The sequence below is a fragment of the Dermochelys coriacea genome, chromosome 27 (assembly GCF_009764565.3).
Source record: "Dermochelys coriacea isolate rDerCor1 chromosome 27, rDerCor1.pri.v4, whole genome shotgun sequence".
NCBI lineage: Eukaryota > Metazoa > Chordata > Testudines > Dermochelyidae > Dermochelys > Dermochelys coriacea.
Window position 1 is genome coordinate 12,508,963 of NC_050094.1, and position 519,664 is coordinate 13,028,626.

The following is a 519,664-nucleotide window of genomic DNA, read 5'->3' on the forward strand; positions in this document are numbered from 1 at the left end:
TGCCAGGATACTGGTAATAACAGGCAATCTGCCGTTTGTATCAAACGGAGAAATCCAGCCCAGAGCAGGCAGACATGTAGGGCTGGAGATTCTCTCCCAGGACAGGGTGAAATTGCACTCAGGGAAACGTCGGCTGAAGAGCAGGTCAAAACGTCCTGCTGGTTCCATCTGTCGAGAGTCTCCCATCGCATGGGATGTTTCCGGTTGGCCTGGATCTGTGCGGCCCTGACAGAGGCAACCGACAAGGCAAAGCAGGGCGCTTCCTCTCTGGGTCCAGTCTCCTTTTCTCAACTCTGTGGACGGAGCCCAGCTCCTGGGAAATGGAGACAGGTGCAAGAAGCTCCAGCCGTCCGCGGAGACTCGAGATGATCAATTCCAGGACCCCAAATAGAACCTGCCTGACCCCTCCTGGCTTCCTCTCCCCAGCTGCATGAGGTACCTTCCCCCCCCAACCCTCCAATCCTCCCCGGTCAGCATTCGGGCCCCTCAAGAAGAGTCTCGGCCAACCCACATGATGTCAAACTCCCCTTCCTCTGGGTCGCCCAGCACAGTCACCACCTCTGCCCTGGAGATGGCGAGTGACTTGTTCTCGTCCTGGGCATCCCGCATGGCTCAGCTGGTTCCCCTCAAGCCCAGCAGACAGCCCCATTGCTATTCCAGTTCTGGGGCCTCCCAGCTCTGCCAACTCTCTTCATTCCTGAGCTACAGCCCCCTCCCCCCCCGCCCGGATACAATCTGGGGCTCCCCCGTCCAGATTTGCCGATGCCTCTCAGCCTGTAGTGCCCCCTTATTCCGGACCATCTCTTGAGACCGCTCCCAGCCCTCTGGTTGTTCTTCCGCGATGCAGACTCAGGACTAAACGCAGCCCAACCAATGGATTTCACTTGTGAGTCCGATTCCATCACTGCTCTGTGCAATGGCTTGTGTGCGACACTGTACTCTACTGGCATGTGACCTATGTGCTTGTGCTCCTGTCCGGGTTGGTCTGATGGGGCCAGATCTTTCAGGGGATGAGGGGGCTGGAATCCTGACGGCCCCGCCCGTGGCTGGCTGGGGTCAGTGTGCATGGCTCGTGGCTCACACAGAAGTGCTGGGAGGTCAACGGGCACGGGAAAGAGCTCCGTGGAAAGCCATTTGCGTCTCACAATCGGTTCTTCTCTAGACAAACCCCTGCAAACCCCAGGAACGATGCTCCGTATTGTTGAGCACCAACCCCTGGCACCTCGTTTGTTAACCAGCTACTCACATGTGTTCAGACGTCCCTCGTGTCTAGAGTGTTCCTGTGAGAGGAGCTGCCTGTGCTCAGCACTTGTGGAAAGCAGCCCGGATGTGAATGCTAAGCTCTCCCCTCCCCCTTTGCTAGCATGAACAGACCCTCCCAACCCGCCAGCGAGGGCAGGATCCTCACCCCCATTTTACAGCTGGGAAAACTGAGGCACAGAGCAATTAAGTGACTTGCTCAGGAAGCCTCACAGTTCATGCATTGTCTCTCCTCTCCCAGTCCCCAACCTGTCAGAGGCAACTCAGTTGCTTGGGAGCATGAAAAGCATTAGGGTAATCAGGAGAGGAGCTAAAACCAAAGCTCTTTCTGATGGGATGGGTGCAGCTGCAGCATTTTACACATGCACACCGTGTATCTGAACTGTTTGGTTTTGTATCCCTTGACGCACATCTCGAGCAAAGCTGCCCTCACACCCCTATTGATGCAGGTCACTTGACGGTTTGATTCTGGCCCCCCAGTGGGTTTGCTGCTCGCTCCAGTTGTGGGGACTTCTGCAAAGCGGATCGCGGTTGAGTTTATACCAGACATACCCAACAAAGCAGGACACAAAACCGCTCCACCTTGTGGAGAGGTGAGTTTGTGCTTGGGTCAAAGAGGCTTCTGGAATCTACTGCTTGAGGAAGCATCAGCATTTGGAAACTAGCAAGTTTTTGAGACAGAAATAGCTCCCTGGCACAGAGGCTGAAACCAAGCTCATGGTAGGATTGTAACTGACCCATATGCCACCCTGTGCTAGCAGAAATCAAAGACCGTTGGGTTTTCCTGATAGGAAGTAGGAATTGTGGACAGCAGTACAACTGACTTAGATCCAATAACCAGTTTGGGACCTCAGTCCCAGCCTGGACCATGTGGGAGGTTCAAAAAAGTTTTGGCTAATGTTTTGGGTGTTCATTCAGGTGTGCGTGTGGGGGGGGGGGAAGGTGTTTCATGAGTGGTCTCTTAAATGTTTGTGCCCTTTTGGCTCTCCTGGTTGCCTCTGGGGGCTTGTGATTTTTTTTTCAAGGGTCCCCAAGTGACAATGATCCCCTAGATTTATGGAGTGGGAGGACTTGGTCTCGAGTTTCCTCCTCTGCGCCTACTGCTAGAATGGAAGTTGTGGTGATGGTGAGCTGATTCTATCACTGAAGAGGAAGGTGAGGCCTCCCTGTGAGTTGTGGGCTCCAAGTGGCTGGGTGCTTTGCTTGTCCATGAGTCCAGGGTTGCGTTTATCTGAATGTAAAGGCGTTAGATCTTTGGGGAAATGCTTATTGCCAGTTGTGGTGCAGTTCTTAGACAATGAGCATATGGCTGATAAAGCTTGATCCCTCCCTGAGTCACTCTGCCTGAGAAACCCTTTCCTGGGTGCAGTTGATGCCGATAGGTTGTACCCGCTGCAAACAGTACGTGGTGCCATCATGTTACCACCAGCCTGAGGTGGAGGCACAGCTGTAACCAGAATTACAAAATCACTGCCTCTCACTCCCTTCGCTCTTCTGTTCTTTGCCTCGCTGCTCCCTCGGCCTCCCTCTCCCAGCCTTGGCTTTGCTCCTTTGACCCGGAGCCCCCTATAGTGCCGTCTTCCTGCTCTTACCCACCGGGCCCCACACCCTCGCTGACTCGAAGGGTTGTCTGTGAGAACCACTCTGGCATTGGTGTCTTACCTACCTTGGGGCCCCCTGTGTGGCTGGGAGTTGGGTTGGGCCTTTACGCTGTAAGCTCTTAGAAGCCCAGAATACGTCATGGTCTGCAACTAGATAGGAGGAGACGGAGCTTCAGCATTGCCATTGTTTCTAGGGCAAAGAAAGAAGAGATGGGTAGACTAGGAGTGAGGTACGGAGGCTCTCACCTCTTGATTATGGCTTTGAATGCAGCCCAGATCAACAGTAACCCAAAGTGGCTATGGTCCCATGCCTGTTTGGCGACCTGGTTGTGTGGGCTTGTGGGTAAGGTGCTGGCCTAGCCTGTAGGAAACTGGGTTTCTGGGACAGAATTCCTGTCTCTGGCACAAACTCCATTTCTTTGAGCCTCAGTTTCTCCATCTGTCAATTGGGTAGAATCTTCCCTTTGCCTATTTAGATCGGAAGCTTGCTGGGGCAGGGATGGCCTCTGCCTCTGTGCAGCATCCAGCACAATGAGACCTGATCTTAACTGGGGACCTCTAGGTGCTACTGTAATACATGTAATAGCAAGGCAGGTGAGTTTCAGCTGCAGGGTTTTAACAGGCCTTGGAGACCGAATTCTCATGGCAATGTTTGCTCTGAATTTGAGCAGAGGCCCTGAGTGTGCATATGAGCAGGAAGCCTGCACGGCAACTGCCCAGGTCATCCCATAATTCCACAGCGTTGGCAACTTTCACAGGTGCTAAATTCACTTCTAAACTAGCAAAACTACCTCGCCCAGCCTCCGTTGGAAGGATACAAATCTCCTCACTTCTATTAAAAAGAGGTCTTTAAAAAGGCTGCTTATCGCCATTTCCATTGGGGGCTACTTGCTTTAATTCCTTGCCGAGCGGTGGAATTAAAGGAACGACAGAAATATTATGTAAAACGGAGATGACTTGATTTAATCATCACGGCTGGAGTTTGAGTCGTATTCTTAAAATCCCACCAGCGTTTAGGAGACAAAAGGCAGCTCGTGCACATTCTCCGCTGTTACTCAGCCATCCAGGAATCTTCCCCTACGATTCCACTCCCCTCAGCTCTGCCCCTGTGGAGGGGCGTAAGGTGGAATCAAAGCACTGGTCCTTTAAATGCATTGCTTCTCTTCTTTCTTTCTTTCTTTCTTTCTTTCTTTCTTTCTTTTTCGTTTCTTTCCCCTTCTCTCTCTCTCTCTCTCAGCAAGTTTTTTTATGTGATTACAAGCACTGCATGGTAATTAGTGCTAAACTCATTTGCACAACTACAGTTAATTGGCTACAACAATTAATTAATGTGTTGGAAATTTGGCACTTGGAAAAAAAGTTTGTCATAAAAAGAGAGAGAGAGAGAGAGAGAGAGAAATTGCAAAGTAGAATTTACCTTAAGCCACCCCCCTCAAGAAATCCTGGGTTTGTTTCCAAATCACAAAGACTTCTCCAAACTTTTTTTCTGGTAATAAATTCTGCATTTCTCAACTTTTATTCTTTCTTTTTGTCTTTTCATTTCCCGTCCCCCCCCCCTTTTTTTTTACATTCTTTTCTTTTTCTTTACAACTTAAGCAAACTCATTTCCCTGATAAAATATAGCATGACTAATGACTGAAGCATGTAAAAATCATTGGGAAAATGTCCTTGGAAGACGAATGCATTTTCAGCAGAATAATTAACTTAATTAACAAATTCACATGCATATTCATCAGGCTATTAATGTCTTCTCAGCTCAGCTTGACGAACATTGCGGTAATAACCATCTCATTTGCATACTGCATTCTACTGCTATCCAAAAAAAAAAAAAGGAACACACACACACACACACACACACACACACACACGCAGGGATACACTCAGCAACATACAGCTCCATGTCTTGTGTTGGCACATGCTTAGAGTCTTGGTGGTAGATTTCAAAAAGGCTTATAAATTCATGGGCTTCTAACATACATAAGCCATCATCTGTGTCTTGTGCATGTGTGTGTGTGTGTCCTCTCAGTGTGAGTGTGTCTCTCTCTCCTTCTTCCCCTCCCTCCCTCCCATATCTCTCCCAAGGGAAAACTTGGCACCGGTTCCAACTTTTCTTCACTTTCCCCTGCTCCCAACTGCTGCCAGGCTGCATCAACACAAAATTGCCATTTCCCCCAGCTCTCTGCGGAGCAATCTTTAAAAGCAGTAAGGTGTGACGCCAACGACAGCCAGCTTTGGCAGAACAGCCTGCGGAAAAAGCGCAGAATGGAGGAAGATGAAGAGAAATAGAGTGAAGGGCACTGTTTCTATCGGTGTGTGGAGCGCTGAGGAGGAGAGAGAGAGAGAGAGAGAGAGAGAGAGAGAGAGAGAGAGAGACAGAGGGAGGGGAGGAAAAAAAAACCCCCCACAGCAGCTGTCGTCCTAATTCCACTAACTCTCTGCTTGTGGTCATATTAGAAAAACAGATTAGGCACCTCTGTGGCAGTCATTTATTCCTGACATACGTTAATATTCTATATCTTAATTCACCCGTCTTGAGGCGGGCAGGCTTTTGGGGTTTAGCCTTTGCATGCTGAGGAGCGGGGGGCTCCTGATAAAGGGGGTGACTCGCGCCCTCCTGCCAAACCCCCTACCCCCAGTCTCCAAGGAGTGAGAGAAAACCCAGCCCTGTGTGTGTGTGTGTGTGTGGCTTGGATTCTGCAGCCTACTGCACGCAGATGTCTGGAAGGCCTCTGCCCTGTGGCATATAAGGGGTCAGACTAGATGATCACAATGGTTCCTTCTGGCTTTGGCATCTATGCCTGTATCCTGCCCCCCATCGCCCCCAGTTTAACCCCCGGTGAGGCGTGTTGGTTCAGAAAGGCAAAGGGTTAAATGAAAAGGGGAGGCAGCTGGCGGGGGGGCGGGGGAGGTTTCGTTCTGAGGAACTTTGAACCTCCTCTCCCTTAGGCCAGTTAATTGGCCAGGTTTGGACAGCGTCTGGCATGGCGCACGGGGGCAAAACTCGTCGGCAGCCAAATTAGAACCTGCTGTCTCGAGTTATTCCTCTCGACTGGCTGCGCGGAGAGGGCAGCCTTGCCTGGATACCTAGGTGATGGGCACTTCGTGGCCATGGGGAGGAGCTCTGTGTTGTACCCTTTTGGGGAAGGGAGGGGGAGGCTCTGAAAATTTTAACCCAGTCTTTGTGCCCAGCCCCCCCATGGCTGGCCTAAATCAGGCTCAGAAAGGGGGCAACCGTTGTCAACCCGGCTCTTCGCAGTAATTCCACTGACTCGACAAGGGACCGGATTGGAACCCAGGTGTCCAGGTATTCCCAGCCGCTCCGTAAGAGACAGCACCGTCAGCGGCTCCTGCTCGTCCTGCCCTGACCCTTTGCTCTGCTCCGACTGCTGCCCTCTTCCAGCTTGGCAGGGCTGACGGGACAGCTGGGGCAGCGGGAGGGGGAGTTTCCTACCCATCCTCTGCCCCCCCCATTATTAATCTCATCCCACTGCCCTGACTTGGGATGGCCAGATCCTGCCACGTTGACATGCCACAGAAGCCCCTGGGTGTGGGGTGGGGGGTTTGGCTGAGCCCTGGGCCGAAGCTATTGGTGGCTGGGGAGACAGCTTCCCACTGAGGTCAAAGAGCCCCACTTTTGTCCCTTCAAAAATCCATGTCTCTTGCTTGGAAGCTGCCTCTGTTCCCCTCCCCCACTAGTCCCCCCCTTTCCCACCCCGCTGGGCATCTCCCCATGGACTCTTCTACTCAGTCTGGTTTGTACAGGCCCTGCGGTTCCTCTTCACTCCCCAGTCCCTGCCAAAGCATCTGAGGATGGTTCCTCCTCCTGGCTCTGAACCAAGAGTCACTCCAGATCGCGCCAGATGTTCACCAATCTCCTTTACAGCCTATCTCCTCTCCTTCCCCTCCAGTGAGCGCCCCCTCCCCCCCGGCAGCATTCACCAATCTGGCTGGAAGAGATGGGGGAAGGGCAAGAGAGATGGAAGCTGTCTTTAAAGAGCCAGCAGGAGGCGCCAGTCTCCCTCCTTCCCTGTACCCCAAGTGGTTTGGTATTCCCCACCCCGCACGACTGGTAGAGCTGGACACAGGGTATCCAGTTCCATTCCAGGGTGCTAGCTTGCTTGCCAAGCAGCCGCCCCCCTGCTTCTTTAGCTGAGTCTCAGCACCAGGGCTGGGCCAGATCCTCGGCTGGTGTAAATTAGTCTTGCACCATGGCTGACACCAGCCAGTCTTCCCATGGCCGAAGCCATAGATGCAGGCTCTGAGCCCCTGGGAACCTCCCACGAGCCGCTTCCAAAGGGCCCTTGAGTTCCATTCCTTAGACGTCACCTGGGAGAGAAAAGAGGAAGGGCTGGTGTGCGCACTGCTGCCTCCCATTGGGTGAGATGCACATGAATGAACTGTGTCATAGACCCCACACTGCCCAGTGTTTGTGTGTAGTAGAGATTCTCCTTTAGTTTGGGCAGTTGGATGCAGAGGTTCCAAGTTCTACCCCCACTGTTGCGTTTCCTTTACTAAGAAGCCCTGTCATTAGAGCTGCTATTAGTGGGCACCCAAAATGCTAAGTGTGCACCCCATTGTATTTAAGGGAAGTGTTTGTTTCCCCAGCCAGCCTGGCCTTCTGCTTGGAGCTTCCTGCAGCCAAGGAGTTTACGTGTGTTCGGCCTGCAGGGCGTTGGAGCCGGCCTTTTCCTCCAGCCTCGCTTTGTGGGGGGTTCATGCCCCACTCCCCAAATGTCACGGTGAGTTTGGGATTTGAACTGGTCTGAGCAAAACTGGTCCTGGAAACTGACAAGCCCACAGTGGGATTCGGGGTGGAACCGTGAGTTAGGTTGGCTTGGCTCCAAAGCTTCCTGGACCTCCAAAGAATCCTGGGCTGTCCACATTTGTACCATTGTGGCTGCCTCCCTAGGTGGTGCTGCTGCACACAGTTCTTGGCAAGCAAGCAAGTTTTAACTCTTGGGAGGAAGACATGCTGGGGGTATTGTAAGTTTTGGACTGTGCAAGGTTTTGTGCAGAGGCGACTTTGGGAGCCATACAAGCAGCAGGAGTTTGCACTGTGCCTCAAGCTCTGACTGGGACAAATTCAACTGCTTCTCGGGAATGGGCACCGATGATCGGCTGAGATCCCTGGGAGCAGGGATTGCCTGTGTGGTGTGTCATCATTGCAGGACTGGTGGGGGTGTGAAAACAGAGCAAACCCCAACTCCGTGACACTAATTTCTCCTCTGTGGGAAAGCTAACTTGAAGGCCCTGGACACCTGCTACTCCTGGCCAAAGGGGTGAGGATGGTGGCAGTAGTGGGATACTGGAGTCAGAAGAAGGGGCAACAGCTACCTATAATGTGCCCATCACAATAGTTCATCTGATCTGAGAAGGAGAATTTCCATCTGGAAAGAGCCATCTTCTCCCATTGCTATCATTCCTTGTGGGCCAATTATCTGCCTCCCTGAGATGGCCAACGGGGCCAGTGTGCAGCCACTATTATCATGAGAAACTCTGCTCCATCTAGTATTTCATCCCCAGCCATCTCCGGCACCAGTTGCTTCAGATGAAGGTGCAAGAAACTCCCCCCTAGTGGTCAATTATCGAATAACCTACCCATAGGGAAAATTTTCCCGCAACTCTTGTCGGTTACCAATTGAGCTGATACAAGAATTTATATCTTCTAAAAAAAAATGCTTTTCATGCTCTCTAATGCAACTGTGGATGATCTCATTCTCCATATAAGCATCCAGAGTCATCCTAAGCTTAAAGATCTCATGTGGCAATGAGTTCCACAGGCTAATTATCAAAGGTGTGGCAAATGTTTCATGTATTAGTGAGCATGTTTCACACATTTCCTTTTAAAATTTCCTTTTCTCAAACTTTTCCATGAAGAAGTTTGATGTTTTCTGGATTTTCTCTTTGTTTGTTTGTTTGTTTGTTTGTTTGTTTGTTTTTTACTTTGTTCCAGCCCTCCACTTTCTTCCCCAACTTTGCCACTGGCAGAGTGGGATGAAATGAAAATATGGAGAAAGCAGGATTTTCATTGGGTGGTTTTGAAAACTAAAGAGGTTTGTTTTTTTACCTCTCAATGGCGGTCGTTATTTTGTAGATCTCTAGCAAGTCTCCTGTCTAAACTGCTCCACTCATTCCAGCCCCTCTTCATGCAAAAATCTCTCCAGGCCTCTAGCCATTTTCATCGCCTATTGCCAACCCCCATCTATTTCCGCTAGATCTTTTCTGAGACAGGTTAGCCAGTGAGGAGAACTGGGAGTCAGGAGTCTGGGGTTTGTAAGCCAGGTTGACGGTGGCACTTTGCCTCCATTTCCCTATGTGTAAAATTGAGGTTGAATCAAACCTCCCTGTCATGATGTGGGTTTATGGGGCTGCACCCTGGTTGCAAAGCGCATGGTGACTCAGCTGTAAGGGGATAGAGAAAAGCAAATTCTTTTCATTATGTAGAACCCTGTTGGGAAAAAAACATGAGAAAGGTCAGCCCAGCCCCGCTGCTGGTTCAAGCCCATCGTCCCTTTCACCCTGGATTTAGATCAGTGAACCCAGCGCCCACCTTGATCCTGGGCAAGTGGTCCAAAAGTGCCTCCCAGCAGGGGGGCATCACGCTGCCAGCCCTCTGCGGAGACCTGTTGCTTAGCAACACCCACTCCGTTTTTCTGAATCAATCCCTGGCACTGGGGCCTTTGGGCCTGGGGGTCGATTACTGTTATTTTGGGGGCTTTTTTGTTTTGTTTTTGAAGAAACCTTCATGCAACTCTGGGGAACAAAGATGGAAACCGAACGCCCCCCCCGACTGAGAACGGAAAGGCCCCGTGAGCGCACTGAGCAGCACTGGGGGTCAGCGGGCTGGGAAGCCTGGCCTGGCACCACCTGTGCAGAGTCAGAAGGAACGGGGAGTTTGGGACCTTCCTCGCAGGAGTCTCTGTGTCCAGTTCTGGCTTGGGTCAAAGGCCAAGTTCACCACTGTCCCGTCCAAGGCGGGGGTCCAGCTTTGTGCAGGAGAAGCACTGAGCTGGAGCAGCGGAGAAAGGCGGGTGCAGCAGTTAGAGAACTAGCCTGCAACTTGGGAGACGTGCGTTTAATTCCTTGCTCGGCTGGACTTTCGGCATGACCACTGGCACCTTGCTTCGCCTCCCTGGGCCTCAGGTCCCCCACTGTGCAATAGGGGTCAAAGCCCTGCCCTGCCCCGCAGGGAGGAGAAATACTGGAAGGGATTGTGACAGCTCAGATCCTGTGGTGGTAGCCAGGTGAGCCCACAGCCAGAAGCGGTGGCTGCAAGAGCAGGGCAGGGGAAGCCTGGAAGGGCAGCAGGCCAGCTGCAGAGGTGCTTTGGCAGAGAGGGAGGAGGACTGGACGAGTAGTGGAGGTTACAAGTTAGGATTGAGGGGTATTTTGTGGAGGTGTGGCTGGAGGCACAGCCCAGGGTGGGGATGGTGGGGCGGGGGAGCCCTGGGGTAGGACTGAGGGCTATCAGCAGGGCTTAAATTCTGATGGAGCTGGCTGGGGTCGGGGCTGAAGCCCTGAGCCCTGGAGCCTCCTGCAGCACTGAGGCCCCGAGCCCCGGGAAATATGTTACGAGAACTTAAGCCCTGGGTAGCAGTGGAGTGGTATGTGTAGGCGGGACCCCAAGACTGGCACAGCAGGTGGGCTCTGTTCTGTGCTTGCTTCCCCAGCCCCTCTCCCTCCTGGCCATTAAAACCCCAATCAGGCGCCTGTGGACTGCACTCAGGGGCCCTGCATCTGGGGCAGGCCTTGGCTCAGGGGTCTTTGAATTGTATTTCAACCCACCCAGGAGGCTCCCGATTGGGGAATTTGCTGTCGAAAGGATCGGCCTGGGGTGGGGGGCACTATGGGAGAGCCCATGACACCGGCTTTATGGGCTTGGCAGCAGGAAGGTGTGACTCTTGCATGTCGGAGGCTGCTCATGTTCCCACCCCGCTGGAGGGAAGGGGCTGCCCCCCACACCCATCCCCCTCTTGGCGTGGGATCCCTCAGCAGAAGGAGCTGGCCCAGGCCTCTTCAGATTCAACCAAGAGCAGCTGCTGCTCTGAGCCAGTGACAGTCTAGAGCAAACTCCTTGTTTGTGAGATTGTGGCACTTCCCTGGCCCCTCCACCACTGCTTCCAAACCTGCCATGTCCTCTGTCTGATCCCAGGTGGCTGGGGCGCAGGGAGCATCTGCAGCCTTCCACAAGGAAACCACAGCACTGAACTTAACAGCATCTCAGGCAGAGCTGTTGCCTCTGACCAACCACTCCTGGCAGCTCATCGTCAAGGGGAGCGGTTCAGCAGGCCTCCTAGTTAGAGGAGGGGGCGGAACTCCAGCCTCCTGGGTTCTAGTCTCAGATCTACCTCTTCTGCCTTACTGATAACCTTGGGCATGTCATTTAACTTCCGTGCCTCAGTTTACTCATCTGGAATGAAGCGAGCTATTTGATAACAGTGCTGGGAGGTTTGGTGAATGAATGAATCTAAAAGGCTCTAGGCTCCTGCCAGGTAAGATGCTTTAGGAAGGCAAAGCAGGTGTTAATAACCTGGGAGCATGGAAGATTTGGAATCTTTTGGGGGAACAAATAGCTTCTTGCACATTTGCCGGGAGGAGACCTAGGGATCAGGGCCAGCTGAACTGGTTGGACTGTAGGAGAGAGGGTGTCATGCCGGGGTATCATGGCAGGACGCTGCTGAGCAGATAAACAAAAATGCTTGTCAGTATCAGTTGGGCTCATGCAAGTATATATGATGTCGTTCCGCCCCCTGAGCCCCATCCACTTGTTATGGTGGAAGATGCACCAGGCTCCCCTTCTGTCAGGGGCCTTGTGCCCTGGCTGGCCTGGGCAGAACTAAGATCCTGCCCTATCGCCCCAGCCCTGTAATAAACAGAGGGATAAATGGATCCGTCTTGTACAAACCAGCAGAGGAGAGAGGAGGGTATTTGGCAACTCTGTTGCCTAGTGAGTCACCCACTGCAGGCTGCTGGCCAGAGCTGAGGAGGGCTGAGATTAGCAGAGGCCGGCACACCACGCTGGGAGCAGAAGGCGTGTGCGCGCGTTGGTCGTGAAGCAAGGTGTGTGCGCGCCCATAGAATTAGTGATCAGTAACCTAGCCGCGTCTGTGTGTGTGTGTGCGCGCGTGCGAGAGAGAGAGACGCCTTCCCGAGCCCTCGCCTGTGAGTAACTAGACGGCTTTGCTCCCCGTCCTTCGGTCTGTCAGAACCATCCCACACGTCGTATTTTATGCGCAAAGACGCTCTTTGGAGAATTGATCACGCTCTGACCCCACCTGTTCCCCAGCTCAGTGGAAGCCCATTAATGAAGTTGGGCTGAACAGGATCCCAGCCAAATCCTCATGTCCTCATCAAAGGAGACATCTGTCCCCTCCAAGAAGGAAGATATCACCCAAGGGGGAAAAGGGAGGGGAGTGGGGGCTGGGCTAAGGGGGGGGGAAAGCGAGTGAGAGACCTTCCCTTTGATAATAAAAGGGCTCAAACTGCCCCTTGCAAATGCATCATGCTCTGCTCTCGGTCCCCAGCAGAACCCCTGCATTCCACTGCACAGTGCCAAAGGGGACCCGAACCCCTCAGAACTGAGCTCCCAATGCTCCCCCCGCCCCTCCTCTTCGATCCTCCCCGAGTACAAAGCTACCTTGCGATCATGTGCCAAAGCGACTGACTTTCTTTTATTCATGTGTTGTTTTATTGCTGGCAAAAGCTGTTGGAGGATGGCTCCTGCCAAACGCTTCCCCAGCATCTTGGCCTAACATACAAACGGCATGCTAATGCGGAAATTTAAAGAGGCTCTTTGGGTTAAATCGGAATTTTAAATGAGAGCGAATGCACAGAAGGGACCCAGTCAAAAGCTAACAATATCGCACCCCCCCACCACCACCACAAACGCACCCTCCCCTCTTTGGCAATTTGATGGGCATAGATGGATGTGGAAGAATATGATGCTGGGCTTCTTGTTTTCTTTTGGATGGTGTGTGTGTGTGGGGGGGGCAGGCGGAAGTTGCCTGGCATGGGTGAATGCTCCATACCAAGGAAGGGAACTGATGCTAGAGAGTGCCTCCCCACACATACGTGGGAGGCTCTTGAAGTTGGGGAATGTCAATGAGGTCAGAGTTAAGGGGAATCGGAGGGTCGACCCTAGATCATGCTGTTCTCTGGCCAACTTTCCCTGACTGGAGAGCTCGGTCTCAGAAGTGGACAGTTATGGAATAACCACTCAATAAAAAAAGTTTCTTCCTGACCTGTTAGGTTAGAGCTTGGTTTGTGCCTTGGAGCATGAGGGTTGAGATGATAATTTCATAGGTTCCAAAGAAATAGGAGAGAGAAAACACTTCTACCCTTTTCAATAAGATTTTGCAGGTGAGTTTTTAAGTGCTTTTAAGTGCTTAAGAGCAAGTCTCATAGAAGTAATATGTAGCAGGGTTACAGATGCTTCTTTAGTGGTAGGCTTATACTCGGTGGTTGAGTGCCAATCAAACAGTCCCTGGTTCAAATCTGGCTATCCCTTGAATAACTGCCTTATTTGGGGGGGGAGATGCTCTAGTCTGGGTATGCAGCAGGACATGCTTGATGACTGTAATGGGCCTGGCCTGGCCTTCCCATCCTGGGATTTTGGTGCTAGAGAGCCATTGTCTACCAGAGGGTGGCGGGGCAATGGAAACGCTAGAAGCTGTTTATAGAAGTTTCAGTCCTGCATCCACTGAAATTGGTGGCCAAACTCCCCCTGCTTTAACAGCGCCGGCTCAGGCCTGCAATGGAGGGGGGCACAGCTGAGGGGGGGCAGTTGGCACACGCGCGTGAGTGGTGGGCTTGCAGCTGGAGTCGACACTGGAATAAAAGACTCACGACACGACCGCAGCTGGCCCAGGTCAGCTGACTCAGGCGTGGCTTGTGAGGCTACAGATGGTGGTGTAGACGTGGAGACTCGGGCTGGTCCCTCCCTCCTCACAGGGTCCCAGAACCAGGCTGCAGCCTGAATCAGCTGACCCGGACTGACCCTGAATCAGCTGACCCAGACCAGCTGCTGCTTGTTAATTGCTGTGTAGATGTACCCAATAGAGCCCAATCCTGTTTCTGCTGGAACCATTGGCCACCAACCCATTGACCTCCATGGGAACAGATCACACCCAGAACCTGAGGGCGGTGCTGATCCTGCAACACTGAAGCCCGTAGCTTGATTCACGGGAGCCAGGGAATTCCTCTGCGCACAGTGCTGGCAGGTTCTGGGCAAGGTGAGCCTGGGATTTGCAATTGCACTCAGGCATTTTACAAACAATCCCTCTGCTTTATGAGCGCCATTTCTCCAGCCCATGGCACTGAAACAACCAAGATGCTGCTTTCATCATCGTGGGGCAAGAGGTAGCCTGGGGGGTGATCTCAAAGGAGCAGGCTTGTGAGTGCAGGAAAGGCCTGGAGACTCGGAAGATTTTGGTTCTAGACCCGCCTGCGTTCCCTGTTTAGACTTGTAAGCACTTCAGGGCAATGGGCGCGTATGTGTTTATGCAGCACCAACGGGCGGCCTGGTGTCGGGTGGGACATCTAAGTGTAAGTAAGTAATATACCCCAAGCTCAGAATATTACCTGTGTGATTAAAGACATCGCCTGGCACACGAGGTCAGGGGAGAATTTGGCGGGAGCTTTTCGACTTGCGTTTTTGCATCAAAACGAAAACTTCACAGAAACGTATCGATTTAAATTAAAGTTTCGTTGGGAAGGTTCTGAGGGCCCAGATGGAATTTGTGGTCAGAACTAGGGAGAGCAAGAACTAGCAAACGGCCAATGGTAGCCTTGCTAATAGCCCATTGACGGACACTTTCCAGGGTTGTTGGAGTTCTGGGTTCAAATCCTTCCGCTCTATGATTTGGACTGAGAACCTGACCCTGTGACTGTTATGTCCCAGGAATAACCGCTGGGCTCTTGGCCACCTGGGCTTGGGCTTCTCTCTTTCTTATTAGTTTTTCATGAAACATATTGAGTGGTCTCGGGGATGAGAAAAAATTGTTGAAACCTTGACATTTTTCACAAAACAGGCTTTGTATTTTCTGGCTAGTTCAGAGCCTGCACACCCCGCACCAGGGAGCTCTCCGTTGCCCTTGGGAATACAATCCCCTTGCCACGGATGTTAACTAATCCCCTTAGCTCCCCAGGGGGAGGACATATCCCATCCCCACTCACAGATGGGGAAACTGAGGCCGAGGAGTTAAGTACCTTGCTCACAGCTTCAGAGAGTGGGTGTCAGGGGCTGGAACTCCACAGCTACTGGCTCTCAGTCCTACACTCTGGCCTCTGGATCAAGTCACGCCAAGCAAAATGAGGCATCTGTAAGATCTCTGGAGAGTGACTGTTGGCTCAGACCCCCTCCTACCAGCCCAGCCTGGGGAGGTGACTCCCAGCTGGGATCAGCTCAGGATGGCTCCTGCTGAGAAAGCCAGTGGTTCTAGACCAGTGGGACATTGTCACTGTCAATGGCAGTAGGATGCGGGACGATCCACGGATGGGCATTGTGGGGAAGAGCTGGTGGGGTGGGGGTGGGGAGCAGAGGCTGCCGTGCTTGGCCATCAATAGGCAGACACTCTGGGGAGGAGGGATCTCCGGGAAGAAGATCACTGCATCCGAAATGTCCTGGAAGTGGGCTGGACTCCGTGGCCTGCCCTGGCCGGCCGATCTTTCTTCTGCTGCTGTTTGGGATATGGAGTCCTGATGGAACAGCGCTGGCCCCTTGCTTCAGTGCTGGTGCAGGGAGAGCCCATTCGGGTCTGAAGGAGCAGGCAGCACATAACTCCAATAAGCAGGGTCTGAGCCCAGGCAGCAGGGAAGCTGGTTCCAGAAGATCGGTGGCTCACCCTGCCACACATGGCACCGTGGAGAGAGGAGCCCTAGCCATTTCCAAGCCAGTGCCACCACCTTGTGTGACACTGGAAGAAAATGTGGGTATCGGTGGGGGTGAAGCTGAGGGTGGCAAAGTGAAAGCAGAGGTGTTGATGGGTGGTGGCATGATGGTGGGGGTGTTAGATTCAGTGCGAGGGTGGAGGTGCTCGTGGTGAGGTTGGCATCAGTGTGATGGTGATGGTGGAAGTTCTGGGATGACGGTGATGGTGGAGATGTTGAGATGATGGTGGAGGTGATGGTATCAATGTGACGGTGATGAATGGAGGGGGTGGTGTTGGTACGATGCTGTGTTGGTGGAGGTACCGTTGTTGTTCTGGGGCAGGGCGGTGGTGGTGCTGGATGCTGGGCGGGGTTGCTCAGCTGTGACAGGTGACTCCTGCCCTGATCCTGCCCAGTCTGCAACCTGCACAGCACGTAAACGCCCCGTGGCGCAATGGCCGTGGGAGCCATCCCTTCTGACGGCTGGGCTGTAACATTCGGGGTGAATTCTGCGGGAGGGGTGGGAGTGCTGCCACAGCAGGTCCACCAAGTCCCCTATCAGCACCCAGCCTGGCACCCTGTCAACGGGAAGGCCTCTGACACCGCACGGGCCCAGATTCCTGGGTGGCAGCCGAACTCCGGCCCTGTCTGCCATCTTGGAGCTTTATGAAAAGATGGGCGGGGGGAACCAGGCAGGAGAGAGGCTGTACCTGGGCCCCCTGGTTCTGATGCCACGTGAATGTGACCTTGCCAAGGTGCAGTTGCTTTGGGACAAACCCAGCCTGTCAGATCCCTCCTGCTCCGGCATGGCCCAGCTCCCGCAAGCACCGGGCCCCGAATCTCTGAACCGGCTGGAGGACTTGGCACCGTTTCCCTCTCCTCAGTGCCCCTGCGGTGAGCCGGCATGCATGGCAGGCTGCAGCTTCATTACGGTGATTGATTCCTTTAGCTGCTAGCACGCAGTGGGGGCCCGGCTCCAGAGGAAAACAGGGAGTGGGTTGCATCTGGGAAAGTGGCACGGCCCTGCTCTGGCGCTTGGCTCCAGAGCGTGGCATGGTGTTGGGGTGCCCTCTTAGCCTGGAGGTCTGGAGGGAGATCGGGGGTCCAGTTTCAGATGGAGCCCAGTGAGCTGCACCCCAAAGAAGTGAGGGAGAAGGTGTTTTATTTGCTCTGTGAAGCAGAAGTTGTGAGTGGAGAGCAGGAGGCATCGACGTTGAAGAAAGGCCCCTGGGGTGGGATGTCAGCAATGCTCGGCTCATGAGCCTCTCCTAGTCTTGGCCAGTCCCCGGTGAGGGTTCCTAATGCAGCAGACCAGGATGGCTCTGAGGCTTTCCTGGTTATGGGCACAAAGTGAGAGCCCAGCTCTTTGCACAGGCCTGTAACAGCTGGGGATGGCCTGGGACCAGACAGCCCAGTGGGCCCATTCTGCACAGCATCTGCCAAGGGGAGGCAGTGGAGAGCTTATGTCATTCTCCAGATGGGTTTTTATCAGTGCCCGTGGCACCTGAATACCATGGTGAGAGGTGCAACAGATAGATTAGATTGATGATGTGTATGGGGATGGATGGATGGATGGATGGATGGATAGAGGAGTGTATGGCGATGGGTGGATGGATGGAGAGAGGAGCGTATATGGCGATGGATAGTTAGACAGATGAGGTGGATGGAGGGCTGGATAGCTAGATGTGTGTGAGAATGGACAAATAGATAAAGGAGTGTGTATGCAGGTGAATGGATGGATGGACAGGATTGTGTATGGGGATGGATAGACGGATGAGTGTATATGAGGATGGATGGATGATGTGCATGGGGGTGGATGAATGGATGGACAGGAGGAGTGTGTATGGCTATGGGTGGATAAAGAGAGAGACAGATGAGGTGTATGGAGGTGAATGGAGGGCTGGAAAGCTTAAATGTGTATGAGAATGGACAGATAGATAAAGGAGTGTGTATGCGGATAGATGGATGGATGGATGATGTGTATGGGAATGGATAGAGAGAGAGAGAGAGACATATGAGGTGAATGGAGGGCTGTATAGCTAGATGTGTATGAGAATGGACAGATAGAATGTGTATGTGGATAGATGGTTGGATGATGTGTATGGGGATGGATAAAGGAGTATGTATGGGGATGGATGGATGATGTGTATGGGGGTGGATGGATAGAGGAATGTGTATGGCGATGGATGGATGATGTGCATGGGGGTGGATGGGTGGATGGAGAGAGGAGTGTGTATGGCGATGGATGGATGATGTGTATGGGGATGAAATCAATGGGCCGAAGTGACTTGGCCAATATCCCACAGAGCATCTGTGGCAGAGCCAGGAATTGAAGCACAAGCCTGTGGTTAGTGCCTGAACCGTTGGACCAGATCTGCTCCAAAGCACTGGTCTACTCCATGGGCCTAGTACATGGGTGTGACATTCCTCTGTACAAGTGAAATCTCCCAATGCAGAGGAGCCAGCACAAACCCCAAGGCATCACCTGCATCCCATCTGAGCCCCAGCTAGGTAAACCAGCAGCACTCCAGTGGCTTCAGCAAAGCTCGGTCAAGTCACGTGTCGCCCAGACCAGTGCAGCCGGCGTCTTTCACCAAGGCCGGGCATGAGTCGGTCCCAGCCCAGCTCTCCCCTCCAGCCCACCTGTGATGGCAGCAACCCTGGCGTACTGGCAGGGGAAGGCAGGTCAATTTCCTCCTGACACAGACGTTTGAAAATGCTTCAACATTATGTTGCAGCCTGGCTCTGCAGCTGTAGCAGGCGGCTGATGCTCCAGTCCCCGCACGGCTCAGGAAGCTGTGAACTCTCCAGCGCAAGGGTTAGCTCCTTGCCAAGTGGAGTAATTAAAGCTTCTCGCTGAGTCTATAAAGACATGTGTGAACAGCCAGGGTTCTGCAGGCTTTCAGGTGCTGGTTACAGCTATGCAGGGAGCTGTCTGGCTGGGCAGTGGCTTTTGGAATCAGTCGGTGACTGCTGACTAATGGTTAGAGCAGGGAGGACAAGGCGTCAGGACTCCCGGGATCTACTTCTCGCTGGGAGAGGGGACGGGGTCCAGAGGCTAACACAGCTGAGGACTAGCTGTCAGGAGTCCTGGCTCTGGGATGAGAATGTGGTCTAGCAGTTAAAGTGGGAGGACGAGGAATCAGGACTCCTGGGTTCTCTTTCTGGCTCAGGGAGTGGAGTCCTATGGTTGAGGGGGACATGGGCAAATGAGTCAGGGAAGGAGCGGAGGTGCAGAGCGGGAAAGGCTGTGCACAGGTGTGACTGCTCCCCTCTGCTGAAGGCAGAGCTTCTGAAAGGGGTGTGATTGTGTAACCCACACACCACCTGGGTGTGGTGTTCTGTCCCAGCTAGTGGCCCCAAAACCACTTAGAAAGAGAGAGAAAATGAGTCTGCTTTACAGCCTTAGTTAAGAGCTGTTTGGCTTTTAGCTCATGCAGGAGAGGCTCATGCACTAAAGCTCCGGGGTCCCAGGTTCGATCCTGCCCGCCGATGACCGGGGTCTATCGGTGTTAAAATTGCATCGCTTTTGGGGAGGTGGGGGGGCAGCCCGCACACCTGCAGGCCCTACAGCTCACAGCGGATCCCTTCAGCCCAAGCTGGAGTGGCTTGTACAGCGTCGGTTCTTCCTCCAAAGCCCCTGAGCACCATTATCTGGCTGCCGCAACTTCCAGCCATGAGCTGGCTGACACTTAAGTAGTAGCCGAGAAAGAAATGAGGGAATTTTGGCCACATGCTACTTAACTCTCATTTCATGTACAAAGAGCCCATCTCCCGTGTGTGATCCAAGAGGCTGAGCAGAGATTAAGCCAAACCAGGCCCTGCAACTGGGGAATCCAACCAGACTGTACCAGAGATGTAGGCTACAAGGAAGCAGAGCCTGGAAAAATGGAAGACCAGAAGGACCGGAAGCCTGGCAGACAGCTACGGAGAGTCGGCAGTCCCCTCACCTCAACTGGTTCATGAGTTCGGTCATTAACCAAAAGGTTGGGGGGCTGAGCCCCTCCAAAGGGGTTGGGGTGCTGCAGACGAAAGATGGGCTAGCAGTTAGCCTAGTTCCAAGGAGCCTGGAGTCTGATTCAATGCCCTGCTACAGGCTTCTTGTGTGACCTGGGTCAAAATCTGGGCCTGCTCTGTACAATGATGTTAATATCCTGACACTGTCCTGCCTCCCGGGGTGCTGTGAGGGGGGATGTAAGTACCTTACTGGTCCTATAACTAAATGGCCTGATTCTGATCGAAGGGGGAGGCCCATATGTACCTCCTGCAGGTTGGATCTGGGCTGCCAGCTGGATTTCTGTGGCCTGCACAATTGGTTGTGAAAAATCTCTACTCCTTGCAAGTTTCTACCCTTGGGCTTGTGAAGGAAACCTTCCAAGGACAAACCCCCTGCAGTGTTGCCTTCCTGAGTCTGCAGACAGCCTGGAACAATGATTCAAGCAGATGTGACCCCCTTGACCCTCTATTTATCTCACTGGCCTTGCAGTTGAAATACTGCTTGAAGTTTGACATTGACTGTGGCATTGTGTGATGGGATATGCAGGCATCACCCTGACCAGAAAGGGATTAATGAAAGCCTGGGCCCCAATCAGCCCCACCCTGTTACACCTGGGCCAGGTGTCAAGCCTGGAGGGAAGAGCTAAAGAGGAAGAGCTCAGCTCAGCAGTAGGTGATTGGGTGAGGGAGTGGATCTTTTTAGCTGGCTCTGGAAGGAAGGCCTGGCAAGCCAAATTAGAGACTCGTCAATGTTTGACCCTCCAGGGAGCAGGTAGGCCTGGGGTGGGACCTTTTATTCCCTTTAAGTGGTTTGGTTCCTCTTTTAGGAGCTTCCCCAGAAGAGTCAGCCTGGGAAGAGACTGAGAAAGGCCAAGCTGGGCACGGTGGCAGGAAGCGGCCCAGGGATACAGCAGAGGGCCTGAACAAAGGGGCAAGTCTGCTTCGTCCAGGGTCCCTGCTCTGGAAGGAACCCAGAGCAGAGGGCTGGCTTAGGTCCCCCCACCGGCTCATGCAGGCCGGTGGCCGAAGACCCTGGTGGAGGGCCCACAAAGCCTGAAGTTGGGCCGAAGCTCTGGCACGATGGTGGACTCGATTTCTCCCTGGCTGGAGGCTGGGTCACAGGAGCGCCTGTCGGCGGAGGAGAAGAGGCCGCTGTGCCATGCCCACGCAGTAGAACGGCGCCCATCTGCCGTGAGTAAACGCTTCCATCCATTGCTGCTCATTTTAGTAGCCGGCGCGGATGGGCGTGTGGGAGAGACACCCAGGGGTGGGAATTGCTGCAAGGAACGAAATGCAGAGAGGGGAACGGAGGCGACCCAGACGAGCGAGGAGGACGGGGAAGGAAAAGAACGGAAGGGCAGCGGCCAAATCAGCGCCGGGTGGTTTCCCATCGAGTAACAATAACAAGCTGGGGGGGTGACAGGGTCTGCCTGGGTCCAGCAGCCTCGGTAACTAATCGCCCTTCGCGTCCAGGCCAAGGACAGCCCAGAGGAGGGAAGCCGAGTGGGGGTGGGACCCGGGACAAGAGGCCAGGCCTAGATCAGGAAGGATTTTACAAACTATCAGCAGCTGGCCAGGAACCAGTGCCAAGGAGCCAACAGGCCTCCCTGGGCAATATCCGCAACCAGATGCCAGTCCCCTGAGTCTTTGTGTTTCTGCAAAGCCACCTAGTGGCAAGTGGGCCCCACTGCGGGCAAGTGCCCCCCCCCCCCCCCCCGCTCCCCTTCCGGGCTGGCTGAACAAAAGAGGCTGTTTGGAGGTGGAAGGTGGCAGTGGGATGCTGCCGGTCTGATCTCTGCCTCCTGAATCAGGAGTGGGGAGATCCGAAACACGGGGAGCCGGGAGGGTCTTTGCTTTTCATCTGGGAGGGTCACGTGAGCTGCGAAGTCACATCACAGAAATGTCCTTGATGCCACCAACTCCAGCAGTGATGGGCAAATTCCACACACACACACACACACACACACACACACACACACACACAACCTGAGTTGGGGTGAAGTGTGCGGGGAGGGGTTGTACCTGCTTAGCAGGGGGCTCTTAATCGCCAACCAGCTGAGACGTTCTTAGGAGCGGGGGCTCGGGGGCTCTGTGTGCCTGGGGGAGGTAGCCGGGGCTAGCGTCGCTGAGTTCTTTATGTGTAAGTTCATCTGTCAACTTGGCCGCCATGAAAGCCAGAGATTAATAACAGCAGAGAGATTCGAGCGGCAGACAGGTGCTGAGCTTCTGCCAATCAACCCCGCCGGGCAGCAGCTCTGCTCGTCCAGCCCTGGGCTCCCTCCTTTCTGCTCTGCTGATGCCCCTTCAGCATCACCCACAGCCAGGACTGCCAAGGGGGTGAGGAAAAGGGGGCAATTGTATCAGGTTCCGAGTGTAGGGGGCCCCCTAAATATCTGTAACATCTGTGTAAGCGGGGTGAAATGGGCGGGGATGAGACCCCAGGGAATGTGATGTTCCAGGACCCCACATTTCTCTCACCAGGCCCTCAGCCCCCCCTGCTGCTGCAGCCCTGGGCCTATACCCAGCTCTGCCAAAGCCCCACGTTCAGGGCCCTAGCTCCCACTGAAATCCGAGGGGCTGGAAGGATCCGCTACAGAGTGGGGCATTCAGCCGCTCCTGTAAGGGGGGGTCACTAGACGTACCATGGCTCGTTCCTTGTAAGCTGCCCAAACGTGTGCTCTAGATATTTTGTTTTGATCCGACATATGGTTTCATCTGCTCTCCAGTCAGTTACTTTTCAAACTGCTCTTGCATTAACTTTTGCCTCCGGGCTTCCAGGAGGTCAGCTCTGAAGGCAGCATACGGCCACTGATTTTTGCAACAAACAGTTTTACAAGGATGTGGGGGCGGGGGAGGGGGAAGCGAAGGATCTCAGGGGCTTGTTCTGCCTGCCTCTGCCCCCTCGGCAGGCTTGTGGGGGGGGGTCTCTTGCACCAAGAACAATAGCTCAAGCGCCAGGCTGCATTACCCAGCTGCAGCTCTGGATCCATGCAGCCCCTTTCGATCTATGCAGGATCTGACGGGTCCTTGCCTCTTGTCACCTCTCCGGTCCCATCTGCCAGTCAAACCAGAGGGAGGAAATGATGCTGCTTGAATGTGATCGTCCTTGCTGCAGTGAGGCCAGATCTCAGCTGGTGTAAATTGTTGTAGGCCTCTGTTGTGGGGGAGACACCTCGATTTACACCCGCTGAGGATTTGGATCTCTCTGTGTCTCTTTGAGTTCTGCCCTGCAGCCCTGCCTCTGCCCCAGCCCTTCCTCTACCCTGCTCCCCAAAATTTCCCTCCAAACCCTTCTTTAATAGAAACACACTTGCAGAGAGGTGTTAACCAGAGCGGCGGTGTTCATTCACTGGAAAAGCTGCAATGCGCACACAAGCTATTTTTCCAAATTTTGGCCACACTTTCCAGTGTTTTAATACACACACCCACACACACCAGCAGGAAAAACTGATCGATTTGGGACTTTTTCCTAGTTTAATTTTCAAAATTGGGATTCATTGAAATTTTGGCTGAAATTTCAAATTGGGGAGAAAAATGTCACCACTTTATTTCCCACCCCCAGTGTCTGAGAAATTGCAGAAGGAATTTCAGAGACAAACATTTGAATTAACAAGGCACCAATTCAACCACCCCATGCAGATGCTTTGTATTCTGTTGCATCTCAGTCCCTAATATTGGGACGTCTCTGGTCACCCCAAGGAAGCGTGAAACGCTCTCATTCGGACTCCACCTTTGCACTGCTGTAAATGACACCGTAAGATGGAGGATAATGGTGAGTGAAGGCCCAACCACAGGGTCGCGCAGCATTGAGCCAAAGGAGCAGGGCAGCAGAGGGCCAAACCCTGCATGCCTTTTATAGCAGAGGTGGGAGGAAGCAAGGTCAGGTGAAGGTCACCCATTTTTGTGTCACACACACACAAAAGCCCTGGCAACTATTGCCAAATACCAGCAGTAAAGTAGTTAATTTAACGCCAAAAGCGAGCGAGCGAGATTGAGAGAGAGAGAGAGAGCAAGTTGGGCCCCGATCCAAAGAGTTAATGTTCCACAGTATGATCGATTAGTTGTCAGATGTGATTTCGAACCAATACAAGATGAATAGCATAATTTTCCTTCTCTCATTTTAGACAGAATTAAGAAGCCATTAGCTAACACAAATTTTTGGCAACTTTAATAAAAAGCCCCACTCTACATTGCTAGCAAACGCTCCCCAAGGTATTTTCCGAAGATGCAAATAACCTTTTTATTTCCCACCGCCTCCTGACTCCCCCCCACTTTTTTTTGTAAATAAATTGCCCCGTAGCTGGCACGTACACACACACCCACACACACACACACTATTCTACAGAACAATCCCAATCCTAGATGCAAGGTTATTTAGCTGTGATAGTGGCTGCGCTAAGAGAGGCTGGTGGTGGGGTCGGGGGGGGGGGTCGTTTGTTTGTTTAAACTGGCACAGAAATAAAGACCTGGCCCCGCAAATGAACCCGAAGGAGAGTGCGGATTCTGAGCCGCTCCATCAGCAGAGCTCCCTGAGATGAGAATTCAGACTTCAAGCGGCACCGCCAGCTTTGCCCCTCCCGGGCCCATCTGACAATTCACCCAGCCTGCAAGTGCCTCGCTGGGGTCTGTGCCTGAGCCACCGAATGGGGAGGCGTCAGCAATAGTTTTGCAAGGGCTATTGCTTCCTGGGGCTGGAGTCCAGGGAGGAGAGCGGAGGGGACGAGGGGCTGCTGTGCTAGATTTATCTCCCGGAGGCCTCGGTCCTAAGGAGGGATTTGAAGCCACAAGTGGGATGAGTTTGGTGGTCTCAACTCAGCCATGTCACCGCACAACGTGCTATAGTCAGCAGCTACCATGCAGCTCTAGGACTAAAACTGGAATATAAAGGGGCTGCAGGACAGGACGCAGCAAAACAGTGTGTGTCTGGGGGGTGTCAGGGTGTGTGGGGGGGTGTGTCTGGGGGGGTATCTGGAGGGGAGTGTTGGCGTGTGTGTCCGTGTCTGGGGGGAATGGCGGGGGGGTGTCTGGAGGGGAGTGTTGGGGTGTGTGTCTGTGTCTGGGGGGGGGTGTCTGGGAGTGTGTGGGTTTGTGTCTGGCGGTGTGCATCCAGGATTGGGATAACAGGGGAAACAGAAGGTCTGGACTAGGGTGCACTGGCAGGATTGAGCAAAGGAGGGTGGTGGGTCAGGACTGAGGGGCGGGTGCAGGACTGGAATTGCAGGGGGAAGGGCTGAGGGTTGGGATGGAGCTGGGCGTAGGGAGCCTGAGGCAGGAATAGCTGGGGGAGGGAGGGGGCTGCAGCTCAGAGCAAAGGTTCGTGGTAGAGACCTGCGGGGAAAGCGCCGCACAATGTTCAAGGCCGATCTCCCAGGTGCCTACGGCCCGTGGCTGTGCCACTCTGGGCATCGCCCCTCACAGCTGGTCAGAGCGGCAGGATGCTCTGGATTAAATCACTGGCTTCCCCTCCCCTGGGGCACCAGGAGCAATTGAGGCCCACCCAGGCCGGCGTTAGGCTACCCAGCCAGCTGTCTGCACCTGGAGCCGAATGATCTGTCGTCACTGCAAAGCACCCCACTGTGGGAGCAAAAAGAAAAGGAGTACTTGTGGCACCTTAGAGACTAACAAATTTATTAGTGCATCCGATGAAGTGAGCTGTAGCTCACGAAAGCTTATGCTCTAATAAATTTGTTAGTCTCTAAGGTGCCCCAAGTACTCCTTTTCTTTTTGCGAATACAGACTAACACGGCTTCTACTCTGAAAACTGTGGAAGCAGACTCATTTGTGACACATTGTACCAGGCTAGTGCAACCAGTACTATTGTCTGTCTTCCCCACCCCCAGGTGTGTTCTGGGAGCAGAATGGGGTCAGTGCCACCTCTTCCCCCTGGGAGCTGTCCCAGGCAATGGCGCAGGGTTGCCTTCCAAGGTGACATGTCCAGCGCCATTAATACCTTCCTGGAACACTGCCCGGTTGAGCAATTAGGATTCTATTCTTGATTCTGACACTGATTGGCTGGTGACCTTAGGCATGTTCCGTCTCTTTGTGCCTCAGTTTCCTCCTCCCCCCTCCCCATCGGTCATGTCTATTTCAATGGGAAGCTTTTCAGAGCAGTGACTGTCTCTTCCTGTGGGTCTGCACAGCGCAGTGGGCGCCCTGTGATCTCAGCTGTGCTTTTCAGACAACAATCAGTAGGTGGGAAAGGACTAGATTTGTGTGTTGATTTCACTGTACACACACGAACCAACGAAAAAAATTTCCCTTAATGATGATCATCATTTACCACGAGCAAAGCAAGAGAAACGCTGCTTCTGAATTAGGCGTTTGAAAAATGGACGGGGAAAGCGTAGTGAAAACAGGTCTGAATTGTTGATTTCAGGATATGGACTTTGTGTGTTTTGACATGTGATGTTGACAAGTTGTGCTTGAGAGGTTTGTCAAGCTTTAGCTTTGTGAATCTCCCCGTCTACTCTCATTATATAATTGTCTGGCCCCGCCCCCATGATTTCACACAACTGTGAACATTTAAATAGGTAAAAATGCTTAAAACCCATCATTTTGTGCAACTATGAACATTTAACTGGGTAAAATCCTAAGCAATGCTGAAAATAACCATTGATGTTCTCTTCCCAAGTTATAAAACTGGAATTCTGCCAAACTGAAACATAGAGCATAAGGTGTGGGGATCCCCTGCACAGGCTCCAGGAGAGTCCCCATTTGACAGATAGGGAAACTGAGGCATAGATGAGAGAGCAAGGCTTGTCCAAGTTCATGCAGCTGAGCCAGTCCAGGGCTGAAGCCATTCTCCCCTTGAGCCACCCTTTATGCCTGGGGGGTCCCCATTGCCCTCTGGGTGGCTTCCCAGCACCACTCAGCAATCGATTCCCTGGCAAGCCGCCTCAGGAATACTGGAATGTCAGGTGCCTTATTTGCATATGTAACTATGCAAATAGGAGCTCCTGGCATTGGAGAGAGAGGAATATCATTGGATTTCATGGGACTCTGAGCTCATGCCCATAACAACAAGCCCCACCCTTTGGATCACACTGACCTCTGAGCAGGACCCTATGGAGTTCAGAGGGGACCAGAGCCTGCCAGCGTCCCTGCAGGTGGCTGCTCAGCACAGGGGGAAGGGGGCAGCAATACCCCTTTGCACACAACCCACTGAGCCCTGAAGTAACGCCCAGGACTTGCACTGCCTCTGCGCCGTGCCCTGGGGTTTGCGTCTCCTCCAGTCCAGCTGGTGGGCGCAGCCGTCGGCGAAGGGGTGAAAGAGGGTGGAGCCCAGCACGGCCCCGAGATGCTGCTGTTGTAGTCAGTTGAATGGAGTCGATGGGCCTGCCCCCTCCACGGTTGCCTGAGCTCACTGCTTGGGCCTGAAAGTTCAGGCCATGGTCCCAAAGTTCAGCCCTTCGGCTCTTTCCGTCTCCATGGCGCTTGTTCCCCAGCGCATTGTTTTACCTTGCTTGGTACGATGTTCCCGGCACTTCCCTGAGAGCTGGAGTGGGACCCACTGAATGCAGCTGGTCCCAGGATATTAGAGACGAGGCGGGTGAGGGAACATCTGGTATTGGACCAACTTGTCAGCAGCACATGTTGTACTCCAGACTCTGCTGATGTATGTGCACCTTCCTGATCCTGGGCCCAGTTCTATGCCAGCCTTGTCCCAGTGTAGATTAGAGCAGCCTCGGGACTTCCCTAAACTCTGCTGGCAGGGATGATACCCCTGCTGAGGAAAGCCAGGGTGCAGGCGCACTCTGACCATGCCTGCTTTCTCCCAGCTGTCCCCCCCCCCCCCAGCCACCAGGGACTGGTAAATGAGCAGCTGTAGAGACAGCTAAACCAGCTGGGGGCGGGGGGAGGGAGCATTGTCAGCTGGCTGGATTCGCTGTCTTTCTGACCCCTTCGCCCCACTGGTGTGCAGTGAGTGACCCCAAGTCCCTTTGGGAGAACTCCAGGGCACAGAGATCCAAAGCTAACTGACTCTCGGCCCCGGAGAGGTTGACACATATCGTGCCTCCTGCATGTCTCCCCCACCCCTCCCTTAGCCACCCAAATCTCTGGAATTTAGGCACCAAATGGGTTGAATTAGGATTATTATCACAGCTGTTCCAAATGTAATTAGTTTTGCTCTGAGTTTGTTTGCTTTGCCGGGATTATGCAGCATTCCAGCCTATGCTACCGGCTTTAACTTTAGAAAGGCTTAATTACTCTAATAAAGAGGATGGTGGGTTAATTTGATGATTCCAAAGGTGTGTTTTTCAATTACATTTAATGGTAAGATTTATAGTCAAGTGAAATTCAATTAGGCGTGTGCAAAAGGGCTGGCCCGCGGGAATCACCGGCACCCAGGCAACAGGCTGGCGGGGTGAGGTAGAGACTTCATGGGCCCAGGTATGGGTGCCTGGCTCCGTTTCACTGCATGGCAAGGGACCCCTGAGCAGTCCCGTGATCTCTCCGAGTCAAGGAATCCCGGAGAGAAAAGCCCATTATGATTATTACAGTCCCACCCAGAAGCCTTCACCAAGATCAGGGGCCCGTTGCGCTCGATGGAGCACGAACACAGAGTGAGAGACAAGCCATCACCCACTTGTTACATTTTCAAACCAGCACCTTCGGGCTTTGTCCCAGGCTGACCTCTCCATAACCCCCCCCACACACACACACACACATACAAAACCCTCGTTGTCCTTCATATCCTGGTGCCTGCAAAGAACTTGACAGCATCCCATCCTGCTGACTCATGATGTGGCCTTCTCGCTTCCATGCGGTCTGTCCGCACCCAGCTGGTGGCTCGTGCTTTGTACTTAGATTGGACTTTCCTTGGGGCAGGGATCATCTCCGTTCTGCCTGTACAGCGCCTGGCACAGTGGGTCCATGACTCGGGTCCCTAGGTGCTACTGCAGTACAGAGAATAATCTGATAGGCTGGGAGCAGAGTGGGGTGGAGGATTCACACTCTGTTTCGTGGAGGATTTTGAAGTCCAGGGAAGTAGGGAATCCCACTGGGGTCTCCCAGAGCCCTGGGCTAGCACTGGATCAGCCTTGCTCCCGGACAACTGTCCAGGCAGGGATTGGAAAACAACCCTCCCTTCCCCCCCCCCCAGCTTCCTTCAATGTTCCCTCCTCGCTGCACTCACAGAATCTCAGGTTCCCCCCCGCCCCCGGCTTCCTCATCCGAGGCTACTCGCCTTCCCTGCACACGTGCTCCTGGACTAACGCCAGTGCCGGGGGCTGCTATTGCGACGGAGAGAACTTGCTAGCCCCTGCTGTCTGACGGTCCCGGTGCTACTCGCTCTTCGGGGTTGGGCTGTGGCCACGGTCTCTGGCAGGTAGGAAGATGCAGCGGCTGGATGGCCCAGAGATGTTCTTTGACCTGCTCTGGACTGACCCTGGCTGGAGAAATCAAACTCCTCTGACCTCTGCCCTCTGGAGCCAGTTCAAAACCCAGTCCTGCTGGTTACAGAGCTCCATCGGAGATCAACCCCCCCCCCACTCCCCACAAATCACCTCTCCTCCTCCTCCAGCCCTCAGGGCCCAGGGAAGTCAGAGGGAGGCAAGGCCTTTGCTGGAGGTTCTCAGCACCTGCCACTGTGGGTCTGTCATCTCCCCAGGCCTCCACCGGGCAGAAATTGCTGGAGAGAGAGAAGGTGCTTGTCTCCTTTCAATTGGATTGCGAAGCCCAGGAAAGTGCTCGAAGACACCTTGATGCCAGGATAACGGCCCCCCACACTAGGCATTGCACCAGTTTAACTGGAGCGGTAAAAGAATCACTCCCCTTGTCGTCAGAGGTACGCCAGTAAGACACTGCAGTTGACTTACTCTACCCCGCAGACCTCAAGACGCTTGAGCCAAACAAGTCATTGGGCTCAAGACAACAGGGGGAAAAGTAATGGCTGTTATATACAGGAGGTCAGGCCTGCTGGTCTAAAGGGCCCACCTACCTTTAAACTCACCATAGCTATGACAATGAAGAGCAGTCGCAAAGCCGTTTGCACTGGTTTAACTGCATTGCACTAAATACCCACCTTCTTGATCTGGCATGCTACTTTCCATGCAGGTGAGACATGAAGGCTTGGGTGAGGGGCCATGACCTGCGATTTGCAGTAGGTCAGACAAAGTGATCGTGATGGTCCATGCTGGCTTTGAAGTCTAGGAGCCATTTACTGCCTTTAGTTCTTGCCCAAGAGCCATCCTTTCTCCCTGCAGCCTGGCCCTGACCCTTCCCAGGTTCAGCCCCACTGCAGTGGGTCTAATGGGGGACAGGCACTGGCCTTTTATCACTGCTGCTTTGCCTGCTAAAATTTTCAACATTGACCAAAGAGCAGGAAAGCTGCAGCACACAGGAGGCCGTTCCGCGTTGAAATCCGTGAAATCACTCTCCAGTGTCCCAGGAAATCAGTCCCATGGGCGATGAAATCGATACCAGTGTGCTCCATGAAAACACTGAAATCTGTCCCTCTGGTATCCCACCAAAATCAGCTCTGAAATCACCTGCCTGTGTCCTGTGAAATGAAGTCAGAAATCAACTAAATCAGCCCACCAGTGTCCTGTATGCATGGACAACCGTCCTTTTGTCCCATGAAATCAGGTCTGAAATCAGGAAAATCGCTCACCAGGCTTCCATGAAATGAGTTCACCTGTGGCCTAGGAAATCCGCTCTGAAATCAAGGAATCATCCACCCCGTGTCCCACTGAATCCATGCAGAGCCGAGCCCCCGGCATGTGGTGGTGACGAATGGTTACATCTCCCTTGGCAGCTCAGCTCTGCCTTAACACCGGGTGTCGGCGTTGAGTCCCTCTCCGCTAACCCCAGCACCTACAGCCTTGGTGCAGACCCCACCCCCTACTCGCTCACACTTGACTGCGGTCCCCGCCCAATAGCTCCCACCACCCTCCCACTACCTCAAGGGTTGGCACTGAAATGGGGAGCTTCTCTTCCATCCTTTGGGTTCACTCCCCCGCTGGGCACCACAGACCATCCCGCCAATCCTCACCCCTGACAGATTCCTGGGAAGAATGACCCCTTCCAGCTTTGGAACGGGCCACCCTCTTGTCAGGTGTCGGCTCTTCTCCTGTGGCCAGATGCTAGGGCCACCCCTCAGCCAGCTCCGCAGACCCCCTCTTCAAAGCCCGCCCCACTCTCTTTTCTTCCCCCTCTCACACGGCAAGGGCCCTGTGCCCGAGCTCCGCTCATTAGCAAGACGGGGAGGGGTGTACGTTCGTTAGTAGTCCTGGCCTATTTGATCTTGTCTGGACGTGAGTTACATCCTTGTCCTGTAGAGATCTGGGAGGGTCACGTTTCCCCTCCCCGATTTCTTTATTCCCTGTCTCATTGCAAAGATTGCCTGGAAAAAAGAGCAGACATTGGGGGGCTGTGGGAGGTTTGACAATGGGCGAAGGGGGGGGTCTTGGAAAAATCTCTGCCCGCTGTAAGATTGTGGAGCAGGAATCTGGTCTGGATCCTACTGTTCTCGGTCTCTCTTGCATTCACAAAGGTACCTCCTGTGCCCTCTGGGTTGGCAATATTGCTGCCGTATTAGCCGGGTTAGAGCAGAAGGAACAGATGTTAGCACGGCCGCGATGCGGAGTCGCCCAGGTTTCGCCCCCTCCTGGCCTTGCGGGCGCCAGAGCAAAGCAGACGAGGGCTGCGTCTGGCCTGCTGGGGGACCCGAGGCTGGGGACGGGGGAGGACCAAGGCCTAAAGCCGCAAGGTGCAGAGAGCTGGTCAAAGCAGCAGCAAGCTGCTGGGCCTCCCCTTGCCTTGGGGCAGACGGTGTGCCCACCCCCCCAAACATACACAGATCCCCTGCCCCGCTCCTTTGCCTGAGGTCTCCATCATGTCGAAATCTACGACCTGGCCAGGATCTGACCTTCGAGCCCAGCCTATTGAGCTTAGTACAATGGGGCAGCTCCCAGCATCACCCCCTTCCTCTGTCTCCACTCCCCTGTGCGGGGACTAGAGTCTATGGCCGACGTTTGAAAGGGGGGGCTAGGATTGGGGGGGTGGGGGTGGCTTTTTTTTGGAGGGCGCCCAGCGATAAGGCACCATAAAGAGGCCTGATTTTCAGGAATTGCAGAGCCCCTCCCCCACAAATCAGGCCCCCCGTCGAGTTATCTCAAGTTAGGCACCCAAAATCTCTAGTTCCTTTTGAAAATCTAGACCCAAGCCCCTGAGTTGCTATGGTGACAGGTGCCCGCTCCACGCTCTAGCTAGAGTGACAGGTTGGGAGGCAGGGTTAGAATCCTGCCCGGGGGAGGAGATGCAGCAACCAGCTCTAAAGGGGGCAGATGCCTGTTCTCCATCACGGACTACCACAGGGGATGGGTCCTTTGATGTCTTCAGCCGAATCATATGTCAATGACCAGCTCCCAAGCAATTGGCTGGTTCACACCCCTGCAAGGTGGTTGACTAATGGTTGTTACCCCCGTTTTGTTGATGGGGAAACTGAGGCAGGGATTATTTTGTGAGCAGTAAGGGTTGCAGCAGGCAGGCAGAGTTGTCGGGGAGAGATCTGTACTGAGCATGCACAAGTATCAGCATTACAGGCTAAGGGGCTGGTGTGTGTCCAGACACCTGGCCCTGGCATCCCGGAATGAGTGATGTCACACCAGACTACAGCCTGGTCTACACTAGGAAATGGATCCAACACTAGGCAAGATCCACACCCCTGAGCAACATGGTTAAGCCGACTGAAGTCCCCCATGTAGACAGCCCCTCGGGGTGGTGGATTACCTATGGAGAGACGTGTGGGCCCATTATGGCACTTGCTGAGGCTAGCTAACTCATGGCACTTGTGATCCAACTCAGAGGATTAGAATGTAAGTGTTGCTGGCTCCTTGTTCTGCGCTTGCACCTCCTCAGACACTGCATGTGGAGGCCAGGTCGCCCTGGACAAATCCCATTGCAAAAAAGAACAACCGTGTCCGACAGGGATCCCTGCAAAATTGAAATCATAAGGAGGCTGTCCAGCAAATGCCCCCTCGGCGGCACATGGCGGTTTGTTAATAACACACAAAGGCTGCTAACGCTGGGCTGATTGAGTGCCATCATTATACCCTGCTTCCTGCGTGAGGACGGGAATTCCAGACTGTTCTTCCAGCTGTTGACACTGGCATTATACTCCCAGAGCTGCAGGGCCCAAGACACTGCTGGGAGCAATGCATTACGGGGCCAAGGCAAAGCTGCAGCCGCAGTCGAGTGCCGGGGAAAGAGCCAGTGAAGTGTGCGGGTGTGTGTGAGTGGGTTGAGCATTAATAACAGTTGAATGAACCATTTGGAATTGGATTGTTTCATGTTCCTTATTACATCGATGCATTTGCCATAACAAGCCAGGAGGGAGGGTGCCTCTTTATTTTAGCAAGTGGTGTTTTTTGTTGTTTGGTTTAGAATGAGCACAACCGTGCAGGGATTGTAGGTCAAAAAACATAGCAACGGCACCAAAGGGTCTGATTTTTGTCCCAGGTGCTGAGTTCCTCCCGACTTGCCTCTGAAAAGGTCTGAACTCCACTGATGCCACCAATTTGCACCAGCTGAGGATCTGGCCATAGGTCCAATTTCTGTCACCCGCTGAGTACAACGGGTCTCAGAGTGGAACCAGAGCGTATAAAGGAGACTGGGATGTTTAAGAGCCTGAAAGGAGACTCGGACTTTCTCTCCATATAGATGATCAGTTTCTCCCAGTCTCAACCAGGACGGTGAGGATAAAGAACCAGATACACTTGACTAGCTTTTGCCTCGCCTAGACCGGAGATTTGCTTTGATTACAGCTGTCAGGGATCATCTTGGAAAACTGGAGAGGGCTGCAGAGAAGAGCTCCCAGACGGATTGGTGAGCTTCAGAAGGGCCCTTGGCAAGCGATGGGAGAAGATCAGTCAATGTAGCTTATTGGAGAAAGGTTCCCAGGTGACTCTTGCATGGTCTATGAGCACCAATGTGAGGAGCAGAGAACAGAGCGTAAAGTGATCTTTAACCTAGCAGACAAAGAGTGAATGAGATCAAATAGGCCAAATTTGAAGTCAGACAAATTCAACCTGGAAATAAGAGGCATGTTTAATAGTGAGGGAATTTCGCCTTGGAACAGCTGCCCCTGGGGTAGGGCAAGTTCACATCTGGAGTCTTCAAATCAAGTCTGGATGTGTTTGTAAAAGATGGATTAGCCCGCAGGGCTGGGGGGCAACTCTCTGGCCTGTGTTTAGCAGGAGGTCAGACTAGATGATCAGAATGAGACATAAGCCCTGGGAATCTGCAAGCCCTGTATGGAGCAGCCCCACCCCGAACCTCTGCTGAGGCACCTTAATCCTGATTTACAGCCAGGCCCCTGCTCTCTATGGAGGGCTTCAAGCAGGGCCCGCGACTGGAGTGATTTGAAGACAGGGATGAGCCACTTGTGCTCCACCTGGGCATCAAACCCAAGTCCTCCACTCTCCTTAAACAGTGCAAGCCTTTAGGTGAGGTCTAGTGCTGGCTTGATGGGAGGGCTCTGCTTATTCCCAGCATGGGTACCGCATGGGCACCAGCAAAAGAAGCTCCCCACACTGCCCCCCCCCAAGTCCGAGGCACCATCTAGGGGCTTGAGGCCAAAGGCACAGTTCACTGTCATGGCCCATGTGGTCCTCGGTCTCTACTGAGGCTGCCCAACCAGGGGGCCAGTGAGTGCCAGGCATGAGGGTGGGTTTGGCTCTGTCCACTGGGAACTGGACTGAGACTTCCCCAACACGTTTCACAGATGGGCCGCCAGAGTCCCTTGGGCTGAACCCAGAACACTCCCCTTACACCTATAATGGCTGCACAGGACTTGCTATCCTAAAGCGGTATCTAGGTTTTCGATGCTGCCCACGAGGAGAGGGAGGGGCCAAGAGAAAAATAAGCCCTAACTCTTATGTAGCGCTTTTCATCCATAGATCTCAAAACACGTCATGAAGGATGTCAGTATCTTTAGCCCCCATTTTACAGATGGGGAAACTGAGGCCCAGAGCTGAGACGTGACTTGCCCAAGGTCCCCCAGCAGGCCCGTGGCAGCACCAGGAATAAAATGCACACCAGTGTTCTAACCACTAGGCAATACCGCTTCCCTTTCACCTTCTTCCTCCCTCCTCTCTTGTGTCCCTTCTCTGCCCTGGCATCAGTTCTCAGCTAGCCTCTCCCAGCCCCTAGGGAACAAAGACCTAGCTCAAGCCCTTCCACCCTGGGATTAGATCCACGGGGGGTAGCCGAGCTCCCGGGGGGCTCAATGAGACCAGGGCCACCTGCGGATCAGCATGTTACATTTTAAGCTGTTCAGGGGGTTGTTGCCTCTGGCTACATCTCTTCACGGGGCCCTGATCCTGCCTGGGCCCACCTGATAAAAGCAAGGAGCAACCCTCCTGTGCTCTCCACTAGGAAACGGGATGCGGTATGTTGAAAACTGTATTACAATTGTAGAGGTATAACTTTTAAAATCCTCAGGGATTTCCTGGTCCTATCTGCAGGCTAGAGGGCATAGTAGAGAAGCAGTCAGTCAGCTGTCAGCCAGCCAACCTAGAATAAGATGGGCTGAATTGTGCCTCTGTTTTAGGGAGCAGCCTGCTTTGTCTCTCTCTGACTTGGCATTTTTGGGCATTATTGCTCTGAATTCTTAGAAATTGAGCGGCGCTAATGCGATAGCCTTCCAGCAGGAGTCTTTCTGTTTGTATCTCTTGGGGTGTGTGCCAGGACTGAGCAGAGCTTGCACCTTTGGAGTGTCATAGGAATTAAAAAGACAGCCTCATGGAATCAAAACCAAACACTTTCCAGGGGGAGATACTGGACTCTTTCTGCCCCTCTGCCTGGCCCCAATCAGGAATCCACAGTAGAGATTAAATCCCCCTCATCCTTTTAGATGGGTCCCCTGAGGTCCCCAGAACCCACACACTCTCTTTGAAGGAAAGACATCCCCTCCTTTAGGGGAGGTATCTCTCCACAACCTAATTCCCTGCCCCTTTAAGAAACCAGGCCCTGATCCAGCAGACATGCCTGTGAGCAGTACCATTGACACCCCTTGTGTGAACGTATTTGCTGTCATCTCTGCCAAATATAGAATACCCTGGCATGGAAGAGAGAAGGCCCTGTCCCCACTTCAGGACCGCAAGGCTGGGTTAGGCAAGGAGTCATGCACAGCCTGATCTCTGGAGTGTCAGTTTCGCCTTCTCACTTTCCAAATGTCACCAGTCTCTGCTGGGCCCGATCCAGACACCTGCATCCCACGAGATGCTCAGAGCCTTGATCTTGCTCATCAGAGCCATTGGAGGATATACCGCAGAGGTGGGCAGTGTGGGTCCATCTGAGAAGCAGCCAGTTCCAGTCCCTCTAAACTAGGATGACCTGATGTCCTGATTTTATAGGGACAGTACCGATATTTGGGGTTTTTTCTGATATAGGCGCCTATTCCCCCCCCCCCGCCCTGCATCCCCTGTCCCAATTTTTCACACTTGCTGTCTGGTCACCCTACTCTAAACCTTTTGCATTCCACTCCTCTATCAAGGCTCCCCCACCATCCACCTGTGTCAAGCCCACCTCTCTCTCTTTTTTTTTTTTTAAAGGCGCTAGACATTTGTGTGTATGTGTTAGGTCCCTGCCAGAGAGGGGAAGCTAAGAGGCTGGGGGGAAAGTTAAGATCCCTTTAATTTCCCCCCTACTGAGGACATCCAGATTTTACCAACCTGGTCCCCTCCTGCCCCCCAAAAGATGCAAGCCCACTACTACTACTACTACTACTAAAGGCCCCTCCCTCCTGCCGCAGTCAGCACAAGGCATGCAGGATGCATCAAGCAGTGCTCCTGTCTTGTCACTGTCAATGTTCAATCAAAGCAGATGGGTTACAGCTGTGAGCACCAGCATGAAGAACAGGCTGCTTAAAGTCACTTGGGAGGGAGAATAAGTGAGAGAGAGAGAGAGAGAGAGAGAGAGAGAGAGAAGGGGGGGAAGAGCTACTTTGATCCAATACAGGCCTCCCCCAAGCCTGGCCATCCCCAAGCTGCCAAGAGAAATGGGCATGTTATGGGAGGGATACTGGCCAAGCCAAGGCTGGTGACATGGGGCTGTAAATCAGCTTTTAAGTAGCAACAAAATGGACATTTCCCATATGCAATTTGCAACAACAACCACACACAGGAATTGGTCAAATCATCGGACTGGAAGGGACCTCGAGAGGTCATCTAGCCCAGTCCCCCGCATTCAAGGCAGGACTAAGAATTATCTAGACCATCCCTGACAGGTGTTTGTCTAACCTGCTCTTAAAAATCCCCAATGATGGAGATTCCACAACCTCCCAAAGTAATTTGTTCCAGTGCTTCACTGCCCTGACAGGAAGTTTTTCCTAATGTCCAACCTAAACCTCCCTTGCTGCAATTTAAGCCCATTGCTTCTTGTCCTAGCCTCAGAGGTTAAGAAGAACAATTCTTCTCCCTCCTCCTTGTAACAACCTTGTACGTACTGGATAACTGTTACCATGTCCCCTCTCGGTCTTCTCTTCTCCAGACTAAACAAACCCAATTTTTTCAATCTTCCCTCATCGCTCATGTTTTCTAGACCTTTCATCATTTTTGTTGCTCTTCTGTGGACTCTCTCCAATTTGTCCAGACCTCGCTCTCTCACACACATGCATACAAAAACCCAGGGCTGACAATGCTGCTGGGGATCACAGCACTTTGCCCTTCTCCTCAGCCCTGGGCTGGGGCTAAAACCCAGAGCTGGGCTCAGCAGAGAGTAGATGGGAGAGGAGGTGCCCCAATATGCCAGCATAATTTGGTTTATCTTTGGTTGTGGTCAACACATGTGAACCACCTGCCCCAAGACCTCATCCAGTTGTATTAAGGCCCCTTTATGCTGTTTGCTTGTGGAAACCTCCCCCTAAGCAGGGGCGTAGGGGACATGAGTGGTGTTCCTAGCACTGCAGCTGTTCTCTGCTTCCCACAGACCATGGCGATGGAGCATGAGATGCAGAGCAGAAGTCAGAGCAGCCCTGAGGCCTTTGGGCTTTCCACTCAGCCCTGCAGGTCTTTTTACACTTGCACTAAACCCGGGTTCTGACTCAGGTTTGAGCCCAAGTCCCCCTTGTGTCCACACTCAAATCCATCTGACTTGGGTCAGTGAGCATTAAGGACCCGGGTCCTAGGGCTCTGCTGGGGTGGGTGTGGCTCAGAGTCCGAGCCCCGGTGTGACTCGTGTCCAAGCCATGTCATTTTGCAGTGTGGATGCAGGTCAAGCCACACACCCGAGTCAGGTGCAGCATGGACGCAGCTGTGAGACCCAGGCTGAGCCTTGGTAAACCAAGGAGGCTGAAGTGCTTGCTTGGAACCACCAAATCAAGGAGCCTGGGTCCCACAGACCTGGGTTTACAATGCAGTGTAGACAGGGCTTGCAAAGAGGGTTTCAAGGCAGCTGAGCTCCTCCTTCCCCCAGCCCAGGAATGGGGTGGCTTGGATCCGGGTCCCTGGTTTGGATGGGTGGCTGAAGTGCCAGCCACCCATGGTTGTATGATGCAGCTAGGACAGCTACAGAATGTGCAAAGGTTTGGGCTGTAGCCTCTAAGTGAGGGGGGAGCTGATTTCCTCTCCCAATTATCCACCCTCTCCCAGGGGCCAAACCCAGCTCCCCTGCCCAGGGGGTTCCATTTGCTCCTGTGACTTTAAAACCCCCAGCCAGGCCCGGCAGCAGGACCCAGGCCACATGGCAGCAGAAACCCACTTACCAGCCTTTGCACTGCTGCCTGGGGACAGCTGATCAGGTGGGTAACACCTGCTCCTGGCGCATCCCTGGCCAGGGAGGCAGGAAGCTGCAGCCCAGATACAGCCAAGTGCCAAGAACTGAAGCCTGCACTAGTTATTCGGCACCTTCCTTTGTCACCCAGATTGCAGAGCACCCAGATCTCAGTGTGGATGTGGGTGGGTGGATGGGTGAGCGAGGGGGGCTCTTTAACTAGCTCAGTTTCCTTGTCACCCTGCCCCTAGCTGCAAACTGGGTGGATAGAAATTGTGAACGACCTGGCTATGGCCCAGATCCTCAAGTGCGTGGCCACCTGCTTAGCTTTGTGCCCTGCGAGCGCCATGGGGATAAATTCTGAAATCGAGACAACATTTGGTGGGGCCAGGATTTCCCCCGCTGGGACCGCACAGCGCGGAGAGTTAAACATCTGCAGGATCGGGGCCAGCCTTTCCATTAGCTTACCCTGAAATACTCGCAGGGCCTGTGGCTTGTGGATCCCATAAAAGATCATCATTTTTTGGCTCTTATTTATTTGGCTGAGTGGAGGTGGGGGGGGAGCATTTATGATTCGCCAGCACTTTGTCTGAAATCTGTCTGGTTGAGACTAAATTTACCATCCAAATCCTTTCACGAGCTGGGCCCGATCATTTGCCAGGCGGCAGGAACGAGATTTGTGCGATTCAAAAATGACTAGAGGCCATTTAAAAAAAAGAAAAGAAAAGAAAAGAAATCCCTTCCCAGCCCCGGCCCTAAAGCCGTGGGATCTGAGGGTAAATATCTCGCCAGGCTGGAGAGATCTGAGCGGTGTTGCCTGAGTCTGACCTGATCAGTGGATCGAAGTCCCCTCGAACGAGGAAAATCAGGAATTTCCCACGGCGGGTGTGGGAAAAAAACAACCACCCCCCTTCACCCGAATCTTACCCGGGCCCAAAAATGTCATCCCGAGCCGACCCCTCAACTTCTTGTCAGTTGCAGAAGAGCCAAACTGCCCTGAAATTCACCCCCTGGTCAATTACAGGCTGCCCGAGCTGCCTCGGAATTTACACGTAATAAGGGGCACTTTGGACAAGCAACAGGATAGATCTAGATCTAAAATGTCCCCTGCAACCCTGGTCTGCCCCTGTCCTCCCATCCCTGGGTCCCTCGTCTCAGGTAGGTCTGAAACCTCCTGGCGTTAAATAATAACATTAAAAGGGAACCCACTAGACGAGCGAGTGTCTCGTTGCTTTGTTTCTTTCTGGTTCAGTGGGTTTTTCCAGTCAATCCCAGAGCACTGAGCGCCAACGCGGACGGTGATCTCCTCTGTTTTCCTTCGATATCCCCTTCCCAAACCCATCCTCTCCACGCCTTGGGAGAGGGGAATCTGTCCCTTTGCCCCTGAGCTCCCAGCCAGTTCTGATCCAAAACGTTTGCCTGCCTTCCCCCTCTCCCCCCACCACTCCATTGATCCTTTTTAGATACAAGAGTCTGTAGTTTTCTTGTGTGTTTAAGCCTTTATCCAAATTAAACTGGTAATAACAGGGCCACCGACTAATTGATTCTGGCTGCTACTGAAAGCCTCGTCCTCTAACCTTTCGTGGCAACCTTGCCAAAACCCTTGCCAGCTTGGGAAAGAGACTTGCATCCTTAACGAGATCGCTCGACTTCCCATCTAGCACAATTGTGAGGGGGTGTCCCTCCGCCCCCAGCTCCCACGATTCAGATCAAGCCATTTCAACAGCTCTCGGCCAGTTTACAAAAGGGGAAGTCCTTCTGGAAGGGGGCCGTCCCCCCCACCATACACAAACACACCCCAATCTTTGGGCTGGCCTACATCTCTCCCGGAGATATTGACAAGGGCTGAAGGCTTAGGCAAGAATTGTCGTGCCTTGAACCAGAGCGGGATCTGACTTATATAGTGAACAGATGTCTTGGAATTTTAGATGCGAGCTAGACTCCTCCTTGGAGCCCCCATGCCCCCCCCCCCAAGCTGGCACTGGGCACTGAATGGCGCTCGACTCCCCCTGGAGAAAGCTTCATTTTCTTGGCGAAAAGCAGCTTGCTTTTTTGGCTGGGAAAATACAAGCCCGGCCAGTCTCACATCAAAATGTGGATTTAGAGAGAAGCAGAGTCGGGGGACACGGAGGGTGGGGGGTGGGGAGACTGATGGATGGGGGGGTGGATTATATGGAAGTGTGTGTAAAATAAACGCACCCACACATGGGAGGGTGGCATCCCTTCTGTGTACCTCTCGTGTGCGCTGGGCGTGTTGTCTCTCGGTGTGCAATTAGAGAGAGAAACGAAGAGCCCTTTGTAAAGAGGAAATGGGTTTGTGTTGTGGTTGTGTAATAAATTGTGAAATTATGGCTGTGAAAAAAGCTAATGCGGTTTTGGGATGCATCAGGAGAGGCATTTCCAGTAGGGATAAGGAGGTTTTAGTACCGTTATACAAGGCACTGGTGAGACCTCACCTAGAATACTGTGTGCAGTTCTGGTCTCCCATGTTTAAAAAGGATGAATTCAAACTGGAGCAGGTACAGAGAAGGGCTACTAGGATGATCTGAGGAATGGAAAACTTGTCTTATGAAAGGAGACTTAAGGAGGTTGGCTTGTTTAGCCTAACTAAAAGAAGGTTGAGGGGAGATATGATTGCTCTCTATAAATATATCAGAGGGATAAATACAGGAGAGGGAGAGGAATTATTTCAGCTCAGCACCAATGTGGACACAAGAATAAATGGGTATAAACTGGCCACCAGGAAGTTTAGACTTGAAATCAGATGAAGGTTTTTAACCATCAGAGGAGTGAAGTTTTGGAATAGCCTCCCAAGGGAAGCAGTGGGGGCAAAAGATCTATCTGGCTTTAAGATTCTACTCGATAAGTTTATGGAGGAGATGGTATGATGGGATAATGGGATTTTGGTAAGTAATTGATCTTTAAATATTCAGGGTAAATAGGCCAAATTCCCTGAGATGGGATATTAGATGGATGGGATCTGAGTTACCCAGGAAAGAATTTTCTGTAGTATCTGGCTAGTGAATCTTGCCCATATGCTCAGGGTTTAGCTGATCACCATATTTGGGGTCGGGAAGGAATTTTCCTCCAGGGCAGATTGGAGAGGCCCTGGAGGTTTTTCGCCTTCCTCTGTAGCATGGGGCATGGTTGACTTGAGGGAGGCTTCTCTGCTCCTTGAAGTCTTTGAACCATGATTTAAGGACTTCAATAGCTCAGACATGGGTGAGGTTTTTCATAGGAGTGGGTGGGTGAGATTCTGTGGCCTGCGCTGTGCAGGAGGTCGGACTAGATGATCAGAATGGTCCCTTCTGACCTTAGTATCTATGAATCTATGAATCTATGAATTGTGTATATTTCCCTCCGCCAGCTGGTGTAGACGGTGTAACTCCGCTAACTCAGTGGAGCGACGCTGTGGAGTTGGCCCAGTAGTGTAGATACATCGTCCCTCCCCCCCCCCTCGTGTGAGTACTGTGGGTGCGGTGTATACACCTATGTGTATACGTGTGGGTGGTTTCTTTGTATATTTTCTCTGTGTGCACATCTGTAGGTGAGCCATGTGTATCTAGACACAAGCCAACGTGCACCGATAAAGAGGGGCTGATCGAGGTGTAGTGTGTGATCAGTTGTATTAGGCATGGACGTAGATGTAAACACGCCGATATAGCTACACACACCCGGTGCGGATTGTATCGCCGTGTCATAAATTATATAGATGGGCTGAAATCCGCGTGTGTGTTTGTGCTACACAAATAAAGAATGCGAGGTGTGCATATAGCAGTCTGGGGTTATTTTGTCCTACGTCAGTGCAGGGGCTGGACTTGGTGACCTGTCAGGTGCCTTCTAGCCCTGCATTTCTATGATTGTCTGTAATCCATCCTATATGTATGTCTCTGATTGTCCGATTTCTAGACCCGCAGAGTGTATATCTACCCCGAGCGAAAAAAAATGCAGGGTCTGTGATTTCTAAATGTGTGAATACAGAGCATATTATAATCCAGAGATAACGTATGCGAGGGTGTATTATATAATTGATGTCACTCATATATATAGCTATATGTTATGAACACATACATACTGTCTCTAAATAAGTAGAAATAAAGTTACACCCCCTCAGTGTATTTATGTATCTATACTTCTATTTATCTAGATATCATATGGACATACACTTGACCAGATTGAAATTTTACTTCACACACACATAATACACACATCACCCCCATTTATCATTTACATATATGAATTCCTTCTTCATCTATATATATATCTTTGTGGATGTATATATTGTATATAGGCAGAATAAAGTGACCTACATAGAGAAAATGAAGTATAATCCTATCTATCTATCTATCTATCTATCTATCTATCTATCCCCATACACATCCCGATATCTATCTATCTATCTATCTATCTATCTATGTATCTATCCCCATACACACCCCGATATCTATCTATCTATCTATCTATCTATCTATCTATCTATCTATCTATCTATCCCTATACACACCCCAATATCTATCTATCTATCTATCTATCTATCTATCCCCATACACATCCCGATATCTATCTATCTATCTATCTATCTATCTATCCCCATACACACCCCGATATCTATCTATCTATCTATCTATCTATCTATCTATCCCTATACACACCCCAATATCTATCTATCTATCTATCTATCTATCTATCTATCTATCTATCTATCTATCCCCATACACACCCCATATCTATCTATCTATCTATCTATCTACCTATCTATCTATCCCTATACACACCCCAATATCTATCTATCTATCTATCTATCTATCTATCTATCTATCTATCTATGTTAGTAATATACATGCGTGTCTTTCTCCATGAATATGAAATGTGTGACTGGGTTATATATTATATATGTATTTTTTCGGTACCTGTTTTATCTGTCTATTCCCTTGCAAATGTCATTCATTTTCTTAGCATTTTGGACCCTGGGCATTTAAAAAAGTAGCTCGTTCGCTCTTTGATCCGGCCCTCCGACCTCGCCTGCCTCTAGGGTGAGCAACTCACCTTCGAGGGGAACCAGCCGGATTTAACCTGGGCTTCCCTGCCATCAGTGCACTGAATGTGTGGGTCCCGTTGCCTTCCAGAGCGAAGCTCAGTAGAGGCCGAGCGCGGGGGTGCACAGCCCTGAAAGACGTGGCCGGGTTATGAGAAGAGGGAGAGGGGCAGCAAGTTTCAATTGGGTCCAGTGGGGAGGGTTTTTCTCTCTCTCTCCCGAACTAGCAGCGTGTGAGTTGCCAACTGCTCAGCATTCCGGAGTATCAAGCATTTGTTACTCGGTTCATGCCAACAGTCATTGGCAGGTTTTGATATTCACAGTAATTCTAGGCACAGATGTCCTTGTTTTAACTCTTTTGATATGAATCCTGTCAGACTGGAGTGGTGAGGAGGGGGCTGGGGAATGGAAAGACAGACTGTATAAGGGGCAGGAAAAAGAGAAATCTGAACTGCCATCCTTCCGCCTCAAATTCAGGGGAGGTTTAAATCCATCAGGGTCTTTTAATTATTATTATTATTTTAATTATTATTATTTATTTTAAAATACCTGGGAATTAATCTAACACAATCCCCTTGTGAATTTTTTTTAATTGAAATTTTCAGATTCTTGCGAGAAACAACCTGAAAAGCCTTCTTCATTCTCTACCTTTTTGTAGCTGCCTCCCATAATCGGAAGAAATCTGAGCCTGCGATTTAAAAATTATCACAACTGCCAGTGCTTTGAGCCTGAGAATTGTGGAATTGCCTGATTTTTAGTGTGATTTGAAGAAAAGACCTTCTTACCCCCCTCAGCTATCTGTCTATATTTATCACACACAGAATTCTGGTAAATATCACATCTCCCACACCCTATGCAAGACTTACTGCAACAGTAAAAAAAAATCCCCTGCTATCTCATTCTAGGGGGGTTTTAAAGCAAAGCTACCAGGTTCTGTATCATCGGTTTTTTTTTTTATGGTAGCTGCAATTTTGGCAGAAATCTGTCTTTAATTTAGCTGTCCATATAAACATCCACACTGTATAATAATGAACAGATGCCATGAAATTTAAACTGAAGCAATGACTCCTCCCATCATCCCCCCTCTTTGGCTGGCACTGCCCAGTGGGCACACGGTGGCAGTAGGTTGGCATACAGGAGTGTTTACATTCGCTTCTTTTTTTGTCATGGAAAGGAAAAAAGAAAAGGGGAAAAAAACATGGGGCGATTTGCTGTTCTCTTTGGCTACCGCCGCTTTTAAAAGAGAGTTGGGGGGGGGATCAAACTTTTAAAATGAAATAGACCAAAGGAGCCCAGCTGAGTGATTCGGTATCGCTGGCGATCTGCTAGTATTGTTATAAAATATTAGTGTTTTTAAAAGAATTTAAATTGTGTTTCTTGAATATTGGGGGAGGAATATCCAGAATTCAGCTGCGTGGATGGTAGGGTTGAAAAAGGAAATCTCCGTTTTTAACGATTTGGGTTGATTCCAGACTTGATTTAAATGTGTCTAAATCTTTTCCCCAGTTCGAAATCCTTAATGCCGTTCAGAGCCACCCAAACTATCTATCTATCTATCTATCTATCTATCTATCTATCTATCTATCTATCTATCTATCTATCTATCTATCTATCTATCTATCTATCTATCTATCTATTTTAGGGTCCAATGTGAAGCCCTTTGCCCTTGTATCTAAACTTTGATGGGTTTTAGCCTAATCTACTCTATCCCGTCGAGTTATTTTGATGCCACCATTATCATGAAATCTTTGCCCTTTCTTCAATAAGACCAAGGTGACATCAACAATCCCTGTCTTTCCGTCGGCCAGCTAATATGGTTTGTATTTTCGTATGTTTTTTCCATATTTTCTCAGCCGTTTCCATATGGAACTAGTCTGGATTGTTGCAAAGAGTAGCTGCTCTTAAGAAGGGGGGGGGGGAACCCAGAGAGTTTTATTGTATCACGCCGAACTCTGGTGAAAAAGGAGAAAATGTTGAATTTGTAAGTCTGGGAATTTGGCAGAAGAACAAGGAAAATGAGGGATGGGAGGGAAGAGACTTAAAAAAATAGAAACCTTCAAACATTTGCAAATGAATCCTAGTCCCCACCGCACCTCCCCACCCCACCTTTATAAATACCCCTCTTCCTGTGGTCCCTCTTACACGGTACATTCCTCAGGTCTCAAGGCTTTGCTTTTGCTCAGCTGTAGCCGGGAGTTTAGCGCAATGGACGTATGCTGGGGTGTGCCTCGCATACCAGGGGCCTTTCCCTTTAAAACTGCTTTATAATGAACAGATGTCCTAGAATCAGGATAGCTGGCTAACCTCTTCCCCGCAGTGCCCCTTGGCTGGCAGTTGGCACGAAATAGCGCCTGGCATTAGACTCCCAAAAGAGAACCTCTGTTTTACCACTGCGGAACCAGAGACCATGGCTCAGAGAAGCAGCCGGCGTGCGAACTATAAATGTTACAGCTAAGCTATCTTTCCAGACAGTAGGAATCTGAAAAGGTTAGCCCTTTTTAAAAAAAAAATCCAGCCCAAAGGGGAAGATCCCGAGCTAGATAGTTTTTGAGCCCTGGTTAGGAACGGGGACATTTTTAATGTTTGAAAATGCGATTTTGAAAATCCAGACTGCCCTTTCCCCAGCAAGGTTGGAAAGTGAGCAAAACTTTTTTTTTTTTCTTCTGGTTTTGCTTCGCCTCCAAAAGCTGTTGCTTGGGAGAATTTTTGCTACCTGTAATTCTGGCTACTGTATAAACCCAATCTAGAAATTGTTTCTATTTATAGTTGCTCTGGGGGGAAGGTTCTTTCACCCCCGCCTCTGTAGGTACTGAAAATATAGACCAGAGGGGGAAGTTTGAATAATCGCTCTGGAAATAATGCTACACTCTAAAACCTGAAATTCAAATCTAGCTACAAATTCGGTTATTCGGGAGAGGCGATGGTAGTGGGACACACACACCGGACTGTGACTCTGATCTGCTTCCCAGAACTAAAAAGAAGGAGTTGATGTAGTTTCGCATTAGGCTGGAATGACTGTTTCCGCTGTGACCACTCTGAGCAAGCCGCTTCACGGTGCATTTATGAGTGGGGGAAAGGAATGAATTTTAGGGGGGAAAGTGCCAATTCAAACCCCGAATTTTCCTTTGGAAAACGGCAAGATTGGAAGCCAAGAGGGGGGAAAGTTTTGAACTGGAACAATGATATCCTGCTGAATTTCTTAGCTGGGGTGCGTTTTGCTTAAACCGCTAATGGGTCTGTGGGTCATTTTTAGATTCCGCGCGGAAAGCGGATCTGGAAAGAGGTGTTAAGAAATGAACTGCGCAAAACAGGCACACTTTAGTTTGTAAAGCGGCGCGGGGAAGGGGGTGTGTGAGGTGCCTTTCAGGTGAAATTATAACCCCCAGATTTCATCCGATCCCCTCTTCCAAAGTCCCTCAAATTAGCCCCTCTTTTAGAGAACTTCCAAACTTCCGCGCTTTTCTGTCCGATCTCAGCCATTTCCAACCAAACCAAACCAGCGCAGCCTGCGCCCGCGCGGCCGCGAATCGAATTTTCAGCGCTGGTCGCGGAGGGTCGCCCTGGGTCTGTTCCTGGCGCGGATATTTTTATGGATTCAAAAGTCAGAGGGGCGGCGAATGGATTCCGTTTCCTGCTGTCCTTTGGGCGGGTGGGCACCGGAGCTTCTGGCCGGGGCTGGGAGCTGAACCGAAGAGTTCGACATTTGAGCTCTTTATTGAGGCGGGGGGAGGTTTCCCTGGCTTTCCCTCCTGGGGGACTAGAAAGTAGTTTCTCTTTCAGAGCTTGTTTCCAGCCAAGGTGGACATTTGAAACGCTGATTGTTGAAACGCTTTATTGTTGGGTCCCTGGAGGAAGGAGCTTTCTGGGTGTAAAAGAACCGCAGCTGGGCCCCTCACCTGCCCCGCTTCGGAGATGAGGGTGGGAGCGGCGTTCAGATCATCCTACAAACAGCAAATTAATGCGAACTTTAAAAGTGACATTTTCTGGGCTACTCAGATTGTACCCAGACCTAATTGCTTAAGTGTGTCTTCAGCTGTACGCCTTCCTTTTGCTCTTGCTCTGTTCCCTTTCATTCGGCCACTGCGCCTTTCCCTCTGCAATTCAGAAATCGCCAGTGGTTTTCCCCCGCAAAAAATCCTTTTTCCTTTTCATCCTGACGCTGGCAGGCCGCAAAACATGACACCCCTGTGTATGTGTCCTCCATATGATCAATCAAGATGCGATCGATATAGCTGGACCAGAAACGTGTCTATACACACAGTAGATTGATCATACATGCGATAGACATGGAACGATAGCTGCGCAGTATACACAGCCGTCCACTGGTGTGACCACGCACACGTGTGTGTGATGCAGTTACACTCCTAGCAACGGGCGACCCAAGCACAACGACTCGTAAGAATTGGCCGTGCGCGGGATTCACAGAAAGCGGGTCGCTTTGAAAATCCCGGCGAACTTTGTTGCTGGGAAATTCAAAACGTCAAAGCCCAGCCTAAGTCACCTCCTTTTGCGGGCCGTGCGGGGGCTGCCAGCTTGCGTGTGTCCACACACAGCTCTGCGGAGAAATCCTCGTGGCGGGGTGGCTCCAGGCTCATCCTTTGCTTCCTCGCCTCAAATTCAAAGATTTGAAAATAGGGGGTGAAAATGGTGTGTGTGTGTGGGTTTGTGTGTGGGGGGGGGGAGAGAGAGAGAGAGATGCGGGTGAACTGCACCAGGGGTCCTGGAATTCCCACTGAGGTGCATTATAGATTGACTGCCACTGGCTGGCTAGTTCCAGAATCGTGTCTCCTTCTTCTTTCCCACCCCCTATGGGCAGCTGCCCCGTCCACTTGGGCCCCTGCCCCAGGGACTGAGACCCTAAGGACGTAGTACTAAGCAAAGGAGAGCCTCTCCTATAGGAATCCTGAGCCTTGCTTACGGAGGTCCATTTAGTGATCGCAGGGAGTTATAGGAAGAAAAAAACCCGCAATGAGCCCCTCAATTAGCTTTCGAATAAAGGTGCGATTCCCCCCCCCCCTTCCGTTTTTAATGGCTGGTAAGTTCAAGATCATCTTTCTACCTGCCTTGATGACTTATTAATTTGTTGAGGGGGAACAAAACAAACAAAAAACTCTGGTCTGAATTTTCGCCAAACGCCGCGGCGCATCACATGGGAGGTTGCCAGGGCCCCTCTTGGCTTGAGCCTCTTCCCCAGACCTCCTCCAAAGGGAGCGATCAGCCGCGGGAGATATTTATCTCCCCGTGTTTTTAAGGGGTGCCTTTGCCTGCCCCTCCATGGATTGCCAAGGCTCCAACTCTCTAGGCTGGCCACTGTGACATTTTTGTGCGGCGGCTGCCCATCAAACCCTCCCTGATGCCTGGTTGTTTCGTGTGGACAGTAACCCCTCTGCCCTCCCTAGACACGACTCCGGGTTTATAAGCCAAGGCGAGTGGGGGGACGGGGACGAAATGACCAGGGTGGATCCAGGGTTACAAGGATTGGTGATCAGGTGTCCGCGCTTCCCAAGTCCCCTTTGAATGGGAGGCTTCGGGTTGCCTGCGAGCTGGTTGCTCAGCACCTGGGAGGTCTGGACAGCTCCCAGGATCCGCCTGGTCACACTCTGGCCGGCTCTCAGACAATGCCTTTTAATAGCAAACCTGGCGGGGGGGAGGGGGGGCGGGGAACCAAACGCTTGTTCGTTCTTTGCCAGCCCCTGAGGGTAACTCCGGGTGCCATCATGAATGGCTCAGACTCCCCCATCGATCAGAACCAGCTAGATTGCATTAATGTATTTATTTGGGGATGATATTGTTGTCACCATCTCTACGGTGCCTTCCTGGTATATAGAGGTTTGATATCAGTGCCGCTGGTGGGTATTTTCAAATGTTAATTATTATGTATTTTAAAAAAAAATCTGCAAGCCGGAATATTAAAATATAAGCCCTATGCACCTTATCCAAAAAAACCGTGTTTTCTCCCGTTTGCAAACCATGCATGCATTGCACCAGTATTTAGATATATTTTTTGTTCTGAATTTATCGCGCAACTGGCGTGCAGAATAAAGGAAAGGAAAAATACTGTTTAGAAAGGTTACAAGGAGATGCCAGCTGTACAAGACAAGGAAACTGCATTAAGCTTTATAACATCGAATGTGACTCTTCCAAAAGTCGCTATATATTTTTAAGCATGTTGCCAATCGACAGCTGCCTTGAAGACAAGTTAAGCTTCTGGGAGTGGAGTAGTTCTGAGATCTCCTTTGCCCCTCACTCCAAAAGAGTACTCAGAGAGTGCTCTGGCTGAAAGAATGGGGTCTCGTGTATATATATTTAGCATGAGTATTTCAAGTAAACTAGTAAACATGACAGAGTCAACATTTAATATTTATTAATTGTCGTCTTAGGACGCTTGTTAATTACACTTTTGAATCAAATCACAACTGACTGCTGCTCTTAACGTCAAATGAGTATACTGGTGCATTTCACATAAGATATCAGTTCTGGTGGAAATTTCCACTGTGAGTAATACTTAAAACATCCAATTGAATACGAGTTTAGATTCTGGAAAAAGTATTTTACTTTCTTTTTTTATACTGATGCATGCAGTTTATTTATTTACTTTTTTAACTTCTCTAGCTTGTAAGCAGCCCCCCCTCCCGCACTAGTGTCTGGTAAGTTTCTCGAAATCTCTGGTTTGTTTGCTTACACCATCACATTCTTGGTTTCACTTTTTAAAAAATAGTGCCAGAGAGATTTAAGGGAAAATACAAAATACGATGCCATTTCTAACCCTTTAAAATCTGCCTTATGATGCTGTCTAAAATGTCGAATAACTTTGGGACGTATGTAAAACCAAGAGACGTTGTGTAAATGATTATAGCAAAACAGGACTGATTTTTAAAAAATTACATCACTGTAAGAAACTGGTTTTCTTTTGCATATCATTTGACATAAATATTTATTAATTTTAATTAAACTGAACAGAAACACAAAAAAGCACTTCTGGTGTCTGATAGACATTTTCACCTTGGCTACAAGTTTGTTTTTTTGTAAAACTTTTTTTAAACATTTATCAGAAATTCTCTTCCTCCCTTTTATTTAAAAATGCTGGTGTGTTTAAAGGTGATGTAGGCAGGGTTAAAATATTTTAACAGTGTCTCCTGGTTTAAAGAATGCGTTACAATTGGAATAAATAATAATGAAACAAATTAGATCAATGCACCAAGAAATATACCAGGATATATCAGTCGGGCTCTTGGTATCATGGTTTTACACGGATGTATTCGTTACACAAATTTTTCCCTCCCACCCCTAAAAATGCATTACATAAAGAACTAACGTAAAGAGTACTCATTGTAGGAAAAATAGCCAACTAAAATATATAGCATAGTAAGTGCTCTCTTACACCACCTTTATAATTTGCATATTTGCATTTTTTTTGCTCCCACCCACGCATAACAAAAGATTTTTGCCCTTTCATAGAAATCTTTTTTGTTTTTCCCTCTTTTTTTTTTTTAAAGTTTTTAAAACAGGTAAAAAACATCATGACGCACAATTTGGAAAGCATGTCACTTGTGGTACAAGGGTGTTCAAAAAAGCTGAAGTCACTGATTGTTAACAATGAAGGGAAGGCAAACATTCAGTTCCCTTCAAATCAAAAAGTGCACCTTCTTTAACCTCAACACGTTGCTTGGTCCATAGTCTAATATTCCATATGAATTCTTTTGTGTTTTACTTTTCTAGTTCAGAATCTACTTGCATAGATATATATAGATATATATATTTATCTTCTGTTTGCCTCTTTATTGCTTCTAAAAGTTCTTACTGCATCGAAATGCTGATTTGAAGAGGCAAACGTTGTGTTTCTTAATTACACTTCCATGGGATCTTTTATTTAATCCTCGGAAAGAATACAGAATTCCCCTTTTCTGAGATAACCCCTTCTAAAAGCATCCTGATAAATAAAATTAAAAAAAAAAACCCAACGAGCTGGCATTGTTTAAAATTTACTTTGATGTGTTGCCAAACAATATACTTTACTTTTGGGGGGAGGAAAAATTGCTTTATTTCTCCATTCCCCCCCCTTTTTTTATTGTCCACATTTTGATTTTTTTAAAATAGTGGTATGGGCTTTCTAATTTTCCAATTTTTTCTTCCTAAAACTCTCTTTCCATGTGGCCATAATAGACACTTGTTCCAACCGACTGCAAACCTGAAGGTTAGCTTTTTTAATAATAATATTTGTACATTTTATATATATATATATATTGCACCAAAGTAAATTTTCTTGTCAGTGTATACTCTGTTCTGGTCTGCTATCCTTGGGGGACAAGTAAAGGGGGATACTAGTTCACATACAGCCGTGAGTTGAGCAAAGTCTAGCTTTGTGTGTGTGTGTTACAGGGAGACACCTAACAATTGTACGTTCACAGTTTTGGGGCGGAGGAGACATTTAAAACCTAGAGCAGAATGGAAGTGGGTTTTTTGGAGGGGCGGGGTTGCTATGTGCAGTCGGGGGGGGGGAATTTCAGTGGTCACAAGGGGGTTAATTATGGAAAAATGCATTGAGCTCTTCGTACATCGGGCCTCTGTCATGGTGCAGATGCATGTCATAAGGCAGGATGTTCTCGGAGTGCACCCCCCCGCGCATCCCAGAGGAGCCAAACACCAAGTTATGGCCGGCCGGCCGGGAGCTTGGCAGGGCGGAGTAATGCATAGAATAGTGGTAGTTTTTCTCGTGGTCCGGGGAAGAGTCTTGCTTGAGGGAAAAGTTGCCATTAATGCACAGTGGGGGACTCAGGGGGGCGTCGTACTCAGAGCTGTTGTAGTCTGGAGAGGCGTTCCCATAGAGGGTCTCGTAGGTGGCGCAGTACGCGTGTGTCCGCAGGGCGTGGGAGCTGGCCATGGTGCTGGACTGGCACTGGGTGCCGGAGAGCCGGGAGCACTGGTAGGTGTAAGGGTGCAGGGCAAAGGAAGAATTGGGGCCGTGGTACCTGGCGGCCTCCTGGCCTTGCTCCGTGAGGAAGTTCCGGGAGTTCAGCTGGAGGCAGCCGGCCACCAGGTTGGTGGTGGGCTGGGACAAGCCCTTGCACAGAGTCTGCACGTAGCTGACCAGGTCGGGCCGCTTGCCCGAGCGGAGGATCTCGGAGAGCGCCCAGATGTAGTTCTTGGCCAGCCGCAGCGTCTCGATTTTGGAGAGTTTCTGGGTCTTGGAGTAGCAGGGCACCACCTTGCGCAGGTTGTCCAGCGCCGCGTTCAGGTCGTGCATGCGGTTCCGCTCCCGCGCGTTGGCCTTCTGGCGCCGCAGCTTGGAGCGCTCCAGCCGGGCCTTGGTCATCTTCCTCTTCTTCGGGCCGCGCTTCTTGGGCCGGTCGCCTTCGGCCTCCTCCACCCCTTCCTCCTCCTCCTCTTCCTCCTCCTCCTCGTCCCCGCCTAGGTCCCCTTCCTCTTTGTTTTCGGCCAAGGAGCCTTCCCGCTGCTCCTCCTGCAGCGGGCAGGTTTTACCTTTCCGCTCCTCCTTGTCGCTCCGGTCATCGCCCTCGCACTCCTCCGCCCAGCTGGGGAATTTCTGCACGTCGGGGAGCAGGCTGGGCTCGCTGAACAGCCTCGTCAACATGATGGCTGGAGAGGGGGAAACGGGGGAGGAGGGAGAGGAAACATTTTAGCCAGGCGCCTTCCCAACCCCCCTGGCTCATTGTCTCGGCTGCGTCCCCGCCCCGGCGGCGATTCCATCCCCTGACCCCTGTCTCGGCTGCCTGAAGCGGGGAGCTCAGCAGCATCTCAGCCGCTGACCCGTGTGGGGGTGTGATTGGCCAGCGATTCGATTTTTTTTTTGCGGGGGGGAGGACGGGGACGCGATTTGCATTGGTGCTTCCCCAGGCGCCGAACCGGAGGGGAGCGGGGTGCAGTTGGCCATGGAGACGAAGCAGCGGGGAGCGGGGAGGGATGCTCGTTTGATGGCCATTCTGCCCTTGACTTTCCGCCCTGCCGTCAGCTGGTGAGAAACCCTCCCCACGCGGGACACACACGGAGAGACGGAAACCCAGCGTGTGCTGTGAGGGTGGAGAAATTGCCATCGGAAGCACTGAGATACCGCTCCAGATCCCTCGCCAAAACGATCCAATCGTTTCGAAGTGTGATTACAATTAACTGGCTTCCCCATCGCCTTGCGACGGATCCCGGGAAAGGGCGTCTCGTTTGGTTGATTGATTTGGGTTCACAATTCATTCTGAACTCCCGATTATTTTTTTTTTTAAATTAAATTACTTTTTATTTTTATGTCCCGCCGTCTTTATTCCGTCCCGTTTGGCTCAGGGCTGGGATTTTAAATGCTAGGAAACAGATTTCACCCCATTGGTGTCTCTCTCCCCCGCCCCACCTTCCCGGCTGATACTTCCTCCCCCTGGGTGTCAATTTCTGCTCCATTCATTGCGGCCCAAGGCACTGCGAACAGCCTTCAACTTCTCCTTCAGTGTGGGTCAGAACAGACCCATTTCCCCCCATCCTCCGCCCGTCTTGAAACAGACCATCAGATCATTCCTATTATTATGAATAACTTTGACCTCCCTCCCTTCTCCCCAGACCGGCCCGATCAGACCCACGGCACCCCCGGACCCCGGCCCAGCTGTCCAACTTCGCATTCGATCACTGTCCCCTGCCCACGCCCCGTGTTTGCGGGTTTGATCAAGTCCCCTGTATGGGGCGAGACATAATTCACACCCCAGCTGCGGCTCCAGATCAACCCCTCAGAGGCTGCTGCTAAAACCAAATCAATACAGTTAACGATTTTTTTAAAATATATATAGATATTAAAAAATCCAAATGCAGAATAAAAATGCCCCTTCGAGCCCAGCCCTGCTTCCAGACACGAGAGTGTCTTGCTAAAACTACGGAGTTTGCAGGGGGAGTATATTTCCCGCTAGCTGTAACCAGCAAATTCCCTCTGCTTTGCAAGGTTTATCTCGCCGCCAGAATCTTTTGCTCCAGCCAGGCGATTGAAGGGAGCGATCTCATGTCAATTTTTGTGTGTGTGTGTGTGCGTGCGATTTTTTATTTTATTTTTTTAACCAGCAAAAAATTAAAGCCGGAGCCTTCTGATTTTGAAGACACCTTTCCTCCGTCAAAAAATAAAAAAATCTCCAGCTTCATCTTTGTTCCTACCCGATGTGTGCAGATATATAGAGCTATCTGGTTCCCTGGTGGGACAACAGATGGAAGATAGTTTATTGGATCTATTTTCATTTTTGTAGAGCGATGCCCTCTGAAATCGGGGGGATTTCAATGAGACTCCCCTCCCGCCTCAACCAAAAAATAGATCGGATCTTAAAAAATAAATAAATAAATAAACGCAGTTCTGGGAGAGAAAAAAAAAACCCACAAACCCCTGGAAGTTGCTTTTTATCCATTCAAGTTTCCAGCCCCGCACCCCCCTGCACTTCTTACATAACTTACCTTCAAAGCTAACGGGAGGAATTCTTATTTCCTTGTCCCCAGCATCTTCTGGGACTCGGGCAATGCTCCTTAAGGTGCTACAGCTTTCTTCAGTGCGCTATCCAAAAGGAGGCGAGAGTGGCATCTCGACCAAGCAAAGGGGGTACCAGCTCTGATGCTCATGCCATATGGTTGGCACGTCATCGGCCGGAGCGATCACATGAGAGCCAATGATTGACATGCGCCTGCATTCAGGGAGATTTTTCTCTCTGGGGAAGGAGGAATCGCCATCTGTCACTCTGTAGCCCAAAAGAAAAAAAAAATTTTTTTTCCAAATCTACAGATCTGCCCACACGCTGCAAAATGGGACCACGGGCAAGAAAGCAGCGCTGGGGCTGAACAATGGGGTGTAGGGAGCGAGCCGGAGCAACGCCCCCCTGGAATGTGGGGGGCAGGCTCCTGTCGAAGGCTAGGGGGGATGTTGGGGGGTTAGGGGGCTGCACAGAGGGACCAAGATCTAGCCCGGGCGGTTTTCAGGCTGCAAAAAAATGACAAACCCCAGCTCCCTCCCCAGACCTGCCACCAGCGAACCAGGGGAAGGAGCGCAGGCGGTAGCGGGGGGGGGCGCACGGGGGAGGCTCCCAAATTTATGTCACCCCCACCCCCCAAGGAGGGCCCCAGAGCCAGGTGCCAGGGAAGGTTTCTAGCAGAGGACACTCCTTTCTGCTGTATCCAATCCTCACAGAAGGTGGAATTGTGTCTGGTGAGGGGCTGTGTTGATTAGCTTCCCCCCCCACCCGACATACACACTAAGCAGGTTAGAGGGTAGATAAATGTCTGGGCATTTGCCAATATTGTGCACAAAGACTGCCCCCTATTCTCTCTCTGTCACACACACACCCTCTGTCATACACCCCACTTCCTATATTTCACACCTCTCTCTCTCACACACACACCCCTTCCCCTGTTACACACACACACATACCCCCCTCTCACACACACCCCTTCCTCTGTCTTTCTCTGTCACCCTCCCCGCCCGACACACACATGGCTGAATTAACAATCCAGGAGCGTGGTTCTATCTTTTTGGCTCTACCTGTAAAGAGAGGGATAAAATCAGGCCGCACCCAGATTTGACCCAGACTAGGAACAAGCCCCCGACTTTCTGAGGCATAATCACAGAGCCGGGCTTGCCAGCTAGGATGCTCGCTGCTGTTGTGTTTGCAAACTTGCAGTGGGTAATAACAGGGTAATGGCGAGCACCCATACAGCATAATGGGGCGTCATTACCGCATGTCTCAACACACCCACCTCCTCAGCTGAGAAACAGCCATTCATCAAAGGTCCCCAGGTGTCCGCTCCCTTTTCTCCCTCTCTTTAAACCAGATTGACCTATTCATCAGCAGCTCTGGGTTATTGATAGAGACTGAACTCTCCTGAGTGAGGCAGAGATGACGATTCAGACGCCACCTTGGAGCCGAGGTAAGGTTAGCCAGGCCTGTCGCAGGTCCCTGTGTTGGCCTTTCCCTGAACAAAGCCTGTGTGGGAAAGCAGGTGAGGCTGAACAAAGCTGATTGTGTGGCTTCACCTCCCCTGCTACTTCAACAAATGTCTGTTGGGATACGGTTCAAATCTCCCCTTCTGGGCTTCTGTCTTCCACGCGAGATCCCAGGAACTGACCACAGGATGCAATGTCTCCCACGCCCAGCTGGCCAAATGAGGCACCCAGGTGATCAGACGGGCATTTTGTACCTCACGCTGAGCAAGTAGTAATAACCTAGGCATGTCCAGCCCCAGCTTTGGCCCAGATCTGAGCGTGAGCCAGGCTCCACGTAGGCCCCAGGTAGGCCAAAGGTTTATTACCAACCAACTTCTGTATTCCAGAAAAGGCAGATCTTCAGGTGAAACGCGTCCCAAGAGGTGCCACACCTTCGGGAACTGACGTGAGAGCCGTTCGGCAGCAGAAGGGATTATGAAACAGGAGCTGGGACCATTTTCTGCCTGGATCCCAGGTGCGTGTGAGTCACAAAGCCAGGGCCAGAGATGCAGGGGCTAGTGTGAATGGACACGTGTGTGCTCATGTACATGCCTACACACATGGAGGTGTACACACATGTCCATGCATGGAGAAGCATGCGTGCTCACACGTGGTCACTCATACACACTCACACATTTTCTCATGCACACACACCCGCATAAGCGAGGCCTGCTCTGTGAACATTGAAAGAGCTGAGAGCCTATTGGCACCTTGAAGATAACCCCCTGCCTCGAGGGGGCTCAGTGGGGCTGGAAGGGACAACGGGAGGTCAGCAAGGGGCCAAGTGAGCCGTCCCTGGTGGGCATTTGTCCAGCTTCTTCTTAAAACCCCCCCACTGACGGGGATTCCACAGCTTCACTACCCGTATCTCTGCACCAGGTTGTGCAGACCCAGCACTGCCATGCATTTTGCTGGGGGACAGCAACCCCCAGATCTCTCCTTCTCCCACTCCCCATTTCTCGCCACGGCCCCGGTCGGGGCTTGCCCGCGCCACCTGGCCCCCGGCCTCGGCCCACGCCTCTGTCCGTCTTCTGCTCGCCCTTGGCCATGGATTTATTTATTTATTTTGCCTTCGAGACTCCGTGGTTGCCGAGTGACTGGGAAATGCTCACTCCCCTTCTGCTCTGCTGCTCCCGCGTTGCGGAGATTGAAATTGATTTTCCTCGTCTTAGCATATTAAGATCCAAAGTGTGTCTTTCGACCCGTCTCCCGAGAGCACGAACTGGCATCCACCGCAGAGGGGAGGGAGGTGGCAGCTTGCGAGGGCACCAGACGCAGCAGCATCCGAAGTGTTCGCTCAAGCAGGCTGCCTCTCCGGCGCAGCTCTTGTGCAGGGAGCCGATGCCCCCCATCACGTGAGTGCCCGCAGCACACACGGAGAATGGAGCCAGCGGAGGCTTGTTTACAGAGTCACCTCGCCCATCTAAGAGCCAGGAGGAAAGTTGGGGCCCAATGCCCTTTGCCTCGCACCTTGTATTGTCATTTAAACTAGGAGGGGGTGTGCGGACGCGCCCACCTTGGCCATCTCTCCATCCCCAACTCCATGAGGGCTCAGAAGAGGTCACGAGCCAAGGTCAGGCCTGTGGGACAGCATGAGTCTCCAGTCCAAATATACTGGTGCCAGCTGGCCAGAGGATGGGCAAAGTCATGCGACTTGTATCTTTTCCTCACCAATTCTATACTAGCCCATCAAACCCCTTTACTGACATGAGTGAATTTAGCTTTGAAAGCCGCCTGGTGTTCCCATCCTCGTTTTTCAGAAGGGGAAACTGAGGCACAGATGGGGGAAACACCTTGCTGAAGGTCACGTAGTGTGTCAGTGGTGGAGCCTAGAGTGGAACCCAGGAGTCCTGCGTCTCCAACCTAACCTCATTATATCCCTCCTTCCTACTACAGATGGGAGTTACAGGGGCCTGGGTTTGAGCTCCACCGCTGACTCGCTGTGTGACTTTGCGTGAGTCACCCCCTTGTGCCTCAGTTTCCCTCCCCCATTCTTTGTAGATCTAGTCTGTTTGGACTGTAAGCTCTTTGGGGCAGGGACTGTCGCTCGGTATGACTCTGGACTGTGCCCGGCACAATGGGGCTTCAGTTTTGGCTGGGACCTGTAGATGCCATTGCACTATAAATAATAACAAACGATAAATATTCTGTGGCGCTAAAATGTACCCTCCAGACTAGGCAACGGAGAAGGGGAAGTCCACTGGGGTCTTTGCTTTTGCTGTTAGGTTACGCAGCCAGAGGCTATGGTGATGGGCAGCTGTATAAAACCCTGAGAGAGCGACTGAAAGATACAAAAGGCCCGATTCTCAGCTATGCCCAGGTCCTGTAATGCCCATTGTAGGGGCCTTAAAGTGGATATAGATTATAAAGGTAAGAGACCAAGGAAGTCACAGTTCTGGGGCAGACTGGCTGGGGGAGGAAGTGACTTAAAAAGCTCCACCCAAGAAGCAGCTTAGGGACTAAGGAGATGGCATTAAAAACCCCTCAAACTTGGGGGAAGCCACCAGAAGCTCAAACTGGAAGTCCTGTCAAGTCCACTGACCTGAAAAGGAGCAACTGGGCTTTGCGAGTGGCCTGGGCTCATCAGCATGCACGGCTGCTCCGAGAGAGAAGAAAGTGGAGACATGAAAAAGAAAGAGCGGATGAAAGGAAAGCTGCGAGATGGAAACCAAAACGCATCTTAATTGTGCCGTGGACTTTCTCTAATGGACGGCTCCCTTCCCCCCCCCTTCCTCGCTGGCCCTCTCCCCAAGCCACCCTGGGAGTAGCAGCTGGCAGTTGGCCTGAGATGCAGATGTGGCCAGTGCAGGATGGCATCAATCCCCCCCCCTTCTTCCCCCCGGACACATGGGGCTGATTTTCAGAGGGTTAATTCCTCCATGCCTCCCCCTGCTGCTCCCACTCAAATGTTCAGCAGAATCCAGCTGCTACGTAGACACCTAAACAAGGGGCTGCTTGTCCCCAGGGCTCAAATCCAAGGGTGCTCTTTGGACAAACCCACACCATGTCAGTGTGCTCTCCCAGATTGTGTCTGACAGTCGTCTCGAGGTGTCGGTATTTGCGGGTACCAATGAAGGGAAGGTGGATTCTTCTGCCCTGGCACTGTGGTCCAGGTCTGCATGCCTTCAGAGAATTGTACCCCCACCCCACATTGTGCCCTCAATTATAGGCAGGTGCCCAAAGTAAGGCCAGGTTTTAGACAGCAGGCCTCTCATTAGCCAGATGCCCAAGATGCATAACCCCCGCAGCACATCTCATCTGGGGATGATTCACTTTTCCCTTGTATTACGGTAGCACCCAAAGGCCCCAGTCATGCGCCGGGTGCTGCACCCAGAACAAAGAGCTGGTGCCTAGCAGGAAGAATTTACAATCTAAGGCACCAGGTATGTACAACGGGACCTGTGCTGTGTGGAACAGGGGGCCGCACTTTGCCCCCAGCCTTTTAGGAGCCAGGTAATTGCTGGTCCTCTAGCTCCCAGAGCTGGTCTCTTCCTGTACAGCTGCAGATCCCGCCTCAGGCCTTCAGGTGACCCGAGCCAGGGCGTTGCTTTGCGTGCGGTGACCAGACCGAATGGAGGCAGACCAGGCCCTTCCATCCGGACAGCTCAGCTGCTGTCTGCGGCGCCAGGTGAGCCCCAGGCATGGCTCAGCTGATGTGCGAGCCGCAAGGGCAGGCTGCTCCCAAACCCCACATGTGCCCACTGCCTGATACCTGGTGGGTTAGTCAGCTGTCCCAGGGCTTTCACCCCTCCCCTCCTCACAGCCCCTTTAAGTGAGGCTGGTCCTTGCTCCCCAGATGACCAGGCAGGTGCACCCAGCTTGGGCCTGACGAGGGCTGGGGCAACAGCTCAGGTAGGGGATCAGAGGAGAAATGCCTGGCAGTAGGAGTATGGCGGGAGTGGCCAAGGGGAAGGCCCTGAAGAGAGCTGGGGGGCAGAGGGGAGAGTTAGCTCCTGTGGTGATTACCTTGGAGGGGGGCCAGAAAGAGAAGGGCTGGGGAAGCTGCTTGGAAGGAAGGTAAGCTGGTGGGCAGAGGTGGGGGAACTGGGCACTATGAAGGGCAGTGAATTGATTCCCCTGGGGTGGGAGGAGATCCTCTGGGTTTCCTTTTTCATTGTTGGAAGAACCCTGAGGCCCCGTGCCCAGGAAAGTTCCCCGAAGAACCTGGTGCATAGAAGAAGGGGATGACTGAGGACTTTAAGATGAGCTGTAACTTGCTTTAAGGCAGTGGGGTGGGAGGTGGGAGCCCAGGATGAGGATAGCAGGGGGATGTCAGGTCAGAACGAGGGGCCCTGGCAGAGCTGGTTCAGGGAGCACAGGGTGGGGCTAGTGGGAGGTGGGGTGGGGGCTGTGGATCAGGATGAGGGGCCCTGGCAGATCTGGGGAGGGGGCCGAGGGCTGGGATAGCGGGGGTGGAGTGGGGGCTGTGGATCGGGAAGAGGGGCGCTGGCAGATCTGGGGAGGGAGCCCAGGGCTGGGCGAGCCAGGGACTGCGGGGCTCCCGTTTGGTGCCCTTGCGGCCATTCCCCGCTCTGGATGGGGGCATTTGTTGTTGGCCTCGGACCTGAACAGCCCATCTCGCTGGCTCAGGCCAGTTCAGCTCTTGGTAGCGGGTCACAAACCAGCCCAGCGAAGCCATGTGGGGAATTGGGCTCCCACCAGGTGTCTGCGGGACACGAGTTTGCTGGGTCTCCACTCGGCTCCCACAACACAACAGTGGCCTCGGCCACTGGCACCGATTGGCCCCTTTGCTGGCAGCCTCAGCGGAGACCATGAGCTGCCTCTGTCCTCCTTGCACCTTGCCACCCTGTCCAGGTGAGATCTGATGCCCATGGGGCACGGGGGGGGTTCACCTCATCACTGCCCATGCTGCATGCACTTCCCATGGGGTAGAACAGGGGTGACCCTCAGGCCTTGAGGCCCAGACGTGGACCTCCACAGGGACAACATGAGCCACTGGGCCACCCCCACCGCCGAGTGGAGCCGACTCCACGGCTCTTTCTTGCTTCTTCCTAGCTGAGCCCTTACCCTGCAAGTTGCAGTTGGGGGAAAGCGGGGGGAGCCCAGGCAGTGCCAGATGGCCACACGGCAATATTTCTGGCTACAGATAGATCGATGTGATAATGTGTGTAATGGAACCACTGTCAGGGAAAATGGCAGAGGAGGGGGAGAGAGAGAGGAACCTCCCCCCATCCATCCAGCGCCCCCCCCCGGGTGAATAAATGAGGCCAGGGCCCAGGATCCCTGCAGGGTCCAATTCTTAATGCCGCTTCCCCCAATTCCCCTCGACACAGATGTTCCTAATGGGCTCAAATCCTATTAATATCCCGACGGCTGCGCGCCATCATCCTGCAGGGCCTTAAAAATAGATGGGAGCAGCCAGAGCGGGTGCTGAGTTTAAGGGGAGCTGGCCATCGGCCAAGCTGGGGGAGGGAGGGGCTTCTTCTCTGGAGGCAGCGTGGGACTCCTGCCTCCCACTAGACTGGGGCTCTAGTCCCACCACTGCCACTGACCTCCAGAGGGTTACAGCCCTATGCTGTGCTTCAGTTTCCCCACCTGAAACAGGTGGCTAATGCTGCGGATCCGCCTGTGTTTTGAGATCTGTGAAGACGAAGGGCTATAGACTAACTGCCACCATTCTTCATCCGTAGATCTGACAGGGCTTCCCTAAGGAGGGGAGTATCGTTATCCCCATTATACAGATGGGGAAACTGAGGCACAGACAGGGGAAAGGACTTGCCTTAGGCCAGCCAGCCAGTGGGCAGAGCCAGACTACAACCCAGGCCTGCTGAAATCCAGTTCAGAGCTCTATCCACTAGGCCACAAGGCTCTGCGGTGCAACAGCCATTGGGTCTGACTAGCTAGTCCATGCCCCAAAGAGCCCACCAAGTGTCTGTACAGAGGGTGTCTGGCCCATAAAGGGGGCTTCTAGGCAGGCACTATGGTAATAATTCTTGTTATTTGCAGGCCAAGCTTCTGGTTCCCAGGGCAGACCCAGGCTGGGAGCCTGTGGGCTAAGCCCCTGGGAGTGGAGAAACAGCCTTGCAGAAACATGCAGTGACCTACCTGGCTAATCTACAAAGTGGGGTGAGCTTTTGTGTTGGGGCAAAATATCTGGGGGGGCTGTAGGTGTTCAGTGCTGGCCCCACAATGGGTTGGGTTGGTTTGCCGAAAACTGAACATTTGGGGTTTAAAAAGAGGGGGGGGGATTCCATGTCCAACCCCCCCCCCCATGTTTTTCCATAGGAAACTGTTGACTAACATGAGGGTTTTGTTTGTTTGTGGTTGAAATTTTCCTTGAGGAGGGGAAAAAACCCTTTCTCCCCCTCCCTCCAGCTGTACGAATTGATGATTATTATTGTGTGTTAGAGTGGTGCCCAGAGGCCCCCAGCTAAGATTGGGGCCCCATTGTGTTTGGTGCTGTACAAACCCATGGGGCGGGGGGGGTGGGGAGATGGTTCTTCAGGGTGGGGACTTAGAATCTAAATCAGCAAGACTGAAAAAGGACTGCTCCTCACCCCCCCCCCCTTTTCCAGGGTGGGGGAAACTGAGGCAGGCACCCACACAGGAATCCATCAGGCGACTGATTCTGAGCTAGTATCAGCGGGAGGTGGGGGCTTTCAGAAAGGACTTGAACAATGAGAGGGCAGCAGAGGGGAGTGTTAGCAGTGGAAGGGGCGACGTGGATGTGGGTGAGGAAGCTGATGAGGCACTGCAGGGGGTGGATAATGGGGTACGTAGACGTTGCCAAGGGGGTAAGTGCTGGGCTCTGTAGTGTGGGACTGGAGAAAGAGGTTCAGGTTTCAGCTAGGGCCGAGTTTGTGGCTAGGAGAGCTCCCTGCAGCTAACACCACCCCTTCTCCTGCACTCCCCAACTTTGTTGTTGCAAGAGGCAGTATGGCCTTGTGTATAGATCACTGGACTGGCACTTGGGAGAGCTGGGTTCTATTCCTGGTTCTGCCTCTGGCCTGCTGGGTGGCCTCAAACAAGTTGCGTCCCTGCTGCATGCCTCAGTTTCCCCCTCTCTAAAATGAGGGTGATGGTACCACTCTCCTGTATAAAATGCTTCGAGCTCTCCTGATGCACAGGGTGATAGGGAATATTCCCTAGCTCTTTCCACAGATCTCAGAATGCTTCTTTAATCATTACCCTCCTGTTACAGTAGAGGAAACTGAGGCACGGCAAAGGGGAGGTGCCCTTACAGTGCCTCGCACAATGGGAGCCCTCTCCAGGTGAGGCCTGCAGGGGCAGAGATGGTAATGAGCCCATTTGTTCTGCCGACTCGGGTTGCAATGTTGGCGAGCGGCGCACTCGGTTCCACCCTTCCTGTGGTGCTAATTCCAGGTGTCTGTATCAATTGTGTTGCTGTCTCTGATCTCTTTCTCCCTGCAGCCAGCGCCGCTTGGAAGCTCTTGGCTCTGCTTCCCAGCGGTGCTAACCCTGTGCCCCTGCTGGGGCCGCGCTCCCGGGCCTTGCCGCATTCCCGCGCCGGCATTTCCAGGCTGGCCTGTCCTGTTTGTCTTCCTGCTTCCCGGAGGAAATTCTCCTTGTTTTCAGGCGCGGCTTGATGCAATAAAGCCCAGAGATCAGCTCCAGGACTTGATCCTGACCCAGCAACCAACTGGGCACTCACCTAGGCCAAGGGGGGAGGGCAGGTGAGCCAGAGTTTAGCTGATTCCCCCCCACACACACACATCTGCTCCCCATGCTCTGTCTCTCTGTCTCTGTCACTCGCTTGCACATTCTTAGCCAGTGAGATGGCTCCTCCGGGGAGACTGGCAGGGCTGGTAGCCAGTCTGCCTTCCCGGCTAGAGACCAGCAACTCCTTCTGTTGCTGCTCAATCTCTCGGCTGGGGGGGTGACAACTGTGTCTGGGGGGAGGAGGGGGCTGAAGGGGATATATGGCCCCTGTCTGTGAGGCGCAAGGGAGGGGCCCATGCTGCCAAAAAAGGCTGGTGAGGGGGGTGAAAGGGAAGGAAACTTGAGAGCAGGTTCAGTGCTCTTGGAAGGGAGAGATCAACTCAGGGCAATTAGAGCTGGGCACGGTCAGGGTCCCAACGGGCATGGATCGGGTGATGCCCCTCAGTTGTGACCCACAGTCCCCTGCTACCCCAACCCTGGGCTCCCCACTCCCAAAGCTGTGGCAGTGCCCCTCAACCCGGACCTTTGGCGCCTAGTCCCGTGTGCCCTCCCCATCCACTGCTCTGGGTGGCAGGACAGCAATCCCTAACCGCCCTGGCCTAGCAGGCTTTTACGTAAATCCATGAAAGCCGTTAGGGATCTGTTTTGTGCCTCCTGCACTTTTAAATTGGTGAGCTCTCCCTCCCTACCTGTGGGAGGGGCCCTGCTGGGAGTCAGTTGAAAGAGCCAGTCACTCCCCCTATGTTCGCTCTCAGGGAGACTTTATATTCGTTCTTTCTTTGCTTTCCTTAACTACAAAGCAAAATCCCATGCAACCTGAATGCACAGGACCTGCTTGCTGTGTGTGGGAGAACTAGTGGAGACTGCCTGCCCTTCTGTATTACCATAGCACCCCCAATTAGGACCCCACGGCGCTAGGTGCTGTACAAAACGCAGGATGAGAGACAGTCCCTGCCCCAAAGAGCTCAGTCTTGGCTACTGCCATGAGATCCCAGAAGCCACTTCTTATAGGGGCCATGGTACCGCGCCACCTAGTGGACCCTGCTGGGATCTAACAGGAAGTATATGAGTAGAACCATGGCAAACAGCTGCTCCATCAATGAAATTCTACAAGCCTCGATTCTTCAGTCAAGCGAAGTCCCCAAACCCCCCAGGCTCCCACCAACTGCCTCCTCCACTCCCATTTCATTCCCTAGAGCTCCCTCAATGGTCTGAGAATGTGCATGAAATTCACTCCTCCGGCTGAGCACCGGGACAGCTCATGGCATGAAAGCGCTTTGGAGAGGGCTGATCGTAGAGAAACTGAGGCACAGAGCGGGGACGCAATATAGTAGGTCAGTGTCAAAGCCAAGGGTAGAACTCAGGAGTCCTGACTGCCCAATTAATGCCCTAGCTGCTGGATCACACTGTCCCTCCTCTCTTTTCCCCCCTAAGCAATAGACACCACACAAAGGCTCTGTGTGTGACTGGTCCCTGGGCACTGGTAGCCCCACAGGAAGCAGACAACACACAGAAGGGTCCCACCACAGACTTAAAACAGGATCCAAGGCCTCAGTAGGTTTCCTGTTGCATCTGATCTCATCTCGGCTACAGCACCGTCGTCCTCCTGAGAATCCTGCTTTCTCTGTGCCTGGTTTCCAGGCCAGTTTAACTGAAGCAGGGAGATCAGCTTCCTTCCCCAAGATCACATATTGTGGCATTTCAACTCTCCTGGACGGTGGCTCTTTCCTACAATCCCCTGGACCAGAGGAACCTAGTAATTGATGTAGTGAATCAGACCAATAGCTCATCTAGCCCCGTAACCTGTGGCACACAACGGCCAGTAATGGCAAGGTGCAAGAACCCCAGCAGTGATTGGGTGACCTGCCCCTAAGGGACGTTTCCTCCTGACCCCTGTCAGTTAGAGGTTGGTCTATGCCCTGAAGCATCTGGGTTTGTAATGCTTCCAAGGCATTTGGCTATTTTTAACTCTTATTTATTACAGCTCCACATAGTCCTGTTCTCCATATAAATGTCTGATTTTCCCCTCCCCACTAAGCTCTTGGACTCAACGTGTGGCAGTGAGTTCCGCTGGCTGATTGCACAGGGCATGAAAAAGCATCTCATCTGTTTTAAATGGGCCACTTTGCCATGCCATCCACTGTCCCTGGCTGTTGTACTGTGAGACCAGACCTACATTTTGCCAGCTCCTGGACCTTTCATTATCATGCCCCTGCTGATCACGAGCAGTTTGTTTCCCTTGTATTTAACACTCACAGCCAATCTCAAACCCCAGTGATTCAGGCTAGGGCCGTACTTCATTTGGAAGAATTTTTCTAGTGATACCTGTGCAGCCCCTCCCTCTACATTCTGTGGCCTGGGATCTATTTAGTGAAAAGAGGCATTTAAAAAAATTAATGAGTTCTGCTAAATGCTTTCCTCCTTGTTAAATGAAAGCAAGTCTAGCAACCACACCCAAAGTTTGTGCCTTCCTTTGCTTGCATGACATGGTTAATAGCATTAGCCTCAATTGCAAACTGTCTGGAGCAATGGATGGCTTGAGAGTTTGTACAGCACCATGCACAATAGGGTGCTGGTCCCTCATCAAGACTGTGGTTAATTATTAGTATTTATTATATGTATTACTGCAGCACCTAGGAGCAGCCCCCCGCCCCCATGCCCACCGCCTTACAAACACAGAACAATGAGATGGTCCCACCCCACAAAAAAGCATACAACCAAAGTCAAGTTCGGGTTTGGTCTAAAGTGCTCCTGTATTATAAATCTAGTACTCTCCCATGACACTGACGGTATAGTTTGAACGGAACCTATTGCAGAGATCTTTTTAGAGCACTTAGATACACCCCATCAGGTACCACCTGAGCATCCTCAGGAGGTGGGCAAGTATTGTTATCCCTATTTTACAGAGGGGGAAATCAGGGCCCAGAGTGAAGAAGTGACTCATCTGAGGTCACACACAGAGCCTTTTGTGGAGCTGGGAATCGAAGCCAGATCTCACGGCCTCATGCCTACGTCACCTTAGGCGGTGCTGTGACCAGAAGCAACCTCACCTGGTGCTGTGTTAGATAAGCTGTGAGATGTGTATCTCCAGCCACGAGGCGCGTTATTCCCAGCCCGCACCGTTCTGACAGCGGTTACGTTTGTAACTGGACAATTCCCAAGTCGTTATCTGCATAATTAATACTGGCTGTGTCTTTAAAAATTGTTTCCAAGTACCAGGATGAGTTGTGTAATTGTTAAGTCTGGGATAGAGCAGAGTCTTGGTCTGGCAATCTTGGGCAGGGGCTGGCTCCCTGGGCTTGAGGAGGGGGCCCCCTGGGTTGAGAGGAAGAAGGTGTTCACTGTTTGGGGTGGGGAGAGCAGAGGACAGTGAGAGAGAACATGAATGAAAGAACCTAGAAGAACATGAATGGATGGCAAGAAAAAAATCCCGATCCTCTTAAAGTGAAATACCAGCCACTGTTGTAATAGGAACAATATTGTCACCCCTTCTGCTGATGCTGGTATCCCATTCCTGACACCATCCTTGCCCCTATGCCCAGGAGTAACAGCTGTCCTGGACCTTACAGGTTGGCTTCCCAGTGTGGTGGAACCAGGGTTTTGTCAGTCCAGGATTGGTGAGTGTACGAACAGAGATGGTATCCAGCAGGCAATCCCTACTCCCAAGGATCTCAGCTCAACAGGAGCAACTCTGCCCCCAGAATTGGCCCTCACCATAGGCACAGTGCAAACTCCCCTGCTGCTCGGAGGGCTCCCAAAGCTGCCCCTGCACACAATCTTGCTCAACCCAGAACAAACAGCGGCATGTCTTCCCAAGTGTCTAAACTTGCTTGCACGCTAAGGAAAGGAACGGTGTGCAACAGCACCACCTGGTGGTGTCAGCTGTAATAATGTCCATGGTTGCCCAAGGGAATCTGAGGAGGGGAAAAAGAAAAGGAGTACTTGTGGCACCTTAGAGACTAACAGATTTATTAGAGCATAAGCTTTCGTGAGCTACAGCTAATGCATCCGATGAAGTGAGCTGTAGCTCACGAAAGCTTATGCTCTAATAAATTTGTTAGTCTCTAAGGTGCCACAAGTCCTCCTTTTCTTTTTGCGAATACAGACTAACACGGCTGCTACTCTGAAACCTGTCATTATGAGGAGGGGAGGGAGGAAGTGCAGTGGGGGAGGGAGAGAAAAGATCTCTTGGAGAGAAGGAGTGGAAATGGCAGCAGAAAGGGATCCCAGTGCAAATTAGCTCCAGCCTATGCTCAGAGCCCATGTGGTGAGCAGGACAGGCTGGGAGCTAAGGAGAACCACAGGGCTGCGGCTGTCTGTGTCCAGCTGCTTTTATAAAATATCCCCCTTTCTATTCATCGCAACCCTGCCCTGTCTCCCATTCTCAGCCCCTGCATCTGTACCACGTAGCTGGGCTGTGACCCCACAATCACAGGGTTGTGACGTCACATGCACAGAGCTATGTTGTCACGGCCACAGGGCTGTGCCATCCCAAGCAGCAGGTGGTGAGGTTTCCTTGAGGAAGGGGCGGGGTTAGGGTGACCAGATGTCCTGATTTTATAGGGACAGTCCCGATTTTTGGGTCTTTTTCTTCTTTGTGCTCCTATTACCCCCCACCCCCTCTCCCGATTTCTCACACTTGCTGTCTGGTTGCCCTAGGTGGGGTGAGGAGGGCCACAGGAGGCAGGGCTGGGAAGGAAGGCAGCATGTCAATCAGGCCAGGGACTGTGCTGATCTGGGGCCATTGGGAAGGTGGGCAGGAGCGGGGCCAGGGGGACACACTTAAACTGACCCTGGCCTATAGCGCCAGGAGAGCCAGTTCCCCTCCTCGAGGCGCCCCCGATGCTCACAGCCCCCTCTTGTGGCTGCCAGGGAGCTGGGCACTGGAAGGTTGCCAGGGTAGACACATCCCCTGCTTCGCCCCCACATTGCTTCCCCTTGGAGATGTTTTCAAGGGCATTTCCCAGCCAGCCCCAGGGCTTCCCCCCACCCCCCCAGCCGCAAAGCCAGTGTGCTCTTCCCGGAGTCGGCCGCCAGCCGGACGGGATGGAAATGATCCAGGTTGAAGCCCAAATGCGCCGTTGGCTCCCGCACACCCACAGTATGTCATGGATTAACGAGAGCGCTTCTGGCACCAGGCACAGCTGGTCTGCGGGGAGCCGGAAGGAGTGCGAAGGCCCACTCCCCTCCCCGCTCCATCCCGCAGATGGTGCCAACTTAGTCCCATGTCCGAGAATGGCGTGTGAGCAATCATGGGCCCAGCGCTGCCAGGGTGGCAGAACCACGGGGCGGGAGCTGGGACCCGCTCTCCAAGCCTGCGTGCGGGACCCCAGCCAGCGCCTCGTCCCTGGGAAAGCGCCCCCCACCTGCCTTTCCCCTGCCCACGTGCCGCTTCATAGCGGCAGCCACAAATTCTATCCCTCGCCTCTCAGTCGCTGCCGGGGTCGCTCCGAACCCACAGGGCGGCGCATGGAATATTACAGAACTGGCCGGCTGCCATGGCATTTGGAGCAGACAGGAAACGCTCCTGCTATCTTTGAAGCCTATGGAAATGTACTGCATCACAGCATGCCTTAATTCAGACTTTGGGCTGGGGGGCAGAATGCCAACCCCCCCTTCGTCCCCCAGGGGATCCCAATTTGGAGGCCTGGGAGAAGGGGGGAGCCAGAATGTGGCATGCATGCTGCAGATAGTTGTTTGTGGATCCAGACCGGGACCAGCGCTCCCAAATTTCAGGGGCAGCGGGATGAGGGGGTCTGGCCCCAATTTTGCCAGTATTTATACCCCGCCTCAGGCATGCTGCGCAGAAGGGCCCCCACCATCACGCCCCTCCCAACCCTGTGTGACAAATGCATGGGGAAGATGTTGCTTTATCCCCTACATGGTCTCATGCACTAAATTTCCTGGCCATCCATCCCCCAGCAGCCTGTGTTTCCCCCAGAGCCTGAGTCCACTACTCCATATACACCCCGCCCACCAGCAGCAGAGCTGGAAGGAGTTTGGGGTGCTGGGACCCCAGGCACCCCTGGGCCATTGCCCTATAGGACTGTGCGTGTACTGTGCAATCCCAGCAGCTGAAAGGCTGGTGCCCAACAGCAAGACGCCCAGGCCACCAGCTTCTGATCTGGCTTTTCAAAACCCCACCGTTTGAGGGGGGCGTGGCGAGAACCGTCACCATGGCAACAGTGCTGGCGAGGACAGTTGCCATGGCAAGGGTGTGTGGCATGGCCAGTTACCATGGTGATGGTGCATGGTGAGGGGAGTTGCCGTGGAGATGGCCCATGGTTAGAACAGTCACCACGGTGAGGTTGCCTGGCAAGAGCCTGGGGATGTGGCTCAGGCCATGGCAAAGACAAGGGGACATTTGCAAAGGGGAGGTAGGAGCTTGGCTTTGGGAATCCACCCAATAGGGCAATTGGGGGGGTGGCATCCAGAGCGGGGGCTAGGAGTGCTGGTGAAGGGGAGGGAATGGAAACCAGTGAGAAACCAGCACCCCATGACTTCTCAAGTTATTTAGTCCCTTCCGGTGCTACCATTCTCCAAGTCTTATCTCACGCTCCCCTCCCCACGAAGGCACCCGGCATCCCGGTCATCACTGCCGCTGGCAAGATAGGCAGGTTAAAAACCGGCAGCGCTGGCAACGCCAAGACGGGCGAGTCTGGCTCGAAATTAACCCCTCCCCTGGCTTCACAGGCTTTCATCGGGAAAGGCCGCAGAACGGTGCGGGGATGTTGGGGGTTCAGCCCCTCCCCCCCCCCCGATCCCAGCAGTGCAAGGAAAAAGGTTGCTACACCTTTAAGGTGGCCCTGCTCTTAATGCAAGGCCTTGGTTAGGAAGCAGCTTGTACCATCCCATTACACACAGCTTAGCTACAAAAGGGAAACATAATGCATAACAATAAGCTTTGATTCCAGCAAACTTGGACGGGTGCCATCGGAAGAAATAGATGAATAAAAGGGATGTTTGGGGGGGAGCGGTGAGGGAAGGGGGGGGCTCTGTTACACAGGCGGCTTTGATCTTGTGCACGCTGCATGAGTGTGCAGCAAGTTGTGTTTGCACCCCAAGCCTGGTGTAAACCCCCAGCACCTCCCCTAGTGATTGTGCGCTCACACACCCACCCGCCTGGCTTCCTAGCTGGGATTGTAATGCTGCTAAAGTTCATCGGCATGAGGCTTTCCAGTCCAGTTCACACTAACATCTGACAAGCCCAACTTCTCATTTTCAGAGTAATCACTCCACTGCACTAATTGCACATGCAAATATGCAAATTCGTATTAATTAATTACTATACTAATTAGTTCTGTGGTATTTGCGAGTAATAAATCATTCGATGGGAGCGAGGAAGCTGGAGACCTGGCCCATTTACACTTCGCATAAAATTTTAATAGGCGCTCCGGCTGATCCGGGACAGCCGCGCTCTTTGGTAGCATCTTAAAGGGACAGCAACGCCGTTCGGGGTTTTTTTGTTTGTTTATTTGTTTGGCGCTGGGTTTCAAGGTGGAGGGATAGGTGAAAAGTCCAGGGGTGCTGGGATGGAACAATCCCGCCTTCCTCTCAGCTAACTCCAGACCTGTTTCATGTCCCCTCCTCCCCAGACAATGGAGTGTGGGCCCAACTTTGTCTAGAGAGAAACTTACTGGGGCAGGTCTTATACCGAGCCAGGCAGGGGGGTGGGAAGAGAGGGGGATGGAGGTTAAGAGAGCAGAGGTGTCTGGGCTGGGAAGAAAGAGTCAAGGAGATTTGTCGATATGGCACGAGAGAGCCGGTGGAAAGGAAGGAAAAGGCAAAGGGACAGAGATGGAGGGACAGAGGTGGGAGGGTAGGTGACCTATCCTTGTAAAAGGTGGAGCTTTGAGGACCTCCATGGCTGTGAGAAGCCCAGGTCTCAAGGCTGGTGGGAGCTGGCAGCTCTCCCTTGGCTGTGGGGGGGCTGCTCCAGTTCCCTGGCCCTTCCCCTGTGCAATCCCAACCCAGCGCAGCTTGGCTGGCCGAGTTCAGTGGTGTGGCAGGGAGGGAGAGGCCGCAGTGGCACTGGCATTCCTCCATTTCCCATCATGTGCTGGCAAAACTCCGGGCGTCACTGGTGTGGGCAGAGACACAGTAACCAAGGGGGCAACATGCCAGAGAGTCTGGCGCTCTTGGCTCCTGAACCCCACTGCTTGCGCTAACAGCTGATTTTTAAGCAGGCCTCTCACAAGTTCATCCCAGGGTCTAAATGAGATTTTCAGGTGTTAATTAATGGAGCCTTTCAGACCCCTCGGGGGGGGGCATGGTATCATCACTCCCCATTCTGTAGATGGGGAAACTGAGACACAGAGCTGCAGTCACACAGGGAGTCTGTGGTAGAGCAGGGAAGGACCCAGGAACCCTGTTTCCTCTGACCACTAGATACCACTCATTCACAGAGCCAAGAATAGGACCCAGGAGCCTTGACACCCAGGTCCTTGCTCTAACCCATAGATCATACTTTCACAGGGGGTAGAAAGAGAGAAAGAATGTGGCCCAGGGGAGGGAGTCCTGGACTGAGCCATGGGATACCTGGTTTCCATTCCTTGCTATGTGACCTTGGGCAAATCTCAGGGGCCCTGGCTCCCCTCTCTATTTAGATTGCAAGATCTCCCAGGCGGGGCTGTCTCTGAGTGTTTATACAGCACCAAGCACAGTGGGGCTCAAGGAGCTATTAATAAAAGATCAGGGCAACCAGTTGAACTGTGGCCATGGGCAAACCCTTCCCTCCCAAGCAGATGACTCCCCTGAGCCAATCCTCTCAGAGGCTGCTGGGAGTGGGAGGCGCGTGGGGTCTATATAAGTCAGACCCAGGGGGCAGTTGAACTGAGGGGGCAGGTAGGCAGGTGATTGTGGTGGAAAAAGACAGGCTGAGTTTGGAGATAGTTTGGCACTGCTGGGGGCTGCTTCCCTTTGGACTGGCCTGAGAGGTAAGTGAGCTTATGGTGAAATGGGGCTAATGATGTTGGGTGTAGATGATGAACTAAATACAAATACACCCTAAACTCTCTCTGTCTTCCTGCCCCCTCTCCTTCTTTCCAGCATGATCAGCTCTTTCTGGCTGACTTGGTGATTGCTGTGCTTACCTACAAAGGCCACCAGCTCTACCCCCTCCTGCAGCTAAGCAGACTTTATTTTGCTGGGCTCTGGGCACTTCCCTTTCTCCCTGTTGAGTGTTTCTTGATTCATCAGCTTTGCTCTCCTAGGGGATGATTTCAGAGGCCTAAAACTGGCCTTTGCCTCTGTTCAGTCTAAGACTGATTCCAGGATTGTATCTGACTGTGACCATCACTGTGGTCTCTGAGCTGCCTCATGGTTGCTGATCAATTCTTCCCTCCTAGAGGGGAAGTATCCATATCCCTGCTGTGTGGATGGAGGAACTGAGGCACACAGCGAACATGTGAGTTGGTCAGTAGCACAGCTGGGGATTGAACCCAGGTCTTTGCAGTCTGCTAGGCCACCCAGCAACCTCCCTCTCCTGTTGACACCCAGGGTGGGCTGCTAGTCTCTGTATGACAGGTTTCAGAGTAGCAGCTGTGTTAGTTTGTATTTGCAAAAAGAAAAGGACTTGTGGCACCTTAGAGACTAACAAATTTATTAGAGCATAAGCTTTCGTGAGCTACAGCTCACTTCATCGGATGCATTTGGTGGAAAAAAAAAACAGTCTCTGTATATGACCCCAACATCCTGTTGTTTTTTGTACCTCGGTGATGGGTCACACTCAGCTGGGACTACAACTTGCTCCTGACCTGAGGGTTTCAGTCTCTTCTTTGTTGTCTCAAGTTCTCTGTCCTGCGGATGGCTGTTTCTATTTCACTTGGATGTCTGGCTCTATTTCATAAGTCACATGTTGTCCATTACTAGCATTTATATTGCTGTAGTTGCTAAAGACCCCCACTTTTCTAGGCTGGGTGCTGTGCAAAAACCTGGCAAGAGATGGTCCTTCAAGATCTTGCAATCAAAGGAAAGATTATTTGCTGCTTCTCAGGTGTGATGCTGGCCCTGAGAGCTGTACACAGATCTCCAGCACAGGGAAGGGACCTCAAGAAGTCCTCAAATCCAACCCCTAGTCTCCTGGCTCCCAGCCCAGTGCTTTAATAGCAAGACCATTTCCCCTTCCCATTGTGCAACTCCCTGTGCTGTTCTGTAGCAGTTTCTTTCTTTGGTGCAATTATAAACTGTTTGTTCCCTTGGGGAATCCTCACAGTTTAGCTTGAGCCCAGGTATTTTCCTGCTTTGGCTGGAAGGTCTGGCAAAGAGTTTGGATTCATGGCAGCGTTCTCCAGAGTGGGACTTGCCCTGTATGCGTGAGCTACCCCTTCACTGTCAGCCCCCTTGTTTGGGGGTATGTGTGTGTGTGATGCCCTCATCCCTTTATTTTCTATAAACAACTAGGGAAGAGTTTAGCTTTGGGCCTGGCAGCCCTGGGCTTTTGGCCTCTGCCAAGGGCCTCTTACTAGCTTGTCCCACTGCTTGGCCTTGCAATGGCTTGTCCATGTTGCAGGTCTCTGGGTCAGCTTTGAAGCATTGTTTTAGTGTTGCTCCACCTTGACAAGGTGGAGCAGATTGAAAAATGGGGGGAGGCAGCAGAGGGGTTGTAAATGTCTTCCCCAGACTTGCAATTTCATCAGAGTTTTGAAGTCCAGAATACTGCAGCTGGCTCTAGTTGGTCAAAAATAGGGAGCCTCCCCTTCCTTTTTAATCAAATGTTCTGAAACCCCTTCAGGTGTCTATGCTGCCATGGCAAAGATCAGCATAAGGAAAGTTCTGATCTGATGTTCTGGAGTGGTTTGGTTTGTCTCGTTATAAAGTTAGCCAGCCTCCGGAGTTCCAGGTCTGGGGATCTCGCTCTCTGGTCCAGAGATGATCAACATCTTTAGATTCTCCTGCTACCACCTCTTCCTCCTTGTGCTGGGAGGTGCTCAGATACTACAGTTGTGGGCATCCCTCTATGAACCTGCAGGCAGATTGTCCCTCCTTGTGCCAGCCTTGCCCATTGTCCTTCCCTGCCCCACACTGCAGCCTCTAGCAGCAGACACTGCAGAGTTTCCCCTACAGTCACCTTCGGGGATTTTGCAAGCCTTTAATTGTCATAAGCGTGGATTAATTAAGCAGCGATAAACACAAACCCATGCATATTGATGAAATAAGGGTGAGTTCAGGTTGGTGCAAACACTGTAATTAAATATAAACCTCAATCTGCCCATTGTTAACTTACAAATTACATTACTATTATGACATGTGGTGTTGTACCCAGCAGCTGGGAAGGGGTTCACCAGGAAAAGAATTTAACCCTTCTAGACAGATTGAACCAGGGCCTGGGACTTCCTAAACCCCAGGCACAAAAGTCCCTTTTGAGACTATGGGTGAGGCAACCAGTAGCCTTAAATGTGAACCCCCTTCACCCCCAGTTCTGCATCTCCATCCAGAATCTCCAACCAAATCCTTTTTGGAGGTTCAGGGCTGGGGAGGGGGAAGAACTTGGTTATTTCCACTCCCTGTTCTGTCAAGATGGGTCCAAACTGTGTGTCTCATTAAAGCCAAGAGCCCCTTGTTTAAATGGGTAGATCGAATGCACCAGTAAGCAGACCATGTCTCTCTTCTGCTGGGCTGTTCAAAGCCCTGCCTTCCAATAAGGAGGGGGGTTGGGTTTTTGGTCTTAATCTGCAGCCCTCTCCCAAACACCATCAGTAACAGCAGCTCTGTACAACCCGGTCCTGAAATCTTTGAAAATTGAGTCAAAGCCCCTCCTCGAATTGTGAGATTGACTTAAATCATGATTTAAAATAAAAATCTTTAAAAATAGAGGTTGGGTTCTTTTTTTCTTTTGCCTTTTTCAAAGCCTCTGGGGGCTCTTGGGTCATGCTTTGAAGCTTTTTCTGCAACTATGAGTAAAGATTTTATTTCTTTAAATGAAAGCTGAGATTCTCTCATGATCACGAGACTCCAGGAGCCTGCAGCTTTAAAATAAACACCATGTGTTGGCAGTACTGCCTATCCTCCCTCCAACCCCAACTCTCTGGGAAAGTTTGGACATCATGCAGGTCTCCAGTGTTGCATCTAATCCAGCCCCTCCCCCTGAACTCTGAGCTTTCTGCAGCTCAGGCTTAAAAGGAAACAACAATGAAGCCTTGGTCTTGATTTTTGCAAAGCTGGGGTCTAGTCTCTTGGTTACAATCCTCCTCTATGGCCCACTGATTTCAATGGGTTTTGGATCAGGCCACATTAGAGCAACCTTCACCTGGGTATGGCAATAACATAGGTGCTTCTGGGAAGGCTGGGTAATGCCAGGGAGGCTGGAGTTAATGTCTTTACTGGTGATACTGAATATCTCCAAGAAGGGTTTGGTTCTGATCCAGGATGTTGGATGGCAATGGGAACCAGCTCCTAGTTACAGCTGCAGCTGAACTCCAAGTGTTTGCTCTTAAATTACTTGCTTCCTTGCTGCTCGTCCGAACACCTCTCCCTGTGCAATGAGTTGGCAGGTCTTAGCTTAGTCGCTCACTCGGGGAGTGTCCACCGCACAAAGCCACCCAGCGCCTGGTCTTCTCTGACTCTGCAGAGCAGCCAAAAACTTGAACTCCACCCAAGAAGGGGTGAGCCGGCAGGGCTGTTGGTGATGGGCACCTGCCTTGCTGGTTCTGCACCCAGTCTGGGGGTAGATAGAGGAGGTTGATTTCCAGGCACCTCCTTGCCTCCCATGCAACAAAGCAATTATCTGTATTCCAATAGCAACTAGAGGCTGCATCCAAGATCAGGGGCTTGCGCTGGGCGCTGCACAGCCAGTCCCTGCCCCAAGGAGCTGGGAAGGGAATCCAGTATCATAGCTACAAGGCAGGTGGCTAGCAATGAAGGCTGTGCCCATCTGCCCTATGGGGATGCTGTAGGCAGGTGGGGCCGAGCTTGGCTGGCCTGGTTAATGCTGCAATACCTCTGCTTCCCTCTGAGAGCCCAAGGAGAGGAGATCTGTATGGCTGTTTCCAAGGCACACTAGCTGCTAAGTGTGTCCCCTCCCATCCAGCTGGGAAGGGGCTGTGGCAATCAATTACTTCCAGAGTGCTTGGAAGAAATTCAAGATTCTGCATGCACATGGTTGTGGGGGGGAGGGCGTATGTGTGTGTGTCTCTCTCTCTCTCTCTCTCTCTCTCTCTCTCTCTCATATATATATATATATATATATATATATATATATATATATATATATATATATATATATATATATATATATATACACACACAGTTGATCACATGTACATATACACACAAACTCCACCTCACAAACATGCTCAGTCTGTCTCTGTATGAACACCCTGATAACAAAATACCTAAATTGCACAATTATGCTTACGCATGCACTAAACACCATCATACACGCACAAACTCTCAGCCTCCCAGAGTTGTGTATATTCACATACAGGCACTCTCCCGCCCACAGGGCCATGCTCAGCCTGTGCCCTATTGCCAAGCAGGGATAAGATGCTCTCTTGCATGGAGAGGCAAAGCCTATGGGATTCTTTGGGTTGATCCTCACTCCTGCTAAATGGACCCAGCTTCTATGCTGCACTTCATAGGAGATGCAGCCCAGGCTGGGGGATGCATGGAGGTGTGGTGGGGGAGAAGAGAGAATAAGTTTCTGGGGTTCTAGAATCCCAGGCTGCTCCAAGGGCTGCTGTGGTCCCAGAGTACTCTGGCTGCTCTAACTCCTACAGTCACCCCATGTCTCCCCAGACCAAGTGAGCCCAGGTACAAAGTGCTCCTTCCCCTAGCCATGCCCCATGGGAGGAGGGGCTTGGGGAGCAGGCCTAGGAGTTCAGTCTGGCTGTCTTGGCCTTGACACCTCTGCAGCAGGGAACCCTGCACTCAGCTGAGCTGTTCCACCCCTCGGCCGCATCAAGGGACTGAAGTGGGGGCAGAATTCCCCCCCCCGAATCAACAGGGCTGAACGCCGCACATCAGGCAGCAGCTCAAATACCAGAGAGGAGCACACACAGAGCCATGTGACATTAGCTAGGCCAGGTGTGTACCATGCATGGAGGCTGTGCGTTGCTCTAGAACAGGGATACTCTGACTTCAGGGGTTCAGGAGCCAATTAGCAATCTACGTAAAGCAGAAGAGCCCCAGGAGTGTGAATTCATGGTTTCATTTACTATAGTGCTTTATAGTCCTATTTAACCAGTGGGACTGGAAATATTTTGTTTTTAAATATAGATTGGTTTTGCTGTGAGAATAATCAAGTATTTTATCCACTACATTTGGTTAATAACTTAGTGAAAACCTGCTGCCTGGGTAATAATTAAATAACACACATTGCAGCATGCTGCAAGAGAGATGTTAGAGCCCCCTCCGGCTGGCGAGCCTCAGTCTGAGTATCCCTGCTCTATAGCAGAAGCCCCACTAATAATTTGCACATCTGTTTCACTTTTCATCCATAATCTCCAAGTGTTTTACAAGGGAGTCTTGATGTCACCACCCCATTTTACAGAAGGGGGCGCTGAGGCTGTGGGCCAGCAAAGCAGCAGTGATGGAGTTGGGAAGAGAACCCAGCCCCGTGCTCACCCCACACACACTAGACATGCTGTGTATCTGTTAATGGTTAATACACTATATAGACACTTGTATACACATCCAGACTTGTGTACAGAACTGCTGTAATATTTGGTCACAAATGACATACAGCTCTCTGCACACAACTCCTTTCCCTGGCAAACACACCTGTGCATGCCACGATTCACCTGTTCTCCCTGAAAGAAAAGGAGTACTTGTGGCACCTTAGAGACTAACAAATTTATTAGAGCATAAGCTTTCGTGAGCTACAGCTCACTGAAGAGCTGTAGCTCACGAAAGCTTATGCTCTAATAAATTTGTTAGTCTCTAAGGTGCCACAAGTACTCCTTTTTCTTTTTGCGAATACAGACTAACACGGCTGCTACTCTGAAACCTGTTCTCCCTGCTCTCCATGGATGCTGCTAACCCCAAAATAATCCCATTCATTCACTCATTTGGGCCAGATTCCCTGCTGGTAGAAATGGGTCTGGACTCAATGGCCAGTTTGTACCAGACCTGTGGGGTTTAAATTAGGGAGTTTCCTTTGTGGGGGGAGGAGAGTTTTGATTTTTATTTTCCAAGCCTGCCAATAATTATGCAGCTACCCCCTACCCCATATTGGCATGGTGGCAATCTCTCCTAACAAAGGCATAATGTCTTAACAGGGCCCTATCCCTTTGGGAGCCCAACTAAACAGGCTGGGTTCCCCCCACCCCATTCCTTCCCATGTGCAGAAAAACACTCTACAAATAATTTCATTCTGAAAAGTAAGTGCTTTGCTTTGCCCATATGTTCCATCCCTTTTAAGAGATTTGCATTTGAAAGTCTCCTTAGCTGAGATTCCTCTGTGTGGAGCCAACTTAAAAGTGCAATTTCTTCATGAAAGGACAAGATTCTTTTCAATCAAACTCATTCTCTGATCATTTCTTTTTCTTTCTCATCCCTCCCTTCCCCTACTCTTCTGCCTTTGTCCTTCCCTTTTTCCAAGGCATCAAACCTTTCATATGAGATTTTTTCCATCTAATCTAAACTATGCTCTACAGACCAGGACTCCCCCCAGCATGCAGTTCTGCAGGTTTATTTGGTTAACAGTTTTACAATTTTTGGAGCTCATGTGAATTACAGGAGCGGAGAGGGCTGAACTACATGTGTGTATTGTTGATATACATCAGGGACGTGATCTGAAGTCAGTGGGTGTCTTCTGTTGACTCCAACGAGCTTTGGAGCAGGGCTTAGCAGAGCTGTGTAGGAATCAAGGAGTCAGGTCCCAGCCATCATCAATCCAGTGTAGCTCTGTTGATTTCAATGGAGCACCACAGACTCTCACCAGCTGAGGATCTGGTCCAAAGATTTTTTTTTTTTAATGAGCTGCAATGGTCAGGTGTATGCTTCCCCCCCCACCCCACTCCCAGCCCCCACCCTATATCTTATTTCATGCAGGCTTCAAATAAACCCAGAGAACGCACCCCAAACTCTTCTCATTTTGCCCAGAACTAGAGACAGGCCCCAAAGCTGATCTCTGGATCCAAACTTACTTGGGCTTTGGGATTGTTTGGATCTAGATCTGGGCTTCATGGCTGTATCTATCCTACCCCCCCCCCAACCTCATCATAGGTTCAACAGGGCTCACCCTCTGCCCCCCAAACTTCAGATTCCCAACTGGATCCCAACACTCCAGGACCAGAACGTGCCCCCAGCTCCCAAGGAAGCTGGTTCTACCTGGATGCAGTTCAAATCCCCACTCGTATCTCAGCCCTGCTTCATGCGAAGACTCATGGCAGCCCTGAACTTTGAGTCTGTAGTGGATCATTAAAAGCCTGGATTCTTTCCACCTGCATTTGGATTTTTATTAGGGCTCCCTTACCTGGGCCCTGACTTCAGCGTTGGGCTCCCATGAGGATCGCAAATAGGAGGGCAAGATCTGGGCCATAAGTCAGAAGACCTCAAAACACCAGGAGGTGTCACACAGGCCTAAAGCTGAGACACCTTCCCAGCAGAGTTTGGGCCTGAGCAATGGAGTCCGTAGCTGGGTTTTCCCAGCAAGCAGGTGGGTGGTAGGATTTCGGGCTTCTGTCTGGCCTAGTATGGAATTAGGCCTGTTTTCAAGGAAGCCTCTGATTTTGGGGGATCCCCTGCTGGGACACCATGGGCTTGGCTTTCACCCTCACTCCCATAAGTTGACTTCAACCACAATGTATCTATCAACAATGTTATATAGCCTCCATCACCAGAGGATGAGCACCTCACAATCTGTTTATGATCCTGATGCCCTTCTAAGGTAGGGCAGTGCTGTTAGCTACACAGTGTCTGTTGTCCCATTTGTAGAATGGGGATAAGTGACTTGCCCCAGGGCAGGCAAGGAGTCTGTGGCAGAGCAGATAATTGATCCCAGGTCTCCCCAAGGCCCAGGCTAATGCCCACCCTTTTGCTGTCCTTCCTTATAGCTACATGTGCTTGGTTTGGCCAACTGCTTTTGTTTGTTCCTTGGTCCCGGCTGATCTCAGAAGGTGATCCAAAAATGGAGGCTGCCAGGATCAATGGCCAACCCTGAAAAAACTCGTCTTAAGAACTGTGGTGAATGGAAACCTATGTTAAAATTACAAGCTATTGCTTTCTTTTGTAATGGGTTTCCTGGCCCTGCTTGCAGGTTAGGAGTCTCTGCAGGGCAGCCTGTGATCTGAGTCAGTTCTGCAGCCAGCCTAGAATGAGGTGGGGGTGAATTGTGTCTCTGCTTTAGGGAGCAGCCTGTTTTGTCTCGCTCTGCTCTGGAATTCCTGTATGTGATTGTTCTGAATTGTAAAGAATCAAGTTGTGTTAGGGTGCAGCTTTCCAGAAAGTCTTTAGTTTTTTTATGTAACTTCTCTGTGTGGTGCCACAAACATAACAGGAACCAGCTGTAAAACTGCCTCCTGCCCAGGGCCTTTGGAGCTGAGCTCCTGGACCAGGCCTACTGCCTCTCGGGGTGGCTTTGAACCAACAACTGTCTCCATCTCCCAGCTACTTGATAGACTGACTTGAACAAATCAACCAACCCCACAACAACAAATTAAAATCCAGCAGGAAAATAGTAGAGAGGAGGAATAAAGCCTGTATGCTTGTTTACACACACCCCTTCTTATGGATCTAGAAACCTCTCCTCTCCCCCCCCAAAAAAATCAAATTCACTCATTAGGAAGATCTACAATAATAAATACACAAGGAAGAGTGAGGGAGAGGGAGAGGGAGAGATGGAAAAACTAACTAGATTAATCTGTTCATCTCTGCCATCCCAGAGTGCCCCTCTTCTGAGCTGAGGGGTAGTGAATTTGGCAGCTGTTAGCTATTTATTAACCAGTCATGGTTAAATTGGTTTATAAATTAACAGATGTTTTAACTTTATTCTTTCTTCTGGGAATGCAGGCAGCAAACTGATCTGTGATTGCAGCTCAGGCCAGGTGCTGCTGGAGGAGAGGGAAAGGGGTGAGGCACTTTCCTGCTTCTTTGCTGGCCACCAGCCCTTTCTCCCTGGTGAAGTCAGAAGATTCCTCTGGCAGAAATCTAGCTGTCATCAATATATAACAAGCCCTTAGCTGTAGGATCTGAGCCCCTCCCAACTTTTGGTGCATTTCACCTCCCCAGACCCTTGTGGCAGTGCCACTGTCCCCACCTTGAGTGATGTACAGAGAAACTGACCAGCATACCTGTAGTGATGCCTAGCTCCTTTCATCAGTAGATCTCAAAGCGCTTTACAAAGGAGAGCAGGATCATTATCCCCATTTTACAGATGGGGAAACTGAGGCACAGAGCAGGACATGACCTGCCCAAGGTCATGCAGCAGGCCAGTGGCAGAGCTGGGAATAGAGCCCAGGTTTACTGAGGTACAGGCTGGTTTCCCCTAGGCTAACCTGCCAATAGGGGGATGATTACAGAAATCCCCTGTGGGAACACTCCATTCTGGAAGTTGAGTAATTACTCCCAATTTCCCCCTGTAGATGAGCCCACTGAGATTTGTCCAAGGTCATCTGTCTTTCCTTTTCTTTTTGACTTAGAGCAAAGATGTGGATCTCCCCACTTGATATTCTGAACCTTTTCCCCTCTTCCTTCTGCCACTCATACATTCACTAAGAACCCAGGGAAGCTATGACAGTCTGAGCAGGGATTTGAAGCCAGATCAGCAAGGTTAGCACCCCGGCCACTGCATCAGCCTTTCTCAGCTGGGCCTGGATCCCCATTGGCCTGCCCCACATTGTCACAGACACCAGTGAGAGCAGAGCAGTGGCATTTCATGGCTGCATTGCACTGGAGTGGACCTTTTATTTTTCAGTATAAGCTGAGGTCTGAATGTAAACAAATCTGGTTACACCGGTATAACCCCAGTGAGGATGCTGATTCAGTAGAAGAGGGGCTTTCCTTAATTTAAAGCTTATGTTCTGGGGAAAGAGTTTGAGCTAGGCCAAACAGAGCCACATTGCTACTGGTGTAGCAGCCTGGCATTCAGTGCTTGTACGACTGCTGCTTTATTGTGCATGGCCCATTGGAATTGGGCACAGAACAGGCCGAGTTTCCAGTGCTCCTCTGACTGGATAGCTCAGCCCTGAACCACAATGTGTCCACATCTCAGTATTTCTGTAGCTGTATAACACTATTGGTATAACTGGAAATGCATGCCCATGGAGCAGAACCTGGATTCCCATTTGGGATACTATCACAACTCCAGAAAGAGGTTCTGATGGGATCAGACCTTCATGAGAAGGTCTCTCTCCTTGCACAGGGCTCTGGGATTCCTCCTTGCATGGAAATGACAGATGGGGAAAAGGCTGTTTGGGTCCTAGCTAAACTCCTCTCCTTTAGCCAAGACAGGCTTGTTTCCTACAGAAGGTAGATTCATAAATATGAAAGCCAGAGGGAACCTCCAAGATCACCCAGCCAGAGCTATTGTAGAACATAGGCCAGAGAATTCTTCACGGAGTCCACTCTGAAAGGTTGCGAGTGGCACAGGATGAAACGGTTTGAGAAACAGCCAGTTTTTTAACAAAAAAAAAATTCACCAAAAAGGTCTGTCTGGGTTGCTGGTAGGTTTTCTTAAATTTTCTACTTTTTTTTTCAACTAAATGGCAAATGTTCCTTTCTCTATTCCCCATCCCCACCTTTTCCATGGCAAAATGGAAAAGGAAGAAAGGGGGGAAATAAGGAACCCCAAACCAGAAAAATGACACCAACACTCTTGAAAAGCTGAACATCTTTGTTTAAAAAACCAGGGAAAAACTGAAAAAAGTCTTTTAAAACAAATAAATATAATTCCAAATGTTTCAGAACTACCTCTCCCATTAGTCGCATACTTCAACCAGTGTGCAGTGTGTGTGTGTGTGTGTCTGTCTGTAGCACCTCGCAGCCACAGTCATGGCCCAGGACATCATGGTGCAAGGCACTATACAAACAACCAAAAGATGGTCCTCCAACTGGATGGAGCCCCCACCAGCCAACCTGGGAGATTGTTTGAGTCTCTTCAAGACTCACTGAACCAAAACCTCAGCGCAAACATCCCCTGAATTTGTAGGTTCTTCAAAGTCCAAATCCAGGTACGATCCCCTGACCTCACCTGTGGCTGGGCGGTGTGGATCTGTCTCACCAGGCTGACGGGTCTAACTGGGCTGCATCCTGAACCCATGATGCATGGACTTCAAGGTGGCTTTGCTGGAGTGAGGGCTCCATGCTGGATGCTGAGGCACTGGTGTGTGTGATGTGTGGAAATATGGCCCTGTTACGCTCAGCGCGGCTTTTCCCACATCATTTTCCCCATCACAGACGATTGTTTGTAACAAATCCAGATTCTCTCAGAGCTCCTGCTGCCTGCCTTCCCCTGCAGCCTGATCTTGTGCATCCCACAATGCTTTGCATCGCAGTCATTTCCATGGCAACTATTTGTGAAGTCAGGGATGAGCTATGACATCAGGGTGAGATTGCCTGGGGAAAGAATTCAGAGGTAGAAGAACCTGCAACTGAAGTCCTTGGTGGTTAATGAAGAACAATGGGCCGGTTCGCTTGGCTACAGGATTTTTCTTCACTTCTTGTCCCACACCGAGTTGTGCCACGTGGCTGTTAAGCAGCTGTTGCGCGCCGCCCCAGAGATGGCTGCGTTTCAATAGTAGAGGAAGTGAAAACCGTGTGAAAGCACCTAATTATTTTTGGTCATGAACCTTCAGGCCGTTCCATAACCCAGAAATGTCATTTTCAGCAAACTAGGCATGTGTAACCTCACACAGGCAAAATGCTAAATGTGTGTTGATGCAAAATGATCTCCAAAAAAAAAAATTAATTGAATGTTCAAATTTTTGCTCAAAAATGGGTCTTCATTCCAAGGGGGGAATATAGAAGGTTGTCCACAAAATTGAGCCATTTAGGAAAATTCAAAGCAAAAAAAAATACATATAAATATTATTGTGGGTTTTGCATTCTATGGAGGACTTCCCCCTCAACCCTAAGAGCTGGGAAAGTGAGCTGGAGATCATTCACAATTAAGGTACCATGGACCTGGAATTTCCCATTGTTTTATTTTGCTTTAACGATGCCCATCTCCATATGAAGCCCAAGTCTGTATTTCAAGCAGCTTCCAAAGGGTGCAGCCATTAGGATAAAAGTTAGGTTCAGTCCAAAATAAGGAACTGGGCTATTTGTTCAAATTTGAATTGTGGTTTAAAAATTGGACACCCCCCAGGGTTTAGCGGTGTTGGGATTTGATTTGAGCTTCTAAGGTAAGCCCAAACCCCTGGGTAGATCATCCGCTTCCGGGATAGAACCTGGCTCTTAATGCACGATCCTCTACAGCTGTTAACTGGGACGGCAGCAGGCTTCTCAATCGCTAGCTGGCCTAGCCACCGCTGTGTGGGACAGTGTGTCACACCAAGCCACTGTAGCTTGCACTAATTATAGGCAGCACATGTAGTTAAGATTCCCCAACACTTTCCATTATAAGAACCTGTTTTCAGTTGCTTGTTACCATTTAGGCTGAAATTTACCATGCTGGAGGTCTGCCTCCGGCTTAATTTTCTGGGGAGAAGTTTAAGGATCATTACCCCCACTTTGCAGATGGAGAAACTGAAGCACAGAGCAAGGAAGGGACGAGTAGCAGTGAACCCAGGAATCCTGACTCCTGCTGTAACTACTGACCATGCTGCCTCCCAGTAGCGAGCATAAAACTGGGGAATCCTGCTTCCCTGCCCCCCCTGTTCTAACAAAGCCCCAGTCCTCTCTCAGTAAGGTGAAGAGAACCCAGGAGTCCTGACTTCCCCCCTCACTCTCATTAGGAGGTCCGGGGTCTACTCTTGGCTCTTGACTCCCAGCAGCAGCTGCCCTGTTTCCTGGGGGGAGCCGACTGGATTTATTATTCCCGGGGCTTGGTTCTCACCAAGGCTCAGCTGTTCAGGCCCTGTTCGGTCATGGCAGTGCTGCCTTCCCATCACAGTCCAGCCCCTCGGCAGGCTGTGAGTGGGGCTGTCCCAGGGATACCCACAGGGGCGCTTGGGCCCTGTCCAGATCGCAGCCGCCCCGCCCCGCCGGCGTTGGGATGCTGTGACCCTCTTTGACCGCAGCCATGCTCATTCCACCTGCCCCATTCTTGCCCTCATCAGGCTCCCTTCCCCCTCCTGGGGGGGCTGTTTGCTCTGAGCCCTGCTGCAAGGGGACAGTGATGGGGGTCACAGCTGAAGTTGAAGTCCCACCGGGATCTTGGCTCCCATACAAGCTCTTTGTGCTGCTTCCACCTCTGCAGCGGGGCTCCCGGGCTGTCCCCAAGCCTCACATGTGGCGTGCGAGAGTGGATTCCTGACCCCAGGCTGACCACAGGCCTGGCTCCAGCTGGGGAGGGCTCCGGGAGGCCCCAGTGAGGTCTCCGCCATGGGGAGGAGCACCAGAGCGCAGGATTTTCAAAGCACGGGGGCTTTGGGCCTTAAGTGATCTCCAGACCCAGGTCTGGAGCCTTGGCGCTCCCTGTGGCTGCAGGTTCAAATCCCAGCTGGGGTCACTCCGCCCATGGCCCTGCTGCAGTTCACTGGGTGCGGGTGCCCATGTGGGCTCTGAGTACCGGGGAATGTGCAAAACTGTATACCTGTAGCATCTGCCAGCTGAAGATCTCAAAGCAACATCTGTGGCTTAGTCCTCAACAATAGTTGTCCCTCCCTGCTCCCCTTGAGAGGGAGCACAGGGTGGGGTTATCCCCATTGTGTAGACAGGTAAACAGGAGCAAAAGACGAGGTTGCATGCCAACTTGGTGGCAGAGCTGGGAAAAGAACCCAGAATCCTGACTGCTGGTCTCCCCTGCTCAAAAACCCCTAGACCCCCACTTCCCTCCCAGTATCAGGAAGAGAACCCAGGAGTCCTGCTTTCTAGCCCCTGCCTACTCTGCTCTCACCACTAGACCCTGTGACCTTCCCAAGTCAAGCCCCTCCCGATGAGTTTTTCCAAGCCAGCTCAGCGCCCATAAGCCCGACTTGCTGCTCTCCTGACACTGAGCCAAAGCACCTGAAGGTTTGGTCGCCCTCGTGGGCAGCCTGGTGCCCAGCTCTTTGTGTGTAGAGATGGGGTGTTTGCCAGGAACCCCTCTGCCCCCTGGGGTGAGTGCTGAAATCTGCCGTGTTTGTCACAGGTGTTCAAAGCGAATCAGCTGGCAGAGTCTGCATCCCCAGGCGGCAGGTAGAGGGCCCCCTTGGTCTGTTAATTCACTGGCAAACCTTCAGTAAATGCTATCCGCCAGGGAGGGGAGAGGGTGCTTCCCCCACACTGTTACGCCCTACTTTCTACTCTGACGCTGGCTCCAACAGCACCCCTGGCAAAGGGGGGGGCACGTCTCATCCCCCGGAGCAAGCTTCACAGGCTCACTGGGCACAGGCTGGCATTCTCCCCTGGATCATAGGCAGGGCGCTGCCCATGTCAGGCTCTAGGAAAGCAGCAGAGAGAGAAGAGAAAGACACAGGCCACTGTTAGCGGACAAGCTGGGAAAGGACCTTGATTGCCCAGGGAGGCTTGGCAGAGCCGGCCAGTGACAATTTGCCAAATTTGCTCTGATCCAGCCTGTCTCCAAGCCGGATCCCCTGCGCCAAGGTCATTGAGCTAATGCCCAGTTCTTAATGTGTGAGGCACCAGCCGTGCCAGCCTGCTGCAGGGTTCTGCCTGCCAAGCGCCCGGCCTGCCTGCAAATGGTGGCTGAGGGCTGACACCTGCTGGCTGTCAGTGGCTCTGCAGCACTTGGACCCTTCGCTTGGGCAACACATGGGTATGAAAATAAACAGCAGCGCCGAGCAATCAGTCCCATACCCGCCTGCTGCTTAGGGAGGCGGTGGGGCTTGATTAATTTTCCTGTTGCAGCAGAATCTAGAGGTCTCAAGCAAGATCAAGGCCCTGTTGGGCTGGGCACATAGTCCCTGCCCTGGCAAGCTTACAGGCCAGATAGGTTCTACAGAAAAAAGGTATGAGGGGAAACTGAGGCACAGAGTGGCACAATGACTGGCCCAGGCTCCTCCAGCAGGTCAGCAGCAGAGCTGGGAACACAACCCATGTTCTTAAATCCAAGCCTACAGCCTGAGCTAATACATTGCCTTAGCCCTGCACAGGAGAAGGAGGTTAATGGACAGGACTCCTGGGCTGTGTTCCCAGTTCTAAGACCTTGTCAAAGTTATTTTCCCCCCTTTGTGCCTCAGTTTCCCTACCTGAGTGAACGGGGATAGGATGACAACAGGGTGCTAGCTCCTGGGGAAGGGCGGGTCGTAACACTGCCTTTGTGACTAAGGGAAGTGGGGGAGATTCTCTGCCCTGGGATTTATTGGGGGTCAGACTCGATGATCTGGTGCTCCCTTCTGGCCCTAAACTCTGTGAGGCCCTTATAAATCTCCTGCAGCTGCAAGAATACCCCGGCTGGGTCAGCAGCAGGGCTTGTCCCTGGGGCCTGTGGCTCTAGGCACCTGAGGCCACTCTGGCTTGAGCTAACAGCAGCCCGTTTCGCTGGGAGGAAGATCTCTCCACAATCTGGCCATTAGAGGGGGCGAGAGAGCTACACGAGGCCCATGTGGGGAGCCCGGACAGGAATGAGTTAAACTCACCCCACCTCACCCCCCCCCCCACGCACTGCACCCACGCGCCACTTCTTCAATGCGCTTCCCCGCCCACCCCTGTTCTAATGCGGCCCTGCCTCCTCCACAGCGCTGGGAATATTCCCCTTTCCAGGGCTGCCGGGCCCGTCACGTACTCTCGGATCCACTCTCCAGAGGAACTGAAGGTTTGCTAAGAGGGAGCCCAGTTACCGAGCCGGGGGCAGCGTGGCTCAAGCTGCGGAGACGCATGTGTCTAGCGATCCCTGGTGTTGGTTGGCGTCTGAGTGTCCATCCCTCTGGCAGTGGGGTGGCCCTGGTGCTTCAGAGGAAGGTGGAATTCACCCCGAGAACAGTGTGATGTTGCAAAGCGGGTAGGGAGAAAAATCCCCTTCCTGACCCCTGCAAGCAGTGAGCTGCTCGGTCCCGAAGCATGAGACTTTCCTCATTAACTCCCTTCCCCGTGCAGTGAACAGCAGCCAGCTGAGGCCACGCAGCTAGGATCCAAGCAGCCACAAGCGTAGGGAGAGTCTGGTAAGGGGTCTTGGTCTCTGGGATTCTGTGGCAGAGGGGAAACTTCAGGTTGCCTGTCATGTCAGTGGTTGTGCCAGGAATGAAACCCAGGAGTCCTGCCCTTCCAGCACTCTCCCCTGGCTCTAACCACTAGACCCTCACTGCCTGTTCTAATGCTGGTTGTGCAGCTGTGGGCTGGGATCCCTGTGTCTGAGGCTGGGGGCTAAGTGAGGTGCAGTGGGTAGGGTGGTTTGGGTCACCAGCCGTGTGAGATTTTCCTCCCCAGCCTCTTGTTTGCTGAAGCCTCTGATACCAACTTCCTCATCCATGAGCACTCTCATTCCAGCCAAACCTCCCAGCTGCCCAGCTTAAAGGGAGAGAGCAGCCCAGAGGCAGGGAGCTGAGGTGGGGCAGAGGCTGGTAAATCAAACTGCCACCTCCCTTCCCAAGGTCGCGGAACAATTCCCTGCCAGAGCCGGAGAGCTGTCTGGAACCGGACGCACAGGGACCACGGGAGAGACGCTGAGCCTGGAAGGAGCTGCTGAAGTCCCTTTGGCGTGTGCAGCAGCTTAGATGGAGTGCAGTCTGGGCAGCAGGCACCACTGGCCCAGCCTTGTGCAGGGGTGGGGAGGGTTCCCGTTGATTCTTAGATCAGGCTTCTGGCCTGATTCTCAGTTGTCCCATTCCTGCCGGTGTCAGCTAGAGGACGGCTCTAACATGCACTCCGTTCCCCATGCCCCCAGGATGCAGAGTCAAGCTCTAAAGCCATGCAACACCCTTAACACACACCCTAATGCTGGTGGGGAGCGGGGTGCATGAGCAAAGAACCTTTTGCCAGCGCTACACCAGCCAGGTGGGATTTCTGGGGGGTGGGGAGCATTTATACCCACTTTGAAGCCCCTTTATGCTGCTGGAGCTGCTTAAAAGGCCCTTAACATAAGAATCAGACCCCCAAGGTTCAGGTGCCTATAACACCTGGCATTTTGATGAATCCTCCATACCAGAGCTGGGGTTTAATAAGTGAAGTTTAGCTCTTGTCCCTGGAAGCTGGTGTCGCCCCAATTCGTACAGCCAGGAGGGCCTGGGCTGGTTAAGAATTCATTAAGGCCAGAAGGGTCCAATGTGATCATCTAACCTGATCTCCTGCATAGCACAGGCCAGATGGCCTCCCCCAACGGTTCCTTCTTCTCACCCATACCTTGAGGTTGAGCTATGCAGTGTATCCCTTAAAAAGACACCCAGTCTTAAAGACTTCAAGCGACAGAGAATCCACCACAACTCTAGGTAAGTTGTTCCAATGGTTAATTCCCCTCACTGGCAAAAATGTGAACCTTATTACTAGTCTGAATTTATCTAGTTTCATCTGCCAATCATTGGTTCTCCTTCTGCTGTTGCCTGCTAGATTACGGAGCCCTCTGCTTTCAGAGCTTTCTTCCCCATGTAGGTACGTGTACGTCATGATCAAGCCACCTCTTAACCTTTGCTTGGATAAACTAGCTGAGCTTCTCTGGTGTCTCACTTTCAAACAGATTTTCCAGCTCAAATAGTTCTTGTGGCTCATTTCAAAACCTTGTCCAAGCTGTCAACATCCTTCTTGAAATGTGGTCACCAGAACTGGAGAGCGTATCCGCTAGTGATCTGGTTAATGGTCCGTACCCGCTTCCCACCAGCGCATCCGAGTCTGGAACTCCTGGGAGCATCTCGACTTCCTGAGGCTCAGACCCAAACCCGGAATGGTTCTGGGCTCCCCCCATCCCCAGCTGTAATGTCAATGCTGCATCATGGCATCTCAAGGTGACACAATGGCCAGGGGAAGTCTGGGTGTCTTTCACCATCCTCCTTGCTGGTGGCACAAGAGACCAGTACTGTCCCGCCGAGACCGGGGCTCTCCAGGTGGTCAAAAAAAAAAAAAAGAGGGAAATGATTTTGAGATAAATTTCAGAATTGTTTCCTTTTCGCAGGGGTCAAAATGGAGCCGTTTTCTGGGTTGGGGGTTTCCCCACTTCTCGGAGATACTTTTCATTGCATTTTTGTATCAACGTCATTTTTGAAAGTAGTTCTTTACCAAAAAGCCGGTTTTCAGCAAGAAAACGCCTTTTCCGGCAAATGAAAACACTGGATTAAAAGCAGTGGGTGAGAATGGGAAATGCTGAGAATGCCTACGGCTTTTCACAGGAAGCGTTGGTTTGGGGAAAGAGCGGAGGTGGGGGGGAGGCCATTTCTAGACCCCAAAGAAGTTCAGTTTTTTCAGCTGGTTCTAACCAGGGTGGTGTCAGCATGGGGGGGGGGGTCGCCTTGCCTTAGAGACTTTAAGGTCAGAAGGGATCTCGTCTGACTTCCTGCACATTGCAGGCCACAGAATTCCTGTACCAGCCCCTAATCTCGACCTGAGACACAGACGTCCTCAAATCGTGAGTTAAAGCCTTCAAGTTACAGAGATGCCACCATTTACACGAATTTGAACCTGCAAGGGACTCATGCTGCCTGTTCTGTGGGCGTCCCTAGTTCAGCAGGTGTCTCAGGAGCGGGCAGAAGCCACCTAAAAGTGGCGGGGGGCCGCCGGCACATGAACCATAGCCCCAACCCACGCACCACCCGGCCCCCGCAGGCCCTGCCCCCGCACCGTCTCTTCTCTGCCCCTCCCTGCCATCACTCACCCTTACAACTGGTAAAAAGTGGTGGGGCCATGGCCTCTGGTCCCCCACTTCCAATACCCCTGCACTGGGTCCTTCAGCATCTCCCCTGCCTTCGGACAGGATGCAGTCAGATATCCAAGGTGTTTGGCCCAGCAAGGCTGCCTCTTGCAGGGTGACTGGCCCTTTAAGGGGAGATGGGCCTCAGCCCCACCTGTGATATGCCTCCTCTCCTCCCCAGGTGGGGGAAATGAAGGTCATGTGACCCAATTCAGCTGGGGTAAGTGATAAGGGAGGTCTTGGGGAGACAGGTGTGGGGGAAGGATGGTGCTAGGCTTGGTGTGTGTCCTGGATGGCTGGTAGACTGTGCCCCAGTCCAGTGGCTGGGGTGGGAGAAGGTCTCGCCCTGGAGGTTTTGTGCTCAGCTCTGCTTCCTGACCGCCTGCCTGGGAACCGAAAAAGGCAATTGAAAGTCGGGTGCAGCCTACATCCTGGAAGGGGGGCCATGTGATCCCTTCTCTATGGGGGATGGGTTGGAACCTTGAGCCACTGGACCCTGGAAAAACTTGGTAATGAGACCCCAGAAGGGGACTTGTGTTTTAAAGGAATTGGGAGGAAGCTGAGGGTGGGGAATCTATGGGGGCCATGAGGGGGCACTCTGGAGGTGGCACCCCCTCCTTACACTGTTGCTGTGCACCTCCCTTTGGCAACAGTCTCTGCAGAAGGGCCAAGGAGCATATGGGCTGTGGAGATAGGCCCAGGGAGTGGAATTTGGGGCCCCACTGTATCAGTCTGCTCCCATTTTAGCCCTGTTACAGAGGTTTTGGGGGGCCCTGGTTCAGTTGTCCCCCATAACCCTCTCGCTTGCCAGCCCTGGATAGAACTGATCTCATCCCCAGAGGGGATCCCTCTGGGGCAGGAAAAATTCTGCCCTCCAGCTACCCATGAATCTCAGGAAAGGGTATGTGTAACCCATGGGAATGCTGTGTGGGCTCTTTGTCCCCCCCATATCACCAGTGGAGATTTTCCCCAGGTTGCTGGAGGGGTGGGGGCTGGATCTGTGCATCTAGAGGTCCCTGGTGGTTGCAGGGGGGTCACTGTCTTTTCACCACATGCCCTGACCCAGAGACCTGTTGGGGGGGAGGGATAGCTCAGTGGTTTGAGCATTGGCCTGCTAAACCCAGGCTTGTGAGTTCAATCCTTGAGGGGGCCATTTAGGGATCTGGGGCAAAAATTGGGGATTGGCCCTGCTTTGAGCGGGGGTTGGACTAGATGACCTCCTGAGATCCCTTCCAACCCTGATAGTCTATGATTCTATGACCTTCCTTGCACTGTCAAGGTCAGGGGAGGGAACAAACCCACTGAACCTACAGTGTGGGGGTCCCCCAGCCCACTCACCCTGGGGCAGAGCTGAGCATGGGCAGGTGTGTAATTAACACGACACTAGGCCTAGATCATTAGTGCGCTGGCCATTGACACCAATGCAGAGTGGGCAAGAAGCACCTCCCCTGCTGACCGGGGGGGGGCGCTGGGGTCCAAGAGTTGCCCAGAAAAGCCCGGAGCAAGGGACCGGGGACAATGGAAGATGCCCCAGGACTCCAACTCCCCTGTCTCCTCTTCCGCTTTGCCCTCCCTGTGGCAACAGGCCTCTTCTCTTCCATTCCCCAGATCTCCCCTTCTCCATGAGCCCCACCCCCAACGATCTTGCCTTTCAAGCCCCTCCCCCAAACACCTTCCTTTGCAAGCCCCCCACCTCAGCTTCCGAGCCCCCCCTCCTCTTTTTTCCTTCTTTGCGCACCCCACCCCACCCCAAGCTGAAGGCTTCTCTCCACTGAAAGCAGCCCCATAATGTTCCATCAAAGCAAATCAAAGTAATACAATGTAATTTAATTCCTAGAGGAGGGTGAGCCTGTAAGTGGCAATTACCCAAAATGTTCTGCTATTTTTACTCGCTCTTTGCAAGAGAAATTGCTGCTGAGACAATGAGCAGCCCTTTGCAGCAGCTTGAAAGCAGATCCGGGTCTTGCCCTCCTGCTGTTCGACGCTTGCTGGGCTGGGGGCACTTCTGCGGGGTGAAACTGGTCGAGTGGGAGCAGGATCGGCCCCAGTGCATGTGGGTGATGAGTGTTTGGTGGAGGGGGATGGGGGGTGTTAGCGGTGTGTGTGTATGTGCATTGGTGTGACAAGGCTTTTGTGCACTTGTATGTGTGCGCCTGTGTTGGGATGGGGGTGTGTGTGCATGGGTGTTAGGATTGGGGCGGGAGTGGGTGTCCATGAATGCGTGTGCATGGGTGTTCGGAGTGTTTGTGATGTGTGTGTTAGGGTTGGGGGGTGAGAGGGTGTCCAGGAATGCGTGTGCATGGGTGTTCAGGGAGTTTGCGGGAGGCCATCCTGAGATTTTCCCAGTTCTCTCCCCAGGTTTCTTGCCTAGGATCAGCCATCAGAGATGGGTCCTTATCGCCGCACCAGGGACGCCTACCCCCCGACCTGCCGGCTAAGGGCCTGCAGGGTGGCTACTGCAGTGCTTGGGTTCAACGGGTACTGTCTCAGCGATTAGTCCCTTGTGAGGAGGGGAGCCATGCAGAGTAGACATTCAGCTGGCATCTAAACCCTCTGGTTTCTGGCTTCTGGACGGACCCTGCTAGTCACCGCACCCTCCTGCCTTCCCTCAGACCCAGACTCCAGCAGGAATAGTGCTGAGCAAGTTTCCAGCTCTGTGGGTGCCCCTCAATCCAGACCCCCTGTTATCCCAGCCCTGTGCTCTCCCCCCACAGCTCTGTGGATGCCCCTCAATCCTAAGAACATAAGAACGGTCAGACTAAAGGTCCATCCAGCCCAGTGTCCTGTCTGCCGACAGTGGCCAGTGCCAGGTACCCCAGAGGGAATGAATTGAACAGGGAATCATCCAGTGATCCACCCCCTGTCACCCATTCCCAGCTTGTGGCAAACAGAGGCTAGGGACACCATCCCTGCCCATCCTGGCTAATAGTCATTGATGGACCTGTCCTCCACGAACTTATCTAATTCTTTTTTTGAACCCTGTTATAGTCTTGGCCTTCACAGCATCCTCTGGCAAGGAGTTCCACAGGTTGACTGTGCGTTGTATGAAGAAATACTTCCTTTTCTTTGTTTCACACCTGGTGCCTATTAATTTCATTTGGAGACCCCTAGTTCTTGTGTTATGAGAAGGAGTGAATAACACTTCCTTATTCACTTTCTCCACACTGGTCATGATTTTACAGACCTCAGTCATATCCCCCTTTAGTCGCCTCTTTTCCAAGCTGAACAGTTGCAGTCTTCTTAACCTCTCCTCACAGGGAAGCCGTTCCAGACCTCCCATCATTTTTGTTGTCCCTACCAAAATCTTTTCCAATTCCAATAGATCTTTTTTGAGACGGGCGACCACACCTGCACGCAGTATTCAAGGTGTGGGTGTCCCATGGATTTATCCAGAGGCAACAGGATATTCTCTGTTTTAGTATCTGGCCCTTTCTTAATGATTCCCATTGTTCTGTTCGCTTCTTTGACTGTCGCTGCACAGTGAGGGGATGATTTCAGAGAACGATCCACAGTGACTCCAAGATCTTTCTTGAGTGGTAATGGCTAATTTAGACCCCATCATTGTATATGTATAGTTGGGATTATGTTTTCCATTGTGCATCCTGACCCCTTGATGTCCCGGCCCTGCCCCCAGACATACACAGCTCTGCCGATGCCCCTCACTCCCGACCCACAGCTCCCTGCTATCCCAGCCCTGCCCCCGACACACACAGCTCTGCTGATGCCCCTCACTCCCGACCCACAGCTCCCTGCTATCCCAGCCCTGCCCCCCGACACATACAGCTCTGCCGATGCCCCTCACTCCTGACCCGTAGCTCCCTGCTATCCCAGCCCTGGCCCCCGACACACATAGCTCTGCCGATACCCCTCACTCCTGACCCATAGCTCCCTGCTGTCCCAGCCCTGGCCATGCCCTCTGAGTCTTGTGGTTAGTCGCACTGTGGTGAGCTGTGCAGTTGAGGCTCAATGACCTGCCGTGCGCCAGGTTCACTCCCCGCATGGCACGAGCTGGCGTGTGCGCTCTGCCCTCTGGGGAGGAGCCCAGCTGGGGGGATGTGCCAGCGGGGGGGAAGGAGGGGGCTATTTCCAACCCATGGCTCTCTTGAGTGTCCAGGAAATGCCTGCCACGGAGAATTCACCAAGAGGAAAACCTCCGGTGGTTAGAAAAAAGTTCCAGTGTTCTTTAAGAACAATACAGAAGAACCTGTTGCCATAACAACCTTGCGGTCTCTTCCACTCGCGTGTGCCAGCCCCTGCGAGATCCCACCCTGCTGCCCGCCGGGAAATGCCCCCAGGCCCCTTTCGCCGGCTGTCAGCCCGGTAACCCTCTGGCTCTCTGACCCTGGCTGCAGCGTAGCTAGCCGGCTTGCCGAGGCTCTCGTGGGCCCGAAAGGAGCAGGGGGGGCCCAGGCCCTTCCTGCGGGGGCCCCAGCGGAGCGGCAGGCCGTGCCGCCCGCCGGGAGGGCGGCGAAGGACGAGCTGGCAAACCCCACCTTGAAGTGACCTGCGTAGGGTGGTGGCGGGAAGCCCTCAGCTGGGCTCTGCCAATATCCTGGGTGGTCTTTGGATGATTCCTTTCAAGCCAGGGGGGTTTCAACCTTCTTTGAATCATGCCCCCCCCCTTAGCTTTTTTCTTTCACTTGGAGCCCCCCCCTTACAATGCACCAGAAGCACTGCAGATGTGTGCGTGCCAGGGGGGCCGGTGGTCACAAAGCCGGTTCTGCGGATCCAGCCAGAGAACGGGCTCAGCCTCCCCTGGGCTAGACACACCCCAGGCCAGTCTCTGTGCTTCTTCCTCGGCTGGGAATGAGGAAGGAAGCCGTGTGAATAAGGGGCTAGATTGGGACTGACCCTGGAGACTCCGGCAGACCTCTGCTTGCTCTCCAGGGCATCTCTTTGGGGGGCCCTCCAGCCAGCCCCCCCTTACTCACCAGGACCCTGTCAGGCACCATCCTTTGCTCTCCAGAGCGTAGCCTCAGGGACCCCCAGCTATCCCCACTCTCTGCAATGGGGTTGCCCACATTTCCCAGCTTGGAGCCATCCTGTTGGCAATGGCCCGGGAACAGACTCCAGCTGCCTCTCACTTCTGCCTCCTGAGGGGCTGGTGACATCCTCCCACTCTCCCTGTAGCAGTGGGGTGCCTCCCCCCGGCTGCAATGGTGGGAGCGCTAGTGTAGACAGCAGCTGGCCTTCCCTAGGCCTGCTTGAAGCCAGAGAGAGAATCACGGCCTCCAGGTGTCCCAGGTGAGCCGCTCCGTCCCCACCCTGTGAGCTTGTGTTTCCAGACCCATGCCCAGCTCGCTGTCAGCAGCTGCCTCCATCCCTCCAGAGCCTGCCCCAGCGCCAGCAGCCACCACACGGGTCTCCGGAGGGCCCCGGGTGACTCACAGCTCTTTGTGTCACGAGCCTCGAAGCTGCTGCTCCCACCTGCGCCAGGCACAGAGCCCCAGCTGGCACGGAGCTGTGCAGAGCAGAGTCCGCTGGGGAGCACGAGGTGGGGGCGGGCTGTGGGGGAGGCCGCAAAGTGGCGGGGTGGGGAAGGGAAGAGGTTCTGCGCTAGTTTTTTGCGGTGCAGGGCAGACTTGGTGCTGGGGCCAGCTTGCCGCCTCCCCAGGAGACTTTGAGAGCCAGGCCCAGCAGAGGTGGCAGCATGATCGGTTTCCCCTACAGTGCCCGGGCGCTGGGCCCTGCGGAGCATTCTCGCACCATTCAGCCCTGGGCAGCTCTGTGGGAGGTAGCTTGGCCCAGTGGTGAGAGCACAGGTGTGCCTGGAGGAGGGAGGATACCTGGCCTCTAGCCCATGCTCTACTGCGTGACCTTGTGTCTGTGCAGCACCCAGTGGGCTCCGACCCCAGTTCAGCTGCTAGGTCCCGCTGCAGTGCCGACACTAACAAGAGGGGTGACTTTGATCTCGAGGGTGGAGATGCCCCATGGCTAGGAACTGGCCTGAGACCCACCCATGCTTGTTATACACAGGCCCCTGAACAGCCGGGCTAGATATTAACTCTGGAGCCGACTGTTCCAGGCTGGCTTTGAACTGGCGATCTAGGGACTCGGTTCACCATTGCCGGACACCTCGGGCCCTCATTTGCACCAATGCAAAAAGCTACCCAGGCTGGCAGCTCTTTTGTCCTGGGGCCATTGATACTGAATTGGGCCCTGGGCTGTTTCCCTGACCCATCCCATCCGCAGGGAGCTCCTGAAATTTGGCAGTGGGTAGAACTGAGAACAGCAGTGTCTGATTTGACCACTCTCCACACAGCCGTACACAATTATGTATTTTCTTTTAGTCACTGTCTTTTGTTTAATGCTTTGTGCTGAGTTCCACTGATCTAGGTACCTCTAGCATGAGATGCCACTTAACACTCCATTGTAAGCGACTCCCTTTAAGCAATGAGGCTTGTGCCTTTAATTTGTCTTCCTTAAGATGGGTGAAGAGGCCCCGAACCGAGTGATCTGCTTCCACCTTAAGAATGACAAATCTGGTTCTCTCCGGCTCACCTTCTGGGGGCTCTCTGAGCACCTGCAAGGAGCCTTTTAGACCTTAATTGAAGGGGCAGTGGTGTTAAATATTTAACAAAGGCAATCTTTCTCCCAATTGTTCATTAGCCCGGGATGATAGATTTATGTTAACCAAATGAAGAAAGACCCCAAAATTATTTGGGAGGAAAACTTTTCCAGGCTGTCTTTCTCCACCGTAAAGATGCTAAACCCAGCAAAGCTGAGTTTTGCTTTTCATTTGCATGTCCTTTAACTGAGCCCCGGGACTGAGTTTCAGGCTCTTGGCGGTATTTTCCAAAGCACCCCCCCCCATGTTGATCTAACTCTGCTCCCCATTGCAATCAGTAGGAATTTTAGCCTTTGAGATTACTGCAGGCCACTAGACAGGCTCAGGTGCTGGGATTTTGAGGTGATCCAGTCGCTTTAAGTGGCCAAGTTCCAGGAAAATATTTACCCAGGCAGGGCATCTAGTAACCACAAACCCTGTTCACCCGGATCCTCTACAGAAAACAAACCGAAAGGTCTGGTGCAGGGTGTGGGGGCATAGTTACAACAGGGCCACAAACTCTAGTTGAGGCAAAAAGCTCCTCTGGTGACATGCTCACAGATCCCTTGTCCATGCTAGAAGGATGCCACATGTTAATTAGCTGCTAATGTGTGGCAAAAACACACCTTATGTCCCAGCAAAAACCAGGCCAAAGCTGAAAACATATGGAACAGATGGGGCTCCGAGTTGAATGAGCTGAGACAGGATTGTGTAGTGGTCTGGGCAGTGGGCACTGGCCAAAGACTTCCTGGGTGACTTCGGTCAAGTCACTTACGTCTTCTGTGCCTCAGTTTCCCACCTGCCCTATCTCAGAGTAGTGTCATGAGGATAAATGCAATAAAGGCTAAGAAGTGCTTTGAGATCACTTGCTGAAAAGCATGACATGAGAGTGAGGTATTAAAACAAGCGTCAGGAGTTCACATTCCAAACCTTGGCTTTTAGAAGAGATGCGTAGCTGCTGAATCTTGTTCTCAAGAGCTGGCTGGAAAATGGATTTTATTTCCCATCAGAATAAAAAAAATTGAGACTCTTTTCACTGAATTTTTCAGCTTTTGATTGAAAAACCAAAAAATGATTTTTTTTTTTCATATTCCAACAACCCAAAATGGACCATTTTTGCCAAGCGAGAAATTGAAAATTACATTTTTTGCCAATGAAAAATGTAAAGGAAAACAAGAATTTTCATAAGATTTTCAGGGAGGGTTTTTTCCAAAAAAGTCATTTTTGTATTGAAAAGTAAAACGCTGGAGCTCAATTCCCCTGGGCTCGGCTGTTGTCCGAGCATCCTACAGGCAGTGCCATTCTTGTTGGATGCATTATCAGGCAAACTGGTTCTCTCATTGTTTCTTATTTCATTACTGTAGCCCACAGTGGCAGGCTAGGACCATGGGGCACTAGGTGCTGTATAAACGCTGAACAAGAAAGACAGTCGTTGCCCCCAGGAGCTTAGAATCTAAGTCCAAGGCAAGAGACACCTGATGGAGGCAAACAGACCCATGGGGGAGTACAAGGAAACAGTGAGACAGCCTTGGTCAGTGTGGCAGGCAGCATTTCAGCTCAGCAGCAGCCTAGCCAGTGTAAAATTTGGGGGAAGTTTGAAGGAGGAGGATGTAGCTTTGTGGATCTCTACAAGCAGCGCCTCTCAAGCGGGAGGCGTTGTACCCCAGCGTGCGACCAGCTCTGGGGTTTGCCTTCTCTCCCCAAGGGCCCTCGAGCTGCAGGCTAAACGAGCAGGACAGTGGGAAGCTGGCAAGCCCCTGGTTAGAAGAAAGATTGAAGGTGAGCAGCTTGCTTGGGCAATACCTGGCAGAGTCAACGTATTCCAGAATGACCTGGGCACGTCCCCTTCGGTGTTGCTGATCCTAGCAGTCAGGTCCGCAGCCCAGACGCCCCTGTGTGTGGAAGTGGCTGGCTGCACACAAGCTCCCCGCTTCCCCTCTGCAACTGGCAGCTCCTGAAATCACAGGTTAGCCTCCAAGGCCCTTCCCTTCCCTCCTGCATCCCCTGGGGCCAGAGCCGTCCCATTCTCGGTTGTACCATGCGACAGCAGGAACATCCTGTTCTTTGCAGCTAATGCACAGTCCTAGGTTCATCGGGTCAGATCCTCAGCTGGTGGCAATCCACAAACTCAATGGAGTCGTGCTGATTTACACCGACTGGGGGCCCCTAGGTTTTAAGACCAGCATTCTGGAGAGATCAAAGACACCACTGGCAAAGCAACGTTCAGAGCTAAGGAAGACTGAGCCAGTGGCTTTAGATACAGATTGGAAGCACTTTGGGGCAAAGATAGTCTTTTTGTTCTGTGTTTGTACAGCCCCTGGTACATCGGGCTCCTGGTCAATGACTGGTGAGGTGCTAATACAATACAAATAATAATGTACATTGTGTGTCTAGAGATTTGTAGGGTTTTTTTTAATGCCAGAAGGGACCACTGTGACCATCTAGTCTGACCTCCTGCGTAACACCAGCCAGAGATTCCCACTAAGCAATTCCTGCATCGAGGAGAATTATTCTCCCCTGCCATATAAGTGACACTAACGAGCCCACAGTGGAATGAGAGCAAATCTTTTAGAAAAGACATCCAGCTTCAATGTTAAAGGCTTCAGATGAAAGGATCTTAAATAACTCCAAGTCCCCCGGGTGGGTTTGATGTGAAGCTATGGAAAGTTTTAATCAAAGTTTTAATGGGGAAGTTGGAGCTGCATCTGTTCCACATGCAGCTAAAATTCACTGGTATCATCTGTTCCACATGGTACCAGTAAATTCTAGCTATCAGCATTCTAGGGCCGGTGGAAAAATGTCAAGTGAAATATTTTTCCCATCAGAAAATGGGGGTTTTGTCCAAAAATCTAGGTTTTTTTTTTCTGAGGGGCAAGATCAATTTCGGGAGAATTTTCTGTGGGAAAATCAACACAAAATGGTTCGTTTTGGGATGGGGTCTCCATTAATCTTTGCATCTGCCCACTGTAGTGTCTCATGGGAGTTGTAGTCGCAGGTCCCTCATGCATCCATTCCCCCTGTAGGTCGTGCTCCCTAGCTAGACTGCATCTCCCAGGATGCACCGTGGTCTTGCCTCTGAGTGGCCTCCGTGCATCATGGGGAAACCGAAACATGTCGACATTTCTGAGTCAAGGTTTTTTAGAACGTTTTGTTCCAAAGTAAGTTCCAGTCTTTTGACCTTTTGTTCTGAAAACCAGTCCTTCTAGATATTTAGCTGATCTGCATACTCATTTATGGATTTTTTTTTCCTCCCAATATCCTTGTGAGGCAGGTGTTATCCCTACTTTGCAGATAGGGCATTGAGGCTCAGGGAGATATAAGTGACTTTGCTAAGGTCACACAAAGCGTCAGTGACAGAGCCAGGTCTCCTCTGCCCCTGCCCAGTATTGTATCCATTATATCTACTAACCTTGCCCTTTAAAATGCAGCAGCTTCCAAATTAGCCGGCCCTTGCTGGGGGAGATTGTTTGAATGAGGTGTGTGTTACTCCACAAACACAAAACTGACACACACACACCTGCAGGCAGAAGAAAAAATGCATGCTTTCATGTGTACACATTCTGAGTGCGCACACCCACACCCACACCTGCACACAACATAACGCACCGTGCCCACACATTCAGCTGATGCACATGGGTGTGCGCACACACACACACACTGATGCATACACAAAACCAATGTGCACACATAGGGGGGAGGGATAGCTCAGTGGTTTGAGCATTGGCCTGCTAAACCCAGGGTTGTGAGTTCAATCCTTGAGGGGGCCATTTAGGGAATCTGGGGCAAAAATTGGGGATTGGTCCTGCTTTGAGCAGGGGATTGGACTAGATGACCTCCTGAGGTCCCTTCCAACTCTGATATTCTATGACATGCAAAGAGCATACGCCATACATATGCACAACCAAAGCAGACTTAGGTACACATGCACGTCCAGTGTAGCTCCCCATAGCAAATTACAAGAGCAGCATGGGGCAAGCTCGGGGGGCAGTGGCGAATGAGTTTGAGAGCTTGACATTCTTTTCCCATCTCAAATCAGGCTGAAATGTTGAAACCTCGAAAGAATTCACAAACTGAAAAAACGATTTGATTTTTTCCCCTTGTTTCAGGTCAATCGAAAACTTTCCCTCCGATCACATTGAAGCGCTTGGTTTAGATTTCAGCCTTTCTTCTTTAAACTTCTTTTCAGTAACATCAGCTTAGAGTTGGGACTGAAAAGTTGTTCTGTGCCGGAAAAATGGAATTTTTCCTTTAGAAAATGTCAGCGTTCTGAAACACTGAACGTTTGGTTGGTTTGTTTTTCCTCGACATTATTTTCAAGCTGGGAAATTTGTTGCACCTGACCCTATCTCGCTAACTAGCATTTTTTTGATGCCAAAACAATTCACTGAACAAGTCCCAACCAACTCTAATCACTGCCCCTGTTGTCCAGCTGGGGAAAGTGAGGCATGGGGCAGCTAAATACCTTGCCTAAACTCAGGGGCAGAACCAGAATAAAACCCAGGTCTTCTGACTCCCAGCCTGGTGCTTTATCTCCTGGACAACATCCAGAGCCTGGTTGCCCCACTGGGCAACGCTGTCCATCAGAATCCATTTGCTTCTGGGGGGCATCTCTGCAGCTGGGCGGTGAAAGGGTTAAGACTGGATGTGGGTGGCTTTGTTTGAACCGCCCCCCTGCCAGTTGGCTCCCCGTGAGGGCTCATTAAGCTAGCCCTCTGCCCCCCTGCCCAGGAAGATTAATAATTCAGGCTGACTCCTGAGAGCCAGTAGTCGCTCAGCTCTCCCCTCCCTCCCTCCCTCCTCCTCTTCTCTCTCTCTGCCTCTCCCCTCCCATCTCCAGCACTCACTGTGCAGCGGGGATGGAGCAGGGCTCAGGAGCTGTCTAACTCTGCTGAGGGACGGGGCGCAGGCTCACTTGCTGGGGAACAGAGGGAGAGACCCTGCTGGGCTAAGCCAGCGTCTGCCTGGGCTGGAAGAGGCGGGGGACCACGCAGCACAGTTCTCCCTGCGTTCAGTTCAGGGGGCAGAGAGAGACGTGGACTTGGAGACTCCCCTGGGAAGTGGCAGAGAGCGACGGTGCAATGGACCCCAAGGACCGCAAGAAGATCCAGTTCTCCGTCCCGGCGCCCCCCAGCCAGCTGGACCCCAGGGCAGTGGACATGGTAAGGGTAGCGTGTCGGCGGGTTCGTTTGGGTTTGGGGGCCGCCGGGGCAGGGGGAGTTTACACAGCGGAGCAATGCTGGGTCCTAGGGCTGGCGCCTGTTTGCTAGGGTCACGTACGCACCCGCCCCCCGACCGAACAGGCACATGCTCATAGACATTCGCTCACAGGTCCAGTCACACACACACCCAGATGCACGTGAGGATGCACAATTCACACAGGTGGTCAGCCAGCCACTCGGGTGCACTCACACCTGCACACATTTGCCTAGCCATTTGCACACTCCCAGCCCTCCTGCACACCCACCCACAAAACCAGTGCAAACAAACTCGCACCCTAGGCCACTTGTGTGCACCCCAGGTTCGTACGCACAGCCGTGCATGCACTAAACTGCACAGTGGTGTGTGCACACTGCATCCCTCACACACCCAGTCATCCAGGACACCGGCACACCGAACAACCTTCCATCTAAAAAAAATAAAAAAATCAAACCCCACTCAGCTATGCATCCTGCACACCCAAGCTCAGCGCACACTCACATACACACGCATCCTTCACCTCACCTGCCAACGAGCAGGATCCACTGCTGGTGTGAATCAGTGCAGCTATACTGACATCAATGGGGCTGATTTACACCAGTTGAGCATCAGACCCTATCTACAGAATGACCCCCGAACCTGATCTCTGGTTAGCCAAGGGCTGAGCACATCCCCTTGAAAGCACCATGCCCCCATCCATGCCTTCCCAGCTCAGCTCTAACTCCATTTATGGAGAACGCGCCAAGCCGGGACTGTCCTAGAGCCGGTCAGCGGTCTAAGGTATCTGGGCATTAAATGGATGGAATTTCATAAAAGGCGCCTTAATCCCTTAGCAGCCAGGAGGGCAGAACCTGAGCTCTTTGCATAACCATGCCCCTGGAGTGAGAACAGCCATTTGGGGGCTTGTCAGTCACCGCGCAGGGTTAAATCTGGCTGCAAAAACCTACCCCAGCTGCACAGGTGAGAGCAAGCTGTGTTTGTCAAGCCCAGGTGCCTCCAGACAGGCAGCACTGAGGATTGGATTTGCTGAATCTGGATGCAACTTGGATCCAGGTCCCTTGCACCAAGATCAGAAGGGTAGGGAGGGTCTCAGATCAAAGTTTCCCCCCTGTCTTGGGGGGCCTCCTTATTGACTGACGGAGCTAGGTGGCTTTAGAGTTCCAAGCCAGGTCAGGAGAGATTACAGGCAGTGCATGCCAGGCAGGGTGCTGGAACAACTTGTAGAGTAGGGGGTGCTGAGAGCCACTGAACCAAACGGTAAAGCCTGGATATAATGGAAAATGCTTCAAGCCAGGGGGTGCGGCAGCCCCCCCCCGCCCCATTCCCCGCACCCCTTGTTCCAGCACCTATGATGCCAAGTGCAATTTCACAAGTGAACCCGGTTCTGCTAGCACTGGTCAGCCTCGTGAATTGCAAGTCTAGCCAATATACTCCCCCCTCAAGCCACATAACACACCAGCTGGCGCAGGTACGGTTACTCAAGAGGAGCGTAACCTCAGCATTATCGGTCAAAAATGAAACCTGGTTTCCATTCTAGGCATGGGAGTAGTTTGACTCCTATATTTGGGGGGGGGAAGCTCCAGTCAGGCCAATGGGGCAGCACGTGAATGGGGGAAATTCTGCACCTGCCAAGGCTTGCAGTTTGGGGTGGGGGGCAATGCGCCCCCTCCTCCAGACTATGCCCAGAGTTCTAGGGGACATTACATTCCCAGTGGCCCATCAAATTACCATCTCATGGCCGTCGGATGCCCTATGTGACCTGAATTTAGGGGCCTCCATCTGGCAGACCTGTGTCCATGTGACAAATCGCACCATTAGTACCAGCTGGCCCCCTTGTTAGCAGCATCAATAGGGAGGCCAAAGGGCTACGGAGACTGATTTCCCTTCCCTTCAAGTGGTGGCACCAGCCAGGCCAAGGATGAGTCTACCATGGTGCTGCCAGCAGCTTGCCCTGATGCTGCCCCACCTGTGCCCCCAGAATGGCCCAAACTGCCCCCTGTAAGATGGACTCAGCTTTGATCTTACTTCCTCCAGGTGCTCAGCCCCACCAGCCTGGCCTCTGTGAGAGCCAGTCTCTCTCCCTTCATCCCGCTGGGCTGCCCGTCCAATCCTCTCCTACCAACTCCTCTCAAGGGTGTCCCTGGGCTTAGACGCATCCCTGCTTAATAAACTGGGGATGCAGAGACTTTGGTACATCTCCAGGTCCGAGCCCCTTATATCTCCTGTCTCACACTCGCGTACACACGTTTGATCGTGTACATACACACTGATACACCCCACACACACAGCGCTCCTCTCACACACGATCACTTACACCCTGATACATACCAAAGCACACACCACTCAGCCACTCCCCCACAAAGCCAATGCACACGCACACACAAGGTCACTTACACACAGATACACAAAACTAACACCCAAATTTATACACCAGACACTCATTTAAAATCAATGCACACTTGTGCAAAGGAACACACTAGATCACTGTCAGACTCTCTCTCACAAAACCCCGCCCCCCCCACAAGGGTGTTAGGATTGTCAGCCAGCCTAGCCAGCCCCTGGCATTCCACAACTACAAGTCAAAGTCCCCCAAAATATCACAAGATAGGCTAAAAAATCATGAGGTTTGTTTTTTTTAAACTAAATAAACTGGGGGTTCTTTTTATTCGCCTGCTGGTTTCTGAGACTTCACCTGCATCATGTTTCCCTGCTTTCCCCAGCAGCTACAGGGGCTGCAAACATCCTTATTTTTAAAAAATGAAATCTGAGATGTTCGTGATTCCAAGGGCCGGGGCTGTCCAATGTCGAGAGAGAAAATCGTGAGAGCTGGCAGCCCTGTGATCTTCAAAGGGCTCCCAGAGGACATGCAATGACCAGGGGCAGTGTGGCAGGGCTGGAAACCTGCTCCTACCCCTTGGGGAATCCCCATTGGCTGTAGCTGTTGCATGGCTTATAATCTGTAGAGGGTATATATGTGCAAGTCCAATGCTGCCCAATAGAGGGCGGTGATGATACATTGTAAGGGTTTGGCAGCCGCTTTTTGGTACCGCCAGGTGGTGGACTAGAAGTTGTCTGGCTTAGGGTGATGGGTTAAAGGGCCAGTGGGGGGCTGGAGAGGGCATGTGATGGTGATGGGTTACCTGAGGGGTGCAGGATTTTATTATTACTTATTATTTGTAGTACCGTAGCACCCAAGAAGCCTAGTCCTGGTCCAGGACCCTGTTGCGTTAGGTGCTGTGCAAACACACAATAGACAGATCATCTCTGTCCCCAAGGAACTGGCAAGCGAAGCATAACACAAGAGACGGGTTCAGACAGGGGAGCGCCAGGAAAGACGAGACAGTATTGGTCAGCGCGGTTGGCTGCAATATCCAGACCCCAGCGACCTAACCGTTGCCATGTTCATGGGTGTCAGCACCAAGGATGTCAGAGGGAGCTTGGGTGGCCCCAGGTGCCATGTCCTGGGGACCACAGCAATGGCTCTGATGGGTGAGGGGGGTAGTGGAGGAAGGGGAAACCTGTTCCCTGTGGGCCAGAACGAAGCGAGGTGGGGGGGAAGGGAGCAAGGCATCATTTCCTCTCCTCACCCCCACCCCCCCCATGGGGCAACAGAGTGACGCTCAAACTGTTCTCCCCCGGTTAGATCCGCCGCCGGAGGCCAACGCCCGCCATGCTCTTCCAGATGTCGGAGCACTCATCCCCAGGTGAGTCCGCTCTGGAAGGGGATCGTGGCCTCAATCCCAACTGAGGGGAACACGGCAGAGGGAGGTTTCCACAAAGGCAGGGGCTCAGCCACCATCAGGGCCCTCATTGGCCTTTCTGGAGGGGAGGAGAGGGCCGGGGGGGGAACCAGACCATTGCCAGGTCATAGCTGGTGGTGGCTAGGTCTGGGGGTGGGTCTCATGGCCATTGCCAACTGGTTGAGGTGCACCGGGGCAGCAGGGCAGGTGAGAAGAGGGTTTGGGATTAAAGCCTGAGGATGCCCCACCTCAACGCCCCCTCCTGGTCCCAAGGGATCCCCCTCCCCTCCCAGCCTGGAGGGCAAATCCCATATTAAGAGGCCTCAAGGGATGCCCGAGGTAGCTCTCGGTGCCCAGCAGAGAGAGTCTGGCTCTGGGCTGCTATGGCCTGGCGCCGCAGCCTTTGGGAAGCGCCACGGTGGTGCTGGCAGATGACTCTCCCCATTTGGGCACCTCCCTGCCTGGCGATCTTCCTGCAGCCTTGCCTGAGGCTAGCATGGGGCAATTCCCACCTGGCAGGGGAGCTCCCTGCCCAGAGGAAGTGGGGCAAAGAGGGGGGCAGCTGTGGCCTGGCCTTTGGGCCCTGAACCAAAGTGGCATTTGCCTTCAGTTCTTAGCAGCTCTGGCCCTAAGCGCCCAGGGACCTGGGTCCCTCTCTGACCAGGAGTGGGTGCCCCCTGCTGCTGTCCCGCTGCCCTGTCTTGTGCCCTGATTGTCTTTTTCTTCTTCCCTCCTCTCTCCCGCCCTCTTCCTCCTGCAGAAGAGGATTACATCCCGTACCAGGTCAGTGATGGGGCCCTGCATGGAGGGAGCAGGGGGGATGGGCTAGCCGAATGGAGATGCAGTAAAACGATCAGCCCAGGCTCTGACCTGTATCGGCAGCCCCAGTCAGTTGGGAGGGTGGAGGTGGTGGCAACACGGACACTACAAAGACTCCTTCCTCCTGCGTGGTGGAACTGACTCATAACAGGCACAAACGTGGCTTCAGGGGCATACCTGTCTCCGGAGAGACTCATCCCAGTTCACCCTCTGGTGGAAAATTGCTACCCTGGCACTGCCCTCTTCCCCAAAGCAGCTGGCTAGCTTGGGCATGGGGGTCGGGGCATAGGACACGTAGAGGCCACAGATCAGAATAGCAGGAGGATGGCAGGTCAGGCCTGTGGGGCATTGGCAGAGCTGTGGACTGGAATAGTGGGGGGACCATAGGTCAGGATGGAGGGGCATTGGCAGGGGAAGCTTGCACTGGTTGCATATAGCTGCTGTTGTCGGTCGTTACCTTTCAGGAGCGCTGCAAGTCACCGCAGTTATTCAGCATTGATTAAGGGAGAAAATGTCAGGGCACCCCCGGCTCATGGCCTTGGGCCTTTTCCTTGCCCTTGTGAGGCCAGCATGAGAGTGATAGATTGCACGGTGCAAAGTTACCTTGGAAGTTCCCAAACAACTCGAGCTGCCACAAAGCCTGGCTCAATCCCCACGCTCCAGGAGCTCGCAGCGAGAGATTATCTCTGCCCACATTTTCCATGACTTCTCCTTGATCTCGAGTGAAATTAAATTCCTTAACTCATGGCAAAGTGCTAAGCTGTAATGGAGGATGAAGTGAACATGAGCCAGGAATCTGAAGCTTAGGAACTGGTTAAGGGTTTGGCCGCTCTTCAAGTCCCCTCCTGCCCCCCATGATGCAGAGAACTCACAGTTCGTTACTGTAACAGATTAGCGACTTATCTTGTAATTGCCGCGGACTTTCACCACCTTGCAGTGTACTAACAAAACCAGCCCCTTGCTGGCGGCCATGGACAGTGCCATATGGAACCTTTCACCTCCGTGTGGCCAGTTCAAATCCTGCCCCAGCTCAGTGACAGTGAATGAAACTTGTAACCATCTAATGTGTGTTTGACAGCTTGTGACATGAATGCTCTGGGCCTCAGCCCAGCTCCACCTATCAAGGGGCACAAAGTGGCCTGTCTGAGGACGGGCATCCCACAACCTGCTCTCAGACACAGTCCACTCACATGAGTTAAGGAGTACTTGTGGCACCTTAAAGACTAACAAATTTATTTGAGCATAAGCTTTAGTGAGCTGTAGCTCACGACAGCTTATGCTCAAATAAATTTGTTAGTCTCTAAGGTGCCACAAGTCCTCCTTTTCTTTTTGCAAATACAGACTAACATGGCTACTACTCTGAAACCTGTCACATGAGTTAGAATCCAAACTCCCGTGGCCTCCCCCCAAGCTACCACCATCCCCACTCCTTGGAGTTTGGGGAATTGATAGTGAAGCAAAGTTCATTTCAAACCCCTTTTCCTCAGGGCTGGCCGCTCCTAGGGCTTCTCCTCCAGGAATTCTCAGCCCACCCTCTAGATCCTCTCTCTCCAGAAAGTCACTTCCACTTCTCTCCCACCCAGGTGGAGTAAGGAGCCAGTTGCTTCCGGGAGCAGAACTCTGCTCCGGACTGACGCACATTGGCAGTGCAGTGGGTGGTGGAGCTTGTGGTACCTCTGACCGCACTGTCCCTTTTCTCTGCAGAGAGGCACTGAGCTCCTCAAAGATGTTTAGGTGCCAAACTCCCAGTGCTTTAAGGGATAGTTAAATACTTTTGCAGTGTTGTCGCTGTATCAGTCCCAGGATATGAGAGACAAGGTGGGGGAGGGAATATCTTTTATTGGACCAGTTTCTGTTGGTAAGAGAGGAGCTTTCAAGCCACCCCGAGCTCTCCTTCATGCCCGGGGTTGTACTCACAGAGTATCACAGCTAGATACAAGCTGGAACAGGCTGTTAAGCACAAGGAGTTAATACATGTTGCAAGAAGCCATTCAACATGAAGTGGGCAGCTAACACCTCTGCAGTCTTTAAAGAACTGGACCTCAGTGTCTAGGCTGGTGGAGCCAGTGCTTTTCACCAGCCTCGAATCTGGGCCCAGGGCTTTGTTTTTAACGTGAGGCCCAGGGCCAAGGGGTAAGGGAGCCATTTGCAAAGGGACGTGGAAATCCTCACTCCACATTGTTCAAAAGTTTGTTTGCTCTGCTCAGTGCCCAAGGTTTGCTTTGGATTCCCTGCACTTTGCCCCTGCTCCCCACCCCCCTCACCCCACCCGGGGCCTCTGTGCTTAACCACCAGCATCCAAGGTCTCCCAGGCAGATTTTGTCCCCCCCCAAGAGAGGGGCACCAGGCAGCACAGGTGGGTTCTCCCCATGATGAGTGGGGGAAGGCGGCTGAGCTGGGGCCTCTTTGGCTGGGTCACCTGGGGGGACTGCTCGACTTGCTGTCCCAGCCCTGAGGTTGGCCCTTGATTCATAGACCCACGTTAACTGGAGAGTCTCTTGGTTGCTCTGCTCTGGTGCTGTTGACCATCCATTCTCCTCCCTTCCAGAGAACGCTGGGCGAGGGCCACCTGCTTAAAACAAAGAGGACCAACCCGTGTGTCTACACGCCTCCCTCTCTTAAAGGTACATGTACTTTCATGTCATCCCTGGCAAAAAGAAAGCTTGGGAGCAGTAGTGAAATTCACCCCGTGCCGAGGGAGAGTGCAAAGTCTATGCATCACGTGTGTCCCACTTCACCCACAAGGTTGCTGTATCACTCAAGTCCTGCTTCATCCCCTAGGGATGCGTGGCCTCTTTATTGTCCTCTACACAGCTGCATGTTTCATCCTCATTCACGCACCTCCTTGCTGATGGACACCTTATTGGTCTTCCGTCAGCTTGGTGCAGCGCATCTTGGTCAGTTTCACTTCCTGCTTCTAGCCAGTTTCACATTTCCCTGCAGTGAGGTTAGGTTTCCAAAAGCTACAAGGGAAAAGTTAAAATCCTTAAAGGCCACAAAATCCTTTGGATCATAACTTTGGGGCTTCAACTGCTGCTGCAGAGTCGGGCTAGCAGGGGAATCCGGCACACTGTTTGGGTTTTTTTTTTCCCCTCCCCTATACCCCATTAAAAATAGCCAGTCAGTTTTATTTTAAATGCTTCAGAACTGAGGGATGGTAATTGTGCAGCACTTTAAAAATGCCAGAAGTTCTACAGAGATCAAATAAGCCCAGCAGCAGCCCGAAGAGGGAGCAAAATAATTCCATCCCTGTTCTACAGTTAGGGAAATTGAGGCATAGAGAGGGGCAGTGACTTGCACTAGAGCCACACAGCAAGTCTGTGGCTCAGCTTGGTTTAGAATAGTAAGATCCTGGTGACCAGACTCTTGTTCACTCCACTAGTCCTGGCTCCCTCTTTACGGAGGTGTTGTGTTTAAAAAAAAAAAAAAAAAAGACAGAGATTTAAACCCAGAATATGTTCCCTTTACAATTCTGACAATTATATGGTCTGATCTTGCGGGTTAAAGAGCTGTGCTTTTCTCTCTGGGTTTGCCTATGGCCAAGCTGTCCTCATCAGCGAAAGAATGACCTTTATTGCCTTTTTTGAGCAATGGGCCAGCATATATTTTGTGCATTGCTGATGTCCCACTTAAGCCTTATTTTGAGATCTTTAAATGGGACTTAGATGGTACGTGAGATTTGGGAAGGACCCTCTCTGCCGAGGTGAATGTCTCTCGCTCCCACCCAAGTTCTTTCCCATTATTGTATTACAGGAGCTTGTAGAGGCCAATCAGATTGAGCCCCGTCTCACTGTACGAACATAGAGCAAATTACTTCTTCTGACAGATTTCAGTAGAGTTAACGGGCATGGCCCTGTTTTTTTTCAGCAAGTGTCCTTATTTGAGCTGTCAGATTTTGCCAGGGGGGAAGAGTGTAATGTACCAACCCCACACCAAACTCAAATCTCTCATTAGCATCTTTTGATCTTAACGAGCATCAATGGCAAAATCAGAGGGCCCGGTTCTCCTCTCTCTCCCCCTCCCAGTGTAAATCAGGAGAACGTGCCTGGAGCGGGTGGAGTTACACCAGTGTCAAAGCGACATGAATCAGGCCCAGCGTGTTCACTGACAATGATCTATTTAAAGCCCTAATTTGACGCCGTGTGTGCATTCGACAATCTGTCTGCGCTGCAGACGCTGCCAGGTATTTGAGTTCACTGCCACGCAGGGACCTCATTGCAGGGTGCGTGGCGAAGGGTCCGCCATAGCAGGGAGTGAGATGCAGAGAGAGGATCATCACTCCGCCTAGCTCGCCCCTTCTGACTGCCGTCCCTGTGATCTCAGTGCACAGGGCAGACCTCCTGGAGTTCAGGCTCACCCCACACTGCAGGGTGGGCAAATGCAGCCACTCCCATGTTACAGATGGGGAAACTGAGGCCCAGAGCAGGGATACAAATGGTGAATAGTGGGGATGAGGAGTGGATTTAGGCAACATGTTTCTTGCTCTGCTTCTTTTCCCGCTCCCTCTCACACTTACACAATCACACTGTTTTGCTCCTGCACGTATATACGCACACACGCTGTCTCGCTCTCGCACACACATACACACACATGTACTGCATCAAATTCACACATACGTGCACACACGCTCTGTACTGTACATAGCAATTTCCCATCAGCCGCTTGCTCCCACTTAATCCCGCATGCACCTATTGTTCTCACCTGTCTCTATCACCTCGGGTTCTGTGAAATCTGCCAGGACTCAGGCTCTGCTGTTCCTCCCCCGTGTTCCCTCCCAGCCCCCTGCTTTGTTCCCTCGCTGCCTCTGAAGGCACGTTGCCTCCCACATGGCAGCGAGAGAGGGAAGGACCCAGATGGTGCTGGGGGGGCTGTGTTACCTGCTACCTCAGCTGGAGCTGAGGCCCATGGGGCTATAGAGGGGGCTGTGATTAGGGGGAAGCAAGGGGGAAATCATGCCCTGGGTCAATATTGCTCACAAAACGGACATCCCAGAGGGAGCACTGGGTAGAGAAGGGCCCAGCCTGGATGATCCTGGGCCAGCAAAGGCCACTCCACTTAGAAAAACCCCAAAGTGCCTTGGGCTCAGACCCTCAGGTGGTGTGAACCAGTGCGGCTCCAGCACAGGGGTGCCCATTTACACCAGTGAAGGATCTAGCCCAGTATCTTGCTTTGTTTCGGCTCTACATGGTGAAATCCACTGAGGCTGGGACCAAGTCTCACACACCCAAGATTTCTCTGGGACTTAAATGCCCCATGCTGTATGTGCCATGGGGCACGTCTACACTGCAGTCTGAGTCCCGGTCAGCTGACTCACAGGGGTCAGGCTGCAGGGCTGAAAATAGCAATGTGGACATGCAGAATTTGGGCTGAAGCCCAGACTCTGGGACCCTCCCCGTATGGCAGTTTTATAGCCCTGCAGCCCAAGCCTGTGTCAGCTGACCTGGGCCAGCCATGGCCATGCCATGGGTCTTTTACTGCTATGCAGATGGACCCAAAGAGTCATAGCGTTCATCAGAGTTTAAGGCGAGAAGGGACAATTGGCTCGTGTAGTCTGACCCCTTGTAAATTTCACCCAGTTACCCCTGTGCTGAGCCCAGGGACTTGTACCCCTCCCCCCTGGAAGATTTACACCCTTGTGCCTTTAAAATGACCCACCCAAGGGCCAATTCTTCAGCTTCTTATGGCCCCTTTGATCTGTAAGCCCCGTGCCCCATGAATCGTCCCCTTTCCACGGCCAGTGCTGGGAGCAGGACAGGTGGCCAGGGGCAGGAGGAGGGTTAGCCAGGGTGTTCCCATGCTCTGCTCCCCTGGGCAGCTCCGATGCCCATTGTACATGGAGGCTCAAGGCCCCTTTAACTCTGTCCAGGACCAGAGCAGGCCCCAGGGCCAGAGAGGCACATCACTCTCTCCCTTCGGTCCCCGGGCCACGCTCTGTGCCAGCGCTGGGGTGAATCAGGGCCCAGGAGTCAGTGGAATGAAGTACAGCAGGTGCTGTGATGGTCTGTCCCCGACTGGCCTTGGGGCATCCCAGCCTGCATCGGGGAATCCCGAGCATTTGCCATGCTGATCGCTGGCCCTCCGGCCACCGATCCGCCCACCCTGGCTTAGCTCCTGCCTCTCTGCTCCGATGCCGGCACTGGCTGGTTCCAAGGCCGGCCGGAGGGGGAGGCCCGGCAAGCTCCTTTGTGCTGCCATCAAGGCTGGAGGAGGGTGCTCTCCCCCCACCCCCCCTTTGCCATCACGCTTATCTCTCCCACTGAGCTTATCACTAAGTTCTCTGGCTCCTCTCCCAACCTCCCCCACTCCCCTTCAGCTGCATTGGCTGCAGCTCAGGCAGCTGGGCTGGCCTGCCGAGTTAGCTGCCTCGGAGCCAGTGGAGGCCGAAGTGTGGCCCGTGGGGCTCTCTGGCACAGCCTCCCACTCCTCTAATCCGGGGCGGGGGGCAGCTGGGCCCAGCCCCCTATCCCCCCTGCGATCAGTCCTGCTTTACTGTTGGAACAAGCTAACCGGCGTGTTAAAGGGACAATGGCTTCAGGTCGCACCCTGCCCAGGTCCAGCTGGGATTTGGCCTCCTGATTCCCACTGCCTCAGTTCCTAAGATCAAGTTTCCAAACAAATCAGCCCAAAATTGAGCAGTAGAGTGAGGGGGTTGAGACGCCTACACTGACCAGCCAAGGATAGAACCCAGGCCCCTGCTCTAATCACTGAACCACATTCCCTCTCAGAAATAGAAGCCAGTTGGGGCCCCCAACCCTGTGATCCAACCACTAGACTGTATTCCCTCTCCCTGCCAGGAACAGAACTCAGCAGTCCTGACTGTCAGGAGGCCCCTGCTTTAACCAATGTACCCCACTTCCTCCTGCAGTTGCAAACCAAGAAACCTGACTCTCCTGCTTCCTGCTGTAATCAACAGCCAGGAAGAGACCCCAGGAGTCCTGCCTCCCTGTCCCCCACTTTATCCCCAAATCCATATTTCCCCTCAGCTCAAAGCTGCAATAGCACTTGCATTTCAGACCGCTGTTTCTGAGTGCCCGTAACTAACTCTTTCCAGTCCTTTGTACCCAGCCCTTAGCTCACACAAAGCAAATGTTTCCTTGTTCTTCAGCCTTGGCAGGGATGTAGTCCTTAGCAAGGAATGTGACCAGCCTTGTTTGGGGAAACAAAACCGATCCGAGAGACAGAGACAATGGTCCACTGTTGACAGTGGCTTATTACATGGTGGTGTTTATAGCCACCTCCACTTCCTGCCAGTGACCCAGCACACCCACTCTACTGCATCTAGCCCTAATCCATTTATTTTTCATCCCTGAAATATACATTTAAATTGCCTTTTTTACAAAAGGCCCCAAATCTGAGCTGAGCCCTGGGTTGTGTGGCAAGTTCTGTTCCCCCCCCCCCCCCGCCCCCAACGGCTTCCCCAAAAAATTGGATCAGATTTCCCCAACTGCTGGGTTCTCAGCAGCCCCAACCGGGACCAGATTTTCAGCTTAGCTCAGCTTGCATTGAAGCACCTAAGTAAGGACGCAGCCTCCCACTGTGACCCCATGGCCAGATTGTCGAGTCAGTGGTGATCTCCGGCCCGAGAGAGCAGGTGCTGACTCAGAGGGGGTGGAAATTCCAGGCTGTTTGGACCGTCTCAAGGTCACTGCTAAAGCAGCAGGGTTTCTTGAGAGGGTGTGTTGAGGAGCAGGCCGCAAAGGGTTTGTCTACACTGCAGCTGGGAGTGAATCGCCCAGCGCACGTAAGCAGACTCGTGCTAGCAGTGTGGCTGTTCCGGCTTGGGTTCTCAAGCCAAGGGGATGGGGTGGGTGCAAAAGCCCGGGCACCTGCCTGAGTCAGAAGAGCTGCACAGTTAAGGTCACTGTTCTAGCGCGAGGCTGTCTGCCTGAGCCAGGAGTCTGGTTCCCCGCTACAGTGTGAACATTACCCAGCGCAGTACAGCGCTCTATAGCCTAGGGTCACCCAGCTGCAAACTCCCCGGGCTGGGAAGCTAGTGGATGGTGCTGCCAGCGGCACTAGATCCCATGGGAAGCCAGATTTCCTGAAGGCTGCCACGCTGCTTGGAACCCTTCTGCGCCGCCTCCGTATCGCACCAAGGGCAAGCGGGTAGGATGGTCCCCACTTCATCCCATGGTGGTGAAGGGGAGGAGGTGGAGGAAGACCTGGACCCGGTCAGCATGTCCAGTGATCAAAGGGCTGAGGCAGCGCCGGATTCATTTGCACGAGGGAGGGCTTTGTCCCATGTGCCTTGTCTGTGTCACTGGCCCGGAAGTTAATTCGTCTTGCAAACCAGGGTGTGAGAGGCAGCGTGATCTGCTGACAGGACAATCATCCTGGTGGGAGCTGGGGCCCTATTAAGTTCCTTGGGGCTTCCCCACTTCACTTCCTGGCCAGGTTTTCCACTCTGGCTTCTTTGATGCTTCATGAGATACTGTGGAGCTCTTCAAGGGGGGCGTTTGGGGTATGTCTACACTGGGGGTCTCATCGCCCAGGCTCCAGACAGAAACCAAATGTCTCCACTGCAGTTGGACAGGCTCGCAGCCCGAGCCCTGCAAGCCCAGATCAGCTGACCCAGGCTGAGACTGGATGCTGCTGCGGGTTTTTTAAACACAGTAAACGCACTGTAGGCATCCGACCTCTGAGCTTTCATACGATCCCCAGGCAGGCTGGGGGAAGGTCGCAGGAAGCTGGGGCTGCAGCGTTGCAGGCTGCATTGTTATTCTGAAGCTGCGTGTCTCCGATCCGCCAGTCGGTCTGTTAGCATGCTAGACGCGTCTGTCCGGAGCATATGCACACACACACGGGGCATGGGGCGGGGGGCTGATTGTACGCAGGCACTGACATTTTGTTGTTGTAGGGCTGCCCTGTGTTCTGCACTGAGCCTGCGTACCCAGAGCTTTGCCATGGCTGGGTTGGCAGGCACACATGCAGATTGTTTTAGCAGAGGGCTGATTTGTGCAGGGCTGGCGGGTCTCTACCATGCAACCAGGCCCCTCTGCTCCCAGGAGGAGACTGCCGACTCCCCTGGGTCTGCTGGTCAGAGGAGAAACAGGGGCGTCCAGAAAGCAGCTCTGCAAACACACCCAGAGCACAGGGAGATCAGGCACTGACGTTTCTCTGAAGATGCTGTCAGCACCTGCTGAGCCTACCACTCGGGGAACTGCCCTGCAATGACAAACCAGTGCACGTGGTCCTGTGCTTCCTAGCCACCCACAATAGCCAAGCAGTGTTCACATGGTGCAGCCCTTACAAGCAACCCTATAACAAACAAGCCAGGGTGCACGGGTGATGGAGGGGGAAAAACTGGTCAGGAAACAAACTTTACGTTCACAGGTGGCGTTACTGTACCAGAATACACTGGTAAGGTCCTTTATAGATACCGGACTTGATAACATTGTCTCAGCAATTGAAATCAGGATTAACTCCTCTGAAATCAGTGTGTAAACTTGGGCATAAAACTGATGTGAGTAAAAGAAGAATCTGGTCTGTGTGGAGTACCAAGAGAAAGGTGAAGTAGTTGGAAGACAGGACTGGGAGCCAGGACTCCTGGGTTCTGTTCCAGCTCTAGCCACTGACTGGGTTTGAGCTCAGGTAAGTGATGGCTTCGCTCTGTGCCTCAGTTTCCCCATCTGTGCAGCAGGGATAGCACTGACCAGCTGTGAGGGAGGTTGTGAATGTGATCTGGTGTTTGTGAAGTGCTTTGAGATCCTACATATAATACACACAGAGAGATCGCTAGTGGGATGTGGCTCCCGTCTCTCGGATCCCTCTGCACTCTGGTGCCGGAGACAACAGAGGCTGGGTCGCCTGCACTGAACCTGCACTGGCTGGATCCAGCTCCCATTGGCACGACTTGGCTCTTCTTCTCTCCTTGTGCATTCTAGCCATGCAGCGCATAGTGCAGTCGCACCTAGAGGCCAGCAGCGGCCTGGAGGACGAGGAAGCTGCCGAGCAGGAGGACAGCTCCGAAGGGGAGGCCGAGGACGACAAGTCATGTGTCCCAGACGACATCGACTCCGAGATCCCCGGCCCGTGTGAACTAGAGAGCAGCGTCGTTCCTGGTAAGAGAACTGCAGCATAAATAGCCACTTGGGGGCAGGTGGGGGGCAGGAGCAGCTGGTGCCCAGAGCAAGTGCTGTAGGGCTGCAGGGGCGTGTGCAGGCAGCCAGGCGTCCCTTGAGTCGGCCCCACCAGGTTCCCCTAAGGAGCAGCTAGGTGTCCTGCAGCCTCCCAGGCTGGGAGAAGCTTGATGCCCCCATTGGCAGCAGTCGGTACGGCACCTTGCCACACATCAGTGTAACACGGCAGTGCCATTGTCTGGGAAGAAAGAAAAGGAGTACTTGTGGCACCTTAGCAACTAACAAATTTATTTAGTCTCTAAGGTGCCACAAGTACTCCTTTTCTTTTTTGCGAATATAGACTAACACAGCTGCTACTCAGAAACCTGTCTGGGAAGAGGTAATTGAGAGCCAGAGAGAGAAGCTCAGGTCGTTAGATCTTCCCAAAGGAGGGGAGCCCAGAGCCGAGCGAAGCAGCATGATCATGTCCTACAAGGACAGGCCTGGGAGCCAGGGAGACGGGCATCTAGTCCTGGATCCCGTAAGGTTGGCGCTGTGTTTCAAACAGCCCCGGGTGAATGGTCCTTTGCAAATAATGCAGCCAACAGACGTAGCCAATGGCTGGTGGCTGCTGCTGCGCTCCCTTCACTGCTAGGCTTGAACTCAGGAGAGATGCTTCCCGGCTGACCTTGGGGAGCCGCTCGGTGCCTCAGTTTCTCCATGAGGGGAGAGTGATAGACGCCAGCACAAATCACAACTCTCTAGCTAGAAGGGTTGTCCCAGTCAGTATCACCATGATGGCTATCACTGCTTTCCTCTCTGTGCTGAGTCCATCCCTGAGGCGCCTAGTGAAGCCTGAGGAGCCGTCCCTGAATCAGAGAGCGGGATGAATCACCAGGGGCAATTACCTGCAGGTTTAGACTCATCGGGAACTCCGGGATGACTCCTCCCACTCCTGGCTGCCATTGTTTGCTGGCCCCTCCAGGAGAGTTTATATCTGTTCTCCAGCTCAAAGGGTGGTGGGCATTTCCCAGGGCATCTTGCTGGCCTTGCTCTGCTGAGATCCCTGTTTGAAAGAAAGAAGTTTCCAAGCACGGTGCCCTGGTGCACTGGATCCCTGTGCAGGGCTCAGCTGTTTAGGTTCCCCAGGTTCTCAGATACCCCGGGGACAAGCACCACACAGACTCCAGCTGCAGCGGCAAGATGGGTGGGAACCCTGCGCAGTGCCCCCCAGTGCAGTCAGTGACACCAGTGCAAAGTGGCTCAGTGATGCTACCCAATCAGAACTGGGGGAAGAAGCTCAGAATAGGCTGGTCAAAGGCCCTGGGGTGGAACTCAGGAGCGCAGAGGGCAGATGGGGCTTTCTTGGCCATTTGTGGGAAGCAGGGGGTGGGCTGGGGGTTCTAACCTCTCTGAGCCCTGGAAGGAAGCGACCCAGGGGAAGGGGATTTTTCCCTGGATCCAAGTCTGGAGGTCAAGGAATTTGGAAGCAGGTGGGAGGCCTGCCAGCATAGCAGGATTCTATTTAAAGGCCTCGCTATTCCCCCCCTGTCCCCCGCACCTTCCTCGGATCCCACTCGCTGGGGACCCGCTGCGCATACTAAAATATCCCTTCATTTAGCACCTTTGCTGCTAGGGAGAAACCTGTAAATGTTCCCCACTGCCACCACGCGTACGCTCCCTCCCTGGTACAATGAGCCGTCAGTCACCTAGGAAACCATCACTGTTGCTTGGCATGAAGGAGCAGTGAGCCTGGTGCCTTGGCATTCAATCAGAGACACACACCCACCACAACCCACCCACCTGCTTTCCCTGCACCATCCGGGGATGGCGAGATTCCCCCCCCCCCCCAAGTTAAATTTGGTGGGGGGTGGGAATCATTGAGCTTCCTCATCCAGAATGGACCCAGGTCATGGTGGGGACATTTATCTTGGTACTTTGGCATCTCAGCTCCCTTCCGCTCTGGGCAGCGAGAGCTGGGAAAGGCTGGTTGGGGTTAGAGTCATGTTCTTTGTTTCTTTTATAGTCCTGGGCTCCCACCCCAGGCCATGGATCCATTGATGCTGCTCAGTTCTGACGCACATCCCCCTCTGCTATCCCAGCCTTGGGCTCCCCCCTCCACAGCTCTGCAAGTGTCCCCTCAGTCCTGCCCTGCAGCCCCCTTCCCTTCCAGTCCTGGGTTCCCCATACGCACAGAGCGCTGGCAACACAAGGGTAGTGAAATCTATTTAGGAATCTGTCATGTGCCCCTCCCCTGAGCATCTGAGTGTCCATTTCAGATTTGTGTCCCAGTAGCAGTTAAAAGCCCCGGTCAGGATCGGGGCCCCAGGCGGCAAGGCCCTGCACAAACACTTGGAAAGACTTGGCACCTGTCCCAACTCCCAGCAAACTTACAGTCTAAGAAGACAAGTCAGGTATGAAGTCGGGCTGGGGGAGGAGAAGAGTGGAGAGAAGGATATAATCAGACAGATACAATCTTATAGACATTGATACCTTTGCAATTAGCAACAGCCAGAGCACCAGCTGTCCCAATTTGCCCCTCCAGCCGTCGCCAATTGGCTGGTTTCTGATAGGCCGCATGGTAGCGGAGGCATCTGAAGGAAGGGAGGGTAGCAGCTGCAGAGGGTCCTCCCTGCATTCTGTGATTTTGATCTATTACAGAGGTACCTAGAGGCCTCAGAGTGATCAGGGGCCCACGATGCAGGGAATTATACGTACGTATAGCGAGAAGCAGCCTCTGCCCCCCCCATTACTTACTGTCTAAATAGAAGAGGTAAAGGATGGGAGGGGAAACTGAGACACAGAATTGCCCTGAGGCCCCTGCCAGAACTCGGACCAGAGCACAGGTCTCCTGAGTCCCAACCCCCCAGGCCTAGCTACTAGACCGCCATGAGGGAATGAGGAATCTGGCCCAATGGGGCTGTATCCTGACCTGGTGGCATCGGTCTAGGGCTGAGAGAGGCAGCCAATTTCCAGGCCCCATTCAGTCCTTGGCTGCTCTGCTGCAGCTGAAGACAAAGGGGGATTAGCAGAGCCAGCTGCGGCAGGAGATTTTTCCCCGGCGGGGACACCTTTCTTATTTGCAACAGGACCAAGACTTGCCAACCTCGCCCCACCAAAGCGCCATCACAGGGTAGCAAGAGCAATCGGGCGTTGGGGTAGCAGACAGTGGCTGAACTGGGCTGAAATTGCCAGGGCTGGCAGGGCTGGGAAGGGACAGGATTTGTGCTCTGCAGACGGCACGCCAGCTGCCCTGACCTTCGCTGGTTGCTCCCCAGATGGCTTATCTTGCTACTGTATTCATTCCAGGAGCCCAGGCGATGAAGGAGCTGCCTCTGGCACCTGAGGTAGCAGCAGCCCGTCCCAAGCCATCTCTGCCAAAGCAGCACTCTGGTAAGGGAATGGCTCCCTCTTGTGAAAGGACAGGGAAGAGGGATTGTAAAAAGTACCATGGAAAGAAAGAAAACAGTTCCAGCCAAAACTGGGGAAACAGCTGACGCTGCTTTTCACAGGCTCTCACCCCTTCCCGAGTGTGCACGCACACTCCCCACCCTGCTGCTAAGCTCCAGAGGCGCTGGGAAGCTGGTGATTGCAGCAGAGAGAAATTTTATCGGGAAGGAGGCACATGTCATCGCAGCGAGCGGCGTCTCTCACCTCGGGGAGATGGGCCTGGGGTTTCACACCTGCACTGGTGTCCAGGCTTCTTGCAAATACAACATCCAGAGGTTCTGGAGGGGGGTGGCAAGGCTGGTGGTGGGGGGGCAGGTGGAGCATAGAAAGTTTGACACTGCAGAACGCAGGCTGTCGAGCAAGTCTTGGAGTCAGAGAGAATCGTGGTGTCTGTCTCCATCCAGCCACCATAATAAAGGAAACTCCTTTGCATTCACTGCCCCAGAGTCCTCTCTCTCCCCTGCCACAACAGGTCATTGGTTTGGTTGGCGTTGTTCTGTTTTGAAAGGGAGGTTGCCAAGAAAAAATTGGGGACCAGAATCTGCTGTCAGTTCCTCTGGGGTAAAACCAGAGAGACACTAATGGAGTTGCTCTGGATTTACACTAGGGTAATTCACAACAGCCTCTGGCCCCTGCGTATGGTAACAAAATCAGATTCTGATCTCATTTCCATCCATGTAAATCTGGAGTAACTCCACTGAAGTCAATGTAATTACTCCAGATTTATGCTGGTTTAACTGAGATCAGCATCTGGCCCGATGTTTCCTTCTCTGGGTCACTACAAACCCCTTCGAGGATTAAAATGGAAAGCATCAAAAACGAAACCTCCAACCTTCAGTTTAGTTTTTGTGGCTGGTGCCATTTTGACTTTTGTTGCCATTTCTGGAGTGTGCTGGCTCAGGCTAATGAGGGCTAACAGCCCAGTCACATGGATAGGGAGCGGCCCGCCCGGACTCCAGGTGTCACAGTTACACACACACACTTACACACACACACACGGAAACTAAGCTGATCAGTTTCACTTTCCGCTACTACTTCAGTTTCACTTGGCAGCAGCAAGGGACAAAAACCCAGCTGTGCTATTGGGTCTGACTGCACTGCAGAGTTGTTAATCTAGCCCTGGTGTGAGCAGTAGACTAGCACAGTTAATGGGTCCTCACTGGTGGTGCTGCACTCCTGTGTGTGTTGCTAGGACTTCTCGGGGAGGAAGATCCCTTGGGTCTCTGTGTGCAGTAAGCTGGGCTGCTGTAGGATTCTTTGCCAGACAGCCGTGGAAAGAATGTGTCTGTCCTTCTGGGCACCTGGGGGGAATTGTGGGAAAACACTGGAGGACAATCGGCACTCAAGTGGTTTGGCCGGAGTTAACCCCTGGGTTAAACTAGAGCCCAGGGGCTAACTCAGCCCCATCCTGGTCAGCTAGTCTGGGCTTAAAGCATCTCCAAACCCAGGTCAGAGGGGGTTGGTGGGGAGAGGTTTGAGCTAAAACTTGGGTAAGAGCCTGGGTTAACTGCAGTGAAGATAGACCCACCTGGGCGACAGGATTTTGTGTGGACAGGAGAGGGCTTGGGGATAACACCAGAGTTAACTGTGCAGTGACGACACCCTGGGTTTGCAAAACCTCCTTCAGCAGGAGTTTGCTTTGTGATTCTCAAACTGAAGGCAGTTCCCTTCTGGGTCCCATGTTCCCTTCCCTTTCCCCCTCAGCCCCCAAAGCTGTGTGTGTGAAGGGGCTAGTGTACCCATTGTTTTGGAGGTTAGCCCCTCTCAGCTTTCTGGCTCTCACAAACTAGCTAGTTCCCCTTGGATTTGAGTTCTTCTCACTGCAGGGAAGCGTGTTAACCCTATAAAGGGTGAGGGTGGTGTTTTCATTGACAGGAAAACAATAAAAGTCTGATCTCTCTCCATTCAAAGTGCTGCAACACCTCTAGTTTTAGGGAAAGCTGAACAGTGAGGGCATAACCAACCTAGGGGGTGGTCTCACGCTGTGTGACACCAACGGCAATGCCACAACCCACTTTCCCTGGGTGGGGGATCACTCAGAGGGCACCAGTGTCCTATAGCTCTCAGACATGATTGTCCTAGCACTGGGTTCCTCTCAGCCTAGGGGACCTGATTCTCCAGGTGCTAATGCTGGGGCTAATCCAGTGCAGCTCCGTTGACTATAAAGGAGTCGCTTCAGATTGATACCCATGTAAATCAAAGAATCACTCAGATATCTATCTGTGCTCTCCCCCAACCCCCGCACCCTGAGTCGGGGCTCTCACTAGGCATTTGATCACCCCTAACACTGTGCTGCTCAGGATCTAGCCACTTAAGTGGTTGAGCCGTCCTTGAGTTGTGCCTGGACCCGGTAAGCATGTCCCACCATTCAGCTTAGCTATGAGAGGGGAGCCCTTCCATACCCCTGCAGGGCCATCGCTCAGAGCACATGGAGTTGTGACATGCATGTGGCCCCCTTGCCGGCTTATTTATCCCCTTTGTTAATATTTCCGACGGAGAATTCTGTGCAACGCGTCTTGTTCTTTTTCTCATTTGTTGCTGCCACCTCCCGAAAAGCCCCGGGAAATGAGGCCAAGGCATTTGAACCCCGTATCTCTCCAGCTGTTGTCAAATCACACAAAAGGAAAGGTAATCCGCCGGTGCGATCGACAACGGAGGATCAGTGGGGATTTGTTGTGGTGGGTGGGAGACCCAGCAATATCTCCAAGGTTAAGGGTCAGTCAGCATCTCCATTATGTTTTCAGAGGAGGCACCTACCTGGCCTGGCACTAACCTGGGGCCCAGACTTTATCAGCCCTGGTTTCGGTCTCCCTTTGCATTTTTCTTGTTTGGATTTTGCAGCATCAAGGCTAAAATTAGCACCATTTTCAAGCCCCCAACCCGAAGGCCAGGTGTCTACTACAAAGTCTTGTCAGAATAGCTAATGTTGTTCAGGGAGGTGGTCTTGCTATGCCCACAGAGAAACGCCATCTGCTGGCACAAGCTGCTTCTACACTGGGGGGGGGGGGGTTTGCCAGGATGGCATTTGTAGTGTATACAAGGCCTAAGGCAGGCAGGGCCTGACTTTCAGAGGTTATTGATCACCTGCAGCTCCTGTCGATTTGTCCATCTGACCTCTTCTTCCTCAGTAAGCTGGCCCCCAGGTGTCTCGGAAATCGAGATACCCCAAATCAGCAGCTTTTTGTGGCTGCAAATTAATCAGGTTCTCCAAGGTCTTTCATTAATAGCTCAGTGGTTTGAGCATTAGCCTACTAAGCCCATGGTTGTGAGTTCAGTCCTTGAGGGGGACCATTTAGGGATCTGGGGCAAAAATTGGGGATTGGTCCTGCTTTGAGCAAGAGGTTGGACTAGATGACCTCCTGAGGTCCTTTCTAACCTTCATAATCTATGATTCATTGATGATAAAGGAAAGGCTAATACTTCATTTGGTGGGAGGGATAGCTCAGTGGTTTGAGCATTGGCCTGCTAAACCCAGGGTTGTGAGTTCAATCCTTGAGGGGGCCATTTAGGGATCTGGGGCAAAAATTGGGGATTGGCCCTGCTTTGAGCAGGGGGTTGGACTAGATGATCTCCTGAGGTCCCTTCCAACCCTGATAGTCTATGATTCTATGATTAGCCTTCCCTGACTGAGTGTGTAGATTGGTGGGCTGACTGGGAGGAACTTTGGAGCCTTTGGTAGAGGAGACAAGGGGAAGGTTCTTTCCAGAGGATCCCAATGTTAATTTTGGGGGAAGAAGGGCTTGGATCTGGATCAATAATCAGGATTTCACTGATTCATGGTGACATTTTAAAGCACTTGTCTGATTGTTGCATGAAGTCTGGAACCCTCAGTGCTGGGGGATGGAAACTCCTAGAATTTGATTAACATGCTGGTGTTTACTCCTGGAAGGTGGCCAGAAAGTGTCCTTCGCTGGTGGGATAGCGGAACTTGGGAATGAGCTGAACGCACTTGCTGAATGGGAGAAACCTGAAGCCACTGAAGGAGACGGGACCAAGACCCAGGATCCGGATCCAGGGCAGGACAGTCTTTCCCCGAGCGGTAACATCATGAGCCTGAGGAGCAAGAACAGGGGTGGGGTGTATGTTGTGTAGCAGGAACAACCACAGAATTAATCAGTGCTGGATGCAGAGTCCATAAATAGAGCAGTTAATGCAGGGCACATTGACACTTCAGGGAGACCCGCTCCTTGGGCAGCTCTCAGAGAGCTTCACAAACATTCATAAAAGAAGCTTCATGTAACCCACAATGTGGGGTAAGCAAAGGAAAATACAAGAGCCACATCCCCAGGGCTGAAATGCAGCCACCTCTGGGGTGGAATGTGGCTACTGTTTTAACAGCACACGGCAACTAACAGCTGGGAACACAAAGTGAAGGGGGAACCTGCATCCCGTTGAAACCGCATGGAGAAGCTTGGCTCAGCGGAAAGGTTTCCCCTGAGCTAGAGTTTGGCCATGACATTATGGTTAACACCCAGACACTCACCAAAAAGAGCCGTGTGGCTTTTTAACAGCTACAAGCTGGGATCCCTGCCCCAGAGGTTCACTTGATGGGATCCATGGAATGGATTTTCCCCCCTCTAATCATGCATTTGGATTGTAAATGGTAACTGTTTTGCAAATGACAGTGAGTGTTGGGGGAAGCAAGGTCCTTCCATTAGAGAAAGGGATCTCAGCCTGGGGCAGTTTGGAGAGCTGCAGTCAGGATTATTGTCACCCCAGTAGTCTCTACGTGTTAGGAACTGGGGCACAGGCTGTCTGGCCCAATGGGAAGGACTGAGATCAGTGGTTGGGGAGTCAAGTCAGAGTTAGTAGGCAGCCGACGAGCCAGGGTCAGGGCCGGGTCTGCTAGCCAGTGGTCAGGAATGCAGCGTATGGGCCGTAGCCAGAGACGAGGCAAGGGCAGGAGTGAAGTGGGAAGGGTTGGAGGCAGATTGCGGGAGATAGGCAAGAGCGGAATCTGATGCAGCCGCAATGGGGAGCATGCACGGTTACTCAGACACCCCCTCGGGTCACTTCCTGGCTGAGGCAGTGGGTGCAAGCCAATCAGGCGGCTGTACACCTTGGCCGTTCCGACAGGACTTCCTGCGGGGCCTGACCTTCCAGGACTGGTGAGGTGCTGCTTTGTCCATCTCCCTTGGTGGTGACAAGGGAGTATCAGAGACCCGGGGCCCCAGCAGTCCCAGACGCTAAGGACCTGCACCTCAAAGCCATAAACGAAGCACTCCTGTCAATGCAGGATCCGTGCCCTTGGCAACGTGCAAACAAATAACCGCTGATCCCTGCCCTGGAGAGCTCACAATCTACAGCTTCTGCATTTTTTTTTTCCTTTTCCCCTCCCCAGAACATATCAAGGAGCGGAGACATGTTGGCTTTGCAGAGAGACCTCCGCGCTCTGTTAATGTAGAGAACTGCTCCACCACCTCCCCGCTGGGAGGCACCAGTTAGCCTGGGTGGCGGAAGGAAGATGGAGGAAGCCGTCCCAGAGGTGGAATGCACTCATCTTCCCACTCCACATTATGGATTCTCTTTTGTTAACAGCCTCATTTACTTTATTTCCCCCTTTCCTTTCTCATCTTTCTGATTTTCCCATCACCTGCCAATGGTTGGCTTGTTTCTGTTAAGTGAATTTAGTGCTGGCAAAAGGTGGCAGCTGGACAGATGTTTGAAAGTCTCTGAATGTCCATCTAGATGATAGAGATGGGCAAGTCCTCTTGCTGTGGGGCATCTAATCCATCCCAGGCCCGGAGGCTACTGGAAGATTTCCCCAATTCTCCATTTACTAGTACTCTGTCCTATCCGTCTAACTGTGCCAAACAATGGGGCTTCCACCCCTTCCCTTAGGAGACAATCGCACATCCCAGTGCAGTACAGGTGGCAGCAAAGCAAGCTTCCCCCGTGTCTTCAACCCTAAAGAAAGGCTCTTCCTTTGGACAGTTCAGTCTTTTTTGGTCCATTCAGTCCTTGCCCTTTTTGCTTGAACCTGCTAAAAGTGTGGTGGGGGGCAATTACTGTCAGTGATGGTGATGCAGGGGAGGTGGAGACCCTGCCCACCAGGAACAGACCTGAGACTCACAAGTCTAGGAGTTGTTCTAGCAAGAGCTGCCCTAGGGTGTGAAATCCTGGCTTGTGTGGAAGGGTTTGTGGGTGCATGCACGTGCAAAGCTGGGCAAGAATTCCTTCCTTCCAGCAGGGAGACGATCTGATCTTTATCTCCACTGGTTTGTATATTTCATTAAAGCAAACCAGCCCTTTGCTTCTCTGAAAGACCACAGAGCAAGAGAGGAACACAGGAGCAAACTCCAGCTCCATGTGGCAGGGGGAAGCCCAGTGGTATTAGGGGAGTGCTGAGCAGAGGAGAAAGCTTGAAGATGATTCCACCCACTAGTGCATCTCCATGACTTTCAGCAGAGCGGAGTCTGGGTGTAGGGGCACCGAACACAGGGGAGATAGGTCAGGTGGGATTACTTTAAAATTAAAATGTGAAATGGCACTGGAGGGTTGAACAGAGGTGGAGCCAAATCATAGCGTTGGTTCACCAGCCCTGGAGACTGAAGTCCTCTAGTTTATATCCTAGGGCAGACAGGGTCAAACTTCCCCCACCAACATGCCTCAAGCTCAATCTGTAGCAAAGACCCTGGCTCGGATCCTCAAAGTTTTGGAGGTACCTAGCTCCCCTAGAGCCCCTATCTCTAGTGAGGGCAAAGGCCTCCCACTCAATCCTTGGCTTCTCTGCTGATGCTGCCTAACAAAAGAGGCCAGTTTGTGCAAGTGAGGGTGATTTTTGTCATGTGGCCACTTATCTCCTGGGACCTGAGCCAAGAATCCACTAACTTGTTTCACAGGAGCCACCACACAGCTTACAATGGCTAGTGGCTTGAGCTGGATTTGAACCAGCCCCTTGGGTGGGAATGTTAACATGGAACATGCAAGAAGTTCCTGTTTGCCAAATCCAAAATGCTGTTTTCCATGGTTATATCATCCCTAATGGGGACTGCGAGCAAGAGGCAGCTTCTTAGTCTAGTTTAGGTCTCTCTCTCTCTCTCTCCCCCCTTCTCTCTCTCTCTCTCTCTGTACCCTTTGATCCTGTATTGAGCAATGCCCCTTCCATGCACCTCATTGCGGTAATAAAGCTTTGTAAATAAATCTTTGCAGTGTGTTTTATTGGGAGAGGGTAAAGGAGGAGATGCTCAGATACAATAGGCCTGGCTAGTCCTCCTTCTGTCACCAAGGGCCCAAGACCTCCCAGCAGGGTACAGTAAGTGTGTGGGACTGATGGAGGTTAATGCCTCCCTGCTGGTAAGCAGAAGAGTTGACCGCAACTCGCAATCCCTTGTGCTCCATAGGGTGCTAGGGCCTTGGAGAGCCACAGAGATGGTGACAGAGGGAGTGTGGGCTGGAGTCACTGCAGCACCAGATAGTGAAAGAGTAGGTTCTTGTCTGAGACTCGGAACAGTGGCTGTTAGGCTCTCTGTGCAAGGATGGGAAAGGCAGGGGAAATAGGGCTAGGTACAGGATGGGCAGCACCTGTGCAAGCTTCATCATACTGACCTGCCAGGCTCCCCTCTCAGAGTCAGAGGGCAGTCAGGATCCAGTCAGTCTTTGGCTTCTCTGCTGAAGCTTTCAATAAGGAGGTGAAGTGGTGGTGGATTTTTGTGATATGGAGCCACACCTGCTAGGATCAGACAGTAACAACTTCCCACCCAAGTTGGGCTGGAGTAGAAGCAGTGATCTAGGTCTGAGGGTCTCTGTAATCCACCACCAGCCCCCTGAATTCTGCAGTGCTAATAGTAATAGTTGGCCATTAAGTCCCATGACCCATATGCTGTACTCAAAAGATGCCACTGAAATCAAGAACAGTTAGCAAAAAGAAAAGGAGTACTTGTGGCACCTTGATGCATCCGATGAAGTGAGCTGTAGCTCACGAAAGCTTATGCTCTAATAAATTTGTTAGTCTCTAAGGTGCCACAAGTACTCCTTTTCTTTTTGCGAATACAGACTAACACGGCTGCTACTCTGAAACAAGAACAGTTAGGTGCCTGAATAGTTTTGAGGATCTGGGCCCTAGTCTGTTTTCTTGCCTCTGAAGGTTATTAGCTCAGCTAATCCCACCTCACTACACCTTATTGTGCTCCTCCCAGTGTGTGTTTTAAGTACACACACGGGTTTGGCTGCCCAATGCAGCGTCATCAAGGGGTACCTTTGTTTTTGTACAGGAACTGGTTTTTGCTTTGGCTGTCATCGGAACGGCTCACAGCAAGGGCATTGTTGCTCAAGAGCAGCGTCTTGAGTGAAGCCAGCAATACCCTCATTCCACCAATTGACTTTTCACAAGGAAATAAATAAAGCTGCCAAGATGCAAGGTCCTGGCACCCGTCCCACTATGGACAAGGGCCAGTTTCATGTTATTAACAAAGTCAATCTGCATTCTCCAGTCAACACAGGCCTGTTTCTTTTCCTGATCCCTTCCTGGGGGAAGGTGGCAGACTTGTATGGGCTTGTTCTGAGCTGATACAATGAGGAATGCAGTGGACTACCCAGGTAGGAAATTCTGGCTCAGAGGGGGCTGGCTACCATATTGTACTGCCACTTAGGGAACATGGATTTGGGGCAGAGAGGTGAAGTGATTTCTCCAAGGTCATGCTGAATACAGATTTCCTGATTCCCAGTCTTGTTCCTCTAGCCAGAAAACCACACAGACTCCACTGACCTCTGTGGGTTTCCCCCACAGGCTGTCCAGGGTTTGCTGCCTCACTAACAATACCTACCAGCAAATGAGCTGAAAGTCAGGTGATATGCAATCCATCTCTTTCCAAGCGCCTGTGCTCACCCCACAGCCTGAAGGGCCCGATTCTCCTCTCAGTGATGCTTGCTTTGCAGCAAAGCAACTCCACTAACTTCAGTAGCTACTCATGATTTGCCCCAGCGTAAGTAAGATGGGCCTGATGAGTTTGAGGCGAACTGCTGAGGCTCCAAAGGGAGAATGGAGGCTGATGAAAGCTTTGGACCATTTCTAGACAGACAGTTGTCCATTCTCCCAGCCCTTGCCCGTCCTGCTTCTTGGACCTCAAGACAAGCTCCTGGTCCCGTGCTCAGATCACTGCTCGTCCCAGTCAGCTGAGAACATTGAAAATCCAGCTGACAGCCCTGACAGGAGAAGGGGGGCCATTCGCAGCACGGAGAGCAGGCACCAGCTCACCCTCATGTTATCCTATTGGGGGGATGGGAGGTGTCTGAGGGCTCCTATCTCCATGAGTCAAGCAGCAACCGGGATGCTGGCACCTCCGCAGATTCCTCAGCCTGGAGAGATCCGGCCCTATGCCACCGTCTGCCTGCACCGCGCCTATCCCCACAGGGAGCACCTTACATGAGACCCTTCCTAGCGAAGGGGCAGTGTCCTGCCCCCACAAACAGGGGCTCCCCCTCCCCATGAAGGGGTGTCCTCCCCCCACAATCAGGGGCTCCCCCTCCCCATGAAGGGGTGTCCTCCCCCCACAAACAGGGGCTCCCCCTCCCCATGAAGGGGTGTCCTGCCCCCACAATCAGGGGCTCCCCCTCCCCATGAAGGGGTGTCCTCCCCCCACAATCAGGGGCTCCCCCTCCCCATGAAGGGGTGTCCTGCCCCCACAATCAGGGGCTCCCCCTCTCCATGAAGGGGTGTCCTGCCCCCACAATCAGGGGCTCCCCCTCCCCATGAAGGGGTGTCCTGCCCCCACAAACAGGGGCTCCCCCTCCCCATGAAGGGGTGTCCTGCCCCCACAATCAGGGGCTCCCCCTCCCCATGAAGGGGTGTCCTGCCCCCACAATCAGGGGCTCCCCCTCCCCATGAAGGGGTGTCCTCCCCCCACAAACAGGGGCTCCCCCTCCCCATGAAGGGGTGTCCTGCCCCCACAATCAGGGGCTCCCCCTCCCCATGAAGGGGTGTCCTGCCCCCACAAACAGGGGCTCCCCCTCCCCATGAAGGGGTGTCCTGCCCCCACAATCAGGGGCTCCCCCTCCCCATGAAGGGGTGTCCTGCCCCCACAAACAGGGGCTCCCCCTCCCCATGAAGGGGTGTCCTGCCCCCACAATCAGGGGCTCCCCCTCTCCATGAAGGGGTGTCCTGCCCCCACAATCAGGGGCTCCCCCTCCCCATGAAGGGGTGTCCTGCCCCCACAAACAGGGGCTCCCCCTCCCCATGAAGGGGTGTCCTGCCCCCACAATCAGGGGCTCCCCCTCTCCATGAAGGCGTGTCCTCCCCCACAAACAGGGGCTCCCCCTCCCCATGAAGGGGTGTCCTGCCCCCACAATCAGGGGCTCCCCCTCTCCATGAAGGGGTGTCCTGCCCCCACAAACAGGGGCTCCCCCGCTTTGGCTGTACAATGCCCAGCAGCCCGGCTTCAGTCCCCCTCACCCCGCGATGGTTTCTCCCCACAAGCGGGGGGGGGTCCCGATCTCTTCCGGGGTCAAGGGTCACGCCGACGCCATGTGAAAGCGCCCTACGGCGAGCGCGGGGCCCGGAAGCGGCCTGGCCCGAGCCGGGATTCGCTTCCGGCCTGAAGCTGTCACCGGCGCCGGGACAGAGCCGCGGGAGGCGGTTGGGGCCATGAGCAGGTACCGGCGGGGCCGTCTCGTCCCCGGGGTCCGCCCGCCCTGAGACCCCCCCCCCCGCGCGTCCCCCCCGCGCCCGTCCGGCCCCCCCCCGTCCGATCCCCCCCCCCCGCGCCCGTCCGGCCCCCCCCCCCGTCCGATCCCCCCCCCCGCGCCCGTCCGGCCCCCCCCCCGCGCATCCCCCCCCCGCGTCTGTCCGACTCCCCCCCCCGCGCCCTCCCCCCCGCGTCCGTCCGTCTCATCCCCGCGTCCCCCGTCCCCCCCCGCGCGTCCGACCCCCGCGTCCGTCTGTCTGTCCCAGGGCTCCTCTCTCAGTGTCCCTCCCAGGGCCCCTTATTCCCCCCCCGCCGCCCCAGCTTGGTGTCTCTGTCTGCCCTCGTACCCCCGTGTCTGTGCCTTTATCCCCCCACCCCCCTTTGGTGTCTGTCTGTCCGTCCCCCTCCTCATGCTCTGCTGGGGGGTCAGGGCTCAGCTTTTCCCCCGAGCCTGAGTCTGTCCCTCCTGGGTTGTGCCCCCGGCTCTGATCCGGGGGGCGGGGTTGCAGGCTGTGATCTGTGCCAGGCCCGGGGAGCTGGGGGAGGCTCAGTCTGAGCCTAAAGGAGCCTCCCCACTTCAGGGGGATCCCTGGGGGTCAGCACTTTCTGTTCAGCGCCGTTGTCCGAGGGGCCCAGCTGATGCCTTTGTATGGCCCCGTGGCGAGGCTTTGGGGGTCATTGGTGTGTGGTCCTCATTGTGCACGATGTGCCTGTTAACCCCGTGAAAAGGCAGCTGGTTTGGAGGGGAGAAATAAGTGAACACTGATCCCCACAAATCCTCTGGCAGCAACACATGAACCAGTGTTCGCGACTGGGGGGCCAGGACTCCTGACTGCTACTGAGTGGCTGTGTGACTAAGCAAGTCCCATCCTCTCTCTGTCCTTCAGTTTGTGTGTGTGTGTGTGTAAAAGTAATAATGCTACTAGCAAAAAGAAAAGCAGTACTTGTGGCACCTTAGAGACTAACAAATTTATTAGAGCATAAGCTTTCGTGAGCTACAGCTCACTTCATCGGATGCATTTTGTAGCTCACGAAAGCTTATGCTCTAATAAATTTGCTAGTCTCTAAGGTGCCACAAGTACTGCTTTTCTTTTTGCGAATACAGACTAACACGGCTGCTACTCTGAAAGATGCTACTAGCTTCCATTTGTAAATTGCTTTGAGGTCTACGGGGGAAGAAGTTCTCACTTCTCCCACTCATCCGCAGGACAGCTCCAGCCATATAAGAGAGATTCCTCTCATTGGCCACTGCCAATACACCAGCTTCATGTTCTCTCTGTCCTGATGGTCCCGAAAAGTCTTTGAGAAACACTCGTCCCTTGGTACCAGCTATCAGAGTGTGATGGCTTATCTGTGGGCTCAGATTCTGGATTTTTCTCCCATTGCTAACCTGAGTGTTTGCAAGTGTTTATTTCAAAACTTTATCATTCTACTGATTCTTGGGAGTGTTAAAAATTCCCGAGGTTCTAATAATTTTAGATTAAAAAAACTCAACACTTAAAATGTACTTTTCACATTTTTTCTTTTTTTCTTTTAGTTTTTAGAACTGTTTCTCACAGCTCCTCAAATAAACACTTAAGCAGACTGATTATGAAAATATTCACTCTTTCCAGTCAGTCTTGAGTCACTTCCATTTCTAATTTTTTTCCATTCTACAAAGTTTGGCTTCAGCCATTCAGGAGAATGTGTTAGGTTGCTTTTGGAATTTTTTAAAATTTATGGAATTTAAAATCTGAGCCAGATTTGACCCTTTTACATTTTTGCACTAGCAGGAAATTTAAAAAAAAACCCTCAATACTTATGACTCTTATTATTGATATTGTGGTAGAGTTTGAGGCCGTGGTCAGGATTGGAGTCACGTTGTGCTGAGTGTTGTATAATTTAAATTGTTAAGCTGTTAAAACAGGAGCTGTTTCTTATTCTGTTTGCCTAGCATAATAGGGCTCCAGTCCATCTAGATACTTACATAGCCCTCATCCCATGGTATCCAAGTGCATCACAATTAATGCATTTTATCTTTGCAACACCACTGGGAGGGAGGGAAATATTATTCCCACAGGAAAGGTTCATTGATTTGCCCAAGATTACACACAAAGTCCAGAGCTAAACAGGGATTTGAACACAGATCTCCAGCGTCCAAATCCGGTCTCTTATCCCTTAGATCATCCTTCTGTATTGGTTGAGGCCTCTAGATGCTACAGGATTACAAAGAAGAAATAATATTAATATAGTTAAGAGTAAGTAAAGTCCCTGCCCCAAAGTGCTTACAGTCTGGCTAAACAAAGCAGATAAAGGGCCTGGGGAAAGGGTTGCAACATGCTAGAGCAGGGGTGGGCAAACTTTTTGGCCTGAGGGCCACATCGGGGTATGGAAATTGTATGTCGGGCCATGAATGCTCACAAAATTGGGGTTGGGGTGCGGGAGCAGGTGAGACCTCTGGCTAGGAGTGCGGGCTCTGGGATGGGGCCAGAAATTAGAAGTTCAAGGTGCGGGAGGGGGCTCCGGGTTGGGGTGCAGTGGGGGGTGAGGGCTCTGGAGTGGGGCTGGGGATCAGCGATAAGGGGTACAGGAGGGGGCTCCAGGCTGGGACAGAGAGGTTTGGAGGGCAGGAGGGGGATCAGGGCTGGGGCATGGGGGAGGGGTATGAGGGCTGGGGGGGTTGGGGTGCAAGAGGGTGCTCCAGGCTGGGACTAATGGGTTCGGAGGGGGATCAGGGATGGGGCAGGCTGTTAGGGTATTGGGGGGGGGGTGAGGGCTCGGGCTGGGGATGAGGGGTTTGAGGTACAAGAGGGGGCTCTGGGCTGGGATTGAGGGGTTTGGAAGGCGGGAGGGGGATCAGGGCTGTGGCAGAGAATTGGGGCGTGGGGGAGGCTCAGGGGTGCAGGCTCCAGGCAGCACTTACCACAAGCAGCTCCTGGAAGCATGTCCCCCCTCTGACTGTGAGGCACAGCCAGGGAGCTCTGTGCGCTGCCCTGTCCACAGGTGCCACCCCTGCAGCTCCAATTGGCCTGGAACCGCAGCCAATGGGAGCTGCGGAGGTGGCGTCTGCAGACAGGGCAGCGTGCAGAGCCGCCTGGCTGCGCCTGTGCGTACTGCATAGGAGACAGAGGGGGGTCATGCCAGCTGCTTCCTGGGAGCCCTGCGAAGCAGGGCAAGCCCCAGACCCCGCTCCCCAGCGGGAGCGCGGGATCAGTGCAATCCCCAGACCCTGCTCCCTAGCTGGAGCTTAGAGCTGGGTGTGGCCCACGGGCCATAGTTTGCCCACCCCTGTGCTAAAGGTAAATAGATCCAGTGAGTAAAGTCACCCTTGATCATATTTCGCATTAATCATTGATTAATAGATAAAACTGAGAGCAAATAAGGGACACCAGTTGTCTAGAAGAGTAGCAGTGTTATGGTTTAGCATTCGCACTGTAAATCTTGATTGACAATGGAATTTGATGTTTGGGCGGAGGGAGAAACTGACGATTACCAATGATTTTCTGATTTAAATCAAATCCTTCCAAAGCTGCTTTATGCACTAATTCGCCAAGGGCGCCATTACATTTAAGTGGCTTAAAACGATCTGATCTGTTTTTTTGGCAATAGTGATAATAAACAGGAGAGTCGACCTAGCAGGGAGGAGAAGAGAAAGCTCTGTAGACAGTAAACGTTTATTAGAAGCGTTCAGAGACAGATTTGCTACAGCTTTTAGCATATTTACTAATGCCACCTTGTGCTTCCATCCAAAGGCCTCAAGGTGCTATTATAAATATTAACTAGTTAAGCCTCTCTCCCCTTGCTGGGAAGTGGTATCATCTCCTGCCTACAGATAAGGAAACTAATGCATACAGAGATAAAGTGATTGGCTTAAAGTCATGCCAAATCATTGCTAGAACTGGGACCAGAACTCAGTTCCTGACTTGCAGACCCCCCTCTATCTGTTTAACAACACTTACCAGAAGGAATAAGCCAAGAATATCCCTAGAGCTTACTGTGACTTGCAGTGTCGAGAAAGCTATGTGGTAGTCACTCATCGATAACATGTAACATGAAAGGCAGGTGCTTATGTAGTAGTTGAATCTTCTGTTTTTAAAGGCTTGTGTTGAAAAATATATTGAGACCCTGAACTATGCAGGCAAATAAGAGTGATCCAAACACTGCCTTTGCTGGGCAGCTTGTCAGAATTAAGTCTGTTTTTTCTTGGTGCTACTTTTTTTTTTTTTTTTTTTTTGAAGTCTAAATACTATTGTTTCTGTTTTCTGGGGGTAGGAGGGTATGTCACAGGGGTCTGACTGTATTTACACCAGAGAATGACTCATGTTAGGAAATGTTTATCCTGTTAATCAGTGCAATTTTGTCCTTAATGAGGACAAACATTCGTGTTTAAAATACATTAGCTGGTTGTGATTAACCCTAACTTGTCCTGTCTCCATTAGCTACTAAGTCATGTGTAAACTAACAAGATTTTAAACATCATGTTGGAAAACATGTTGTCATCATCTCAGAGCCTTTATGATTCTCCACTTTCCTGTTCTTGCATTGTAGCTGCCCTCACTTTGCAAGCTAAGGACAAGGCTAGAGGGCCGGACTTTCAGGGGTCTGCCCATCCAACCTGACAGGTAGTGTCCCTGCTTTCCCCCCATGCCCAACCTCTGCTGATATACTTCGCCCCTTCTACTTCAGCCCTGGGATCCCTGAACAGCAGAAGTGTTGGATATGTCTGCTTTTGCCATGGCTGCTAATGATTTTTCACCTGGTGCTGCTAGGAGTATTGTCCAAACTTGGGTGCTGTAAAACTTTATGGTATGAGGAAAATGCTGCTGTCTGTGTTGGAGCGCTGCATTGATCTGAAAGTGCATACAAGGCAGCGTGCTTCTTGTTGGGTTGCTTGAAAGCAAAGATTCAAAGGTGTGCATTGGCCCTGGCAGCAGCTTCATGAGCAAACAAAGTGACCTAACTTTGCAATGACTGTTGCAACTCTCCCCACCCTACCGTAACGCTGATTACGGTCTACACTGAACAGTACAAAGTTCTTCTAAAGTTCCTTATGTGTTTATAAATCTGAATCTTTCTAAGCATTTGTGTCATATGGATCACCACCGGATCTGAGCACCTAGCCAAAGGTGATCACAGCATCATAAAGGATGCAAGTAAGAGGAGATTTTGCAACTTTAAATAAATAAATCTCCATTAAAAGTATAGTGCAATCTGATCAGTCTCTTTACACTGTGTGTTTTATTATTGATGCACTGCTACTAAGGGCATGGCTACCCTGGAAACTTCAAAGCACTGTCACGGGAACGCTCCCGCGACAGCACTCTGAAGTGCGAGTGTGGTCGCGCACAGCGCTCCTGGGAATCCACCTCTATGAGGGGATCCCAGCGCTCGGAGCCTGTTTACACTAGCACTTTAAAGCGCTCTCAGTTGCTGCGCTCAGGGGGGTGATTTTTCACACCCCTGAGCCAGCAAGTTAGAGCGCTATGAAATGTTAGAGTAGCCAAGCCCTGAGTGCATGAAACTTCGTAGACAAATACATCCACAGTTCCCTGTTCTGAGCAGCATACAAACTGAACCCAAGCCCTTGAGTGAATAAATGGTCTCTTGGTAAAATGAATGGCAGATTAAATGTAGATGAAATAAAAAGAAATGCTACTTCGCATGGAATGTAATCAGCCTGTGGGCAGTCACAGTTCCAGGAAGCTAGTGGCAAACTGGATTTTATCCATGACTGCATAGTAACCTCTGAAGTGCTATGGTGGGGCCCGAGGGGTCATGACCGTTCTCCACCCATGAGCCCCTTAATGCTAGAAATAGTTTGTGGATATGAGGTGAATTTTATTTCCTTTAAAAGCATCTGATGTTGGTCACTGCCGGAGGCCAGAAACTTAATGGAGTAATGGCCTAATAGCAAATCTTATGTTTCCTAAACCTACTTCCAGACAAACTCGATCTGTTGCATGTTTAATTCTAATCTTTACATGAGGCCCTGAAAGTCTCCTCATTAAGGTCGGTCTCTAAACTCAAGCTGGCAGCTGCTGATGATTTGTTAATAAAAACAGTGATTAATTACATCAGACCTTGAGATTTCATCGCACAGTTGTGAGACCTTGAGTTGCCAGTCTGCACGTTGGAGTTTCGCAGCTGATCTGCAGTGGCATGGAAATCAGCCTTCCGGAATATTTAGGCAGGGTGTTTTTTCTGCTGACTTGCAGGTGCAGGGATGGGAGGGAAGTGGTCGGTGTCAGACAGTAAACTCCAGGGGAGCTTGGGAGGAGGAAAGGGAAGAAGCGTAAACCCCAGGACTCAAAGTTGCTATGATCAGAGAGCACGATGGAGTTGGTGTGAACCAGAGACTCGAACAATTAAGTTGCCACTGAAGTGTTCTGAAAATTGTTTTGATAGTGTGAAGGGCTAATGAGGTGGCTGCACTGGGGGGGGGGGTGTTCGCTTGAATGGTGGAGACTGCAAATTGGATGCAGACAGGGTACTGTCGTTTTGAATAAAGAAGGAACCTAGATATGGCTGCATAGTGTGATCCTGATTTTTCTATAGGTTTCAAGGGATGTTGGAAAAATGGGGTAAGCTTCAGAAGGCTTTGGGGGGGCTCTTTTGATCCCCTAGTTGCCCAACATGGTTGAGAGGTGCCATCCGTCTTTATAGTGGCTCTCTGCAGTTAGCACGGCCCTTTTAAAGTCAACCACTCTGCACAGATAGTTGCCGTCGGGCACACACAACAGTAACATAGTCAGAATGCAGTAAATAGGGGTGGTACTCCTGAGGCAGGATGGGGGTGCCCTAAGAGCTGGCAGGGATAGTGAGTCACACAGCATGCTCTGTACAATTTGTTCTGCCCTAGTAAAGGAGAGTGAGTAAACTACCTTAGGGCATGCTCAGCCCTTCAGGATCAGTAGGCTGTATGGATCAGAGAACACAAGGCTCTTGTGGGCAGTGAGACTAAATGCCAGAAAATAGTTCTTTGGGGGGCTTACCCCATCATTCTGCTAGATCAGTGATACTCGCGAGCCGCAAGTGGCTCTTTAATGTGTCTCCTTTTTGCAGCACATATTAAAACCCTGTGTGATTGAATTATTAACTAATCAGGATGCTTTTACTATGCTATTAACCAATTGTAGTTGATAAAATAATACCTGATCAGTCATTTTGCTGTGAGAAAATATGCAATATATATATATATATAAACAGTAAGTAATGAATTCACACTGCTGTGGCTCTTTTGGGTAATGTTGATCACTAATTTGGCTCCTGACACCCTGAGGTCTGAGTATCTGTGTGCTACATGGTCCTGAATCAGAACACTGGATTGAAACCCCCGCTCAGATGTCCGTGTTTGAATCCAAATTGAACTCTGCAGTTTGGGTTCAGTTCCCTAACATACCCCTGGCCAGCTGCTGACCCAGGACTATTAGGAAGACTGCTGACACCTTGTCAGTTTTGAGCCGTAGCCTGAGCTGTAGCCGGAGGAAGTTAGGATATGAAGGAAGGAGAAGAGGCCAGCCTGTCCTGTTGACTCACCGCATGTGAGTAACCGCAAGTGCATTGTTTTAAAACAGCCCTCTGACCAAGAGTGAATTCTCGAGTGGTATTTTCCACCAAATGCATCCGATGAAGTGAGCTGTAGCTCACGAAAGCTTATGCTCTAATAAATTTGTTAGTCTCTAAGGTGCCACAAGTGCTCCTTTTCTTTTTGCGAATACAGACTAACACGGCTGCTACTCTGAAACTTCTCGAGTTAAGAATCCCTTGTCTGGTCTTCCTGCTGCCCTAGGTGGTGAGTGGTGGCTAGTGAAAGAAGCTCCAGAGATGAAAGGAACAGGAGTACTTGTGGCACCTTAGAGACTAACAAATTTAGTTGAGCATAAGCTTTTGTGGGCTACATCCCACTTCATTGGATGTAGCCCACGAAAGCTTATGCTTAAATAAATTTGTTAATCTCTAAGTTGCCACAAGTTCTCCTTTTCTTTTTGTGAATACAGACTAACACGGTTGCTACTCTGAATCCAGAGATAAAGTGGCTTAAAGTTCACTGTTCTGCTTGTGGGGGAAGACGCGCACGGCATTGGGTTTTGATTAACCTCTTCTTGTAACACCAAATACTCGATTGCTGTTAAGTCACATCACTGTAATGCCCAGCGTCTCCTGGGAGCATCTAGTTCAGTGATGGAAAGCCTCACGAGGTAGGGGAAGGAGAGTCGCCAGTGGAAACTGAGCCATGTGATAAGGCGTGTGTCATCGCTATAACTCTGACTGCAATTTGTCTGATCTCTGGGATTGTGACTGCTGATGGAGGGGGTGGAGTTGGAGAAACCAGGGGCCTGTCTACACCCAGGTCTGAGCAAAAATCTGAACTGGGAAGGGGGAAATGAAGCCCATCAAACAAATCCACCTTTGATTAGTGTCAGGCCTGCTCCATGAGAAGGCTTCACCCTGTTCTGGGGGGAATGAGAGCAGGTAATAAGGTAATTAATTGAGCGTTGTACAGTCAAATACACAGTCTGGTTCTGTTGGGACATAACTGGGTTGGAGTTGTGCAGCAGCAGCCTGCCCTCCCATGAAGTGGGGAGGCAGGGTCCTTGCCTCACTGAGTAGCCATCCCTGCTCGTGGGGATTAAGGAGTCTCCTCTGACTCCCAAAGAATTTACATGTCCCTGGCTCAGCGCCGATGGCTGCAATACCAAGCTTTGGGTGCTGAAAGGAAGCTGTAAGAGCTCTTCCTTGTTCCTTCTCGGGGGGTGGGGGGTAGCAGCAGTTTGTGGGCATCTGCCCTTCAGGGAAAGGGCACTCGTGTGGGGTACAGAAAACCACCCAGGATTAAACACAGTACAGACTCACCCCTCCAACCTGCACTGCTGGTATGTGGCCGTCTTGCCTGTTTGTCTCTCCCAGGCAGGGCTTTCATGAGATGAACCAGGATCAAGGGGTCTGAGGGGCTGATAATAGGGCACTGGCCCTTCAGCAGCATTGTGGCATGAAGTAGGATCACTGCTTCCCCTTCACAGCCCTTCCTCCTCCTGCTTGCAGAGCGAAATTCTGAGGTCAGGATGCCATCTGTGGGGGACGATTTAGGCATAGACCGGATGGCACCTGCCTAGGGCACTGCTACATAGGAAAGATTCTGCTATGGAAAGAAGCTGTCTTTGCAGTGGGCAATCAGCTATGCTGTGGGAGAGCACCTTTTGAGCAAGGATTGGAGGTGCCCCATGGAAAAGATGTGCTTGGATTCCTAAGGGAAGCAGAGGTGATGGGGAGAGGGCACCAAAATAACATTGTGTGGGGCATCAATATACTTATGCCCAGCACTGATCCTGCTCACACTTCTAACAGGTTTCAGAGTAGCAGCCGTGTTAGTCTGTATTCGCAAAAAGAAAAGGAGTACTTGTGGCATCTTAGAGACTAACAAATTTATTAGAGCATAAGCTTTCGTGAGCTACAGCTCACTTCATCGGATGCATTTGGTGGAAAAAACAGAGGAGAGATTTATATACACACACACACAGAGAACATGAAACAATGGGTTTATCATACACACTGTAAGGAGAGTGATCACTTAAGATAAGCCATCACCAACAGCAGGGGGGGGAAGGAGGAAAACCTTCTAACAGGGATGCTCTTTGCAAAGGCTATGGGGAGGTAGGGAGAAGGATTTCTTCTGTCTAGCACTTCTACAAACATCTCAGCAACTGTTTCCCCCCTGGCGTTGGAGCACCTTTCTTCCGCTCGTTCACAAGCCCACCTCTTCAAGTAACAATCCAGCAGTTAATAGCAGAGTTTGTAGAGGATTTTGAGAGGCTGTTTCTATAGATAAGCCCCCCCCACCCCCAAGCTTGTGTTAAAAGTAAAACTTTGCATTATCAGAATGGAGTCAAGAACCAGATTACAACCTTACTATTTACTTTTCTGCTCCCTCCATCCTTGTCTTTGTTCCCTCACTTTACAATGTTAACTCTTTGGGACAGGGCCTAGTACTTTGTGGGAGCTACCAGAAACAAATACATAATATGACCCAGGCAGTAACCTTCAGAAACATTGGTACATATGCTAATTTGTCCTGAAAGACTTTAAAGAGAAGCTGCAAAAGTTTGCTTTCAAAATCACGCCCCAAATTTTATAAAAAGAAAAGGAGTACTTGTGGCACCTTAGAAACTAACAAATTTATTTGAGCATAAGCTTTCTTGAGCTACGAAAGCTTATGTCAAATAAATTTGTTAGTCTCTAAGGTGCCACAAGTACTCCTTTTCTTTTTGCGAATACAGACTAACATGGCTGCTACTCTGAAACCAAACTTTATAAGATTCCAGCACCAGGGGAAAGTGTATTCATTAGATAATCTGTACCTGCCTTCTGGGGTGTTGAACATTAATTAACATTTGTAAAGTGGTGTGTAAGTGCTAATTATTGCTATGATCAAAAATGTAATTGCTGTGTGTTAACAAAATTACCTCTCTGCGATCCTGAGAGAGAGAGAGAGAGAGAGAGAGAGAGATCTGAGCTGTAGATGTTATGTCACTCTGGCAAAGAAACAGAGAAATCTGCAATGTGGATTTCTCCCCTTTATTAGGGAGTGTACAGTGGTGGTTACATTTGAAAACATGTCTATTCTCTAGGGAATCCAGGACTTTTTTAACTTCTAGTAAATCCTCTGTAGTTCATCCCTTTGAAAGGATTCAAGTCTAATAGTCTCTTGAGGCAGTTGGTCTTCTGATACAGTATTTGGTGTAAAATCTGCAACTATCAAAGGAGGTGACTTGAGAATTAGTTGTTAAAGCCATTTTATGAGCTGAGAACACACATCAGTAATAGGAAGTCTAGGGAGTGAGAGGCAAAGAGAAACTCTTACTAGACTGAGTCTTCTTACTGCAAGACATGTAATTAACATGCAAACCTGTGCTAATGGGAAATTTATTACTTAAATCAGCAGAACAAGGCAGTCCAAGTGGATGTTGACATGGTAGGCCCTATGTGCAGTGCATAGGATGTGACATAACCACACTTGAATGCAAATCCTTGCAGTGTTTTGACACAGGGTGTCTCTTTTGGGTAATAACATCTGTGTGTGTTAGCACGTCAGGCCTCATAGGACAGATCTGTGTGAAAGGCAGTGTGTTATTTGCATTTGGTGTTCTCTTCACGTTTATCTAATACTTAAAAAGTCTGTTGACAAGTTCAGATTCTTGGGCCCACTCGCTGCTGACTAAAGAGCAGGGCTGGCGAGATCCCAGAATAGTGTGGACAGATGCTATGCAAGCCACTTTGCCAGTGTCTCTCAACCCTGACCTGCAGCGCCATCTGCTTTTTCCAGGCTTGGACCTCTCAAACAGATAAACAGCCACTGCCAATCTCACTGAATCCTGAGGTGTCTTTGTGATGCGGATATTGGTCTGCTACTGGCTAGGGTGAGGCATGTCCCCTTTCACTTACAACAGACTAACACAGCTGCTACTCTGGAAAATGTAACTACTATATTTGAGTTCTTGGCATCTCTAGATGATACTTGGCACTTAATAGTACCATACAAACCCCAAGTAATTCTTGCAACACAGCTATGTGAGGTAGGTATTGTGCCCCTTGTACAGATTAAACTCTAGCTCAGCTTCCCTAAGTGACTCACCCAGGGCCACACAGTCAGTGGCAAAGCTGGGTTTTTATTATCTGTATGCAGTAGCACCGAGGAGCCCTAGTCGTGGACCGGAACCCTGTTCTGCTAAGCACTGTTCAAACACAGAAGAAAGAGACGGTCTTTGTCCCAAGGAGCTTACAATTTAAGTATGAGATGAGAAACAACAGGTGGATGCAGACAGAAGCGGGAGCACAAGGAGACAATAAGACAATACTGATTGGAAGGACAGGCGGTGATCTCAGCTCCTCAGTGACCCAACGGTTGTCAAATTTTTTTATAGGCATCGCAGCAAAGGAGCGTTTATGGAGGGATTTGCAGGAGGATAGGGAAGTAGCTTTGTGGATGCTAAAAGTGAGGGGCAGCATTGGGGAAAGCAAGAAGGCACTTGTTTGAAAATCTAACAAGTGGGCTATAGAGGCTGCTGTTGGCCAATAGGAGGTAGGCGTCAATATCTCGATCAGTGAATGAAAGATGATGGGATAGGTCATTAAAGGCCTTGAAAATTAAGACAAGTACTTTGTTTGATGCAGGGGCCTCCTGTCTCCCAAATTCCTGCTCAAATCATTAGAAACACTTCCTCATCAGAGAGGACAAAGTTGGTTAGTGAATTATCCCAGTGTATGGCCCGTGCTTGAAACACAGACTCTTGAGGAGTAAGAAAAAAACCGCAACTCTCCTTCTTAAAGATGTTGTTAATGTTACAGCTGCTTTTTGAATCAGAAGAGTGTCCATAGGACATTCTAGCTTCCTGGTGCCTTTTCTGAATCTTATCGTCACCCACGGAATTTCTCAAGACAGCGAATGCTGTTTCTGTTCTCCTTGCTGCTCTTTCTCAAACCCTGTCATGTTTGGAATTCGAGCATCACCCCTTGAGCAGCACCATAAAACCAAGTGTCTCTCTCTCCCGCATTGAGCAGACATCCTGCTACAAAAAGAGACTTCAGAGAATATATAAATATGTAATAGAGCACTAGGGTGCTCAATAATTAATCTTTCACACAGAAGAGAGCTTGTGTAACAAACAAACACCCCCTGGCATGCTACTGTTCCCTCTCCAAACTCTGTCCCTGTCTAATGGAAGAGGCCTGTGTTGGGAGAAATGCATCACATCAGATCTTATAATAAGATTCTAAGACCACTTGCTTATCAGAATTCTACAGTACCTTAACCTGTGCTTGTCCCTGTGCTTTGGAATTCATATCTTTTAGAATTGCTTGGAAATGAAAAGTCCTCTTTCCCTCAGATCTGTTTCTAATTGGGTTTAATGCAAAATTCAACTTGCTCTTTGCATATCGAAGGGCAAGTGGACTATTGCTAGTTTTCTCTCATATGTTCTTAATCAGCATGTTGGTCTCGCAGCAGATCAAGTCTTCCAAAAAAAAAAAAATCCACTAAGTAAAGAGGTATATTTTGGTTTTATCCAGGAAGGCGGTGTGCTATTTTAGACAGAGCATGGTGTGGGCACCAAGAATTTCTGAACTCTTAGTCCTGTTTGCGTGTTTTCTTGGGTAAGTTACTTCCCACCCCATATCCCCAGCTGTAAAAAAAAAAAAAAAAAAAAAAAAAGGGGGGGGGGGACCACTGTTTATGTATCTGGCTGGGGGATGGCGGCTGTGAAGAATTGATAGATGATTGTAAAATACTTGGAAGTTGCAGAGGACTGTAAGTGCAAAGTGTTGTTCAAGCTGAGAACACAATGACACTCGACCGTAGAGAATGGGGCACTGTGTACGTGTCAATATATTATTTAGCACTCACAGATGTCTTAACTTTTTTCAGTTGGAGACCCCCCCCCCCCCCGCTCGTAGCAGTGTTTATACTAAGTGACATCTCTCTTCTAAAGTGCTGCTATTGTCAGAAAGTGACTGTAAAAATGACTTGTAGGGCTCCGTGTTTATTCCTTCTCTGGTCCTTTCTATCCTACAATGATCCACACAGCTGGGGAACGTGGTGGAGCACATCAGTGTTAGAACACGGTGGCTTCTTGCATATATGGACAGGAAAAAACACATTCGAACCATGTTAAGGAACATCTTTTATCATAGGTACCTGTCACAGTTACTGGGAAAACTGCACCTCTGAACTGTCCTGGCCTCATCAAGTGCACCCGCTCTCAGGCCTTGAGCCATCACCTGGCTCAGGGTGGTATCACATGATTCTCCCATTCTGACCAGGCTCTGGATTTCAGGCCCATGGTACTAACTGTGATGGCCTCAAAATATCACACTTAGGGCATGTCTACCCTAAAAGCTCCCCACTGCCAGGAGCCCAGCTTCTCCCCCCCCCCCCCCAGCTCCCCACCTCCTCACTGCCAGGAGCCTGGCTGCCCATCCTGCAGCCGGGCTCCCAGTGAGAAGCGGGGAGCTGGGTGGGCGTAGCCCGGCTGGGAGCGGGGAGCCAGGCTCCGATTGGGAGCCATGAAATTGACAAGAATGACAGCCAACAGCTGATATAAGTAACTCACAGTGTCTACAGGGACATGGCGTTGCCATAACTACACCGACAGAAGCCTTGCGTATCTCGTGGAAGTGGAGTTATTCTATCGGTGCAGCAGGGTACTAACTTATCAGCGGGAGCAAGGCTGTAGCATGGACACTGACATAATGACCTAAGGCTTGGGCCCTGCAGTCTTTTCCCTCTGTGAGCAATGACTGTGGTTAATGCAGGGACCAGAAAGCCTTCTCCTGGCAAAAAGTAATTTAGAACAAAAGCATTGAGAGAAAACATCTTGTCTAAGTCTACCCCGAGGCTGGCTATTCCCTGGATACTGGAGGGCCCAGCTGCTTCAGACTCCCTCTGTGTACTCTCTCTCGCAGCCTGTCTCCATACATAGCTGTTGACAAGTGACTCTCCCTAAAAAGGACTTTAAAACTCTTTTCTCTTGCTCTCCAGGCTCCTAGCTTGGGCAAAACCAGACATGTAGCTTCCTTGGAGACAGGCTCTTTGAAGCTAACAGCTTCAAACAGCTTTGTCTTGTGCCTGCACACTGGGACGTTCTTATCTAGATCTATTGCATTGCTTTCTGTTTGCTCTTCCCACAGCTCCCTATCAAGCTGGATCATTACAGTCACACAGGAAATTTAAAAACCCACTGTAGTACTACAAAAAGAAAAGGAGTACTTGTGGCACCTTAGAGACTAACAAATTTATTAGAGCATAAGCTTTCATGAGCTACAGCTCACTTCATCACAAAAGCTTATGCTCTAATAAATTTGTTAGTCTCTACGGTGCCACAAGTACTCCTTTTCTTTTTGCGAATACAGACTAACACGGCCGCTACTCTGAAACCTGTAGTACTACAGTAACTATCTCGCTGACCAGTCATATCGAGCATTCATGAATGACAACACCTCACTGTTTTTTAGATAGCAGTATCATGGTACCTGCCAGGGTTAAACACAGTACTTTACATGATTGCAGCATGGCATTTTCCTGTTTGACTACAGTCAAGGAAAAACTTGTTCAAGTGCAACAGGTCACAAGTGCATTTAAACCAGGTGTTGTAGCGCCGCCTAATGCCTTCCTGATCAATCTTGCTCAGTTTACTGGTCTATTCTAAATGCCCAGCACTGCCAACTTTCTCTGGGTGTGAAAATACAGCTGTTCTCTCTGCCTCCTTTAGTCTACGTGCAGCAATAAAGATGCTGCATCAGAGCTTGGCTGTCAGGGCTGTCGATACAGTGGGCAGAATAAAATCCACCTCACTCTGCAGTTCTAACGGGGTTTTGAAAAAAGGGTCCGTGTAGTCAGCAGCTCTGATTCAGGTGCACAGGGAGCGGCTCAGCTATGTGACTTAAACACGGGCCGTGCTTCTGTCAATGGGATGGGCAGCTAATGGCACAAAGTAACAATATCCAAGAGTCGTGTGGAACGTTTAGACCTTGGGGATCATCCATCCCCACTAGACTGACTTGTTCCACCTCAGCTGGGTGGCTTGGTATTATTCCTGGGATCCTATTTTAAAGGACCCTTTGCCCATATCTCTGCCTCTGCAAAAACATCTCATGTGCCCCTTTCCCCAAGGCCATGCCATCCCAATAACATCAGTAGCAAAGGCTAAGATTCTGCGGTCAAAGAAGCAAGCAGGCCAGCTTTCTGTGCTGACAAAGTGTGCTCTGAAGCAGGAGAGCATGGACAGATTTAGTTTGGAGTGAAATTGCGCTTAGTGACCACCAGGACTCTTTCAACCAGACCCTTTTGTGGCACATCCTCACTCCCCTGAAACGAGTGTGAATGTGGGGTGTGGCAGAAAGCTGTGGGAGACGAGAGGTTCCTGTTCATGTTGACAAGCTCGGAAGACAAGTGGGAAATGGGGCAGGAAAAATAACCAAACGCTTCCTGCTGCTGACGCAAGAGCTCTTGTAAACCAAAGAGAAAACATTGGCCTCTCCTACCAGGAGTTGCTTATAGCAGGGGGAGTTAATTCTGTTGAATTGGGGGTGGGGATGATTTTCAAAGATGAAGGAGGCAGCTGGCTCCCATTTGTGCCCTTCCTCATCTCCGTGGAATGAATATATTGGAGGGGTCAGTCTCCTAGCTTGGGATCCTTTGGGGCTGCAAGGCAGTCAATAAGAATTGGCTCAGTTAGTAAAGCAAACCAAGCATCCCTTTAAGTGTCTAAAGGTCCCTTCCATCTTCCCTGCAGGTGATATGGTGATGAGCTCACAGATGCTACCCCGATCGCTGGCGGATGTAGTTGTTTCGGCCGAGAATGAGCAAGCCCAGAGACTTGCAGCATGACCTGGAGCGGAGCCTCCCAGCCATTGCGTCCATGAGCACCTCCCTCTCACAGAGCCAGGCCTTCTCCCCGCGCTATTACTTCTCCCCGGAGAAGAGGAAAGCCATCTCGGATGTCAGGAGGACTTTCTGCCTCTTTGTCACCTTCGACCTGCTGTTTGTATCTCTGCTGTGGATAATTGAGCTGAATGTGAGTCCTGGGCCCTTTCTAGTTGGGGAGCAGTGCATGAATCTCTCCTGTTGATTTTGGGATGTCGTCCACCCATTTTAACAGCCCCATTCTGAAATCCTAGGGCCAGGTCCTCAGCCGATTTCCAGGGCACTGCACCACTTCACACCAGTTGAGGATCTGGCCCATAAAGCTGTTACAAACAGAGATCCTCATCCTTTCCCTGGGCTTGGCATTGGGCACATGGTGACTGTGACAGGATCCCCGTGGTGCAGGCTGGGACTGTGGGACTTCTGTGCCCCCTGTCTCTCAGCACCTTGCTAGTGACCAGCAGTAAACCCCTCCAGGTGCTGTGATCACTCAGCATAACCGCATGTGGAGACCCAACACCCAGCTAGATTGAAAGAATGCTCCCAGAGCCACTCACGAATCGCACAGGGAAAGGCACGAGCCAAACACCCCCGCCACCCTTCACCCCAGATTGGTTCACCACTTCATCAATGGAAAGTGGATATACACCAGCCTTCGCAAAACCTGAGCAGATTTGCCACACACTTCATACAAACTCACTGGTAAAGATAAACAGTACAACAAATGTATTGACTACAAAAAATAGACTTTTTTAAGTGATATTAAGTGATAGGCAAAAAGTCAGAGTCAGTTACCAAAAGAAAATAAAACATAAGCACCCAGTCTAAACTCTTAACCCTGTTAGATTGGGCAACATCTAGATTAAGCAGTTTTTTCTCACCCCACTGGATATTGCAGTTCATAGTACACAAATTTCACCCTTGAAATCTGGGCCAGTCTTCTCAGTGTCCTTGTTGCTTGCATGATGGGGGGGGGGCGGCAGAAGAAAGGCAAAGCAAGGGCCTGCTCTGTTCTGTTTTATACCCTCAATCCCATGTGCTTGGGGAACACACAAGTCCAGGCATGTCTGGGGGGCATTGCTGAGTCTCCAGGCATGGTTGAGCAATTCCCCTGGTGTGGCCTCATGCAGGTGAGTCATTGAATTGCAGCTCCCTTGCTGGACAATGGCTGTTGATGGGTTGTTTGACACCCTGCTGGGGTGTTGGTTACTTTCCTTGCTGTTGCCTCTGGGGAGCTAATATCTGGCTGATTTCCCCAACTTACAGCGTGTTTTAGTGACAACCGTACAACACAATTCTCATAAGTTCATAGACATCAATGAGTCATTTTTCTATCCATATATGTATTTCAGCAGATCATAACCTTTCCCCTGATACCTCACACGGCCTGCTTTATATGCAAGATCACAATTGTATATAAATGAGGAACATGGAGGTTACAGGGCGCTCCCCCAAGGTACAGAATGTCACAGTGACCTTGCTTGTGATATTAATAAGTGGTCAGAAAAGCAGCATATCAACAGCATGGTGCTACCATCCCAGCTGGAAATGAGCCTGTTTTGAGATCCAGCGGATAGCTGCATTGCTCAGTCTGAGCGTCGGGTCTGTTCTGACCAGCCTCCTCCACTGTGTCCCCCTTAGTAAAGGGGAACTGATGAACTTTTTGCTAGCCACTGCCTGTGTCTTGTGGTGTGATGTTCCCTGCCTGCTGCCGAGTGATGGTGATGTAACATTTTGCAGGGAGAGACTTCTTGCTTACACATTTGCAACTGGGCTTTGAAGCTGCAAGTGCTGCTGTTAATCCTGTTATGGTAGGAGCAAAAAGGAGATGATCAGAGATGCATCTCCAATTCTATGTGCAGCCCTCACCGGTCTGGCCGTATTTATTATGACTGGATCCCTGAGGACATATCAGCTATTATCTTCATGTCCTGTTTACCTCGTTCAGAGTCTGCACTTAACAGTTTATCTCAGTCTGCAGTTCAGTTCACACCACCCCCCAGAAATGATGTGAGTAGTACTGAGGGTCTGTCTAGGAACCACAGGAGCAAGGAAGTTAACAGCCAGTGTTCCACTAGGGCCAGTGGGTTACTATAGAAACCCCTTGTGGGACCTGTCCTCTTGTGAATTCCCTTGACCCTGTGGGATTGCCCTCCTTCAGGGCAGGTAGGAGAGGATGGAGGGGTCTCTTGAATTTTGATTTGCAACGTGACTCATGAAAATAAAGCTAGTGTCCAAGCTACCAAATTATTTTTCAGGATCCAGTTTTGCTCCCAGCTATGTTAGCTTGTGAGTTGCCCTTAACTGAGACTAAATGGTAACCTATGGGCCTTGAGCCCAGGAGCTGTACGTTTGAATCTGTTAAGATGGCTCACTTGCACTGCTGTGAAAATTACCAGGTTTGTGCAGTGACTCATGCATCTAAAACACTCAAATGGTTCTCGCTCGCTTGTTGCAATATTGGCAACTCATTCAGTTCTCATTAAGTGCACCAGTCACCTGCACACTTGAATTGTCTAAGCACATCCGTTTCTGAGTGAAAGGAACTCCTCAAATAGTCATTTTTGTTTGTTCAGGGCAGCGATGTTTGTTTAAACTTTCATTTTTTTCCAAAAAAAGAAAAGGAGAACTTGTGGCACTTTAGAGACTAACAAATTTATTTGAGCATAAGCTGTAGTCCTTTTCTTTTTGCAAATATAGACTAACACGGCTGCTACTCTGAAACCTGCTATTTTTTCCCCCAAGAAATTTAGCCCAAAGCCCTCATCCCTTCCCACATTGGTGAGATGGGGGTTGGACTAGATGATCTCCTGAGGTCCCTTCCAACCCTGATATTCTATGATATTCTATGATTCTAAGATCTCTTGTCAAATTCAATCTTGATATGAATTTTTAAGCTGTAGCTCTGTGAAACCTGCTGGATTGCCAGCCCAGGAGACAGAACTCCTCTCACCACAGAACAGATACAGCAGCAATGCAGAACCACTGCTCTCCTCCCATGTGCCCCAGCCCTGATCTATAGGGAGCGCTTTTTGATGGCTGCCTAGTCAGTCCTTGGCCTCTCCAGCAGCGGCTTTTATGATGCTAATGTCTGTCTGCTATGGGCAAAGACCCACCAACTGGTTTCTCATAGACCATGAAACAGCTGTCAGATTGTAACGACTTCCAGTCCAGCTGGGCTGTATTCCACCCAATAGCCTGAAGGTGAAAGGCTGGTTCCAATTACCTGAATCGTCCAGTCCCTCATAAGCCACAGTTCCAAAAATAGGATTCCAAAAATAGGATTCATGGTACAAAAATCCCCCTGGCAGGCCCTTAACTATGCTCTGAAGCAGAGTTATTTTGACACAATAGATGCTAGCTCCTTAATAGCATTCCTGTACAGAATGAATGGGTTTTCTTTTTTCCCCCTCTGCCTCAAGCCACAGCACTTTTACCTGGGAGTTGACTGATCAGTGCTAACGTCTTCCTTCATTAGCCCTGGTCTACGCTATGGGTTAGGTCAAATTTAGCCATGTTAGGTTGATTTTAAAATGAATGCGTCTACACAACCAACCCCGTTCCGTCGACCTAAAGGGCTCTTAAAATCGACTTCTGTACTCCTTCCCGGTGAGGGGAGTAGCGCTAAAATCCACCTTGCTGTGTCAAATTTGGGGTAGTGCAAATGCAATTCAACGGTATTGGCCTCTGGGAGCTATCCCAGAGTGTTCCGGTGTGACCACTCTGAACAGCACTTTGAACTCTGATGCACCGGGAACTTTTGAATTTCATTTCCTGTTTGGTCAGCGTGGCGAGCTCAGCAGCACAGGTGACCATGCAGTCCCCCCCCGAATTGCAAACGAGCTCCAGCATGGACCAAAAGGGAGACATTGGATCTGATTGCTCTATAGGGAGAAGAATCTGTGCAGGCCGAACTCTGATCAAAAAGAAGAAATGCTAATATATATGCCAAAATCGCACAGGGCGTGGTGAAGAGAGGCTACAACAGGGACACACAGCAGTGCTGCGTGAAAGTTAAGGAGATCAGGCAAGCCTACCAAAAGACCAAGGAGGAAAACGGTCGCTGAGGATCAGAGCCCCATACATGCTGCTTCTATGATCAGCTGCATGGCATTCTAGGGGACCTACCGCTACCCCGCCACTGTCCATGGACTCCTGCAAGGGGGAAGACTCGCGCAACAGGGAGGAGGATTTTGTGGATGAGGAGGAGGAGGAGAATGCGCAGCAGGCAAGTGGTGAATCCGTTCTCCCCGGCAGCCAGGACCTTTTCATCACTATGGAGCCAACACCCTCCCGAGGCGGGATCCCCAACCCTGAAGCCAGAGAAGGCAGCTCTGGTGAGTGCACATTTGTAACTACAGTACAGGGTTTAAAAGCAATAGTGTTTTAATGTTTGATTTGCCCTGAAGAATTGGGATGCATTCACGGACAGTACAGCTACTGGAAAAGTCTGTTAACATGTCCTGGGGATGGAGCCAGAATCATAGAATATCAGGTTTGGAAGGGACCTCAGGAGGTCATCTAGTCCAACCCCCTGCTCAAAGCAGGACCAATCCCCAATTTTTGCCCCAGATCCCTAAATGGCCCCCTCAAGGATTGAACTCACAAGCCTGGGTTTAGCAGGCCAATGCTCAAACCACTAAGCTGTCCCTCCCTCCAATCTTCATGAAGCTCTCCTGGAGGTACTCTGAAAGCCTTTGCAGAAGGTTTCTGGGGAGGGCTGCCTTATTTCGTCCTCCATGGTAGGACACTTTACCACGCCAAGTCAGTAGCAAGTAGTCTAGAATCATTGCAGCACAAAGCATGTCAGTGAATGGTCCTGGGTTTTGGTCTCATTCAAGCAACATTCGGTCTATATCTTTCTGTGTTAGCCTCAGGAGAGTGATATCATTCATGGTCACCTGGCTGAAATGGGGGAATTTTCGTAAGGGAACAGTCAAAGGACCCTGTTCATGCTGGGTTGTTTGCGCTTGGCTAAAAGGGATCGTCCCGGAGAATACCCACGCTGCGGGGGGAGGGGTGAAGGGATCATCCCAGAGAATAGCCACATGGTGGGGTGTGGGGAGGTGTGTGCTTCACATCCACCCAAAAATTGCAGCCCTTCCTTTTAAATGTGAAACCGAACCAGCATTGCTTGCTATGGGAAAGGATGGCACTGCAGTTTGAAACCATTCCCACATGTTATGAAGGTGTAAGAAGCCAAACCCGCGTAACAAAAGGCTTACCATGGCTGCCTGGAAACCGAATTCTGTTGCCCAGTCATTTGTGATGTGTCACCATACCAGCAGGCGCTCAATATAAAAGGCAAAATGCGACCTTCTACCTAAAGCACGTGTGCTGTTTGCTGTGAATCACTTGATTCACTGGAAAAGAGTCTCCCTTTTGTTCTCAGAAATGTATCATCTTAAATTTTACTCTCCCTTTGTATCTCCCCCCAGGTGCAAATGTTTCTATGCTCCCCATATCCTCTCTGTCCCTGAGGTTATCACAGATTAGAAGGCAAAAAAAAATGCACGTGTGATGACATGTTTTCAGAGCTCATGCAGTCCTCCCGCACTGATAGGACAGCTTAATGCATGGAGGCATTCAGTGGCAGAGGCCAGGAAAGCATTAAGTGAGCGTGAAGAGCAGAGGCAGGAGGCGATGCTGAGGCTAATGTGAGAGCAAACGGACATGATGAAGCATCTGTTGGAGCTTCAGGAAAGCCAACAAGAGCACAGACCCCCGCTGCATCCATTGTATAACCTCCTGCCCTCCTCCCCAAGTTCCATATCCTCCTCACCCAGACGCCCAAGAACACGGTGGGGAGGCTCCGGGCATCCAGCCACTCCACTCCAGAGGATGGCCCAAGCAACAGCCGGCTGTTATTTAAACAGTTTTGATTTGTATTGTGGCTACAATAAGCAATGTGGCCTTGTCCTTACCTCCTCCCACACCCCACCCCACCTGGGCTACCTTGTCAGTTATCTCTTTTTTTTTTTTTTTAATTAATAAAGAAAGAATGCATGGTTTCAAAACAATAGTTACTTTATTTCCTTTGCCAACTGTGATCGAAGGGGGGAGGGTGATTGGCTTACAGGGAATTAAAATCAACAAAGGGGGCAGGTTTGCAGCAAGGAGAAACACACACAACTGTCGCACAGTAGCTTGGCCAGTCATGAAACTGGTTTTCAAAGCCTCTCTGATGCGCAGCACACCTAGCTGTGCTCTTCTAATCGCCCTGGTGTCTGACTGCTCAAAATCAGCCACCAAGCGATTTGCCTCAACCTTCCACCCTGCCATAAATATCTCCCCCTTACTCTCTCAGATATTATGGAGCACACAGAAAGCAGCAATAACAATGGGAATGTTGGTTGCACTGATGTCTAACCTAGTCAGCAAACAGTGCCAGCGAGCTTTTAAACATCCAAAGGCACATTCTACCACCATTCTGCACTTGCTTAGCCTATAGTTGAACTGCTCCTTACTACTGTCCAGGCTGCCTGTGTACGGCTTCATGAACCATAGGAGCAAGGGGTAGGCTGGATCCCCAAGGATAACTACTGGCATTTCAACATCCCCAAAGGTAATTTTCTAGTCTGGGAAGTAAGTCCCTTCTTGCAACTGTTCAAAGACCCCAGAGTTCCTAAAGATGCGAGCGTCATGCACCTTTCCTGGCCATCCCACGTTGATGTTGGTGAAACGTCCCTTGTGACCCACCAGTGCTTGCAGTACCATTGAGAAGTACCCCTTGCAGTTTACGTACTGGTTGGCAAGGTGGTCCGGTGCCAAGATGGGGATATGCATTCCATCTATCGCCCCACCCCAGTTAGGGTACCCCATTGCAGCAAAGCCATCCAGTGACCTGCACATTTCCCAGAGTCACTACCCTTGATAGCAGAACGTCAGTGATTGCATTGGCTGCTTGGATCACAGCAGTCCCCACAGTAGACTTGCCCACTCCGAACTGATTCCCGACTGACCGGTAGCAGTCAGGCGTTGCAAGCTTCCACAGGGCTATTGCCACTCGCTTCTCAACTGTCAGGGCAGCTCTCATTTCGGTATTCCTGAGCTTCAGGGCAGGGGAAAGCAACTCACAAAGTTCAAGGAAAGTGGCCTTATGCATGTGAAAGTTTCGCAGTCACTATGAATCATCCCGTACCCGCAACACTGTGCAGTCCCACCAGTCTGTGCTTGTTTGCCGGGCCCAGAATTGGTGTTCCACTGTATCAACCAGCCCCACTGTCGCCATGATGTCCCAATTGCCACAGCCCGTGCTTTCAGGAACATCTGTGTCCGTGTCCTCATCACAATCGTCCTCGTGCTGACGTCTCTTAGCCCGGTTCTGCACATTCTCCAGGATAATGCGCGAGGTGTTTACAATGCTCACAACAGCAGCAGTGAGCTGAGCAGGCTCCATGCTCGTCATGGTATGGCGTCTGCACGGGTAACCCAGGAAAAAAGACGTGAAACGATTGTCAGCCGTTGCTTTCATGAAGGGAGGGGCGACTGATGACATGTACCCAAAACCACCCGCGACAATGTTTTTGCCCCATCAGGCATTGGGAGCTTAACCCAGAATTCCAATGGGCAGCGGGAACTGTGGGATAGCTATCCACAGTGCACCACTCTGTAAGTTGATGCTAGCCATGGTATTGAGGACAAACTCCGCCGACTTAATGCGCTTAGTGGGGAGATACACAATTGACTGTATAAAATAGATTTCTAAAAATCGACTTCTATAAAATCGACCTAATTTCGTAGTGTAGACATAACCTTCGTGTACTTCTCTATTAGCGTTGGAATGCCTGTTAATAGGTATCATCTGAGAACAGATCTGAAGTAGTCTTGAAGAGATCTTGTATGGAATAACTTGTAAAAGAAAAGGAATATTTATGTAGACAACACCCTGTGGAAGCAACATCAATCACACAACCTTCCGAGTTCTTTCTTAGTCAATGGTCCTTTAAGAAAATCAGTTGTTTTTTTTTTAATCCCATTCAGAGCACACTTCCAATAACTGGATCCGAAAAGAAAATGTTTGTTTGAAATCCTACAGGTCAAAGTGGCTGCTTATCCCGTGAGTGTGGGATTGCAAGGGGTCCTTGGTTAGCATCAGGAATCAAGTGGGGAAAAAAGACACACAAGCAGTTTTCTTAAGGAAGCTGGTTTTCGGTGTCTGAGATTTTTTTTTTTTTTTTTTTAAATCAGTGGGTGTTTTTCCAATACCATCTAGTACCCAAGCACTTTCTTAAAGCATCTACATGCTGCTCCTGCTCTGTGTTACTTGGGTGTGAAACAGACAGTGAAATGGAAGTGAAGTGAAGCGTTGCATACATTCATGGCTAAACATTTGCTGATGAGTCAACTTATGCATTCAGCAGACAACCCTGATACCTAACTTGAGCCAACTAATGTTTAAACAGAACTGTCTGATTTTTATCCTCTTTAGTTTATCTCTGCACTCAACATCTCTCTCTGTTTCTGTTCTCTCTAACCCTCAGACCAACAATGGCATTCGGAAGAACTTGGAAATCGAAATCATTGAGTACCGGTTTAAAACCTCATTCTTTGATATATTTGTAAGTATGCTAAACAGCCAAAGGGAAAGACATTTCTCTCTAAGATAGAGGCAAGGTGGCTTAATGGATAGGACACTGGACGGGAATTCAGAAGCCCTGATTTCTGTGCCTAGCTCTGCCAATGACCTGATGAGGGCCCTTGGGCCATTCCTCTCCCACCTCTTGTCTTGACTATTTAGCTATTCCGTGCCTTGAAGATCTTACTGTGTCTCACTCTGTGCGGCACCCTGCATGATCAGTGCGGCGTGAGTGTAACGGAAATAGTAATTACTCTCTCCTTATCTGTGCCTTTTTTGTTTTTTAAAGGTCTTGGCTTTTTTCCGGTTTTTTGTGTTACTTCTGGGCTATGCACTCTTAAAACTGCGCCACTGGTGGGTCATCGCGGTAAGGAATCCATTTCCTGTTGTTGATGTTTTGGACTTTTTCTCTCTCTAAACTGAAGCTGGCATGTAGATGTGTGTAACCATCTTCCCTTTTCCAGTTCACTACACTGGTGTCCAGTGCCTTCCTCATCGTGAAGGTCATCCTCTCGGAGGTCAGTTGCTCTCAAGGGCTCTAATGGGAGATCGTGTTTTGTCTCATGGTGCGACTTCCCATCTTGTGTAAACTCCCTGTGGTTTTCTTTTTCTCCCCCAGCTGCTAGCCAAGGGGGCTTTTGGGTACTTGCTTCCCATCGTCTCTTTCGTTATCGCCTGGCTAGAAACTTGGTTCCTGGATTTTAAAGTCTTATCTCAGGAGGCAGAAGAGGAACGATGTAAGTCACTTTCCCTTTTCACGGCTGGAACAAACAAACTGGCCAGGGCTTTGGCAGCAGCTTGTCACCAGGTGGTGTGTGGGAACCAGGATTAGAAGTGATCTCCAGGCAGGTTGTGGAGATCAATTGCCTCGTCTGACTTGATTATGGTCAAGGGAGACAATACCAGCTACTAAAAGGACCCTTACTGTAAAGAAGACAGGTAGAACGAGAAACAGTGGCTGGAAGTTTAAAGTCGGGCCAATTCAAATTAGAAATAAGACCTCACTGTTTAACAGTGTGGGTGATTAGCTGCTGGCGCAGTCTCCCAAGAGAAGAGTTGGGACCGTGTGCCCTTCTGGAAGAGATGCTTTAGCCAAACCCTTGTTGTTGGGATCAACACAGGGGAGACTAGCTGAAATTCTCCAACCTGGGCTATATTGGATGATCTAATGGGCCCTTCTGGCCTCAAACGCTAGGAGTTTTTCCAAGGTGCTGAGCACCTACAGGTCCCATGGACGTGAGTGGGAGTGGAGGGTGCCGACCCTGACTGAAAATCAGGCCCATGTGCTTATCCCAAGGTCCCACTCTGACCTGTAGCTCTCCAGTTCTCGTGCTGTGGTGGCAAAAGGAGCTTCTCCTCTCACTCTCAAAGAGTGTGTGTGTGTGGGGGGGGGAATGGCGTCTAAACCAGGAAGAATTTGTCGAGTGAAAAAGAAAAGGAGTACTTGTGGCACCTTAGAGACTAACAAATTTATTTGAGCATAAGCTTTCGTGAGCTACAGCTCACTTCATCGGATGCATTCGGTGGAAAATCGAATGCATCCGATGAAGTGAGCTGTAGCTCACGAAAGCTTATGCTCAAATAAATTTGTTAGTCTCTAAGGTGCCACAAGTACTCCTTTTCTTTTTTGCGTATACAGACTAACACGGCTGCTACTCTGAAATTTGTCGAGTGAGACTTGATCACAAACGTATCGATGGGCTGGGGAAAAAACAGAGGATGTTTGGGTCTTGTGAGGCGGTTTTAAGATGAAAAATGAGCAAGTGTTTAATGCCTCTATTGGATTAAGAGCGTGTTCTGGATTGCTTCGAGGGAAAGCTCTTATTTAATTAGGCGCTTAATCACCTTTGGATTTGACAGGGAAAAGAGTTCACTGATCTCCATGCAGATAAAGTGCTGTGTCTGAAATGAAAAGTGAGGGAGCAGGGACTGTGAAAGCTCCTTCTAGGCTGGGCTGCGTGTCCCAGAGACAGCCCGGCTCCCAGTACAGAGCTGTGTTCCAAGCATTCGATAACTGGGTAGCTTAACCTGCAGGAGGAGGGACATGGATGAATGTTAGGAGTAAACTCTGGCTTCTGTATATGTTTACAATTTGTGTCTCTTGGTTCCCTAGGGTACTTGGCCGCGCAAGCTGCAACCTCCTGGGGCCCTCTGCTCTATTCCGGAGCCCTTTCTGACGGGCAGTTCTATTCCCCTCCGGAGTCCTTTGCAGGTGACGAATGTTTTTGCCTCTTCTTGGCATGCAATGACCTTTGTATGTGGGTTGAGTTGCTTTCTCAGCTTGTTCCGCTTGCAGGATCCCCTGGGTTTCCTTTTCCCTGTTATTGCCTCTCAAAGTTCCTTGCTGAGCTTTCCCTAATTAGACCGACCTTTAGAGCAGTGTTACAGCACAGTGCCACGAACTCCCCTTTGCTTCCAGCGTCGGGGGAAGGTTATGCTTTTGTGCCCAGCTGTGGGGTCAGAAGGAGATTGTCAGGAGATGGAAAAGCATCCACCTACTTCGCATTTGATGCCTGACTTTCCTGTGCTATCAAAATCCATTCTCAGCTGTGTTTAAACCAAAGCTCCAGGCCTCAGGACACGGGGTTTGAAATGCACAGTCTGAGGTTGCTCTGGGAAGAGCAAAGGCCTTACCCTGGACACCCAAAGAGCTAGTGTGAACTGCACAGCTTGCTGCAGAAAAGGGTGTTAAGCTGGTGGCTTTGGTACATTTTCAGAGGGGACGGCACTGGGGCTGGGGGATTGGAGCATTTCCCATTGTAACCATTGTCTCTGTTCCTATAAGAGAACACACCGACTATCCTGCATGAATCTGTGCATCTGGAGAGTGAAGTGGAAAGGGAGGGAGGGCTGACCCGATGAGGGTCCTCCCCTTCATAAAATCATACCATAGCTTCCTCACAACTCTGCAGGATCTCTAGCGTCCTCACAACTCTGAACCTTTCTTTAGGATCGGATAATGAGTCTGATGAAGATGATGTGGGGAGGAAAGCGTTAACAGCCCAGGTAAATGGAGGAGCAGTGATCTTGCCTTTTAGAGACCCACTTTTGCCCCTGTTGGTTCTGAGCATCTCTCAATGTCTGGTTCTGATGGCTGCCCAATGCATGTTGACATGAGGGTCTGTAATTAGCTAATTACTCCAGCACGCACCCATCAGGTTGCTGAATAAATCGAGGGGTTAAAGATCCTGTCCCCTTTCTTCTTCTCCTCTCAGAACTGAAGGTCACGAAATATCTTATTTGCTGCCAAGAAACATGGGCAAATCATTCCCTTAGCTAAGCGATGATGCTCATGTGCTCTGGGAAAAACAGCTCTGACTCAGTATCCAGTCACCCCTCGTCACTGGGAATCATTCATCTCATGTGCAGCATCAGTTACTTTCCCCTTCACCCCGCTCCTGTAGTAGGCTTTTAAAGCTGCCTGACAGCAGCTCGTCTCCTTCCTGTTCCCTCCAGTTTCCTTTGTTCATACTGGTTAGCTGTGCTGAAGGAGAAAGGGGGTGTTGACTCCACTATCCTGTCAAATTCCAGCGTGGGTAACAGCCTTCTCCCTCCCTAACGTCCCATCAGAGTTGCTCTTGGACACTGGATTCTTCACGTCCTTTCCAAAACAGCGTTGTAGCTAAGCAGTTGCTGTTTCACCCCAGAGGTGGCTGCAGCTCAGTGGGAGGAGAAGTGATCTCATTGTGGCTTGTACCATTTCATCCGGCAAAAATGGTGGGGGACTCTCTCAGGAGGAAAGGTATCACAACTGTGGAGAGACACAACTAGTGTGTCAGTGAAACACTTAGGGCTAGAATTCTGGCCTGCCAGGTGCAACACGCTTGCCTCTGCCACCGGAGTGAAAGGAGGATATCTGTAGCAGGCACAGTAGTGGAAAGTCCCTTCCTCTGTTGCCCAGCCACAAGGAGGCAAAATCACTCATTTGCACGCTCAGGATCATTAGTAAAGGGAGCAGTAAATAGATTGCATTTTCTCCTAGGAGAAGGAATATGTCCAGCAAGGCAAAGAAGCAATGGAGGTTGTGGATCAAATCCTAGCCCAGGAGGAAAACTGGAAATTCGAAAAAAACAATGTAAGTATTTCCCCTCTTTGCCTGCAGAAAGCATGGAAGGGTTAGCACAGACTGCAGAATGGCGGGGCTTTCAGAACCTGGTTACGCCATGAAAAATTAACAAGCGTTACAATGACATGATTGAATTAGGAATCTTATTCCAGTTTAGTTAAATGTAAATCGCCTCTTATTTAATTAGACGTTCAATTACCTTCCTGTTTGACAGGAGAGGGAACCCATCAGTCTTTCCCCTCACCACCTTAGCCACAGGCGGGCGGAGGAGTGTGATTAGCCTTTAATTGCAGTTATGGTGTGGAACTGCAGTTGACTGAATGGGAAAAGATCAAAGGCATTTGTTGGTAAAATAAGGGAGTGAGTGGTGCCATCTTGAAAACCACCATGCCCAGCATTAAGGGAGCTGTCACATGCAATAGACTCCTCCCCTTTGCTACGCATCCAGCTACTGATTCCTCCCATTTCTGTGTCTCGTCATGCTGATACCACAGCGTGTTGCATTCTGTCTGCAGCCATCTATACATGTGGATTTTTGGAAGTGTGTTTAAAATTCAGCTGGTGACAGTCTTCACTTCCAGTCCTAAACTTGCTGCAGAGTCTTGAGCTGTACTTTTAAAAGGTCCCGCCATGGAGGGGGTTGCATTTCAGGGCTGACTCTAGCGATGGCAGTGGGACTGCCCGTTGTGCAGCCTGGCTTGTGACACAAGTCTAAAATGTGCTTGGAGATCCTGGGGTGAAAGGTGCTACAGGCGTGTAAAGGATTGTGCATGTGAAGCGTGACTTGACTCTCTCTTGCACAGGAGTTTGGCGATGTTGTTTACACCATTGAAATTCCTTTCCACGGCAAGACCTTTATTTTAAAGGTAAGGACCTATGGCCTCTGCCTCCTTGCTTGGTAAATTGCAGCTTTGTTGTAGGGGCATAATCCACATGCAGTAACTCTGCTTAATGCCCAGCACAGCTAGTCATTCATGCTCTTCTGTGGCTCCAGCAATACAGGTCAAACTGCAACGCATGTGGCATTGTAAAGCCCATTCTACTTGTTGGTGGGACTTTCAGTAATACAACTCTGTTGCATTCTTACACTGAGCTCTGTTCTACAGCCTGGATAACACCCAGGCTTGCCACCTAAAACTAGATTGATCTAACCCCCCACAAATACACTGGGTCCAATGGCAGAAAGCTGGACCAGGTGACGAAAGAATCCTGTTCCAACCACAGCTTCCAGGACTACAATAAGATAGTAACTGCCCGTCCACCAAGATCAGAGTTGATCCCACTTCAGATGCAATCTGGCATTAACAGATGTTGTGAGGAAGTGACTCACTGTAGTGGTTTGGCTATAAACAATCTCTTAGTGAAGACCTATTGCCGTGGTGACTTTTCTTTGTGTCAGTAAGTATGTTGCCACACTTGCAAGAACTGCCCATGGAAAAACTCTAATGAACGGAGATCTGGGTGACCCCATGTTACTGCATTATCCCTCTGCCTCTAAAGACCCACACAAGACAGCAGATGAATGTGAGTGTTTCATTTTTGCTGATGCTCTTAGTAGCCTTCCATGAACCTCCTGAAACAGCTGCCCGCTTCAGTATAAGCAGTAGACGCCAGAGTAGCCCAGGGGTGGAATAGCCGGCATTGTTCTGTTCAGGATGGAGGTACAAATTCCTGTCTGCAATGTCTGGCTGCAGCCAGTTCTTCTGCTGTCACTTCTCATGAGCACTTGTTTCACTCCGTTGGTTGTCCCTAGTGATCTTTATCTTGTGCTGTTGAATACACATCCCAGGGAAGGCAGCTGGGGCAAACTGAACTGTCTAGTCCATTTCTCAGGCCTTCATGCAGTGTTCTGCTGAAACAGTCTACCAGGAGGTGATTCTCCAACCTGAGAGGATGATCCTGTGGAATAAAACAGTGGCAGCTTGCCAGGTAAGTGCTTTGTGACGATGGCATTTTAATAACCCTTTGGAGTTGGAACTTCGCAGCACAGAACCTACTGCATGCCGTGCCTGGCCCTGCAGGAGCTGGAGGCTTGGCTGCATTTGAAATACCGATGCATTGCTCATCCAGGCAGTCTGAACATTCTGAAGTAGCTAGGTGCACCAAAAGCCTGTCTGTCCGAAAGCCCTGGGGAACAGGCCGAGGCACAGAGCCAAGGTCATTCTCGCTGCCCTGGCTTGGAGGAGCTTACTCACCCTAGGCAGTTGCTGTGTCCAGGATGCGAAGGAAATGCCTGCTTGCTATACAGAAGGGCAGAGCAGACCATTCTCAACACCAGAAGGTGAATGTGGTCATGCTAATGCTGGACTCTCCAACACCTGTATTTGTCACATCTGCCACTAAAGGCTCTTCACTTGTTTTGGATCCATGGGCAATTTTGACGGAGGCTCCTTATTTCTACTGTTGGCATGCACAGATCCATAGGCAGCTGAGAGGAAACATCTCTTATTCTGTCTGTCTTTCATTCAGATCCTACAGCGGGTTGAAGATAACACCATTGTCTCGTACGATGTTGCAGCAGGGGCTGCAGGTGGTGTAGTGTCACCCAGGTGAGTTTACTCCGCTCCGGAGCCTAGTCCAACAAGCACCTAGAACACGTCAAGGAGATTTTTTGTGAGGGAGCTCCAGGCCAGCCATCGTCTTACTCATGAAACATACCATGGGTTCAAGAGGGCATTTCTACCTGCCCTATGGATGGGTAACATAGTGTAGTATGTAGTGTAATGACTTGCCCAAGGTCATTGGGTGATATGCCAAAATCGATAGCCAAACCAGGATGAGAACCAGGAGTCTTGGCTCCAAGCCTCTGTGCGAGTCACTGAATACCTGGTCTGTCCCGTTAATAACCATAAATGTACATAGTGTCTCCATGTTAAGGTATTTTTGCCACACCTTTTCCATACGACTTAGATTGAATGTTGGACCTTCCGTGTCTGTGCAGTCCTAAAGCTCCCATGCAGACCCCAGAGCAGTTGCTTTCCCCTTTATTTACGTAGGGACTTCGTAAATGTGCGTCGCATTGAAAGAAGACGAGACCGCTATATTTCCTCAGGGATGTCAACCACTCACAGTTTGAAGCCTCCACTGTCCAAATACGTCAGGTACGAATTTTGATTTTGGCATGGGGAAATGTCTGATTTTTCTTATAGCACACGCTGCTGTATAATATTATATGTTCAGTGCAAACAGACACTTGAGTTTAAAAAAAGGTGGGAGGGCATTTCTTGTCGCTGTTTAAAGGAAACTGCCACTTTACAAAAACTCTGGCAGCCCATCTGTCTGCAGAACTGTATTCTACTTCCTGTGTTCCTCTTCCTTTGTTTAAAGAACAATTGGTAGGGAATCAGCATGTTGCTTAGGAGGTCAGCAGCAGTTTGGGTTGAGGCAGTGGGGGCAGGGTAGGGGGGACAACAGATCTAAAACCCTGACCAACTCCACATCCCATCACTGTGGAATTAGCTCTCACACTGGGACAGTTGCAACTTCAAAGGGGGAATAAGCAGCTGAACTCATCGTGTGTCGTTTGTTGTGTGTGCCCTTTTGTTCTCTCATGCCTGGCCTTAGTTTTAATAAAGGCCTAGGGCACAGAGAGACGGAGCGGGAGGTGTAAACAGAGTGCCTTTCAATACGGAGCCTCTCTTAAAGCACTCACCAAGGTCTCTGGCATTTCTCTACTCCAAACTACAGTGACCGGCTGCCTTGTGATGCATTAATCAGGGTCTGAATCTCTTCCAACAAGGCCTCTTTGTTACAGTCAGTCTCTGTGCCTCAGGTGGCTAGTGACCAGCTCAGCTGCTTCTCTTGCTGACTTTGTTTTTCGGGGTAATCTGATTAAAGTAATTGACATTTAACTCACAGGCTCAGTAACTGCCTCAGTCTATTTAGGTGCTGGGGCTTTTCAGGCCTTGAGAATCTTTTTAAGGCCATATCCAGCAGAAATATACCGAGTGTCGCAAAGCAGGGATGTGGTAACATGTGTCTCCTTTTCAACATACTGGCTGGATGGGGCCTTTCGCCTCTTAGTCACAAATCCGGCATGTATCAGTAGGGATCCGTCAGTATCTGCCCCTGCTAAGCAGACCAAGAGGGGTGACGAGGAAGCTGCCCATGCAGTACCTGCCCTGACCATAAAGGGTTTCATTCTCCACAGCTCTCTTTTCACCAGCACCTGCGTTCAAAATGGGTTTGCCTTTCAATATCCAGCAAAGGTAGAGCTGATGAGACGGGCCCCACCAGCAGTCTCTGGAGCAGTGGTTCTCAACCTGCAGCTGTGGCCCATGTGACATCCTCACTACCATACAGTGGAGACCTGCATATGTGGCCCACAATGATAAATAGGTTGAGAACCACTGCCCCGGAGTCTGAAGGTGCCCCCAGCAGGTATAGAGAGGAGTCTTCTCGGCCCATCCATGTCTGTCTCTCTGCTGGTGCCAGTGGAGGTAGCCGGGCATGTTGTGATGTGGAAATGCCTACTAGGCCCCCCCCAAGTCCCTTCACACAGGCCACTGGACCTCGCTTAACTCTTCCCGTGGGAAATAAAAGCTGAAGGTGTGGGATGAGCGGGAATCTCCACGTGGCAGCTGAAGATGCAGCGTTTTCTCTGGCAGCAGAGCTAGCGAGCTCCTGCCCGGTTTGTTTCCCGGTTAGGTTTGCCCAAGGACTGCTCCAGCTCTGACCTCCTGCCTCTCGGTGCACCCAAGTGCAGTAACGGATCATTTGAATGTACCGCTGGCTTTGTGCTGCATGGGCGCATTCAGGATCCGGGCTGCATGCGTGTGTATCTGCCCAGCAGCATACATGTATGTGACATGGAGTCTGCAGAGCCTCACGCTGTGCTGTTCCTTTTCCCAGGGGCGAGAACGGACCAGGAGGCTTCATTGTACTGAAATGTGCCAACAATCCCAAAGTGTGCACCTTCCTCTGGATCCTCAACACGGACCTCAAGGTAAAGTGGGTTCCGTGCCGGCATGTGCCTTGCACCCAGCACAGCCTGGGCTCCCCAGAGCACAAGCTGGAGAATCTGGCTCGCAGCTCTGCCAGTATTCGCAAGCAGTGAGATCTTGTCTTGCCGTCCCAAAGTTTGCTCACCCTTGTGTCTGTCGCCGCCAATAACTTGTAATAGAAACAGCCTCCCCTCGCATGGAGCAAGGCGCCTTAAACACGTCGAGTGACTCCGAGCTGGAGTTATTGGCTGCACTGCTGTGTTTGGTCCTTGCTGTCTGCTCGGGCAAGGGCAACATACAAAAGAGCTGCCAGCCAGGGTCAGGTGCCAGGGGCTGGTGGGAGGTGAGAAGAGACCCGGGTTGCTGAGCACTCACATTGTTGACGGGGTAACCCCCTGCTACAGCAGGGAAGCACAAAGTCCTCATTCATCGGACGCTTGGCCTGAACCATCTCCCCCCGCCCCCTCCAGGAGAAGTCGGTCGGCTATTCTGTTGCTCGTCACATGACTGAAAAGCACTTGCAAAATCAACCATCCTGCTGGGGAATCAAATTGGGGGATAGAGCCGAGAGCAGCAGAAACCAGCTGCGCCTCTCACTCGGGCTGTTGGGCCCAGAGCTTTGTGTCTGGGTTTCCTTTATGGGAACTGGCTCTGAAGAACTCAGCTGTTTGTGATGGGGAGTGAAAACCTGCCCAGTTCTGTGAGACAGGCTCTCAGCCCCTGCTATCTGCTGCCCATGAGGAATAAACTTCTGTAGCAGCCAAGCTATTCATAATTGTCCATTATCCAGCTCTCGCCTAACCCCGAGGCATCTGGGGCTAGCCACTGTCTGAGACTGGCTACCGAGCTAGGTGGACCTACTGGTCCAGCCCTCCTGGCATATCCTGTGTCCCTGAAGAAATGCCCGTAAAGAACGGCCTTTAGTGTTGTTCTTTTTGACCAACGTCTAATGCAACAGGGTCCTGGTCAATGACAGGCTACCGGGGTGGTACAGCAGTGCAAATACTTCATAGTACCCTGCAGAATGACCACCCACCAAACACCCTCTCAGCCCCTTCCGTGCAGTCCCCACGGGGACAGGCTGGCAAAATCGGCCTTGCAGCATGCCCTCAAAGTTACAAGACCTGGGCCTGGGTGGGGATCCACGCGGGATCCTGTGGTGAATTATTACTACTATTGATGATCTGTTTTGCAGTAGCGTCTAGGAGCCGCAATCATGGACTAGCACCCCACTGCGCAAGGCATTGCGCAAATACAGGAGACAGACTGTCCCTGCCTCCCCTTCCGCCCACACCCCCCTGCCATTGGGTGAGGACTGGCTTGAACGCCACTGCCGCTGGCTACTGCAGCAGTATGGCACAGGGCAGCAGAGAACCCAAACCATGCAGGGTTTTTTATAGACATCAAAACACTTGAAGTTACACCCAAAAGCAGCTTGAAGCAGTTGGGAGCTGTCAGTGCTCTTTGCTGTGATTCTCGCCAATCCGCCAGAGAGGGACCGTCCTGTTACCGCACTGATGCGGTCGTTTAAAAAAAGCTCTGAGATGCTCTGGTTAATACTCAGTGAAACCCATCTCAAGCGGCCACAGAGACCTGTGCTGGAAACGGGGTGGTGGCTTCGAGCGGGACAAAACGAACAGTACCTCCAAGAGACGATCCGGAGTGCAGCTTTCCCCAGGATTCAGATGCGGGATAGGAACTATGTACAATCTTAGCCAGCAAAATAAACCCTGTGTTCCCGGTTTGTTGTTTTTCTCTAGGGTCGGCTTCCCCGTTACCTGATCCATCAAAGCCTGGCAGCTACCATGTTCGAGTTTGCATTCCACCTGCGGCAACGGGTCAGCGAGGTGTCAGGCAGGCCTTGAGCAGCAGCACTTGACCCTCCATGGGACATCCCTTTGCCCTCTCTCCTTTACACAGAGTGGGGAACAACTTCCAAGAAGCCAGAGCGAGCCTGCCACGGAGCCTGAGCTTGGAATGCAGACCTCTTCCCTCCCCGCAGGAAGGGCTGCGTCAGACCATGTACCAGGGAGGTGGCTATCACTGCAACAATACTAACTGGAGCAACCTTTGCAGGAATGCAGAAAGGAGGGGTGGATGCCTTGAGAGTCCTGAGGGACGCCTTGGTCCCTCCCCACTCCCACAGATCCCTTTCTCTTCACCCCTCCAATCAAGGATCAAACTAATGGAGCAGCTCTGGAAATCAATGGAGACTTTTGTGATTTAAATGTGTGCCAAACCCCTTTATTGATCACTTTGTTTTCCCTCACCATACCCAGCAGAGGTGCAGTTTCTGGCTGGATAAGCCCACCACTGCCCCCATTTGTCTCCTGTCCTTTTTTAAAAAATTTCTGATAATGGTGTGTGACTTTCATCGGTCTGGAGCTCCTGTATTTACCTAAATGCCTTGTGGACGAGAGGGAAGGGCAGGGCCAGGCATCCCTGTTCATTTTGCTGCTGGAGAATGGTTAAAGTGGGAAATGAAGGAACTCTCACCACCAGGTGTGTGTGACAGCCTTTGCTTCTGATCTGCTGACAGGCATTGCTTTACATGGCATGGCTGGTAGCTCGCACCCTGTGGGCACGTGGCTACCCCTTGTCATTCCTCAGCTGCCAGGGAGTACACTGATAAGGGTATCGCCAGGCAGTGGCGGATTGGTTTAGGCATGTGTGGACCACAAAAGGCTGTGAAATATACCCAGGGCAGTCTCTGGAGGTCTAGAATAGCTCTGCAGCTCCAGTTGTGGGCATATCTGGGTCTCTGATGTGACTGGGCCCAGGGAAGGGCACCCATAAGCAACCCGCCCTGGTAAAACACTATTCAAATAACCGCTTCCCCATTTCTTAGTTGGCTCCAGCTCGTGAAGATCTTTCCCTGTGGAGAAGTCATGTCCACCACGAGCTCCGGCGAAGGTTCTCCGAGCAGTGGAGCCTAGCCAAGCTTGTTCCATTGCCATAGTTCACTGACGTACCAACCATGGCGCCTGTGGGCGGGGTGCTGGGAAGGGAACGGTTTTAAACTCGGAGAAGGATTGCCTGATTCTAGGAAACCTTTCAGTCTGGGAACGAGCGACCTTGGCAAGTCCCTTTTGGCTGCGTAGGGCAGTCAAAGGAAGGCGATGGCTACTGGCCTCTGAGGCTGTGACCCCGTTTTCATAACGAAGTGCAGTAGTCCGCTGCTCTGGGGATAGACTAATACTTAGGAGAGGGGAGAGCAGATGACGGGGGATGATGCAGCCTTGTGGGGGTGGGGGGGAGAGAAGAAATACTAACCTCTGCTTGTTCACTAGTTTCAGCGGGCCTGTAAAACCAATCTCCATCCTGTTCGTTCAGCTTCTTTAAATCTGAAAACACCATTAACTCGCTCCCCTAACCCCGATTCCCCCGCGCCGCGCACGCAAGGACATGAGGTTTTTGAATGATCGCCTCGGGGTGAAGCGTCTTTTGGGGACCTTGTGCACCCCCCGGGGACTGTGCAGCGAGTTCCAGGGGGCTTGTGGTTCTTCCGCGGCGGGCTGGGGCTCCCCTTGAGCCTGGTTAGAAAGCCTGTTGCTCTAATAACCTGTTGCCATCTGCCTGGAACCCTTGTACCTTCATCAAATAAAAACCTACAACAGAGAAGAGCCTCTGACCTGTGTTGCCTAACATTACACTGCGCCCCACTGTCTTGTCATTTAGGCCTCTGCAAAGCCACCTAACTTGTAAGTTGTTGTAGCCCAGTGGGCATACTTGCATAAGCAAGTGCTTACGTGCTTTCCTGGAGCAGGGCCGTACAGCCTGGGGGTGCCTGGAAGATGTTTATTGGCCAGCTAGAAAGCAGCCCTGGTGCACTGGGAGAACGACAGAAACAAGTCGCAAGTGCTTAGATCTGCAGTAACATGAAGCACGATCGTGAGAGGCAATGGGGTTGCCCTTGCGCCTCGGGTTCGTAGGGTTGGTTCCCTGCTTCAGGCAGTATGGTGCAGTGGCTAGCGCAGAGAGAATCCAGAGTTCTGTGCCCAGCTCTGCTGTATGATCCTGGGCAAATCAGTGTCTTTCCCTGGGCCTGATTTCCCCAGTTCTAACCCTTTCCCCATCCTTTGGGTAAAGTGCTTGTGATCTTGCTGTGACAGAGCTGAAGCTAAGGGCACAGTGCAGTGATACCTGGGGCTGGTTCTGAGTCTGAACACCGGGGAGGCAAGAGGGCTCCCATGCACCTTGGCTTGCATTTTGGCAGCTTCTGTTGTTGGAGGTGCTGAAGATGATGGATCAAATTCGCCCCCTCTTTTTCCAAGAGAGTCAGTCTTGGTGGGATCACTGAAGGCTCTGGAACTGCCCCTCTGCGTTTGGCCCATTGGCTCCTGCTCTTTTAAATGAAGCAAAGAACTAAGAAGCCCTGAGCCTGTGAAACGAACCCGACAGCAACTCGGTGAAGAAGCCAGTTCAACCGCACTTGGCAACGAATCTCTCTTGGGCCTCTGTGAACCCCTGCCCTTGATGTGCACTTGCTGTGGCTGGACTGATGCTCTGGGACCTTTTTGCCTGCCTCCCACGCCTGGCTGGTGTTGACAAAGGCGAGAGGCAGCTTGCAAATAGTTGTCCTCTAAAGGGTTGAAGCCCTGGTATGGGGGGAGCAGCAGCGTCAGACCTTTCCCAGGGCCAGCCCCTTTAATCATATAGTAAAATGCAGAGCCTGTGTAAGCGGGGGAAATGGTCCCGCTATTGTGGGGAATTTTCCTGGCTTATACACATCCTGGGGCTACCGAAAGGATCTTGCTCCCACTCCCTTTACCCAGAGCCCTGCCTGACCTTGGGGGCTCCCCTTCGATTCTCCTGTGTGCCAGAGTCCTCATAACCCCAACAAGGCTGAGCCCAGGATTCCTGAGGGGCTCGACCCCCAACTGTGTCATGGTCACAGAACAGGGGCCAGGGTGTCCCCACTCCGGGGTGCTTTCTCTGCACTGGGCACTTCCCTGACCCACTGATCATTACATACAGTTCAAAGCAAATACAATTTATTAAACAGCAACCAAATTTTTTAAAAAAGGAAATAATGGGAAAGGTTCAAGGAAACCCGTCACCCCGCTCTGTGGCCCGGGGACGTCACAACCAGCGTCTCGGGAAGGTCAGTGTGTCCCTCCAACAGCCCAGGCCCTGGCTGTGTTGCAGGGAGGCTGTGGGCGGACGCTCGCTCTGGTGGTGGCCACACGCTCTCGGGCTCTAGGTGGCAGGACCCTTCTTCCCAGCATTGCCCCCATCCCGTTGGGGTTACGATCCCCTCCAAGTCTGGCCTGCCCAGGTGTCTTGGCTGGGGCGTCTCCCTGCACTGGGCCGGCTGCCCAGGGTCCCCCGCTCGCTTTCCCCAGCTGCTCCCTGCACCTGGCTCCGGACGGCTCCAGCACCCTGGGCTGCTTCTCTGGCTGGCGCAGCCCTGCTCCCCCACTCAGCTCGGGCCCCTGCTCTCTCCTTAGCTCAGCCCCGTCCCACAGGACGGGACCCCTGACCTCCTGACTCCCTCATTAGCCCGCCCTGTGATTCAGGCTGACCTGGAGCACTGACCTCTCCCCATTGCTCCTGGCGATTGTCAGTCTCAGGGTCCTGATTTCCCATCGACCCTTCCCCTTTCAGTACTAGGAGCTAGCAACCAAAACACCCCCGCTGAGTTGTAGTAAGGACACAGCAGCCCACTTATCCCTGTACTGTCTCTGCCGGCTCATGCCTCCGGTGGGATTCTGATCACCTGGCCCAGGCCCCCTCCAGCTGGGAGCGGGGCCCAGTTGCATCTAGGCAGAGGAAAGTTGCGCTGTGCTTTGCTCGGGTTGGTAGAGGGCATGCAAGGAATTCATCCACACACTGGCAGGCACCCAGCTTCCACTGGCCTCAGCATCCCTTTTTGCCCCAGTGCATGTCTCCAGCGGGGGGGGGTGAGGGGAATGAAGGCTGCTAACAGAGCCGTTAGCGTGACATGCCAGCACGGTGCTCCTTCACTCCTTGCTGTGCTTGGCCGTAAATGTGAGGGAGGCTCTAGCGCTGGTGATGGGGGGTTAATGTGACCGTCCCGGTGCGCGGAGAATTCCGTGTGTCACCGTGCACACTCATTCGTGCCCACAGGCTTCCACCCCACACGGGAAGGGGGATTTCTCCAGGAGCAGGTCAGTTTCCGTGGCCCAGACAGTCTTTGCTCTCTGCTGAGCCTGACTGTACCGCCCGGCCAGTAGGCGCTGAGTGACCTGTCTGCTAAAGCAACCCCTTTTCCACTGCATCTGAGCAGCTCCCCCCAAGAGGTACTAGGAGAGGGGACATCCCTGGCTTGCACCCGAATCCCCCAGCCTTCCTGGACCTGTTCGTCATGTACCTGGGCCGGACCTGGTGTGTATTTACAGCCATTACAGACCACGGGTTTGCTTTCTGCTAGGAAGCAAACAAACCGGCTTTCATTGCCCAGTAACCCCAAGCGATGCAGAGAAGAGCCTCCTTTTTAGCAAGGCTGCGTCCCCCTTGCTTAAGGCTGTGAGCCCTGGTGAAGGGGGGATCTCACATGATCAGGGCTTTTGACTTGCATTTTTCTTAGTTAGAACACACTGAACTTCTCACTCGCTCTCCTTCAGAGCCGTTTCTTCACAGGAGAAGAGTTCGTGGCCCCTTGATGAGATCTCTGCTGCTCCTCTGGGTTTGATTAATACGCACATTAGGAGAATGGATGTTTGGCACCAAATCTGCTGCTGCTCCTGTGAACAAGAAGAGCCAGAGAACAATCCACTCCTCAGGTATTTATTAATATCGGAAGGGTAGTAAGATTGGAGTCCCGTTGGGCTAGGCGCTGCATGGAGTGAGAGGTAGTCTCTTCTCTGAAGAACTGGATGCAAAAGAGAGAATTATTCGCCTCGTTTTAAAGTTGGGGAAACTGAGGCACGGAGCAAGGCCGCGACACGCGGTATGTGTGGCTGAGCTCTGAGTCCCGGTTCAGTGCTTTAAACCACGTCCGTCCTTCCCTTCTGTTTGACATCATAGTGAATTCATTGTTTGTGTCCGGTGCTACGGTAGCAGCCCTGAGAAGCGTAAGGCGTTCTCTCCCGCATGCCTGTCCTAAGCTGCTTGGCACAGCATCCCCGCACGCTGGTCAGCAGCCGCCATGTTCCACAGCGGGGCCAGCTCCATTTCTGTGCCAGGATCCTGGCCCCGAGCGTGTGTCAGAGGAACTCGGAGCCCTGGGAGAAGCAAGACATGGCAGCCATGCAGGCGTCCATACAAGGATGGAGAAAGATGTGCTCACGGCTGCAGGGCAGACGCCTCTGAACCCCGCTCTCCAATCACCTTTGCTCCTCTTTCCTCTACAGTGACAGGGGGCTGCTTTGGTGGGGGGCTGATGGGGACAGAGCGGGGCTATCCAGCCAGGCTCCACTCGAATCAGGATTTGCAGAGGGAGCGTTTCCACTGCTGCTACCACTGAGCTGGATCTCCCTCCCCTGTCAATGTCCCCAGAGCCCCCAGGCGCATTCCCCACAAAGATCTAAAGGGCATTTCAGGCCCCCCCCCTTTTTAAAAAAAAAAAAAAAAAACACCCGGCACCTGGGTCAGGAAGCCTCGGTTTGAACCTGTCTTGCTGCCCATTTTGGTACCCTCCTCCCCCCACTCACCCCTTGCCAGCAACTGTGAGATTCCTGCTGGCTCGACTGCCTCTTCCAGGTGGGGGTATGAGCTCCCTGCCCCCTTCCTGGTTACCCCCCAGGACCCTGCATTCTCCAACAGGCCACATGAATGTGTGTGAGGTTTGGGGGGGGGGGTCCTCTTCCCCTTGAGCCACTGGCTCTGGGCTGCCACTGAAGCAGGGTATTGGATGAGCCATTGTTACAAACTTAGCAGCTCCTTAGCACCCACCCGGCTTTCCTCACTCCCAGTCGTGCAGCGAGGGGCTTGGAAGGGAGGGGTCCATGAGGAAAGCTGCCCCAATGCCAAATAAAGTGGCCCCCTTTGCATGCCAGCGTCTGGCCGAGCCAGCTGGTGCTGCCTAGGGCCTGGGCGCCAGGCTGGGTGCATGCCATGCGTTGTCTCGCCCGGGCCGCTCTCCTCTCGTTGCAGTGAGATGCTCCGGTACTTCGATCAGCTGGGGAAGCGCAAACGGGCCCAGGCCACCAACCTGTGGAACGAGCCGGTGGACGACACCCATATGGAGCGCGATGACGACCGCGAGCTCTACAACCTGCTGCAGAAACGGGCCAGGCTGCGCCGCGGCTCAGAGGTCGGTGCCCCCAGCCCCCACTGGCCCCTAGGACTCCCTTGAGGGTCCCACTGTGCATGCCTAACCTCAGGGAACTTTCTTCTTCCCTGGGGCTGGAGATGTGTAGGGCTCTGAATGGGGCCCCAGGAGGCCTGGGTGCTATGCCTGGCTCTGCCAAAGGTCACAGCACCGGTCGGTGGCAAGTCCTTGCCCCGTCTGCCTCAGTTTCTCCTCCCAGCCTGTCTGCTTAACCTGGGAGCTCTTCAGGGCTGGGACTGGCAATGTTTGGGCAGCGCCCAACACAACAGGGCCCTGCTCTCACTTAGCACCTCTGGGTGCTATTGGAACATAACTCTCTTACAGGAAGGGGATGAGTAAATGGCCGTGTCAGACCAATGGGAGCGCCCAGCTGGGCTGGATGGGATCTCACCCCAGCTGGCACATCTACCAGGCACTGAAGTGCTCTAGGCTGCTCTCATGCTGGGCTCTCAGAGCCTTCACAACAGAGCTGCACTGTATCAGTGGGGAAACTGAGGCACAGTGAGTCTGGCACTTGGCCACGATCACATAGTAATTAGAATCCAGGCCAGCTGCCTCCCAGCCTCCGCTCTTCTAAACCACTGGCACCCACTCCCTTCCCAGAGCCAGGAATAGAACCCAGGAGTCCTGGCTCCTGGTCCGCCCCCTGCTCCCCAAAGCAGCACTGTCCTGTGAAACTCCCAGTCAGTCTCCAAGGCCGGGCTGGGACCGTGGCTGTGGACCGATCAATGTTGCTGGTGCACGGCCGCCATGAGTGGATAGAGAAGGGAAGAAGGGGAGAGTGGGTGCCTTGTGGTTTCCAGGGCCTGACCCCCAGTCCCTCTCCTGTAGGGCTACCGACGCCTGAGCTTCGAAATCAGCGCCCACCGTCAAATCCGCCGCGAGGTGAAGGACCGATGGAGGCAGATCCTAGAGGTCCTGGGTACGGCATCCCCTTCCCTGCTGGTGGAGAGGGGCAGGGGGCACGCTTTGCCCACTGCGCCTGACCCTGCCTTGCAGCCTTAGCCAGGGCTGGGCTGGGACCTCTCGAGGCAGTGCAGCTGAGGGGTTTGTTCAGTGGGACACAGGGTCCAGCACGTGCCGTCGGACCCAGAGAGCAGGACTGACCCTGCCTCCTCTGAGCCTCACCCCCATGCGGGGAGTGTTAATGAGCCTGGCGATGGCAATGACGCTAGCCCCTCAGAACAGGCTTCTGCCCCGGGGCTGGAGGAATAACTCCTCTGGCGCCTGGTAGCAGTAGTAGGTTCTTATCCCCTCGAAGAGAGAAGCCCCGCACAGCTCTAGCGAGGGCGAGCATGGGCTCACAGGCCTCTCTCCTCCCACCCCTGGGCAGGGTTCAGCGGCGAGGCCGACAGCTTGCTCGACATCACCTCCACAGCCTCCTACAGCTCCCTGCGCCAACCCCTGCAGGCCCGCCAGCTCCTTGCCGCCCTGGCCGAGCAGACCAGCCTCTTCGACCGCCACTGCAGCCTCCCCGAGCGCTACCTCTTCGTCCTGGTGTGTGGGGCGGGGGGGCAGCTGGCAGGGGTCCCCTTCTCCCCTGTGTCTGCAATCCCTCCATGAGGGATGATGGGTAATTGCTGCTCCCCCAAAAGGGGGAGGTGGGTCCCTCCCTCTGATCATAGCCCCTTGCTTGCCCCTGACCTTGTGCCCCTCCCCATCCCAGCCTGGCTGTGTCTCTCCCTCCCCAGGACCGGCTGCTCGTCCTGGACGCGGGCGATGACTTCCTCTCCGCTGCCCGGCACTACTACCCCCTGGAGGCCGAGGAGGGGCCCCCCAGCGAGGAGGAGCCCCCCAGCCAGGAGGCCATGCTGGTGACGCTGAGCCTGGTGCCCCAAGGAGGGGAGGAAGAGGAGGAGGAGGCTACAGTGATGGATGAAGGGTCCCTGTTGGTCAAGTTGATAGAGTGAGGCCTGCCCTCGGGACAGCCGGGCTGCTGACTCTTGGCTGAGAGCTGCCTGTTTGTTTATTTCAGCCTGTGTGTGTGTGTGTGTGTGTGTGTGTGCACGCGCGTGCACATACAGTGCCTAGCATGGGAGGGAGGGGGCCTGAAACTGTGTGTTGGGGGGGGGGTATGTACAGTGCCTGGCACGGGAGGGAAGGGCCTGATCTCTGACGAGTGCCTCTGGCCCTTACCCCGACGATAAGGAACGACTCGCTAGAGCCTGTCTGCCGGGGATGAAGACGGTGCCATTCCCCTGCCCCCGCCGCCCAGCACGTGGCCACAGAGGGGCAGCTGGGGCTGGCATTGCTGCTGTAGGGTTGGATCATGTGTCACCCCCAAGCTGGGGGATTTAGGAGGCGTCTCTTTGTGCTAGTTCAAAGCCCCCCCCCACACCCTTTGGCTTTGGCAGGGGGCCCGTGAAGCAGTTAACAAGTCTCTGGTTATGTTGTTTACCCGACCCCTGGCTGTCCGTCTTCCTCCCTTTGCTGCCCGTGCGCCCAAGCGAGGCTCCAGCAGAGAGACAGGTGCTCCCTGGAGCTTTGCGTGGGGAGCCAGTGGGGGGGGGGACATGAAGAGCACCTGGGGGTGGGGAAGAGGAATTGGGCCAGATTGCCTTCGAGGCTCGTCTAGTTCAGCGGCAGGGAAGGGAGTGGGCGCTGGCGGCCAGCTGGCCAGTCCAAAGGGCAAGCACACAGCGTTCCCGGCCTGGGGAAAGGTCAGCTATGCTCTATGCGCCAGGCTGGGATTAGTGGCCGCCTGACAGGGCCGGGTTCCAGCCTCTGGGGCGCAAAGGGACCGGGGCAGCTTTGCTGCCTGTCGGGGCATCTGTGGCATCAAGAGGAGACGAGCGAGGCGGAGGCTGGGGTCAGGACAGGCCATCTTCCCCTCGGCAAAGGGGTCTCCCCGATCTTAGGTGTAATGGTGTGACTTCTGCCCCGACCCTGGTGCTTCTGCCCCCCTTCCCCGGTGCAGAGTCTGTGACTCCGTGTGACCGGGCCAAGCCACCCTAGCTGTGCCTGGTGCTACCCCCCGCTGTGTAGCCTGGGAGGGAAATGGGTATTACATGCAGAAGGGACTCTTACAACCCCTTGATTGGGCACAGGGATTACAGCTCCAGCTTCCGGAGTCATGGGCTGAGAGTTTGGCTTTAAAAAAAGAAAAAAAGAAAACATATTGCTAGTCCTCAAGGATGCAAAGAAAAGTTTGAAAATGTGACCCTGGGGTGGGGAGGAATATCACCGCTGTCTGCCTGAGTCTGCAGAGAGCCTAAAACAACAGGGCCAAGAGGGGTGAAATTGGCCCATTCATCTTAACACTGACAGCTGCCGTCACCCCCTGAAAGTGGGACTATGGGGCACAAGGTGGGTTAAGTCTGGTGCCCCATATTGCCTTGGTTTAGCTATGGTGGTGGTTGAGATGTTAGTACTCACAGCTGTGGCCCCTGGGCTGTGGGGGTGGGGTGGATGGGGCCAGGACTAGTGCTTTGGGGTAGCCCTTAGCCAGCAGGAATGGCAGCCATGTGGCTATCTGAGCCCCTAGAGCATGAGCCATTGGTGTGTTAGCTGACACCCTTGGGCTGGGAAAGGGATTTCTCTGCGCAAAGCCATCAGGGTCCTGCTTTCCCGGCACTGACAAGCTGCTTAATCCCATCAGGCGTGGAGGGGGGGTGCATAGCTGAGATCCCCCACCCCATGCCATCAAACGTGAGAGGTAACAGGACTTTGTGAGGGCCCAGCAGGAATGGGCCAACCAGTGTTACCAGGCCTTCAGGCAAGGCATGGTGCTCTTCTATTCTGGGAGTGGGAAAATCAGCCGGTGGGCCAAGCCCGCGGTGCACTGCAACTGGGTTCTGCTGCCCCAGTCAGAGCAGATTCTGTAAGCAAACCAGCAACACCTGCTCTGCCCTGCCCCCACTTTCCCCTACTGCCCCCCAGCATGGACAGCCCCTGCACCCCCCTGCGCTGGGTTAGCTGTTTGAGCCCAAAGTGCCACGGTTCAGCTGTGATCTGCGAGGAGAGGATTGAAACCCACCCCCCCCACACACACTAATCACAGTGGCCTCTATGTTGGTCGGGGGTCAGGAATGCGACTGGGCAAGGGGCAGAGCGCACCGTGGCTAATCTGTGACCCCAGGCATTGCCTCGCTGTTTCGGGCCGCACTGGGGCCAGATGCTCCCCGGGTCAGGTGCGGTTGTTAACTGAGGGCCGGGCATTCCTAGCTAATCCCAGCGGTTCTGCTGGCCCCTCCCCAGGGCAGCCGAGTGTCAGGCTGCTGGGAAGGAGGCCAACTCCATTCACCAACCTCGCTGGAGTGCGGGGCCCAACGGGGCCATTAGCAGGCCTGTCACTAAAACACCGCCACGGGGGACAGAGCAGACTGGTTGACAAGAAGAAAAGGAGGACTTGTGGCACCTTAGACTAACAAATTTATTTGAGCATAAGCTTTCGTGAGCTACAGCTCACTTCATCGGATGCATTCAGAGGGACACTTGTGGATGTCCTCAGAAGTTCATATGTACTGAGTGAAAAACGCAGTGTCAGTCAGAACCCTTGTTTTTAACTTTGTTTTTATGCAATTAAAAAATAAAGCCCTATGTATGTGCTCACTCTGTATGAGAAATATTCAAGTCACGGAGTCAGAAATGTAAAAGACTACAGCATACCGTGAAAGTGTTATGTAATCTCAAATCTGGTCATAAACTAAAGTTGATTTCTTCCTGGCGAATGGTGTCTGAATTCTGCCACAAAGACAGCCTGGGTCAGGTTTGAAGTCAATTAGGTCTGTCCTGGGTCGTGCTCGTCCTCTGGTGTGATCACGTTCTTCTCAAACAAGCAAAGGAATTCTCACATCTTGCAGATGATGAACAAGACCACTGTAGACACTTCAGGACTACATGTGAACGCCTCCTTTAATTCCTTGGCAGCACCTAGAACTTCTTCATATCCTTTGCAATTTCTCTTCCTTAGTAGTGCTTTAAGTCAGTGGCGTAGCTAGGCGTGGAAATTTGGGTGGGCATTTTGGGTGGAGGGGCAATGACTGTGCCAGCTCAGCTTCTCCCCTGATGCCACGCCCTCTTCCTAGCCCTGGTGCCCCCTGACATGGCTCCACCTGCCAAGCTAGGCACGCACATGGGGCAGCTCAGAACTTGGCAAGGCAGAGCTGCCGGAGTATAGCTTTCTGGAGGGTTGGCGCAGAGCTCCGTCCTGGATTTCAGATGCTTCGGGCCACTGTGGCAGCACCACACCCCTGCTCAGATCTGGGTGGCCTGGATGCTAAGTGGGCGGACCATGGCCCACCTGTGACTACGGCCCTGCTTTAAGTACAGCCATTTCCATTTTCACCTGCTCAATCCCTAATCCAAGCACGTCAATCAAAGCACACAGAGATTCAAGACTCAAGAAGTCTGGAGCGCAGGTGGAGTACATTGCTGACAAGTTTTTGTGTGACTTGGTGTTCTCAGAAAAAAAAACTCCTTTGCAATTCACCACTATGTTCATCAGTCAGTTCATGGTGCATCTGGCGCCACGGAGGCTCACCGACACTTTGACATCCTGGTAAGTGCTTAGCAACTATGAAATCTTAGCCCTTTTGGTAGCACATCTTAATGTTCATCTTTCAAAACAGGGTCATGGATGAAATTGCTGAGGAAAAACCCGTCACTTATTCATAGGCAAGTGTGATCAATTCACTCCTTTCGCAAGGTGCATTTGTTCCTTTTGAAGGGCATTGTTCACAGGAGCAAACACTCAAAACCATTCTTTTAAGCTCAGCTAAGAACAAGAATGTGGATGATTCTGAAACATCCAACAGCCTTCTTGCGTCAACGGACAAGTCGCCATATCCATCCACAAAGTTTGACAGAAGACCCTGAATCTCTTCCAAATTATTGGGGATTATTTCCAAGCCATCTTGTTTCTGTGAGTCTTTGCAGGTGCTGGCTTTGTACGGCATACTCCCGTCATGCCTGCGGAAAAATTCAGCTAGAGACTTACAATTTGAGAACATAGCTGGCCCTGCTGAGTTCTTCTCACAGAGGAGTGAGCACCCAATGTAATCGGTGATTCAAGCAGTGCATGTCAGGTATTTGCTTGTTTAGTTTCCCATGTAAAAGTATTTGTACACCGCCTGACATAAGGTTGGCGCCATCAAAGCAAAATCAAATGTTTTTAGGGTCAAGACCCAGTTCATGGAGGTCTTCCAACATTTGTTATGTAATAGCTTAAGCAGTGAGGCCATGCAATTGGGCTACTCCCACAAGGACTTTGCCACCAACAGCGTAGCATAAACCAGTGGATAAATTTTCTACAGTCACAGCATCCCTTGTTGTGTCATATTTTAGGACATCACCGTTTTTCTGAATATCTTCAACAGTATCTTTCAAAACCATCTTCATAATATCAATGTTATCATTCTGAATTTCAGCAGTGTGTGAAATTGTTTGCGTTGTTCGGAATGGTTTGTCGCACACCCTTGACTTCTGGATCGTGTCCCGCAATAAACTTAAGTAGCTTGATGACAATTCCTGATGAATTGTTCGGAGTAAGATCTATCACTGCAACCTGCATAACTTTTGCCAAGGCTTTTAAATACAACCTGTTTCTTTCCATTTGTGAGGGTGACACCAAAGCAGCCATTGTGGCACCTGAAAAAGGAAGCTGTGATCAAATAAATATAAAACTCAAATTCATAACTGCGGAATGTTCTCAAGCAAACGAACACACGGAAATAATAAAATCAGAACATTTTTTGTATGCTGGATCTTGCAATCAAGTTGTGGAGCTTTCCTCAAGCGCAAGCATTGAAAGTTTGTAGATGCTGATGAAGAGCCAGTTTTCAAAAGGCTGGTTTGTTTTTTTTGTCCTCTTAGCCTGGTCACTCATAGATAAAATTTTGTCCTTTAGTAGTTTCCCACAATTAGGGTTTTATTTTCACTTTCAAGTTGTTTCAGTGTTTTCCTATTAATTAAAGTTAATTAATTAACCAGTGTCTGTTCCTAGGGTGTACAATGCTATTTGGAGCTAGTCCTGGTCCACTGGGGAGGCATCCCTCCTGGTCCCTGATTGCTTCTTCTCCCTGTATTAGTGGAGTTTAGCAGCACAAATTATGAGCACTTTTATATACACAAATACATAAATTCATAATTCAGGGTTTGTAACCAGATCTTATAATGACTCTCAGGTTTAGAACAGGACAAGCTTTCATAAGCAATCTTGCTTGACATCTATTTACTACACAATAACATTGTATACAAAATACAACCAGTTGATTCAACTGCATATTCTTTGAGGTTCTTTGTTCTCCCCGTGGGGTGTCACAGGAATGTCGACATAGCAAAAAATTACCTGTAGCTTCTCTTTTCCTTGCTGCAATTCCATCAGCTGCTGCAGTCAAGGGGGCTAAGCAGCTTTCAGGCTTGATGAAACCTTTGCCTCGCAAAGGTTCATTTTTCCAATTGCAATATCCAGATGTGATTAAAAAAAACCGTACCAGCTCCCATTCCACCAGCATTGTCGGGGCATGCATCCAATAGAGCAGGCAAACAAAAGACCTTTCCAGCGTATTCCAACCTGGGCTGGGTTCAGGGGCCACTTCTCCCTAAAGCAACGCTGTGCTCTCCAATATGGGGTTGAGGAAAATCCAGTTCTGGTTGAGCTGGTTTGTGAGTTCCAAGATCCGATGGCATCGACGAACCTGTGTTCGGTATTCTTGTCTGACGTGGCTGGGGAGCTTGGTCGAGTCTTTTTATGAGAAGGACGCATGACAAATGGATTCATTTTGAGAGCTAGCTGTAGCCCTGTTCTACGAGGGGCCTGGGTCTGTCGGGCCACATGGCGTTGCCCTGGTGTAGGGTGTAGGAGCATTAGGAGGGCAGATAAGCTGCTGGATCTACGCAATGTGCCGGTGGCCAAGCTTCGGTCTTGTGGGGAATTTGGGAGGAAGGCAACCTGGCTTCCCGTGGGCCCGGCCATCACCAGAGCTCTGGCAATGGGTGGGAGATTTCAATTTCTGGCTCTGCTGAGTGGCCGGTCCTACTGCCCTGCAGGCAGGGGAGAGATGGATCTTCTCGTCCCTGGGGCGAATTCAGAGCTGGGGGTACTGCCAGCCCTCATGGGGGGTTTGTAGAGTTGGGCTTTCTTCCCCTCAAGGACAAAGGTCTTTCAGCCAGGCTCTGAGCCTGCATCCCTGGCCTACCCCACAACTCCCAGCACAAGAGGCTTGATCTCCACTTTAGAGGGGAGTGACTAGGGTGAAGGAAAGCAAAGCCATGTAGAAACAGGGCTCCCCAGCCCACAGTCTCTGGGCGAGGGGGGTACACCCAGCCCTGGCGCCCGGCACTCCAGGAGCCCCCCAGGACTCTGCAGTAGCATTGCAGTGGCAGGACAGGCAGCTAGGGTTTGGTCTGGGCTCCAGGGGAGTGTTCCCGTTCTGGTCATCCCCGGCACGCCCCAGGAGCAGCATTCTCCTCGCTCTGCGGCCAGAAGGAACAGTCCCTGCTCCCCTCCGCGCCAGCAGGCAGGGGCTGGTCGCAGCACAGAGCCCGGAGTCCCCCCCGCCTTGGAGGCTTTGACAGCGGCCTGCTTCCCAGGGTCGCACCTCTTCTGAAAGGCAGTCAGGACCAGCCCTCGGCTGCTGGCACTGTGACGGCTCTGTGGGCCTAAGCCTGCGATCGCTCACTGGAGCAAACTTGGAGTAAGAAACGAGCGTGGGGTGATTTCCAAGGGGGCAGTGCCCCTTCCGCCACTCAAATACGGGCCTTGTTAATCTCAGCCTGGAGCATTGGCCCTGGGAGTATTCCTCCTACGGATCCGATGGCTCACACACACACACACACACACGTGCACAGAGAGAGAGGGCATGACTGAGCAGCACGCGCGTGCACACACAGTGCCAGCAACACCTCCCAAAATAGCACTGGGAAGGCTATTTAACCCCTGGCCCACGCCAGGCAGCTGAGTACCTAGGGCTCAGACACACACACACAGCCGGGCTCACGCCCCCCAGGCCAGGCGTCCCACAGGGCAAGGATGTTGGGCAAGCGCATGGTGCTGCACAGCGCGGGGGTGCTGTCGGCGGCCGAGCTGGGCTGCCTGGTGAAGGAGGAGGACGTGGTGCGGCACGAATCCTTCACAGCCGAATGGAGGGACCTGTCACTCTCCACCAGGCCCAAGGAGGGGTGAGTGTGGGGCGCAAGCACCCCTGGCAGCGGGACAGGGCATTGGGCTCCTTGTGGCCCCATCCTTGGGCGAGTGGAGCCCTGGGAGTTTCCGTGGAGGGGCAGCCGGGGGGCCCTGGAGCAAACAGGACCCCTGCCCTGGCCCCTCCTCCGTGCCCAGCCAGCCTGGGGCAGAGGGGTCGCAGCCCCTGGGCATAGCGGTGCCCCTTACCTCTGCAGCCCCAGCCCAAGCCCATCCCCCTGCGCCTGCCCCTTGCACCGTCCAGGACAGAGACAGACCCAGCTCTGGGGCAGCGCCCCCAGCCCCCAGCCCTGGGTACAGCGTCTGACTGGGCGCATGGGGTGGAGCAAGGTCCCCTCTGCCCCCCCCCCCCAGCCCCGGGTACAGCTTCTGACTGGACGCAGGGGATGGGGGCTGGGGTGGAGCAAGGCCCCCTCTGTCCCCCCCAGCCCGGGGTACAGCTTCTGACTGGGCACAGGGGGTGGGGGCTAGGGTGGAGCGTGGCCCCCTCTGTCCCCCCCCCAGCCCGGGGTACAGCTTCTGACTGGGCACAGGGTGGGGGATGGGGTGGAGCGTGGCCCCCTCTGTGCCCCCCAAGCCCCCTGCCCCCGGGCCTGCAGGGCAGCTCCCCTAGCGCAGGCGTCTATGGAGCTCAGGGCAGAAGGGACCCCAGATTCTCTCGCTGCCCCGTGGCCCCAGGAGTCGCAGCCCCCCAGCCTCAGGGGGCGGGTTGGGTCCTTGGGCTTGTCTGGGCTCCCTGCTCCCAGGAGGTGATGGGGGGGCTGCCGGGGGCTGCTCCCCGGGTCCCTAACGTTCCGCCTCCCCCCGCCCCCAGCTGCTCCCTGCGGGAGGTGGATGATCGGCGCAAGGAGACGTACTGGCAGCAGCAGGAGACGCGCTTCGTGGTGCAGCGATCGCCCGGGCTCATCATGCGGCTGGGCCGGCTGGGCGAGCCCCTGGCCTGCTACCTCCTGCCCTACCAGCGGGCACTGACCCTGCCCCTCTTCGTGCCGGCCGACCTGAGCGCCAAGGCCGAGCGGGGAGCCACCCCGCCCCAGCTGCGCCATATGATGGACTTCGAGACGGCCCTGGCCGGGGGCGCCCCGCCCAACGGGCAGTGCCGGGACAAGAAGGCCGTGTCGGAGATCACCAAGGAGCTGCCCCCCGTCGTCCAGCCCAGCCGGCCTGACTTTGGCAAGGGGGAATTCCCCCGCTCCCTGTCCCGCTCCCTGTCCCAGGAGGCGCAGAGGGGCTGAGGGGCCGGGGCACGGACCTGCCCATAGGGCTCTGCGTTCCCAGCTCACAGCTCCCCCTGCATGAGAAATACCCATGGTGAGCTGGGCAACGCGGGGTTACGGTAGAGGGCCCCATCCCAGGGCCAAAGCCATCCCGGGTGTAAACTCAGCGAGATTACGCCATGGCTGCATGTGGTTTTTTGAGTTAGGCTGTGAGCGCTGTGGGGCAGGGCCCGTCAGTTCGTACAGCACCATGCATGCTGATGGTGCTGCAATCAGAACGCTGTCTCTTTAAAAACAACCTTCTCGCCTGGGCTGTCAATCAGCTGTCACAGCAGCTGATGAGCTTCGGATCTAACAGCAGGGGGGGGGGTGTGAGTGTGGGCTAGTGGTTAGAGCAGACAGGAGCTGGGAGCCAGGACTCCTGGGTTCTATTCCCAGCTCTGGGAGAGGAGTGGGGGCTAGTGGTTAGAGCAGACAGGACCTGGGAGCCAGGACTCCTGGGTTCTATTCCCAGCTCTGGGAGAGGAGTGGGGGCTAGTGGTTAGAGCAGAAAGGACCTGGGAGCCAGGACTCCTGGGTTCTATTCCCAGCTCTGGGAGAGGAGTGGGGGCTAGTGGTTAGAGCAGACAGGAGCTGGGGGCCAGAACTCCTGGGTTCTATTCCCAGCTCCGGGAGAGGAGTGGGGGCTAGTGGTTAGAGCAGACAGAACCTAGGAGTCCTGGCTCCCAGCTCCTATTCCCAGCTCTCAGAGGGGAATGTGGGCTAGTGGTTAATGCAACTGACTGTGAGTCAAGAAGCTGGATCATGTCCCTAGCCCGAGGAGGAAAAGTGATTAAGTGGAGATGCGGCAGACCCGAGAGGCTGCAGTTGCTGGCATGGGGAAGCGCAAGGCGATGCTCAGCTGGCCGGCGCGCAGGGTGAGGATTGGTGCGTGAGGGCGGCGAGCGGCTCCCTGCAGATGTCAGGACAGGGGTGACCTCGGGAGCTCATTCGCAGCCTGAATCCCCTGGGCTGATATTCCGGGGTGAGGAATTCCCTGTCAGCGTCCCCATGTTTTTCGGTCCGCAGCTGTTACTGTGGCGCTCGGTGTATGAGTCTGTCTGGGTAATAAACGGAGGAAAGGTGGCACGACTCTCTCCTTCCATTCGCCGTGGTAGCCGTCCTGGCATGGGGGAGCCCGGGGGACGGGCCAGAGCTGGGGCCCCAGGCCGGCACGGTTCACTGCTGACTCTCTACACACAGCTGCAGCCAGCAGACAAAGGCGGGGCGGGGGGGTTTTGCAATCGGGGCACCAGCGCTTCCCTTGGCATCTGCTCCTGCCCCCTCCCACTGCTGGGGCTTGGCACAAGCGAGCCCCACTCCCCCCCCCCCCCGCCCCCAGGTCAGCCTCCCAGCTGAGAAAGAAGCCGTGACGCTGACCCTGGCTATTTTCCGAGTGGGGTCTGTTCATTCTCACCACATGGCCCCCTCCTCGCTCAGAGGAGGTCATGTACACCATGCAGGCACCCGCCTGAGTCGGGAGGCCCAGCCCACAGCCCCCTGCCCGGCTCCCAGGAAGCCCCTGGCACCCCAGACTTGGCGAACAAGACAGAGAGCAAACCCAAAGACTGACCACTTGCCCGCGAAGACGGTGAACGGGTAAGACTGTATCACCACTGGTGACGCCTGCTGCCATAACGCCACCACCCCACCCGTCAGCCCCTTTGCTGCCAGCTGCATGGCTACAGCACATGCCAGGCACCTGGCTAACACCCCCCCCACACACACCCCCCAGCAGACCGGTGAAGCCTCAGGACCTTTGGTTCCCCAGGGCCCAGGCCTTTGCCAGCTGAGCTCAGAGAGATGCTGCAGTGAGTTGCCAAGGGCGGGGGGAGAGGGGCTTAGCTCTGCTTGGCAGGCTGCACCCTGGGGTGGCACCGGCATACAGCTGGGTGCACTCTGCAGGTGCCAATGATGACACCAACACAAGGGGGGCCCACCTGTAGCTAAACAGGGGACTGGGCAGCAGGACTCCTGGGCCCTAATTCCACCCTGCCCCTACAGCACTGGCTCTGGCTTGCCCCTCGAGAGCTGGCCTCCATCCATACAGCGCTAATATTAGTCCCCCTTTGGCCCCCTGTGCCCCTGACAGGCAGCTTGCCTCTCCCCCCCACCCCGGCTGGGGTGCAGGGCAGGGGGTCCAGGCCATGCTCCCTCCCCAGAGAGCCTGCCAATTTTGGGGATCAGGGCAGCCTGGCAGGCAGCTTCCGCTTGAAGACGGGCCCCCTGGTGCCCAGGAGATAGACGGATGCCACCGCTAGGAGTAGTTTGCTGCCTTTTGAGGGGGGGAAGCATCACTGTCCCCCTCCCCTGGGTGACACACGACCAGCTCCCAGGGAAAGCCATGCCAGGTGCCCCCTCTCCCCCCTCTTGCAGAGGTTAAAGAGCCTCTGGCCAAACCTCCAGTCCTCCCGCACCGCCCCCCGCCCCCCCACAAACCTGGCTGTGCCAAGGACAGAAGCTGTTTATGGCCTTGTTAAAGTTCTGCTCCCAGGCCAGGAGCAGGTGGCAGCTGACAGGGCCAGGGGGGCGAGGGACACAGACCCTTGCTTTGCCCTGAGGCTGCTGGGCACTGGGGCCAGCTCACACCTGGCATGAGCTTGGGCGGCTCCCAGGGTTAGCACTTGGGTAACGCTCAGCACGTGGGTCGCCCAGGGCTGGCACAGCAGGAGGTGGGTCGGGATGAGGGGCAAGGGCAGGGCTGCGAGGAGAGGGAGCCCATGGCTCGAATACGAGGCGGTGTGTGGGTCGGGCCAGAGGGGCCCCGGCAGAGCTCAGTGTGGGACGCCTACCCGGTCCCTGCTGCCCCAGCCTCCCACCCTGGCAGCAGGCACGTGGCTGAGCGGCTCTGCCCATTGGGCACGTGGCGGGGCCCATGCAGTTCTCGCCCCCAGCGCTCGCAGGGGACGAAGCCGGGGGGGGGGACACGCTGCCTTTAAAAGTAACAGCGCCCAGTCTTTGGCAAGGTCACCGGCAGGCCGTGGTCACTTGCCAAGCGCCTCTGTTTAGAGCCATTGCCTTGACAGCCCGCCCCCCCCCAGCCTGGTCCCAGCTCTGAAAGCAGATCCCTGCCCGGGCTATATTTAAGCACAGAAGGCCGTTCTGGAAGGGCCAGCCCTGCTTCCCTCATGGGACCTCAGGCAGGAGACTCTGGGAGGCCGTGCCCGTGCCCGCGTCTGCCCGCAAGGGGCTGATCCAGGCCAGAACCCAGCGGGAGCAGGTCCTGTCTCGGCTGGGCCCGGGTAACGGCCTGGCAGGATTTGCTCCCAGCTGTAGCCAGCCCATTAACCCCTGCTGTGGGCCAGCCTCTGGAGGGAGACAAGGAGTCACTTCTGGTAGCGCGGGTTACGCTGGGGCCGGGGGGGGAGGTCAGCCTACACCTGCTGCTGCACGTGTGGGCGAGGGGAACAGCACATGGACCCCCCCTCCCCCCGATCCTTGTCTCCTGTCAGCCCGATACCCCTTGGCCCTGCCCAAACCACTGCTGCCTTCAGGCTCTGGCAGCACATCGCAGGAGGCCTCACACCACCATGGCTTCTGGGCATGGAAGGAGCGAGCAGGACCTGTGAAAAGACAGTGGGGAAACTGAAAAGGAGTACTTGTGGCACCTTAGAGACTAACAAATTTATTAGAGCATAAGCTTTCGTGAGCTACAGCTCACTTCATCGGATGCATTTGGCCCAAATGCATCCGATGAAGTGAGCTGTAGCTCACGAAAGCTTATGCTCTAATAAATTTGTTAGTCTCTAAGGTGCCACAAGTACTCCTTTTCTTTTTGCGAATACAGACTAACACGGCTGCTACTCTGAAACCTGGGGAAACTGAGGCACTGGGCTGAGGTCAAATATCAGAGCTGGGAGCTGAACCCAGGAGTCCTGGCTCCCAGTCCTATATGGCTACAAATCATGGTCCTGAAACCATCCGTGCCCCTTTAATAAATGCAGCTGTACCCTCTGGCCCCCCCCCGGAGCCCCAGCTATGGGCTTTTGCCAGGCTCCTGGCTCCCTTTAACTGCTTTCTGGCCTGTGGTTCCCTCCAGCCTGGCCTGACTGCAGCATTCCCCAGAGGACCCACTGAGCTTCCAGCTGCTGGGATGGTTCCTGCCCCTGCTCCTTTCCCCACCCTGTCCCTTTTCAAGGAGAGGGGTTAACAGGGGGCCTAGCCCCTCTGCCATTAGCCCAATGGCCGCTTCTCTCGGTGCAAATCTTCATCAGCCTTCAGCTGGATTCACTGGGCTGCGACTGGGGGAGCAGGGTACGGCGCCGGGCCCCTCCAGGTTGTGCCTTGCTCTGCCCAGGAAGTAGGCCTGGCCATGCCAGGCAGAGGGAAATTCCAGCTGTGACTGGCACCGTGGCTGGACTAGTTCAGAGCCCATCCAGCTGTTGGGGGTCAGACTCGGTGCAGGCCGCCCTCCCCTCTCCCAGTGATTGCTCATGCATTTCAAAGGAATAGGACCAAGGCGAGATGTTGGGGTTGAGACTAGAGTTTTATTGCAGTACAAGGAAAAGTCACGCGGATAGAAACTTACCTCTCCGCCCCCTTCCCCCCCACAGCAGCTGGTACCACCCTCACCCCCGGAGCCGCACCGCAGCAGCCAACAGCTCCCATCCCTGGCTGATTTCCCCACAGTTCCCCCATTGCCAGCTCCCACCCCGGCTGATTTCCCCACAGTTCCCCCATCGCGGACCTGCAGCCCCCAGGGTGCTTCTCCCCATCATGCTGGTGTTTCAGGGCTCCCACGCCAGTGGCAGGACGTGGGTTGCTTTGCCCAGTGAAGGGGCTGGGATTCCCCTTCATCTCAGCCGCAGTGGCCCCTTTGCTCCATCCCTTCCTGCATTGTCCTTCCGCAGCCAGGGGCGCCGTCCCCCATCCCCCTGGGCACAACCTCGCCTGGCCCTTCCTGCCCCCTCTGCTCACTTGCTGCCGCAAGGTCTGCCCACTCCTGGTGCCCCCACGCAGGGAGGGGCATGAAATCAGGCTGGTCTCAGCTCCCTCCTCCTCCAGGAGCAGAGATGCAAGAACACCCCCCCCCCCCCGCACACACTCCCCTCCCCTCTGAGCACTCAAAGCACTTTCTACTCCGTCACAGTGAATCTGCCCCAGGCCACAGAGTGAGTCAGTGGAAGAGCTGGGCAGAGAACCCAGGAGTCCTGATCCCCCTGCTCTAAAAACCATTAGATCCCACTTCCCTCCTGGAGCTGGGGATGGAACCCAGGAGTCCTGATCCCAAACTCCCCCGGCTAACTCACTGGAACACAACCCAGAGGTCCTGCCCCTGCGTATGTCTACACTGCTCACCATGGGACCCCCCGGCTCGTGGACTCGTTTCCAAGCCTGCACTTGAGGGTCCACACAGCAATGGCAGGCCAGGCTCCACAAGCGAGTCTGGGTGGGCAAAACGGAGCCTTGGGCCTTGAGCCCACATCAGTGCTGGGGCTAGGTGTGCTGTGTAGACGTACGCCTTGTGTCCCAGACCCAGGAGCCCCCCACATTCCCAGCTCGAACCAGGAGCCCACTGGAGAGTTTAACAGACGGGAATGGAGCCTGTTTCCAGCCTGTCTGCTCCTACCAGGCACAAACCCTTGGCAACTAAGGAAAGCTTGGTAAGGGGCACTTGGGGTGGTGCCCTGGGCCCATGGCAGGGCACAGCTCCACCCTGGCACCCGCCATGGGTGCCACACAGACACAGCGCTAACACAGACAGCACAAGGTGGTGGCGCCTGGGCAACCCTAGCTCTGGGCGTTGGCTCAAGCGGGCGCCGAAGAGCCCCGGCTGGGGAAATCGGCCCCTCAGCCCCTCTGCGCCTCCTGGGACAGGGAGCGGGACAGGGAGCGGGGGAATTCCCCCTTGCCAAAGTCAGGCCGGCTGGGCTGGACGACGGGGGGCAGCTCCTTGGTGATCTCCGACACGGCCTTCTTGTCCCGGCACTGCCCGTTGGGCGGGGCGCCCCCGGCCAGGGCCGTCTCGAAGTCCATCATGTGGCGCAGCTGGGGCGGGGTGGCTCCCCGCTCGGCCTTGGCGCTCAGGTCGGCCGGCACGAAGAGGGGCAGGGGCAGCGCCCGCTGGTAGGGCAGGGGGTAGCAGGCCAGGGGCTCGCCCAGCCGGCCCAGCTGCATGATGAGCCCGGGCGATCGCTGCACCACGAAGCGCGTCTCCTGCTGCTGCCAGTACGTCTCCTTGCGCCGATCATCCACCTCCCGCAGGGAGCAGCTGGGGGCAGGGAGGGGGGACGGAATGTTAGGGACCCGGGGAGCAGCCCCCGGCAGCCCCCCCATCACCTACTGGGAGCAGGGAGCCCAGACAAGCCCAAGGACCCAACCCGCCCCCTGAGGCTGGGCTGCGACTCCTGGGGCCACGGGGCAGCGAGAGAATCTGGGGTCCCTTCTGCCCTGAGCTCCATAGACGCCTGCGCTAGGGGAGCTGCCCTGCAGGCCCGGGGGCAGGGGGCTTGGGAGGCACAGAGGGGGCCACTCTCCATCCCATCCCCCACCCTGTGCCCAGTCAGAAGCTGTACCCCGGGCTGGGGGGGGACAGAGGGGGCCTTGCTCCACCCCAGCCCCCATCCCCTGCGCCCAGTCAAAAGCTGTACCCCGGGCTGGGGGGGGACAGAGGGGGTCTTGCTCCACCCCATGCGCCCAGTCAGACGCTGTACCCAGGGCTGGGGGCTGGGGGCGCTGCCCCAGAGCTGGGTCTGCCTCTGTCCTGGACGGTGCAAGGGGCAGGCGCAGGGGGATGGGCTTGGGCTGGGGCTGCAGAGGTAAGGGGCACCGCTATGCCCAGGGGCTGCGACCCCTCTGCCCCAGGCTGGCTGGGCACAGAGGAGGGGCCAGGGCAGGGGTCCTGTTTGCTCCAGGGCCCCCCGGCTGCCCCTCCACGGAAACTCCCAGGGCTCCACTCAGCCCAAGGATGGGGCCACAAGGAGCCCAATGCCCTGTCCCGCTGCCAGGGGTGCCCACGCCCCACACTCACCCCTCCTCGGGCCTGGTGGAGAGTGACAGGTCCCTCCATTCGGCTGTGAAGGATTCGTGCCGCACCACGTCCTCCTCCTTCACCAGGCAGCCCAGCTCGGCCGCCGACAGCACCCCCGCGCTGTGCAGCACCATGCGCTTGCCGAACATCCTCGCCCTGTGGGACACCTGGCCTGGGGGGCGTGAGCCCGGCTGTGTGTGTGTGTGAGAGCCCGGCTGTGTGTGTCTGAGCCCTGGGCGCTTGGCCGCCCGGGTCAGGGTTTATAAAGCCTCCCTGCTGCTATTTCCGAGCTGCGGCGTCAGGGGCTATATCTGCCCCACGCGGTCACGCTCCAGCGCTCCAGACACCAGACACCACCCGAGTTTGTTGTTTACTGGAAACCAGCCCTGCCTGGCGCTTGCCCTGCAGTGCCAACATTTATACCTCTGCCCCTCGAGGAGCGTTTGGGAAGCTGCAGGGGTCTCAGCTACGGGGCGTGTGTGGTGGTTGGGGGGCGGTAATCCTGGGCCACTGTCCACACCAGGTGGCCCAACCCTTTTGGAGTACGAATTAACCCTTTGCAAACCCCCAGCCCAAGGCGGGAGGACAGGTCTGGTCACAGGGAGGTGACGTGATCTACTCTGGGTCACAGAGGGTATCAGTAGAAGAGCTGGGAATAGCCAGGAGTTCTGAACCCCTCGCCTATCCTGCTCTAACCACTAGATCCCACTCCCCTCTCGGAGCTGCAAATGGAACCCAGGCGTCCTGGCTACCAGCTCCTGTACTCTAGACCACAATCCCCTTTTAGGGCTGGGAATAGAACCCAGGAGTCCTGGCTCCCAACCCACCCTGCCCCCGCTGTAACTGACTAGATCCCGCGCCTTTCCCTCCCACAACTTCAAAGGCCCAGGGCTAGTGGGGAAAAGGGGTGGTGGCTCTTTTAAAGGTCTCCCCCCCCGCCTCAGAGCTGGGAGGGTGGGGGCAATACCACCGGAGCCAGCCGGCTGGCTGGTTGAGCGGGCCCAGGTGAGCCAGCGGCCCCTGTATGGCAGAACCCAGGTGTCCCGAGAGAGCATGTGGAAGCTGGAACTAGAACTGGGGGCGGTTCTCGGGTTGGGTTTCTCATTGACCGGCTGGGCTTGGCGCTGCCCCAGGCCATGGAGCACAGGGCTTGCTGGTCACCAAGTTTGGGGGTTGAGCTTATCCTGAAACCTGACCCCGGAGGCCCACTGTGTTAGTGCCCCCCCCCCGGTTGGTGAGCTCCCAGCCCCCTTGTTCAGCGGGCCCACCGGGGGCAGTGACAACTGAGCGAGCCCATGAGCTCAGCACACTCCCCCAGCCCAGAGACGCAATGTGAAAACCTCGCCCGTCCGGGAGAATATGTGCTGAGCAGCCCGGTCTGGCTGTCCCGCCGGGGACAAGGGGATGGGACTAATTATAGACGCCCTGGGTCCAAGGATTCCTGGGGGCGGGGGGTGCATCAGCATGTGAAAGACTCACACTTTCCGGGTGGAGATTTGGGGCTTAGAGCAGGGAGGCAGGGAGCCAGGACTCCTGGTTCCTATTCCCAGCTCTGGGAGGGGAATGGTGTCTAGTGGTTAGAGCCCGGGGGGGCTTGGGGATGTCTGGGAGCCAGGACTCCTGGGTTCTATCCCAGCTCTGGGAGGGAAGTGGTTAGAGCAGGCGGGCCCCTGGATCCTTCATGGCCAGTAAGTGGCCTCCAGGTGTTGGTCTCAGTGGGGAGCCCAATGACTGACTGGGCCAATGCCCCCCATTCTGGGGGGAGCAGCCCATGCTGTGCGGGTCAGCAAAGGACCCCAGGCTGTGGAGCCGATGCCCTTCCACCGGCTCTGAGATCGCACGGCGGGGGCTGGAGAATCAGCTATCAGCCTGGCCCCGACTGCCCGCCCATGCAGCCAGCACCGACAGTGACCATTCCCACCCCCCTCAAAAAGCCCGCCAGCAACTCACTGATCAAAACACGTTTGCCCCACCAGAGAGCTGGGATCAGTCCCATTTAATGGCCTTTCGCTGACATAATTTATGAGCTGAGGTGGCTTTTCCAAAACAGCCTGAAAGCATCTGGGGCCGCTAACCTGTTCCAGGCCTGGCGTTATCAGCTGCACCAGAGCTATTTCACAGCCACAATTGACAGGGCCCTGAGGCCGGCTCCCCCCTTGCCCGCTGACTCCATTACCGCCCTGGTTTGCATTGTGCCAAGGAGCCCCTTCCCATCACATGGGTGGGGGGCTCTGAGCGGATCCAGCTGCCCTGAATGGGCTGGGAGGGGAGTTGGTTTGTTCCTGCCTGGGAGCCTGAAATAAGCGAAGAGGCTGAAATTGGTGAGGAGAGGTGGCAAAGGGAAGCCCCCTGCCCCTTCCCCATTGGCTGTGGTGGATCTCCCCCGGCCAAACCAGTGCTGGGAATGGTTCTAACGCCTGGTGTCCTCAGGACAGCCCCATCTCGCCCGTCACAGGAAGGGAGCCAGGGTGGAGCGCTAGGGATGGGTTGAGCTGGCTGGCCAGCTGGCGGCTGAGAGCTGGGGTCCTGCTGGTGCAGAGCGCTGCCACATCACAGAACCACCCTGCAGTTCAAGTGCAATTAACAACCTGTGTTCCCGAGGGGCCTACGTGGAAAGGAATCAACAGAGCTGTGAGTTGGGGGGGAACCCATGGCTGCAATAGCAGGGGGCTGTGGGTGGGGACTGAGGGGCACCAGCAGAGCTCTGGGGGGCAAGGCCCCATGGCTAGACTAGCAGTGGGCTGCAAGTCACGATTAAGGGGCACCGGCAGAGCTGTGGCGGGGAGCACAGGGCTGAAATAGCAATGGGACTGCGGGTCGGGATTGAGGGGCACTGGCAGAGGTCTGGGGGGAAGCTGGCACTTCCCTTACTCTCATCTTCACAAGCATTACGCTCACTTGTGCAAACCCAGACTCCGTCAGGAGGCTGAGCCGGATGGTGTGGAACGGCAGCTATGCTGGAGTGGCAGGACGCAGCTCGCCCCCCCCTCCCCCCCGGCGCTGACACTAACCTGGTTAGCTGGGATGAACGGCCACAATAAAGTTGCCTTTCAATACGCTTGGCAAATGATCATCCGGTGCAAGATAAACTAATCTCCCACCCTACCCCCGCCGTGTCTCTGGAGCCTCCATTAACTTCCCTAAAGGTCCATCCAATCATTGCACAAACAGCTTCCTCCCCGCCTGGCTGGGGCGGGGGGCCAGCGTGTTTCGGGGGGGGGGGGTGTGAGGAGGCAGCTAGAGAAACGGCCTCAATTTCCATCCACCCTGCGGGGAGCACCAGGTCCCAACTGCCTGGCGCACGTTGGGCCCTAATCAGATTGGGCCAATTAGCACATTGCGACGCCCTGAGCCACCCAGGGCAGGGGCTATAAAGGCCGCTCCCTTGGCCCCAGCTGGGTGTGAGCTGGCCACCGATCCCCCAGCCATGAGCAGCATCGCAGCCATCGGGGAGAGCTACCAGAAGTTCAACCCCAGAGCCTACCTACAAAACAACTACATGCCCCCCCGGGCTGACTTCAGCTCTGAGGACTGTGTGGTGCCCTGGAAGCTGCGGTGCCTGGCTGAAGCCTTTGCCACAGGTGAGAGTTGGGGTGGTGGGGTGAGACAGCAGCTGTAAATGAGCCTTTAAAGGACTTTGCAGGCATCAGTGGATGAAGCCTCCGAGCTGCCTTGGGAAGAGAATATCACTGCCTCCCTGTTACTGATGGGGAAACTGAGGCACAGACTGATGCCATCACTCTCGCTGGGTTGCCCGGGGAACTGGTGGCAGATCTGGGAGCAGAACCCAGGAGTCCTGGTGCTAGGGCGACCAGATAGCAAATGTGAAAAATCGGGACGGGGGTAGGAGGTGTAAGGCACCTATATAAGAAAAAGCCCTGAATATTGGGACTGTCCCTATAAAATCAGGACATCTGGTCACCCTACCTGGTGCCCAACCTCACACTCTGACCACTACACTCCGTTCCCCTGGCAGCTTGGGGGGAGAGAACCCAGGAGCTACGACTCCCACCCTCACCTCTGCTAGACCAAAATTCTCCTTCCATTTCTGCTCTCACAGCCTCCTCCACTGCAAAGCAGGTAACCAAAAAACTCGCCCATCCCACACCCCTCAGCACACGTCCCTCTGTACCAGTCTCCCTCGCCTCCCAGGTGACATCCACGGTCGCACCCTGATCGACGTTGGCTCCGGCCCCACCATCTACCAGCTCCTGAGCGCCTCTGACCACTTCGAGGAGATCATTGCCACCGACTACCTGGAGGTGAACCGGGCGGTGCTGCGCCAGTGGGTGCAGGGAGAGCCTGACGGCTTCGACTGGAGCCCCTACATCAAACACGTCTGCCGGATTGAGGGCAAAGGGTAGGCGGCTGGGGGGGGCGGGGGAGGAAGGGGGCAGCCTGCGGTCGGTGGCCCCAGAGCTGGGGGAAGAGCTGCTGGTGTGGGGTTTGGCTGGAGGCAGCCCCAGGCAGTTTGTGCGGGAGCAAGGGGCGTTCGAGCAGGACTGGACGCAGCCGCTCTGGCTGATGCTCCGTGGTCTGGGCAGTTTGTGTGACCTGAGGGTGTTGCTTGAATTCCCAAAAGGTCACTGTTTGCTGGGTGGAAATGGACGGGGGGTGAAGGGGGAGGAGGATTTAGCAACTGGGAGACCAAGCGGGGGGTTTGCTGAGCCCCAGAGTTAAAGGAGCCAGGGTGGCCTTGGAGTTGTTGGCCAGCACACGCATATGCATGCAGCGTGTCCCAGGGAGCGCACCGCCACCCCAGCAGTGTCCCACATGTTCACACACACACACTGACACCCCACACCCCCCCTTTGCTCTTTGAGCCTCACCCCCCACCCCAGATCGCTTAGGTCACCAAGTCACTGCCCCTCCAGCCTTACAAAGTTGACGCCCAGCAAGCCCCAGTGTCCTGAGCCCGCTAACCCACCACCTGGCCTCACCCCCAGGGGCTTTGCCCTGCCAGCCAGAGAGGCCAGGCGGCGAGGGCGCCAGTCAAGGCTCTGCCAGGCTCTGGCTTTCAAGACTCGCTCATCAGCCCTGCTCTGAAAAGGCAAGCTGAGCCGGCCTCCCTGGCTGGAGGGCAAGTCTCCTGCAGTAGGGCTGGGGGTAGGAGCTGCTTGGGGAAAGCAAATTGCTGGCTCCAAAAAAACCAACCGGAGAGTGTCGGTGATGGTGCGGGGGGGACCACGCGTGTGTCCGGTAACGTCACTGCAAAGCCCCTGCATTGATTGCAACCAGGGTGCTCCTCAGGGTACAGATTGCTAACCAGCCCCAGGGCCAGGGGCTCTGCCCGCTCTGCTTGGGAGCAGCGAGCGCCAGGGGGGAAATGATCTTCTGAGTGCAGAGAAGTGTTCTGCCCTTAGCTCTGGAGTCTCTCCCGGCTCTAGCTCGCCCAGAGCTCTGTCTAGCCTCGCATATACGGCTCCTCAGGGAAGCAGCTGGGCACCTGGCCAAGGAGTCAGCTAAACAGCCCCTCCCTAGGAGTCTCAGCAGCGGATCCGGACCATAGATGCTTATCACCACAGCACCCTGAGCGGGCATAAAAGTCTCACCCCACCCCATCCGGCACATTCCCCTTTGGCACCTCTGATCCCATCATCCCCTTTGGAGCACTGTAAACCCCCCTCCCTCCTGGGTGCAGCTGGGTACACTGCCCACTGCTGCCCATTGCTGGACTCCCACCCCCCCCCTTTCTCAGGGCCAGGCCTCATTCTTTTCTGCCTTGCACAGGGAGCAGTGGAAGGAGAAAGAGCAGAAGCTTAGAGGGAAACTGAGGCAGATCCTCCCCATCGATGTCCACCAGCCCGAGCCGCTGGGCTCCCAGGTGTGCCAACCGGCCGACGCCCTGGTCTCCACCTTCTGCCTGGAGGCGGTAAGCCCCGACCGGCTGAGCTTCGAGAGAGCCCTGAGTAACGTCACCACCCTTCTGAAGCCCGGGGGCCACTTTCTCCTCATTGGCGCCCTGGAGGAGTCTTTCTACCTGGCCGGTGAGGCCAAGCTCTCAGTGATCCCGGTGAGCGAGGCCGACGTCAAGGAGGCTTTGAGCAAAAGCGGCTACCACATCCACGACTTCCGCTCCTACCTCATGCCGCCCGGCCTGAAAATTGGCGTGGATGACGTGAGTGGGGTCTTCTTTGTCCATGCACAGAAGAAGCCTGTGGCCTGAGGCCCATGGCTAGGCAGGCCTGGGCAATCCTCTTGTTCTTTGCTAAGATGCACATCCTACAGCAAAGTGAGGTTTGGTAGCTAGTAATGCAATAGATGCATCCATTCTAGGCAGATAACCTGACATGCTGCGTGATTCTCCTTAAGGCCCCCTCCACCCCCAGCTCCAAAGCTCATCTCCTTCGCACGTGGTAGCCAATTTAGCAGTGAAGGGGTTAAACGAAACTGGAGGCACGTGGGTTAGCTGGTTCTCTGAGGGGCTCTTCACTCATAAATTCTAGGCTTCTATTAATGGCAGGTCCTGTTCCCCTGTGTCTGTGTAGGGCCAAGCATGGCTTGAGCAGTTACTGGAGTATCAGGCAGGGTTGGCTTTCTCTAGCACCAAGGTTCTCCTTGTGCCGTACAGAGTGAAATCCTACTCGGGGCACGCATTTCTAGAGGCCCCCCGCCCCGATCAGCTTGCGTGCTTATACAGCACTTTGGGGGGGGGTTCAAAGTGCTTATATCATTCAGTTAATCTGCAAACCAGCCTGTGGAGCAGATCTGCCCTACCACCCTTGTTTTACAAACAGGGAAACTGAGTCACAGAAACTAAGTAGGGGCTAGTTAGAGAGCAAGAGCTGGGATTAGAACTCAGCCACTTCCTGATCCTACACTCAATGTACTGGTTTCTCTCTCTCCACATCATTTTACATGACATGCAGCCACCTCTGGGGCAGAACTCAGCAGCTGCTAAAGGGCAGACAGTAACATTCCACAAGAGTTTAGAACAGGTAACGAAAAACTGCCTCCCACTCCATCTGAAAGTGAAAGGGGAGTAGGAGGTAGGCAGAATATAATTACCCAATCTGGAATTTCATTGTATAGGGAGAATACAAAACTACGTAGAATTTCAGCAGGATTCCAACTTTAGAATTAGCACAATTTAGTTTTGGTACCAAACCCATCTGCTGAAGACTTTAGTGGGAACCTCAGATAATTTAGGCCCAACGGTTAGATGTTTACTGTATGTTTAAAGAACATTTCAGAGAACCTACTAATGATGAGATGTTTTCATAATTTCCATGGCACTTTATCGAGATATTTATTTTGTGGCTATAGCCATATTCCATGCTGGTCTCTGGGAGCTATACGCTGTGCCTTTGTTTTACTGCATGAGAATCCATTGAAAATAAAAGCTATAAAGTAAAGGCAAATGGGACTGTCTAGATTCACTCTGAGCAGGGGAAGCGTAAATGTTAAACAAACAGCCTACAAAGCAGATGCATGTCTATATTTAAGTAATCCCAAAGTGGTTAATAGTTCAGCTGACAACTTTAATAAATACAGGATGTTTAATTTGGAACCAACCCTTTAAAGAAATGTTTTGGAAAAAACAAAACATAGGTCTTTCCCCAAGGTGGGGGGCATAGTAACCCCACAGTGACCCTCTCTAGTTAACTCTCTCTGCAAAAAAATTGCCTGGAAGCCAAGGGTGGGATTTTATGGTGCTTAATTGAGGACAGAGCACTGCCCTTAGCTGGACTCTCCAATTTCCTCTTGGGGCTGCAGCAGCACACGCAGGACCTGCACGTCGCATTGGTCAGGCGTGAGGTAGTGTAAAGACACAGCGTCTTTCAGAGGCCCGACATTGTGCCCACACAATGTCACTGAAAATGGATGGGGCAGCTCCACCGCACCATTTGAAGTCAGTCTCACAGGCTGTCTCTTTACTGTTTCCTGCCAGCTCGTGCTCCTTCTTCACCATGTGCAAACACCTGCCTTGGATCGTGCCGTAAAAACAGCAGTGTTGGTAATGACGTCACCGCTTCTTTAGCCAGTGGGTCACAACAGCGCCGGGCTGGCCTCATTCACTAGGGGGTTAGTTCTTGCAGTTGGGAGTGGTGAAGGAATTCAAGGCTTCAAAAGAGCATCCAGTCTTTAAATCCAATCCCCGCCCCAGTGGCAGGCCTCAGAGGGATTTAGGCTCACGCGAGGCCAGTGAGTGTAACATTACTATCCAGAGTATTGACATCGCACCTGTCAGCATGGGGGGTAACCGCAGGGGACAGGACAGCAAGCCCTGTTCATGGGATTAACTGATCAAGAGGGAGGTTAGGTGGAACTTCTGCCTCCCAGCAGCAAGTGAAGCTGCAGAAGGGAAAGGGACACAGGTCTGGCTGCATCATTGCTGTCTCCAGTGACAGCCCCCACCCCTGCATTCCCCTTTCCTGTCCCTAGAGAGGGATTTGGAACAAAGTGCACAAGCTGCGTTAAATAAAGCAACTAGTTTTATTTAGAGCTGTTGCATCCTTAAGCACAGAAGTTTCCCCAGGGCCTGACTGCTGGGTGCTCCCTTACATCTTGTCAGTCTCAGCCCAAGAAAGCACAGATCAGAGTCCACCTGCCTTGGAGTTTGATTTGATCGTACGGTTTTCTGCCTTGTCTAAAGAACGTCATAACCATGTCATCCAATCCAAACCCTGGAAAGGCCGGCAGTATGGCCCGAGCTTTATCCCAAGAGTGCAAGCCGAATATGACTGCAGCTCCGGGTCTCCTGGCTGGCCCCTGGCCACGCGGTTGAGAGGATGGGGGCCAGGAGAGTGGCTGGGATCCTGCTCTAATCAGGGTTCCTGGTAGGAAGCCCAACCCTGCTCCCAACTGCAGTGAAAGGGAGTCTGTCCATTACTAACCACAGGAGATCCGAGAGCTGGCACCACCAATCCCACTCCAGTTCCCATCTCACCCTCACTCTTTCCAGTCAATTCTCCCTCCACCCTAACCCAGTAACTCCTGGACCTGATCCCTCGATGGAGGTAGCTGCTTCCTAGCCATGACCCTCCCAAACCTGCCCCCCAGCTGGCCACATGACAGCACTCCACTTAATTCAGGATTTGAGGCAGAGAGGGGGATTAAAGAGTGGTTATTATTAATATTTTTGGCAACTCCAAAGGGTTTTTCTTTTAGGTGGAGATTTGGGAGCAAAAAACCAACAGATGAATGGGATGGAGATTATTAGATTAATTACAATTTTATTCTCAGAGAAACCAGGACAACAATACAGACAAAGGTTCATTTGCAATAATCGCCGACTTGACCCAAGTCTAATACAATGAACTGATCACACTCCAAAGAGCTGATTTAAGAAGTGAAATAGCAATAGAATACAAGTTAGTCACAGTCACATCCCCACACGACAGGTGTGTGGGCTGTACAGTGATAGAAAATCTGCCCCCATTCCCTTATTACCATGATATATACAGATTATCTCAACCCATCACCTGTATAACCAGAGAAGGAAATATCCTTGGAAACTGAGGAGGAAAAAGAAACCCACAAATCTATGCTCTCCCTCTTCCCCCGCAGTAAAGCAGCTGCTCCCACCAACCGCACTTTCAGGTCACCTTCAGGAAATTCTGTTACCAAGCCCAGCTGAAGTGGCTGGCAGGGGCGATGCCAGTAGAATGTCCGGTCACTTTCCATGTGAAAAACAGATGCCAGGCTCTGGTGATAGCTACAAGGGTGAATGGCCAGCGAATGAGCACACAATGTGCTGCGTTGGCGGGGAGCTATCCGGGGAGGATGTGCTGTTTGTTTTCTACTTCTAAAATTACCCACTGGGACGTTTCAGTAAGAAGTTGGCACAGAGCGCTCAGAGGCCACAAACTGCTTTTGCAGCCGGGGTCAATCATTTCACACAAAAGAAACTTCACCTGCTTTCACTGTACGATCATCTGTTGTACACCACTGCACACACAGCCAGTCTGTTCTTGGCAAGAATTTCCATGAGAAGCCTCCATTATAACCCTGCTAACTACAGCTTCACACCAAATGCCTCCTCCTTGCTCGGGTACAGCACTCTGGTGGAAAGCCGGGGGAGGGAGGGGGCTCATGGACCAAGGCCTCCCAGTGCAATAGGAGTTTTTAAACTGGCCCGAAAACTATCTGCTCCAGCACATGCGCACACACAGTGAATAAGGAAAACTAAGGTTTAAAACCAGAGACAGGGCATTTTTTTCCAGAGATGCTTCCCCCGAGACTTGGAGCACAGTGACTACAGGAGACCAGGCTGGAATAAGGCAAAGCCCTGGGATGGCTGCTGGATGGAAAGGTGAGGTCAGAGCCTAGGGCCTGCAGAGCAAGTGGGAAGAAGGGACGCTGGCTCTTCAGGAAGTGGGGGAAGCAAGGGAAGTCCTGCTAGGCCAGTCTCAGGGGACAGAGCAGGGGCTGGAGTGTCAGGAGGCCCCGTGCCAGGAGGGAATGCTGGAATCAGCCCCACCCCCACCTGGGAAAGCCCAGCCATGTCCCAGCACTGTCAGAAGAGGATGATACCGAGGCCTATCACGACTCCTTCCAGTAACAGGCCGACGCTCACCAGCGACCTAGGAAGCAGCAGATATGCCAGTTGGTGCCTACCTTGGCAAGCGAGTCCAGCTGGCCTGTTGCAGCCCCAGCATAAGGAAGGCAGGAGACTCTACCAAGGTGAAGGAGCCATTCTCTGGACCAGGGGTTCTCAACCTCTCTTTCTGAGCACCCCACCCCCCAACATGCTTTAAAAATTCCATGGCCCACCTGGGCCACAACTGCATATCCAGTAGATTAAAAGCTAGGGCCAGCATTAGGGGGTAGCCAGCTGGGCATGGCCCAGGGCCTGATGCCACAGGGGGCCCCTCAAAACTAAGTTGCTCAGGCTTCAACTTCAACCCTGCTCTCTGGTTTATTTTGGCAGACCCCTGGGTGAGAGCCACAGTTCTGGACGACTGCATGGCCAGAGGGTGAGACTGCGACTGAAGACGAGCGAGAGGAGGGCCTGGCCTTGTGGAACCACATGGGCCACTGCCAGGAAGATACCCCGAGTCCTCGGGGACAGAATCCCTCCAGGGAAGAGACCAGGTAAATCCACTGGCTGCAAGAGAGGTCTCAGGAAGACATGTCACTGCCCAGCAAGACTCAGCCAGAGAACGACCCCACTACAATGCACTGAATGTGGGAAAAGCTTCAGCCAGTTCCAGCCACCCAGCACCAGCTGCCATCCCATCAGCTCCACTCGCCCCCTCTCACTGATGATCAGTGCACATCACGCCCAGAGGCAATGCAGGGGGACATGTGAGCCCCCCCGGTGTCTGCCCTCCATTTAGCACTCAGGTTTTCAAACCGTGGGGCCCACAGTTTGGAAACCATTGCCTCCTGCCAGAAGCCGGAGGATTGAAAGCTGGTGGGAAGCTGCTCAGCCTGCTTGGGTCCCTGGCTCTCTGGGCTGTGGAAGCCAGAGCGCTGGCTGGCTGCCTGATTCCTCTGCTCCCCAAGCCTGGCCGCCTTTTTACGGCTGGGTGCTCCCCAGGCAAGGTGGGCGGCACAGCTCCAAGATGTGCCCCGATATGTTCTTGCTTCCCTCCGAAGGAGCCCGGGGCTGACCTGTGATCCCCACCAGCCGCCATGAGAGGCTTCCCGAGGCGCTCGCTTGCCGCTGCCCTGGCTCTCCTGCTGCTCTTCAGCCCAGAGGACACGTGTGAGGCAGGCGTCCCCCGCCCCTCCAAATCTTTAAATTGGACTCTGGCCCCCATCAAGAGTTGTGCATGGTCTCTAATCACGCCACTTCCAACATGAAATTCCAGGGCTGACTTGAAAGCTGGCCTGCCTAGCGTTTTCAACGCCGATCTGACAGAGAGCCTGGCCCTGGCTGCTCAGATCCACCTGTGTGGGAATGGCCCTTCCTGGGCAACAGGTACTGCACCTCTCCACAAACGGCTCTCACCCGGCAGGAAGAGGATTCTACTTGTTTACCTTGAGATTTCCCAGCCCCAGAAGCTAGCTGGACTGGGCATTCTCCACTAGCCAGACAACGAAGTGCTGTGGAGTCATACAATGTCTCCGTTCGCTCATTCTGGATATGGCTCTACAAAGTTACGGGCTCCTGCACCAGAGGTATGGCTAGTCTAGGATCTCTGTAAAGCAAGATGAATGGAGGATACCAGGTTAGAGTGTTTGGAATTCGGAGCGGGGGCTAATAAGCGATAAGGACCAGGATTGTGCTGGCCTCTACTTTTAATTTTCCTAAAGCTTTCAAGGTGGCTTGTCTGGACTGATCTTTCCACAGATGTCTGGGGAACATGCAGAAGTCACTCTTTGCATTAAGCAGCTCAGTGCAGCTGGGCAGCGGTGGAGTTTACAAGCCCTGGAATTGGAGGAGAGCCAGGGTATTGGGTGGTTTCTCTGGGAAGAGAACAGGCAGGTTAAACAAGGGGGAGGCAGAAGAGAAGAGAGAGAGAGAGAGACATATGTAAGGCTGGGACAAACATAAGGGCTGTAGAAGATTTTCTCATCACCAGGACAAGAATGTTACAGGCAACTTAAGTTCAACAGTTTGGTTTTTGAACAATAAGACAAAGCAGTGACAGAGATACAGACTGAGACACCTGGCCCTAGGCAGGGGCAAACATAATGGTATGTAGTCAATTACATCTGGACACAAGCGCGCGCGCACACACGCACACACACACGGTTAGCCACCATTAACAGTTCTCTGGGGTTATCACCATGCTGCCATAGTCTCTAATTTCCACTAAACACAAGCTATTGTGCTAACTGTGGTCAACATAAATACAAGTCCTCTGGGTAGTCACTTGCCAGGTCTTCCCAGCTTGGCTCATGTTCTCCAGGCCATCGTCCTTGCAGACTTCTGTACGGCCCAGTCCACCAAGCACGGATGTCTGACCTCCTGTCTACTGACTGCAAAGGGCTTTGGATCAGAGCCTTAGGCAGTCCTAGCTAAGTCAGTGGAACCACTCAGGTCTTTACTGATGAGCAAGTGTTTTGCGGGGTCAGTGCTGAAGGGACCAAGTTCCCCAGACTCATTGTACCTCAGGCCCCGAGTGAGTTCTTGGCTTCCTGTCCCTTGTTTGGAACAGCTTGTATATTACCCTCTTCTCTCGAGTCACATCTGTGAGTTGGGTAGGCAGCCCAGCCCAGTAACGGAGGTTACTCGAGGCTGCACCCACAACAAGGAAAAGGGCAAATACAAGGAAGAAACCATTGAAAAGATGCAAGAATAGAATGGTCTCCTGTGTGTCACCCATTAAAAGAACTGCTAAAATGAAAAAACAAAAAACCAAAATCCATTTCCCAACTGGAGTGCGATCCCTCCCCCCCAAAACATACACCTGGACTTTATCTTAACCATGAAACTAAATCTAATTTTGCAAACAAGCCACACACACACACAAAATCAAGCACTGCAGCCCCATGCAAACTAGAAGTCTGAGCTAATAACTCCAAGCTTTTAACAGAACCAGGAACGGCCTGGCTGTCTCTAACGGGGTCACACACAGGCTGGGCCCATTCAGACACAAGGCATGAATTCTCTAGGAGACCAAACAGCACAATACAATGGAGAACACCCAGATTCATGGTCTCTCCAAGCCAATGTCCCAAGTCCGCTCTGGTGGCACAGGGCACATTGATGCCGGACAGTCTTCACTTCTGTCTGCATGAAGCCCAGGGCGAATGCTAAGCAGCCCAGCTGGCCGGCTCTAAGCCTCATCCCTGGAGATGGAGAGAGTTCGAAATGTAAATGGATTGGCAACGCTCACCACCTAGTGGTGGCGCAGCAACACACCAATAGTCACAACTTTTGCGATGAGCGATCATCTACTTCATTAACTTCATTTGGCAATCAGGAAGGCACTTGCTGATCCCTTCGGCTTTCTGCCGCATTCCTGGTCTCTCTGCTTTTATGAGCGGAGCCCAGAGCACTCAGACTTTCACTTTATTCAGTAAGGCCCTAATCCTGTAACAAACAGCAGGCCACTGACTAATGCAATTGCAAAGGGGGTGCCAGGAATGTCATTATGCGCAGAATGGTCCTGTTTTTCTTTTCATTTGCTCCCCTCAACAACTGGAATAATTTGTTCCCCCACCTCTAGCCAGGAGGCCCTCATCTCAGCCCTGCAGGGAGCCCCTTCTCAGCACTTAACAGCCAGAAAGGATGGTGCATTAGCCACAACATGTGGATGATTTAAGGTGGCATGCAGGGACTAGAGAATCTCTGGGGGTCCTTAACGCCCCCTCCCCTTGCAGGAAAGGGACATTTTCCCCTATAGGGCACACAGGATTCATCAGAGCAGGTTTGTCAAGGAGCGGAAAAATAAGTCAGCCTGGCATTTCACACTGCACTGAGATTTTCAAAGACTGCACCAAGTATCCCATTTCAAAAAAAATCCCCTCTGCACAGCAAAGAGCTCCCACATTCACCCCAAGTGCCTAATAACCTGGGAGATCCACCTCCCCACAACTGCTGAAGAAGGTTTCACGGCTTAGACTCACACGTTCTATCCTCAGAGGATGAGTGAATCCAATGTACAGAGCAGCGTATGCCCTTGGCCCACCCATATTATTTACACATATTAACAATAATCCATTTCAGCAGGCTCCGGACTGCAGAGTTGGAGGTCCTGTGGGCCACACAACTTTATGACCAGATGTCCCCACCACATGCTCGTGACATCTTCCAGTCTACCAAGTCACCAGTTGGCCCACCGACATTTCCCATTTAGTCTGAAATCCTTCAGCAAGCTGAGAATCAAACAGATTTCGTAACAGTGGAAACGGAAAAGCACCATGTTGCCCGGTAGCACAGAAGAGCATTAATTACAGTGTGTGGGGGGGAGTGCGTGGGCGAGATGGATCGTTGATGTTCTAATAGAACAAGTCATGGGATTAGAATTAAAATTTCTGAAGGCAAAAAAAAAAAGAGGAAACAAAACTCAGCTCTGGTAGAGGGGGACGTTTACCCAGGATTCTGGTGCACCCAGGAGGCAAAGAAGGCAGAGAGCAGGTCTTGGCACAGCACAGATTCTGGACAGGGACACAATGAAAGTGCCCAACATCACCGCTTCTTGAGAGCGGCTGGCTTGAGACCCGGCAAGCTGCTGGGAAAGGCGCTCAGAAGGTCTCACGTGACATTTTCTATCAGGAAGGGGATCGCTCCTCTCCACACAACAGGCCCGCACCTCCGACAGCTTTAGTCTATTTTCAGACTGTCCGAGTTTGCCTTCAAGAGGTACAGGCTATCATCACGGAGGAAACTGCAAGGATAATGGGAGCGGCATGAGCAGGTTAGAGGCAGCGTGGCGTGGGGGGAGGGGGTCTAGCCAGAAACTGCCCCCATTTGAACCCAAGCTGTTCCAGTGGCAGCTAGTTCAGGCTAATTCCAAAAGAAAAGGGTCTTTTTTGTCAGAAATATACAGTCAATGCAATATGGAGTCAGTGCCCAGGCAAAAGGGACACCAGGTCACCAACTCTGACCCGTACCAGGCCAACACCTCCTCCCAGCAACTGCACTCTGAACCCACTATTTTGTATTCACTACTGAGGGCCCCCTGTTCAGCAGCTGGAAGTCAGCATTACACCAGCCATGGCTCTGAACCTAAATCCCCTGCACTTTGGATCCACCATACATCTTGGCACCAACTCCGTGTCACTCAGATCAGAAGTTGCAAGGAGGTTGGGGGGTGCTGGCACCCAGGTCAGGGGACCAGGAAGGCTGGGGGAGAGCTTTGGGAATGGGATGCATCTTCTCTTTAGGTGGGATAGGGTGAACAGTCACACACATTGGGTGGGTGATGTCCAAATGCAGATCCTGGGGAGGGAGAGATAAGGGGAGGCGGAGGGGACAGGGACTCCTGCGCAACTGGACACAACACCACTCCCACCCCCCCAAACAGGCCTACCTAGCACGAACGTCCTCGGGCAGAAGTGAAGTTCTGAGCTCCTGTCTGCAGCGATAGCTAGGCCTGGCTGCCAGCGAGCAGTGCTCTAAAGGGCACCACTCGCATAATTAATTCCAACAGCTCACACCCTGTTAGCTTGTTAACTGTAATGAGCTCACATGACATTAACTCCATCTGAAAACATGACCGGCGCCAAGTCCTTGCCCTGCATTTGCTCTTGCGCTGCCAACACAGGCGGCTCTGCACCGGGGGCTTCCCTGCTGGGTTACTGGTATGGGCTAGGTGGGCTGGTGGGACACTAACGGGGCAGAATTACACTCATGCTAAGGGATCCCGCACACTGTCTAGGTACTTGTATGGCCCCCCATCCCTAGTACCTGAGCATCTCAGACTTGTTAATGCACTTGCCCCCTTGGTACAGGTAGGGAAACTGAGGCACAGAGATAGTAAGTGACTTGCCCAAGATCAAACAGGGAGGCTGTGGTCTCCAGAGTCCCAGGCCAGCAGCCTAACCACAAGATCTCCCTTCCTCCCTGCTCTCAGTGTTGGTGGGTCGTAAAATCTGCCCGTCTGGACTGTGCTCCCATTTGGGAAGAACTCACCATGAAACTGCTTCTTGTTGGGATGCCAAATGCTAGAGACAGCTCCCACTTTGAAGGGAGAGCGTCTTCTAGTGAGTCAAAAGCACCCCTTTCCAGGCGTGACTTCGTCTAACCCAAACCTGTCAAGCTGGTGAGATCGGATGGAGCTGTAGCATATGGCGGCCTGGCTGCATAACGGGGGATTACATTTGCCGTGCTGTCTGCGTTCTTGCTGTAGCCATTCCAGGGACTGGATCTCAAAGGGGGGAGTCACCTGGTAAATAATTACACAGTTCTGTCACCCAAACAGCCCCCCAGAGACCGCGTACCCGAGGCTGACCTGTAGAAGAGGACGTTGACAGGAATGGTGCTGATGTGCCAGATGGCGTGTGCGTCGAAGATCCAGAAGAGGGGCGGGAAGTCCAGGAGCTCGAGCAGCGCCAGACCCTGAAGGAGCAGCACCACCACCACGCATTTCCACACGTACGGGAGGCGCTGCTGGTTCCTGACGCACCATCCCAGCCACCAGAAGAGGTTGAGAAGGCCTGGAAGGCAAGAGGTACAGGGCGGAGGATCTCATGGTCACAGGAAGCAGGACTTGCTCTTTGGGCTGGGCGAATGTTTGCTGCTCAGACAAGGGCAGAGCAGGGGAGTCACCTCCTCTACTCCACATCCGCATGGTTACCCCCCACACCCGCCTGGAACCTCCCCATGCACTCAGTTCCTCTTACTGACCTCGCTATCCAGGACTGGGCTCCATAGAGAGCTGGCCAACGTCCCGACCACCCCAGATCACCCTTGCCTTGCCTCCCCTCCCCTCCCACAAAGGCTGAGCTCACCCTTTGGGGGTGTTTCCGCCCTCTGCCAGAACCTGGCTGTAGACACTGGGCCCTGGAAGTGACTCAGCCCACGCTTCGCTCACCCGCAGTACGGCTCACAAGCCGATGCGAGTGTCATTTAAATGTGCCCCTGCCACTTCGTGTGCTCCCCTCTCCCCTGCTAGCCCTAGAGCAGGCAGCTCTCAGATCCAGGATGCATCCCAGGCAGTGTCACTGGGACTGGGGGAGTCAAGGGGGGGGACTATGCTCCCCTCCAGCCACACCTGCCAAGCTTCCCACTGTGCCTTCATGTTGCCATGTCCCTTCCTCTTCACCACCCACAATTCTCTCGCCATAGTCACCTATCCCCACGCCCCAGAACACTTCAGCCTCCGGGGAGTTAACCAGCTGCCTGCCACTCAGCGTCCTGATCACTTTGCTCCTCTCAATTTGTCCCTGTGCCCCCACTGTCCAGACCAGATGCCCCAGCGGTGCACTGCAATGCACTCTGGGCCCTGCCTCAGTACAAGGCTGCTCCTGCAATGCCAAAGAACGGACGTAAGGACAATCAGCCTCCCAGCTGCCAATGTCGCAAGGAAGCGGAGTGTGGCTAGAGGAAGAGACAGGGTCACGGTCCCTATGTGGCACTCAGGCTTCAGCTGCACTGTCAGCCTCTCGTAGCCAGCTACAGCCCATTCTGCCTTCTGGTTGCCTTCCTCTTTTTGAACTTTTTCAACACACCCAGGGTCATGTTTTCAAACTTTCCTCCGAAGCCACAAGGGCTGCCAAGTTACCCTTTTAAAAACAATGACCTTCGATTCTCACAAAACACAACACCAGGAGCCAGGGCTCGAAGTAAAACACCAAGTAATGTGAGACTTGCGATAACACGGAGCGCAGGGGACAGTGGGAAATGGAGGCACCGGGGGAGAATGACCATTAAGAACTCTGGCCAACGTTTTGAAGCAGCTGAATTTTCTGAAGCAGGGAGGGGTCCGGGGCAGTGCCATGGTACTCGGAAAATGGCATTTTATATGAACTCAAAGGGGAAAGTCGGACTAGCACCAAGTCAGGACTGTCCTGGTGATTTCACCAGCCACACAAGTGCAGTCCTTAGATTTAGCAGATAAACAGCCACTCCACCTTGTGCTACAGAAGCAGAGATAACAAACACCCTTAGTCCCAGGGAACAGATCAGCCCCTCTTTCCTCAGCACACAGGTGCAGTGGAACAGCTAGGAGACACCATCTCCAGAAGGCAGAGCCAGACAGACTCTCTCCAACCACCGTATGTTCCCAAATCCTGCCCATGGGGGGACACTGAGCACCTAGTGGCTCCAAAGGCCAGGCTGTGTGTGAATTGGATACTGTCCCATTGCTCACATTCATTCCAAGTCACTAACAAAAACCGACCCACCCACCCCACCCCCACCTTCCAGCCTCCCCCAGGCCTTACCGATCGCCACGTTTGCGGCCATGTTGTAGCCATAGTCAAAGCGCACGAGCGTCAGGTACGAGACATGGCAGGCCAGGAAGAGGACCAGAAAACCCCCAAAGGCATTAGCAAAGGCTGGATGTTTCAGACCCAGGGTCCTACAATGGAAACCAAAACAATGCAGAGAAGTTCTCAAACTCCAGCAGCTTACACAGCTCCTGCAGGACACACCAGCGGCTTCGCACCAGATCCAGCAATGCATTTCCCACCCCAGGAGATCTCACCTAATCTATTCCCAGCCGCTAGAGAGTCTCAGACTTCAAAGCCAGAAGGGACCCCAGATCATCCCATCTAACCTCCTGTATAGCACACGCCACCAACTCCTCCCAGCACCCGCATGCTAACCCCAACCACCAAATGAGACCCAAGTATCACAGCCCAGAGGAGACTGGATTATTATGTGCTGCAGGCAGAGAACAGGAGGGACCGAGGTGCATCAATGCCCAAGGCACCCCCACAATGGCATGGAAATGGTTAAGTGAGATACCCCCAGATAATCCTGGCAAGTGACCCATCCCCACATGCTGCAGAGGAAGGTGAAAAAGCCCCATGGTCATGGCCAATCTGATGTGGGAGAAAATTCCTTCCCAGCCCCACATATGGTGACCTGTTAGACCCTGAGCCTGTGAGCAAGAACCGGCCAGCCAAACCCCTGAGAGAGGGAGAGAGACTGCTCCACGTCACCTCAGAACCCTGGCCCAGCCTGCCCAGTGCCCATCTCCAGGCATGGCCATCCTTGATGCTTCAGAGAAAGGAGAGAAAACAAAACCCACACCCCGTCCCAGGGCCTCGATGGCATCGTCATTTTTCTCCCTATGGCACACAATTGGACTCACTCTAGGGCAGCTGGTGGAATTCAGTGGCCTGTGCCACACAGGAGGTCAGACTAGCAGATCTAGCGATGGTCTCAAGCTGCAGTGGGAGAGGTCTAGGGTAGATATTAGGAAAAACTTTTTCACCAGGAGGGTGGTGAAGCACTGGAATGGGTTCCCTAGGGAGGTGGTGGAATCTCCATCCTTTGAGGTTTTTAAGGTCAGGCTTGACAAAGCCCTGGCTGGGATGATTTAGTCGGTCCTGCTTTGAGCAGGGGGTTGGACTAGATGACCTCCTGAGATTCCTTCCCACCCTGATATTCTATGATCTAAAAGTTCCTTCTGGCCTTATGCTGTTGGAAGTATAGAAGCAGTTTAGTATCTGACACAACCCCCTGGCAGAGGATGGATCTGCCCTTGCAGGGGAGGATTCAGTGAACTCAGAGGTCTTTCTACCTCTTAACTACTATGGATCTCATAGCTCACCTTCTTGCCCCAGATACAGCCAGGTAAGAAGAAGAAGTAGTGCTTGCTTCATAAACTGTAGAGCAGCTGAATGCTTTGGGCTGTGTTGACAGACAGCAATAAGAAGCCCCAAGCCCTGGGACATAAGCAGCTCTCTTTAGCAGAATACAAACCTTGCTAGCACTTACAGATGGCTACTTCTGTTCCTGAAGTGGCTAACCCTAAAATGGGCACATGCCAGCTCTGGCATGGTCCAGATAATCCTTAGTCCAGCCATGAGTGCAGGGGACTGGACTAGATGACCTCTTGAGGTCCCTTTGATTCTATGTTGGGTTTCTCTCCTTCACCTTCTGAATGTTAGGACGCAGCAATGCTGATGTCCCTTATCAGAAGTTCAGACACATTCCCCTCTGTGTGAGGGAAAGTGGCATTCCCCAGCTCCTTGTCTAAACAAAGCCGCAGTCAGGTTCTCATAGCACAAAGAGGGGAGGAGAAAAGTAAATACCAGGTTACAGCTTATCTAGCTGCAGGGCTGCCAGCCAACTCTGTAGCTGTGAAGCCAGAGACACGCCCATCATCTCAGGGAGACAGGAACTGTACAAAGCTCACCTAACGCAGCACAGGTAGATGGAGTGCAGGATGACGGTGGAAGCGCAGAAGTAATCCATTTTCTGTGGGACAAGAGGCCTGGTTAGATCCCTGGTAGAAGTGCAACAAAGAGAGACAAGGAGGGACAGCACAGACACTGATGAGAGTCAGGGAGATCAGGGTTTTAAAGGGCTGAGAGTTCCAGAAATGGAACTTACCACAATTTCTTTTCAAGAGTCATTTGAACATATGTTGTGCACAAGGCAGCAACAATATCAGATTAGTTTCCAGGGGACTTAACTCCATCCTTACTCAGCTGCCACTGACAGTTTGCTCAGGTAAGCACTCCTAGGATTTGGCACACAGTGAATATAAATGGGCCTTGATGCTGAGAGAATATAGACTAGTAAGAGTAGATTTACCCTTCTATCTGGGTCAGGGCCCAGACAGACAGGACACAACAGGGTGGGTGGAAGAAGAAATGCAGCCAGCTAGTCTTCGTGCAAATTCAGTGTCTTTTCAGGTGCTACAACTGGCTGCCCGTTTCTGGTATTTGTACGGCAGCAGCACCTGACAGCCCCACTGCTGGCCAGGATCCCAGACAGCTGGCAGCCCAAGCATCAGAGACAAGCGGTGGAGTCTGTGGTTTTACAGTCACAGTTTCGTAGGTTTGGGCATGGACACCTCTCGTGGGGTGCACAGATTTGTTACACAGAACCCATTTTTCAGGTCAGACAGATTCACCAGACCCCTTTCTGCAGCCCCCCGACTTCACGTCAGCAGCATAGGGGCATCTTCTGTCATTATGGAGGTAAAGGCAGGTCTCCCTCAGCCACATCTCAGCAGACACTGAACTAGAGAATAGCCATGTGTTCCTTATCCCCATTTACACCCAGGGCTTGCCTTGTAGATTTCAGGGGGCTGAGAAGCAAGGGTAGATCGCAGCTCCTCAACTGCCAAGACATGCAAAGCTGCCACAGCAGGGTAACACTCACCTCGGTTACATCAGTGTCCCTTGTATGGAAGACTGTAGACCAGAACCAGGCATTTAATGAAACCTAAGAGAAGTAGACAGTTAGATGTTCTGTATGAGACACCCCAAAGAGCTTACAGTCTAAGAGAAACACAGGAGATGGGATTCATTCGAGAGTGCGCACAAAAGGATAACTTGGGGGTAGAATTTTTACCAACCATTTAATTTTTAATAAGCCAAGGCACCATTTAACCAGAGAGGACATTTAACAGATGGGTCATCTGTTCTCATGTACACCCTGCAACACCACTGACACCAACAGAACTGCACAGAAGTAACTGAGGGCCTAACCTGACCTACAGTCTTTTATCACCAGCCATTGCCAAAGACCCTAGCACTGTCCGAACACTTTCATAGATACCTACGGCCAGAAGAGACCATTACACTGATCTAGTCTGATCTACCGTATCATGGGCCATAGAACTTCATCCAATAATTCCTGCGTCAAGCCCATGCCTCATGGCTGGACGACGGCATGTTCTCCTGATCTCTGGGTAAAACCTACAAGAGCACTAAGCTCCTAAACTACTTAGGAGAATTTCTTTTACTTTCTTTACAGCTTCTTTCTATACATGGTTTTGAGGATTTCATTGTTTATATTTTTTTCTTTCCACTGCAGTGTATATATTTAAAAATAAAACAGAACAGAGGCATAGCTCCTACACAACATTTCCTGCAATTCTGTTTATACAGCTGAACTGGCAATAATAATACCTGCTTCTCAGGGATTTTTGTGAGCTTAATTAAATGCCTGGAGAAAGCTTTGCGATCCTTAGGTGAAACCACATTGTACCTCCAGCACAGTGCCTGCTAGCTTATATAAGAGTTCCACGCCTCCTGATGCACAATTAACACCCATTTTTTCCAGTCTCTCTCTCCTGCAACTCTTTAATCCCTGCACGCAAATGAGCTCTTTCAAACAGGGTTATAAGATCATTAAATCAACAGCCTTGGGCTACACACCTGAGAAGTTCATAGGACTCACACCAAATGAATGCCCTTGCGCTCTTTCGAAAGTCTCAGTATATGAGCCACAGCGAAGATTCAACAAGGGAGACCGTAATCAGCTTTTGTTATTTTATTAAGCATAAACCTGAAGCAGCTCGGCCTCGTTGGGTGGGGATGTGGTGGAAGACAAACTATTGATACTATCTAAATAAAGTGATCTAGAACAGAGGGAACAGAGTCCAGAGGTGGCTCCAGTTACTAGATTAAGAAGATGCTCCTAAGTGACACAGGTAGGAGCGTCAATCGCCAGAGTGAAATCAGTAATGCAGAACTAAAGAAACCAGAAACTGACTAAGCGCAAAGAAACAATCCAAGCAAAGGTTAGAGTCCCTGGGTTGGAACTCAGGCAGGGGTGTGGGTTTTGGAGCCCGAACTCCAGTCTGAGCAGAACATCTACATGCTATTTTTGGCACCGTAGCACAAGACTCGGTCTGCAGATCCAGGCTGTGAGACTCGCTGCCGTGGGTTCTTTTTTGCAGAGTAGATGTCCTCGGAGTTCCTTGTAGTGTGGGGAGCAGGTGGCGGCGAAGAGCACAAACTTCTCAGTGCTTTCCATGTGGAAAAGAGAGGGATGAAGAGGAAAAGCAGGATTTCTAAAACAGTAGAAGCAGAAATGGAAATTAACAGCAGGCCAAATGCACCCCAGCCTAACTCCAGGGAAGTCACGGGAGTTAGCTAAGTGAGGGATACGGCCCAGTGTATTGCAAAGAGAAGCAAGACTCGGATTTCCCTTTACAGAGCAGCTATGCTTCATCACCTCATTAGCCGAGGCATGGGATGGATGGGAGAGGATTAAGCGACCACTGTTATTAGCTAAGTGCCAATTGTTCACGTGAATCATCACGTTTCCACTAAACATCCCGTCAATCTCATTATCAAGAGTCCACGAAAATCGGATTTAAAGAAGCCTGTAGCAAGGATTGGCAGCGTCTAATGGGGCTGTGCACATTTTTTGAATCAGCTGTTTAGTTAAATGCTCTGGAGCAGGGGTGGCAAACTACGGCCTGCGAGCTGTTTTAAGTCAGCCAGCTAGCTCCCGCTGAGGAGCGGGGTTGGGAGCAGGACCATACAGCTTGGCCCCACTCCAGTGCTCTGGCTGGGGCACTGGGTCGGGGGCTGCAGCACGTGGCTCCCGGAAGCTGCAGCATGGCCTCGCTCCGGCTCCTACTTGCTCCAATGGTCCCCTCCGGTGCTCCAATGGGAGCTGCAGGGGCGGTGCTTGCGGATGGGGCAGCATGCAGAGCCGCCTGGCTGCACCTCTGCGTAGGAGCCGGAAAAGGGACATGCCACTGCTTCCAGGAGCTGCTTGAGGTAAGTGTCATTCAGAGCCTGCACCCCTGAGCCTCTCCCCATGCCCCAACCCCCTGCTCCAGCCCTGATCTCCCTCCCCAAAACCCTCAATTCCAGCCCGGAGCACCCTCCTGCATCCCAAACCTCTCATCCCCAGCCCTACTCCAGAGCCCGCACTCCCAGCTGGAACCTGCACCTCTGCCCGCACCCCTGTCCCTGCCCTGATCTCCCTCCCACCCTCGGTCCCAGCCCAGAGCACCCTCCTAACACCCCAAACTTATCATCCACAGCCCCACCCCAGAGCCCTCACCCTCTCCTGCACCCCAACCCCAATTTTGTGAGCATTTATGGCCCACCATATAATTTATATTCCCTGATGTGGCCTCGGGTCAAAAAGTTTGCCCTCCCCTGCTCTGGAGACAAATGAACAGCCTTTGCTCACTATCAACAGTGCCTCACCTGCCTTAAAGTGGTAATTGCAGGTGCTTTGATAAGCGGATCCAAAGGTTGCCAGATTTTGGTGGAGCTCCCATAAATGCCTCTTTGTAGGCTCTGCTGAGACTCCTGGATCAGCTGCCCTCTCCACCCCACATGACTGTCGCTGCACCTCCCATGGCGACATGGCACTAAGAGCTGGTCTGCACTTGGAAAGCTACCCAGTGTTAGAACATGTGTTAATTACCCCATATCAAATGCAGCTTAGTCCTGGTCTCCAGCGAATGCGGTTATGTTTAACAGCATGTCAGCCAGTCGTTGTTAACTTGACAGGACACTGGGATTAACCCCAGCTGGCCCAGACAATGTTAAACACATTGAATTGACAAGAGTGGGTCAGACCCATGGTCCATCTCGCCCTGTGTCCTGCAGAGGAAGGTGCAAGAACCACGCAGTAGCAGGTGTGGGATAAACTGCCACCCCATTCAAGCCACTTGAAATCAAGTCTCATCGTGGCTTAAGCCCACAACAGTCCTTTTCCGCATTTAGGCTCAGATCCTTAGAAGAAACCCAGGCATCTAAAGAGGCACACGGTGTCTAAATCCACCACTTAGGTGCCACTGACATTCTCAGAACTGCCACTCCACTGCTGCATAGGCACCTACACTTCCGGCAGTTGGCATTTGCAAAGCCCTGACCTTGCCTGACAGCTGCTCAGAGACCTAGTTCAAGTCAAAGCCCTGAAGTAGAGTTCTCTGACTAGACAGAGGAACTCCAATTTCACCAGCAGAGCCTGGTCCTGCAGGCGTGCGCCGAGCACACCTAACACCCGTTACCTGCCAACCTGTCATCAGGAGGGCTGGAGACAGCCCACCAATCGGTGGAGAGGCAGCAGAGCACCCACACAAGACAGCTGGGGTACAGGGAAATGTAGAGCAAGAGTGTGAGAAGTGTCAAGTGAAACAGGAAACAAAGATACAGGATTCTGGCTGCTAGGCACCTAAGCCAGGTCAGCCCTTGCCTCCAGGAGAGGGTTCACAGCTGAGGATCCTGAGCAGAGGAAGGCACATCTCTCAGACTGCGTGCACCAAGCCTGCCACTTCAGTGCCTAAGTCCCTCTCCTCAGCATTTACTTCTGGCTAGCTTACGCACTCACCACCCAGCTATCCAGCTGCTGAAAAAATCCTTTCCTGAGGCACCCATGCACCCTTTCTCTGCCCATGCACTGTGTGCCTTGCTCTGGGCTGAGAGTTGCACTGGGCGGCAGATCCCCTAGGAGTTATGCTGAGAGGAGAACTCTGGATACCTTTAAGAACTTGGGCCTTCACATTTCAGATTGCATAGTTAGTAGCATTCCAACTCCCAGTGCTGACAAGGCCTTTGGGAGAATCCTTTCCTGTATCCAGAAGTGGAATCACGACAGTCACAAAACACTGTGACGAACACAAGCCTGCTCTACACACATACCAGCCAACCCTCCGCCTAGGGCCTGCTCTTGTACTGAAGTCCAAGGAAGCTGACAGTACTCAGCATCTCATAAGACCAGTTCCCTAAATCACAGGCGTAGGGCCAGAGAACACAAGCACTGTAACAAGGTTTAAAAGGCCAAGACGAGGACTGGACAACTTTATGATCAATGTTATCTGTAATGATGCACTGAGAGTAAATCAAATCTCATGTTTCAGGGCACAGACTGACTACCTGGTACCAGCAAACTCACAAAAGAAAGTCAATAGGGACACTGCGCAGGAGCCAAACGAAGCAGTTAAAGGAAGGAGATGAAATGTTTAAGGCATAGATGACAGCTGGGTTACAGAAGAATAAGAACAAAGGGGGGGGGGAAGAAAACCTCCGTGGAGCTGTAAGAAATGAATTACATTTCAAGGAGGAAGGAAAACCAAGCCAAAGGCTAAATTAATAAACACAGGAAGCAAACACGGTTTAATCAGTCGAAAATTGATACTATCGAATAGCACAGTGCTGAAAGCTGGAGCAGTGATGCGTAGTCACCTTGCAACAGACAAAAAAGGCACATCCTGCTCTGAGCAGCAGGTGTAAGCCAGAGTAACTCGATTCATTCAGATGGCGCTCATCCTGATTTAACTGGCGAAACCCAGAAGAATTTGGCCTGGCTGGATTAAAACAGAGCAGTTTTCCAGCAGAACCCAAAATACTAACCAGCACTCTTATTGTCCCTGGGGGAGAAGCGGGCTGCTATACTAGACTGCCACAGAGCAGCTGGATAATCCAACACCACACAGTACAGCACCTGCAGCAAGTCTAGGAGGCTGCAACTCAAGGAACTCAACAACACAGAATGAGTCAGATTAAGCTGTTGCATTAAAATGGCAATTCACAACCTCAGACAGTGACAGCAGAGGGTCTGTTCTTTTCCACGCACACACAGCACTATTCATTGCTAACTCAAGAGCAGTGTTCTTTACTCTGTCCCATAATGTGCAGTTGGGAACAATACACAAGGGGAATTCATAATCCCCTTTGGGCAAGGTGCAAGGTCACGTTTCTTTGTATGTTAAAGGAAACCTGAGTAGCGTACTCCCCCATTTGTCTGTCCTCACTGCATGTACACAGGGGTTTGCACACTGCTTTCACTGTCCTAGAAGTAGGCAAGACACTGAGCAGGAATTATTTTTGCTAATCCACCAACTCACCTTTTTAAAAAACTTTGAATTTGCGGTGAAACATTAGGTTTGTTGCCATCTTAGATTACCTCATAACAGGAACCCATAATAAAGGACAATTTATCTATCTATCTTTGCTTTTTTAAAAAAAAAAAAAAAAAAAAAAAAAAGTGTGTGTTATTAACCATTAGAACTAACTAGCTTCACATCAAGCCTGGGCGCTCTTTTGGAAGAGATGCTGTAGCCAAACACAAGTAATTGGGCTCAATACAGCGGTGACTGGATGAGATTCTATGGTCTGTATCTGAGGTCAGATGATCAAACGGTCCCTCAGGATGCCTCAGACTCAGAGCGCTTTGAGCAGTCCTGAGTCTTCCACTGCAGAGACGGACATAACCACCTTGAGCAGCCCTGCAAAAATCACCACAAACATTCACCAATCCAGGCACGATAGCCACTCACATCCCTTAGCCCAATGATGGGGAAATTATATTTTCAATGCCCATGAATAGGACCTAAATCTCTCTGTCACCAGTTCCCATTTAGTCCTTGGGGATAAATTAATAACAGGGCTGTGGAGGATTTCTCTTTAGAAGGCTCTTCATGACAAGGATGCCCTGAATGGCAGCTGTTTAAAGCTGAGACCCTGGTCAGGCTCCAGTATAACTGGGGTTGTGGTCAGCACACTGGGAGGCCCAGAGATAAGTCACGATTCATTTCTAATTCTCTATGCACCAAGTGTCACTAGAGCCGAGCTCTATCCAGCGACCCTTGAAGTGGTATTCCAGAGACGCCCTCTGTGGTGCAGTTCATTCATTCCCCAGACTCTCTCTTCCTTGGACACAAATTGTTACACCCAGCATTTACAAATGGAGAGCCAAAATCTGGTCCCTGTCTCCAGAATCACAGAAGCTGCTTGGGCAGCCGAGCACAGGACAGGACAGGACATGGATGGACCTCTGGCCAGGCTACTTGCATGGTGTCAATCTCAGGATCAAGGGCAATGTGTGTGAAATCTTTGCCATCATTTAGGAGGGATGTGCTTCCTAAAAAAATCTAAACCATTCAAAGTGAAAGCCACAAGTTACACAAGTCTTTCATTTTCAGGGAGAAACTTCTCCTGGGGCTATTGTATTCTTCCTCCCTCAAATACCTCCTCAGTTTCAATAGATCTGATACCCTTCTTTCCTCACTACCCCGTGCACTTTCAGATAGCTCCTGCATGCCACTCCAGAGGTGGCTGCATTTTAGTGATCCCTTCTGCAGATCACTGGGGATGAAAAGCGCTCTCTAAATGAAAGTTATTATAAACAAAAAGAAAAGGGAGTACTTGTGGGACCTTAGAGACTAACATATTTATTTGAGCATAAGCTTTCATGAGCTACAGCTCACAAAAGCTTATGCTCAAATAAATTTGTTAGTCTCTAAGGTCCCACAAGTACTCCTTTTTCTTTTTGTGACTACAGACTAACATGGCTGCTACTCTGAAACCTGTTATTATAAACAGTCACTATTAAATACAAAACAAAACAGGAAGTTCTATAAAGGGGTTGGGGAGGAGGAATGAAAGGAATGAGGAGGATTTTCAAGCTACCTACCCAGGCAAAGGCGATACAGGTGTGGTACATGGGAGATGAAGGCGGGACGGATGCTCTGTATCTAGTCAGCATCACGAAGTTGGCAAGTCCATTAAGGAAAGAAGCAAAGGCAGAAGCAGGTTCCTGGAAGAACAGGAAGCGAGAAAAGGGCCACTAAAAAATAAAAGTAAAAGGGAAGGGAAAAGAGGGACACAGTTAACAAAACGAATTCACACTTCCAGTTCTTTCCTGCCAGCTGTAGGCAGCAGAAGTTAAACCTTCTACCCTGCTGGAACAGCCAGACTGGAGCGCCAGGTGAAAAAAATTTCAAACACTCTGTTCTTGGAACAACTCTGAGCTATGTTTTAAATCTCTCCTTTCACAGTCATTTTCGTCTTCCTTTTTCTACCCGCTGAGGCCCGCCGGCCCGGGATTAACGGTTCAGGCAGGTTAACAGGCAAGACGAACACCTACCATTAACATTTTACATCCCTAATAGAGACCAACTTGCCCAAGGTCATACAGGGCAGTCTGTGGCAACGCCAAGAATTAAGTCCCATTCCAAGTGCCTGAACCACAAGACAAACCCGTCTCTCTATACATTCCTCTTTCTTCCTCAGGACGCCTAATGGAAACAAGATCAGTGCTGAAATCAGAGCTAAGTCAAGCCCAGACATGCATGCTAAAGGCTCTTCCACTCACCAGGTTATCAGGGGCATTTGGCACAGAAACAGGAATGGGACAGGGGGTTAAATGATCTTATTCAAAATTCTTTCAGCCTCTATGAAGATGCCGGACTCCCCTGGGTTCACTAGAGATGCACCATTCAGAGAGGTCACAGGATCCACAAAGCACACTGACAGGCTCCTGGTATCAGGGATGGGCTAGAAAAATGGTATATCGGGCCTCTCTAGTGAACCCAGAAGTGCCGGAAGATTTTAACTGAGGATGAAAAGGATTTTTTTTTTTTGTTTAGAAGCTTCATAAAATGTGTGTGTGCTGGATGCTCCGAGTAGGCTTCTCAGTGGGAGCCTTCAAGCACATATGAAAACAATAAATAATTCAGAATACTTTGCCTTTCCTCTCACCTTCTATGCCAGGTTCTGAGAGAGCTTGGAAAACATTAATGAATTTAGCCACGTAACCCCCCTCTAAGTTCATATTATTCCCCCACTCTTACATTTTACACAGCTGTCCCATGAGGGATTCATACCAAGGAATTGCAGGTCTGATTTTCAGAGGAAGCAGAGCGCCCAACACTTCAACTGAAGTCAATGGGAGCTGCAGACATCCAGCACTGCTGAAAAACAGGACCTGAGCATCTTAAGGTGGGCACTTAAAAAACAGAAGAGCCTAAACTAGACAGCACTTTTGAAAACCTGGCCATATACGACTTCCCCAAAGTCTGTGGTGAGCTGTGGTACAATTCAAATCTAGGTCTACTGACTCCCAGACTTAACCACAGCCCATCCTTACTTTCCACAGCACTAGGTACCAATCACCTGTACAAAAAAAGATCCTGTTTCTCATGCAGAGATCAAGGGGAGAGAAACAGACAAGAGAACTTGCAGGAGATGAATCGTTTCTCAATAACAAGTCACCCTCCTCCTGTACTGGCAGGTTGCTAATGGTACCAAGCAAGTCATCCTTTTCTATGAAGCAAAGGACTTCATGACACAGGTAGGGTGGTGATCTGGAACCAAGTGCCCATAAGCAGGACACAAGCAGTCCCCTGAAATTACAGGACTCTATTTTGCCACAAGGTTGATCCAAGAACCAACAGCGAGTAGTTCGCCAAACAGGAAAAGATAGAGACATTTTCATGGCTGCAGCACAGGTCACAGGAGTTATGATCTGGGGCCAAATGGTTCTGTGCCAAATTACTGCTCACCTTGCCATGAAACTGAGGCACTCTGTAACCTTCCTGGACATAAAGCCCCACTGTAAGCCACATGCACTCATATTTACAGTCATCTCTGCAGGTCCAGCCTGAAAGAGACACACAGAGGAGAGATGGAACCACTTATTAGGAGGTGACAACAATGCAATGTAGAATTTATTTTAGCAGTTCAGGTTGCTCGCATTCCCAATAGACTGGGGGTGTCAGAGAAGGAGGATGGGACAGAAAGGTCTCTGTGAAATGTAGCTCAACACCTATGTGTCTATTGCACAAGTTGATCTGACTATCCCTTTGGTAGCGTCAACATCCCCTTTGATACCTCCTGCTTTACATATGTATTAAGTTAAGGTACAATGAAATCAACTGATTGACAAGTTCTGAAGGCATTGGCACTAGGTGGCGTTTTCTGACTGCTATTCTTGTGCACTTGCAGTAAGTTACAGTCACAAATAAACAAGAAACCTGAGAATATGATCTCCAACAGGCAAAGGTGACTGTTCCGGATTCTGAGGCCCTTCTATCGGTTCACAGAGGCCATGTCTACACAGCAAAGAAAAACCCATGGCCAGCCTGCGCCTGCCAACACAGGTTCGCAGGGCTCGGGCTGTGGGGCCGTTTCATTGTGGTGTAGATTTCTGGGCTCGGGCAGGAGCCTTGCACCCTGAGCCCAGAAATCTACACAACAATGAAACAGCCCCACAGCCTGAGCCCCACGAGCTCAAGTCAGCTGGCACAGACCAGCCAAGAGTTTTTCTTTACTGTGTAGACATGCCCAGAGTGGGTACAGTGCAGGCGGCAGCACTGCAAGACCCTATGCCCACATACCTCAGTCTGAGCAGGGTGACCACCTCTATAAGAAAGGCATGGTCTCTGCGGCCCATTTAGTCCTCAGTACACCTGCTAAGATCACCAACAAGCAGGCCAAACAGGGAGATGGTTTGTGTGAGGTGGACACCCGTCCACTAGAACGGTGCTGAAAACCACCCAACCCCTAGTAAATAGGCAACGGAACAGCCATCAGAGGGTCACAACTTTTATTGCTATCGAATGGATTTAGATGGTCCCATTGGTTCCATAAAACCTCTCTACTCCCCAAGGTGATCCAGCTTGGTGCCGATTTACTTCTGCTACTTGTGCTCTCTCTCTCATGTTATCTATCATTCCCCATGACCTTTGCACCTCCAAGGCATCTGGTGTAACTAAGCAACTGAACCCACCCACAGGATTAAAAACATACCAAGGAGACCCACAGGGGAAAACAGGTTTCAGAATAGCAGCTGTGTTAGTCTGTATTCGCAAAAAGAAAAGGAGGACTTGTGGCACCTTAGAGACTAACAAATTTATTAGAGCATAAGCTTTCGTGAGCTACAGCTCACTCTGAACAGCCTCAGGATGTTTACTTCTCTCACACTAGCTGGGATCTTAAATTCTAGACAAGCCTGGGACCTTAAATTCATAATTTTGTTAGACTCTAAAAATCATGGACTTAATAAACACACTGGATTTATGGCTCATTACAATCATCTATAACCCACTAACCCTCCTTTGTCCCACTACCGCAGAGATGTTGACTGCCCTCTTCACCTTGAATGGTCTCTTACAAGTTCACTCCTTATGCTAAGCAACCTGCTCCACCTCGCATTTAGCTGCGACACTCCGATTACCTTTCCTAGACCTGAAAAGCGCTCTACGTAAACATGGAAGTCGGTCCAATAAAAGATATGACCTCACCCACCTCGGCTCCCACTAGCTGACTGTCTCCCCATTTCACCTCTGTCACAATGCCCAGAACCTGTTCCCTTTCACGTGACTTATCACGAGGTTTGAGGGAAACAGGTTCCAGGCAGGGAAGGGAGAGATCTGGGCTCTGCGAGAACAGGTTGCGGAGGATGCTGATGGCAGGAGTTTTGTGGCTGGGGGGGGCCCTACAGGCGGGGGTCTGGGAATGTCAGCGCACGCACGTGCTGGGGACTAGGGGATGAGGGATTATGGGGCGAGGACAAGGATCCTGGGGGGGGGACCCATCAGCAATGGAGCCAGGAAAGGGGCTGCTGCCAGGCCAGTAAGAGCGACGGGCCTTGAGGAGCACGAGGTCGGGCGCGCGCCTAAAGGGGAGGGGCTCTAAGGAGAGGGGGCGGGGCCAGGGCCCCGGGGGGGCGGGGCTAAGGCGGAGGGGGAGACGTGAGGGGCGGGGCTTGGTACCTGTCAGGCTCATGTAGAGCGGCTGCCGGGAGCGGAAGTGCCGCAGGCCGGGCCCCGAGCAGTTGCGCCGCTCGCACTGGGCCAGGCAGTCCCGGTACACGGGTTCCCGATCCCCCTGCGAGCCCCGCACCGGGCCCGGCGCCGCTGCCGCCCCGAGCAGGAGCAGCAGCGCGGCCCCTTTCGCCGCCATCCCGCCGCCAGACCATGGGACGGCCGCTTCCGGCCGCACCGGAAGGAGCCGCTTCCCCCCGGAAACAGGGGCCGCGCACAAACGTTCCCCGCGGTGGGCGAAGGAGCTCATGGGAAATAGTGTCTGTCCAGCCCCCACCCGGGCAGAGGGGATCATGGGAAATAGTGTCAACCCCCCGGGCAGAGAGGATCTTGGGAAATAGTGTCACCCCCCCCAGGGCAGAGAGGATTATGGGAAATAGTGTCACCCCCCCCAGGGCAGAGAGGATTATGGGAAATAGTGTCACCCCCCCAGGGCAGAGAGGATCTTTGGAAATTGTGTCCCCCCCAGGGCAGAGAGGATCATGGGAAATTGTATATTACCCTCCCAGGGCAGAGAGGCTCATGGGAAAATGTCTATCCTCCCCTCCCCCCCACAGGGCAGAGAGGATCTTGGGAAATAGTGTAAAACGAAAAGGAGAACTTGTGGCACCTTAGAGAATAACACATTTATTTGAACATAAGCTTTCGTGAGCTACAGCTCACTTCATCGGATGCATTCTGTAGCTCATGAAAGCTTATGCTCAAATAAATGTAAAAAGAAAAGGAGTACTTGTGGCACCTTAGAGACTAACAAATTTATTTGAGCATAAGCTTTCGTGAGCTACAGCTCACGTCATCGGATGCATTTGGTGGAAAAAAAAAAGTTTTTTTTTTCCACCAAATGCATCCGATGACGTGAGCTGTAGCTCACGAAAGCTTATGCTCAAATAAATTTGTTAGTCTCTAAGGTGCCACAAGTCCTCCTTTTCTTTTTGCGAATACAGACTAACACGGCTGCTACTCTGAAACCTGTCATTATGCAGAGAAATAGTGTATTACCCTCCCGGGGCAGAGAGGCTCATGGGAAAATGTCTATCCTCCCCTCCCCCCCACAGGGCAGAGGGTATCATGGGAAATAGTGTCAACCACCCCCAGGGCAGAGACGATCATGGGAAATAGTGTATTACCCTCCCAGGGCAGAGAGGCTCATGGGAAAATGTCTATCCTCCCTTCCCCCCCACAGGGCAGAGGGGATCATGGGAAATAGTGTCTATGCCCCAGGGCAGAGAGGATAATGGAAAAGTGCCTCCCCCCCCCCGCAGGGCACAGAGGATCAGACACACTAGGGTAACCAGATGTCCCATTATTATAGGGACAATCCTGATATTTGGGCCTTTTTCTTATATAGGCACCTATTACCCCTCACTCCCATCCCGATTTTTCACACTTGCTATCTGGTCACCCCTACACAGACACTGGTTTCAGAGTAGCAGCCGTGTTAGTCTGTATTCGCAAAAAGAAAAGGAGTACTTGTGGCACCTTAGAGACTAACAAATTTATTTGAGCATAAGCTTTCGTGAGCTACAGCTCACTTCATCGGATGAAGTGAGCTGTAACTCATGAAAGCTTATGCTCAAATAAATTTGTTAGTCTCTACGGTGCCACAAGTACTCCTTTTCTTTTTGAGGTTCATGGGAAAGTATCCCACACACACCCTGAGAAGGATCATGGGGAATGGTGTCTGTCTCTCCAGGTTGAGAGGCTTATGGAAATGAATAACCACTCTAACCAGTAACTGCTCTAACCACTAGACCCCAGTCCCATCAGAGCTCGACTAGCTCAGCACACACAAGAGCAAGGGCCCTAGATTTCAGTGGACTGCTTCTGGTTTGCCATTTCTAAGCCATTTCCTATGGCATCTTCCCAAAGCCCTAATACCATAGCAGCAGCTGCAACCTGGGAGACATTCTTCTGTTTGCAGTAATAGGGCTGGTATCCTCTTGGTTGCAGCTGCTAGATGGCAACATGATCACAAACACACAGGCAGGTCTGTGTTCAATGCAGCTGCAGAGTCCTATCCTGATCCTGCCCATTTTCCCCTCAGAGGCGGAGAGGCCCAGCACATCAGAGAGTTAAAATGCTAATGTCTAATGCTACAGTGGGGGACCAAAGTAGGGAATGAAGGTCGGAGAGGGAACAAATTGCCCCACACCAAGGCCTTGTCTACACACGGACATTGCACTGGTTTAACTTAAATAGGTTTTTTAACTGATTTACTTAGACAAGTGCAAACCCTGTGTGGACACATTTAAAGAGTAGTTTATTTTCATTTATCTTAAACTGATTCCTAATCAACATCAGGCAAACCAAAACCTGATTTAAATCAAAGCCAGCACACCCACATGACCTTTTGCACCAGTTTAGTTAAATCAGTTTAAAATCACACCTTCAGTTAAAACAGCAGCAACTTTCTCATACAGACAAGAGCTCAGTTAAGCACATGCAAATCTGTGTGTAAACAAGGCCCACAAATGATAATGCCTTAATGCCAAATTGGCAGAGGGTTTGATTTGAAAATATCCAGGCCAAAAGGAACTTCAGTTCCTCCACCCTATCCCCCAAGACCCTTTCAAAACAAAGCTGCTCTCTCATTGACCAGTAGTTCCAGGGCAGTGCTCACCTAACTTAGTTCTATCTTGCAGAGTAGATGGGATCACACTGTTTGTAAATTGTGTCCCTGAATCAGGGTACAGCTTTCAGCCAGCTTGGCCCCATCTACTCTCCAAGATGCAAATGTGTTGTAACCATCTGCATCCGTGTACTGTGACAAGGTCCCCTGGGACCCTCTTATTTTTTCTCTCTTGCCTGCACTGTCTCAACCCTTGGACCTGTCTTGATCTGCCCCTGCCCACTCTTTCACACACATCCCAACAGCAATACAATTGCACGGATTGTAAAGTGGTGCCTGGCTATTATCAGGTGCAGATTACAGGGAACTCGAGCAATAAACTCGTTTTCCTGCCTTCGTTTTCCCTCCCCTTTTCAAACGGCTGCAGGAAAGGGAGAAAAACAATAACAACAACAGATGGACTTTTTTTTTTTTGGCTGCCTGGAAGGCTCAGCGGAGGCTTGAATGGAGTTCATTCTCTAAGAGCCCCTCCTGCTTCCAAGATTTTCTTCTCCAGGGTCTAATCTCTCAGGCCGACTCCTCCCCCAAACCACCATCTCCTGACCACACTCTCCTCCTTATCTGAGACAGAACTGTGGCAGCCCATTATAGCCCTGATGACGACTTCCAGCCACACGAGGAAATGAAAGGAAGGCTGCCAAATATAGCAAGCTCTTCTATTAGTCTGTCTTCTGAGGCTGGAAACAGGAATCAAACATCAACTTCCCAGCTGCAGGATTCTGCCAGATGTGCCAATACCTGCTCAGATTCAGATCACACATGCTATCCAGAGATATACCTTCTAGGACACAATCCAACTGCCCCACGCTAGGTATCTCCACTTAGGATATTAATAAGCAGACTCCCCATTAACTTAGGCTTGAATAGAGACTGGGAATGGATGAGTCATTACACAAAGTAAAACTATTTCCCCATGGTATTTCTCCCCCCCCACCCCACCTCCCACTGTTCCTCTGATATTCTTGTTAACTGCTGGAATTAGCCTACCTTGCTTGTCACCATGAAAGGTTTTCCTCCTTTCCCCCCCCTGCTGCTGGTGATGGCTTATCTTAAGTGATCACTCTCCTTACAGTGTGTATGATAAACCCATTGTTTCATGTTCTCTCTGTGTGTGTATATAAATCTCTCCTCTGTTTTTTCCACCAAATGCATCCGATGAAGTGAGCTGTAGCTCACGAAAGCTTATGCTCTAATAAATTTGTTAGTCTCTAAGGTGCCACAAGTACTCCTTTTCTTTTTGCGAATACAGACTAACACGGCTGCTACTCTGATATCTGTTTAGGATATTCATAGAATCCTAGAATATCAGGGATGGAAGGGACCTCAGGAGGTCATCTAGTCCAACCCCCTGCTCAGAGCAGGATCAATCCCCAACTAAATCATCCCAGCCAGGGCTTTGTCAAGCCTGACCTTAAAAACTTCTAAGGAAGGAGATTCCACCACCTTCCTAGGTAACGCATTCCAGTGTTTCACCACCCTCTTGGTGAAAAAGTTTTTCCTAATATCCAACCTAAACCTCCCTAACTGCAACTTGAGATCATTACTCCTCGTTCTGTCATCTGCTACCCCTGAGAACAGTCTAGATCCATCCTCTTTGGAACCCCCTTTCAGGTAGTTGAAAGCAGCTATCAAATCTCCCCTCATTCTTCTGTTCCGCAGACTAAACAATCCCAGTTCCCTCAGCCTTTTCTCATAAGTCATGTGTTCCAGTCCCCTAATCATTTTCGTTGCCCTCCGCTGGATGTTTTCCAGTTTTTCCACATCCTTCTTGTAGTGTGGGGCCCAAAACTGGACACAGTACTCCAGATGAGGCCTCACCAATGTCAAATAGAGGGGAGCAATCACGTCCCTCGATCTACAGGCAATGCCCCTACTTATACATCCCAAAATGCCATTGGCCTTCTTGGCAACCAGGGCACACTGTTGATTTATATCCAGCTTCTCGTCCACTGTAACCCCTAGGTCCTTTTCTGCAGAACTGCGGCCGAGCCACTCAGTCGTAGTCTGTAGGGGTGCATGGGATACTTCCGTCCTAAGTGCAGGACTCTGCACTTGTCTTTGTTGAACCTCATCAGATTTTTTTGGCCCAATCCTCTAATTTGTCTAATATTGACTAGAAATACTCTCTTGTACTCAAGATATTGACCTCTGTTTAGAATCCAGAAAATTACAAAGAAAACTAGTTTCTTCTTAACAAGATACTTTCTCCGGGGCCTTTTATCCAAGGGCCTCAAGCTTTCAGAACATTAAGTCTTGCAATCTCCCTTATTTAAATTTTATTAAGCTATTTTAGAGCAGGGGAAACTGAGGCATAGTGAGAGAAGTGACTTACCCTAGGTTACACAGCTGGGTTAGAGGCAGATCTAGGAACTGAAACTTGGTGTCCTCTTTCTCAGTCCCTTATCACTAGACCAACTTCTCTTGACTTATGGTAGTGACTAGTTAGTCCCTTCCTCTTGGGATAGGTTCAGATCTAGCTCCAGGTGAACAGTGAATGGAAATTATTGCCATCTGATGGATGTTTGGTGGCTTGTGTGAATGATTTTGGGGGCCTCAACTAGGGATTATCTGAGAAAGAGGGTGTTTTCTGTGGAAAATTTTAATGAAAACCATTTTTTTCCATTTAACTTTTTCATGGTAAATTTCATCTTTTTGGTAAAAAAACAAAAACACTTTTTTATTTGGAAATGCCACCATGGTGCCTCATGGGAGTTGTGGTTTGGGTGCCTCGTGCTCCCCGTTTGCTCTGGGGGCTGGGCTTCATGGCTGGACTACATCTCCCATGTGGCCTACATTTCCCATGATGCATCACGGCCTCCTCTCCTGATCCCCTGAGAGATGGTGTTGGGCACCCTGATGGATGGTGTATGAGGCAAGGATTCCCTCCCAGAGAAGATCGGAGGACATATTTTCATAGATTTTCAGGCTATTCTGATTGTCTAGTGGTCTGACCTTCAAACTGACCTCCTTGGTCTTCCCATGCATCCCAGTCAGTCAGAATGACTGTAGCAGTCTGAGTCCTCTTCCAATAGGCAGTGATAGGCCCAAGCTACTAAATTCTGATCCAATCTAAACTTCCCTAATGTTGTGAGGTGTTCAGATGCAGGGGTTTGGTTCAGGCTCAGCTCTACCAATCGGGTTGAATTGACAAGATCACCTGCAGTGATGCTCTCCCAAGTTCCACCCTCAAACCAAATTTTGCCCATAGCTAAGTTCATGGAGGACAGATCCATTAATGGCTATTAGCCAAGATGGTCAGGGACACAACCCCATGCTCCAGGTGCCCCCTAAACCTCTGATTGCTAGAAGCTGGGACTGGACAACAGGGATAGGTCACTCAAAATTGCCCTGTTCTGTTCATTCCCTCTGAAGCATCTGAAACTGGCCACTGTCAGAGACGGGATACTGGGTTAGATGGAGCAGTCACTTTACTTCCAGCTCTGCATAGTCTCACCGGCTCTCTCCTTTCTCACATACCCAGATCAGCAGCAAAATGGTTAACAATGTTCCCTTGAAATAATCATTAATGATCATTAGTTTTCAGAGTTAAAATACACCGCTGAGGGCAGTTCATGCCTCTTGGAGCCATTGTTTCAGGCTGTCCACAGACTCAGGTACAGACCACTGCGGAATGAGCTCAGCACCCTTATAAAGCAGAGCAGGGGGCCAGAATTTTCAGGAGGGTTCTACACCCACAATCAGGGGAGATTTTCAAGTCAGCTGAGCCTCTGTTTCGGCACAGAAAGATGAGGTCAGCTATTCAAACTGCACAGCACCCAACCACTCCTGTTGAAAGCCCTCTTGCAAATCCAGCTGCTTGTTTAGGCACCTGGAGAGTTGCACCCTTTGGAGATCTGTCCCTAAATCCCAGAACCCCTGGGCAGCGGCTAATGTCCGTCTCCCGGTTCCCTTGATCTGGAGGGAGCTTCACTGCTCTGGAATGGTTCTTAGAGCAGTTTGCAAGCCTCCCTTATCCCAGGAGAAATTTTCCAATGTGTACCTCTCAATCAGCCCTTTTAGTTTCCGCTCTCATCCTTTTTCATGACATCTCCATTTACTCCGATCTGTCCCAGGGCAGCCCAGGCTGACACCAAACAACAGAGGCAAAGAGAAAAGTGAAATCAGAATGACCCTGCCGCAAGAAGACCGAGAGAAGTGCTTTCTTGGGAGGCACACAATGGTCTTGGCATGGTACAAGGAGTGAGAATGCCTAGCCACTCCCAAGGGAGCTGGAATCCAGCTCGGGGGCGCGCGGCACGTCCCCGCCGCCCAGAGGAGGAAGTGCTGTGCAGGAATAAAGTTGTGGATCTGAGCGTGCAAAGGAAGGGAAACCCACCCAAACTTTCTGAGAAGACCCCTTTCTGCAAGAAGCCATGGGTTGCTGTCTGCAATGAAAAAGATGATCCTTCCCAGCAGCTGCTGTTTCTGCATGGGGCTGCTTTTAGCCTCTTTCTTGCCCGGCTGCTGGAGCACAGAAGGTGGGTCAGATTTGAAAAAGGGGAGAGAGAGAGAGAGAGAGAGGGAGAAAAGCAAGCTTGTGTGGGACGTTAGGAAAGAAAAACTTCAGATCAGGGAGAGAGATCTTAGGATGTGGGCGAAGAAAACTCCAAACAAGCAGACGCAGCCCCGGAAAAGTAAGGGGGGAGGGGGGCACACCCAAAAAAACTTTCTCTGAAGTTTTGTGGAACTTGCATAAAGAAAGAGACCTGACCTAGTTGAATGATCTTTAGTGTCGTTACTCAGAGATCTACTGAGAACGCAGAAATGAATCATTCCACCCAGCAGAGTGAGGTGTGAGGGGGAGTAGGGGGCGAAGAGTTTGTTAATTACTTTCGCGATCATGACATTGACTGGGTCCCAGGAGTCCTGGTTGAGCAAGGATTTAGCTGGAGCTTTCCCTCGTCAGAGCAGGGCTGCCGCTTCAGTGCGGGAGGGTGTTTCTAGATGTTGCCCTTTTGTGTTGTTTTAGACACGCACGAAAGAGCGATCGCTGTGCCCCTTTCCCAGGGACCATTACACCAGTCAGACGTGACTAGAGAGGCAGAGAACTACGGCTGCAACAGGAGCGTAGGGAGGGGGAGACTTGGCTGGTTTGAAAATGGTTTCTTTCATTCCCTTTTCTCGTTGTCGCTGTTACAAGGAAAGAGTGGGTTTAAAAAATAGGGTCCATGGAACTTGCCTAATAGCACAAAGGCAGTCACATGCAGACACTCAGGTTGCATGATGCAGAGATCTGGAGGGAGTTGTGTACCTAATCATTGCATGGTAAGGGAACAGAGTTACCCATCTGATTGTTCTGTACAGTAGTAGATGGCTGGGTCAGACTTTACTCACTCTGAGGTGCTGGATGAACTCTACGGGCTGAATTCGTCTCTTTAATCATATGTTGCTCTGTGTGCGGAATCACCTGAGGATGAATCTGGAGTCCAGTAATAGTTTACCTGGGCAATTGTTTTCTATCTCACTCACACATTAAATAGTCTGGAAAGGAGTTTATATTACAAGTTTCAGAGGCTTGTGAGGGGGCTGGTTGAAAGTGAATGCTTGTTTTGCATGTTTTTCAAAATTTACAAGCGAGGCCAAAAAGATTTGAGATTTTAGCCAGAAGGCAAGTTGTTTATTGAAAATGTTACAACCTCATCCATCTTGTTTGCTGTTTACAGTGTCGAGCTGTTTATTTGAATACTGTGGGGCTGCAGCTTTATTGACACAGTTACATTTTGTAGCTCATTGACTATCCCACTCTATTGGATGAGAGGACAGACAGGAAATTCTAGCTGCTGATTCCCAAGGGAGATATCCAGCATGTTGGATTCGGGTAAATGATTCATAGCACCTTATGCACAAACCCAAATCTTTACTAACTAGTAGTGTTTGTTTTCTGATGTCTTAGTTGAGTATGAAGTTGACCTGCAAATTGGGCAGGTCTACTTTAAACCCATACCTAGGCCCTAGGGTCCCTGTAATACACTATATTTAGTGATAAGAGCTCCTGGGCAATGTGGCCCTCAGAGAACAGTATTTTATAAAGGGTCTCTCATCCTGAAGTGCTTCAGAGACTTTACATATACAGGAGTAACTTCACTCACAAGGTGAGATGCAGCCAGTTCTGGGGTGGAACATATCAGCTGCCTAACAGCACAAAGCAACACTATCCAACAGTTTGAGGGAGAAAGCAAAGGGGAAAACTCCTTCAGTTGAATCTGTAGTAGTGAAGGGGGATGTAGGGTGGCAGAACGTATTTACTCAGATTGGAATTGGCAAGGACAGCCAGGTTAACCCACCTACTCCCGAGGGAAAAAAATCCCACAGGATCTTTAATTACTTCAGCTGATATCTCAGACAATAAACAGCACCAGTGTGCCCCTTACTGCCATGGTGGGACATTGGTTCAGAAAGAGCATCACCTACTGACTTGGGAGCACTGCTTGGGTTTTCCTGTGTGCTTGTGTGTATCTGTCTGCCCCATATACATTCCATCTAGGCCCAACCCTGCTAAGCTGGTGAGATCCAAGCATAAAGTGGGCACTGAATTCTGAATCACCTTTTCCAGTTCACATGCCAATAAGATGCTTTGTGTTTATTGGGATCCCAATATCTGAAAAACTGTTTAAGTTAATTGATCTCCCTAATTTCCCAGGAGAGAGAAACTGTTCCCAGGAATGGGGACATCCTGGCAGGGCCTGAGTTACAGTGTTCCAAAATAAACAGTGATAACACCTCTGACATTAAAAAGAGCCACTGCCCCAATCCCGCAAACACTCGGTCCATTGGGTTACAGAGTCACTGCTGGTTACGGTAGAATTACTTTGGACACTGAGAGAAACTGAGTCTGATAACATTTAGGGCACAAGGTCAGGCCCGTCTGTTTACACAATGGGTGATTGCAAGGTTGTGTGCAGCTTAACCCTGGGGTGAGTCTGCGTGTGTGTTGTTGGAGGATGTTTTGTGCGTGATCCTGGAATCAGTGCATCTAAAAATCTGACTAAATTAACTATCTCCAACGTCCTGGTCAGGCTATGGAATCGTCCAGGTTAGCAGTGGAAAAAGCCCTGTTAAATTACGTCCTCCCAGCAGGTTCAGGATTGTTCCGTGGGTCTATTCTCCGTGCTTGCGCAGTCCTCCAGTTTTAAGCATCTGTAGAGATGGAGCATCCAGATTCTTCCTTAAGACCCAGTTCCGCAGCTGAATGGATCCCTCCATTAGGAATCTTTGCCTGTAGAGTCATCTCTTCAATTCACTTTCTCCAGACCCTGCTTAGATTTTTTTTTTTAAATGGTGGCTGTTATTTTAATGTAGATAATAAATAATAGCACCCACAAGCCCCACCTGAGATCAGGGCCCCATTGGGCTTGGCGAGGCATAGCCCTATAGTAAGACACAATCTCTGACTGAAGGGCTGATGTCAAAGATCACAGAGTGTGCTCTGCTTTGTACCCCTCGGCAGTCTTCTAGCGATAGGCCCATCTCACTCGAGGCAGAATTCTGCACCTGTGCCACTGGGTCCCCGGGTGATAGCACCCCGGTTTCTCCCCAGGGCTCCAGTTTTGGCTTGGCTCCCTGCAGGAGGCTTCTCTCTCAGGAGCTGCGTAACCAGATAATTTATGCAGCCACACAGTTCAGCCTTTTCAAAACAAAGTATTATTCATTACTCGACAGGAGCACAGTTGGGAGAGAATTGGGTTAAAATAACAAAGGCCAATGTGCATGAATCTTACCTAATGACAGGTTTCAGAGTAACAGCTGTGTTAGTCTATATCCGCAAAAAGAAAAGGAGGACTTGTGGCACCTTAGAGACTAACAAATTTATTTGAGCATAAGCTTTCGTGAGTTACAGCTCACTTCATTAGATGGCATGCATCCGATGAAGTGAGCTGTAGCTCACGAAAGCTTATGCTGCATCCAATGAAGTGAGCTGTAGCTCACGAAAGCTTATGCTCAAATAAATTTGTTAGTCTCTAAGGTGCCACAAGTACTTCTTTTCTTTTTATGAATCTTACCTACACTTCGTTCTTTCCTTGCAAGCTTTGGGCAAGTTGCACTCACCCTACAGCTGGCCTGGGAGAGACAGACAACCCCCTCAGCATCCTCTCTGTGCATCTCTGTCAGAGATTCACCTCCTGCTCCTGCTGCCCGCTCACTATCCTTCCTCTCTAGGCGGGGGAATTTTAATGGTTCAGTGTCCCTTTGATCCTAGGCTTGAGCCTGGGAAAAATAAACCTGCTAGCCTAGCTGGAGACAGGCAGATGGGCATTTCCCAATTAATAGCCTCCCCATTTCCCCTGTCCCCACCATTGCTCCTTGGAAGACCCTTGGTATTCTCTCTGGAAATACCTTCTCTCCATCATTGTTTCATTTCCTGTCTGTTTCCCTTCCTCTGATTTAATGCCATGCGATCAGGGAAGATAATATCAAGCAGGTAAACTGAGGCACACATAATTATTAATAAAAATAATACAGGACTCTCCCACGCTCGCCACAGCGGGTTAATAGAATATAGAGGCTTTCATAGCTAAGTGGCCTGTTTGAATCCAGTCCAGGTCAGTAGCAGTTACACTCTTCTGGCTTTTTCAGTGGCAAATGTGTGATGAGTTTGTGACACCTCAGTCCAATTTGCAGTGGAGAAGCATTGGCACTAATTGGAACGCTTGTTAGCAGGGATTGAAAGCTAGACTCCCTGCTCTGCCGAAGAATTGTTCCCTCCAGGTCAGGTTTGAGAGCTGTTAGCAGAGTTTGATGCATGTTTGTGTGAGGAGCTCTCCCCACCGCTTTGTGGTTAAACAGAGGCCTTCTGTCCCCCAGGTTTTTAAACAGGTTCTTTGCACACGAGGCATTTAACATCAGTATAAACAAGAGGCCCTTAGTCTCCCAGCGAAATGTCCAGTGCTGACTGCATGAGTGAGTCTTTAATGATTGATAATTGACTAACCTTGCTGGGCACCTGGGCTGTCTCACATTCCTACGCAACTTTAACAAGCTGCACCCAACTTTCCTCCTTTGGCAGCCAGCTCCCTTCAGATTCACTGCCAGGGGCGCAGAGCACAGCTGGGAGAGAGGAGACCACACCATCCCCCCACCTCCACCGCTGCCCTCAGGCCAGCCTGGTGAAGCGGGAGGTAGCGGAGAAGGTGGGCGGAGAAAGGGACAATCTTCCTGTAATGGATGGATGGATGGGATGAGATTCAGCTTGGCACCTGCTCAGGGATGTTGCATCTCAGGCTGTGTAGGTAGGATGCACTCTCCCAGGAGTGCTAGTTGTACTTCTCTGTCCCTTAGTATGTGGGTGAGATGGGATCATAGTCAGAGCATTGATTCCACCTCCTGAAACAGCAGGATACATCCCCCCTCCCCTCAGAGAGGACAGAGCAAATAGGGCAGCACTCAGCATCTTCCTTTTCTAGTTTAAATGCTGGCTGGCCAGCCCTGGAGGCCAGCGCTTCTTAGCCTATCCCTAGAACAAGGACAGCCGAGAAAACAGCAGGGCGCGCTTTCCATGCCCTCCCTCCCTACACGGCATCTCCGCAATCTGTCTTGTGCCTGACCCCCAGGGGGAGTTTGGTCTCTACCACCTGCTTAGCCCTCGGCGGAGGCTACCAATAAAGGGATCCGCAGGTGCTGAGTGTGGTGCTTCTCTGTGCTGTCGGTTTATTCAGTCCAGAAGCTGAGATTATCCTAAAAGAATCAGGCACTCAGTGCCCACTGAATTTCCCTTAGGAAATGCCTCCCTCCCTCAGGCTCCTTTGAACAACCCTCCCCTGGTTAGCAAATGGCTGCAGAGGCAGGATGGGCCCAGCGGTTAGGCAGCTAACCAGGGATTTGGGAGACTCAGGTTTAAGTCCCCGCTCTGTCACTGCACCCTGCATGACCCTGGGCAAGTCAGTTAGCCTCTCCGTGCCTTAGTTTCCCCATCTGCACAGTGGGGATAAGTACCTTGTGGCTGTGTGAGGACAAATGCAAAGACTGCGAGCCGTTCAGATGGGGTTCAGACCAGCAGATAAATAGACTAAAAGGAGCATTGTACAAAACGTGTGGCTAGGCTATTGATTTATATGGATCCATACAGCGATAAAAGGTGCCCTGTCTTATTCGTAGGCGCACATGCAACAGCTTTGAAAAGAGAGGCCATCAGACTAAAGCCAGACACTACCCCACCAGCAGTCCCCCCAAAAACCTCAGCTCCCTTCCCAGCATGGCATTGACCCTCTTCCAAAAGGCAGAGTAAACAGACAGGCCTTGCCTCATGCCAGGAAGGTCACCAGACCCTGCGGGGAGCGGGAGGAGAGGACTGGGGATAGGAGGGTGAGACTTGGAAGCCAAAGCTCATGGATTTTGGAAGCCCGATTCCATTTAATTGTAACTGGGCATCCAAATCCAGCTTTGAGAAACCTCCCTTATAAAACGTACTCATGCTCCTGGGGCCAGGTGTTGGTACAAGTCCAGCAGCTCCCAATGAAAATCTGGCCCTGGCTGGACTCTTTTGGCCTTTGCCCCACCAAAAGCTGCCACAGTTCATTGTTCTCTGAAATCCTACACCAATCTCTTGATCAGCAGGTGGATTTAGACCTTGAGCTTTGGCTGCAGGTGATGTCAAGAAAGCGAAAACAAGCTATCTATGGGAGATGGGATCCTCCGCTTCAAATGATTCCCCTGGCAGCATGAAGCTTTACATTCTCTGTTCTGCTCTATGCACTGGGCATGCGCTTGGATCTGTTCTGGTCAAACGATGGTCCCCAGGACTGCCCCCAGGATCCTCTAGGAAACACCACACTCCTTCGAGAGCCCCACCTCCCTCTGCATAGCACAGGTGCTGCTTGAAGGGGAGAAGCTTCCAAATCCAAAAGGGATTCCCACATCATGCTGCCCTCCATGCGCTCAGTTGCAGGATCAGGAAATTGGGGAACCCCTGTGATGGTGCAGCGCTGAGCCAGGAAGCTTACAAGGACAGATCAGATCAGCCCCTGGCATTAATTATTCTCTTTCCCTCTTTATCTCCCCAGCCTCTGGGGGATTCCTCTCTGTGCTAGCCTAGCATGAAATACAAATCTGCCCTGGCCCAGCTTGTTCTGAAGGTGACCTTTAAACTTCTGCCACAGCAGAGATCTCCCACACTCCGAACTTTCCTAAGCCTCCCTGTGTCCCAGCAGCAGCTGTTAAATGTTCAGAGCCCTGCTTGCTGGGCCTTGGGAAATGCAGCCAGTGGGGAGGGGCAGTGGCTACTCTGAGTAGAGGGGTGGGTAAGGAATGGGTGGGAACAGGAAATGGGGGGGGCCCTGCTGGCTTCCCCAGCTAATGGGGCTGGAGATCAATGTATCGATGGATATGTGGTTGGTGCAGTGGTTCCCAGCTTGCCATGCTCTGCCACAGAGTTTGGGCCACTTGCGATGGCAGCAGCCACTCTGGGGAGAGCTAGTGGGACAGAACCGAAGGGGTCGGACAACATTTGGCTCAGCAGAGTCCAGTCGATGCTCCCGTCGGGGTCAGGTGCTGCCCCAGAGTGCTGGCAGGGCAAAGTGATGTTAGCAGCTGCACTGTGGCAGGCCGGAGGGGATGGTAGCGAAGCTGCTGAGTGAGGAATGTGCTAGGGGGTTGGCAGGAAGAAAGGGCAGGGGACACAGAGGAAGCTGAAATTAGGCTTAGCGCAAGAGAGAGCAGCAGACAATGACATCAAGTTTAGGAGCCTGGGAGCTGGACAGCAAGCTGGAGCCCCCCAAGGGGATCAAGGAGGCGGCTCCAAGCACAGCTCCCAGAGGGCTCAGCTCCTTTGCGCCAGGACAGAACTCCTCACCTTAGCACAAACCCAGACAAGAAACAGCTCAGAATCAGGCTGCGTAGACACGTCCTGTGACCCAGAGCAGGCGGGAGGCTGCTGGACACGGCTGGCTTTATGCACGCGGCATGCCATTGCTGGGCAGCTGCTCGGCCCAAGGCGAGCTGTCAGTCAGGCCGGGCGGGGAGCGCCCTATTTGCTGTCCCAGCCCACAGGCCAAAGGCTGGGGAGGGTTGGTAATTTACCACTGTGGAGGTGGGGTAGGACCGTTTGAGTTGGAAAGGAACAAGGCGGGTTAGGAACCTCTCCCTGAAGTTACAGAGTGTCTGTGACAAAGGGAGAGGAAACAAAACAGCATCTCTCTGAATCTCTGTGTGGGTCAGTTTTTTCCAACCTGGATTTGAAGTCCCAAGCATGCAGGCTTCCCAGCCCAGCCCAGGACAAATCCCTTCTCCCGGCTGCTCAGTCACGTAGCCGACACTGCCCGAGCTTTTCAGTAATCTGACAAATGGAATCCTGGCTCCCGTGATCTGTGGCGAGCAGCCAGTGAGCTTCTGCTATAGGGTCACCGGGCCAAATGCCAGCACTGCTCCCCGGGGTGCATGACAGGGCAGTTTGCTTTTACTGGGATGGACTTGGGGGGCACAGAGCGAACCTCAAAGACTCAACAGCTGCTGCCTCTTTCCTTCCTCCCCACCCCCACCTCAGTAGCTGGCAGAGAAATGTTTGCCCCTGCTTCTATTCTAAGGAATTTTCCTCCAGGGCAGATTGGAGAGGCCCTGGAGGTTTTTCGCCTTCCTCTGTAGCATGGGGCATGGTTGACTTGAGGGAGGCTTCTCTGCTCCTTGAAGTCTTTATACCATGATTTAAGGACTTCAATAGCTCAGACATAGGTGAGGTTTTTCATAGGAGTGGGTGGGTGAGATTCTGTGGCCTGCGCTGTGCAGGAGGTCGGACTAGATGAGCAGAATGGTCCCTTCTGACCTTAGTATCTATGAATCTATTTTTTCCCCATAATTCTGCATCCTGGAGAACAGCAGAATTAAACAAATCCACAAGGCTACCAAATGGGAGGTGAGAGCAAGACGGGGTGTGAGTCAGGACTCCTGGGTTCTGTTCCCAGGTCTGGGAGAGGTCTGTTTCGTTAGAGCAGGGGCACTGGGCATCAGAACGCCTGGGTTCTATTCCTGTCTCTCCCTGTGACCTGCTGTGTGACTTTGGGTCAGTCAGATCATCATTTTGTGCCTCAGTTTCCCTACCTGCCATATGGTATAACTTCCTTATTCAGGACTTGACGACCCCCTGCTGCACATATGGTAATTTAAGCTTAAATTCATTAAAATGGGGATAATAAGCCTGGCCTCTGGGAGTGTGAGGAAAGTTTGTTCGTATGTAAAGAGCTTTGAGGTGCTCACATGAAAGGCAAAGGGACATGAATAGAAAATTCCCCAGTGATCAGTCCTGGGGCTTGATTCCCCAGCTGGTGGAAAGAGTTGGGGGTGGGCAGGGGATACCAACCGAACTGATCTGATCAAAGGGAAAGGAGCAGGCTTGGCCAAACTAGTCTCTGTCCATCAGTTTTCTACAAAGGGGAGACTGGAGTCACAGCACTTGCATGACCAGAGACCCAGCGGGCAGCTCCAGCAGCAGCCTGCTCCATTCTCTAGCTTCTCTGTCTCTACCCTGCCAACGGCTAGCAAAGCACCGTCCCTATAATCACCTGCTGTAATCCCTGCTGCAGCCCTGGCTGACTGGAACCCCAACAACTCCCCCTCACCCATGTGTGGGCAGTGGGGAGCCAGGACAGGCATGAGGAGAGAGCTGGAGAACCCCCCACTTCACTCCCTGCTCTCCCCATCCATCCCCTGTATTTGCCAACCTAGATTCTCTCCTGAGGGATCAGGCGCGGGTCCATTTTACCAGTGCAAAGTCACCACTTGCCTACACAGTCCAGACTGGGGGTGGGGGGGTACTGTTTGCAGACCCACTGGTGCAACAATAGATGTGTGGGGGGGTGCTGGCTAGCTGCAGACCAGCCCCCAGGAGACCAAGGGGGACAGATCCTGAGTGAAGACCCTTTGGATAACAGAGGTAGCACACGGGCAGTACGGCCCGGGGGTTATTGATTCCCAGCTATCTTGCTTCTGAGGCACAGTTGCCCCTGTCTCTCGTGGCTGAGAATGGCCCAGGCTATTTGCTGGCTTGCCTAAAAGGCGCTGTTAATTTTAATCTGCCCTCCGCCCAAGCCCCAGATAAGAGCTCCAGAGTCAGGCCTCCCATTCAGCTGGACCAGGCAGGCCTGAGGCCTACCGCCATCCGTGCATTGCTAGGAGACTGGCTACTGCCATCCAGAGAATGCCTGGCCGCGGGAAGTTGACTTTATTACAGGCCCTCGCGGGCCATTGTCCCCTGTAGAGACCCCGCTGCGGACTGAATGTTGGGAATGAGATGTCCTTAGCCCGCCTGCCTCTTTGGGGGGGTGGGTGGGAGAAGCCAAGGAGGAATGGCACGGTGGTGCTGCCCCCCGCCACTGTGGGGGCTAAGGGCGAGGGTTGCCAGTTTGGGTTGGATGTATTCCTGGAGATTTCTTTACGACATAATCTTTAATAAAAGCTTAATCTTTAATTCCTGGAGACTCCAGGTCAACCCTGCCAAGGATATCCAGCCCTTCAGTCTGCTGCAACTCAGCTGCTTCCCCCAGGGGAAACGCATACCCCCGAAAGGAGTTTTCCCTCTGTACTATCCTGATGGGCCACCCACCCGGCTGAGCCTAACGGAAGACCCTGTTCCTCCAGTGAGTTGGTGTAGCCCATTCATCAGTGCGTGGTACAGGGCCCCCCTCTGTGCCTGATCCACAGAGGATCTGTCTTGCTCAAACTTAGCTCTGGAGGTTCCCTGGTTCAATGGCCGGGGTGTTGGCCAAGATGGCGGCTGTCATAGAAGTGGGCCCGTATCCTGGATTTGAGCTGGAAGTATGGCGAGGCTCAGGCACAGAGGGGGACCAGTAACACACATGTACCTGTGGGTTACACCAGCATCTCTAAGGGAATTGAGTCTCTCAGCCCCAACCCTTCAGGAGTGCTGCTCTCATAGACATAGACCCATCAAGCCCCAGTCTGGTCAAGGAGGAAGATCTCCCAGCTGCTTCCTTCCTGGAGATCACCATCCTCTGGTTGCTACCCCTCCCTTCTCTAAGATCTGATCCTTTCTCCAGTTCCCTGGGCAGAGTTAGTTTCCACCTCCTTTCCCCCAAGGCCCCTAAGGGACTTGTCAGTCTGTCTGCAGCCCAGCAATGCAGGGCGGTTGCCTCTTGCTCTAGGGGTGGTGTCCATCTTGGCCAACCCACTGGGATTGAATTGATGGCCTCCACTAGTGTATTGTGCTGCCCCGTGGACCAGATACGTCTAGGAAAACATCCCACATTCCAGGACTTCAAACGGGACTTGGCGCTAAGTTTCTGGTGCCTTATTGTCTTTGTGGTATGCAGGCCCTGGCTCATCTTTAAGAAGTAAAATGCTCATTATTTATTATCCTGTTGCAGCTATTTTACCCCCGTTTGGTTTTGATCACTTATAAATGCTGGGGCCAAAATGGACACGGTGAAGAACCTTGGCTTGTCCCCCAGGTGGCACGCACTGCCTGGGGAAGAAGAGTCAGGGCAATGGCCCGTCAAGCCCCCATACCCCCCTGGGTGGCCTGCATCACCGTGGGCAAGTGGACAGCAGGCCACTCACAGCATGTGGTGACAACTGCAGCAGTTGCAGGAGGCAGGGCGGGGGAAGGCTGCCTCAGGGCAGGCGAGGTGGAGGTGTGTCCGGGAGGGGAAGCTTGGCTCCATAACATTGCGTCAGTCCGTTGCCTTTTTAAACATGCCCAACCGGAAAAAGCGGTTCTGTCAAAACCTGCAACAGCCTGGGGGTTACCTGCTGCCACCGTCAATCAGGGGAGACAGGGTGAGGCAGAGCCTTGGCCGTACTGCTCTGCGAGGAATCCATGGTAGCGACTTGGGCCTCAGGTGGGAGCACTTGTGTCCCTGAGCCACCAGGTCCTGTGTTTCTGTCCCAGTCCAGCGATTAACAGTATACAGAAATCACCTTGCTCTAGCTCAACCCCAAGGTATGGGCTGGAGGCAAGAATTGCCGGGGCCAGTTTTCTGGCCTGTGCTATGCAGGGGGTCAGAGTAGACGGTCAGGATGGGCCCTTCTGGTTTTAAACTCTGTGAATCTGCCCAAACCAAAGGGGCACCAAGGCCTCTGGTATCCTATGGCCACAGCTCAGCAGAAGGAGAGCCCCATCATAGAGACTTATCTCCAGGTCGACTGGTCCCTCACCGGCGGCCCAGATGCAAGACGCCCTCCTGGCTGACACAGTGGGGACTGAACTGGGAACCTCCAGCCTAAAAGTAGGAGTTGCTACAGCTTGAGGTAAAGATCCATAACTGTCTGGGGGAGTAAAGATCCATAACTCCTATCTGTGGCTTGGCCCCATCACACCCTCCAAATCCCTCAGGCATGAGTTGCTTGGGCAGAAGCTGGGGTACAAGGGTCCTCCCTGTTCCCAGAGCGTCCCAGCAGGGAAAGCCACAGGTGGGGTTTCAGGGTGGGATAAAGACACACCTGTGTTTCGCTCCCTAAATGATCGACTGAATAGTTTAAAATATTGGCCTCCACGTGCAGCATGCCTTAAAACTGGGCCCAGAGCTGGGCCCCAGCCCTGTCTGGTGCGGGAAACATTTTGTCTCGGGATAAATGCTAACAAGGGGGTAACTAGTAATTGCAGTGGTGTGTGAATGCTAGACCATCTGTTGGCCTTCATATCTTCCCCCCGTCAACCCCCAAGAATCAGACTGACTTGCTGCTACTGATGCTGGGCAGCACAGTGGGTGCAGAGACAGTAATGCTGGGGTGAGCACATTAACAGCCTAAGCGCTGTTTGCTGACCCCCGTGCAATGAGTTTGTGGAGTCTCAGCTGAGTTCCTATTGGGCAAACATTCACCTCACACAAAACCCACCATCTTGTTTGGGATTAATTGACCTTTGGCCTCTGTTACCAGAGCTCCTCACCATCTTTAAATGTATTTATCCTCACGCCCCCGTGAGGCCAGGCCATGCTATTATCCCCATTTTACAGATGGGGAAACGGAGGCAAGGAGAGACTAAGTGACTTGCCCATGGTCACACAGGGCATCGAGGCCTGGCCTTCTGAGTCCCAGACTAGAACCCTAACTACGGCATCAAGTTTCCCCTCATTTCATACAGTGGCAATAGAAATTGTCCCAATGCCCTTCGTCTTCCAATTCACCCACCGCCCCCCCAGTGACCAGCGCAACCTCAGCTGGGTATGTAGGGCCTCTGTTTTCACAAACAAAGTCAGGTCCCAGACTACTGCACTGGGCAGCACAGCATGGGTAGGAGGTGACCAGACCTCTGTGGAGAAAGAAGTGGTTTGGGACTATTTAGAAAAGCTGGACGAGCACAAGTCCATGGGGCCGGATGCGCTGCATCTGAGAGTGCTAAAGGAGTTGGTGGATGTGATTGCAGAGCCACTGGCCATTATCTCTGAAAACTGATGGCAATCGGGGGAGGTCCCGGATGACTGGAAAAAGGCTAATGTAGTGCCCATCTTTAAAAAAAGGGAAGGAGGAGGATCCTGGGAACTACAGGCCAGTCAGCCTCACCTCAGTCCCTGGAAAAATCATGGAGCAGGTCCTCAAGGAATCAATTCTGAAGCACTTAGAGGAGAGGAAAGTGATCAGGAATAGTCAGCATGGATTCACCAAGGGCAGGTCATGCCTGACTAATCTAATTGCCTTCTATGACGAGATAACTGGCTGTGTGGATGAGAGGAAAGCAGAGGACGTGTTGTTCCTTGACTTTAGCAAAGCTTTTGACACAGTCTCCCACAGTATTCTTGCCAGCAAGTTAAAGAAGTATGGGCTGGATGAATGGACTATAGGCTGGATAGAAAGCTGGCTCGATTGGCAGGCTCAACGGGTAGTAATCAATAGCTCCATCTCCAGCTGGCAGCCGGTATCAAGTGGAGTTCCCCAAGGGTTGGTCCTTGGGCCGGTTTTGTTCAATATCTTCATTAATGATCTGGAGGATGGCGTGGATTGCACCCTCAGCAAGTTTGCAGATGACACTAAACTGGGAGGAGAGGTAGATATGCTGGAGGGTAGGGATAGGACACAGAAGGCCCTAGACAAATTAGAGGATTGGGCCAAAAGAAATCTGATGAGGTTGAACAAGGACAAGTGCAGAGTCCTGCACTTAGGACGGAAGAATCCCATGCACCGCTACAGACTAGGGACCAAATGGCTCGGCAGCAGTTCTGCAGAAAAGGACCAAGGGGTTACAGTGGACGAGAAGCTGAATATGAGGTGTCCTGGTTGCCAAGAAGGCCAATGGCATTTTGGGATGTATAAGTAGGGGCATTGCCTGTAGATCGAGGGACGTGATCGTTCCCCTCTATTCAACATTGGTGAGGCCTCATCTGGAGCACTGTGTCCAGTTTTGGGCCCCACACTACAAGATGGATGTGGAAAAATTGGAAAACGTCCAGCGGAGGGCAACAAAAATGATTAGGGGACTGGAACACATGACTTATGGGGAGAGGCTGAGGGAACTGGGATTGTTTAGTCTGCGGAAGAGAAGAATGAGGGGGGATTTGATAGCTGCTTTCAACTACCTGAAAGGGGGTTCCAAAGAGGATGGATCTAGACTGTTCTCAATGGTAGCAGATGACAGAAGAAGGAGTAATGGTCTCAAGTTGCAGTGGGGGAGGTCTAGGTTGGATATTAGGAAAAACATTTTCATTAGGAGGGTGGTGAAGCACTGGAATGCGTTACCTAGGGAGGTGGTGGAATCTCCTTCCTTAGAAGTTTTTAAGGTCAGGCTTGACAGAGCCCTGGCTGGGATGATTTAGTTGGGGTTGGTCCTGCTTTGAGCAGGGGGTGGGACCAGATGCCTCCTGAGGTCCTTTCCAACCCTGATATTCTAGGATTCTATGAATAGGATGGGTGTGTATTAAAAGCAGATGTGCATGCTCAGTGACCCGAACCAGAACTCATAACCCTTGGGGGTCTGATCCTTATGGTTTGGGCCCATCTCTGTCATTGCCATTCCTCGGAGATGCAACTGTTACTAGTTTTGTTTGTCTGGGATGGGCTCTGACCACCAGCTCTCTTAACAATTGGGTCTTTTTTATCCCTCGGCTTGGACTCTGGCAGAAAATCCCGTGTCCCTCTAGCTCCCCCAGCCCCCTCACTGCACACTGAACGCTAGCCCCTGTCACAGGGATTTGAGAGCGGTCTGTGACATCAGAGCGAGCCACGGGAGTGAGTGTTTCTATGATCTCTAGGCCTGTGGGTGTCCCTCTCCGGATGTGATTAAAAATGGAGCCCCCACGTGCCCCTCCGGTCCGGTGGCTTCCTCCGGAACTGCCTGGCTTTTTTAAATCAGTGTCTGCTGGCTGGGCTTGGGTTACAAAACCCATGTCTCTGATTTCATGAGCTGCAGTTGGACAGAACTTGGGTTTAACTGCTTCAGTGCCTGGCGTGTGTGGGGGGAAAGTTAAGAAGGATTCTTGCAAAAATAATGTAGCTCTGATACTGCACCATGCACAGCCATATCCCGGGACTGCCCCTCCAGAGCTGTGTGTTGCAATGCCCCATCCACCAATGCCCCTCCATGCACAGCTTCCCCTCCAGTGCCACAGCATGCCTGTCTAGGGGGAAAACATGCTCCTCCATAGCTTCCCCTTGCACCGCATCAAAGTGCCACTGTTGCAATGGACCACTGGCTATTTAGCAGCCCGCCCCATTGCAGCAATGGGGTTAAAGTTATGTCAGCCACTGCCTGTCTGTATTCACCCAGGTGTCTGCACACGTGCTGGAAAGAGAGGGGCTATAGGAACCATTCTACTGCCAACCTCCTCCCTCATGGACCAGGTTTGGAAGCCTGTCTTCATCTGAGAATGAGGATGATGGACAGGCGGATGATGGGGAAAAAGGGAGAAAGCTTCTCTAGAAGTTCTGATAAATGCTTCAGTCTGGATGCTTCTCCAAACTCTCCAGGTTTGTGTCTGCAAAATCGAGGTGGAGACTGAGTAGGCCAGATTCTGCACCAGTTTTGGTTCCTATCAGGTGACACTCTCCTGCCTCCCAGTACTTCAATGGCACGAGCTTGGAGACAGGTGGAGAGCGAACACAGCAGTCTCCCAAAGGGGCTTCAGTCAGAGTCTGGGGCCACGCTTCAGTACGCCTGGTGGTTTCAATCCACATGCAAGCCCCACCCTGGATTATCCAACTCCAACCAACCATCAGCATGGCTGTAATGATTGTTTACCAGGAGCCTTGCAGAGTCAGTCTCCCACCAAGGAGGCTTATCTGATCAAATGCAAGAGTGCCAGCAGCAGCAAACCCAGCTGGCAGGAGCAAGCCGTCTTTTCTTCCTGCCAGATGGCCCATCATGGCATTGTTCTCCTGGGTGTCTGTCTGCAAGGAGGGTCTGTGGGAGGGGAGTCAGGCAGCACAAGGTGCTCTTCCTTTCTGCTGGCCAATCAGAAAAATAAGGTCTCAGATCACCTGTGCTAAGATGTGTTTTATAAGTGATATTTCATTTGCTGGGTGAATATTGGGGATCCAATAGGGCAAATGCTATAGGGGGATGTTGGGTGGGGCAGGGTAAATTCCTACGAGCACCAATGCCAGCCTGAGAGTTCTCGTCCCACTGGCACGTGGTCAGGTTTGTAGATGCAGCACCCTTGACTGGCGTTCCTTCTGCCCATGCCCATGCGGCGTGATGCTCTTGTCTCCCTCTAGTGGTGGCTGGGCCGGCAGATGCTCAAGCTAAGATCCGGAGGTTCCTCATCTGATCCCCGCAGCCAACAAACCACCAACGGGGATTGTGTTACATAGAACTGCAGCTCCCTGAACAAGAGTGAACAATAGACCAGGACCCATGAGCCAGAGGCTTGGAATTGGAGTCTGTATCCAGGTCCCAGTTTGTCCCATTTGGTAATAGAGAGAGGGGCTTGTTATTTAGTTAAGATCTGAACCCCCTGCCCCCAAAGTCGCTCTTGTACTGGCAGGGCATGGGGGAGCTGTTTAGTTCCATCCTTAGGCTGTGAACTCTCTGGGGAAGGGATTTTCTTTTGCTCTGTGTCTGTGCAGCACCTCGCACGATGGGGCCCTCATCTCGGCTGAGGTGTTACCCCAACACATGTACAGTCTCATTGTTGAACCCCAAGCTGGTTTTGATGGTCTTGTTCTGACTATGACCGAACCTCCTGCAGTAAGGGAAACTCACGGGGCTGATAAGTGTGTCCCCGGGCAAAGAAGAGGTTTGCACAAACACTTGTGAGTCCCAACTCCTAGTTTGACTGGGATCGCACAGTGCACCAATCGCAGAGTCGTGAATAGAGCCAGGGAGTCCTGTACCAAGACTCCTGCCACTGACCGGACTCTGCTGTCATCTGAATTGAGTCCACCAGTCGTGCAAGCCCTGTAGAGCCAGAATCACGTTGGTTTTCCAAGGACCTTCAGCTGCCTGGAGCAACTGCTCCGCAGCAGCACTGTGCTTTTAGCCCGGTTTGAAGTGTAGATCTGAACAGGGAACAAAGTTGAGGTGCAGGGTTCCTACCCTGGGCTCTTCTGGAGCCCGTTTCACCCCAAAGACTTAGCTTCCAAAGAAGCTCACCTTGGAGGTATAGTGCCGTAGGAGTAACAATTTCCCATCCCTTCAGACATTCCACTCAGCGCACCACCCATGAGAACGGGAAAGTCGGGCCTGTTTGCAATAGCCTGCTTGTTTATCCCCCTGTCTCTTTCCTTTCTTCCCCTCCCTTCTGGGGGGCTCTCCTAGAGAGCACGGGATAGGGACTTAGAGTTGGAAGGTGGTTTGCTAAGGCCTTTTAGTTTGAACGCTTGGTCACACCTGCTGCTCTGGAATCCAAGCCAGAAGGAGGTGGAGAAGCTGTGTGGGTTTGTGTTATTGTTTGTTTCTTGTCTCACTGGGCTGATTTCCTCACCCAGCCCCAGCTAGCTCCACCCCAGCCCCGCTACAGAGGAGGCAGCAAAGCCGAGAGCTTTGAAGCCAGCGTAACCGGGTTACGTAATGCCCCCGCCCCGGGGCCCTTGGAAACCTGGCTGGCATCTGGCCTGCAGCAGTTCAGGGTGCCCACCCCATGCTGGCTGTGTGAATCAGGACTGTTTAGTTTGGGGCAGCCGGGATTTTAGGAACCATGGCGCAGGGGTGCCGAGCTGATGCCAATCCAAGGGTATGTGCGCCCGTCCCTTAGCTACAATTGAGGGATAGCAATAGTGTGGCGCAACCCAGCTAGGTCATAAGCCTAACCGCCCCCTACCATCCTAGGGAAGTAAAGCAGGGGGGACTCCATGGCATAGAAACGGGGCACGTGACAGGAGCCAGGGAATGGATACTCTGGAGCCAGAAGGGAAGGATCTAAACCAAGTGGTTCCCTGTGCCCCTGGGAGAAGCCATGGGGGCCCATCAAATGCTCTGTCCTCAGTTACCCTCAGCAGAGCTAAGGGCTCAGGCCCACCAGTGCTTGCCGCAGCAGCATGCAAACATCCCCCCAGAAGCTGGGGGGTGGAGGGCCCAACCCCAGCCTGGGAAAGTGTAACTGACATCAAGTGAAACTGACTCCTCTGGCTGGGCAACCTCAGCAGGCCCAGGAGCAAGGCCAGTGGACAAGCGGCGTCGCTGGGGAACGGGAACCAGGGTTCTTTGAACCAAATGCTTCAGTCTGACTCTCCCGGGAGTCGAGTGTGGTCTGGGGTCCGAGGGGGGGATGAGACAGGACTCCTGGGAAGGGCTGGGTGTTAGTGGTTGGAGCAGGCGACTGGGAGACAGGATTTCTGGCTCTGAGACGGGGGTGTGATCTCGTTGCCAAAGCACAGGAGTGGGAACCAGGGCTCCTGGTTTCTGTTCTCCAGCTGACTGAGGGCGAGTGCTGAATTTTTCCCTGTGAAGTGGGATGGACGGGACTCCCCTGCCCAGGGAGGGAGGAGAGTCACCCAGCATTCGTGACCGGTGGGAAGTCTTTGCGTGGAAGGCGCTTTGCTGGCATCCAGATCAAACGCTCCTTGCTGGAGTTCCATGTTGACAGCTTCTGTCTAATTAATTGACAGGAGCCTTTTGTTAGCTGATCACAACGGTGGGGGTGAGAAGTCCTGACACACAGAAGCCATCAATCCATTTGACCTCCCACTGCGGCCTCCCCAACTCATGAGGAGCTTTTATCTGAGGCAGTGAGGGGGCTGAGAACCGGGGGCGGACACCAAACAAATTGCTCATTTACAGGGTCGTGGCTAAACCCCATTGTTCTGCCTTGTGGTGGGGAGAAGTCATACAGGAAGCCCATAGGAAGCTGTTGAAAGCCTTCCCGCGATAAATGGATGTTACTTTAGTCCATGGCATTTCCTGTGGAAAGTGACACTTCCTAACCACGTCCAGCGTCCAGACCGTGTGGGGAGCGAGTCCGTGACCCGGAGGGTATTAATGCCGGCCGCACTACGCTTCCAAAAGTTGGCAGGGAGCTGGGGGAGTTCCAGTGACAGGAAATCCTGAACTGTCCACAGAGCAGAGGGGGTTTGAACTTGGCTTGGATACAGTCGGCTGGGTGCTGAGCCTCAATAGCCAACTGTGTCGGCATCTCTCCCCCTCCGTCTGATTTTGAGAGATCAGCAGGGTTTGTAACAAACACGGCAGGGCACATGGCTCTGCGGAACATCTCACAATCCTCCTGCAGCTTCAAACCTGCTTTTCATCCGCGCCAATCACTTCCTGATAAAAATAAACCCGGCACTTCGCCTGCATGCTCCATTGCACCGATTCCTATTGGACCCTTCCTCCCTGCCTGGCACAAGTCCTGGCACAAGACCCACGCACAACCAACCGTTTCTCAAATCTCTGCTTTAAGCCCAGCTTGACCCTGGCAAAAGCTAGCAAAAGGATTTTTGGTTTTTTTGGGTGTTTGTAAATTCCTTTTTCGTAATCTCTCCCTCGGGGTTTCTGCAAGGCTTTAGACAGCTACTGCCATAATTACAAACACTCAGCAGTGGTTGGGTATATGGGCAACCTTTGAAATGGATAAAGGGAACCTGCCTACACTTGGGCAGATTCCAACCAAAGGGGGCTTCAGGAGGCAATAGAGAAGTCTGGGGATTTGCAAGCAGCTGTGTTTAAAAACAACACTCCAGGCGCTTTTACCTGTTGAGACCTGAGTTCTGGGCTCTGTGTTTTCCTTGCAGCGACTGATGTGTAATAATTCCCTGTGGGTCTCCTCTGTGTATTTACGGTAGCATCTAGGGGACCTAGTTGATTGGAGCTGAAGTGGCAGATGCTGCACCCACATGTGCTAACAGAATCCCAGCTCAGGAATTTACGATCTAACTAGACCAGCTGGGAAGGTGGTTGCTCCCATTTTACAGGTGGAAAACTGAGGCCCAGAGGCATAAAATGGCTGGATTCTCTACAGAGCTCAGCAAGCCTTTTGGAAAACCTGTCCTTCTTTAGGTGTCTAAATGACAACTGAGCTCTGCTGCAAATCTGGCCCCATAGGCTTGAGAACTAGGGGCCAGGCACCCCTTCCTCTCTTTCCCGTGGACAGAATGCCCTGCAGAAGGGCCAAGCGTCTGCTAGCTCTCCAGTCACAGCTCTGTGCCCTGGGGAAATGCCTGCAGACTAGGGGGCGGGTGGGGCCATGCCCTGTTTATCTGAACGCCCACAGCTGGGGTAGAGCAGCCTTTAGAGAAACGCTGCTGAGCATCTCTCCGAATGGCATCCATCGTCTCTGCCCCCGTCTCTGACCACCACCCTTGCCCAGCCTCACCGACTCTTCCTTTCCACCCCCCTGCAGTCTGCACGGGCACCGACATGAAGCTCCTGCGTCCCTCCAGCCCAGAAAACCACTACGCCACCCTCAGCCACCTCTACCAGAACTGCCAGGTGGTGCAGGGCAACCTGGAGATCACCTACCTGGGGCTAGACGCCAACATGTCCTTCCTCAAGGTGAGCGGGGAAGCAGGGAGAACTTGAGCTCAGCATCCTCCCTTCACCCATCCTGCAGTGGGACGCTTGCTAACATAGCGACCCCTGCTGTCAGGCCACAGCACTACAGGGCCTTTGCCTCTCCCGCCCCCAGCTGATCATCTCTTTGGCCTTGCCAGGGTTTCTGTCCATGTCTCATCCCCCTCAGGCTACCCCCAGCCCATCCTCAGGGCTCATTCCTTAGCCCCACGCTGGGCTGACTAGGCCTTGTGTTGGGGCTGGTAGGGGAGCCTGACTCCTCTTCCGGGCTGAGTTCTCGCTCTCTGTGCAGCCCTATCACAGCTGGGGTCCCTCAGGGTAACGAAGCCAGCAGATCAGGCTCAGCTGGGGGATAGCTGCTTGTCACAGGCAAGGCCAAGCCCAGCTTGCCTTAAAGGGCAGCCTGCCTGGGATGTGACTCTAAGGAGACATCAGGGTGTGTCCCTGCAGGGGATAACATAGCAACCACCTTCATGTGGGTATTGATCCTCAGTCCTTCAGCCCTAAATGCAACACCCTTTATGGTTGGAGCTAAAGGAGTAACTCCCCTAGCCAGTGGCTGTAGTAGACTCTTATCTGGACCAGCCACTAGAGTGGGTGACACAGGCCCGCACCCGCCTGCCTGTAAGGAACCACAGGGCAGCATCTTGACAAATCTCCTCAGCCAGCGGGAGCTGTTCCAGCTCAGTTCGCAAAGCCTTTGCCTGGGGACCCAGGTTCTAATCCTGCTGCTGTCAGTTTCCCAGAGATGAGGTTACCCCTTGCCCCCTGCTTGCCAGTTTATTGAGCGTGGAGCATGTGCTCCTGGCTGGGGGGTCTGGAGAGTGTGGAGCACCTGCCGAGGCGCTGGGCTCACTTTAGGCTCTTTCCTCCTCTGGTTAAAAGATCAGGAACTGCGATCCTCATGTCTGGAGGCATCTTTCCAGCCCAGCCCAAACGTAGGGGGCTGGGAGGCTCGTCTGCCTCAGGGAAGGGTAGATCTCCGGCTCTCCCCACAGAAAGTCTTCTCCATCTTCCCAGTGCTTGCTGGGGTGCAGGCTTTGAAGCAGGTGCCTACTGCGTTCCCCTGCGGGCTCTGACCCCCATGAAAGTGGCCGAGCCTGAAGCGCTCCTGGCTCCACCAAGGTTGGCTCGTGGTCATGGGCAGAGGCATGGGTGTTGCCCTTTCGCTCAGACAATAGCAGCTCCTACGGTTAGCTACAGGGGACGTAGGTTCTGCTCCCACTGACGGCCCAGCCCAGGGGCTATTGCCTCAGCCTGATGAGTGCCCAGGCTTGTCTTGTCCCTGCCTCCCGCTCACCCTGCTCTCTGCCCCTCTAGGATATCAAGGAGGTCCAGGGCTACGTGCTGATTGCGCAGAACCAAGTGAGCTGCGTGCAGCTGGAGAGCCTGCGCATCATCCGGGGCACCCAGCTCTACGAGGAGAAATACGCGCTGGCCGTTCTCGCCAACTCTGACCCCACCGGGGCGGTGGGGCTGCAGGAGCTGGGCATGAGGCATCTGACAGGTGGGGAGGCTGCCCCTGAGCTAGTCGGGGGGCTGGGCTCACCCCAGGGAGCACTCAGAATTAGGGGGGATGCACCAGGGACCTCTTTAGAAGAGCTGATTGTCACTGGACCACTGTGCCAGAGCAAAGCAGTGGTCTGTCTAGGGCAATATCTTCACCTTGTTGGACCAGTGATCCCCATAGCCTGGTATCCATGCCTCCATGCTGTGCCCGATCAGACCCCTGGTCCACGTGGTCTGGCATCTCCCCACTGCACTGGATCAGACCCAGGGTCCACATGGTCTGGTATCCCCCCACTACACCGGATCAGATCCAGGGTCCACAGGATCTGGTATCCCCGCACTGCACCAGATCAGACCCAGGGTCCACATGGTATGGTATCCCCGCACTGCACCAGATCAGACCCAGGGTCCCTGTGCTTTGGTATCCCCCCAACTGCACCGAATCAGACCCAGAGTCTTATCCCCCTTACTGCTCTGGATCAGACCCAGGGTCCATGTGTTCAGATGTCCCCCTCACTGCACTGGATCTGACTAATGCCTGGTAATCCTGATCTCCCTGCCCAACCAGTTACACATCCCCCTTTCTCTGAGCGTGGCCAGTACCAGATACACAAGGTTCCTAGCAATGCAGTAGCCCAGCACTGGGGTTGGTGGGGGGAGATTCTTCCTGGACCCCCTTAGAGCCGACCAGTGCCCTGGAGCCTGAGGATCCACAGCCCTGGCCGTGCATGCTGCTACAGATGCAGCTGTCAAGGTCGAAAGCCTTTCCAAGCATCCCTCAGTGCTTTGCCTGGCTAACGTCGTTTCAAATGAGCTCGCGGCCCCCTTGACTGGGGGCTGGATTCCCCAGCCATCAGGAGACTGTCACGTGGCTGGGCCATGTGGGAGCACCAGGGATGGCCGGGCTGGGTCATCTACTGGCCCATGTCGCCCAGTCTCCTTCAGTGGCCTTGCGGGTCGGAGGCCTGCAGCTGTGCCAGATGCTCTGCCTACTGTCCTGTTCTCCCCCTGCTTCAGAGATCCTGAAGGGCGGGGTGCACATCGAGGGCAACCCCCAGCTGTGTTTCCAGGAGACCATCCTGTGGGGCGACATCTTCCACAAAAACAACGACCTGGCCCAGCACCAGCAGATCGACAGCAGCAGGGAGAGGACGTGTACGTGCCTGGATGGGGTCCCTCCACGGGTGCCCGGGCTCCCAGGGAGGGGGGGTGGGACTGTTCTTTGCCTGGGATCCACTCTTCGCACCCAGCGGCAAGCCCCTCGGCTTGCTCCAAGGCAGAGCCTGATGCTGGGGTGGGGCCTGGTGCAATGGGTGAAGCCTCTACACCCATCAGGAACCAAGCCTCCCCGCCTCTTCCCCAAGCCTGGCGCACCCCAATAGGCTGGTTTATGACTCCCCCAGGCTTCACACTCAGCCACTCACACCTGAGCCTCCCCCATCTGCCCCACAGTCCTTTGCTCCAGACTGAACTGTGCTTCGGGAGCCCCAGGTGCCCAAGGGGGACGAGGGTGTTGGTGCCTCAAGCCAGCAGCTAGTCGTGGAGCGAGGGAGGTGAGGAATTGCAGCTGCTGCAGGATCCTCTACCCCAGCAGACTGCTGGAGGAGCCTGGGGAGGGGGTTTCCATGCCTGGGGGAGTGGGGCGAGGCAGAAGCATGCTGCATCTTTCTCCCGGGGCCTGTGCCAAGGCAGAGTCTCGGGCATCCTCTAATGCCCTCGGTCTTCTCTCCATCCCGTCCAGGTGCTGAATGCAGAAGCTTCTGTTCCCAAGGGCACTGCTGGGGGAAAGGGCCGCAGTACTGCCAGACACGTGAGCACTGGGCATGGGGGAGAGGCAGTGCTGGACTCAGGTCTCTGCCTGTCTGGACAACACTGGCCGTGCAGCCCATGACCTGCAGAGGCACACGGGGCTAGCTCGCCCTCCATGCAAATAGGGCACGGACCCTGCAAAGCCTGGTTGGGTGGGGGCACCATGCCAAAGGTCCCGGTTGGGAGATGAAGTGAGCGTGTTGGCGCCTCGGAGAATGGCGTGGCTTTCTAACTGCCCTACGAGCGAGGGATGGGGCAGGTGCCGGGGGAGGATGGGCGGCAGTGTGGACAGGTGGTTGGTGGAGATGCATGATGGGGAAATGCAGGCTGGGGGGTGGGGAAAGGAGGCACAGACATTGGAAGGGCGGGACGGGGGGGAAACGGATCCATTGAACAGGGTAGATTTCGGGGTGCACAGAGCCCCTGCCCTGGGTGCTGCTGAGACTGTGTGGTGTGGGGGGGCAGTTGTTTGCTGTGGCTGTCTGGGTTCCCAGCTCCCAGCAGAGCTCCCCAGATGCCAAGAGCCCATTGCGCAGCCAAACATCCAGATCCTCACAGTTCCTCCCCCCTTCACTCTCTGCCCCAGTGACCAAAAGCATCTGTGACGGGTGCCCCAGGTGCAAGGGCACGAAGCCCACGGACTGCTGCCACGAGCAATGTGCGGCGGGCTGCACTGGGCCCAAGCACTCAGACTGCCTGGTGAGTGCCAGCCCCCGCCCCGGTGCCATCCGTGTGTGCGTGGCGAGGGGGTCAGCACAGCGGAGGGTGTGGGGCAGGGGATTGGGGTGGGGGTTGGCGTGGTGGGTGTGGGAGGGTGGCAGGTGGGGGCAGGCGCAGTGGGGATAGCTGGAGCGGTGGATTGGTGCAGAGAGGCTCGCGCAGGGGATGGAATGGGGAGGTTGGTTGGAGTTGGCAGAGAGGGGGTTACGGACTGGTGTGGGGGCAGTGTCCCAGCTGCTCACCCTCTGGGCTGGCTGGCTCCCCCCAGGCCTGCCTGCACGTCAACCGCAGCGGGATCTGCGAGCTGCACTGCCCACCCCACTTCATCTACAACTCAGACATCTACCAGTCGGTGCCCAACCGGGACGGACGCTACACCTTCGGAGCCAGCTGTGTCAGCCAGTGCCCCTGTAAGCATCCCTTCCTCCGGGGGGATCCCGTGGAGTGGGCTCTATGGGGTGCCCCACTTCCTGCCAGCTGCGCATGCTGGGCTTTGGTCACGCACCCCAGCCCGGTGGAGAGATCCCCAGGGCAACCCCCGTAGGGCTCCGTTTGCACAGTGCCCCCTGTTGGCAGGGCAGGACGGTCTGAGGGGCTTCTGTTGACGTTTGCCTGGCACTTCCCAAAGTCGGGGCTGGCTCCTGGAGCTCCAAGGCCCATAGCCCTGCCCTGCTCCAAAAACCTCACGACACACATGGCAATTCCAGTTAACTGGCCAGCCACATTGCAAACGAAGGCCTTCATGCTGGAATGCAGCAGTTGAGGGGAGGGAGATGAAGCGAGGGGGCTTTGCCCTTTGCTGCAGGAGGTGGGGGTGGGGCCATTTCCCTCCCCCCCCCCCCCCCCCGCCCAGGATCAGAGTCTGGGATCCAAGCTTTGTGACCAAACTGAAGCTCGGACCCGGACTCTGTGTGAGCTGGGCAGACCCGTGTATCTTCTTGAAATACCAATCTGGTCCACGCCACTGTAGCCTCTGGGTGCCTCTCGCTCCTTGGTGGCATTTCTCCTCACAGCCCCCCCCCCCGGCGAGTAGGAATCGAACCCCAGAGGGGTGAAGAGATTTGCCCAAGGTCCCACAGGCAGTTAGTGGCAGAGCAGGGAATTGACGGCAAGTCTCCTGAGTCACAGGCTAATGCTCTAACCATGGGGCCATCTTTCCTCTCCATGTCTCCCCCTCCCACAGACAATTACCTGGCCACGGAGGTGGGCTCCTGCACGTTGGTGTGTCCCCAGGACAGCCAGGAGGTGAGCACGGACAGCGTGCAGAAGTGCGAGAAGTGCAGCAAGCCCTGCCCGGAAGGTAACGTTCCCCCATCCCCTGTGCCCCGCCCTGGGGAGCCCCTCTCCCGGAGGGACTAGGGAAGGCACATCCTAGCAGCTCAGGAGCATGGGATTCTCTGGATTTGAGGAGAGGGAGACGCATGAACTGTCTGGGCGGCTGGAAGGGTGTCTCCATACTGAGGCTCGATGGGTGGAATGGAAGCACATGGTTATTCCACACTGGGGTTCCCTCCCAGCCCCTCTCAGCCACCTGCCCTGCTCTCTCCTAGGCTGCTACGGGCTGGGCGTGGATTTCTTGAAGGGCGTCCGAGCCGTCAACTCCTCCAACATCCAGCACTTTGCTCACTGCACCAAGATCTTTGGCAGCCTGGCCTTCCTGCCCGAGACCTTTGCAGGGTGAGTAACGGTGACAGGTGCCCCAATCTCCACTGCCCGTTGTCCAGCCCAGGAAAGTTCAGCACAGCTCCTGCTAGCTCACCCCAGAGGAGCTACTGGCTCTGTGGGTAGGGGACCCCAGCTCTGGACTCAGATGTCCTGGAGTGAAGGAGGTGCATGTGTGGCATGTCGGAGCACTGTGTGGGGGCACCTGGAGCTGGCTAACTCCAGCTCAGCTATCTGGCCACAAGGGGAGCCTCTGCTCCAAAGCACAAGCCCTTAATGCATGAGCCAAAGGGGAATCACTATTAGCAGTGTAGGGCCTTTGCCACACAGTTGAATGGTTTGGATTCTATCCAGGAGGGGGCAGCAGTGCACACGCCAGCCAGTCCATTACAGACCTGTCTAGATCAGGCCTAGATCAAACCTCCCTTGTGCCTTAGTCTTGCAGGCCTGAGGCAAGTGAGTGCGTGAGTGGGTCACGGGGTATGAAGCGGGTGTGAGCGGGGGCTCCTCCTGGAGCATCCGTTTACTCTTCCAAAATCTCTAGCTGGGCCTCGCAGAGATTGTAGCACAAAGGCCCCATCAGGCTGGGCAGCACCTGTGATTGCAGGGCAGCCATCGCCTCCTGTGTCCGTGGTCCCAAGGGCTTACGCCTCTAAGGGTCCCCCTCCCCTACCGTGTTCCTTCTCAAACAGGGATCCCACCACCAACACGGCACCCTTGGAGCCAGAGCAGCTCAAGAGCTTCGGGAGCCTGGAAGAGCTGACAGGTGGGTGAGGGACTGCTTAGCACCCGTGCTCGCTCACCCATGTCGCCTGCCGATGCCCACCGAGAGTGGGTTGCAGCCTCCATCTGTGATGTGCAAACGACTCCTGTTTCCATTTCACTCACTTGTAAACTCGCTGGACGGGGCTCAGCAGCAAAGCCACCTCAGGGGCCTCCTAGCAGTGGGGCTTTGGCTAAAGGTCCCACGCTCCTGCCCTGGAAATTTAAGCCATCTTGTTTAGTGTGCGGGGAGTGGGGGGGGGACACACCCATCAGAGGCGGGCCTGGGCGCTGGACCTGCCAGTCACCCAGGATTTTGGGAGGCCGACCCACCACCAGCTGGTGGGAGGCCGCTGCTCGCATGAATAAGGATGTGCCTTCGTCCTCCATTTTGCAGGCTTCTTGTACATCGAGTCTTGGCCAGAGACCTTCCCAGACCTGAGCATCTTCCAGAACCTCCGGATCATCCGAGGACGAGTGCTTCACAAGTGAGCATGCGCAGGCAGGGACACGGGGTGGGGAGGAACAGGCCCTAGGACAGGATCCGGAGAACGGATGGTTTGTGGTTCAGAGGCAGCATGTGGGAGGGTGTGACCCAGTTCCAGAGCACCCCCAAGTGCGGGGCTGGCAGGGACCCTCTGATTTCTGCTTCATTGTCCTGCCCCTCCTGGCTCACCCCGTGCCTGTCGACGTCTCTCTGCAGCGGTGCCTATTCCCTGACGCTGCAGAACCTGTCCATCATCTCGCTGGGCCTGCACTCGCTGCAGGAGATCAGCAGCGGGATGGTGCTGGTCCACCAGAACCCCAACCTCTGCTTCCTCCAGAAGGTGCCCTGGAAAGCCATCTTCAGGAACCAGCGCCAGATGCTGTTCCAGACTGACAACAAGCCTGTGGAGCAGTGTGGTAAGGGGTGGGGGCCACTTTCAGGGCTCTGTCCGGCTCTCTGCCCCACCCAGGGACTCCTCCTTTGCCCAATTCATCTGGGCTTTGAGTGGCACTGCCATGTTAGATGGGTGCCAATGGATGCTCTCTGCTGGCTGGTGCACAACCCCAGTGCCACAGTGGTTCCATGTCTCCCTAGCTGTCACTCTGATACCAAATGCCCCGCTGGCATCCACGGCCGGCCTGCGCCCGGTGGAGTCTGGGAAAGGCCCGCTCGGTCTGGCTGCCCCAGGGGACGGAGGGGACGGGCTGGGTTCCAAGTGCTAACTGTGGCGTCCTCCCCTCAGAGTCCGAGGGGCTGGTGTGCTTCCACCTCTGCGCCAAGGGGCAGTGCTGGGGGCCGGGCCCGACGCAGTGCGTGGCCTGCGAGCGCTTCCTGCGTGGGCAGGAGTGCGTGGAGTCCTGCAACCTTCTGGACGGGTAAGCGGGGGTCCGAGTGGCTGGGCTCGCTGCATGTCTGTGCCCAGCAAGCCTCCTGGGGGGGATGAGGGAGAAGGGGGGAGGCTCTGGCACCGTGGCTGGATGCGATGGGGGCAGAGGATGCCATCAAGCCCTGGGCCATCTGCCCAGCTGTGGCCAGGCCCCTTCTCCTTTGGCACAGATAGGGCAGCCCTGCCTGGGTTTGGGGCATCTCCAAGGACCCTGAGGATGGAATACCCAGGGAGTTTCCTCCCCTGCATTTCCCCTAGGGAGGATCTTGCCAATCAGGGTGCAGCGGGGTGGGAGAGGGGGTGCTGGAGCTGCTGCTCAGCAGTGGGAACAGGGGTCAGACTAGGAGCCATCCCCAACCTGCTCCCCTGCCCCATCACACCCTCCCTTCTGGGGTGGGGACAGGGCCTGGGTCATGCAGGGTCCTGAGTGGCAGCCAGGTCCTTTACCAATGCAGGGAAGAACCCTGCTGGCCACTGCCCCGACCCCAGCCCTGCCCCCCATGCCGAGCTGGGGGGGTTGCTGGGAAGGAAGCGGGCCAGCTCTCGTGTGGCTGGGAGAGGTCAGCCTGCGGGCCAGCGGGCAGAACCTCCCACGAGGCACCACATTCCAGCCCGGACTCTGGGATCTGCAGCTGGGCCCCTGGTCGCAGAGGTGGCTGTGTCAGCCCTGTGGGGGGCAGGGAGGGGGCGCTTCTCTGCTCTCCCACTGCTGCCTGTTCCTCAGATGGGCTGGGGCGGGGGCTGGGTCCTGCCCCATCAGCGAGCGCTGCGGGGTGAGGGTGAAATGTGCCTTTGTGCAGTGATTGGCTCAGGCTCTTTCTCCCGGCAGGGCTGTCCGGGAACATGTCAACGGGACCCGCTGCCTCTCCTGCCACCCCGAGTGCCTGCCCCAGAACGGCACGGAGACCTGCAACGGATCGGTGAGGAGCTGCCCGGGCTGCCGGCGGGGGGGGGCGGGGCGGCAGATCACATAAAAGCCCCTTTAGGACAGGCGGAGGGGATCTGCATTCCCAATCAGTTTCTACGATCGCTCAAGGCTTTGGGCTGACCCCGGATTCCTGGGTTCTTCATCCACCCCAGCCCCCAAATGCACAGGGTGCTCACTCTGCATCCTTCCTGGCAGGAGGCGGACCAGTGCATGGCCTGCGCCCATTACAAAGATGCCCAGTACTGTGTGGAGAGATGCCCGAGTGGAGTGAAGGCTGATTCCTCCTTTGTGCCCATCTGGAAGTATCCGGATGAACATGGTGTCTGCCAGTTGTGCCCCACCAACTGCAGCCACTCGTGAGTATGGGCGCTGGCTGGCACGGAGCATTGCTCTTTGCTTGCAGCATTCAGCACATCCCAAGGGCCAAGACTGGCCTAGGAGGAGACAGCAAAGCGGGGCGAAGCAGGTGGGGATGTGCTGAGGTTTGCAGGTGGGGGGTGGGGGAGAAACTGGCATGGGGGCCCATGGGACGCAGCACTGCAGGATGCCCCAGTGCTTGGCCGTGGGAGGATTTTCTGCATCGCTTCTGCCTCCCGTCGAGTAACAAAGCAACGTCTCTGGGTCCTTCCCCAGGTGTACGATCCGGGATGAAGACGGCTGCCCTGTGGATCAGAAGCCAAGGTACTGCACCCCCATCTGCCCAGCCCCCTTTGTGCCAACTTCCCAGGCAGGCCTCACCCTGGGCAGTAGCCAGGGTCCACCTCTCCCTGGCACCATCTGCCTTCTGCTCAGCATCCCCCTACCCCATGCACACCGGTAGCCCCCTTGCACTCTGCTAGGCACCACCCTCTGGCCAGGAAGCACCACAGGGGAATCCCTTCTGCAGCTGATTGGCAGGGGACGGGGCTTGCTCTGTCCCCCCCGACAGCCTTCCCAGCCCCAGGGGCTGTTACTAGGCAGACCATTAACCACCCGCCACCAAGGAGCCATAAGCCACTGCTTCCAAATCGGCCACCCGTGGGGGCTAGTTTATGGAGAAGGCCCTGGATTCACCCACCCCCCACCAAACGTCCCTGTCCCCCAATCCCCTGTAGAGAGCCAGTCCCACAGGTTAGACTGGCCCCCACAGTGGAACCACCCCATCCCCCTTCTTCCAGCCAGGTGACGTCCATCATAGCCGGCGTGGTTGGCGCCCTCCTGGCCCTGGTCTTGATCCTGATCATCGTTGTGTGCATCAAGCGGAGGAAGCAGCAGGAGCGGAAGCTCGCCATGCGGCGCCTCTTGCAGGAGACTGAGGTACGGCCAGTACCACAAGCCCTAGCGCCCGCCCCGCGCGCTCAGGCAGGCTTCTCGCGGCAGTGCCCGGTAATGCGGCAAGGCCTCCCGGGGCACCTGAGCGCCAGAGGATCCCAGCTGAGCCAAGGAAGGCCCTGGGCAGAAGTTACTGATGGGGGGAGGAGGAGGCGGGGGGCGGGGTGAGAGCCAGGCCTGAGTGCCCGGGGTTACTGCAGGGGGACGGAAGATGTTGACCCCCTGGATGCGTCTCATGACCAGCGCCCAGGTTGGGCCCAAGCGTGTGCTGTCCCCATACCCCACAGCCACTCCTCCTGCCATCCTCCAGTGGGGACAGCCTAGACGCTCCTCCCAGCCCACAGGCTCCGTGGGGCAGGGGAGACGGCTGCCCCACGGGGAGCTCAGGGGCAGGGCCTGAAGGTGCCACACAGAGGGGTCAATCATAGGTTCTGAATCTCCGTGTCGCCTGGGGGCCGCAGCGGGGAGCCCGTGGGCCTGGGGCTCCCCGGCTCGCTGACACAGGACCCTCCTCCCCGCCTCCCGCAGCTGGTGGAGCCACTGACGCCCAGCGGGGCCCTCCCCAATCAAGCCCAGATGCGGATCCTGAAGGAGACTGAGCTGAAGAAAGTGAAAGTGTTGGGCTCCGGGGCCTTTGGCACCGTGTATAAGGTGAGGCGGGGACGGGCGGAGCAAGGGGGGCAGCGGGTAACCGGGGCCAGGCTGCTGCTCTGCAGAAGGGGAATGAGGAGCCGGGGCGGGGGTTGGCAGCGTGGCTGGGGGTGAGGCAGCACTCAGAGGCTCTAAAGGACTCAGCTGGATGGCATCTCTCTCCCCTCCTGTGCACCGCCTATTCGAGCCCTGAGGTGCGGCCCTGTCGAGCGCCATCACCATCCTTCCCTCCCCTCAGGGCATCTGGATCCCCGACGGCGAGAGCGTGAAGATCCCTGTGGCCATTAAAGTCTTGAGAGAGAACACGTCGCCCAAGGCCAACAAGGAGATCCTGGACGTGAGTGGGAGACGGGCGCTATGGCTGGCACACCCGCCCTGGGGGCACGTGCGCCAGCACTGCGTGGGTGCAGGAGGGCGCTGACCTGCACTGAGCTGCGTCCTGGCCACCAGACGTGGCTTCGCTCGGAATTACTGAGCCGCCGGGTCCCTCCTAGTCTGTGACACGCGTCGGGTTTGCTCCCATCAGTGGCTGCGGGTAGCGGGTACAAGCTCTCCGGCTCAGGGCACTTTCCCCAACCAAGCTACCAGCATCGGTGTCTACACGTATTAGCCTGCCTCCATATGCCACTCCCGCCTCCAGACTGGACCTCCCAGCACAGCCATTTGCTGGAGAGGGACAGGCTGTCGTGTGACCCACTGTTGCAGAATTACTACTTGTGGCAGGGGGAGCAACGGACCCGTCTCGTCCGCCGGTTTTTTCCTTGCTGCTCTGCTCTTTGATCAGACTTGGCTGGACCATGCTGTGGAAATCGAAGAGCAGTTGGGCAGGGCCACGAGTCTCTGCCCCGTGGACCCACACGTGACCTTTCCGTGGTGCAGGGGGGTGGGAAGCCAGCCCTAGGGGCTGGGCTCCTGGCAGGAGTCTCCCCAAGTCGAGTCCTGCCGGGGTTGATTTTGCTCCAAGCCAGTTTCTCTCCTCCCCAGGAGGCCTACGTGATGGCAGGCGTGGGCAGCCCCTACGTCTCTCGCCTTCTGGGCATCTGCCTCACCTCCACGGTGCAGCTGGTCACCCAGCTCATGCCCTACGGCTGCCTGCTGGACTACGTGCGGGAGAACAAGGACCGCATCGGCTCCCAGGACCTGCTCAACTGGTGTGTGCAGATCGCAAAGGTAGGAGGAGCCCCGGGGGTGGGCAAGGGGGCTCAGGAGCAGCTCTCCTGCCAGAGAGGCCGGGGGGACAACCGGCATCAGGAGCCTTCTTGCCACTCACAGGTTCACGTTCCAGCAGGGCTGACTCAGCCGTTCCACCGGAGAGGGTTCCCAGGCTGTTGGAGCCCTGAGGTCCCCTCTGCTCTGCATGGGTGTTAAAGGCCCCTTGGCCAGGCTTATAAGCATGGAGCTGGGAAGGGGATTGTCTCAGGATCCTGAGGCCAAAAATCTCTCCTTGAAATTTCACTCTGTGCTGGTCGTTCATGCTGCCCTCCACTCCCCAGAGGTGGCTGCATTATCCCTGAACGTGCATAGTTCGTCAAGCCCGTTTGGTTCTTTCAGGATGAAAGGTGCTGCACAACCGTAGGAAGTGATCAATATCAAAGCACAGCTGCTGTTTCCTATCCCGACCATGGTACGCGGCCACAGCAGCTGCTTCGCCAGCCCTAGGTACATAGGGGGCAGGCTGCTTCCAGCACATGGGGGTAGTATACAAGCGGAGGATGGCCAGCCATAAATTAAGGGGGAGTATTAATTAGCAATTAGAGCAGGAGGATAGGCATTAGGACCCCTGGGTTCTGTATGCGGCTATGCCACTGACTCACTGGATGTCCTTAAGCAAGTTTCTTTCCTGCTCTGTGCCTCAGCTTCCCCATCTAGAAAATGGGGCTAATGTCTGTAAAGTGCTTTCACACCTTCTGACGTGCAGAGCACTACTAACCGGGTTGGGGCTCAAGCCAGCTGAGTCCCTGAGAACTCCACCATGGGGCTGAGAGGCTTACGGGTCTCCATGCTGATTCCTCCCTCCCCCCTTCAGGGGATGAGCTACCTGGAGGACGTACGGCTGGTGCACCGGGACCTGGCTGCTCGCAACGTCCTGGTGAAAAGCCCCAATCATGTGAAAATCACTGACTTTGGCCTGGCCCGGCTGCTGGACATCGATGAAACAGAGTACCACGCAGATGGGGGGAAGGTGAGCCGGGGGGGGGGTACCAGGGAACTGAACTGGGAGAAGGCAGCGGCACTGGGGAGGGGCCCAGACTCCAACCCTTTACTCACAGAGACACCCTGTGCCACACCCCCACAGCAATGGCTCACTGGTATCACGTGGCAACCATGAGCTGCCAGTGCTGGCCGGGCACATGGGGAACAGGTTGTGAGAGTCTTCTGCATTATCCCATCCCATCCCACCCCCCAGCACGGGGCAGCTAACCAAACCAGGGCCATTTCAGGGCCCCCCCAGGGCCCACAGGTTTGGGAGGGGCCATCACTGTAATGTGTTTCTTGGGAGCTAACGCCTGCGGCCTCATTGCTATTCGGTGTCATCAGAAGCAGAGAGTGAGCCGAGAGTGTGGCTCCGCTGGATGAGGGGGGGTGCTGACTCCACGCACTGTTCTAGCTCATTACTGCCAGGCCTCTGAATTGCAGAAACTGACGCACCCACAAGCCCCTGTATGTCCAGTCTTGTCCGTGTGGACAGACCAGGTCAGGGGTACACCTTGCAGTCAAGGCCCTGTGGACATAAACCTAAATGATGTATTTGAGGCCGTTTCCCCCGCAAGCCTTCTCGGAGAGCGTGGTGCTGGAACTAGCCCGGTACACGGCTGATCTATGTTCAGTGGCCATACGCGGACCTAGCAGTTCTCTGCTACCTCCCTCCTGGCATCGGGTCCTCTTGGATGTTTTGCTGTTGAGTGCTATCAAGGCCTGTGATGGATGGCCGAGCGTGGTCAATTCTCAACCTCAAATTCTCAGCACAAAATCTAAATCCAAAATATTTTGGCCCAACCCTGAAATACTTCCGCTCCTAAACGCGGTCGTGGGGCATCACAGCAGGTGTACTTTGGGTCCCTATGGCATCCATTCTCCAGTATGCACCAGGCTCCTCCCATGATGCACCATGCTCCCTCACCCAGAGGGGAGGCTGGTGCATCACGGGTGATGTAGGCTGACTAGGGAGCCTGGCCAATATCTGCAGGCAGCTCTTAGCGCCCGTCCTGTCTCTCCCTGCTCCAGAACACATGACAAGGCAAGGGTGAAATGAACAGGCTCAGTCTGCTCTGTATTTTTCCGGCCCCAGGTTCCCATCAAGTGGATGGCTCTGGAGTCCATCCTGCGCAGGAGATTCACGCACCAGAGTGATGTCTGGAGCTATGGTACGTTGCATTGTCTCCAGGATCCCTAGCTGCAAGGGATGTGGGGTAAAAGTCCCATTGCTCCTGGCCCTGATGAGCCTGTCTTACTAGGAGTGACCGTCTGGGAGCTGATGACCTTTGGTGCCAAGCCGTACGATGGGATCCCGGCCCGAGAGATCCCCGACCTCCTGGAGAAGGGAGAGCGGCTGCCCCAGCCTCCCATCTGCACCATCGATGTCTACATGATCATGGTGAAATGTACGGAGGGCCCTAACCGTCACGGGCGTCCATTAGCCACTCCCCCACCATTCTCCACTCCTGGGTTGTACGGGTGGGAGGCACGTTTGGTCTTGGAGCTTCAGAAGAAAAGGCTCTGGGGTTCAGAGGGTGGGGTCCCTCCTGCTACTATATGACTGAGACTTGAGGGTGAATTCGTTGGGTAAAGACCCTGGGGCCTAACCTCTGGAGTGGGTAATAGCCAGCTCTGTTCAACCAGTCCTAGAGGGCGGGGCGTCTTTGCAGGACAGGCCAACATTTGGCCTGTGGCATGGGCGGGTGAGCTGGTTTACCTTCTGGGCACAGGGACTGGGGCTTTGCCTACTCCTAATTGGGACAGAGGGTAAATAGGCGAAATGCCCCCCTGCTACAAAGTCCTTAAAGCCAGCCTTCGTGGTGCAGCCTCCTGGGGCCGAGGCGACACTCAGATATATGTTCTGAGGGAAGGGTCACAAGGGCTGGGAGGTGCCTCTTCACCAGGCCCCTAGCACTAGTTCTTGCTCCTGTATCAGCGAGCGCAGCTTCACACCTTGCCTTGGGCTCACTGGCGCCTTGCTCTCTGCCGAAGGTTGGATGATCGACTCGGAGTGTCGCCCCAGGTTCCGGGAGCTGGTCACAGAGTTCTCCCGTATGGCGAGGGACCCACAGCGCTTTGTGGTCATCCAGGTATGTGGAAGCGGTTTAGGTCACTACACCGCTCCTGGCAGGGAGTGTCTGTCTCTCAGTGAGAGGCCCGGGCAGCAGCCAACTCTCTCCCCGCTGCTTGGCTCCCAAAACCTCTGTCTTTGGCCTGCTGTGGGGGCACCACTAGGGGACTCACACCCCAACCTAACCAGTAAGTGAGCAGGCTTCACCTGCCCCATTCAGCTCCTCAGCAAGTCTAGGGTTTGGAGTTCTTCTCTACCACTTGGGAAGCAAAAATGTGGTGTAGGGCAGGGAACTACAAGCCAGGAGTCCTGAGTTCTATCCCTGACTCTGATTCACTGTGCTGCCTCTGCTGAGTCACTTCTCTGTAGCTCACATTCCCCTTCTGTAGGAAAGGGATAATGCTGACCTACTCCCAGGGGTGTGGGGAGGATGAACGTCCATCCCGTGCGTGGGGATCTTGTGATGGAACATGCTGGAGAAGCACAAAGAATAGTTCCAACCTTTAATCAAGGGACATCCTTTTGGGGCCGTTAACCACTTAGGTCCAGTCTCCGTGGATCTGGAGCAGAATGCATCACCCCTACACAGAAGCTGCAATAAGGACTAGCAGCTAAAGGGCTAATTTCCCAACAGTATCGTCCTGCCCGCCCACTTGCCCTGGAGTTGTGATCCCAGCCTGGGGAGTCCTTGGTGCTTTGTAGAGCATGAGAACGAGGGTGAAATGCCCTCAACTCCCCATCTCTGCCCCCCACAGAATGACGACATGATGGGGCCGGGCAGTCCCATAGATAGCACCTTCTACCGTGCCCTGCTGGAAGAGGAGGACATGCAGGACTTGGTGGATGCTGAGGAGTACCTGGTCCCTCACCAGGGTTTCTTCAATGCAGAGCCCTCTGTCAGCTACCGCAGCCGGATCCCTTCCACCAGGGTAAGTGCGGCGCGCACTGCTTCGGGGCCTTCACTTATCCATACCGCGGCTTTCCAAAACAGGCTAACGAGCCGGCCACTGGGCTTCAGCCAAGCCACCTTGAGCTGCGTGCGGGTGAGAATTCACACAGTGAGAGCAGGTCGGGACTGGGTGGGAGAAATGGCAGGTGTGTGCAGGAGGAGGGCGTGGGTGACCCAGGAACTGTCTTCCCTCGAGGCTGGCTCTGGCCCGGTAGGTAATAAGCTGCTATGTTGCCTTCATTCACCTGCGGTGTAAAAGCAACTCTTCCCCCTGTGGCTTGTTGGCTGCCTGCATCCCAGCTTCAGGGGCAGAGCCGGCTCAGGAGGAGGGTCCCCATGGACAGCGAAGTCAAGGGCCTCAGCAATCATCCCTCCCGCTCTGGTCTCCTCCCACTCCCTAGAGCACGACAGAGACCCAGGTGGATGCAGAGGACTCGGCCCACTATCCGTACCTGGGCCAGGCTCTCCTGGAGCAGTCGGAGGGCCCCACTCCCGACATGTTTGACGGGGACTACGTGGCAAGCAAAGTCCTTCAGAGCCTGCCTGTGCGGGAGGCCAGCACCCTCCAGCGCTACAGCGAGGACCCCACCAGCGTCTCAAGTGACAAGAACGAGGGGCTGGAATCGGAGAGCTACATCAGCCCGTCATCCTGCAGCACAGCTCCAGGTATGGAGGTTGGGCACAGCCCTCCACGGGGGAAACTGCCCTTTTCTGACCAGGGACCAAGCTGAGCATGAGCAGGGGAGGAGTTCTTGGGGCAAATGCACAGAACTGGGACTCAGGTGATGGGGATTTATACCCAGCTCTGACACCAACTCACTAGGTGACCTCAGGTAAGTCCCCTGCCCCTCGCTGCCAGTTTCCCCCTCTGAAATGAGGATAGCTGGCTCTCAGGAGCTTTCGAGACCTAATTCATGAATACTTGGAAAGCACTGTCTATCTCCAGTTTTACATGGCCATCTCTCATTGTGAAGGACTTATCCTCACAACCCCCTGGGAGGCACAGATGGGGAACTGAGGCACAGAGAAGCTAAGTGACTTGCCCAAGGTCACAGGGCAAGAGGGGAGGTGTGATGGAGCAGAAAATTGACCCTCTGTCTCCTACCTCTGAGGCCTGTCCCCTAACCACTGGTTCTGCTGTTCTTTGGCAGCCTCAGCAAAGGGCATAGCATTATACAGAAACACTCCAGCCTCAAGCAATTGCTGATCATAGCTCAAGGAAGGAGTATGAGAAAGCAGGATACAGGGTGGCTGTGATTTTAATGACTCTGCCAACTGGGTGGAACCAACCAGCACTGGATAAGGTGCTCACATGTCTCAAAGTGGGTCACTCCAACCCCACAGCCCCCGCCTATGACTCTTGCAAAGATGCTTCTGCTCTGCACTAGAGATGCCGTATTGGTGTCACCTACAGCTTTGTTGCTTTATAGCTTTGGAGTTAGGCCATTTCTCTGAGTTTCCAGGCTGGGCTGGGGGGAGGGGAAAGGAAGGCGCTAAAACAAGCTGTTCTGCCAGTTCCACTGTGGGGGGCTGGGGGGGAAGTGATGAAAAGGTAAAACAAGATCAAATGAAAAACAGGGCAGAGGGATCATGAACTTAGGAAGACTGGCAGCAAGGGAAATAGTCAAAGTATAAAATCTCACCTCCGCAATCACTAAACCAGGGACCCAACCACCCACCGAAATCTAAAGGGTGCGAACCTCCAGGAGGAACCGTTCAGTGTCACACAGCTGGGAGCAATAGGATGAAATGAAATAAGGGCAATTTCAGACTGAACAGCAGGGGAAGTTTGATCTGTCAGGAATACAGGACTTTCCAGACAATTTGAGCCATCCAGCCCCCTGTCCTGTCTATGGGTAATGGCCAGTAGAGGAAGCTATAAAGGAAAGCAGAATAAAGCAGGACTTTGGAGTGGAGCCCAGAGCTGGAGCACAGAGCAGTGGAGCTGCAGGATTTTTGCCTGGAGCAGAGCCGAAGCACAGCTCCAAAGCCCTGGAATAAAGTTACCTGGCAATGCCCCCAAAGGGAAGTGGTGGAATGATTTAAAAAGCTAGGCTTTGCAAAGTACTAAGAACAAACGGGCTCCAAACTGCATGGGGAGTTGGGAAACGAGGCCCAGTTTCTGTGATTCATTAGACATTTTCACAGGTTTCAGAGTAGCAGCCGTGTTAGTCTGTATTCGCAAAAAGAAAAGGAGTACTTGTGGCACCTTAGAGACTAACAAATTTATTAGAGCATAAGCTTTCGTGAGCTACAGCTCACTTCATCGGATGCATCGGATGAAGTGAGCTGTAGCTCACGAAAGCTTATGCTCTAATAAATTTGTTAGTCTCTAAGGTGCCACAAGTACTCCTTTTCATTAGACATTTTGTCTCCCATTTGTAGAGTACGTGAACCAGATGGAGGATTGCCTCTCGCCTAGCAAGCACCAAAGATCCCAGGTGTCCACACTTGAGAAGCCAAAGGGACACCTGGGAAAGAACGGGTTAATCAAGGAACCAAAGAACCCTTTCCAAGGCAGCTTCGCCAATGCAGTGGAGAATCCAGAGTACCTGACCCCACACAACCTTTCCTTGGCAAGTGCTTTCACGCAGGCCTTTGACAACCCTTACTACTGGAACCAGGACCCTTCCAAAGTCAACCCTCCCGAACCAGACTCCACAACCAATGGCTTCACCACGACTCCGACTGCCGAGAATCCAGAGTACCTCGGCCTCACCGCGTCCATCACGCCACCCAAGGATACATCAGATTAACGGCCGCGCCTGGTCAGCAGAGGAAGCTATTTCAGCCAAGGCAGCTTGGATATGTATCAATGTATGAATGGTAACAATTCATTTATGCAGCGTGCGGGAGTCCTGTAATGAAAGGCTCCAGGGAAGAATAGCACCAAGGCCCGTAACTATTGCTCAAAGGCAGCTCTGCCAGTCCTCTTAAAACTAGATCTGGTTGAAGACTGGAGTTGATCCAGAAGGACTGATCAGGGCTGGTCCACGTCTCATTCCAGCGAGCATGTAGGGGCTGAGCATTGCTTTCAACAAGCCTGTCCTTCATTTATCTATGCAACCGGATTCATTTTGACAAATACCTTGGTGTCTATGGAAAACATGGGACCTATGGGGTCTCTTCCATCTCCACCTTCTCTGTGCAGGGATTCTAAGACCCCTCCCACTTCCACATGCCAACCATTGGGCCGCTTGGCTTATAAAAGCCGGAGCCAGGTCAATGGTGGGGTTAAAATTCAAGGGCTTTAATCAGAGTGATTCTGACTGGAAAAATGTGAAACGAAGCCTACAGGGGTGGCAAACCACTGGCATCTTCTCCTTGCTGCGTCGTTAACAGGAAGGGTGGGGACAGGCCTTCGTTCACGTGGGGTACTGATAAGGGTGGATGTGCTCTCACAGCCTGAAGGGGGTTACCAGTAATGTTTTTTTAAGACACCCTTGGAAAAGCTTTAACAGGACAGGATTTAAAAGTGGTGGTGGATCGGAGCTGCTTGCAAATGAGCAGCCCTTCCCTGCCCCTCAACAATTCAGAGAACTAGGATGAAGCATGGGCAGGCATTGTAGTTCAGAGCTTTCTCTGTAATAAGTAACCAAGAGCAGCAAGGGAGGAGGTATGACCAGACCACTATTAGCACAGCTACTGGCCAAGGACAGGACAGCTCAGCTGTCCAATTCAGCACCCATTCTGGAGAACAGGATGGGAACGAGAGACAAGGAATGGAGATCAGGGTACCAGTCCTTTCCCGTTGTGTCCAGCGGCTACAGCAACCTACTTAACAGACCTTCATTCCAACTGCCTGTGGAGCTGGGAACCAGGCCTCTGTCCGAGCTCTGCGAAATGGGTGCGGGGTGGAGATAGGTATTGCTTTGCTACTATACAATCTCTCACACCATGAGAGCACCCACTGAGCTGGTCACGCTTGCTTTGACATCCTGTTTTAAGACAATGAACTAAAAGGAAGGAGCATAGCGTGTTCCCACTGAAGTGGCACCGTCCGCATAAGTGCGATGGCTTCCTCATCACTCTACCTGGAGTATTTATTTTTTAAATCAGCAGTCACTCATTGCCCCTCCAAATTATTCAAGAGGGCCGCATATTACACTAAAGAGCAATGATCCACTTCCAAAACTGGCTTGGGTCTTCCAGTGTGGTAATCCCCCGGAGACTTCTGTTAAAGCTTCAGTCTCTCCCTATATCCGTTTAGGTTTACACTGGTTTGTCATGCAATGCCCTAGATAACATTCAAACCCTCCACCTGTCCCTCCTCAATTCAAACCTTCCAGACCTACATGTGCAAGAGAGAAGTTTGCTCTTACAAAACTTCTCAGGGGGAGAAGATGACTTGTGATAAGACATCCCCAGATCCTGTTTAAAAATGTTAGTTTTATGCATTGTACGAGGTGACTGATGGATTGTTTTTAATCAACTGTATCAAAACTATTTGTATATTTGATTGTACATTGTTTTTCTACTCTATTTGTCTGAAGTGTTTTTCCCCCAAGAATGCACATCTCCTTTCTACTGTGAGGCAGATGTGTTTGCTGTTTACTTTCTCCTCTCAGCAAACATTAGAAGTAGGAATATTCAGCATCCACAGCAGATAGTAACCCTTAGCACTGCTGTAGCATCCCCCTGTGCAGGAGAACAAAGGGATGTAACCATGTTACCTACCCCTCAGAACTAGGATCTAGGTTAAGTCATGTGTTACATAGGCTGGAAAACTGAGGCAGACACATGGCAAAGCCCTTCTGCCAAGGCCTACTTTAACATCTGTTTGATGTTAAACAATTATTATGATGAGTAATTCAATCCAATTTAGCCATCTGATGGGAGAGAAAGGAGATCTGAAGCCTCCAGTCCCTGCCAGTTTTCATTCAGAGATGACTAATGACTCCTACTAAGAGGACAGGTTCACCTGCATTACCTGAAAAGATATCCACCTTTCTGACTCACTGCTGGAAAAAGTGAAGGTAACCAACAGCATTTCTCAACCTGGAATTTTTCAATGAATGGTTTGATTAGAATTGGCCAACTGCTCAGTTTAACCTCAATTATAAAGCTCCTCAGGGCTGACTAGGTGCTCAGATACCATGGTGGGAAGTACAGTAACACAACAAAGATAGAACAGAAATGTCTATTCTCTGAGATGCCATGGACAATTAATTCCGACCAGCATTTCTGAGCCTGATGGCCAGTCAAACTAGTTCCCATCCTCATTAAGATGGAAAACATACCAAAGGGGAGAGAGTAAAGTAATTTTTTCTGGCCACTAAAGCAAAATCTATCTGAGAAGAAATACTTCTGCCCAATTTGCTGAACTATGAATCCTATCCAGGTCTCCAGCCAAGCTAACTGAGGGAGAGAGTCTCAAATTTCTTCATCAATGTTGTTTTCACTAGAGAGAAAGAGCATTTTATGATATTAATGAGCACTTGGCCCATCCTGTCAGCTCTGTCCTCTGTATATTCCAGCAGCCATTATGCTTTGAGCCAAGGAGTTTGCTAGCTGCGAAACATTAACACATCTGAGCTGTTCACCTTCTATCTTTTAACTCATTTGCTTTTCTAATCAGAGAACCCATACTGGCATTGAAATACTCAGAACCTAACCTTCCTGTGTATGCACAATTTCTAAACACTAACTTAGGGCTGGTCTACGCTAGAAAATAGATTGGTTTAACAATATCGGTCAGGGGTGTGAAAAACCCAAATCCCTGAGTGGCATTGTTAAACCGACCCAATTCTCTGTGTAGAGCTGGATTTCCTAAAACGATAGGACAACCCCTCCCGTCAGTGTAGGCAGTGTCTACACTGAAGCACTCAAGTGTACACTCTAACAGCGTAGACAAGGCCTAATCCTTTCACCCATGAGGAAGATCTCCTTTGAGTATCTGCTGCAAAAAAAGTGCCTTTGTACACTGAGATAGCAAACTTGTGCATTTCATCTGTACTCAAGCAGTCCCTTGGTCTTTTGCCTCAGGTTCTCTCTTCGTAAAATAAAGCTGTCTTCGCTGCCAGAAAAAAAGTGTGTGTTTGTGCACTGAGATAGCGAACGATGTAAAATCCTAGTGGAGACAAAGGCATAGGGAATTTTTATCTGCATGCAGCTAGACCAGATCAACCCCAGGGGGTACGGGGATTGACCTCATCTAGCTGCATGCAGGTAAAAAACTACCTATGTCTTTTGTCTCCACTAGGATTTTACATCGTTTACTATCTCAATGCACAAACACATTTTTTTTTCTTTTTGGCATCGAAGACAGCTTTATTTTATGAAGAGAGAACCTGGCAAAAGACCAAGGGACTGCCTTGAGTGCAGATGCACAGATGAAACGCACAAGTGCTAATTATTCATCTAGCATACGGCACCCACAAGCACAAATATAACGGTTTTCTCTCAACAACCTTTCTAATCAAAGGGGTTGCAACCCTCAAGCGACACATTTTGGGCAACCCAGAGTTCCAGGTGACTGAAATCCATGAACAATATTCACCCTGACCGCTACTGTAAGCACAGCTAGAGTTTCAAAGCTTTCATAGCCCAGTGCACTGTACCCCTAATAACACAGTGATAATCTTCCCCGGTCATTTATACTCCCCAACAAAGTAAAAAGGAACAAGGTTTTACTGTGATTTTATTTACTACTGGCTTTTTTTTTTTTTTTTTTTTAAATACAGAGTCTAAAATAAATAGAATCACCCTCCCTTAAAGCATAAATTAGACACTGGGTAGCCAGAATTTCATTGGCACTGCCAGGTTCTTATCTTTAACACCAGCATTCTCTTAAGTCACTTAGCACTTTATCCTTTAGCTCACTCACCCCCTTGGCATTCAGTGTCAAAGGGCAAAGTCATGACAATAGAAAAGTGAAAATTGGGTGTTAAACAGGAGGGGTGGGGTAGGGTGGGGTGGAAGTTTTCTGCAGGGAGCAGATGGGCAATTAGAAGTCAGTCACTAATTATGGTTCTCGCAGGAGAGAAAATAAGAAAGGGATTTTACTATCCAAAAACTGATGTCTAATTGATTCTGCTTTAGCACTGATTTAAATAGTGACAAGGGGTTTTTTAAATGATTAACAATAGTATTTAGCATTTAAGAACAATTCAGTTCTTCTCTAAAACCTTCTGATCCAAATCACCAGGTCTTCATAACCACTGTGTCAGTTCTCTGCCCCAAAACACTGACTATCTCCTACTCTATGGCAGGAAGCCTCTCTCATTTCCATATTACCACAGTGCTAAGCAAAATAGGCAGAGCTTTCTCAGTGCACTTAGAACCCCTGGTGGGGACAGGAAAGGCAATCTGGTCTCTGGTAGACTCCACCCAACCTACTTGGATTTTAAGGGAGGGTGACAGCAAGGCAAGAAGTTGCCCATGTATGTGCTACAGAAATAGGAGAAATGGGGACATTTATGGAATGGAAGGGGGTAGAAAATGATGGCATGAGGATGCTCTCCTCCTCCTTGGGGTTTGGATGGCTGTCTGGGGTTAGATGGCATGCACAAAGTAGTACCAAAGTTTAGTCATTCCTATCCAACAGCAACATGTAGTAAGCTCTCAGCTAACCCATCTCCGCTCCCAAGTCACCTGATGTGATGCCATTCCCCACAAGCCTCTTTGTACAGCAACGTTAGAGATTCAAGTTACCTTGATGTCTCTTCCACACATGACGCTGCCTGGCCATATAGTAAGATAATTAAGCCAGAAGGCAGAAAGGAGCAAAGCAGCAAGGTAATGAGATTTAAGAGTGGATGGGCAGAGTTGAAGGTGATCAGAACAGAACACATGTAGTGATGAGGGTGCTGCCGGGGCTACAGGATGACACAGGGGGGACGGCTGTTGGTGATTTTTTCGAGTGGTTCCCCATTTCTGGCTCTTCTTATTGCTTCAATGAGCTAGAGAACAAGAGACAGAATGGAAAGGCATTAATCCCTCCAAAGATTCTCCCATAGGCCTCTAATGGAGAAGAATTACTGAGCCCTCTCCACACACCTGGGCCAAAATTGTAGTAGTGTCTACTGATCTTGTGGGCTCAGCCTGAAACAGTTTCAAGGGCCGGACTTTCAGAAGATGCTATGTACCCCCCTTCTGAAAAATCAAGATGCCTTAAAAGGTGTCTCAAGACAGGCATCCAAAATCACTACTCGTTTTTGAAAATGCTGGCCAAAGTTTCTAAGCCAAGTAATATTAGAGGCAGACAACAGTTTGTGGTTTAAGCTGCACTAAAGCAGGGTCCAGGATGGTGTCTGAATTCTTGTTACAGGCAGCAGGGTTCTGATTGTAATAACACGCCCTTCAGTTTGAAATGTGCCTTGATACATTATGAGGAGAGTAGCAAAGCCCTAGGATGATGAAATGCCTTTGAAAAGCCTGTCGTTTCCAAAAATAGAAAGCTTCTCGGTCAGAAGGGGGTTGTTGTAAACAGGAGCGTCCCTATAGGCACATTCCACACAGGCTGATGCAAGGGTCAAGCTGGGATCTGGATACTTACATCCTTCTCATAAGGAAAGCCACCATTCTCTAGTTTGGAGAAGACAAGCTGCCCATTGATTTCAATTTCAAAGGCACCTTAAAAACAGTAAACACAACCGAGCTGTAACAATCCACAGACACTTCCAAACTACATTTTTAATTCACTGATCAGTTCCACAGGATCACTTACTCAATGCTGAAGATCAGGGCATTCAGTCAGTTTAAGCATACAGACAGCAAACAAGGAAAAACATATCTAACTGACGCTATGCTACAAGCCTGTGCTAGGTCTGTCTTAAAATATGTGCTTTTAATCCAAGGATCTCAAAGAGCTGCATAAAATGTCCTACACCTCACAACCTCACCATGAGGTCAGGAACTATTATCCTCGATTTACAGAGGAGGAAAGCAAGCCACATGACTTGCCCCTGGTCACCCAAAAGGCGCGACATTCAGATACAGAACCCAGGAGTCCTGCTGTATTTGGTAATTAATTGATCTTTAAATATTCAGGGTAAATAGGCCTAATCCCCTGAGATGGGATATTAGATGGGTGGGATCTGAGTTACCCAGGAAAGAATTTTCTGTAGTATCTGGCTGGTGAATCTTGTCCATATGCTCAGGGTTTAGCTGATCGCCATATTTGGGGTCGGGAAAGAATTTTCCTCCAGGGCAGATTGGAGAGGCCCTGGAGGTTTTTCGCCTTCCTCTGTAGCATGGGGCATGGGTGACTTGAGGGAGGCTTCTCTGCTCCTTGAAGTCTTTAAACCATGATTTGAGGACTTCAATAGCTCAGACATAGGTGAGGTTTTTCGTAGGAGTGGGTGGGTGAGATTCTGTGGCCTGCGTTGTGCAGGAGGTCGGACTAGATGATCAAAATGATCCCTTCTGACCTTAGTATCTATGAATCTATTAGATTACACAGCTTCAAATTTGCAGTTAAAGATCAGTTTCTGTGTACAGTAATATCCCAACATCCTTGTACAATTAAACCCACCTGAATAACGTTAAGTATCCTCTCCCTCATTAAGATTACTGCCCACATCACTTGGTCTGAGGCAGTGACCTTGTCAGACACCATGTGCTAAGCAGGGACAGCATGGGTTGTGTGCATGTGTGGTGTAGAGTCCCTCATGATAAGACATGACAGGTCTGGAGTGTAGCAAACATAAAGGGGATTCTTTATATGCACAGAGCTTTGTCCTGCCCAGGGCCCTAGAAGATGCAGATTCCAGCAGGTCACTGGTGAAAGGGCATTCCATACCATGAATCTCAACCAAAAAAGCCCTGCCCCACGGTCCTGAAGGTTTCAAACTGAGATCCATCACTTGCTGCATTCCTGTTGAGCCCAATATTCTCAGTTGGCTGCAGAAAGAGGCAGTTCTTGTGGTTAGCAGGTCCAGTTACATATCCTGTAGGAAACCATGTGTATGGGACCAAAGCGATCTCCTCCTCTCTGCACTTTTAACCCCTTTCACCCTTGAATTATGTGCCAATACACAAGACATGTCACCTAGGTGGCCTTTAGAGGACAAAGCTTTGAGGCTGCAAGGTTGGCATGGTAGCACCTAAGTAGTTACGAAAGTTTGGTGGAAAATCCTACCTTTCCCCCCAAGCCTGGATTCGATTTCTATATCTGGGTACTCTTCTTTCACTGCACTTGCCAATTCCAGGTATGTGGACTCAAATCCACAGGGCTCGCTGATAAGAAAGGAAGAAAAACAGATGGTCGAAAAAGGCACACACAGGGTAAAGCTTTGGATAGGCTACTGGAGCTGCTGAGAAGCTAACATAGGGGAAGACAAATTTCAATGCATTGCTATACAGAGCAGAGATCTAGTTGGAGCTGAACTGCAGAGCAACATGCAAAGATGTTGGAATGGATATGGGGCATCCCCCTAAAGACCATCACCCCATCATATTCCCACTGAACCCCACATCCCGCTATGCACCCATTACACTAGTCTCCTCTCTGTGAACTGCCAGTAACTCCCATCCACCTAATTTAGCCCACCACTAAACACTCCCCCACCACATTCCCTCCATGACAAGATCCCCTCTGCAGCCCACACAACCCCCAATGCTCCCAACAGCCCCCCAAGAGCCTACACAATCTCCAACCCCCCAGAGCCCTCCTACCATCCATGCTCCCAACAGCCCCAAAAACCCCCTAGAGCCCCCCAATGCTCCCAACAGCCCCCTAAGAGCCCACACAACCTCTAACCCCAGAGGCCACCCAAACCCCAATGCCCCCAACAGCCCCCCTAGAGCCCCCCCAATGTCTCCCAAACCCCCGCCAACCACCCACGTCTCATGCTCTTTTGGGGAGGGGGGCCTGAGCCAGGACCCTGGACCCGGTGGGGTTGGCAACACCGCCACACGCTCCCCACAGCCCCTAGAGCCCCCAACAGCCCCCCTAGAGACCCCAATGCTCCCAACAGCCCCCTAGAGCCCCCCAAGAGCTCCCCAGTGCTCCCAACAGCCCCCCAGTGCTCCCAACAGCCCCCCTAGAGCTCCCCAGTGCTCCCAACAGCCCCCCTAGAGCTCCCCAGTGCTCCCAATGCCCCCCTAGAGCCCCCCAATAGCCCCCTAGAGCTCCCCAGTGCTCCCAACAGCCCCCAATGGCCCCCTAGAGCTCCCCAGTGCTCCCAACAGCCCCCCAGTGCCCCCAACAGCCCCCTAGAGCCCCCCAGTGCTCCCAACAGCCCCCTAGTGCTCCCAACAGCCCCCCTAGAGCTCCCCAGTGCTCCCAACAGCCCCCAATGCCCCCCTAGAGCCCCCAACAGCCCCCCTAGAGCTCCCCAGTGCTCCCAACAGCCCCCTAGAGCTCCCAACAGCCCCCCTAGAGCTCCCCAGTGCTCCCAACAGCCCCCAATGCCCCCCTAGAGCCCCCAACAGCCCCCCTAGAGCTCCCCAGTGCTCCCAACAGCCCCCTAGAGCTCCCAACAGCCCCCCTAGAGCTCCCCAGTGCTCCCAACAGCCCCCAATGCTCCCCTAGAGCCCCCCCAATAGCCCCCAACAGCCCCCCTAGAGCTCCCCAGTGCTCCCAACAGCCCCCCAGTGCCCCCAACAGCCCCCTAGGACCTACAGGGCCGAGAGCACCCGGCCCAGAGCCCGCACCAAACACCCCTGCCCACAGCGCCCCCTGTAGCCCCCATAGGGCCCCATCGCGCGGGGCTGGGGGCGGGGCTGGGGGCGGGGCCGGCCTCTCACCAATACTCCACCACGATGCGGACCCCGGCGGGCGCCGCCGGCTCGGACCCTTCGCTCATCCCGGCCCCTCCCCGCTCGCGCTTCCGGCTTCCCTGGTCACGTGCCGGGGGCGCTTCCGGGACCCGCCTCTCCCGCCGCCGGCCCCGCGCCCTAGCGGCCCCTGGCGGCGGCGCGGGGAACTGCAGCTGCCCGAGCTGACCAGGGCCCCCCCCCCCATTCCCCCAACCCCCACCCAGGGGCTCCCCCCCCACCTCCCACACACAGGGGCCGAGCCCCGTCTCTTGTTTGTTTTGGGGAGACCCCCCCCCACCCCCAGCACAGGAACCGGTTTTGTTTCCATGCGGGTGTCTCCCGAACCCCCCCCCCCCCCGCCATCCTCTTTGGGGGGGGGGGGCCTGGGCCAGGACCCTGGACCCGGTGGGGTCGGCGACACCGCCACACGCTCCTGTGTCGCATCAGGGGCAGAGGCTGGGGGCAGGGGGCTGTGGGACGTCCCCGCGGACCACGCAGGCGGGCGCAACCCCCGGGGGGTTGTGGGGGTGACGGGGGACACCCCGTGATCCCACTTGCGCCCCAACCCCCACGCAAACGAAACACTCCCAGGCGTGGCAGGGCAGCACTCGGTTTATTTCGCCTCTGTCCTGTCACTGGTCTGAAACCTTCACTTCGCAGCCCAGCCAGACCCCCCCACCCCGCCGTTTGCTGGGGGAACCAGGGTGGTGGCAGCGGTCGCGATGGCCGCTCTCCCGCTCCCTGCTCTAATCGCACACCCGGAGAGGCTCGTAGTCCTGCTCGGCCAGCACCAGGCCGGGGCAGAAGAAAGGGTGCAACGGCTCCTGGAAGTGGCCCCCGAGGGTGCAGATCTCTGCCATGCACTCGGCATCATAAAACCCAACCCTGCCGCTCTCATAGTCCAGGCAAATGCCCACCTTCGTGGGGCTGGAGTCCAGGGTCAGGAGGGCTGGGGGTGAGGACAGGGCATAGTAACGGTTGCCTGGCATCTTCCGTAGGGCCCAGTATCCATTTTCAGGTTTGAGATCTTCTTTTGCCTTGCGGTTCACACAGCGGCTGGCTACCCCAATCACCCAGTTGCTTTTGCCCCCAACGCTCACCTCCCAGTAGTGCCTGCCCGCGCGGAAATCCTGAGAGCAGAGGACATAAAGACATGGCTCAAAGCGCCGGGGCTCCTCCGGGACAGCCTGGGCCCTGGGTCCCAGTTTTGCCGATTTCAGGTCTTCGGAGAGCTGCAGGTGCGAATGGGCTGTCTTCGGGTCCAGGGTGAGGTGCTCCAGAGCAGACCGCATCACATACCACAGCATCCTTTTACAAACCATGTATGTCAGAGAAGGGCTGGAGAGGACTGCGGGCCGGTAGTGTCTCAGCTCCTTGTTATGCCTGGTCAGCTCTGCCTTTAGATGATCCACCTGGCTATCAGCCATGCCTGTTAGGTGCCCATCATGGTCCTCCACCTCACTCAGGTAATCCATTAGCTCCAGAACACAAGCTGCCCTTTTGGTGATGTCCGTCACTCTGTCCTCCAGGCTGCTGAGTACCTGCTTCTCTTCTTGGCCAATCTTGGCCATCACGGATTGCTCCTCAGCATATAGGAAGCTGTGCATCTTTCGGAAGTCCCCCATCACCTCCTCCCGAAGGGACTGCAGGTCATTCTGAGTAGCCTGGATCCTTTTCTTGTAGCAGCAATGGAGCTTTTCCACACCCTCTTGAGCCTCCAGGAAGTTACAGACCACGTCTTCCATTTCTTTGCCACAACTCTGCCCCACTGGGTGCCTCTGAGGAGCCTCCATGGCAGAACCACTTCCCTCCTTCCCTTCTCTCTGCTGCTTCAGCTGTACTGATGGGAATTTAGCAACCGTTCGGTGGCCTTTCCCCACAGCTGGATCTGCCGGCACTCCAGCAGGGTTGCACTTCCTAAAGGCAACAGCTGTCTGCGGTGCACAGGAAGCAACGTACTGCAAAGCCCAGCCCCACTGGCACTGGGACAAGTCCTGGTTACCAGTTCTTCGCTAAGAATTGCATAAGTTTCGGTTTCCCTGAATGCAGTGGGAGGAGCCCAGCCAGGTGCTCCTTGCTTCTGAAATCTGCTGGTGTTTGCCAAAGGCTGGAGACCTCTCCTTATCTACAGTACAAAGCTTGCAGTGGAATAAAGGCTGAGTTTGAAATACCCACCAGGCCTGCCATCTGAGCACATCTAGATTCTCTCACTGTGACATTCTATATCATGGGGGAGCGCCCTGTAACCCCCATATTCCTCAGTTATATAGAATTGTGATCTTGCATATAAAGCATGCCATGTAAGGAGGCATCATGGGAAAGGTTATGGTGTGCTGAAACCTATTGTTCCATCTAAATATGTATATCATCAATTCATATGAGGTTATGAGAATGTCCTGTATGGTTGTCACTAAAATATGCTGTGGGTTTGGGAGGTGCCCAGATTCTAGCTCTCCAGAGACAATGACACCCGGGTGGGTGCTGGGCAGACATCACCAGCCATTGTCCAGGAAGGGAGATACAATGCAATGACTCACCTGCATAAGGCCACACCAGCGGAATTCCTCAACCTTCCCTGGCCCACAAGCAATGCCCACAAGACATGCCAGGACTTGTGTTCTCCAAGCACATGAACTAAGAGTATAAAACAGGCACTGGCCACATGCTGGGCCTCTCTCCGGCCCCCCACCTATGCCACAAGCAACAAAGACACTGAGAAGACTGAAGACTCCAAGAGAGGAGACTGGCCCAGGTTTAAGGGACAAACCTGTATATTAAGGACTGCAATATCCAGTGGGTGAGAAAAACTGCTTAATCTAGATGTTGCCCAATTTAATAAAGTTGAGAGTTTAGACTGCGTGCTTATAAATGTAATATATTTTATTTCGGTAACTAACTCTGATTTTTTGCCTATCACTTAAAATCTACCTTTTTGGGCAATAAACTTCTTTTACTATTTATCTTTACCAGTGAGTTTGTATGAAGTGTGTGGCAAATCTGCTCAGGTTTTGCAAAGGCTGGTGTATATCCACTTTCCATTGATGAAGTGGTGAATCAATTAATACATTTGCACTGCTTGTCTTGAGCAGTGCAGGACGGTATATTCCTGAGATACAAGGCTTGGAGCTGGGGGGATTTGGCTGGTGCCTTTCTCTGTGTGTTTCATGAGTGGCTCTGGAAGCATTCATGCAATCTAGCTGGGTGTGGGGGCTTCACATGAGGTTGTGCTGAGTGATCACAGCGCCTGAAGGGGTTTGCTGCTTGTCACTAGCAAAGCATTGTGAGAGACAGCCCAGGCTGGAGAGTTAAGGGGGCACAGCGATCCCATGGTCCAAGGCTGCACTGCAGGGATCCCCATCACACTTATCTCTGCCTCATTTCCTCTCTCCCACCCTAATGCCTACTGGTCTGTGGGTGTGTGAAATCTCCACAGCAAGGCAGCATCGAGGCTGGGTGTGGGACAAAGCTGCTTCAAGTAGCAATTGTGCACAATGCAAAATGCAGGATGTAAGGCGGAATCCAGCTAAACTTTTAAAACCAGTGGCCAGAGGCAGATTCTTCAAGCCACGGGCTGCCTCAGCTGACCTGCTGTTTGCCTCTGGAGTAGGTGGAGCTGTGCTCAGTGATAACAGGCCGATGATACCCTGCTCTGTGCAGATGGTCCGTATACAAGGTGAGGAGATGGTGACATTGTCCATAGGTGCATAGATCTGAAAGCCAGAAGGGACCTTTTGATGATCTTGTCTGACCCCTGCATAAGAGAGGCCAGAGAATCTCACCCAGTTACCCCTAAATGAAGCCCAGTCATTTGGCCAAACATCTCCCAGAAAGGCATCCAGTCTGGAATTGGAGGCACCATGGGATGGAAAATCCACCCCTCTCTCGCCCTGCAGGTTTCTAAATCTGTGGTGGCACCTGGAGTTGCAGATCCAGCTCTGAGATTATAAAGCCAGAGGAGAGAAAACAGCAAATCAGTGGCCTTGGTGTTTCTCACCCATGGCACCAGGGGCAGCAGAGCTTGTCAGGGACGGGGCTGGAACAATTTGTATGGTGCGGCTGCTGAAAGCCACTGAACAAAACCCTAACCCCTGTACGAGGCGGAAGCTCCACATTCGGTTGCTACTCTTACTTCAAGCCAGAGGGTGCTTCTGTACCCCCCCAGTGCCTCTGGTTCCTCTTCCCCAGGAAATTCCAGCCCTCCCCATGCTCCCTGAAAAACAGGCCCCAGATTTTACACCTCACTTGAGCAGGTGGAGGAACGGGAAGTGTCAAGGGAGGCCTTGCCCCTCCCCTAGAGTGAGGAGAACGAACCATGCTGCTGGCCCACTGCACTTGGGTTTCACCATGATCAACCCTATGTGAGACCCTGATCTGCTGGTCCCTGGGTCTGTCCTGAGCAGGATCTGAACCAGCGGGAACAGCATCCTGCAACGCCAAGTTACAAACCAGTGAGCACCCCACCCCGTGCCAGCACAATGCCTGGAGGGGCCCAACCACTGGAGTGCAGCTGCCCTTGTTATAAATGAAAGCACCACGCAGGGGCAGAGTAAAGTACCAGAGGAGAGTGGCAATGCCATTAACCCTTTCTTTGCTGCAGCACTCTGTAGAAGGCAGGGAGGCAGCGCTGGTGGTGAGTATGTTTGGCAGCAGGCTGAAGGTGCCAGGAGCCCCTTGGGTCCAGGAAAAACCAGGCTGACACTGATTGGTAGCCTGCATGCAAGCAGCATCGAGTGTCCATGGTGTCTTAAAGGGGTGGGGCACATCAGGGTGCAGTAGGTCAGGGTGCCTCCCCACCCCCACTTCTCTTCAATGTGCCACTTCCAGTCGGTGGCAGAGTCCAGGATTTCCTGCCAGCGAGGAATCCTGAGTGCTTACGTCCTGCCTCCCCTCACCCTCCGGCAGCCAGAAATAGCTCATGACATGGTTTGGCACCAGGTGGAGTCTGCAGTGCTCAGGATCCGGGTGTAAGTGCCGCTCTACGCGTCAGCGCATGGGAATTCCAGCACGCAACGGAACAACTGGCTTCCCTTTTATTCTGGTTTTGAAGGGAGAAGGACGGGAGCCCAGGGGCAGGCAGGTGCGGAGGCCGGCGAGCCGGAGCGGGGGGAGGTCCCGGCTCAGCGCTGGTCTTGTCACTATTTGAAACATCCAGCCCTGTCATCACACGAGTGTGAAATGTTCGGGGCCCTCGCTGCGGCTGCGTGTGCAGGGCTGGAAGGGAGCTGCCCGCTCGGCCGCCAGCTGAGTCATTTCGGAACTGGGACTGGAGCTGGGCGGATGGCAGTAAAGCTTGGGCCCTCGGAGCCCGCCCTTGTTAATGGGGCCGTTTGCCAATTAAAGAGGGGAAGAGGAAAGGAGGGGGGAGGCAGCCTGTGAAAGCCACGTGGAGGGCACTGGGATTTAGCCCAAGAGCTGCAGCAACGGGGTGGGGGAACCCTGGGAAGGCGTCGGGTAGAAGCCGCGGAAGAGCGTCAGCTCCGGGAGAGACGAATCGGGTTATGCAAGAGAGCAGGCTGCTCCACTGGAAGAAGGCCGTGGGGGTGGTCTTCTGCTGTGCCTGCCCCGGCAAGCGGGGCCCCCCAGGGAAGGCACAGGCATACCCTGAGCAGAATGGGGCACTCAGCACAACCTCCCACTGCAAGGTAATCGCTCCCTCCCCAAGGGGCCATCTCCTCTCTGCAGTGCAGGGTCCCACCTGCTGCGAGACACTCGCAACGCCACTTAACAGGCAGGGGCGGCACAAGGGACAGCCTTGGGAGCTTCTGGGCCTGCTGCCTGCTGGCCTGGGGACCCAGCCCTGCCAGTGTATAAATCAATGTGTAAATCTTTTGCATGTGCACATGGCTGTGTGTGCGAGCACAAATATGTGTGCCTGGGGGTGTGCATGGATGCATGTGTCTTTGTGGAGGTGCACACATGCACTAATGTGTGTGCGTGCATGGATGCATGCAAATATGTACACTCTTGTGTACATCCTTGTGTACCCACACAGCAACTGGCACATGCAGGTGCAGAGGTGTGGGCTGAGCCCTGGGCTGGGAGCCAGGAGTTCTGATCCCACCTCAGACACCTGCATTGGGCAAATTATGTCTCTTCTCCGTGCCTCAGTTTCTCCACCCGTACAATGGAGGGATGTGGGGATCAAGTGGTTCACGGGCCAAAACTGTCCCTGAATTCAGGACAGTATCTCTAAAGTTCTTTGTAGCTCGATGAGGCCATAGACTAAGTGCGTGCATGCGCCTGCCCACCCCACGGCAGTCCTGGCATCACATCGGCAGGGCTCTCTGGGCTTGCATCCTTATGTGCCAGCACCGCTGGTGGCTCCTAACTAGTCTCCACACATACCTGCTGAGGCTGCTTAGCCAGTGCCTTGCAGTGGAGCTCCTGCTCCCGCTGTCATCAGTAGCATCCTCTTCTCCCTTCTCCATGGAGTCCAGCAGGAGCTCCACTGCAAGGCACTGGCTAAGCAGCCTCAGCAGGTACGTGTGGAGACTAGTTAGGAGCCACCAGTGGTGCTGGCTCATAAGGATGCAAGCCCAGATCTAGCATAGTAACAATCCCCACCTAAGAACCAAATCTCAAACCTGCTCCTGCTCCCTGCTCCTCCAGAGGCTGCTGGAGCCCCTAGAATTTAGCCCCACCTCCCATCACAAGAGGACTCCCACAATTCAGACCCAGGTGTTCCAGGCACAGTGTCAGCCCTGCTCTCAGCCCCCTGGTCTCCTTCCAGCCTCTCTGCGTCCCCTCCTCCCCCCCGCTCCCTCTGCTGCCTGCCGCATGGGATCCTGTCTGGGCCCCTCCAGGGCTGTCGCCTCTGGCTGTCTCACCCAGTGGTGCATTGGTCCCTGACATGCAGCTGCAGCTTTGGGCAGACATCTGGAGTCCCTCGCGCTCTGGGGGAGAACTCCTGCATGTGTGTGCACGGACGGGGGTTCAGTGTGCATGGAGGAGGGGCGAAAGGCATGCATGGTGCTGACAGGGTGCAGGTGCTGAGGGGAACGGCTAGGCGTAGGGTTGTCCTGGCTGCTAGTGGGAGCGTTGTGGCCTGCTCACGTTTGGCCCCAGGCTGTAGGAGCTGGGCCCCAGGGATGGGTGGGAGTGGTTCGCACAGGGCCCAGAGCGGTCAAGCCTGCACACGGAGCCTGTGGAGTACAGACATCCTGGGGGGGAGGGAGGGGGGGCTCTGGCCGGGTCTGCCCTCCGCCTGGCAGGGCCAGTGGTAATGGCACCATTACAATGCTGCTGATTTACTGACTTCTGTCAAGGGGCTTCTCAGAGCTCTGGGGAACCCGCAGCAGCCAGCGCTGCCCAGTGAGGCAGACCAGACGCTGAGCCGAAGCCCACAGCTGCATGGCAGGCTCCCTTGCACTCTCCTGCCCCGTGCCATCGACCATCGTTGCCAGCTCACTCTGCTGCACCATCAGACTGCTGTCGTCCCCCTCACTCTGTGCCATTGTCCATGTTCTCTGATGGCCCTGTGCCCTCCCCTCCGGGCATCAAAAAGAGCAACCGCCCTGGGCCCGGTACAGAGAACAGCACGGAGCCCATTCCCACGAGCCACGCTGACCACGAGGGCCAAAGCCGGCAGCAGGCCCCACATCACCAAGCCCCAGCTCCCCCCAGTCTCTGCATGGTCCAGCCAGATTGCTGATGACCAGGGGGACTGTGAGATTGCTGCCCCCGGACCCGCACGGAGGGTGCATCTACACTGCAGAAACAGAGGGGTTTTACCTCAGGATGCAGCACTGCAGTTTTGAATCGGGGTTAGCAGCTTGTCTTCAACCCCAGGCTGCCCTCTGGGCTTTTATTTGAGCTGACAGCACAGTTGCCTTGTCTGCTCTGCTATTTTAATGGGAGTCAAGAGCACCCCTATTTTTCCAGTGTGGACAAACCCTGGGCGTGACGGGGGACAACGCAAGGCAAAGCCAGCCCAACCTGGCTGCTCTCTGAGCCAGCGGGCTCGGGCTAAGAAGCCCATGTGGCCATGGCTCGCAGGTGGCACTAGGGCCTTAACGAGAGCGGGGCGGGGCGCAGAAGTAAGGAGAAAGAACAGTCTGGGGTGCAGAATGGGTCTGATGCAGAGCAGCCCCAGCTCGCCGGGCCTGGCCCTCGGCTACTCCCGGCCCCAGGGGATTGGCGCTCCACGCTGCTGCGTCCTGTTGGGGTTTTTCCCTGGGTGGCCAGGCATGCGAAGGCGTCTGGAATCGCTGCTCTCCTGAACGTTCCTGGAAAGCAGTTTTCTGTTCCTGGAAACCTAAGCTCAGCCTCTGTGTTGCACGGGAATGGCAGGCGGCAGCAGCCAAGCCAGCACTGTAATTGTACAGCTATAAACGGCGTTTTCTTTCCTCGGGATGCCAGGACCGACTCTCCCTGCCGGGCAGAGCAGGCTGGCGGGCACCAGCCTCCAAAGGAACCCAGATCTCCCTGCTGCTTTGCCAACGGGACCATTTGCCTGAGAATCCTGGGGGGCAAGGGAGAGTAAAATGGGAACTTTTGTCAATCCCAACCAGTGGGGCTCTTGGGGGAGGAGGACTGTAGAGGTGGAGGGGCCGTACTCTGATCAATTTGGGGTTACCCCTGCCCCCTTCTGGGGACTGTGGGAAACATCCTCATTCATCATCACCGCTCCAATCCAACCTCAGTCCTGATTGTGCCGCCATCTACTTGTCCAGCCAGGTCTCTTTCCCTTGGGCAGGAGTTTGGGATTAGGAGAGAGTCATAGATTCCCCCTCGTTTCATCCCGTTTGAATCCCGCCTGGATGCCAGCACCGCTCGGATGCTCATGGATCTGCTTTTTAGAGCATGTGATGTTTGGTCGGGGAAATCGGACAGTCAGTGAAATTAGAAGGAGGCAAATTTAAAACAGATTTAAGGAAACACTTTTTCAGATGAAGTATGATTAGCCGGTGAGACTCCCTGCCACATGATATCAATGAGCTGAGAAGGATTTAGAAAAGGATTGGGCATTTACATAGAGAGCAAGAATATCTGGCGTTAGAACAGAAAGGAGTAAAAATAACCAGGAGGAAACTTTGAATGGGAAATAAACCTGCCGGCTTCAGGGTGCAAGATAGCCTCTAACTGATGGGGGTTATTTCACAAGTGACCACTAGAGGGGTTCTCACGGCTGATGTTGGGCCCTGTTGGAGCCAGGATACTGAATTAACGGGACTCTGGACTGATCCAGTCTGAGAAACCCTGTGCTGCAAATTAACTCCATGAAAAAGCCCGCCTCAGATTGGCAACCCTGGCTCCGAAATTCCTCCTCCCAAATATTTAGTTAGCCCTGGTGAAACTAAAGGCTCCCTGGAGACTGGGGGGCCTTAATTATCCACAGAACTTCCTCCAGGCCCTGCCCTGGGCTTATTTGAACCTCTCTGCTGAGACTCTCCAGTGGGAGGGTGACAAGGGCTGGGATGTGGATGTGGGCCCACCTGGGAACTGAGCTGAGCCCTGCCCCAGCTCATTTCATGCTGACCAGCGAGGAACCTGTTACTCCACCTCCCCATTCCTGCTTCTCAGGGACTTTCAGCCCCCCTCTGAAAGAACATCTGCACCCCTCTTCTCCCTTAGCAGCAGGCTGACTAATCTAGTCAGGTTCTTATCCTGACCCCATCACCTGTACCTGAGTACCCTCCACCTGTGCACGAAGCGACACGGCTAACATCCGTCCCGTGTGGTTCCTTCTCTTTCCCGCTGCCTGGGGGTGTCTTGGGCCTGACATGGCTTGTTTGGGCAAGGCTTTGGGTTGGGAACGTCCATGCAGCTCTGTGCAGAGATCAGCAAGTGCAGCTGACAGGCGTGCCTGCTGCACCAGGAGCCGACGGCAGGGAGATCTGGGCGGGCTCTTGGCTCTCACGGGAGTTTGTTCCAGTCTGAGACGGGCCCCCAAGAAAGCTCTGCTGCCTGCACAGACAAGCTCCTACCGGCCTTCCAGCCAGCGCCCTGGGCCGTTAGGTAGGACACCTGGGTTCAGGCCTTCTTTTGCCTCTTGCTCTGCTGAGCTGGGACTGGAGGCAGCTGTCTCCTTGGGGAGCAGAGAACCGTATGTTGCTCTACAGCACCCTCTGGTGGACTTTCCTGACAGTGTCAGATGTCTGCCGGGGGCTTCAAGATGAGGTGACACTTGTAGGGTGGGTGGGATGTTCGGACAGGGACCCTAGCCTGGGAACAGGCAGTCACAAATCACCCCGAGTTCCTATCCCTACAAGTCTATGCAAATTGGCCTCAATAAAAGCCAGGGCTGGTACTCACAAGCAATTAACGACTGTAGTCCCTTGCTAGGCAGGCAGATAAATACCCTCAGCCACAGTTTACAAATTGGGAAACTGAGTCACAAAGGGGTGGGGAAGGGATTCACCCAAGAGCCACATCAGAAAGTCAGTGATGGGACCAGGAATGGAACCAATCTCTCCCCACCTGATGGCTGCAAGGTTATTGTACAAGGAGGATGTACGACAATGAAACCAACCTGAGACCCACAGCCACTTTATGGACCCCACAACCTTCCCAGTGCCTTTTATCAGCTGCCTACTAAAGCCACCAGGCTGAGTGTAAAAAAAAAAAAGAAAGAAAATCCAGCTCCTCCTCCATGGACCTCCTGGTGCTTTTCCTAATTTGAGGGGTTTGCTCCTGAATTCTTCACCAAGTTATTCTCTCCCCATCGCTACTTTTCACCCCACCTCCCCAGAGGTGGCTGCATCCTCAGTTGTTCTGTATACAGCCTGGGACACGGACTGGGATCTTTTGCAGTGAAAGCCACTGTACAAATTTTAACATTTAGGTTGCAATCTGGTCCCCAGCAGGGAACAAACGTGAGATTTTGCAGGATTAGCTAGACTCTTATTAGCTTCCCAGGAAAAATTCACAGAGTTAAATTAACTCATTGCTTAAAATGGAATTTATTATAGGCCAACTTTACTGCTCCTTTTTGCTCTGGCTGGGGGCCTGTGTTCGGGATGAAGTTTAATCTAGTGAGAGCAGGTGACTAGGAATCAGGACTCCTAGGATCTATTCCCAGTTATGGGAGGGAGTGTTGCCAAGTGGGGTGGAGTACAGGTGTAGCTGGCAGAATTTCTGCCATTCCCAGGTCTGCCACTAACTCACTTTGTGGCCACACACAAGTCACTTCAGCACGCTGTGCCTCAGTTTCCCCCGCTGCAAAGTGAAGTTACTGATCTCAGCTTCGAAGGATGGGCAGGCTTTGAGGCTGGATTAATTCACGTTCGATAAGCAAAATGAGATTCTCTGATGAAAGATATTTGTAGGCAGTTAAAACTCGTGTCCTTGCTGGGGGTCTAGAAAAGCGTGTGCCCCAGCTCACAGCAGAAAACGCAGGGGGCACCTCAAGAGCTTGTGGGTGCTGGTAGGGGTGTATTTGTGTGTGGGGGGGTGTTGTGCAGATGCAGTGTGAAAGATCCCTCTCCTTCAGTCTCTCTTTCCCTTTCTGCACAAAGCCAGCAGCAGCAGCGAGCTATAGCTGGTAAATTACAGCAAAGCAAGAGCCCAGATAAGGCTCCCAGCTGGGGCCGGTGGTTTGGAACAGAAATGGTCATAACTGCTAGGAGAGGACAAGAGGACGCGGAAGGCGAGCGCTAGGAAGTGGGTGCCATGGGCGAGGTAGGGTGGGCTCATTGCCCCCGATGGATGGGGGATTCTAGTCTCTCACTTTACTGCTAATTCTCTTTGTGGGGGGCTGGTCAGTGGGTTCCTCAGGCCCACTCTTGGGAGTCCTGGCACTGATTTCAGGGTCACTGCTGTTTATAGACAATTGGCACCAGGGAGGGAAAAGAGGGTGTCACATAAAATGCCTATAGCCAACACCGCGGCTGTGTGTGTGGGGGAGAGCCAGAGCCTTTCACTGGCAGGGCCTGGTGGGATGCAGTGACCGTCTAAGAGCAATGCCCAGACACTATGGTGATGGGTGCAGTATAAGAATCTAGACAGGCAGAGGGAGGCCTCCACTCATTTCCCATGGCCCTCCCCTGTCACTGTAGTGAAGCTGAGGGCTGCATGGGCTCTGGGCTCATGAGGGTTTGGGGAGCTTTTTGCACCGCTGTTTGCACTTGGTGGCTCTCCCTCTGGGTGCCCGGTGTTCTCCCGGTGCCCCAGGGGTGACTGTGTGTGCTGGGGCTGAGGGACCCTTCCTGTCCTCTCCCACAGGAGAATGTGGAGATGGGGCTGTCGGGGCGCAGGATTCGGGCCTGGATCCGAGGGAGATCGCTCCACCTCGCCACTCAGAGCCAGGGGAAAGGTAGGCAACTCCCCGCCCTACATGGCCAGGGCCGGATTTCCAATTAGGCACAGTAGGACGTGCCTTGGGGTACCTAAAAGTTAAAAGTGGGTTAAAAGTTTCATTTTTTTTTACAGAAAACACAAAGGTCAGCTGTGGGGGAGGGGGGCTGAAGGTGGTGCCTAGGGCCACATAATGTGTAAATCCAGCCCTGCCAGTGACAAACCCCCGGAGCTGAGAGACCCTCCCGCGAAACAGGGTCCCAAGGAGCCTCACCACCCTGCTCACCGTCATCCTCCCTGCCCCACACATGGGGAAACGTGGCTGGGGAGAGAACCCAGGTATCCTGGCTCTCTGCCCTGGGCTCTAAGCCCCAGCCCCCCACAAGCGCTGCCCCCACTCTCCCTGGAGTGCACCGGACGCTGCCCCCCGCCATCCCTGCCGGCCAGCCCAGCTCCTGGCCCTGGGCACTGCAATCCCACAGCCTGGCCAGGAGACTCTGCCCCACCCGTGTGGGACTGTTGCTAAGAGACGGCTCAGGAGCGTTTCAAACAGGGCTGAGGCAAAGGCCATGTTCGGAGGGCCACCCTGCCCAGCCAAGGCTGCAGCGACGGGGTGCAGGGGGGGGTGACTTTGGGCACCCCATCGCATTCCCTGGGGGAGCGGCCCAGCTGATGCTCCCATTGCTGGGGTCCCCACTTTCCAGCACCCAGCCAGTGATCTAATCCTGCTCCCACGCAGGGTGCTGGCCTCTGTCGAGTGTGCTGCCACCCGGTGGGCACTCTGTGTAATTGCAACACTTGGGTAAAAGCCAGAGGGGGGCTGTTAATAGCCAGGAATCAAGGCTGACACTAACCCGGGCCACAGACGGCTTCACAGCGCTGCCCACCTCCGCCATGCGGACCAGCAGGGCAATGGCTAGAGGCAGAACCCTGAACCTCTTGCTCCACCCACGGGTGCTAAAGGAGCACATCAGTGTGGCTACACGGGTGACCCAGGGGACTGAGTGCAGAGCTGGAGTGTCCTGGGTTCTAATCCCAGCTCAGGACTGAGAGCCAGGACTCCTAGATTCTGTTATTCCCAGCTCTGGAAGCAGAGTCTAGTGGTTAGACATGGGGACTCTGCACCAGGATTCCTGGGTTCTATTCCCAGCTCTGTGATGTGGGACATGTCCTTTCTGCCTCAGTTTCCCCACATGTGAAAGGGGGATCAATGTCCTGATTCCACTCCCAGTGAGAGGGGCAGGAGGTTAACATGTGCAAAGCTCTTTGGGATCACCAGAGGGGTGGAGGAACAGGCCAAGAGCAGCTTGGGCGAATGGGAGAGGCAGCATGAATCAGGGATGGGAAATTTACAGGGCTTGTTCCCTTCCCCTCCTGGTGGGAGCCCCAACAGGGAAGGAGGAAGCTGCAACAGATGCTGGATTGCAGCTGATTTATTGAGCAGAGAATCTGCTTGAGTTCTGGGAGTATTACACTCGTGCTTAGAGACTGCTGGGTGCTGCATCTACATGGGACGGTCCCTTCCCCCAAAGAGCTAACTAAGCAACAAGATCATTATCCCCCCTTTAGTGGGGGGAAACTGAGGCACTGAGAGGTACATGACTAGCCTGAGGTCACACAGGGCAACTGGGGCAGAGCTAGGAATTGAACCCAGGTCTCCAGAGTCCCAGCCTAGGGCTATAACCAGCATCAGCACGTCCAAGGGCCAAGCCTGGGATGCTGATTCAGTGCCTGGCAGGAGGCACTGGCTGGTCAGGCTGATTGACCAATTCCTTCCCAGGAGTTCCCGCCCTGCATCTTCTCAGCAAGCCATTTCTCAGGCTGGTTGAGCAGCCTCAGCCCTGACTGACGATGAGGGTTGAGTAGGAGAGGGTGGAACGCACCCACACGGGCTGGTTTTAACTGATCTCTGTGGCTTGTGTCTCAGCGGACGGGGGCAGACGTTGAGGTAGGGCTGGTGCCCTGGGTATGGTCACTGGGCCGGGCAGAGTGGCCAGAGCTGGGAGAGTCCCAAACTGGCCGGATGTAGGGCTGACTGTTTCTCAGAAGAAGGGATGGTGGTTTCTGGTTAAGGGCCAGCACAGAGCCTCGAGGCTCCAGGCTCTATTCCTAGCTAGCTCTGGAAAGAGAGCGGTTCCTAGCACATCGGAGCAGGGGACTGCGAGTCCAGGACTTCTAGGATTTCTGACTTAGTGACAGCTTCTCTGTGGCCAAGTCACCTGGCCTGGGAAGTAGGACACCTGGGTTCTATTGCCAGTTCTCTGTGCTAGGTCCCTTATTATTAATTATTTGAATTGAGATGTCAGCTAGGAGCCCCAGTCATGGACCAGGTGCTAGGTGCTGTGCAAACATATCTGTGCCTCAGTTTCCCTATCCGTAAAATAATGAGCAGAACGACCCTCCCTCTTTCCCAGCAGAAGGCTGAGTAATGCTTGTAAAGTGCTTAGAGATCCTGCCACAGAAGAGTCAACTATTACCCTCTAGACTAGAGGCTCCGCTCTCCTGCCGAAGGGGAAAAGTACTGCCAGCTGCTGTCATTAGAGGACACTGGTCTCACCTAAGCACTGCTTTCCAGGCTACGCTTCTCCCTAGGAGGGCGTTGGCGCAGAGAGCCGAGAGATTGCTTGCTTGGGGCTGTGTGTGCTGGCCGATTGCCCAGAGAGCGTTAGTATGCTGTCCTCGGTGCTCTGGACAGGGGCTTTGTTGGAAGGGGCGTTTCGGACTCAGAAAGGGGCGTCAGCATGGACCCATCTGCCCAGGGACCAGCGAGGAATCCTGACCTACTCCCCACACTTGAAAGGGCAGCAGTGAGCAATTGTCCCAGTGCAATATGGGCAACTCCCCCTTCCTCTCCAGGTTCAGGCCTTTGCAGGAGCAGGGTAACAGGCCTCATTGTGCTGCGGGAGAAGTAGTACCAGGCTGGATGGAGCAGTGCTTGGAGCCAGCATTGCAGGGGAGGACAGGACTATGCATTAGGTTCCTGCCAGCAAATCCGGCTGCTAGAGTCTGGTTCTGTATCCACTGGGTGCTGTGATTTGTGGAGCATTTTGTCGAGGGATCTGGCCAGCTCAGAGTGCTCCGAGCCCTCCTGTCACCAGGGGTCTAGACACCAGCTCCCCATGCCCCTCAGAATGGGTTTAATGGGATTATTGCTTATTATTCGTGTGGCAGCAGAATGCAGAGGACCCAGCTGTATAGCCAGGCACTGCACAGACGCCTAGGGCAAGATATTCCCTGTCCCAGACTGCTGACAGTCTGAACAGACACAGGGTGGGAGGGGAAACTGAGGCACTGACTTCTGCATTGTCATGGATTGTCCAGGCGTTGCACAGAATTAACAGACAAAGCCTGACTCCCTGTCCCCATGTTGCTGTCCTGACCCCAATGCAGGGGAAACCGAGGCACAGAGCAGAAAAGTGACTTACCTGAGGCAAGATTGAGGGGGGCGGAGCCAGGATCAGCACTTGGGCTTAGCCCACGGAGCTGGGGCCAGGTGTTGGGCAACAGACACGCAGGGGATGGGGCTGCCTCCCCCAGCCCAATGAAGGCCGACGGCTGCTTTAACAGCATCCCCTGTCCCCACGCAAGCCCTCTCCTCCAGTTGCAGGGGGAGAAGTGGGGAATGAGCGCTGCAGAACCACGGGTGGCTAGATCTTTTTTAGCTCTGAAGCCTCCCCATCTGTCACAGTTGTTTCTTCCATGGCCGGGGTTGAGAGAGGACGGCGGGGGCGGGGGTGGGAGGGCACTGATTGTGTTTTGAATTTTGAACATTAATCCCTGCACATTGCACAAGAGTCTGGTGGAAAATGCTGTCCCAGCACTTTGTCAGGATTTACGACTCTACTGCTGCTGGCCGGGCACACACACAACGTTTCTCTGTTAAGAGCACCAGGCACCTGGAGGGGGCACCCCTGCAGCAGCCGCAAAGGCAGCTGGGTATAAGCATGTGTGGGCACAACCAGGCCGTCTGCCTGCAAGCCAATGTTATGTATGCCCACAATGCACACTCACCGTGTACCAGTGTACGCCGCGCACGCTCAGACCTGCACCCTGCGCAGCCATCCTGCACACGACTGGAGCAGGGTTCACAAAAGGCCGAGACAAGTTCCTGCAGGATCGGTCCATCAATGGCTATTAGCCAGGCTGGGCAGGGAGGGTGTCCCTAGCCTCTGTTTGCCAGAAGCTGGGAATGGGCAACTTGATGATTCCCTGTTCTGTTCATTCCTTCTGGGGCACCTGATATTGGCTGCTGTCAGAGACAGGCTACTGGGCCAGATGGACCATTGGTCTGACCACTCTTATGGTCTTATGTACAAACCTGCAATACGCATCCAACCCTGAACTCAGACATGGACTATGCACACCCACCACGGAGGACATGGGCAGTCATGCCTAGTGGTTAGAGCAGAAGTCAGCACTCAGAGCCAACGGTTAGGACGGGGTTAGCTTGAGTAAGGCATGGCTGGATCGAAGGCAGGAGCAGGGCTGCAGGCACTATCACCTCGTCTGCGAATAAATTACTCCAGTAGGTGAAGCTAGCAGTGACCTGTGTGTGCTGCTGGCTTAAGAACAGTCCGCTGACTCTCTTGACCAATCAGGCAGCCTATTACAGACCAGCTACCCTGGTTAGGTCACCAGAGTTGGGCTCTGCAGTAGGCCCTGATTCCTGACCCGGCACAAAACATGCACTATGCACAGTCACTGTGCACATAGCTGCACTGTGCACAACCACCATGTGCAAAGCGGCGCCATGCATCTACGCGGGGCAGAAGCGCATACTATGCACACACCCCAAGCACAAGTACCTGTGCCATGGAGGGGCAGATAAGCTTGGCAGGAAGAAGCCCAGCGCCACGGTGCCAGGTCACGCAGGGAACTCCCAGCCCCTTTGCTGTGCACATGCAGCAGGAGGAAAGGGATCAGCCCAGACCCGGAAGGGGGCTGTGCATGGAGAGGGACACTCCTGGAGACAGTACAGAGGCCTGACACGCAGGGCAGCCCTTTCCCCTGCCCTGAGATTTCCCCCACTGATAACGAGATGGAGCCTGCTCTTAGGGGCAGCTCTGTTCTGTGACTGTTCAGATTCGCCTTCCAGCTGTGCCTGACTAACATCTGGGCTGGCTAGCACTTCCCAGCCCTCTCGCCGTACCCAGGCAGGATAATAAAAACCCTGGAGCGTGCTAGGTCCAAGCAGCTGGGCCTGGGCATGGCACAGCTGCTGTAGTTCCGCCTGTCTCCCCGGCGAGCCCTGAATGGTGCAGGTCAGACCTATGTTGCTCTTGGCCGGGGGCCAGGCAGTGACAGGGCCCTCTGCAAGTTATGAAATCCATAATGAGAGTGCTGAGTAACGCAGGCTGCTGGCCCAGCCTGGCACCCGCCCACAAGTTCAAAGGGGCACGGAGAATCCCGGACAGGACAAGAGACAGAGATCAGACCAAGAGAATGGGGCACAGGGGGTACTGGACACAGCAGAGTCTCCATTGCGTGGGGATCCCAGAGCTGGAGTGGCAGGAGGGCTGTGAATCGAGACTGAGGGGCAAGCAGAGTTGTTGTGGGAGGCAGCCCAGGGCTGGAATAGGCAGGGGGCTGTGGGTTGGCATTGCGGGGCATCAGCCAACCCATGTGAGGGAATATTGCAGAGCATCTGTCCATGCTAGGCCTCGCCTTCTTCAACGTTCCAAGTGGCAGCGTCCTTCCTCGTCACCCCCCAAGCGTCCCTGAACCCAGGACGCTGGACTCCAGATTTGCCAACCACCTTGGATCCCAACAGCTGGACCTCCCCCTTGTAAAGCCGCTGATGCTCCGGGCCTGGGTGTGTGCCTGGCATCTAAAGTCCTGGCGGGTGGCACCCGCCCCTGGGTCGGGAGCGCTGCATTGGGGAGGGGTGGCACGGAAATACATTCGCCTGACTGGGGGGAATGGGGGACTCAAGGGCACAGACCCCCAGGGAAGCTGCAGAGCTGGAGTGGGTTGGCGGTAAAGCATGGCATGGCAGGTGCTTCCCCATCCAGGGCTGCTCTGAGGTTCGGTCCATAACGCCAGGGAAAGGCCTAGGATGGGGGACAAAGCCCTTTCCCACCTCGACGCATCCCCACTGTCGGTTGTGCCTCACCCCAGCTCCGCTTACACCCACCAATCAGTCAGGCGGGGTTCACAACGCCGGGGCGGAGGGAGGGAGTGTTCTCAGACGCACCCAGCCAGGCAGGGAGGGGGAGGCACTAACCACACAGGCTGCCATAGGGCATGGGCACCCTGCCCCAGCACAATGGGCCCATTGATTCGGGGCAGGGAGAGGAGGTGTGGGAGTCTCGTCTGGACCAGGGAGGGGCCCGTCGGCAGCTGGCAGGTTCCAGGGAACATTCCTGCCAGCGAGAGCGACGGGGCTCGGAGCCGGGTCGATTCTGTGCAATGCAGAAGCCTCACGTGCCCTAGAGGTGGTTTGCAGGCCCGTCTTGTCCTTCGGGACGTAGGAGCCCCAATGCCTGTGTTTGGTGATGGGGAACAGCCAAGATTTATTTTCCTTAGTGACCGGGCAGAGCCTGCCCCGTGTGGGATCCAGAATGGGGCCCATTCCTGGCCAGGGTGAATGGCGCCAAAAGGGGAGATTTCGGGTGGTGGGGAGGAAGAGCACACATGGCAGTGGCTTGGAGCAATCGGTCTCCAGGGGGCACTGCTGCCCTTCCTCCCACCCAACCCCCCCTACCCTGGCTGCTCAGGGCCGCTTGCAGCCCCCGAAATGCCCGCAAAGGGTCGCGAGGCAGGTTGGCACCCCTAGAGGGCAGGGCCTGCTGCAGAGAGGTCTGTTCCCATGGGGGGCACACACAGCCTGCTAAGAAATCCCTGAAGAATTAAGCCTGTGACAGGGTAGAGGGCAGGGAATTGAGATGAGGAGACTGGGCCAAGGTCACACCGAGCGAACCCCGCTCTCCTGGCTGCTAGCCTTGTGCCTTAGCCACTAGACCAGCCTCCCTCTCCAGGGCTGTGGTGATCACAGGCTCTTTCAAGGCCTCACGGGCTGAGTGAACCCACGACCCTGTCTCCCTCCTGGTCCATCATCCCCCTGGTCTAAGGTGACCAGACAGGAAGTGTGAAAAATCGGGACAGGGGGTGGGGGGAGGTAATAGGTGCCTATATAAGTCACCGCCCCAAATATCGGGACTGTCCCTGTAAAATCGGGACATCTGGTCACCCTACCCTGGTCCTCCGAGGTTGGGACAAAGCCTGATGCAAACTGTGGGACCACGGGGCGCGTGGGGATAGTTGGCATCTCCCAGTTCCTGGCTATGCCGAATCCCAGAGGCTCGGCTAAGGAAAAGGGGCCGGGCGCGAGAGGGTGTGCGGGGGGTGGGGAGGAGTGATCAACAAAGCTACTGAATTACAAAGTTAATAGCAAAGCACGCAGCCGCAGCGGGGCCCTGCACCTGCCACGGGGCCTTTTGTTGATCCTGCCGGGCCAGTGAGGCTGTTTTTCCTCTCCCCGGCGTGATGTCAAGCAGGGGGCGGGTGCTGCCAGCCGCCAGCGGGGCAGGTAGATAAAGGATTAGAGTGGAACAGGAATCCCCAGTTTTCCCGTCAGGCCAGCAGAGACGGAGCGTCTCCCCGCCGCCGGGGCCAGGTAGGCGGCTGGTTGCTCCCAACAAACACTAGTCTGGGACGCGGGGCACGGTTTGTAACGCAGGGCCGAGGGCAGGTGTGTGACCCGATGCTCCTCCGGCCGGCAAGGCTCGGGGGCAATATCCCTAGTTTCAGACTAATGCACTCTCTCTGCCGCCATAGTTCTTCTCTCGCTCCGTGGGTTCTTTGTTCCACCCTCCCCTTCCTCGCCTTCTTCCTCCCTCCGTTCCTACCTTTCTTCCCTTTGTTTCTCTCCCCCTGACCCACTTTTCGCACCTGCTCCTGCTGCCCCAGCCCAGCCAAGCGAGACAGGAACCCGGGCAGAGGGGAGGCCCTCGGGGCAGGAGAGCTGGGGCCTGCGCGGAGCCTTGCTCCTGGGGTGCCTGCAAGGATAGGTGATAGACGGGAACGGGATCCCCGTCTGCCATCGGGAAGGGAGTAGTCACAGGGAGGGGTTCCTGGGGAGCACCTGTTTCTGGCTGCAGCAGCTGCAGGGCAGACCCTAAAGAAGCCAGAGCCTCAAGTGAAGTCGTCACCTAGGGAACAAATGCTTCCCTGCGGGGCCAGGGGGCTGATCGTGAGTCTCGGGAGCAAACATGGAGCCCCGAAAGCCCAGAGTCCAGCACCTGACTGTGTGCGGGGTTTATTATCTCAGCAGCTGAGGCCCCTTCCTGGCCTCTGCCTTTGTGCTCCATCGATCGTCTCCAGCTGTCTGGGTTATGCGTGAATCTGGCATCTCCATGATGTGGGGCTTGCCCCAGGATGCTAGAAAGTACCTGCAGGGGCAGGTGATGCTCAGGCTATGTGCAGGGCACTTAGGGCAAACAGGCACCATTGGTAGTGAGCAATCTGACGCTAGCGAGCGCTGACCTGATGCCACAGTGACGGGCAGGGGGTAAGGACCAAAAGGCCCGACTAGGAAATACAATAAGGCCTCTAGCGGGAGTGGCTTCTCCCCAGGAATATCCCCATGGGGCCAGGTTACCGATGAGAACAGCAATGGCTGGAGAACCTTTCTGAGGGGCGGATTTTGAGCTCACAAAGAGGAAGGGCATGGCAGCCAGGGGATGAGAGCAGAGCCCTTCTTTACTCCTGCCCTGTCAGCTTGTGCCAAGCCGGGTGTCTCGTCATCCGACGCAGAGCTAGGGCAACGGACGAGCAAGATATGGCACAAAGGGAAGCCCACTCCAGTGTAGCCAAAGGGGGCCGGCCAAGCCAGCCCGCCTGGGCCCCAGGGAGGTCTGTAGAACTGATCGATGAAATTGTCTGCATAACAGGCCCCTGGCTGAGCCCTTCTGGGGCAGATGTGCTTTGGCATCTTCCCTCAGGTCATTTCCTTCTGCTGCTGAGCCCTTGTCCAAGCATGCCAACAAAGGGCCCGCATCTTTCCTGCAGCCCGGCAATTGTCCCTTTCCGTCCCATTAACCCTTTGAGTGCTGCTTGACCACTCGGGGAACGCCTCCCGAGATCTGTGAACCAGAGTCTGGCTATCCACACGGCTGCCAGGCAAGAGTTCTGCTCCTGCTGAGGTGGGCAGACTTCTCGGCTCCTCCGAGCCCGTGCCCTTCGGTCCCTGTGGTTGAAATCACACGGACCCCTGCTGGGCCGTGTGGCCTGGCAACACTTGGAAGTTGCTTGCACATGAAATTCAGGCAGACAGCTTTCCTTTGAGAAGCTTTAATGGCTGAGCCAGGGGGTGGGGGTGGGTGAGAGCACAAGTTACTGATTAAAGCCCTTGGTTTGTGTTTGCTGGGGGGCCGTCAGTGCTGGATGGTCTCTCAGCGGATGGCAGGGACAGAATATCCAATGAATTAAGCTCCGGGGCACCCTTCTTCCCCACCCACAGCCCATCAGCTCAGCCAGGCTCAGCTGTCCTGAGTTAACCAGCAGGCTGCAGAGCACTGGGGCATTCAGGGCAGGGATGAAAGAAGCAGCTCGTCCGTGAGCCAAGAAGTGCTGCACTCTGGCTGATTGTTGCTGGTGCTTTGTCAACCATCGCTAAGGCCCGTATGGGCAGGATGGGCAGCTGCTTTAGTCATGTTTAAACTTTAAACAGCTTTCATGGGCACGGTTGGATTTTAAAAGGTTCAAAATCCAAGAGCCTGGGAGGTTCTAAAAGGACCAAGCTCCTTGAGCCCATGAAGTTATTGATATTATCTGTGTTTTGATAAATGCCTGCAGTGCACAAAGTGCCCCAAGTCATGGGACCAGAGCCTCAGCCCGCCTGCATCCATCGCACTCTGCTGATTTAGACGAGCTGAGAATTCGGCCTGTTGTCCCCGCCCCAAACCATTTACAGTCCAAGAGAAAGTTCTTAAGGGTTCTAAAATCCAGAACCCACCGAGGTTTAAGGTGGTCTATACTGTAGAACCCAGGAAGTTCTAAATGATTCTCAGTTTGAAAACCCACGAAGTTCAAAAGTTTGAGGTTCTAGAACCTGCACTATCCTGAGAGATTCTTTGTTTTGATTAGAAATTTAGAAAGTCAAGAACCCGCCTGTGTACGGCACCATACTTTAGAACCCAGGATGTTGCCAGTAGTTGGTTGGGGGCTTCCCACCTGTCCAGTTCTGTGCTCTCGGCCATCTCAATCTCGGCATCCCTGTTTGCCCTGGCAGTACAGCTGTTCATTGCCATTTTGTTCAGGCTCCCATGTGGTAGGAACTCACACAGATGCGTGAGGCAGCGTCTTGCAGGAGGCAAGTGTCCCAGAGGCAGCGTTTTGCAGGAGGTGGTTGAGATGATAGGCTGAGTTTCAGGCATGGCGTCCAGGTTGCTTGGAGCATCAGACAGTGTTTCTCTCTGAGGTTAAGGAAGTGCATTCCTGCTTTGTTCTGGCTTCATTTGATTCCCATATACCAGTGCATTTCCCCACTTTGAGCCCTCCAGTCAGATTCTCCATTTGCATAGCTCTGATCCGTCACAGTCTTTTGTCAAGGATAAGCTTCTTTCCACGCCGGGGTGCCGCTCTATAATCTGCACTTGCCCATTGCAGCAAGGTCTGGGGAGGATGCTGACTCGAGGGCCATCTTCTCAAATTATTTGGACCATCACTACAAAAGGATTTTTTCTCCTGCTGATAACAGCTCACCTTAATTGATCACTCTCGTTATCGTGTGTATGGCAATACCCGTTTTTTTCATGTTCTTTGTGTGTATATATATCTTCCTACTGTATTTTTCACTGCATGCATCCGATCAAGTGGGTTTTAGACCATGAAAGCTTATGCTCAAATAAATTTGTTAGTCTCTAAGGTGCCTCAAGGACTCCTCGCTCTGCTGATACAGACTAACATGGCTACCACTCTGAAACCTATTTGGACCAGGTGTATCTATCCATTTTTGTGGCTCCTGTCTCTCCTCTTGTTTGCTGACAGCTCAGGATTCACAGAATTCATGAATTTGAAGATTTTTGATGATAAGTGCAAATCATAACAAGCTAGCTGTGTTTCAGGGGAGATGTAAAACTAAGGTCCCAGTCACTTGTGGCCATATCATTTTGCTCATGCTTTGCATTATAGACCTGTATTCTAGCCAAATTCCAGCTCTGCCGCCTTAAATTCTCCTTCATGTTTCAACTGCATGCAGCAATCCTTACTTCAACTCTTGTGTAGCGTTGCAGCGACTGTTAAAACAGCTGTTGTGTTTCTCCCATGAGGTGGCTGCATTCAACGGAAAGTGAGCGGATTCTTGGACTTAGAAAACCAGTCTCTAACCTCAGTTTGACTTGCGTTAAATCCACAGTAAGTGGGTCCACTCTAGATTTCCACCGGCGAAGCCACGCTCTGAATCTAGTTGTTTGGAAAGCCACTTTGCAACGCCAGACCTTGAAATTGCTCCCCCCTCCAGCGCCACACGTGAACTTTCAAACACAAACATCTTGGGAAGTTGCTCCTGAGAGAGCATGAGCCTGGGACCTTGACCAGAGACAGACAATGGACTCCGAGCTTCCTGCCGTACCGGTCAGGCAGCGACCTGAGAAGGGCTGTGGAGAGACAAATATGCCCCCTCCTTGGGGACTGTAAATAAGAAATGAATGATTAAACCCTGAGATCAATGAACCTCTCGCCTTGGCCTATTGAACAAATTAAACTTTAAATGGGGCTGCTTTCTCCAGGACGTGCTGTTGTTGGCCCTGTACTGATTTCATCAGGGTTTTTTTTTAGAGAGGTGTGTGTGTGTGCAGGTGCATGTGTGTGGTCCGTCTGCATGTGAGCATATGTCTATGTGCTGGTGGTCTGTGTGTGGATGTGTGTCTGTATGGGTCTCTTTTTATTTATGCATCTGTGTGTATATTGGGGGGCAGGGGGTGTTTTGCATCCTAGCCAGTGGCTTTGCCTTTAGCCAGGAAGTTGTTTTCCATGACTAGGCTCCCAGGCAGAAAGCATAATAGTTTGCAAATTTAGGAGTGTGCGGCAAGTGGCCCAATTTCCTGCTACACTTCATGCCTGGGTCTCTCAGCTGCCCTTTGTAGAGGTGCTTGGAGACCAAAGAAACAGACTCTTAGATGGAGTATTCGGGTACCTGACTTTCTGAGGTGCAGTTGAGATGCTGGAAGCATTGATGTCTCCGAGTATCCATCTGTCTATTGGTTTGCAGTGTTGTTGTAGCCATGTTGATCCCAGGATGTTAGAGAGACAAGAGATATTACCTCACCCACCTTATCTGGCTATCTATCTATACTCTTTGCATAGTGCTTCTTCTGGTGGTTGCTGCCTTCTTTCACCGGAACGCATTCAGAGATGTGTTGCAGTTACTTTCAACCCTGTTTTTGCCAGGTCGGAGTGTGACACCTCTGCCCACACCCCCAGTGCCTCTGTGAGTGTCACATAAAGTAACGCTTAGGAACAGGTCCCCTGGGTGAGGGGTGGAAGGAATCGGGCCTGTGACTTGGCAGGCAGACGCTAAGAATCCACATCCACATTAAAAGGGAATTAAATGGTCTACACTTAAAACTTGGGTCAGCGCCTAGCAACCTCCTGACCGACAAAGCTGTGCTACCTTAATCCCCAGTGTAGACGCAGCTATGTGGACAGAAGAATGTTTCCGTTGATGTAGCTAGAAGCGTTCTGGGAGGTGGAAGACCCCTTCTGCCGGTGTAGGTGGCTTCTACACTATGGGGTTATGCTGGCATAGCAACACCGACAGAGCTATGCCGGTATAGTCTCCAGAGTGTATACACAGTGTAAGCAGGGCTTATGGTGTCTTCAGAGCTCTGGAACCATGGACCCCCAGCCTCCCCTCTTTGAACCGGTAACCAAAGAACCTACCCAGACCAGTTGGTTAATTTCAGCCCTTCGCTGGTTTCGTTTGGCATGGTGCCTCAGCACAAACTCAGACCACAGGAATTTATTTCATGGCAAGAAGTCCCGGGCCACCATGACACTGTCATGCTTCTGGTTACAAACCCTTCACGCAACTGGGGTCCAGGAAGGAAATGTCCCCTATTGGATCAGGGAGGAGCATTATTGTGCAGGGTTGGACGTCTGTGATCCGTGGGACCTGATCCTCCTTTCTCACTGCAGTTTGATGCTGGCCTAGCTCTGTTGGTCAAGGGAGTTACTCCTATTTATACCAGTGTGAGAGAACTTGTATTTCCCTGTGCCCATGCAATACATTGGTACAAATGGTTGCTCTAACACTTAAAAGGGGCCAGATCCAGCATTGTGTAAAGGATAAAAGCAGGATCAGGACCTGAGAGGTGACAAAGAGCATCGGTTGAGGCAGCCAAGTGTTACCAAAAGTCCTTGTGCCGGTGCTTATGTCAAAACAAGAAAGGGGTAGAGGAATGAAGAGCTAGAGTTACTAGGAGACGGCAAGGCTGTAAATTGCTGAAGACCAATGATGACAGGCTGTTGATCTTGAGGCTTTTTGGGGCTTGGTGCTCATTATAAGTAGTAACTTGCTCCTGGGCTGTACATACAGAGCGGATACATTCTTGGTGTTTTCATTTGGGCCACATTTAGATTAGGAAGATGGGTCATATTTTAGAAAATATGTTAACTAGAGAGGATCCTGGGGCTCCTCTCAACCAACCACCAGGTTCTTAAAGGCATTAAACCTTTTCTACACTCCTGTATCAAAATGTGTACCAGACACGCCGTTGGACATAAGCTATTTTTCTACCTAGCTGCAATGCCTGTTGAGGAGGCACCGGAGCATTGGTGCAATCAATACTGCATTCTTCCTCGCGCCCCATGTGAAGTAGGGCAGGTCTATTGCCCCCATTTGCACACAGGAAACTGAGATGCAAAGAGACTAAAGGCCACATGGTTAAAGGTATTTAGGCACCTGCTGGGGAGCCTCTCTACATCTTTAAGTACGTAAATACCTTAGGAATCTGGTCCTAAGAGGCTTGCCCATGGTCACACAGGAAGTCTGTGGCAGAGACAGGGCACTGAACCCAATTCTCCAGCTCTTCAATGCCCACATTACCCTTCCCCCCTGTAGCCTTTGCTATGTCTCTAGCACACGCTAAGCCTGGGTTCTGTCTCTGATTTGAGCCCAAGCCCCCCTTTCCGTGCACACATAAATCAGTCTGGCAGGTCAGCGAGCACTCAGCACCCAGGTCCTCAGACCCTGCTAGGGGGGTGGGTCATCAGAGCCCAAGTCCCACTGTGACTTGGGTCCCGGCCCTGTCATCCTGCAGCCTGGACGCGTTAGCATGGCTGTGAGTCCCAGGTCCAGCAATCGTAAACCCAGGTTTAAAATGCAGTATGAACACTCAAGCGCATGCTTGGAATTACCGAGTCCACACACCTGGATTCACAATGCAGTGTAAACATATGTCATTCCTCAGCTTTGGGGTCATTGTTTTAGTCCTCAGCGTGACTCTAGTCTCATATGACACTACGCTCTTGTGGGTTGTATTGTTGCTGGTAGCTACTGGATTAGCAGTCTAGTCAACATTCAAACTTTAGACTCAAACATTGCCTGTATACTTGTGCAAATCCCTTGGAAGTTTGTGTAAACAACTAATAAAACTGAAACAATTTATGTGATTGGTTCACACTCACATAACATTTTTATTATAAACATCTTGAAAGTACTTGTGATTGCAGCACCCAGGTGCTGATAGATATCTGGGGTGGGGTTTTCAAAAGCCTCTTAACTGACTTAGGAGCACAAGTCCCATTGCAGGTCAATAAGGTTTGTGCTTCTAAATCACTTAAGCCATTTTGAAAATCATATCTGTAAAGTGTAATACAGTTAATGTAACAGATATTTTGCTCCTGTAAGAGTTACAATGCTGTGTGGTGTTTCATGCACGATGCTATGTGTGATATGACATCAGAGAAATGTAGCTACCTTGCTTTGGACTTCTATAGCAGTTTCATCCCTGAAAATTACCGTTGCTTAACAATCCAGGGTCAGTATCTTCACCTGCATTTTACAACTGGGGAAAATGAGTTACAGAGAAGGAAGGGGACTCACCCAGTATGCCAGAGGCAGAGGCCTGTCTAGAGCCCAGGAGGCCTGACCACCAGTCTCCTGCTCCAAGCGTATATGTATGCTGGATCCAGACCTGTAGATGTGTCTATGGGGAGAATATTTTCCCCTCTGTAGAAATTCTGCTGTGTTTGGAGCCTCTGGCTCATCAGAGAACTTTAACTCCAGGGCTCCGTCTGCCTCTCAGCCCCTCATGGGTTCTGCTCTAATCCAGCTCATACATTTCTCTCGCTCTGTAGTACGGTATGTGCTAGCCGGGAGGTTTACGAAGCAGCAACCGTGCTGGGCTGAGTTCCACACACAGATGCGTCTCCATGCATCCCCCTAATCTTCTGAACATGCCCCTGTGTGACTCTAGCGTGGCGCCAGGATTCCTTACATTTCCCAGATCCCCCCAGTGCCACAGTCAGGGCAGATTGTAGATTCCAGGCGCCAGCCATAAACCTCAGCCTTGCAATGTTTCATGCTTTGCTGGGTGCTGCCAGCGTGCAGGGTGCTGCACAAAACGGGCAGCCCCTTCTCCAGGGACTTGAGGATCTAGCGCAGGGACAGACCCACTGCGCCACATTCAGAACCAGCATAAACAGGCAAAGACCCGATCCCTCATTGCCCTAGCAATGGGGGCCGCTGGGCGCAGGAGCCGTGAGGTGGGGTGGGGAATGGCCAGAGATTATCTGCACTCTGCTGGTCCTCTACCCTGGCAAAGCCCATAGAAGCCTTGAAGCAGGGGCACGATTCAGGGCTGGCTGAGCCAGCACAGGGAACCTGCAGCCCCTGAGGAGGAGAGCTGCCATCACTGTTTACAAGTGCCTGCTGTTCCTCATCAAACTGAAGTTGGTTTTTGTGACCTTGGGACTTCCCAGAAATGCACTCGACTGTAGAAAAGGGTTCTTAAACCGGAGCCAAGGAATCAAACCAATTGGATTACATCCCTCAGCAGGTTTATTGCTGTGGCAGCTACAGGATTTTGTTCTAGCCAGAGCTAATGGCTGGGCTTGGGCGTCTCCCTCCTGAGTCTGAGCCGGTGGCAGTTCATTTTCACCTGCATCCATGCGGCATGAGTCGCTATCTGAATAAGCCTGGCACCTACTAGGATACAATCGCGAGAGGTATTGATCCTCATGCTGCAGGGCATAAAGTGACAGCTAACTACAGGGGTCAGGAAGGAACCTGCCCTCCTGGGACAGTATTGCAGAGCTCGGTGTGCCGCATGTGGGTGGAAGGAAAACAGCACCTTCCTCTGACTCATCCAGCTTTAGTCATCATCTGAGGCAAGTTACTGGACCAGCTGGGCCCACTGGTCTGCCTGGCTGTGGCAGACCAGGTGTGATGCAGGGCTCTGATCCTGTGCAGCAGGGAATGGGGGATAGCAGCCTGGATGGCGCCAGTGGGCTAATCCAGCATTCCAGATTAGGGGGATGATGCTGGGCCAGATGGACCACTGGTCTATTCTGAACTGATAGTCCCTTTGATTTCTCTCATTCACCCCTTAGTCCTAGGCCCCGCAAAGCAGTATGGCCTTGTGTAGCAGGGCTCTTCTCTCCTTGACAAAGGCTCAGGACCACACAGCACCCTCGTTATGACCTGGTATCTGAACATCCCGGCCAGCTGGATGTCCCAGATACCAAGGGGGTGAGCTGTAGCAGGGAGAGGCCAGCAGTTCATCATGCTGGGGAGGTCCAGGTGTAGAACTGGTTTAGCCAGAAGCAGGAAGGTGTGTGGGCTGTGGGGTAGGGGGAAGTGATGATCCGCTCCATTAGGCTGTGAGAAGCAAGTGTCCTGGCTGCACTGCATGTACCACTCATGTGCTATGCGAAGATCTCCAAGCACACTGAGGCTGGTACGCTGCTGGTGGTTTCAGGGGGGATCACTCCTGTGCAGAGGGGTCTAAGCGCCACTTAAATATTGGAGGCAAAACTTGGGGAGGTTTTGTGATAAATTAATTTAAAACCATAGAATTTGTTGCCTACTAAAGGATCCCAAGTTTAGCAGATTGATTGTGATTGGGAATCGTGTCCTCTTTTTCCCAAATGCAGCCACCTCTGGAGTAGAAGGTCACAGCTGTTTGTAACAGTTCACAGCGACACTATATAAGAGGTGCAGTCAGGACATGAAGGAGAATTTTGCACCCAGTTGAATCTCTGGGGTGGAATGTAGGTCAGCAGAATGCAGTTACCCTAGACTGGAATTTTGCCAGGATGCCAAGGTGAACACCTGGATTCCAGTGCAAGGTACAAGAGGATTTAATCACCGCAAGGGCCTCAGATTTGCATCACATCCATGTGATGGGGTCAGTGGAGAAACTGTTCACAAGCACCTGAACGATTTAGGATTGAAGGCCCCTGGACTTTCAGTGCTGAAGGCCATGCCTTCCTCGCTTACCGGAGAGCCACCCCATGCCTGTTACCCCACGACCCCACCCCCCCGTGCAGCAGCCCCCCCATGCCAGGGGGCTGCAGTGGGAGAAAATGCCCGGCATGGTTGGGTGGGTTGTGGTCCCACGCCCAGTGTCTCGGTGGTGCCTGGTAGTGCCCATTGCGCAATCCGCCTGGCGATCACTGCTTTGTTTTGCAGTTTGTCTGGGGTGGGTGGATGTTTTCGAGCGGGATATAAAAGGCAGGAAGCCGTGAGGGTGAATCACAGCTCAGGGCCCGCCTTAAAGGAACCCTGCCCCTTTCCCCTCGGGCCAGGGTGGCTTGAGTCAGAGCAGAGCGGGGGAGGGAAGAAAACAGCAAGAAGTTGCCAAGCTGAGGATCCAGGTGCCCCTTTCCCCTGCCCAGATCTGATGTTCCCCCCTCCTTCCGGCCCAGACCCCCAGCTGGATGGGCAACATTGCTGTGGCTGGAGATGTTGGTGTGGGGAGGGGCCCTGACCGGCTGGTGGGGAGCCTAACATTGCAGGGGGGTGCCAGCGTGGCAGGGGAAGGGTCCCTCCCCCGACATGCCCATGGAGCCGCAGACGCCTCCAGCTTTAATACTTCAGTGATTTTAATGATGTTCTCCCAGGCCCATAAAACCTGTTTGTGTAGTGACACTGGGGGGAAGGGGGGGTGCTGTATCTCCCCCAATCTGCATCAATGGCAGCCACAGCCAGAATGAATTGGGCTTGTTGTGCCTTCCCTTCCGTGCCCCCGGCAACGGGGTACTAGGACAGCTAGCTTGTAGACAGCATCCCCCCAAAGCAGTGCTAGAAGGATTAAATCGGGGACCAGGGGCCGGCTTATGGGTGCCCACCCCCCTGCCCTTGGAGTCCCCTACTAATCTCCACTGGGCTGGCACAGCCCTGGCACCAGCAGGCCGAGCTTCCATCTCGCCATGAGACACCCGCCCTGCCAGCCACAGGCCTCAGCCTGCCCTGGAGAGACAAAGGGGCTGGCTGGGGTGGTGCAGGCCCCCAGACTCATCGCAGGCCTGGGTTGCTGCGTGACACCACCCGGCTACCGCTCACCAGAGCGGGGGATCCAAACTGGTGACAGGCTCTGTGGCCCACAGCCAGGCCCCTGGAGCCATTCGGTCCCAATGCAGAGCTAGAGGGGGAGTCTGGTCTGGCAGGCAGGACGCTAGCTTGAGCAGCGGGGTCGATTCTCAGCTCGGTTACAGACTCCCGGGACAGGTCGCTTGGCCACTCTGTTTCTCAGTACCCCACCTGTACCTTATGAAAGAACTGTTTCAGATTTGGCCCTGACTACTTTGAAGTTTAAGCCGGGCTAGCCAGAAGGCTGTCTGATCACTGTACACTGGGGATAAAGCCCTGCCCTGCGGCACGGGGTGTGGTGATGAAAAGCCATTGGTAGTTGAAAACCCACCAGACACCCTATTCTCTCTCCCACCATCTCTCTGAAAGGGGCAGGCTAGCTCCTGCTGAGCACACCTCTCTTGTCTTTTTTCCCCCGGCACCACACTCCGGCTTCACCTTTCCTGGGAGCCAGGAGAGGTCACGTATGTAATTAGCAACAGAAGACGCCAGCGATCCTGTTTCCTCCAGATCGATCCCTCCAGCATGGGGCCCTACAAATTATTTCAAGCATCTCCGGGGTGGTCAGCAGTGCTGAGACACCAGGGAGTGCTGTGGGCAGGAGTGGGAGTCCCCTGTCGCTGGGGACAAAGCCTGCAAATAGGGGTCCCGGGGTGTGAGGGAAGAAAGAGCAGGTGGCTGAGCTGATAGGAACAGCTGTGTCGTGGGAGCCTTGAACGGGTCACGTCCTGCTCTCAGCTGGGTTCGCATGAATCCTGTGAAGTCAGGGGAGTAACAGGGATCAGAAGCTGGCCCCAGAGCCCACAGGACTGGCCTCATTATCCAACCCACCCAGTGTCTGTTTCACGCTCCAGCCGGCCTGTCTCAGTGGTCACCAGGCCTAGTGGCGAATCTGGCTGCCCCAGCTTGTCTGACTCCACCACAGCTTCTCCATCTCAACCCCGCATCCCACGTCAGCCCCTGGATCCAGACGGAGGGGGGCAGACACAACACAGACAAATCCAGAAAGCTGCTTTTCTAACCCACCCGTGGCTCTTTGGAGCCCAGCCACCACGGTGATGGGCGCCTTAGGAATTCTTAACTGTGAGTCTTCGGGCCAGCTGGAGGGGCCCAGCAGCAGCCCAGGAGGGCCAGTGGGGATCATCTGGACATCCCAGTAAGGCTGCTAGCCCGTTTGACCACTGGCCTCTTCAGCGATCAGCTAGATGGAGCAGCTAACTGGTTGCCTCTGTGTTTGTAGCTCTGCCTGGGCAGAAGCACCCGGTCCAGGGTGGGTAGACTGGGCCATGCCCGCCCCAGTAGCAGCTATTCCACAGCAGAGTGTGTGGGCAATGCCTGCCCTGACCTCCACGGCCAACACAAACCTCTGGACAAGGTGGAAAGGGACCCAGTACAGAGGAAACACGAACACTGTCTCTGACCCTGCTCTGGATCCCACCAGCCTCTAGCCAGGCCGCCTGCACACAAGCACCTGGACAAGGTCTCCAGTGAGAAGGTGGGGCTGTGTTTAGTCACCTGCCCACACACTGACTCATTCCTTTGTTGTGGATCAAGGGAAAACAATGGGCCAAAGCAGACTTGGGAGCCAGTGCCCTGTGGAGGCCAGCTGCCGGATCATGGCCAAAGGGGCCAGAAGCCAGTGCCCCCTGCCTCTGATTCTGGCTTTGCAGTTCTTCCTTCTGATGCCTGGCACGTTGGGCTGCCCAGGGGTGTAACCAGATGGGCTCTGGCTTGTGCCAGCAGCATAGCTGCTCTTCCCGAAGTGCAGGCAATCAGAGAGCTGAGCATGGGGCAACCCGCAGCGTGAGTCAGTGACTGACACCCAGCATGGGCTGCCAGACTGGGATATTGGCACCTGTAAAAACCCGGCACAGCTGAGCTGGCCAGGCTGCCAGAGAAAGCAGGCACAGAGCAGGCTAGATGGAAGGGGACACTGGTCAGTTTCTGGAGGTGCCAGAGTGCATGATATCCGGCCTTAGCAAATGTTTCTTTAGGCTAAACCAAATTTTGTGCTGATGGGCTAAGATGGCAGCGACTCCATGTGCAATGAGCTGAGTGACACATGCATGAGACTGGTGCACACTTAGTGAGAGTGCATGGAGTCCATGTGCAATTAGCCGACTGACTTGTGCAATAGGGATAACTGTGCCCAGAAGACCTGCCTGATTGCTTAAAATTCCTGGCCAAGGCTCCGGGTGCACCCACCGAGCCTGGTGGGACAGCACCAAAGGCTGGGCAAGGTTCCTGCACAAGCCAGCTTGCCCCAGTGGCTCAGCAGGGCCTTACCACTGGACCTCTCCAGCCCTTGCCTGCTAGGGAACAGACCCAAACCCACTATCTTGGTTCAGTGCAGGCCTCTGGCCAAGCCGGTGTCAGCTTCTACCCGAGTCATCTGACCCAGTTGCAATAAGGGAGCTGTTGGATGTGGCCGGAGGCTGTTGCTATAGCAGTGAAGGGGTTGCCCCGCTTCACGCTGCAGGGATGAGCTAACAGGAACCCATCCCCAGTTCAGGGCACACTCCAGGGGCACGCAGCTGGCCCTCCAGGGGCGGGAGGGTTCTGGCAGGTTTGGGTACTTCATGCTTTGCCTCAGAGGGGGCTTTCTCTTTGTCAGGGCCAGAATCTGCTCTTAGTCACACTGGTGTAATGTAAGCTACAGCTTTCCAAGCCAATGAAGTGTCAGCTTGACTCTTTGGGGTGCAGGCACAGTGGGGGGGGCGTGATCGCTGCGCTGCCCATGCTGCACCTAGGCCACAGATGGTCACCTGGGGGTGGGAGGTCAGAGAGAGGGAATCCCCCCCTGTTTGGCTGCTGCCCGGGTGCTCCCTGCCAGCTGCCTCTCCCTGGGGTTTCTAGGTGCCCAACCTTCCTATGGGCGCTTAGGTCTCTTCTCCCAGCTTGGCCCGTTCCTGACGCAGGGCAACGCTCTCTGCCCCTGGCTGGAGGAGGGGGGTGCACCTCAGTGCAACTCCCCGTGGCAGGAGATTCAGTGGCCGCCCAGGGTGTGGGTGAAGGTGCATCCAGCCTTCTTCTGTGCTGAGCAGGGGTGCCCCCTCCCCAAAAGGCCTTGGTGCCTCTGGCCCAGCAGGACACAGGCTGTGGCTGAGCTTGGCGCTCGGCATGGCAGGTGGGGAAGGTGTGGTGAAGGAAGCCACAGAGGCATGAGTAACCATCCCAATCTCCTCCCTTCTCTCTGCAGATAATGCCATGGACCTGGCAGCACTGCGGAACGACCTGCCCACCACCTTGGACAACCTGTACCAGGGCCACCTGGAGCAGGACCGAGTCCGGAGCCTGCCCAATGGCCATGCCTTCCCCACTGGCGAGCAAGATAAGGCCGGGCTGCTGGCCAGCAGCGACGTGAAGCGTTCACAGCCGCTGGTCATCCAAGTCAACAGGTTGGGCGCAGGGCATTGTGGGGAACTCCATCCTGCCCTCCACAACGCGGTCCCATGATTTTCCCAGCAGTGTGTCCGGGAGCCGGGGGGAGAGCGAGTGTCTCTGTCCCCTTGTGGAGCTGTGATGCCCTCATCACCATTAGCCTCCAAGCCAAATGATCCTGGAAGGTTAATCATGTTAAAATACAAGACTGGGAGTCAGGACTCATGGGTTCTATGCCCAGCACTGAAAGGAGCATGGTGTCTAGTGGTTAGAGTCGGGTGGTGGTGGCTGAGAATCAGGACTCCTGGGTTCTATGCCCAGTGCTAGGAGGACCATGGGGTCTAGTGGTTAGAGTAGTGGCTGAGAATCAGGACTCCTGGGTTCTAGTCCCAACTCTGCCACTGACTGGCTGTGTGACCTTGGGTGAGTCTCTTCCCCTCTTCATATTTCAGTTTCCTCCTCTGCAAAATGGAGGCTTGTGCCAAAGCCTCCCCCATGGAGAGGGAGGGAAGCATCAGCTCGTGGAGGGATCCAGCAGGAGGAGACGGGTGCAGCCTGCAAGGAGGGAGTGCTTGTTACAAGGCAACCAAATCACTCCACATGAATAGAAAAGAAACCAGAATCTCCCAGCCCCCTGGCTTGGGCCTGGCACTGGCCCCTGACTGTCCTATACCTTTACTTCCCAAGAAGCCAATGTACATCCCCTGTGCCAGCTCAACTGGCACGAACGCCCTATTCACTGGGCGCTGGCAGTGCTGCAGCCCCTGGGATGGGGAAATGGACAGTTTGTGGAGGCTCCTTCTTCGCCTTTGAGCCTGGATGAACAGCACTAGGGAGAGCCAAGGGGTTTAGAGTTAATTATTAACTCGCCCGCCCGCCTCTGGATCTCAGCGCCTGGGCCCGCTCTCCGGATGAGGGAGTGTGAGGGAATGCACGGCGTCCCTTTAAGAGCAGAGTGAAATCACCAGGTCTGCTGCTGCTGCTGACTGGGTAGGGGGTGGCTTTTGTTGTCACAGCCATCAGTCTCTGGGGAGGGGCTGCAGGGGTCTGGGTGCGCGACTACCTTCAGGCTCTAGATACTTTGGGCCCGATCCTCCGCCCTTTGTGCTGTTGTTTGCATTGGAACGTTGTGTGGCTCATGTGATCTCAGTGTGGTTCACATGCCAGGCCCCTGGGCCCTCACCCCGAACCTCTCCTTTCTGGCAGGAAGTTGAAGGAGGAAGAGCCACGAGCCTCGTCGCTGCCGTCCATCCCCAACCCCTTCCCCGAGCTCTGCAGCCCCTCCAAGTCGCCCATCCTCAGCAGCCCCTCGGCAGGGCAAGGCCCGCAGCGGGAAAGCGGCCCCCACGTAAGTGCACCGGCTCAAGGGCTGGGAGGGCACGGTAGCTCCTGGACGGGTTTGCGGCGTTAGCCACAGCGGTGGTTGGACACACAGGGAATCAATGGGTCCGGGCGCCAGGACACCTGGGTTCTCTCCCTGGTTCTGGCAGGGGGCGGAGTCTAGTGGTTGGGGCAGTGGGGTTGGGTGTCAGGACTCCTGGGTCCTGTTCCCAGCTCTGCCGCTGACCTGCTTTTCAACCCTGGGTGGCTCATTCTCCTGTCGTGTTACTCGAGTACTGATGGTGCTGGTGCCCCATCGAACTCCTGAGCTGAGTCTGGCTGGGATGTGCAGGGCAGCTGGGCATGACGGGGCTTGACGAGGCAGGCGGTTGGTTTCCATAGGGATGGTCGGCATGGATCCCGGTGTGTTTCGGCGACCCAGGTGCCCACGAGCTTGTAATTATAGGTGGGACAGTTTCCAGGCACCCTTGGAAACTTTCCAGCACTTCCCACCTGACACCTCCCCAGGCAATCACCTGCCTCCTAGCGGGGCCCAGCACAGCTGCTTAACCCGTGGTGTGCCGAACAATGCACCCTGAAAACACCAGGTGCCCCAGCATGGTGTGGCCCGCCCAGTGCACCCGCCTCTGCTGGAGACCTGGATCAGTGCCCCCTTGTGCAGAGACTCTGGTGGGCTGGTACTGGGGGCGGGGGAAGGGGCTGTAGTAGTTAGCGATCGGGGCCCCACTGTGCTGGGTGCTGTATAAACCAACCCTGCCCCCAAGACCTCCTAGTCAAGCCAGATGGATGAGACGGGCTGGATCAGGCCCAGGAGAGCTCAGGGAGCAGCTGGGAAATGCAGCTGAGTCTCTGCAGGAGCAGGGGAGCTGAACCACAAGGGAGGGAAGTGGCTGCTCTTTCTAGGCTCAAATTTCCTTTCCCTGACAAATCTGCTTGGATTTGCTCTCTGGTCCCCGGAACTTGTTTTTCTCAAGATCTGGACCAATCGTGGTCACTGAAGATTTCACGGCACCTTTCGCAAGAAGCCAGGGTTTTAACTCCTGGCTTTCTGGCCAAAACCCAATTTGGAAAGCTCCATTCCCCCTTGCTAAACTCCCCCTACAGTTCAGTACCTTTCTTCACTCCCTGCCCTAAATCATTAGGCAGTGTTGCTGAGGCCTTGCTCAAAGTGCTGACATGTTCCACCCCAGAGGTGGCTGCATTTCAGCAAGTTGGGATGGCAGAATCTATTTCTTCTATGTGAGCAAAGTGCTCTGGGATCCTTTTGGACGAGAAGCCCTCTAGACATGTCAGTCTCTGTCCACGTGTCAGTCTTTGGCTGTTCCTTCAGGTTCAGAGGGAAAACTGGACGTAGCCCAGGGACTCTGTGGGTTTTGACACTGGCAACTACCCCGGGTGGGTTGGGGAGAGTGGGATTATGTGTCTACCCCTGGAAGAATCTCTGGACATCTCTAGGAGGTCTGTGTGTCCCGACGTGCTCAGATCTCGCAGCCAATTTACTGACTCGCCAGCAAGGAATAAGATTACAATTAAGGGCTTTGGAGAACAATAACTATAAAGGTTCCCTTGCCTTTCATCTGGGGCATGGGTACTGCTGGGTGAGTGGAAGGGGGCACTGGTGCGCTCTAATCCCCGGGGGACTTGATCAGTCAGGAGGAGCAGCGGTGGGGCCAGGGTGGGGTGAGGAGCAGACGGCCAGGGGGAGGGGATCGCATAGCCACAGACTGGTCACTTTCCCACAGGATTACCCTGGTGCCGGCCCCCGCCCTTCCCATTGCCCCCAGGGGTGTTGTCTGCGTGCTCCATCGTACATTTCCATTGCACTTTAGGGTCCCTCGTCTAGGGGCGTCTCACCTGCCCAGAGTGCAGGTAGCAGGCGTCAGGGTGGTTCTGGGGAGCCCTTGGGTAGGGGACAGCTCAGCCCCCTCCCATGGAATGTCAACGAGCTTTAAATCAACCCAGGGCTGCCGCAAGACCCGAATCTCCCCGGGGACGGCGATGGGGTTGGAGTTTGGGCCTCGGGTGCGGCCCTTCATCCCCAGGGCTGGGTTAGCTGAGCGGGCTGAGGGTGGGAGCTGATATCCCTCCCCCACACACTGGAAGGTCCTGCTGGGAGGCCAATGCAGCCATCCCGACAGGCTGTGGGGGCCACAAGCCAGGGTCTCCTCAGCCTGTGGGATGGAGACCTGGCTGTGGCAGCAGCATGAGGCCTAACATGCTCGTGACGGTCTCCTTCCACCATCAGCAGCTCAGAGACCTCAGTACAGCCCGAGCTGGGCAGCGCCCTCCCCCCAAGCTGAGGGCCTACCACACAGGGACTTTGCTGGCCTGACGGTAAATCGATCCCCTTTTGGCAGCACACCCCCCATATTTCATCGCCCCCCCCAGCTCCAATGACCCTGGGAGACTTGTCAGGGCCATTCCCAGGAAGCCCACGTTACTGTTACCATTGCGACCCTATGCCAAGGACGGGCTGCCCCCAGGCTGTGAGCTCGGGGGCAGATGGTTCCCAAGGCCTCTCTGGCAGAGGGGACGAGCAAGCGGGACCCCTGTTCCCTGGGGTCCGCAGCATTGGAGTAGACAGAGCCCAAGAAGCCAATGTCTTTGGCTTTGATTTGGCCTGGCTGCTGACTGAGGAAATTCAGCACTTCCCGGAGGGAAGCGGACGAGTCATCACAGAAGGGAACAGCGGGGAGGTGGGCATGGGATGTTCATGTGTTTTCGACCCCTTGCTTCCCTTCGGGCTACAGAACTCCAGTGGTGCCGGGTGGATAATGCCCATGGCAGGCCGCGCAGGGGCCGTCTCGGGGCTCAGAGCAAGGGGTCCATGGCAGACATAGTCAAAACATGTCCCAGAGACTGCAGGGATCAGCACCTGGACTGGTTCCTGCCAGGCAATGGCTGCTGGATAGAGATAAAAGGAGCCAAGCAGCAGGTGCCACGCGGGGCCAGCCCAGGAGCTGCTTTATTGCAGCCCTAACGACCGTCTGCCCCCTCCGTGCGCAGACGCTCAGGGCATGGCTGGTGTCTGCAAAGAGCAGCTCAGGTGGCTGGTAGAGAGCAGCCAACCACAGAAAGAGCCTCCCCGCACCCGCCCCTAGCTGGTAGAACCAGCTGGGGAGAGAGGAGAAAGGCACTGAAGGAAACCTGAATCCTCCCTGCAAGGGTCATGAACTTCATGGCACGTGGGAGTGGGGAGCTTGTGGCTTCAAGACAGCGACTGGCAGCCTCCCAAGCCACCCCATGGCCTGGGCTGCCCCCTGCCCCTCCCCGCTGGGGCCTGCCTGGGAGTTAAGTAGCCTGTGTGCTGTTCCCTTGGCTGCTTTGTGACCTGTGCCTCAGTTTCCCCTCCCACTCTTTCTTAGTTCTATTGCAGTGGTGCCCAGGGGCCCCAGTCACAGACCAAGGTCCAATGGTGCTAGGCACAGTACAAACGCAGAACAAAAAGACGGTCCCTGCCCCAAAGAGTTTACAGTGTCACAAGCTCTTTGGGAAAAAGAAAAGGAGTACTTGTGGCACCTTAGAGACTAACAAATTTATTAGAGCATAAGCTTTCGTGAGCTACAGCTCACTTCATCGGATGCATTACTGTAGCTCATGAAAGCTTATGCTCTAATAAATTTGTTAGTCTCTAAGGTGCCACAAGTACTCCTTTTCTTTTTGCGAATACAGACTAACACGGCTGCTACTCTGAAACAAGCTCTTTGGGGAGTGCCTGTCTCTCCCACAGGCTGGGCAAGGGGTGCCTCTCGCTGTGTATCTGTGCAGTGCCCAGCACAATGGGGCCCTCATCACAGCTGGGGCACAGAGAACAGGCACAATGGGCCGGTTCTGCAAAGGGCATTGTTAGACAGATGTGCCCGCGCGCTGTACCAGTTCAGCAGGTGCTCATCCCCCTCTGGTGGGTTAACCGGGGACTAGCAGGGAGGATTTGGGTCTCAGCCTAGCCCAAGGTGCTGCTGCACTTTGATTTCGTTGTAAATTCCTTGTGGGCAGGGTCCAGCCATGATGCTGCTTCCTGCCAGGATCCCCTGGCAGTGGACGGTCTAACAGGGATGGGAATGGGAGGCTGGACATCCAGGTTCAGCTCCTGGCTTTCTCCCAGGCTTGCTTGCATGACCTTGGCCACCTCACTTTGCCTCCATTTCCTTGCTATGGGCAATGCTCCAGCTCCCTCCAGAGGGGCTGTTTGGGTTCAGTGCTGAGGGACCCTCCCACTCCCGGGAGACAGCCCCATGAAAGGGCTGTAGGGTTAGAAACTCAATGAGCTGGTTATGTTCGCAAAAGCTCCCCCCTCCCCAACCCCTAGCTGACTCATTACACACCTCGATTTGCAACCAAGTACTGTAATGAGCATGGACCACTGAGCCAGGAATAGAACCCAGGAGTCCTGTACCACTAATGCCTGCTCTAGCCCCTGGATAATGCTCCCTCTTAGAGATGTGAATAGACCCCCGGAGTCCTGAACCCCTGCTTGCATCACCAGATGATAGTCCCTCCTAGATTTGGGAATAGGACCCAGGAGTCCTGGCGCATGATCTAGCCACTAGCCCACTCTGCTCCAGTATCTTTGCACTGTTTATTTTCTCTTTGTTGCTGGAGAGATTTGGGGCCCAATCCTGCACCTTGGGATTCCTGTCTTTGACTGTGACGGAAACAGAACCAGCCAGCCCACCCCCAAACTCTGCTGGCAGCTGACACTTGTCTATTGACAGACCTACTTCCAGCTAGTGCTAAGCAGCTTGTCATGGGGTTCCTCTCCTCACAGTGCAAGGATGCAGCCTTGGACCCGTAGGGAATGCCACTCGTTGGCCTTTCCTTCCCCATCCGTATCCTGCCCCAAGCTCCAAACCCCCAGCAATCTTTCCCCTCCAGAGGCCTGGCAGGGAACCTCACACCCTCTGTATTCTTGGGAGCAGACCCAGCCTGTTAAGCATTAGCCAGCAGTGCCCATTCCTTTGGGGGAGGGAAGGGGTCAGCATAGTCATGCCCTGGGGATCTCGCTACAGGGCTGAGGCTGAGCCGCATCCACTGCCCCGGTGTCACCAAGCGACACGCTGGGGGATGCAGAACGTCTCTGCCTGGCCATTTCCCCAGCTGCCCATCGGGCCCCCGCATCGGGGGGCATGTAACACTAGAAGGATTGTGGGGTGCAACATGGAGCAAGGAGTGTTCAGCCCATGCCAAGGGGCAGTGGTGATGTAGCTATCCACTTCCCCCCCAACTAAGCCAGGACCCTTCTGGGCCATGGGCAGCAGCTGTTTCAGATGAGACACATCACGGACTCCCCTCTGGGGCAGGGCCAGTAGAAGCTGGGCTGGGCCAGTCGGAGTCAGGCTTCCTTGCACTTCTACCATCTCCTCCCCCAGTCTGACCTCTCCCCACAGCCAGAAGCCTGATCCCTGGACTCGTCCCTGTCTCGTTCTGCTGCCTCTGAATTTGGTTCTGGAGCCGAGAGGCGGGCCGACTGGCCTGCTGCCCAGCCCCAGCTGCATAGAGCCAGAGATCTCCCTCTGTGGCACAAAAGGAAGCTAAGGCTACCCGGTCGCTGGGCAACCCACATCCCTGGCACCACTTTCCCAGGTGCTGGGAGCAGAGGGATGCCGAAGCTATCCACTTGCTTACTGAGGCAGCCTGAGAGCCAGGGGGTGATCACAGCCAGAGGGGGGAGTTGCTGGGGGCTTCACAGCTGAGATGACGCCAGTGAACAGCAAGAGGGATTTGGGCTCCCAGGGGGTCAATCCTTCCTGTGCCAAAGAGTCAGTGCCTGAGAACTGCTCCTTGACCTGGCCTCATGGGAGGGAGACAGAGAGATCTGGTTTTGGGGAGCTCTGGCTTGGAGTGGGGGAGGGCCCACACCCGGCAGGGACCAATCCTGGGCCTTTTTGCTCCAAAAGCACAGCCCGTTAGCACTTGAACTAAAGAAGCACCTCAGTTAGTTGGCTGCCGTAGAAGGTTCTTATCCTCTGCAGGGAGCAGTTACAGCCGCTCAGCTAGCCGGCCTGGAGCACTGCATTCCACCTTGAAACCCACGCTGAGATAGTAAATCTCCTGCTTAGGTCTTACTCCGATCTCTTAGCTATTAGAGATCAAGATGAGACCCACCATGGGGGGTGGCAGCTTTCCCTACTGCTACTGCAGGGTTCTTACACCTTCCTTGAAATCATCTGGTACTGGGCCCTATCAGGACCTTGGGCTAGATGGATTCCAGGGCTGATCCTGGCTGGCAGTTCCTATGTGATCCCACAGTGCTGAGCACGGTGCAAATGCCCCGAAACCGACCAGGGGGCGGTCTTGGGGGGACAATTGCTCTGGCCAGCAGGAGAGCAGGTGTGGAGACAGGGCTTGTTTGCTATCACCCTGCTACCCTGCACACATCACTGCCTCCCCTTGGGAGGGTGATAAACCTCAGCCCAGTTTGGGTTTGCTCTTGGGGCTGGCTGGCTGGCTCTCCACGCCCCACCCTGACCTCCACTGCAGGGAGCATTGACCCAGCCACTGGTGCATTCAGAACTGAGACATGAAGAGGGGGGGAACCCAGGGAGTGTCCAGAGTGAGGGGGTAGGGCTGTGGGAGAGAGGAATTAACCTGGCCTGGCCTCTGCCCCACAGGTAGTAAAGGTCTTCAGTGAAGATGGCACCTGCCGCTCGCTGGAGGTCATGGCAGGCGCCACGGCCCACCACGTCTGCGAGATGCTGGTGCAAAAGACTCATGCCCTCCATGACGACAGCTGGTCCCTGGTGGAGCTCCATCAGCACTTGGCCCTAGGTGAGGAGGCATGTACACCCCCGGGGAGCCTTGCACGGCCAGCTTTGTGCACATGGCCACCAGTGCGTGTATGCAACTAGGAGCTTGCAGGGAGACGTGCACAGCTGGTTCTGTGCACATGTGTCCACTAATGCCCAAATGCAAACATGACCTTGGGGGAGGCTCACGCTGCCAGGTCTGTGCATGCAACTGCAGGCTTGGGTGAGATCAGGCGAGGGACTATGAGTCCCCAAAGCACAAGCTCCTACTACTTGTGCTAAGAGAGCAACTTGCTTAGCTGGGGCGGAGGCAAGCTGCTGTAGTCACTGAGGCTAGCAACTAGAAGGAGACAGGCTGACTCAAGCTAAGCCAGTGTGCTGTGGTGCATGATGGTTGGCGGGGCTCTTCCTTGACCCTGTGGCTTTCTCCTCCACAGAGCGTTGCCTGGAAGACCATGAGTCGGTGGTGGAGGTTCAGGCCACCTGGCCCATTGGGGGAGACAGCAGATTTGTCTTCCGGAAGAACTTTGCCAAGTACGAGCTGTTTAAAAGCTCACCGGTAAGTGCCTGCTGACCTTGCTGCTGGGCGACCCAGCCCGGCATGACCCGGGGGCCCCCGACCGGCCTTTCATGTCTTGGATTCCAGTGGGTGAGATCCAGGCAGTATCCTGGGCACAGAACAGCCCTGCCTGGATAGAAGCCAATCCCAGACACACATTGACCTGACCAGAGGGGACCTGGTGGTGCTCAGAGGAAGAATCCCTGAAGCTGCTGGAAGATCTGGTTGCCTTCCCTTCTCCTGAACCCCCAGGGTCCCGGAGCTGCCCAGCTGAGAATGAGCTTTGAATATGCTAAAACAGCTGGACTAAGCATCTACCTCTTACTGTCAGGAAATTAATTCCAGCATGCCAGCACCGCCCTGCATTAATTGGACAGCAGGAGGTCACAAGCCCACTGGTCCTGATCCCAGGGGAGCCAGTCTGCCCCCCACCCAGACGCTGGGGGCTACTATGGCACAGTGCCCTTCTGCTGCACTTGTGCTTGCCCCAGAGTCCCCGCTAATCATCTTCTCTCTCTCTCTCTCTGATCCCAGCAGTCCCTGTTCCCTGAGGTGATGGTCTCCAGCTGTTTGGATGCCAACAAGGGCATGACCCACTCGGAGCTCATCCAGGTATGCACTGCCAGACTGCCCTCCTGGCACTCATCGCCGGCGCCCAGTTCTGACTCTAGCCCACATGGTTTGAAGCAGGAAAGTGACCCTGGGGATTGTCCATAGGCACCGCCCACAAGTAGCTTCGCCCTATAAACAGGCATAGCACAAGCCTGCGGTGGGGTGGGGAGAAAGCGAATGCACCTGGGATAAACCCGCCGTGCAGCCTGTTAGTCAGAGAGCTTAATGCTTGAGCTGGATGCCTGATAACCTCAAGCTATGGGGCTAGTTCAGTGTCAGCTCTTAACATAAGAACAGCCAGACTGGGTCCATCAAGCCCAGGATCCTGTCTTCCAACAGTGGCCAATGCCAGGTGTGCCAAAAGGAATGAATAGAACAGGTAATCATCAAACGATCCATGCCCTGTCACCCAATCCCAGCTTCTGGCAAACAGAGACTAGGGACACCATCCCTGCCCATCCTGCCGATTAGCCATTGATGGATCTATCCTCCATGAATCTATCTAGCTCCCTTTTGAACCCCATTATAGTCTTGGCCTTCACAACACCCTCTGGCAAGGAGTTCCAGAGGTTGGCAGTGCATAGCGTGAAAATATACTTTCTTGTGTGTGTTTTAAACCTGCTACCTATTAATTTCATTTGGTGGCCCCTTGTTCTTGTATTATGAGAAGGAGTAAATAACATGTCCTTATTTCCTTTCTCTATACCACTCATGATTTTATAGACCTCTGTCGTGTCCCCCCTCAGTCGTCTTTTCCAAGCTGAAAATTCCCAGTCTTATTAATCTCTCCTCATACGGAAGCCATTCCAGACCCCTCATCATTTTTGTTGCCCTTTTCTGAACCTTTTCCAATTCCAACAGATCTTTTTTGAGATGGGGCGACCACATCTGCACACAGTATTCAAGATGTGGGCGTACCATGGATTTATATAGAGGCAATACTATATTTTTTATCTTATTATTTATCCTTTTCTTGATGATTCCCAACATTCTGTACGCAATTCCCAACAATTCCCAACTCTTCCTTCCCATGCTCTCCCCGACCCCTCCTCTCCTGCAGAACTTCCTCAATTCTGGCAGCTGCCCAGAGATCCAGGGCTTCCTGCACCTGAAGGAGGTGGGACGCAAGGTCTGGAAGAGGTTTTACTTCTCCCTCCGGCGCTCAGGGCTTTACTACTCCACAAAGGGCACATCTAAGGTCAGGCTGAGCAACAGGTCTGGAGGGGGCACCGCAGGAGGGGTGGGGCTGAAGACATCTTATGGCCGTGGGTTTCCTATAGAAGTGGCTAGTTCTTAGTTACTTTGGGTGGAGCGATCCGAACTGTGCCCTCTATGAGTCACAAGTGGGGCTTGAACCCTGAATAGTTAGCTTAAAGCACGGGATGCACATCTCTTGGACTAAAGGCATAGTTCCCTTAGCTGGTAGCAGTAGTAGGCTCTTATCCCAGTATGAATCGCTGGGTATCCTATCGATGCTACACATATGTCACCCATGTGCACGTTGTGTAGGGCTCTGTCCCCCTCTTGTGGTGGCTGGGTCACACACACATATTGATGAGCCTGCTGCAGCCCTTGCTAAGGGAGCAGGAGCTTTTAGTTCAGGTACCGCGGCCCCTCTAATTCCATCCAAAGGTTCCTGGTTAAGTTCCCCTGCTGATAACCTGCCCAGCAGACTGACGTTACATAAATAATGGCATCCAGAATGAGCACGCACTGAGGCTATTAAAGCAGAAGTGATTTTTAAAACCTTTCCTTGACATTTGATGCTATTTAAATCTGCCCTTCATTCCCTCGAGCCAGTTATTATCAGTGTTTATTATGGGTATTCCAGTAGCACGCAACAGCCCTGGTCAGCAGGGGGGCCCTGTTTTGCTAGGTGGTGTACAAATGCATGGGGAGACCCAAAGAGCTTAGAGACCGATCAGTTTCCCTACCTCTGGCCAGTCGGTTTCCCTTCCTGGTGTTCGTGCTCTAAGGCCACGGTGGCTCCTGGGTTTGAGTCCCCTGTGCCACATGCTTGAGGCGCTGCAGTGTCTGGAGTCTGGTCTCTCCAGCCCTTCAAGGTGCTGGACGGGAAGTGTCCTGGTCCCCCTGCCCCATGACTGCCTCCCCTAATACAGCACATGCTCTTCCTTCCTCTCCTCCCCCAGGACCCACGGCACCTACAGTATTTCGCTGACCTCAACGAGTCCAATGTCTACTTCATCACCCAAGGGAAAAAACACTATAGCACGCCCACCGAGTTCAGCTTCTGTATCAAGGTGAGGGAGGCCAGGTGTTTCGAGGGGGTATGGCTGCCACCTGGCACTCTAGAGGCCTCAGCAGTGGGTGAAGCAATCCCTAGCCAAACAGGGCCAAATCCATCCCTGCTGTAAACCCAGCAGAAGTTAGGAGGGTTACACCAGGGGCCCAGTGCGCCGAGTCCTTCCAGATGCTCTTGAGGTGGAAGGGACTGGAGAAACACCAGCAGCAACCATTAAGGCCGTATGGTTCGTGCAAAGGAGGTCTGGGCGTCATGACTCCTGGGTTTGCTTGCCAGATGTCAGATTGGAGTGTAGAGCAGAGGGGCCTGGGATATAGGGCTTTGTTCCCAGCAGTCAGAGAAGATTGGCGTCTAGTGGTTGGGGGTGCGGGACTGGGACTCAGGACTCCTGGATTCTTTTCCCAGCTCTCCCAGAGACTTCTTGGGGCTAGTCCGTGCCTCGCTCTCCCCTCCCTCTAAAACAGGGCTCACAACCTGGGGGGCTCGGTGAGCACTTGGGGAGCTCTGCGCCGTCGCCTCCCGGCTGGCGCTGAAAACGGCCCCCTACCGTTACTGTTGTCGCTCTGTTCTGCAGTCCTACAAGGTGCGCAGCGGCATGAAGGGCCTCAAGCTGTTCTGCAGCGAGGACGAGCAGAGCCGCACCTGCTGGATGGCCGCCTTCCGCCTCTTTAAGGTAAGAGCCTCCAGCCGGCCCCTGCACCTTGCTGCCAGCCCACTGGCATGCTAGAGCGGACAGTGACACCTGCTGGCGGAAGCGGGACTGCACTTCGGTTCTGTTTCCTGTGGGAGCTCAGCACCACTTGGGCTGGTGAGGTTAGTGCTGCTACTTAGCACCCCCCTCTCCTCCCCGCGTTGCGATGGGGGGCTAATTGGCCGGTGGGGGTGCCGCTTGCCTTGCAGCTCATGCCGTTCGCCCGGGGTGAGGCAGTCCCCTGCTGCTGGGCTGGGCTCTGATGCTGCTGATGCTAACAAGGGCTGTTTCCTTCCCAGTATGGCGTGCAGCTCTACAGGAACTACCAGCAGTCCCAGTCCAGACGCAGCCACCAGTCCTGGATCAGCACCACGCCCCTGGTAAGTGCCTCGCCTGAGCCACCCCGAGGAGCTCCCTTTGCAGCGTCTCCACGGGACCCGTTCCCCGCTTTCCCCTGGCCGGCTCGGCGGGTTGTGTTGGCTCGGTGGATTCCAAATTGCAGTGCACTGTGGTGGCCCCATTCCCACATTCTCCCTACAGCCTTCCTCACTGCCATGCTCAGAGAAAGGGTAGAGCCCAGGTGGGAAAGGATCTGGACAGGCAGCAGCTGTTCACTACCCTTGTTGTTCCAGGCCGACACCTCCGGATCTCTTGTTAGCACCCCAGAAGATGATGTTTCTTCCTCCTGCAACTAGGGGTGCGGTGAATGCCTTCAGCCTAGAGAGCTGGTTGAAAAATGGGGATTTTTCCTTGGAAAGGAGTGGCAGTGCATCCTGGGAGATCCTGGCCAGAGTGCATCCTGGGAGATGTAGTCCAGCTGGGGAACCTGGCCTATAGAGAAGAATGGCAACATGGGCCAACTGAACTACAGCTCCCATGAGGCACCATAGCAGCCTTTCCAAGTCAAACTTTTTGAGCTTGTGGGAGTTTCTTTTTCAGAAATTTCACATTTTGTGAAAAATGTGTTTCATCAAAATCCCAGTTTCCCATCAAAAAAACAGTTTCAATGGGAAATTTTCGACTAGCCCTTCCCCAGGCTACCCCACCCCTCCCAGGGTGCAGGAGCGGTGCCATCCAAGCTGCCCAGCAAGGCATGGTGCTGTTGTTCAAACAGAACTAAAGGCGAGATGGCCTCAGACAGCACCCTCTAGAGGAGGAGCCTGTCAGCACTGGGTGCCGAAGGGAGGACAAGGAGACTAGTGTCTGGATCTGATCTTTTGGGGGCTACATATCAGGTTCTGTCTGCACTGCTCACCTGACAGCATCTCCGTGAGGGCAGCCTCTTTGGAGGGCACCTATTGGACCCAGTCACTGGAGAGCGTCAGTTCAAAGTGACATTTCCTACAGGACCTATGCAGATGATGGGGCAGTTAGTTGAAGCAGAGGCTGGGTGGTACCTAGCAATGTAGCTGGCCAGGAAATGTTTCCTTTAAAATACCCAGGGATCCATGGGCCGTGGCAGGATTTTATCATGCCCATAATGGAGCTTTGATTTTTGAGTCCATTTTGTGCTGCAGAGAGGTGCCCAGTGAAGAACCCTGTTTATGCCCTGAACTGCTACAGCTCAACACTTCAGGCCCCCAGGTCCCTTGCTGATAGGACTCAGTGCTGACATAATGGGACCCCTCTCAAAGCTGCTTACAGGGCCCTGAATTGTAGAACTGCAAGCGGTGTCTCTGTCCTACTGCTTCCGTCTTCCACTACAGGGTCCCCCTTCCCCACCCCCGTTGCTGTTCTCGCCTCAGCTGTTATTTCATCCCACAGAGGAGCATGTCTGACAACACCTTGGTGGCCATGGATTTCTCGGGGTGCACAGGCCGTGTGATTGAGAACCCCAACGAGGCGCTGACGGTGGCCCTAGAAGAGGCTCAGTCGTGGAGGGTGAGTTCATGCTTCCATGCGGAGCTAGAAGTCAGAGGCTGGGCAGGGAAGCGGGCTGAGGCTGGAGGCAGTGTTGGGGCCATGCATCTTCATCAAGCGGTACAAACAGCTTCCAGCTGGTGGCTTATCTGCACAGAGAGCTGCACCGGGTTAGCTTAAACAATTAAACTGTGATGTGGGCTGGTGGATGCAGTGTTGTTGCAGACGTGTTGATCCCAGGATAGGAGAAAGACAAGGTGGGTGAGGTGATGTCTTTTATTGGACCAACTTCTATTGGCGAAAGAGACACGCTTCCAAGCTCCACAGAGCTCTTCCTCCGGTCTGGGAAAGGTGAGATCATCTCAGCCCAGCTCCATCAGCGTCCAGTGGGATGCGGTGGTGAGGGTGTGGAGGCACAGTGCCATTGCACCAGATTGGAATGAGGTTACGGTAGCCCTCAGATTGCAGCCTCCCACAGCTGCAGCCTGTGCTCTCGCGCTCTCTCTGGGCCTGTCCTATCCTTGCTCCTAGGTCATTCCCAGCATTCACCGTGGCGCTTGTTTCTGGTTTGATTTTCCATGAAAGTAGCATTGTGCTAAGGCTTAATAACAACACCATAGTAATGCCCTGCTCCTTGCTTTCCATGCCGCAGAAGAAGACGAGTCACCGCTACAGCCTGCCAACTCCTTGCCAGGGCTTCCCGCTCAGCACAGGTGAGTGAAGACCCCTCTACCCTCTTCGGTTGGCTGAGGGTCACCCAGGGAGAGGTCCTTCCCAAAGGGATTCTGGGCTTGATCGAAGGGGAGCCAGAACCAGACGCTGTAGGGATACAATGAGCCCAATTCCTCTAAAGCTCATGTCAGTGCCAAGTGGGTGTGAAACACTAGCAGATCAGGGTGGTTGTGTCTTACACACACCCTGCACTGGTGCAGACGGAGACACGAAGTGGAGGGGAACTTGTTCTGAAAGTGAATTTTGAGATTAAAAAAAACAAAAAGATTTTACAGAACCTAAAATGCCACCCTGGATATTCTTCTAACTTTGGTTATAAGGGAATTTGGGGACTGAATTGAAACTTTCTCCAGTATCTAATCTACATGGTGGATAAGGGCCTACTACTGCTGCCAGCCAAAGAATGGTCTGGTAGCTAAGATGCTCAATGGAGACTCATGTTCAATTCCTGGGTCTGCCACAGACTCCCTGACGGACCTTGGACAAGTCATTTGATTTCTCCGTACCTCAGTTTCCCCTCCTACCCTTTGTCTGTCTTGTCTATTTAGCCTGGGAGCACTTTGGGGCCAGGGCTGTCTCTCACTCTCTGTCTGTGCAGCATCCAGCACAATGGGGCCCTGATCTCAGTTGGGGTCAGTGCTACTTTAATTTATTATTTGTGTTAAGATAGCACTTAGGAGGTCCAGTCACAGACCAGGACCCCATGGTGCTAGGCACTGTACAGAGGCAGAACAAAGAGATATTCCCTGCCCCAAAGAGTTTGTCTTTTTTTCTCTTTCTTGCTCTCTCCAATACCTCTTCAGTTTTGCAAACCCACCACGGTATACCAACTTTCTCTGTGAAAGGGTTTGTAAGAGAGTCAGATCAAAAAAGCTTTTCTTCCTCCATTTTCTTTTCTCAGCCATCCATCGAACGCAGCCATGGTTTCACGGGCGGATCTCAAGGGAAGACACACAGCGATTGATAATCCAGCAGGGATTAGTTGATGGGTACGGAAAGGCTTTGAACAGTGATTACATGGCTTCTATTAACTCGAAGTAGGCATTAACTCAAGGGACTCCCTGTTGCAGGATGTCAGTGAGGCCAAATGCTTAGCAAGGTTCCAAAGATACTTGGACAGCAATTTAATCCCCAATCTCACAATATTTTCCGTAAAGTTTCCTTAAAGGCATTTTCCTTAAAGCGCCAGCTTCTGGAGACTTGTGATGACATGAGAATCTCAGCTTTTTTTTTTTAAAGTGAGTTTCTAGCGCTTGTGGTTGCAGAGAAAATGTGACCCCTACTACATGCTCAAAACCAAGAAGGCAAATAAGAAGCACTCAATTTAAAAAAAATCATTATTTTAAAGATAAATCTCATGCTTTTTGGGGCCTGACTTGCATTTTTGAATAATTGAGGTTGTCAGTGCTGCTTTTGTGAATAAGATGAGCACCAGCAACGACGCTAGAGAGGATAAAGTAAGAAAAGCTTTCAATCTTCATGCTTCAGGGCATCCATCAATTCTGGGGTCAGGAGGGAATGTCCCTCCTTGTACAGGGTTGTGCAATTAGGCAGGATTTTATGCCTTAGAATTATCCAGCACAGGCCACTGTCTGGGACAAGTTCGTTGCCAGCTCTCACTGCAAAGGGTTACAGTACCCCTTGGTCATGGCACGGGTTCGGCTGCTTTCAACAGCATTTCACGTGAGGCTGTGTTGTTTTCAGCTGAGCTGACTGAGAAGCTCAGATGCTGCTCTGGTGGACAGCAGAAGTTGGGTGGGCAGTGACAGCATATTGATAACAGCCCCCTCTCTTGCTTTGATTTTTTAGGGTGTTTTTGGTGCGGGAAAGCCAGCGGAACCCCAAGGGCTACGTCCTGTCCTTGTGCCACCTACAGAAAGTCAAGCACTATCTCATCCTGCCAGTAAGTGCCCCTCCCCAGCCCCAGCTGCCACAGACTTTGCCTTCCCAGCAATATGGATGAGGGTGCTTTACGAACTCACTCAAGGAGCAAACCCTTGGGGAGGAGAGTCACATATAGGAATGGTGTAAAAAGAGCTCCCAGCAGGGGGCGCTGTGGGAAATGGGGCAGGAACTCTGGCTGTGGGGGGAGCTCCTGTATGTTCCAGCCCCGGCCTCTCCCAGCAGGGGGCGCTGTGGGGAGTAGGGCAGGAGCACTGGGCTGTGGGGGGAGCTCCCAGCCTCTCCCGGTGTGAGTCCCTGAAGAGACCTATAAGACAACACTAACCTTGGGAAGGCTCCCACTCCCTCCAGTGTCGCCTCCTGCCAGGAGAGGTCACTGAAGCAATAGCTCAATAAATTCGTAGGGGAGCTGGCTGTTCCCGGCCTGCCCTGTCCAAGCATGGGCCAGGAGAGCTGAGCACACACCCTCCCACCCCATTTCTCTGCAGAGTGAGGAAGAGGGGCAGCTTTACTTCACCATGGATGACGGCCAGACGCGCTTTGCCGATCTCATCCAGCTGGTGGAGTTTCACCAAATCAACCGGGGCATCCTGCCCTGCAAGCTCAGACATTACTGCACCTGCGTCGCCTTGTGACAGACCCCCGGCGGGCAGCGGGGCTCTGCGACGGGCCACAGCCAATGCGCAGCAAGCAGGACTAGGATCAACACAAACTTCCGCCCCTTGCTCCACTTCGGCCAGGGCAGCGGCGGCCGCAGGGGCCAGACTTGGCTCGTGCTCCACCCTCTGCTGGGGTGGATCACCACTCAGCCCCGTCAAATGAGCACTGGCCGGGTGAGAGGCCAGAATGGCACCCCCAGCGCTCAAGGAGCCCGAAGGACTGAAATTCACCGTTTCAAAGGGAGACCTCGACCCTGTGCTTCCACCAGTTCACCTCCCACTGTGCCCCCGCTCCCGTCTCTCTCTGCCCCATATCCTTCCGCTCCCATCTCTCTCTGCCCCTCCCTGTATCCTTCCACTACCATCTCTTTCTGCTCCTGTATCCCTCTGCTCCCATATCCTTCCACTCCGATCTTTCTCTGCTCCTCCTCCCCTGTGTCCCTCCACTCCCATCTCTCTCTGCCTCATATCCCTCTGTCCTGTAACTCTCCATGCCTGTATTCCCCTTCTCAACTGTATCCCTGCGCCCACAGCTCTGCCCCAATATGCTCTATCTGTTTGATCCTAGAGTCTCTCCTCCCTTCTCACCAGCTACTCAGTGTTAATGGTCGTATTCTATGTGCCCTTGGGAAGCCAAGCCAGGAGCTTGGGGATGATCCCGTTTGGTACGTCCCAGCACTCCTCCTGCACAGAGCCCTGGATGCTGTGTCTGCGCCTTCCTCCCTGGGCTCCTGCAGCCTCTTGGCTGGGTTTGGAGCTCCTCATCCTTTGGGAAGATCTACCCACTCGTGCACTTTCTCCCCTAGGTTCCGACCTCTCTGGCCGGTGACCGCTAGGAGCCGAGCCAAGGTGGTGGTTACGTTGCCTTTCTCTTCAGGTTTCCACTTCTTTCCGTCAGATCAGTGCCAGAGTGACTCCTTCTAACCTAGACCACTGGCTTCCCTGGGGGTCGGAGTCCAGACCCTTCTGTGCACGGACTGAGGCTCACCTTTCTGCTCCCCATAGCAGCAACCTGCCTGAGGGCAGCCACCGTTCCCCGGCCATGGAGAACAGTATGTCAGTGGCAGCGGACCCTGATAGGTAGTGCAGATCCCACGCACTTGCCCCCTGTATGGGAGTGGCCATGTCTCCCTTTCTGAGCTGGCTGGTGAAGCCAGCAGGCCTGGCCACAGCAAGAAACAGCGCCCAGCTGTTTCTGTACTGGCTGGGGTTAGCAATGGGTTATTGGGCCTCATGGAGAGGCCCAGGGCTGTCAATATTGATAGTAGATAAGTTCCACCGACAGGGTTGGCCTTGCTCCCAATCCTCCGGGAGGAAGTCCCTCCTTGGGAACGAGGCGGAACTAGGTTCGGGCTGGCCAGGAGCCAGTGTGACTCATACAGAGATTCCTCTGCCATTTGCCTAGGGCCATGGGAATCAAGATGCAGCTGGGTCCATTCAGGCTGACCAGAGGTGAGGAAAACCTGGAGGTGCAGGGAGTCCAGGGTTACGCTTCGAGCTGGGCCTTGTTCAGATACTGGGGTTGGGGGGCTGGCCCCAAGCCCTGCTCTGGACATGGCAGGTGGGAGAAAAGGGAGTTTGGTGGCAGGTGTCAAGGGCGAGAGCAGACAAGTGGAACAGCCACAGAAAGGAAAGAGCTGGGCTTTTCCCTGTCCCTTCCTGTCAGCCCAAAGAGGCTTCCGCTCTCTGGAATGTAGACTGCCAGGACCCGGTGGTGGGGCTGTGCACTGGTCTGGAAAATCTGGCGGGGCGAAGGGGGGAGGAGTATGTTTCCATCTCCAACTGCCTAGATGCCGACTGTCCTTCCAAACCCATCTCTGTGCGCTCCACAGTGCTGCAAGCGCTGAACTCAACACACCAGAGACCCCCAAAGCCAGGACTACCTGGGGTGCTACTAACCCCCATAGCACTAAAGAATCCGAAGGGGGAGACAGATATGACCCACTTGGTGCGGAGCTCTGTCCCCTTCAGTGGCGGCTGAGCCACATACAAAGCCTGTCGGCAAGGCTGACAGAGGTGGGGATTTCAGCTGAGGCAGTAGCGACAGGCATTAAGATCCCCAGGTTCACCGCCTGCTGCTGCTGGCCCAGCCAGGGTATGGTGTCGCTGTGTTAGAAGGATCCCGGGTTTTGCTAAGAGGACGGATTTATCTCTATTGTACATACCTGAGAGGCCAGTCGAACTGTGATGTGTTTTATACAAGTGGTAATAAATGTTATTTTTTCATATCCTTGCTTTTATTTTGTACAAAAAAGAGAAAAATAACCCAAATTAGCACCAAGCCCTGTAAGAAGACAGATTTATCTCTATTTATATCTGCTCCAAAATCTTTTCACTACAAATAAATCTCGTCTATTTCACACCTGGCTGCTCTCCTTTCCTTATGGCGGTATGGTGGGTCGGGGGAGTTTGGGATCCAGCCGCCTTCCCGCATTGACGCTGACTTCTGATCCGCATGCAGCATCAAACTCCATGGGAAATTCCACGTAGGCTCCAGCCGGGGAAGGGTTATACTGAAGTCGGGCTGGATCGAGGGAAAGGGTCCTGGAGGTGTGATCCGGAGCCAGGACTCCTGGGTTCTATGCTTGGCTCTCAGGATGACCTTGGGCAAAGTCACCCCCAGGTAGGGCTGGAACTTGAGACCTGGGTTAAATTCCCAGACTCCTTGTGACTCTGGGCAAATCACCTCATCTCTCCGGGCCTCCGTTCCCCAATCTGTCCCATGGGGATGATGCTTTTCCTACCTCGCAGAGCTGGGGTTGCGAGGCTAAATCCATTAGTGTCTGAGAGGGGCTCAGGTATGTTCAGCTCTCACTGTGCCCATTCATTGCCATGCTCACTAAACAACTCCCACAGCAGAAGGGCAGCTGTTCCCATGGGGCCAACACAGCCCTGGGCTGCAGCCCAATCTGCGGCCCTGAGAAGCCCAGGGTTCCAAATCAGGAATCAGCTCCCTGCAGCATTTCAGGCTGGTTCATGGTAATACAAAACCAAGGGGGTTTGCAATGGCCTGAAAAAGACTCTTTGCACCAGCTTGGCACGGCTCAGCCAAGAACCTTCCAGGTGTTTTATCCAGCAGAGCAGAAATCCACCCTCCCGTCCTGCCAAAGCTCCCTGCTCCCACCTCACACAGTGCTGCCACTGTGCCAACTACCTGCCCTGCCTCTGACCAAGCCCGTGACCTTCCTGCACAGTGCTCACTTGGACAAGGGCCCCAAAGCAAGGCATGCTTGGTAAGAGGGTTTGCCTGCCGCCTTAGTTCCCGTGGCGCTTTTTGTGCATCACGTGTGGTGGTAGCCAGATGAGATTAGCCAGGAATCATCGTGCAAATCCATCCTGAGATTAACAAGGCCCAGAAGATTAAGGTCTTGGGTGCTGGCCAGTTAGGAGCCAGGCCATCCTTTATTAGGGGTGGAAGGAAGGTCGGAGTGGGATGTGAAGACAGAGCTGGGAGCTGCCAAGACCCCTTGGGAACTTCCAGCCTGAGAGCAACACTCTGAGTTCTCCTTCATCAGGAGGATTTTCAGGGACCCCTGCTGCGCCTGCCCAGCTCATCCAGACCAGACCTCCCTGGTGCCCCGCTTGTCCTGGGATCGGCATGTCTCCCAAGACGGTGCTGATAACGGGCTGCTCCTCCGGCATCGGCTTGGCCTTGGCTGTGAAAATGGCCCAGGACAAACAGAAGCAGTTCAAAGGTGAGCGCTTCCCACATGTGCCCAGGGTGTCGGGCACACAGGCATGAATGCCCAGGTTGCACCCGGATGGAGCTGTATGGCTGGGATCATGGGAGACCCATGACCCCCTGCAGCTGAGAGGGGCTGCGTCTTTCCACCCCCACTCCCAGAACGGCAGAGTCCATCTCCCTTCCCCATGCTGCCAAGCCTTGAGTACTGCAGCAGGATGGGGAAAGAAGAGCTGAGCAGCTCCCTCACCTGTCCTGGGGCCTTTTCATGCCAGCATGCAGCTGGGCTGTGGGTGCATTTGGTACCCGGCCTATTGGACACAGCTGGGAAGGGGTGGGGAACTAGGAACATTTTGCATGAGTGGTGGGGCACAGGAGAAGTCTTTACACATGAGACGGTAAAATAAATAGTTTGCTCCAAAGGGAAAGGAATGGAGAGGGTGATGGGTCCTTCCCCTGCCCCTCTGCTCTGGGGCAGGGGCCCCAGCTTGGAACTCAAGTGGGACAACACAAGGGAGTGGGAGTAGCTGCCTTCCTCCTTCCTCCTACCTGCTCCCCCCCAGGATGGTTTGGGCACCTTAAATGTGGTCCAGTAGTTAGGATCCCCAGCAAGGGGTCATGGGGGAACCTGTGATCCAGTGGCCAGGATCCCAGCAAGGGAAGGGGGGAGAATCTGACCCAGTGGCCTGGATCTGAGTTAGCATGACTGCCATATTCCTTTAGGACATGGGAGGGGAGGCTAACCCGAGTAGCTGGTACATCTCCCCATGTCAATGCTGACCCAAAGGCCTTTGCGGGAGGAAATGGCTGTCTGGCCTGCACCAGCCTTGGGCAAGAACATGCTTGGGGCAACGAGACCCAAGCCAAGTCTGGAGCCCCCTCCCTCCATCTGGGCCCAGGGTGCCAGAACACTTATTAGGAGCAGCATGGCCCTGGTGGCCCAGGAGGCCCCATATTGACACCCCACACCTCCTCTGAACCCCCATTCTAAAGCCCCCTCGAGAGCCCTACAGCCTCCGGGGTACATGGCCCTGGGATTTGCCTTCGCAAGCTGCTCTCCAGGACCAACCCTTGCTGCAGTGGGAATAGCAGGAGAACTCGTTGTGTATCGCGGCCCCCTCTACACCTGCTCTCCTCACTCCCAGCCCTGCAGCATCACCGGGGTCTTCCCAGCTTCAGCAAGCCCCAGTGCCTGCAGCCAGGCTGCTCTATGTTACAGTCATTGCCACCATGAGGAACCTGGACAAGAGGGGGTGCCTGGAAGCGGCCGCCGGAGTCACCCTCAACAAGACCCTGGAGATCAGGCAGTTGGACGTGTGCGATGAGCAATCCATCATCAGCTGCATCAACAGCATCCCCAACCGGCACATCGACATACTGAGTGAGGTCCCCTGCTTGCCTCTGCCCAAGCCCCTGCTGCTGACCCCTGCATGGGGCTCCCACCACATTCCCCCCCCGCCACATTTCTTCCCCCATCACCTGTGCTTATCTGCTCTTCCCATATATATCTGTGCTCCCCAATGCCCCTACAAGTCCTAACCTCCCCTACACAGATCTACCTAAAAAAGGGAACAAAGAGGACCCAGGGACAGACCAATCAGCCTAATTTTGGTACCTGGAAAGATATTGGAACAAATTATTAAACAATCAGTTTGGGAGCACCTAGAGCAGTGGTTTGCAACCTGTGGTCCACGGACCCCTGGGGATGTGCAGACTGTCTAAGATTTCCAAACGGTTCCACACCTCCATTTGAAATTTTTTAGGGATCTGCAAATGAAAAAAGGTTGAAAATCCCTGCCTAGAGGATAATAGGTTTATAAGCAATAGCCAGCATGGATTTGTCGAAAACAAATCATGCCAAACCAATCCAATTTCCTTCTTTGACAGGGTTACTGACCTAGTGGATAGGTAAGAAGCAGTAGATGTGAAATATCTTGATTTTAGTCAGGCTTTTGACACAGTCCTACATGACAGTCTTATATGCAAACTAGGGAAATGTAGTCTAGATGAAATTACTATAAGGTGTGTGCATAACTGGTTAAAAGATCATACTCAAAGAGTAGTTATCAATGGTTTGCTGTGAAACTGGGAGAGTGTATCTAATGGAGTCTCACATGGTCAGTCCTGGTTTTGCTACTATATTCAGTATTTTCATTAATGACTTGGATAATGGAGTGGGGAGTAGTTTTATAAAATTTGCAGACAACACCAAGCTGGGAGGGCTTGCTAGCACTTTGGAGGGCAGGATTAGAATTCAAAGTGACTTTGATAAATTGGAGAACTGGTCTGAAATCAATAAGATGAAATTAATTAAAATAAGTGCAAAGTACTACACTGAGGAAGGTAAAATCAAATGCAGTGACACAATGGGGAATAACTGGCTAGGTGGGAGCTCTGCTGAAAGGCATCTGGGGTTCTAGTGGATCACAAAGGGAACATGAGTCATCAGTGTGATGCAGCTGTGAAAATGACTAATATGATCCCATTAACAGGGGTGTCACATGTGAGACAGGGTAGATAATTGTCCCACTCCGGTGAGGCCTCAGCATCAGTACTGTGGCCAATTCTGGGCACCACGCTTCAGGAAATAAGTGGACTAATTGAAAAGAGTCAGGAGGAGAGTAACAAAAATGTCCAGAGGTTTAGAAAACCTGGCCGGCGAGGAAAGGTTAAAACCCTGGGCATGTTTAGTCTTGAGAAAAGACAACTGAGGGGGATCTGAGAACAGTCTGCACATATGTGAAGGGCTGTTAGAAAGATGGGGATCAATTGTTTTCCGTGTCCATTGAAGGTAGGACAAGAAGTAACGGGTTTAATCTGCAGCAAAGGAGATTTAGGTGAGATATTAGGAAAACATTTCTAACCATAAGGGTAGTTATGCTGTGGAACAGGCTTCCAAGGGAGGTTGAGGAACCCCCATTATTGGAGGTTTTTAAGAACGGTTTGGAGAAACACCTGTCAGGGATGGTCTAGGGTCACTTGGTCCTGTCTCGGCACAGGAGGCTGGACTTGATGACTTCCCTTTCAGCCCTACACGTTTATGATTTATGATTTTCCCCTCTGCATATTCATTCTCCCTCTCACCCTTATATGCCCTCCCCTATATATATATGTCCTCTTCTGGGCCCCTGGACTTCTCTGCATGTCCTTTTCTCCCCTATAGATGTCTGCCGTCCCCTATGCACATCTCTCCTTTCCTTGTGCCCGATGCATGTCTGCCCTCCCCACATCCGCTGCACATCGCACAGGACCGTGACCTTTAACTCCATTGCGGGGGAAAGATGCTAGCAGCCCTCTCAGCCCTCGAACTGGGTCAGAGCTGCCGGCAGTTTGGCTGGCACTGAGTCACATCTTTAATCACAGGAGCCCTTGACCCATTTGCTGCTCCCTGCTTGCACAGACTTCACCGAGGCTGATCTGTGAAAGTTATGTAGGTCAGCGACCCACGTGCCCGGGCCCCCTCTCCTGAGATTATGGAACAATGTGGAGCTGGCACTCCGGGAGCAGGAGATTGGCTCTCCTGCTTCCTGAGAACCATGTTGAACGTGCCTTCCCATACAGAGCCTCTTGGACGTCTCTCATGCTGCCCCACCGGGGCAGTGGCTCAGGCCCTCAGCAGGGCGAGGGAGTGGAGACGCAGCAGGAGCCAGGGTCTAATGTGGAAGCAATGGCAGATCATCTCAGTCACACCCATCTGGCGCATTAACTACAATGCCACTGGCCCAGTCAGAGCTGGGCTGGGAGCTGGATTAGGCCCCATCCACCTTAGGTCACACAGGGATACTCCAGCCCAAGGAGCAGGCCTAGTTGCACACTCCAGACTGTGCTGCTTGCTAGACCCATGGGGAAGCCAGTCTGCAATTATTCAGCACTAGGAAGGCAGGACTGGGCCATGTCAAAAGCTGGTGGCCCGTCCAGACTCACAAACAGAAAGATCTCTAGGGATGCAACGAGAATGTTGCTAACTAAGGAAGGGGCCTAGGTTACCTTCCTGGCCTTGAGGGAGGGCCAGCTGGGTCAAGTCTGAGTGAGTGGCATTGCATCCTGGCTTGCTGGGTCGCAAAACCACTCCCTTCAATTTGGCCAGGACAGCCCTCCATCGTCTGGTCGGTGGCCATGGGAGTGGAGGCCTGACTCCCCTCCCTTGTTGCACCCCTGCCCCAAGGGGCTTGTCAGTTGTTATGCGGGCCTGTAACCAGAGACTCACACCAACTGTGTGTCCAACTGTTGCAATCAGGAGTCTTAGCATGTGTTTTCTTAAAGCCCCAGCTCCCGGATTCACAGGATTTGATGACAGGTTTCAGAGTAGCAGCCGTGTTAGTGTGTATTCGCAAAAAGAAAAGGAATACTTGTGGCACTTTAGAGACTAACAAATTTATTTGAGCATAAGCTTTCGTGAGCTACAGCTCACTTCATCAGATGAGATGAGATCTGATAGCTAGCATCTTCAAAGTAAAGTCCCAGCCCTCATGGCCACTGAGCACAGCATGAAAATACAAACCCAAAAGGCTCAAAAACCCTGAAGTCCAAGAGGAAGAACCCAGAATTGATTTTTATTTTTAAAAACCCTCATGATTTCGGGGGCCTTATTTGTGATATTGTGCACTTGGGATGGCAAAGCTGCAACAACGCACCTGAAAGCAGGTGGCAGGCAAGGAAATCCTAAGCTAAACCAAAATAACCCACTGAAACCGAGATCAGTGCAAGCCTCTGTGCAGACACGGCCTGAGACTACACAGGGGCGTCTAACGGTCAGGCCCGTGCAAACCATGCTAGTTCAATACAAGAGGGCTCCTTGCTGATGCTACACTGCTTGTCCTTATCTTGCAGTTAACAACGCCGGGGTGGGGATGATTGGCCCCATCGAATGCCAGACCATCGAAGAGATGAAGGGTGTGATGGAGACCAACTTCTTTGGTGTGGTGAGGATGATCAAAGAGGTGCTGCCCGATATGAAGAGGAGACGGAGTGGGCACATTGTGGTGATCAGCAGTGTGATGGGCCTGCAAGGTAGGTGGGGGCCAGGAGAACATCCCTCTACATCTATGCAAAGCTGGCTCTGAGCTGGTTGTGCCTCCCCCCAGCTGCAAACCTTGGGCAGGTGTGGAACTTGCCCCCCCCCTCGAGTGTGGCCCTGTTGGCCTGACTGCAGCTGCCCCCCCAAAGATACAGACTTCAAACTACACCTATGTCTTCAGCTCTAGTGGTAGCAATTTTATGGTTTTAGTACTGGAGGTTTCCGGTTCAATTCCTGGTGTCATCCAAGATGGCAGCCAACACATAAGGATGCCAGTTTCTGGCTTTGGATAAGTATGTGTCCGTTTATCACTAAAAAGGACCTGATTTTTCCAGCTGTACTGTGGAGTTTTCAGAGTAGCAGCCATGTTAGTCGGTATTCGCAAAAAGAGAAGGAGTACTTGTGGCATCTTAGAGACTAACAAATTTATTTGAGCATAAGCTTTCATGAGCTACAGCTCACTTCATCTATTTGATACATTACAATTGTAAAGCGCTAGTGTTGTAAAGTTTTTGGAGCGGAGATCCAGTCTCCCTGCACTTATGCCTCCTGTCTCACCACACACACAGTGTGAGACTCACTAGCCTAAGTGCCACTTATGAGTTAGTTTTGTGCTAGTTCATATTTTTACTCACAGGCCCAGCTCCTGGGAGTCAGATGATTAGGTGAAAATCTCATAGACTGTGGTAGGTGCTCTACAAATACAGAGCAGAAAGAGAGTCCCTGCCCTGAGGAATTTACAATTTAAATGAATCACTTTTGATAGTCTCATCTGCCCCAAACTAGTGTTAAATTAATCCACCACATTAGATGGTAGAACCACAAAAAGGGATTTTTCTGAGAAGGCTGAGGGCTTGATGACGATGGGGTGGAAAGAAGTTTCTGTAGGTGATAGGCTCAGTTCCAGCTGAGTTGATCATTTAATACTGCTGAGATTTCAGTGTAGCATTAACACAGGATGGGTGGCCTAGTATCTTGGACAGGCATCTTTCTGGTTATTATTTAAATCAACATAAATACATCCATCAAATCAGTCATTTTCAGGGTGGGGAACAGTTAGACCTGACATGGGAAGCTGGACAGATCAGGGATCCAAGCCCTTTGAGAGTGACCGGCTCCTCGTACACAGGGAAGAGTGGAAGGAGGAATTCTGGGGAGGGAAATGGCCCATTGAGAGAGGCTGCATTAAATGGAAAGGTCAGTCTGTAGGTTGGGATCATCTCCCACTTGGCCCCCCCCCCCCAGAAGATGGAAGGCGTTTGGGACCTGGTGCCAAACAGACAGCAAGCTCTTTGGTGAGGAGGTGGGGCCCACTCGCGCCTCCGGAGCGAGAGCACCTGATGGCCGGGTCCCACGCAGGGACGTCACAGATGGTATTTGCTGCCACAGTCGGAACTCCTGGCCCGTCACCCAGCAACACCAGCACACCTGCGGGAGCCAGGGCTCAGCTCCGTGACATCAAAGGGACGAGAGGCGCAGCCTCCCCTCCGCCTGTGGTTTGTGAGGATTTGACTAACTCTCTCCACTCCGAGGGGGCAGGCCAGGGGGAAAAGGTTTTATTGTGGGCTGTAGCCCTCACGTTCTCCGTCACCTAGCGCTGAGGCCGGCAGGCTAACATGGCCCCTTTGCCCAGAGCAGAGGTCACAAGAAGGCAGCTACTGCCAAGCCGTGAGAGCAGGCCAAAAATCAGGCCCTTACACATCTCGGGCCAGAGCCTCAGCTGGTGTACGTGGGCACCAACAACCATGTCGATTTGCACCAGCTGGGGACCTGGCTGCTTTAGCTTTGGCTTGTAGAGAAAGTGGATTTTATTTACATGATAGTAATAGGGACAGCCGCCTGCTGAGTGCCCCCTCAAGACCTGGGGTGTCTCTGTTGCACCCTGACTCCTCCTGGAGTCCTCCATAACTCCCAAAAGGCATCTCACTGTTCCATAATTTCTCTCCTCAGAGTCTGCTTTTGTTGATATAAAGCTCAAAATAAACATACACAAAATGGCTCCCCCTCCCTTATAAGTTGGATGCAGCCCCTTCTCCCTGAGGTACTGTCTCAAAACTCCCCTGGTGTTTCAGGGTCCCTGCTGCAGGAGCCTTTGTCATTCTCTGAAACCTCTCTACAGCTTCCTCTGCCTTTGGCTTCAAGGCCCAAACCCTTTTCCCCCCCCCCAGGTCTCAGAGGAGCCACCTGCTCACTGCTGCTCTGCTACAGCTTCCTTCCTGTCTCTTCACCCTCTCTGGCTCTTTATACAGACCTGCTGCCTCACTCCGGCCGGGTCAGGAGGCTGTTCATGAGGCACAGGTGGGCTGGACTTGGTTCCATTTACAGGGCCCAGGCCACCTGTGACGGATCTGCAGCAGCCCCCACTGACCTGGAGAATAAGGCACAGGGCTGGGAATCAGGGCTCCTCCTGGATTCTGTTCCTAGGCCTGCGACCGAGCGGCTGGGTGACCTTGGGCCAGTCGCGTCCTCACTCGGTGCCTCAGTTTCCCCTCCCATATTTTGTCTGTCTTTAGTAAGCTTTTCGGAGCCGGGATTATCTCTTACTAGTTGTATGTGCAACACAGAGCATGAAGGAGCCTTGATCTCAGTCATGGTGTCTACACGTCCCTAGAACACCAATAAATTAATAATAGTGAAAACATAGGTACCTGGGAGATTTCAAGGCTATAGGCGTTGCTGTTGTATATCAGACTCTAAGTCCATCTAGCCCAGTAGCACATCCCCACCAATTATCAGTGACAGCTGCTTCAGGCAAAGGGTTCAAAATCCCCCAATTATGGCCAGGTCTGGAATAAGACCAGAGCATAGTGATGGGGCACAGCTGTTTATATAGGGGGATGCAGGCAGCCTCTCGGCCTGGAGCAGGGTAACCCTGCTCAGTACCGCTGTCATGTGACCGGAGCCAGAATTCACTGACTCCAGTAGCCCCAGTTACAGACCCCCTGTGAGTTTCCATGCGCCCGTTGCCACGGCAAGTCCATTTCTGCTGTAATTTGCAGCTTTCCATGTGTTACTTGCTCTGCTGAGCTAGCTGATTGTGGGGTTGGCTTGTTTTGGTTGGGTTTTTTTCAGCTGTGGTGAGGCATTTTGTGGGTTTACAGTAAAGTCTGGGAGATAAAAATAACCATCCCTTACGAAGTACAAGTGTCAGGAAGCACTTCCTTATCGGCCAGATGCAAATCTAATTACAGAGGAGAATTATGCAGAGTCCACATGTGTTATCCTGCCTGTGACCTCTCTCTTCTTGGGACTTTACACACTGAATAAAGTCCTGTTAGGACTTCTACTGGCTACACAAAAAGCTAGATACACAAAAAAGACTCCTGACCAGCAGTGCCAATTCAGACATTTCTTGGGGGGGAGGAGGGCAGAATTCTGGTCTACCGGCTGGGGCCCTGTTCCGGTCCCCTCCTCTCTCCCCCCTCAGGGACCTGGGTCTCTCTCAGTCAGGGAGTCTCCCCTCCCTCTGACCCACCCAGTGCATGAGCCAGTGCTGCCAGCAGTTGCATTCTCAGCAGATTTCCCTGCACCCCGCAGTACAGGAACAGGTTCCCTATGTGCCAGGTCACGGCACCATTTGACCCATCCCTCACTCTGTCTGTACAGAACAGCGGTGTTGTGACCACGCAGCCAGAGCGATGATCCAGACTGCTGCAGCAGCAGCCAGACTGATTTAGTACGGGGCCACTGCTTAAAAGCGGTCGGGTCATGGCCCTCCCCTGGCTCCATGGCCTATGGAACTTTGAGCAAGTGCAAAAGCCTTGGAGGGGGGTAAGGGGGTGTTTTCTTGCCCCCACCCCCACTCCACTCCCCAGCTACCTCCTGCACCACTGATCCTGATATTTTGATTGGTAATGATGTAATGAAATCGCTAGTGTGCAGGGGTCACCACTACTCCCAGATGGAGGGATTCAGATCTGTTCACTCTGTGCCATAGGCCCCATACTGCCAGGAGGTAATGGAGAGTGCCCTTTAGCTCAGATGAGTGGGGAACTAAGGTTTTTGGAGCAGGATGGCATCAGTTCTGGCCCTGCTGCTGTGACATTCTGACTGGCCACGCTGTGCAGCGTAGTGACCGATGTGGAGGCTCAGCATAAGAGCAGAGACAGATTGATAGACAGGCCAGGGAACTGTCACGATATTTAATCTGAGGCTTTCTCAGCGTCGGGTCAGATTTATCCCTCTTTCACAGGCTGGGAAGCTGGGGCACAGAGCTGCCGAGCTTCTCATTCCCAGGGCTGCACTGTAATTCAGGAGCAGAACCCAGGTTTTCCTAGTCCTACTCTCATGCTCGCAACCACCAGACCACATAAGCCCCAGCACTTGGCTCCATGGACCAGAGTTGCAAGGCAATGAAAATGTCGGTGCTTGTTAGAGCAGGCTAATCAGGGCATTTCAGGCTGGTAATTAGCAGTTCCCAAGTTGTCCCTGAGGAGCTGACAGAGCTGTATCCGCGCCGCACCGCAGTGGGTTCTGCCACCTGGGTCTAACTCACAATCAACAAGCCTGCTCTGTGCTGGGCATTCAGTCAGATCCCTGGCAGTCTGCAAGTCAAAGCCACTACCCCGCTTTGCATGACTGGCCAATGGATCATCCCCGATGGCTTCCTATCAATAGCTACCCCTAGATTACACCATATCCCTTCAACCCCTGCCCCCAATCAGCTACTCACCACGTCAGATCCAACATGCAAGAGACTCCTTTGTGTGCTCACGTAACTGACACACGCTCGCTGTTCTCACGCCTCTCATCACTCTCTTGCCTCCGTCTTCCAGGAATTATGTTCAATGACATCTACACAGCCTCCAAGTTTGCCGTGGAAGGATTCTGCGAAAGCCTTGTCATACCAGCACTGAAGTTCAACATCTTGTGAGTTATGGGAATCAGCTTTATTATGTTACAGACACAGCCGGGGTTCCAAATTAACTGTGCTGGTTCATTTCTCTGTTCTGAGGGTATTAGCTTAAGATACCACACAGATTGGGGAGCCATCCGTGGGGGTGGAGGTGGCGCAGACAGCTGGGATTAGCCTCCATAATCATTAATCCCTTTAAACAGGAAACAGACCCTGGAATATCCCCTGGGAATACAGCTCTGGGACGAACCGGAGACAACACGGTACCACCTTCAAATAGGAAATAGATCCCCCTTGGGGAATACACCCTTAGCATTCATTTGGCAAGCAACAGGGCTCCCATGCACAAATCTAAGGTCCTGTCTTGTGGGACATTCTTGACAAGTGCTCACAATCCACAGCCAGCCTGCAGCTGCCACCCCCCCCCCGCCTTTGCTCCTTACTGTGAGTAAGAAATAATGACATTTTCACGCCAGCAAGCTAGGCGAAGCAGCCGCCATCCAGCCAGAACCAAGTCCCAGGAATGCACGTTGGCCTATTCATTATTTTTCTTAAATCTACAAGTCCTTGAGATATTCTGAGTCCCCCAGAGCTCCGTGTGTGAAATAACCCCTGGGCATTCGCAGGGGGACCTTGCTGTCCAAACTTCCGTGTATGCTTTTCTCACCGGAGTATAATGAGGTCTTTGTTCTGTGATTGTGCTGAGATTCTTTGTCAGCGCAGGTCAGGTTGGCTAGGGTGAGTTTTCCCCCGGGGGCGACTGCTGCTTGGCCCTTAAAACCACTGGCCAGTCCCCAGGGAGGTGTCATTTGGGAGCTAGCTAATTGCTAGAGTTCATCAGAGGCCACCACAGGGCATGCTGGGTTGGGATTCTTAGGAGAAGCAAGTCCCAACCCCCTTGCCTTAGCCTAGTTTCCATCCTAGTATAATCTGCCCCTGGCCTGTCTTGCAGGCTGGGAGTCAGCAAGGGAAGGCAGGCCAGGAGCAGGCATGAGGAAGAGGAAGAGCAGCAGAGTGGCCTGGGAGTGAAAGGCTGACCCCTCTAGTGCCTCATGCAGAGGTGAGGGGTAGCTTGGGGCATGGGAGGGAACTTGTGCTCAGCTGGTAGGAGCTTGGGAGGCTATTCTAGCCCCAGCATTGCTCCTATCAGAGCTCCTGCAACATGACCTGAGGGAGCAGAGAACCGGTGAGACACGAGCCCCAGAAAGCAATAGTGGGATAGGTCTGGGTTCTAAAGGCCGAGAGCATGGCCAGCTTTGCCGTAACTAGTTCTGCAGTGACGTTGCCCAGGAGACTGTCGTGGCGATTCTCCCGGCCTGTTTTGACGTCCTAACATCCTGTCAGAGCAAGACGAGGTGTCACGAGGCAACGTCGCTGCGGGAAGGAGCAACGTCAGCGCACGAAGATGGGACATCACCACATAGGGTTGTGTTGCTCCCCCTTGTTAACACAGCATCACTGGGCACTGTCGCGGTTCCATGCCGATGCGGTGTCATGATGTCAAAGGGCGTGGTTACCTAGGAGACATTAACACAGGCTGGTCTGGCATCCAGGGATGACATGGTAGGAGGTGCCCAGGCAGAACTATGCCTTAACGCTGGGAGGTCAGACTAGAGGATCATAGTGGACTCTTCTAGACTTAAAATCTCCAGACCCATTGCATTGTGAACAGGGCTGTTATGCTTGCCTGTGTTTCCAGCATCAGCCTGATAGAGCCTGGCCCCGTGGTGACAGAGTTTGAGACAAAGATCTATGAAGATGCAGAGAATGCAGATTACTCCATGACAGACCCTGAGACGGCAGACATGTTCACTGACCTCTACCTGAAGAACTCCAAGGCAATTTTCTCCAGCCTGGGGCAGACTCCCAGTGACATAGCAGAGGTAAAAGGACTCGTGGGTGTGCCCCCAAACACAGAGAGAGTTGCCCACTATCCTCGTTCATACGTGCCATATGCATCACCCACGCAGCAGCAGGCACAGAATAATAAAATCACAGAACTGGAAGGGACCTCGAGAGGTCATCTAATCCAGTCACCTGCACTCATGGCAGGACTAAGTATTATCTTCTAGACCACCCCTGACAGGTGTTTGTCTAACCTGCTCTTAAAAATCCCCAATGATGGAGATTCCACAACCTCCCTGGGCAATTTGTTCCAGTGCTTCAGCCCCCTAACAGTTAGGAAGTTTTTCCTAATGTCCTCCCTTGCTGCAATTCAAGCCCATTGCTTCTTGTCCCACATCCTCAGAGGTTAAGAAGAACAATTCTTCTCCCTCCTCCTTGTAACAACCTTTTATGTACTTGAAAACTGTTCTCATGTCTTCTCTCGGTCTCCTCTTCTCCAAACTGCTCCTGGCCACACGCTAACACAGCACACCATTCCACAAGTGCACATGGTGCAACCCCAAGATCTGGAACGCCCCAAACAAGGCATCTGATCTCCACCCCACTCTCTGTGGTAGAGTACGCCTTGCTGGCAGACCTCACAGTATCTCTTTAGAAGGGAGGGTCCTTCTATGGAGCACATCAGTCCCTAGTGGGCTGTGGAGAGATCTCAGCAGGAGGGCTAATAGCTGGTATGTTAATTGCCAGCAATGCCATTACCTCCTCCATGATCTCCACGTTCCCTCCCTGCAGATAGGGGGTGCCAGGAGACAGCCTGAGCTCCAGTCCCAGCAGTATGATGAGATGCTAAGTCTTAACGTTGACACCAGGCAGCACTGCACCATAACCGCAATCTATGCTGGGCAGGCAAAAATTTCTATTGCCGCATTAGCTAGGTGACAAGTGTGAGCTAAGGAGGGCTCCCTCCGCCTGCTTGGTCACTTGGAATAAGGAGGCGGTCACTGTCACATGTCCTGGAGCACCAGTGCTCCCTTAGAATGGATTCCGGGGACCACAGTTCACCTGGCAGGTGGAACAATTTTTATAATAGGGGTACTGATGATGGAAACCATGTATTTGGTGTTTGTTATTACTACTTCAAGCCAGGGGGTGCAGCAGCACCCCTAGTTCCAGCACCACTCCTGGCAGGCAAATTAGCGGAACCCCATTCCTCACACTCACCTGGCATGAGCTCTGGCTATGTATCTGGATTCTGCTGCCCAACAGCTGACAGGCACCAGTTGCTCTAGTTACTTCTTGTTTCTAAACCCAATGACTGAAAGCTGCAAATCCACTCTTCTCCCCTCTAGGCCAAGCTTCCCCAGAACCTCCTCATCAATCCCACTTAGTGGCAGTGCTAAATGGACGCTATCTGGCCTCCTTTCCTTTTACTCAAAGAATGTCATGTCCCGTTAGCTCATATTTCCTCCCTCTGTTTATATCTTCCGGCTCATTCGCAAATTAATTAATCCCTCCCCCTCAACATTCACAAAATAATCCTCCCTAATCCCCACTTTATCCTGCCCCAAAGCCTTTTAGCATCTCTAAACTGTCAGGAGTACATTTAGATTGGCTCTCCCCCTCCACTGATCCCAGCGGGGCCCCCCTGGGTTTGTTTAGAGGGCACAAAGGGGGTCTCTGAGTCCCTGCTACCAACGTTCAAAGTCCAATGGGTCTTCCTGGCCCTGGTCTGCACTTGGTCACATGGCATCACCATGGGAATAAGGGAGATTTAGGTGAGATATTAGTAAAATCTTTCGCAAAAAAGAAAAGGAGTACTTGTGGCACCTTAGAGACTAACAAATTTATTTGAGCATAAGCTTTCGTGAGCTACAGCTCACTTCATCGGATGCATTCCTGAAACCTAGTAAAATCTTTCTAACTCTCAGGGTAGTTAAGCTCTGGAACAGGCCTCCAAGGAAGGTTGTGGAATCCATGCCACTGGAAGTTTTTAAGAACAAGTTAGAAAAATACCTGTCAGGGAGGGCCTAGATTTACTTGGGTCCTGTCTCAGCACCGAGGGCTGGACCTGCTGGTCTCTTGAGGTCCCTTCCGGCCTGACATTTCTAGGGTTCTGTGTGACTCTTCCCCAAGTGCAGCAGCGGTCCAGGGAGGGGGGCTTAGGAAGGGATTTAATCTCCACAAGATGAGATTCATGGGTTTGAGGAGCTGTGTTGTGGGGTGGAAACCAGGATTTTGCCGCAGTCTGAACCCTGGGATGTCTCCCTTCGCCCACTCTCTTGCTCACTGGTGGATGTGTGTCACGCACTGAGTAGATTCATGGTTCTGCCTCCTACCCCATGATTCACAAATCCTTAGACAACAATTCCTCCCCTGCCCTGTGGGGAGATGATGCATAGGAAATGGGGGGGTTCCCCCCGTCAGATGAGATTGCTGCTCCATCAAGCTAGGTATACTGTAAACACCTGTTGCTTGTCTAGTGATTAAAGTGTAGGAGTGGGCTCTAGGACTCCTGACTTCTGTTCCCAGCTCTGTCACTGACTCTCTGGTGACCTGGGGTGAGTCACTTCCCTTCCCTGAGCCTCAGTTTCCCCCCAGCACAATGGAGACTGTAACATATTGGACACGTTTGGGTATTGGACATAGAGGCAGCTCACAAACCCAGGAGATTCAGTCAGAGACCTTTCTTGTGTCCTCTCTGAGATCCCACCACCTGCGGCACAACCAGAGTCCCAGGGGGACACCGCTACCATCGCCCTTAAAAGCACAGCGCGCTGCAGGACTGTGGGTCCTGACCTACCTCCCAGGGCATGGTGAGGCTGATGTTCACAGGGAGCTCTGGGATGGAGCTGCAAAGCATGATGCTGGTAAAGTATTATTTTACTCCCCGCTTAGCAAAGGGTGGCACAGCACTCATGTGGGGCTGTCTCGGTTCCCTTGCAGCACACGCTGGGGGTGATCAGTGCCGCCAAGCCACCCTTCCGCCACCAGACCAACGCCTTCTACACACCCATGACGGCCCTGAAACATGCCGACCCCACTGGAGCCCTGATGACCGACACCTTCTACAAGATGGTCTTCAAGTATGACATGCTCTTGCACATCAGCCTGAAGGCCATCAAGGTGATCCGATGGCAGGCCCAGAAGATGAGGCAGGGGGTGAAGATGCTCAGCTTCAGATAGACCCTGGGAACCGGGGTGAAGGGGTGGAAAGTGGGCTCAGGTGCAGTAGGGCTGGAAAAAGGCTGGAGATGCTCAATGATCAAGGGGTTCAGTGGACATGTGCCTCTCAGAGATGGACCGAGACCTTCTGGCCCACCGAACCATACACTAACCCAATATGGCTTCATTTTATAGGGTGCCCTTTGCACAAGATGTACCCAAAATAGTAGGGAGAAGGACAAGTGAAGAGGCATGGGCTATTGTGGGGTGGGGGGAGTAAGAGGTTGTAGCTGACAGCTAGAGGCACTCAGGGGAGAAGGCTTTTGATGCAACAGGAATGAGCTTCTGTGGGAGGGACAAGTGCTAGGAAAACAGAGGTAGGAGGGGAGTGAAGAGGAGCAAGGGTCTTGATTCTCCTCAGAGCCCACTGAGCTAATAGGACCCGCTCCTGAAGGTACGTGCAATCAGAGTCAGTAAGCAAGGCAGGGCCGAGTGATGGCCTTTTATGCTTGCTTGTTACCAGCCTTAGCTGGATTTGAACCTGTGATCTAGAGGCACAAGATTTTCCTTCTCCAACTAACAGCCCTTGGAACAAACTTATACTCCCCCAAGTACTGTAATTTTAAATAGCAGCAAATAGTAAGAGGGGCTGCTGCTTTAAAGGCAGAAGGAAAGTGCCTTTATTCTTGCAGCTGGATGTGATATAAAAGCCAAGAGCTGCCATGCAAACTAGAGTCCTACTTGCCCACATCCAGTCCCCATCCCACTGCTGTCCCCCAGCCAGCCCATGAGCACCAACAGATGTGCCAAACTGAGGGCGTGACACTCAGTTGTAATACTTGGCTTTTTGGACCAGGTGCATAAGCAGAAGGTGCATGATTGTTAAAAGAATCATAGAGAGCTTGAGTGAACGATGCCCAATACAAGTGTAGCTGTAGGACTGCAGAAGTCCTTGCTCTGTCTCCCATCTCCAGCCTAATCTAAATTACACAAACTTCCAGAGATGCCTTTCAGGAAAACTTAACGAGACTTGGTATCACCTCTTTGGAAGTCTTCCAGAAGGACTCCTCCAGTATGCATAAGAATGGCCAGACTGGGTCGATCAAAGGTCCATGTAGCCCAGTATCCTGTCTTCTGACAGTGGCCAATGCTAGGTGCCCCAGAGGGAATGAACAGAACAGGGAATCATCAAGTGATCCATCTCCTGATGCCCATTCCCAGCTTCTGGCAAACAGAGGCTAGGGACACCATCCCTGCCCATCCTGGCTAATAGCCATTGATGGACCTGTCCTCCAGAAATTTATCTAGTTCTTTTTTGAACCCTGTTATAGTCTTGGCCTTCACAACATCCTCTGGCAAGGAGTTCCACAGGTTGAGTGTGCATTGTGTGAAAAAATACTTCCTTTTGTTTGTTTTAAACCTGCTGTGTCAATTAGTGGTTCATGCTCATTAGTGTACCAAACTCATGGCCCTGTAACAAAACCCATTGAAGTCAATGAAAGTCTTTTGCTTTACTTCAATGATTTATTTTAATGCCAGGTCTGGGATGGGCATAACCTCTCTTGAAACACAGCAGACCTGCCCACAGATGATTATTATTTGGTGTGGCTAGTTGCAATCCCTTCCTGCCCTAAAGAAAGTTTCCTTCCTGTATGTAAGGTGACCATGTCACTGGCAATCTCAACAGCGCAAGCGCAATTGAACTCTGAGTCCATGACATTCAGTGCCACATCCAAGTGTGAAACCTTGCAGTCGGGGAGACACCATGCAAGGGATGCTGTGTCTGAGTGCATGTCATTCTTTACCCTTGCAAAGTTTTGTTGTTTGGCATGCTACCCACAATGGAAGAGAAGAGCCCACAAAGTGGAGGATGAACTATGGAATAAAACACCTTCAGGTTTTACATCTTGTGTGGAAAAGTTCAGAGTGGAAAATTTAATTATCATGTATACATGTCTGGATACATCTGGATGATGGGTCTCTGTTTGCACACCAGATATCTTGGTGATAGATAGATAGATAGATAGATAGATAGATAGATAGATAGATAGATAGATAGATAGATCATGAGAGAGAAAAGAGAGACCATGAGATACTGTGCTCAGAACTATGGAACCTACTGTTCTGACTCTGTGGAGGACATAATCACTACTGAGAGGATCTTTCCCAGGGTGGAGGCTGTTCTTATGACTAAGGCACCAGACTAGGTCTCGAGAGGGGGGTTCACTTCCCAGCTCTGGTACAGACTTCCTGTATGAACTAGGGCAAGTCTCTTAATCTCTCTATGCTTCAGTTTCCCCCTCTGAAAAAGTGTATAAAATCTTCCATTTCTTTGTCTTGTCTATTCAGATTACAAGCTCTTGGGTGCAGGGACTGTCTCATACTATGTTAGCGGGGCTTTTAGGAACGACTGGAATATAAAATATTAATTATATCAATTCCAAAGGTTTAGAGGTTCAGATATTTATCTACATCTTGTTCAAATGTATCCAAGGAGCTAAAATTCCAGGCAGAAATATCCTCGAACAGTTTTCCTTGCTGTATTTCAGCATTTCTGACCCTAGGTAAACTAGGAAGCATCAAAGGGCTGGATTTTTCCCCCCCTAGATGAAATATTTACCTGAACTTTGCTGAACTACAGAGAAGTTTCCAGGATTGTGCTTCAGGTGGATTTTTATCTCCAGGGGTTCATCCCTCCATGCTAAAACCCAAGAACTCAAATCTACCTAAACTCAATTTATAGGAGCACAGATCCCACTATAGTCCACAGCCTCCTTAGTGCATTGTACTAGTGCTCAGTTCCTGGCTCATGTAATGTTAAGCCCCCGTTACATTTTTAGGACATTGTCAATGCCAACTATTGGTCATTGGCATTGCACAGAACCCCCTGGCAGTGACTGGTGTGCGCACCTGCAGTGACATCCAGTGGTCAGTGCTAGTAATTGCAGCAGTGTATTCTGTCTGGTGCCTTACATATGGGACAGAGAGGCCCAGCTGGGAGGGACTGCAGAGTCTTGGGCTGGCTTGTGGGGACATGAGAGAGGCTGGGAATGGTTGGTTGGGAGAGGGAATGAGCAGGTGAAGAAGACCCTTAGAGCAGCTGAAGCATCAAGACTGAGGAGTGGGAAAAGGCACAGAAGAGGGCTGTCATGCCAAGATTGAGAGGTAACATTGTAAAGGTAAGGGGTGGTTATGTTCACAGCACACACACACAGAAATGTTAGATAAAAACATAAATGCTCTTGCTGGAAGGTTGTAATGTAACGCTACTTGAATTCTTTGAATTCAGAACAATAACACACAAGGACCCACAAACAGAAAGAGAGAAAACAGGCTACTCCCTAAGGCAGCAAGGGATAACGCACTGCACTTTGCTTTAACCTGGCTCTTTCCAGACTGACTCTGATCTCACACTCTGTTGCTGAGCCCCCACCCTAGCCTGCAATTGCAAACAGGACCAGGACCTCCCTGCACCCTTACTCAGCCCTTTTCTCCCCCTGCGCTCTTAAAGTGATAGCTTACCATTCAAACACAGTCCTCAGTACACCACAGGAGTGAGTGGGGATCCAAGGGCCCTGGAACAACTGGGGTAGGAAGAGTAGAGGCAGGTGGCTGGGTGAGACCTGCTAGTTCTGGACACAGTCTGCGTGTATAGGAGGAAAATGAGCAGAAAGCAATGGGAGGGAGGAATGATGAGGCCAAAAGAAGCTAAGTGGCCTTGTGTCTTTTTAATTTAGACACTAATAATAGTCTGAAGGAGTCACCGGGGTATGTGGGGTCCATATAATGTCACTTACTGTGACATACAACATGCAAGAGTAAGTTACAGTTACACACTGTTGCACAGTGAACCCAGTGAGCACCATAAACTGTTTAAAGGGATGCTACCCAGTTCCTATACACTACAAAGGGGTCACAAGTGAGGGATGGAGCTGGTGGGTGGAGAAGGAATCAGAGGCCAAATGTGGCAAGGCAGAGTGGGATCCTCCTGTTACTCAAAGTAAAGTGTCCCTGTGTTTCATGTGTGTGTGAGTATAAAGAACAGGGATGCTGAAAGGCTGATACTGAAAAAATTCCCTGGGCAGCAGAGGTTTTCAGAGGCCCAGTGCAAAATATGAAACAAGGGTGCAAAACATTGAGGGACAGTTGCGGGGCTTGGAGAGTGAGCCAACCCCACAAACACAGCTCCAGGCCCACAGGTCTGGCCCCAGCTCCCTGCTCCAGGTGTTATAACCTGGCACATGAGGTCCCAGTGCCACTCAGGTTTGGGGCCCCTCTCAAACAGGGGTCCCAGGGCAAGCTGTCTCTTTTGCCCACCCCTTCTGGGCAGTCCTGGCCCTTCAGATGTTACATATCTGTTCTGTCTCACAAACCCTACACTCAGAATAAGCTGCTTAGCCAGGATGATCTTTACAGAATGATAGCCACGCATCCCAGTAATTTGAAGCTCACCCTTCTTTATAAGCCCAGTTTCTAACACCAACCACAACTTCTCATAAATGAATCTGATCTTCTGAAAGGTTGCATGTTTTATCTCACAGCTGGGTCCATTTTTGCTGGGAAGTTTGGTTAAAAAAATCAGACTTTTCTAAAGTGACAGTGCTTTGAAAACTTGGCTGTAGTTTGCTTTTTCAACATTTTTCCAATGCACTTTCGGTTCTGGTTCTCAATCGAGGTTGGTTTGTCTAGGGACTTCACATTGACCTGCTGAGGACAAATGCCTTTGGGCAGAGGCACTAGTGGGGGATTTAAGAACATATAAAAAATAGTTTTTAAGTGCATAAAGAGCATCATCTATACATGTAAATGTTAGACTATGGGAGTGCAAGTCAGGAACCCTAGTCCCTACAATTCTCAGCCCAGAAAGTGGGAGTCAGGTCTGGAGGTTAGCCCAAGTGGAGCAGGACTCCTGGGTTCTAGCCCTAGCTAGGTGGAGTACAGTCTTGTGGTTACAGCAGTGGGGAGTAGGCATCAGAACTCCTGGGCTCTACTCCCTGAGTTGGGATGCCCATGTAGCTGTTCTGTCCCTCACCTGTAAGATGGGGAGTTTTGTTATTTATGTTTTGCAATAGCACTTAGAGGCCTCATTGTGGTAGGTGTTGTACATCATAAGAGAAAGTCACTGCATTCAAGAGCTTAGTTAGGCAAAGGGTTTGGAGAAGAAACAGAGGTGAAGTGGTTCAGAAGATCACATGGCAGGTTAGTGGCAATCCTAGGAAGAGAACCCAGTCTTTGCCAGGGCCCAGTCTAGTGGCCTGTCCACTGGGTAGAGCTGCCGCTCAACATTAGCCTGTTGCACAGGGGTGCTGCAATGTCTGAGTCATTTGTAGCTGTAACAGGCTCTCAGGGCTTTGAGTGCCAAGTTCTGGGAAGAGTGGGAGTGCTCAGGGAAGGGGTATGTCTGCCTGGCTTTGGGGAAGGGCAGCTCAAGCTCATTCTGGCAGAATCAAGTGATGGGCTGTGACCAGAGAGAGGGTTTCACTTCCCACTCCCAGACAGAAATATCTTGAGCGACAACCCTTATTAAAATCTGGAGTGATATTTTTAACCAGCACCGGGTGAAAAAGTACAGAGGCTTCCTTTGAAAGTGCACCCACTGTGACTTCGAGCTGGGAAGGGCTGAGCAGCTGTTCTGATGGTGGAGGGGGGTCTGGCCCCCCTGGCACTGCAGTTGCTGCCTGAACTTGTGCCACCATGGGCTTCCTAGGGGCCAACTTTGAAATGAATCCAGTCAGGTGGCAGCCCAGCTCCCAGCAAATAGGTGCATCCCATTAGCACCTCATTCGGCATTCATTCCCTCTTGCCTTCCCTACTGCAAATCCCTCAGTCCCCAGCTATCTGCTGCCTTCCCATGCACACAGTGGGGGTGGGTCATCGCCACCCTCACACAAGTGACCTTTAGGGACCTAGTCTTCGGCGCCACAGATGCGGCTTCCACTGAAGCCAGAAAAAGTTCCCCATTATCAAAGGCAAAACTCCCACTAACTTCAGCGTGGGCAGGGTTTAATCTCCACAGACCCATCTGACCTGCCGGCTCACTCTGCCGAGGGGGGATCCAGGCTCTGCCCATGGTGCAGCTGAAATTGTGTGAGCAACACGTGTGCTGCCTGCCCCTGTGAGGTGACAGGGACCTTGGGCTCCCAGTGACCCGGGCAGGGGTTTGGGGCTACCCAGTGCTTCTGAGGGATGCTCAGCACCATGCACCACGTGCCCCTGGTGGCCTGGATTTTGAAAGTGCTGAGCTCTTAACAGCTCCCATTGGTTCCTGTGGGCCATGTGAGTGGTCAGCCCATTCTCACAGCAAGGCCACTACCGGGGACAGGGCCAAGAAAAGGCAGAAGAGACGGAGGAACCCGGAGGGATGGAGCTGCACCACCGACACCATCTTGGCCAACACCACGGATGAAACCAGGCATCTTAACAACTAAAAGCTTGAACTGCTCGAGCTTGAGAACCAGCCTGCACACCTTGTGCTGTAACAGACCCACATCCTCTGTGGGCTAGACACAGTGTGGAAACGCCTAATGAGTGATGACCATTGGGTTACGGTAGCTCTTTTCTGCCTCAGAACTGCCCCAGCAAGGTGCTGGGGTGGTCTTGTGTTGCCAGATCTTTTGAGATATCAGATCAGAGGCCGGGTGCCGGGCAGCTGCTGTTGTTATGGAGGGCTGCTGCTCTCGGCACAGCCGTGCAGCACTGGGAAAACTCTGCTTGGGTGCTGTGAGACAGATGGAAAGCTAAGATGGAGAACAAGCCAGCCCTGATACTGGACTGAATGTTCACTCCCTGGAGCTGTGTTAGCTCTGGGGTCCTGGCCAAACATCACCCTAGGGAATTAAAACCCAACTGCTGATTCAACTGCGTGGGGGACTCTCCTTCACTTCCTGTCCTGCTCTACTGCTTTGCATGGCTAAACAGCTGGCCATCCCACCGACAAAAGGATTCATCTGGACTGGCATGGCCGAGGAGACCTGATGTGGTGTGCTGTGATGCACACTAGGGCAGCTCCAGATTTGCCCTAACTTGTGTCCCTGCTTTAGTGACGCCCCCCCTGGGGCTTTACAGGGGAGCAGAATCGCTGTGCTACAGGTCTGCCTCAGCCACACCCCCTCCAATCTACCCCCAGCCCACTGCAGGATGCTTGAGGCTAAAGCAAGGCCTGTCTATGACAGGGATATTCTTTACTTCCCTATAGTGCCAATTGCACCAGCCTAGCTGACACAAACAAGCCATTGTACACTGTCCAGTCCGGCCCGACACGCTCCATGCTTGGGTTTTGTTGCTCAGTGGGGTGTGTAGTACTTCCCCAATGCAAGATGCTGGCGATAGCTTCAGCAGCCGCAGTGCTACTGCTAGTATTATTCACTGGCTCCCTGTCCCACAGCCGCCCTTTTGCAATGCTAGCCACCGTGTGGGCGCCCAGCGTGACTGAACTTTGAAGATGATATAAGAGAGAGAAACCACAGAAAGGTCCTGGATGATTAAACCCCATGCATCATTTCTCAGAAGCAATTCTCAGCGTCCGCCATTCGGCTCCTGTGGCAACTGAGCCATCTCCGAGGCTCACTCTGAAATGAATGTGGAGGGAGCTGGGAGACAGTGTGAGAAAGCCCAAAAGTGCCCTTTCTCCTTTTCTAGATGACAAAGGCTGTCTGCCAGCAGGGCGGACTCTGCACCAGCCTCTCGCAACTGAGGCTCTGCCCATGAGGAGCTGTGTGTGTATGTGTGTGTATGTGTGTGTGTGTGCGTACACTGGATAGGGGCCAGGGGAATTAGGAAATGGAGGGGTATACAGCTCCACAACAGAGGGCTAATATGCTTCTGAGCCACGTGTAGGACATGGCTCTCCTTTTCTATCCCCTGACACTTGGATCCATGAACCTCGTGAACCCTGTTCGCCAGAACTCAGGGCTCAGAACTGGCCATCAGCTGCGTCACTGACTCTCTCCATGACCATGGACAAGTCCCTTCCCTGCTCTGTGCCTCAGTTTCCCCCTCTGGAGATTGGGTTTAGTAATAGCTGCCTTCTATGGAAGGGGAGGAGGATGAGCCAGTCAGGCTCTGCAAAGGCCTGAGATGAAAGTGCAACACATCATGAGATGTGTGAGGAGGGGAACACCACTGACATGACAGGCTGCATTCTAGGGAAAGGTCTATCTACAGTACTCATATGAGCCCTACTACCAGAGTACCCAAGTACTTCACAGACTGTAATACATGTATCTTCACAACACCCCTGCAAGGCAGGGCAGGGCAGGGCTGTTGTCCCCATGGTCCAGATGGGCAATGGAGGCATGGAGAGGCTCCATGGAGTGATTTGCCCAAGGGTCCATGGGAAGTCTGTGGCAGAGCAGGGTCTAGAATCCAGGTCTTCCAAGTGTTAAACTAGTGTCCTAACCACTGGACAACCCTAGCTCGGTGTCTTGGGATGCTGCTCCCCTTTCCCCTGTAAGGCAGTACAGGGGAGGTAATATGGCCTAGTAGACAGAGCATTGGGCTGGGACTCAGAAGATCTGGGTGCTCTACTGCTGGCCTGCTGGGTGACCTTGAGCAAATTTCTTCTCCCTCGCTGGGCCTCAGTTTTCCCACCTGCGGATAATAATAATGACTTTCTTTGGAAGGGAGTACTTTGAAATCTACAGATGAAAACGCTATATAAGAGGTAGGCATTGTTATTACCACAGGCTCTTATTTGGGTTGAATTTAGGTGGGGATGGAGGGCGAACAAGCTCAACAGCAGCTGCTGCTCCCTCCCCAGCACTGGCCCACTGAACGTGGAGTCCCAGGATACATGCTGCTGCACGTCTGAGACCAGTCAGCTCACCCAGGAGACAGCTCTGTGGCTCCTTTCTTTCTGGTTTTGTTTTGTTTTTAAAGTCAATGTTCATCAGAAAAAGTAGTCGGGACGACTGCCTCCATTACCATGGCAACAGCAGCCGCACCTGCGGGACCCAGGGTTCAGATCAGTGACATCAAAGAGCCGAAAAGCTGCAGAGATGCAGCCTCCCCCCAGTCTGTGGTTTATGAGAATTTGACTAACTCTCTCCACTTTGAGGGGCAGGGGCGAAGGTGGGGGGTGGTTTAACCCAGGGAAGAGAGAGAGACAGTGGGAACAATTGCTATTACAGCGTTGCTAATGCTGAGCATTCAAAAACCGTGGATCAGGCCCTGTAAAAATCATTAGATTGGCTTAAAAATCATGAGGTTTTTTAATACCCCTACCCCACATATTTGGGAGTGTCTTTGCCATCTGGTGTTCGAGCACAAGGATCGGGTTTTTGAACTTTGACCTGTAACCACGAGGGCTAGAAACTGATCCTTTAAAAAAATTAAAAGCTGAGATCAGCGGCTTTATGCAAAGCATCAAATATCACGATAGATCATGACATTACCATGTCTCCGTTGAGGCAGCCATGAAACCCCTGAGTGCAATGAGCAGATGGGCTAGAGTAAATAGAGGATAATAACCTAACATTGCTTTGTTGAAATGGTCAGGGACAAGCACAGTGAGGCACGAAGTTAGTTCACTTTGTGCACAAACAGGCTGTCCTTTAATGGAGTATGTGTAGACTAGGGGAAAAGCAGTCCCCAATGGCTGGCTGCCAGTTACTCTTCCATGCCTTTGATCCCACTGCTAGCAGCAGGGAGGCGGGCAGGGAGCTTGCCCTGAACTTTTACTATCTCTGGCTCTGCTGTGGGAGGAGGGACACCGGCAGTGTCCTGTCTGCAGCCCTCCCAGAAATGGGAACTCTGACTACATCAGTGCAGGGGAGGCTGCCATTTATGAAAGGGGAGAGGCCCCCTCTGGAAAGGAAAGCAATGAAAGGGGAGTGTGGGCTCTCTCTCCACCTCATGAATCATTACCAGCAATAGAGGTTGCGCTTGGAGCGTGATGAGTGGAGCTGGAGAAAGAAGGTCAGGTTTCAGGAGGGGCCTAGTTCAGTGTGAAAGCAGGAAGCTGCTGAGGGATACAAGCTGGCCCCTGCAAAGATCTCTCCCCTACTATTCTGCCTGTCTACTGCACCTCTTATTGCTAACGATAGACACTACCCTGTCCAAATTCAGCCTTTTGGGTGACGCCTCTGCAATCACAGAGGGGATCCTGAGTGGCTGCATCTGCCCCAGGGACATTTGTCAGTGTTTTCCAATGGCGAATGCAGTGGGCCTGCTGAATGATTAGCACATAACTGTATTGAGGACCTAGATGGAATGGGATCCAGTGAATTCACCTCTGCAGTGCAAGTAGAAGTCAAAAGCTGCAAAGGCCTTGTTTCTGTTGCTAGAATAAGGGTGTCTGACCCTGAGACAAGCATGCAAGCAGTAGATCTGCTGAGCAAGAAAGAGCCATTTTTATACAGTCACTTTCCCCTGTTCTCCTAGGTGGAATCTTGCCTGGCTCTCTGTGTCCAAGCGGAACCATGGGTGAAATGCCAGCCCCATCAAAGTCAATGGCAAAACTCCCATTGGCTCAATGGGGCTAGGATTTCAACCCCGGAGTCCCAGTTGTGGCAGGGGTCAAGGAGAAAGTGACACTCCAGGAGACCACTGCACTTTCTGAATGGGTAGATTATGGGAGGGGAGAGAGAGGGTTTTTTGCCTTTCCCTGAAGCATTAGATGAATATCAGACTTGATGCACCACATTTGGGATTGCAAATCTTATGTTTTCATGGGAGCACTGGGTACCCTCTATTGGGGGAGTGTATCCTGCCTGTGATAGTCTAATACAAGGTTTCTCAACCTGTGGGTCACAACCCAAACTTGGATCTCCAGAACATGTCAAAGGGTCAAGGGGCTGCCTGGACTCACCTCCCCACTCCGGGTGCTGTGACCTGGTGCAGTGGGTCATGCCGCCACTCAGATTTGGCCCAGCTGCCCTTCTGTCATGATGATGGGGGAGGCAGCTGGGCCAAATTTAAGGGAGTGGTCGCAACGCCACTCACACAATTTGGCCTGGCCAGCTGCCCCACATCACGGGGCTGAGCCCAGCCAGCCCAGCAGGACAGGAGCTGGGAGGGAACAGTTGATGTCACACTCTCTGGTAAGTATTATCCTCATACAATGTACCGCACCCCCAAGCTGGACAACACCCCATCTTCCATACCCCCCATCCTGCACCCAAGGACCTCCGAATGGGGACCCCAAGGTACATCTCCCACAGAGACCCCTCTGTCATACCACCCTTCCTGATCCCCAGCTCCCCAGATCTTCCCCCACTGCCCCCCCAGCCCCTCCTGCCCCCCAACTCCTTCCCCCAACCTCCTCATCTTACTTACCCCCAGGACCCCAAATCCACCCACCTTTTACTGTCTGCCCCCCATGGACTTTTGGGGGTTGTGTGTTTTGGAGGAAAATCAGCTCATTGTCCTTCCCCCAGACCCCTCTGTCCCCATAACCTCCCCCAGCCTCTTACTGTCCCCCCACACCCTGCTGCCCCCCCATTCCTTCCCCATCCCCCTCCAGAAGCCCCAACTTTGTTCTCACTATACCCCCAGGTGCCCCAACCTCCCCACTTCACCTCCAAGCTCCCAAATCCCCCCCTTACCCTCTGCCTCCCATGGGCCATGGCAGGGCTTTGTAGTATTAGGGGTATGTCTCATCTCATTGCCCCTCTCCTCGGTTGCTGGAGGGGGATGTGCCCCAGCTGTTCACATCTGGATGGAGCATTTGGAATTTTAGTTCTGAGACTCTCCCCCTCACTGAATCCTGCACGGGGGGAGAGCATCAGGTCTGGGGGAGCGAGGGGTATCTCTGGGTCGTGACAGACCAGGCATCAAGATTTACAAATGGGTCCTGCACTCCAAATGGTTGAGAACCACTGGTCTAATGGGTGTTTTCCCCTATTGTGATCCTATCCACGCCAGACATTTGCATGGCCACCATCTTTCCTGCCTTCAGAACCTGTGAAAATCACTCCTTGGTCAGCCAGATAGGCAGAAGGCATCCTCCAACCCCCCACTTCCAAAGGTGCTAGTACACTCCCAGACCTTATTTGCTACAGATGGAGTGTCAACAAGGTTTTATGGTACACGAACCCTGCATTTATCTTGTAATCTAAAGTGATTAATTAATGAACAATTCATTCAAAATCATTCACAGCTGCAGTGGAAATCAAAGGTCATGACAATAACAGAGACCATGCAATGGGGGTGAAAGGTTTGCTCCACTGGATCAGAGAAACCATCCATCAGAGTCTGCTTTCTTACCTCCGGTAGCTTCAAAGAAAGGAGGAGGAATCCTCATGCACCAAACAAATAGGTGAGGGGCCATCTGGAGAACAGAAAGTGTCCTAGCAACCTGACAGTTATACCACCTGCACCTCATGCACCCTAGGGAGCATGGGGCCTGCTTGTGAATATTCCCCACTCTTGAGGAGTAGGCTGTGAAGGATCATGTCAAACCCAAGCCCATAGGTCCTGCTCAGGCTGGGGCCACAGCAGCTCACGAGAATCAGTGGGAAAGGGGGCTAGCGGAACTCTAGCTCACAAAGGACTCTGCCCACAAAGCTCCTGACTGGGGGAGACATCTGTGGTCTGAGCACTGCCAGGGGCCCGATGGGTCTGGGTTGGGGACCCATGGGGTTTGAGAAAGAAAAGGGGTAGGGAGGAGGTGGGGTCATGGGCCACTGCACCTTCTTTACACCAGCCTGCACTAGTGGGAGTAACCTGCAGTTCCCTCCTTGCACACAAGTAGGCAGCAGTGAGAGAGATTTCCCTGTTTGAGGCACAATATCTCCAGCTCTCTATCATTCCAAAACAGGGTTGTGGCATGAAAGATATAATCTAGTCCTAAATTGCTGAATGGGTGTGTGCACAAACATGTGGGTATGTGTGTGCACAGGGGTGCATGTATGTGTATTAATATATGTGGCTAGATCTGCAGATGATCTAAGTGGAGCTATGCCCGTTTATACTGGCTAAATATCTGGTCCATAGTAACATAAACCTTGGAGACAAAAATAATAAATTAACACAATGCTTTGCATCTTCATAGGTTCTAAGGCCAGAAGGGAATATTGCGACCATTCATTCTGACCTCCTGTATAATACAGGCTACAGAACTTCCCCAAAATAATTCCTAGAACATATATTTTAGAAAAACTTCCAATCTTGATGTTAAATTTGTCAATGAAGAAGAATTCACCACTACCCTTGGAAATTTGTTCCAGGGTTATATTATCCTCATTGTTAAAAATTGTGCCGTATTTCCAGTCTTGAATTTGTCGGGTCTCAATGTGCAGCCTATTGTATTACGTTTGTCTGATAGACAGAAGATCCCATTATCAAAGATTTGTTTCCCATGTAGGTACTTATAAACTGTGATCAAGTCACCCATTAACTTGCTGTTTGTTAAACTGAATACATTGAGCTCTTTCAGTCTATTGCTATAAGGCAGGTTTTCTAATCCTTTAATCATTCTCGTGACTCTTCTGTGAACCCTCTCCAATTTATCAACATCCTTCTTGAATTATGGATGTGGACCAGAAATGCATACGATATTCCAGTAGTGGTTATACCAGTGCCTAACACCCATACCTTTACATTTAGCTGTATTACATTGCATATTGTTTGCTTGTACCCAGCTTACTAAGTGATCCAGATCTTTCTATATCAGTAACTGTCTGCAAACTTTATCAGTGGTGATTTTATGTTTTCTCCCCAATCATTCATAAATATGGTAAATAGCATAGGGCCAACAACCAGACCCTGCAGGACCTCACTAGAAAGACATCTTTATAATTACATTTTGAGACCAATCAATTAGCCAGTTTTTAATCCATTTAATGTATGTCATGTAATTTTATACTATTACAGTTTTCTAATCAAAATATTGTGCTGTACCAAGTCATACGCCTTACAGAAGTCTAAGTATATTACATCAACACTGTACCTTTATCAAGTAAATTTGTTATCTCATCAAAATATATTAAGTTAGTCTGACAGGATCTATTATCCATAAAGGCACATTGATTGGCATTAATTCTTTATTAATCGAGTCCCATAGAAGTTGGGCCATTATCTTTCCTGGGATCAAAGGTCTATAATTACTCAGGTCATCCCATTTACCCTTTTTAGCTAGTGGCGCAACATTCGCTTTCTTCCCATCTTCTGAAACTTCCTCAGTGTCCCAAGAGTTATTGAAAATCAACATTAATGGTCCAGCAAGCTCCTCAGCCAGCTCTTTTAAAAGTCTTGGATGCAAGTTATCTGGACCTGCAGATTTAAAAATATCTAACTTTGAAATATTTATTTGCTTTAGTAAGCTAAAATAGTGGTAGCTCATGTAGAGAGGTTTTAGCTTAGTAACTCTTCAAAGGAAAGTGTGTTCTTCTAAAAACAATTGTCTGCCGGGACTTTCCTTTCATTGGTGAGTCTGCGTGTTACAATTGTTAGTTACTGTTCTGCACTCTCGCTCCCCGGAGAATTTCACTAGCTGCACAGGTGCAATGGTTTGCTGATATGCAAATGGCAATACAAATATAACCTTCCTCTGATGGAATGTCTCTATGTTAGCCTCATGACAGCACATGGGCCAGGAAAAGGAGAAAGAGAACGATTCCCTTGAGGGACTTGGTCTGATAACTTGTGAAGGTAAACTTCCTTTGCCAGGATGCAGTTTGTCTGGTATGGACCCGCTCTTGCCAGTGTGGTAACATGTATCCTTTATGCTTGACTGAATTGTTTTACATAGGGCTTGAAGTCAATGGGAGCATTCTCGTAATTGCTACTCACTGTAAGGGCAGCATGGGACCATGGTATTCGTGATTGTGTCCAGGCATTCTTTTTAACTAAGGGCTAGCTTTCCAAAGAGCTCAGCAAGTGGGTGCTGAGATTTTTTGAAAATGTGGTCCTTATTTGGGTGCCACAATGGGAGCTGGGCTCTTTTAAATATCTGGGCCAATCGTGGATGCTGAGCACTTGAAAATCTGGTCCTGTATGTGTAGTGGTGTTTTTTTTTTAAAGTCTCCTAAATAGGGAATGATAATTGTTTGCACATTATAGTGTCTTTCATCCAAGCAGCTTAACATGCTTTACAAACACTTAAGGGTCCAATCCTGTTTGCAATGAAGTCAGTGGGAGTTTCATAATTAACTTCAGTGGAAACAGGAATAGCCTATATTTAAGCCTAGCAATTTACCTTTCTTGCTACACACCCCAGTGGGTAGATATTTATTATCCCCCTGTAACAGAGTGATAGGGAAGCAAGTTTTCCCAGGCCACATACAATTATAGCTTGAGAGGGAACTAATTTACAGTACATAAGCAGCTCAAACTACCTCCTTTGCTCACCTATAGATAATGGCCCTGATCCAAAGCTCACTGAAATAAATGGAAAGACTCCCATTGACTTCAATGGGCTTTTGACGAGGTCCTAAAAAAGAAGAAGAGGCAAGCAAAATAAATTTACTTTAAGGAATTGAATAATGTTTTGGTGTCCAAGGTCCTTGGAATGTACTGCTGCTAACTTCATTTGGAGGCGCTGAATCCTCCAGAAATGGAGGATTAAAGGACTTTGATCAGAGACTGCATGGCTCAAGGGGTTAGTGATAGGCTGGGAGACTTTTAGGGTTCCAGTTCAGATCCAGCCCAGGACATTAATGAGTGACCCAGTTACCATGTGATGACCATTCAGTAGCCCACATGGAATGAGTTTGGTGATCTTTGTATGGTTTCCAGTGAGTAGCTATCTGAGTGTTTCACTAATTGGCCTTCTCACTGGCAGTCTCTGCAGAGAGACCAAAGACAGAACATCTGTCACCACTAGCCCAGTTACCTTCTGCAAAGTAGGGTAGAGACAGTCTTGCAAAAAGCATGAGCACATTAAAACATTCAAATGATGCGATTTAATGCTATGTACACTTTTTTAGGATTTTCATGCATTATAAAGCATGTTTGAACACTACAGGCGAAATGAGTTCTTCCGTGTTCTATCACAATTACAGTATATCAAAAAATAAGGATCTCTCTGTCATAACATCAACTGAACACCTTTATAAACCTTATGTTTATGTGTTTCTGGTTCCAGGCACATGAATATTTTTTTCCATTGTCAAAAGAATTATTTTTATTAAAAGAAAAGCCACAATAAAGATACATTAAAATTAAAGCAGAGTTTGCTTCTTAACATTGTGCTCACTGTTCTAAACCTGTCAGTACTGCTACATTTCAAAAACTGGAAATTATTTTAAACAATTCTTTAAGACTTAGTGTGAAAGTTTCGCAGCAAAGTGGGGAAACCATTTACAGTTGTTTAGGTTTTACTGGGTGGTAGGAAGTAGGTGACTATAAAGAAGAAATGCATTGACTTTTTCTTTTCTCTCTCTTCTGTTAACCTGGTCCAGTTTGTGGTGAAAAGTGTCAAGAGGGAATGAAATAAGTGTGAACAAGTGTGAAGTTGTTAAAACAGGTGCTAAAAAGGGCCTGCTGGCTGTCCTAGTATTAGCTTGAAATGCTACTTCTTCCACAATTTGTTACTGAGGCTTCCCTCTAACTGATGTGCTCTAGAGCAGTGCTTTTCAAGCTATCTGATGTGGGAGATGGGCAATTTTTTTTTTCCAATGTATGCGCAGACCGGCAGCGGTCCGCGGACCACCACTTTCAGTAGCATTGCTCTAGAGAGTTAGGTGCAGCTCTAGTCATTCAGAAACTCCTGGATACTTGAGCCTTCCACAGAACTCCCCACGGGCATAGAAGACTAAAGTGTTTGTTCTTAAAGCACTTTTTAAAAAGAATCTGGGAACTGTGGGCTGAATGTAACCTTCACCCTGCTGTTTTTTTGGTGCAGAAAGCACTAAAGGTAGCAGAACTGACACAGTTCCACTTCCTGAGGTGGAGCAAGCCAAGGACTAGTTGTCATGGGGAACGCTACACCATGTGCTCACCACATAGTTCTATTCCACAGTGCCAGCAATACAGAGGAAGGAGGCAGGGGAATGGCAGGCACAGGCTCCGACTAAATAATGGATCTACCACTACAAGAATCTACAGGCCTAAACGTCACACCCAGGGGCACCAGCTGTTACTACAGCCCTTCCCTGTAACAGTGGCAACAGATTAGCCACCCAACCTCCGCGCTACTGGATTAAGGGGGAGAGTAGTCCTTTCCATTTTAGGTATTTCTATGCTGCCCCTCACTCTAGTAGCCAATGCTATTTAGGCATTGCATGAAAAGCATGAAGGTGAAAAGCCTTTGACCCTATAACAATGTAAAGTCACTTAAGGTCACCAGGGCAGTATGTGTAGATAAATGGAATTTCTATTCTTCAAATCCACTGCTAACATTTACAGTGTACTTTATTTTCCACTGGCAAATCAACTAATGGGGTTCTTGCTCCCTGTGAACTATCTCCAAGGCCAACCTGGCTTCAGTAACAAGAGTCAAAAGAATGGAGATTCTTAAAACATGGGGTGACGAAGTAAGGGCCATACTCTGCCTTCAGAAATATGCACACAAAAGTCCCAGAAAATTTGGTGGGAATTACTTCTGTGCATCCCAGGGCAGAATTTGGCCTGTTATCCATCTTTATGTGCCTATCCTTGATTTGCTTGGAACGCAGGGAATGTGCAATCTAAATCCAAAAGGTCAAACAAGGCTCCTTTTTTGTATATATATAATTTATACATCAACTACTAGTATATGCTATACTGGTATAGTTTTTCCACAATTAAAAGAGTAGTCTATATTATAGTTAAATCTCTACATTTAACAGAGTTATATTAAGAAACTATTTACATTCTGTTAACCACAGCCATTAAGCTCATTCTTAAGGGTATAAATATAACCTGCATATTGACCATAATTTATCACAATTTCTTGATTTATAAATATGAAATATGATAGATTAAAGCTTAGTAAGACAAAAATTCTCAACATTTGGAAGGTAGGGGCTGCCTATCTGAATTAATTTGTCTTAATTAAATACAAAAATTTATTCAACATATAGAGCATTATTATTACGTGTGTTTTGTAGCATCTAAAACACCAATCAGGGATCAAGGCCCCATTATGCTAGGCCTTTTACAAACACAGAATTGCATTACATCTATTTGTTATATCTGCTGAGACTTCTTTAGCAATTATAAATATTAGATATTCTTTTTGTAGGTTTGTCCTTCAAAAATTCAGTAAAATATTAAACAAAAAATAAAATTTATTCCTTAATGATACAATACAATTTCAAAAACCATATCAATGTTTTGTATGTGTGCAATTTATCAGTTAGTACAACAAAGAATCGACTGAGACAGAGAAAACTGTTGATCAGGCTGCATTTCAGAAAAATGTCTATGCAAAATGTGTTTTCATACTGAAATCAACTGAACCAGCATTGCTAAAATAGGCCAGTAGAACAAATTCGGCTAGCAACCATTTGCAAAGGTTTTTCATTTTGCAGTTCAGGTAATTTTGCAAAGTCATCAATGGGTTTTTCAACTCTGGCGTTTGAACTCTTTGCAGCAGGGGTTGGCAAAATGTATCTTGCAAGCTAAATGTGACTCTTAGTATCCAACGTTGTGATCCACCTTCTTTCTGATAAACAGACATGGCCAAAACAGACTACTTGCTTCACCATGCAATCTTTCCTCTTGATCCAGTGGAAGGCTGCTGAGATCCAAGATGGAGCACTGCAAGATGGGATCTTTAGTGTCTGTGAGCTACCCCTCCATATAAAAGATGAGGTAAGCTTCAATCTGCTCAATTTTATGCCAATTAGGGGGCAAATCCTTTTAAATTAGGGGGCAGATCCTGATTTAAATGGAAAGCAGTGGTGCTCAGCACTTTGCAGGAGTGGGCCTTATGTACTCCTCATGCTTCAGTGCCAATATGTGACCAACGCAGTCCTGAGCCTAAGTGGGAGTAGTCCCAAACACCACCTCATGAAGTTAATGAGGATTTACATGTCATATAAAGATACTCATTAAAATACACTGCTCATTGGGCCCAGAAAATGGCTATGAGCAATTTATTTTGGTGCAGTCTATCTTAACAATACTTCTTTGCCTGAGTAGTGGTGAGAAAAGTCTGCCTACTAGGGGAAGATACTGTGAAACCTCTTTCAAAAAAACTGTGAATGTAGTTCAAATTGAACTTTTCACAGACTCAGTGGTTGATTGCTCACTTATCTGGGAAATAATGGGTGGGTAGGTGGTTGAAGCCCTGCCTAGCTGAACAATAAGCGAAGTGTGGGAAAGTAAATTCTGGGCAAAGTAATCTTCAAGGATTCTATGGGATGGAGTGAGAAAGAAGCTGGTGGTAATTGATGTAATATACTTGTAGTAATTCAAGGTGTTTCCTGTGCTAATGACTAGGTAACACTTCACTATTTGTACTTTTTCTTATTCATCTTTCTAAATGATTTTGTTTAACCCTAATGAGAACCATTTTTTCTATGGTGTACATATATATTGATCATTTTCCCCCATGAAAATACAGCTGTCTTTGGAATGAAATGTAGAAACTGTTTATCAGCTCATAGTAATTTAGGACAGGAAATAAAGAAGAATACAGTACGTTTCTGCCCCATCCTTTTTTAGGCAACTTCCTATTGTAAGAGACCCCTCCAAAGTATTCCAAATATACTGAGCATGAACCTAATGTCCTCTATCTGATTTTACAGATCTTCTGTAAGTCAGGAGTAACTCAACTGAGGGTTTTATAGTAGTGCTGCGGCATGGGTGTGTTTGGGAGGTAGAAGGGGCATCCACTCAGCTCACTAAAATGTCCCTGGTAATAAGTTTTCTACCACAAAGGGATTAATAAAAGTATTTTACAAATATGTATCTACAAATTGAACACAAATGAACAAAAGTATCTTCCCCACTCTGCACAAAATATATATACATACTTAGCACTTCGATAGTACTTTTCAACTTCATAGCATTTTACAAACATTAATTTTATTAATCTTCACACATACCCCTATCAGGCAAAGAAATATTATCATTCCCTTTTACATGAGGAAAATAAGTCAGGGAGAGGTGAAGTGATTTGTCCAAGATCACAGAGGGAGCCAGTGTTAGAATTGTGTATTTCCTGACACTCAGTCCTCTATTTCAGAACAATAGCTCCCACTTTGCTCCATGGAAAAAGTGAAACTTTACACAGCAGTCGACACAAACACTGAAAAAGTACAAAATAAATGCTCAGACCAAATACCCACTGGATGAAAAAATCCAGCAGAACGCATCTAACTCTACATTATATAAAGATTTAAAAAAATAAACATACACTCAGCAAAATTATCATATTCACATCTTCAGCACAGTGACTAATAATACAGCTGCAGAACAATGATTTAGATTAAAAGAACTATTTTAAAAACTGGCTTCAAAGTAATCGTAAATACTCATTTTGCAAAACAGCACATTTCACTCCAAGGGATATCCCCATGTAAAACCAGAAAGTCTGATTGAATTGTCCGCTCCCACACATTCTTACATGAAGATTCTCACGGTAGCTACTGCAAATTTTTGCCAGGACACTATGATTCTACTTGGCAACGCTAAATCCAAAATATATTGAGTCAACTTCTATGCTCATCTGCGCAACTGCCTTGCCATCAGTGAGGTTACCTGGGTGTAAATGATGGTAGCATCTGATCCAATAAATTTTGAGCCTAGCATTCCTCTCACAAAGGTGTAACACCAGTGAGAGGAGACTCAGGACCTTTATTTCACATTCAGTACACTTTCATTAGAATATTGCTTTCTAAATCAAAAGTTTTCTTGTTATTTGTTCTATATGTTATCATCTCTGTTCTCTCCCTGAGTTACAGTAACCTCAAACTGCCCAATCCTGCAGCCCTTATATAAGCAAAAATCCCATTTGTGAGCATTTTGTGAGCACTTTGTCTGCCCATTGCTATTTTAGAGACTGTTCCTGCACCAGGTGAAGTTAGTGTGAGCTTTGCTATTGATGTCAATGGGAGCAGAATCGGGTCTTGAGTCTCATTGCAATTTTGTTCTGTTAGAAAGACACATACTTGATCCATTAATGAAAAGCAGGATTTCCTCCAGAATTTAGGGGCAAGCCAACAAATTGTCTCAATGGGTATCCCAAAAGCGTACACAGTTAAAAAAAACTAAAACCCCAAATAGCTCACATGGCTTATTTTGGTATTACTGAGTAAGAGGTAAGGTGGGGAGAGACTTTAAAGAAAGTGAACAGAGTGGGGTAAGCAAAAGCAAAGTGTGGTGAGACAACACACTTTTAAGACTTTGGGGAAAACATTTAAAAGTTATTTGATACAATCTCCCCAGATATGTGTTTTCTGTGTTTCAATAATTTGGCCATTTTAGGAATACCTCAGGAATTGAAACACTAACAGAAAGTGTCTCTTGTGTGTTATTGGCTGGAATACAGTGGTTCTGAAAGGGCAGTTAGGATGGACAATCTTTTGTGTTGAATTTCAACTTTTTTTATGAGAATTATTACATCAATATTTGACTTTGTATTTCACTCATAATACAGCTAGATGGCCATTTTGCTATTACTGGAAGCAAATGTTCTAACAAAAATACATGTTAAAATATTTAAAAACATCTTAAGTTGCTATAAATTTTCACAAAAATAAAGTTCAGACAAAATCTGTATCTGGCTATCTTTGTATTTATATATCGTGCCGGTCACCACAGTATCTAGGCACAGATGCTACAGAATACTGCATTTGAGTAAGAAATAAAAAGCCCATCAGTACTTTGCTACTACAAGGGACACTAACGCTTTTAGGATTGGCACAGAAAAATATTTAAGCAATTTTTTTTAGTCAAATTTAAAAACAAAACCAATCTAAAACAGATCCTTTGGTCTCTTGGAAAATCAATCCTTTTACTTCAGGACCACTCTGTGCTCTCCTCGTGCTATATGTGAGGAGAACTCATATCTGTCTTGGCTTCTGTACCCACACATGTTGCATTCGAAAGGATCACGGAATCCGTGGCATCCCATATGAATGGTGAACATCACATAATCCAAAACAAGACACGACAATGGTCACATCTGTAGACACCGATGACATCACCTTCCTTATTGATAACCTTAAAGGCATCACGTGGGCATATGGTTGGGGGCTTGATTATGTCATATGGCCTTGGGAGCTCCTTCAAGGATTGGAGGCCATTGCGGACCTGGGAGGGGATCATTTGGTTTTGATGGTAGGTGTGATTCTGGCGCTCCTCATGGTTGCTATCAGTATCTGTGGAGTCTTGGCCACTGTTGTTGGGGAAAGGCCTCTGTCAGAAGACAAACTTTTGTCTCTAAGGTGGGCATGGCTCTTCTCTGTATCTTGTGGATTGCCATTTGACATTTCAGAGCGGGTGAGTGGTATGGGATACAAGCTGCTGATGACAGGGACCATTTCAGAAGTGGGAGCTGGTGGGGTTTGTACTAGCGGACGCAGTGCTTCTGCTCCAAGATAGCTGATCGCATTATTTATGGCCTGGTCCATCATACGTCCTTGCATCATTTCACTTTCCTTTTCATACAAGAAACTGGAATTGTAATTAATGTCAAAGCTATGTCGCTTCTCACCTACAAGAGAGGAAAGAAACTGAATTACTGAGTGGATTGTAAAAGTATTGAAACTCTAGGATCCTTTTCTAAATAGCAGTAAGCCCTGAAAAGGAAACAGATTTGAATTTAGCTATATGCTCTTTGGGGCAGGGGTGCTGTTTATGTAAGTAAATTGACTTTTTGAAGCAAAAGCCCATAGGAAATGGAGCAATAGAGAAGTTAGTTAAGCAACTTGCTGGCCAATCCATCACTGAGCTTGATAGTTTTGGGATTTAAGGAAAAGAGTAAAATTAGGAAAGCTTGTCAAGGATTAATTTCCTTCATCTTTACAGAAAATCATGTGAAAACTGATTCATGAAAAATAACAACAGGCAAAAAGTCAATTAGTCAATAAACAAAACCCACAGCAGGTCCTTAAGGCTTAGAACATTCCCTCTAGCTCTTTGATCATCTCCTGAGAAATTGTACTCGTCTGTGACGGGGAGGGTAAAACTGGCCACTGTCAGAAAACAGTATACTGGGCTAGACTGAATCTTGGTCTGATCGAGTATGGCTGTTCTTATATTCTTATACCATTCATTGATAGATATAGATATGGATTTTATAAATATATGATGTATTCCCCCCTTTACTCATCTCTTTCTAAATTAAGTAGTTGGAAGGCCCCTTCAATAAGATTACATAGGCATAATTCTGGGACGATTGCACTTAAATCTTTCACATTTCTTTGCATGGGAGCCTCACTTAAGCTTTCCTTTTGCAGCTCTTTTTGTTCTTATTGGGCCTGATTCTCCATGATGTTACTTGGGTGTGAAACTGTAGAAGTACATTGGAGAATTATACCCATTGTATTTTAATACATTAAAATTAACAAGAATTTATGCATATTCCCAACCTAGACCTTGGCATAATGTAGCTCCCTTTGGACTGGAATTGTTTCCTTTTAACTCTGTGAAGGTTCTTGGATAATACAGTATTGGCAGCCATATAAGTAGAGATAATGTATCTTTGGAACATTATATTACATAGGGCTGGATTTTGACTGTCTGTAATGCAGTCACACAGGGAAGCAAAGCCCACCTCTGCCCTGACTATGTTAATGCTGCACACATTGTACTCAGCCAAGCATCAAGGGAATGGAAGAGAGCAGAGGGGCTACACAACTGAAACTCTCCTCATACCCCTGCTAGGAAGGTAGGGACAAGGAAGGTTACTCTGGGTGGAGCCATGGCCCAACCCTTTGGTGTGCCAGGTGCAAGGAAGGAAGAAAGCTGTACTCCAAAAAAGACTGAAGTAACTCTTTTGTGGATGTCTAGAAATAAGTAACTGAATTCTGTGGTTTAAATGAAACTTACAATCTTTCATAGTTAAGAAAATGGACAAGCCTGAATGTTCACATGCAAGTGACTTACAAACATCAGATCCACTAATCTCTGAGTTACGGTAACTTGAATAGTACAGATGTTTATCAGTCACCTGTAGACACTATGACTCAATGTATATGAAACTCACCAGGTTTCACTGCAAAGACAGCAAAACCAGAAGCTCACGTTTTCTTTTATAAAACACTTTTATAAAAAAGGTTAGTGAACCACAAGAATGTAACTGCTTCCAACCCTCAGCAAAACTTGTGATCCAACTTCTATTCAGAGGGAACAACAATGGTATAACACACTTGAATGACTCATAATACCAGTTCTAGACAAATGAAAGGTTTAATCAAAACTGAAATAAAAAAATAACAAGAGCAAAATATACAGAATCTTACTATGAAACTCCTGTTTAAAAGCTCAGCAGTCATTGAAATAAGACATGAAACAAATACCCTGCCCTCTTGTGGTCATTAACATCTGGCACTATGTTTCCCAATAGAGATGTGAGCCCTCAGGTCCTGTTCAAATCCCACTTAGTTAATTCCATTCTGCTTCCCTAAAATTCCATATGATAGTTCAGTTAGACAGAATATCCTACTTCACTCCCCTGACATAAATAGGGATGTCATGTGCTATGCACCTTTAAAACGCTTCCATATTCCACACCATAAACAGTGGTGGGTGAAAAAAAAAAAGGAGGACTTGTGGCACCTTAGAGACTAACAAATTTATTTGAGCATAAGCTTTCGTGAGCTACAGCTCAAGCTTATGCTCAAATAAATTTGTTAGTCTCTAAGGTGCCACAAGTACTCCTTTTCTTTTTTGCGAATACAGACTAACATGGCTGCTACTCTGAAAAGTGGTGGGTGAATGATTCCCATGTATTTATCAGGTTATTAAGTTTGTTAAGCACTTTGGGATTAAAGGTGTTTCATATTAAATAATATAGTAAGTGGAATTATTATTAGATCTCATTATTGAAGGCACTAAATGTCAGAAAAATTAATAAGTGTATATTCTTCACTGCATTTACATCATACCAAATGATAACAAAACATTATAGGCAAACAGATGGAGTTCCACTGGTTTTGTTGTGTTCTAAGTCAGCACCCTTTATTTAAAAGGAGATAAAGGCAGCTCAAACTTTGTCTCATTAAGACAGCAACAAGACAGGGGTGAAAGAAAAGAAGAGTAGATTAAGAAAAGGCAAGAGAGCACGCGAGCAATGGAATAAAGTAAAGAAGATTAATTAGGGCATAAAGTAGTGATACAATTTTATTTATTGCAGCATTGTGGACATTGCAAGAGATTACTGTGAGTTAAGTTGCTATTGCTCCCAAAGGATAGTACCATAAAGTTACTGTGAAACACCAAAGTAAGAACCAAGCCTACATTCTTTTCTACTGTTGACTTACAAAGCTAGCTACTACCATTTAAGAAACACCTTTCCCCAGTTTATCTTTTTCAACTCAGTGCAATGCAAAACTTTCCCCTTCAGAATTCACACGATCATATAATGCAAATACATAGCCAGTTGCTGCTCAGTGATGCTTACTCTATAGCAGTATGCAGATTTTTGTGACATGATGAGGTGTGGACACGGAAAAAGGGAGTGAACCTGCTTCCTGTTGCTCTGCTAACCAAGGCAGGCCATTTTTCATTAGTTACTTCACACAGAGAGCTGGCGGTATTTGCTGAAGTTCAAAACTGTACTAGCACATTTACCACTGGGGAGAAAGATATTTTTAATGCTGCTCTCAAAAAGAAGTAGCACAAAATGTGCCCTATGGGCAGCTGTGTAAACTGGCATAGCTTAATTGATTTCAATAGAGCTACTTTGATTTTCTATTAATAGAGCTACTCTGATATTCTATGATTCTATGATTTACACCAGCTGAGGATCTACCCCAATGTATATTCCATTCAAGAGATGAGGAAACACAAGCATAGTCCCTATTGAGTGCAAGTTTAATTGAAAGGTGTGCCTACCAAGCTATATTCCTATTTCTGGGTATCAGTTCCACTTAAACACAACTAGAAAAAATGGCTAACTGAAATGGTAATTACAAACTGCTAATACTACAAGTTTGTGCACAGAAGTACACATTAGAAATCTGGCAGGAAGATGGGGAGTGGAACATGGAAACTTTTGCCTGAACAGCTGTTCTCCAAAATCCATGGAAAGGCCAAAGCAGAACCTCTGCAACAGGAGCCATGGGGGAAAGTCTCAGGTAAGTTTTAGGAGTCAGGGTATGGTTTGTTCATATAACTGCACATACCCACACAAATTATTTACACCAGTGGTTCTCAACCTGCAGCCCAATGAGCATACAGCTGTGGCCCATCTCAGCTGTGTGCTAAAGGCCGCAGGCTCCAGGCTCCCAGCTGCCCTGCCACACAGCAGGCTCCAGGCAGCTGGCTGCTGCACGGCCCCGCATGGCGGGGCTCAGGGTCCGGGCAGCCAGCTGCTGCTCAGCCCTGCACAGCAGGTCCGGGGTCCTGGGGCCCCACATTGTGGGCGTTGGGATCCCTGCCTCCTGCCCAGGTCTCTACTCCTGGCCCCACTCTGTGGAGGTTGTCTCTGGGCAGAGGGCGCGGAGCATAGGGGTTTGTGCGAGGGTTTAGTTGGGGGGTACTGTGGTTCTCAACCTGCGGCCCAGATACACTTTGTGGGCCGCATATTAAATAGGTTGAGAACCACTGAGTTACACAATGGGGCCACTGCTGGTCAGAATGTGATACTAATCTTTTAGGTTTCAGAGTAGTAGCCGTGTTAGTCTGTATTCGCAAAAAGAAAGGAGTACTTGTGGCACCTTAGAGACTGTTAGTCTCTAAGGTGCCACAAGTACTTATAATCTTTTAGAGCCATTTGCATGATGGGCCAGAATTTGGCCTAAAGAAAGTGTGAGAGTCTGCAGTGTCACGAGAGGAGTAAACAGACAATTTAATTGTTTTTCTTGTCAGTAGACTTTTTCACAGAAATGAGCCTAGGCTGGTCTGTTGGTTTACATCTCCTTATCCCTGCTTCCTGAGGAAATGAAAAATCAGCACCCTTCTGAGAACTCTGTTTCCCAAGAAATCATTAAACTGTCCTGGCAGATTTTTCCTCCTGCACATATAGTTCAAGAAGCAACAAAAGTCAAGTCAAGACTGCAGCTGCAAACATGCCACTCAGGAATAAAAGGGAGTGAGTGACTCATGCTTTTTTCACATATTACCCAACATCATCGCTGTAGTAGAGGTTCTAGAGAAACAGCATGTTTCAGAACTTGATTACTCTACATCACTAAAAGAATGTCCCCAGTGCCCCCAACCTTACCCCCAAAACACTTCTTTATACCACTGTGTCAGCTTGCACTGTTAATAAACTGTATCAATGCAGCATGACAATTGAATAAAAAGGACTCCATCCTGCAAGGTGCTGAGCCAAAGCACTTCAGCTCATGCTTAACATTAACCACATGCTTAAGTTCTAATGAAAGTTCAACACTTGCTTAAGTGGTTTACTTTAAGTAAGGCTTTAAGGCTTAAGTTCTTTGCTTCATTGGGCAAGAGTGTTTAGCACCTTGCAAAATCACACCCCCAATGAATTAGATGACAAAAATCTGAGGCTGATCTCAATACCAAAAAGAAGAGCTAAAGACCCAAGCATTTTAGGAATCACAGTATGACCTGCAAGGCCTAATCCCCAAGGCCAAAATTTTCAAAGCTGGGTACCTAAAGTTAGAGTCCTAATCCATATTTAGGTGCCTAAGAAAAAGCAGTTTGTTTTCTGATGTGATGAAAGTTGACAAATTTCCACTGAAACCAACGGGTGCTATAGGTACTCAGCACCTTTGAAAATCAGGTCACTTTTATTTAGATGTCTAAATTTTTACTTAGGAGCCTACCCTTTGGTACCCAGATTTGAATATTTGGGCCCAGAATTTCAAGAAGCTCCTTAGTACTCCTCTGTGCAGGGTGCAGATCAGACTATATGAAAATGGATTGTTCAAGTTCTGGCAGATTATTTCTATCACTATCCTCTTTCTTTCTCTTTTCCTGTGAGTGTGAATGTAAATTACCACAGAGGCCAGTATTTGCAACAGAAAATGTATATTAAGAAAAGTAAACATCTTGTACCACATATATCCCTCTGGAAAATTTATGATTAAGGCATTATTAGTAGCAATGTTGCATAACTGCAGGCTAATTAAACTCCTGAGCTCAAATGCAACTTCATATAGTGCAAAATAAATAACTATGACCCACAGACAGAGATAACAGCATCAAACACTGCTGAGAAACAGGACCTGCCATCAAACTCAGATATACAAGATTATTTAAAACTATACCTTTGATTGGTTAGCTATTTTAATTAGAATACCACAGTATATAGCTTTTTATTCTCTAGCTACATATGAGGTAAGTATTATTACTAGTACTATATACCCATTTCAGCAGGCTACTTGGCAAAAAGAAATGTGTTTTAAACTTATTTTGATTTCTGCAGAAAACATCAGGCATATTTTAGTACACCAGTGGTATAAACTAGAGTCAAATATTTTTCTGTGATAATTTGTTTATAAATCTCATTTTGAAAGCTCAAGATTCAGTAAAACTGAATGAAATTAAAGTAATTTTATAAACATTCATTAAAGAAAACAACAAATTATCAGACCTTGCTATCTAAGATTTCCAATTTGCCAAACATTGATTTTATAAAATTAAATCCAAAGTAAATTCTATGGAAATGTATTGTGGCCATATTTTTTTAACCAGAGCAAGAAAGGGGTTGACCCTATCATTCATCATTCAGATTCAAATTTTTAAAAAATGACTTTCAAAAATTCAGTAATTTTCTGTCTTTGGGCTCTATCTGCAGTGCCATATGCCTCTGCAAGGAGGTACTGAGCACTTTCGACTTCCATTGACTACGATGGGGGATAAGATACTCAGCCCCTAACAAGATCAAGCCCTCTGATTCTTCCCTAGTAAAACCCTGGTAGAAAGGTTTTCACCACATACAGCTCCAAAACAAAAGCCCCCATAAAATGTATATTTATTAACCATGCAAACACTAACACAAACAAGTACACAAAATACAGTATGAATTCAGATCTATTTGTCATTTACCTAATTGAACAATTTCTCTTGTTTATCAAATACATATAATCAGTAAGTAAAAGCACAGCAGGAAAGCAGAAGTTACCTTATTTAAATACATGATGGACTAGAAAGGGCCCTTCAAAACAAGTACTGCTATTGTACCTGTTGGTTACCAGCCCTCACACAGTTAACTGCTGCATGTGAAAAGACTTTATTCTTACCAATAAATTTCTGAGGCATTGAACTTTTTCGCTTTGCCACGTTGCTCGCTAACCTGTCCAGCACGAGCGCTCTTTCAGTCCCCATCTCTGCTTTGATGTGCCTTGCCTCCACGCTTGCTAGTTTGGAAAATGTGAAAAGAAAACACACGTAGGTTAAAAAAAAAAAAAAAAAAAAAGGAAGAGATGAATGGTTTAATCTCCGGAGTTTGCCACAGTAACTGGAAGGAAACAGTTTGGAGATCTGATGTAAACTTGTTTTGTTGTTTTTCTGTTGTTCTTGTTCTTTGCGTCTTGGGCACCAGTTGCGGTCAGTGGAACCAAGCACAGAAATGCACACAAATCTTGCAGTCTTAAACTCGTGCAGGAGAGCATAACCCATACAAAACCAATATCTTCATTAGCAAGAGGAAGTGTAAAATAAACAGGCTGGACGTGGTTGGTTACAAAATACAGATGGAGATATAAGCCCTGCTCGGCTTTCCTTTTGATTCTGAGTAACACTATGTGACAGCTGCAGACCAATATAATTCTTCAAGACAGCTTAAAAAAAGATATAGTCCCTATGTTATATTATCTAAAAAGCTCAACTATTTTCATAATATTGCTCAGAAACTGGGGTCATTAGTAAGATAACAACAAAGAAACATAAAATCTTTCTATAAATTTTACATTTTTTAAAATAGTCTTACAATACTGTCTTCCATTCCCAATTTTTTTCCAGATTCTAGAAAAAGTCTGTTATCTAGTCTTACATTTTTTCTGCTTGTTATAACTGAAATTCACTGTGCACACTCTATGTATCACTTTCAGTATTATCATTAGATATTCAGAGCTATTTAAAACTATTTAAACTGCCTAGAATTTCTGAAATTTAAGAATACTTGGTGTGTGTCTGTTCTATGTACCATTCATCTAGTGCTGTGGCTCTTGGCCATTTTAAGCAACTTACAATTTCCAGAGTAAGACCATAGGTGTACTAGCCAGGGCCCACTGTCACGCATTCAGCTGTGAATCCTCGCAACCTCATCAAATTATGAACTGGACCAGCCATGACTACTTGTTTGTCACCTCAACCCAGTATTGCCAGTCTCATTCTGATGTTAACTGCTCTAGCCCCCAAATTCTTGTTTTCTCCTCAGGTACAGGTATTATTATTAATGATATGTATTAGAGCACCACTAAGACAATAACCAAGATTAGGATCACACCGTGGTAGAAACTAAACAAACAAATTGGAGACAGACTGTGCCCCAAAGAGCTTACAATCTATATGAACAAGCTGGACAAAAGATGGAAGGGAAGTAACTTGCCCAAGGTCACACAGCAGGTTGGGCTGTGGGATGACCTCACTGTAATGGACAATTTAAATGTTATAATATTTCATGTGGATACCATAAGCTTTGGTATCTTGCCTAGACAGGAGAGAAGTCTTATCATAAATGGAGGATACATAAACATTTCATGCTGCAGACCAATTAAGTGCATTTTATAAAGTATTAGACCTAAATTAATCTATTTGCTAAAAATACAGTAGTAGAAATAATGTAAAATATGGCTGTGATAACAAAAGTGCAATATCATTCTTCTTTAAGCTATTGTGCAGTATTTTTCTGACATTTAAAATAAGTTAAACCTTACATGTTTACTGTTATTGTTATTGATATTGGATGTATTTCAATCAGTACCAACCATGACCCACCAAACCTCAGCCATTTTTAGTTTTCAGTGTTTGTACAGTGTTTTGAAAATGTAAAGTGCTTCACAAGTGTTAAGTATCAAACTGCTCCTGCCATGAAATCTAGCTATATATATGACTCAGAATGGATGGAATAACTGGGTCTGTATCTCCATTGTGTTACTCTGATTTTATCAGGTGTATCTCCATTGATTTACATGATAAATCAGGCCCACAAATGAACACATTCACAGTGTTTTAAAGATAATAATATCTTGCCTTTATATTGTGGTTATTTTTAATCCAAAGGATCACAACATGCTAAACAAACTTAAGAAAATATACATATTATAAACAGAGATCACTATATCAACAGCTAAAATGCAGCTGTCTCTGGGGTGAAAGAGTATACAAACACAATATAGCAGTTGAAGTGAGAAAGTGAAGAACACCAGAATCAGTTGAAACTGCAAGAGAAAGTTAAGTAGGCAAAATTTAATTATCCAAGTTGGATTTTGGCCAGTATCTTTGGGTTAACTCTTGCAAAATGTACAATGGGATCTTTAATGTCAGCTTACATCTCATCCGAAAGGTGTCACAATGAGCAACACAATACGCCCTAGCATCATGCTGGGGCATTTGGTTTGATACTAATTCAGGGGGAAGAGCACCCACTACTAAATCCCCAGCACTACTCCATATGGCACCCTTGGTTATCTTTGGATGTCTCCTATCCAAGTTCTGAGTCATCCTAAACCCAGTAAGCTTTTAATTTTGACAGGATCATTGTACAAGACAGTTTGCTATTAATAATGAAAAGAAACTCAGCAACACACATCTGTCCTGAACAAAAACAAGTTAGGTATTATGTTTTCAACTATGGTCACTTTTTATTCCCAGAAGCTTTTCACTGGAATGAAAAATATCAATGCAAAAGAGGGCACAATAAATACGTGATAACAGTACTGCTTACTTGTTTATTTCTTTCCTATTCACAGCTCTTGGTTTGTTTGCTTTTTCTATTTTCTTTTATTCCTCCTACACCTCTAAGTCTTTCCTAGTATCCTCTCATCAGTTGTTGTTGTTGGTTTTTAATATACGTTCTCAGAGCTACTTTATATATCTATTGGTAGAACTCTAGGAGCAAGAAATGGTGAATACAAGATGTTTCACTCAGCCCAAGACCTATATTGGGAGTTATCCTTAGAATCTTGATGTCATATTGGTTTTATCAATGCCATTTATTTACCACTGATGAAACCTTACTACATTATAGTCTAAAATGGAAGACATGCAACTTCCTGCTGGGTGACACTAATATTCTGTGCAGAGAAGAGACTGCTGAAGAGACACTAAATATTGACCTACATATTATGTTCTGGGTCATCTGGAAATGTCAGTTTTCTAGACTGTTGTGTCTCATGATTTTAAGCTTTTCTTCTGCATGCTAGTATCCCTTTGTTTTTAAGAAACTGCAAAATATATTTTCAACCTCTTCAAAATGTAGTTCTAGAAAAACAATACATTTGTTTCTGTAGCAGGGGCGTACAGGCATAGGCACAGCTGTCCCACACCTTATGAGTGTAGCTCTCCCTGTCTAAAGGCTGGCCTGAGATACTCCCATCTATCTGTTCATTCTTGTCCATTTAATTAATAAAGAATCATGCTTAGCAGTTATGTAGCATTTTTCCTCATCCAAAGTTCACAAAACACTTCTCAAAGGTATCTTTATGTCCATTTTATTGATAAAGAAACTGAGGCTCAAAGAGGAAACGTGTCTTCTAAAGTGACTGCAATTGCAGTTGGTCAGTTTTTGGCCAGTCTTTAGGAATGGAACCCACATCTCCTGACTCCTACTCTGGTATTTTCTTCTCTTGATGTTCCAAGTAGAAACTGTCATTTCAACATGTAGTTAATAATATCATCTAAATACACCAGGCATCTTTTTTTGTTTTTGTTGATTTGTCACTTATTGACCTGGGATGGCTCAGAAGGATCTGGATTTAAATCAGCAACCATCTGAACACTGATTTCTGAATGGCTTGACAGAGGCACAAGGAAATGACAGATGACTTGCCCAAGGTTATATAGAGAGTAACTGAACAGCATGATCGAAAACCTAGATTCTTAATGAAGTTATACTACTTTAGATTGTGATCTTGATATGTCATTCAAATCAAATAATGTTGGCCATGGTTCATCTTTGGATGGGACAGCACCATAAAAATTCCCAAGGATGCTGCAGGAAGTGTTCGAGATTCATTAGGTATTATTCTTCCCTCTGAACCTTTACTAATCAATGCCCTAGCATGGTGTTAGAAACACTGAGGAGCTGTCTTTCAGGTGAAATGTAAAGCCAAGTTTCTGATCATGGCCTTCTATCCAAGAGTAGGACAGTGTTAGCTCTAGTGTCCTGACCATTTTCAACTAAACTCTCCCTGAAGTCGCAATTGGGTATGGCATTCTTCACTTAATGTCTTAGACATCTATGCAGTGCTTATAAATGCTGTTGTCCAGTGTTTGAATTTCACATGTAAGTGTGTACGCATTTCAGTGTTAGTCCTGTGTTTAAAACATTTTGGGATGAAAAGCATTACATACATGTGAGCTATTTTTCATTACTGACCACCGTCTTTTGCTATAACCATTAGATTCATTATATTAATTCTTAAGAGAACATTATCTCTAGAAAGCTCTAGTGTCTACTACCATGCTGTAGAAATAGAGGGAGCTGGTCCTTTTCTTCCAGTCATGAACATTAATATTTTACCATTTGGCCTGTAATGAATTGTTTCCACAATGTGGTCTCTGTCACACTGTGACTATACTTTTTAGTGCATGTGGGCATCATTAGCAAACCCTGAAGTGCTAAATGAAGCTCAAATTAGAGGCATTGTTTCCTGTCACATCTACTGTGTGGTCACTAAATAATGGAGCGTGGAACATAGAGGTGGGTTATTGTGCTAAGAAACGGTGTGATCAGAGATTGTTATCAAGGACAGAGCTAAGTTCTAACAATACCGTTACATAAATCTTTTTTTTCAGCAATATTGTTACCATCCCACATTCTGAGCAAGTACAATACTAAAATGCAATGAGAAATTATTTACAATTTTAAAAGAATGGATGAACTGGAGATTGCTGAAAATTCTCTTTCACTAGAGTTCTGTTTTTTATTTATTTCCCTTTTCTTTCAGTTCATTTGTTTAAATTGTAATTCTACAAACAGTCTGACACTCAACTTTTAAGGGATACATTAGGTTTCCATAATACATCTTGTATTCTGCTGCTGCTGCTGCTATTATTACTACTGTGTTGTGTTTTTTTCCAGTGATCTCAAAGAGCTTTACAAACAATAATTAAGCCTCACAACCTTCTGGTAAGATAGGAATACAATTTACTGCACCTATTTTAGAGAAAGATAAACTGAGGCATTAAGAGGGTAAGACACTTACAGGACTCCCTGTCCCCTGATATTACTTATAACTTTTGGAATTCAACTTTAGATATATGGACTTTGTCCAGGAGTCATTAAAAAGAATAAATATTCTCCAAGCTTTGTAGAGAGCCTGTGTGCCTCAGGAAAATTATGTTTGTGTGTTTGTTTTTAGTTTATTTTTTAATAAAAGAAGGTTAACATTTGCATTTAGAAGTTAGTAACAACCTACAACTATTGGGGAAGAATGAGAAAAATATGGGATCTGCCTCCAGATTTTATCCTCCTGAAAGCAGCAGGAATAGGCTTCGAAATCAAAACATGGATCTATCTTGAGGAAAAACTTTATGAAGTATATTGTCTGCTCCTGGGGTCTATCTAGTTCCTCTCCAAGCCAGAGTGAATTTCTGGCTTTTACTCCAGAGAACATAGGTCTTGGTCTTACTCTGCTCTGGTTTTCATAGAAGACAATAAATAGAAAAATCTGATCCATTTAAGTACAAATCTCAATATTCATCCAGTTCTGAGACTGAGGATAACATTTTCAAAAGGGCTGAAGTGATGTAGAATCCTGAATCCAATTTTCAAAAGAGACTTAGGCACTTAGGAACCTAAACCTCATTGACTTTTGATGAGACTAAGGCACATAAATGCCTAAAATCACTTTTGAAAATGAGATTTAGGAGCCCAACATCTCTTAGGTATTTTTGAATATTATCCTGAATGTCTAAAAATGTCAGAGCAACACTGTAATGTGTAATCCTTGAAGCACCATATGGAAATCATATAATTGTTCCCATGGCTGGTCTACATAATCACATGTTCCTATTACTATTATCCTCATCCTCCCCCACAATTTCCTCCATTTATTTATTACACCCCTCTCCTGCACCTTGTCTTAAATTAGAGTGTAAAGCTCTTCTGGATAGAGACTGTCTTTTACTATATGTTTTTGCACCTATTATAATGAGACCCTTGTATTACTTAGGCCTTCTGGACACCACTGTAATAAATAATCATCATCACAATAGCAGCAGCAGCAGCAGGGTTACGGGTAAGAGGAGCAATGACATGACATTTCAAGATTTTGCTCTTGCTGTCTCAACCTGTGGGGAGGAAATGCCACACTGAGGTGGAAACTTCTGAAATGTTGACAAATGTAAGGTGAATCTTTTTGCATATCAGCCATTGTCATCAATGAACATTCTACATGTGGAACGAGGGCAGAATATGCCATCTAATACAGTGCCTAACAGCAGTGAATTGAATAGAAATGTCTCAGCAAGATTGGAGTTCCTGTTTTTCATAAATCTTACAATGCCACTAAAAAACATTGTAGCATTTTTTAAGCTGTGAGGCCTTAAAAGCAGAGTATTCCGATACATAATGCTGTACTGGAAATTTATATTTCCTCTATGACAAATTTACGGCATACCGTATTATTTTAGCACTGTTTATGGATAAGTGAAAAGTTGCCATTCTGAAGTGAGTACAAATGATGGGAACTACTATAATGCAGAAATCTACAGTAGGTATAAAGTTTCTGTGCCTCAATTTCCATGTGGTGGGCATCTCAATGTGATTGCCACCATCTGAGTGAGCCTTGTAAGATAAAACTGAAGTTATGGTATATACAGGTTCTCATGAAAATCACAACTTGCTGACACACTCAGTTAACCATTTACTTTTACTGATACTCAACTGATACTTTTGTGCGCAAAAGGAAAACACGCTATGAAGCACTAATGATAGGTTTCAGAGTAGCAGCCGTGTTAGTCTGTATTCGCAAAAAGAAAAGGAGTACTTGTGGCACCTTAGAGACTAACAAATTTATTAGAGCATAAGCTTGAAGTGAGCTACAGCTCACTTGTGAGCTGTAGCTCACGAAAGCTTATGCTCTAATAAATTTGTTAGTCTCTAAGGTGCCACAAGTACTCCTTTTCTTTTTATGAAGCATTAATTAACCTTGATAAATCATCATTTCCTGAATTTTTTTTTTGCACACTAACGGCCAAACCTCCAAGCAGCTCTGCAAGGTGGGGAGGAATCCTTGCACCCATTGCAGAATCCTAATAAATCAATGGGGATTCGTGAGTGCAAGCGCTTACTTTTGTGGTGCTACTTGCATAAATAGGGTCTAAAATAGCTGAATATTTTTTCTTGATAGCCATATCCCTACAATAATTTGTTATGTTTGAAGTGTCCATGTTAATTCTGTAACTTTTTATTATTATTATTATTCACATAAAAGTATTTTAATCCTTATTTTAAATTTTATATTTTATCAGAGTAAAACATGCACTTAAACTCTTTGTTTGAAAAGAAACATCTATTTCAAATTCAGAACCAAAAATGAGAGGCTTGATACTTTACGTTCACTTTTCAAGGCAGGAAGTTCCTAGCTATAACAGCAGGAGAATGGGAGCCAGAATGCTTAAGTTTTAGACTCATATCTGCTACTGACTAGTTCTGTAAACTTTCAGCAAGTCACAACCTCTCTATGCCTGTGTAAAATGGGGAAAATTATATATTTCCTATCTCATAGGGATGTTGTGAGGCTTAATTTATTTTATGTTTTGAAATTCACTGATGAAAATAGCTATAGAAAGGGAGAGTTTATTATTGTTGTTACTTTTGCCACTGAAATATTTTCTGAAATCCAGTATTGGAGTAATGAAAAGGAAAACAGAAGTTCCAAACTATTATTGGAAATTAACTTTTAAATCAGGTGACAAAACTTCGCTTCAGAATAACTAAAGGAATTCAAGTCGCTGACCAATATAGACTACATGAATGTAAAATTAGTTTGCCTGCATTCACAAAAGGTTTCAGAGTAGCAGCCGTATTAGTCTGTATTCGCAAAAAGAAAAGGAGGACTTGTGGCACCTTAGAGACTAACAAATTTATTAGAGCATAAGCTTTCGTGAGCTACAAAATGCATCCGTTGAAGTGAGCTGTAGCTCACAAAAGCTTATGCTCTAATAAATTTGTTAGTCTCTAAGGTGCCACAAGTACTCCTTTTCTTTTCACAAAAGGTTGTGTTCAATTATTAAACTACTTAGCCACTATCACAATATACATGAAAGTTATTTTTATTTTATTTTGTTTCAATCTAGAACAATAAAAAGAACCTCTACTCTGGCTCTGAATGCTGTGTCACTTCTTTAAAATTACAAAACTAAGCTCAATTAGTTGAACTCTTCTCCAAGTAGCAACTCATAATCAAATACTAATACCCATTGCCTTTGCCTATACCTCAATTTTCCCATTTCCCTTCAAAAGCCAAGTATAACATATGGGCACCCTTCAGCGTACCCTTAAAGTGAGCAAATGGCACATGGATTCTTTCTGTTCACATAAATATGCATATTTCTATCTCCTTGTTTATTATTAAATATTTCCTATCGAAACTTCTCTCTACATTAGAGGCTGGTCCATCAAGAGTGTCAGGATCCCCACCCCATTTCCATCCCCTAGCCCCATACTTTTGCAGTTTGAAACACTTACAAATTCTAACTGATTATGATGGTATCAGCAAATCTACTGAAAAATAGTTCTGAATGGACTAACACATGCAAACAATTGCTGTAATGAAATACCAGCAGCAACTCATCCAATGAAATAAACCACATAATAGTACTAGTGTAGGACTAATTTAATTTAATGTGGGTGTCACCTACAGAAATGCTGTGTATGAAGAATTCTGGATGTTTATTGGAAAGTAACAGTGAAATAAAAAAGTAATTAAAATAAAAGCATCCTTAATTAGCTGCCTGAGGATGCATTAAACTAGACCTTTTTATGAGATCTGCAGCCCCTTAGGTTACTGTCAAATGATTGTAGTGAAAACTGTTTTCAGGCTGCAAATTAACAGTTTGCCAGATGCCCTTTTAAAGGCACTGTAACATACAAAGACAAGCACTGTAATCTGATAAACTTACCAGCCTCACACATGCCAGTGCTCTGCAAGTAAGTACGACAGCGCTCTTTATGCTCCTCTAATGAGCTTCTCTGCTTGTAACTCCTTCCACAAAACTCACATTTGTAGGGCTTCTCCACTAGAAAGAAAAGATGCAGGATAAAATAACCACATGAGGACTGATGATGCCTTCCTGGCATATGAGCACATAATTACTGATAACTCCAATTAACACTTGGGGAATGCCTTAAATTCTATATAATTGATTATTATAATTATTATTATTATTACTATGAAATCAAGGTTAACTAAGGGTGAAATTCACCTGGTATGGAGGGTCCATACATGCCCTCTTCATTACTTAAATCCAGTAGTGCCCTACTACAGTGATGGAATATCTGTCAAGAACTTCTGCACTGCATGCAGCTGAAATTTGTGTCAAGTAGGCTGGAAAATAATGGGCCACAAGGGCAGACCAAAGGGGTTACTGGACCTGGATTTACACAGATTCAGATATTACCAATCTGATATCATGACTGCAGATGGGCTATACTGGAACCCTGCAGATTGCTCACAAGGTCAGGGTCCAGATTCTGTTCTCACCCAAACTCTGCAGATCATCAGATTTGGGGTGTATGGGATATGAATTCATCCGATGAAGTGAGCTGTAGCTCACGAAAGCTTATGCTCAATAAATTGTTAGTCCTCTAAGGTGCCACAAGTACTCCTTTTCTTTTTGTGAATACAGACTACATGGCTGCTACTCTGAAACCTGTCACCCTAGGATAGTAATTTTATGTTAGTAAATTTATAAGTAATTGCTAAAATATGCCTGAGATTTTCTAACTAGGCACAGTTTTAACAAAATGAACACAGCACTTTGCATGGCAGACTTTTCCTGTAGAATATAAAATAAATATGCAATAGAGTTGATACCATTGCTAACATCACTAATGTAATTATCATCATTTAAATTAGCATGTTGCTTTTAAAAGATCTAATCAGAAATTATCTTCTCTCTCTTGGAAGAATAAAGAGTCTCCCCTTTGTTCATACCCTTAGCATGTCAGAACTGTTTCAGTTATCCTTAATGCATTCATATCCTAAGATTGCAGGAGGCAGTGCTCTTAGGATCAGAGTTTCATAAGTTAGCCCCCACATTTGCAGAATCAGGAACAAAACCTAGGAGCTATGATTCCTAATACCCTACTCTAAGTACTAACTTCTCTTACCAGAACCCCCTAACGTAGAGACAATACACTTGTGTGAAACGGGACTTGCACCATTGTTTCTTAACGTGGTAATTATAGGGGTGAGGCCCTGTCTACGCACAATCTTGTACTGATTTACTTAAACAGGTTTAGTTAAAACAGTGGAAGCCCTCGTTTGGATACTTTTATTTGCAGTTTCAGAGTGGCTTATTTCAATGTTCCTAATCAATTTAAAATAACTGAAATAAACCTGGTTTAAAGTGAAATAAAAGTGTCCATACAGCCTTTACACTGCTTTAACTGAATTAGTCTAAAATGCCCCTTAAGTTAAACTAGTGCCACTCTGTGTGTAGACAAGTTCTAAAGGCACATAGGTGGAAACCCCTTCTTGAATCAGTACAACACATATATATTGGGGGTTTGCACTCTATACCAGTACAACTTCCCCCGTTTCCCCCCCCCAAAAAAAAACCCAGTATACTTAGGCCCTTTGTTTATTTATTAAAGATTTTAACATCTTTTAATTAGTCACTACAGGCTTCTCAGAACAACTTTTTAATCACAAACAACTTCCGATTGTAAGGTTATTAGTTCACATATTGTTTGGCAGCTGTGCCAAAGAGCGTTGCTGCATTGTTGATTAAGATGTGTTTGACACATGATGTTTTTATGTGAGTCCTGATGGGGACATGTAGTTTTGTTGATCTGGGTCAAAGTCAAATCAGAATCTTGTTTATCCATGTAAAATAAGCTCATTTTTAACTTTGATTCTTTGTAAGGTTAAACTTTTTTTCTGCATATGGTAGTACATAGATAGTATCTGTTATTCAAAATCCTTTTTTTCTAAAACTCTATGTAATACATGAAGGACATATAAAATAAAAAGGAGTAAGTGTGATCTGATTGTTAAAGAGCAGGACTAGGAATTAGAACGTATGGGTTCTATTCCTAGGTTTCTAAGTGACTTGCAGTGTTGGGACAAGTCACCCCCAGTTTTGTGCCTCCATTTCCCAATCTGTAAAATGGATATAATATGCTAATGGGATATTGAAAAAATTAATGAATATTTGTTAAACTCTTTAAGATATTCAGATGAAAGGCACTACAAAGGGCAACTATTATTTGGTAGTTGAGTGACACTAGCTCTGGGTATTCTCCTGGGGCCATTCTGATGATACAGGATAGGATAGCTCTAATAGACAAGAATGAGAGAAAGCCCTAGTGAAGCATAGTTCACTGCACTATAAAAACTGAGGGTCTGATGGCATGGCCACATCTCCTAATGGAGAGGCCATACCTAGATGTTATGCAGTGCAAACAAGTGGAGTAGCTGTGTCTCTCTCATAGTACTCTCTCCTGAAAGTAAGGCTTCCTACAACCTTTTCCCTTACTAGTACATCCATGCAGCAAAGAGCAGAACTGAGCCCCTAGGTGGAATGTATCATATGTAGAACTAGAGGTCATTGCTAATTGTTAGGTCTCCAGAATCCAACTGCCAGATTAAACCTTATTGATTAACCCTTTCTATTTTCCACAACTGATGTCCTAGTGACACACATTTACAACACCTAAGTGTCTCGTAGGCACTTACCAGAATGTGTCCTTAAGTGACCTGTTAGTGCATCTCTTCTTTGGCAGGCATAAGCTGCAAGATGACATTTAAAAGGTTTTTCCCCTGTATGTAGTTTAATGTGGCGGAGGAGGTTACCCTTCTGAGTAAAGGAAGCTCCGCACTGATTACACTGGAATGGCCGTTCACCTTAAAATGACATACAAAAAAAAGGACATTTAATATTTATATGGAAATCACCTCCAGCCCCTCACCCTTTCCTTTTTGGAGGAGTAAAGAATGAGATACTGGATCAAATTCTGTCCTGGGAAACACACACACCACTCCTGTTAACCTCAGGGGAAGTTACTTGTGAATTTGGCACAATGTGTCCATTTATGAGAAATATTCCAAATGTATAGTTTTTCTGTGGACTGGAAATAAATGTTCTTGAGGAAGTTGATTCTAATATGTTGAGAATTTTCAGGGGAAAAAAAACCTTTTTAATTCTTCCCAGTCTGTACCTATATGATAGTTGACTTTGTGTTAAGGTATGGTACAAAGGAAGCATGACATACAAGCAAAATGCAGCAACCAGCAAAACAGCTTGACTCCTGGTTTTTGACTGACGAAGTGCTAGTGCCTTTCATCCAAAATTCTCAAAACACTTCACAAACATGCTTTTACAAACATTCAACCCTGATGAGATATGTAAATATTATTGTACTCATTAGGCAGATGGATAAAGAGAGGCACAGAAAGATTAAGTGACTTGCCCAAGGTCATATTTGCAGGTTCAGGAACAGAAACAAAGAGCTGTGATTTCTGCTACCCTTTTAATCACTAGATCACACTCAAATCATATGTTATCAAAATGTAGCTCTTTTAAGGATAATATAGGGATATTTACCAGTGTGGCTACGCTTGTGAACCATCAAGACATTGAGGCTAATGCAGGCTAATCCACAGACATCGCAGTTCATCTTTCCACTAGTTGACCTGATGTTGTCATATGAACCAGAATGTCTCTCCAGTTTAATGCTCTCATATTCATTATATTCTCTTGGATAGCTGTAAGGTATTTCGGATTCTTCTGTATTTTCCATAGGCTCTGAATTCAAAGCACTCTCTTCTCTTTCATTGTATTCACCCTTCACTTTAACCAAGTCATCTGCAGGGGAACAATAAAGCACAAAATGAAAAATTATGTTAGAAGCTATAATGTCTCTCTCAAACAAATCCACATCAGCTAATTTAATATAAAAATGTTTAAAATAACTCTGCAGGTTTGACATAAATCCACAAAAATAATGAAATACAGTTAAGACATCAGTCCTCATGGATCTTGCATTTATAGTGATAATCTTAAAGAAATAATCATTATAAAATTATACATATTAATTATATTTTGGGGATATTTTGTTTCTATGTTATATAAATATATAATACACCATATATCAAATTATTATGTTATATATACTATACAATATATAAAAGAAATTATTTGTTCACATAATACATAATTAGACTATAGAGAATATTGCCTCAGGGTGTCAGTCATTGAGGCCAAGAATGCAGGGGATTTTTGTCCCTTCCTCTGAAGCATTTGGTGCTTGCCACTTGACTAGATGGACCACAGGGTGATCCAGTATTCAACTCTGCTGTTCCTATATTGTAGTGTGAAGAGAAACCCTTTTAATTTAATTCTTCTCAACAATCCTCATCAGGATTTTCACTAATTATCACTTCAAACAGCAACTTCTATCCAAGGATCTCAAAAGCTTTTAGAAGCATCCATTAATTTCCATTAAAACTGAAAAGAGATCTCAGGGGTCAAATTCCTCCCCAAGATATTTGCTCACAGTCACATAGCACATGTCTGACAAATAATTCAGGTAGCCCTGATTATCAGCATCCTGCCCTATTGCTAGGCCATACTTGGCCTCCTTCTCCTAAATGTTCCTGGATAGGCTCCTGGTCCTTTGAGTTCCCATTTTTTCTGAGTGGCTAATGAAGACAACCTCTTAGGTTTTGGTTAGAAAATGACCCTACTGGCAAGATGGGACAATGGTGCAAATAGTTAGCTATTTGCAAATAATAACCCCTCACTCAGGAGACAATGCTCCAGGAGTAAAAACATGAGGAGACTGACCATTCTCTTAGAGATAAAATATATAATTTCCTGTTTGAAAGTATTGCACTCCTGGCCACCTGCTCCTTTCCAGAAATGAGGGTTAGACAGTTAAATATGGCCTTCCTGCTAAGCAAGGTGCTTGCACTTTCTCTAATGTATAGAACATGGACTATCAAAATTGCATTATCTCTGGGTCTGATAAAGAAACCACATCAAATGCAGAGAAAAAACAATTGGTGCCAGTGAAAAATGAAGTGACAGCATAAAAAAAAGTGAAAAAATAAAACAAAACAATAAACCCTTTCATGAAGTCAAACTTCTCAGCTGAAGTATGGAAGAAAAATACTCCTTTGTCCTGAATACTTGCAGTGAGCTCAGGCATTTATATGGGACCACGTATGCTTTTGTCTAAGAATATAACCCTTTCTCACTAGGGTGCAATTTTCTGCCTGTGGCCTTACTTCTGGCTTAAAGGTGTGGGGATGAGGGGGGGAGCAAGTGGTTGTGAAGGTCCTGGTGGCGAGGAAAATTCCAGGAGGTCTCCCTCAGTTTTTCCCTTAGATGATTCTGTCAGAAGGAAGTGTGTTTCTTTCCCCTTTCCTCTCTGTGAGCAGGGAGGTTGGCACTCAGAGCCCACAGATCACCCAGGGATCCAGACCGGTCTTGGGTAATGGTCCACCAGAGGTTAATCTACACAGGTACCTTATTCTCCTTATCTGTTTCAGGAGTAACCTTGTCTCCCTATCTACCTCCTGGACAGTGCATCTCCTTTGGAGTCACAACATTGACAGCTTTCAGAGTAGCAGCCATGTTAATCTGCATCCGCAAAAAGAAAAAGAATACTAGTGGCACCTTAGAGACTAACAAATTTATTTGAGTTTAAGCTTTCGTATTTATATAGCTCATGAAAGCTTATGCTCAAATAACATTGACAGCGTTTCCCTGCTTGAAACTATTGCTGCCCATTCCCATGCCCCCAAATGGGGGATTCTCCAGAGCAGACAGGGCTCAAGCAAAAGTTAGTGTAGCCTCTAGTTGTATAACTTTGCACAATACTGACTGCTAGTTGTTAGGGGGAATGTTAAACAAAACTCTTTTCCACACAGATTTATTTTTTAATTAAAGAGGGAAATCCTTACAAAATAATTCATCAGGTCCTGCACAGTGTGTTAAAAGAAAGTGCACACTGCAGCTGCACCTTGCTGATACCTTCAGAAATACGTTTAAATTTCCACTTACTAATTAATGTTTTACCTGTCATCTGTATTAAATGCAGCTGCTTAGGGGAAAAGACTGGTCTTAACCTCTGATGTAGAAGACTTCTGTATAGTTTTATCCTTTATGTTTCCCACCACAAGTTCATGGTTCACATCTTTTTACTCTTTAGAGAAATATACCAATGTTCGTGTATAATATACATGTGTTTTGTCCCCGATTTCCACTGGGACAGATGATGCAGACTGATATAGTTTGGGCTATATCTCATGGTTCCACCATGGAAAATAACTGTGTTTTGCTTTTTCCTTATTGCACACTGTTTGCAATGTTTTTGTTTTCTGATGATAAATGAGAAGGATGCACCTGAGTTCTGATCAAGGCCCTCCCCCCTAAATCATCACTACCACTCCAGCTGTCGGTGATATCCCACCAAAGCTTGAGTGCTTTTCAGTTTGCATGTAGGCGTTAAAAGAACCTCAACGGAAAACTGCAGCTACTGACAACTAAAAGATAGCAGAAAGCAGAACCTATTAGGGAAGAGTTATTTCATTTTGAGTGAATGTTGGTATAGAAATGTGAGCTTAAGATGTTGGCCATAATTAAGGGGAAAGTAGTACTACCAAAGTACCTCAGTGTGCTTGTGATAGGCGAAGAGAACAAGTGGCAATGTTTATGCCATTTTCCCATGGAAAATAAATGGCCCAGGAAAAGTAGGTCAATAATTGATCAAGTGGTAGTAGAGGTCTGCACTGTCATGCAGGAGACAAATTCAATTTCTAGTCCTGGCCTTTTTGCTTTGCAAGCTGGCAGGCATAGGGAGCCCTATGGAATCATAACACTGGTGGTTGGGTGGGAATGCTTCATGTTGCATAAAGAGAGATTTTGACAGGTTCTGGAGAATATCCAATCTAGTCCTCCTCAGCCAAAAGGAGAATGCACAGAATTGTGGAGGAGAATTAAAGTGAGGAAAGACGAGGATATTCTCAAAGGGCTCATTGAAGTACATATAGGAACCATTTGGTTTAAAAAATAAGAACTATATGTATATAAGAATTATTGTCCCTTACATGTTCAGGAAAGTAAAGAGGTTAATAGAGAAGATTTAATTAATCTGTCCTGGCCTGGTAAACAACTTTTTGGGGCCCTCCTGAAGACAATACACGCAGCAGAAAGGATCTGGTAGATTTTACACAACAAAGTGGTGGTGTGATACATTAGGGCTGATGCACATGGTTTCATTTCCTGGGGTGATGATTATGAGATGAAAGACATACTCCAGAGTAATATTTTTGTTTCACCTGAAACACTGTAAAAACAAAGGGTTCTGGAAAAGATCCAAAATATAATGTTGCTGTGATGGCAACATCAGACTGAGTCACCACAGAAACTCTGCATATGTATGCTCTGTAAATTCAAGAATAATCATACAAAGTCAACAGCAGCAAATAATTAAGAAAAACAAGTGTGTTGTCTTGACTATACTCTCTAAGAGGAATTCTCAGGGGAACAGCCTTCAATTGCCATGCTTAATCCAATTCCTTGACATCAAACACAGGGAAAACAATGTAAGTTTTGTGCTGCTACTGAGCAAAGTTTGTTACTGAAGTTACAGAAGACAGAAAGATTTAGAATCAGAAGCCATTAAAGGCAACAGCACAACTGGGTGATGTTGCTCAAATATTGTACAAGAAGTGGGGTCATAATAATGAAATCCTCGACACATGCAAAAAAGTCAAATGGATAACAAAGAAACTTCATCATCTTAATGTGGCGTTTTAATGATGCTACTGATTTGCTATGCCAATTCTGAGATAATGAGCCCCCAATGCTACAGATGTTCAGCCAGACTTAAAAAAAAAAAGAAAAGAAAAGAAAAAGCTTTTCTTGTATGCCATTTCCTAACTATCCAATTAAACAAATTGTGAAAGCATCTAGATAGTTTACCAGATTTTGACAGCTGTTCATAGGATTTAGAAGCTTGGAGCACTAAAGAACAAAAAGGAAGTCTCTCTCTCTCTCTCTCTCTGTAGAAGGATTAAAATGTTTTGTGACTACCTGTACCTGACTGATATTAACTGATGAATTGTTATATACAGTATGCAAATGTCTCCACAAACTGTTCCTAGAATTGTGAGTACAAGAGAGAATTGTGAGGTACTAAAACTACTCTTTGCCATCTCACAGAAAGTGAGATTTTCTAGCCTATGCTGGCAGAATAACACAGTTGCATACCACAAAACTGAAGAAGTCATAAGAGTTTACATATTAAACAGAATTCACAATCCTGAATGTCTATGAAAAACTCAGCAATCACTATGCAATGAACATAACGCAATGTGTACATACTGTAATTCTATAATATGGCAACCATTTTCAATACTGTCAAGTGAAATGGTAAACAAAGAAGAAAAATCAATAATCAAATACTTGAGGAGATGCACACAGTTCATCCAGTTACAAAACCTTAGATAAATTACTTCTTTCCTTTCCTTTCTATGTTTTCTTAAGATTCGCAAAAGTGTTAAATTACATGTTCATTAAAAATTTCAATAAAGATTACAAAAATATTTTTCAGTATATTTAGTACTGGAGAAAGGTGCCAGGCAGGCAGCTTGCACCTTAGGCCAGGTCTAAACTACAAGCACTTTGCCAGTATAGATATAAAATTTTTATTAAGTTAATGTTAAAAATTATATAATACACAAGTTAAGAAAAGAGTGTCTGTACATCTGGGTATAGTGCATAGATTATCCACAAATACAACATTTGTTTAAAAGTCATAAGATACCTATAGTGCATAATCAACAATAACCCAAATTTAGGTGAAAAAATTTAACAATACAGTTTAAATATTAGCATCCAAGTATTTGGGTACATCACTCATGAAAAGTTGTACAGTGAGTTGGTTGTAGAAAGCAAATATAAGAATGAGTGTAGATTTTCCCTCAGTAATTGAGCATTTAGGATAAGTTGTCCATTTAAAAAAATACATATACTGATAAAGCACTCCTAGTGTGGATGCAGCTTTTACCAGTAAAACTACGCTTTTGCTGGTATTACTGCATCTAAGGGATTTTGATGACACAGCTAGTTGGTCACAAATCACACTTCATCATATCTCAGACCAACACAGTTATGCCTGGCCTTACCCACAGGATAGGGACAACACAAACAGATACAGAGGAACTTTCCTTCACACCATTATATCAATGTGGCTGCAGGTATCAACTGTAAGGATGAGAACGAAATTCAAGTCCTCCTGGCCCAGTCAGACTTTGAGGCTTCTCTGCTGAAAATGGTGATAAGGCCTATTAATGATGACTGTGGTGATGTTTTTTCTGAGAAGATAATTTGTCCACTAGGCACTGAAATGGATATTCTCATGTCATTTCATAGTCCCCTGAACAATCATCAGATGAGCTCTACTAATCTGGACTGGATTAACGGGCAAGTAGAAGTAAAAGGTTCCACTGCCTAATACCAGTCCTCTGAGCCACCCATTCTCCATTGCAGCTCTGACATGGTCTGGAACAACCTTTCTGTATTTCTCCACCTGATTGTCCATTTAATTTCAAAATTCATGATTCCCAAGCAGTTGACTCCAGCCATGTCCCCTTCTGCCCTAGGGATGGAATAGACATGGCTGGAACTCACTGTACTCTGGCAATTCCAGTAGGTCTTATAGCCCCATTACAAGACAATGTGCTTACCAGCAGGCTGGGGCTGCACTACATTGCACCAGGGACTGGGTGGAGCAGCACAAAGCCACCTTTGCTTTACTCTCCATAGGTGTTCCAAGCATTGAGTCAGTGTGTCTGAGATTTTATTTTATCAAAATAATTATTTAATCTATGGTCAGATCCTCATCTGGTGTAATTCAGCAAAGCTTCATTGGACTTCAGTGAGAATCTGGCCCTACTGTCCTTTATTCCTGTCACATTATTTTTGTCTGTTGCAACTAGTGTCTTTAATCTTAGTACTATAATTCATCATCTACATTTTAGTGATAAAGAAATAAACACCCATTTAACTTATATACTGTATACAGCACATTTCAAGGGGGATATCTAAATGAGCCAATGTAGTGTGCACCTGGTAGAAATTTCAATTCTAAAAATAGGAGAGAAACTTTCATAATTCCTCTCTGTGGAATGCATGTTTTATGCTAATTAGTCTCTTTATTTTTATGCAGACTTCAGACAAAAATAGAAGCAAATCAGACTGAAATACAGCACTTCAAATAGAAAAATCAGGAATACTCTTCCAAGCATTTGTACATTTAACTTATATCTATAACAATTCCCCTTTTAATAACTGTCCTCCTATAATCAAAGTAGAACCTGATGTATTTTAAAATATAATTAATTACAACAAAATAAATCATAAGAATTATGCTGGAAACTCAAGTGAGCCTGGAAACTCAAACTCAGGAAATTCAAGAGTTAATCCTAACCCTCAGATTCTTAGAGCTTTTTCATCAAAGACTAACACTCTGATTTTTTTTTTCCCTGTGGAGACCTATAATTTCATGAAGGATCCTATCCCCAAATATTTTAAATGTCTGTTAGCTTTTGTGTATTATCAATGGTCTGCCCTATAATAATGGTCTTACACTTTATAGTGCTTTCATTCAGAAAGATCCCAAACCACTTTACAAAATGTTACTGATTGAACTATCTATATAGGAATTACGTTGTCCAAAGCTAAGTGCTATCAACTCTGGACTGAAAGATAGCAACTATATATTATATCCAACTAAAGCTGCAGTGGGAATTTAGGGAAGCGGAATGTAATTATCCTGGATGGAATGTGACTAGAACATCAGGCATTATTTGGGGATGAGAGTTTAGTATTCATTCAGAGAGAACACCCACTTCCTACTTCATTACCTGCAGTGCCTGAATTTTATCTTGAGCTCTCCCATTCAAATCCTGTCTATGCCAATGTTGCTTTATTTACAAGATCTTCTGGCATTGATTTTCTGAACTTAAAAAAAAAAAAAGATTAAAAACTCTGAGTTTTTCTGTTGCTATTTAAATTACATCACTCAAAGAAGACAACTTCTAAAACTACAATTCCTAAAATCCAGAAAGCCAGATACAATCACAACCATTAAATCACACTTCAGTAAGACAGTTGAATCAGAAAACATCTGGACATAACAATCAGACTGAAAGAGGTTATATGTTAAATTCTGATAGTATAACCTTTAAACACTAATGAATGAGATTAAGAGACATATTACTAATGTGATCAGTCAGGCTTGACTTTCTTTGGTCATCTGGTTTTTAAAATGCATTTCAAAACCTGAACTGTTTAAAGTACAATCTTGCTAATCGCTCTCAAATAGATTTTCAAATGTCCTTTATTCCAATAGCACCTGATAATACTAACTGACATTTATATAGCAAATTTGATTCCAAAATGTTTTCAAAATTAGGCGCAATATACAGGATTGAGGAATCACTCTTGTGTGGAGTTTAGCTTCCAGTACACCATAGCGCATAAGGAAGGGAAAATTTTGGCCCAAAAAAGCAAGGCAAATTCCTACTCTTATGAAAAGTACCAGTGGAAATTTAATGAACATGCAGAGAAGACAGGACCTTGGTTTTTAAAGTATTGCCCAAAAGACCCAAACAGACTAAACCGCATGAAACTCAATTATCTATTTTGGAAGAATGAAAGGTGAGTCAACCAAGCCAGGATTTGAATGTACAATTCTAGATAATCCAGGTTTTGAAACTAGATTTTTAGATCACAAAAGTTTCCCTTCCAGAGTTACTTTGTTGCGATAATATAATCCATTAATTATTTTTGCACTTTAATCTAGTTTTGACCACCTCTAGGTTAATTTCTGCATTCCAGCATCTTTCCAGTGACTCAAACATTATTAAACTCATCCTTTTTTGCCACATAAATAGGTCTGGGGATAAAGTGTGAGTTATCTTGATATCCTCTACTAGCCCATGTTTCTGTAAACTGATTTTTGTCTAATGTGACGTGTGATTTGATTTCCAGGGCCATTCTCTCATCTTCACCTCTCATATGTTGTGTACTGCATGGGAAAAAAAATAGGTCCCCACCTAGATTTCATTTCAGTACAAAAAGAATAAATAATTGTCCCTGTTTTAATTTCACAGTTGGATTGTATGGATCTATGGGTTACATACAGTGTGAACAGAGGAAAGGGAGTACAGACCTTGAGAACTAAAAATCTATTGAATAATAGTATGTACCTTTTTCCTCTTTGGCCTTGCCTTCTCTGACCAGATATGATACAGATAGTCACATACCTCAAAAGAAATTTAGTCTTTTTTTCCTAGGTAAGGGTAATGGATTAAACAGACTAAGGAAATGACTGCACATTTCTGGCTAAGGCAATCAAGATTATTGAGTTTTCATACCTCTAATTCCTAATTACATTGGGCCCTCTTATAAGTGCCCAGTACAACACAATCTGCAACTGTATGTCATTCATAAACAAGTTGTAATGAAACTAACTAATTTTTGTTGATGTCATTAAAAATGTTTGGCAGTATTGCTTTTTGTTGACAGTACAGTACTGCAGAGTTAAAACAAAGTAGAGTGAATCTTTTGTTGATAACATTAGGGAGATGTGACTTTCAGTTCAGACATAGCTATCAAAGCTCACAGACTTGACACAGTTAACCAGTACAGACTCCTTGCCTGGTTTTAATACTTACAGAAATCCCCTGTTAAGTGAACTTCTGCAGCAAAGTACTGCTGATGTTGTGAGATAACCCCTGAGTCCCATGAGCGGCAGGGCTCGATCTAGGCTTGGGAGATGTAATATTCTGATAAAAAACGGCACTTCCTTTTCAAGCAGATAAGTGCGTGTGCTAAACAGCACCACTGGAACCTCAGTGAGCGCCTAAGCGAGGGTTTGTCAGCCTCTCCTGTCTCACTCCAGCCTTTTAACCGCCCCCTTTCACACACCTAAATGCAGCAGCAATTAGCATCCATAAACCACAAATGTGGCTTCTATTTCTTTTTATTTCACAACCATGAAAGCTAGCTAACATTCATAACACTGAAAAAGTAGTCTGCCTCAACCAATGACAGAACTGAGACTTTAATTACAATACTTGTGCTTGACCTGTGTCTCCCATGGAAACAAATATTTTTAATTTGATTTTTAAATTAAGGACTCTTCACTTAAGCATATGTGCCACTCAAGGCCACCGTGGTGGGGGATATGAAAAGGAAAGGGAAGTCAAAATCCTTCCCCCAATATCTGCCTCATTGCTTGTCTCTTTTCTGACTAGTTACAGGAAGCACCATAGGAACAGTCTTTTTCATAGTTGCAGGCAGGCATATACCATGTGCACCACAGCATACAACTTCAATTCCCGTGGGGCAGCAAGGGTTTTTTTTTTGTTCTTCACCAAGCTTTTTATTAACCTACTACTATAGTTCTCTGTCTAACTGCTTGCACTATATTCAGTGATCATACTAAGGTGAAGCTCATTTCCTTGGGCTGTGTGTGTGAAAGGCTGAATTTCACTCACCATGTGTAACCTTTCTATTGCATGTTTTGAGCATGCGGCATGCAGGCAGAGGGAGCATCATATTACCCAGTGTGTGTTTGTTTGGCCAAGGGACTGTACAAATTCAAAATTGCTAGCTACAACTGCAGATTTTCTTACAACTGATTTGCAATGTTCCTGGATGCTGCTTCTTGTTTTCCACTGAGAACAGTGAAGAATGATACGGAAATGCAACAAGAATATTAGCTTTGATGAGATATTTTGACGTTATATCATAATTCATTCATTGCCATTATTAATTCTCTGTAATGTCTCCTTGACGCTTCCCAATCTTACCATCTGCAGTTAGTCCAAAACTTCTACCAAACCAGTCCAGAGTTGGACAATATACAGATTTCAGTTGTCCCCACCTCGCACAAAGCTTGAAACCACATCTCCATTACTCTATATAGAGACCACCTCCACTGATAATGCAAGATTAATAAGTGAACAAGCTCTAAGAAATGATCAGTGTTACCAGGTATGGATGATTTAATCATATAAGGGATGATGGCTTACAGCAGTATTGAAGGAAAATTATTATTGCTGGAGATATCTTTAATTTAAAAAAAATACTAAACTATCAAATGTCTGATCGCCATCCAAATAGATGGCTGCCTGCCATTCAGCAGCTGGAGAACACCATTTGGGAATGGACAATGACCATAGGCTGGTGGAACCGAGTTCTTCTCAAAACCTGGCATGAGCGTCCATGGCTGTATACTAAGGTCAGAAGGGACCATTCTGATCATCTAGTCCGACCTCCTGCACAACGCAGGCCACAGAATCTCACCCACCCACTCTCCATGGAGAGTGTTGCGGTATAACATCAAGGGAGGAAAAGAGGCTTCTCGGTAGGCCTTTGGTGAGCTAAGCTTGATAGTGAAGCACCAGACCACAGGGATGAGAGCACTGCTTCAATGTGGAAGAGATTTTGGACTTCCCTGTGAAAACTGTCCACCCTGGTCTTTTGGGGACAAGTTTGATGATGGGAAGTCAGTGGAGGGTAAGTTGTGGAGACTTGCAGGGCAATACAGAATGTGTTGCAGGGTGCATGATCAAACAAAGTAAAAAGGCCACAAGAGGGGCCAGAATATGGACAACCCTGGTTGCGCAGATGCTATCAAAGCCTGGTTTGACCTGTAAAACTTTTAGGATTGGTGATGATGAAAAGATGGAAAGAGCCCAGCTTAGCCTGAGTCTGCACTCCTCACTTCCATTTCCAAAGTCGCAATGGTGGCACCATCTTTTCTGCTACGGAACTCTTCCCTAGGCCTGGAACACGCCAGAACCCCAGCCTCCTTCCCACATCCTGCTGTAAGTCAAGCTCCATGACAGTGTGGAATAGGGTTCTGTGGTTTGCCTGGGGTGTGGAGGTCCCCGTGTAGCTCCTCCATGGCATCACCACCCGAAGAGTGGACTGTGTCAGCTTGCTGCTCTAGGACCTTCTCCACCCACAAGGGGATGGGGGCAAGCATAGCATTTGATTCACACTAACTGAATTCATTTAAAACTCTTTACATTTAAACATTTATTTTTAATCTTCAAAGCTGAAGGGGTGATGAAAGCTTTGGTGGATCATCAAGGGATGTTCATGAATGTGTACACAAGGTGGTCCAACAAAGAGCATAATGCCAGAATTTTCAAAAACAGCGGACTTTTGAAGAGCAGAGAAAGGGGAACTGTATTCCTACTAACAACACTGATGTTACCACTGTGATTCTGGATGACTCTGCATACCCATTTTTGCCATGGCTAATAAATCTTTTCATAGTTACAACAAACCCAAAAAGATGCATATCCAGTAATAAATCCAGCAGGTGCAGCATGGTGGTGGAATGTGCATCCAGGTAACTGGAAGTAAAATGAAGATGGTTGTTGACCTGTAATGACTGTTCAGTGACTAATGTTCTAATTATCATACCCAATACATTTTGTATAGCATATGTGAAAGCAAACATGAAGTTTTTAATTAACAATGGAATGCGAAGGCAGCTGGATTGGTATAAGTTCATGCACAGTCAGTCACACAAGCAACTGTTCTTGAGCCTGTTAGCATAGCCTGCACTCAGCATGCTGCACAAATTGGAACTATTCTGTGCATACACTATCAGACTGATGGTGCAGAACTGTATGTGAAGCAAACACAAAACACAAGAACCAGAGGTCCCATAACACAAGAACCAGGAGCTACCCAATGAAATTACCAGGCAGCAGGTTTAAAACAAACATAAAGAAGTACTTCTTCACACAACACATAGTCAACCTGTGGAACTCGTTGCCGGGGATGTTGTGAAGGTCCAAAGAATAACTGGTTCAAAAGAACTAGGTAAATTCATAGAGGATAGGTTAATCAATGTCTATTACTCAAGATAGTCAGGGATGCAACCCCACGCTGTGGGTATCCTTAAACATCTGGACTGCTAGAAACTGGACGATATATTCCCTATCACTCGATATATATCCTGTTCTGTTCATTCCCTCTGAAACATCTTGCACTGGCCACTGGTGGAAGACAAGACACTGAGCTAGATGGACAATTGGTCTGACCCATTGTAGCCATTGTTATGTTCTTAAGTAGTAAATGTAATTTTATGTTGTGATATGTCTTTTTACATATTAAAAACATCCTTCTCCTATTTCCTCAAAATCTCTTTATTTGTACATTGAGGATCTTCATAGAGAAGTGGATTATTGTGGTGTTGTAGTGGGTTTATACTCTGGGTTGTTTCATGAAGGATGAATGTTATAATGGCGAAGGTAGTTTATTGAAGAGTGAATTGATGATATATTGTTATTAATAACAGTATCTTTGACGTGTAAAATTCACAGAACCTTTGTTTTCAAGAATAAAAGTTATTGCACAAAAAAGAGGGTTGCAGCAGGTCAGCTGCCATATAAAATAATGTAACATATGTACAAGAGCAGGGTCAACATAAATGTTCTCTTCTCTGCACATAAAATATATTTGGATATAGCTTTTCCTTTCATACTATTGCAGGTAGGTGAAGTGCCTGGGAAAATGTCATGAAGGAGCTAAAAGTAGGGGGCAGTCAAGTAACTACTAATGTCCTGATCGATGCCAGGATATTGGGCAGGTGATATGTTTTAGGTTCAGGCCAGATTTTCAAAGATATATACGTGACTAAAGATGCAAAGGGGTGCCCAGTGGGATCTTCAAAAGCACCTAAGCAGTTTTGTCATTTAAATCCTATTGATTTCAAAGGAAGTTAAGCAACTAACTTGCTTACCCATTTTTGAAAAATCCCATTAGGCATCTATATGCATCTTTAGGTGACTAAATACCTTTGAAAATCTGGTCCTCAGTCTCTAAGGATATGTCTACACTATGGAGATGATACTGGCACAACTATGTCTGCATATGTTATGCTGGCATAACCCCATAGTGTAAACGCAGCATATGTTAACAGAAATGTTTTTTCTGCCAGTGTAGGAACAACACCTCCCCAAAGAATGTTAGCTACATTAATGGAAGCACTCTTCCATTGACATAGCTGCATCTACACTGGAAATTATGTCAAGATAACTACATTGGTCAGGGGTATGTTTTTTTCACACTGACGTAGTTATACAAATATAACTTTCAAAGCCTAAGTAGCCCATTCTTTGGCAGAACTGAACACTTTTGCAAGATGTGGTATGGAAGCACTTTCTACTCCTGCTGCCTGTGCTGTACCTAGTTTGTGGAGAACTAGAGGACTTGCCTCATTCACCAGTTTAGCACTAAATTTACTTTATGTATCATTTTGTATTTTGTTAAAGCAGTTTTATTTTTAATTACTGAAAGGTTCTAAATGTGAAAGTTCATTTTAGACCAAAGTAAAACTGTTACTTCCAAGTTATGGCAAAAGCACATAACATCTAACTTTAGTCATTTAGATCAGCGGTTCTCAAACTGTGGGTTGGGACCCCAAAGTGGGTCTCGACCCCTTTTTGATGGGGTCACCAGGGTTGGCTTAGACTTGCCGGGGTCCAGAGCCGAAGCTGGCTTTAGCCCTAGGCGGCAGGGCTCAGGTTATAGACCCCGTGCCTGGGGCTGAAGCCCTTGGTCTTCATCATTGGCACACGTAGGGCAGCAGAGCTCGAATGGGCTCAGGCTTCACTCACCCCTCCTGGGATCGTGTAGTAATTTTTGTTGTCAGAAGAGGGTTGCGGTGCAATGAAGTTTGAGAATCCCCGACTTAGGTGACCAATTCAGAGAAAAATTTTTTAAATTGAATGATTTATGTAAATCCTGATTCAGAAAACTGTCACCTGAAGCCACAGACATAATTTGTCTTGTTACTAGTGTATTTTCATGGACATGGTGTATTTGAGAGGCAATATGAAACTGCTAAAACACCACATGGCTTTTCCTCAGTATATATTACCACATCCTCTGCCAAGCAGTATTTTTCATTGTCTGTGGTTGAGAACTGGCATAAATGAACATGCTCTACTCAGAGTAGCTGGAATGTTTATTAATGCTGTGATTTCACTTTATGACCATCTAGGTACAGAGACCTATTTCAAGGCCCCCATCTCAAATTTTGCAATCCTAAAGGCCACACCATGACAGATTTCCAAGAGTCCAAGGACTGCATCTTTTATCGTTTTTGCCTATTAGGTGCTTTGATACTACAGAGAAGAAGCCATACCAGTTTCTAGATAGAAAGAGTTAAATAGACATATAAATGTACATAGGAATCTTTTCAATTAAAAATAGGTGCACATGGGTGTAATATTTGTATCTTCCTTGAGAGATATATAGAAATTGTTTGAATTCATGGTCAATAAAAACCTGGAATTGCTCAGCTTTTTCCTCACTGAGCAGTTACAGGGAAAAGATTACTGTGTGCAGCAGTTTAAGATTCTACAGTGCACCCTTGTCCCAGGAGTATAGAATAATCTACCCTTTCTTTAGAAAATGAAGCTGAAAGCTGTCAAAATATTCTGAGTTAATAAAAGTGATGAAGTGATATTGATGCATAATACCTTGCTAGCATATATATTTTTTCATGTGCAAATTTTTCATGTTTCAAAACATTTCAGTGTCTGATTTTCAACAACAAAACTTTGAGTGAATGATTCTGCATGAGGTGCATTACCCAAACTACCTCTCATTATCTGAAAGTCTGTCACGGCTCCCAACAAAATTGCACCCCGACTTATATAACACTCGCTTCTTCTACAGTTTTAGTATCTGATATATTATTACTTACTATATGTGTATGATCTGTTATGTCTGTGTAAGTAATACATTATAAGTTCTTTGGGGTAGAGACCATTTTTCCTTGAGCTTTTGTATAGCATTGAGCACACTATTAGAGCTTGCTAAATAATAAATAAAGTTAATCTATAAACTCATTCATAAACCCAAGATTGAAATGTACAGCATTTATCTGAGAGTGAACGTTTCAGGGATCCTGTATAAATGACCTACATGCAATCTGCACATAGAGATTGTTTGATGGGAAATAGTAGTACTTCCTCGAATCTCCATATCACCTGGGAATCTGTTAAAATGTTCAGACCTCAAACTCATATTTCTCTGTTTGTACATCACGTAGCACGTGGGAGCATGATCCTAATTAAAACTTCTAGGCACGAACATAACACAATCAAAAGAAGAAGAAGATCTTTAACTATTGTTTTCATCATGCAACCCCTGTTTACCTCCTGTTTCTTCATGAGGTTGACTGTGCTCTTTCATATCTTCCCTACTATCCATGTTTTCCATCTCCTGGAATTTGTTCACATTACAGTCTTTCAAAACTTCCTGTCCTTCTGAAGAAAAGAAAATGTTAAATGATAATAAATAACCCTTCAATAGCACCTTCCATATGATTCTCTCAAGGCACTTTGCAAACTTTAAATAATTTTCACAACACTCATGTCAGTAACCATTTTATGGATGAGCAACATAGCTCAAGGATTTGCTTATGGTCATTCACTGAGTCACAGACAGAATTGGGAATAGATCCCCAAAACCACACATCCTTCTAAAACAGCAACTATCACCAATGCCATAGAATATACCTCTAAAAGGAGTGTTAATCTATTGTTCAGACTTAAAATATTCTGGAACTGTTCTGAGTCAGGTTAAAACAGATATAAACTGAAGTAATTATATTTAATATGCTGTAGGACCTTGTTAATGTGTCCTAATGACTAGGAAACCCATTGCAAATTAGTTAATTTTATGAATTAGCAGATAAATAAACAAGAACTTTAAATAAAGCATAGAAAATGATCACAAGATGTATTTTGTTCATATGGGGCTCAATCCTGCAAGATGCTGAAAACTCTGGCCATCATCTAGCAAAGTGCTCGAACACATGGTTAACTTTAACCACGCGAGTAATCTCATTGAAGCCAATGAATTTGTATCCGTGCTTTTGGAAAAATCACACCTTTAAATATGAAAATTGTTAACTATATCACTGGTGATCATTTTGGCAGAAACACCAATTAATGTGCTTATCCCACAATTCCAAATTGCCTCCCAGGCAGAAAAATCACTTAACCAGATACCAAAACCTCCAGCTTCATTTCTAAAACCTTTTCTTTAGTCCATGAGCAATGATAATTCTGAATCATACCTTCTTTTCATTTCTCTTCTATCACACTATTTTCTAAAATTCTTTTGCCCTCTTATGCATTTACTTCAACTCCAGAGTTTAATTTTCTGTCCTGTAATGTCCATCTTAAGTTTTGTAATGTATCATCTAGTTCTAGTACATTGTGGAATTCTTCCATTTTTATTCCATTTAAAATTAACTAAGATTTTAAAGAGGAGGGTGAGAGAAAGTTTAAGGGTACAGTACCTGTAGCCACTGACTTTTCCTGAGAATTACTTAGATCCATACCTGACTGTGTATCTGGAAAAGATACAGACCAAGTAAATACTAGCAGCAATCTAAATTGCTAATAATATTTTTTAAATTATCTCTGCTCTAACAAAGCTATAAGAGTATAATTTATTATGAATAAATCTAAACAGCAAAATTGACATTAATAATCTAAAGAAAGAGCTATCAAATAATTATTTTTATCAAGTGGAACTTGTACAATATAATTAATTTATACCCATTCTTTTTCTATAGCTCGACTAGTGTTAGGTGTCCAAAACAAGCAAACAGCATTCTTCCTTTTACAGTTTCTCAGCATTACTGAATCAGATCATCTATGTTTTCCATTTAAGACCTTATTCTGAATGCAGCTTGATGGTAGTAGCTATGCATGGGAGGGATTTCTGTGGAACAGAGTACTAGACGCTCCTAAATTCCCTTATTAACAAAAAGGAAAAAAGCTCCTATTAATTTTGTTACATCAAATTTGTTTAAATAGGGGTGCAAAACTAACTTTGTTTCTGAATTCTCATAGGGATACTGGGGCAGAGATTTTAAAAAACTGGAGAATAAAGATAGGCTCCTAAGTCTCTATTTAGGAACATATATATGTGGTGTGATTTTCTAAAGTGCTGAGCACCCAATAGGTCCCTTTGAAATCAGTGGGAGCTACAGGTTCTCAGCACCTCTGAAACTGACTTAGTAGCTTAAGCAGTCCTTGATTTTTTTAAATCCTGGCCTGTGTAGATCAGTACTGCACTTTCTAGATGCCTGTACTGTCATGACAACTTACAAATGTAGCTGATATTAATATTCACCTTTTTAATGGTGCCATAGCTCCCTGATCCTTTATTTCTGCTTTCCTTCACTGTTTTTGTTTCTTTACTTTACATGTCAAAAAAAATCTTGAATTGTCTTTACACAATCAAACAAGAGACCCAAAGCACATAAAACTCATTCCTGACAGTTACATAACAGAAATGCACATACTGTGGCAGTGAGGTGTTAACCACTACTGACATTTACCCCATAATTATCTATCTTTACCACCACTGTTTATGGAACATTTTTGTGGTCTCTGCAACATCAAAATGTAAAGCTTTGGTAACTAAAAAGTAAAGATGCCTGGCACTGCATGAGGGTATCCTAAAAGTTCTGGGCAAGTGTGACCTTACTGACATGTTCAGCTTAGTAAAAGTAAGTTAAAAAAAAAAAAAGTTTTGTACCTGCCTGATAAAGTTGCTAAAAATTTTGGTTCTATTTTGGTCTCCTAAATGCTTGTGTTTAGCTTTCATTTCTCACATATTGTATCTGTGTCGCTCCCACTATGGTTAAACAGTAATTAGCAGTAAACAGCAAGAAAAAATTGATCCTTTTTAAGAGTGGGATTGTCAGAAGTATTCAGCACTGGCCTATCTCTTCTCCCATTGAACTTAAATGGGAGCACTTAGGCCAACACTGAATACTCATGAAAATCTCATTTTAAAATTAAATCAGAATCCCTATCTTCTCTCTCATTTAGTTATGTGTCATTTCCATAGTGTCTATTAGCCAAGGATCCCAAAATACTTTACAGACATTAATGAGACCTCTGAAATTCCCTGTAAATTAGGTAAATATTATTATACACATTTTACAGATGGGGGGAAATTTAGGTATAGAAAAATTAAGTGATCCATTCAAGGTCAAACAAACTCAGAGGCAGACTCCAAAACAGCACCAAAAAGTACTGGTTCTCAAGCCAGACCAGGGCTGGCCAACCTGATCCTGAGAAGGAGCCAGAATTTACAAATGTACATTGCCAAAGAGCCACAGTAATACATCAGCAGCCCCCACACCCTGCTCCCAGTGCCTCCCACCCACCGGCAGCCCCCCCGATCAGCGCCTCCTCCTCCCTCCCGATCAGCTGTTTCATGGCACACAGGAAGCTTGGGGGGGGCAAGGGGGAGGAGTGAGGGCACTGCAGGCTCAGGGGCAGAAAGGGGTGGAATGGGGGCAGGGCCTGTGGCAGAGCCAGGGGTTGATCAGTGAGCACCCCCCTGGCACATTGGAAAGTTTGCGCCTGTAGTTCCAGCCCCAGAGTCGATGCCTGTACAAGGAGCCACATAGTAACTTCTGAAGAGCCGCATGTGGCTCTGGAGCCACAGGTTGGCCACCCCTGAGTTACACCACAATATTTATTCTAGGGCTGTTGATTAATCGCAGTTAACTCACGCGATTAACTCAAAATTAATCACGATTAAAAATATTAATCAGTGTTTTAATCGCTCTGTTAAACAATAGAATACCAATTGAAATTTATTAAATTTTTGGATGTTTTTCTATATTTTCATATATATTGTATTCTGTGTTGTAATTGAAATCAAAGTGTATATTATTTTTATTACAAATATTTGCACTGTAAAAACAATAAACAAAAGGAATAGTATTTTTCAATTCACCTCATACAAGTACTGTAGTGCAATCTCTTTGTCCTGAAAGTGCAACTTACAAATGTAGATTTTTTTTGTTGCATAACCACACTCAAAAACAAAACAATGTAAGACTTCAGAGCCTAAAAGTCCACTCCGTCCTACTTCTTGTTCAGCCAATCGCTAAGACAAACACATTTGTTTACATTTACATGAGATAACGCTGCCCTCTTCTTATTTACAATGTCAGCAGAAAGTGAGAACAGGCATTTGCATGGCACTTTTGTAACTGGCATTGCAAGGTATTTACGTGCCAAATATGCTAAACATTCTTATGCCCGTGCATGCTTCGGCCACCATTCCAGAGGACATGCTTCCATGCTGATGATGCTTGTTAAAAAAATAATGCGGTAACTAAATTTGTGACCTAACTCCTTGGGGGAGAATTGTATATCCCCCGCTCTATCTGCATTCTGCCATATATTTCATGTTATAGCAGTCTCCGATGTTGTTCATTTTAAGGTTTCAGAGTAGCATCCGATGAAGTTAGCTGTAGCTCACGAAAGCTTATGCTCAAATAAATTTATTAATCTCTAAGGTGCCACAAGTACTCCTTTTCTTTTTGTTCATTTTAAGAACACTTTCACTGCAGATTTCACAAAACTTTTCACAAATGCTTTCAGAAGTCTTAAAAGAACAACACTCTGATGCGGAAACTACAGAATCCGAACCACTAAAAATAAAAATCAACCTTCTGCTGGTGGCATCTGAATGAAAATGCGTCGATCCGCACTACTCTGGGTTGTTATTGAGCAGAACCCGTCATCAGCATGTACGCATGTCCCCTAGAGTGGTGGTTGAAGCATGAAGGGACATATGAATTTTTAGCGCATCTGGCACGTAAATATCTTGCGACGCCAGCTACAACAGTGCCATGAGAATGCTTGTTCACTCTTTCAAGAGACATTGTAAACAGGAAGCGGGCAGCATTATCTCCTGCAAATGTAAACAAACTTGTCTGCCTGAGCGACTAGCTGAACAAGAAGTAGGACTATGTGCACTTGCAAGCTCTAAAATTGTACATTGTTTTATTTTTGAATGCAGTTTGTTTTTTTACAATAATTCTACATTTGTAAGTTCAACTTTCATGACAAAGAGATTGCACTATAGTACTTGTATTAGACGAATTGAAAAATACTATTTCTTTTGTTTGTTTGTTTTTACAGTGCAAATACTTGTAATCAAAAATATATATAAAGTGAGCACTGTACACTTTGTAGTCTGTGTTTTAATTAAAATCAATATATTTTAAAATGTAGAAACCTTCCAAAACCATTTAAATAAATGGTATTCTATTATTGTTTAACAGTGTGGTTAATTTTTTTAATCGCACGATTAATTTTTTTAATCGCTTGACAGCCTTAATTTATTCGTCTCTTCATCCCTTCTAAGTCACCATGAGATCTCTATATACCATCTAAAGCAGAGATATTCATAAAGACAAAGATGTCATAATGTAATTCCTAAACATAAAGAGGTAATATCTCCCTCTCTTAATCATTTGTTTTTCATTTAACGGCTATGGGATGTCACCGCTCTGAAGTCTAATAACCGAATACCATGTCCAGATTTATATGAAGTCTGATAATTCAGTAATATATATATTTGGACTGTGGGAATAACTTAGCATTTTGACCTCCTCCTGGTCACTTCTGACTCTTTATGATTTCTGAATAGAGTTGCATGTTGCAAAATAAAGTCTTCCAAAGTTAATGTTTGAATGTGCAATACAAGAAAGAATTTAAGCATATGCTTGAGTCTCTCAGTGCTTTCCTGAATTGGGGCCCAAATTAGAAGGAAAGCAAAGGGGGGGGGTTGGTTGTTCATGCTAATTTCTATAAAATAATGTTATACTTTTAAATGCTTCAAAATAAATGCCCTGAAGGTTGCCTTGAAGGTACTTCATTTTGTATGACAGTTTTTTCCACTAAGAGACAAGGTGGGTAAGGTAACATTTTTTATTGAACCAGCTTCCGTTGGTGAGAGGGACAGTTTTTGAGCTACACAGAGATCCTCTTCAGGTCTGGAAAAGGAACTCCCAGCAAAATGCAAAGTGGAACAGATTATTTAGCATAAGTAGTTAGTACATATTTTCCACTGGTTTTCTTGCCCATACATTTCACCAGGTACCTTATGTAATGAAAAAAGAGATCCCTTTGGTCAAAGACTTTCAGAGAAGACATCTTCTGAAGAACAACCACCAGGGAAAGCTAACATTTGTCTTCAATCCCATTTACTACCGATATCAAATAACCACTTGATATGTTGATCATCAACTAAATAGAAAGGCTAAGTAGTTTTGTTCCATTAATGTTCATTTCCTTCTGTTTTATTCTCTGACTTTTTGGACAACCGTTTGCTGATCTAGTGGGTATCATTCACATGCAGTATTTTTTACTGTACTTGTTCCACATGTATTGTTTTGATTTTTCCATGCTCTGGTTTCATCTCTAATCCTTTCATAGTTGAATGGACAAATAAAATGTTGGTTTTAGCTACATGACATACATTCTTAGCTCCTGATGGGCCTCATCCCAAAAAGATAAAAATATCCACCTCTAAGAAGGCAGAGACTGTCATTCACTACAAGTTTGTACAATGCCTAGCACAATGGGACTCAACCTGTTGGAGATATTTAGGTGCTACCACAATATAAATGTTAAACAATATGTTTGATTTTTTTTAATCAATACTTCAAAAGAAAAAAATAATCTCTGATATCTGCAATGTAGATCTCAGAAATACAGAAAGCTGTGTTTTATATACTATAATATATAGTGCGTAATTTGAAGACCTACTCTAACTTTCATAAAAATGTACAGTAGAGTTCTCCAGTTCTGCATGTCTTCTGTTTTTTTAACAGCAGAGTCTAAGAAAATAACATATTTTGACCAAAAGTGGGTGAATTTACCCAGAGACAAAAGTCACTTATGTGTTATCTAAAACAGGTTGATCTTTAGGCAAATTATGGAGCACATCCTGTTCTATAACCTTTTTGGAATAACCTGAGATCCTAAGCATCTCTTGAAGTGTTCTCAAAAAGGAATCATCTGGCATCATGTGATATTACCCACCATTAAACTAAATAAGAAATCCAAATGCAAAATCCACCGTTCATGTATCTCATGACACTTTGAGTGAATACCTGTCCACTGATACATATGCCCTTCCTGTGGCTTTCTTTCTTTCAGGTTTTTTTTTTTCCCAAATGAGCACTAACCCTGTTTTTTTTTCCATCAGGAATGTAAAAGGGCTAGTATTTCCTTCTGACAATACAAACTCCTCAAATACTCTCCATTGGGAATGAGCACAATTAATAATAAAAGAAAAAATAGCTAATTCTCTGATTATTAATGTGTTCTACAGTTACATTTTCAGTGTAATAATAAATTGTGAAATGTGAATTAGCTTTCCATTTTCATGTGATCAGAGATCCTCTTCAGAAGCCTATTTTATCTGAAACCATCAATCATGGGAATAAAAACAAATTACTACAAATCTTAACACTTCAATAATCTGTTTTTTTCAAAGCCTAATTTATTATATTCAAAACACATCCAAAGAAAAGGTGTTAAAATGCTCAGCCAAAAAGGTAGGAGTCCATTAGTTCATGCAATGCAATTTTTTTCATATTTGTCTTATATCATAATTAAACACATTACATTGTCATGTTCCAAAGTCACAGTCAAGAAGTTAAATGCAAACAAATTATATATTACTAGAAATACTGGACTTAGAAATCAAGGAGTTTCACAGCTAAGGCATTCGATTTGTCATTTTCTTAGCTTATAAAGTCTAAATATGAAGGCCTAGGACAGTGTATGACAGGCTTCTACTGTGATACTTATTGGAAACTCCCAGCTGATAATAACTATGTCCCATTGGGACTATTGATATCAATTCTAATTAGCTGTGTGTTTATACCTTCTAGTTGTACAAACAACTAGTGTATGTACCAAACAACCTGATTTTGTTACACTATTATATTTTTATTCCACTCTGACATAATCAAGAGGCCTTAAAATGAGTGGGAAAGGCTCCCTATGCGGACATGGGGGGAGGGGCGGAGAGGGAGGGCACCTGGCTGGTGTGGAACTGGTGTAAGGACTCTGCAGGGATCAAACTCCCAGAACTAAACGCAGTGGGTATATCAGGAACATGTTGGGGGCGTGGCTGCACTGTATTGTGGCAGCTATTTGCTTGAGGGCCCACAAATGGACTTGGGAAGCAAAATATAAATTAAAGTTACCGAGAGACCATCTTAAATTAGGGCTGATCTACGTCAATACAGTTTTTGTACCACTATATTGATTTAGAAACCAATATAGCTAAAGTACTACAACTCTCTAGAGTGGACACTTATACCACATAAATGTATACCTTATTCAAATAAGTTATATATAATATAAGCACCTTTGTATGATATTCAATCAGCTATACCAGTATAAGAACCTTTATATTGTATTCAATAATCTATACCATTTTAATGCGCTAAACTGTACCAATATAAGCATCTTTAAAGGTATAACTGCGTCCATACTAGGGAGCTGTACCATTTTAACTATATCCATTTTTAAACCACTAGTTATGGTGGTACAAAAACTGTGTTTAGACCAGCCCTTAAGCTCTCAGTGCAGGGACTAACCCTTTATGCGGATTTGTACAGTGCTTTGCACAATAGGACCCTGGTCATGACTGGGGCCTTTGGGAAATACAGCACTATAAATTAATTAAATTAATTAATTAATATTAAAAAATAATGACATTATGTATCATGTTTTTCCCCATTCACTAATACACAGTCTTTGCATAACGTTCAGGCCTCAATATCCATTCATCTGCGCCTGGTTTTCATCAGACATTAGTCTTCTCTAAAGGACCTTCCTTCAAGCCCTTATGTTTTCTTCATATATCCTCAGACCTCCCTTCTCAATAAAATATTTTGAGCCAAATCCTTCCTTGTACCATGCAGGTGTGCTAGAAGGAAAAATGGACATAGGAAGCCTCTGTGCTCCATGAAAACAGTAGGACAGTATCTACTTAGCACTCAGAAAAGCGCAAGGTGGGGCTCACTTACATATCGGCTAGTCCTCATAAACTTCATGGGGACAGGAACTGCCGGCTAGGGTACATGGGAAATGTGCAGCTGACTAAAGTCTATGTTGCATGTGGTGCGCAATGTTCATTTACAAAACAGAAGTAAAGTGCAACAGGTAGTGAGACTCACTCCATGCCAGCATTAGCGCTGTCAAATAATACTTAACAAAAAAACTTATTCAAGGAATATTATTTTATGAACGTTTTATTCTGTTATTTGACAAGCATACAGAAGTGGCTGAATAACTTGTGAACATATGTAATTAATCATGTATTCAATGACTTGTGATATTTTCAATTAAATATACAGTGAATAATATCTTTCTATTGGCCACACAGCTCTAACCAGCAGAATGGCAAGTGTGAATCTGGCACTGTTATGTTCTCTTCTCTCTGTTTGCCACCACCAGTTAAGGGCAGGATTTTGCCTTCTTTATTAGTATATTACATTTTCCAGTGCAACTGTAATTCAACATATCAAGGATGAAATCTTGGCCCCACTGAAGTCAACTGAAGTTTTCCAATTGATTTCAATGGAGTCAGCATTTCACTGCAAATACCTGTTTCACAGATTACTATTTGCATTCTCTTGTATTTTCAATTTCTAAAGACAATTATCCCTGCTATTGTTGCATGTAGTAGAGAAATTAAAACTATTTACTCTGTCTTGATACCATCTTAACAGGTGCAAGGAAACTCTGAAATAAAAATACAACAGTCTAGGCCTCTGTCTGCAATCAGATCTACACAGTTTAAATTTTTAATCCACCAAGAGTCCAAATGCAAGATCAGTCTTTGTTACATATAGTATGTAATTTCTTTTGCCACTGTCATATAATTTCCAATATTTTTCATATTCGAAACCATGTTATACTTCTAATACGTGAACAAGGGAAAGCCTATTTAATTTTCAGGTTGAAGTGTCTTATTTGGCATTTCAAACTTCAATAACTTCCTGAATAAAACACTTGGCCCTATTTCATCTTTTATTAAAAAAAGTTATTTCTTTTCACTTTTTAGATTATATCTGTGTCCCTAATAGTATCTTTCTCATAGTCTCACAGAGTCCAGCTAATATGGCATTAAAGCTCTTTCCCTTTAAAGCATTCCCTTTTTCCTAGTAATTTTCATTCCCTTTTTAAATAATTGAAACATTTCAATTTTAGAAATAAATTATGTCATAACCTAAGTAGACTAAACTGATTCTTTTCCACCTTTTCCACCATGGCTCTCTGCTAAAACCAGTATGCATTTTGAAAATGACCTTGAAAATTCAAAACATAAGAGTATTCAGGTTTTTAGTCTATAGATCCCTCAAAATAAACACGATGGGACTTTAATCTGGTCCTATAACATTGTGCTAATCTGACATCCTTCCCCATGGACTGTGCCTCAACATGATGGAAATGCCCATGACCCTGAGAACTATGCTGGTAGGAATATAACTGGTAGGGCCACCCATGCCAGATAGGCTGAAGGGTAGGAGCCAGACCAAAGGCAGTCTACCTGCCCACCTGCTAGGAGGTTGAAAGAGGGCTAACAACCTGTTCCTGCAAAAAACAAAGCTGTTACAGAAATATACAATACTTCTTGGCTCAATCTTGGAAAGCTGTGATGAAGGCCCTATGTTCCCCATGGAATAAAGAGGCATAAATCAAGCCAGTTTTTTGGACTATACTTTAAATTAAATTTAAATTGTACTTTAAATTAGACTTTGACATATGTTGGAAAATATAATGTCTAGCAGTATGCAGTTATGGACAACATTCTGCTTTTCACTTTAAATTTCGATCTATATTGGCATCTATCTTAAGAAATTGACCTTGTGTGGTATGTAGGATATCTTTACTCAGTTTATTCATGCCAATACATTAAATGCAAAAATACTAATCACACAAGGTCAAATTCTCCATTCCTTAATAAAATAAACTTCCCCTAAACTCTAATATTTGGTCAAGTAAGGACTACAGAATTTAGCTCATAAACACCAGGCCCAATCTTAAAACCCTTATTCTTGCAAGTAAACATTTATTCATGTGAGTAAAACCTCATTGACTTCCGTCAGATTACCTGTTCTTTTTTTAGGGCAGGAAAAACAAGGGAAGACATCCTGGCCCCACTTGAAGTCAATGGTAAAGCTCCAATGGAGCTTCAATGGAGCCAGGATTTCACCTAAAAGTGTAAAACTAGGATTATAAAAGGAAACTTTATAGTTATTGTGTCTAAAGAGAATACAGTGTAACTTTATTCTGTACAGCATCTTTCACATAAATTGCATCCAAAAACATAAGAAACTTTAGTACACTTCAAATGCATCAAGTGAACTTCAGAGTGTAGGATGTCACATAGGACCCACTGGCAACATTAAAACTTGAACCATCAGTAGCAAGATATATTTTACTTGCAAGAGTTTTTAAAAGACAAATAAGCAAATTTTTGGAGAAAAAAATATACATTTCACAGAGGTAGAGGCCTGCTCATTACTTATTCAGAGACTGTTCTCATTTGCTGAATAAAAACATACAGTAAGTAATCAAAACTTGATCAACTAAGAAAAATGAAACTGACACATGCAAGTAGACCCATTCTTTCAAAGCATTCACGCTATCAAGCTGTGACTACCCGAATTGAGTCAGATTGTATTTAAATTATGAGTCTCACAGAAATGTACATCTCAAAATCTTTCATCACAAGAGGGCTAGACATTGTTAAAACAACATTTTAATTTAACTTAAAATAAGGAGGTATCCCCCTCCAAGTGAGTGAGACTAGGCAGGGCTGAGTTTACTCTCAGGCTTTTTTAACATGAAGAATCGAAACAATGTATTAATAATCTCTCTCTCAAACTACTAGTGAATGGGGCTAATTGCAAAGGTTGTTAACAATATGAAGAAACAAAGTATTTTGCCTCGTTTCAAATACTAGAACCTAAATTAACCTGCAACTTCTTTTTAACTGGATGCGAAAGTTGCGTGCGCTTTTTATAAGCACAAAGAAACCCACACGCCCTTAATTTGTTAAAAGCCAGAGTATGAGCTGTAGTTAAACGGTAGTTAAATCTAACTTTAACATCCATGTTGCACAGGTTCTGAAATTAAACGTAGAAAGAGGCTCGACTCGTTTCCTGTTTTATTGCAACTCACGATTTGATTCCACCTCTATGGATTGCAATCTGGTTGCAGAAAAGGTGGCAAAAGGAGAAACTTTCAATTGACTGCGAGGACAATCACGATTTATAAAATACTCCATTAAATTCGATTAAAGCAACCAAAAAACCGAAAAAAAAACCCAGGGATCCCTAAACCGATGCACTACACCCTTGTAAAAACAGCAGAGTCTCTTCTCACCTTCCATGCTGCTGTTCCACGTGTGCTCCCTACTCCACGTGCTGGTCCAGGGCTCTAGGATTCTCAACTGCAGCAGGCGGGAGATTCCCAGCAACTGGGCTTCCGCTCTGGATAGGAGACTGTGACATCAGGCATTTAAAGGGACAGGAACTCATTGTCTGTGCGATTAGAGCGGCGCCGGGTGGTGGTTTGAAAACCTCGTGCAAAACTGCTGCGAGAACACACAGCCCCTGTAATCCCTTTAATGAGTCTGGGTGCAAAATTTCAACCTCTGGCAGGAGAAATGGGTACATTTCAGAATTAGCTATTATTATTGTTAATATGTTTAATTTCAGGCACAAAAAATGCCACCTCGATAGCTAAAATGTGTTACCGGCAAGTTATCTAGAGTGGGAGGAAACTGGTGTGTTTTTGAGAGTTAAACTTTTAAGACCATGCATGTTGATAGGCGGAGGCAGTTGGACTAGTGCTAAAATAAACATTTAAAATGTCATTAGGATTTTTTAAAAGGCTTCTCCATAGTCCTGTAACTTGAAATTTATAAACATCATAACGTTTTACTTTCCTCCAGCATCCTTTATCCCAAAGTGCTTTGCAAACAACCTACAATGCAGAGGCATTGTAATGCAGATATCTGAGGGATATAGGGTCCTGCCTCACCAGTCTGTGTGCAGGATGCTTAATAATAGTGCAAAGGAAGGAGGGATTTTTGGTAGGGATAGCAGGGCAAACTACTATTCTCACACAAAGCACCAGTGGCTCAAAAAGTGTCATGGCAAACCCTACTCTTAGAAAAAGGGTCACAACAAACGTCATGGATCTTTATCTCCATGTCTGCAGAGATGGCTTTGTGACCTTCCAAGTAAAGAATCAATAGCAGAGTCCCCAGAAACATGCAGATACTACTTGGAGAGAGGAGTAAGGTGTGCAAGACAGAATAACAACGCTTGCCATTCATGGAGCTACAGCAGTGGCAGAGTTGGGAACAGAAGCCAGGTATCCTGATTACCAAACCCATGTCCTATTCCCTGGATTATATTGTCTCCCCAGAAGCTTCTGAAGGAGTCCCAAAAGCATGGGATCCATCCTGGAGGTGTCACTGGTGAAATAGGGAATGAGGTCTTATGTGACTGCCCCTCTCCATGATCCCATTACCAGAAAGGGAAACTGGGCTCTGAGTTGCTGAGGATGTTATACACCCCTAAAATGTGGTATCCTAAGTCATCACGTCTTGACACTTACATATCTTTTTTAGTTCCCAGTGACTTGTTCCACGGAAGTTTCTTCACATGCACAACATTATGATTAAAAAAACATGGTTCTTTTAAAGGAATGGCCAAAGTGCATTCAAGGAATTCCACATCTCCCATGTCTGCCCTCATCTTTAATACAAACAAAACGTCAGCAGATACTAGTTTCCAGCATGCATGACACATCTTGGTCCAGTTGAACTACTGTTTGTAAGATATATGCCTCCATATTAAACATAAAAGACAGATGCAATGTGTTCCATTCAAGCAATTTGCCATTGTAGCCCACATTTGTGAAAATAGATTACCACTCCTTCCATAAAACAAGTGATCTAATGGGCCCATAATTCATGAAAACATTTTTCCAGTTAAAAATTGTGTTTATCATTTATACAGTGGTTTTCATTTGTGAAGTCCTTTACAAGTATTAATTCCCAAAATACCCCTTAAAAACCATTGGGGACTACTTAGTTTTGGTCATCTATTAGTTACTCCAAAGACAGTAACTACTGTATTGCTAAGAATTTGACAGGAGTAACTCAACTACCTTGCCTTGATGGGTTTGTGACTCATTTCTTACAATTTGGCAAGCATAGTTTAGGACTTTGTTTGAATGAGTGTTGCAATAGCATGCCAGCATGCCCACACTCAACATGAAAAAATATTTTTCTTTCTTTATATTTAATTTCCTTTATGTGTAACTTGGACTGGTACTGTTTTTCCATCATGTAAACATAGTGACATGGTCTTCAGAGAGTTGCATCAACACTGTTTTCTCTGTGTTATTCACCCTCACAGGCTTGCATATATATTAACATGCTATTGCTGAGACTACACTTGGCATCTCTTTAGGTTTAATAAAGGAAAGTCAATGATTGTTAGCTTTTAAATAAAAGCAAAAATAACTCAGTTGTTTAAAAAATGACAAATTACAAAGATGCCTAGTAAACACCAGTAATGATTAACTCCATTCAAAAACCTTTACTGCTAAGGATGAATCATCTTTGTTCCTACAGCTCAACAAAAAATAGCATGAAACTGGGTCTAATAAACACTTGGGAACCAAAACAGTTGAAGTTTTGAATGTGCAAGAATTCACGTTAACTAAAAATAGTTTTGTAATTTTTTTTATCAGAGTTCATAATTATTTACCAAGAAATGGCCCTATGAAATTTTAAATTGCCTAGATATTACAATCTCCACATCAGCAACCAGCATCATCACAAAAACAATCAGCTCATGACATGATTTGACATCATCTTATATTTGTATGTGCAACTTCAAGCTCTGATGAGACAAAAATAGTGTAGAGTGAAAGTAAGGGGGGGAAATGAATACTTTAGATTGAGGCTTCTATGCTTATTATCAATATGGAATACTTAATTTTTAAAAAAATATGTTTTACTTAATTTGGCCTTTGTGTTTTTAGGACTTGCAGCTTGTTTATGATCTATTTATTTGACAGTTGAGAAATTAAATAAAAGCATTGGAGTAATAACTGGACTGAGAATTAATTTACGTTGTTACTTGACATTTTATGGGAAAGATTACATCTCTAAGGTTATGGAGGCCCAGTTATGCAACCCATACTTCTGCAAGTAGTCCTTTTGAAGTCAATGAGAGTACTCATGTAATGATTGCAAAATTGAGAGACTAATTTGATCTGAACAGATCTTTCAAAAGACATAAACTGAACATGGCTCTGCTCTTTGATAACAATATACCACAGGGATATGATTCTCAGAGTTATTTTTTGTGACATCCTGTAGACTGCATTCTGACTGAATGTCCATCCAGTTTCTATAACCCAAAAAGGGAGAAGAGCTAGACACTCCATGGAGGTCCATGAGCACCTCACTGTTCCCAGTCTGTTCAGTGTCAAAGGTCCTGAGATACTAAGTATTGAATGACAGTATAAAATCCTGAAAAAGATAGAAAATATCAATAATATAGAAATAACCATGTTTGTAAGGATTATTAAAACTCTGAATGTTGACAACAGATGGAAGTACAAGAGATTTTATCAAATAAAATGCTATTATTATTCCTTTTGACCCGAGCAGTTAGCCAGTATTTCAGGGTCTTGGAGTAACTATTGTTATGTTTAGTTTACCTGTATTAAATTCAAAATTAGACTCATTGTGCCCTGGAAACACTCATTGCAACAGAAAAGTCAAAGCAGTAGGAGCTAGTAGAAGTTACAGGATGGTTTCAGTGAAAGCAGGGAAGGACTGGGTTGTCTCTTCAGGGGACTGAGAAAGGACTGCCATTAAAAAAAGTGCTTTCATCACCTGAACTTTTTTTTCCATGTACACATTTTGCTGTCTCAATGAAATTGTAAACTCTTTGGCGCAGGGACTTTGTCTTAGTTTGTATTTTGTAAATCTCTGTGTACTTTTACAAGTATTAATTTTTATTATTATTATTATAATCCACCCAAGATGAGACTTTTTAGCCTGGGTGTTTGTGTATTATAACATATTTATTGACCTATCAAGGGCCAGTAAGATGAGAAGCATAATCTGAATGCTAGTGTACTGACTCTAAATTCTTAATTCTTACTATAGAAACTAAAATATACTAATAGACAGATGCACAAATAAGTTTATTATATATTGTATATTAATGCTCTATATTAAGAAATGTTTGTTTAGTAGATGAATATAGCTTTGTTTAATTTTCAGAAGACCTTTCTATGTATTTGTACAGCACCTAACATACTGAGGCCAGTGGGCGCTATCACAAGAATAATATGTAAATAAATAGTGTTTAAGGAAATAAACCAAACTATATCTCTTATTTTTTGGTTGACAAAGAATCTTTTTTAAGAAGAAAATGCTGTTCACAGATCTATTAAGAAGATGATCTAGCTGCTTCTAACTCAGAAATATCATACTGACATTGAAAGGAATGAGTCATTTGGCTAGAGACATAGATCGTAAGTCTCAATCTACAGAGATCCAAAACTGCAGACAAAGCTTTATAATGGAGAGATTCTTATTTTACAATAATTAACAAGTGGGATAATGAAAGTTTGTGTGGGATAGTCAAATTAAATTTGGGCATAAACATCCTCTGGAACAGACTGAGATATGACTAGTATATAACAGACACAGATTAAAACTGAATCACTTAGCCGATATCGCATAACTGTGAAAAGTTAACTTTGAGTAAAACTGAAAATCTTTGACACAGAGGCACGCTAGACCTTTTTGAGATGGTCCTAATTTTAAATTAATCAACTACTCATAGAAACTAAAACTGAACCCCTTGACATATTCCTTACACCTGAGCCAGCTAGTCTAGACATAACTGCTAAGTCATTTTGAACTTGAGTCAACTGAAATAACTAAAGCAGCACCAATGTTTAGGCAGGAAACTTTAAATAAAATGAAAATTGGAGGATAAATAGTTTAAAACACTAATGTTTTAGTCCATAATTATGTTTTCTATCTCAACATTTTCCTTTCATAATTCAATATTATCCCCTTGGGAGGTTTCTTTCTTTCTTTCTTTCTTTCTTAATACTGTTAGCTAAAGTCTTGGGCGTGTTTTCCGACTGTTATGTGTTATATGACTTTCTAACAATGTCAAATATAAATACTGTGTCCAGGCACATTTTCTGAACATGGTTATTTTAACACCGTTTTTAGAAATGCAGTATTACCAGCCCCACATGTTCAAAAAAGTTGAGCCAGGCCCCCAAAATCATGAGATTGGCTTAAAAATTATGATATTTTTAAAAACAATAAATCCTTCTGTTTGCATTTTGGATTTTGATATAAGATCATATTTTCAAGCTTTTTGCCACAATCAATGCTAAAAATTTTCTTAAAATTAAAAAAATGTTGAGATTCTCAACTCATCACATGCCTCCAGATGCTGGGGCTTTAAGAAAAACACTAAACATTGCAAGGCTCGCAATTAAATTGTGAAAGTTGACACAGCAGAATGGGGACACAAACCACAGTGCACTGTGTCTAGCAATGGTTTCTAACCATGGTTTAGTGCAGTGCTGTTTCTAGCTGTGGAAAGCAGGGGCAGACATCACCATGTCCCAGTTCTCCCATAGTCCCTGAAGGTTTTTCTAATATTGTTGCTAGTTGTGTGAGCCAGGATATAGAGCACTGTGTTACGGCAGTTGGAAATAGGGTGACCAGACAGCAAATGTAAAAAATCAGGACTGGGGTGGGGGGTAATAGGAGCCTATATAAGAAAAAGACCCCAAAATCAGGAATGTCCCAATAAAATCAGGACATCTGGTCACCCTATTTGGAAATAATTTCTGGGCATAGTTATAACAAAGTTTCTACTGATGTGTGGCACATGGTGTTGAGGATAGATGGCATAGTGATGCTCTGGGTGGTTCAATCCCAAGGAAGGATAATTATGTACTCCTTTTCTTTATGCTAAAATGATCAGCTTTTGCACTTTGCAACTTGGTTTACTGTGCTGGGGTGTAGAGGGTGGAAAGGGAGACCCCCCTCCTCCCCGTAGTGTTACCAGCAAGTAACAAGGAGGGATGCTTTCCTATCCAGCCAGATTTCCTGCAAAGAGATCTCCTCCATCAGCCCCTTCTGCCCTTTCAAGCGGGCAGCCGACTGAGGTAAGGGAGGAAAGAGGTGCCTCTCTGGATCAGAAAGGTAGCGAATGGGAGCAGAAAGGTGGCAGGAAGACCTGGCAGGCTTCGCATGCATCTGCCACGGCAGATGGAAAAAAAGGCGGGAACCGCGTTTGGACCCCGCGCGCTGTGGCGCCAACAGGCGTAAAAAAGGCGTGACGGGTATTTGGCCTCGCGCTGCGGCCCCGACAGGCGGGGAAAAGGCGGGTAGGGCGGTTAGGCTCGTGCCGTGGACGCGACCGAGGAAAAAAAGGCGGGAAGGGCATTTGGCCTCGCGCCGCGGAAGGGACCGGCGGAAAAAAGGCGGGAAGGGAATTGGGCCTCCCCCTGCAGAGGCGAGAAAGGCGGAAAAAAGGCGGGAAGGGCATTTGGCCTCGCGCTGCGGACGCCACAGGCGGAAAAAAGGCGGGCAGCCCAGAGCCGTGGGTCACGCGCCGCGGCGGTTAGAATGCTGCGGGCGGGGGAGGGGCGGCGAGGGGAGCTTGAGCCCCGTGCCCCGCCCCCTCTCCTTGGCAGGGAGCGAGGACCGCCTGGGAGGGGGTTGCGCTTGACCATGGAGGGGGGCGGCTGCGGGCTGAGCCTTCCCCTCTACAGCGCCTCCCTCCTGTCCCTGGGGATTTTGTTGACCCAAGGTAACCGGGGGAGCATGTTGTCCTCACTCGCTGTGGGGGCTTCCCGGGTCTCCCGCTCTTTACCCTGCCACTGTGGATGGCAGAGGCACACTCTGTTCTCCCTGTGGCCCTCACTCTGAGATCAGAGACAAATTGGAAGATTGGGCCAAAAGAAATCTAATGAGGTTCAATAAGGATAAGTGCAGGGTCCTGCACTTAGGATGGAAGAATCCAATGCACCGCTACAGACTAGGGACCGAATGGCTCGGCAGCAGTTCTGCGGAAAAGGACCTAGGGGTGACAGTGGACGAGAAGCTGGATATGAGTCAGCAGTGTGCCCTTGTTGCCAAGAAGGCCAATGGCATTTTGGGATGTATAAGTAGGGGCATAGCGAGCAGATCGAGGGACGTGATCGTTCCCCTCTATTCGACACTGGTGAGGCCACATCTGGAGTACTGTGTCCAGTTTTGGGCCCCACACTACAAGAAGGATGTGGATAAATTGGAAAGAGTACAGCGAAGGGCAACAAAAATGATTAGGGGTCTAGAGCACATGACTTATGAGGAGAGGCTGAGGGAGCTGGGATTGTTTAGTCTGCAGAAGAGAAGAATGAGGGGGGATTTGATAGCTGCTTTCAACTACCTGAAAGGGGGTTTCAAAGAGGATGGCTCTAGACTGTTCTCAATGGTAGCAGATGACAGAACGAGGAGTAATGGTCTCAAGTTGCAATGGGGGAGGTTTAGATTGGATATTAGGAAAAACTTTTTCACTAAGAGGGTGGTGAAACACTGGAATGCGTTACCTAGGGAGGTGGTAGAATCTCCTTCCTTAGAGGTTTTTAAGGTCAGGCTTGACAAAGCCCTGGCTAGGATGATTTAACTGGGACTTGGTCCTGCTTTGAGCAGGGGGTTGGACTAGATGACCTTCTGGGGTCCCTTCCAACCCTGATATTCTATGATTCTATGATTCTAAGGGGCCATTGTAATCTCCCAGAGCCCCCTATTCCCTGAGCTCAGAAATCATCAAGGCGTCATGTTCCACGTGGGTCACTTTACCTCTTGGCCTCGCTCTTTGGGAAGCCAGACATCAGAAGGGGCCATCCCAGTGTACTGGAGGCCTTCAGTGAAACCCTGGGTCAGGAGTCATTGAGGGCCCCCAAAATATCAGGACAGCGGTCTTCACACCCATTTGGGGCTCTCTTGAGAGAGAAGCCCTTTGTAGAGGTACTGGGCCCCCCTGCTCATCAAATGGGGGCTGAATCTCTTTAAATTACTCAGTGGATATGGAAACAGGAGCACTGAAACATGGGCCCCACACCCTCCACAAGACCACAAATGCTGTGGCTTCCCTGAACCCCACTTGTGTCAGAGAAATCAGGGCCTCCTGCAACCTCAGCAGGTGTGTCCCTAACACAATCCAAGCTGTGGTGGGCTACCCTTCTGAAATAGGTGTTACATAACCATAGTTATGAATTCTTTTGTCCCAAAGTTAGATGGGGTGTCTAGTAGTTCGGGGCCCCAGCAAATTATAAATAAATGGTATTCCTTTCAGAGACTGTTAATGGAAATCTCCAACCTGTTCACTGAAATCTGTAACTATTCAGAGGTGCTGCGGTTGATCAAAGACATTGCTAGGCATAAGCAGACAAAGCAATGGCTTAAGGGCCCTGAGCAACTCACAGCCCCCCCCCCCTTAATTATTAGTAGATATTGTATGGGGGTGCTCCCCAAAATATTCCTGTTTAGAACCTCCAATGGATTAGCACAGGCACTGCTAGTGATTAGTTAAGCTGTGCAAAGCACTTCCTTCACCTTTTGGGCAGAGTGTGCTGTTTCCACAGAACTTTCTGACCTGGGTAGTGAATGATTGGGATTAGTAATTGAACCCGGACTTTAAACAGCAGAAAATGATTCAAACCAGTAGTTAATTTTTCTGGCTGCAAACTCCACTTTTTTGTTTATTTATATCAGGGAAGTAATGCCCATTCTGTAAGTTCCATGCAAGCTTAACAAGTTTTGTAGCTGAGATTATTTTGAAGAGCTGCAGATTTTTAAACAGCTTCCTTAATTACTTACATATTTTTGGAAAGTTAATATTCAGCCACTGTGGAGGCTCCACAGTCAAGACAGGTTTACTACTCGAACAGTAAACAGGAGTGCTTGTTTTAAGAAAAGGATGGAAGGGAGGGGAACTGCAAGAATAAAATAAAAAGGTAAACAAACTAAATTCAGATTTGATTTTTAAAAATTTTTTAAGTGTTACTGTGTTTTTTCTACAGTGGAAGCTGCAATTGATGAACAATATTCTGTTAAAGTAATTAAAAAGAATTACATTTATGGCAACATCAAACATCAAGGTGATTATTTTTATAGTTAAGATCTAAGTAAGTATTTTAGTGCAATATTAATACAAAGATCATAAATACAGCAATAAAGCATATAAACAAATGTACATATGTTGGTGACTGTGGCTCTGTTATTATACCAAAAATTTCAAATCTTAATTATATAGAAAATTACATAATTCTTCAAGCATATAAACAGGAAATGGATATCGTAAAATAGGCAACTAAATTTTTTACTTCAAATTATTCCCAACTGGAACAATTCAATTACTGCAATCTGAAAGCTGTCAATAAATCATAGCCACTGTGCAATAAAGGACATTGTAAACAGAAAGATCTTTGAATTAAGTGATTGCACGGAGCAGTAGGATGTGCGCTTATGGGTTTTTATATAAAATGAAAAAGGTATTGGCAAAATGATAGTTCATTCTACAAGTTATCGATATTGCACAATCTTGGAGAGTCTGTTTTCAGTAAGCACTGTAAGTCAAGTATGCCGAACTGTGTTTTGGCCTAGGCTATAATGTTTTTAACTGAATCGTAGTAAAGAAAGAAAAAAGAGAATATGCATCTTTAATCAAAGGATGGCATATACATTAGACATGGTTCTGGTGTGAATTCCTTAATCAGGGTCCCATTCTGACACACATGGAGGAAGGTTTGAGAAAAAACTTGTTTTGAGGTAAACGGTGTTTAAAAAGCCTTTGTGCCAAGGTGTAGAGAGCCCAAACTGCTTTCTAAATACCTGTTTGCTACTACATGGTGGGTAACTTAGAGTGGCAGAGTATTTGGGGATGGTGAAACAAGTACAGTTACTGGCATAGTAGAATTGATGGAAACCTGTTACACGCCCAACAGCGGTGGAAAATTTATTTATTCCATACCCATTGTAACAGATCCCACAAATTCTGTACCTGGGATATAGAGTAGGGCCATAGCTTATTCATTCCCATATGGATCCAGTCTGTACTTACTCATTTCTTTCCTTTTTGTTCATTTACCAGATTGACCCCATAAAGTATCTGATTGGTCAGCACAGTTAAATGAATTAATATAATAGATTTATTCTACAAAAAGTTTAACACCACATGTTTACAACTACCTATTAAAGTTACAATGGAAAATGATGTAGAAAAACTCTAAAGAACTTTAATTTGTGTGGGAGGTGAGCCAAAGTCAATGGGGGCATAATTTATTATTTAATGAGAAATTAAATAGATCATATTAGAAAAATGCCCTTGAATCTTTATGTTTTTCCAGGGTGTTGGCAGTGGTCAATTTATTGTATTTTAGCACTAGCCTTTATTGTATTAAAGCACTAACCTTTATCAGGATATGCCATAGGAACAACATGTGCTGCTGCATTGATTCCAGCAATACTATTCTCAGGATGCCGAGCTGTGGCTTAACAAACACTTTTCCCCTGTGGTGTTGCTATAGAATTTTGTAAGCATTTAATGTCAGGATAAGGTACTACTTGCCTTCTCACCACCTCAGCTGCAAACTGGAGATCTGATAGGCTATCAAATCTTTGGGACTGGGACCATGTTTTCCAGTATATCTGGACAGTACAAAGCACATTGTGGACAGTTCCATGGTACAAACTAATAAATAATAATAATAAATAAGGCCATTAAGAGATTAGTGTAACGCTGAACTAATTTTGCAAGTTGGACCTAAAAAAGTAAAGAATTAAATAATGTATATGTATATATAAATTGATATTTAGTAATTTCATTCAGTTTCAGCATTGCTAGTTATTTAATTCATTCTCTTGTATCGCAGTCAACATTTATGTTAAAGTGTATACAAATAGTCCATTTCTAGTATGCATGGATTTGGCACTATCTCAAAAAGAAGTAATAGATCCAAACTATTTATGGATTGGACCGGATGGAAAGAATCTAAAAGGCAAGTCACTTTCTCCTCATTATGGTTTATATACAGTCTTACTGGTTCTATGTTTATTCCATCACCTACTAACCCACAGAATCTGATTTTTATGAATATCACATAACAAGAAGCAATCCATATGTGATGGCAAAAATGAAAAATTCTTCTGAGATAGCTTTGTTTTCTGTTTCTCTCCTCTTTTACAGAAAATTAATTCCATCACTAATGGTTGAGTAGATTTCAGAATGCTGTATGTGAGATAACACTTTCTAAGTTTTTGGTGAAACCTATCATCAGTCGGATGGTGTGACTTGTGGTTCATATTATCCTATGTGAATTTTTTTATGGGTGCTTTCATTAACCTTCATTTCTTTAAGACATTTTCCATAATAATGTGTGATTAGTCAGAATTTGTTTTGAAACTCTTCCTGATTTCCATAAAAAAAGGAGGTAATTTTCTTCACATAACTGACACAGATCTATAAAGTAGATTAAGGAAGCAGGGCTGGGGACTGAATATCCGATCAGGCACTTAGGGGGAAACTGGAAGCACTATTAAAAATCACTGCTTGGTAACCAAATGGGAGAGAGATTATGGAGAAAGTGGAGCTCCATGCCTAGTGGACTGGGTTGTTGTTTGATCTGGGATTTTTCTGTTTGAGTCTATATTTTCCTTTTTTGTTGTTGTTAAGCTAAACACAGACAGGCTCAAGAATAAAGCTGTGGAAAAAAGCTTTACTTGGTAAAAGACTTTGTAGTTGGCCCACTCCATCAGTTTACAGATGTAAACACACAGACATTCCCCACTCCACTAGTTTGAACACCAACAATGGTATTATAATACCATAAATGAAAAAAATGAATTACTTTTTAAAAATATTAAGAAGTTTTCACTTATATAATATTAGCTGAGTATTCACTTTATTAGCATATCAGGAGCATATTTTCACCTGTTCATAGTTTTGTCAAAACAGTTCATGCTTTGAAGTATTTTCACGAAATAAATACACAAAGCATGATTTATACTTTACTGAGGGATGTAAAAACGTGACCTTTGATATATATTTAAAGTCTGTTTTAATATTTTATATATGCATGTTATATATATAAGTATGTTTTTTATTTTGATATATAGCAATGCTAAAAGTACTCACATCTTTATGTTCTCAGCACACTTAACATAACTTAAAAATATATCTTAAGTGCAGTAATTTAAGATAACCTGCTGCAAATCCTCCTTTCTGTCAAATAATTCTGGACCCTTACAATTACATTCCCTCTTCCAAATTTTCAAATGCCTGACGGAAAAAATGAGATTTGCAACAAGTCCTGAAGGTCATTAGATTCAGACCAACTTCTATAAGTAAATTGATATACATATGTAAAGGTAAATAATATCTCTTTTCATCTGTTAGTATACTACATAAATTATGCATCAGTATTTTTCCAATATTAATCAGGTAGTTTCCTGTTTCCATTTTAGGACAAAGTTACATCAATCTCACAGAAACAGGAAAACTGATGGTGAGAGGTTTTCAGGAATCTATGTCTGGATCTTATACTTGCACTCTTTCTTATAAAACCATCAAAACTGACATACAAGAAGAGAGAGAGAAATTTAAGACATATAAATTTATGGTTTATGGTAAGACCGTACAAATTTGCTGGTAAACTAGTGCATGTGACTTTTCTGAATATTGGTTTATTAAACACAATTAGTTAGCACTGTACTCCAGAATGTAAATTACAGTTTCAAGCACCTTGGTGATAAACATCTTTATTATTCTAAATGCCAGTTTTTGAAAAGTCAGTTCACTACAACTTCGATTTCAATCAAATCAACACAACTGCCAAGAGCATGCAGTGATTGTCCTTGAGAATGAAATAATCTTTACCCTTGGGAAAAATAGACGAGGTCATTGCCTTCTTCCTGCCTTCCCCCAAAGGTACCCAAGGACAGAAGAAGAGGCTCTGGTGTGGTTGTGATCTTGTTCCAAAGAGGTGTCAAAGATGGGCCTCTGTCCTGGTCTGATCTTAGTTGATGACATATGTTACAAGTTGTGGAACGGTGACAGATTGTGCAGTTTAGCAACCCCATCATTCTCCCAAAAACAATTATAAAAAAAGTAAATGAAAGGAGGAAGAAACAGATGTAATTTCTTTTTCCAGTCACTTCAAAATTCTCCACCCTAAAATGCAGGTACATGAAGTACTTTCTTTAAAATTTCTCATCACATTTCAGTTATGTCTACTTTGTAAGCAAGTGCACAGGCTCAAAAATGGCTATGTTAGTTCTGTAGCTATTTTGACATATAACATTTTCCCATGGTTGGTATTTAGGCACATAGTCATATAAAAATATAGTGTGTACACATTCAAAAATTCTTGTGCGTATCAAACTAAATGAATAGTATAACACCATTTAAGTCAGGGAAGCTAAACCAAGGATGCATTTGGCCCGTCATGCTTAATAAGTAAACAAATTGGTTTGCCTCTAAATAAAAGACTATTAAAGATATAAGACACAAAGAATAGTACTGCATAGGAAATATAATATATTAATAATATATATAATAATATAATATATGTGGGAGAGACATTATATTGCTTGTACTTATGTGTATACTAATTTTTTTTAGCATATCGGGAGCCTGACTACACATACCAAATATCTGTTCGGTTTACTACAAAAGAGTGCAGACTAGCAGCTAATGGTCAATTCTTTGAAGAGCTGAAGAAAATCTTGAATGATTTAATTTCTGATTTGACATGTCATGTTATAGAACCATCATACAAATGTCATGTTATCAAGATGCCAAAACATGGCCTCCTGGATGAGCTATTTGTTACTTTTCAAGGTAACAGATTTAAGCATTTGTTTAAGACGTAGTGTCACACTGTTACTTTATTAAAAAAAGTTAAATTAAGGACAATATAAATTACATTTGCAATTATATCAGAGTCATATGTTCCCTCATATGTTACTTCTCTGCTTTTCTTCAGAGTTTCTGTATTTTTTCTTCTTAGCCCACAGATGGAGCTATAATACAACTTATGAGTTGTTTGAATTTATATTAATGTACTTTTTACAACCTTTCTGGGAAAGGTTATTCTCTAACGGGGTGTTGTTTACAAAGGGCCTTGGGGAACATACAAATGGCCATACTGGGTCAGACCAAACGTCCATCTAGCCCAGTATCCTGCCTTTTGATAGCAGCAAATGCCAGGTGCTTCAGAGGGAATGAACAGAACAAATAATCATGAAGTGATCCATCCCTGTCGCCCATTCCCAGAAAATCATTTACTAAAGTCCAGATATAGTTCATTCATGATTCTTCATGAATGTTGTAATTCTGTCAGAAAAATTATCAGATTTATCTTTCTTGCTATTTTCTTCTTGTTTCTTGTCACTTCCTTATTTGGGGTCGGCAGCTTTTATTGTCTTCTTCCGAAACTCATGATTGTACACCTGGTTGTCATGCAAATTGGTCTTTCTAATGTCCACTGATGTCCGGTCCATATACCAAGTCTTTGGCCTTCCCCTTGGTCATCTTCCATCCATGATCATTGCAAGGGCCAGCCTATCAACATAACTCTCAGGTCTCCGTTGGACATGTCCCTACCAACGTTGCCTAGCCTCCCTCAACTTGTCTTCATTTGGGGCAGCCCACATTATGCCCCTCACAACTTCATTTCATTTCCTATCATGGAGTGTGCACCCATTTTACCATCTCAGCATCTTCATTTCTGTGGTAGAGAACATACTGATTTATTTTCTTGTGCCTGATCAAGTCTCTGTTCTGCACATTTGGATGGGTAGAATTATAGTTTTACACACTCTACCTTTTAATTTTATAGGCATCTTTTATCACAGATGACTGGGGTCAGTTCCCAGCATTTGCATCAAGCAGCTTTGGTACAGTGCTGGGCTTCACTCAGAAGGGCACCATTATCAGCAATCACTGATCCTATGTATTCAGATTCTTTCATTTGTCTAAGCTCCCTGCCTGTAATATCCTTTATGGTGCGTCCTCCTCCTTCAATTATAACCTCAGTCTTGCTAACATTCACTCTAACTCCTGCCTGCTCTATGTTGCCACGGTTCAAAGTTGGATTGCAGGGTCTCACAGTCTTTCGCACATATCACTGAGGCCATGTCTACACTACGGGGGGAGATAGATCTAAGTTACGCAACTTCAGCTACATGAATAACTTAGCTGAAGTCGATGTACTTAGATTTACTGTGGGTTCCACACTATGCTATATCAACTGGAGATACTCTCCCGTCGACTTCCCTTGCACTTCTCGTTCAGGTGGAGGACAGGAGTTGATGGGAGAGAAATCGGCGGTCGATCGCTGTGCGTCAAACCCCCAGTTAGTGTAGGCAAGGCCTGAGTCATCAGTGAACAGCGTATTCCAAGGCAACTCCCTTCCCCTATTTTCATTTATCACATCCAAGTCAACTGCAAACAAAGAAGGATTCGACGCTGACCCCTTCTCCCCCAGTACAGCTGAACATTTACTGGAAATTTACTCCTGTAGCAGACTACTATGTAGTCACTCCATCAAAAATATCCTGAATAAGGCAACATAGCCTTCTGGCACACCTGTCCATTGCAAATTCCACCAAACTAGTTTTCTTGATAAACATTTATACACCTTCTCCAAGTCCACAAAGGCTGTGACCAGTTGCTGTCTCTTGTCTCTAAACTTCTCCATGAGTATTCATAGAGCAAGTATGGCATCAGTTGTACCCCTTCTCAGCATAAATCCATATTGACCTCTCCAAATCTCAAGTGTTCTCAGATGCTTTTCAATAATCTTCTCCCAAACTTTCATATGGCATGTGCTGTCAGCTTAATTGGGCCATAATTAGCATACAATATCCTTTGTGTTTAAAAATGGACACCACAAAGCTTTTATGGCATTCGTCCAGCATTTTCTCTTTCTTAAGAATATCACGGAACAGACGTGTAAAATACTTGACACTGTCCCTTGTCATTTACTTCAGTGCATCCAGCACTTCTTCATCTAGCCTAGATGCTGTCTTCTTTTTCTTATTCCTCAGAGCCTCTACAACCTCTTCCTCATGTATGAGATCTGTTATGACTTGGCTCAGCTTACATGTTCTTAGTTCTTCCTGTGAGTTCTCATTTGTCACTCTTTCAAAATAATCACTCCAGACATTCTTGATTGATTCACCATTTGTTTGCAATATACCATGTTCATTTCTAGTGTGTACAAACTCATATGAGCCTTTTCTTTCTTGCCTTAGCGAGTTTTTGGACAGTCTTTTCTCTGTCATATCCTCCTAATTGATTATATAGCTTGTCACAAGCCAAATTTTTAGCTGTGGCAACACTTCTAATAGCCTCTTTTTTCACTTCCATATACACTATCTTATCATTGCTTAAGCTACTGGTCTGCCATTTTTTAAAAGTTACCTCTCTTCTCCACAGATTTTTTAACCTGAAGATTCCACCACCAAGTCTTCCTTCTTATCCTTTTTGGGACTGGTTTAATCACTCCTAGGACTTTATATGCTGTTTCTACCAATGTTAACTTTAATTTGTACCAGATATCCTCAACAAATCCCTTTGTGTAGTCAAGAAGTCTATGCATTATTTCTTGTATAAAGATTTTTTTTAATTCACATCTTTAAGTTTCCAATGCTTAGACCTTTTTGGTGCCCAGGGATTCAGGTGTTTCCAAGGTTTCTACATTTTGAAGTCCATAGGGACAGTCGATCCATAATGCTCTCTGTAGGTGTTGTGGCACTGGGGAATTGATGAGGGACAGGGACACCCCGGACACATTTTCTCTTGACTGTGTATCTGCCCTACATGAGGGGCATTCTTCGGATGGGACCTGCAGTTGCTTTGTGGCAATTTTTCATCATCAGAGTGAATTAATTCCCCCTCCCCTCTCCCCATGTTCACAATGGAGATAGGACCCAAGCCTCAAAGTTCAAATCTGGATTTGGACCTTTCCATAGTTTGAAATTATTTATATATATGGGGGTTTGAGTCTGTCCCATCTCTAGTTTCCAGATCTTTTCTCTTATCATTTATTTCATTATTTTGTTAGTGAATGACACTAAAGTCACTGGATAGGAATTGTCAGGACCACTCCTTTTTCCCTTATTAATAAATGATACCACATAGTTTTTTCCAGAACCTTGTATCTCTCCAGTTCTCCATGACCCTTTAGAAGTAATTATTAGGCATTGAGAATGTTCATTAGCTAATACTTTTAACATCCTAGAATGCCAAGCCAGCTAGACTGACTGATTTGTACATGTTCATGTTTTCTTAGTATTTCCTTACCTGTTTTTAATCAATCGGAGGTAATCGAAGTTGCCTTTTCTTCTTGGTTATCCATTTATCTTTATTTTTATTATTTAAAATTCAGTTAAGTATCTTAGATCAGAAGAACAACGGTTATGAAAACAATATCTTGACCACAGAAGCAAATGTAATAAATTGACACTTCCTCACAAAATTGAGGCAAAATAGAGTGTCTCTGCTCTTGAATTGTATTGTAACAGCATAAAATTAATGTAATATACAGATAAAAAGCAGCAGCAGTATGATGACTGGCGTTTGCACGCCAGTGCTTTGTAAAATAAATCTCCAAATGAAAGACACTCATTTCAGGATGCTCCTTTGTAATGTATTCTTCAAGGTATTTATGATGAGCTATTACAATACGGTTTTGCCTTTATACCCTTTCTCCTTTTCTCTATAGTAAATCCTTTTGCCCCAGGATGGGAAGCAGTCTGCCAACAGATTTCTTATGACTGTGAAGATGTAACCAACAGAAGAGTTCAGGAGGTAGGATTTTTTTAATGCATGCGTACCTAAATAAACGTGAATATTCTAGAACCCAAAATGAGGGAGGGAGACGCTGCAGGGTGGGGGGTTGTAAAATATGGACTACAAAGTTAGTTAAGGTGAAATTTACTTTTCCCTGTACAAATCCTAGATAACTGGGCTTTGTGCAGGGAAGTCTAGAAGAGCAAGTGCAGCATGGAGAAGGAATCTATTCCATCAATCCACAAGCAGACCATGGTGCTTTAGTGCAGCTATTCTAGATGTGGTAGGGAATAGTAGCCACTGCTACTCCATGTCTCCTATGCAGATATTTTAGCCCACTGGATTCTTGTAAATGGGAACTAGAGGCCCCTCTGCACATCCATCCCCAGTGGTCCCCTATGTAACCAATTTTGGACCATTGTGGAATGTTTCTTCCCCTCTCCCCCCCTTATTGAAAAGGACATGCAGATGTCCCACTCTTAAGTACTTTTCTTTGTATTCAGCGTGGTCTGTGCACAATTGTATTCAGTGGATCAGTAGGGTTTAAATGTTATAGAAGGCTTTCATGGTCCCTTCACACTACAGTGAATTCCATCATTAGTATTTACAGATTTTGACTCGTTGCAGTCCACCCTATGCAAAGAGCAGGAATGTATGTGTGATATCTGGATTTTAAATAATTCAGCTCAAGATAGAAAACTGTATTTAAGTATCATATTTATTCAAAAATTGCTGAGGCCAGTGTTAATGTTTCTTATACATTTACTTTCTAAAATATGAAATTATGAAAATTAGCAATATGTTAGCATGTACTGTGTTGTTTATTTCAGTTTTCCTAGAACATAGACCTTTGGATTATGATTTGGTAGCTGTAATACAGTTTAAAGAAACTATCAAGTGTAGTTTCTGTTTTATATATAGTTCATTTAGCTTCATGGTGATTGTTTATGATATAAATTATATTGCACATTGACCCTGATCCTAAGCCCACTAAAGCCAATGGAAAGTCTCTGGATCATGGTGCAGTGCAGTGGGTGCAGGATCAGGCCCATATTGCATATCATATACACATTCAAGCAGAATTAGGACAAAATATATTTATTGATATATCTAATCTACAAAAAACAAAATCCTACTGTCATATTTATCATTTAATTGTTCCTAAATTTTAGGCAAGAGATCTCATTGAAGAATTTTTCCATAAACAAACATATGTTCTGAAGCACGAGTTTCGGAATGTACCTGCAATACATTATATAGACCATAGCTTTGAAGTTACTCGCATTGATAGCTGTCGTCCAGGTTTTGGAAAAAATGATGACACCCACAATGACTGCGCTAGCTGCTGTGGTAATTATAGAAAAATAAAGTTTCCATATTTTTTAGCAAGCAATATAAAGATTATTGCATATTAACCCTGCTTGCAGTTTTTCTGTCAGATACTTACTTTTTTAATATTGGTGATAAAAGTAAGCGTACTGCTGTTTATCTTTTGAAGAGGCATTTTGATTCTAGGTGATAAAGTTGGCAGGAATGGAAACAGCCAAGAAAAAGGTGCTGATAGTATTTGATGCGTATCATATTGTAATAAAGGCTACCACTGCTGTCATTGGCCCATCTGGAAATATGGCTAAATGACTTTCTCCTCTTGCTCTTAGATCAGTTATAGTATTCAGGACATAGGAGCAATAAGAAATTGTCACTTTCATAGTACTGCTATTTTAAAATAAATACTCAACTGTTCTGGGAGTTCTGCTGCTAGCAGTATCTATTTCTGAATTTAGGGTTACTGGAGCAGGGTGTTCTCAGTAGGTCTTTAGTACTTGTGCTCAGGCTATGTTTGCACTGCACACATTACAGCGGCACAGCTGTGCTGCTATAGCCGTGTCACGGTAAGCTACGCAATGTATCCGCTCTTTGTGGGCAGGAGAGAGCTCTCCTGCCTACAAAATAAAACCATCCCCAAAGAGGGGGGCTGTAGCTTTGTTGGCGGGAGAGCGTCTCCCACCAACAAAGCACTGTCCATACCATCACTTTTCATTGGTAAAACTTTTGTCGGTCAGGGATGTGGGTTTTTTTCACACCCCTGATGACAAAAGTTTAACTGACGAAAGTGCAGTGTAGACATAGCCTCTATTTTTGTTGGCTTTCAGCACACACTGCAAAGGCTGTCTGGTTAAACAGGGGTTAGTTAGAATTGAGTTACAGAATCATGGAAATGGAGGATTGGAAGGGACTTTGAGAGGTCATCTAGTCCAGCTCCCTGTGCTGAGGCAGGACCAAATATACGTAGACCATCTGGACAGGTGTTTGTCTTACCTGTACTTAAAAACCTCCAATGTCAGAGATTCCACAATTTTCTTTGGAAGCCTATTCCAGTGTTTAACAATTCCTATAATTAAGGCTAATATTTTGTCAGGGATATTTTTATTAAAAGTCAGGGACAGGTCACAGGCAATAGGCAGAAATTCACGGAAGCCCGTGACCTGTCCCTGACTTTCACTAAAAATATCCCTGACAAAATGGGGAGGTGGATTCAGCTAAGCACTCGCTGCTGTGGCTGTGGGGTCCCCCGCCACCTGCAGTGAGTGGGAGCTCTAGGGTTCCCCACCCTTCACGGGGGTTGGCCTGTTGCTGGGTCCCCTCGCTCCCGCACAGCACCTGGTAGCTTCAGGGGGTCCCCCAGCCATGGCTTGGCAGCTGCAGGGTCTGCCCGCCGCAGCTGGGCAGCTATGGAAGATCCTCTCATTGCCCACTGAGGCTGGGCAGCTGCGCAGGGTCCCCCCCACCGCAGCTGGGTAGTTGCAGGGGTTCCCCCCGCCTCAGCTGGGCAGCAGCAGGGGGTCTGCCCATCCAGATGCAGGTTCCCCCCACTGCAGCTGGGCAACTGCGGGGGTTCCCCTACCAGGGCAGGGACTGGGAGCTGTGGGAGGGCTGGCTGAGAGCTCCAGCCCCAGGGCAGAAAATGTCACAGAAGTCAGTGGAAGTCACAGATTCCGTGATTTCCATGACCTCTGTGCCATAATTGTAGCCTTACTTATAATTAGAAAGATTTTCTTAATATGAAACCTAAATCTCCCTTGCTGCAGATTAATCTAATTATTTTTTGTTTTAGCTTCTGTGGACATAGGGAACAACTGATTACTGTCCTCTTTACAATAGCTCTTAACAAATTTGAAGACGGTTATCAGGTCCCCTCTCATGCTGCTTTTCTCAAGACTAAAGGTGCCCAGCTTTTTTAACCTTTCCTCATAGGTCAGATTTTCTAAACTTTTTATTATTTTTGTTGCTCTCCAATTTGTCCATATCTTTTTTTAAAGTGTGGTGCCCAGAACTGGACACTGTACTGCTGCTGAGGCCTCACCAGTGCCGAGTAGAAAGGGACAATTACCTCCCGTGTCTTAAATATGCCACTCCTGTTAAAATAGCCCAGAATTAGCCTGTTTCACAACTGCATCACATAGCAGGCTCATATTCAACTTGTGATCTTTTTTACTGCCCAGCCAGTTATTCCCATTTGTAGCTGTGCATTTGATTTTTTTCTTTCTAAGGGTAGTATTTTGCACTTGTCTTTATTTAATTTAACCTTTTTGATTTCAAACCAGTTCTTCAATTTGTCAAGGTTGTTTTGAATTCTAATCCTCATCTCCAAAGTGCTAGCAAAAACGGCCATACTGGGTCAGACCAAAGGTCAACTGTCAACCGCTCCCAACCTGCTGTCATCCGCAGATTTTATAAGCATGCTCTCCACTCCATTATCCAAGTAATTAATGTTGAATAGTACTGGACTCAGGAGAGAGACCACCATAGGATCCTACTAGATAATGGTCCTCCAGATTGACAGCAAATCATTGATAATTACTGAATGAGTACGGTCTTTCAACCAGTTTTGCACCCATTTTATTGTAATTTCATCTAGACCATATGTCCCTAGTTTGCATACGAGAATGTTTTGTGGGATTGTGTCAAAAGCTTTGCTAAAATCAAGATATATCACATCTGTAGTTTCACACCATCCACTAGGCTGTATTGGTTTTTTAACAAGTTTATAGTTTGAACAGATTGTATTTTTAAATTCTGAGTTTACCCAAAGGCTATGCAATACATATATGTTTTATACCTAAAAAAATAAGTAGCTAACCCTCCAGAAAAACTTTTCAGGAAAGTGGGGTTGGGGATATTTACATGTCACTAGTCATTTCCAACAGTCACTTCTATTGCTCATGGCAAGTGAAATTTGCAAGGCAGCCACCTAGAGTCAGTTACACAATGTTAAGCAAAGTAAATGTGCATTGTTGGATCAGGCCAAAGTGCTCAGCCCGTGGATTGAGCCCTTAATTCCTGATCAGACTTTTGGTTCAGGCTACTGTGTTATGAAGTGAAGCTAAGTGTGTTGATCTCAGAGAAACTGAAAAAGGCATTCTATAATACAGGTAGAGTTATCCTACAGGGTATGTCGGAATGGAGCACTAAAATATTAAATGAAAAGTAACTGATATAAAATATATTAAAATTAAGAATGTAGTTTTCCTTCATATGATCATTTAGCTCCATATGAAACATTCAGCATGCAAAAATATAACCTGGAGCTAGTTTAGTGATCTGCTGAATGTCCCTAATACAAGTTTGAAAAGTCCCTAATGTGTATAACCCAGCCCAAGGTGGAAGGCATCTGACTGAAATACTGTATATTTGTTTGGTTGCAGTGGTTTGTGACCCTGGAACATACAGTCCTAACAATGAAGTGAGATGTCGGATTTGTACAAGCATTCGAATCAAACACTATGGAGCAAAATCTTGCTAATAAACTTAAAATAGAAATTGGAAAACTGAAGAAAAGTTGTGAAAGCATTATTATTCTTTTGTGATGTCCTTTTTTTTTTTTTTACCTACAAACCTGGGGCTCTTATATTTCAATAGCTAATCCTCTCAAGATTGATAAAACTTTACATTTTCTGTATTCAGGAGCCCTTGTGGACAGAGATTCTAAAAAATATCTAGTATAAAATGTTCATACCGGGGAGAGTAATTCAATGGAAAACAAAGAATGCAAAGAAAATTATGAGTATTAATATGTGTTTTTTACAGAAAAGTCTCTGGTTTGTGGTATTGACACTGAACACAGCATAGCACTGCACTTTAAATAAATGAAGGAGACATAAACAATTGATGGAGAAGTGATATATAGTATAGTGGAATGATTGTAGAAGCATATTAATGTGTTATGATGCTTTAAGTAGAAGTCCATGTACATTAATGTTTGCAAGAAATTACTCTTGTAGGCCGGAAGTACATATTTAACCTCTATAATAAAAATAAAACTATTTATTGTATTTCCTTTTGATTTTTGTCCCTTTTTGGAAAAAAAACATGGTTGTTACAACTTTCCTCTTTGCCTATGAACTCCTTTTCAAGTCAGGGAGGTTGAAATCATTTATATTAACACATTGTACTGATTTTGCTATGAGATATGATGTACCAATATTTATTAGCCATGCAAGCTAAATCATAGAATCATAGAATCATAGAATATCAGGGTTGGAAGGGACCCCAGAAGGTCATCTAGTCCAACCCCCTGCTCAAAGCAGGACCAAGTCCCAGTTAAATCATCCTAGCCAGGGCTTTGTCAAGCCTGACCTTAAAAACCTCTAAGGAAGGAGATTCTACCACCTCCCTAGGTAACGCATTCCAGTGTTTCACCACCCTCTTAGTGAAAAAGTTTTTCCTAATATCCAATCTAAACCTCCTTAAACCTAATGTTTCAGAGCATATTGTTAGAACTCATTTATAAACTCCCTTAAACATGGAATCTACAATGAAAACTCTGGCAGATTCTGTGTAGCTAAAATAATAATTTACTGTACTGAAAATTTCAGAATGCTGTACAGAAAGGGTTTCCAGACCATATCTAAGAAACTCAAAACAAATTCCCGAAAGTACCATCTGCTTTCATCAGCAATTTGAAAAAGTCTCCCTGCAAACTATAGTACCAAGTTCAAGGAGGATCATCTTTCTGAGACAGACAAATTAAGTTTTGTGTGGTTTAATGTAATGGACATGTCTCTTGGAAGAGTTCCTAAAAAGCAAAGTTCTCTTAGCTATTAAAGATCGAATCACAATTTTTGTAAGAATAGGGATTTGCCAAGAATAAAAGTGGTTATTTTCTTTTAACTTTAATTCACTGTAGAACGTTCCTGCACATTTCTTTACGTTATCAAAGTGAAATCTCAGCATTTATGTTGTGCCTGAAATCCTTTCATTCCAGCCTACTCTGTGCAAAGTTAGGCAGTATAATGGTAAAAACACTAGCAGCCAGTTGAGCTTCCACCATTGCCATCACCAGTGGGATCTATATGTAGTGCAACAGTGTGGAAGTTTAAACAAAAATGCTTAATGTAGAGTAGGCTAATGAAGGCTGGAAAGACAGGTTTTTTTGTTTGTTTGTTTTTTAATAAAAGCTTAGATTCCAGATCACATATCTAAGGCAAGATATGTTGGCAAATGCCACAGTCCTGGAATCAGAAAACATAAGGCCTATTTATATGACTTTTATGTTTGCTGCTTCCATCATATTTTCAGAAACTATATTATAAGCAAACAAAAAAGGTGCTGAGCATTTTGATCTCCATCTGCTTGCTTCTGTAGCTATTTCTTCTTCTCTGCATATCACCTGTGGCATATGCTGGAGGTCCCAGGTGCCATGCTGTATGAACAGAAGCTTATTCTCTTCACAGCAGTTTTGAACCCTTTGTGATTTTCCTGGATCAGTAAACAAGTCCAGGAACAAATTGTGAAAATATTAAGATAAATTGGAAGTATTTATTCCCAGAAAGAATCTAACCTTTCAAAAGTAAAGCAAATTTGGTAAAAATGTTATCTTATAGAATGAAGATATCTACAATGATAGACTGTATTGCCTATAAAATAGAAGCTGTGTTAATACTACACTGTTATTTACAAGTGCTTTTCAAGTAACATTGGTTTTTAGTAATTTCATAATACATAATATGTATGTACTTTGCAAGCCTCTGAAAAAGTTGGCCCAAGATATTTCTTGAGTCCAAATAGGATTATCTGTGTTTATTTTAAAAGGGTTTGGTTTGTAAACCTAATATTTTACTAGAAGCAATTCCTAAAACACAGAAGAAGAGCTTTCCTGCTACCAAAAAAAGTGACTACAAGGGGTCAGGAAGGTAGTTTTACATCTCATTCAATGTACAGTGAGTCTGATTGACCACTGCCTTGCACTTTTATGTAGTCATCTGTGAAAAATGGATGTGAAACACTACCATTCTGACTCAGTACTGTTCTACACCCATGATACCAAGGTGTAAAGATGCACGGCAATGAAAAACCAGACCCAGCATCTCTTCTGCTGCACAGTTCATCCTCTTATTGGGCATTGCCTCAATATTAATTCAGGAGAGAGAGTGGCACCTACTGAACAACCACCACTTCTTACAGCATCTAGAAGTTCCTTGGTGGGCACCCATCCAAGAACTGATTGGGATCAACCCAGTTTAGCTTCTGCAGTTTGACAAAATCGCAGCAGGAAGTGGTACGGGTAGAAACCATACTTTAAACTTTTCATATTCATTACTTATTAAACACTGATGAATAAAATCTTCTTTAACAAGAGCATTTAAATTGCCTGTAGGATGATTATCTTATTTGCCAACTGGACAGCTTGTGCATTGATCAGGTGTATACAGATTCAACAGAGGGGCATTCTGAGACTGCACAGTACATTTTTTGGCCTAATTCACGGCAGAATATCTTAGAGAACTGCAACATATATAAATTAGATGGGAAAGTATAATAAGTAGATATTAGTGAGTCAGTAATGCGCAGCAGTTTGCTTTTATTTTTTATTACTATTTTAATGGGGTCATAACTAGTTCTTTATTAGTCCCACGAGTTTTTCAAGTTAACCTTAAAATAATAAAGCAACAACAACACAGTTCAAATGTATCCCTTGTCTAATTCCATTTACTTCAGTAGAATTATACTGTGGATGACTTTAGCCCATGAACTTTTTCTATATAGTCTGTGTAAAATAATGTGACAGAAAATTACTTTACTCCTCTGACCTTTTTTATATATTCACTCTCTGCTCCTCCAGTCTTAGCTTCTCTTTTCCTGCCTGTGATACCCCCAAAGTGTTCAATTACTCTTTTATTTATACTGTACCAAAACTTTAAAACTCTTTCTCCTTCTTCCAATTGCTGTAATTTACTCTAAACTCTGCTCACCATTACTTTACCTTCACCAGTTATTGTATCCTTCCATTTTCTCCTCACTGTAACAGGTCATCAAGGGTATGTCTACACTTGGAATTAAAAACCTGGGGCTGCTCCATGCCAGCTGACTCAGGCTTGCGGAGCTCAGGTTAATGGACTCTTTAATTGTGGTGTAGACATTTGGGCTTGTCTGCTAGTTGTCTGTCTCCATAGTTAAGTAGCCCAGATGCCAGAATCCTGCAAGGTGGGAGTGTCCCAGCTTTTGGGCTTCAGCCTGAGTCTATACAGCAGTAAAACAGCCCCTTAGCCTGAGCCCCAAAAGCCAAAGTTAGCTGGCACTGACCAGCAGGGGGTCTAATTGCAGTGTAGACATACCTCAAGAATACTTATTAGCCTCCTTCCTATCTTTAAATTTCAGTTTTCTCCTTTTGCTCTATTCCATTTTTACACATCCTTTCCCCCTTTCTCTACCTGCATCTGTGCGTTGCTGTAGCCAAGTATAGGCCCTGATCCTGTAAACACATTCTAGTTTCTCACATGGATAAATGTTTGTGAGACTGGGCCTTAAAACATTCTCTCTCTAGTCTACCTCTCATTGTAAAGCTTTTGTGATACTTTGTATAAAGGATACTATTTAAAAATATTACTTAGCAATTAATATCTTGAAAGTATTGATTAACTTCTCACAATTAATTAATCCTCACAAAACCCCTGTGAGGTAATAGAATGAGTATTAGCATCCTCAGTGTACAGTCTGGGAAACTGAGACATTGAGAGGTTAAGTTATTTGCCCAATGCCACCCAGTAAATCACTGACAGAGGTAAGGCTAGAACTTGGAACTTCCTGCCACCGATTCCTGAGTATGGACCATTAGATCAGACAGCCTCTCCTGTGTGTCAGTATAAATTGCACTCTGTGTGTGATTTTCATTCTTAAAAATATATGAATGCTACAACTAATTATGAAAGTCATACCCCTTGTTCTAATGTCAAAGCCATATTTTCCCCAGTCTGAAATAAAAACAATAAAATAGAACGTTAACAGAGACATTTTAAAGTATTCTCTGTAGATCTGCTGTGCCAACTGGTGGATTGGAATGACACTGCAGTAGCCATGAAATCAGGAAATGTTTCTATCATGGGTGTTAGGACGATGACATAATTTTTAGTGGAAATATCTTCTTGTGTCTCACAGAGTATTTCTATTAATCTGTGAGTGATTTATTTCTCTAAATTTGAATAATATGAAACAAAACTGGAACAGGTCATGCAGCTGTTTGAGATATACAGAGCTGTGAGCTACAGCTTGAAGCTCATTTCTGAATTCCACAACATAATAGCAGTTTCCATCAAATTAGAAGCAATTGGACTTTGTAGTAAGTTTTGATACCACCGCAGGGTTCCAAGGTTCCTAAGTAACTACAATGGGACAGTAAAAAGGTCTACAAAAATGAAAGATTTGGTTAAAAAAAATCACAATTTTGTATCTTGGTTAGTAAACAGTGCAATGAGTTTTTGTAGCAGTAATGCAGAGTTGTTCTGAATAACATGGTATATAGATAATACTGTGGACATCAAGCAAAAGAGCACTCAAACACTACTAGCGATGGAAAAATATTCGAGAGAAAAAGCTAAAATAAATTGACTTTTCCATATTTCATTACCAATTTGAAAATGGGCTATTTTTCCAAAAACCATTCATGATTTGTGATTTTTCCTCTCAGTAATAGGACCCTTTTCCTTAAAAGGAATCAATTTCCTATTGAACATGGACCAATTCTGAGCAAAAGGTGGATTCCCAAAGTTTAAAAAGCAAAAGGAGAATTTTTACAAGTTGCCTCTCTGAAGACCAGCCACTTTCCTGAATTTTGCAGAAATGCAAAATTGGAGGAGTGCAAAATCTCTCAAAATGAAATGCCAAATATTTGTGTGATCCCCCACCCCGAAAAAAATCACTGGTTTTTCATAGCTTTTTACGATCAGCTCAAGTTATGAAAAATCTTTAATTAATCCAGGCTTTTCTCTTGCATTATTAACTGCATCATTCTTATATTCTAAAGTCTTAATTACTTGTATTACAGTAGCAGTGCATAGAAACCCCACAAGATCAGGGTCCTATTGTGCTAGGTACTGTACAGACATATTATATAAAACAGAAATGTATTATTTATTATATACAGAGATACAATATTCTGCACTGAAGAATTTAGTCTAAATAGACAAGACACACAAGGGGTGGTAGAAAGCAAGCATTATTATCCTGATTTTACAGTTGGAGAACTGAGACACAGATAGTTTATGTGATTTGCCCTAGGTAACACAGGGAGTCTGTGGCAGAGACTTGAATTAAAACCAGATTTCCTGAGTCCCAGTACAGTGCCTTAATCATAAAATGAATCCTTCCTCTTTAAGATACCATTCCATAGCAGAAGGTACTACACTGAAGTATTGTTAGACATGGACCAAAGTATATTTCAAGACAGCACACTAGTCCTCTTGTCAGTTGGATTAAAGATGCTTAATTGCATAAATTCAGAGTGGGAAATGCCATCTTGTTTGCTTCATTAAATTAAAGCTATATTGAACAGAACATCTCCATTGACTGAAAACCGGATTTGAAGCTGAGCACAGCTGTGCTTTCGCTCAGATACCAATCAGAACATAATATGATCACAAAGTCAGGCATTAGAGATGGAAAATACCAAATAGGTCATCTAACCCATGCCTTTGATAAGAAAATCACCTTCCCAGTGAAATCAAAAATATATTCATAGTCTCTTTTTCAAAGCTAAGGTTACAAGAAGACTACCTTCTTTCGTTCATAAGGTCTGTAACCCTTAGCTTCAACACCTCTCTCCTGTGCTCCCCTAGTTGATTCTTTCCACTTCTACTTTCTCTGTAAAGCTAGTTCAGAATCCAGCTCCCTTCCAGCAGTCTGAAGTGCTCTTTTGATATTGTAAAACACTAGTTCACTCCCATTGTACACTCTAGTTTAGTCCCATCCCCTTTAAGCTTAAGCTTTTCATGAAAGTCCTGGTGAAATTGGGGCCAAATTATGGCTAACCCTATCCCACAGACAGGAAAAAAAGCTAGGAGGGGAGCTATGAGTGCAATTCTTAAGGTTTCAGAGTAGCAGCCGTGTTAGTCTGTATTCGCAAAAAGAAAAGGAGTACTTGTGGCACCTTAGAGACTAACAAATTTATTAGAGCATAAGCTTTCATGAACTACAGCTCACTTCATCGGATGCATTTGGTGGAAAAAACAGAGGAGAGATTTATATACACACACAGAGAACATGAAACAATGGGTTTATCATACACACTGTAAGGAGAGTGATCACTTAAGATAAGCCATCACCAGCAGCAGGGGGGGGAAAGGAGGAAAACCTTTCATGGTGACAAGCAAGGTAGGCTAATTCCAGCAGTTAACAAGAATATCAGAGGAACAGTGGGGGGTGGGGTGGGGGGGAGAAATAACATGGGGAAATAGTTTTACTTTGTGTAATGACTCATCCATTCCCAGTCTCTATTCAAGCCTAAATTAATTGTATCCAGTTTGCAAATTAATTCCAATTCAGCAGTCTCTCGTTGGAGTCTGTTTTTGAAGCTTTTTTGTTGAAGGATAGCCACTCTTAGGTCTGTAATCGAGTGACCAGAGAGATTGAAGTGTTCTCCAACTGGTTTTTGAATGTTATAATTCTTGACGTCTGATTTGTGTCCATTCATTCTTTTACGTAGAGACTGTCCAGTTTGGCCAATGTACATGGCAGAGGGGCATTGCTGGCACATGATGGCATATATCACATTGGTAGATGCGCAGGTGAACGAGCCTCTGATAGTGTGGCTGATGTGATTAGGCCCTATGATGATATCCCCTGAATAGATATGTGGACAGAGTTGGCAACGGGCTTTGTTGCAAGGATAGGTTCCTGGGTTAGTGGTTCTGTTGTGTGGTGTGTGGTTGCTGGTGAGTATTTGCTTCAGATTGGGGGGCTGTCTGTAAGCAAGGACTGGCCTGTCTCCCAAGATCTGTGAGAGTGATGGGTCGTCCTTCAGGATAGGTTGTAGATCCTTGATGATGCGTTGGAGAGGTTTTAGTTGGGGGCTGAAGGTGATGGCTAGTGGCGTTCTGTTATTTTCTTTGTTGGGCCTGTCCTGTAGTAGGTCACTTCTGGGTACTCTTCTGGCTCTGTCAATATGTTTCTTCACTTCAGCAGGTGGGTATTGCAGTTGTAGGAATGCACGATTACAAGAGTCCTGTCTCTTCTCTACCACAATAGTCATTGGTGGATCAGAGGGGATCATTGCTAAAACACAGTGTTTCCTAACTCCAAAGCTTCATACTGAAATACTTCATTGTGCCACCAAGCACAGAGCATCTGCAATGTTAACTTTAGGTTATTAGGGGCCTGGATAGAGGCTTAAGAATTGCAAAAAGAAAAGGAGTACTTGTGGCACCTTAGAGACTAACAAATTTATTAGAGCATAAGCTTTCGTGAGCTACAGCTCACTTCATTGGATGCATCCGATGAAGTGAGCTGTAGCTCACGAAAGCTTATGCTCTAATAAATTTGTTAGTCTCTAAGGTGCCACAAGTACTGCTTTTCTCCTTACAGTGTGTATGATAAACTCATTGTTTCATGTTCTCTGTGTGTGTATATAAATCTCTCCTCTGTTTTTTCCACCAAATGCATCCGATGAAGTGAGCTGTAGCTCACGAAAGCTTATGCTCTAATAAATTTGTTAGTCTCTAAGGTGCCACAAGTACTCCTTTTCTTTTTGCAATTCTTAAGCCTCTATCCAGGCCCCTAATAACCTAAAGTTAACATTGCAGATGCTCTGTGCTTGGTGGCACAATGAAGTATTTCAGTATGAAGCTTTGGAGTTAGGAAACACTGTGTTTTAGCAATGATCCCCTCTGATCCACCAATGACTATTGTGGTAGAGAAGAGACAGGACTCTTGTAATACATACACAGGAGATTCATCATTGAGGCTGCTGGACCCAGTAGGCCTTTCATTTCTCACTAGCTCCCTAGTTTCCAGATTTAGACTGACCAAGCAAAATATTGACTCCAATGGGACCGCTCATGTGGTTAAAGTTAAGCATATGCTTAAGTGCTTTGCTGATCTGGAACAATACAACACAAAGCCTGTGCTACTTACTTTCACCAGACAGTCTCCCTAAATCCTGGCTTGGACTCAACAGTCATGGAAAAACGGATTGCTGAATTACAGCATTTATACACCATTCAGGGTTCAGATTACTTCTACACCTACTAGAAGTATTTGTGCAATGTTTGGGAGTTCTGCAGGGTCTCACAATTGACAAGAAAATGGGGTAAAAAATTGCAGCAAAAGCAACATTAATTTGTGCCTATTTGGAACAGTGGAGAAACCAAGGAAGCCAGACTGGCCCATGAAGTTTGGCTGAGACTTGAAATCATTCTATCTGGAAAGCCTTAAAAACCCCTCCCTGGATTGCCTGCAATTGTTATTAATGTACAGTACCTCTGTTTTTTAAATTAAAGAAACAAAATCTGGTTTTTACTTAGTGTCAGTCAGTTTGCATGAGAAATGGAAAAAAAGATTACAGCAAACAGTTAATTAGGAGGGAAGGCTTTTTTCATTCTGATTTCTTGTTCAGGAAAAGGCATGTTGGGTGGGAAACAGAAAATGTAATGATGGTATGTATTTAAACGACTTTTGGGCTTCTTGTTCATCGGAGTTAATTTCTACTCATAGAAAGTGTCACTGACTATATTCTATGAACAGCATTATTCCCGCTATAACAAGCAACATCACAGGAGTCCTTTGCATACAATAAAGAAGTATGATTTATTATTGACGGCAGTGCCACTGTAAAATGGATTTTGCTTGGTTAAATAAATAAGGGTTGTTGATGAACTGCAGACCAGTTTTAACCACAGTATAATTGCCACCAGTTCTAATTATTTGAAATATTTTTATAGGTATGAAGATTAAACAATTGGACATCCTTCATTCCCTCTTCTGACTCTAATCATTTAAAAGTTCAAAACACAATCTAGGGATAGAAATGCAAAAAGTGATTACCTTTGCTAAATTTATTTCAGGACTATCTTTAAAAAAATAAATCACCTCTAGGTCTTTTTCTAAAAAATTCAGATATGCAAAATCAAACATCAAGCTACCCAGGTCATTAGTGGCTTTCCACTGAGATAGCCATTGCTCCTAGGATAGATACTGGCAGGATTGGCTGGGGCTTGTGGAGTTCTGAGAACACAACTCTTGAGGAGTGATTGGGCAGAAGTTCTTGCCTCTAGCTTTTCTTAGTGGAAGGGGAGCAGCAGAATAAACACTGTCTAGAGCAGTCTTGATTTCTGGCTTTACAGTTCCCTGGAGAGGAAAAACCCTCAATTTTTAGATTTAAGTGTTTTTTTCTTTGCATACATCTTGCGGAATTCCCGTTTCCTTAAAAAATGTTAAGCTCAGGGGTATGCTAAAATAGTTTTATTTTCACTTCTAGAATGAGTCTTTTCAGGTTTTAGCACTGCTACATTATGTGTAAACTGGTAGAAATACTCTGTTTCACTCTACAGTTATAAAGCCAAACCTTTTAGGAGGGATCTGGGAGGAACCATAACAAAAGTAGTCCCTGGAAGCACAACTCTGGGGCCATTGTAAACTAGTGAGACTGAGTGACGGAATAAACCAAGGGCAATCCATTTAGGAGGCTCCAGCTTATCCCAGGGACCTTCATAGGTCATGGGGGATCCATTGGTTAATGGGAGTGGAGCCCCCAACTTCTTTTTCAGGGGAGAATCACCATCTGAGTTCCCTCAACTTGTAGTTTCCTCTCCCTGTGAAGGTTATTCCTTGAAGTAAGGATCCTAAGTAAGGATTTCAGGATTCTTTCCTGGGTATCTGGCTGGTGAATCTTTCCCATATGCTCAGGGTTTAGCTGATCGCCATATTTGGGATTGGGAAGGAATTTTCCTCCAGGGCAGATTGGAAGAGGCCCTGGAGTTTTTTCGCCTTCCTCTCTACAATGGGGCACGGGTTGCTTGCTGGAGGATTCTCTGCTCCTTGAAGTCTTTAAACCACAATTTGAGGACTTCAATAGCTCAGACATAGGTGAGAGGTTTATCGCAGGAGTGGGTGGGTGAGATTCTGTGGCCTGCGTTGCGCAGGAGGTTGGACTAGATGATCATAATGGTTCCTTCTGACCTTAGTATCTATGAATCTATGGCACAATATGCAGTAGTCATCTAACCACATTGATTTTTATCTGTGAGGAGAATATAAGCCATGAGTTCTAGGCTTGCAAGGGTGGTGATTAGCTCACAGCTAGCCAGGTCATGATTTTTTATTTCTTTCCAATAATACATTCTCCCTCAGCCACAGAATAAAATAGCTTTCCATTGGGTGTGCCAAACTGATTACCCACTTATCTGAATGAAGAAGAATTCTTCTAATAGCCAAGATCTAATTGTGTGATGAAAGGATACATTCAGAGGTCATGCTTCTAATTCTCTTGTTACTGATTGCAATAGATAAATATACAATATAATTGCAAATAAAACTACAGAGACATATGATATTAAAATTGGTTAACATATGTTCTTGTTCAAAAAAAAGTGTTTACTATATCACTGTGATTGATAATTTTACCTTGGAATTAAGTTCACCCATATGTTTGGCAATTTCCTGTATTTAGCTAAACACAGTACCAGTTGTGTCTGGTTTCAGATCTGACTCAGATGCCAAATCTTACCTAAATGACAAAGGATGGAGTAAATATTAAATTAGAGAAATTTACAAGTGATAAAACACAGTCTGGCTTGAGTACCTTGAACATTCCACTCTGTTTGAAAATTACTGACATCAAATATATATTTCTGAACCAAAAAACCTGGGTAAGTAAGAAAGCTGATGATACTTAAAAAATCCTCAAACAATATTTGCTAAATAATTTAGCTAATCATACTGAGCACAGATAGCCTCCACAGTGAAATGTGCGGTATAAATGCTGAGTGAGAGATGTATATAATATATACAATGGGTGATCTACAAAGGAAATACTTACTTAGCTAGATATTGCTTTCTAAGGAAGGGAAAATGCTCTAAGGAGCAGCACCACCACCCTATGCTGGTCCAGCAGTCACAATAATAATTGCAATGTATACCCTTACCTTCCCAATAAACGCACCTGTTCTCAGCAGTCTCCAGGCCCACCCCGCCACGTCCTGAGGCCTGACAATAAACCAGTCTGGAAAGGGCTCCAAGGCATCTGGTCATTGCATCCACTTTTTTTTTTTAAATGCTTCTCCCATCTTCTTAGAGCTCTGATTCTCATCTTCCATTGTGTACTGTGGAATGAGGATAATCCATACCAATTTGAAGCTGGTTTAAGTTGTGCACCAGTTACACTGCTCCGCTGGGATCATTTCTGCTGCGTTTGGTACCAAGCTGCCTCTTTTCCTGTGAAAAGAAAAAGAGTACTTGTGGCACCTTAGAGACTAACAAATTTATTTGAGCATAAGCTTTCGTGAGCTACAGCTCACTTCATCGGATGCATCTTATGCTCAAATAAATTTGTTAGTCTCTAAGGTGCCACACGTACTCCTTTTCTTTTTGCGAATACAGACTAACACGGCTGCTACTCTGAAACCTGTCTTTTCCTGTGGCCACACTCAAATGTACATTGACCTTGTTACCTGCACACATTAGGGCACCTCACCTTTTCCCAATTTGTAGAGCTCCAGGCAAAAAGCACCTACCCTTACCCAATTCATAGGGCTCAGGGCCACCTGTACCCAATTGTAGGGCTCAGGGTATAACTAACCTGGTCAATTTAAGCACCCACACCCTTTCCCAATACATAGGGCTCCAGGTCTATACTACTTCTGCAGGTATGCAGGACCTTTTACCAGTGAAAGAGCCTTACACAATAATATACTACATCACCTCTATCTAACAATCACCAAAAATGGAATACACATGCTACACATACAATGCTCCCAATAAGACAGATGAACTTTTCTTGATGGCCAGTCAGGATCGGGTCCATCTGGGGGACTCCAGTTTCTGCACGGTGTTATTGGCAGTGTGTTGAGGTCTGGCAGCTCTGATCTTTGGGGCTGTGTCCCGGAGTTGGTTCCCAAAGAACTTTCTTTTGGACCCAGTTTATATAGTGAAATTTGAGCCCTTTTAAACTATACCTTAACCAATTGTTATACTAAAATTTTACTAACCAATCCTAACGTAGTGTAATAAAATTCTCTAACCAATCCTACCCCACCACTTTAATTAATTTACACCTAGCAAAATTAATTATGTAACAGACAATTAAAGAACCAGACAGAGACCATACAGATAAACAATAGGGAAGTGGGGAGCATAATGACAAAGCAAAGAAATGAAGATTTTACACCCACAACTATTGATAAATGATTTCTTGACTGACAGGATGCTATCAAACTAAGTTTTCTTTAACCATCTTATGATCTGTTACTTTATCTGGTGATAGTAGGTGCCATTAAGATGGGGTCTCCTTCTTAACAGCCTAATATTACATTGTTTTAATGTAATTCAGATGGAATGTGAGGATGTGACTTCCTGCTTCTCAGCTGACTCAGCTGCTCTTTTAATCTGGCTGCAGAGAAAGGCCTTAGGCTTTAGGCCTTACAATATGGCTGCAGACAAAGGTCTTATCCTTACAACCTCACCACCTTTTCCTGCACACAGTGGCAGGCATGTAACAGGGTTCAGATAGTATGCCATGTGATCTAATTTGCTGTGCACTTGTGCAGGATCGTTCCAGGCAGGATATTGGGATTCTCTTCGCCCTTATTTGGTAGGACATGGGGCAATTTGTCCCTTTCCTCACTGTTACACACTGCACACCAAGATGAAAGACCAATGGGTCTCAAACTTTTTTACTGGCAACCCCTTTCACATCGCAAGCCTCTAAGTGCAAACCCCCAATAAATTAAACACACTTTTAAATATATTTAACACCATTATAAATGCTGAAGGCAAGTGGGGTTTGCGATGGAGGTTGACAGCTCGTGACCCCCCATGTAATGACCTCACGATCTCCTGAGGGGTCCCGACCCCCAGTTTGAGAACCCCTGTGAAAGACAGTCCTTGCAATTTACGACAGTAAAGTCATGTTGAGATAAGGGAAATGATTCCTTTTTATACATTACTAATGTATTTTATATCCAATTTCTAGACCTTTGTCTGATACACCTGCAGTACCCAAAGTGATATCGTGCCATCCATATTTAAGCAAAATTTCCCACTAAAATCAATAGTGAGTTCTGTTTAAACATGGATGGCAGGTATGGCCCCTAGAAATAAGTTTTTTTTCCTAATGAGTACCCCAAAAGAGACTTTTAGCCTTGAGCTGCTCCTGGACAGATATTTCAAGCGACCCTAATGAATATCATGCTTTAGAGCAGAGGTGGGCAAACTTTTTAGCCTGAGGGACAAATTGTATGGCAGGCCATGAATACTCACAAAATAGGGGTAGGGGTGTGGGAGAGGGTAAGGGCCCTGGCTGAGGGTGTGGGCTCTGGGGTGGGGCCAGAAATGAGGAGTTCAAGGTGCAGGAGGAAGCTCCAGGTTGGGGTGGGACTGGGGATGACGACTTTGGGGTACAGGAGGGGGCTCCAGGCTGCGACCGAGGGGTTTAGAGGGTGGGAGGAGGATCTGGGCATGGGGGCTGGGGTACTGGGGAGGGGTGTGAGGGCTCTGGGGTGGGGCCGGGGATGAGGGGTGCAGGACGATGCTCTGGGCTGGGACTCTCGGAAGGTGGGAGGGGGATCAGAGATGGGGCAGGCTGTTGGGGCATGGGGCGGGTGAGGGCTCTAGCTGGGGATGCGGGGCTTTGGGTACAAGAGGGGGCTCTGGGCTGGGATCAAGTTTCGGAGGGCAGGAGGGGGATCAGGGCTGTGGCAGGGGAGTGGAGGGCCTCAGGAGTGCAGGCTCCGGGCAATGCTTACAGCAAGCAGCTCCCGGAAGCATGTCCCCTCTCTGGCTGCGAGGCATGGCCAGGTGGCTCTGTGCGTTGCCCTGTCCGCAGGTGCCGCCCTTGCAGCTCCCATTGGCCAAGAACCGCAGACAACGGGAGCTGCAGGGGTGGCGCCTGCAGATGGGGCAGCAGAGCAGGGAAAGCCCCTGACCCCACTCCCTGGCTGGAGCACAGGAGCAGAGCAAGCCCAGATCCTGCTACCCAGCGGGAGCTGAGGGCCGGATTAAATGGTCTAACGGACCGGATGTGGCCCACGGGCCATAATTTGCCCACCCCTGCTTTAGGGTGAAGGTTTGTAGCTCTTTCTTGATCCACATTTTTTATTTTTACACCCTCCCACTTAACCTGGTATCACTCACTTAGAATCCACAAAGCATACAAGGCTGCATACAGTGCAGATAGGTTTGATTGGACTTCATTATTCCACAGGTAGGTGAGAGAGGGTCTGTCTGTCTGTGGAATCAGACCACAGGTATACATCATTTCTGCGGTATGTTCTTTTCTTCTTCTGGCAGAGAAGAGGCCAAGCTGAAGATGCTTTCTCTGCCACTGGAAAGAATCCACTCCAAGATGTCATCCATCTTTGCAAAAAAAAAAAAAAAAAAGGAACCATGAAACAAAGGGTTTCAGAGTAGCAGCCGTGTTAGTCTGTATTCGCAAAAAAGAAAAGGAGTACTTGTGGCACCTTAGAGACTAACAAATAAATTTGTAATCTCTAAGGTGCCACAAGTACTCCTTTTCTTTTTTTCATGAAACAAAGGGTAAGGGAAGACAGTAAAAATGACTTGAAAAGGCAAATGAAATGTTTGTTCATAAGGTGGGACATCAGCTTACTGCCCTAATGGCTACCTTGCTGGTTTGGAGTCTGTAACTGTATGAAATATGCCGGCAGAGGAGGAGAGCAGAAGCAGTTATATTGCTCTTCAGAAAGCAATGGGCCACAGTTTTCAAAAGTGATTAAGAGATTTAAAACTGGGCATTCAAAATCACTAGACACTGATTTTCAGAGGGTGAGTGCTCAGCGCTTTCTGAAAATTGGAACCATTTAAGGTGTTTCAGGCTGAGCAACCAAAATCACTGGTTGCTTTTGAAAATCTATCAGATTTGTAGGGTACCATTCGCTAGTATGCTGGTTTTCATGACAAGTATGTGAGAATTCCTTTAGTTAAAGCATGTGAGGTCAGGTGTCATTTCATGCATAACCTTATTATGATTTTTTCCTAGTGATTCCAATCTTTTTCCTTTTGTCAAACATGGGGAAATGCTGCACTCCTTACATTCATTTCGGAAGGAGGTTTATCTGAAAAAGGACTGTAGGATTTACTTCTTTTAGGTATTTTAGGACATATAAAGCTCATCCTTTAATCATTCATGCGGCTTTTTTCTGAACCCTCTCCAATTTATCAACATCCTTGAATTGTAGACACTAGAACTGGACACAGTATTCCAGCAGCTCACAGCAGTGCCAAATACAGAGATAAAATAACTTCTCTACTCCTACTCAAGATTCCCCTGTTTATGCATCCCAGGATTGCTTTAGCCCTTTTGGCCACAGCATCGCACTGGGAGTTCATGTTCAGCTGATTATCCACCATGACCCCAAATCTTTTTCAGAGTCACTGCTTCCCGAGGTAGAATCCCACACCGTGTAAGTTTGGCCTACTTTCTTGGTTCCTAGATTTACATTTAGCCATAAATGCATACAGTTTGCTTGAGTCCAGCTTACCAAGCTCTGTATCAGTGACCAGAATAATGGTGAGACTGGAGTGTGTGGAAGGTTGTACTGCCACTGTACTATTTATCTACCTGGATCTTTGATATTTCTAAGGCGTTTCCTGTTCTGCAAATGAATTAGAAGTTTTAGCCTCCAGAGCTGCTTATCTGATGCCTTTCACCAGCACTAAATTAATCCCAAAGAACAATAAATAGAAGCTAGCTAGCAGTCCTAGTGTGAAAGATGTTATCACAGACAGCATTGATAAACATTTTCTAACCAAGCAAGGGACAGCCAACACTTATATTCTGCTGTGTGCTATGCTTGAGCAGACTAGGTATTTACTCTTGTTCCTTTAAGTAACAGGCTCACTACAGATGTAGAGGAACATAAATCCAGAATGTTCTCAATCCATCACTTTTTACTGCAGATATGTCTGCAACAGAGTAGTGACGGATGTAAGGAACCTAGCAGAAGATACATGGAGACAGATTCCAAAGTGGGTAGATTAAGTCTTTTCCTTATACTTGAAATACTGTGAGACAGGCTACAAATAGCAACAGTCTATAACTTGTACAGGGAATATTGAGGGAGGATATTTGAGATCCATTTACTGCTATTGGAGACCTAATGCAGCACTGAATTAGTCAGCTGAATACACAGATGATCACCGTCTTCTGGCCACCTGATACTGTTGTAAGATCTAGGGAACAGGAAATGCCTGAGTTCATAGTGCGTCCCAAGCCACTTTGAGTCATGTCATGGTATAAACCTAGCAAAAGAATGCGGGGGGGGCGGTGTTTGGAGGGGGGGAAATGGAAGGAATTGAGTGTCCTATAACTCTGGTTTGGCTAACATGCCTGGGAAATGCTGCTGGTTCTCATTGGGGGTAGGGAAGACATCAACTGAAGTATTTTAGTGGAGGTGGAGCAATGGTTTGGTGAATTCTGACCCATCATGGTCTCTGTCCACATCTTAGTCCATGGCTTCCTGCAAGGTTAAACTGGAGATTAAGGGCCTGACTTTCTAGAGCTCAGTTCCCATTTTCAAAGGCGTCAGCACATTGAGGGCTGAGCTCACGGAAAAATCTGGCCAACAGTGTGACACATGGGATCTGCTGGGTCTCCAGCTTTTTTGAAAATCTGGCCCCACAAAATGAACAATGGGGCCTTTTTCTCACTAAAACATTCACCTCCTACATGTGTTCGACCTCCAACTAAAAAATCCTCTCCTAGATATTGATCTAAACAAGAGACTGCTGTGAGGACATAGGTCAAAATGGCTTGGCATGGTTGCTCTGCAGTTTGTGTTGACTATAAAGGAAGCATCTTGAGCTCATATAGCACCTTGGTGAATCTCAGACGTACCATGCCTGCCAAACATCCTGCTGGATGCTGTCCTGAGCTGTATCAATCAGCTTTATTGCAGTGTTACCTAGTAAATATTCAAAGATATGAGTGTGGGAGGATCTTACCAGTGCAAGCTGCTTGGCCACTATGTTTTTCTCTAGGCAGATCACAAGCAGGGGCAGCACTCTAAAGTCCAGATCTGTGAAAATTAAATCAGAACCTCAGGGAGAGTCAGAAAAAAAAATGCTCAGGGTGGTGTCCTTTAGAGCGGAGCTGTTGAAAGTTCTGGGTGCATTCTAATAATTCGTTAATATGATTCATGCTTTTAAAAATGCAAAAGACCTTCTTTTCTCAATTGTTCAGTACAGGTGAAAAATGCCAGATTAACAGCCCTTGAGGCTGAGAGTCCTTTGTTGCTCGAACAGGTAGAGTGCAAATGGCAGCAATGTGCAAGATTCTGTGCACATCTCCCCACTGATGTGCCTCAGCCCTGATCTGAAGGGACCACTACTTGATATGAGAGGGGAATTCAGTCTCCAATGTCCATTCACTTCTGGTTATGATTAAATGGTGGTGTTAGTGATTTGTATTCCTATCCACTAGGAACTGGACTGAGACCCACTGAACACATTTTACATAGGCCACTAGCCATCGACAGGGGTAATAACTTGTGCTGAATTTGATAGTGATTCACTATAGAGATGAAAGTCTCAAACTGCCATAGTCAATCCCCTGAGCTGGCCTCTTCCTTTTGTTTCTTTGTTTCCTGTGGAGCTCTAAAGATCTCCACTCTAAACCTACAGACCCCTGAGATACTGTTTTCTCACCACAGCCCTTCCAATCAAAGATTCACAGCTGTGTCAGTGGGAGAATGCTGTTGCACTTTACTGCAAGCAGCTGATGTCTCACCATGACTAGGTGTCCCAAGGTGGGACTTAGAAGCATGGAACTGGTGAAATAAGAAGCAATAGTTCTAGTGAATGGCCGACACAGATTCTGTATGTTCCATGGCAAACCCCAAGAGTTGGAAGGTAAAAAATGTGGAGGAGAAGGGGAAAGCTTCAGAATACCACAGCAGAAGAGAAAAATGGAGGAACGAGAACACACTGAGATCAAGGTGAAGCCAAATCTCAGAGCCATTCTGAAGATGCGGACGGGACTTGCTAAGGTGCATTACATCCCTTGAGATTCTCCAAAATAGTGTTTCTTAGCCTTTTCAGGTTGCTGACTGCTTTTTCAAAGTAAAAAGTTTTCATATTCCCCATACATTTACATTTTTACTCTTATTTTTAAAGTATCAGTGATAACAATGCTAAGCCTCTATAATTTATTTAAGTATGTGTTTTGAGAGGTTTACAAAGAACACTAGATCTGGAAGGGCGTGTAGGGAGTAAAGAGGTGGGTTTTTATTTGGGGGGGAGTTGCTTTAGATTGTAATAAAATTTTCCACGCGTCATGGCCCCCCTGATAGTCTGTCATGACCCACTGGTTGAGAAACATTGCTGCAAAACTAACCCCACTTCTTTACACAGCCTTTCCAAGACCACTTAATTGCACACTTTTCTATTCTGATTTCAGTTGCAAAAACTTCCCCTAGTTTTTTGCTTCCTTCTCACCCAGAAATTTTCCAAATTCATAACTAGCAGTATGAAAAAATTATACAACTCAGATAGCAAACTGCAGTCTTCCTTGACTCTCCTCTTAGAACTCCAAAAATCTTTCTCATTCACAAACTTTAGCACACACACACACAAAACTAAATCCGTTTTGCAGCTGCTCTTCCATGAGTCTCAGATCAAAGATGTGAGGCCCATCAGTGCTGCCAGAGTGGTGCCTATCCAATTATTTAAGGAACACATTTGGTAGTTGGTCTGTCTGTCATGTATGGGTTACATGTTTGAAATCGGTGCCTTGGAAGACGCTTAACCTATAAAGACCCAAATCCATTTCTCCAGGGATATGAAGTGGAAAACATCAAATAGGGCCTCACATTGTAAGTTAAGCACTGGAAAAAGTTACCCAGGAGGTTGTGGAATCCCTGTCACTGGAGGTTTTTAAGAACTGGTTAGATGAACATCTGTCATGGATAGTCTAGGTATACTTAATCCTGCCTCAGCGCAACGAGGTGGGCTAGATTACCTTTTGAGGCCCTTTCCTGCCCAACATTTCTCTGATTCTACGATTTTGCTCTGATGTTCAATATACTGCTGACCTTTCCACTCCCTCATTATGCTGGGTTTGTACTTTCCTGACATGATGTAGTAGTAGTGCAAAGCCAGCGGCTTCCAACCCGTGAAAGCCTAGTTTCCTGGGATAAGGATAAGGTGAACACTGCTCCCTGTAGAGCTTGATACTTCTAGTGAGACTTTATGATAGCATATAAGCTGGACTTCGTGCAAGATGGATTGGAATATCTTACATGTGCTTCTGAGCATATCCCAGAAATTCAGCAAGATTTGTATACTACTTAAATATTATAGACAGCACTGGCTGAACGGCAATATCAGTTGCTGAAAGAATCAGTAGAAGAGACATCTCAGGTTGGGTGTTCTCAATAGAAGATACAGTCCTGATTTTGAGAAAACACAAGGCCAATAGAAATTCTATATCATACTGAAAAAAATCAACCCAGGAAGCTCAGATGAGCAGATGGGTATATGCTTATTTAGATCCAACACATAAAACTACAGAACTCTATGTGGAAAAACTAGTTCTTCATGGATAAGGACAATCGGTCATGCTTTCCCCAAGCCATAAATTTTTCAAGCAACTTTGGGACTGCCTCTGCATTGATTGAAGTCTCCGTACCTTCTAAAGAAGAACACAGGAAGTGTACCGGTTGCAGTAATGAAGGGGCTTCTTCTCTCTGATCTCCTCAGAAAACTCCTAAATCATGAAGCAAATTTTCCACCTGAGACCAGAGAAATTCATCCAACAAGTCCAGCATTGAGTGCTTAGGTTGACCCCCTGCCAAGAAAAGCTCCAGCTGGTGGTAAAATGAATAAAAGAAGAGGAGGGGGAAAAAGGATGGCTGTCAGTCAAAGTATAGCTCCTTCCCCCAGAAGATTGGCATTTTGTGTGTGTGCGTGCTTGTGTGCAAACATGTATGACATAGATACCTGTCCTCTTAGCACTTTACTGGGACCACCAGACAAATGGGAACAACTCTCAGCCATTAGCCATCAGGAAGGATGCAAAACTGTGATGTAAAGGTGAAAGGCTGCACTCTAAGTCCCATTACTAATTTCCTGAACCATCCAGTCCCACAGTGAATGCAACAGTTAAAGTATTTTTGACCCACATTCTCATTTACATTAAGGCCCCTTTTACGTTCCTTTAATTTACATCAACTTTAAGGCATATTTACACTACCAGAGTGATGTAAAGGAGTCTTAGTGCAAATGCAAATCAGGCTCTGTGTTTTAAACCCTTCCTTTTGGTAGCTCAAAACTGTCTAACAGCTTGGTCTACACTTAAAAATTAGATCCAGTTAACTATGTTGTTCAGGGCTGTGAAAAATTTTGCTCCCTGAGCACAGTGGTTAGGTTGACCTAACCCCCAGCATAGGTGCAGATAAGAATTTTTCCATTGACCTAGTTACCATCTCTCAGATAGGTGTATTAACTAGCCACATTACCAGAAAACACCCTTCCATCAATATAGGTAGTGTCTATACTATGACACTACAGCAGCTGTAGTGTAGTGATCTAGCCCAGAGGTCCTCCAAGTGTGGAGAGTGCCCCTCTACAGGGGTGTGGAGGATCATCCAAGGGGGTGCAACAGGGCCTGGGCCAGCGCCCATGGGGATGGGGAGGGAGCACCACCCAGCCCCACCCCACCCCCAGCTCTGGTCCAGTCCCGCCCCCAGCTGTGTCCCCAGCTCCCGACCCCATCCCTGGTCCCATTCCCAGCCTTAGTGTGGCTCCACTCCCAGCCCTGTGTCAGCCCCCAGCCTTGGCCACTGGCCACGGCTCCCTCTCCAGCCTGGGGCCGAGGCTGGGAGCAAGGCCGAGAGCAGAGCTGCACCTGGCTGCAAGCCCAACTGCTGGCCCCCACCACAGTCCAGCTGCGGCTCTGCTCCTGCCCCCAGCCTTGGTCCTGCTCCTGGCCCCAGACCCACCCCAACTGTGGCCCCAGCCTCGGCCCTCGGCTTACCCCTGTCCACGTCCCATCCCCCCAAAACCCTCTGCTCCCAACCTAGGCTCTGGGGGGTGCAGACAGGGGTGAGGGGGGTGTGACCCTCAAAAGTTGGAGACCGCTGATCTAGCCCGTAGCTCTGTTATATCTGTGGTGGGTCACAGAGTATTGTAGTGGCCAAGCAGTTGGAGTGATGAATGTGTCTCTAATCTCTATTTAAGTGGCACTTGGCGTGCATTTATTTCACAAATGCACCAATCAATGTGTTTCTTGGCTTAATGTGAACTTGTCAAATGAAATTTAAAGAGCACATACCACAATTTTAACATCTGATATAACATCACCATCCTGCAGAAAGCTCTTAAAGGTTCCCAGCAGTTTGATCCTGAAATCGTGACTCAGAGACATCAGCTGTGCACATTCTTCTTTGATGGTGCCCTTCACTTCCTGAAATGCTGATGGCGGGTAAAAAGCAACATGTATCAGTACTCAGCCAACCTACCCACCTAACGTGTCAATAAGCTACTCTTCCAAGTCTGACAGTGGTGTGATGCATACATCAATGTGGTCTAGTGCTAAAGCAAGAGAGGGGAGTCAAGCAATGATGTTTTCATTGCAATGATGCTAACCTATTTGGGAAAAAAAAATAACTAAAATCAAAACACAGTAAAATAAAAATAACAGAGCTGATACTAGACAGCCAAATACTGAGCAGTGCTGAGCACCTGTGACTCTGGAGACAGGACTCCTGGGTTCCATTCCCAGCTCTGTTATGGGTTCATTTTGTGAACTTCGGCTAGTCACTTCAGTTCCTCCATCTGTAAAATGGGATTGCCGATATCCTCCTCATAAGGATGTTGTGTTGACTAACTGTTGTATGTTCATCACTTTGTGGGGTGCTAGATACATGAAAAGTATTATTATTTCTGCAGAGCCCATTTTCAAGCCCTCTGAGATCAGAAAAACAGAAGCAAAATATGGAGAAAGGAATTAACAGCATGCTGCTTGCCTGTTAGTGAAGGCTCTGACTCATCCTTGAAGCCTAAAATGAGAAAAACACCAGTTTTATCATTGTACTACAATTAAATTGAAACAGAAGCTTAACAATAATGTGTCCTTCTCTGGGGCCCTTTCTCAAGACTGTCAGAGAACTTTACAAGCAACCATTAACTGAGCTTCACAACCCCTAGGAGCTAGAAATGGTCAATGGGGAGTGTAGTTATACCCATTTTACACCGGAGTTTACTAAAATCCAGAGAGGTTAAGTGGCTCAGGGCCACCCATCAACTCAATGGCAGAGCTAGGAACAGAGCCCTGGAGTTCCTGACTCCCCTTCCTTTTCACTAACCACTAGACCTGCCTTCTAATGAAGGTCTAGATATGTGCCAGATAGCTTTATCCTACAGCTGTATTTTATGGGGTTTTCACTCATAGCAAATCTACCAGCTGATCATTTACCTCCATCCATTGGTGCTGTCATATGAGAGTCCCTCTTAAGAACCCAAGTCCAGCTGTCATTCTTTCAAACACAGTGATTGAATTTGGAGTGTCTTTCTATTATCCCTTTAGGTCTCCACTCCAAATAATTTCCCTTTCCTCCTGTCCCAGAAACATTTTTTGGAGTGACTAATGGCTGGTAAAGCAGCCTAAATTAATTTCTGGCTCAACAAAATACCCATGCCGACTCATTTTGACTTCAGCCATTATGAGACATGTCTGAGATGCATTGCAGAATACCAGCTAGTTGAGAGATGCTGAGAAGGAGAGGAGGGGAATATAAATGATATGAAAAAAGAGTGCTAAGAAAGATAGAAGTTACATGTAGCTAGAGTACAACAATAAAATAAATTGCTTACCATCAGAAACAAATAAAAATTTCCTGTTTTGTAAACGCTCATGGGCACCTGGAGAAGAAAATAGAAATTCTTATTAATGATATTTTGACCTTCTCATGCTAGGATCTCAAAGCACTTTCCAATCACTCACGAATTAGGCCCTCAGCGTATGTGTAATCCTTGTACATTTTAATATCCTTGTGACGTTGCTCCATAATGCTTTATGGAAATATGCTTATGAGTGTAAATATGATATAACTGGGAGCAAAAGGTCTCTTGTAAGGTATCATTACAAAGGTTATAACCTACTGAACATATTCATCCTATTTGTATGAATGTATCATTCTTGTATCTGAAACTAGAAATATGAAGTATAACTCTGAGGTCCTATTGTAATGATGCAAAGTGTGGGCCATTAATGGTGGTTTAGAATCTTGATGGCTCCCGTTGACTATAACGATTGACTGTAAATGGCTCTGTTTACCTGCAAGCCTGCCTGTATATGTGTGTGTCAACCAATGGGTAATGAAAAATGAGGTCTTACAATGTCATGTGACCATGTCACCTGATACTGGAATTCATCTTAAACCTTGGTGCTTTTCCATTTAGAAGGAGGGGTGGGGACCCAGAGAGACAAAGGATTCCTACCTTGTGCCAAAGCTATAAAAGGGGATGGGGCAGGACAAAGCGGGTCCCAGTCATGAGAAAGCCCCTGCTTTTCACCTAAGATGCCGGCTGGAACTAACAAGGACAGTGTCAGGGGAAAGAATTGGGCCCAGACTAGGAAGGAGTCTGGTCTGTGATAAAGCTTATTGGGACCTCTCTGAGGGTGAGATTTACTTGTAATCAGTTTCTTAATGTATTAGGCTTAGAATTGCGTGTTTTATTTTATTTCGCTTGGTAACTTACTTTGTTCTGTCTGTTATTACTTGGAACCACTTAAATCCTACTTTTTATACTTAATAAAATCACTTTTGTTTATTGATAAACCCAGAGTAAGTGATTAATACCTGGGGGAGCAAACAGCTGTGCATATCTCTCTATAAGTGTTATAGAGGGGGGACAATTTATGAGTTTACCCTGTATAAGCTTTATACAGAGTAAAATGGATTTATTTGGGGTTTGGATTCCATTGGGAACTGGGTGTCTGGGTGCTGGAGATAAGTATTCTGCTGAGCAGTTTTTGGTTAAAGTCTGCAGCTTTGGGGGCATGGACCAGACCTGGGTCTGTGTTACAGTAGGCTAGCATGTCTGGCTCAACAAGGCAGGGTTCTGGCGTCCCAAGCTGGCAGGGAAAACGGGCTCAGTGGTAAATTCAGCACATCAGGTGACCATCACAAAGGGGTCTCTGTGACCGAACCCATCACAATCCTCATGTCAACAGATCAGGAAACTGAGAACAGAGAGGGTAAGTGACTTGCCCAAGGTCACAGTAAATCAGTGGCATACAAGCCAGGAGTCCTTGTAATGGTTTCATTAGAAGTCAGTGGACATTTGACCCCTACCAAATGAAAGTGGTATAAACTTGTGTAACCCTGACCCATGTTATGTAATCGGGGCCAGGAAACAGAAATCAATCCCTTTCCAGCGCTTCTGAGAATCATATTTTTAGTACAGGTGGGAAATTCAGCCCGCAGCTCTAGCCATAAGATTCAAATGCCATGTTTCACCTCATATTGTTGCAAGGAAAGATAAAATGCGCTGTGGTTTGGCCTGCAGAAAGCAAGACGGATATAACTGCATTAAAGTTGGACCCAGTACCCCACACCACATGTGACTTAATAGTTTCAACACTTAGCTTAGATCACTTTCAGAGATCTCCTTCCTTTGGGATATTCAGGGGCTGTACAACATATGCCAGCACTGTGCCCTAAGGAATTCTCATAGTCTTCTTTTTAATGCTCTTTCCCCACCCCTGTGGAGTCAAACACAGCCACATGTCTCCGGTAAGGTTCCTAAGGCAGGTCAATAAATCCTCACGTGGGTATGTTATAAATGAAGGGGTGGGGAGTAGCTCCCTTTGATGGACACCGAACCAGCCAGTTAGCTGTAAAATCCCTCTTGGTAGCTGTTCTCTACTTGCTTTACCTGTAAAGGGTTAAAAAGTTCTCCAGGTTAAAAAAAAAAGAGCCAATGGGAAGGTAGAACTTTTTAAAATTGGGAAAGAAACTTGCCCTTTGTCTCTTGTTCTCTGGAGAAGGAGACATCTGTAGGACCCCAAGGACTCTGTAGCTGCAAGCCCAACCTGAGTGAAGGGTGTGTGTGGATTTTGCTGGCCAGTGAAGGACTGACATAGCTGGTAGCTGGGAGCCCACAACTGGATCAGGGTCACCTTCCCTTTTGGGGGAAACAGGAGTGTCTGCCCCAGAGGGGAGCCCAAAGAGGAATTTTAGGTATACTGTCTCCACCATGGACAGTGTCCAAGTCTCTGGCAGTAAGTTCAGGAGGATGGGGTGGTGTTGCACTCCATATGATTTTATGAAAATATGCTAATGAGTGTGAATATAATGTATCATAGAATATCAGGGTTGGAAGGGATCTCAGGAGGTCATCTAGTCCAACCCCCTGCTCAAAGCAGGACAAATCCCCATTTTTTGCCCCAGATCCCTAAATGGCCCCTTCAAGGATTGAACTCACAACACTGGGCTTAGCAGGCCAATGCTCAAATCACTGAGCTATCCCTCCCCCCGCCCCGCCACAACGTAACTGGAATATGCTTCATGCAAAATGTCTCTTGTGAGGTATCATTACAAAGTTTATGATCTACTGAGTGTGTTCATCCTATTTATATGAATGTCTCATTCTTGTATCTGAAACTAGGAATATAAACCATAACTCTGCATATTGTAATTATGCAAAATGTGGGCCATTAATGGTGGTTTAGAATCTTGATGGCTTCAGCTAGGACAATTGACTGTAGATGGCTCTGTTTAGTTGCAAGCCTTCCTATGAGTCAGGCCGGGAAGAATGAAGGCTTGGGGTCTCACGGGACATGTGACCATGTCACCTAGTACTGGAATCCATCTTAAACCTGGAGCTTTTCCGTTTAGAAGGAGGGGTGGGGACCCAAAGAAACAAAAGATTCCTGCCTTGTGCCAAAGCTATAAAAGGGAGTGGAAGAGAACAAAGGAGGTTCCAGTCATGAGATATCCCCTAGTTACCATCTGAGCTGGAGCTAACAAGAACTGTTCCGGGGAAAGGATTGGGCCTAGACTAGGAAGGAGTCTAGTCTGTGAAAGAAGCTTATTGGAACATCTCTGAGGGTGAGATTTTACCTGTAAACAGTTTCTTAATGTATTACGCTTAGACTTGCGTGTTTTGTTTTATTTTGCTTGGTAACTTACTTTGTTCTGTCTGTTATTACTTGGAACCACTTAAATCCTACTTTTATATTTAATAAATTAAACATGCCCTGTCCAATAATTTTTTCTAGGTATGGAAGATGAATTTTTATACCTGGTTCAAACCTCACGCAGCATTCCTGCTAAGAGTATTGCTGTTCCATGTCTCCTCCAGAGAACGGACAAAGGGAAAATTTCTTTCCCAATTTTAAAAAGTTCTACCTTCCCATTGGCTCTTTTGGTTAGGTGCCCACTCTTTTTTTTTTTTTACTCTGGGGGACTTTTTAACCCTTTACAGGTAAAGCAAGTAGAGAACAGCTACCAAGAGGGATTTTACAGCTAACTGGTTGGCTGGGTGTCCATCAAAGGGAGCTACTGCCCCTGCCACTTCATTTATCACAGGGTACTTGACAAGTATTGATTCTTGGCGAAGTCTATAGGGGGAAGAGGGCAGTTCTCCATCTCCTTTATCTGAAACAGGCTTTTGCTTATTTATGGCTTTTAGACATGGTTGCTTTGGAGCAAGTTTGTCAGGAGAAAGGAACAAGCTATAGGAAATAGCCTCCTGTTATGTGCCTGATTTCAGCAGAGCAAAATGCCATATAAACCTAGTCTCCTCTCCCCGCCTCCCCTCCCTCTCTCAAAATTTTTGTGTGACTTTAGTATTAACGAAAGTATGGCCCGTGGATAGCTCAAGAGCCTTGGACATGATGGGCACCAGCAGCATCCCAGGCTGTGCTTCTACAATGCCCCCTGTTGATGTGCCTCAAACCTCACCTATTGAGACCATCCCTTGGAATGAGAGGAGTTCTTATTCAAGCCATGAGCTTATCTTTGGAGACTGCCAATTAGAGCCAATTGTGTTGTTGGTTTTGTCAATACCTGTCCACTGAGAACTGGAATGAGAAGCCTGCCTTTCTTTCCCCCACCATCATGCCTTTTCCCACTCCCTGAGGCTTGGTGTGGATGTTGCTGCATTCGTATCTTCTGCACAGCACTGGATCTGTGACCTTCAGAGACCTTTAATTGGTCAGAGGAGACATGAGGTGCCTGGCAGCACTCCCAGACTGGGCAGCAATATATCAGGATGGGAAATTAAATCAGAATCAAATGCATGGTGGCCACACAGAGCACTGCCACTGGTGGCAGTGAGTGCCAATGTTGTACTGACACCTGCCCATGAAGTTCTTCTACTGCTGTGTCACTTCTGTGCAATATGTGCAGGGTGTGGGGTGCGGATGACACCAGCTGCCACTTTCTCCATGCTGCTAGTGAGTGACTAATGGAAGAGGCTGTTCCTGGAAACGAATACCTCTGGCAGGCACATAGAATTAGAAGAAAGATCATTTATTTTTACTGTTGATTGCATTTGTTTATTTCACTAATTCAGTCCTCCAGGTGCCTTACTAGGTGATCCTGGTATCATGCTCTTTGCCAGCTGGTAGTTACACAGATGTTAATACAATGGCTCTAACCACAGCTGAGTCAAAGATATATTTGAAATGACACAGTACAAATGCACAAACCTGTATTTCACCTATTTCCTCTGCTGTGATCACGACTTTGCCTCCTCCCTGGCTCATCTTCTTAATGTGCAATTGTTCCTTTATCTCAAAAGCCTCAGTCACGACATACTGCTGCGTCCCAGGGGAGCCTGGAACTCCTTTATGAACTTGTGCGACATGTCAATTTTCCTGCAGAGGACACAGAGTAACAATGAGAACATCATCTGCTGTTACTACAAAGGGTCTCAGCTCTTGTACTTCAGGGCATCTGCCAAATACTAACTGCATCTGGTTAGGAAAAAAACAATTATGAGCAAGTTGTTCCTAGTGTAGCAGGAGGAAATCTTTACACCTTCTTCTGATTAATGCTCTGTTTTAGAAACATACATGGGCCTAGGCACTCAGACACTATGGTGACGAACAGTTATGTATGTATTTACCCTGATGAAACCCCTGTGAGGCAGGGAAGTGCTATTATCCCCATTTTACAGATGGGGAACTGAAGCACAGAGAGGCAAAATGAGCTGACCAAGGTCACACAGGTTGCTTGTGGTAAAGCAGTAAATTGAGTCTAAGCCTCTGCAATTCTATTGCACAGTTTAACCACAAGGCCTTCCTTCTTACCTGCACAGCCCTGCAGGACTCCGCAGGGCCACAGGGACTGGGAGTGCTGTGCTCCGTCCTTGTTGGAGAGGAAATGTCATAAGTCACTCCACAGAGAGCACTCTGGCCAGCGGAGGAATTTGTTTCACCTGCCAGAGGGTTGCTGAGCTCCAGACAGAGGTTTACCTTTCTCAGCTAGCAGGATGGCTTCTGTGATGCAGGGTATTCAGAGGCTAGGAATGGGATTAAGTGCTGTGCACTGTTGTATTCATGTTGGACTATATGGGCCCAAAAGGTTAAAGGTGTTAACATGACCTAGTCACTGTCCAACATTAAACAGTTTTAAACCAGGTTTGGGGTTTGGTGATAGAGACTTCTGCATGTGTATTACCATGGCAAACACAATATTAACATTTTAGAAACTTTAATTAAAGATACAGAAAAAAGGAAAAATAGGTACAGCATTTGAAATGTAAAGTATTAAGAAAGGCTTTCATTTCAAGAACATGCCTTATTCCCTTTATCTGGAGAGAATTTTTAGAAGGAAATCCCTCCTACTTTCAGTCTTTTAGATGGTATTCAAGACGATAATAACGGTCTTGTTTGAGGGGAAAAGAGAAGAAGAGTTGAAATGGGCTGGTGGTGTTGTTGGTGCTGTTGTCAAAGTCCGATCAGGTTTCCTAAAGACAAAACAAGACAAAACACTTTCAAGACAGGAGAGAAAACGGCAAAGATAGAAAATGCCACTTCTGTCTCTGGTATTGACTTTTATTTGCACTCTTCCTGCTGGAAAATCAGGTGTGGAACATGGTTTTATTAGCCACTCCGAGACCTGGCAAACTTATAACAGCCTCGGGCTGTTTGGGGCATTGCTTTTAACTGCCTCTTTGATCGCTGGCTTACAGCAGCGTTGCAGAATATGCAGTGTGGGCAGGCTAAGCCAGGCTCTTATTAGACAGAAGAAAAAAAGTAGAGAGAGAGACTGGGGATGCATCACTTGGAAGCAACAGAGGAGGAGAAGGACCTTGGAGTACTGGTTGATCACAGGATGACTATGAGCCGCCAATGTGATATGGCTGTGAAAAAAGCTAATGCGGTCTTAGGATGCATCAGGTGAGGTATTTCCAGTAGAGATAAGGAAGTGTTAGTACCATATACAAGGCACTGGTGAGACCTCATCTGGAATACTGTGTGCAGTTCTGGTCTCCTATGTTTAAGAAGGATGAATTCAAACTGGAACAGGTACTGAGAAGGGCTACTAGGATGATCTGAGGAATGGAAAACCTGTCTTATGAAAGGAGGCTCAAAGAGCTTGGCTTGTTTAGCCTAACCAAAAGAAGGCTGAGAGGAGATATGATTGCTATCTATAAATATATCAGAGGGATAAATACCACAGAGGGAAAAGAATTATTTAAGTTCAATACCAATGTGGACACAAGACAAATGGATATAAACTGACCATCAGGAAGTTTAGACTTGAAATTAGACGAAGGTTTCTAAGCATCAGAGGAGTGAAGTTCTGGGGAACAGCCTTCCAAGGGAAGCAGTGGGAGCAAAAGACATATCTAGCTTCAAGACTAAGCTTGATAAGTTTATGGAGGAGATGATGTGATGGCATAGCCTAATTTTGGCAATTAATTGATCTTCAACTATTAGTGGTAGATATGCCTTATGGCCTGTGATAGGATGTTAGATGGGGTGGGATCTGAGTTACTGCAGAGAATTCTTTCCTGGGTGTCTGGCTGGTGAGTCTTCCACACATGCTCAGGGTTTAGCTGATCGCCATATTTGGGGTCGGGAAGGAATTTTCCTCCAGGGCAGATTGGCAGAGGCGATGGTTTTTTTTTGCCTTCCTCTAGAGCGTGGGGCACGGGTCACTTGCTGAAGGATTCTCTGCACCTTGAAGTCTTTAAACCATGATTTGAGGACTTCAATAGCTCAGACATAAGTTAGGGGTTTGTTACAGGAGTTGGTGGGTGAGATTCTGTGGCCTGCATTGTGCAGGAGGTCAGACTAGATGATAATAATGGTCCCTTCTGACCTTAAAATCTATGATTCTATGAGTCTAAGAAAAGAAATAAGATGGGGAAGGAAAGAACACCGAGGTCCGGGGAGAAAGGATAACCAAGTCTCACATCCCAGGTGTCATTGGGATTTATCATCTGGATCTCTCTCTTTGACCCAGTCTGGTTGGGACATCTCTTGAGATTAGGACAATAAAGTCCCAAAGATGTAACAGTGGATCCTGGGTTCCCAGGAGATGGTGGAGGTGACAAATCTCACTTCTTCTGGTTCACCCATCTCCCAGACAGCAATTGTGAAACACCTTTTGATTTTCCCCCGAAGTCTTTTAAGGACCCCAAGATGGAAGTGGTGGAATAGCCCCTCCCCTCATTATTTCATCCATAATTAGGCCTAATTTTTGACACACCAATTTTGGTTTATTGATTTCTAGTCTCACACTTCCCTTGTTTACCAGGTTTAATATTTTCATATTCCTTGAATTATATTAGTAGGCCATTTTGTTTGTAATAATTCAGTCTGTCTCTCTTTTGTACCTTTTCCCCATCAACATTTGTTGCAACAGGTCATTGTGACATTTTATGAACTTTCACTCACTTTTTACTGTTGAGCTCACAATTAGTCAGTTATTGCAACAGCGCCTGGTTGTGGGAAGTAGATCTCAAGGCTGCAAAGGCAAGTCACTCCCAAAAGAGGTAAAATAAAAATCCATACTCACCACTGCCCTTTTTTAACCACGCAGGCTTTTCTCACTGATATCTGAGAGACTGAGAATAAACTCTTCCCGGAGCCACCAAAGTCCATCTCGGTGGGCTGTAACTTAAGGCTGAGCTTTCCTCCTGCTTTCTGGTCTGTGGTCTCGGAGTATCGTAACAGATCATCATATTTCACCTCTTGGGAAACAAACTTAATCAGGTTTCATTTATTTCAGAAACTCTTATTTGTACTAGTTTCTTTAAGGTTTACCTCATACTTTCACCAGTGGCTTCCCACGAACCCTCAGTATACCCAACAAAACCACTGTTTTCTTAGATAGCTAGAAACTAGTCTCTCCCAAGGAACTTGGAGTCGACCCAGTGTACACTTCAGGTGAGCAACAAAATCCAGGCAGGAATTTGTGAGCGACCTGTGAGGTCTAGTGGTCAGTCAAAACATAAGACTGGAGAGCTTGGATGTCCTGAGTTCTAATCCAGGCTCTGAGACTGACCTGCCCTGTGATCTTGTGCTTGTTTTCTTGTGGCTCAGTTTACCCATCAGAGGAAACAATGTAAAAAATACTTACCTAGTGTACCTCCCAGGAGTGTTGTGAGGGCTTAATGAACTACTGTTTGTAAAGCACTTGGGACCCTTGAATGGAAGAGGCTATAGAGGGGCACAATTATTAGTCGACCCTTTCCCAAAATAACTGGTGATCACTTTAAGTCTGAATTCAAGTCATACCTGCATCCATAGTTGTTCCTTCTTTGAATATGTCTGTAAGTTTGTACGGGGTGATGAGATATTTTGGGGGTTGTAAAGGCAGCCAGGGCTACTTCTTCGTGACCAGACAGAAGGGTCTGTTACTATCGGCTCTAGCCAAGCTGGATATAGGAATGAGTCTCCCCTCAGAGTCCAGCTCTTTTGTGAGCTGCTTGGCCGCTCTAGCAAACATTTGCAGCCACTTGTAGCCAAATCTGGTTAAAGATGGTATCTGATGGGTTAACAATGGACCATTTGTTGAAGGCAGATTGGAATACATGAAGTCAACGTAATAATCCTGCTCATCTCTTTTCATCTGTAGATTGCAAAGCACTTTACAAAGGAGGCTATTATTAGTTATTGTCTGTATTATGGCAGGACCTAAAGGCATCAGCTGTGATCAAGATTCCATTGTGCTAGGCACTGTACATATATATAGTAAGAGACAGTCCCTGCCCAAGGAGTTACATTCTAAAGAGATAATATAATCAATACATTACCTCGCTCACAAGAGTGTTCTGAAGGTTATTTAATGTCTACATAGTGGTTTGTAATCTTTGGCTGACAGGCTCAATATAAATGTGATGTATTATTATGATCATTGTTATTGCTTACATTACATACAAAGAGCTTCTGAAATCATAGAAGATTAGGGTTGGAAGAGACCTCAGGAGGTCATCTAGTCCAACCCCCTACTTGAAGCAGGACCCACACCACTAAATCATCCCAGCCAGGGCTTTGTCAAGTCGGGCCTTATAACCCTCTAAGGATGGCGATTCCACCACCTCCCTAGGTAACCCATTCCAGTGCTTCACCACCCTCCTAGTGAAATAGTTTTTCCTAATATCCAACCTAGACCTCCCCCACTGCAACTTGAGACCATTGCTCCTTGTTCTGTATGTGCCACCACTGAGACAGCCGAGCTCCATCCTCTTTGAAACCCCCCGTTAGGTAGTTGCTTAACTCCAGGAACTGCGGCCTTAAAAAAAACTCACCAAATACAATGAGAGTTGTTAACACTGCTGTTTGAAGAGTGACACGACACATAATTTCCTTTGGAAATTTGGGTTCGGGCTGGACTAGCTATACAAGTAATGTCTATCGTGGTCTTGTCTGAGTTCATAGTTGATTTTCTTTTTTGTCCACCTCCTGCAAACTAACTATTTCCTGGAAAATGTAGCATGTCTGGCAGTACCTGCTTGGGAGAAGCCTGGCAATGGAATAGATTGGAATAAGCAGGTAGTGCTGCAGATTGGGACCAAGGCACACTGATACAGGAGCAGGGTCCAGAGCTGGAATAGCAAGGGGCTGCAGGTTAGGATTGAGATGCATTGGTAGGGCTGTATGTAGGGGGCCCAGGACTGGAACAGCAAGGAACAGATGGGTCAGGAAGGATTGAGGCGCACCAGCAGAGATCTGTGCAGAGAGCCCAGGGCTGGAATAGCAGTGTGAAGTGTGGGGAGGAGTCAGGACTGAGATGCATCGGCAGAGGTGGATGAGAGTCCCAGGACTGAAAGAACAGATATTGAAAATGGGAACGAAAAGGAGATTTCTGTCAGCATGTTTAAAAAAACAGATATACCTGGACTCTCACACTTCACTTGTCCTGTGTGTGTTCCCAGTCGTTTTAACTGTGAGGAGAGGAGATGTAGGATGACACCAGACTGTACAATACGTTCCCACCAGCGAACTTCTGCCACTGAACTTGAAATCACCAAGCAGTGACTTGCTTTAAGTTCTAGGCTGTGCTTACCCACAAAGGGAAGTAGTTCACTGGCACTGGATTGCTTCACTTGTTATTTTCTCCACATGACGGTAGCCTTTTATTTTGTTTAAAGTGAATTTTGTAATGTGGCATTGCATCCCTGTGGGCTCAGCTCTGGTCACTATAGTTTCAAGCTTAACAGAGTGAAAATCACCTCTGCTACTTGCTTTAGATTTAGAATCTGTAAGAACACATAAAGAGCAAGGGGGTGACCACACATACAGTCACAAGTACAAGGTATCTGTTTTACAAGTTTTATTAAAATTACAATTAAAGTTATGATTACCCAAGCATATAGAAATTCTATACAAACCTATGCACAAGTTGCAAATATAGTTATACTCACATCCTTAACAATAGTGTTAGGGTCTGATGGGTCTCTCATGAATTGATCATCAGTAAAGGGATGGTTCCTGCTGGAGTGTCACATAGGGAGCTCAATTTTCCCACTCTGGGCACCCCCTTTTATAATGTAATTCTGACTATATCTCATTAACATTTATGCACATCGTGTACCCTGCAAGGGCATGTGTTAGAAAATGGGTATCTTACTCTTACTGTTAATTTTTTGTAATATGACGCATTGGTACATCTTTTCATGTAATCTTAGGGCATTGGATTATTCTTTGGTCACTTACTTATCTCAGCATTTCTTAGCTCCGAGGCCTAAAATAGCTAAGCTAAACTCTTGTAGACCTCAGCCTACAGGCCTTGCATTTCAACCCTACTCACTTTCACTTAGATACCTAATACATGATTATCCTTCTAACTATTGATCAGTTTTATACTTCTATAATCCTTCAATTTAACTCTATTTAGCATACAATGATTATATATAACATAACATGTTAGTTAATTATAACATCACACAATAAATGAACAATAAACTAAAATCATTGGCTACATGACTCAGAAACTTAGCAAATTTCCGTTGGAACTCCACAGTTGAGTTAAGGGTTTGGGGGGTAGTTTTGGTGATTATCTGCAAAGATGAGGAGAGGACAGAGTAGTTAAATAGACATGGGAAGTATTGGACAGGAGACTGGGAAGGAGAAATGGATGAGATTGTTCTTAAGTCAAATATCTTTTTATTAACACCCCTAACCTAGGTAATAAATCCCATTTATAGGATCTGGATTCTTTTATTTTTCCATGAATGAGCTAGTACGGTTGTTCTTTTATATAGACAACCAATGGCACTGTGAATAAAACAGGGTCCCTTTTATTGAAGACAGTGTAAAATCAAACAAGTCTATTTGCTTTCCAACAGGAGACAATAAGCTAAGGTTCTAAGCATTGGAACAATAGATTAGATGCAGCTCACCGGATTCCCTACTGGTTGGCAGTGTTACCTTCAGTAGGGGAAAGTTACCAGCACCCCCTGCAATAAGTGAAAGAGACCAGGGTATGTCAAAAAGGTTCCTCTCCTTCCCTGCTTGAGACCCAATTAAACTGGTTGTTAGCTAGAAAATTCCAACAGGGAATTCACCTGTGCAGAGTCCACGGTGTCTGACCATGAGCTTGTTGTTTCAAAGCTAATTACCCAGCAAAAATTGTTGGTCCAAGATTATGTGCCATCCATTGCTATGGGTGCCAGAAGACCCAGAGAGGGAGAAGAGGGCTCATAGATCTTTCCTCTCTAAGTCTCCAGCTCCATAAGCACCAAGTGGGGCAGGCCAGTGATGACAGATGGGTGCCTTCACATACACACATCCCCCTCCTTCCACAGCTGATCCCTAAAAGGTCAGAGGAAAATGCCAGAGAGGCTAACTTGTGTAGACAAGAAAGGACACAACCACTATCCGTCTGGGAGCATATCATCTGCAGGAGTGCGGCCGTCAAAACAAGTCACGTCATGTTTGTGTCTGGAGCAAGCCATGTGATACAGGAGGCTAATTTCCCATGAATGGGAGCTGTTGTTCCACATAAAGTCATGAGTTTGACCCTTTGTGGGACTGAGAAAGGTCACCTGCAAACTTCAATAGCGATGACAATGGATTTGTCCATCAGCAACAATACCTTCTTCTGCTATTAGCTCTAGTATAATCCCCTGTGTTAGCTTAAGATGCTTGCCCATTACTGGCAGCCAAAGGTCTTTCCAGCCCTGCACTGGGTGCAGACTGGTCACTGCAGGGGTCAGGAAGGACGTTTTTCTTCTATGTGTAGACATCTCCAAATTATGAAATCCCAAGAAGGGAACACAGACATACACTGTGTTCTTTAGCCTGGCTGCTGGCCTTGTGCATCCTTTGGTAACAAATCTGACAAATTGTTTATGCTTTGGTACACAGAACAATATGGTCTAGTGGGTACAGCATGGAACTGTGCACCAGGACTCCTGTGTTCTTTTACTGTCTGTGCAATTGATGGACCTCTTGGACAAGTCTCAGCTTTAGTTTACGAGTGTTATAAGCACATATCATGAGAATTAATGTTTGCAAAAGGCCCTGAGATGAAAGTTTCCTGTAATGTAAAGACAACAGTTTATTAGCTACTTATCTCTTCCTCTTAGGGGCCTCTGAACTATGCCCCTGCTTTGTTTTATTGCTGCTCTGTAGCAAAAAATAAATAAAAAATAAAAAATCAATGCTTATCAAACAGAAACAAGATAAAATATGGATTGCTCAGCCAAAGAGCTACCAAAGGGGCATGTTATAACTATGTTTGGGTATATGAAAGGTGTAGGCCATAAGGAGAGAGGGGAATTGTTTAGAGTGGTATGGTGGGGGAGGGGGGGAAGGGGTTGCAGCCAAGAACAATGAAGTGAAACTGGGCCAAAAAACAAAACAAAAAAAAACAACACACTTATTGATGGAAAGTTAAAGGAAAATTAACTTATTAACAAATGGACCTGTGAGTGTCTTTGGTTATGGTGCTCTTCTGCAGATTCTTCTGCAAAATTCCCTCTCTGGAGCTCTGACTGAGCGGGGAGGGTTCTCAGATGGTGAGTGTCTAAATAAAGGAAGCAGTCACGCAACTGAGCCTGGAAGAACAGTTCTTTCGCAAGGTGCAATCTCTCCCACCACTTGCTGACTTCTCTGCAGCCCTTGATGGGGGTAGCAGAGTTGCAGCCCAATCTGTTTCAATTAGGCCCATTGAGTGAGATTTTTAAAAGATATTTAAGCATCTAAAATTTGGTGCCTAGTGGGACTTTCAAAAGCATGTCAGTGCCTAATTCCCATTGATTACAATGTGAATTAGGCATGTAGGAGCTTTGAATGTCCCATTAGGTGCCTATCTGCATCTTTAGGACCTACATACCTTTAAAAATCGGGCCCATTTTCCTTCTCCATCTTTCGTATACCGATCAGATGCAATCAGTCATGAGATGCAGTGGATTGGGCACATGTGGCTGAAACCAAAATGAATCCTCTATTTACACAAATTGCAAAGGGGGAAAACAAATGGCTTCCCGGGCCTATAGTTAACAGTTCTGAACAGATGCCAGAGCTAAAGCTATGCAGGGTACAGATTTCAGAGTAGCAGCCGTGTTAGTCTGTATTCGCAAAAAGAAAAGGAGTACTTGGGGCACCTTAGAGACTAACAAATTTATTTGAGCATAAGCTTTCGTGAGCTACAGCTCACTTCATTGGAAGCGCTGGTGATAGCTGGCACGCTCACTTTCTGAGAGGGGGACATGAATGACTGTAACCTTACAGCAGCCTCCCTGGGGTCCAGCAGTGCCTGTGGGCACCAGTCTGAGAGGAGAATGGCTCAGAGGCAAAGTCAAAGTCATTGAAGAAAGAAGCCAGGAATATATATATATATACATACACACACACACACACACACACACACACACTGTCTGTCTGTCTGGGGGTAGTTCAGATGCCACTGCACTGAGCATGGTATAAACGTTTAGAGGCAAAGAGAGGGAGAATAGAGTAACAGAGACTGGCTCCCCTCTGTGGTCCAACGCTCGCTTACATCCAGCTTCAGAAGACACACCTCAATCCCATTAAAAATGAGGATCCCAGTTCCCCCTTCCTGTAGCCCGGTAGTTCTGCTGTGAACAACATCACTGCAGTGATAGGTTTCAGAGTAGCAGTCGTGTTAGTCTGTATTCGCAAAAAGAAAAGGAGGACTTGTGGCACCTTAGAGACTAACAAATTTATTTGAGTATAAGCTTTCGTGAGCTACAGCTCACTTCATCGGATGCATTCCTGCAGTGATAGTTGCTAGGGCACTACTAAAAATAAATAAATAAACAAACAAACAAGCATGCCACTGTGTGGTGCTAACACATGGGAGATTCCCCTAAACTATGGTCTCCCCTCTCCTCCAGGGTATAGAATTTATTCGCTCCAGTTGTTGTAGGCCAACTACAGTTAGAACAAATTAAACAAATGCTGCTGATCTGGCTGGCTCACCCTCCCACCCCCTGCTTCGGCAAGAGCTGCCTATCTAATTTCAAACCTCTAAGTGACCTGAATTATTCTGATCCTGAGCATGGTCTCCTGTCTGCAGAAACTGAACGGCTGTGTGTTCATTAATTCAAAGCTAAGGTAGGGTTACCACAGAACTAAGTGACAACCTGGGATTAGGGGATTTTATTTCTAAAAACTCCATCCTCTTAACAGAAAGCAGAATGCAAACAATGATCCAGAAAAGTAGGGTAGCTAGGGTTTTTGGGCCAGGGAGCAGGGCTCTACCAGCATGAAGGATAAGGGTATTTGCATTTCCTAAATATCATGAGGACTACCCCATAGGAAACTAACCAGCTTTTCCTGCCTATGACGTTAAAGTTATGTTATTATCAGTTTTGTGGGAGGCATTGGAAACAAACAGAGGCAATGTTTTCTAAGGGAGGATTTGACATCGCCACCATCGCTGTCTGCCCTTTGCTCAGTCTGGCTATAGAGACAAAGGAAGTCTCTCTCTGCTCACAGGGAAGCCTTGTTCTGCATGTACAACCTCAGCACCTACACAGAGAGTCAAAAGCCAGAAGGTACCATCATGATCAACTAATCTGACCTCCTGCATTACACAAGATGGACATGTAGATGCAAACAGAAGCAATGCAGATAGTAGCACCCCTAATACCAATATACACTGGGATGCAAACAGAGAACCAATGTATACATTTCATACAGACACCCACAAAAAGCTAATGGACGTGCTTTTACATGAACAAACATGTATCCACAACACCAACATATACACGCACAAGAAACCAGTACATATGCACACACTTCAGGAGACACAGACATACATATAGTACCTATGCATATTCACTCAGAGACTCTCTCACACAGAAAGTGACTACACACTCACACTTGGATACATGGACTTGCCTATTCTGCTTTCTTTGGGCCACTTCCTCTTTTATTTCCTTCCTGCTGCTGTACTTGCCCAGCTGTTCAACACTTTTAAAAAAATAGTATTTAAACACCACTCTCTTTTACCCTGGCTCTCAAGGACAAGTAGCAAAATGTCTTCATTTGCCAGATAATCAAAAGAATATTGTATAGAACATGTGGCTGCTCTAACAATACCACCGTAGCACTTCCTTAGATCCCTTCAGGGATGGGTTCTAGCTGCTATTTTTAAATTAAATAAATGGAAGGAAGGTTTATTAAAACATGGACAGATCTTCTGAATTTGGGCCTCCATCTTCCAGAGGTCTGGCAGGGACTGAGAATGCTACTGTCCATATATGGTAAGTCTACACTGCAAAAAATCCACAGAAGCAAGTTACCAAACCTGGGACAACTGACTTGGGTTTGCTCTTTGAGATTAAAAATTGCAGCATAGCCATTCCCACGCTCAGGCTGCAGCTGGGCTCTGAGACCAATCCCACTCACGGGCTTTCAGAACCCAGGCTCCAGCACACTGCAAGTCTACACTGCTCTTCTTAGCCTTGTAGCAGAAGCCCTAGGAGCCCAAGTCAGTTACCCTGGTGTAGCAGAGTACTGAGACCTGACAGGTGGGTTCACCCTCTAATCAGGGTAGCCTCAATTAGTTCCCCCAGTGAGGGCTGATTGAATAATTAGGTAATCCGACAGAGAGTATGGGGAGGTAATGAACTAGTTAGGCCTCAGCTGGCTAACCTGATAAAAACCAGGAAGGCAGTGTTATAGGGGAGGACAGGGCTAGCTAAGTCTAGAATAAAGAGCATCCCTAGGGAGATCTCTTTTTTTTTTTTTTTGCCAGGGCTCTAGTAAAGGGGGTGAAAGATGCATGGATGTAAAACTGTGATGTTGCACTATACTGGTGGTGGTAGTAGAAGGGTTTAGAATAAAATATAAACTGAACTCTAAAAGAAAGTGGGTCTGAACGGTCTCTGGGGCGTTAGAGAATGGGGACAGAGTATTGCCCCATCAAACCGGGGCTCTGAGACTATGGGTTGTTTTGATTTTTGTTGTGTAGACATACCTATGCTCCACTTTTCTGCACTGTACAGTTCTTCAGACCCAAAATACACCAGGTCAATTGTGCATGAAGGGCTAGATTCAAATTTCATTGAAGCAGATCAAAAGACTCCCATTGACTTTGGTTCTGGACATAATGAGTGGAGGGGAAGCTCCTTCCTCAAATCCCAGGGCGGACTATCTGCTTGCACTGTGCAGCATACGCTGTGGAATAACCCCTGGCCATGTATAAATGCTACTAAGCTCTCTAAACAGTAACAGGTTCTTCCCAGCTTCCTCTATATCCTTACTGTTTATCCCACACACCCAAAACAAGATCCCTTACAGCAGCATTAATTCACAGGATCACTTTTGAATGGGAAAGTTCCTGGAATCTTGTATTCAGTTAGGGCACTTCAGTGCCAAACAGAATGTTGACCAAAAAAACTGGAAGGAGTTCAGAGAAGAGCTCCAGAAATGATCAGGAAAGTTGAGTGAGGAAAGATTTAAAAAGTTAGGAAGTTATGACTTGTCTAAACAACAGCTAAATGTTGGGGAAACGTGGTAAATGTCTGCAGCTGCTGCAAGGGTGTAAACACTCTAGAGGGAAAGGTATTCTTTACAGTGATCCACAGAGCTCTTTTTCAGCCCTCCCAAGGAAGATAGAAGTGCAAACAAATATAATGTTATATATTTTATATGTGGTACTTAAAATGATGTCAATATACAAGTAAATGGAGTTTCCCTTGACTTCGTGGCAAGTTGCCCATGGGTCCTGATGGTGTCGCAAAAGGTGCAGTGGTGTATAAAAAAATTTGGCAAAAGCAAGGACTGTCGTTCAGCCTCCCTGAAATTCTGTGAGTGTGTTAATCACCGTGATCTCTACGGGGCCTTTCAGTAGACTTGTTCATCTTTTTTCCTTCTTTTGTCAACAATGCCTCCAAAGCAGCAGGTGTGGCACTTCAAAAAGAAGCCAATTAGCTGTGAATTCTAAGGTCACAAAGTCAGCTGTGGCTTACACACCACCAGGTAATTGAAAAGGTTTCCACTTATCTCCATCACCAGGTCACCAGAGCACTGAAAAATTAGTGACTCATTTGTTATTGCAAACATGGGCAGTAAACAACTTCAAGGGATGCTTAGAGATTCCTGCCCCAGCTTTCTATATAGGGGCAGTACCAAGTACATTCCAGGTGGGCAGCAGGATTTTGTCTTCCCAGAGGCTCTAACCAGAGTGGATTCCATGAGGACAAAGAAATCCAGTCCAACTTCCTCTACTATTTATGTCAAATAGATAAATTGACTGAGAAAATTCCCCTTCAGAGTCTGACATGATTGCATGGCTTGCTCACTGGGATTTTTCACCAGCCACATGCAAATCCTGTACTGGATTTTAATGCCTCTTAGGAAGTGGATGGGGTTAGATAGTGGCCCTGGGAAGAGACGCTCAAAGGAATGTAGGAGTTGCCATAGTAGATCAGATCATACTTCCAAATATCCTTCCATCCTGAGGCAGATTTTCATTGTTTCCTTTAAAACAGAAATAGCACCAAAAGCAAATTTAACAAATCTTGCCTTTTCTTGATCACCATGTCTTGCTCTCAAGGGTTGGTACTGGAATGACCTCTGGTCATCAAAACTGTGACACTGATGTTAAAACATTAAAACCTTTTGCTTTTGTCCTGATAGGGATAAAGTGCTGAGACCAGGATTGGATGTAAGATGCACAGATTCATAGAGTTTAAGGCCAGAAGGTACCATTAGATCACTTAGTCTGACAACCTGTGTAACACGGGCTACAGAATTTCACCCAGTATTGAGCCCAATAACTTATGTTTGGCTAAACATCTTCCAGAAAGGCATGGGGTCTTGATTTGAAGACTTTCAAGAGATGGAGAATCCACCATTTCCCTTGAGAGTTTGTTCCAAATTTGTCTTATTTCTAATTTTTATGTAAAAAGAAAAGGAGTACTTGTGGCACCTTAGAGACTAACAAATTTATTAGAGCATAAGCTTTTGTGAGCTACAGCTCACTTCATCGGATGCATTTAAGTGAGCTGTAGCTCACGAAAGCTTATGCTCTAATAAATTTGTTAGTCTCTAAGGTGCCACAAGTACTCCTTTTCTTTTTGCGAATACAGACTAACACGGCTGCTACTCTGAAACCTAATTTTTATGTGTTTGGCTTCTGCTTCCAGCCATGGGTTCTTATTATTTCTTTCTCTGCTAAATAAAGGTCAAGCCACTTAGACAGCTACGGAGGGCACTGACTTTTTAGGGATAGCTCCAGCCCAAAACTTTCCTCCCCATCCATGACAGATTTTAGGGGGGGTGGGAAAATCTTCTCCTTTAGGGATGATCCCAGCATTATGTCTACACTGCACCAAAAGCATTGAAATGTCTTGCTCTAATCCTGGCCTAGCCAGGGAGGTGAAATAATTGCCATGAGAACAACATTTCCTGCCGTTCAGATGAGGGACACAAACTCCAAAGTAAAAGTCAACTTTATTCTCATATAAAGTAAGAACATGAACAGTCTATTTAAGCACATCATTTGGTCAGATGTTATCAAGACATAATCCCACACAGTGAGTGTGCCCTGACCACCATGTTTTAAACCTGGCAACCCAGAAGATCACAATTCTACTGGGCTTTTGTTACAGAGCATAGATGTCAAGGGTACAGGGGGTTGATGGCGGGGGTGGAAATATGCAGTTCATTAATTCACGTTTGGTTTTAATGTGGACATCTGGACAACCCAGGTCATTGAATTAGCTGCTTTCAGCCTTCCATTTTCCAGCACATCAGATAGATTTGTAAAGGGAAAACTTGTTAAACGATCTTCATTGTCAATGCACAAAAGTGGCATCAGACAGAGTCAAAAGGTGTTTGTGCATGATGCAGGAACCCTGCAGATGTTTGGAAAGTAGGCACTTCTGAATATATCTGAGCAGCTCTTAGGGCATTTGTGCAAGGGACATCAGATTTTCTCATGAGCACCAAGTGAACTTTCGCTGCTTCCCACCTCTAAATCTCTTCCAGATCATTTGGAGATTTCACCAACTTCCCCTCCCCCACTACTCAAATGTTGTTTTTGATGATTCTGGATAATTTGGTCTCATGCTTGTCAGGGAGGGGCCTGAACCTAGACCTAACATCTAAGCACCCCCAAAATGTTGTGAGAGGTCAGTTCATCATTAGGATTTGAATCCAGGTTTTTCTGCAGTAGGATCATCTCTAATAGTAATATAATATAATGATTGGTTGCTGTCAGAACTACACAAGCAAGGAGAGAGACTTGGGGCCTGATCCAAAACCCACTCAAATCAAAGGAAAGATTGAGTTCAAAGAGCTTTGGTTCATGACCTTGACAGATTCAGGCAATTTACCTTTAGTCCGTTTAGACTGGATGCAACAAAACAAAACAGCTTTGCAGCCTTTTCCTCCTGGGCCAGAGGTAGATCCAGCTGTTAAATTTTAAGATTCTGGTTCTGGTTGGCTTTTCTTTCTTTAAACAGCAGCTGAATCTTGATTCAGACTTTGCAGCTGTCCTCCATCAAAGGTCATTCCAAAACCTCTGATCCAAACACCCCTAAACCTTGGAGATAGTTCAATCAAGTTCCAAAATTTAGTGGTTCAGGCCCCTCTCTAATTATTGGATATTCAAATATTGTTTCTGAACATGGGGCTGGGGGGATTCTATGCCCCAATATTGGAAACATAGAGAAGAGATGTTGGGGTTTTTGGTGAGGGTGAGGGATGAGGCCACTTGCCAACAGAGGAGAGAGAGAGACAGAAAGAGAAGAAAGAATCTTAGCTGTGGCGTCACTCTAACTCACCACATCCTTTTTTCTCCCAAAATGTCACAGTGATAGGTCAACAAACTTGTGAGTCCTAAAGTAAACATGATGACCAAAGTCCTCTCTTCTGGAGGCAGTTAGATACAAGATGGTGAGGAATCTCCCCACTTCAAGGCAATGCCTTCTGGCCATGACCAGTATCCACTGGGAAAGTAGGAGACCAAAAGGGTCCTACATATTGAGCCAACTGAGTGGTTTGGGCCGAAGCAGGCAGACTTGTAAATGTTTAAGCTACAGAGAGCCCTACCCCCAAATAAATTATAAATCAGTTCATGTGGTTGGGGCAGGAGAGTAAGATTTGAGGCTCAGCCATTGAATGATAGTCACACCTCTGGTTTGGGACCCTTACTGCAAATGAGAAGATCCTCTCGTGCCAGAAAGTGTTTCCCGTCCTTTGCATGTGCCAGTGCTGGAGAGACACACCAGAGCACGACTTTCCCAATTCACAGAATCCTCCATCCAGTAGCTGCTATGTGTATATATTATATCCTACCTATGACTGAGGCACCGTGGGGACGCTCCAGGTCTGTGGACAATCTCATGGGGATGGGCTCTCTCAGCAGAATCCCAGCATGTGCTGTTGTGGCTGGAAAACCTCTGAGGATGGCTCGCATTTTGACATTTCTAGTCCCGGCGAGCAGAAGTGAAGTAAACATTTCAGAACCTCAAAAAGCTCATTTCAGATTTGTTTCTAAAAGAGGGGGATATTTTAGGGGTACGGATTTTATTTTATCCTAACACACTCATCCATCTCTAATGATAAAATCCCTTTCTGCCCTCATATCTCTGTTAGGGACCAAATTTATGAGGTGCAGAGCATTTTCAGCTCTCCCTGACCTTTACTGGCCCTTTGATGGAAGAAGGGGCAGGTATTTTGGGTAGAACTTTAACTCAAGATCCTATGAGGGGTTAGCTCATATCACCCTCCAGCAGTTGGGATTTTCTTTAATCTCTTTAATTTGATGTGATAGCCAGTATTCCCAATATTCGTCAAAAGCCAGGAGGACTATATAGTAAGGGTACAACACTGTCCTCTGAGACTCTGCAGTGTCTTCTTGGGGCATTGCCAGGTTGCTGGAAACATTCCCTTCCTGAGAGTGAAGGAAGTAGACAGAGAGTGTCTGAACCACTGATATTTTTTAACACCTTAATGGAGTCCTGTAAAGTACATAAAATTCTTTTAAAATTAAGTTTAACGTCTGAAAGGGAAATCATTTGTGTAATTACTGTGTGCTTGAGGAGACACACTGGGTTTCTTTTTTTTTCCCTCTGTTATTCAACACAATAAACAGATGCCCAAATCCCTCGTGGCTTCACTGAGCCCTCACTAATTGCTCTAGATCACAGCCCTGTTGGCTCTTGTTCTGCAGAATTGTGGATAGAGGCCAAGCCTTCCCTGCTCCTGTTTTGTTCTGAACACGCGGGGCTGGGTCTCCTGAAACCATCTACTTATCTTCCAAAGGGCAAAACTGTTGTTGTTGTTGTTAACTAACAGCCTTTTTTGGCCATTGTGTGTCTATGGAGCTAATTGAATACCCATGAAACTCAGCAGGGGTCTTTCCACGAACTCTCCCAGGGGTCCTACGTTTGCTGGGGTTGGGGCAGGAGGGAGCGGTTTTTCAGTCACACCACGGTGCTGATGGTGGAGGACTCTTCTGACTTCCTCTGCTTGCTGGGCAAGGACTTCAGGTACTCAAGGTGCCGACGGGCGTCTTCTTGGTTCTGCCGGACATAGTAGACCAGGTAGGAGATCACCATGGCGAACCAGCCGAACATGGTGACCAGCATGGCTATGTCCGTGGTCTTTTTGTAAACACTGCAGAAGTCCATGTCTGTGACCACTTGCAGGAAGGGCTTGCCAATGTGCTCCTCCTTAGTAGAGGAGTCGCAGACGATGCTCCCAGAGGACCCAGCAACCAGGTCCACTGTCCTGATCAGCTCCTGGAGCCTGCAGTCGCACAGCCAAGGGTTGCTGGAGAAATTGACCTTGGCCTTCAGATTGCTAAAGACATCCTTATTGACCGACACCAGCTTGTTTGAAGACAAATCCAGGGAATGCAAGTGCTCCGACAAGCCCCGGAAAGCCCCACTTTCTATCCTGACAATGGCATTGTGAGACAGATCGAGCTCCAGCAGGACCGGCAGGTTCTGAAAGGCGTCAACGGGGAGGAAGGCAATCTGATTGAAATCCAGGTAGAGCTTATTAGTGTCGTTGGGTATGTCCTTAGGGACCTCTGTGAGCTGAGCTTTGCTGCACCGGAAGGTTTTATAACCGTCCTCTTCTGCATCGTAGCAGCCCTTAGGAAAGGTAGTGGCCGGATGGAAACAAAAGGTCATCAGGACAAAGCTCTGGAGCAGCAGCCACATGGTAACCGAGTGGTGGAGGTACCAGTCTACTAGAGGCATGGTGGGGTGTCTGCATAATCACGTGGCCACTTGCTTATCAGCTGTCTCTCTCTCTCAAGCGGGCCACTGGATTCATCATATCTGAGAAAGAGATAGCAAGGGGAAAATATAAAACATGCTAGACAGGGAGAAATAGTGTGGCTTTTATGTGATCCCAGTCCTTTATTCTCTCTATCTGGTGTCTCATAATAGCACTCACCACTATAGTAACTAAGCACCCCTTCCTGTTACACAACAGATGAATTATGACTTCCGACTTGGAGATCTGTCCTTGACACATCAGAAGCGTCCAGGCCCAGAACTCACGTCACTGGAAAAGTAGCATGTGCATGTATTGTATGGCAATGGCTCTCAGACCTTGATCTGTGGTCAGCATTTCCAAGCACTTTACCTGAATAACAGCCACACCCAGCAACTTCTGTCTGGAGATCTCAGAGAGCATCACAAAAGGAAGCCAGGTATCCCCATCCCCATCTCACAAAAGCACAGAGAAGTGACGCGACTTGCCCAAGATCATATTTATTATTATTTATGTGTATTACCGTGGTGCTGAGCAGCCCCAGTCAGGGGCCCAGACCCCGTTGTGCTAGGCATTGTACAAACATAAAACAGAAAGATAGTCCTGGTCCTCAAAAGACAGAGCTGGCTCTAGAAGCCAAGGTCTTCTGGCCCTCCTTGTCCCGTGCCCTATCCACTGAACCAGGTCAGAACTGGGACATCCCAGCAGGTTGCTGTGGAAATGACGGTGATGCCTGGGAGCAGAGAGAAGCAGGTTAGGAGAATCAGGGCTGTTCACCTCCCTGAAAGGCCAGTGCTCCTGAGCTGTACTCCTTCCTGGCCCTAGAAAGATCACCAGTTTTGGCCAAAAAATGGCTATTGCATTTCTCATTTCCATAATACAGATAAAGACTCAACACCGTTGCCCCAGGCAGTGTCTGCTGCCCCGGCACACCCTCTTCTGAGTCTAGTGAACCTATATGCATAGTGCTTTCCACTGTACTGTATGGTTTAGCCCAGTGGGCCAGCTTACCTGTATTATATTCATTGCTGTGTTATTCTGCTTTATTATATTTAGTAGTAATGCAAGGAACCTACAGGCTTTTTATCCCGTAAGATTTGGCTTTAGTAGATAGTGTAAGGCTTGGGGCCTATAACCTTTGGTACAGATAAACTTAAATAACTCATAAGTTATAGGGAACTGAAAGTGGTGTGCCAGAGAGGGAATTATGTCCAGAATATTGACATCAGCCATACATAGAACATCACTGACACCAGCATCCGGAAGGTTCCGGACAGAACCTCCAACCGCAAAGGTGCCATGACAGCCAGTTGACGTGTATGCTAACAGGGTAACATCATACATATACTAACCCAGGGAACTCAAACTCAGATCATCATGAGGGCCACATGAGGACTAGTACATTGGCCTGCCCCCAGCCCTGCCCCCACTCCACCCCTTCCATGAGGCCCTGCCCCTGCCCTGCCTCTTCCCACCCGTTCCCTGCCCCCATTCCAACCCTTTCCCCAAAGTCACCACCCCAACTCCGCCCTCTCCCTCCCCCTATTCCAACCCCTTCCCCAAATCCCCACCCCTGCCCCACCTTTTCTCTGCCTCCTCCCCTGAGCACCCGGCTCCCTGCTCCTCCCTGCCCCCTCCTGGAAAGCGCTAAGCGCCGCCAAACAGCTGTTTGGCAGTGGGAAGCGCCTCAAGATAGGCAGAGGAGCAGGGACGCAGTGCGCTGGGGGGGAAAGGGGATGGCGAGGGAGGGGAGCTTGGTGGCTGCAAGAAATAACTCGGGGGGGCACGGGGAGCTTGGTGGGCCGCAGCAATAACTCCGCGGGCTGCGTGTTTGAGACCCCTGTACTAACTTATAAAAAACAGACACCTTAAGGGGAGGAAATACAAATAAGGACCTCTATTGAATATGCATTGGATGTGGCAGTGTCAGCATAACCTACTATAAAAGTAACATCCCAGGGGCAGCAGATAGGCTGGAGAGATGTAGACCTTGGGAGGGGCCAGAATGATGGCCACCGGGGAAGATGAGGACGATGAAGGTGATGAGAAAGATAATGGTTAACATTCCAGGGTGTAAGTATGGCCATCCACATGTACTTTCTGTATTATCTCTATCTGCTTTGTTGAGTTTGTGTGCGTGTATAACTTTGCTAAATTATTAATAAGTCATATATTTATATATAAAGAGAGTTCCTATAGTGTGAGTGTTGCACCTGTGCACATCGGGGTTCCCAAACTAGATGATAATTTTACAATAATCTTACTGGGCCTGATCTTGGGACAAGAACCTGTTAATCCTCAAATTACAATTATATATACCAAACTTTGGGTCAGGCTACAATGGTGACTGAATGCATATGCACAAGGGGCTGATGATGCTTCCCATTGAAATCAATGGCAAAACTTCACCAAGGTAGGATTAACCCCCTGCTGAGTACATTTGCCCAGCTCAGGGAATGCACATCTCCTCTTTGCAAGCTGCCTGTGCTACAAAGAATTTACAGGATTAAGCCTGAGCCAAAGACAGGGGTAAAATCCTGACCACACTGAAATCAATGTGATTTTTGCCATTGGCTTCAGTGGGGCGAGGATTTCACCCTGGGACTCCAGGTGGGGAATAAGCAGCTGCAGCAGTGGCAAAATCCTGAGTTCAGGCAATCATCCTCTTAATAGAGACAACAAGGGGACCAGAATGCAGAAATACTTGAGACAGAAGCAAAATTGGCCCCCAGACTTGTCCAGGATTTGTCTCTTGCTCTTTAATTATGTGGTCTCTTACAGATTGATTTGGGGGTACAAAGATTCATCTACAGGGCTGCTATCAAACCTGCTTTCCAAGGTTTTTAATGCCAACAAACTCAAACAAACAATTTCCATTCATCTCTCAAGGAATATGCAAGCATAAGCAAATATTTTGGTGGGTGCTTTTGCTTTTGATTCTGGTCCTAGCAAAAGTTAGCTTCCAGATTGCCATTGACCCCAACACAGCTGGTTCACACACTGGGAAGGCTGGCTTTCGGCCAATACATCTCGCTGTGTCACCAAGTTTGGGTGGCCCCACGAAGGGCTGTAATCACGTTCTCCATCGAGCTCTTTATTCCAGAAGGGAAGAACGTCAGCAAGGGAGGAACAAAAACATAAAAAGGAAACTTGCTTGAGCAGAGCTTGCAATATGTTCCCAGGGTGGATACAGCAGATAAGGGTCGCTCTGTGAAATCTGCGGGTGTGTTACCAGCCTGTCAACACCAGCCTCTATGCTGCACAGAAAGAGCCCTCATATTTTTAGCCTGACAGCAACTTGCCTGATTCGTCCCATGATTAAAGGAACATACACGAAAGGGTGCCCATATAGTCACTGAATTGGGTGGGTCCCCCAGGAACTGTTCAAATGGGGCAGGGGGTGTGGCATGCTTTGGAAAGTTGATGTGGGCTGCCTGGTGAGTTGATCTCCTCCAGATACAGGCCCCGCAAGATCTGTGCCCTGCTGCTCCCATAGCTGGCTGCCTTTTACAGAAGTTTTGCTAAAAACTACAGCAGAATGGCAAGAGGAAACCCAGTCTGCAAAAACATGTAGACAAATGGAAACCAGACTTCCAAGCTGGAAGAAAATGCTACAGACAGGGATGTATTCAGCAAGGAGTTTGTGCGGACAGTGGCAGTGTTAAGGCTGAGAAATTACCCTCTGTGATAAGGACCCAAGGTGTGCTTCTAAGCCACTGGCTGTATTGGGCTGGGGCTGAGGAAGAGACATGTTACTAAAGAACTCTTGGAAGAATTCTGGCTGATTAACCAGCATCCATCTGGAACTTCCAGAGGAGACAGGGGCTTGTGGAGGGGTGAGGGACATATGGTATCTCTGATCCCTGAAAGGTTGCAGACCAGATGCCAGCCCTATACTCTCACGTCATTCCTTCCCACCCTTTATTCTTCATGATTAGCCCTTCCATGAACCAATGAAGTGCCCTCACTCCCCGGGCTAGTGGTAGCTGCACACTTCGCAGTAAGCTCTGCTCCCTCTCCCCATTTGCCCCTGCATTGAGGGCTAATTGCAGCGTGGCTCCCCCAAGAGATACAGAATCTATCCAAGCAGTTTATGGCTATCATGCTGTTATCAGGGTACTGGATGGCTCGGTGAACCGGCATTGGGCTAGAGAGAAGTTCACTGGTTCAAATCCAGCCCAGCTTGATAGTGACTGAGAACTGAGGAGTTACTGTACATTTAAATGTGAATCTGAAACCTGCATGTTGATTATCACCCCCCGCAGACATGCCACTTGGAAGGGTTTGGTTCTCCCAGTGCAGCTTTACAGGGGCTCCTGCTAGGAAACCTCTGTAAAATGGCAGCTCCCCTGAAGAAAGGCACCAGCACTATTTGCAGTAATGGAGGCCACGAAGCAGTGTCAGGTGTTTTTAAATATGCATATTGAAAACTCATCTCTTGACATATTAGTTCTTACTTAGCCAGTTGCTATTTAATTCTCTCTGATGATATGACTGCCACTCCCTCTTCTCTGGGACTGGCCAAACAACCTAGCAACAGCATCTGAGAGCCTTCTCTGGCCCTCATTACCATGGTGTCTCAGCACCTTACAATCTTTCATGTATTTAGTCTCATCACATCCCTGTGAGGTAGGGCAGAGCTATTATCTGCATTCTGCAGAGGGAGAATGGAGGCCAATAGAAGCTAAGTGACCTGCCCAAGGTCACACAGAAAGTCTGTGGCAGAGCAAGGACTTGCATGCAGATTTTCAACGTCCTAGGCTAACATCTGAACCACTGCACCATCCTTCCTCTCTAACTTTGGCCCTCATTCCTAGGTTTGCATGGGACAGGAGCATTCAGCATCATTTGAGTGGTCAGAGGACCATTGACAGGCTCAGAAGGGGATACATCCAGCCTTCTTTGGGAGAAGAAGGAGATGCCACCCAGTGGGGAATTTTAGCTGGGGCCAGACAAAGCACAGATATCTGCAGCCAGACAGAGCACGGAGACCAAACAAGAAATATATTCCAGTGAGTTGCAAAGCATATCGCTGCACTTCCAGCAGCAAGCCCTGCAGCAGTGAGGTGTACCTGTGAATTATTCCTGAAATCCCCAATCTGTCCAGTGTGTTCAAATGAAGCTGAAAACCCCCAGACCTTGGGGGCAGTGAAAACAGGCAGAAAGGGGTAGTGTAATAGACGTGCATCCCTTTTGCATTAACCCTGCTCTGTCTGAGAGAAAGAAAGAAAGAAAGAAAGAAAGAAAGAAAGAAAGAAAGAAAGAAAGAAAGAAAGAAAGAAAGAAAGAATTATATAATTTAAAACAAATATAACTGCAGTATCTGCTTCTTTAATATTCCACTGCCTTCCAGGAAGAAGATTGCTTTTCTACAGCCACCCAGTGATACTCAGTGGAAATCACCTTGCAGATCAGAAACGCTGCTTCAGGATAAGGGGAACAATACTCCTGTATGTATTTTATCAAGCAGTTTGCTCTTGAATTTCCTGAGATGGACCAGGGAATTGTGTGTGTGTGTGTGTCCCCACCATCTCCCGCCTTTCAAGCAAACAGATATTTGCCAGCAGACAATCCCACTAACAGGAGAGAGAAAGAAACTGTCCCACTACTACTATATGATCAGCAGCATTTATTACCCCCTTAGATGTGCACGGAACAGAAAGTCAAGGCTCCTCCAGGGACTTACCATCTAAAGTCATACTGAAAACACAACGGCAGCGCATGAGACAGGGAGACAAAAAGACTGCAAATTCTCTTGGGCAGGGCTTGTGTTTCTGTACTCAGAGGGTCTAGCATAAGTAGGGGTGCTGGAATAAATCACAGCAGCTCTGTGGGCTGGGGATTTTGCTGGGTTTTTCAACCTTTCAACGAAATTACAAGGAAAAAATTAATCTCTCATCTTCCCTGACTATTCCCCTGCCAGCTCCTCAGGAAAGACCATACCATTTTCCCCATCACCAGAAGAGGGCGTCAGATCTGCTCCGGACCTACGACAGTGGAGTCTTGAAGCTCTGGGGGAAAGAAACCCTGACAATGTATGGACGGGATTCCCCCCACCTCAATGAAAGTTAGGGCAGCAGAGCAAAAACCCTGCCTGCCTGCAGTGAGGAGAAAGCAAATCCGCCAGCAGGTTAACCTGGGCTATGTTTAAGATTGCACCTCCTCGGGTCTGGATGTGCATACAACACTCAGCTCCCCTCTCTTGGGTAATCTAAGATTTCATCTCATTTCTGATACTGAGACTCGGGGACCAGCTGATATAAACTTCACACACACAACTTCTCCCTTCCCCCGAGTCCAGCTATTTGTTTGCATCAATCAGCAGACTCCCCCCCCTTCTCTTTTTTTACCTTTCGCTTTTGATTTGAAACATGCGTCTCCCTGTCTCCCCGCCCGTCCATCCGTCCCCGTCCCCCCCATTCAAACCCTTCTGAGAAGGTCAAAACAGGCAAGCAGGTTCCTACCTAATTCTTTGGCTTTACCTTTTATACGAACACGTGAAATAAGATCTTTAGGGGGTTCTGCCAGATGACTGATCACAGGGCCGGATTCTGATCAGTGTAAATAGGAAGTTAGTGAAGTCACTCCGGATTTACACCCCTGCAATTCAGAGCAGAATCTGGCCACCACGCTTTTCCCCTGAACCAATCTAACGTTGTCTCATTCTTTCTTTCCTCTTTGGCTGGAGCATCTCTGAGGCACCCCCTAACCTCATCTCGTACCTTATTGCATTAACCGCGTAAAGTGAAATTGACTCACCTTTAGTCAGTTGCGTCTTTCTGCGTCTACTCAAAGTCCTGGAACTGGAGAGGGAAAAGAGACAGAAAGAGAAAGAAACCAGCTACGATTTCTTCAAAAGCAGGCATCACAGCAGCTCCTGTTTTTACGGTACCCCTCTCTGAACTGGAAGCGGGCTGGGGGATCCTGATCTTTGGAAATAGGTCTCTATTCCAGCGCATGGAGGGGGGAAGGGGGGATGGCCTGTAAGGTGCAGCCAGATGTGCAAAAAAAAAAAAAAGAGACGCAATAAAAAAAATAGCCCTTCCGGCTCAGCACTGTTCTATAAAGAAATTGCAGGCAAAGCTACAGATGCTAGAGGGAAGCAAGCAGGTGCCCAGATGCTGGGGGTGTGTGCGTATCTGTCTGAGACTCTGTATGTGTGTGAGAGAGAGAAAGCGGTGGATTTTTCCTCGCTGGAGAATGATATCCGTCCTCAGGCGATTGAAAACTCCGCCTGGAGCGAGCGAGCGAGCGACAGAGTCTCCATGCAACCAGGGGGAAAAGCCCATTCGTTTTGGGAGAAGCAAAGCACTCAGACAGTAGCTGCAGGATTCATTTTAGCAGAATCAACTCAACACCTCTTATCTCAGAGATCTACCCAGGTATCTGGCCCCTATATACTGGCAAATAGATTAGATGGAGATTTTAGCTACCTCTCCTCGAATGATTTGAAAGAGGGCTGGAGGCAGAGATAGCAAAGGGTTAGGTGCGTTAAACATTTCTTTTAAAAAAAAAAAGATGTTACAAGAGCAATCCAGAGTAACCCTGAAGATCAGGGTAGTTGTTGTAAGGTGCAGAGAACAGGCTTTGTGTGCTTCCTTATTTTCCCATTCAGCTATGGAGATCTGCTTTCAACCCTTTCTAAAGTGGGGAAGTCAGGAAAGACCAAGATGGATGATGGATTTAATTGGCTTCAGATCAGTGTTGATATAGCTGCTCTTAGATAAAGAAAAAAAAGTTTCCCAACCGATAATCTGTAGTTAGGTATACCATATCAGTAAGGTGCTCCTAGTGTGGATGCTCTTACTGGTAGTTTATTTCATCACCACTGAATGAAACAAGCTATATTGGGAAAAGTACAGGATTGCTGGTATAACTGCATCTACATTTGGAGCACACGCCCAGAAGACTCACACCTCTTTAACACCCTTGACTGACATAGCTACCGTGGCAGAAATCTGTAGTGTAGAGTATACATAGCCTTAGATTCATATAATGTATCTTTACATTGTAAACTCTTTGGGGGCAGCAAGGGACTGTCTTTTTCTTCTGTGTTTGTGCAGCACCCAGCACAACAGGGTACTGATCTGTGACTGGGGCTCCTGGCCACTCCTGCAATATAAATAACTAAAATAATATAGGTATTTTATTTCCTTGAAGCCAGGTAGCCAGGATTTTATTTTCAGGGGTTTCAGTTCAACATTCCTTCCTTGTTTTAGGGGCCGTTTGAGGACTCACTCCATTCCATCTCATGAAACTTTTATCTCCTGGTTTTCCACCTCATTTCCTCATCTCACCTCTATTTATTATTTATTGGTTGGGTTATGGTAGCACCAGAGGGCCTGTAGGCCGGGCGTGCAGAGACACACAGTGAGAGACAGTCCCTGCCCTACATAATAATGATAATACTGTACCTAGCTCTTGTGCAGCACTTTTCATCCATAGATCTCCAAGCACTTTGCAAAGGAGGTCATTGTCATTATCACCATTTTAGAGATGGGGAAAGTGAGGCACAGGGCAGGGAAATGACTTGTTCAAGGTCACCCAGCAGGCCAGTGGCAGAGCTGGGAGTCCCCTGAGTCCCAGGTAACCTGAGTCCCAGCCTAGTGCTCTGTCCACAGAAGTCTGACAAAGGGTGGGAGAAAAGAAATGTTATTTTCGCCATTATACAGATGAGGAACTCGAGCTCAGGACTACTGGCCTCATTCTCAAAGGTGCTGAGTACTTGCATCTCCCACAGACTTCAAGGGCATTGATGAATGCTGAGAACTTCTGAAAATCAGCCCATAAGTGGCTTGACCAGGGTCATGCAAGAAATCTAGGGCAGAGCCCAGAAATGAACACAGGTTTCCTGAATGCCTGTGCTGTGCTTTAACCACAAGACTGTCCTCCCTCTGCCAAGCATTGGAGTTGGTGCTATGCCTGAAGGTGCTAATAGCTGCTCTCAGTGGAGTCTTGGATCCAAAAACAACCAGATCTCATTAAAGCCAGTGGGTGGTCGAGCACTCTCTTTCAGGATCAACAGAAGGCACAATCAAGCCCCTTTATGTAGCAAAGAGAGTGGCAAACAATGGAGCCGAGTGCCCAAAGACTAGGCCGCATTAGGTCAGAGCTAAGCCATGTGAACTGCAGGGTTTCCAAAGTTGCAAACACAGCTACTAGCATATTGGATGCAATCGGCACGTGCTGGAGGCAGAAAGTCATGGACAAGGAGTTCTGAGCGTGCCCTTGAAAGGAAGCAGAAAGACAGAGCTTCTTGGGCACAGAGATTGCTGGAGGGGCAGACTTGGGGATTTCCGAGCTAGGAAAAGGCCTGCTGCTGTTTGTTTCTATTGTGTTCAGGGAAACAGGACTTTGTGTACGTTTTTTATAAATAAATTATACCAAGAGTAGACCGGGCTTATACTACCAATTTCTCATCCTAATGGAAGCAACCCTGCAAAACCTCATTCGGTTCAAAGGGATAACAGTACCATTGAAGTGTGTTTAAAACTGTGTTAAAATTGTAAGCTGTCACTTCAAATTTCAGAGGGTTTTCTTGGTCCTGCTTGAAGGAAGCCTAAGGTTAGTCAGTCATCAGATAGCCAGTCTACAGAACAGTGGGGTGAGCTGTGCCTCTCTGCTTTCAAGAGTAGCCTGCTTTGTCTCTTTCTGTTTTGGGTCCCTTTTGTGTTATTGTTCTGAATTCTAAGCAATGAAGTGGTGTTACGTTGCAACCTTTCAGCAAGAGTCTTTTATGTTTTTAAGCTAGCTTCTCTCTGGGTGTAAACTGTGGGCATAACAACCATAACCTTCACAAGTGCTGTGAGGGCTTGCCTGGCATTGGACCCCAGGACAATTAACACAATAAGCAAGAAGTCTACTGTAATGAATAAGCCACACTCAACTAGCACATACTATGCCTTCCTTCAGCCTGGCCCCTGGTTGGTACAACATCTTCTCCATTGACCTCCTCTGCCTCTGGTTTCATTGGCTCTCAGTCTGTCTTCAAATCTCATCAGCTGAGGGCGGTGCTCTGGGAGCAGGGTGGACACAGCAAGAGGCCACCTTGCCATGGAAACCCATTCCACTAGCAGACAGAACAAACCCAGACTGTCCCGCCTTCAGAAGGAAAGACAAGACATTTCCTTCTCTGCCAAAATCTTCTTGTAATAACTACATTGGGAGAAAAGGTCCAGTGTATAATTCCCTGGAGCTGAGCCATGGGACTAAAGGATAACAACAAGAACCACAAAATGCCAGGCACATTCGCAGACCCAGCTGATGTAATAATGCCACAACCAAAGGGAAAGTGGAGAGGGCAATTGTTCAGACTGAATTTTGCTTCAAATACTTGTGTAAGTGCCCAGATATCACAGTGATGAGTGCATGAGGGGTAAAGGGATGTGTATGGGGGTGGGCGGGTAGGTCAATAGATAGACCTATAGAAAGGAAATCGTTCCATCTAGGGAGAGGCCCACCTGCCAGTTCCTTTGTGATCCCACAGGCAGCTCTGCACCATTGGCAGGTGAAGTATAGCCACATTGCTGTGGCAGATCCTTAACCTTTGACTGAATAACAACCCCAAGACGCAGCCAGCTGCTGCTCCATGCATGCCCAGCATCTCCTTGCAGACTGCACCTGTGTCCATCTGCATTTTGCTTTTAGTCCTTCAGTGTCATTTCTTGTTTGGCAAACACACCCAGGCGAGCAGGGTCAGCCCTTGGGGAAGCTCTTGCACTAATCAGGGCCTCTGCTGTGCCTGTATGTTTGTTCTTTATCTTCCACATGGAAGGTCCTTCCTTTGTTTTGCTCTCAAGTCCCTGATGTGCTGACAGTCTCTGACACAAGCTGCTGAGTTTGGACTTGCTTGGCCACATGGCCCAGGTGTCTGGGAGATCTGGGTGTGGAGGGAGACTGGTAGAGCAGTAGTCTCCAGTATGGATCTCTGGCACTGAACACGCCATATAGCTCCCAAGAGTCCTGTGGGTCTTAAAAAAAAAAGTCTGCACATCTAGGACTAGGTGCCAGTGTGACCGGTTATATCCCTGGTACTACCCCAGATCCCTGCATCCTGCAATTGACTACTGAGCGTGATCATTATTGATCAATATCACTATGAAATCCCACCTATTTGCTTGGAGTTATTTTTTATTATTATTTTATTATTTTTACTAGCTGGTGAAAAAAGGATTCTGGGAACTTCCCCCCAAACCTTTGGGCTGACATTATGGTTATTGCTAGAGTTCAGATATACAGATTTTTTTCTCATCCCTTTTGATTTAGGAGAAAACTCTCTTCTCATTAGAAGGAATTAAGGGCCATGTGGGATACTACAAGCACCCAGAATTTGCAGCCACTGTGAGCTGCTTTGCTAGTTGATGTCCCTTAACTTCAGAGTGAAAGGCACTGAAGTGACTTCCTTTCGGTCACTGCTAATCTTGTCCAGATCCTTTCCCATTCCTGGGAGCAAGGCAGGAGCATTTGATGAGCTGTGTGAGCTTGGCTTGGTTTAAGGACGATTTTAATTTTTCATTTGCTTTTCATTGCAGGGAGCAAAAACATTTTAAACGTGCATTTCCATTCTCCCCGACTCATCTAAAAAAAAAAAATTCCTGCAGCCAGGACCATCTGAGGATGCAACACGACTGTCTAGAGAACTAAAGAGAGACAGTGCATTTTTATTTTAAAGACACCCAGTGGGAACTGCATTGCACTGAGCACCTCTGAACATTAGTCCCCTGCACTGCCCTTCACTGGATGGAATCAGAACCTCTCCCCTGTGTGTCATGGGCCCTGTACAGCTAACAGAGATTTTCCTTTAGTTTTAGGGGATTTTGCTTTTGGAGCAAGAAGAGCTGAGTTCTAGCCTTGCTATTGCCGCAAAGCTCTAAGAAGTCACTGCATGTGGCACAGTGAGAACCATGCAGTTGCTAGTAGGCACTGACTTGTTACATCAGCTGTCCCGTTGGCACCAAATATGGATGTGGGGCCATCGCACAGAGGAGAGGGCAAACTCTGGGCTCCTGGGCACTGGCAGGAGCATCAGAGAGGAGAAGTCACTGGCACTGCCACCCCCACCTGCAGTGTGACATCCACTTGTGGCTCTTCTTTCCCTGGGGGCGTAGATCTGCCGTGCAGACAGGAGAAGGCAGGGTGAGACAGACGGAGCCCAGCAGCCTGCCTGGGAACAGACCCACCCCTAAGCAGCAGAGGGAATGCCAGCTGCGGAAGAAGCCCGCGTGCAGCCTGCTCTGGGCTCAGAATTAAAGCAGTAATGATGCTGACAGCCTAGTCCTGGGTGTTTTATTTAGCACCGGAAGTCAAATCTAATGATGGGGCTAATTATCCTCATTAGCCTCCCAGTGTCTGGTGGGTGTTACCAGTCCCATTAGTGGCATTGTGGTGACTCCAGGCCATCATTGTTCCTCTGATTCTGGCGGCTCTCCTACTTAGCAACGGGCAGCCTGGTGTGCTCTGTTTATTCCACTGCAGGCTCCTCAGAGGGGTCTCTGACTCAGAGGCAGGTGAATTGTCACCTGCTGCTGCACACTGGCTCCCAGTCCAGCCTGGTGCTTTTTCCCAGTCCCTTCTAAACTGCCAAGGACACCCCAAGGTGTGCCAAAGTGAGGGCAGTAAAGGAGCCTAATTCTGCTCCAGAGGGTGCAGCCCATTCTGCTGGGAACAGCCATCCATCTGCAGAGCGCATGCCTTGGCTCCTCATTGAAAGCTATAGAATGTGACTGCCCTGTGTGGGGGAGCATTCATCCTTGGGGGTCCACTTCCCAACTCACAGCCCGTCCCCAAGCACAACTCCCTGTCCAACTGCAGGGAGAGGCCTTTTGGTGGCCAGGGGGACCATGAGGGACTGGCTGAGCCCCTCATGCAGTCCCCCCACTCTGCCCTAGCAGTCTGATCCCTGCCTTATCAGCCTGAGAGCCCCAGGGAAATGTGATGTTCAAAGCAAGCTCCACACGGTTCCCTTGTGCATTAAATCTTAACAGGCAGCCTGGACGTTCAAGGGTCAATAATTCCTGCAGCCTCACAATCTTTGATGTTATTTTGCTCTAGTATATAAAATATCATTTTTGTTGGTTTGGTTTGTTTGTAGAGGTCCAGACTGAGAGATGCAGACAGAACTGTGGAGTGGGGGAGCTCTCAGGGGTGAGAGAGTGGGCGGGGGGCTGTGGGGCAGGAGCCTGGGGCTGGGAGAGCAAGAGGGGCTATGGGGCAGGATTGAGGGGTGTTGGCAGAGCTCTATGGGAACACGACTGGAATACCTGTTGTCGGGAAAGAGGAGACTTTCTCTGCTGCACTGTAACAGGATCAAGAGCCAGAACATCCACTTGCTTGTTTGCTCCAGGCCCCTTTCAGGCTCCATTCCCTGGTCTCTAACAGGTGAAGCTGTGAAACTGATTGGGGTGACATCTGTAACCCTTTCCCACTCCAGCAGCTTGGAGTTCAAGTATCATTTACTCGGCGAGAAACCCAAGCCCCGCCAGGCTACCTGAGCAGGGTCGGTACAGCGATGCGCCGGGCTCTTGGTAGCTGGCAGAGTCTGAGAGGTGTCAGGTTCATCTCCATTTGCTTTTCCTCTTTGGAGCTGCAGCTACCTATCTGCTTAATTACAGCAAAGGGAAGGAGCCAGGCAGTGGAGAGAAACAGAAAGCCAGGGCAGAAAGATGGACTTGGCCATCACACTAGGCTCCAGAGGCTGGATTTTTAAACTATTTTTAGGTGCCCTAAAGATGCAGACAGGTCTAGTGGCATTGAGACCACTTAGAGATTAATGAGTCTGCTCTACAGCCTTAGCAGACAGGTATCTAAGTGGGATTTTCAAATTGCCTATCTGCATCTTTGGGGACCTTTACTAATCTGCCCTAGGAAGCTTTCCCACAAATCTGGGCTTTGTCTCCAGCCAAACACCAGGTGATTTAGGATTCAGAGCTAGGCTTCCCAGAAGCCGGGAATGGGAGACAGAGGATGGATCACTGGGCAATTTCCTGTTCTGTTCATTCCCTCTGGGGCACCTGGCATTGGCCACTGTCAGAAGACAGGATACTGGGCTGGATGGATCTTTGATCTGACCCAGTGTGGCCTTTCTTGTGTTCTTATGTAGTCAATGTAGTGAAGTCAACAGCATTACCCTGCCAAGTAGAAATCACAGGATGCTCCATGATTTGAGAGTCAGCTTAAGGCTTTCAATAGGAATTATAACACACACTCAAGTGCTTTGCTGAATCGGGACCTGAGTGGTCAGTTGCCAAAGTTTTGGTCCAGCTAGGCCCCACAGCCTGCTTGCAGGGAAGGGATGGAGACAGCATATCTCTCGGTGGAGAGAGAGATGGATTGGTTCCCTCAGCACCACAAGGCAGCACTGAAGAGGTTCACAGCCCAAATTGTCAGGGGCCCAGTTCTCCAATGTCCTGCCCCTCATGTTAACATGTACGCCAGGGTGAAGGGCGTCTAAAATGATACCTAGTCAGATTGTTAGCATAAAGCATCCGCTTTGCACTGGTGTATGTGAATATGCAAAGTGGAGGGCAGTGACAAATTAGGCACCTCGGGCCAGATATTCTGAAGCCCCATGCCCAGATTTCACTTCTGGTCAGGTTTTCAGTTCATATGTAAGCGGTGGAATGGTCCCGCTCCTATCCCCTTACACATATCCAAATTGCTGAGCTCGTTTGATGCACTGGCTCGTGAGCTGGCCCCACCGGCTGACAGACAGAAAACCAGCCAAGATACTGCTGCCTGGATCACATGCCAAGTTCCACTCAAGAGAGACCTCAGGGCCCACTTCCACAGTGAGGCGTCCAGGTGTTTCCTTCGCTTGTTGCTTGTTGGAAGAGAAAAAAAACAACCACTCCTTCCTGCCCTAGGGATTTCTCAGAGACTTTTCCATCCCTCCCTCCCCCTACTGCTCTCTTTTTCCACCTGCCACAGCAACATCTCCTACAGAGAAAACCCCCAGCTGGTAAAATCAAAATGGGTTGAAATAATAACAGCTTCCCCCTCCCTCCCAAAATCAGCCAACCTAGTGATAAACAGAGGAAATCAAAATGATCACAAGCATTCTTTGGTTTATTGCCTTCATTTGCCTGCTCCTAAACACTCAGTAAATTACACCAGTGGAAACAGGCAATAGGAAGGAATAGCTCAGTGTTAGTGCTAGTGGAAATGAGGTCCTGTTCAGCTCTTGTGTGCGGATCACAGCTAGTTCACTGGTCACTTTTTCTAATGAATAATTGTCACAAATCAGCTCCAGCTCCGGGGTCTCCCACAAACTGTTCGGTGTCAGCCCTGATTTGATGATGTCCTGTTTGCAATTCACCACAGCTGAGTCATGTGGCAATGCTTCTGCTCCCTCATCGGATGACATCTGGGTCATGTGACACCCAGACTGATGACCTTGAGTGAATAAACTGCTCCTACTCACCCCCAATCATTCACTTTCCAGGAACAAGTCGTCACTTCTATGAGTATGCCCAAGGAGTGGGCAAAACTGGGTCAAATGGGTCTGAATCCACATGGATTTCAATGGCGTTACATGGCAGGAATGAATTTAGCCCGATATCTTTGGGGGGATAATCAAGGGCTGTCTCTTAGGACTGGATAAGCATGAGCTGCGCATTTCAGCATATGCAGCTATTTCCTCTAACGTCTAAATCATGGGTTCTAAGCCCAGGAAGGTTAAACATGTCAAGGAGAGACAACCCCTATGCGGGTCCCAGATTGTTAATAGGATAGGGATCCCAGCTACTGGGGGAAGGGGGAGATCCTAATATGCAAAAGACTGAGAATCTCCACCCCTCAGATCTCTCCCTGGCTTCCAGCCGCTGCCCCCTGTTGCAAGGAAGCCATATGTTACAGTGCTCTTGTCTGGAGACTTTACCTGGGTTCTTGGTTGTTTTCCTTCATCTCCCATGAGAGAGACATTAGAACTGAATGTGTTCATGTTGCTCTTTGTACATGTAGGGGGCCAGACCCCCAGCTGGTGTAAACTCATGCAGCTCCACCAAAGTCAACAGCACTGCATCAATCTACATCAGCCGAGGACCCAGCCCATCATCATTAAATGGCTCTGGAGGGTTGAGTTTTGGCTGCTGAGGGAGACTCAGTCTCAGACAGGGGCACCAGAGAGGGAGACATGTGGGCTTGGAAGGAGCGCTCACTGCCATCAGCCTTTATTACAGTGCTGGGCTTGTCGATTTAAATTACACTGCAGACTAGGGGTCATGTGTTTCCATAACCTTATCATCATACAGACTACACAGTGCCTCCTTATTTTTGTTTTGTTCAGGGAGCAGGCACAGAGGATGAGTCAGATGCTGGGGGGACATGATAAGATCCGACACTGTGATTGCATCTGTCAGCTGCGATCCCTGGGACAACTCCTTCTGGCTTTGGATTTGACTGACCAATGTAGGGAGCAGAGTGAGGACATACCTGGATGGTCCCTGATCCCCTGCGCTTGGTAGCAATAGTAACAGTGTGGACAAACTGGGCCCTAGGGGTCCTCTCACAGAGGAGACAGTGTTCCACTAGTCTCCATCCCTGGATTTAAAATTCACTCATCACTAGAAGAAGGGGGGGTGCTTTCTGAAGTCCCGCCCCCACCCAGACATATTTATTCAGGTTTAACTTTCTGGCATTGAAACGCACAGGGACAAGTCCTGGAGCTGTTATGCAGGGCTCACTCTGTATGTATTCTGTGGTAACGCTGTACTTAGTTATTACTCAGGCAAAACCCACACTGATCTCAGTGGGATTTTTCCCTGCCTAAGGACTGAGGGCCAGATTGCACCAGACCCCTTTCCTGATGCAGAATGGGGAGGAAATGCTGGGAGCTCATTGCTCCTTGCTCGGTGGCTGGACACCTCTGAGTGAAACCCTGCTCCTGACCACCAGCACTCTCCCGCCAGTGGAGCCATGCAGCCCACCCCTATACTCACCTCAGCCAGAGGGATGCATGCTGCACCCTCTACCAGGGCAATGCAGCAGCTGGGCTCTGAAACTCTGGGAGGGACTGTGGCTGCAGGAAGCACATTTCCCCTGGAGGAATGTAGCTCACACCACTCCCGGCGCAGGGCTGGAACTCCAGCATGTAATAGAGCGCGGGGTGAGGAGTTCAGGGTTTTTAGCTCTTTTTACAATGAGGACGTGCGGGAAGGAGGGGAGTGATTTTTTTTCTGAATATGTCCCTTGTTCTTATACACCTGCTTCCAGAGAGCAGCTCCTGTTCATCCAAATCCAACTGACAATACAGCCCCTATTCAGCAACACGGCTGCCGTGTTTGCTCTCTATTGTATTGCTCCTATTCCGCCTTGCCATGGCAGACTCTTTGGGCTAGAGCCCTGCTATTGGTCTGTGGCAGGTCACCTACCATACAGCCAGGGCCCTGTGCACCCACCTAGTAATACAGGTATTTTCTTCTACAGTCCGTGGTATTGGGTCTGTTGTAGTTGATGAATAAACATAGTTAAGATAAAGCTGAGAGACCATCCTTCTCATTACACTGCCTCTACAGTAAATCAGAGGCTGCTATAAGACAGCTGGGCCAACTCCCCAGACAGCAGGATTTCAGTCCCTTTGCTTCAGGGGTGAGTGATTTCTCCAGATCAAAACAGCTCAACGTAAACCCAACAACTAGGCCAGACTCCGTCTCCTGCAGATCTCCCTGTGTAGCTGATCTCAGGCTGGTTCTGAATCACGTGCTCCCATCACATGGCCCCTGGACTCATGCCCTTCATGCGGGAGTTGGGCTACACCTGGCTCAGGTGAGGCTGAGCCCTGACTCTCTTGAAGGGCCAGCTCCCCCTCCCCCTCCCAGCTACCCATAAGGAGTAGTGTTTGTATGCAGCAGTGGAAGGGGAGTGGTAGCTCCTTTGCAACGCATTTTCTCAGCTCCAGCACAGGAGCCAGCGTGACACATAGACACATACTTGTGCATGTATGAGCAGTGAGATGTGAGCTCTTCTGAGACCATTAGGCATTGGAAAGGGAATTCTCCCCCATATTGGCAATTAACTTCCCCATCTGAGCAGTGAACGCAAAGCTATAAGGCCTAATGTTTAGATTGTAAGCTGCTTTGGGGCAGGGACCAGCTGTTTGTTCTGTGTTTGTACAGCACCTTGCACAACGGGGTCCTGTTCCATGACTAGGGCCTCTAGGCGACATGGTAATACAAATAATCAAACACCAGCAGACAAGTGACTATAGCATCATCAACAATCCCTTCCAGGAATGCCTAGTCCAGGCCAGGGCTTAGGGATGTATTGTGTAGCAATACACAGGGAATGGTTTGGGCAAGGACATCCCTTGACTTGGCCCGGGGGAGGGTGAATCCCACCAGATCATGTGACACCCCAGGTTCAGTTGTGACATCTCTTCTTTTCAATAGGAAACTGTCGTGACAATACTTTCCTTTCCCACAGCCCCACACGGGGTCTGGGAGCATTTCGCACACACTGATTCAGTAACTCCCTTCAGAGACAGGGCAGTATTATCAACCCTGTTTTACAGGTGGGGAAACTGAGGCACCAAGCAGGCATGTGACTTGCTCAACATCACAAAGGGAATGACTTCACTGCACACTGAGTCTGGGCTCTAACTCAGGCTAGATCTGAAGCCCCCTTCCATCCATACACAAATCAGTCAAACTTGGGTCAGCAAGCACTAAGGACCCAGGTTCCAGAACCCTGCTGGGGCGGCGGGGAGTCAGTGCCTGAGTTCTATCCTGACTCAAGCCCTGTCATTTTGCAGTGTGGACGCTGCTCAAGCCCCAAACCTGAGTCAGGAGTTCTGTGTAGTGCAGTGTGGATGCGTGAGCACAGCTGTGAGACTCAGGTCCAGCCATTGTAAACACAGGTTTACAATGCCATGTGGATGCTCAGGCGTGGGCTTGGAAACACCAAGCCCCACAACCCCGAGCTTAGTGTGCAGTGTAAACACACCCAAAGTGAGACAGTGTCAGAACTAGGAGTAGAACCCAGGAGTTCTCCTGCTGCTGTAGCTGCTAGACAACATTCCCTCTGGCTTCACTTAGAGCTAGTCCATTCTAACCCAAAACATTTTCTCCCTGAACCCCAGTGAGTTTGCAAACCCTCAAAGCACCACAGGTTTCATAGTAGCAGCCGTGTTAGTCTGTATTCACAAAAAGAAAAGGAGTACATGTGGCACCTTAGACTCTAAGGTGCCACAAGTACTCCTTTTCTTCTTTCAAAGCACCACGGTTTTCAGAACCATGGAGAACGCCAGCCATTGATGGGAGCCAGACTACTGAGAACGGAGCCTCTTGCTCATCCCTCTGCCAAGGAGAAAGAGCCAATTGCAGAAGCATTGCCCATTGTCAGAAGTGCCACTGCTGAGGAGTGTGAACCCAGCTCCTCGATCTGTCCATGCCACTGGTGAATGATTTAGATGCGTCGCTGGGCCACTTTGTGCTATAAATAAAGCAGATCAGGGAATGAATTAAACATATGTCCCTGCAGTCAGGTTATATTCCATCCTGCGAAATGTGTGGGCAAGCCCTTCAAAGCCCAGAGCAACAGCTCCCCTCCCAGAGCTGAAAACAGAGCTCGGGAATCTTATAGTCAACTCCTCCACCAGACATGGCTCCTCTCCAGAGCCAGAGATCACACTCAGGAGTCCTGACCCTTATTTCCTTGGGCCAACCACCAGACGTGACTCCCAGTCCAGAGCCAGGAATGGAAATTAGGAGTCCTGATTCCCAGACCCCTGCAATAACCACTAGACACAGCCTGGCATGGTGAACATTCACTGTAGATTGGTGGTGAAATGAAGCCCAGTAATTAGATTGTCTTTATGTGGCTCCAAAAGCACATTGTAAGCTTTGTGTATTTATATTCCTTTTCTTTGGCTCCACTAAAATGAGAAGCTATTTACCAGGCGACTGGCCTGGATCTTCGCTCAATTAAGAAGAACAAAAACTGACACTTGCAAAAAAAAAACACCCCAGCTGCATATGTAGTAAAGGTCAGATCCAGGAGATGAGGTTCCCTCCAGCCTCCCTGTCTCTCTGGCAGCTGTGTTGTTTCAATATAAACTTCTCTTCCTCATCCCTAATGAGCCTTGTTCATTTAAGATCCTTGTGATCTGAGAGCATTTGGCAATGTTCACAAGAAGCCATCCTGGAAGAAATAAATGACCCTTCAGTCCCTGAGGTGTGAAGGTGGATCTAGATTTCTCAGCCAAAAGGAGCAGGCCAGAACAAGTCACTGCTCTAAAATGTGGCCAGCAAACAGGCTGGAATCCAGAGCTGCAGAGGAGAAGGGCTTTGCACCTGTGGTGGGCCGATAATGAGCCAAGACAGAGGGTGAGGGAGTTTAGAGACTTCAGAGTCAGAAAATATCCCTGACTCCAGGGACTGGAGGAGGGAAAGATCCCTGCAGTGGAGTGTCCACTCGGGAATACCTCAGAACAAAGTGCTTTGGGGAGGTACCTGGGATACAAGCAATGAGGCAGATACGTCTACATGGACATACCTGGGATACAGAGCAGAGAGGCAGTGCCCTGGGTCCAGGATCATACAAATCGACTCTCTTTTTGTTTAGACAGATGAAAAATGGAGCAATTAAAGCCCCAGGTGTTTCCTCAGCAGAATCTCATTAGGATTTCCCTCTATTCCCTGCTGTCCCACTGAGAGCCTGGCTATTTTTAGCAGGCTTGGCCCATTTCCAGGGCAGTGGGGAGGGGGGATGGCTTTCAGTAGGCACAAACAGGTTTTGATCTCCCCATGCTAATCCCTGGTCTCCTGGCAACGGGCGAAAGCGTGCGCTTCTGAGATGTCCAGAGTTCCCCCGCTGAGAGCTCATCATGGGGGCCACGGGGCTGCTGTTGCCTGGGAAATGGGGCATGTTTACTGCTAGACTGGGGGGAGTTCTTGTGATTAAGACTTTCTCTCACTCCCTGGCAAACCCTCTGCCCTACTGTGATTATGGCAGCAGCTAGAGACCTGTTGAGCGGGTCACTGCACAGACACGCAGTGAGAGAGTCACTGCCCTGCAGAGCTCACGGTCTAAAGAGACAGAGGGTGGGAGGAGAAACTCAGGCACAGAGAAGGGAAGGGACTTGCCCAAGGTCACCTAGCAAGATGGTGGCAGAGCCAGGAATAAAAGCCAGGAGTCCTGACTCCCCACCCACTGCTTTATCCATTGCACCACACTGCACCTCTGAGGTGTTTCTCTGTGGTCATTCTTCCACCTGCAACCTGGCCACTCCAGTGTTCCCTTAGTTCCAGCCAGAGAAGCGGTGGGGTTGAACGACCTTTTTTTGCAGCAGCCTCCATGTTGACCCACTCTCCAGCCCCCACTGCCCTTGACAGGTAAGCGAGGCGGCCAGCCATCACCTTCCCTGCGCTCCCTCGCTGGGTTTGCATCATTCAGGAGCAATGTTTATTCCAAGCAGGTCTGCAGCTAGCTGGAAGCGGCCTGATCGCAGGAGCAGCGTGTGCCTGTGGAGCAAGTGAATGGCTCCCCAGTGGGCATCGATGAGCGCCATCCTCTTGCTGCCTCGTGAGAGGCCTCTGCTACCGCAGCAGCATCTGTGGCAGTGTAGCGCACCGAACACAGAGTGACCCCAGCCTGCGTGTGCCCAAGGTTAGGCAGGGCCTGGGTTTCGTGACTCCTCCAGGGACTCTCTGCTCCACTCATATTCCTGCAGGAGGCTCTAACTGCCAATTGGACAGGGTGGCTGCACCTGTCCAGCCCTTAGGATGCTTCCCTGGGGATTTTTCCTTTCAAAATTAGGCATTTCAATGAAATAACTGGACATTGTTGGTGCCCATGCAAGCGATGGCACTGCCCAGATCTTGCTCAGTTCCCCACACACAGCTGTACAGATGCCCCTCAGCCCTGATCCATAGCTCCTTTGTTATTGCTATTCTGTGTCCTCATGCCCCTAGTCCTGGCATAAGAAGGCGGTCCTGGCCACACTGGCCCCCCATGGGGATGTTCCCTGCATGCTCCTTATTTGTCTCTCCTGTCTAAGGACCCACGGAAAGGTCCCCCGTGTTGAGGTTTGATTTGTGGACAGTTGTCCCTGGAGGCAGGTCATCCCATCACCCGCTACTGCACAGTGTAATGCAACTCCCTATGAAGCTGACCCTGGTCAGTTAGACGCAGGACACTACAAGCCAGGCCCTTGGCCGGATCCACACTGGTCATGTGTCCCATTAGAAGGAGCCATCAATTGCACCTCATCCTGGAGAAGGAAAACCGTCTGCCATATGAGCAGCTTCACGTTCTGGGCTGGAGCAGGGGGATCAGTCAAAGCCAGGGGCTTTGGCTCCATTTCCCCTTTGCTGGGAAATATTAGCTAGCTGCAGGCAAGATGCCTTAGGGACATTTCAGCATGTCCCACTGGAGAGACAAGCAGGAACTGAGAATAACCCATCTCATTTGATGGTGCTCCTGAGGCTGGTGCTAGGAGTGGGGTGGGGTTGCTGGGAACTCATTGCTCCTCATTTATTAGCAACCCCGAAATGCTGTACTCAGGGGAAAAGGGGCGAGTCTGGCCCCTCCCCCAACCCCTCTTCATCCCCTGCTGCACCTGGGATTTCCAGCCCCCATGTCTTATAAACAGGCACAAAATTAATTCGAGAAGCAGAATTCCCACCTTGAATTCTGGATGTTGCTAATGTCAGCAGCAAGGGAAGTAGGTTTCTGCCAATGGTGCCACCCCATGTAGCATGGCAAGGGGTTTCCTCCAGTGTCAAACCACAGCAGGGCATGGGCTGCTATTCCCTAGAACAGGAGCATGACCTGCTGGTCACTGGCAGAGCTCAGTGCCTTCAGCCACCTTTTACAGAGGGAGAAACCGAAGCACAGAGATTCTCCCAAGGTCGGTGGCAAAGGTGGGACTAGAACCCCAGTCCCCTGACTCCCAGTCCCGTGCCTTGTTCCCTGCATCATGCTGCTGATTCCAAAGAGCAGCTCTGCCTCGCTCTTTCTGGGTCTGTCCCAAGCGTGGGTCCATAGGGGACTCCCCTCCCGCTGACGGTTCCGGGCCCATCACCCAAGACTGGCTTCACCCCAGCACCGAGGCACCTGCAGGATCAATCTTGTATCACCAGAGATCCAACTGCTGCAGGCTTCTCCCTGCCACCTACTGGCACTGCTAGGACAGCTCGTGCCCTTTACACTGACATGGCCAAGGGCAGAGCAACACCCACGGGGCGACTGGGAGACAGAGAGATAGCGTTAGACAACTTTGTTTAGCTCAACAATTCCCCGGGCCCCAAATCCCCTGCTAAATATAAGGATCAAGTGGCTCAATCTTTCTCTATTGCTCTCTATTCCCCTGCAAAATGAACGAGTCAAGGCAAAGGGTGGCCATGGGACCTGGTTGTTGCTAGGCACCTATCTGCACCCAAATGCTGACTGGTTCAGTTGCCACTGGTGGCCGCATGCTGTTGACCCCCAATGACATTCCAGACAAGACAGAGAGGGGCTGGGAATGGCTCCTGGTAGCAATACCCTCCATATTAGCTGGCTAACAGGATTCAGCCAGCTTAGTGCCCTAGGGGAAAGGACAGCTGCATAGCTGATGGGATCCTAGAGCAGTTAGGAGAATTGGGAACCTAGATGCCATGGTGATGGGTGCATTATACTTGTGATAGATAGCTAAAGACAGAGCAACACAGGGAGCTAGGGACAGACAGATGAGATATCTAGTTATAGACAGATCAGGATAGAAGGATCTGCCATTGGAATGCAGCCACTTCTGGGGCGTAATGCAGCAACTACTGCCACACGACTTCTGTTTAGAACAGGAAGTAAAGAAGAATCCCATACCCAACTGAAATCACGGAAGAAAATGACAATGACCCCAGCTGGAATCAGGCCGGAGCAACACATACCCCTCCCTGGTTTGGTGGGGGACAGTGCCCTAGTCAAGGGCAGGTAGTCAGGTCTTCAATTTAACACCATACTGGAGAGGTGGCACCTCCAGCAGCATAGCATCCAATGGGCTCAGCGGGAAGAGCATCCAGAGCCAGACCCCTGCCATGTCTGGAGATGGCTGGGATTTCCTCACAGGGCTCCCATCCAAGTGCTGACCAAGCTCGGCCCAGCTTAGCATGAGAGGGCTGGTATGGCTGCAGGCCATGTGTTGCATAAATTTCCCCTTTGTCCTCCTCAGCCTCATTGTTACTGACCCAGAAGTTAATCTCCAGCCTGCAACGAGCAAACCATCCCAAGAACCAGCCCCCAGCCCCTGGCTCTGTTCCCCTGGGCAGCAGGAGCCAAAATTAGAGCCGCTAAGGACAGCAGGAGCCACACCAAATGAGTCCCAAAGCGTGATGGCCTGGACCCCAGCACAGGCAAGCTGGCGAGGCAGAGCTAATGCAGCTCTCTAATGCAATTGAGTGCAGAGTGCTAAGTTGGCAAGGAGGGAGGCCTTGGGGAGCCGGTTGCTTTCTTTGCCATGGGCAGGCTGTGGGGTGGGGGGTCAGGGTTCAGCGCTGCCCTGATTCCTCTCCCAGGGTGACATCTGTCTGGTGGGGAATCCCCCTGCTCTGCCCTGGGCAGACAGCAGCGATTCAGGAGGCTGCAGGGTAGGGGATGAGGGCTCTGTGCTGGCTGGCCCTCCTTAAGCTGAGTGCAATGGATCCTGACCAGAGCCCTGCCTGGCCCTGAACAGAGGGTTTGTCCTCTCTCTCCTGCCCCATCCCAGGAGCACTGCTCCTGCCTTGCCCCCCAGGTGGAGCGGCCAAGCAAGACCATCTTCCTGCCCTCTCAGTGAGGACTCTGTCGCACTGTTAACCCTGGTAACATCAACCCAGGGGTCCTGCGTGGCAGCATGGAGCACTGGCTCTCTGAGGCCATGGAGCCAGCCTGCCTGGAGAGCACTAGCCATTGCGGTACATCGACATGGCCCTGTTAGTGCCAAGGGCTTTCACTCCCCTGGTCACAGTTCATTACAGTTATTTATTTTCCTCGATGGCCACTTGGCCGCCTCGTTACGGGCTCCTCGAAGCCCCCAGCAGCTGCCAGAAGAAAAGTCAGTCCCCGGCGCGAGCCTGCAGTGCGGTACAATCCCAGAACAGACCTTTCCCAGCAGCACAGCTCCTCACTCAGCACAGAAACGGGGCTGCAGTGGGTTAAAAATCGCTGATGACGAGACTTCTTGCTGAAGCGCCGCAGTTAAATATAGCAACCGATTGACCCAGACTGCAAGCAGCAACAGAAGTGGCAAGTTCTGGGGAAGAGGTGGGCGTGGGGACATGGGGAAGTGTGGCCACTTGGGAAGGAATGTAAGCAAGAAAGCAAGAAAGGGAATGCTTCTGAGTGAGGATGGGGGAAGAGGAGCATAGGGGCAAGGCCATCAGCTGGTGTAAAGCAGGAGAGCTCCACTGAAGCCGCTAGGGATGCCCTGCTTTACACCAGTGGAGGATCTGGCCCATAGAATTGGGAGGTGGCATGAGGTCCTCATCTCTCATCCCCAGATGCATTGTTAGGAGTTGCTGCTGCTCTGTGCGGTCAGTAGCCTGGATGTACCTGAGACGCTCATCAGCAGAGCCAGGACCCCTCCCTGGGAAGACCTGGGACACTTGGTTGTCACCCTTTATTTCCAAAAAGCTGCTGTCCCCAGCATGAGCCACTGACCTCATTCCGCTTTGCTGAGTCTGCGGAGCCAGCGATGCAAAGCATGCTGGGAAGGGGCCGAGGCCCTTTGGGGCCAAGCCAGCTGGCTAAATGCTTTAGAGTCACACGGGGAGTCAGCCACCGCTCACTGGAGTCAGCAAAAAGGCTCCCCGGGAACTCTAAAGGGCTTTGGATTGTCAGTGGATTGGGGCGGGGACAGTCTGTTTGTTGTGTGTTTGTACAGCACCCAGCCCAGCGGGATCCTGGGCCACAAGTGGGCTCCTGGACCTACCATAACACAAATAACAAAGAGCAACATATTTTTTTCTCTGCTCTGGCACCTCCTCCCACTCCAGAGCCTTATGCAGCCCATCTCTTCTGGCCTCTGGTTTCCAACAGCCACCTGTTCTAGATGCTTCAGCAGTTGCCCTCTAGAAGACATTTATGGACTACCCTGGCCGGGGTGAAGTTCCTTCCTGACCCTGTTCAGTTAGTGGTTGGGCTGACACCCTGAAGAAGGAGAGTTTATTTTCCTTATACATTTCTTGTATTTCACTGTAGATGTTCTTATTCTCCATAGAAACATTTAATCCTGCAAGGAATTTGACAAAGCTCCCAGCCTCAGTGAGACCTTGGGGCAGGGAGGTTTTCAATGCACTATATAAGGAGAAGAAAACAGAGCAAAATGTAACAAACAAAGGAAACCAATCGATGTGTAGAACTATTTTCCCATCTCCCAAGAGGCACGACCCCTCCCTATTGCCCCACCACAGCGAGGCTCAAGGTCTTTGCAATAAATCCAGACGTCTTTACCCAGGGCCTCCTCCTTAGCTGGTGTAAAACAACCCAGCTGCACTGAAGTCCATGGGGCAGTGCCAATTTAATCAGCTGTGCATCCAACTCAGAATCCATGCTTTTTGCTTCCACTATGTGAGTGCTGTTATGGTACCTCTCTGTGATAGAACAACCCCCACACCCTATCTTCACCTCCATCCCCACCCAACCCCTTTGATGTGAAGGAAGAAGAGTGGGGGATGGCTAAAGTGGGGGGGAAGTGAGGGCCCTTCTTCCCCACCCTCAGGAGATTAAAAAAAATTCTCCTTCCTTTCCCTGAACCCCAACACCTGTGGATCCCTGGCATGCGGTTGCAGGTGTGGGGTACATCTGGAGGAAGGTGTTGTTTCTTCTCATGGCAAGTGCTAGCAGATTGCCCAGCATACATATACACAGAGAGAAAAAGAGACTCCTGGTGCTTTGACACACAGGCAGCTGAGACAGGCTGCCTGATAAATGACTGAAGGGGATTAATATTTATGGGATTTAAAAATAGCTGCCGCATTGAGTTTCCCACTCACGTGCAGAGCCAGTGGGATGCAGGGAAGCTACTAAATTAGATGTCACAGTGCAGAGGGATTCTGCTCGCTCAGGCAGGAGAAGGGATAAAAATAGATTCTGCGTATGTGCATGTGTCTCCTACATAACAGGACAAACTGCACTGGGAGCTCCCTCCCTCCCCCACAAAAGAACAATCAGGCATCCCTGTCTTTGAGCAAGCTAGTGCCTTCCCCTGCTCCCCCCCGTTCTGCTGCAAACACATCCTCCTCTCCTGCGCCATCCCCTTTGTTCTAGCACCAGCTCTGTTTTCATTCATGTACTGTTCTTGCTTTTAGAGCAGAGGTACTCCCAGCCAATAAATAATTGAGCAGGGAAAGGCGGGGGTCTTTCCCACAAAATCGGAGCCTTTCTGCTGATTTGTGATAAAAAGCAAAAAAACAAATTGCAACAATTCAAGCTCCTGGAATTCCTCTGAGAAGATTTCTACCAGCTCCAAGCAGAATCTAGTGCCTAGGCCCTCTGCTCTAACCTCTAGACCCACATTCCCTACCCAAGCCAGGAACAGAATCCAGGAGCTCTGGCTCCCTCTTTCCCATGGCTCTAACCACACACTCTGCCCCAAATCAGGGATAGAACCCAGGAGTCCTGACACCCAGCCTCCTATTCTAACCACTAGCCCCCACACCTCTCCTCATAGATGGGACTAGAACTCAGGAATCCTGACTCCCAGTCCCCTGCTGTAACCATAAGACTCCATTCCTCTCCCAGAGTTAGAACTTGAACCCAGGAGTCCTGATTCTCAGGCCTGCTCTCAAAGGCAGCAATAGAACCCAGGAGTCCTGTGTCCCTGTCTTAGTCCCCAGTTCTAACCACATAGCTTCCTGAGGGAAGATTGTGGTCTAATCTCATGCGGTTTCCAGCCTGCTCCCCTGAACAAATAACTGGGGGGGTTAGGTCTGGGTGGGATCCTCAGCTAGTGAAATAAGCAAATCAAGCCGATTAGCCACGGCAGGGGGTATAGTAGGGCAGGAATAGGAGAGTTTGCAAAGCAACAAAGGTTGGGGGAGGAGCTTCAGACAATATCATCGAGGCTATACCAAAAAAAAACACAAGATCAAGGGGCCTGAGTCTGCTCTCTTTCATGCTGGTGTAACTTAGGAATAACTCCATTAAGTCTATGGAGTTTCAGGGTTACTATGTCAGAGGAGCATCAAGGCTAGACTAGGTCAGACCATAGGTCCATACGGTCCCAAGTTCTGTCTTTGCAAGTGACTAATCCTGATGCTTCAAAAGAAGGAAAAACCCATAATGCATCTGGCCAATTATGCAAACTTGCACATGGGGAAAAGATTCCTTCTTGCCCCCTGCAGTGACCAGCTGATGCCCTGAAGCATGAAACTGGACCAAGCTTCATATATCACAATGTTGTTATTGGAAGTAAAATTGTCCAACCCCCTTTTCTTAATCGAGCTGTAGTGTGTCTCTGACCTCCTGGACCAGCAAACTCCCATTTTACGGCCTACAGCTGGCCTCAGAGGAATGGTGCTTGGTAATTGTGTCGATTGGGTGGAGCTCGAGTAAACAGTGACACAATCGTCCCTTCCAGCAGGAACGGTTATCTAACCCTCCAGCTCTGTAAGGCCGGGATCACGCCCCTGTGTGCACATGGCAAGGGCAGGAATTTTTAAAAAAAAATCCCACAAAGGAAACTGAGTCCAAAATGTCAGTAGGGAAAGTAAATGAGCCAGATCCTCAGCTCAGTAAATCTGCGTGCTTTGGTCGACTTCCCCAGCTGAGGGTCTGACCAAACCGCACTGAAAGAGAGGAGGGATGGTGGGGGGTCTGGGTGCTGGCTTGAGTGCCTGGAGTTCCCTGCTCTGCTCCAGATGTCCTGTGTGACCTTGGGTCAGTCTCAGTTCCCCTCTGTACCATGGGATGCTGGCCCTGCCTTGCCTCCCAGGGGCTAGTGATGGTAAATACTTCAAAGATGGTGAGGGCTTTGTAAGACAGATAAACAAAGAGCAGCAGGCTGAGGCTGGAGCCCAAGGCTAAAGCTGCCCATTGGAGAGAGTTCCCTGCCAGAGGGATGGGGACAAGGCGACGTCTACACTACAGTTTATGTCGGCATAATTTATGTTTCATTGCTGGTTCTCCTGTCCCTCCCCTGGCTGTGCTGTGGTCAGTCAATAATATTCCACTGAAATCAAGGGGGTGGACTTGGGAAGATCCCCAGCTCCCACCTGGAGGTAGCTGCAGGTGCTGCTGGGATTAGTGGTGCTGCCACACCCCCCTGGCTTGAAGTGGTCTCTGTTATATCCAGGGTTTACGGTTTGGTTCAGCGGCTCTCAGTCCCTCCCCCTCCCTCCCCGACTATAAATATTGTTCCAGCCCTCCTGAGCTGCAGCGTGAGCCAGCTCCACCAGTGCGTTCAGCCTGCAACGGCCAAGGTTGCCCATCTGTTGCCGCCTTTAAAAATACACACACGGGAGGCATCCTCTGCTGTGCACGTACATTGCCAAGGCCATAAACAAGCTGCTGCTGTGAGGAAATCTCTGTCTCAGGGAGGCCACCCCTCTGCATTGCCAGCAGGCCCAGTCTTTGATAAAACAGGCAATCCTGAGTATTGCACACTCCAGCAGCTCCTAGCAGCCTCCTTCGAGCTTAGCTCAGCGGTGCCCATAGGGCGTATTGCCATCTATTGGTGAACCCTGAGAATTCAGCAGCTGTTTAAGTCCGCAGGGATTCCAGTGCCTTGAGAGCCAGCTCCTCTGGGCGGGTGTAGATCACTGTGGTTACACTGATTTCAAGGGAACTAGGCATTCGTGTGTGTGTGAGACAGAGTCAGTTTAATAGGTGTGTGAGTGAATGTGTGTGTGTGAAAGGTACGTCTACTACACTGCAGCTGTAGACTGTGAAGTATTTACATCCCTGTGGATCAGACACACAGGGGAATGTGTAAGACATTCTGACCAGTGAGTTACATTTGCTTTTCCTCACTTTCCACTGGAGCAGAGACTGATCAAGTTACAGATCAATGAATATGGGTCACTGATGTCTTCAGCTTTCCACACCTCCCTCTCTGATCCTCGTCAGTTAAGGTGGGTACTACAGTCAACTAGCCCATGCCAGGGAGGGACCAATGAGTCCAGATGTCTGACAGAAAAGCAGCTCATCCTGGGAGCTGGTTTCCAAATAATAGCATGGCCCCCTCTGCTGCTGCTTGGTGGGAAAAGCTCACAAGCTGCACAAAGCAAAGCAAATATAGCTAACATGCAAATAGGCCATGCATATTGAGGGGCTGTAGCCATAAGGTACTTAGCTTTGATTATTTAGCAGACTAATGCAGGACTCCTTTGACATGCATAAGCCAAAGAATTCAGAGTGGACACAGGATCCTGACCTTGGTCCAAAGATATCATAATGTGTACGACTATTATAGAATTATTAGACATTGGTAGCACAATGGGTGCCATTGGTTAGCTAATGGTTATTCACAGACACGCTCTCAGACCCTGATCCTGTAAAGCACTTAAGCACCTGCTTAACTTTATGCAAGTAAGTAGTTCCAGGGAAGTCAACAGGACTGCTCATGGGTTTAAAAATGAGGCACATGCTTAAGTGTTTGCTGGATCAGAGCCTCAGTTTGCAGATGGCTATGAACATGTTATGCCTACCCCTATAGTATTATACTTGCACTCCACAGAGTATGCTACATTACATGTGATTATTACTGCTATTAACAATTTATGTTAATTATTGTATGTTATTATAGCACCTCTCATCCCACAGGATTCCCAAAGTCCCATACAGACAGTATGTACATGGCACTATTGAAGTGCAGCCACCTCTGGGGTGGAGGCCAACAGTCAACTAACATACAACACAACTGTGTGAAGGGGAGGGGAATTTTGGCCAAACACTTCAAGGCCAACTCCCCACTCTTAAAGGAAGGGCAATGGGTTCTTTAATATCCCAACAGAGAGGACAGGGCTCCAGTTTTTAAGGTCTCATCAGAGAGACTCAGCTAGAAAACTATCTGGGACACACAAGTTAAGAAGTAGGTGGGGTCAGGGTGTCTTTTGAATCAATCTTAAAAATCCAGGCTCTGCTCTGTGCAG

The 519,664-nt window shown here is 49.5% G+C and overlaps 15 protein-coding genes, 2 long non-coding RNA genes and 1 pseudogene across 35 annotated transcripts; 10 read left to right on the forward strand and 8 right to left on the reverse strand.

Annotated features, from left to right (window-relative positions):
- Nucleotides 1-50,390: 50,390 nt before the first annotated feature.
- Nucleotides 50,391-55,173, reverse strand: NEUROD2 (neuronal differentiation 2). Its single transcript, XM_038385591.2, has 2 exons — nt 54,901-55,173; nt 50,391-53,070 (listed from the first exon to the last, which is right to left on the reverse strand). The coding sequence occupies exon 2, from the start codon at nt 53,063-53,065 to the stop codon at nt 51,995-51,997; it is 1,071 nt and encodes a 356-aa protein (XP_038241519.1). The 5' UTR covers nt 53,066-53,070; nt 54,901-55,173; the 3' UTR covers nt 50,391-51,994.
- Nucleotides 55,174-72,904: 17,731 nt separating this feature from the next.
- LOC122457623 lies at nt 72,905-83,629 on the forward strand. The gene is made up of 4 exons (XR_006277260.1): nt 72,905-72,993; nt 80,461-80,654; nt 82,007-82,066; nt 82,636-83,629. It is a non-coding gene; the product is annotated as an uncharacterized LOC122457623 (long non-coding RNA).
- An 8,512-nt stretch (nt 83,630-92,141) lies between these two features.
- Nucleotides 92,142-128,820, forward strand: PPP1R1B (protein phosphatase 1 regulatory inhibitor subunit 1B). Of its 2 annotated transcripts, XM_038385964.2 has the most exons (10): nt 92,142-92,380; nt 103,256-103,577; nt 107,258-107,318; nt 108,115-108,137; nt 110,722-110,797; nt 118,058-118,234; nt 121,541-121,624; nt 124,238-124,309; nt 125,571-125,720; nt 127,023-128,820. In XM_038385964.2, the coding sequence occupies exons 2-10, from the start codon at nt 103,497-103,499 to the stop codon at nt 127,124-127,126; spliced, it is 828 nt and encodes a 275-aa protein (XP_038241892.1). In that variant the 5' UTR covers nt 92,142-92,380; nt 103,256-103,496; the 3' UTR covers nt 127,127-128,820. The 2 variants fall into 2 exon arrangements, with proteins under 2 accessions (XP_038241892.1, XP_038241893.1); XM_038385965.2 differs by lacking the exon at nt 92,142-92,380 and having other exon boundaries at nt 103,205-103,577.
- Nucleotides 128,821-132,109: 3,289 nt separating this feature from the next.
- Nucleotides 132,110-169,904, forward strand: STARD3 (StAR related lipid transfer domain containing 3). 6 transcript variants are annotated; one of them, XM_043503550.1, is made up of 16 exons: nt 132,123-132,271; nt 136,831-136,904; nt 148,566-148,847; nt 157,180-157,257; nt 157,564-157,641; nt 157,739-157,792; nt 157,894-158,011; nt 159,388-159,486; nt 160,225-160,280; nt 161,257-161,349; nt 162,144-162,206; nt 163,174-163,269; nt 163,810-163,889; nt 164,337-164,441; nt 166,192-166,285; nt 168,044-169,904. In XM_043503550.1, exons 3-16 carry the CDS (start codon nt 148,632-148,634, stop codon nt 168,146-168,148), a joined length of 1,335 nt encoding a protein of 444 aa, XP_043359485.1. In that variant the 5' UTR covers nt 132,123-132,271; nt 136,831-136,904; nt 148,566-148,631; the 3' UTR covers nt 168,149-169,904. The 6 variants fall into 6 exon arrangements, with proteins under 6 accessions (XP_038241602.1, XP_043359484.1, XP_043359486.1 ...); XM_038385674.2 differs by lacking the exon at nt 136,831-136,904 and having other exon boundaries at nt 132,110-132,271; XM_043503549.1 differs by lacking the exon at nt 136,831-136,904 and having other exon boundaries at nt 132,114-132,271; nt 163,162-163,269.
- A 2,412-nt stretch (nt 169,905-172,316) lies between these two features.
- Nucleotides 172,317-176,554, forward strand: LOC119849170 (melanoregulin-like). The gene is made up of 6 exons (XM_043503553.1): nt 172,317-172,476; nt 172,871-173,029; nt 174,339-174,501; nt 175,351-175,441; nt 175,853-176,016; nt 176,211-176,554. Exons 2-6 carry the CDS (start codon nt 172,959-172,961, stop codon nt 176,427-176,429), a joined length of 708 nt encoding a protein of 235 aa, XP_043359488.1. The 5' UTR covers nt 172,317-172,476; nt 172,871-172,958; the 3' UTR covers nt 176,430-176,554.
- A 6,337-nt stretch (nt 176,555-182,891) lies between these two features.
- On the forward strand, nt 182,892-185,197 carry LOC119849121 (titin-cap). The gene is made up of 3 exons (XM_038385840.2): nt 182,892-183,301; nt 183,435-183,639; nt 184,476-185,197. The coding sequence occupies exons 2-3, from the start codon at nt 183,491-183,493 to the stop codon at nt 184,894-184,896; spliced, it is 570 nt and encodes a 189-aa protein (XP_038241768.1). The 5' UTR covers nt 182,892-183,301; nt 183,435-183,490; the 3' UTR covers nt 184,897-185,197.
- A 4,352-nt stretch (nt 185,198-189,549) lies between these two features.
- LOC119849122 (telethonin-like) lies at nt 189,550-192,297 on the reverse strand. The gene is made up of 3 exons (XM_038385841.2): nt 191,888-192,297; nt 190,150-191,128; nt 189,550-189,813 (listed from the first exon to the last, which is right to left on the reverse strand). The coding sequence occupies exons 1-2, from the start codon at nt 192,034-192,036 to the stop codon at nt 190,708-190,710; spliced, it is 570 nt and encodes a 189-aa protein (XP_038241769.1). The 5' UTR covers nt 192,037-192,297; the 3' UTR covers nt 189,550-189,813; nt 190,150-190,707.
- A 2,967-nt stretch (nt 192,298-195,264) lies between these two features.
- PNMT (phenylethanolamine N-methyltransferase) lies at nt 195,265-200,126 on the forward strand. Its single transcript, XM_038385686.2, has 3 exons — nt 195,265-195,468; nt 196,040-196,247; nt 197,618-200,126. The coding sequence occupies exons 1-3, from the start codon at nt 195,315-195,317 to the stop codon at nt 198,051-198,053; spliced, it is 798 nt and encodes a 265-aa protein (XP_038241614.1). The 5' UTR covers nt 195,265-195,314; the 3' UTR covers nt 198,054-200,126.
- Nucleotides 200,127-201,043: 917 nt separating this feature from the next.
- PGAP3 (post-GPI attachment to proteins phospholipase 3) lies at nt 201,044-224,944 on the reverse strand. Of its 9 annotated transcripts, XM_043503555.1 has the most exons (9): nt 224,605-224,855; nt 222,394-222,491; nt 220,524-220,676; nt 213,513-213,575; nt 212,539-212,600; nt 210,614-210,750; nt 208,681-208,965; nt 207,382-207,564; nt 201,044-207,114 (listed from the first exon to the last, which is right to left on the reverse strand). In XM_043503555.1, the coding sequence occupies exons 1-8, from the start codon at nt 224,792-224,794 to the stop codon at nt 207,413-207,415; spliced, it is 1,140 nt and encodes a 379-aa protein (XP_043359490.1). In that variant the 5' UTR covers nt 224,795-224,855; the 3' UTR covers nt 201,044-207,114; nt 207,382-207,412. The 9 variants fall into 9 exon arrangements, 7 of the variants coding, with proteins under 7 accessions (XP_043359490.1, XP_038241378.2, XP_043359489.1 ...); XR_006277357.1 differs by lacking the exon at nt 207,382-207,564 and having other exon boundaries at nt 208,362-208,965; nt 224,605-224,853; XR_006277358.1 differs by lacking the exons at nt 207,382-207,564; nt 208,681-208,965 and adding an exon at nt 208,362-208,614 and having other exon boundaries at nt 224,605-224,849.
- Nucleotides 224,945-231,496: 6,552 nt separating this feature from the next.
- Nucleotides 231,497-272,527, forward strand: ERBB2 (erb-b2 receptor tyrosine kinase 2). Its single transcript, XM_038385689.2, has 27 exons — nt 231,497-231,762; nt 251,935-252,086; nt 253,425-253,611; nt 254,631-254,768; nt 255,355-255,423; nt 256,009-256,121; nt 256,411-256,552; nt 257,326-257,442; nt 257,693-257,819; nt 258,497-258,570; nt 258,964-259,054; nt 259,270-259,469; nt 259,796-259,928; nt 260,769-260,859; nt 261,063-261,223; nt 261,501-261,548; nt 262,025-262,163; nt 262,707-262,829; nt 263,068-263,166; nt 263,814-263,999; nt 264,856-265,011; nt 266,119-266,194; nt 266,285-266,431; nt 267,018-267,115; nt 267,852-268,025; nt 268,447-268,711; nt 270,431-272,527. Exons 1-27 carry the CDS (start codon nt 231,675-231,677, stop codon nt 270,799-270,801), a joined length of 3,765 nt encoding a protein of 1,254 aa, XP_038241617.1. The 5' UTR covers nt 231,497-231,674; the 3' UTR covers nt 270,802-272,527.
- A 2,141-nt stretch (nt 272,528-274,668) lies between these two features.
- Nucleotides 274,669-279,868, reverse strand: MIEN1 (migration and invasion enhancer 1). Its single transcript, XM_038385955.2, has 4 exons — nt 279,737-279,868; nt 278,127-278,224; nt 276,543-276,619; nt 274,669-275,946 (listed from the first exon to the last, which is right to left on the reverse strand). Exons 1-4 carry the CDS (start codon nt 279,793-279,795, stop codon nt 275,863-275,865), a joined length of 318 nt encoding a protein of 105 aa, XP_038241883.1. The 5' UTR covers nt 279,796-279,868; the 3' UTR covers nt 274,669-275,862.
- Nucleotides 279,869-285,200: 5,332 nt separating this feature from the next.
- Nucleotides 285,201-333,623, forward strand: GRB7 (growth factor receptor bound protein 7). Of its 4 annotated transcripts, none has more exons than XM_043503440.1 (16): nt 285,201-285,390; nt 291,911-292,001; nt 313,717-313,915; nt 315,105-315,246; nt 321,851-322,007; nt 322,423-322,544; nt 323,079-323,156; nt 324,217-324,354; nt 325,307-325,417; nt 325,994-326,092; nt 326,410-326,490; nt 327,875-327,991; nt 328,623-328,683; nt 329,604-329,691; nt 330,512-330,605; nt 331,093-333,623. In XM_043503440.1, the coding sequence occupies exons 1-16, from the start codon at nt 285,247-285,249 to the stop codon at nt 331,237-331,239; spliced, it is 1,869 nt and encodes a 622-aa protein (XP_043359375.1). In that variant the 5' UTR covers nt 285,201-285,246; the 3' UTR covers nt 331,240-333,623. The 4 variants fall into 4 exon arrangements, with proteins under 4 accessions (XP_043359375.1, XP_043359376.1, XP_038241901.1 ...); XM_043503441.1 differs by lacking the exon at nt 285,201-285,390 and adding an exon at nt 291,344-291,367; XM_043503442.1 differs by lacking the exons at nt 285,201-285,390; nt 291,911-292,001 and adding exons at nt 299,491-299,597; nt 309,080-309,274.
- Nucleotides 333,624-336,170: 2,547 nt separating this feature from the next.
- On the forward strand, nt 336,171-351,016 carry LOC119849107 (retinol dehydrogenase 8-like). The gene is made up of 5 exons (XM_038385782.2): nt 336,171-336,326; nt 339,776-339,955; nt 344,738-344,831; nt 346,517-346,700; nt 349,606-351,016. Exons 1-5 carry the CDS (start codon nt 336,176-336,178, stop codon nt 349,843-349,845), a joined length of 849 nt encoding a protein of 282 aa, XP_038241710.2. The 5' UTR covers nt 336,171-336,175; the 3' UTR covers nt 349,846-351,016.
- A 16,939-nt stretch (nt 351,017-367,955) lies between these two features.
- IKZF3 (IKAROS family zinc finger 3) lies at nt 367,956-419,624 on the reverse strand. Its single transcript, XM_038385884.2, is given in 10 exon segments — nt 367,956-371,793; nt 371,796-372,044; nt 372,047-372,349; nt 379,014-379,130; nt 388,066-388,182; nt 390,846-391,013; nt 391,714-391,974; nt 407,379-407,489; nt 408,530-408,583; nt 419,469-419,624. Coding segments are annotated over 10 exon segments (1,533 nt in total). The 5' UTR covers nt 419,476-419,624; the 3' UTR covers nt 367,956-371,647.
- A 5,786-nt stretch (nt 419,625-425,410) lies between these two features.
- On the forward strand, nt 425,411-442,335 carry ZPBP2 (zona pellucida binding protein 2). 2 transcript variants are annotated; one of them, XM_038385744.2, is made up of 8 exons: nt 425,411-425,546; nt 428,229-428,306; nt 430,080-430,205; nt 431,671-431,832; nt 432,827-433,045; nt 436,935-437,020; nt 438,175-438,352; nt 441,709-442,335. In XM_038385744.2, the coding sequence occupies exons 3-8, from the start codon at nt 430,127-430,129 to the stop codon at nt 441,804-441,806; spliced, it is 822 nt and encodes a 273-aa protein (XP_038241672.1). In that variant the 5' UTR covers nt 425,411-425,546; nt 428,229-428,306; nt 430,080-430,126; the 3' UTR covers nt 441,807-442,335. The 2 variants fall into 2 exon arrangements, with proteins under 2 accessions (XP_038241672.1, XP_038241671.1); XM_038385743.2 differs by lacking the exon at nt 425,411-425,546 and adding an exon at nt 425,839-425,971.
- Nucleotides 442,336-454,178: 11,843 nt separating this feature from the next.
- On the reverse strand, nt 454,179-476,065 carry LOC119849085 (annotated as a pseudogene).
- A 166-nt stretch (nt 476,066-476,231) lies between these two features.
- Nucleotides 476,232-479,446, reverse strand: LOC122457619. The gene is made up of 2 exons (XR_006277255.1): nt 479,251-479,446; nt 476,232-478,452 (listed from the first exon to the last, which is right to left on the reverse strand). It is a non-coding gene; the product is annotated as an uncharacterized LOC122457619 (long non-coding RNA).
- A 5,577-nt stretch (nt 479,447-485,023) lies between these two features.
- LRRC3C (leucine rich repeat containing 3C) lies at nt 485,024-494,374 on the reverse strand. Its single transcript, XM_043503447.1, has 2 exons — nt 494,311-494,374; nt 485,024-488,686 (listed from the first exon to the last, which is right to left on the reverse strand). The coding sequence occupies exon 2, from the start codon at nt 488,603-488,605 to the stop codon at nt 487,823-487,825; it is 783 nt and encodes a 260-aa protein (XP_043359382.1). The 5' UTR covers nt 488,606-488,686; nt 494,311-494,374; the 3' UTR covers nt 485,024-487,822.
- Between the last annotated feature and the right edge of the window lie 25,290 nt (nt 494,375-519,664).

Excerpts from the sequence above, each read along its gene's own strand:
- NEUROD2 (XM_038385591.2), bottom strand. The coding sequence starts at position 53,065 with ATGTTGACGAGGCTGTTCAGCGAGCCCAGCCTGCTCCCCGACGTGCAG.
- PPP1R1B (XM_038385964.2), top strand. The coding sequence starts at position 103,497 with ATGGACCCCAAGGACCGCAAGAAGATCCAGTTCTCCGTCCCGGCGCCC. Across the intron at positions 103,578-107,257 it reads ACCCCAGGGCAGTGGACATG|ATCCGCCGCCGGAGGCCAAC; the intron begins GTAAGGGTAGCG and ends TCCCCCGGTTAG. Across the intron at positions 108,138-110,721 it reads AGGATTACATCCCGTACCAG|AGAACGCTGGGCGAGGGCCA; the intron begins GTCAGTGATGGG and ends CCTCCCTTCCAG.
- STARD3 (XM_043503549.1), top strand. The coding sequence starts at position 148,632 with ATGAGCAAGCCCAGAGACTTGCAGCATGACCTGGAGCGGAGCCTCCCA. Across the intron at positions 160,281-161,256 it reads GGAAAGCGTTAACAGCCCAG|GAGAAGGAATATGTCCAGCA; the intron begins GTAAATGGAGGA and ends ATTTTCTCCTAG. Across the intron at positions 166,286-168,043 it reads TCCTCAACACGGACCTCAAG|GGTCGGCTTCCCCGTTACCT; the intron begins GTAAAGTGGGTT and ends GTTTTTCTCTAG.
- LOC119849170 (XM_043503553.1), top strand. The coding sequence starts at position 172,959 with ATGGATGTTTGGCACCAAATCTGCTGCTGCTCCTGTGAACAAGAAGAG. Across the intron at positions 173,030-174,338 it reads GAGAACAATCCACTCCTCAG|CAGTGAGATGCTCCGGTACT; the intron begins GTATTTATTAAT and ends CTCCTCTCGTTG. Across the intron at positions 175,442-175,852 it reads GCAGATCCTAGAGGTCCTGG|GGTTCAGCGGCGAGGCCGAC; the intron begins GTACGGCATCCC and ends ACCCCTGGGCAG.
- LOC119849121 (XM_038385840.2), top strand. The coding sequence starts at position 183,491 with ATGTTGGGCAAGCGCATGGTGCTGCACAGCGCGGGGGTGCTGTCGGCG. Across the intron at positions 183,640-184,475 it reads TCCACCAGGCCCAAGGAGGG|CTGCTCCCTGCGGGAGGTGG; the intron begins GTGAGTGTGGGG and ends CCCCGCCCCCAG.
- LOC119849122 (XM_038385841.2), bottom strand. The coding sequence starts at position 192,036 with ATGTTCGGCAAGCGCATGGTGCTGCACAGCGCGGGGGTGCTGTCGGCG. Across the intron at positions 191,129-191,887 it reads TCCACCAGGCCCGAGGAGGG|CTGCTCCCTGCGGGAGGTGG; the intron begins GTGAGTGTGGGG and ends CCCTGCCCCCAG.
- PNMT (XM_038385686.2), top strand. The coding sequence starts at position 195,315 with ATGAGCAGCATCGCAGCCATCGGGGAGAGCTACCAGAAGTTCAACCCC. Across the intron at positions 195,469-196,039 it reads GGCTGAAGCCTTTGCCACAG|GTGACATCCACGGTCGCACC; the intron begins GTGAGAGTTGGG and ends CTCGCCTCCCAG. Across the intron at positions 196,248-197,617 it reads TGCCGGATTGAGGGCAAAGG|GGAGCAGTGGAAGGAGAAAG; the intron begins GTAGGCGGCTGG and ends TGCCTTGCACAG.
- PGAP3 (XM_043503555.1), bottom strand. The coding sequence starts at position 224,794 with ATGGCGGCGAAAGGGGCCGCGCTGCTGCTCCTGCTCGGGGCGGCAGCG. Across the intron at positions 212,601-213,512 it reads GGGACACTGATGTAACCGAG|AAAATGGATTACTTCTGCGC; the intron begins GTGAGTGTTACC and ends CTTGTCCCACAG. Across the intron at positions 210,751-212,538 it reads ATCTACCTGTGCTGCGTTAG|GACCCTGGGTCTGAAACATC; the intron begins GTGAGCTTTGTA and ends TTTCCATTGTAG.
- ERBB2 (XM_038385689.2), top strand. The coding sequence starts at position 231,675 with ATGAAAAAGATGATCCTTCCCAGCAGCTGCTGTTTCTGCATGGGGCTG. Across the intron at positions 259,055-259,269 it reads CGAGGACGAGTGCTTCACAA|CGGTGCCTATTCCCTGACGC; the intron begins GTGAGCATGCGC and ends GTCTCTCTGCAG. Across the intron at positions 265,012-266,118 it reads ACCACGCAGATGGGGGGAAG|GTTCCCATCAAGTGGATGGC; the intron begins GTGAGCCGGGGG and ends TTCCGGCCCCAG.
- MIEN1 (XM_038385955.2), bottom strand. The coding sequence starts at position 279,795 with ATGAGCGAAGGGTCCGAGCCGGCGGCGCCCGCCGGGGTCCGCATCGTG. Across the intron at positions 276,620-278,126 it reads ATCCAGGCTTGGGGGGAAAG|GTGCCTTTGAAATTGAAATC; the intron begins GTAGGATTTTCC and ends ACTGTTTTTAAG. Across the intron at positions 275,947-276,542 it reads GCTTTCCTTATGAGAAGGAT|CTCATTGAAGCAATAAGAAG; the intron begins GTAAGTATCCAG and ends CTTGTTCTCTAG.
- GRB7 (XM_043503440.1), top strand. The coding sequence starts at position 285,247 with ATGCAAGAGAGCAGGCTGCTCCACTGGAAGAAGGCCGTGGGGGTGGTC. Across the intron at positions 315,247-321,850 it reads AGCGGGAAAGCGGCCCCCAC|GTAGTAAAGGTCTTCAGTGA; the intron begins GTAAGTGCACCG and ends TCTGCCCCACAG. Across the intron at positions 327,992-328,622 it reads AAGAGGCTCAGTCGTGGAGG|AAGAAGACGAGTCACCGCTA; the intron begins GTGAGTTCATGC and ends TCCATGCCGCAG.
- LOC119849107 (XM_038385782.2), top strand. The coding sequence starts at position 336,176 with ATGAGGAACCTGGACAAGAGGGGGTGCCTGGAAGCGGCCGCCGGAGTC. Across the intron at positions 336,327-339,775 it reads CCGGCACATCGACATACTGA|TTAACAACGCCGGGGTGGGG; the intron begins GTGAGGTCCCCT and ends CTTATCTTGCAG. Across the intron at positions 346,701-349,605 it reads CTCCCAGTGACATAGCAGAG|CACACGCTGGGGGTGATCAG; the intron begins GTAAAAGGACTC and ends GTTCCCTTGCAG.
- ZPBP2 (XM_038385743.2), top strand. The coding sequence starts at position 425,893 with ATGGAGGGGGGCGGCTGCGGGCTGAGCCTTCCCCTCTACAGCGCCTCC. Across the intron at positions 433,046-436,934 it reads GCTATTTGTTACTTTTCAAG|TAAATCCTTTTGCCCCAGGA; the intron begins GTAACAGATTTA and ends TTTTCTCTATAG. Across the intron at positions 438,353-441,708 it reads TGACTGCGCTAGCTGCTGTG|TGGTTTGTGACCCTGGAACA; the intron begins GTAATTATAGAA and ends GTTTGGTTGCAG.
- LRRC3C (XM_043503447.1), bottom strand. The coding sequence starts at position 488,605 with ATGCCTCTAGTAGACTGGTACCTCCACCACTCGGTTACCATGTGGCTG.